Source organism: Copidosoma floridanum, unplaced genomic scaffold (genome assembly GCF_036245765.1).
Source record: "Copidosoma floridanum isolate Cflo_tuat_1 unplaced genomic scaffold, Cflo_Japanese_pri ptg000013l, whole genome shotgun sequence".
In the NCBI taxonomy this organism is placed as follows: Eukaryota; Metazoa; Arthropoda; class Insecta; order Hymenoptera; family Encyrtidae; genus Copidosoma; species Copidosoma floridanum.
The window spans coordinates 37,977,542-38,486,779 of record NW_028321890.1 but is presented as its reverse complement, the minus strand read 5'-3'; the positions used below and the strand labels follow the sequence as shown (position 1 = coordinate 38,486,779).

Sequence of the window (509,238 nt, the reverse complement as noted above, 5' to 3'; positions counted from 1 at the left end):
AATATGTAACTGACTACGCATAATGGAATCGCAGTAAGTTGAAATTGACGCAGACAGTCTTCTTGCAACGCTTGCTCCCCTGACACCTTATTTTAATGTCATCTGGGTTGATTTTTTTTTTTCTTTCTTTCTCGTACAACTTGAAAATATCGAAAAAAGAAAAAATTGTCCCTCTTATGATATCATTTTGCAGAATCAGTCATCCCATACTATTTTATTAAGGTAATACTTATCTTAGACAGTACAACGTTAAACGCCGAGGGCACATAATATGAGAAAACAAAATTTTGCCCCATTGTATCTTTATTTACGCTTCTTGTGTCATCATGTGCGCCATACACGTGACTTTTCAAGTCACGTGATAACACCACGCATCGCAAAGTCTGCTAGCATGTTATCGTATAACCATTTTATTTTTATAACAGTATACATGTAGAGTATAGTATGTCATTCTTCATATTTTTCGGACTGTTTTTGTATAATTTTGTAAGTATCTTGACTGCGTTTACATGAAATTGTGCGACGAATGATAATATATATATATTTATATAATATTAACGTTACGTATAAATATGATCTATTTGAAATAAACAATTAATCTTATAACTTTTTTTCCTTGCGCTTAACTATGTACACTAAAATCGATTTTATTTAATCATTACAATGTGTTTGTGATTTTTCTTTTTGAAATATTTTATCTTTCGTGTTTTAATATACATATATAGGATGCTTGCACCAATCCTACATATCATATATCAATGCAAATGCACAAAATCGATAAATCGGCGTGCCCTTGCCGCAAGACTGGCCGGTCGTCTAATACTTGACGTCGAACAGGAGCACCTGGCAGTGTTTACACTTAAATCGCAATATTTATGGTATAAGACTTTGAATATATATTTATTTGATCTTTTCTTTGCTAGGGCAGTCAGTCGCGAGTTTAATTTTTTTTTTTCTCATTTTAACTTTTAATGAACGGCTGCTACCCTACTTTTCGTCTACGACTGGAAATGGTATTGAAATTAATTTCAGACCTTGCATTAAGGAATACATAGAATCAGAATTACTGTTATTACTATTATTGTTAATAATTATTATTAATTATAATTGGTACTATGTGCGATCAGTGGCAACTTTCTCAACTTGTTTATGTACAAATAAAAATTAATTAAAAATTCAAAAAGTCTCAATAATTCAACCAGCAGAGACATTCGAATCGACGTAAAGTGACGTGTATGCTTCTTAAATCTTATTATTTCAAAACTTTAAAAAGTGTAATTTTTCTTCAATAAATGAAAATTTTTATTTATCCACCGTTTTCAGTCTCTTCTAAGCATGTATTTTATTTTATTTATTTTTTTTGTTTTTCAATTTTTCAATTTTACGGTCAAGACATATATTCACACTTACACGAATACACCGCCACCCGCAAGGTTGTTAGATTTTCTTAGACTTTCACCAAGCTTTCGTAGATTTTAATTAATTTTATTGTATATCTTTATACTATCTGTGCTCAAAACCATCTGAAAATTTCATATAGTTGAGTGACATTCGAAAAGTCAATAAATTTCACAATAAGTAATTATGTACGGCATTAATTTAAAATCGTACGTCCGCTTGGACAATTCACATTGATATGTGCAGAAAACGCATAGAGAAACTTTCGATGTGATAGTTGGGCCTTGCTCCATTAGTTTTTTTTTTTATTATTATTATTTTTTTTTTTTCTTAATGGAAATTAATTTTTTTTTTTTTTTTTTTGAAGCAAAAAAATAATGTTTTTTTTGTCTGGCTGACATTTTTATTTTGTACATGATTAAAAATAGACGGTTTCATCCAATACAGTCGATTATGGGAAAAAAATTAATTTATTGAGAGATATCTCAAGTAGTATCAATGCAGTTTTTTTAAAAAACGTGTATACCCATCATACTTTTTAATAAAAATCAGGCATTCATTGTTTAGCGAAACAACTTAATTGAACCAAAAGTCCAATCTAATGAATTCATATTCGTTTGTTTGAAAAATGCAACATTCAAGTAATTTTTTGTTTATTTTAAATGGCATGGCTTCAATGAACATTCGAGTTAATAATTACGAATATTTACATACACCTGAAGAGATATAACTTTCAGAGAAAACTTTCGCCGCATAGTGCTTTTATCTATAGGGACAAATGCAAACACCTAACGCCAATGTTAATTTATTTCATCATCGAAGACGAACGAATGTATAATTATAATACTTAAAAAATGTATTTAGTGATTTTTTATTTTATTATTTTTTTTTTTTTTAGTATTGCTTGCACCTTAGAAATCAACGAAAAACTATACTAACGTGTATTTCTATAACGAATGCATGTACTTATACAACATGTATTTATGCGCCATTGATTATTGATCAAGTTTAACATAGGAACAAACTTGGAATTAAATTCTTGTACAACGTAACAATTGTATGTAATAATAATACTTTGCACAGGTACAGTACAAAAGTGAAACAACTCGAAATTAAGAGCCCGCTTAACAGGAAGGGTAATCTGTCGATTAAGGGATTGAGATGGCTGGCCTCTCGGCCGATTAAACCTGAAGAAATGGTAAGATCGAAGTTAGCTGTAGTAATTAGTAGATAGCGTTTACGCGTAACTTACTTGGAACTGTTTATATTCGCCTGAAAGCGCAAACGGAGATTATAAAATATTTAGTGATCAAAAGGCAATGTTGGATGAAGAGAAGAAGAGGGAAGGAGGAAAAGTGAGGTGGAATTGGGTGCAGTATAACAGTAGATTAATTTTTTTTTTTTTTCGTCAAACGACAACGTCGGGTGGGTGAAGTACGCGTAGCTGGCACGAGGGTATTTTTGTCCCAAAACTTTTGAACAAAAGATGATTCATGAGGTAGATTCATAAATAATGTACAAATACCGATGGGGCCCGCTGGTGCAGGTATACAGTGATGACCGTCACCACGGAGTCTTACAATAATATTGTATAGGTGTAGTGAATTGCTGTATCCATTACGATATGTTATAGATGATTTGACATCATCGGATCTTTTGAGGGAAAGTTTTGGGACAAACATCCTGCCGAGTTAGGGTACGAATGATAGTGGTAAACTACGATAGGCGGCAGTGCTGCCAAAAAACATAGCGACCAATATTTGTAATTGATTAACTATTTTTCTCATCTTCCGTCACCATCGGATCCATCTGTCCCCTTATTTATCATCTCATGCATGCGATAGGCACCAAGTTTCGGCCGGTCCTCCCCGTACCCCATCGCTGATTCTCGTTTAGGCGAACTTTTTCGCGCGTCGCGAGTTTTCCCGAGAACAGCCGTTGGACGGCGTCTTGGGCGTGTACTCGGGTCACCAGGCTTCGGTGTAGCGCACGTCAAACTCCTGCAAGGAGGGCAGCTGCTTCTTCAGAGCCTCAAAGGTCGAAGCCGACAGTTTCGTGCTGTTCAAGTTCAGCTTGCGCAGATTTGTCAGAGCTGCAAACATCATTTAATGCGTTTATTTTTGTTAATTTACTTAGCGCGGGTTGTTGGCGCGATAACCCTCGAACATCAATCGAATCAACACATTTACTTTCTTTTAATTTTTTTTTTTTTTTTTTTTTTTTTTTTTTCTAATAAATCATCTCAATATTTACTTGGTCTGTACATTCAAGTTCTTTTATATATCATTACAACAAAACCGGGCTTTTAAACGTCCATCAACAAACAAAGAAATCGCGTGATCAATCCAACGGTAAGGCACGTATATATGTATGTAGTACAAATCGGGCAGGGATCAACTGGACATGAGTCACGCGACGTAAAATCAATTTTTTTAGCCCCATGAGTCAAGAGGCTTATAGTTTTATTAAAGGACTCGTTTGTAACATTTTTCTGTTGAAAACAAGAATCAATTTCACGAAAAAAAAAAAAAAAAAAAAAAAAGAGAGAAAGAGACTCACAAGCAAGGGTGGAAATACCCTTGTCGGAGACGGGCGTCTCGCAGAGATTGAGCACTTGGAGCTTTTGTAGGTGTTCGCTTATCATCTGCAAGCCAGTGTCGCCAAATTGCGTGGCCCATAGGTTGAGGTACCTGAGGGCGGGTAGCTTGATGAGCTGCTCGGCGCACGCCGAAGTGACAGAAGTAAAGGCCAAGCTCAGGCACTCGAGGTTGCCAAGAGCACCGTTGCCCAGTAGCAATGCCACGTCCGCGTCTGTCGCCCGAACTGGCAGCGTGAGCTTGCGCGGGCCACCCTTTTGTTGCTGTAACGTTAATTTTACGTGCTCAATAATATTATACATAAGTATACCTACAATGGTGACACTTGGATGCACGGGAAAGGTGAGGAAGAGTACGAAACAGCTCGAACGAAGGGGTAACGCGCATAGGTACATTGTGCGGGGGATTATTGACATCAAGGGGTACCGAATGAAAGGGAACATACGAGCTCCTGGAGGTTCTTCTGTCTCTGGCAGAGCGCCGCGTATCTGGTTTTGCCGGACTCGGTGGACTGTAGGGCCGAGACGACTTGGAGCCGGGCCTCCTCGTTGGGCAGTAGGCGCCACTCCAGCATGAAGCACAGCGCCTCCTGGGCCGCGTCGCAACCCCGCACCCCCAGTAAGACGCACGCGCCGCCCGTCTGCTTCAGCAACGAGCTTATGAAGCGTTTCCTTCGGCAACAGCAAGCCAGCAGTGTTGTCAACTGCGTATACAATGTTTAAATCGTTTGTTTATTACCAAAAACAACAAAATCCAATTTTTTTTTTTTTTTTTTCTTTCCACCTCCCTCGTTGATCCTACAACACCTATATTTACAATAAATTACTCCACATTCAGAGAAAAATAAGCATATAACATAATATGTGCTCTGATGAAGGTTTTTATGTGTTACGTTATACTTATGTATGGTAATGGTTTACCTATCATATGTGTACCTACAAATAAAGTTTCTCGTAAATGCAACTAACTATAGGTACCTACTTTCGTTCAACTAACACTTTGTTCCATGAGTGTATGTTATACCTTGATATTGTTACGTATGACGCATGAATAAGCAATGATGACGCCCATAATAAAGTTAGTTAGTATAAGCTCAAGTAGTAGAAAAAGGTCATCCCATCAATATGTTTGGGTCAACATAATAAAGCAGCTTGACGAGCTACGAGCTGACACATTTTCAAAGTTTCAATGTATCTCAACAATTTGCCTGTCCTTTCATTAATAAGCCTTTCAAGTTGATTTGAAGCATTTTTCCACAATGACATAAATATGACAGATTTGCAGTTTTTTATTTAGCAAGGAAGGGAGAAAAAAAATAAATAAAAACATGACTTTAACCGTACGACCAACCGTTCAGTAAGTTCGGGTGCATAACTTTTACATACCAGAAATGCTATTGACTAAAAAACCGAATGATCATTTTTTTTCAAGGGGAGTCGAAGCTCATCTAATCCCAATGAGGTGAAATTTTATGATTTTGTACAGATTTTGTAAAAATAGAATAATGAAAAATTGTACATGCGGTGGTCCAATTCAACCCCTTTTCCAAATCATTTCAAATAAAACTAAAATTCGTATACATAGGTCTGTACATTAGACGAACAAAAAATTTTAAAACATGTTTTGATAAAATTAGTTATTAAATATGTGTAAGTCATCTAATGCATTTAGTTGGCCTGAAACACCACTTTTCTTCATACTCGCGATTATTGTTCAATGTCAGGGCACCATGTGCCCAGAATAGTCACGGGGAGTCACAGTGGGGGTCATCCACAACAGTACATCACATGAATGATCAGCACGTATAAACTTTTATGCACAACTCACGAATCCCCGAAGAGAAAGAGAGAGGAGTAAACAAGTTAAATTCCTCCTCCTAGGTGTATATTTATAATTTTCAAGTAAAATATTTGAATCATCCATAAGTACGGGTGAAAATATACACACGCATTCCATATTATATATAGACAAGAAGTTTATCACGCAATCGGTATTTGAAAGAGCCAAGTATACACTGCTTATCGAGATTTTGTAAATTCTAAGCTCGACTCTGTTGAATGAGCAATATAATTAGCTCCACTATCCCACTTAACGATCACTTCTCTGATTAGTATACATACAGTTAAAATTTTGTTGTTTCAAAGGATGTATTACTTTCTTGCACATAAAATTACAATTGTATGTAAGTTACACTGTTATTAAGTGTAACGTAACAAACCGAGATGTGCCTGATGAAAAAAAAATAAATAAAAATTGTTCTCGGGTAATGACGATGAGCATAGTATGGTATTGAAGCGTGGTGTTGCAAATCAAGTTGAACGGGGCAAAGTGAAGTGAAATGAAATGAAATAAAGCGAAAAGATCATTGTACTTGATAATAATGATGATGGGGATTGGTTGAAAATTTTACAAAACTCACCATTTCCCCGAAGATCTGGCCATCGTCGGGACAGGCCGGGCTTGAGGGGGCGGCAATGTGTATCCAACCGGGTCGAGGCTCCCGTACGGGCAGCAGTACCCGATGGACCGTGCAGCGCGGGTCCTTCGCCAATCTATGCATCACGCACGAGATCACCGAGTCCTGGACCTCCTTGTTGGCCAGAGCGTCTTCGGGAAACGGAACGGGTTGCAGTAGCGCACCCAAACCTGGCCGCCAGTCCGAGTACTCGGACCTGTTGGTCATTCGTGCATAAACTTATTAACACCTATGTTATTTTTCGCTCGTCCGTCGTGTCGCATCAGCTAAGCCAATTTACGTTGACGTGTTTTTTATGTTTATAACAGAAACCACGGCTCATTTTAATCGGCCTGAAGATTATTTTATTTGATACTTCAGAATATTCAAGTCGTGGCTCTTTGAAAAATTACAATTTTTTTGTACCGCATATTTCTCCCGTAGATTTCTAAGCTCTTTTAACAGAGTAAGATTTATCTCCCACGCAATGAAAATAATATTGTGCTTTCGATCAAGATATGGGGTGAAAAATTAACAACAATGAATACTCATGTTATAATAATATGGAGTAACACAAATATTGTTTTAGTTACTTATGATAGATGTATATTATACTTGTGAAGCACACCACGCAAAGTTGTAAAAAATAAAAAATAAAAAAAAAATAAAAAAATAAAATTGTGCGCATAAAAGTGATATAGGTGCATGCATAGTGTATGAGTAGAGAGCCTCTCGCAAAAGCCTTACTATACTCGCGATGTTTACATGTTTAACAGTTGGATGTCTAAAAATAAGTATGAGGAGGAGGTAGCAATGGTAACGTCATTCACGTACGCAATATTCAAGACGAGGAGATAGCATCTTAAGGGTGGCAGTGACGTGGGTGCGCCCTCTTCTGGCTGTTGGTGCTTGCAAGAGCTCACTTCAAATCTGGAACACGAAAGAAAATCTTTGAGCCCCAGCTAAACTTGTCGAGTAAACAGTGTCATAATATTATGGACTCGTGTTTATTACTTATTACTATGATTTTTTTGTTCTCTTTCTTTCACCTGCTTAAATATAAGTCAAACGAAACTATTGCTTGTGTAAAAATGGTCAACGACACGAGATCAGTTTTAATAGAATCATGTATAATAGGTATATGATAGATGTACGCGCATGGCTGCATATTGTAAGAGCGGCTTACCTGTGAAATATGGCGGCAACGCAGATGGAGACGAGATTGGGGAGGACCCGGGGATGGGGGCAGTCGCTGCCCGGGCCGTGAACCGAGGCAATGTAATCCCGGAGGGCGCGCTCACCGTCCACGGCCTCGTGGAGCGCCGCGACAAAGACCTGGAGCAAACGGCGCATGTCGGGCGACTTGCCAAAGTCGACGGTGTGCTTGAGGCAGCGCGTGACAGCGGGCCGAAGTGCCTGGACGATGGACGAACGGGGGTGGCGCCGGGCCAGCCGGGCAAGAGCGCGGGCCAGACCGACCGGCGGGGCCGCGCGCTCCAACAGGGGCCCTGCCACGCCCAGCACGGCTTCGGCCCAGCAGCGCGCCTCGCGCTCGCTCTCGTCCTCCTCTTCGTCCTCGTCGCTCAGACCCGTGATTATCAGTGGCCCGTCCATCTCCTCCTCCTCCTGATCCCCCGTTTTCTCGTTGTTTTCCACCTCGTCATCGTCCAGCTTTTTCTTGTCGTAATCAAGACACCGCTCGAGATGCGGTGGCTCCTCGAGTAGCTTAGCCACTGCCTCCAGAGGCACGCCGGCCACCCGCTCGTCCTGCAATTCGTTACGTTACACTATTATACTATCCAGCCTCATTGTTTATCTCCTATTTCATTACGTGTATGGGCAATCGAGTACTGCATCATCTTTAGGTGCACGAGAAATTTCGAAAAGTCCCTCAAACGTAAGATGTACTTATTTGTTTGATGGTGGTTTTCGTCGGATAAGTGCCATCGTCTCCGGGGCTATTTTGCGGCCCAAGGGACCTGCGAATCAGGGCCCGAGGGACGCAAAGTAGCCACGGAGCGATGGCGCTTAGCTATATTTCCTACCGAGGGCGCACCAGCCTCTCAAAAACGCCCGAGGTAGGAAAATTATTGAAAATAAAACGATCCGACTGACCTGTAGTGGAGTCCAAAGGGCAAAGTCAACAAGAGACTTGAGCTCTCGCAGCACAATCTCCTCTTTGATCGCGCTCACCATCACTTTTTGGTACCTGAAGATGCTCTTCTGTAAAGAGAAAAAAAAAACCCAAATACATCTGGTATGACATTTGATCCTCTACGGTATTGTTATACGCTTGTATTCCCATTGGCGGAGCACAACACTTTTGACTATTAAACATAATATTATATACCTAGTTTCATACAAATATAGCATAATGTTTGACTTGATCGTTGGCCAGGGTTACTTTTATGGCAATTTTTTGTTCCTATGGAAATCATCCTGGTAGCAGATGGTAATAATGTGCTCATGTACAAAAGGGGTTCAAAAGAGAGCGATCGCTTGCCGTGTTAAAAGTCTACTAGCCACGAGAATAATACCATTCAAGGAATCGGGGATTCAATGTTTGGTCATAATCCATAATGGTCAGAATTTTTTTTTTTTTTTTTGACCGATTTTTCTTTTGTGATGTTCTTCGACTACAAATAAATCAATTTTGTAGGGGATACAAACTTGCAAATTATAAGTGCAAGTTGCTTACAGATACTAATAAAATTCTTTAAAAATAATGACTTGTGTACCATATACTATGTACACACGTAGACACATAGTCACCACCTACTCAGATAATGATAACCACTTCCACATTTTTTTTTATCGTTCAACTAAAATTAATTTATCCAAGAAATTAGATCTTGTTTTATCAAAACAGCATAATATGTTACCTTCCAGAGTATAGAGTAGTACCACTGATCCCGTGTGTAGGCATTACTCGCCTGAAGGAGGAGCGATCCGTCAGGCAAAACGATTCTTAGGCAGTATTTATAGGTCGGGTCCCACCTCTCGACAGCGTAAACTTCAGTCATGCTACTGTACGGCACTGGCTGTTGAAAAAACCCAGTCAGCTGCAACACAAAATAACATTGCACATTGTTAATTGATGCTTAGTTTTTTTGCAAAGAGAGTATTCAATCTCCAAAAAAGCACGGGATGAAGAGAAAAAAATTTAAAAGCAAAGGTTTAGCGTCTCTCTTCGTTCAGTCTGTTTTGTTATACATGTATTTTCGTCAACAAAACCAAGATTAATTCGTCCGTCCTCTAAAACCTCCTTCAATACAGGGTTTTACATTTTTCAAACTTGGTGGTGTATACATAAATATAAGCTATATCTCTTTTCAATCGGAGATGAGAAAAAAATTTAGCTCATAACTCCGTAGGGTTATTGGTATATATTTTGGCAATTCAATTATATTATCGGTAAAAAAATATAACTATTTAAAGTTTCATAAGCACAAGGTTGAAAGTTAAATATCTGACACCAGCGCTATTCACTCTTGGAGCAGACTGCGTAGGTACATGAGAGTATTAGGTATTTTATTTTTCGTAAGCGCATATATTAACGACTCCCTATCAGCTGTAGTGAGGTTTTGTATGCCGTTTGCACGCGCTCGTGTGGTTCTGCTGCTGCGTCACTTGATGAAACTAAGCCGCGTGACTGTATTCAAAATTATATTTTTTAAAATACATCTACAACTTCGTTATAAAGTAAAGTTGGTGATAAAACAAAACTTGCGATAGACATGTTTTATCTTCCTGCACAGCAGTGGACACGAGATAGAATAACAACACGTATTATATTTTACTTCAAGACCTGCTTCGGTTTTTTGAGGGAACGTGGACGACATCATCGCAGAAAAACCCAGTTTTATGAACTCACGTTTCAGCAGTGGCAAAAAAATAAACCCATAAATTTATTATTGAAACTCACGTAATTATTTTAAAAAACAAGAAAGTGATCGAAAACAATAAAAAATAAATAAATAACAATAAAGAGGCATTAATATATACCAAAAATTGAATGCTAGGAGGTGAAAAACAAAAATGTTTAATTTGCACGAGAAACGGAGACTGTTTTACTATCTTTTTGATTCACCCATTTTTAAGTTACATCATGATTAAAAATGTCAAATATTGATAAACTTCGTAATGAATGACGACAATTGAGTGTTTACTTTCTTACAAAAGAAATTTTGCGGAGCAAGACAAAAATATTGAAACCAAAAAGTTTGAGGAAGTGCGCCGTAAGTTTTACGAAAAATAATAAATGTCTCGGGAGTGTAACCGTGATTATTCTCATACTTATAAACTTTGAAAAATTTTCCAAATATTCTTTTCCATCAACTATATATCCAACTTTTGAATTTAATGTGTTTTTCAACACGTATTATCGCACAGGGCACACAAAATATTTCAATTAATGGCAACAACAATTCATCATCGCCACTCATTACTGCGCGTTGCTAAAAATAACCCAATCATAAAAATAATAACGGTATCTCCCAATAATTAGATCCACGCGCAGTTTCCAAACTTTATTCGATACATTTGTAAATAATTAATTAGTCGTGGCATCGAATCAGTATAGGCTTAAGAGCTGATCCAAGAGTTAACTTAGCTCGAAGGAAGACAACGCACCTGTATTTCACTAGCTAACTAGCTAAAGTTATCTCAAGTAATTTCTAACTTAATCGGTTCTCTAGTGGTAGTGAGCCATCCTTCATAAATCTATAATTGTACATCTACTCGCTAAATGTCGGTAAAGTAAGAAAATTCATAATGATTCAGAACGTGATACGTCATTCACAATATTATCATCTGCACGTATACTTTTTGCCATTTCCATACCCTTTTAGAGATATGCATATTGACGCATATTGACCATACCGTATATATCTGTTTACCGCGATCGAGGCTTCCCTTTAATACTGTAAAATTATATGATATTAATTTCTCTTTTTGATACTTCACACACATATACATACCAAAAGTATCTGCAATTTATAACGAACAGCAAACAGCTTTACATTATTTTTTAATCAACAAATCATGGTAGGAGGACAGTTTTTCCAATTTTTTTTTCCAACTAAAGTCAAACCAAAAAAATATTCATCAAAAAGGAGAAGAAAAAAAAAAAAGAAAGAAATTATAGCTGAAGAAGTTTTTTTACGGCTTAAAGTGGGAAGTTACAAACGAGGGAAGCCAGTGTAAAGCCTAATTATGCATGAACTTAAGCGAATATTTATTTTACCGAACCTACGCTGCCACGTCAATTAACGACAGTCACATTTTGCACCTATTTTTTTTGTTTGAGTAAAAAATGAGTGGCTCAAATGTTTGAATCGCAAAAGTTTTAGTTTGGAAAAGCTCAAGATTTCAACATCGGTAAGAAACACGCAAATTATTTATACCAACCACAAATTTTGTGTGATTTACGTACCTCATTTGCGTCACGATGAGTTTGATTCATCTTATCGCTTCGATTAAAATAATGCCGTCTTTTATGATGCGATTTGTATTCATCCGTATTTAATGTGCACCTTCCATATTATTTTATTACAAAATGTAAGCGATAAGTAAAATGATTTTGTCCACAAGGATATTTGACTCACAGCCAACGCCAAGTGATGCAGTCAACAGGTACTCTCAGACATACGTAAATTTAAATTTCTGATTGTACAGATGTTTCAAAAAGCAAATGAAAAAAAGGTTATCCAAAAGACGTGGAATAGCAGAAAAGGAGGCTCCGTAACTCAAATAAATGCATTGTATACAACTCAATTTGATGAAAAGCCGGTAGTATGCGTACGTTTTAAACACGTTAACAAACTTGGGTCAGCTATGCCAGGAGTATTTGGTCGACAACGAAAAAATAAGTGTAACATTTTAAAAATTTTAGTTAAAAATAGTCTTTCACCGTAATTTCGAAACGCCAAGTGAAGAGGGACAGAGTTCGGATGAAGGTACCAAAGAAACAAGTAAGAGTTTGCTAATGGCTGAAGTTGATGAAGAAACGTAGGTACGCGATTGTATAACTAACAGAATTGTCAATTAATAAAACGTTTGAAAAAAAGAAGCAAAAAAATTGAAAATGTTAAAAATAACGTTATGTGACTATGTATTAGTTGTTAAGTGCCGATAGGAAAATATTATCAGTAGGGAGAGGAGTATTGTTAAAGTGCAAAAGTAAAATAGTTTTCTCTACAGGTACCCCGTTAAAGTTGAATGGTTATTGATGATTTTATATCGTACCTCGGCCGAAAGTAGCACTTTTTTTTACTGGGGGGGGGGGAAAAACTCCCACGTCATGGTTGGAACCTAATAAAAAAAAAAAAAAAAAAAACCACAAAGGCGCACGTTCTAGGAGGAAACAAGAAAAAAATCTCAGATCGCGTGCCAATAAAATATGCGACCTGAGACATTTCTCATTTTCCCTCCGTAGAGAAGAAGCAATGTAACGTAATATATTTTTCAGTACGTGAAGCTGATGAAAAAAAGAATTGAATCCATGCGCGCGGTGACACGCACTTGGCACGAAACACTCCAACTTTTCAGCTTGAAATAAAGTTCTCTGATTAGTGATAAGTACAACGTCCGCCAGATGTGCAAGGGAGCGAAAGAAAGAAAAATAGAGACGGAGCAAGTTCAGATGCGCGAGCTAAGTATATTACTTATACACCTAGTTTGCTTCTCGCCATGCGTTCTCGCGTCATAAGTCGCGAGTCACGATGCTCCACTACGTAGGTATCGATCGTGCCCGTTTCAGGCTGCGTCATGTACGTGGCGCATGTATGTAACTATTTTTTTTTTTTTTTTTTTTTTTTTTTTTTCTCTTTCCGTGATACAAAGGTTGTCGGGTCAAGCTCCCAAACATTTCAACTTTTGCATTTTGCAAAGATTCTTTGTTTACAATTAAACCAAATCTGGAACCCAATGAACGCATACATTTTTGCATTTTAGATGCGCTTAACATGTGAATTTGTTTTAAATGCCACGGTTTTTTTCGCGTTTAAGGCATCAAATTCAGGTGTAGGGTCAAGAAAATCAAATTGGTATACGTGAGTCAATGCAGTGCACACTCAGCCGGGAGATATGTAAATATAAGTTCGTGAGAGGGGGGCAAAAACGGGCAAAAATGCTCGCAAAAATGTTGCACAAGCGACTTGGATTTGGCGGTAAAAATGAACATGAATAGGGAAGTTTTCCGCCTCGGCTGGGTCAGTCGCGGATGTCTGCACTGCTCTAGTTCGGTCTAAGCTTGCTTGCGAGTGCGCATTTGTGTGCGGCGAGCGAAGGGGAGGTGCGGAGAAGAGGGAGGAATGACGTCAGAGCGCACGTGAATGTAGGTCGAGGGTTGAACGACTGGTGGAGCGATCTTGAGAGAAACTAGGTCGGCAACGCTGCATCACTTGAATGAACGCGGCCAAAAGCCCCACCAGCGACGTGTTCAATGACGACTAAATTCCCGTGTCAGCCAAACCTCAAGCTCGCCACCTGGAACATCTATTACTTATTTTCTTACGGTCCCCGTTTAAGTGTTTCGTTTTGTTTGCCTGCGTTTACGTAGAACAAGTCTTTAGGGTGCCTTCGCTTCTCCAATAATAATGCGGTCTAGAGCTTTTTCGAAGAGCCGCGAGAAAGTCGACTCAATCAATGAATGAACCGAGAACATTTTTTTTTAATTCGGGTAAAGTTTAAAAGGCTGGAGCCACCTCTCAGTCATCATAGAATTAACCTTATCAAGTTTTTGCCAATCAAACTAAAATAAATCTATTGTATTAATAAAAATGGAAAATTTTTCACGCATAGTTGCATACAGAGTCAACTGTTGGACTTGTCCTTGACTATTAAGAATGTGCATGTAAATTAATGAGGAATACCGTACAAAAGAACATTTAATTTTCAAAAATCCCCTTCCGAATTTTGAAGGCTACGATATTTTCGCAAACATTTCTAGATTGCAATTTTTTAATGGAAAAAAAAAAAAAAAAAAAAAAAAATACTCATCAAATTTTGACAAATACTGAGTGAATTCAGACTTGATGCAATGAGTATTGAATTTTAGAGATATTCACGGACGACTTAACGAGCTCCATATATGTTTTTGCCACGATGCATTAAAAGTTTTAGGCATTGGGATAGGTTATTGGCATATTTCTCTGGATCCACTCGATGCACAGTGCAGATATATCATGACTTTAGAGAGACATTATTCATGATTCTTTTTAATAAATCATGGTAATTGTGTCTGTAGAAAATTACCACCCCAAAACCACCCCAAAAATTAGAATAATAATTGTATGTTGTAAGCATCGATTCGAAGAAATTTTGTTCAAGAACTTTTGGTAAATAAGATTTTTTGATAAACCCCTTGAGTGTAGGTATAGGTATCCACGATGAATCCTCGCGTCTTTGGCTGCGTACCTCCTTCCCCTTGGCGAACGTATACGGGATTATAAACGACCACCTGGTCGTGGATAAACGATGAAACTGAGAGTAAGTGAGAAAGAAAAAAAGAGAGAAAGTGCAAAGTCCGACTTATACTGTAAGTATACTTTTGACGAGCGAGATCGAGATATCTAACGATAACGGTGGCGGCTTGCTGACGTCAAGACTCGAGTTACCCCTTTTTTTTTTATTATTCCTTGTCGTCGGCTTCTTTTATGCCTCACGCACATCCTTTCGCCCAGTTACTGACGTACAATGAACCGTTAAATCTCTCTTTCTATTGGCTCGAACAAAAGAGTAGGTTCCTCGGGTTGAAAAAATAACTATTAGTTTTCAATACAAATATCCCTACCGCCGAATTTTCGTATTTAAATAATAGTTGCAACGCTACAAGTTCATAAGTTGCGGCTACACTCGAAAAATAGTACCAAGCGCTGCAGGTCTTTACGGCCGTGATACAAGCTACAAACAAAAAAAATAGATGAAAAATAGGAACTAATTAAATCTAATCTACGACAGACGTTTCGTCTTTATTTTTTAACAGTCATAATATTTTGTTAGTCAAGGCTTGCATCTTGAGCCATATTGAGTATTTTTCAAATCTTCGTCTTTGAGGAAAAAAAAAAAAAAAAAAAAAAAAAAAATATTCGTATTTATCATAGAGATCTCGATCATGTAGTAATGGTACACTTAAAGTTAAGTCTGATAAGTTTCAAACCTGCGTAAAATATGATTTATTGTTTTTCTGCTTACTTTCTTCTACATAAGCACACGTGCACGTGATTATACTCTTTCAATGGAAACACTGACCACAGATAAGTATTTTTGGATGCCTGCGTTATTTTTGAAGGCATCCAAACGAAAATAGCCAGGCAATCGATGAGCTTCAAGAAAATAAGGCAAGTGGCTGTAAGATAATAAATCTGGAAAATTTTATTTACTCCGACTTTGTTTACTTATTTTACTTGAATTCGACGAAGAGCACCTGCATCAAAGAAAAAATCTATGGAAATTTTTTTTTGGATGCATGCTGACTTAAAAAATAACTTGTTTTGCTTACATGAGTTATCACGCATTAAACAAGCTCATGCAACAAAGTTTTTATTTTCACATTAATTAATCTAGATTGGATTTATCATCGCAATAAAAGTACGAGACATGTATACATTCATTCACATAGATGATATGAGTTTTTTTTTGGGGAGAAAAAGTTTTACAGTTTTTCAAATAAAAGAGTCAATTACTTTTCAACATTATACTTTTTGCAGAAAAGAAAATTAATGCGCTGTTGTCGGCATAGTTCAAGCGAGTAAATTGTTTCAGTTACAAGAACCAGTGAGTGACCGTTTTAACTAATAAATTCAATAATAAATAATAAATAGTGACAATCGCATGCGAAAGCAACGGCGTTGTAGTAGCGTAAAAAATAAAATAATTGTCGAATACCCGGACGCACTGAGACAAGCTTTGAAAACGGTATTTAAAATAAATATTGACTTTCCGCAGTGGCTGACTTGACTCTGTTTATACTTTGTACTGTGAAAATACCGAGCAAGTGTTTGTCGAAGAAAAAAAAAAAAAAAAAAAAAAATTCACATCTTGTTAAATTAATTAAACACACATTACGAGAGTAGATTGCGTATAAGGGAAAAATAAATTGCAGGCAAAATTTCTACCGTATTTTTTTTTTTTTTGTAAACAAAGTCGTGGGCCACGCGCGAAGAAAGAGCAAAGAGTATCTCGGAGTTTTGCGATCCAAAATCGTATAAAAGGGAAAAAAAAAAAAAATTTTTTTTAAAGGAGGGGGGGGGGGCAGCAAATACAAATAACGATGCAAGTACTGACCGTTTTGGAGGAGAGACAGGCATCGTTGAGGTAGAGGTGGTGGGTCTCCCAGCGCCTGAGAAACCGGCTGGAGAGTATCTTGCTGACGAGGGTGCGCGTGTGGTTGAGCGAGCAGACCTGTATGTCGCCCTCCTCGATGGGCTTGAAGCGCGGCCCGGCAGGCCCGGGGCTCGGGACCGGGCTGGACGAGCCGCTCGCGCTCGAGCAACCGGCGCTCTGGCGCTCGAGATTCGGGCACGAGCGAGCCACCGGCAGGCAAACGCTCGCCTCGAGGCCCGGCTCGGGTTTCAAGTGGTGGGACTTTAGTGAGACCGTCTCGTTGCTGCTGGCCCGCTTTTCCTCCCGCAGCGAGGACGTCTCGTCGAGGAGCATCAGGCAACCACCACCACCACCACCACCACCACCACCGCCGCCGCCGATCGAGCCCCCTCCGTTGACGAGCGCGTGCTCGAGGGCATCGGCCGAGGACAGCTGGGGCGAGCTCGTGCTCGTGTTCTCCTGGTGGCGCAACGCGGCCCCACCGACCGAGAGGAAGCCGTAGTACGAGGGCATCGGCCCACCCGTGGCCAGGCCCACCGTGGCCGGGGCTGCGGGACTCGAGGGCAGCGACGAATTGTCCTCGGGCTCGGTTTCCTCCAAATTGTACGCGTCGTCGTAATCCTCGTCCTCGTCCTCGCTCGGCTCGTCACGCTCCGAGGCCCCCAACAGCATACTCGTCGAGCCGTTCGAATAGCCCGGCTGTCGGTGCTTCGAGGAGGCCAGCAGGCAATTGCCGTTACCGATGCAACCGTTGCCCGCATCGTCGGCGTGAGGAGGAGGAGGAGGGGGCGACGTCTTCGGGGCCAAGTTCTCCTCGCTGGGCGAGGCAGAGGAGTTGCAGTGGCTCGAGTTGGACGACTCGCTGGAGCGTAGCTTCAGGAGGAGCTTGCGCCGCCAACCACAGCCGGGTTTGTCCTCCTCGGCTCTGTTGTCGTTGTCATTGTCGTAGTCGTCGTCGTCGTCCGTGGGGGTGAGGGCTTCCAGACCGTTGCCGGGGACGGGGGGCTCGCTGGTGAAGACGATGGTCGGCGAGGCGAGACAATCGGGTCCCGGACTGAGGAGCTCGGCGTCGAGGTAGTCGCTACGAATGCCGGGCAGGGTGTCGGTGCTGCTCGCCTCGGACAGCTGATCTATGTAACGAATCGAGGACGAGCCGGAATCCCCTTCGCTGGCCGCCTCGGAATTGCGCCGTTTCGGCTTCGAGGTGCACTTTGTGCCCCCACCCGCGAGGGGATTAGTCACGACGCTACGCGTCGCCCGAGAAAACGGATTCTGAAAGCAATACATCTCGCAGCACCGCGCACCTCAGGTATGTTAGTTTGTTTTTTGTTGTCCCCAAACTTGTAGGAGGTAACCCACTATGATTATCTTCTCTGCAAGTATATAATTATGTATAGCCTGCCGGTGGTCCTACTGAGTTCTCGTACACGCCAGCATGACCTTTACGCCTGCAATCATCGGGCGGCGTCGTCGTCAGCTCGGTGAACGCTGGCGGTCGATGCAGGTCCACCTGCTGCTACTGCTGCTGATGATACTCATCGTGCTCAAGCGTAATTTTTTCACACCTATGATGATGATGATGCGCGTGCATTATTCGCGGGTGTTAATTGTATCTCTTCTCTCGTTATAAATATATAGGGGATACGAGCGCCTTACACCTTTAATTTGTTGTTACTCTCAGCTGTGTGTGTGGCATGTTTCATACATCAACAATTGCCAGAGAACGTGTAGCCGTTCGGCACGTATATACATATGAGTAGATGTAGGTGTAGTTGTGTGTATACAACAACAACAACATCAACTACTCAAAAGAGCAGAGAGAAAGTCCGCAGAGCTTGCAAAAGCACCACACCTGCAAGTTTCGCAGTTCTCGCGTTCCTCAAGTATTATACATATTTATATTATGTAGATGGGTGTGCAGAGGTATATCTCTCGTCTCGATGGCCCGTGTGCGCGCGTTTTGTAATTATATATGTATATACAGCTATATAGACAGGCCGGCGCGGGCGGCTGCAGGATCGATGAGAGACGAAAGGGTGGCTCTGTCTCGCTTACCCACCCACCCACCACCTCGCGTTTCGTTGCTCGTTGCTCTTCTCGCTCGTCACAGTCGTCACGTCGACCCGGAGCTTTGCCCCCTCCGCCCCTGCTACACGTATATATAAGTATGCCGCCCTGTCCTCTTTTCTTCACAAGATTGCATATATAAACCTTTACACTTGTTTTTTTTTTTTCTTTTCTTTTCGTCGACCCTTGCAGCTTATGATATTTTTCTTCTTGTCCGTGTGTTGTACATATACATGTAACACGAGGTACTGCGTAGTAGGGCATGGAACTAGGTGCAGTGCAGGTCCAGCAGATTTTTACGCTAAAATCTCAAACCATTTTGTTGTCGTTACTTTCCGCCACGAAATCGGGTTAAGTATAAATTATTCGCACTGCTGCTTAGCGACGGGAGCTGTTGAGTATTTGGGCTGGTCCACGGATCAAACTTGTATGGCCGATTATGCTTTTGTCGGGTGCAATGATCCGCGTTTGTGCTATACCACCTCGGTCTTTTTCCAAGTACCCAACAATATTTTAGTTTTTACCGATCTACTTACAAGCACAACGAAATGAAATAGAACTCAAGCACTTGATGCTTTGTTGTCGACGCTGGTTCTGGTATAGGTATCTTTTTTATTTTTAATACGCAGGTAGTACGCATGTATATACAAGTGTTCGCGTATATAGAGATATGTCGGTAGGTAACCTATATTACCATTACAGTCATATGTTACGAATGTAAGTATACTATATACGTTACAACGCACCAAAATAACGATCGTTCAGCAATATAACAACTTTCCATCAAACAAGTATTAACAACTGTATCATTAGTTCAAAATAAACTATTGGCGAAGCTTGCATATTCGAACGAAAACAATTGAAAAAAAAAAAAAAAACACAACACACGCGTATGCAACACTGGTATCACTGATCCTGATATTTCCGATGATGGTGTTACAAATGACAACGCTGACGAGAGACGGTCATGATCAATGATGTATATACACGGACTCGTTCATAGTATGCACCTGTATTCTACGAATCTGTTGGTGTACACATTTCGTGGATATGCTTATTGCTTAGGTATAGGTATATGTGTGCAGCAAGTTTGACTTTAGCTATCAGTGTACAACATTGCCTCGTGGTTAGTACACTTCGATACAAGAAAAGAAAAAAAAGAAGATTTTAGCTAGTATGACTTTCGAAAATAATAGTAACGTTATAAAAGCACTGTCTATACTTTCACGGATTTTGAACACAACACGAGAGTCAAAAAAAATAGAAGAACTCTACTTTCGAGTATCACTCATTGTTGGCAAGTTACATCGAACTTGTATCACCGACGGCTACCGCGCAACTGCCACCACAGCGTTTGGCGCACGATGATAAACACTCGCGGCGCGACGCGAGAACGTGGGTGACTACTGAACTACTGAAGCTGACTGAAGTATAGTGTACCAACTGCAGCGTGGGAGGGGCAGAAGAGCAAAGGCGAGGGAGAGGGATCCAATACGTATGTATATATATATATATATATATATATATATATATACGCACACAGCCCCCCACGGCAGCGGTGCCCCGCGCCCCAGCTGACTCAAGCAGAGCATAGCAGCGAGAGCTACGATAATCCGATATACTTATATCATTTAAATGACAAGGCGGGACGGGCTTATACTTGAGCATTAGATAGGTAGGTACTTTATTTTTTTTACTTGTAACACCAATTCCTACAATTTTATTGTTTTGCAATGGCACCAATGATCCTCCAAAAAAATTACAGAGGCAATAGCTAGAAATTTTTTCAAACAGATTTTGTAAAACACGTAACTAGATAGTACCTCTATTGAAGTAATATTTATGTTCAATAACTAATTCATTTGGTTAATTCATAGGTATGCTGTCACACATCCACCTAAGTTATATATTTTATTCAATTAACGGACGTTCTCGGGTAAGTCATGGTTCGGAATGGGAGTTCCCTCGATTTCTTTGAAAAAAAAAAAAAAAAAAAAAAAAAAAAAATACTTAATGGTTAAAGCGTAGTACATTGCAAATATCAATTTTTCGGTAAATTGTTGTACCACTGCTATGTTCGCCATACTGAAATGTCGATACTAAATTTTACCTCAAAGTCAAGTGTTGTTTGAGTTTAAAAAAATTTTTTTTTGATTACATACGGAACAAATTTTTAGTTGAAATTCAAATATGTTTCTACGAAAAAAGACTCACTGGAAAGGGTTTTTAAATTTAATACACATTATTGTTATGTACTAAAACCGATGACTTACAGCACGGTAACGCGTTTGAATTTTCATAGAATCAAAATTTAAGTCAATCCAGTTATTGAAATTGTAGATGCCACTAATAAAGTCCATTTGACCTCGTTCAAACAAATTCACCCATCTCATTCATAGACTTATTTTAAGTTTATCGTAGACTTGCTCGAATCCAAGACTATACTCAGGTGTACCACAGCCACTCCCCCTTTTATACCGTGTACTTGTACTTATACACATCAACTTGAGTTATTCCTATCATTTTCGTGCTCTCGTACTTTAGGGAACACGTTATGTTTTAATAAGCTAAAAACGCCGCCACGCCCTAAGTTCTCAGTCAACTTTTGAATTTTTTAAAAATAAATCAATGTGAATTTCGTTCAGAAGAGTCATTCGAGCTTAATGAACGACGGTTTTTCACTCTCACACTTTTATTCGTTCTCTGCTCATAGTGAATATTACTGTTATAATTATTATTGTTTTCAACGCAATTGATGCAAATTGACGCAAAGAAGCTTAGTAAGCCGTTATGTACACATTATACATATATATGTTGTTATTCATTATTATATATTTTAATCGAATACAATTTTTTTTCAAATTGGCTTTCCAGTATCCAGAAAAGCCTTCTTTATTCATGCGTGCATGGACGTAAAAAAAATAAACTGATGTGTGCTTAGCTTCCTCTCTCAAAATGTTACCTTAATTAAGTACCAGAGAAAAAAAAAATCGGTTAACATTAAAAAAGTAAACTCACATAACAGTCATACGTATTCATCGTAAATGACGATTATATACTAATTATATTACCACGTACGGCTGATCGATTAACCACTTAATTAACACCCAATGCAAATTTTTGGTTATTTAACCATGTACTAAAGTCTATTGACGCACTAGATATTATATGCCTGTAGCTCGGAGGAAAGTTTACGTGAGCCGTCACTTAAACATATGTATATAATACGTATATACCTACGTGCACATACCAATGATTCATTTTTCCTCATACGCGGGTAGACGGACTGGGAAGTTTATACGATAGCTGCAATACTTACACATATATTTCGTAAGTACTTTACGTATATATGCATTTTATATCTTTCCCTAGATACATCCACTCTATCCACCATACATTAATATTATTTTTCTATAATGTTTCGACTCACCCATGCCACAAATTTCTCGTATATTTATTTTCCAATCATGTTCGTCGGTAAGTATGGCTATATGAATCGATACTGGATTCAAGCCTCCGATGTTACCTCATTGTTTTGTAATTAAACACTCGAGTACTCATATATATTTACCTGCTCCTTATTGACACGAAGGTGAGGAGAACAACTGTTCGAGTATGGCGAATCTTTCGGAAGACACCATGAACGCACATGTGCACGATTATTACATAAGTAATTATATTATACCTGCAGCCGTAGAAACGGAAGTGGCGGACCCTCTATATAAGTACTCAATGGGGCACGGTCGACTGACTTTTCCTCTCCAAAAATAACTGGTACAAAAGTGGCAAGAAAATCAGCTGTTAAAATATTAACGGTGCATGATACGCAGAAAAAAAAATACATATCTGTGCACGATAATTATGCCACGAACGCGGACCGGAAACCGGGACACCGATTAATAAATAGTTGTAGGTAAAGAAAACCTATCGAGCACGTAACGCGTCATCAAAACCATCAATTTTGTAAAAGCCTCCGAGAAGTGTTCGTACTTAGTCGACTGAAAATTTTTCAAGCCCCCCCCCCCCCAATTCCCGTGACCTCGAGTAAAAATTATAGCTCTGGATAAAGAATAATTGTATCTCTATGTACTTATTTGTGACCGTATTTTTAGAAATATGACGAGGCTATCACGTTGGATAAAGATATAACCGAAGCAATCGAGTTGTGGATGAAAATTAAATTTACTCAATGGGGGATTAAAGTTGTTGAAAAAATTAATTTATTATCATCAGCCTGTAAATTACAAGAAATACGTAGTAATTTTTATGACACGTTTACAATTAATGTTAACAAGGTGTTCGCATGGCGTGTTTTTTTGCCGATAGAAAGACGCCCACGTATCCTTTCCTGTTCTTCTTTGTTGTTGGCGTATAAAGTGGAGTGGTGCAACAGAGGTGGTGTGGCGTCATCGTATATGTAGGTATATCGGTATATGTAATAATCAGTTACGTTACGTATCTTACTTAGCGTTGCGCGCGTCAGCACACGGACAGATTTCCGCTCGCTCGTAAAGCAGTTGCTCCGAAGTCGAGTTTAGGTTGATCCTGAATTTAAAAAATTTGGGTTTTCCAGAAAAACAAAAAAAATTACCTACCCGGGCTTTTGTAGATCATAACTCTCCGTGTCGACTGTCAGCTTAATTAATTTGAAAAACGTGCAGCAAAGAAACTAACTTTTTTGGGGCTAAGAAATTTAAGAAAAAAGTTGTAGATAACGAGAAATTAAAAATATTATTTATTCGAACCGAGGTCTATGCATTAATATTTTTTTTTTTTCATCAATTATAATGTACTATGGTATTTTAACCTCGTTCGGGTGGGGCACGTGTGTCTTTTTGGTGTATTGAATGAAATAGCGTACACTTGTTAGACGTACGACTAATTCATACAAAATTGACGATCACGTCATTCATTTCGAATTTAATAATCGATATTACTTCGTTTTTAAATTCCGACAACTTTTGTTGAAAACGTTTTGATCTGTGTTTTTTCTACCATGCGGACATTGGAAAAACACGATCATTGCACATATTCCCCTTATTTTCGACATGTATAGCAACATTATCAATCATTCAAGCTGATTTCAACACAAAGCTTACATTTTTCCACCGTTAATAACTTATGTTTACAGAAACCTATGCATGTGAAACAACTTGTTCAAAACTTTTTAATGATGATTCGCTTGAACAGCCTCTGGCAGCGGCAATTTGTTACAGCCCTGAGCCATCCAAGCCTCGATCTCCTCAACACTGTGAGAACAAAAAGAAGGGACATTTGTCTTTATTTAGGAATTACAATGATTTGAACGTATAGATATGTATTTTTTATTTTTTTAGTTTTACTCATGCTTTAGAAAGTTAATGATAATTAAGTTAAAATGTTTTACCAACAAAAATATAACAATTGATTTATTTAATTATGCACACGCAACACGTTCATTATGGTAAGGACGTATTTAAACAATGTAGCTTAGAATAACTACTTGAAAACAGTAACCTCGAATAGAAGAAAAAGTAACGTAAAATATAAATGCTGATTATACTTTTTAAAGTTAATGTGAAAATATTCCTTATTACTTTCCAAAAATCATTTTTGACGTTTATCAGCAGTTTCGTAAAACAAAAAAAAATTATCCACTCAGTCATTATAATTGAGTTGATTAGAAATACATAGATATACCGGGGCTTCACGACTCGAGACAATAAGAAATACTATTCATTATTTTATTGTTTTTGACAAATGAGGTAAATGTGAATATTGTCTTGGTACTTTCGTATGTGATCTCTTGTTATTGTCTTGAATTTTCGACATTACAGCAAAGTAAATATTTGACTATTCCGATCTACGCACGTCAAAGCCCAATATTTACAATAGTTAATGAGCTCGAAATTTTGTGCTCACACAACCGCTTGACACAGGTGCTTTTTTTCATTTCCAGTAGTTTGACGTTACACACGAAAATGACGCGTGTTAAAAGATACGAGTACAAAAACAAGAGTTTTACTTTGAATTTTATATTGTGCTACTTTTTTTATGAAGTTTGACAAGACTTGTGAAAAACTACTTAACGTCTGAATAGTTTTCAACATCCAAAGGTAAAGGAATAATCTTGTGTTATGGCTCATAAAAAAAGTGAAGATAACGCAAGATGAAAAAATTAGATGCCAAAAATTTTTCGTCCCCCCCTCCAAAAAAAAAAAAAAAAAAAAAAAAAAAAAAGGAAAGAAACTGTTACTGCGAACTAATTGTACGAGTTACAGAAATTAAAAAAATAATGAAAACAAGAATTTCAGCTCTTCTCCTAGTTTAAAATAAGCAGCAAAGTTTATTTAATATTGGGCCAACCATGAAAGACTTAGCAACCTGACAAGAGCACTCAATAAGTCATACTAAACGGCTCGAAAATTGTCCAAGTTGCAATATACCTTATAATTTTTATTTTGTAGAATTTGTTTTGTCACCTCTTATAAGTAATCGCTACCTTGGTAAAAAATGGCTAATATGAAATATTTCGTATTAAATGAAAATTAGTTTATTAATAATCACTGATTTTACGATAACATTGATATTAGGAGAAGAAATGCGTCACCTTTAAAATGTTTTTTTTTGGAGATGTATGAAGTATGCAGGGCCATTTAAATAACCATGCACATTTATGATTCATCAGCCACGTAACGCAATGTAGGACGTACATAATCAAAAAATACGGCAAACGTATATCAAAAACTTACGTGCGGGGAACTTTCGTGAGATTCTCATTGCCGTTCTCGGTAATGAGCACGTCATCCTCGATACGTACGCCACCAAATCCGAAGAACCGTGTAATTTCCTTCCACACGATGAACTGAGATTGTCGGGCATCTTTTTTGGCCTTTTCCAATAACTGCGACGTGTGAAAAAAAAAAAAAAAAAAAAAAAAAAAAAAAAAAAAAAAAAAGGAAATTCTGTCGATTTATTTAAGCATATATATATTTTTTGTGATAAGCGTAAAATCGAAACAATCTTTATGGCCTTTTGCATAAAAAAAAAAAAAAAAAAAAAAAAAAAAAAAATGCTTATAAAAGGGCATGTAACTGGAGCTAAAGTGCGTACCCAGTCGATGAAGTAACAGCCGGGCTCGATGGTGAGTACCATACCGGGGAGGAGGGGACGGGCCGTTCTCAGGCTCCGAAGGCCGGGCTCGGTTGAGCGCTCGGGGTGACCGGGTAGGTAACCACCGACGTCGTGGACGTCGAGGCCCAGCAGGTGCCCAAGACCGTGGGGCTGAAAAACCGCGTGCAAGCCCGCCGCTATCATATCCTCGACGTCGCCTTGCAACAGACCGGCCCTCAGTAGCGCCCCCAGCATCGTGCGACTGGCCAGCAGGTGCATCTCCGTCCAGAGCACCCCAGGCTTCGCCGCCGCGATCACGGCATCGCGTGCCTCCAGCACCGCGTTGTAGACAATCTTCTGATCCTCGGTGAACTTGCCGTTGGCCGGGAAGCTGCAAGTTATGTCCGCCGCGTAGCCACAGTAATTGCCGCCCATGTCGAAGAGGCTGCACGGCACCAAGAGAAATAACACATTGGGCATGATCACCACCGCACCGGCAAAGGGATGATCGGTATAGGTACATACCACATGTCACCGTCCCGGATGATCTTGTTGTTGGGGGCACCGGCGTGGCCGTAGTGCAGGATGGCGCCGTTGCACCCGGATCCGCAGATGCAAGTGTAGGAGACGTGCCTGCAGCCGCCCTCGGAGTAAACGTAGCGCATGAATTCTGCCTCGGCCTGAAATTCGGCCACCCCCGGCCGGACCATCTTCATCACGGCCTTGTGCGCCTCGGAGCTGATCTTCACCACGTATCGCATCACCTCCACTTCCGACTCGGACTTTATCACTCGACTGCGTACGGGATTTTTTTTTTTTTTTTTTACTATAAATACTGCTAGTGGAACCATCCCAAGTTTTGGAGAACATAATTTGGCTTACTTATTTAATGTTTCTATTTAATGATTTTTCACAAAATTATGAAAACAAACCAACACTTATGGTTTGGTTGTTACTAAAAAATTAGAGTATTAGCGATATAGAGTGATGCTGCATACTTTTCAAGCTTGAAAAAAATTTGTTCAAGTAATGTAAAAAAATATACAAGCAAATTCAACTTATTGAAAGTTCAGCAGTGCTTGCGCTGGAATAGTATATGACTTGTGGTGTTGGAATTTTAGTTGTAAACTATAAAGTAGGCGCACAGGCAGATAAACGCGTTTTAGCGTTCAAGTATACAACAATACTAATACAATAGGGTGTATGTTATTTCCTGATTTTGATGGGTCTATAATTCGAAATATTTAAAATATCTTTGTTATATCCCAAAACTTTTTATTGATTGACCCAAAACCCAAAACTGATATATTTTTTTTCCTTCAAAGGTTTTGCTTCATATATATTCCAAAATTTTTGGATTCTCATGGGATGGACTTTATAGTTTTGAGACACAACGAAGTGATTTGAAAGGGTACATGGTCGAAAAATCAAAATCGGGAAAAATGAACAAGAGGAGAAAAAAGTAAATTAGTTCAATAGTGCAAACCATAAAGACTTACCATTCACATATCTCCGGATAAAGTATTTCATTATTGACTTTGAACCTGTTATGAAAAAAATTTTCTTTGAAATTAAACGAAAGAGTGCTCTTTTTAAACTGTATTACAATTTTTATTGTACTTTTTTTATTTTTTTATTTTCATGCGGTCAAAATACATTATTTAATATTCGAATGGTAATGAAACCATTATTTGTTATATTCTTACTTGTCGATACCGGTAAATGTCGCCTCCTTGCTCGTAAGGCCGCTATCACTGTTTACCCCATGCTGCAACAAATAGCAGCCGTTCCGTATGACATAATAATACTTTATGCTCACAGAATATATTTTGATAAGCATAACAAAGAGCTAATTAATTTTAACAGCCCTTTTAATCGTTTTTCGTGTTTCAGGGCATACAAGTAATATTACTTTTAACTAACTCGAAGTCGTAGAATGATTTTTTTTTTTAAGATGTAAAACTTTTGATTTTATAAATATGTCGTTGTCAGGACATTTAATATTGGGTCTAAAAATTGGTATACAACACTGGCCGTATTTTTAATTTCGGAGGTATAAAGATAGTTTCTAAAAATAAATAATAGTGATAAAAAAAAAGTATTTTCATGAGATCTAAATTTTTTATAACATTTTTTGAGATAAAATGGGTAAGAATATAAAAAATTAATCTGATTATCAAGATATTTCTGTATGAAGAATATTTTTTTAAGTCCCAAAAACAAGGTAAAAAGTAATGTCATATCGAAATCTTGCATTTTTTGACCGTAAACTCAAAGTTTAAAAAGTTATGTCGAAAAAACCCGATGGATTATTTTGAACGCTCTGCAGTCTAGGGAAAAGTAAAAATGTTCCCTCGGATGAAATCTGCTGGATAATTCGGAGCATTCTGTTGAGTATCGATGAAGAAATCAGACCACAAAATATTGAGGCGAATCGATATAAACTTCTTGAAACAATCGAAATGCGTATTTACGGCTCTCTAAATTAAAACCGGTGAAATTTCAGGATAAGTACACAATACTCATGAAGGGTATAAAAAGCCCCGGACCCCACTTTTTTTTCTCCCAAATTCACTTGCGCCAGATGCATAATATATTCGATTAATGGGCGGTTACTGCACAAGTGGGTTTTCCCTTGCACGAGTAAGGTAAAGTTAAAAGTATAAGTACAAGTTACCAATGTAAGAAACCGATAGGCTTCCTTTCTAGAGAATACGTCGAGAATCTCGTCAACGTAGTAAGCCTCGTCGACGGAATATCGCTGGCGCAATTCCTCAAGGCTGAATAGTCGTCCCATCCAAGTGGCGTACTCGTCGGGCAGCCGCGGGAAAAAAAGAATGGCAGCCCCGCTGTCGAGATCCAAAGCCCCGTAACAGTCGGGCTCCTCGACGCCGAAGCACCACTGGAAAAAGGACTCCTGCGATGTTCAAACCTCCAATTAGAAACGTTTTGCCAGCTGGGAGATTGTGGGTGCAGTACGAGCGTACAACAAGAATAAAGGAGGCACCTGTCGGAACGGCCAGTTGACGTCAGTGTCGTTGAAAGGTACGTCAACGCCGCCCTGCAGCAGTACAAACGAGCCAGCCACCTCCGCGACCTCCGGTTTTTCTCGCAACCTATTGATTAGCCTCCTGCGGTTATCCGCGAACAGCGACATTGGCACCTTCATGGTGTGCACGCCTCTGGCAAAGTGGCACGGCCCTTGCTCCATTGTGACAACGTTTTTACTAAAACTATATAAAATATACATAATATACAACGAGGCATTAACCACTTTGACTGACAACACTCTCTTTACTCGTACTTATTAACAGCTCCTCCTCCTCCTCCTCCTCCTCCTCTTTGCTTTTAGCTTTTACATTTATGTACACAATCTTTATTGATATTCATTCATTTACCTAATTATTTATTTATTTGTTTGTTAATATGTTCACATGTCCCCTAACATTGATACGGAGAGCTCTTATGAATACCTGCACGAGTTGGGTATATTATGGTCATATACGCGTAATAACCACATGGTTTAGGTAGTCCCAACTACAACTCCATCTACACATGCTCTTTTCTATACAAAGCCCAAGGCAAACCCCACGTAAATGTTGTTTGATATTACTTATTTCAACTTGACTTACTTATTTACATTGTCTTGATCTATCAATGTGAGACTTTCATACTTTTGATTTTTTTTTTTTTTTTTTTCACAAACCAACTATAGCTATCGTTCAAGCATCGGTGCGCTTATTTTATCCACTCGAAAATTCTAAGAGAGACGAGCGTACAAAATCTTCAATAACCAAAAAAAAAATTCTTTTTCCAAACTTCACATCTTGAAGTTCCTGCTGAGGGGATAATATTTCCCACTGTAGTATAGGTACCAAAATCTCATAGCGTTGATACAGCACTAAAACTTCTAACGCGTAAAAACAATCCATAATTTTTATGTTCCATTGCATAAGTGCGTATTATATTTTTCTCACGCAATAAGTCTATATACAGTGGATGTACCATATAAATTGATTATTATTTCGAGTCACTCGACGTGATGGAGCGATTAGGGCTTCAGCTACGCATCCAGCGATGTGTACTTAACGTATAAGGGCAGGGTGCGAATCTTTTGCAAGATTGCCTCGATAAAATAAGTAAGGCTCAATTCGTGACTCTACCATAAGTGATATACAATCATAATATGAACTTGTGCTACTAAAGCTGCAAAGTCGAGTGTCCCCCTCGAGCCTCGATGCATCATTATTTCTGATCAGGAATATATAACATTGGCAGTGCACATATGAGTACGTATACTTGTCTGCGTACGTTTGATAGGAAGCCGTACGATGAAATTGGCGCGCCACTGCTGCTGTTGGCGTGCTCGGCCCATAGGCAGCGCAGAGGCCCCGAGGAAGTAGTCGAATTGCGCCAGAAATCGTTGGTGAGAGTAATCGGGCCATGATCGCAGGCATAACGGGAACTCCCACGTCTCCGCCAAGCTGCGGTAGGGCGCGATCAGCTCGTTTTATATATACCTAGGTGCACCGTACATAAATACATGCTGCACACCACGGATCACAGACATTTTCTCGCATTTTCTTTCTCACAAAAGTGGCCTTACCGTGCACTATAGGTATACTTTTTACAAAAAATAAAAAGCAAGGGGTCATGCTGATTTTTATTTAAATCAGGGCTGTTGTTGCACCGGGCGATAAAAATTTATTTTTTTCATTCTCTACTTTAGTGTGTATATAAAGGCAAAGGGAGTAAAAGGGAGTAAAAGGGTTCATCGACAAACATTTTGGCCAAACTTCCGAAAACAACGTGGAAATATTACCATTTTTTTGGTTATTCAAAGTAGGTAGGTACGTGCTTTCCGAAACTGCATGCTGGTTTTTTTTTTATTTATCAACTAGTAGGTTAATACAAAAAAAAATTTTTTTTAAGCTATTTGTCGCTTTTAGAATATTTCAAACACACGCTCGCTAACGAGGCCAAGATGATCATAACTACATTTACGATTTTTTTTCTTATCTTATAACGATACAAATACTCTTGCATAATTATTATGATTACCAGTAAACATGTTTAACATTTTATTTCTAAATAAAAAGATATCACAACACAGGACTCCTGGTCAGGTTTACAAGGAGATTTACCTCTATAAATATACAAATTTATGTTCTGCTTGCTAGTGTCTCCAAGTAAATATGTGAGAGTAAAAAATAATTGAAAAATCAGAGATGTGCCCTAAATCACAGTGTTCTTGTCATCATCGTTTGAAGTCATAAACAAGCATTTTTTATAAAAAATAGTTTTGCTCACCAAAACTCTAATTCCGTTAGATACGCCAAAAAAGTCGCAAGCAATAAAATTCTGACTCGAAATATTTTATATTAAAAAAGTTTTAAAAAGTTTTTTCTGTTCCGAAATTTCGATAGATGCTCTGAAAGGTGTTAGTTTGATGCTGCTGCATCGCCACAAAAGCAAAAAATTAGCATTTACATTTCTGTAAGTTTCTGTAAACGTAAACGTAGCAGCTACTTTCTAGAAATATTGAACTAACAACTTTTATCTCGTATTTTTTAATATTGCAAATTTGTTTACGGATGAAAGAACATGAAATACTTATGTTTTTCATGCTATAAAATGTAGCCAGACCACTAGTGACATTAGGAATGATTTTCGTTAAGAATGCTATATATTCAAAATACTGTAATTTTTGTTAAAAATCATTTGTTAGAAATCATGGTAGGCTACGTTTAGGGCTATGTTTATGGCGCCAGTACAAATACAAACACAACACCAATAAGTGAGTAACCCATATCTTAAATTTCCGACTGTTGAATTATCTGAAACAAATCCCGAAAGAACAAACAATAATATATCAATAAAAAAAAAATAAAAAAAAAAATAAAAAATTACATCAGAATTATTATTTTGATTTTTTGCATTTCTGCATGACTACATACCGCAACATTTCAGCAATTTCATGTAACGTTTTACGATAATAAAAGGTTATTGCTATCGTTATTATTAAAAAGTATTATTATCATTATTATTACCCTTATTGTTAACGTGCATCTGTATAAGGATTTAAGGAATTGATCACAGCTTTTAATTGTACGAGAAATATATGTTTATTTTTACATGTATGTGCTCAGTTTGATAAGCTTATTATTATCCACGACAGAGAATTTTTATCTTACGCGTGAAATTAATTGTAACTGTTTGAGCAGCATTATCTCTGGGTAACTGTTGTTACATTTCAGTTACTCGCAAAAAATTATTTCAATTCATATAAATATCAAATTTAGTTTCAGATTTTGAAGTAAAGTTATTTCATTCCCAAGTTACTCGTCACATCGGTTCGATGCAACTAAAACTAATGTAAAGCACAGTGCAAATGTAATATTTAATTCTAAAATATTAAATATATATATATATTTTGTACAGTCGTTACGACGTACTGGCGTATCCAACGGCACTGCATTGCAGCGTTATATACTTAAACATTACATTTATAAGTACACCAAGTGAAATGTCAAATATGTAATGCATAAGTCTGCCTACACTTACATTTTATGAACGTCGAATGTAAACTCACTAAAGCAGGTCACCAAACAGCATACAAGGCTCTGATAAGTAAGTATACTTATTATATGCGAACAACCTGACACAGCAATCACTGCTTCTCAAATCACAAGTCACAAGTCACTCGTTACTGCGTACTCCACAAGTAAGTATTATACTTTTTCAAGTGTATAACACCGATAATCGCAACAGCCAGATTACTATGAGATTATCAAACAATGACAAATGATAAAATAATCTCCAAGCCTTAGCGACTGATAATTGTAAAAGAGACCGTGGTGGATAGAAATAAAAAATACTTTGGTGAAATAAAATCTTGTTTCATCGTTAAAGACTCGAGATCGGCACTGTACGTTACACATACATTCGAGTCGACTTTCTATTGTTTATGTTAGTAATAGCAACAGCATCCACATCAGCTGATATTCAACCAGCGCCATCTTCTTTGTATGAGCGATAACTATGGATACATAGGCATGGTAAGTATGTATGTACATGAGAGATGCGTCATGCGTGACAGTGGAACAAATCAATTGGTGCAAATAACGTGGAATTCTTAAATTTATTAACCTGCCACAGGGTATGCAGCTCATTTGCTCGAAGCGGTATAGATAAATGGCATTAATTTTTCAGAGTAATGTTAATTCAACTTGACTTGTACGATGCATTACCTACTTAATGAGTCCAAGTCCAAGTAAACGCTAACAGATCATCATAAGGTACGTGCTTCAAAAAAATATATTCGTATAAGTATATATATATATGTTTATAAGTCGGAGGGTTCGATCGCTCCATGTGTTTAATACACCGAATCATAGATTCTTACAAACATGCACTAAATTGTGCCTAGTGAATTGGAGTTTCTTGATGTTTGTAAACGCAGATAAATTAAATTTTTCATACTATCACACGAAATTCAAGAAAAGAGGTTTTTTAGAAAAATTAAAACAGCTGTACTGGAAACTTGATATAGATTTGATAGATCCCTACATTGTCGCGTGTTGAACTGGCAAGATTTTTTTTTTGGCCGATTTAAAGTGACTCGCATGGATTTTAATAAAAACATTGTACACACGGTTTTGAAACTTCAATGAAAACCCATGTTTTTTACAACAATATGTATTTGTTCTGTATAATTTTCGTACAAATAAAAAAATACCAGGTGAAATCTCTACTGAAATTGAAATAAACGTTCCAAAGGAATACGACAAAATTGCGGTTAATACGTAAGAAATTTTGTCTCGTGTACTTTTTTTGAAAAGGGCACTGTAACATCGACGTTACACACTGATAAAATTTTTCATACCGTGACCCCTTTACTGCGTAAAGAATACCAAAAAAAAGGACATTGTAACACAAAAAAATTAGTTCTATTTTACTATTTACTCATTGCGAAGGAAAGAAAAAGAGAAATGAGTCAAATGTTTGAGTAAATACATACCTTATTACAAAAATACCATCACAATATTTACATTTAATCTCCCTCGCATTAAGCCATATTTTCTTATTATCGATTATTATTCTTAACATTAATACTTTTATTACAATTATTATGGTTATTCTACTATTATTGTTTCCTTTTTAAACTACATGCCATCTGTAAATTATCTTGAAGAAAATCGAATAGAGTACTTGAGATTTTTTCGAGATCTGTGCAAAAATAGAAAATGTATTCTAAACAGAAATAAATAAAAAGTCACTTTCAGTAACATAAATAATTTGACTGAAGTAAATAGACGTTTCTTTTTTTCGTTGCATTTATGAAAAGTATAGATAAGTTTATCCTGTATAAAAATTTGATAATTTTACTTTTATATTTTTTTTTAATTTTTAAACACGTTAAATACGATAAAGTTGGATATTATTTAAACAAAAAAACAGCACAAACAGACAAGGGATTCACAAAGAAGGTTAATGACACATAAACAACTTTAAAAATTTGTAACCTTTTGTTTATTTATTAACAACTAATGCATTGCCGAACGTATTCGACGATTACAATGAGATACTTGTTTTTATTTATTTTAAATACGCTAATACCTCATCAAGGTTCACCCATAAGAAGATACTCGTCCTAAACAGGCCTATTTTTTTAGCTTATTTGTCGTATAATAGTTAGTATGTTGATTACGATTTACAAATTATTATACAATTCAGTAAATAAACTTTGTAAAAATTTCGAAAAGGCACATTGAAAACGAATTTCTTTCTGCAAGAGTGCGTGTAGGAAAAAACTCAAATCACTATAAACCGAACAAAACTCTTTGAATGCATCAAATGAACCAAACATCTTTTCGAAATTCTCACTGTTGTTTGTATTTTTTTCACTTACGTGATATGCGTTAGAATCACCCATTATTTGATATTGCTGTTTATTTTCTACGAACGCTTTTTGATAATTTTTTTTAAACGACTTTTGCCAAGCCAAGCAAGACCAAATAATTCTGAAAGTAACCGAAAACATTAAACAACTACAACAGACCGTAATATCATAAACGTTTAGTTCGATTAACGATTTACATTGGATGTCGATGGCTTTGACGTGACACACAAATGACTGGTCAACAAAGTTGCATAAGTATATTTACATATGCATAATCGCATAACCTACTACGTATCATAGAATTTCTACCTGTTGTTAAAAGTTGTTCTTCGTTGTTTGCTCGATTGGCTTAACTTTTTAGGAAACCACACTTACATTACAACACATATATTATTACAACGAAGTGTTTAAATGAGCGTGAGACATTTTATCTGCTTTATTTCAACTCAAGTTAAATCTCAAAAATGTTTTATCAACACTGTTATCAATATCAAATTTTGGGTTATGCTCACTCGAAAGATACTCGTTTAAGATTCTTCGATAAATAGTGACTATGAGTCTAACTATGCACTAAAACATGCACAGCGATATTGTGTATAGTTATTGACCTTAAAAGCTTATTTCTAATCCTCGACGTCTCTTTGTTTTTATTTTTTCGTTAAATCCACCATATTTCGTTTCCCAGTAGTTCTCTTTGTTTTATTCATCGCATAAAAATAAAAATAATCATATGGAAATACTATAAGTATATTTAGGCGTTCAAACTGAACTTTGTGTGTAAAACCGAAAAAACTTTTTTTTGCGTGAACGAGGTTTTTTTTTTTTTTTGTTCTCATGCGGTGTAATTGTGCACATAGAAATAAAAATAAGTGCATGACTGAGCGTCACCAAATTTTGTCAAGAACCCGGAGCGTATAACTCATCACTCTAAAGACTTATGTGAAAGAAAAAGATATACCATCTGGGCGCCAAAACGAGAACTTGGAAAATAAAACGTGAAGAGATTATCCAGCTTGTTGCTTCTTGCTCCAAAAGCATGTTACAGAAATAATTCGAAAATGTTTAGGCCCAGCCTTAGATGGCTCTTTGTATATTTTTTTTGTGGGGTATCCAACCTTAAGTCACTAGCGGAGCAGTAGTAAATCCCTAGTCTATACAGTATATGTAACCATGTACCGCACTACATTCAGTGCTTGTTCGGCCGCCCACTTAAGCGGTTCTCCTGTATTACAAGAATCGATAATAAACTAGTTGTACACTATTAACCAGGACGTATAATCTTCCTTGTACAATCCTTATCCTGGGGAGCTCCTGCTGGACCTTGCATTATATATATAGTAGGCTTGAACCCTACATTTTGGCAAGCGCTTAGTTCTGATCGACATAAAAACTTCGTAAATAAATACTGAGCATAATTATAATCGTTTTCATTCAACAGTCTGGTTAGTTACTAATATTATTCTTATATTTCAAAATTTCAGTAGCGCTTGAATGTTTGAGACTTCTCAGCTCAAAAATTTTCAATACTCAAAGCTTGATTTGTAATACGACTTAGCTGTTGAAATAGGAATAGAAGTGAAGAAATCGCTCCAAAGTCTTTTGAGAATTTAGTTAGGAGAAAAACCCACGTGTGGTGCATACGTAGGCTAACTCAACCACAGGCATGAGTTCCCATCTTTGCGCGCTCTCTTTCTCGCTTTCTCTGTTATACTCGTTCTCTATTTTTTCTTCCTTCTTCCTTTCTGCTTAGCAGAGAGAACTGTACACAAACCACAGATCAACTGAATATGGTGGTAATAGTAGTAGTATCGAGGTTGCTTTTTTGTTGTAGGTCGTTCTTTTATTAACTGATAAAATGCATCAGTACTATATGTATACCTACCTAATACAACATAGAACTACGCACGAACATTCACATTTAGTATTCATGTGAGACACGTACGTACCACAAGAATACAAAACAAGAATTAGTTGAAATAAAAAACAGTTGTTTAGTAAAGGAATTTGTTAAAATGAAAAAATTTCTTATTCCCAGTTTAACTGTAGTATTTTTGTACAAAAATAAAATAGCTATTAAATAACTACGTACATATTTGAGTGAGAAAAAATATATAAAATCCATTAGGCGCAAAAAGCCTTGTACCCAGTATCATGCTCAATAACATCAATAGTTAGGAAGATTGCCGATTTTTTTTTTTTTTTTTATATGGAGAGTAGTCATAGTTCCCTAGATTAAACTATTTCATAAACTTTAAAAGAATCTAACGTGTAATTATAAATGTTCGAGTATTCGTTCGATGTTTTTGTTGTTTATTAAAATTTAAATATTCTTAAAGCTTATTTAAAATTTGTTACTTTCCCTGCAATTATTGTCCTTAATTCATTATCGTGTACGTGGCTATTCACATTCTTAACTCGCCCTTGAACACAACATATATTTTCAATACTAATAAGAATGAAAAAGCTGTGTCCACGAGTATGATACGATGACGAAACTCTGAGATAGGATGTATGTATGTACATATACCTACGTATACTCGTAATGTACCTATATATATACCACCAAGAAGTAATACACCATAATACCACCAATTTAATACTTCGCATGTATTTACAAATAAACGCAGCGCCATTATTAGTATTTTGGAGGACAAAGTAGCGCGTTCTCCATCTTTTTTTTCGCATGGAATCCGCTTCACGGTTTCTTCTCGTTTAATTTCCACTACGAAAGTGCGAAGAGCTTACATACGCTTTGTACACGCTTACACATAATATAATTATATACACATTTTTTCTCGATCCGTTCAGAATCTATATTTCATATAGATCATTTTCATATCTCAACGTCGTTGGGCTCATCCTCGGAATCGTAATCAAAATGTTTCCTACGGACAAAAAAGTGGTGCTGCCGGTGCTTGTCGTCATCATCTTCGTCTTCCTCCTCTTCTTCGTCCATCGAGTCAAGGATTGCACTAGTTGCGCTTGTACTTGTCGCTCCCCTCGTACAATTGTTACTGTCTTCATCGTCATTCACCAGATCGTCATCTGAACTGCTCTGAAGCCTCTTAACTGCCTCCTTAATCAGAGCTCCACTGTGCAACAACGCTTGAAAGCGCTCGTAAGAGTCGTCGAGGTCTAGAGAACTAGATTTGCGGTACCGTCTGTGGTGATGGTGCTGATGACAATGATGGTAATGGTGATGGTGGAGGTGATCAGTATCTCGCCTGGTATGTTGGTAACATCCGGCAGCGAGCTTGGACACGGCGCCGCTGGTCACTTTTGAGGAGCAGAGCTCGCAGGCGCCCAACTCGGCCCAGGTACGCGAGGGAAGCCTATAGGGAGACATGCGTAGCTTCTGCGATGAAACAAGACTGGAGCGTGATTTAAGACTCGAGAGCCTGAGATTCTGCTTGATGCGTGAGACTAGAACATCAACATCGTGGGATGTATAGCTTTCCTGGTTAATTTTCGTGTCAGGCATAACCTCGATCAGATATGTTGTCTCCTCAGCGCTTGGCATGTCGTCCCGCTCTAATGATTTTGAGGAATCTTAGCTAATAATGTTTTTCAAACGATACACACGTTCTATTGTTTTTTTTTATCTTATTATTCCAAAACTCTGACTTGAATATTATTTTATTTAATGCCAAAAAACATTCACATGCCCACACAAAAAATACACTTGGCCAGATCAGAACGTAGGTATTTATATATACAGACACATGTACCGTAATGGGCGTGAATCACCTCGCCTCGTACACAGCTTTGTTTACCAACACAGTTCTTGCTTATCTCACCTTTCATGCACTTGTACAAAATGACCCGTTTGTTTACGTACACTGGGATGTTATTGTCCTATGTGAATCTATACTTGTACGTTTCTTTGTTTTTTTTTATTTTGCTTCTTGGCAGCTTAGCGGTGGAGTAGAGATAGCTAGTACTTACGAGTATTGCGCAACGTTCACGATTAATATACCTATATACAGTGCTCTGGGTATACAAAAGATGAGTCAGAGCGTAGTACGGGCCAGACCTGCAAGTCTCAAGCACTTAATACGTTGACGATTAAATTTACGATACCTATAACGTTGGTGTCCTCGGCCGAGGCTTAAACTGTGGTTTATTACACAAAAACTATAAACCCACTTTTATTCACGCAAAAACAGCTAGGCCAGCCCGAAAATTTATATTTACTCACACACTACACAGATCACGAGAACAAGGTGCACTGGTATATAAGTACACAGAGTAGGTACCTTCTGGTACAATTTTACCCACAAGGCAGAGAGAGAATGCGGAGTAAGTCTTTATACGCTTTAAGTGCCGTGAGCCGTGAACTTTTCTCTTTCTCTCAATGAGTACCTAGTCTCTGTGTGTTCTAAAACTACTGCCTCGGTGATTCCGCAGTTCCACTACTACCAGAGATTCTACTACTAAAGCATGTACACAAAATACACACTACTTATGCTACGTGTACAAGACAGCTCTCTCACAACTCTCAATGCTCTCTCTATTATTGTTTTGGTCAAGCAGCGCATGCGCTCTGAGTTCAGTCTCATTCTCATTTTAACAACACAACATACACACACATATATACTTATTTTCTCTCTCTCGCGCTGACAGATATATATATGTAGGATCTGTGACTAATGTGACACTCTGATAAAAATATGAAAGTATATGTGGTAGTTATAGGTATTACATTGCTTGTTGTTGAATATAAGTAGGTATTTCTACATTCTACGCATAAACAAACCTTTTTTATACATTAAATGAGCTCGGCCTATGCATGCATGAATGGGGACATCTAAAAAAAAATATTTCATTTTTGTCGCACATTTTAATGAAAAAAATTTTTTTGAAGCACCCCCTTAAAACCAGGCTCATTTTATACTACGAGGAAAAAATTTTGATCACGAGTTTCAATGAGGGTGATACCTTTTTTCTCTGATTTACATGCTATTATTATATCTATACATATTACATGATAGATTTATACTTTTAACATGTGAATCGAGAAATAAAGGTGTAACCCTCACGGAGACCCGGGTTCAAAATTTTTTCCTCAGAGTAAATAAATAGTATTACGAGTAAAATGGGCCCTATCTCAAAAGTGTGTCTCAAAATAATTTTTTTTATTAAAATAGGGGACAAAACGGGATGATTTTTAGTGAATTTCCTTAAATGCAGCTATCTTATGTGCACCTCCAAACACTCAAACATATAACTACTCAACCACGTATAACTATTTCTAGTTTTTTCGGGCACTGTATGGTATAAAAAGTTAATCTGTAGGGTATTGAAGAGTTTAGGGACATATATTTAATCGGTTTAAGTGGCCAACGTTTCAGTTTTGAAAACAAATTTTTTCCTTATTTTATAATCACATAAGATATATATAGTCCATTTAGCGATATCTGCATTTTTTACGGAGATATCACGATTTTAAGTTTAAAATTTTTTTTGTTTGAGAATTTAAGTTAAGAGCATAGCTACGATCGTTTCCAGGCTCCTTGTGGTATAATAATCTAATTTTTAGAATATTGGAGATTAAGAGACATGCATTTCATCGTTTCAAGTGGCCAAAGACTTGCGGTTGAAAAAATTTTTTTTTGAATTTCTATCATCACACAATATCGCTCATGTCGCAATATCTGCATTACTTACGGAGTGTTACGTACGATATGCTGGGCATATCATACTGACTCACCCTAGTAACTACAGGTCTACGCTAGTAAAGGACACCAATAGGGGAAACGAGCTTATATAAGGCCCTGCGAGACACGAATCGGGGCACTCGAGCGTCTTTTAGGCAAGAGACCGAACGATAAGTTGAAAACACCGCGCGAAACACACACGCCTCTGCCTCTAAGAAGCTAATAAATAATTGACCAACGAGTTGAGTTCTTTTCGTGACGCACCTCCTTACCAGTTTCTTTATCCTACGTAACAGGAGATATAGCGATTTTAAGTTTTCAATTTTTTACTCATTTTGAAAAACGCAATTCTAAAATACAGGTAAATAATGAATTAGTTGCTAACAAAATTAATTTCAATAATACAGATATTGGCTTCCCTATAAGAACTAATGGCAAATTTTAGGGAGTTTCGAGTATGAATCGAGATAAGTATGTACGTATGTATTTAAAATCAAAGGGTGTGTTAAATTTCAGTATAATCAAATGTACCAAAGCGTTCAAAAAATTTGTTGGCACACTTTGTGTAAATGTCACCATATAAATTAAATATTTAACAAATTATAAAAAAAAAATGTTTTTCAATTCAATATTCATCATATTACAAATTATATTAGAAAACTTTGCATCATTTTGTTATAGTTATATCAAGTTTTGTAACTATTAAAATTCATAACTAAACATTGGTGAAGACATAAAAAATATTAGTATATCCTTCAATAATCAAAAGGCCATTTAAGGTTGCCACGGAACCATATTTGGTAGTCAGTATCTCCGCCTATCACATGCAAGAAAGACGTTCGAGTTCCTACCGGGGAGAACATTTTTTATTTCTTTTTTATTAAATTTTTGAAAATTGACCATGTATTTTTCCAAAACAGTTGAAAAATTTTTGAAACCGTAATAGAAAAATGATATTTTTTTTTGGATATTTTAAAGAAGAAACAAATATTAGAATAACAATTCAGATTGTTTTCAAATCATAAATTTATTTGACTTTTTACAAAACCTTCCAAACAAATCACTTGCCTTTTCTCAACCAATCACATGATTAAATTCTTTTATTAGCTGTTAGGTATACACCGTGAAATCTGATATACTTCATTTAATTATTCACGAGATTGCAATTTTCGAAACATAAGACTTTTCAAACTAAACTATGCTAAAGGGAGTCTCACACCCCCTAGAGTGAGCTATTCGAAGTAGGTGATATCAAAATTCGACGAACCTAGTCAGGCTAGCATTTTTCAAGGATTTGACGCAAATTTTCCTAGTTGAGAGCCACGTATTAAACTATCTAAGCCACTGATGCACTTCAGTCACGCAATGTGTATAAGGTTGCAGGCACATTTTTTTTTTACAATAGGACATAGAGATAAATTTTTTTTTTCTAATCAACTAAACAAACTACCAAATTATTGCATTATTTATGCTTATACTTTCAAGTATTTATTTTATTATCCAAAAGATACTCTATATTTTAATTTTATTCACTTGGAAAGGTATCTACTTTAAATACCAGGTACTTGGTCAGATCACACGAGCGGTGACACACCGATGAGGCATATCGTGATACTGAGTAATTAGTGTAAGCAAAATTTAAATTTTCGATCACATTCTCAACTTAACATTAAAAATATTTCGTGACAAAGAAGCTTACACTAACTTGTCCAAAATTTTCAGGGCATTTTTAACACGTACCAGCACTAATTTACTTTTGTACAAAAATTTTTTTAAATGGTAAATTAAAATTTAATACGTTCTTCAATGTCCTTCAATTCTTCACATCTTGTTTTTAATGATTCTGGGTGTGCTAAGAACTTTTTCCATAACATTAGTTTTTCTCGCTCAAAACTTGGCTCGTTAGTTTCTTTCTGCGAATAAAAATTATGTTAATGATGCCTAATATTTTTGTTTGGTTTTAAATGTTTATGTATACTTACTATCATATTTTTCAGTTTATTCTTGATTGATTCTACATTGGTTTCTATTAATTGAACTTGCTTTGTAGTTGTATCCATTTTATCTTGAACTTCACACGGTATTGTAGAAAAACTGAGGGTTGAACTTTTAATGATTTCTTCATTAAATATATCAACCACTTTTTTTTCTCTGTAAAAATAATAAAATGTTTAAAGTCGTATGAAAAAATATCACTGTATATTATTACATGATACATACAATACTTCAGAACTTTGAATTATTTCATTCAATTTTTTTTCTAACAAAATTTCTAGTTTGCTATTGTTATCGCTTCGTAACTCATCATAATAAAGAATAGATGACTGTAAATCGTCCTGTGAGTCCATGATTGTCGTCATCTCAGTAAACAATCGGCAAAACGTATTTTTATCCTTAGGAGAAGTTAAAGCGGATGTGTACTCGTTTTGTAATTTTTGCATACTTTCCTAAAAAAAAGACACTATAAGTTATACACATGAATTTATTTATTTTTTAATAAAATGATCAGACTAATATTTTTAAAGACTAACGATTCGCATGGATGACAATGAATATTCCATAGTCAAATAATGCCGAGCGTCTATGACGAAATTTATAATTTCGTTGATTCTGTGAATTTGTAATTCAAACAGCATACATAGTAAAGTTGAAAATGCATGTCCATGTTCTGTAGCATAAGTACAAAGCCTTTCTAATCTCAAAAACCTATTTCTCTTTTTTTCCAACCTTGCTTCTGCTTCCTCTTTGTAAATTTTCACGATTCTCGCTCTTGAAAATTTTTGAACGGTATCAACTAGTTTGCATTCCTGTAATTGATAAATATTTTCTTCTAAAAAGTCTCTTGTTTTAGTTAATTCGGCAATCTCTGACCTGAACATACATACTACAGATTAAACTTTGCAACAATTTAAACAACTATTTATACCAATAAGAATAGCAATTTACCTCGCGACCACAGGTGTACTTGGAACTTTTAAACAACCATCACCATAGAGATCAGATACATATTTTATTAGATTTTTATTTGCTTCATCTTCGGATTTAGCAACTATTTCATGCATTTTGGATGTAAATATACTGAATAAAAAAAAAAAAAAAAACAATATTAAAGAATTTTTTGACATTCAATATCATGGGCAAGCAATAAAATTTTTCTCTCACTTTTGTTGATAAGTCAATAATTCTTTTAATTTGTCATTTTCTCCATTATCACTAATGAAACTTGCATAATTTTCATCGATTGCATCAGCTCTATCATGTAATGGCGCAGAAAACTGTCTATTTGCATAAGAACTTAAATAATCGTTGTATGATTCCAACTGTTTAATATAAAGTTCAATTGGCATCTGTGTCCATAGACAAGATTCTTCTTTCTAAGAAATTGAAATTTATTTAACTACACTTGTTTTATTGCAGTTTTAATGACCAAATATTTGTACTACCTTTTGATTGTCATTTATATATGAACTTGACAAAAGTTCAACAGCTTTAAAAAACTGTCGATAACTGTTGTCTAGATCTTCTAAAACGGATATGCAGTTTTCATAGATTACTTTGATTTTTGCTTCTTCTTTTTTGAAAACATCATCCTCTTCATCAATCTGGCAATCTATTTTATCTTCTTGTTCTCTGTAATTGGAATTTTGCTTGAATTTATGATATTATAAGATTTGTTACATAAAAAGTTTACAATACTATACTTTAGCTTTTTTATACTGTCCTCAAGATTTTGAAGATATTCTACATCTGCATCGTATAATTCTTTTTCAGAGGCAAGATCTGCAAATGATTGTTTGGCACTCCAATAATCAGATTCAATCAACTTTAATAGTTCTGGACAATCTCTCGTTGCTTCTTCAAGCATTGCATCCAGTTCATTGCCTTGCAACCAACTATCATTCTGCTCTATGTGTGTTTTTCTACATTAAAACTTTTAAAATTATTCCTCTAGAGCTTTTTAAACATTTTAAAAGATAGTCTAATTGATACTCACAATTTTATGTCATCATCAGACAAGACATTATCAATTTTAATATTCGCGTGAAACCACTTCAAAAATGGTTGTACACAATCATCTTTGCAAAGCTTATTAAGGACTTCTGGTGTAATGTTACTGGGAAGATTGGGCAAAATTTCTTGAAATTTTGCGTGAAGAATTGAACTGTTTATATCATTCATTATGCGTTATTTTAAATTTTTTTAGCTAAATTATTTCACTTTGGCCGTTGTCACCAAACGAATGTTTACACTGTATTGGGTTATATATATTATATATATGAGAGAGCGATCGAGAGATCAGCTGATAGGTTCTGGCGCCATATGCAATAAACGTATTTCCGAATACTGAGCTCGGTAGGGGGCGCTAAGCACGACTTTCAAGTTTGAATTTGAATATAAAATTATGCAAACGCAACAATTGTCAAAAAGTTTAAAAAACTCATTTCACGAGAAAATACTTATACAGCGACAGTAAATGAATTTCGGAATTTTTTTGTGAAAGTTGCTTAAAAAAAGTACTGAGTTCAGAATTCCTTAAAGCCCTACTCTTGTCGTTTTCGCTTTTGGTCACTCATGTAATTCGAAGCGTATCAATGTTCAAATTCGAAAACTCACGTACTTTATTAATATGATTACTAACCAGTTTGTGTATGTCTGTATCTATCGCGCAAAAGTTTTCGGAAAAAAATATATATATTTGAGGACTATTTTTTGTCTCGTGATTCTTACATGAAATTATATTTTGAACACACTGTTATCTTTTAATTTTCAACACGTAGAATTTTATAAAAGTTTACATTGCTAGCGTTGAAAGCTTACTCTCAGTGTTTCGATGATTGTTACTCTACACCATTTTGAAATAAATACTTATTGCATCTCTTTCAGTGGTCATAAATATGCTACGAATGTTAAAAGCCTGTAGAACTCAATGTAGCTAGTAGACTAAACAATTTAAAGCAGAACTTTCTATTAACTACTCAAAGAAAGCAAACTGCTGATTTATGTTTATGTTGTTTTGAATGAAAGGGTACATACTACATACATAAGACTGTTTGAACAACACTAATAACATGTATAATTATTTCTTAAATGTGTGTATTTACATAATGGTTTTCTTATTAATTAAACACATCATACCAGGAACTTCCAGAAGTAAGAATATTTAATATGTACTCCTAAGGAGCACAGTCGTGCCAAGAAAGATAATTTTGGGCCGTTACTTATGATTCAGCAACACTTGTATGTATCCTAATACCATGCATGTCTTTGATTTCTTCTTTGAGGATCTGATTAACATAAATTAGAATACTTTGACATACTGGAACAAATGGCTCATTTCCAAAAATAGTAATACAAACAAAGAACAAATTTTTTTACCTCATTAATAAGTCGGTGTTGCTTTATAGTGTTTAACCCTTTAAACTCAGAGGTAATTACACTAACTTCAAACATAGCACCACAACCACCTGGATCAAGAAATTTATTTTTATTTTGTCGATAAAATGTAATAAAAATTTTTTTTAACTGTTACCTGAAACATCACAGACTTCGATCACTTTAGCTTTGGGAAACTTATCCTTCAAAAGGGATGTCATCTTGTCTTCTGCTTTTTTGCCAGACAGCACATTCTGTTGGCCATTCCAAACTCTTGATATTAACTACATCACATTTTTTATTTATACATTATAATAGTTTCAAAACATGCATATTACAATTTTGATAAATATTAAAAAATTATGTTGCGCTGAAGAAAATTTGAATTTTTAAACATTAAAAAAAAAATAAGAGTTTTAAATTGAATGATGTGAAGAAAAGAAAAAATATCTTAAAACGTTTGTTCAAACATAAAGACAAACCAAAAGTTTTTGTTTTTTGACAAGATACGCAATTTCAATATATCAGGCTACTTACAGAAATACTACGAGAATTGGATGCCCAAAGTCGTTGAAACATACTGAAATAGGGACTTTTTTAAGCCACTTTGAATAATTTCTTAGTTTCAAAACTATATTCGTTTGTTTTCAATATTTAATTATTTTACTTTCCGGCTAAAGATAGCTTATTTATTAAAAAAAAAAAATTAGCTAAAGGTTATGTTACTGTCAACATGTCTCATGTCAACAGCAATAAGTACTATGCGCAACTACCGAATAAGTACAGCCATATTTCAGACTTCAGTTCGGATTTTCAGGCATTACAAAAATCGAACTATCGAATGTGCGAGAAACGAGAATCAAAAGAAATTACGGAAGCCCGGTAACGACATCGTGCGTGCAGGCTTGAAAGCTAGATTGCATGCGTGAAAGGTATCGAGTTGCAAGATTGCATGCATGAAAGGTAGCGAGTTTCGTTTTACACGGAAATCTCCGTGTGTTGGTACACCTCCGGCCATATATATATATGTCTAGTTTTTGTTTTGCTTAGATATCAAACGTCAATGAGAAGGCTCTAGTCTTAAGAAAAATGTATTTTTATTAATTTTTATTTGTCAAAAATGCCCAGAATGATGTCATGTGTGCAGGCTTCAAAGTTATTTTGAGATTGATAGTAACCTACATCCATTGATGAAGCTACATTTTTTTTTTCTTTTCATATCCAAATTATTAATAAATTAAGCAAATATTTAGAAAATTAAAATTGATTCTCTGTAGAAACATTTTTTTTTGTTCGTTCGACAAATAAAAAGTAAAATAGGATCCACATGCACTATTTCTTAAACTAATCTTTGTATATATTTCTAATAAATATATTCCAACTTGAATAGATTAAATAAAATATAAGTTTTCTGTGACAGTTGTGACAGTGTTATTGTAACAGTATTGAATTATTATACTTTAACTATAATTTCATAGTGTTGACTGTAGACTTAATTGTCAACTCTACTTGGGACTCTGCACTTTTAACGTCTCTTGATTAGATTCATCTTGAAGCAAAAAGGTAAGTTTGGAATAAGTTTATGCTTTAATTATTAACGAGAAAAAAAAAGGGATCTAATATTTCAAACAGGAAAAATTAAATTATTAACCTTTTAAGTACTCATACAGTACATAACCTTCAAACTTTTTTCCTGAAACCTGATTTGGTTTTTCCTGTTTGAAATATTAGATCCCTTTTTTTTCTCGTTAATAATTAAAGCATAAACTTATTCCAAACTTACCTTTTTGCTTCAAGATGAATCTAATCAAGAGACGTTAAAAGTGCAGAGTCCCAAGTAGAGTTGACAATTAAGTCTACAGTCAACACTATGAAATTATAGTTAAAGTATAATAATTCAATACTGTTACAATAACACTGTCACAACTGTCACAGAAAACTTATATTTTATTTAATCTATTCAAGTTGGAATATATTTATTAGAAATATATACAAAGATTAGTTTAAGAAATAGTGCATGTGGATCCTATTTTACTTTTTATTTGTCGAACGAACAAAAAAAAATGTTTCTACAGAGAATCAATTTTAATTTTCTAAATATTTGCTTAATTTATTAATAATTTGGATATGAAAAGAAAAAAAAAATGTAGCTTCATCAATGGATGTAGGTTACTATCAATCTCAAAATAACTTTGAAGCCTGCACACATGACATCATTCTGGGCATTTTTGACAAATAAAAATTAATAAAAATACATTTTTCTTAAGACTAGAGCCTTCTCATTGACGTTTGATATCTAAGCAAAACAAAAACTAGACATATATATATATGGCCGGAGGTGTACCAACACACGGAGATTTCCGTGTAAAACGAAACTCGCTACCTTTCATGCATGCAAACTTGCAACTCGCTACCTTTCATGCATGCAATCTTGCAACTCGATACCTTTCACGCATGCAATCTAGCTTTCAAGCCTGCACGCACGATGTCGTTACCGGGCTTCCGTAAGAAATACTCGATCGGCGATCCTGATTCCTGATCCTGACTTTTTAACGATGAACATATAGATATACTTGTGCTGGTATTGCTATTAGAGTAAATAGTTGGCAATTTAAATGAATATCACCTTTTCAACGTATGACATTTTTAAAAATCATACAAAATGTTGTGCTTAACAATTTAAATACTTAATCTAACTAATAACCGATGCAAAACTTTGGGAAATGCGAAAGAAATCAACGAGCAGTTCGACTGAACAGCATAAGTCTGGAAGGTAATGTAACTGAGGTTATGTTTTTTCTCTTGATTCTGCTAGTTTTATGGTTTTGGTACTCTGTTCATTAGTTTACAAAAGCTATTTTTGCTTAGGCAAATTGCTTACCAGAGAGGTAACCAAACAGAGAGCTCGTCACCTCACTATGTATTCTTGTATTCTGAGGATGATCAAAGTGAAGATGAAGAGCAACTTTTGTCCTTGAAAGTCAGACATCCACAGCTTAGGAAGGTTGAAGTAATCAATGTACAGATACAATCTGATGACACATTACAGGCATTAGCTCTCAGATATAGGTGCTCAGTGAGTTATACAGATACAAACTAGAAACAGTTTTTTTTCCTGTAACGTGTTTCTTATTAAAATTAATTTCTTTTCTGTAGATATCTGAATTGAAAAGGATTAACAATATCCACAAGGAAAATGAAATCCATGCACACAGGTCTATTAAAGTACCAGTGAAGGCATATTCTCTTTTAACAGAAACTGTAGGACAAAATAATGAAATTCTCATGGACAATGATCAACCCACAGTTTTCAAGCAGCCTGGTCTAACTATACTTGGGGACAATCAATCGACTAGTTTAATTGGATCTTCCTCAGCTGTTGAAATCAATAACATTATATTGAACTCATTAGTGGAGCCATTGAATCAGCTGGAGAACGAATCTTCCCAATGTTTACAAGAGGCAGAGGAAGAAACTGACCAGTTAATCGCAACTGGTTTTAGTCCGAAAAATAATAAAAATTTTGTAAATACATTTAAATGTTCAGGAGCTGATTGGGGACTGTCGTGGTTCCAGTTAGTCTGTTTCTCTCTTTTACTTGGTTTTGCTGGACCAATAATTTATGTTTTATACATTGCTGAATCTTCTAAGCATCATAACTCTTTTAGACTATAAGGTAGTGATCTAGATCTGAAAATGAGATTACCAATTTTTTATAACTACAAATCTTTTTCATTAGTATTAAAAAAAGTTTAAGTAGGCAGGGTTAACAATAATACAAAGGTATCAGTCGCTAGAACAATAACAGAGTTATTTAAAATGTTAGAATTTATATATATATATTTTATATAAGAAAAACGTATAATGTAGTTTTGTCTTTAACGAATTGACAGTCTTTGTAAGTATTAAAATTACAATTTTTGGAGCTCAAATTTAATACGTGCCTTATGAATTTTTATATTGATAAAAGATGGATTTCCTGAATTGTGTGTGGATTGGTAAAGATCTTATATACAATTCATAATTCTGATCATTTGTGAACGTTAGCAAAGTTTAATTTGTGTTGAAATATACGCAAATTTATGTTGGTAACTGATTTTTAATTCAATTCTAATTTTTCTGCTGTAGGAATCAATATTCTACACATTTTATCATAACAGTTTAAATAATTAGTGACATTAAAATTTAATTATTTTTAAGAGTTAAAGGTGTATTATATTTTAATGTATGTTCATACGTACATCGAAAAGTTCATTTTGATTACAATAAATAATTTACTATTGACAGAAACTGTGATCACTTTTAAATACCCGAACTGACATTCCGATTTATCAATAAAATAAGTTTACTTTAACCTACAAAATGATCCAAAAATGTATAAGAGTAATTAATAGTTAAAATTAACAATTACATTTCAAATAGACCAAGATAAAAAAAACTCAATGTTTAGAGCAAATTAAGTTTATAAAATTTTTTATTAATACACATCTTGTACAACAGGTGTTACACTGTATCAGCGCAATTCACGAGATCTAAAAAAAAAAAAAGGAAAAAATTATTATTACACTGTAATTTCTTAAGTGGAAATATAATTTTTTAAGCTATAGAAATCAGTAGACGATTAATATCTTTCAATTTGTATTCAGAAGACCGTCGTCAAAATCATCATTGAATATTGAACCAATTAATACAGTTTGCCTCTACACCCAGCAGCGTGTAAATAAAAATTTTTCTGCCTACGCTATGAACTCTTCCTTTATCAAACCGGCCTCCAGTTTTCGCGCCCCGAAGCATGTGTGTGTCTATGACAGCGAGATTTTCGTCTGGACTTGATCTTTTACGGCACTATTAAATACTTATGCTACACATTTATAGTTAATTTTTTCGTATATACGACAATCGTTGATAATTCGCATAATTGCGTACGCGTTTAAAAATCATTGGCCGACGCAACAAATTATTGTACCTACTTCGGGACACGAAAGGGGGAATTTGGTTGAATAAACGGAAAGCTTATCGCTGCTGAGTGTATAGACAAACTCTAAATTGTTATTGCATAACTAATAAGTACCTTAATATTTCTTGAACTTCTTTTTTGAGCTAGTTCCCTTTGAAACTTTTAGCACATTGAATCTGACAGTTTTACTGAGTGGACGACATTCGCCTATGGTCACAACGTCTCCTATCTCAACATCTCTAAAAAAAATATATTACCTTAGTTAAGATAAAGTTCCAATTTGGATGAACTTGTTTTTAAATCAGATAGAATCAGTGAACGATTAAATATCTTCAGTTTGTATTCAGAAGACCGTCGTAGGTTTCATCACGCATTAAATTATTTAGTAAAATAAGCTTGCGTTTTAACAAATAAACAATATTTGTTATTTGCATGATTATTTGGAGTTAACAGTTGGCGTGGTAATGCAGGTGAGTATATTTTTTTAGTTTTATCACAAATGAAGAAGAAAAATTTACCTAAAGCACGGACTGATGTGGACACTCATGTTGCGATGCCGCTTTTCAAAACGGTTGTACTTCTTTATGTAGTGCAAATAATCTCGTCTTATTACGATTGTTCTTTCCATTTTTTGTTTAAGCACGACACCAGTTAATATGCGTCCTCTGATGGACACATTTCCAGTAAATGGGCACTTCTTGTCGATGTATGTACCTTCAATGGCCTGTTGATAAAAAATTAGTTGTGTTGTAAATACGTACTTAATGGTGGGGGATATACTAAAATAAGGCCATGAATTACCTCGCGAGGAGTTTTGAATCCCAGACCAACGTTTCGAGTGTACCTGGTGGGCTTGCGACCTTTGCTAACACTTTTTTTCCTGTTCAGGAAAATCGTGGGCTGCTTCTGGAACGACTTGACATTCTGCAAACAGAATCATAATATAATAAGGCACCTCTTCCAGAGAGTAATGTCTACACGTGAAGATGGCATCCAAAGCATAGGTTATGTCGGCGACACCGAATGTTAAATATGCATGTATATAATTGCAATAAAAGAAAAAGTATAAAATAAACAGAACAAAAATGAGCTTCGGTGCCTGAGAGCCCAGCATATATGGGAAACTTTTAACTAAAATATTGTGAAATAAAAGAAAATCTAACGTTGATATTAATACGTAAAGGGCGAACCACGTGTACACCTAACGTCAAAATTCGACACAAACGTTGGGTTTAAGTACATAACAGTAATACAAAACAATGCTTAATCAATTAAACAACTTATTATCAACTCGATAAGTTTTTTGACACTCAATGTTAAGCGGTAACTTAAAAATATTGTCGCGTTTAGGAAGAGCGGACTTACTTGTTCAGCCATCTTGCTGTCGTAAAGGCAGAAGGCAAAGTCTGCTCTCGGCAGAAAGAAAGAGAAAGGAGAGAGAGAGAGAGAGCAGTGCGCGCGCGCGCGACTCGCGACGGAGGAGAGGTTCAAGTGGTTGGTGGGAAGGGGGAGAGGAGAGCGATGCAAGAAAAACATGCACATACTGGACGTGCAGGAGAGACACCGCGCACGGGTCCATATCGTATAAGTACTTACGGGTTTACAGTCAAATTAGTCATTCGAGATTGAAGGTACAAATTGATTATTGATTAAGAACTAATAGCGATACTCATATTGTAAGAGAAATCAGATGCAGTGGATTAGATCCTTGAGGATACGACTCGATACAAACGGTTAGTATTTCTAATGATAAAGTAGGTCTATTAATATATTTATACCTAAATATCCTGCCAAAGAAAAAATTGCAGTGCTGTTAAATTTTTATAACTGATTTTTGTATTAACCGTGTGTATGTACTATAGTCAATTCGTCAGTTGTGAAGTGTCATCAGGATGTCACAATTGTCAAGTCAACGATGGCAACGGTCGACCAAACTGCCGACTCGCCGTGGCCGGGCCGGGGACCGGGTGAAGGTCTGCTACAAGAAAAGGTGACGTGTGTTCATCATTGAATTCCGCTCTCGGTTAGGTATTTACTTCCGAAGGATTTTTAAGGTGCATTTTATGTCGGTACCAAAGAAGTACACAATTCAAAATGAAAATTGAATATTAATAATTCCATAATTCATACAACTTTTCATGTATAGGAGATAGCACCATAATATTCTAGGAATTAAGATTTTTTATCGACAGATTAATATACATATATATATATTTCCTTGAATATAAACTGCCACCCATAATTTAATTGACAGTCATCAATGTCGGTTCTTTTGTGCATACTATAGAGTACAACCTTGTCGATAAAAAAATTAAATAGTCAAGATAAAACGGTTATAGATTAGCTCTATTGGATTCATTGGATTTTTTTTATAAGCTAAACAATATAAAACTGTAATTGATATAAAAATCATGATGACAAATAATAATTAAAAATTGCTTTGATTATTGAGTCCTGAGCACGCCAAAAAGTTAATAAATTTGCAGCACGCTTCATTGGTGATGAAGTCATGATCACATCGACCAAAACATGAAAATGAAAGATAACTGGTAATTTTTATTCAAAGTCATGTACAGATAATTTCTTGAGCGTTTGAACGTCCTGCAGGTATTTTTCGTTACAGCAATATAGGTAATCATGTGTACTTTGATGATTGTCGAAAGTTAAAAAAATGTGGTAGGCCTAATTTACCGGTATGTTATGTTCGTAAGACAATACATTGAATAGACTGCTTTAATGAGGAATTCCAAATGTTGGCGTAACGGTTTTGGATTGACAGACAAGTAGCGTAGCACATATAATACAAGCATGTCAAGAGAGTCGAACCCAGCGCCAGTCGCAGCCAAAAACACGTACACGGTGAGGAGCAGCGGCACCAACAACGGGAAAGCCTGTCTCTGGTGTCCTTATAACATACGTCTGTTCTTGTACATAGCAGAGGCAAAGGTGAGCTCGTTTAATTGTACTTTATAACAACTGGATGAATAAACAACTCCCAATGTAGCAAGTATAGGCGATGAGAGCTTCCCGTTGTTCTTCTATATTATATAGAGCTCATTATTCACGAGGTGTGCCGCGCCACCCGTTCCAACGTTGGATGATTTCATTTAATGTGCAACTCGAGCTTAGAGCCTGTAGTGGTACCAAAATTTCAACTTCACGCGCTTATGTATAATATTAGCGTAGTCATCCGGCTGAATTATAATTATATCCAACGAATGTGAATCCGTCAATCCATAATTGCTCATTAATTCAATCATATCCAAATTTTTTGGTTTCTCGTTTTTCGACCCTGATGATCATGATTGGCGCGATGCACCCCATGGGTGTATACCCTGCGAATATAATTATCTAAGTACTAAGTATGTGTCATCCACGAAGTTTGTTTGAGTAGAAAATTATTATATTTGTACCCCAATGTAGATTTGTCAAGGGTAATGGACTAACTACGGGAAAAATATTCGGTGTGTATACCCGTGTGGTTGCATTGTAGAAGGTCGAGTGCCGTGTACTTACTCGTGCATATTATAAGTAGTAGCGGGGAGAGGCACGCAAAATCGATTAGAGATAGCCTGTCGATAAAATCTTGAGCGCACGGGGTAACTCTGCATGCGCAGGGCTTTGGCGGGGCGTACAGATAAATGAAGTGTGCACAATGTATGGAGATGCATGAGGGTAAGGTATGCACGTAATATTACGTATATATACCTAATAAGCGTTATATGGGTGCGCGGAGCGAGTTGGAGCTAATTCGGGCTCGCGTCTCCCTTCGGCGCCACGGCACTGACCTTTCCCGGTTCAAGGTTACCTCAGTCTCGGCTGCTCTCTCTCTCTCTCTCTTCCCCATATGTCTTTCTCCTTCATCTTTTCCTGATGCATACTCTCCCCCAGTGCATGTATGCGATACGTTCTCTCTCTCTCTCTCTCTCTGTACTTACAGCGTCATTTATTATTATTATTATTATTTTTTTTTTTTTCAGGCCAAAAACAGACTTTTCCCGTTTATTTTTGGCCTGCACCAATGTTCTGTGGCCCTTGGCAGTCCAATACTTTGCGACACCGTTGTCGTTACATTCCGTTATTGAGTGTTGTAGGAAGGAAACAATTAGTCGCAATATACATATAAGTAATATTATATGTTGGAAACGAATAATTTTGACTGTACGGTTTTTCAAGTATTTGGGGGGTGCGACGATGAGGAGGAGCTGGATGTACCGTTGGATTGCCATCGGATTGGACTTACTCGGAGAGTAAAGGATAACATTTATTTACCTACACGGCGAATGCCGAATTTCCGGCTTATTTGTGCCCAAGCGAACGCAAAAATAAGACTCGTAGCGCAGTAACCACTTACAATATATGCGTACGCGTACCGGTACCTTCGGTATATATTCTGTACCTATACATTGAAGTAAGCATGTATACCTGCACCTATAATAGGATGGGGGTTATCGCCAGCCTCGCTCTTCCTCCTCATTTATTATCATATGCCATGATTTATAGCGATGCTGTATGTATGAACAATTTGGACGATGTACATTGTTTTTGCGTCGTCCCGGTTTAAATCACCCATTTGTCGAAAGCAAGAGTTATTCTATACTTGTAAAAGTAGGTACTCGTTTTACCTTGACTATGTGTGTATACCAAAAGAGCAGTTACATGCGCATATGCTTGGTAAGGCGGCATACTATACCGCGTATGGGAGGCAAAAGCTCCCGAGTGAAGGTTTGGGGGAGTCGAGGGTATAGGTACCATCATCACCATACGCGCTGTACCTATATATGTAAGTACTTAATATCTACAGTGTGGGTATTCTACATCCTGCCAGCTGCCAGCAAATGTTGAAAAAGCGAAAGAGAGTGTAAGTATAAGTAGGGACGAAAGCACAAATACCGTAACTATTAACTCACGTCCAGTGGAGTCCAGTCTCCTCCTCATTCTATATATATGTATATCTGCCCTGCCTCTCTTGCCACCCCGTGCAACAACATACTTATACCTACACGTGATGCACTGTACCTATATATATATATATACATATATCGGTTCTCTGTGCGAAAAAAAGAGAACCGATTCAGCCGATCGAGTAGGTATTGCACTCAGTATATTTATACACCTGCTATCAACTCGTAGGTACAGCATATCACCAAGTAAGATCTAACAATTTTCGTAAGGTAACATATTTATAATGTAGGTATATTAATTAACGTTGTCTGTATATATTTTATCATATGATACATGTCATGTGTATGTACATCTGGTGCACACCCGAAAATTCGATTTAAAGAGTCACCGTGTCATGTGTTTAAGTTTTGCTGGTTTTACAGTTTCTTAATAGGTATAGATACGGACCGGTGATCGGCAAAACATCACTTGCGCTTTCTCGATTTGCATTCCTTTATTCAAGTACCGCACATACCGATTAAAATACAATGCCTAGTACCAACTTTTACCAATTTTAGAGTGAAATTGTAAAACATTTAAGTTTTTGCGGAAAATCTAATGAACCTCGCAAATAAAAAAACAATGATGACGAAAAAAAAAAAAAAAAAAACATGATGTACAGTTTGACAGCCCTGTATACATTACCACTTTGACTGTCATTATACCTGCAAGTAACAGCGAAACAGGTTGTTGTTCGATCACTAGCCCGTAGCCCCCTTGATTCGTTACCCTAATAAACAAGTGTGCCGATTGTTATTGATGAAAAAAAAAAACAATAATAATAATGATTAAAATAATTAGCTCATATAGGGCATAAAAAGCCAAAAAGTACTCTAGTAAGCTGCTCAGCTTCTGTACTTGATGGTTGAAGTACGTTTTCACTTGTGTGGGGACGGTAGGTATAAGTATATTACCTATATAGCGTACACAGGTATAGGTGTACCCATACGTATGTACAGAAAGTCATGTGCAGTATAATAAATACAGAGGGAGGACCGGTACCCGGTACCCGGTATACCAAGAGAGAGTCGCTCGCACCGCGCCGCGTATACATCGGCGGGGGGAGGGGAGGGGCGGTAAAAGCAGGGGGAAACGGCGCGAGAGAACGCGAGAGGCAATATATAGCGAGCGAGGGCGGAAGAGAGGGGCCTCGACTGGTGTTGGCGTTGGCACTGTTGGCTCAGTCCTTGCTGGAGCTCGGCGGCACCAGTTTGCTTGCCAGCGCGAGACCGAGCTCTCCGTTCTCTACATCACCGTCTGTCGTGGTCGTCGTCGTCCTCCTCCCTCTCTCCCCCCCCCTTTCTTTGTCACCCCCTCATCCATCCCTTGCGTTTTTTTAACTATGATGATAAGCCACATAATATACAGGGTCGGTAATCAATGTTCGGGTACCTGTAGCCCCTACGCCGCGAGATACCAAGTTGTCCGTATCCTTGATCGTCTTGTCGCGTTTTTCTCGTTATAATATATTACAACATTAATTCACGTTTTTCCTCCCATTGATCTCATCGAGTAACCCATCATACACATACGTTGTTGTTTGAATTGTTGCTGCTGCTGTTGTTTATGTTGTTGCTGCCCGTGTTGTTTCTTGTTGTTTGTTCGTTCGGCGTTGAGGAGATCGCAGAGTTTTTTTTTTCTGTTCTACCACCTAATACGGAGAACGCTCGTTGAGTCGTCAGAGCGCAGTTCAAGTGCTTCAGTGAAACAAATATTTCTACGTATCTGCATATAATTATGTTATACGCTTGTAATTGATGTTAAGTATACCGATAGCTGGTTACCATGACCATGCATGACCAACAGTTATCAGTAATTGTCTCGGATCGAGCAAGCTGATCCCACAGCAGAAGAAGACTGAAGTAGCTTATACCTATATACATATAATACCTGGAAGAAAAGGCGAGAAGTCGATACAAGCGGAAAGAGTTGCCGATTTCGTCAAATTTCTCCTCCTCCCTCTTTCGCCAGGACATATACACCACCGATACTGCCTTAGGTAAGTTAACATATAGAATATCTGCATGGTTACAAATATATATATATAGTTGTCTTATTTCATTTGTCGCTGTGTGCTGCCTGTGGATATATCACTTACACGTAAGAGGAACTATTCCTAGTATTCCACTAAAAAGCATCTGTTTCGTGGTTTTAAAAAATATTTGAATACAGCTTTATAATTATGTCTATGCTGTTTTTTCTTAACCCCATGGTAATTAATTCAGAGCCTTGTTGAGTGGGTTCACGAGAAGAGACACAACTTTGAAGTATAAAAAAAACCTTATCTCTTTTCAGTTTAAAAAGTTTAGCTTGGAAGCTCAACTCAGTTTGTCAGTTTTTTTTATTTGTTGATTATATGAGGGAAAACTCACTCTTATCCATCGTAACTGATACACGTAAAAACGGTTTGTTAAAATATTAACAACACTTTTTATTTATCAGTGGTTGAGTTGGAAAATAATATTTGGATAAAAAGTCATGGGTGAATAATTAAATTATTTATATCTAGTTGATTTGACGAGCGTATTAGAGAGTAAACTAAACACGCACGTAACTTTCAATTGTGACAGGAAAAAAAAAAAAATTATTTTTACTAGATTCGTGAAACGTAAAATTTTTCGCGGAATCGCTCGTACACGCCTGGATGTAAGAAGTATGTATGTATCTATCCTCTCGCGGGCGCGAGCTGTTTACACCTCGACTTTTGCACCTCTACGAGAACAAAGAGCTCTTTTTAAATCTTTTTTTTTCTCTCTCTTCTCTCTTTTTCATCCTTCAGGTGACTGAACTATCACACAACACTAACCGAGCCGCTTAGCGTATGGGTACACTTAGACATTTTTACCTACCCGTGACCATCAAATAAATATTACGCATTATGAAAAATCATTGACAACCTGAATCGTCAATTTCGAACTTTCAAACGCAAACGACCTCAAATACGTGTCTAAAACCTCCAAGCGTTTACTTTCATTTTGATTCGGTTCCATCTAATTATGTACTTGAATATATATAGGGTATAGCTAAAAGTGAAACACACCGTGAAAGAAAAATTTTCAAATTTAATTCAAACAAACTTATACTTACATCAAACCAAGCCAAATAACCTGGATTTAGAGTTGAACCGAAAGTGACCGTGAGCCACTTTATTCGGGTAGGTATAACAGCCATTAGCCAATAGAGATTTCTAGTGCATGTGTTATTATTCTTCTATTGGAAAACAAACTGCTAGAAATTTGAAGAAAAAAAATGTGTTTGCTTAGTCTTATCTCAATGAAGCTTATTTATTGGAATTTTCATTAATCTCCACGATATTTAAAGACTATTCCGATTTCGAGAGATTTTAGACACACACCAACCTGTGGGTCATACCTACTTGTAAATGCATATATTATAAAATTGGCAGTATATTGGCAGCCCCTTTGTTGTCGGAACAACAACCCCCTAAATGTGCAATATGAGTGCCTACTTGACAGATACGAGAATCTGCGACCGTGTGGTATGTATACACAAGTCCTGTGCAGCATGATGTCTGTACTTATGGTAGATATAAGTATTGGATTGTCGCGTGGCGCGGAATACAGCGGTTGTACGCGCTCACATTATTTTTCATGAACAAAACTGGTTACAGACAAGGAGTACCTAACCAAGTGGAAAATTCTAATGAGCGTAGCGAGTGCCGTATAGATCTGCTCTCGGTATATATACGGTGTACGCCTATACTCATATAGCACTGCACTCGGATGGATCAATCTACCCCTTGTTATGTACCACTTTTTTTGCGAAGGGATTTATCATGCAAAAATATCATGTGCTCGAGATGAGGAGAACTGCTTAAAATGATACGAGCCGGGAGTTCACGATAACGGAGGAGAATCACTGGTCTCTTGCGTACAGAGTGTACTCGATGGGTTGAAAGAATACGAAATAGAAGTGCGTCTGAAGAGAATCTCACGAGAAAAGCACCCACATACCAAAAAACCCTCTATAGTTGAGAGAACAACTAAATAGTCCAATGGCAATTGAAAATCGTGAAAGAAAAGGCTGGGTACTCGTTTAGTTAAATCGAGTATCCGGATGAGTCTACCGTTAGCCAGTCAAGTGCCAGTATAGGACTCGCGAGCACTCGATCGTGCGTCGAGCTAATCCAAAAAGGAAAGCTGGCTCATCGCTCGGAAAACCAAGGAGTCAAGTACTCGTTTGGATGTACATGATACAACACAACGCGTGCCCAAACAAACATCAGGTACTACAATAATTTTACGTGGGTGTCACAAATCCTACGATGTCAGCTTTTATTCGGTAGGTGTGTACTTATAAATATTATATGCCGTTGACCTAAACGTTGGCCAGCTCCTATACTTGTATAAATACACTTACTCACTTTGATGGCGTGACAAGGTAACAATGCCAAAAAGCGAAAGCTCGTTATATGTAATGATCATGGAAGCCCAACCGAGTCGCGTTTGGGGTTCGGCTGTATAAGTGAGCAACGGGGGCTTTATATTAGAAAAAAGAAGAAAAAAAACATAATCTTATATTTACCTCATAAACCATATAAAATAAATTCATGGCGAAACAGAGAGTGCAATCGGCCGATGGTTGCAGCAACAGCGAGCCTGCACCTCTACATCTGCAGCTTATTAATTGCAAGGCCGTTGGAACAGAGCTATCAATTATTAATCGTCGTTTCATCGTGCCCCGCGCAACAAAATAGTTGTATATACAGTAGGTGTGTATATATATATATTCGTACGGTAGGTTGATGTAAGTTTGGATGACGGGAGAAAAAAGGAACATAATCGATTATATATTGTATAGCGTGAGCGTGTGCGTGCGTCCATCTATACTTTTTCTTTTCTTCGATTCAATATAGGCGACGGCAGCTGTGATCGAAAGTAGAGCACGCGAGAAAATATATAATGATACCATACCCATGTTGAATGCGGGAGGCGGGAGAAAACAAAGTACGAGGAAAATAAGTGGAAGGAGAGGGGAGGAAAAAAAGGAAGACAATATTAATGGCACGCGCGTAACATTTAGTATACCCACCTATACGGGGACATCGATCGGTAATAATTTTACCAGCCGACCTGACGCGCATCAGAGTTTTTAACGGCAAAGTTTGCATTGCAAGTATAAGTTAGTACAAGTACTTATATACTTACTGATGGCGAAGAAAATGAAAGTAACTCCGGCCTGATGATCTCGATACCCGAACCCGCGCGCTGCTGCTGATACTGCAGGAGATACCTACAAGTATAAAGGGAAATACCGTAGCTCTGGCAGAGTTATGCATATATTATATTATATATAAGTACTTCAAGTCCGCTCGATCGTCACCGCGCACAGAGTCAATAAGGCGAGCCGTATAATTTCGAGTATAATTTTATAGGTGATGCCGAAATCAGTTTGAGCAAATCACTACAAATACATAATCTGATGATTGTGATTGTAGCGGGTAGGGGGGGGGAGGAGGGGAGAAATTTAAAAAAGATTGGCTCGGATTGTGCTTGTCTATATGCCCATATATACATACAGGTACAACCAAAATGATTCCACCTTCTTGAATCACTTTCGAGGGAGACCCAAGTAAGTACCTGGTTTAGCTGCGCAAAAAAAATTTTTTAAAAGTTGAAAAAAAAAAAAAAAAAAAAAAAAAGTCTCGAGCTCGGAGTAATACTTGGCGTAGCTGCAGTTGCACCACATAAGTATATAGATACACGCGGAGCAAGCTGCAGAAGCAGAGAGGGAGGAGTACGCGAGTATGTGGGCGAGAAGAGTAAAATCGTGAGCGAGAGGAGACGGGATCGAGGAGGAGAGAGTACCTATATATATACAACAAGACAAGGTGGTGTGTATAATATATACTTACTTTACCTTTATAGAGGCTCGCTCGAGAATAAGAGGAGGAGGAGGCAAAAGACATAGTTAGTGCCTGCTGGCTGCTGCCCCCAAGTTCAAGGCTAACGGCGAAACGAAAAGCTACACCTACAGCCTCGGTGTACTTACATACCCATACCTGCAACGGCAGCGTATTATAATAATAACGCAGGATAGACAGTGCCGGCTGTACTTACACGTGTGTGAGTATATTATGTGTATAGGTAGGTAGGTACATGGACATATACATATAGAGGCAGAGGAGAAAAACGAGGTACCAGCTATAGCCAGCCGAAAAGGAGGAGAAGATGCAGCGGAGGGAAATCTTTGCGCGCTATAGCGTATTATATTATACCGTCCATTACGGATGCCCGCGGTGCGATATGTATATATATATATACCGATCGTATAATTGAAATCGAGCTCGGGCAGCGCGCAATTAAACGCCTGCGCGCCCTAATGTATGCAAGCTGCCCCTGCACGGATATATTATATGGATAAAGAGCCGAGCCCATACTCCTCTGATTGTCAGTCCTCCTAGATCGGTCATATTTATATTATACTTTCGATGGTAGCGCTCGGAATCGCAGATCTGGGCTCTTCCCTGTGATATTCATGTGCATAGGTATGTACGTATGTATTTGCAGTAGCACTCTCACTTATTAGGAACTCAATTTTATATATTTGTTGAATTTGGGCTTATTGGGTTATTGAGATATATCTGTATCAATAGCCCCAATACGAGATTAGGTATTTAGGGTTCTGAGCGAAAAAGACCAAAAGCTATCGTATTTTTACGCGTGCGCGTGTATATATATACGCCAAATAAATCAGAGTTACGTAACTCGGGCACGATTAAGTAGTTTTTCCACCTATTAACGCGAAACTTTATTTTTACGAGACTCTATTGCCCTGTTATTGCACTCCCCGCGTTTTATATGTGCATCCACAAAAACCATACATTAGCTCTTTTTTTATATTGGTATATATACCTATACCACGTACGTTCGCTGAGTCTTATTTTTCCGTGCATTTACGATTACCACTGCGCTAAGGAGTTGGGAAATTTATGTGCTGGTTAAGGTAAACCCGATTGCGAGTGATACCGTTTGCGGCAATATTGGCACTTGTACGCCCCGGTATGTTTTTTTTTTTTTTTTTTTTTTTTTTTTTTTTTTCGTAAAAACATAGTAGCAAACGATTAAACTCAAACTAAAGAGCCAACCTTTGGGTGTGGGTTTCTAGGCATTATTATTTTCGATCTTTGCGTGCCGCAAAAGATTTCGGACAAGAGTTGCAAATGTGACGAATAGATTACGCGTGGATATATTATTGAGTTGGTCCCGCTTTTCTTCAACCCAAGTAAATTAGGGCATGTTAACCAACTCTCACCCTACTTTCTTTGAAGATTGATGCACGAATGACACGAAAATCAATCGTCTTTTTCGGCGCTCGAACCACTTACCGGTACTTTTTCCACCAAAAACGTGTATCGTATGATCCACATTTTCAGAGCATTTTTCATCTGACCGCATTTCCCTCGCGAAACAACCATACAAGCATTTACATAGCTATACAGGAACACTACACTTGCATTGTAAGTGCAATGCAAACGCAATAATTTTATATTATCTATAACTGTTTCGTAATCCAATTAATACCAAACAACTCCTAAAACATTTTTGAATAACGTCACGTGGTAGTTGCAGTTTGAAATGGAAAAATTAATTTGGTCCCCACTTGATCGTAAACAACAACTTTGCTTACATTATAATTATATATGTTACAGTACGAGCCATTATAAAAATGAGCGATGGAGATTTGTGTTGTTTAACGTGGAATGAATTACTAGGGTGCTTGAAATTGTTTTGTCGAAGATTTAAAACCTCCATCAAGCTTATATAACATTGTAAAAAAATATTGTGTTACTAACACAATGAAGAATGCATGTGTATCTTCTCGGATGGGCTCAAGTATAGGGTATCGAAGTTCGTATGGTTGACTTTCCCAAAGTGAAAATGAACTTGTCACCAAAGTGGTCAGGAATTATTTTCGATTAGGTCGAGCTTAAGATGGATCTGATAACGTGAAGGTCATACGCATGCTCCGCCTTGATTGATTTAGATTAGTTCTCACGGCGTAAAACAAGAAGCAGCGCTCGAGGGCAAGCAAGAGGACGTCCTTCTACCGAAAAAACCAATTTTACCATCCCGCTGATGAGTGAATAAAATTCTCCACCCAATCAAATTAGTTACACCGATTGCGATACTCTCATATCCATAATAATCAACAAGTATTTGCTCATATATTATAGTATCGCAAGCGTATAAAATATATAGCTGAAACTACAAGGATACATTTAAATGAAAGTATATAGTGTAAGTATAAATAATAAACTCGTTGCGTGTTATCATTAATTTTTATCATCGCTCGATTTGAAAAGCTGAGATGCCCGCTCCGAACAGCCTATACGTCTAATGCATGCGTTGCGCAGGCACTCCATCAATTAGCGATAAAATAAGCTCGCTGACTCGAACGGATGCCGCCCTAACGATGCACCCTAAAGCCGTGCGATCCGGCCATTATTGTCCGTTGTTGTTCCCTCCAGGGGAGAAAATTGAGCGGCCCTGACGCCGCCCCCTCCCTCCGTGAAAGTGCGCGCCTCGATTTTCGATCGAGTAAATTACTCGCCGATCCGACCGACCAGTCCGGGGAAAAATGGACCGCGTCGCGGAAACAGCGAACAAGAATGAATCAATTACGGGCTCGAGAAGGCGCGTGCACTCGCGCTCGCCTATATACACACGTGTGCCTGTTGCGTAAGCGAGCGCGGAGCCGTACAAGTATTATGTACATCTCTGTAAGTCGCGAGTTCACGGGATGGAAACCCACATGGTTTAGGACGCCGCGCGAAAGTGTACGTGTCTGCCTTGGATGAGCCATAAATAACAAAGCACATGTATAACACACGTATGCGTACATCAGATTATACATAGTATATAAACACTCGGTACGATGCACGCCAGCCATTATAAGGTATACATAGTATACATATGTGTATATTATCAAATGCATTTGGAACAATAAGATTATTTTGTGCGTTTCGGGGTGTAGGTATACACATATAACATGGGGTATTGCAATGGAGGTGTGAGTCGAAATCGCGTGATTGAGAGGCAATTATTCGTCAAAGTCTTTGGGGAGAAAGTTGGGTGTTATCGTGGGCCAGGCGCAACGCGAATCGATCCGTCGAATCTAAATACAAAGAACAATGGACACTTTGGCCGCACGAGCGTATAATACATCTACGTTACAAATAAATGTACATACACGTCGTGACAATGAGAGTGCGGGTCGAAGATAAACCCGGGCTCGGTGTCCATCAACCGCGCTATATACGATATACCTTACACATGTGTACGGAAGGAGCGCCAGTATAACTCTCGGGACGAAGAATTCACGCTCCTACTTCTTACTATCACAACGTATTCGCTCTTTGTACTTTTTGAGGTGGATAAATGTTGTACGTAAGTACATCATACCCGTATCGCGTACAGATAACGCGTATATTATAAGTACATTTTGTACATCAAAAACTATCCGTGATGCCTTTTCAATTACTTTAGAGCCACGTTGTCGCATTTTTTTTTTTTTTTCTAAAATACGGCGTAAAGCTCCACGTATACTACATACCTGTATAATGTACTACAAAAGTATATAATAATAGATCTTTTGGCCGTACGAATAAATAGAAGGGTGTAGGCGTCAGTCGAGCTATAGGTGCCCTATATCTAGAAGCACCGAATGTTGCGTGCGAAAGTTTTGTTGGGCATAACTCTGTGCCACGTTGACGATCCGTGGAAGAAATGTACTTGTTCGGTGAGACATCGAGTGGCATCAGCCAAAGAGCAGATTTTAGTTCTCGTTAGGGGTGCAACACAATAGCGGGGGGGGGGGTGCTCGTGTAGGCTGGTGTAGCCAAGCTCGGCTGTACATCGGGTCCTGAGCCCGCGTTCAATGAATCGATCCAGGAAGATCGAGACTTGAGCCGCCAAGGGGACTAATCGACCGGACGTCAACTCTCTTTTTCCCTTTTGCGCAAAAAATAGCGACAGATATCAGAAGACAAGACAAAGGCGCGAGAAAACGTTCCGAGATCCCTCGCACGTAACTTATATATTATACATACCTACATATTTCATCATAAGGGAAGATACGTGCGTCTACAACTACCACCACTGCAACTATACTAAAATGCTGTTGGTAAGTATTGGGTACTTGTGCTTATCCGTCATAAAGCTCATAACTATATCTACCTTTCAACCACTACGCTAACACTTACATTCCTCTTTTTCATCCCGCTCGAGCTACCTACTCTCCCATGCACGCTTCTCCTGGCGCGAATGATGTTGTACCTATAATACTAAGTGGGTATTTGTACGTTTTCTCTTGAAAGCGTGAGCAACTTTGTACGCGTGTGCGTGTGTTGGGTTATTGTCAAATGTACTCATGTGTTGATCGACAATGTTTAGGGAATCGGGCGAGGCAACAAACATATATACATCACCGCAACCGCAAATTGAAAGTCTCGGTGGAGTTGGCAAATTTTGAGAAAAAAAAAACCTAATGAATGAAAAAATTGTAAAAATAAACGAATCTACGTCGAGCTAAGGTATACCCTCGTAGGGGCCACCACCCACTCTATGAAGCACGAGATAAATATATAGACGCGTCATCAAATTGTAATATTATATCCGGGTTTGGGGGTAAATACATGTTAATTCGAATTTTCAGGGATGATAGGTCGTGGCCCAATGTATCGCGTGTTACGATTCCTCGTCGTGAATTTAATTCACACGCTTATAATAAATAAACAAATAAAATATGGTCACGTCAACTTTGAAGAGGTTCGTAGGGATATGCTCTCCCTCTTGGTCCTTCTGATAGATACATGCAGCGGCCCCGTAAGCTCGGGCGTCCTGTTCTTCTCTCCGGGTTTATCCATACGTAGCTATCGTTCTCTCCCTGCCTCCTTCGATTCGCTCCTCGTCCGTCTCCCGCGAGAGGATCTGCTGCCGCTTGGCGTGCTAAGTCCAGATATTGTATATGTATATATATATACGTATACCTAGAGCTGACCGTATACCCATAAGTACTGTATGCAGTTGTGCTGCTGCTCAGTGCCAATTAAAATTTATCCAGCAGACAATGCGGCCTACCCTCGAGCTCACGCTCTTCTGCTTCTCTTCTTCCCCCCTGTCTCGGGGATTTTCGATCCCTGCATCAGCTCGTATGGCTAAGGAGGATCGCTCGTGCTCTCTCTCTCTCTCTCTCTCTCTCCCGACCTTCCGCAGCCTTGAACGGATTCGAGCCTGACTTTCTCCTCCTGCTCGCTCTGCCTCCTCCTTCTCCTCCTGTTCTTGTTCGAGTAGGTATATACGCTCCCGACAGCGCAGCAGCAGCCCATCCTCTGCTCGTGTATTTTATACATGTATCATACACACACACACACACCTAAGCCAATCTCGTATACGTATATACATATATATATATACACAGATCTGTAAAAACGTGCCAGATAGTGCATTCGCTCGCGCGGTCGCAGCCTCTCTAGGCTCCGGCGATGCGCGTGTATGCATGCACAAGAGAGAGCTGCAGCGCAGCTCTGATGTCCTCCCGAGCGTTGCCCTCCTCCTCCTCTACACACATACCTATATGGGTATACCCATCCCTCCCGGCTCATATATATGTATACACACACACACACACGCACGCGCGCGCGCGTATAAACCAAGAGATAGCACCACTAAGTAGGTATAAGGTATATATAGGTACCACGACGCCCCAGGAGGGTGAGGACGAAATTAGTTTTGCATAACGCGAGCCCAATACCTATTCCGATTCAATTGAATTTTGCTTACAAACTGTGATGCGCTCGCTATACTCATAATAATATATGTATAATAGGTAGGCATAGATGTGTAAACTCTCTCTCTCTCTCTCTCTCTCTCTCTGCGTGTCGTAGAAAGAAACCGAAGTAGATAGGTAGGTAGGTATATATCATTTATAGGCGTCAGAAGCTGTGCTGCGGTGCGCCTATTAAATACACGTCACTGGCAGTAGATCCTATTCCGGTCCTATGTGCCCTCATTCTGTCGGGAATCCCAGGTTTAATGTTCATGCAGACATGAAAAAAAAATCGGTCGAAACGATCGTCCAATCGTCCATTGGCATCATTGGTCATTGTCAGGGAATCCCCCATTGGATTACGTATACGTAAGTGACGATCAGCGCCATTATTATAGTTACAAAGCTCGTGAGGAGCATATAATATATATATGAGGTAGGTGGGCTGAAACTTATATACATTTAGCACCGTCACTTCCAACGATTTTTCTCGATTGCGTGTCGTAAGTACGATACATTATTGAGACGTCCGTTACAGGTATAGGTATAAAAATATGCCCTTACTTGTTGGACATGGACGCCATCATCGGCCGTTCGGCCGGAACGATTCTGTTTCCTCGTAAAGACTTTTCACCCTGCACTAGCTTCGGTCGTCGATAATCATCAGCCATCGTGTACGATGATGAATAAAAAAAAAAAAAAAAAAAAAAAAAAGATCGAAGGAAAAGTGAGGCAAGACAAAGGGCACGTATTCTCCGCGTGGCGCCGGACCCCACGGGGAACAAAACTGATTACACGCCACGGCAGCGGCGCTCCAAAAACCGGAAGTCAGTCAAATTTATTAGACACACGTGTACAGTGAATGTTACACCGCGCGTGTAAAACAACAAGCCCCTTACATGTCATACATTACATGTACACACAAACACGGATCAATTTTTTTTTCGCTTTTTTTTTTCACTCGCTCGATTTTCAAGCTATGAGGATGTTAAAGGGTACCAAAGAAAAAACAATGTATTTTTTTTTTTTTTTTTAATTATAGTGCTCTACGTCCGGCTCCTTTTAATAAGGGCACTACTATGGGCACTTAGCACTTGAGAGAAGGAAGGGAAGAGGGATGGGAGGCCTCCCATTGCTGGGAGGGGGGTAGGGGAAAATTAGGCAATTGTTGCTGTGAGGAGGTCGCCTAAACCCTCCGCGAGGAGCATTGCGTGGTGAAAAAGCACATACTTACATGAAAAATCACAGAGGTACTTGCCCGAAAGCAGCACTGGCCGGGAATCGAACCACGGTCTCCCGGGTGCCGATCCACGACCTAGCCGACCGAGCCACCGCGCGCTCAGACAATATATACACGCGCACTCCTGTAAGGAGTATATATATTATGCAGGTACACATCATACCCACAGCACGTGTGCGTCTCGTGAGTAATTATTGTTCTCTTTTTCTCTTTGAATGAGTATAGGTATACCTACTGTCGCCCCCCCCCTCCCGTGGACTCGTCTGAAACGCGACTCACGCAGCGCGCGGATCACTGTGCCGCTCGCGGACTTCCGTTATAAGAGCTAATGACACGGAGAACTGGATTTTACGGGGCGACTTGCTCTCCCGCTCCACCCCGGCTCTTTTGGGACACGTTGTTCGGCACGAAGTCGGTATTTTCGTACGTGAATTTATGCTCGACAGCGGCATACACGAGGCATACATATTATACGCATGTTTTCGCAAGAGCAGGCGAATAACTGGGCGCTTTGCTGGTTCACGAAAATCGTAAAAAAACGGCTCGTCGCGTTGGAGTCGTTTATTGGTTTGTTGTACCGGTTGCCCCTACAAATTTCGAGAAAGTTGCTTTCAAGCGGTACTCAAACATATTATATTGTGTATACTTTACTTACCTTAACGGTATATATGCGTACAAATTAATGTGCTCCCAACGCAAAAAGCCTGCACTTTGTTGAGCGAAAAACTGTTGCCGAACTTTTGTGTGGCAGTAAAAAAAAAAAAAAAAATAAATAAATAATAATAATAACAAAGTTGTAACATGATACGCAAAAAAGCACACCAGTGTACCTACTTTAGTTTCTCTACGCGCGGTAGGAGGTCTTTTGGTTTTTTTTTTGTACCGAGAAAAAGTGAAGGTCGAGCTATTTACGACTCGGTACAAAAAATAAATAATTTAAAAAAAAAACACCGGTACGGTTTATTGTTTTTTTTGCCCCTCCTCACGCGCCTCATAGTATCATTCACTAGCGCGACTAGCGAGGATTTTTCCTTGTACGCGTACAACGGGCCGACTCGGAGTGAATAAGGTTCAGACATCAACGTCTTACCGCTTACGGACTTTTCTACTGAACGTACAAATTCACCATCGTTACGCAGCAAGGACCAAGTACTTGATTGTACTTGACTGAACACCCGAGAGTTAAAGTAATAAATGGGCCTTGGGTAAACCAACTTGCAAGAGATATGATAATACGATATGGATCGGTATAGTGGTAGAAGGGTGGGTGGAGGGCAAAGTTATCAAAAAAAGCTGCAGCAGTCGCATCCCGTACGATGAAATAGGTATATGAGATGGAGTGGAGCAGCCATCGGGATCGGCATCTCTTAATTCTGACGCAACCCACGGTTGCGAAAACCAACTTCGATCGCTGATTCATGCTCCTTCCATGGATCTCTTCTCGTCGTCGGCTACTACTGTACGCGACGTCACCTTCTATATAACTGTACATTAACTTTCGCAGCTGGGAAAATATATATATAAAGTACCGCTCGTGCGTCGTCCACCGGCAAATGGGCACACACACAAAGCTTATTCCATTGGTATACCTGTACGACAACCATGCATACATAGGTATACGAACAACGAGAGAGAAAAGGACACGACACGACGGGATATTATACATACATATACCTGCTCACGTGGCGTATAGGTACAATGCGTTGGATTAGCTTCTGCGTATCCTCTCACTGTTTTTGTCAACCAACCACATATCCGTCTATCTGTCTTTATACTTTATTATTGTAGCTCGAGTTGTGCCACTAACACTCTGCACCAGATCTACTCATTTTATGGTTTACCAGCTGTTGTACTCATCATCACATCATTTTAGTGCATAGATCCTTTTGATGGGGAATAATCAAGCCATTTTCACATGTAGCACCAGTCGACCTATATAAAATAATTTAAAGTGTGACAAACTTGGCTATAGTTGTTTAAATAATTTTTTGTTTTTCTTTATTGTTGCAGGTGAGTTTTCAGTAAGCTGATCAGCTTTTTTTTTTTTTTTTTTTTTTTTTTTTTTTTTTTTTTTTTTTGGAATCCGCTGTTGCTGCTGCCTGTGAGTTGAAATAACTTGAATTTTGTATCATTTTTAAAAGTTTTTCCATTTATAAAACATATATGTATCGACATACAATTATTACTGTATGGCCAACAGTACTCTTATCATCGGCGTGGTTATTTATCCACTACTGTGCAAATTAGGTACACTAAGGAGTGATTGTGGGACGCACGATGGCTAGTGTAGAGCGGCTGAAAATAGCTATATACGCAATATGCGTAAACACCAACGTAACGTATAGAAGAAGCAATCAATACACTATGGGTGAATATTAATTTAACTCAAGTCCAGAATTTCAAGCAGATTTATTCATATCAATCGCTGATACGGTTAGTCTACTTACATTCTGCTCAACTTTTATGGTGATTTTTTTTTTTTTTTTTTTTTTTTTTATCTCATACAAGTACGAGAAATAGCGACGCAGTTGTCTCTGACAGTAACTCGTACAGTGCGCCAGATTGCATTATCATGAATCATTTGAATGGAGCAACTGCTGCACGCACGCCGATAGTGTACAAAGGCCATTGTTGCCGGTTAATGGATCCTGTAAACGCTGGCTTGTTTACAACTTGCGCTTATTTAACTACTTTCCGTGGATACTCTACAACGTGCGCCGATAAAAAACTTGGGGATAATAATATTATCATTCACCTCGTGATTTCAAATGGATCGAAGCCTCGTAAAAAAAAAAAAAAAAAAAAAAAAAAAAAAATCACCAGCTCGACGATCGGCGAGGGTCCTTTTGTGTCCAATACAATCGCGAGGCACATTTAAGACTCGAGGTTTCATCTATGCTCGATGCGCGTGCAGGCAGCCCCAGCTCGTACCTTTGGACCAACCGATAGCGCCAAATACCATCCCATACGCGCGCAGCCAAGCCAATTGTAGTATCCTTGACGTGTCGTGTGTAATTGTTATTTATATATATATAATACGTGCCTCTACCTTTCGTGTTGGATGTACATCTACTCGTGTCCATAAATATATATTATAATCGGAGAAGGTCATCTTTGACGGTGCGCGCGGTATTTCAAGTTAGGCGCTCGTACATCGTACGGATAGCTTGGCTCTGCAGCGGCCACCAAAATACTTGTCCGCGTTGCGTAAGTAAGTAAATAAAAAAAGAAATTAAGCGAGCACGGTGGCTCTGGAAAATTTGACTCTCGTGGCATTACTGTTGGAACTGACGATGGCATATTATATATATATATCCTTCTACTCCTCGGTCTTGGCTAACACAAATTATAACTCTCAACCTTAAATTGCTCGAGCCGAATAATTTCGGAGGATACAAATTATTTCGACCAAACAAATTGGTTATTACAATTAAGGTAGTGTAGGTATAATCTCGTTCTTTTGTAACCCCGGCGACGAGGAGCATATATATGTATATACCTACTTAATTCGAGCTCGTGCACAATAACACCACATGCGTCTATATACCTATACCTTTTATTATGTACTTTGGTCACAGTGGCTCGTCGAGTTGCTCTGCCCCAAATGTTTATACTTAATGGGCGACTTTTCTTTCCCAATCGCTTAAAACGCATGTATGAACAAGGTGGCTTTGTGTTGTTACTATGTACATATTATATAAATAGGGTAAGGTAGGTGCGTATACATCTGCGCGAATGGATATTTCCGACTCCCCTCGATTAAAAAAAAAAAAGTTGTTTTAACTCGTCTTGCCACATTTCGGTAACTATGTAAGTAGGTACTGCAGGTATATGTATGACAATAGTATAGAATACGATTGTTACGCGAGTTGCACAATTGTTTGCTGAAACGATACTTTCGCGTTGCGTATGGACTTTTCCGGAGAGCCAGTTGTTACCGCGGCATCCGAAATTTTGACCATGTTGTCTCGAACCCGCTAATCGCGTAGGTAAGTATAGATACCACCATTCACCGATTTGTTGTCATTTTTTAAAATTTTGTCAAAACACGACAGGCCGAGGGGGTGCGTGCACGATCCCCTTTCCGTTTGATTACCAAACTGCGCGTGTCCCAGTCTTATCTTCTTCGTCGGCCACGCATCCGATCGAGTTTCACTCTGCAGCTCTTCTCTAATGAGACCACTCCACTTTGGACGGGATGACGCGCGTGGGCGCAATATAAACATCGCGAGTGTCGGGATTGTCGCTACGAGCAGGAATAAATATATTATTATCGATGTATGGGATACTCACATACATGGAGATGTGTATGTATATATACACGTACACCTAATAAGCCCGTAAAAATCATCACGTGGAGGCATTAGCGACGCTCTGTAGATAGCGATCTGCTGTATCGCTCCCACGTGACTGCGGGATACACACGAGATCTTGCCCAAAGTGCCCCGGCGATAGCGAGAGAGAGAGAGAGAGAGAGATAAACGTGATCGTTTTGTCCAACTTTATCCTCGGCGCATGCACGCATCATCGTATACTTACTCGTCATCGTCGAACGAGTTTTGTGATCCTCGAGGGGGCGCGGGAACGTATATGAACCTGCTGCGAGCACATCGGTGCACTCGGGGGGTACGCGTGCACGTGTATCCGCCCCTTTGGCCGTGCCCACTTATCTTTTGATGGATCTATTGTGGAAATCAGTTTTGGCGAAAATAAGAAAAGAGCCAGCCAGCCTCGTGGCTCCTCATCATCGCCGCCGCGGTGCACGCGCGTTATTAAATTTTTGCTTCGCCGATGAGATTGGCGATACTTTGCGCCGGCGAGGCCAGATGGCCCCCGGGCTGCACTTGTGCGTTTTTTCCGAAATTACCTCTCGTACGCTCCATCGCAAATGAATATTCATGCGCCCGAGCATCTCTCTCTCTCTGTACGGCGTACAAGGAATACCTGCTATCACCTCCCCCCCCCCCGATCTCACGTTTTCTTATCGAAACCCCTGAATCACCACCCGTAAAATAACTTATACACACCATCACTGCTTACAAATCGATATACTTACTCGTCCGCGCGGCGCACGTGTAAAAAGTATTATTTCATCGTTATTCATCGTGGAAGCCGTTGTCATAAAGAGTAAATCACTTTTCGGCGTCAATGGATGAGGCTAACTCCAATGCATATCAATGCATGGGTATCCGACTCGTTCGAGCGAAATTAAATGTAGTCCGACCCCAAAGAGTACGTGTGTGTGGGCACATATTATAATACAAGCCATACTCGAGCGGAATCACCCAAGAGAGGAGAGAAGGAAGTTGAGTACATGATATATGTTTATGATATAGGCCAGCCCAGCCATGCGGCGAAACGAGGATGAGCTCTCAGGTATTACCGGCATCTATAAAGTATTTCTGTAACATATTACCTCGAACGCTGTATGATGCCTAATGAGCGCGGGCGTTGCGTGCTATGTTATGTTTTATGCTTAGTAAAAAATCTACTTGTGTGCAGTCGGTCAGTAGTCAGTCACTCTCTCGTGTAATGCGGCCGGAGAAAGTAAGTATATGTATATATCTAGTATAGGTAATATGAAAAGGCGACTCCCTAATACATTATGTATGTATGTATGTATGTATGTATAATGTAAGAGTTCCGCTCCGTTGAGTGCCTGCCGCTCGGTCGGTCGGTATATGCGGAGCACCGTGCCACCACACAATTTTCTTTTTTTTTCTTTTTTTTTCTTTTTTTTTTTTTTTTTTTTCTCATTCTTCTTACAATTTTTTTCCCCCTTGTCGACATTTACACGCCACCATCGCTCCATCCCGCACCAAAATTGGTGACGCTTCGATTAGCGCAATCGAATCAACGGGTCCAACGCTATTGGATCCGAGTTATTGTATACATCATTAGGCACCGAATCCCTTGTATAATGAGCTAGCTCGTATTAATTACTTTGTGTCATCTCTTGACAATATTAAATTTAAAACCTGCAATTTCTCGCATGTATATATGTATATTATGTTTGTAGTTCCACGTATAAACTATTTACGTGTAATGTAATATGTGGTACACGTACCTTATAATGTGTGTGTCGATGATTATGACAATCGGCACCGAGAAATAGGCACCCTCCTGATGCTCATTACGCCCATTACTGTTCCATCGCGTGTTATACGAGTTAGCGCCCCCCCCCCCCCGAGTACACCAGCGGAGAGAGAAAGACTTATCGAGGAGCGGCTCGAAAAATGCGCGTCTAATTACTCGAAATCGTGCTCCGTGTGTAATACCATCGTGCCGTAATACCTGTTGCACACAGTGTAGCGCCCCTTCGTAAATTGCAGCCCCCCTCCTCCCATTCCGATGAAAAAAAAACCCGAAACTAATTTATCATCTCCGCTATCAAAATTCTATTATTCCTCCGCGCGTCGCGTCCTTCTCTGTACCTATATGATATTTCGTATATATATATATACTTATAATATAACTTGGTTCTCCAAACGGATGAGATGATGGGGTTATAATATTAGGTGGGGCATGGGCTCATCCTCACCTCCGACTTATTCGCGCAGACGTTGGGGAGCACACAAAAGCAATTACACGTCAATGCAAGAGTCGGCCGCGTATCATAGGTTACTTGTATGTTGTATGTACGTGCATCACGTGAACGCGCGCGAGAAAGAGGGCCCCGGGGCGGCCAGAGGAGGTACGGGGCGATTTACGGCTGGCTCGAGAGGACCGATCGGGGAGAAGGAGAGCACACACCAGCGTATATTATATATATATATATGTATTATGTGCGAGATTTATTATTGGCCCTTCAGCCGAGCATTTATATGTAATATAGTATAGGCCCATCATGGTGCAGTGTACAATGATAATATATAGGGCTGCATAGGGTAAGAGGCGCGAGGAGGATTGGGGGAAAAAAAATGAAGAAAAAATCTCGAGTACAGCCAGCTGGATTTCTCGCGTGTGAGTCGTGCGGTCGCGATGTATAAATACTCTTCGGGGAAGGAAGGTGAGAAATGGCAAACTCGACGCATCAATTTCAAACCATCGCGCGCTATTTACTTACTTATATTGTACCTTGGATGCACGAGTATAAAAATGAGAGAGCCGTAAAAAACGAATTAACAATAAATTATTGTAGGTGCAATGTTTTATCCTCGAATTATCGCTCAATCTCGAGGAATATAACAACAACTGCAGTTTGGTTTACTTACGTGAACAACAAATTAATAAGTGTGTATGGCTACGAGAACTTGAGTTGATTTTCTCAAGAATATCCATGTGGGTCGGAAGTTTAGGAATAATTAAATTTCTCGAAAGAAACCACAATATACTACAACCAACAATATATTTATATGTAATAATATACAGTCAGCCACTGGCTCAAACGGCAAAGGACCGACCCCCACCTTTTGGTCTCGTAGACCGGCAATAATGCTACACCTACTCCTGTAATACATAGCCTATACTATAGCGAATGGATCGAGGCGGAAAAAAGGAGGAAAAAAAAGGCACGAGGGAAAGCGAGAGAGGGAGGCAGCCGCAGCGGTGTCGTTTCGACTTTGTCGCCCTCGGAATTTCAGCGGCGCGTGGGCAGCCTCTGCATGCAACCAAGCACATAGCGCTCGGTGAAAGCCGCGCGCGCGGTTACTTAATGCACACACACACACACACACACACAACGTGTCTGTATATACATATATACCTTATACACCTAAATAGTCGCGAAACAAAAGCTGCTACCGTGGCTGCATGCAACCACCGGCTATAGCCTCGCGATCGGCCAATATATATATATATATATATATATATTACAGACCAGTGTTGCCAGTAGAAAACAGATACAATGCGACGCGACTGGTATTGTAGAATAATAGGTGTAAGTACCCGTGTGTGAGTTATATACTTATCTGCTCTATGCGGTCGTGCCCGATTTCTGTCCCGTCCTTTATATATAAGATGTAAGTACTTGAGCGCGGGAGTATACTTACCTATGCTGCAGATATAGTATATAAATCAGCACTTACGCGTGCGCCCATCTGACAACTGAAGTCATAACAGTTTCAAAATTTCTGTAAGTTATTTTTTTACGCGTAGGGTTTATTCGTCAAAATCACAATAAAAATTGTGTACTTTGGAAAAAAAAAATTTTTTCTTACTTGATAAACAAAATTTGTATGTAAGAATGGTGCCCAATTAACTGCATCGAGAAGCTGCATTGACACTTTCGCCATCAATAATGTTCACTTGCGCATGTGCAGAGATAGTTTAAAAACTTGAGCAAAATACATGCAGCCCGATTGTGTTGTCCAAATTTTATTTTCTCTTAGTGTGCGTATTGATATTACCAGGATGTAGCCATATATTCAGTGCAGTAACGAGCAAATGGGGCTAGGACAGGAATCCTCGAAAGTTTAAAAGTGGCAGAGTTACTATTTCGGATATTGCAACTTGGCGGTGATTCTATCATCTCTGAGCTCACTGGCATATAAGAGGTGGAAATAGGGTAACTAGTGTGTGTGTGTGTGCAAAGTGAGTTGTACGAGTTTCGAGTTGCTAAGCATGAATCGCGACTCTGCAGCTGCAGAGTATAATTATTATACTCGCGAGTCGTGGGGCCCGTATAACTAGGCGCTGTACCTATAGGTACTTGAGATGGTCCACGCGTGTAAGTAACAAAAAATTAAACTCCTACGTAAGGTATAAGCCCGTAAAATGTATTCGACTAGATAAATGAACCAATCATACTTAACGATAACGTGCCAATCTGCGTCGAGATGAAAATAACCGAGGAACTTTGACGAATCCATCGGGCTTGAAAGGGTATATGCATACACAGGACCTCGCCCACCACATACGTGGCAGACCATGAAATTTTTCTCACTCTATGGCTCTAGATTTCGTAGCCGAAATACAAAGCCTGTATATACGTACGGTAAATGAAATTGCTCCATTAGCAGGAGCATATAGGAGAGGAGCCGTCCGCGCGATCCGTTTCATATAAGTATATGTGTATGTGTATATATGTATATACATTTGAGCGTCTCTCCTCCTCCTCCCCTTCTCTCGTTAGTCAGCAAAATTAATCGACGCGCCGTTCAGTTAGACCGACGCGTCTTTTGTGCAGCCACAGGTAGGTGGATGCTGTATATATATAAATACAAGGACTGTCCCACCGGTGCATAATAACGGATAAACGAGCGAGCCGCGCGGCTCTCCCCGTCGTGCCCCCATCCTTCTTCTTGTCGCGGCGCGGGTTCCGTTGCTTTTTCCCCATTCCACTTCTTGCGCTCGCAACTAGAGGTACCGACACCACACGAGATCCCTTCTTACGATACCGCGCTTTCTTTCTTTATTCCAACCGACCAAACTACATAATGAATATAGGGTCGAGTCCTTCTCTCTCTCTCTCTCTCTCTCTAATCGACTCTCAAACTCAAATGTTCCTCGCCGAGGTCACTTCAAAGTGTACCTAACATGTCGGTCCTCCCTCGTGATGGACATATATTGATATATTTGCACGGCCTATTTGTACTACCCACGTTAATCAACTGCGTTTAACTTATTGTCACCTACGGCCAATCCATGTAATCTACGATTTATCATTGTCAAAGTAAGGCTTACACAACTAGAGCAACATTTTGCTTGCTCCTATACGTATAATATGAAGATATCACGGTGGACCTCTTTTCGCCTTTCAAGTATTTTAGTTCGCTATAGAGACGCGCGTAGCTGTCTATTTCATGCGTCAACAGAATTAACCAGCTTTGGACGCGCACACGTGTATTTACTTATTTATTTATTCACGCGGTCGCCAACAAATTTACCCTTATTTTTCTATTTTTAAATGAAGATAAACTACATTCCCTATTGGTCGCGGGGCCATGCTTATAACTTTGAAATATCGGCTTTCACTACTTTACATTTCAAATATATGTAGATACCTTACCCATCTGTCCAAATCTTCGGAAAAATCTTAGTTATTGGGGGGACCGAACAATCTGTGGTCGATAGCGCTGTATACATGTATTATATGACTGATCAACGATATATATGCGGAGTTTTGTTTATTTATTTTCACGGTCGAAAGTTTATCCAATCTAATCATGGCTTGTTTTTCACCCAAACTTATAATTTGCTGTTTTATTGAATCTTGGCCAAACAACAACCATTACTGTCATTAAATTTCTTTTTTTTTTTTTTTCCCAAGTATACAAAATAATTGTTGGCCCCCCCAAAGAATGTTTCGTACGAAAAAGTCGATGCTGAAAAAAATACCTACATGTGCTACCCCCACCAGGTATTTACGTAGTTGTTGAGTGTGTATCGTAACAGAAAATTTAATAGCAAATAGATACTTTCCAAACATCAATTTCCTCCGTAATTTGCGTATACAAATATGTAACATATACATATTCTTGGTCGACACTATATAGTTACATCGAGTACATTACGCTATAGAGTCCCCGACGCGAGTGAGTATAGGTATAGAGGCATCGTAGTTCGTCCCAAACGAAACAATGCCCCCCCCCCTCCCCGTATATATAATCGTAATATATGCTGTCAGGCGAATAGTGGTAACCTGTATAAATACAGTACAAAGCAACCGACCGAGCTCCTTGAGTGACCCACCAAATACGTTGCCCCTTGGCTATTTCGCGGTGGTCTCCTCCGATACTCATGGCCCTCTCGACTCGAGTTTTGCATCATGTGCTGTCGTTCTTTTTTTCTCGATTGTAGGTACACAGAGAGGTACTATTATTACATCAATTAGGTGTACATGTATGAGTACCTGCCTTTAGCTCTCGAATTTCGTGGTCGCTGTTGTAACTGACACGTGGCGTAAGACTCGAATGTAACGCACATCTCGATAGCCTGTAGTTCGCGTGTAAGTATCCCAGAATATAGCCCGAAGGCTTCGAAAGTGCGTGGGTATGTATTTCTGCCCACAAAAGTCTCGTCCCGTCACAGATATGGCACGGAGAACTCCTCGATCCCTTTTTGCAAATTGACCTGATGCCCCGAACTAAAATGTACCTCCATCTCGAGTCGGTGTGTGCGTGCGGCCCCTGGGCCCAAGTTTTCATTGTTCGACTCTCTGGACCCTTGATGATGATGATGCTCTTATTATTATCATCTCTCGTGCCAGCTGAACTGCAAATATTTGAACAAGCGCTGATACTTTGTAGTTTTTTAATTGCATGGGCTTTCATGGTGTATATAGGGTCAAGGGTAACATAGACCCCGGTGGCGTGCTCTCTCATCTTGAAATCTTCAAACTCACGGGCTGAAAATTTTTATTTCACCTCTCCTGATACTTGATACCGATTACGCGCGAGTGTTGATGCTACATGTTTTTTTTTTTTTTTTTTTTTTCTCGTTAAACGTATTCATTATCTTGAAATCATTGTTCATCACTTTTGGCCAATCTGGGGTGGATTTTTGTCCTTGTATTATTACTTTTAAACAACATTAGTATAGCGGATGCACTAGGCATGAGGATTTTCCGCAACGCGTTTACGTGCGACACCCTCCACACACCGGCGCATTAATGGAGGGAAAAAAAGAAACCCGCGAGTTCTCGCGCGCGTGACGCTCGCCCCATTTATGGCAGCTTGTTCCATGCGTCCCTCTCCCCAGCCTCGTCGCTCGAGAATCCACGCTACATGCCCCGGCGCTATTGTGCGCACTCATCGGCCGCCGATCGCGCTCTCGACTCTCTCTTATAATTACCATCGGCGCACTTTTGGACTCCCCCTCTCTTATCTCGCGATGCATCATAAAATTACCCGTGCACTGGACTTGGTCTTGATATGATTATTCACAAAGCTTTTTTGTTCGCCTACTCTTGATGATCGGATCGGTGGCTTTTGGGACCGAGAGCCCAAACAATAATGTAGAGGTATACGAAGCTTTCGGTTTTTCCCTCTGTATGCGCACGTCGCGTACAGAGTGTATAGTTTGTCGCAAAAGCAGATGACCGTCAAGGACATCGAATTACAAATTAAATAATAGTCTCCGGCGTCCGTGATTATTTTGCCCACAGCTCGCGATTGCTACTGCCAACTTGATTCGTGTTCTTCTCTTCGCTCGATGGAAGCCCGCGACGAAGTACAAGGAATAAGTATACTTGTACGCACGTATACCTATGTGTATTAATACTCTTTCGCGTTTGGTAATGCTATGTGCCCCCCCCCCCCCTATCGCTATACAGCGGTGCGGCGCCGCGTCGTAAGCAAAGTGTGTATATCTATGCACGATGGATGATCACATGAGCGATCGTTTGCCGATTCATCGGCGCACGCGATATATATATATATGTGTATGCTATTGTAATGACCACCAGAGGTGCATTAACACCACTGCCTCCGGCTGCACTCATTCTCTGAATAGTAGTAAGGCATATGTACTTAAGCCGATGCTTTTTTTTTTTTTTTTCATACATTACGTGTGTACTTATACCAATGGGCAATTATTTCGAACTTGTGCGTGCAAATGCTGCTGCGGCTCCGCGTTTAGTCCGACTCTGTCGATTTCTACCGCAGTTGCGCGTCTCTCTTTGCGCCTAGTTTTTTTCACGTTTTTTTATCTTCGGATAATGAACCTGAAGCTAAAACTGACACGCTCTCGGTACCACCTATATACGTGCTACCGTACAGTACAAGTAAATAGTATACAATATATAGGAGAGGTTGAACGACCTCGCCTTTCGGACTATAGTAAAAAAATCGCGAAAAAATCAAGAGTACTTTACATAGATACCTGTACTCGAGTTATGCTCCTACCTCGCCTGTAAGTTCAAGTGACCAACCTCTTGGAGTGCAGGTATCAGGTACATAAATACTCTTGATACTTTTTTTTTTTTTTTTTTTTCTTTTCTTTGGAAACCGTGACTCTGTAAACGCTGCACGTCATATAGCTATAGGTAGGCAGGTCTATAAAAAAATGCTCCAGCAAATACCTATAAATATATGATACATGTGTGTGGCTGCTGGTGTATAATCTAATACTTGTACACGTGACGGTGACGGTTGCTTATAGCGGTTGACTCGCGAGCCTCACGCGATGAATTATACATCGGCTCTCCGTCGTCCATCAATGAGGTCGTCCTTATTTTTTTTCTTCCTCTCCTGCGTTAGTTTCTCATTTGCTATACCTCTGTATGTATACATATGCTCTTCCTCCTCCTTGAATCGGCGACGATGGGAAAAATGCCGTTACCCAAACCGTGTCGCAAAAGCACCTATTCTGTAATTCAATTTGTCCAACAGGGAAACTTTGAGTTTTCTAGCTAAACGCAAAACATGCCTCTCGAGCTCCCTTCGACATTGCGCTCTGGACAGTCGCGTCGCTTGTTCTTTGAGGAGAAAAACAAAAAAAAAAAAAAAACAGCGGTTACAGCGGCCGGATGACTGCGACCCAGTTGAAACTGCGTCAGAGCTCTGTGACAGCGAGCAAGCACGTAGAGAATATCGAGTACAAAGACCGAAAGTCATTGGAAATTTTTTTTTTTTACAAGTCTCGCTCTCTCGTATCACTCAATGTATGCCTGTGCGTCACATTAACTCAAAGTGCTCGCATCGATACCTTCATTCATTTGCAGATCTCCCGAGATGGAAACTGAAAAGCGGCAACTTGTATAAGTAAATCCTCTTTTTACATATGTGTATTCGTGCTAGCCACATAATAGTCAAATTTATTGGTGGGTAATTTTCGCGAAGAATTATATTTTATAGTACCCACCTGTAATTGACTCTCAAGTCGGCCGAGCGAGTGATTTCATCAGGACATCGTTCTTTCCTTCGCGAAATCTGTATAGGTCATGAATAGAAGGTACCCAATATTATGAACGCGAGAACGAAGCATAATTATCCAAGTAGATAGGTATATCATTGTGTGTGTGTGTGTGCGTGTGTGTAGGTAATTTGTTTGCATTAGAGCTACTGTGATTAAACTTTTCTCGAATTGTAGTTCCTCTGAAAATGAAAATCGGCTCGTCTTTCCTATCGTGGCAATCTGGTGCCGTATGGCCGTACGCACGTGCTACATGTGGCTCGCGTTGGGCCTTTATTTGCAAACCAAGTGCATTTTCTCTCTCTCTCTCGTTATATTCCTCTAATGGGCTCTACTTTCTTTGACCCAACTTTACATCGTCATTTCTGTTACCTGCTATGTGATTGGACACTATGATGATGGTACTCGGTAATGCGTGCCATGAACAAACTGTAAGTACCAGATCGAGTATAGTCTTGCGGTGTCACCATTTCGTTGTGTGGATGATTGGTTGATCCGGGTTGATCTTAGGCGAACTAACACAAACTCGATGGTTTTACGATTTTATTTTATTATTATTATTATTTTTTTTTTTTTAACGTAATAAATTTATTTATCTTCAGCCATTGTCTATAAGTAATATAGCATAACTTGTGATGTTGAGGTAGTTTTTTTGGTTTTTTGGTGATTTGACGAGACAGTAAACTAATGTTTACGTATCGCTCGCAGTTTCTTCGAAATGAATGAATTATTTCGTAATCAAAAACATACACCTATTACACATTTGTGGAATAACAAGAGCGTGCAATTAAATGGTTTGATGCGATCAAGTCGTTTACAACGCAGAAACAATATTGGCCTCTCCAATTTCACACTGTACGCATCGGGTACCAAAATGTATGAAACAACGCATAGTCATAGTTGAGAAAATACAACAACAATTTCATCAGTAATAGCAAAAAGAAAAAGCCAAGCTCCCACGATCCTGCGAGTGTGCACCGGACCACAAGACGCGGCGTCGGAGCAATAATTTTTCCACCTGATGTATGGGCCATGGGTATACTAAGCACATCCGAGCGAGTCGCAGGTACAAAAATCGTGCGCTCGTCTTATCAATCATATCAATTAGAGGGTCGCGGGTACTATGCGTATACATATACAAGCTATACACACCAACGTGTAAGATCGCACGGGAGCGCGACAATTTATCGTCCCGACGGCACACACGTCCGACCACTGTTTATTCGTTAGTTCGCCAGCAGAGCGCTAATAAGCTCGGCGAGCTTTGGTTATTCATCACCTATACACCTATATATGTAATCCAGCTGTAGGGTGCCCGCACGCAGGGACAGGGAGGAAGAAAAAAAAACAAAACAAAAAAAAAAACCACGTGTAAGCAAGTAGGTATCTTGAGTATAATATATCGAGAGCTCGGTTTTCGTACCAGAAAGTGGACCTACCTATACATAATAAGTAATATATGGGCGCGTCTTTGCTTCTTCCTTTCGTGCAGCTGATGGCACAAGTATATTATAAGGTATACCTATAAGCATACGCGCGAATAAGATGTACAGTGCTCGTGCTCACTTGCAATCGTACAATATAATATACAATATACCTACTATACCTATACATCTATATATTTATAGAGTAAGCGCGACGATGCATCGTATAGGTATAATGGTATATCTACTGCGATGCGTATATAGCGGACAGCACACCACGTACTGCTGCTTATCTCGCGCATCGGTCCTCCTCGTAAGTGCGGGACTCTTCTCACCCTGATCCTCTCGTTTCGTAGATTTTCGCACGACCGCTCGTTCGCCACATACCTATATATAACATTACCACCTGATATATAGTCCTTCTTGCTGAAATTTCACTCGCTCTACTCCATTCGATAAATAATTAGTTTTTGTAAAAATGCCCGCTCGTTGGATCGTGCTCCGGTGCCTGTATACTTGTACAGCTGTTGGAGCAATCGGCGAGGACTGCGACCCACCAGATAAGTCATACGTAGTTCCGTAGCCTCGAATATCCAGGAACTGAATTATTATAGGTACAGGCATTTGTTGAATTTCTCTCTCTCTCTCTCTGAGGGACACCGGAAATTCTCCCCCCTCCCCCCCCCGCGACAACTCCTCTTATTTGTTATCGAGGCCGCGCGCTTTCCGTATCGACAATTTTCAGGAAAGCCTTTCAATTTTACATTCGACCAATTAAGTAGAAAATCGCCGGGGTCCCTCTAACTGGCAACGCGGGCCTAATTAGAGGGCCCGAACAATCGTCAAAGTCGCGCGTTCAACCGTAAGGTATTATATACACACACCTATGCGTGGGCCTGTCTACGTATATAATGAGCGCGTGTGTATGAAACGTGGTCGAGAGACGCAGACTTTAGGGAAATTGAAATTGCACGCGGTTGGCCGATGTGTTTCTTTTGCGCTCGTTCAATTTTTCTTTTTCGGCAAAAAGTGCCGGGTACGAAACTTCCACGCCACATGTACTCACTATCTATTATACTCGAGTGGCTCGATCATCCCTGATTTCATCACTTCCTGGCGCCTACACAACTGTCGTTCTGCTTCGTAACAACAAAAAATACAAGCACATATTATTATTATATATGGAGAACTTTGTACCTAAGGTCATTCATTGCCTCTGTTTTATCCTTTGCAATTAACACGTTTGGGAAAATAGCTCGATTGAACAATCGTATGTAATCGCATTACTTTGATAATACGCCTACATAGGCATAATATACAGAGAAAAGAGAGAGAGAGAGTAGATTCCGCGGTATAGGTGTAAGGACCACTTTCGCTTGAATTTATAGATGCGCGAGAGGACGCGGTAGATAACACATACCTACTCTATGGGTGTGTAGATATACATATAAATATATAATACTATTTATGTAACTATCGAGTTGCCGATAAGTCGAGTATAGCATCGGCTGGAATCGACTCCTATCAATGCTGATTAATCCATGCAACCACGCAAATCACGCATTCAAATGCATGTATGTATGCACAATGTAATAAATATGAAGTACGTATTGCAATTGGAGGATGTACTTTATACACCTGGATGTACACTTACCTATACATATATATATACATATACATCTGTCCTTCCGGTTACTTATCGAGGCTTTTTCATTCGTAAGTATGTATATCAATTATTTTCCAAAACCCTCCCCCCCCCCTCCTGCAGATTCGATTGGCACAGAGACACATCCGAGATGCGAAAGGTATACTCGCGTTGTTTATATTTTTTAATTTTCTCGTTTTTTCTCTCCTCTAACTCTTACGCATCAGGATTCGAGGAGGAGGATGAGGCAAGAGAGGGAGATCCATCTCTCTCAATCCTCCCGATGCTCAAGAATTCACGGCTCGTCTCTTTTTCCGTCCTGCAGCTCCTTCTCGGCCGCGACTCGGAATCGTCGAAAGGTTTCACTCCGCACTGAGGGAGAGAGAGAGAGCGAGACTATAACATATACCTTATACCGAGCTGTATGTAATATATATACATGCGGTGTACACCAAGCGCGTGGATCTATCTTTTTCGCCAACAAGCCAGCCAAGCGAGCGAGTACGTGTATATATACAGTATACCTACCAACCTATCCCTTTGCCCTATCCGTGAAAGAGAGAGGAAGATCGAATAACGAGTTTTCAGCCGCAGCTCGCCTCCACCACTCCTCTCTCTCTCTCTCGAGCTTTACGGTAAAAACTAGTTTCTCCGGCAGCAGACCCGCGCCGCGCGCGCTTCCACCCGTCCGTCCATCTCTGTCCTCCGTAGCTGCGTGTATAGATACACCAAACATATACGTATTAGATCTCTCTCTCTCTCTCTCTCTCTCTGTGTGTGTACGTGCAAATATAACACGACATACCTGCATATTATATTATACGTACCTGTCATCAATGAAAATGATCACGATGTATCACTAAAATATTTCGGGATTGTCCATTGAAAAGAAAGAGAAAACACGAGTCAACAAAACAGAAGCATACATTATTTACCTACAGTCAAAAACGCGCATCTAATCGAATTTTGATATCAAACATAAAATTTACATTGCACGTTGACGCGTACATGACGCGCAATTGATATCGTATCGATGCCCTAAAAAAGCCCTCTCGTTCTTTTAAAAAGTCGAGCTCTGATGATGTATTCCTCCACAGGTATACCAATACGTAATGTTTTATATCCATCGAAGGTTTGCAATACATTCCAAGTGAGAGTGTACGTGCAGTGTGTACTTGATACTGTAATTCATGATGTTTTATATAAAAGTCGAGAGGAGATCATACAATATAATATATATGTATACACATGGTATGTAGTTATATAGAATAGCCGAAAGCGAGGAAGGGAGGGAGGGCTACTACCGTAAAGTGCTGCTCGCCGCGTAATAAACATCCTCAACTTCCTCGATGCTCCGGGGTCACGCCGATTATTTTATCCTCCCGCATCAATAGGCACACTCGAGTCATCTGACCAATCTCGTCGCCGTCGTTATCGTCTCCGCCGTTCCTCTCTCCTCCCTATACCTGTATAAATGTATAAGCTTGATCCTTCCTCCCCATCTCGGAGCTGGTGCGCTAGGAGTAGTTGCTGGACATGTCCCGTTACGGGCCGAAGGTCGAAGATGCATCTCCGACGAGGGTGCACACATATATATACATATATATATGAGCACGACATCGATTAACATTCTTTTTGAGCCAGCTCGAACTATCTCACGCTCGCGTGCCCACCGCCACCGCCATTAGGCGCATAGCCGCGCGCGAGCCTATTTTAACCGCTTTGCAGGTACCTCGGCAGCTCCTCGCCAACTCACCCCTTTTTATCCTCTCCATCTTGCGGCATGCATGTTTTTAACCTATACAGGTATAGGTGCCTACTACCTATACTCATATTGTGCGTATCTTACACCATCCAGGCTCTCGAAGCGCACACCTCACGTGCTACCGTCTTCCGCGACTGACTCTCAGAGCCCACATAGAATGCACATTGGTATAGTAATAATAATAATATATCATTCGGTTGGGATGATTATTACTGTATGGTTATATTATCGGTGGTCAGCGTGGTCGATTACGTTGGAATTAGCTCGGGAATTAGTATGTGAAATGCCTTTGGGAGACTTTGAACCTTCCTTTATTAGGCTACTGTTCATGTTTGTTCGTCACTTATCGCGTGTCTGCTTATGCCCATTTTACGAATATATTATAATTATTAAGAGCAAGAGCATTCTGCCACGCGGTTAAATCCAACAGGCAGCCGTAGCCGGTAGCCGATTGTTACTTATTCGTCATTTTTCTTGCAACCGTATATAATATAGTTACTTACTTGTATAGGTATATAGTCGTATCGATCGCGCCACGGCGTGTTTTTTCCGGATTCCGCGGCACTTGATCGCTGATCTCTCTAGCTCAAGCGCATCTGATTTTATCATCGCCGATTATGTTGTATTTTGTATTACTCCATTATGTGTACATATATACCTACGTCTCACTAGCTGCAGCTTTTTTTTTTTTTTGTCATAGTTAGCTCCTATATCCCATTTTCAAAGCACCCGATTAAATCCAAATATATTTTTAGTTCAAAGCGAAGGTCCTTTTTTTTCTTTATCTTGATTTAATATCATCTTTTCTTGTGTCGAGAAAAAATAAATTTGACTTTGAATAATGCATCGTTATTAGCACTAGCAGTAACTTATATTTTTAGTTACATATATCTGTATGTGCTCGTCCGGTCCGGTCATTTGCAGCATCGGCTTCGTATGACCCATGATGGGTCGTCACACGCGTATTGGTGGTGCTGTGTGTTCTTTTAGGCTCGCAAATATTTTTGGGTTACCCATCAATACTTATCTTCTTTACCTTTCACGAGCGCTTTTACGCGAGTTTTGTGCATGTTTTTTTTTCCATCATCTTGCGCAAACAAAAATTTTGTAGAAGCATCCTCTTTCTTATCCTCCATACGAATGAGTCTTTTCATATAATATGTCATCATTTCCGATTAACATCCGCATAACGATGTGATGCTTCCCAAAAAATGGAATTTCCTTGATTTAAGAAAACAAATACCATTAGGAGGACGCAAATCGTAAATATCGAGTAAGTAAGTATTATTCCTCCGAGACACGAAAACCTTTTTTTTTCTTTCGTGCAAACCACGAATCATGCCACACGTGCAGATACACTCGAGTCTCGGTAAAACACGCGAACGCACAGTACAAAAGTAACGGAGCACCACGCCAAACCGTAATTTAATTGCGCGGTAGAGCGACAATTCACCTCGTAAATGAGAAGTCCGAGTGGCGAAAGTGCAAGCCGAGATCAGCCCTCGGACCGTAAAGTTCATAAATATACAGCGAGCGGGGCCCCGTATATCACGGGGAGTCGCAAAAAATGGCCCCTACCGCGCCTACCCACTTGGATTATCCGGGCCAAATTCGATGGGGCCTTTTTCTCCGTCTCGCTCCCCACTCCTGGATCCGATGGTAGGCGCGTGCGGGGCTTTGGCGCAGTTGGTGCCGTGGTACCGGATGCGCTCGACGTGAGGCCGAGCCGAGGAAAATCAAGCTCCCCAGGTGAGATATTACATCGGGGGGGAGGATAATCAGATTCGCGCGCCCCCCCTCCCTCCTCGTACTTAGCGTGGGCCAATCGTATATACTCTGGCCTTTCGGCGCCCCAGCTGCTCTTCGCCGGCTCCATAAATAACCGCCCTAATCAACGCGAGACCACCTTTCTCGAATCGCAAGTCCTTTAAGTACATAATATGACATAGTATACCTACAGTTGTAACCATTGGACATTAATCTCACTCTGGCTGATTCACTTTGCTTGTAGGTATTTATTGCATTGTAGCGTCAAAATAAAAAGCAACCTCATCCCGTCATCTCTTTTCCTTAAAACAAAAAAATTACTGTATATGCATATGTAGTCAATGGTTATTTCTTTGTCACTTCCTGAAGACGTAAAAAAAAAAAAATGGTTCAATTGAATATCGTCCCGTTTGCGAGTTTCGCGCGAGAGTGACTTATCGCTCGTGATTCGAGCATAGGTGATTATACATGCGGAAGACGAGCCAACCTGATTCTTTATCCCGAAGCTGTCCGTAACTCTGCTCCTCCTTCTTCCGCAGGAATCTGCTGAAAATCGATTTCTCGGCTCGACGACGCGTCCCGCATACCTACTTGCTTATTGCCTGGATCAATTAAAGAGTGCGCTCGCATGCGGGCCAGCCTCGATGAAAGACGACGGGGCGAGGTTGCTCGGTACTGGTTATTTGGAGGAAAAAAAAAAGGTCCCGCCGAAATCCTGGTGGAGGAGCTGACGATACGTGACGATATTCAAGAGGCGTGCTCGCTCGTTTCCCGCGAAGCAGATACGCGTACACGCGCGCGGCAGCTAAAGAGAAAAAGAGAAAAAAGGGGAAAAATGCCGCTCGGCCGTTCGATGAACTCGACGTCGTCGTAAGTATATCGCGAGGCCCGCAGCGTTCAGCGTTTTTATGCGCACACGTGAGGCGAAGAAGAAACATGGCCATCCGAGCCGTATATATATATATATATTAGTTTCGGCTGTATCTACTGCTGCGGTGATGGACGCTCCGAGATGAATTTCGATGCCTGTGATGCTTCCTTACGCATACCTTTTTACGATTTTTCTATACAAATGAGAACTGAACCTACCTACCTACCTATACCAGTTAGATACCAGAAACTTTTGTTAATGTAATTGTTGGAAACTGTTAGCCACTGTATGAAAACAACTTTTGATTGATACAAAAATTTCGATATACCATTACACACACTCTTTTGATGATGGGCCACTTCATCTTCGAGTAGTTAGTATCAACGAGAGAGAGATTTGACTGGGTATATTATATAAAGGAAAACGATATATACGACAAGTGTAATATAAAAACAGAGCAACGCGTAGGTGCCTATATGAAGATAATAATCGTATCGCGAAACGGTAAAGAGCAAAGCCAGTTTTGGACTCTGTCCGCACACACGCTCTCGTGTGTCGATGCGTGTACATGTATAAATATATTATGAGGAAAAGCCACAGCTATCCTTCAGCCGTGCAGGAAAGCTCTGCAGATTAGAGCAGCGCGCTACATCCTGCACATACCTACGTACAATACGGAGATACACATGTACACATGGGGCACGTGCGTGTAACATAAGGGATAGATGCATACATACATATCGAGAGCTCTCATCTCCCGCCGCAGGCTGATGGCCGCGTGTCGGTGGTATATGCAGCATCGGCAATTTTTTTTTTTTTTTTTTTTTTTCTTTACCCCGTCTTTATTTTTATTCAGCTTATATACATCAGTACCTGCTACACGCCAGGTAGGTAGGGTATAGTATACTATAACCGACGGACGCCGCGACCGGTTTTTAATCCCTCCGCTCTCGCACGTCCGCCGGCCCTACTCCTTCCCTCGCACTCCTCCCGCCCCATTTCCACCCTCGACTGCCTTCACACGTATACCTATATATGTATATATATGCATAACAATTAAACTATGCATACATTCAATATGTATACGTATATTTGTACCTTACACTCCATGTACGGATTTTACCTATCAAGTATACGTAGATACCGATGTACCTCCTGAGTACCTCTATTATAATATAAGACTCTTGATTGACAATTGACGACATTTTTGTCAGTGATTCATTTAATTTAAAAATAGTTGGTCCGAATCTATAATGGGTTTAGGTAACTAAACATAGGTAAGTAAGTACACGATAGTTTCGAGAGAGAGTGAACTTGAATAGGTGATAATGGCTACATACAAATAGAGCTATAGGTTTCACTCTTATAGGCTACGAGCGGGTGGGGCAAGACACTCGAGGTACGCCAATAGGTATAGTTTTTACTTTTTCCTCCGATCGCTCTCGCGTGAGTGCACACCTGTATACTTGCATTGTAGGGAAAGGGCGAAGAAAATCCGGGCTGTCGCACTCACGCGGGAGCTCGGCTCGATCGAAAATCATTGCAGCTATACCTATATTATCGTTGTTACTATATAGTTTAGTTTAGAAAAAAGTCCACCCGTGACTGCACTATAATAGTTCAACACTGGACTTTCATCTCGAAGACTGGAGTAAATTATTTGTAACTGTTGCCGCTGAGACTCGCTACAATGCGACTTGGGTGAAACTTTCTCCCAAGATCCCTTGGATTATAATTATATATATGCACGCTCGCGCGCTGATCATTGCCGATCCGACCAAAATATTTATAACTCCTCCCCCCGCGTTTCGTAACGATTGCCCGGCCCCTTGAATCCCCTTGTCCCGCAGCACGCGTGTGCGCGTAAAATATTTGCGCGCCCGTTCCTGTATGGTTCAAGCGGACCGAGAATCAATAAAATACGCGATAAAATTATAGCCCGTAAATTCAGCTGTCCTGCCACTTTTATCTAATCGCCCCGAAAAAACGCGGCGGGCATTCAATGTTATCATTATTATTATTATTTTTATTTTTATTTTTATTTTTATTTTTATCATTACACGCACAACCAACCGAGACCGTAAATTTCACTTTTGCTTCTGTCGTACGTGCCTGTGTATATAATATATATTCCCAAGTGGGTGTGAGTGAGTGTTTGCACGGACGAATAAATCAGAGTCAATTATTATTGTACATAGGCACGAGGTACTGAAATTTACAAAATCGTGTCGCGCAAAAGCCGCAATACGTCACCTAAGTACCAGCCTATACCTATACTTGTACAAATACTGCCACCCTTTCCCCTCCCCCTCCCCTGACAATAAATATACCATATCCACCATAATTCGTCTACGACGTATGGTCCAAAAAATATATCACCGATATTTGGTGTGCATATTATGTATAATGTACAGCTAACAGGAAAAACAAAAGTCTATAGTGTTGTGCTACACTGATAATAATCCATGTATACCTGTACCGTTCACAATTGCATCGATGTTTTTTTTTTTTTTTATAATTTAGCCGTGCATATAGGTATAGAGTACAGTTTCCACGTGCGACAATAAATTGCGGAAGAGGCGCTAAGAGATTGAAAATAAACATCATCTGCTTGTAGTATTTTCATCGCAGTTTTAACTCTATGCGTGCACGTGGCGATCGGTACCGTTAAAAGTCTTGGAAATCAAGTTGTTATCCCGGAGTGCCGTTAATCACCTCCCGGGCCGATCGATTAATAAAGCTATCGTCTCCTTGTCTCGGAAAATAAACTCGCGTTCCAAGCGTCCCGAAATGTTTGTATTTTTTCCAACAAAAAAAAAAGTCAAAGTTGGCTTTTGTTCTCGTTGCAATGTTAGTCTTGTTATTATTGACGCATGCCCGACTCGTCTTTAAAACAACGCGCCCGCGTACCCAACTTGATTGAGATTGCAGTTGCTTTTCCGACCCGACACAAGTATACAGCCGATATACATTATATGTCCACGCGCACGAGACCAGCACATATGCACGCGCGCTCGATCGAACCCATTCCAGTCATGCTTGGTATCCATCTTTGCGTTTTTATTATCACCAAGTTCGCTTGACTTGAACATACGTATACCGCGGTCACGCGTACTTCCTTCGTAGCCTGTAGTCATTGGCTCACTGTGTCGGGAGTGATGAGCGGGCGGAAAAATGAGACTACCGGGAGTTGTTGTACCAAAACTAGCCCTGTGAATATCAATTAATTGTACCTCGATTGTTATTGCGCGAGAAATGTGTATGTAGCTCGTTCGTGCCTTTTCAGTTTCCATTGCGCGTCCCCGAGCATCCCTGCCCCTCGGTGCTGAGCAGGAGAACGAGGGATACATTATGAGCCGAGAGGGATGAATAAGGCTATAGAGCCGCGAATTCGATCTCGTTATCGCGATCAAACGGCCGATTTTCGTTTTCTCCCGAAGCTCGGGCGCTTCCGCCTCCGCCTGTACCTATATATGTACACACTCCTCTATACTTTCGCCTTATTGCACGCATGCAGATGTACAGACAATGTGGGTGTACGTATTTTACTCGAGTTGTAATTTGATTGTGGCGCCCGATTGGCCCCCCCTACTAATCATCGCAGTTGCACGTAACGTTTTACCTACACCTATAGCCTACAAGAAACAAAAAGCCATCCCTCTCGCTTTCTACTCGATTATTTTTTGTTATTTTGACGCTTACGTAACGCAAATAATGCGCGCCTCCTTTAAAACGTCCTGGTATTGTTGTATACAGTACAGCGGTGATGTCCTTTCTCTATTTGCTGCCACTATACCTATACTTATTATGTTTATGCCGTTTGGCCTCGTATTAGAAAATTACGCTCGCGCTTTCACCGCGAATTCGACTATTAAAATTTGGAGCCTCCCCCCCCTCCCTCGCTCTCGAATGGTGTGTAATTTTGTTGTAAGTCTTGCACAATATCTGTCTGTGTAGTGCTCGATTGCGATCGATCGATCCGAATAACTTTTGCCAAATCGAGAAAAAAATGACAAGCATCAATACATACCTATATATATTTGTACTTTGCAGACTTACCTACCATGTTTATCTACTACGCCGCCGTTTTACTGTTTCGCAGCCGCTTCTTGAAAACTTTTTTTCTACCATCTAACTATCCCCGTGATGATCGGCTTAGTCAAAATTAAACGTGCACGTATAAGAATCCATGCTCCGCGCACCACGTAAGACAGTTTAGGGAGAGATCGGAGAAACGAATTTATCCACTAATGGTTTTTGCCACCAAATTATTCGATCGATGATTGCAAATTATGATTAATCTTGGCGTTGAAACGAGTGAACGGGCAGAAGAAAAAAGTGCTTTTTTAAAACACCATATATTATGCAGTTGCGTTGGAGCGTATGAATATCGTATTTACCTGCACAGAGCAAGGAAGGGCACGCGCAGCCATTTAAATAGCTCTCGAATCTTGGTGTTTAACATTAGTGTGAAATCACATGCACTGAAGCTCGTAGATAAGTATCAAAAATTTTTTTTTATCTACAGTAGCTACTTATTGCTTTTTCGAAGGCTTATGCCTATCATGTACGACAAAACCATGAAATTAATTAATTTACTTTTTAGTGGCGTAGCTGTTGCGGGGAAACGATAAAAAAAAAAAAAAAAGCAAAAACTATAGTGTTAACCGCTGTACGGGAATATATATAGGTGGTGGTGTATAGAGCCGGAGCGGTGCACGAGAAAGGAGCGTAACGGCCTTGAACGCCAAGTGGCAACCTTCGGAGAGGAGAAAGCTCACTTCCGTTGCGGTTCCGTTTTCCATTTTCTCGCGGTACCACAAGTAAGTTTGTAGGTACATGCCGTGTCTTTTAAAATAGCTCTCGCACGTGAATCCGTAGACGGTAGATTTCTTCACGCGATACCCGCGCTCTGCGTTTATCTTTCGAGAGCGTGTCGCTTTTGTTCCTTCGAGAAGCACGTACACCTACTCATTGTAGATTTACCCACTTTTAACTCGGATATCCAAATAATATTTGTTTTTCCTCGAATATTTCGTTTAGTTTATCCATGAAAATTCATCCAAACTAGGCCTCAAAATATAATCGTCACAAGAGCCTTTGATTTGAAAGGTGAACTTTAGCAAGTATACCATTATATGTATAATATTGTACTTGTTACATTTTCGAGTAAGTCTTATCCGCTTCGAATAATATATAAGCATAACTACATATAATATAATGTACAAATACAGCGAAGTTGGCGCGCGGTGACAGTGCTTTGGAATATAATAGTAGAGATTGCGGGCGCCGCGGTGCCATTTGCGAGACATTGGTTTCTCTTTGTCGCTCTTTCCCCTTGATTATGACGAGGAGCCAGTGTGCGCTCCAGTTGGTCGTTCTATTTTCGCGGTGAAATTTGGCACGCACGCGGCTCCGGAACTGCTACAGATGCAGCACCGATGCCTCCTATCTTGGGTGTTTTTTGCATAAACATAATGTACGCGCGCGAGGCGCGAATCTTTCCAGATCGGAGCACCCGATGCGTGCAATCTGCGTGCGAGAGCATTTTCTTTTCCTTTTTTTTTTTTTTTTCCTCATCTTCTCACGCTCATGCGATCTTGCAATCTCATCGCCCCACATTACCTATTGGGTAAACCGAGGTTTACTTTATTCAGTGCAATGGATCATGCATACCCGCATGCAATTAATGAAATATTTATAGGTACAGTTCAGGGTGGAAAACACCTTATAATTATACCGGCGGATTGTAATATTAATAATAACGATAACAATTTTCATCCAGCTTTATTTTCCCAAGTATTTTCTTCGTTGGCGCTTGAATAATCAACCACCGAAGCACCGACTGCGATGATAGCACATTCTTTTTTTTTTGCGGTATGGTTGGGTAATAAGTATTGCTTTCGCTCTTCATCGGCAGGCATCTGTAGCTGTCGGGGGCTAGGAGCCAAGTTTTTTTTCCCCGATGGCACTGGGAAGCTGCTGGGACAGCTCGAGAGGATTCGGTATGTCGAAAGTGGGATACGAGCCAAACGCCGCAAGCTTGCGATTATAATATACCGTTGGACGGGCGTACTTAGTGGGCGCGGTTGGCGAGAATTCGTCGGGTCTCCGGTGGCATCATCACGTCATGGGAATTTCGTTACCCTGACCCCCCGGTCATTCCCGTCACAGTTAACTGTACCTACACATCGGTAGGGATGACGACGACGAGTCTTCTTAATGACGCCGTATAATCGTATACGTCGTACCGTAGCTCTCACATATATTACTTTCTGCCGCATGCGTATATTACGTTTCAAGTACGCGCGTGTGTGTATGTATGCAGGTCTCCGTGAATTCCCAGCACAAGTAGGTATACATATATGTGAAGTAGACGTATGTAACGCGCAAAAAGGGACGAAAAGTTTTTGCTAGCTGATGCACCATTTCGTGCATGTGGGTACCTATGGGTACTCGCGCTTTACGACCACGACACATTTACCAGCGCGCGTTTAATTGAGGGGTGGCGGGGACCGTTAGGTACATTACGTATGGCTCATCATTGTAATAATAAGTGGATGCTTTTCTGTTACTTTTTTTTTTTTTTTTTTTTTTTTACTGGGCAGTTTTACCTCTCCCTCGTCAAACAATTTTATTGTTCTTCGAGCGAAACAGCACGCCGTACCGGCGTTTAACACTTTGGCGCGCGTTTTGCTGAAAGAGAAATAAGCCATGCACTCGGTAAATCGCAGGTACGAAAGCGTGGGATACCGATTTAACTGTACCGGTATGTTGGACCATCTCAAGCTAGATAGGTACAAACATACACACTACTCAAAACGTACAATGATATACTCGTGGCAGTAATTAATAAGAGTAGCGAAATAGACAGTGCCACGTGTATATAATATAACGCAGATATTATATTTATATCGGCACTACCACATAGATACATGCGTGTAACTGTGAGCCGGTATAGGTGTATAGGTGTTTTTTACAAGTACAGGATGGCAGATGATGCGGCGTAGTGGTCGGCGAGGAGCGAGAGGAGACTGACCTTAATTAGGCGTGTCGACCGACCGATCGCGAATTGAGAGAGTCGGTGACGATGCTGATGATGGCACTCACCCGGGCCCCGGAAGAGTAAGCAATAACGGTAATAATCACCCGGGCGCACAAAACAAATCGGCTAGACCTCCGAGCGAGGAGCACCGCAACAGTAAAATGTGCCGTCCGTGTAATAGGCATACACGTATATATATATATATATATATATACGTATATTGAGTTGCGAAGGGGCGCCAAGATGCAAAAGAGAGGAGGAGGCGTCTCATTATGCCGTGTCCGTCGTAATGCGCTGGTGATGGTGCCGTTGCACCCAATACATATAATACCTACCCAGGACTGTCGCTCCCACGGTTCTCCTCCTCTACTTTTTTTTTATAAATAAATATATTTTTATAACGCGTGATATTTCCATACCTATATATCTCACATCGTAGACTGCTCCTCGTGCCTTTTGTTTTTTGTTTTTTTTGTTTTTTTTTGGCAGCAGCAGGATGACCTTCTTCCTCTTCGGAGCCGCGCAAAGTATATCGGCAATGTAAAACCCAATTGTCGAGATTTTCGAGAGGGCAACTTGGAGATACACTACAAACCAAGAGTTTTACTCCAGTTGTCCAAAGAGGCAAACGAATAACTGTAACCCACAGGACGAGTAGGTATATAATATATCTATGCATTGTATATGGAACTGGTCCACAATGTATTTACATACATACGTATGACCTATAAGGTATGTGTGCAAGTTACATATAATACCTTAAGACGCCTATGTATGTACGTGCATACTTTCATGTACACAATATATTATACATGTATACGCGCGTGCACGGTAATAGGTATATATTGTACGGGGATCCCCTTATCTGCTGGCCAAGATTTCCTTACAATCGCAGATTTATTATTTCGTTTCTCGCCACAAACGATCCAACTCGGTGACCCCTCCTCCCAAGCCGTATCCTCTTTTTCCCTTTTCTCCCTATTAGAGGGCCATTATTTTTATTACTAGGTACTACTATGGTTATTATTGCCCATTGATATAATATCGTGTCTTGAAGTTTTTAATTCTGTCAAAGTATATTCCAATCATATAGGTGAATGTTTACCCGCGACTCTTCCAGTTAACGTACACGCGTCTCGTGAAAAATCCATACTTACCTCTCTCGACGATCCCCACATTGTTGTATCCATTAACTACACAATTTCTCGAAATAAACATTTGTATCATGTCGACTCGACTTTTCGACTTTCGCGGCAAGAATTAATTTGCTTGAAAATAGGCGCAAAGTAATAATTATCGAAGCTCACATTCATTCGCACGCCTTTCTATATTTTTTTGGGTAATACAGCTTAAGTAATTCAATCGTGCAAAACTTCAACACATATCCAAAAGCACGTATGGTTTTGATTGACCCACTTTATTACCCTTTTACAACTGAACCATCGATTTCGCTACTTTGCGCTGTTACAAATATACTTAAGCGTATTGTGTTGAATTTTGACAAACACCAGCTTTCGATCGATGTTGATAGGTGTATACAACATATAGGGTAAGTACATATAGGTGGTTTTATATATAGTTGCGATGTGTTGTAGAGGCACAGAAAGAGACGGGTCATCGTCACATGTATATGTACCTGTACATTACGGAGATGGAGCAAAATGCCCCCCAGCCTCGTTGGCTTGTTTGAAAAATAATTTCCTGTCCCCCCGAGGCGTCGTCATTACCTTGTCAGCGGAGGCCAGAGGCGCGCCCTCGAATTATTTTGTAGCCGCACCTATATGCGCGTCTGCAGGCGCGCTCGCGCTCTTCCACTGCACGCATTAATTCTATTAGAGTCTGTTTGTTTGTACTATACCCATTTCCCCTGATGAAGGCGCGCGTAATTCGTTGCAAGAATCGGTATACAGTCTTGTTATACTTTTTTTTTTTTTTTTTTTTTTTCCCCTCTCCAATGTACTTCGATAACAATCGAGCGGCACGCGTAACCTTTGGTCTTACTCTCTATTAATTTTTCTATTTTTCTCGTTCTGTTGTTCGCGGGCGCCCGCAATGAAATCGATACTTTTTATTCATACAAGGTTTTTTTTCGTCACTCCAAGAGGAACAGATAAAAAAGTATTTTACATTTTTTTTCATACCTACAGAAAACATTAAATATCACAGACGAACCGTATAAGAGCTGAGGTGTATAAAGTAACTTTATTAATCGGGGTTGGGGGGGGGGAGGGGGAATATCTTCTAATATTATTCATCACATGCGACCACGTCTTACCAAGAATGAATTTGAAAAATCTCTCGCTACCTAAAAATACGTATTCATTCGCCGAGTCGGCGAACAAAGATAATATAATTTCAGAGTCCAATGCCTAACGAAAATAGAGAGGAGCCAAAGCCCCGTGAGCCATTTGGGAATTTGAAATAGAGAAATCTTTTCTTTTTTTTTTTCCTTCTTTCTTTCAATAAAGGAGCAGCATCCGTAGGAGGTATACGTTGAATGTAATTTAAGACACGAGGAGTAAATGTCCCAACGCTTACACATACACGTATCTACGTGGATGTAAATATCCCGGCTTCCGAGAAAAATCAGAGCGGTTAGGGTCGAAAATTAAGGTCATGGCCCACACCGAACACACGGCTAATTTTTATAAGTGGGTAGACCAAGATAGAAGGAAGGTCCGCGACTCATATTTTAATGCGCGTTTTTGTTATTAATCGGCTTCGAAAAACGTTGATATTTGGTCGACGAAGAAACTTTGTACACCTTATATTTTTACTGAGCGAGGCAACTTATCGTGTCGGGAACTCAAAGAAAAGTCACGCGACCAATGCAATTGAGTGCAATTCGGGACGAACGATCATACGCTTTGAGCGATGTACTTTGATTTCGGCAGAATCTGCAGTCCAGCCAGTGAAGTGTAACGTCGAGGATAGAGGAAAAAAAAAAAAAAAAAAAGAAATTAAATTAATCTCGTCGAGGACACTTGCTGTGAAGTTTGTTGGAGAGGCCAGCCTTGAGCGCGCAGCCGATATGAACTTTTCGGCCATTGTTCTCCTCCTCCTCGGTCGTTGCACGACGTCTTGTCGAGGCCATCAGGACGAGCGCGCGACGGTCGAAGGTGCAGGGGCTCCGTGCGGCAGCATCGCGAGCGGAGCAAGCAGGTATACCTTCTACACGGAGGAGGAGGAGAAACGGAGAAAAAAAATAAAGCTGCAGCTTCAGTCAAAGGGTACATGTACATATACATACATATACATAAGTATAGGTAAAAGAGAAGTCAGTTGGCGCAGATTCTTTTAATATACCTTACTGCATTGTATATATTATAATTATAATAATTATTATTCTATCCTCGATAGGTATAAATAAATTATATCCTGTATGTATGTATGTATACGTACATAAACGTAAAATACAGGTACAGACCCACGTCACCCTCACGTGATTGTGTATATTATATTGTTACGTGCATAGGTATACACGACTTGTGGATGTATATTGTATATATATATATACTTTGTTCGCTTTCGAGGAAGCGACCCACCTCGGCTAAAGGAGGAGAAAGTGGTGCAGCTGTATGCAGCGGCGCCGACGACGATGCTTATCGCGTAAATTAGTTTCGCGAGAGAGAGAGGTGATTTATTTAGTGGGTCAAAGTTATTAGGGAGGGCGTGCACACACGCTGGGGCCCATGCCGAGACCAGTATACGTATAGGTACCTATATATACCCATCCATTACGTGACGTGACTCATTTCTTTTATTTGTGCATGTGAATGGGAACATCGTACTGATTGAAGCGTGTGTCCATCAGTCTGTAGAAATGCCGATTGGCTTCGCGCCAATAAGTTTCGCGATTTTAATTTCAACTTTTATTCTCAACGGATAAATTGGCGCGCTATATATACCGCAGTAGGTCTGCACGTAACTATATTTTTGATACCCTATATGTATACAATGGAATACATAACTTTTGATTGGCGCGTGCAGACACACGTTAACCGGGTAAAAAAGTATAATTCATACGATTCATATGGATAAGAGCATTTATAGTGGCACATAAATGATGCAATCAACCAAAAGGATGAAACAACAAAGGTCACAAACAATCCAATGTAGGAACGTATTTAATATAGTTGGTGGAAAATAACCAGCATATAGGTATACTCAAACACACGTCGAGGGATGTCCTGTCGAAAAAAAAAAAAAAAAAAAAAAAAAAAAAAAAAAAAAGGAGGTAGTGGAGGGAGGGACAGAGAGAAAGATCCAGTCGATCTCGAGGAATTCTCGAGAATCTATCGGAGCGATGTCACATTACAGTACTCAGTAATGCCACGAAGGAACTGGAGGGAGGGACTACCCATCACAAAAAGAGGAGTCCGGGAAGGGGACATGCATCAGGTGTAGCAAATACCAGTCATTTCGTTTGTTAGCTAACTCTCAGCTTGGCCGGTTGGTTAGTGCCCCATAATCGCATCTCATCTCCGCGCTGGCCGTCGTATATTAAATATATACCTAATACAGGTACATATTACGTATAAGATATAATCTATACTGCGAGACGCATCGCCTGTATGGGTATCCTCTGTAATGTGTGTGTGTGTGTGTGTGGCTCATTACCGAGGAGAGCTCGGCGCGGCAATATGGTGGCAGGTCGCCGCAGAGTTCATTGGACACGTGCATACCAGCCCCTCCCCGCTGCCCCTGACAACGGCCATCCTCAGAGGTCACTCGTGCAGGCTTCCTCCCTCCCTCTCTCTCTCTTTTCAGCTCGATTCTCGCTTCACTCAATCACTTTAACCGGCCAGCCTCCGATCATCTTGTACCCCATTATATATATATATATATATATAATATTTGGCCGTTGCTGTGGAGCTAGTACTCGAAAATCCCTTTCGTTTCCGATATGCCATCTATTGCGTGATGATGCCTTTCCAACTACACTTGGTATACATACAATAGTATGTAGTAGTATTAGGTGGGAAAGAAACAAGTAGAAACATCCAAGCTCGGCCAGACTACTGGTATAACGAGACTCGACTGTTTCTACTAACTCGTAGACTAAATTGATGCTAATGTGCTGCGCTGCTGAAAAATACACCTACTTATTTAGCTTGAGAGAGAGAAATAAAAATTCGACGCGGCACACGTGTCTCATTGTAAACGTTTGCCTAAACATAATATACCTATATGTTAATATTATACTGTGTATTGGAGTAGCGTAGGTGGTAGCAGTTTCAGCTGGTAATTTCACTCTCGAGTCGAAACTGACCACACCTCAACAATTGGCCTTGAGGTTTTATATAGGTGTGAGTATACGGTTCGATGCTTTTTTTTTTTTTTTTTTTTATTGATTTTTCTTATTTTGTCGTTAACCAGCAAGAACAAAAAATATACTTTTTAAATTCACAACTGAAAAGAAACAAGGTGAAATTAACTTGAATAGCTGGTTTTAAACACACGGAGAGTGAGAATAGCGTAAAAAAAAAAAAAAAATGTATGACGTACCTGTACCGTATACAGGTCCTGCAGCTGCTCCGTTGTCGGAAGAAGGCCAAAATACCTACACGTACAACGTATAGACGAGGATCGGTGTAGGCGTAGCGGCGAGCAAAGACGGGTTTTGTTTTCAGGGCTCGATAAATATAATGAATAAAAGCGAGCGAATGGACATAACACCCGTGAAACTTGTGCGCGTCTTTCCCTCGGTCGACTTGCAGCGCAGGTATGCATGGGTATACGGGCAGCATCGGTCAGCGGCAAAAACCACCTCGCTCGGCGATACTCCCCAGTCCAGCCCTCTCCCATCTGTATATGTAATGCAAGACTCCCCTCGGCGCGCAATGATTCCTCGGCTAGCAAAACGTTCGTTTCCTTTTTCGGCCAGCAGCCTTCCCCTCCTCGCGCGCCGCCACGCATATAGAGAGACAGAGAAACTACCCGCAGCCGCGCGTCAACCGCACAGCAGTGGCAAAGTCAAAGAGAGAAAAGATAATAAGTTGAGGGTATAGCATCAGAGCTCATTCGCGTACATTTGTATACGTAAACGCGTAGCCTGCGCGACGGCGGCCTTGGCTGTCGCTGCTGTACATACTATATGGCAAGTATACATAGGTACACATATGTAAAATATATAAGATTATCCGATGCAAGACAACAGCTCGCGTAGTTGTTGCTCGGGTCATCCCCCCGGGCTCCAGGATATATAAATATATCAACCCCGTAACTCTGCATTAATTTATACATCCTTAAACCCCGAGACGGCGGTTTACACGCTCCAAGTGTATTAAAATAACACAAGTGTATTATTCTATTTTTTTATCTAAATATTCTTGCACACGTAAACATGTATATGTCACATGCGTAGCTTTCATGTTATGCACATATATGTGTTTGGTCAAAGTGTCTGGATCAGCATGCATGCATGCATTCATCGATAAACCGGACTGGCCGGGCAGACAATGGCTCCTGGTTGTGCGTAGGCGCGAACAAATTTTTTGTTTCAACGATACCGCACATATAAGTACATATATATGTCGATATAATGTAATCACACACGAGTATTGTATACCACATATTATTATTATTATTATTATTATTATTATTATGATTATCTACGAGTAAAAAGACAAAGGTGAACGCGCCAAGGATTTTACGGGCTCGTGCGATACCTCGAACGTCCACAGTTGACCAACTTTAATGTATCCACGTATATATAGGTAACTTACACCTATATATGTACATAATGTATACCTACTCACGCAGCTATTTCGAAGCTGAGATCGGTTATACCTATCGTGTACAATTCGTGCGCGCACGAGTGTGTGTAATTTTCGAGGTGTTAAAGGCGTTTGACAATGTGTATTTTTAATGTAATAATGTATATATATAATAATTAATAGTACAATTTGAAATGTTGTCATGTAGGCCGCGTCAACAACACGAGCGTGTGCACATAGTTATACATGTCCAAGACTGATACAGGGTGGACCGGTATTGTTGCATTTGTTGCTTCTATGTACGTATACCTACCAACACGTGAAATATACGCGTTAGGTATTTTGTCCGCAGTTTGCGTGCGGGTGCGCGCATAAACAAAATAATATGTACATGACGTATCCCGTGTATACCCGAGCGCGCACGCGGACAAAAATCAACACTGGAGTAAGACATAGGTACAGGGTTGTGGGCGGGAGAAAGGAATGAAACAATGAGCATTATGCCCGCATTCTATACCTACTCACGTGTCTCTCAATGTTACTCGCTTAGTCAATGTACATATGTATGCATATATGTACAGTTTATTCCCGCACGCTCGATGAAATGCGTACCTGTATTTTATTTGGTACTTCACGTGAGGTGTCCCTTGCTCCTAACATTGGTTTTTATAATTTAATTTTTTTTTTCTTCTTCCACCTCTCGTTGGTATACATCATGAATTTGTTATTTTCTACTTTTGCGATTCTGCCCCATTGTCTCTCAAAAATACGTTCACTATGTTATTAGAGTATTATTATTATTATTTGTTATTATCGTGATGAATGATAACTCTACTAATATTATTAAAAACGACATTGCAACACTAATAATGTATTTGTGTCGGTTACAGGTGAAGGAGCTGGTGAATGAAGCGGGAACACAGGCAGCTTCAGCTACGACATTATTATTATTATTATTATCGGTAAGTCTGCATTTCGATCAACTTAAAATATACATGCAAAAGTCTCAAAATATGAATAGTATCGACAAAGCTCCCCAACAAAGTGAAAGAGCACAATAATAATGTGTGTATAATATATCAATTTAAATAGTTGAAAAAAACATTGATCACTAGTGGAAATTATTGTTATTGGCTTTTATTTAATTTAATTTTTTTTTCCTTTTCTAATGAATTTCGCAATAATTGGTAGCCCAAGGTATTATAGGTATATGTACACACACGCGTGTACGAGGTGAATAGAAAAACGTGGGAAAATGCAGCGTTGGGCACGAAATCCTCCAGGAAAAAAAAATTCACCACCATATTTACTTGAAATGAGAAGACGGTGATGATTTAAGGGGACATAATCGATGAGTGGATACCTAGATGGTAAATAAATGAAGAGGCAATGGCAATAAAGTGTTGCAGGCTATTCGAGCTCCGGTGATGCAATAATCGTAAATAAGTGGGAGGAGAATAACTTTCAGTGGGAGCAGGGATGGAAGCGCAAAAACTCGGGCCAATCGTGTTGTTATACCCATTTTTCGAAGGGGCAAGGATTTAAGTTTCACGATGTCTCGGGTCACGGGATAGCCGAGCCTCTTACGGTACAAACGCTCACCGCACGCGCCCCACCAGTCCTCGTTTTCCACTTTTTGCCTCGTTTCGGTCTTGTCTTGGTGTTCCTCCGTGCCAGACATACAGCTCTTATGATTAGGGGAGGTAGGGGGGGGGGCACACACAATGGAAATTGATGCTCGACCGCGACAATTATAGCGTAATCTATTATTCCGAGCAGCCGATACGAGAGCTCGCTCCGACCTGATTTCCGCGACCCGGGGGAGTCCTTGGGATTTTGCCGAGTAGTGATCTATCGCGCTGAAACCGATAGCTGGTACCTCGTACACCTATATACTACACAAGCAGGCACGATGACACGGCTGTTGTTGTTGTTGTCTTCGCGGCCTGTAATCGCCGATATCGCGCTGTGCGATTAATTTTGATATGTCGTCGGCCGAATCGAGGTCTTGGCTTCTGGGAACTTGGTCTCGTAACTGGCGATGATGATGATGATGATGGTGAATCTTGAAAAATGCATTTCACGAGAAACTCTCCGCTCCCCTGTTGTTTTGTCCCTTTTGCAATTTAATGCCGTTTAACCGAGCGCTCGCGGCCCACGACAATTTCGTACCTGATTTCGCCATTGTTGAGCACACACAACTCAAAAATATCACCACTTACTTTTACATCTCTTGTATTGTCTTTTCTTTGTCGGTTTATCGCTTTTCCCTCGGAATACCTACTTACCTGGTCTTCCAATCTTTAAAATCATCCGAGTTATTATTTTCACCGCTACATTACCATCGTTTTCATCATATTATTTACATTTTTGCCGTTGCTCTTGTTAGGCATGGCTCACAAAGCCATGCTTGTGTACGAGATATGCGTATTTTAATAGGTAATATTGTGGGTAGCCAGTTTTTTGCAATACTTTCCAAAACCCGTTATATTGGTCATATTCAATATGACAAATAGTTGCCAAAAGGCTGCGCAAGTAGACTAGGCGTATACATTTTTTTCCTGCGACTGAAAAGCATCATCTATATATATATTTCTTATGATTACATAATACTGCGGATAGAGAGGTGGTCGATGCGAAACAATTAATTTGATAAATGGAATCGAGGACGAGGCAAGTGTTAGGTATATACACATGTCTTTGCGTCTAATTCAATAGAGGCAGCCAAGGTTATTTGTATACAGAGTAATGCATACAATGTTCTCGATGAGTCACGACTCAAGCGTGGGTGGAAGGTATAGGTAGTGGCGAAGGCCAAGTATAATAGGTAAGTACTGCAGAGTCCAAGCCGAGTGCCGCGAGAATGCACCAGTTGCGAGTAGTTTGACGATGCGTTTATACACAAACCCCTTCGGAGCCCAAAAACCAGATAGCCTCCACAACACAGCGGACGTCAGCGGCTGCAAGCACGACGACGACTATGGGAATTGTTTCTCTCTCGCGCTTGTCGCCTCCCATTCGCGATGAGAATATGACCCCTAGTTCACCGGACTCTTCTTATGTTATTTTTATGTGTGTACATGTATAGGCATATCTAACCTACTCTTCTTCTTCGCTGCAGGACGCTCTCCTCTGTACAGGCGTGTGTGTGTATGAATGTAACTATATGTATGCGATGGTACGGGTCATCGTGAGTCTGTCCCAGTCGTCTAGTGGGAGTACCGCAAGCTGCTCCTGCAGAGTCAATTTTCTCTCTCTCTCTCTCTCTCGAGCGCGCGATCATCAGTCGGCCTGCCAATGTGCCGACGTTGCTCCAGTCAGCCGGCCGGCCTGCACGAGTGCCTCTATACGTACATGTATATATATATATAGAGAGAGACTTATGCAGACACGAGTATCGAAAGGCGAGCGCTACGTGACTAAGAGGGCGATGCCAGACGTATCACATGTATAATACTACAGACCTATAGCTAACGAAGATCGTGGAATTTAATTGTCGGGCCCACACTGAGAGAAGGATTTGTTAGTAATTAACTTCATAAATATGTTAACTATTAACTTACGTATAATATGTATCCCGCCTGGAGCCATCTGACGTGGCGCAGATTCAACGTACATATGTCGTGTTAACTATTAACATGCCATCCGTGTCAGTTAACATTTGAAAAGTTTATAAGTTATGGGTACACCCCACGTGCATTATAACGCACGCTGTATTACATAGATGGTCAGGTCTGCGTGTAATATATTACGATGTATATCAGTCATCGTTACCTTATATACATATACGACACACCATCTACAATTATACACGCGTATATATAAGTATGTACCCCTAATTGAAGGAAGCTTGACTTTCACCTGATTTTTTTCATCTTGCTTGCTCCGTCTTTTCATATACTCGTGCGATTTTTGTCACTTTGATACCCGAATTCCCCATTCACCTACAAACTACATGTAATTGAAAATAGTTACCAAAAATTAAAATAATGATCTATAATGATTTTTCATCCCTGGCAAGCGACACGGTAAGATGACATAACAATAATAATAATTGTAATGGCGGGATCGGAGAAGGGTGTAAGTATATAAGTTTGCCGAAGCCAAGGAGGAAGTGCGCTAAAACACTCGAAGCCCCTATTGCACGTAGCGAGAAAAACGGGGGACTCTCTCTCTCTGTGAACTGTATAATGGATTTATTTCGAGTCCCACCTACTAACTCGTAATATAATATCCATGCAAGACGTGTGTTATGAAATACATGATGTACAGGGGGTCGAGATGATGATTACGCGCTGACCATTGCCAAGAGAACGAAGAGAGCTGGCAGAGAACAGACGCTCGCTCGAAGAAAGAAAAAAAAAAAAATCAAGTGCATGACATGTAGCCTCGCCATTGGTACATATACCGTTACCTCCCGTTTGATGGGCAATGCTCGTACAGTATATATACATGTATGTTCATATGGGCATAGTGTATTACCCCCCGCTGTAGATGCACAAGGCGAGTCGTGGCTATTATTATTATCATTATCATCATTATTGACAGCGTGGCAGGTTCGACGGAGCGCAGATATACCTTGGATACGGCTGTATGGGATGGTAAAAACGACCGAGATGTCTCCCCATAAGCGCCCCCTCGTTAGACCTCTCGTGGGATTCCAACTTTTTTTTTTTTTTTTTTTTTTTTTTTTTTTTTTTTTTCCTGTAAATTTGACCCGGAATTCGTATAGGTACTCATTGTGCACCGATAGAAAGGATCATTAATTTACGGTCAAGTCCGCTCCTTAATTGTTGAAAATTGTGGCTTTTAATTTATATTATGAGATAAACATTGGATCTCAAATGAGTTGAGTGGGTAGGTGTTCGTATGTAGGTAATTATAAAAAAAATAAATAAATAAAGAATTTGTTCTTACCCGCGTGCTTTACACCGGCAATCATAAATCATTACGTTGATAAAAAGTTAAGTAGGCGCATGGCAGTATGAGCTAAGGCAAGTACTTTAACTAACCCCACAGCACAGCTTCAATTTCCAATTTTTCTATTTTTTTCTTTTTTTCAGAAAAAATCAGATTTTTGTGTAACACTTGGCTCGGTTTTTAACACTTGTGTACATACAATAATAACATGTTGTACAGAGGTATCATCTCATAAATTGGACATAGTACACCTAAAACTCATTTTTTCCCCGAAGTAACCGGCCCTAGCTCCTCTCCCATCCTTGGTCGCAATAAACTAAAGACTCGGGTATATATACATACATACATACTGTACAAGGTACAGAGGGTAGCCAGAGTCCTGCTTATCGCTGATTTGCAGCACATATCAATTTCCTTGCTCGTGTCCCACATTCTCACGGCTCGCGCCTACCTAGGTATATATTGTGTACACATGTACCTGTACACGCTTCTTCTTCCATACCTTTATATATATATGTACACGCATACATTCACATTGTGCACGCCGGTGTACCACATAACACGTGTCTCAGTGAGGGAGAGAGAGAGAGATAAGAAAGTCGTTCGAGCGCATCTCTTTCTGATGTATGGTAGGTATATATATATATTATGAAGACAAGTATAGGTGTGCGCGCCTTTTCCAGGGCACTCGCGGAATCGCATAGGTAGGTCAGAGGCGTTATTTCCACGGTCGTGGCCTCGCGCGGGCCTGTCTCGGGCGTCCGCGGGACCCACCTATACCTATATTCGAATGAATGGGAACGATCACATCTCTGCCCGTGAGAACTCGCCGGATAAGAGAGTAGTGCCCGTGATGCGCCTCTCCCGTTAACCGCCGCGCTCGAGACAACTTGTGAATCATAGTTGCTCCCTGTGCTCTCAATGTGGCTGACGTTGGCTTTTATATGTATATACATGTACTCCTCTACCTAAATAATACATCATCTGATTTGTTCGTTACATTGTGCTTGCAATCTTTTTGAGGCTTTTTCAAGCACGATAGTTATACATACAAGTGTAAACACCCACAAGTGCACTGCAGTTATTTCAACATAATCATTACATGCAGTATAGGCACGAGGTCGGTCCATGTTTTTTTTTTTTTCCATGAAAACTTACATTTGTTTTTACAAATCGCTGTAATCGGCCGACATTCTACAAAATATGTTATTAATTTCTTAAAGATTAAACTCTTTCATGGACCCCGCATCACTTTGTTCCGAATCAATTAAAACGAAAGGTACCCACTAAACCACAAATACATGAAAATTTTGAAACAAATAGAGAAATCATACTGTACATAACACATCATCTCCCTTTCAGATTCATAATATGTTGTATGGTGGCTTCAGCACGATGTATGTATAGGTGCACAATACACGAGTAGCGAAAGAAAGAATGCGCGCGCAAAGTGAGACGGTGGACCAGCGTAGTTTCACCGAGGATCGAGAGGAGCGGAATTCCCGGAGTGCCAGTCTCGCGGAATCGCCGATCGAAGCAAAAAAGCCGCTCCTCCCCCCCCCCCTCCGAGATCCAAATCTTTAATATTTGCCGAGAGAACGAGTCGCTCGACCTCTGAATGGCTTTCCAATAAAAAAAATAAAAAAAAAAAAACAAAAAAACAAAAAAGCCGGCTTGGGGAGGAAAGAAGAAAAAACAAAGAAACAATGGCCACGCGAGCGACAATGGAAGCCGAGAGAGCCGAATAAAATGAAGGCAACAACTGCAGTCGAAGAGAGCGAGTTGGTGCAAAAAAACCGAGCGCGTCCCACATATAAATAATCCGCCCAGTTCCTTCGTAGCGCATTATAATAGAAGAGGAGAAGCCGCTGAAAAGCTGATGTCTCGACTCTAATCTCCGAATGGACGGACAAAAGCTGTATCCCCGGCAATGTGCATATATAATATGGTAGCGTCTCGGGCGCGTTTTTGCTTGTGGATGGGTATACACGCATGTGCTCCGCGGTGCATATTATTCTATTCCACGCGGTGAGGCCGCCTGTAGCAATATCTTTCCTTGGTTCTGGTGATCGACTCTCTTCGATCGATTTTTTAACAATCTTTCTCCGAGTTAACCACACGCGAGACGTACCTCGCGATGATTGAGAATCAAAGTTTTAATCATACCTATATACCTACTCGACGTTTGTGACACTTGATTTGCCGGAGGTCTCAAATTGCGTTTCAATCCAAAACTGAAGCACCAACTTTTCTTAACTGGATCACAAATCACCTACACCTTTAAGAAAACACGAAAATCCATTCAAAGAACTTTGGTGTTGAAGTGCAAAAAACCATCACCTACAGCCGCCGATAAAACGATACGACTAGCAGAAAGTAGTAAAATAACCGCGTGGCTTTTATTTCCTCGGCTTGTCTTTTTGGACGAAAATCTCCCTGACGGCGTACAACGATCGCTTGATATCAAGGGTAGGTATGTAGACAGTAAAACTCCACAATACACGAGCAGTAAAATTTTGCACTTACGTAAGGTGAAAATCGACGCAGTATTAACTGTGAACACGCCAAGAGTTGCCTTTGAAAAATTTTTAACGCCTCGTACGTATAGAGGTAAAACGCACGCTGTGGGAAGATGTCCATTCGAGCCCCGGAGTCCGGCTCGACGCTGTTATCGGGGAATTGTTGTGGAGAGGATCGTAATTTTATTTTATTATAACCTTTTTTTTTTCACATTTCATCGGACAAGGATTTAAAACTCGAAACAACCATTACGTACGTGCTAGTAGTAAAGCCAACAATAAATACCCTGCATAAAATAATTTCCGCAACGGCGCATGTGGCTAACAATTTTCGTGTGTGCACACAAGCGAAGGAGAGAAGAGCCGCAAGCTTTCCCTTCATTACGAATAAAATGGGTATAGATAAAACGACTCGGGACTGCCTCCCCCGTACCCTTGAAGTTATGAATAGCGTACGAAAATCTCCCGAGTAGGGGTACAGTTAAAAATGCCTAAAAACGCGCATTATTCTGTCTGCCGCCTCCGACGACGAGGCAAAACTAGCATCCAAGCGGACAAAGTACCCAATAAATAAGTACCCCCTGGCTGTTTCACAATGCCTATGATTTACAATATTTTCATGACACGCGCACAATACTTGTACAATGCACTTGCACGGGGACATACTTACGTGTATGTACCTGCATGCATACGGTACTGCCTGCATATTCATCCCGGAGACGCTGGCCATCTTCATCTTTCTTAGCGCGTTCTTGCATACACGCATACACATATATGTGTGTATTATGTACAAACAGTGAGAGAGAGAGTCTCTATACTCTCTCCAAAGAGTAAATTCACCATCGGGCGCATCATCAGTCTCGCGCCTCTATATACCTACCCCTTTCGTTTTATTTTTATCGTCACCGGAGATATTCACTCCTTCGAGCATTGTATGGAAAATTTCGTCGAGACTCCCGCTCTTTTCTTTCTGCGGCTGATGCCTGACTGTGCACGGCTGAGAACATAAATATTATACATAACGATACTAATGTATAATTACCTTACGTCTGCATGGATTTACTTTTTGTCCGAGATGTTACAACCTTTCGTTTTATGTATGAACCGTCATAATTATCACTCGTCATCTGTTTTGGCAGTTTAAAAATGCTTGTCTTGTCTTGTCTAGGTGTAAATTAGTATAAATTTTTAGATTATTTTCCATAATACCCATACTGCAAGTCCAATCAAAGTTCAACTTGGGTCCCAATACACACATACTATACCTGTACCATTTTTTTTTTTTTTTTTTCATGGTATAATGTTAGAACCGATCCGAGTAAACAATTAGCGTAATATTTTAACGCGGTACTCACTACATTTTCGTTCTACGTATTGAAGCTAGACCACAGGGGTGTGGTATGTCTACACGAGGTTGAAACCATCATCTATTTAAAAAGAAGACACCCATAGATGAACAAAAATGAACGATGCCCGTTGCGTGGGTGTAGGGAAGCCCCTATATATTTTGGAAAAAGTTCAATATACCCGTACGTGTACATGTATGTATATATATAGAGAGAGAGAGAGGTGGTGGGGATCCGGTGGCTATGCTGATGTGCATATTCGCCGCTCCTCGCGTGACCCCTGCACGACGATAGAAAGAAAGAAAGGGTATAGAGGAGGACACGTAGTCCTTCTCTTTCGTCGTTGTTCGTGCGCCTTTTATTCCTCTCCTTCCCTCCCCCGCGGCCTCGGTAAATGCAGATTTTTCCACTTCGTCCGGGGCCCTCGCGACGACGTGACTCTCTTTGTGCTCGTAAAAAGAATCGAGAGAAGAGGAGGGGAGGAAAAAAAAAGAAGAGGAGGCGAGCTCTGCAACGGCAGCCACCGATGACGCCATCCACGGGGCCCGGCGATTATTGTACTGGCTGGCTGGCGCGTATTCCAGGTGTCGAACGAAATCGTGATGTAATGTATACAGAAAGGACGCGAGGAGTCGTCGCTCAAAAGTGCACCCGAGAGGAGAAGAAAGGAAAATGAGATGGATCCTTCGCAGCGTGTGATGCATGTATATATATATGTATGTATATGTAAATATACACACACATTTTAGTTTACAATACTTGGTCTCTTGTTATTTCTGTTGCTGCGCCCGCGACAACAAAGTATACGATTTATCTGTACACGAGCTGCTCCTCTCTGCCGGGGATGGCCATACGTGTTCTATTGATTCGATCGGAGTTTTGTTTGTTACTCGAGACGAGCACATTTATTACAAAGTACGTTTCTGGAAGTATAGAAAAGTATCCTCAACAAATACCCTGCCCCCCCCCCCCCATATATGCTTGTTTGTCATTTTTATCGTATAGTATATATCGTATATTTGTTGTTAACATGCTCGTGATCGATGTGGCGGGGTTTTGTAAAAATCCATTTTTCATCTGGCTGCTCGAACATTAGTTGTCGTCGGAAGAGGAGGAGGACAGTAACGAAATATGGCGGGGGGACGGTGTAATTTTGTTGCAAAAGTTTGGCACCGCGGTGTACGAGTGCGCCCGTACCGTTCGTGCCGCGCTGGCAAGACCAGATACATCTAATCCGCCGCTCGATCTTCCCTTTCACCGCCTCGCAGCCTCCCACTCGGGGGGACCTGCAGCGCAAGCAGCAGCTCTCTTTTATACATATATATGTGCCTGCCTATACTCACTATCGGATCCGAAAAAATAAAAAACCCGAGGAAGATGATGCAGGCACGGGGCCCTCCTCCGGCCAAGCGAGCCGTTATATGTTATGTGTGTTGCCGAGGAGGCCATTAGGCCACTCATTTTTTCACACCCGGACACACTTATTATTATTACATCACATCATGCGCATGCTGGAGGAATTCGTCGTTGTACCTGTGTATTATCATTGTGATCCATCGAAATCGGCCTAACGAATCAAAGGGGGTGTCATAATATATATATATACATTGTACTTGGTACCTTTTTTTGTTTTGTGGTGGTGGATTATCTACCTGGATGCACCATTTTGAAAATGAGCGCGTCGCGCGAGCAAAATCCATCCACCTAGTGCAGAGCCAATGACGCACGTGCAAAGTTTTCAACCCAACTGATTTCGGCCGAACGAAACGGCTCAGCACAATTTTTTTAAGCACCAAAAGCGCCGAGCTGCCATTCGTCTCGTTTAATTGCAGTATGTATAATAATGTTACACATTACCCGGTTGTATACGTTTATTTTGTCGCTTTGTATCGCGTACCGTAAATCTTGGTCTGTTTTTTTTTTTTCTAAAATAATTATTATTTTTCCGTCGTGTCATACGGGTGCTCGGCTAACTGTACCCATTCCCGAGTAAGTCACCCAAGCCGGGCACTTTTCGCAGATTAGCACTACCCATGCACACGATACACATACGTATATGTCTACATCTGTTTATCTATCTCATAATAATATTATGGGTATAGTAAATCCAAAAATGATAAATAACAAAGGTTTTGGGAATAAAAGACCAAAGATTGGGGTTATTGGTTATAATGGTGGTGGTGGGGTGACGCAAAACTCTGATGGGAAGCCAAACTACAAGTTGTTTGAACATCGGTAAGTAGGTATTATCTCGGGTATTATGTATAGGTAGTAATAGCTAGCAGTATAATGATAATATTTAGGTACTTGCATGGTAAAATTACGGTTGGCTCGGCTTGAGCCATGTCGGTACGAGCGCGGATGGTGTGTATACACGACGTATCGTTATACTATACTGAAACTATCGCGTTTAACACGAAAATCAGATTTAGCTGTCCGGACGGCAAAAGTAAGTATTGAAAGTAAGAAGTACTTAGGCTGTTCCGCTACTTGCGCAGTAGCCGTGACTATTGGGTATACGTTACCGATGGTTGTGCGCCTACACAAGCCTCAATGCACGTGTAGGGTGTATTGTACGTGTAACGTAAGTACGGTAGCTTTCAGTTAAATGGCCCGATAATATGTTGGTGTACTGAGGGGGGTAGGTATACATTCTTGTTGTAAGTGTAGGTGTATTACTTGTAGATAGCGCAGCAACACGTGTGGCTTTTAAAATAACCGAATTCCCCGTTAAATCGGTAGTCATAGTCAGTTGGCGTACCTTCTACGTATATGCATAGGTACACTCCGCATCATCGAGAGACAATGCACGATATACTAGTACTTATATGTACAGTATCTCTCACTGAAATCCAAGCTTGCATGCTGCTGTTCTCTCGCCGACCGATGCGAGAGGTGCCTATATATACACGCATCACCTAATTCCCAACAGCTCACACACACACACACACACACACTCTGCACTGCAGCATCAAAATACACTTGGCAATTGATATACAGTTTGACTGCAGTGGGGGGTGGGGGAGACAGAGCAGGTGATGCTCATCCAGCAACATATATTATATACATATCCTTACTTACTCGGTTTTCTGCTCGCAAAGAGAACCGATAGTAGAGTTGGGTATGTTCGGAGGTGTAGGTGAATAGTCGATGTGGGAGTGTCCTCAAGAGATTGTGACAATCGAGAATCGCGTTGAATTATCATTGATTAGCCGATCAACCGATGTATAAATATTTCATCCAGGTGTGTCATGCACGAGCGCGTGTCACTCGATAGTCACCCCAGCCTACTCTCCCTATCGCATATTATGTATATATACCCGCACATTGCACCCGTTACGCTTTATACGTTCGTCACTACTCACGCTCCTATAATACAGTACAACTTGGAGTTTCCAATCGACAAATGTATCTTTTTCATACGTAGGCAGGTGAACCTCAAAGAATTTTTTGAAGACTCTCACTTCGAGTGACAATGAGCATCGTGTACGAATGTCTACCATGGATTTACGTCTCTTAAACGTAATTCGAGCTTGAGGGGATAAAAAAAAACGAAACAAACGTCACGAGGTATAGGTAATCCGATCGAGGAAGACCTTGATCTGTTTGATGATGCATTTTATTTAATAGCACCATGATGATAGCCTCCTCATTTCTGTATATTTATGATTATATAAAAGAGGTGAGCCCAAGCGCATCATCTCATGCCTTATACACGACACGTAACATTATTATATTACTTATATCATAAGTAGGTATACCACTAGTAGTATAAACAACTATGGTATACCTATTCTGTGGCCATCGCAACCAAATAACCACAAAGTTTTCTGCACAACAAATATATAATACGCTTGCTCGCGATGTACCTATTGATTATAGGTACTTTATATTATTCACTTACGTGAGAGAGTCAGAGAGACCGAGACCACCATCGTGCGGGCAACATATTTTGCACCGACTGTCGCACGTTACGCAACCATAGCCGACACGCGATACCCTACCCCTACTTGTGCATGAAGAAGATGAGTATCCACGATTTTTAGATGTTTGACCTCACGTTCTTTTTTTCTTTTTGTCCCCCGAGTAGTAGCTATGTCTTTTGCAAAGATCGTGGTGGCTTTCAACGAGGGTCCTTTGTTTTCGATCACACGTTTGTTTGATGGTTTTTTTTTTATCATAAGTACAATACCATATATATTATGTATACCATAGGTACATAAATATACCTATGTAGATAGTAACAGTCACCGATCCTCGGGGTTTTTTTTTTTTTTTTTTTTTTTTTTTTCAACTTTGGTTGCGTGGGAACGGTAGTAAGAAAAAAATATTATTCAACATAATCACTATTAACGTTAACCGAGAACACAAAAAGCATCATCCTGCGATAGGGGAGAGGAGGAGGAAAGGCATGCAGGGGGTGTAGGGAGGGAAGCTTATAATATACGTGTCTGATTTACGACGGCGTATACGATGATGGTGGTACGTCGATGATCTCGAAAAATGATGGGAGACTCAAAAGCGGAAACTGGAAATACAGTATCACCTCCGTTTCATCTGTAAGTACTTTGTGTAGTACGCGTGTTGGTATACCTTACAATACAATAAAATACAATATGTTACGATGATACGAGCCTCAAATTCTCCATACGCACATCCCAGCTGCGGTTCGCTCTTCCGGCTGTTTGTTACTCTGTGGCTCTGCATCGGGTAGAACAACAAGTATTATACATTACTATACCTAATGGGGATTCGTGATGCTCTTTTCTCGGGCAGCTTGCGCTTATTTTCACTTTATATACCTACCTACCTACCTACGACTCCGATCTAACATCAGCCAGACTCGGACTCGAGTTTAGGTATACTATACGAGGCACATAATGGCCGCACTCTACTCACACACACACACTTATATATACTAAAGCAAAGAACAAACAACGCGGGGTGGGAGGGGGCGATGTAAAACCATGAAATATGTATTTAACGCGCTTCGAGATAAGTCAGATGGCTACTTGTAGATTGTGGCTCTGTATATAACGTACCTGTATGGTTTGAAACGTGTACAGGGAATCGCAGGTAATCCGATAAGAGAGTGAGGGGAAGGGCCGAGTCAATTAGTGGCCATGGGGCACGGATGGGTATTATATACCTGTCGTTAAGTTTTTTACGACCGACATGGGTGCAGGTGCGAGGAAGTTTCACAGAGACGCGCACACGGCACCCACGTGATTTAATTTTCACGTGGCTGGCAGGATAATATATTATATAGGTAGCCTCGACTGGGCAATATTAAATAAGCAAATTGCGAAAATGGCCATTTAATTTTACGTTTACGAGTGTGGCGGAAAGGGGAGGTTCTCGATTTGGGGGATATGCAGGATATATAATATATAATGTCTCAGGGGGCAAAGCTCGTGCGAAACGCCGTAGGCGCGCTCCGCGTCAAAAGATCCGCAATTTGGATAAAGCCCAGTGCATATACTTATATGTATATTGTTAGGTGTATTCTGTGTGCACGGGGAGTTGGCTCATCTGAGCCGCCGCCCTACGGAAACTCCTGCCCGTGCACACCACCACCACCCCTCGCGGCGTTGATGTAGCTGGTAAGGAAAACGTCGAGCTAACAGGCCATGAAACATTCATACGATTACACGCGCTCGATGCCGACCATATGCCCTGATGTACCTCACGCATGGGAACACATATATATACCTATGCTACTCTACCTGTGCCTGTATATTTATTATATAATATCTGTCTCTCTCTCTCTCTGGTGCAGAGCCAAAAAAGCCCAACACGTACTGGAATCGTATAATATATTGTACCTACACCAAGTGTATACCCTACTCTGTTGTTATCAATGCATACGTAGCTCACAGCTATATACCATTGCGTTGTTCCTATAAACTCAGGTATCAGCTGTATATATTAATCAGGTATACTTATCACATACCGAGTGCTCGGTGCACATGTGCAATATGCCGCAGCTTACGCTCCATACCTGTACCTTCACACTTCCGAGTATGCTTGCTTATATTGATGTAGGTATATCGATTAAATTAACTGGATCATTTGTTTCCATTCATCGAGTCGCTCCTGTTTTGTTACAATTGTTTCTTATATATATATATAATATATTCTACGTTCTTATATCTACTCAGCTATATTGATTTGTATTAATCAGAAAAAGCTTATAAATAAAAAAAAAAAAATCTTATATCTACGAGATCTCCAATTGAGGAAGCAACATTACAGATAATATAGTGAAAAAAAAAAAAAAAAAAAAAAAAAAAAATATCCTATCGATGATCAAACTTGACTTGATTCACTTAGGTATTCGTGATCCGTTAAATGTAAAGTTTTTCGTCATGTAAAATGTCATTTTTTCCCTATATCGTACAGTAAATAACAGATGGATATAATTGATCTGCTACTATAACATTTCTGCTTATTAAAATCACAAATGTCAAACGTATCCCCGCGCTCTAGCTGTCAAACTTGCACGCTAATCCGAAACTTGGCGATATATTTATAGGTAGGTAGGTAGGTAGGTATAGTAAAGGTAATTATGTACATAGTAGCAGCACGCACCGTCCCAAGTCCCGGGATAATTGGAGGCTGGATGAGGGGCAGGACCTTTGTAATCATTGCATAACTAGCACACGATGCTTGATTTAACTATACGATCAGGCGCGAGAGAGGAAGAGTCGAGGAGGTCGAAGAGGTGGTACAGTAAAACAGAGAGAGAGAGAGAGCCGTGAAGGCAGGGGAATTTTCGACCACCCGTGTGTCGAGGTCGGCGACCTCGCCTGCACCACCACCAGCATAAGGAACGTCCTCGTCACCGGTGCCGCCGAGAGTCCCGATCATCAATTATTTTTCCTCCTTTCTCCCTCTCTGTTGTATCAATGCGCGCCGCACGAAACGCCAACACGAGCCAAGCGATTCGCCAAACAGATCGGGGTACTATCATCGTCATCGTCGTCCCCGTAACGAGGGATAAACTCGCGACGTCTACATTGCTGCGTCGCTTTGCGGTACAAGTGTTGCGATAGCCCAAAATAACCAGTTAAGCTCATCAGGTAGGTATAGGTAGGTAGTGAGTCAAGACCAATGCTCGTTTTAAACAAGTCCCATGGGAGACGGACGGGGTTCGTATATAGGTATAACTTATAGAGCACTGGACAAAGCCAAAGGGGGCGGGGGAGTACCAGCGTGGAATTACAAATTGCGCAGCAGAGCCGCTAAAATCTCCGTGTACTCCGACAAACGGGGGGGGGGAGGGGGTTAACAACCGGATCGGCCAAACAGTGGTTACATTTAATTCCCAGTTAAGATCGGCATCGCGCCGACTACTCCAAACAAAATAGGTATGGATAACAGAAGGCGTTCACCTCGCCCTACGCGTATTTTATACGCAGATGGGCGGCGCATCGCGATTTTTCCGCGCTAAGAAGCTGCTTCCTTTACCTGCCCGATGCAGATAGATATACGGCTTGACTCGGTGCCGCGCGATCGTCACGCCGATGGCGCCGCCCGTGTATACGCGATGCATCTGCGTGATACACGTGTACGTACACCAGTCGAGGAAACCACAGGGAAGGAAACGAAGGAGGCCCTTGGGGGGCCTTATACTCTTCCAGCTCCCGATCTACCCCACCCCCCCCTTGCGTCTACCTACGCGTACGACTCGAAAAAAAAAGTTGGCTACTTAATTGCTTCTTCCGCTTCGCGACTGATCCCTCGCGAGGGCCGCCCCTGCGATAGATATATATATATATATATATATATATATATATATACCAAGAAGGTATATAATATACGCTATTCACCTAAACGCGATTTTCCATCCATTTTATATTCATACAGAAACTATGAAACGAGACTGGTGTCAGTTCATTTAAAATCATTCTTGACTGCCACGTACGACAAAATGAAAAAAAAAAAAAAAAAAAAAAAAAAAAAAAAAAAAAAAACCATACCAATAAATTACGCTGCCAACTAATTTGATTGAATGATTTTTCAAAGGATTGTAAAGCAGGAACATATATATATATATATACCCACTTATTGATTATTTGTATTGTACATAATATTTCTTTTTATTTGTTGTGTTACAGGTGAGTGAGCCAATCAATTAATTGAGATGTATAATATACTACGTGGTGGTGGTGGGTACGTATACAATTTTGTTTTGCAACTGTATGGGTAGATTGACATTAGTGGATAGCCATAGCTCTGATTGGTTATGGCAATTGAGCAATAGAGCATGTACGTATGACAAATATGTTGAGGCGCGTGAAAAAGTGCGTAATATGAAGTGGTCGGTGCGTATAAGGAAAGGGCTGTAAGAGGGGGGGGGTGGGGAGAGCGATGTAATCTTATCAAACGGGGAAGCAGCAGGCATTACGGGCATTACGGGAGAAAAAGAAGGAGAGACGGAAGTGACGAGATAGGTGTGTGTGTGTGTGTGTGTGTATACGCACACAGCAGACACACGTGACTTCCGGTGACGATCGATTCTTATGGGTGTACCCCCACACACGGTAAGACGTGTACACGCAGTGAGCGAAGAGAGAGAGAGAGAGGGACACGGCAGAGAGGAAGGAAAAAAAAAAAAAAAAAGAAAAAAAGAATTGCACGCAGCAAGCGAAGCGTTCAAAGCCGAAGCCGTTACGCGTCCTCTCTCGCGTTTTCTCATTCCGCTGCTCCTCCGCCGCCGAGGTCCTTAGCCTCGTGGGAGTCGCGGTCGCGGACCCTCTTTCCTTTTCGACTGCAGTCCTCCTCCGCGCAACGGGGACAATCGCCGCCACCCTCGCCGCGTCCCGACACTGGGAACATCGAGCCGCCCATTGTTGCACGTCCCGGGGCTTCGTCCGTCTGTCTGTCTGTCTGTTGCTCGTGTATACCCACTTGAATAAGGGTATATTTATATTGTGTATCATATACCTACACCCAGGTGTATATACCGTGGGTGTGTATAAACAATCCGATGCCCGAGCGGCTCGTCCATTTGCCCCGGTTAATCGTTTCATCCTAACTTTGGTATACATAAGTATATATCCGTGTATTACAACATACATAGCATAGCAATAGGTCTCCGTATATTATATGCATGTATGTTTTCGTTGCAACATACCCTCTACCTACCTAATTGTTACCCCTCGAATCGTTTATCGGACCATGCGAACCGAAGAGAACCCGCAGTGTATATTATGCAAATGCACGCGAAACAGAAGCAGCACACATCAGGTACTGCCACTTGCTGTTCGAGTTGAATGCCCAGGAAGACCCGGGACAAAAGAGAGCGAGGCACGTCCGTACCTATACGTAATACGTTTACGCAGCAGCCTTGAAAAGAATCTCTCTCTTCATCGCGCAAACGTCCGGAAGTAGGTATATACGTATATATTACATGCAGCCTCCTGGTTACGTTATATTCCAAGCCCACGGGTACTCAACTATACGTGCCCCTATATACATATATGTACGGGCCGAATGTATAACAACATAGTATATCTGCACGGCTGCATAAATATATTCACGTGGCGTTTAACGCGCGCTCGTTTTTCACTAGCGTCACATCTGTGCGGCACACACACAGACACATTTACCCTGCAGATATCGACCTTTTCCCATTCAAACGTCCGTGAATGCGCGAAACTAATTAGCGGAGCGGGACCTGGTGCTCGCGTTGCTATTCTTGTTTGTATACCATGAGTGTATATATATACACATTATTACTATATCATCAGCTTCGGAGTTGCGCTCCCGAGCATGTCTAAATATTATTCTATCGTAATCGCCGTACTTGTTTGTTTAATATATACATGTATTACCCACTCTTCGCCTCTTTTTTTGTATATACCTATTAAATCGTATATGCCATTATTATACCTATAACGTGTACCCGATGATGGGTATGCCGTTTTGGAAGACATCGTGCTCCAATTCACGGTGCTCGTGTTATTTTCCGTTTTGGTGGTTTTTGTAGTTAAACCTTTTTTTTCTTTTTTTTTTATTCATCATCGCCCGTAGGCTCAGACATGGCATTCTTTTACACAAGCATAGTGTTAATTATGCCACCGGTGCACCTGAGTTATGACCAGATGTTTATATACATCTGGACCAACTCAGTCACACTTATGATCACGTTGACGAAGCGCCAGAGAAACAGTTAATCGACCTTCGAGAATCAAGAGCACAGGCGAAAGGGCGAGACCCGAGACCAAACGGTGTCACCCATCCAAGTACTAACCGCGCCGAATGCAGCTTAACCTCGGAGATCGACGGAACTGCAACTCTGCCGTTGCGCCACCGCGACCACTAGGTGTATACCTATGCGCCGAATAATTCGAATGAAAGACTCGATTAATTTTCCAAATAATCAGCCTTGGTGATCTACAATAGTTATGTCTATCGACCTACGTATATCAACTACTAGCCCATGTAAATGTATCATTTTTGTCGTTCGAAAGTGCAATTTATTATAATTCACCGATGCCATCTTGGTCTTGCATATACATAGCTGCTATCAGTTTTTTTCACTCTCCGCTCTACCTTCTTCTTCACCTCCCTCGGGAGCATATTATATATATGTGTGTTTGACGTTTGCACGCGTTATGATAGGTGCACTCATTAACGGATACCCTCTCGCTACATGTACACGACGGCGATGAGGCGACCCGCGGTCGAGGGTCACGAATAAATCAGATAATTGTGAAGGGATTATTGACCAAGAGGCCTGCAGTATACGTATAATACATATAGGTTCAACTATAGCTCACCCATTATGATGTACACACAGCGTGGTATGGGGTCGTTGGTTGGCCAACACCGATTCCGCCTCAATACGAGTTAGTATACTGTAACAGCAACTTGCATATATATGTATTCATACCTATACACCTCATACGTATATTACAGAAGAACAATTGCCCGTGGAGTGACCACCGCCTATTTACTTCCCAATTGAAAAATGTGTGCTCGACTGCGCGCATGTACATGTATTGCGCGATATACCTATTATCTGTATCTAATCATACAATACCTATACCTCGGAACTGGGTCAATCGCTGCAGTCAGTATAATATATAGTGTCCTGCGCGTGACGTAATCTAACGTAACCGAACGTAACGAGGTACGACGGGTGCGAAATGATATTTTACGTTTCACTGATCTTATATATTATTATTATGTACCACCCACTTATGTTGGTGTAAAATGGTGATGGTGCTACGCACATATTTGCCCACTATGAAACGGGCGCCTTGTACCTTAACCCTATGTATACCTTTTTTTTTTTTTTTTATGTTATAGTGCTCTAACGTCCGGCTCCTTTAATAAGGGCACTACTATGGGCACTTATCACTTTGGAGAAAGACAAGGAAAGGGATGGGAGGCCTCCCATTACTTGGAGGGGGGCAGGGGGAAATTAAGCAATTTTTGCTGGGAGAAGGTTTGCCTAAGACCCTCCTCGAGGAGCATTGCGTGGAGAAAAAGGACATGTGAAAAATCACAGAGGTACTTGCCCGAAAAAGTCGCACTGGCCGGGAATTGAACCACCGTCTCCCGCGTGCCAATCCACGACCTAGCCGACCGAGCCACCGCGCGCTCTATTCCTATATATACCTACTGATCGTACCTCCCAATGCACCGATAGGGACCCCAATTTGCTCTGCAACCTGATGTACATCGTATACTTAATACACCTAATATCACGCATCAGGTACTTTGACACTCGAGCATGTTTTTACTCGAAGCGGTAAATCTCGCTAAAAATTACTTTCCGATTACATCGCTCAAGTCCGATACATACGCGGTACAGGATAGGTGTGGATACGCGTAGGTAGGTATACCTATTCATCACGCATCGGTATGAATATGAACACACACTTACCGTCAATGAATAATATTGCAACGTACATTATATATTTATATTATATATCACGTGTTAAATGTTGATCATGATCTCGTGGTCGAGAACTGCAGATAATTGAATCGAACCAGCTCTCGTATGGGGTGGGTGCTTATCTCTTGTTGTCGATTCGACGGAGCGCGAGATAAATCACACGAACTCTGGCTTGCTGCGTCAGACGGGGTAAATTGATTCTTGTATAAAGTTGATGCGAGGAAATGACCGGATTCGCGAGAAAAAAGGGAAAAGTGGCAAGTTCATACCGCAGTCGAGACGACGACGACGACGATGATGATGATGATGACGATGGCAATCGGTATCGAACAAAAAAAACGAATGAAATAGCAGAGACCCATGCTCTACTGATCGATCGATCGACTTACCACACTTTTCTTTTTTTTTTTCAAAGGATAATGGGTATTGTACGTGCATTGGTGTGTCCCGAGAGAATGTATAGGTATAACATTATACAGTCCACCGCCCGGTTATCGAGCGTTTCTTTAGCTGCGTACGGAAAGCGAGGCCGGTGCAGTTTACGAAAGTGAATCGAGGTACTATATATATATATGTATATAAACAGGTATCTTCTGTGCATTTGTTGATTTTTTCATTTCTGCCCTCCTTTGATTTTACAGCATAAGTGTAGGTACTTGTACTCGGATGGACCGACTCCGAGTCGGCAGTGAGAAAATTATCGGAACGACGAAAGGAAGAAAGACGGGGGAAAAAATGCACAAAACCGCGCGTTGATTGATCGATCGACCGCGTATATAATATCCCCTCTCGAGCTAAGGTACAAAACGCTCCTCGATCTCTGGCCTGTGATATGCCAATATACTCTATTGGAAGCGCGGCCGCGGCTTTCTTTCTCTCCGGTCTTGTGCAAATTTGTTACCGCTGCTTTGTGCTTAACACAAGCTTAGCCGGTCGAAAAGCTGATTTTGCTACCCACGAGGCTACACTTTTTTTTTTTTTTTTTGATGCTTTAATTTACCAGCAGTGTTCCGTGATTGTAAAATATCAAATCAGAGAGTTCGACACGACTTATTCACAAAAGCACATTGTTAGGTCTCAAGCACGACACAATATGACTAAATTACCTTCATATAATATGAATATGATACCGCGCCAAGCGTATATAATACTTACAATAGTCTACCCATGCGTGCGTATACCTACAGACTACTTGTACAGTGCAGATCTCGGGAGTAGAGCCAAGGGATCGACCAACAGCCCGTGTAATGAGCTGGTGTCTTGTATATATGTATATATACACAAGAGATGTACGTATGCTGATGCAGTACAGCTAATGTAGCTGTAGGCAGCGACCAAATATCGCGGAGCACCTCCCGTAAAATCAAATGCAGAGCAATCGCAAGTGCCCATATATATATACATATATATTCCTACATGTGTTACACGCTCCGCGGCGTAAGCCGGCGGCTGTGTTGGGGCCACGCTCGGCTGATGCATGGTAGGTAGATATACATATACAAGTACTCGTGTACGCCTAATGTACTACCTGCCTACGGGGGGGCTCTACTCAACTCTGCTCTGATCCTATCCTCCTCCGCTTCTTACTTAATCGTTCGGAGATTAGGAGCGAATTGGGTGGGCGCGATAAATCCTCGGGACGCGCGACTCCCATAACTCGTCGGGCGGAATGGACGGCAACAGTTTGGGTATTATTTTTGTTCGCGACGCCTCTTCTCGCTCACCTCCCCCCCCCCCCCTTTCGTATAATATCAACGACTGTGGCATTCATCACTCGCAGATTACATAGCATCGGTCAACACTTTTAGGGAATCAACCTTTTTTTTTCCACATTTTTCTTATACTTTTTTTTTTTTGTCGTTTCTGCTATTATTTATAGTACAGCACAGGTATTGGCCCACATCGTTCGTTCGTTACTTCCACTGGCAAATCTAAGAGATGAAATTATATAGTTTGGAATCAATACAGTTGATTTTGTCGATACTTCCGAAACTATGTGCATGATAAAAACCACGAAACGAGGAGGGGGGGAGGGGAAGAAAAACTGATTCCTCCACCTTACACCCTCGCCGCTTACACATATATGGTATTGTGTGGCTCGAGTGTACAGGTAGAGTGGCCCATCGGGAACGAGCTCCAGGATCCACTTGTTGCTTTGGACGCACCATCCTCACGGTCGTCGTCATCATGATCTTTAGTACTAGCAGCAGTAGCTTTGATGGTTTTCCCTTCTCTCCTGCTTGGGCATGCACGGAGCGCGAAATTTTCGCCAAAGTATCGCGAGGGTCGTCGATGCCCTTTTTTTCCCTCCCAACGTGATCCACGAGAGCGATTATCGTTAACCGCGACTCGTCGTAAAGGGTGTATTAGGACGAGGTGCAGCGGCAGAGTCGCCTCGATAATGGCCTCTCGGGCCGTAAAACTCCTCGCGCTCGTAGCCACACAATTTACGACCGTCCCGGCAGCGTTGCAGCCCAAGCACTTACTTTTTCCCTAAATATTTTTCCGCTCCTTTTTTCCTTTGTGCATCAGCAGCCGATTCAACGCGTGCACGACCCGTAGGGGGGGGTGCACCAAAGTATATAATACTCGCCTCATCCACTCTGTAATTTCCCGCGTACCAATAACCCATTATCCAATTACCATTATGTATTATATATTGGTATGGGTATACGTAATGCCCGTACACCATAATACCTACTAACAGATTTTCAACTTTAATGTTCCGAGCTGCACTTGAATCATTTGCCTGCCGTACATGCATGCATTTATACGCATCACCACAGAGTAAATATGGAGGAACGACTACTTATAACCATTGTCGAATTATGCGGGAGTCTATAAGAGTCAAAGCCCATCGTTAGATGTATACGATGCATATGACATACAACTTCGTATGCAACGGTCCATCGTATAATGATAAAAATCAGTCTCGATGACTCGCGACTATAAAAGCCTTTGTGTCTTGTAAACACGTGTGTGTGCGTGTGTATACCTAATGATGGATACATTAACACTGTGGCTGTGAAAAAGTAATTGTGAATCGGAGGGAACGTACGTCATGGACCAAATGAGCTCGAAAAGTAGAGAGAGCGAACGAGCACTACAATACCAATACTAATCTATTCGTGAAACCCAATTTTATTTATAGAAACGAGCAGAGTTGTGGGGGGGGGGGTAATCGTCACGCATCGTCAATATACACGTGAGCGGCATCGGTGAGTTATACTTTCCCCTTCTTTCATGGCTTTGTCTATTGCTCGGAAAAAAATTTTTTGTTCATCTTCACGAAATAATAATAATATACCACAAAGTATGGCGGTACGAATACGAGAGATGTTATAGTAATGATATGTAATCATTGCGTCTTGCCCCCCGTAGTGCGGAGATGATGACTAGAGATCACAATACTTTTGTACCCGCTTCCTAAAAAAAAAAAAAATATCGTCTTCGCCTTTGCCACCATTACTTGTCTCTCGTTAATTATATAATTAATTGACGTGTCTATGTATATATGTATAACGTAAGCTTGTACCTACCTACCTATACCGTACATCACATGAATAAATAATATCGCATATGTCGATAGTAATTAGTAATTATTAGTTAGCATGATGGCACAGTACAACCAAACTGTACCTGCTACACACATGCAGTGTTATGAAAATACACGAATAGGCACATGTAATAGTATATAAATATATTCACGTTCACGGTGCATGCAATCACAATTTAAGTGTCGCATAATCACAACATGGTATATATTTATACTCCTCCACCCGACATCACTCATTAACGTGTACATACATGGATTATGAGCTTGTAAGATCAAGTTTTTCTTACCTTATCCCGAGATATCACATCCCATGCGGCATGTACACTTGTATGCGCCGGGCCAGCACTTTTTATGTGTATAATTGTAACACCTATAATCGTATATGTGTGTATGCAAAAAAGACAACGATGCACGATCCATGCAAAGTTATTAAAAAAAAAAAAAAAAAGAGTGTATAGTGAAAATAGTACATGTTGTGCAGCTATTCTCAGCGTATACACTGTTTCGTAAATGTATACCTAATACTTATAATATAATACACGTACACATACACGCTGTCGTGCCCGCACGCACTCTATGATAATTTCATAACTACCGTGTAATGCGTTACACTGTAACTAGATATACCTATATACCTATGCAGTACTTATTTATACACACCGCCACCAACATTATAATACCGAATGTGTTTCCGCGTAAAGTTGGTTGCGAGCCCGATGTACTACTATAATTGCGCATTTCCTCGATTCGGGACTGGATGGAGCTGCTGCTCTCTCGCTCATCCCATACTCTTACGTGTGCGTCTATACTTAAAGACTTTTTTTTCTCTCTTACGCGAGTTCTTCGCTATCTGCCTGTTTACACCCAAGTATCTACACGTAATTGTACATAATATATAATATGCAGTACACGCTACACTAAAATTTTTAGCGAGACGGTTCTCGTTATTTAAGGGCGCAGCCATCAGTTTGTTTACCTCTCGGTATAAAAAACCAAAGTATTGATTTTGCATGAATCTTACACTTATTTAAAAATTACAATACCCCAACAACAGTTTTTGTGAAAAGATCCATGAAGGTATTATATTTTTGTACCTAGGTATACTAACTTAACCAACGAGCAAGTTGGGTGCATTAGTTGCGGGCCGATGCAAGCGTATATATTATACCAATAACATGTATACCCTACCTCCGGGACCTGTATATACATATACATATGTATATATACATGTTATATTATAGGTACATACATACACATAAAATACTTACACGTCGATCGAATTTTGTGCGCGGGCCCGGGACTGGAATTTCCGGTTCTGCAGCGACCGCGCACACTCCCGCTCTCCTCTCGTACATCCCAGTGCGTATATGTATATATATATACCTATCTGTGCTGGGTATAGCCTGAACTTCTTCGTCTCGGCGATTTTGATCGCGAGCGCGCTGTAATAATTAATGTGTGCGCGGGCCCGAGGTCAAAGACTCTTGTTGCTGCCTCGATGCTCTTTTCTTCTTTTTTAACTCGTAAATACGACGAGGGCGTGTTACAGTATAGGTACACATATACTTATTTGTGTGTGTGTGTGTGTGTGTGTACGGGTAAACTTTTTGGCGGCAGGTGCGCCCGCACGGGGGGGGGGCACTTCCCTCTCGCATCGTCACGGGCACCCCCCCCCCTGCCTCTCCTCGGATTATTATACTTATTTATTATTTATATCGGATTAAAGTCGCTTGTGAGCGATCATCCGGTGCGGCCTATAATTTACCGATGCTCTCCTTCTTTTTCTTCTCACCTGCGTGGCTGTTTCCTGCACGTGCTCATCATCATTATTATTATTATTATTATTATTATTATTTTTTTTTTTTTCTTTTTTCTTTTTCTTCTTCATTTCTTCCCCCCTCTTTTTCATATCATCCTCTTGCTCGACTTTTGTAATATACTGTCCGGATAATCCGGGCCTTTTTTGATAAATGAGCCATTAATTGAAAACTTTTCGAAATTGAATTCCATATACTTTGTTACAAGTAAAACGATGATCGAGAATCCCGAAATCCGTTGAGCATCGGGGTATGCACACACATTGGCCCGTTGGTGATCAATACATCATCCCACACGGTTCGCATCACCTTAGAAAACCAAAAGTTACATCGACAATCAGAATTGCCAGGAGTTGACAAACCCCATCGATGCTTCTCCGTATGAAAAAAGAAAGCACAAGATTCGGACCAAGGACAGTACTCAAACCTTCCCATGAGTCATTGGAAGAAGTACGTTTTGGATAACCATAGCAATGAAATTACTAGATACTCGTATATCTGTCCCATACCTACGGAAGGAAGAGCCGATTCATCATCGATCAGATGTATTTCAGAAGCAGCGCTGTTGCGAACGTGTAAAAAAAAGTTCACTCGAGTGGAAAACATCGAGTACAGATCGTGATGAAACCTTGGCATCTACCTACATCAGGAGGTAGGGCTGGATTGGAAGGCACAGCGCCAAATGAGTTCCACCCCCGTATGGGCCTCGAAGTTTCAAAAGTCACTGGCAACGGAAGGATAACAAAAAATAGGAAACCGCGTCGTGTCCCCGTATTTATACACGCAAGTACCAGTGTGCCAAAGAAAAAATGTAAATGAGCTGCTGCAGGCAAGGATAATCTTCTCAGAGTGGGGGGGGGATGCTGCATGCAGCGGTATTTTTCTCGCGGGCCCGGGGCTCATTATGTTTCCGGGCCGCGCTCGCTCGCGTAGTAAAGATAGGCCTCGGCGTGAAATTATCCTCGGCCGTGCAGTCTCACGGGCAGCCCGCACTACTCATCCGTGCGCCCGAGAACTGCCCTTTCAGCGAAAATCGGACACGCGGTGATGATTTTCATACGTTTATTGCATGCGAACGCCAGCAACAACGGCATTGCAAGTAGGAGAAGCGGTAGTACCTATACTTAATCGATAACTCGAGACTTCCGGTGATCGTGCGTTAATCGTGCACGCGGTGCTTGCGAAGCATATATATATATATGTTGTACCTACGATGCAGCAGCACATGGTAATATTATGAAGCTATCCTATATCAAATGAAGAAACTGGTCGCACTATAAATATGTACATACAAGGCGACGATCGTATATGATGTATACCCAACGATTATTACATTTATCCAGGGATCGTGGCACCACCTGCACTTTATTGCCATGGCGTACGTCATTATTGTTTACTCTCTTACACAAATACATCCTGCTGTCGCTAATTGCAATTCATATTTTTCAACGCTGTGTTAATTACTACCACATAGAGTCACGGATGACTATTGAGAAAGTTGAAAATCGTCGGTGCGCGAAAAGGAAGGCTTGCGCGTGCCATTTTTATATAATGCAGTATTTGTGCTAAAATTATTACATACCAATGCACCGACTGCGCTGATAATGGTGGGAGAAAAAAACATTAACAACAATTGAGGAAGTGTGGGCGCGATTGACCACTTATACGTTTATCATTAATACTATTGTAACATAAGTGTAACATAGTATAGTTGAGCAGTGCTTTGTTTCGCTGCTTTTATGACTTTTTGGGTCTTCAAGATTTCAGCAGTTTTTTGGGGGAGCCGATGCGCCCTGTACACATATGTACTTATCCCAGAGCACACCCGCAGTTTAGATTGTAGATTTTGCTGAAACCCTTTGCTCTTCTTCGCTGTCATACTCCGATCTCTCACTTTGCCGGCTTGAAAAGCTCCCCCCCCCTTTTTTTTCCGGGAAGAGATGCATCTCGCGCGCCTACTAATGACGCCATTTCTTTCCTTGATAAGAAGCTCGTGATATTAAATGTATTATGATTATTATTATTTCTACGACTCTGCAGCATCCAAGGGCCAAATTCTGTTTTTAACATGTTGCTTTACCGCCTACCCACGTTATGTTCTTTGCACGTGCATGGTGCAGCGCACGCCAACACATGACATACATTATATAATATTATATACCCCTCGGCTGGAAAAACTTTAATAAGCGTAAAACGCCAAGTATCGTTGATAAGCGCGCAAGGCTTTGACCATCACCTGTTGGTATACCATCTATCACGGCAGAATACCTGTACTAACCATGATTTTTGTTTATTTTTATACTCGCATCTCTCGATATTTTTCTCCATGACGTTTTCCCTCTCGCGCAAAGTACTCGATGGCTTAGGCATAAAACATATCAGCACAACGATGAAGAGCCAGAAGAGAAGCATATGATGTACCCATGCGAGCCTGATATATACCTAGGTACTTGGTGTCGTCTGACAAGTTGTTACATCATATTATACATACATCGTTACCTATACCTACCTATTACCTACGATCGTACGCACCACTAGGTTGACAATCCAAGTTAGCATTAACCCTTGCATACCACATATATTATTATTATGCACCACGTGAGAGCTTGCACATGTTTATTAAATATTGTACGCATGTACCCACTTGGGATCTAGTTGTAATTCATTGGGCGGTATCTTGTCGCGTTAATTTGCCAAAAGGTAACGTCGCGCTCAAAGTAGCATTGATTGATATATACGTGCACCAGCTCGACTAGGTGTAACGATACTGCAGCTTCGGCAACGAGGCGAAGCATGAAAAACATTGCTTGGAGGTTGATTTTTTTTCTTCCGATTCCGCTCGATTAGGCGACCGGCGGTGTATGGAAGCCAGCATTAACCGCTTACAAATTTTCTATTGCATCGCATTATCGCCAAGCTCGCACAGATGATGATGATAATGATGAAAAAAAAAAGGTAGGGTACATACAAGCCACGAAAAGGAAGAACACGTGGCTCGACTGTTCAACGTGACTCAACAAGTATTAGTACTTTTGATACCTCCGTGACGAATTCTCCATCAGCCTGTATACTTATAGTCGCAGCCTCGTCTGGCTTATACTGTTCACCTACACCTATAGGTATACCTCTAATAATAATTCATTCGCAGCGCATCGCTTTCTCAGTGATGGTCCTTGACCGTGTGTATGCGTGCGCGCGAGTGCGTCCAAGACGCGAAGGGAACACAGACATACGTAACTTTGGTGCACGCATCTCTGGTGTTGGGAGTGAGTAATGTGAGATATTTGTGACATATCCGTTGTGTGGCAGACCGATGATAGGAGGAAAGGCGAAAAAGTCCTACTACCGTAATGTTTATATAGAGATACACCGATCATGAACGTGCCATTTTCGCAAATCAATGCAAGATAATTAAGACCTTAGAGGAATGGCAGGCAGGCAGGCAGATTTTGTGGATCTTCGTGGTGCTGATGTCAAATGACAATGATGGTGTTGAAGAAGAAGCTTTAGAGTTTAGAGTTGATTCATTGATATGGCTACGGAGCAAGGCCCAGTGTTCCTGTGTAGCCTAAGCAGCATACAATTAATATTACAATTTACAAGGTAAGAGAGAACAGTTGACTTGAAATTGTGCAGGTGTATTACTGCACATACATAATACATATATAAGCATGGTGGTCGTCCGATCATCGCCGAAATTACGTCATCAGTGCCGATCGACGCGTAGCCTTGAAATTATATATGCCGTTCTTATTTCGATGCTGAAATCGTCCGTACACCACAACGTACGGTACATTACGATTACATTGCAAAGACGCAAATTTTGATAGCACACTGGTAGATTTTTACTTTACAGCAGGGGACCTGTTGATATAATGACTGTTGTACATGATATTTATATCAAGTCAATTGCATCGTGAGACTGCAATCGTTGCTTAATTATGCGGTTATTATTAAAAAAAAATAAATTTGTATAATTTCCATTTATCAACCACCACCGCGTACACAATACGTAAATATACTTATGTACTGTTAAAAAAATGTGTAAGTAGTGACGGAGAAAGGTCCATGCGATTTGATTTGCAATCTATTGTTCGTGAGTTATGGACAGGTTACACTTGTACGGCAGACGAGGTGCACGCGAAACGGATCGAAATGACTGTTGCATCTAACGCGTGGGCCAGTGGGTTATAGGAGGAGTATTAAGTACCTACGTTGAGCTGTGATGGTGATGTACCAACGCCAGGTACACCTACCTACTTATGTTGCACTTACAACCCACAATCCCTTGCATACATGAGGGAGGATAGGCGTACAACGTACTTATGCGGAGCTACAGAGCCGCGGAGAAAACCATTCGCCCGACCACATCTATAACATATGAGGTATATATGTATATGTATTATGGCCATGCAGTCCAACCAACACTCGCGCACACACATAATATATATATATATCATCCACATGCATGTTATGTATGTATATATATGCCCATTATATATATGTGTATACGCGCGCAAACGTGGGGAAAGAGAGCTAGGGCTCTCTGCAGGCGGCGCCGGCGTCCTTGATACGTGTCAGTGGCATAGAGCACGCGAGGCTCGTTCAAGGTCGCGAGCCGCGCCGAGCGTGCCCGAGTCTAGCCGAAGGGACTGAACGAACAAACGAGCGAGACCCCAACATACCTACTTACACGCTGATATATTGGTATTTATACATATAATATGTTATAAATACTCACAATATCGGTTGTATACATAGTTACTGCCGATGCCGATTCTGATTCTCTTAAGGACGTTCGGTAGTGATTGAATTTTCCAACGAATTTTTCTGAAATTTTGACCAGACGTTTTTATTGTTGTTACAATAAACCAGTCAAAATTTAAAGAGGTTCCTCTGTTTCGTTTTCGAGATATTGAATTTCAAAGTTAAGTCATTTTAACACTGTCGCTTATGGGAGAACTGACTAAATCACAGTTTTAAGCAAATTGGGCCAGTGAATTTGGCCAATTTTTTTATATGTTATAGATAATGTTATTAATTTGATGTATACCAAGTTTTGCGACGATCGTCTGATTCGTTTATAAATAAAAAATTAAATAAAAGCTCGACCGAAACGCAACGGCAACGTCGCAAGTGGCGGGAAATTCAAAATGTTCCAGGATGTTGATCAGTAAATATCTCAATATTATTGTAGATATTTATGCATTCACGCATAAAATACAAGCTTACGTGTGTGCGTGAGTGTATGTACAGAACGCCCACCCCTTCCCATAAAAAACAATAAATGTTAATAACACGCTATTTATTTTTTTTTTTTAATTTCAAATTTATTATTTCTTCTTAAGATACAATTTTTTTGCACATTACAAAATCACATGCTCATAGTTTGAATCACTCATCTTAGAAATCATCCTACTTATCTGACATCCCATGCTGTATGAGACTTGTCAAGTCATTTAAAAATTCAAGTATTTTATTTACACTGGTAGCTCTTTTGATTAAAGGGCTTTGCCCATTTATTAGAAACGATCTTAAACCATCATTACCTTCCATAAATTTATCAATTGTTACAAGTCTTTCTAATTACTCATTTATTCATTTTCACTACACTTTTATAATAAATCAGTAACAAATACTTACAGCTTTATCACAAAAACATTGATACACAAACGCTGTCGTAACCGACGCAGCACGCAGCAGACGAGCAGACAGTGTAGAGTGTGCAGAGACACCTGATGCGTGTACATGAACACTCACACATTTAAGACCCGTACGACGTTGCCAAATCTTCATTCATCGCTGGTTTCCCCTCACCGCGCAAATGTTTCCCCCCGCTAACACTACCGAACGTCCTTAAATTGGGATGACATATATTAGTGTACCCATATGTATTTATTCTGCAAATTCTTTAGTGTTATTTAGGTATTTACATGATTATTTAATTATGCGAGTACAGGTATTGTACCTCAAACCTGAGCGTAAAATAAAATTCACTCGTAGCTGCATCGATTGCACCGATCTTACAACTTTGACTGATTGAAACATTTAGTAAACTTTATTACATCGTTCTGTACCTACTTACATGGCATATGACTTTGTCCATACGTGTGTACCGTGGGTATTATTATTGCGGTAGAATTTACCGATCACGAAATCGATACTACCTACCTGAAACCTAATACAACAGAGTCTATAGGTAATACCTATGCGTTACGTGTGTGTGTGTGTGTGTATGTATATGTAGGCATTGTATACATATATATTATGCAATTTATTGAAGCGAGTTTGTCTATACATGAACGTAAAGATAAAAAGGGAGAGGAAAAAATAAAGTCAGATAAATGTCAGTGCGGTGTAATAATAAGTCGAAAGGGATGAGCTGGGGGTATTATGTTATATAAAATGTCAGAGATTGTTATTACGTGTACGTACATGTACTATATACGTGCGGGGTGTGGGTTGACATCCTATACCCGTGAGCTTGGGTCTGCTCATCTCGATCAATCGAGTTAACGTACCTCCAGCAGCATACTTCTAATTAAGGTTGTTTTTTTTCCATACAATTACGATGTACATAATTATATTATCGTGAACGCGCAAAAATAGTGATGCGGAATAGAAGGTTTCAGAGCTTTTGCAAAAAAATCGACTGAAAAGTAACGCCATACCGAGTAATCTCATTGTGACTATATTAGTATGTGTATAAGTATACCGCAGATACAGAATCTGTAGGTACCTATAAGATAGAGCCTCTTTCGGTAAGTAGGTATAAGTACAAGTATAAGTTTGCTTTGACCTGACAGTATAGTAGCAAGAGCTGGCAGCCATGACATTCAATTGCATAGAAAGAAAAGAGACCTACAAATGACATTGGGTGGCGATGCCCGCCTCTCGCGTCTACCTTTGTTAAGGGTAAGGGACGGTAGACGTCGTTGGCTGGCACGGACGCATCGATAACGAGCTGCTGTACCTATCCATATATATTTATGTAACTGCGATGTCGCGGCTTTCATCGGCTTTTCACCGCGTAACGGGCGCTCCCGTGCCACCACACAAACTTATACCTGTACTTTACGGTATCAATATGAGTTGGCTGTGTACATAGTACATAGGCGTGACATGTACCAGATACCTCCCATGTCATTTTTATGACGAATCTCCATGCTCCTTCGTTTCTGTGTTTGCTCTCTATACTGACACGCGCGCCACGATCGTCGATAACTACCGATTCTGTTGGATCGATTTAGTTGACAAAATTAAGCGTCGGACTGACTATTTATTTGGTCCACGTGTATGTTTCACTTGACAAATGTTAAGAAATCGATTCTAAATGTATTGAAAAGTTGTATATATAGATTATCTAATAGTCGTCTTAAAGAATCGTCTGATAAACCTTGCACAGAGTTGCAGCCACCTACTTATAATACTTACACGCGTTCCCTACACGAGTTTTCGCGAAGCGACCAGTTCTAGCGGTGTTGCATTCTGTACATGTATGTACACATGGGGCACCCATTGAAGCGGAGCAGGTCGACTTGGGCGGTGTTTTTGTCCTCCGTGCCGAACTACCGTTGAACCAACTAGTATATAGTATATTATGCATGTGTATGTAATACACCATTGTACCTATAGGTACCTATAAGGATTTAAAAGCAGCCACTGCCTCACCTCACCCATACCAGCATGTGTCGAGCTGCACCGATACCGTTGCTTGAATTTCGACCCCGATCAGCACACGGTGCTGCATATACATGCATGTACAAGTTCTGCTCGCGGCGGTGGTGCGAATCGAGATCGATACAAGAGATCGAAAGGTCCCCGAGTTGAATATTGATGCTCGCCCGAACTTTCAAGATGGCGAATCAGGGAGACAGAAAGAGATCCCGGCTAACAGAATTTTATGTCATGTTAGTGCTAGCGAGTCGACAAGCCCACGTGTTTTACACACCATGTTCGAGTAGTCGTGGATGGTTCGCCCATGATTTACCCAATGGATCATTAATGCTGTCGCTTGATCATATATTATACTTAACAATAAAGTAGGTGTAGATAGCCATGTCAACACAAAAAGTGCAAATCGATGCTAATACCGGTAGGTGCATAAAAGCATTACGGCACAGGTGGAAGTTGTCGTATAATATATACCGACGACTCGTAAGCCCAGCATGAAAAAACTTGTAAGTGCATGGATGGCAACAGCCAGAAGAGCACAGGAGTGCCATTGTTTCTCTGTAACTCATGCATGCGTACATATATAAATGTGCAATATGTGTAGCATAAATATAGAGTATCCATGGAAAGATGAGTATAGTAAGACGTATATCTTGTAGTATAGGTGTAGGTGTAGGTACATATTATATTATATTATATACGGGGCTCGTGCATGTACAACATGTGTTACATGATGGGTACGAGACAAAGATATTATGTGCCTGCAGGTGCATAAATAAAAAATACAAAAGGAGGAGGAGGAGAAGGAAGTAGAAAAAAAAAAAAAAAAAAAATCTAGAAAGGGAAGAAAAGGTGCTGGCTGTGGTGGAGTAATGCATAGGATCGCTTTCCGTGCGCGTACACGATGTATATTATATGCACGCATAGCGCACGCACGTATACTGGATAATATTTTATTTACATCCACTTGCATACAATATAATAATAATAATAAAAATATTATAATGGTTTGTTGGAGCTAGGGTTGCGAACCGCAGCGACGACGCATCATCATCAGCAGCATCATCATGCCTTGTGGGCCATTAATATTAATAAGAATTAGAAGAGAATTAATAAGGCATTATACATAAACATACCCTATATTAGGCGTAAGCGCGCGAGCTTCGTGTGAACATGACCTCTGCTCCCTTTGCTAATATATATATATATATACTTTTTCTGAGGCAGCGAGCAAGTTTTCTTAATTTTTTTTTTTTTTTTTATATGTATACTTATTATCAGCAATTAAGGTGTATAAGGTGCATCACCTGTAGCGCTTTATGCAGGTATAGCTCTTCCTTCCTATGCAAATAATATAACTCCATGTGTTCATAATATTATCTACATAAATACCAAAGTCATCAACTTTTCTTTCAGTGGACGGTCATTTTAAAATATTTGAAGTATTGCTCGTTTCGCCAAAGCCAATGTACATTAGCAAGACATGGATTTAGTTATCCCAGTTGTGCCATTGTTTTCGTACTTCCAAAAATTGTTAGTAAACATGTATTTTCTTAGCTAAGCTACCGTGTCACGTCTCAATATACCTATAGTTATTTGAGCTGCTGTCATGAAATGTTTACGTGTATAGTATACACAAGCGCATGGATTACGCGTACTCGCGGTAGATCTGCCAATTATTACGCAACATCTGAATGAATAACCTCTTGGATGGTGCCATCTATCCTAGGTATACCTACTCTGCACAGGAGCTGATGTCGCTCTTGACAACAACGTATACATATATGTACGTATGCCTACCTAACTGTATACTTATTGTCACTGCTTTTCCTCCTTCCTTCATTATCTTCGTCCTCGTCCCCGTTACTTTGTTTGTACATGTTTATCCTGCACGTGTACTTATCGACTGGTCACGCGAATTACATGTAAAAAAACGCACACACGCAACCATGTGATGATTGTTTATTTTTTTTAGAAAGTTTTAACATATACACATATAGACAGCGTCAGGTCAGAACATGGTGTTAAATGCTTATACGAATCGAAAAATAAAAAATTATCTTTTTGCATAAGTACGTATACGCGTGAGAGAAGACTAATGTTACCTGAAGAGAAATATGGGTGAAAGAAAAAAAGAAAAAAGTTTCATTTGTACGACTAAAAATAAATAATTAGTAAAGATGAAAAAAGAACCAGAGCCAACAGCCATCAGCCCTATTTGCGCATAATTTGCAATAATTCAGCCGATGACTTGTAGAGGTGGAGGAGGAGAGAGCAAAAAGGGGCCCCTCTACCGCCGTCCACCACCAGGACAAACAAACTGAATTATTATAAGTATAAATTACTGCGAAATTGTCAATTAGCCGCATTGGGTGGGTGGGGGGGGTTCGGGTTCCTTTGTCCCGGGCCCGCTGCGCAGCCAGCCAACTTTGGAGTCCTTCGTCAACGCGCGCATACGCATGCATAACGCGCAGCGCGAGAAGGGGAAAGAAAGAAGGATGAAAAAAAAAGCCAAAAGTTATTGCCCGTTCGGGGCTAAGGCAATAACTTTTGCGGAGCGCAAGTGTGAAAGGGAAGACGAGGTGGGGGGGGGGTGTGCTCGTGGTTTTCGCCGCAGCTCTGTATACGCGTTGGTCTTCTTCTTATAATACGAGCGCGCGCGCAATAAAAACGCAGCTCGGAAAAATACGTGCGCGCACACGCGAAGCCCTTTCGCTCCAAGGGCGCGCTCGTGTTGGCGCGGCAAGGCGACTCGGGCGGTAAATCACCACGGCCAGACATTGTTGCTGTACACCCAGAGGCTGCTGCTGTGGCTTACTTTGTGATCCAATACCTGCACGCGTGGTCCTCCCCGGAGCCGAGGGCCACGGTATTGCTTTTGTTGAACTTTATTCGCGGAGGGGCGCGCCGTAAATATGATGGCCCAAGTTTTGTAAATCTCGGCCGATCGCCCGAATGGACGGAGCACTGAAAAATTTGCTCGCTTCCCGTACTCACAGGTACTCTGTAACGCAGCAAGTGCTTATCCGTGCAGCGCTTCGCAATAGGGGGGCCCAGTGTATAGCAGACACTGCGTATAATTATCATCACTCGTCGGGATTAAAAGTTTAATTTTTCTTGCGCCCATCAAAGTTCAAGCTCAACTTGAGTCCCTTTATGTATATCTCAATACGTGTCAAACAGTGAACACCCGAAAGATGGACCAAGTATTTTATATATACGCGCACGTACCTATACACATTATGGATTGGGTGTCTTCGACCGGGCATCTTGGTGAAAATCATATACGATTCTTTTCATGCAAAAGATAAATTTTTCCAAGCTAGCTCTCACGACATTGTGGATAAAGCATGAAAAAAGTTAAAATCCAGTAGTTGTGATGTCATAAAAACAGGATACAACAGGGTAGGCCCCTTCTGGCTCCACTAGACTGTACGCTATACTTGTAGAGTTGGTATAACCGAGAGATGGATACGAGCTATGGGAGAGAGAAAACAGAAGGAGAATAAAAGAAAAAAGAAAATAGAAGGACACGCGGGGCGCGAGGGAAGAGATGGGACCACGAGAGGCGGTGGCTGTTGCATGCATCAGGTAATACTTATAATGCCTATAAGAAGCCGGCTGGCGGCGGTGGCGAGGGTGGCGAGGGAGAAGAGCCACAGGGATGAGGCAGCAGGCGCCCATCGGTCGCATCGCCTCTCCTCCTCCTCCATTAGCTGTATAAAGTGTAGGTATATAATATTGTACACATGCACCGAGTCCCGCGCGGTGGTTATATTTAGCCCTGCTTGCGGAGCCAACACAGCCTATCGCGCTTCTTGTTTTACATTTGGCCAACTACACGTGCCATACAGGCATATATTTATGTATATGTGTACAGCTCGATCCCTATATATTATCATACCCTCCTACTATAGGTACATACACTACTCCCCGCACCTACACTCTCTCTCATATATATATATATATATATATATATATATATATATATATATATATATATCCGGAGCTCGAGATCTCCCGGATGACCACGTCTCGGGCTTTTCTTCCCATTATAAGTGTGGGTGTGCGCTCGTCGTACCTACAGGGTACATAGGTATATATATGCGGGCCTATATTATACTTATTTTCACGGACGCGAAGCTCCATTCGGTCCATACAGTATAGGTATTATACATATACATAATTTAGGCACCTGTGTATTCTGAATTGAAACATCTGTGGGTGACAAATTTTCATTCGATTCAACTTTACTTTCCTCTTAGCAACAACTGTTTGTGGCGGTAACAACAGCACCATCAGCATCAAATGTATATTATGTTATGCACAAGTACATCAGGAGAAAGGGAAATCATATGGTGGTTTCCTAATGCCTTACCATCAGAAACATCTGCTTCAGTAATTTACTCATTGTGGATTGGGATTGCACTAGTTTAACTGTCGTCGATCGAACTCTTATGCCAGCTCGAACCATTTTACTCGATTCACTAATGCCATCAACATTTCATGGGTTGATTTGCAATAATACTATCTATATTGCAACAGAGCCGCGTACAGCTTTGGTGTGTCTGACTGTGTCTGGGACTAATCTACTTACATACCTACTAGATATTCTTGCAAATTAATCGTTGTATGTATAGGTACACCTTCTTCGTCACTTTCCTTTTTGCACGTGAATCAACACCGCAAGCTTTTTTTTTGCTTTTTTTTGCAGAAGTTTTACAAAAACAGGACATAGTTTGTACATAGAGAAGAAAATTTTACATACAGTATGATGGACATGCGTAGTATAAATTGGTTTGAGAACTCGAAAGTGTGTATTTTTTAACTGTAAGTAAGAAGAGAAGGAAAAAAAAAAAAAATAAGGGAAAAGCTTGGTATCCATCAGGTGCTGGAGGAAGTTCGAGTATACATGTATATGAAGTATCAGTAAGGAGGAGGCTGCAGGCATGGCTCAGCGCTGTTTTCTCTTTGGCTCCGTTTCTCCATCTCATTAGCTTTGTCGTTTTTCCCTTCCTTTCTTCTTCTTTCCCTTTACCATCTCCCACCCATCTCCATTCCTCTTTCGCATACGTATGCGTACACACACACACACACACACACACACACACACACATCTCATATATATATATACATACGTATACAGAGATACAGTACATAGGATCCGCTTGATGTCGCCGTACATCCACACACCAATGTACCACCTTGCTATGCGGTCTCTCTCAATCCCCTGTGGGACCAAACGTATAAGTAAGCGCGTCCTCGCGAGCTTTTTATCTGGTGCCCTTCGACTGCCGTACCAGAAGCACCAGCACCGGCAACTTTCCGGCGCGATGTTATCGGCCACCACGCAGGCGAGGGAGTCGCTCGTTAAGTAACGTCTGATGAGCGATTCGCGCTAAATTTATTGCCGATTTTTCCCAACTACTCGCGAGCACCTTCTTCTTCTTCTTCTTCTTCTTCTTCTTCCACATTTTGTATACCCATATTTATATACCTGCCTTTGCAAACGGGCACCAGCACCATCAGCAATCTTCCGATGTACTTTACCTGTACATGTATATGTGTGTATATATATGTATACTGGGTAGTGCAACGATCATTCCCATATACCTACTGTTTCTCTCGATCGTCGTGAAATCGAGTTTTCAACTTTCGCGTGACGTCATCGATAGAGCTCATTGCTGGCAATCGGAAAAATCGCTAACGTATCTATACGAGAGAAAGTCTTTCAAAGTGGATGCATACAACAAACTCGCAAGACGTCGTGTCTCTGATGCGTATGTATAAATTTACAGCAGCAATGACACACACACACGCACGCACATACCTCTTACTTGTACAACATCTGTAGATATGCGGGAAAAACTGCACGCACAACAAAATTTGTAAGGGGTTGTGCTTCCATTCCGTTATTTTCCTGTCCGGTGCTAATGGATACTTATTAAGTAAGGCGTACTTCAAAATTCATTGATAACGTGAGAATAATATTTTCAAGTTCTGACACGTGGGAGTTGATTTGAAATTTTTTCGAGATATACTTGACAATGTTTGTTTCTCCTCGAGTGACGGCTCTTTCAGTACAGGCATCTACAGTTGCTATAGACATGATTATAATGCTAACAATTAACAATTATATTTATACAGGTGGGAATAAGAACAAAGATTTTGTAGGTACTAAAAAATTTGCATATAAATTACTTTCAATGGAATACGAAATCGTCCGGTTAGCAGAGTTGCGCTCAGTGTCCCTATTGGAATGGGACCCAGCCATACAGGGTATCCACGCGTGTACGGGCACTCTCGGGCACTCTATTACAGTGAGCTCTGGTAATCCTCTGTTGCTGCTATATATACATACATATATAGGTGTCGAGGTGGATGAGAAGATACAACGCGCATCAGTGCGCACCCACTCAGAGTTTACGGCATCATCGCTTCCTGCAGGTGCATGCAGCGCGCGGGGCGCCGTACATCAGCGGTGGATGGATGGCCTCTCGTGTCCTGTAACAGAGTCCACGGGACTAGTATGCATTTATATCCATTGGGTATACATGTATGCACCTAGAGCCATGGCTACGGCTTATCCCAGCCCCAGCCAATTATTTTTCCGCGCCTATACCTATCCATCTACAATTATATATTATACCCTACCTCCCTTAGGTTAACCATACACACGTAACATTTATTTTCGTGCATATATATCGCAGTGCGAGCACCAATACATGTCCCGTGGAATCAAGATACAATTAATATTCCTAAGTAAAAGTTTTAGTTTTGTTTCAAGTATAATTGTGTATCTATTATTATTATTATTATTATTATATACAGATACCACATGTAAAGATATAAATTTAGTTCGCATTCTACAAGTCACGAAAATGCGACTTTCTCGAGGCACACGTTTTTTCCATTTGAAACTTTCAGTTTCAACCATTTTGCAGGAGGCACAAAGTGTTTGATAATGATATGAGAAGTAACATTTTTAAGAGATATGATAGTCGAGAAGAGGAGTGCATAGAGAGAAAAGGGGCGTAGGCAGAGTTTGCGCCGCAACGTGGCACAGAGACAGAGAGATAGGAAAAACAAAAACAAACAAAAACAAACAGCCATTGTACCTGCGTGCACTTTGTTTGTGCTGTTATTGCTGGGGAAGGGTATACATTATAATAAGTAAGGTGCAGGTACCTACCTATCTACCTTTACATAGTTATACATAAATGTACGTGCTAATGTAACGAGCAACAACCAAGGGACATCGGACAAACGGCGAAGTAGACGTTTTTTGCCAAACTGGCGACGGCAGACCGCAAAGCTGCAATGCAGTTAGTTCGCTGAGGTTGCGGCTCGCGCTGTTGTGAAATGGGCACAGCTCCGAAAGGGAAATTATCTGCAGATATTCTCCTGTTCTCTATTCTCCTCCTCCTCTTTGCTAATGTCGAGTCGAAAGAGCACTATTTTCAAGGCAACAATCGCAACAAAGAGAGAGAGAGAGAGAGCTAATAGAGAGCGAGAGTCGTGATCTCGGATTTGTCAATGGGCTGATTGCGTTGGGTTTCGGGCACTCCTTATATCTATATATATTTATCATAAGCTCGGCCGACCGAGATCCCAAGATTATCGGACTGGAACACAAAATCCAACCCCTTCTCTCCAGGAGAGGATTATTATTCCTGCTTTTGTTGTTACTACTACTACTACCGCCATATATTACTACATTTATCATTCTGGTTTCAATAAAACTAATACATGTAATGTATCTGAAGATTTGCTCTAAGCAGAACATGAGTTACGTTTCAGAGAGTTTTTCTGGAATGGATAATTAACACATTGCATCAAATAAAATATGCCCATCACCTATTTATTACATGTTTTGCCTTAATATCCAATAGGGCCGTTTTCTCATGAACCACATGGAAGATGATCGATAATTGTCTTTATACATACAGGAAGATATACAACTATCAATACAAACCGCAAACCAATAAGGGACGATTTTCTTTACACAAGTTTATGATGTCCTGATGATTGACTTACCAGCTCAACTAAATTTACATGTATTTATATACATTTAGCATGTCTAATGTAGTGCAGCCTACGAACCTACAGTAAGTATAGTGGTATGGTAGTCTTGCTACCTACTGTTGCTCTAATTAGGTACTTATATTGGATACATATATAGTATTACCCTCCTTGGCCCTCGACGTGAAGATTTGTATTTTTCATGTAATACATTGTACACATGTACCTCTACGGCAACTGGTGGGTAAACTGTAAGCTTTCTATGAATGCCTATGCAAGTATACGTACGTAAGCGTGCTTGTACGTTACACTATCCATAAGCGTACTTGGTGCTACCGATGCTTGAGATCTGATCAAATGATGCGGGATTGCAGCTACAGCGGAATCGGCTAGAGTAAAAAAAAAATAGGTCGCCATGCAGACGCCAAGACGCAATGTCGCGACGGGCTAGAACGTCTAATAAAACAACATCTACGGCATGTAATGCGCACACGTATACCTACATCAGTACATGTTATTCCCGTTGGAACGCCTCTCTTAAACTCGCTGTCGTCTATATATTTCCTGATAAAACACCGCGGTATTTTTTAATCAAAATTTTTTTTAATTTTTTATCGAATATATTCCATGTTCGGCGATTGTTATCGCCTGAAAAATAGTTATTGTCACTCTACAATAGTTATAAACATGTATGACATCCATCGCAAATATCCGCAAAGCCAAGACTTCACTCAAAAGTCGATATTTTCATCAACAAAAAAGGTCAAAACTTTAAATGCCCGTATCTCCGTAAATAACGGAGATATCGCAAAAAGGACGGTATTTTGAGATCATCGAATTTCAAAAATTTTCAATCGAAATTATTCAATGTTTGACGATCATCATTGTCTTAGAAATAATTATGGTGACTCTACCATTGTTGGTAACACGTACTACGTCCCTTACAAACACGTACGAAGCCCAGGACACGCTCAATAATCGATATTTCTAAAAAAAAATTTGGTCAAAACTTTAAACGCCCGTATCTACGTAAATAATGGAGATATCGCAAAAAGGACGTTATTTTGAAATCATAAAATTTTTAAAATTTTCGATCGAATATATTTAATGTTCGGCGTTTGTTATTGCCTTAGAAATAATTATAGTGACTCTCCCATCGTTGGTAACACGTACTACGTCCCTTACAAACACGTACGAAGCCCAGGACACGCTCAATAATCGATATTTCGAAAAAAAAATTTGGTCAAAACTTTAAACGCCCGTATCTCCGTAAATAATGGAGATATCGCAAAAAGGACGGTATTTTGAAATCATAAAATTTCAAAAATTTTCGATCGAAATTATTCAATGTTTGACGATCATCATTGTCTTAGAAATAATTATGGTGACTCTCCCATCGTTGGTAACACGTACTACGTCCCTTACAAACACGTACGAAGCCCAGGACACGCTCAATAATCGATATTTCCAAAAAAAAAATTGGTCAAAACTTTAAATGCCCGTATCTCCGTAAATAATGGAGATATCGCAAAAAGGACGTTATTTTGAAATCATAAAATTTTTAAAATTTTCGATCGAAAATATTCAGCGTTTGGCGATTGTCATTGTCTTAGAAAAAATTGTGGCGACTCTACCATTGTTAGTAACACGTACTACGTCCCTTACAAACACGTACGAAGCCCAGGACTCGCTCAATAATCGATATTTCCAAAAAAAAAATTGGTCAAAACTTTAAATGCCCGTATCTCCGTAAATAATGGAGATATCGCAAAAAGGACGGTATTTTGAAATCATAAAATTTCAAAAATTTTCGATCGAATATTTAATGTTCGGCGTTTGTCATTGCCTTAAAAATAATTATGGTGACTCTCCCATCGTTGGTAACACGTACTACGTCCCTTACAAACACGTACGAAGCCCAGGACACGCTCAATAATCGATATTTCCAAAAAAAAAATTGGTCAAAACTTTAAATGCCCGTATCTCCGTAAATAATGGAGATATCGCAAAAAGGACGGTATTTTGAAATCATAAAATTTTAAAAATTTTTGATCGAAAATATTCAGCGTTTGGCGATTGTCATTGTCTTAGAAATAATTGTGGCGACTCTACCATTGTTAGTAACACGTACTACGTCCCTTACAAACACGTACGAAGCCCAGGACACGCTCAATAATCGATATTTCTAAAAAAAAATTTGGTCAAAACTTTAAACGCCCGTATCTCCGTAAATAACATAGATATCGCAAAAAGGACGGTATTTTGAAATCATAACATTTTAAAAATTTTCGATCGAAAATATTCAGCGTTTGGCGATTGTCATTGTCTTAGAAATAATTGTGGCGACTCTACCATTGTTAGTAACACGTACTACGTCCCTTACAAACACGTACGAAGCCCAGGACACGCTCAATAATCGATATTTCCAAAAAAAAATTTGGTCAAAACTTTAAACGCCCGTATCTCCGTAAATAATGGAGATATCGCAAAAAGGACGGTAATCTGAAATCATAAAATTTCAAAAATTTTCGATCGAATATATTTAATGTTCGGCGTTTGTTATTGCCTTAGAAATAATTATAGTGACTCTCCCATCGTTGGTAACACGTACTACGTCCCTTACAAACACGTACGAAGCCCAGGACACGCTCAATAATCGATATTTCGAAAAAAAAATTTGGTCAAAACTTTAAACGCCCGTATCTCCGTAAATAACGGAGATATCGCAAAAAGGACGGTATTTTGAGATCATCGAATTTCAAAAATTTTCAATCGAAATTATTCAATGTTTGACGATCATCATTGTCTTAGAAATAATTATGGTGACTCTACCATTGTTGGTAACACGTACTACGTCCCTTACAAACACGTACGAGGCCCAGACTTTACTCAAAAGTCGATTTCTCCAAAAAAAAAAATGGTCAAAACTTTAAATGCCCGTATCTCCGTAAATAATGGAGATATCGCAAAAAGGACGGTATTTTGAAATCATCGAATTTCAAAAATTTTCAATCGAAATTATTCAATGTTTGACGATCATCATTGTCTTAGAAATAATTATGGTGACTCTCCCATCGTTGGTAACACGTACTACGTCCCTTACAAACACGTACGAAGCCCAGGACACGCTCAATAATCGATATTTCCAAAAAAAAAATTGGTCAAAACTTTAAATGCCCGTATCTCCGTAAATAATGGAGATATCGCAAAAAGGACGTTATTTTGAAATCATAAAATTTTTAAAATTTTCGATCGAAAATATTCAGCGTTTGGCGATTGTCATTGTCTTAGAAAAAATTGTGGCGACTCTACCATTGTTAGTAACACGTACTACGTCCCTTACAAACACGTACGAAGCCCAGGACACGCTCAATAATCGATATTTCTAAAAAAAAATTTGGTCAAAACTTTAAACGCCCGTATCTACGTAAATAATGGAGATATCGCAAAAAGGACGTTATTTTGAAATCATAAAATTTTTAAAATTTTCGATCGAATATATTTAATGTTCGGCGTTTGTTATTGCCTTAGAAATAATTATAGTGACTCTCCCATCGTTGGTAACACGTACTACGTCCCTTACAAACACGTACGAAGCCCAGGACACGCTCAATAATCGATATTTCGAAAAAAAAATTTGGTCAAAACTTTAAACGCCCGTATCTCCGTAAATAATGGAGATATCGCAAAAAGGACGGTATTTTGAAATCATAAAATTTCAAAAATTTTCGATCGAAATTATTCAATGTTTGACGATCATCATTGTCTTAGAAATAATTATGGTGACTCTCCCATCGTTGGTAACACGTACTACGTCCCTTACAAACACGTACGAAGCCCAGGACACGCTCAATAATCGATATTTCCAAAAAAAAAATTGGTCAAAACTTTAAATGCCCGTATCTCCGTAAATAATGGAGATATCGCAAAAAGGACGTTATTTTGAAATCATAAAATTTTTAAAATTTTCGATCGAAAATATTCAGCGTTTGGCGATTGTCATTGTCTTAGAAAAAATTGTGGCGACTCTACCATTGTTAGTAACACGTACTACGTCCCTTACAAACACGTACGAAGCCCAGGACTCGCTCAATAATCGATATTTCCAAAAAAAAAATTGGTCAAAACTTTAAATGCCCGTATCTCCGTAAATAATGGAGATATCGCAAAAAGGACGGTATTTTGAAATCATAAAATTTCAAAAATTTTCGATCGAATATTTAATGTTCGGCGTTTGTCATTGCCTTAAAAATAATTATGGTGACTCTCCCATCGTTGGTAACACGTACTACGTCCCTTACAAACACGTACGAAGCCCAGGACACGCTCAATAATCGATATTTCCAAAAAAAAAATTGGTCAAAACTTTAAATGCCCGTATCTCCGTAAATAATGGAGATATCGCAAAAAGGACGGTATTTTGAAATCATAAAATTTTAAAAATTTTTGATCGAAAATATTCAGCGTTTGGCGATTGTCATTGTCTTAGAAATAATTGTGGCGACTCTACCATTGTTAGTAACACGTACTACGTCCCTTACAAACACGTACGAAGCCCAGGACACGCTCAATAATCGATATTTCTAAAAAAAAATTTGGTCAAAACTTTAAACGCCCGTATCTCCGTAAATAACATAGATATCGCAAAAAGGACGGTATTTTGAAATCATAACATTTTAAAAATTTTCGATCGAAAATATTCAGCGTTTGGCGATTGTCATTGTCTTAGAAATAATTGTGGCGACTCTACCATTGTTAGTAACACGTACTACGTCCCTTACAAACACGTACGAAGCCCAGGACACGCTCAATAATCGATATTTCCAAAAAAAAATTTGGTCAAAACTTTAAACGCCCGTATCTCCGTAAATAATGGAGATATCGCAAAAAGGACGGTAATCTGAAATCATAAAATTTCAAAAATTTTCGATCGAATATATTTAATGTTCGGCGTTTGTTATTGCCTTAGAAATAATTATAGTGACTCTCCCATCGTTGGTAACACGTACTACGTCCCTTACAAACACGTACGAAGCCCAGGACACGCTCAATAATCGATATTTCGAAAAAAAAATTTGGTCAAAACTTTAAACGCCCGTATCTCCGTAAATAATGGAGATATCGCAAAAAGGACGGTATTTTGAAATCATAAAATTTCGAAAATTTTCGATCGAAATTATTCAATGTTTGACGATCATCATTGTCTTAGAAATAATTATGGTGACTCTCCCATCGTTGGTAACACGTACTACGTCCCTTACAAACACGTACGAAGCCCAGGACACGCTCAATAATCGATATTTCCAAAAAAAAAATTGGTCAAAACTTTAAATGCCCGTATCTCCGTAAATAATGGAGATATCGCAAAAAGGACGTTATTTTGAAATCATAAAATTTTTAAAATTTTCGATCGAAAATATTCAGCGTTTGGCAATTGTCATTGTCTTAGAAAAAATTGTGGCGACTCTACCATTGTTAGTAACACGTACTACGTCCCTTACAAACACGTACGAAGCCCAGGACTCGCTCAATAATCGATATTTCCAAAAAAAAAATTGGTCAAAACTTTAAATGCCCGTATCTCTGTAAATAATGAAGATATCGCAAAAAGGACGGTATTTTGAAATCATAAAATTTCAAAAATTTTCGATCGAATATATTTAATGTTCGGCGTTTGTCATTGCCTTAGAAATAATTATGGTGACTCTCCCATCGTTGGTAACACGTACTACGTCCCTTACAAACACGTACGAAGCCCAGGACTCGCTCAATAATCGATATTTCCAAAAAAAAATTGGTCAAAACTTTAAATGCCCGTATCTCCGTAAATAATGGAGATATCGCAAAAAGGACGTTATTTTGAAATCATAAAATTTTTAAATTTTTCGATCGAAAATATTCAGCGTTTGGCGATTGTCATTGTCTTAGAAAAAATTGTGGCGACTCTACCATTGTTAGTAACACGTACTACGTCCCTTACAAACACGTACGAAGCCCAGGACTCGCTCAATAATCGATATTTCAAAAAAAAAAATTGGTCAAAACTTTAAATGCCCGTATCTCTGTAAATAATGGAGATATCGCAAAAAGGACGGTATTTTGAAATCATAAAATTTCAAAAATTTTCGATCGAATATATTTAATGTTCGGCGTTTGTCATTGCCTTAGAAATAATTATGGTGACTCTCCCATCGTTCGTAACACGTACTACGTCCCTTACAAACACGTACGAAGCCCAGGACACGCTCAATAATCGATATTTCCAAAAAAAAAATTGGTCAAAACTTTAAATGCCCGTATCTCCGTAAATAATGGAGATATCGCAAAAAGGACGGTATTTTGAAATCATAAAATTTTAAAAATTTTCGATCGAAAATATTCAGCGTTTGGCGATTGTCATTGTCTTAGAAATAATTGTGGCGACTCTACCATTGTTAGTAACACGTACTACGTCCCTTACAAACACGTACGAAGCCCAGGACACGCTCAATAATCGATATTTCCAAAAAAAAAATTGGTCAAAACTTTAAATGCCCGTATCTCCGTAAATAACATAGATATCGCAAAAAGGACGGTATTTTGAAATCATAACATTTTAAAAATTTTCGATCGAAAATATTCAGCGTTTGGCGATTGTCATTGTCTTAGAAATAATTGTGGCGACTCTACCATTGTTAGTAACACGTACTACGTCCCTTACAAACACGTACGAAGCCCAGGACACGCTCAATAATCGATATTTCCAAAAAAAAATTTGGTCAAAACTTTAAACGCCCGTATCTCCGTAAATAATGGAGATATCGCAAAAAGGACGGTAATCTGAAATCATAAAATTTCAAAAATTTTCGATCGAATATATTTAATGTTCGGCGTTTGTTATTGCCTTAGAAATAATTATAGTGACTCTCCCATCGTTGGTAACACGTACTACGTCCCTTACAAACACGTACGAAGCCCAGGACACGCTCAATAATCGATATTTCGAAAAAAAAATTTGGTCAAAACTTTAAACGCCCGTATCTCCGTAAATAATGGAGATATCGCAAAAAGGACGGTATTTTGAAATCATAAAATTTCAAAAATTTTCGATCGAAATTATTCAATGTTTGACGATCATCATTGTCTTAGAAATAATTATGGTGACTCTCCCATCGTTGGTAACACGTACTACGTCCCTTACAAACACGTACGAAGCCCAGGACACGCTCAATAATCGATATTTCCAAAAAAAAATTTGGTCAAAACTTTAAACGCCCGTATCTCCGTAAATAATGGAGATATCGCAAAAAGGACGGTATTTTGAAATCATAAAATTTCAAAAATTTTCGATCGAAATTATTCAATGTTTGACGATCATCATTGTCTTAGAAATAATTATGGTGACTCTCCCATCGTTGGTAACACGTACTACGTCCCTTACAAACACGTACGAAGCCCAGGACTCGCTCAATAATCGATATTTCCAAAAAAAAAATTGGTCAAAACTTTAAATGCCCGTATCTCTGTAAATAATGGAGATATCGCAAAAAGGACGGTATTTTGAAATCATAAAATTTCAAAAATTTTCGATCGAATATATTTAATGTTCGGCGTTTGTCATTGCCTTAGAAATAATTATGGTGACTCTCCCATCGTTCGTAACACGTACTACGTCCCTTACAAACACGTACGAAGCCCAGGACACGCTCAATAATCGATATTTCCAAAAAAAAAATTGGTCAAAACTTTAAATGCCCGTATCTCCGTAAATAATGGAGATATCGCAAAAAGGACGGTATTTTAAAATCATAAAATTTTAAAAATTTTCGATCGAAAATATTCAGCGTTTGGCGATTGTCATTGTCTTAGAAATAATTGTGGCGACTCTACCATTGTTAGTAACACGTACTACGTCCCTTACAAACACATACGAAGCCCAGGACACGCTCAATAATCGATATTTCTAAAAAAAAATTTGGTCAAAACTTTAAACGCCCGTATCTCCGTAAATAATGGAGATATCGCAAAAAGGACGGTATTTTGAAATCATAACATTTTAAAAATTTTCGATCGAAAATATTCAGCGTTTGGCGATTGTCATTGTCTTAGAAATAATTGTGGCGACTCTCCCATCGTTGGTAACACGTACTACGTCCCTTACAAACACGTACGAAGCCCAGGACTCGCTTAATAATCGATATTTCCAAAAAAAAATTGGTCAAAACTTTAAATGCCCGTATCTCCGTAAATAATGGAGATATCGCAAAAAGGACGGTATTTTGAAATCATAAAATTTCAAAAATTTTCGATCGAATATTTAATGTTCGGCGTTTGTCATTGCCTTAAAAATAATTATGGTGACTCTCCCATCGTTGGTAACACGTACTACGTCCCTTACAAACACGTACGAAGCCCAGGACTCGCTCAATAATCGATATTTCCAAAAAAAAAATTGGTCAAAACTTTAAATGCCCGTATCTCTGTAAATAATGGAGATATCGCAAAAAGGACGGTATTTTGAAATCATAAAATTTCAAAAATTTTCGATCGAATATATTTAATGTTCGGCGTTTGTCATCGCCTTAGAAATAATTATGGTGACTCTCCCATCGTTGGTAACACGTACTACGTCCCTTACAAACACGTACGAAGCCCAGGACACGCTCAATAATCGATATTTCTAAAAAAAAATTTGGTCAAAACTTTAAACGCCCGTATCTCCGTAAATAATGGAGATATCGCAAAAAGGACGGTATTTTGAAATCATAAAATTTTAAAAATTTTTGATCGAATATTTAATGTTCGGCGTTTGTCATCGCCTTAGAAATAATTATGGTGACTCTCCCATCGTTGGTAACACGTACTACGTCCCTTACAAACACGTACGAAGCCCAGGACACGCTCAATAATCGATATTTCTAAAAAAAAATTGGTCAAAACTTTAAATGCCCGTATCTCCGTAAACAATGGAGATATCGCAAAAAGGACGGTATTTTGAAATCATAAAATTTCAAAAATTTTCGATCGAATATTTAATGTTCGGCGTTTGTCATTGCCTTAAAAATAATTATGGTGACTCTCCCATCGTTGGTAACACGTACTACGTCCCTTACAAACACGTATGAAGCCCAGGACTCGCTCAATAATCGATATTTCCAAAAAAAAAATTGGTCAAAACTTTAAATGCCTGTATCTCTGTAAATAATGGAGATATCGCAAAAAGGACGGTATTTTGAAATCATAAAATTTCAAAAATTTTCGATCGAATATATTTAATGTTCGGCGTTTGTCATCGCCTTAGAAATAATTATGGTGACTCTCCCATCGTTGGTAACACGTACTACGTCCCTTACAAACACGTACGAAGCCCAGGACACGCTCAATAATCGATATTTCTAAAAAAAAATTTGGTCAAAACTTTAAACGCCCGTATCTCCGTAAATAATGGAGATATCGCAAAAAGGACGGTATTTTGAAATCATAAAATTTTAAAAATTTTTGATCGAAAATATTCAGCGTTTGGCGATTGTCATTGTCTCAGAAATAATTGTGGCGACTCTCCCATTGTTAGTAACACGTACTACGTCCCTTACAAACACGTACGAAGCCCAGGACACGCTCAATAATCGATATTTCTAAAAAAAAATTTGGTCAAAACTTTAAACGCCCGTATCTCCGTAAATAATGGAGATATCGCAAAAAGGACGGTATTTTGAAATCATAAAATTTCAAAAATTTTCGATCGAATATATTTAATGTTCGGCGTTTGTCATTGCCTTAAAAATAATTATGGTGACTCTCCCATCGTTGGTAACACGTACTACGTCCCTTACAAACACGTACGAAGCCCAGGACACGCTCAATAATCGATATTTCCAAAAAAAAAATTGGTCAAAACTTTAAATGCCCGTATCTCCGTAAATAATGGAGATATCGCAAAAAGGACGGTATTTTGAAATCATAAAATTTTAAAAATTTTCGATCGAAAATATTCAGCGTTTGGCGATTGTCATTGTCTTAGAAATAATTGTGGCGACTCTACCATTGTTAGTAACACGTACTACGTCCCTTACAAACACGTACGAAGCCCAGGACACGCTCAATAATCGATATTTCTAAAAAAAAATTTGGTCAAAACTTTAAACGCCCGTATCTCCGTAAATAACGGAGATATCGCAAAAAGGACGGTATTTTGAAATCATAACATTTTAAAAATTTTCGATCGAAAATATTCAGCGTTTGGCGATTGTCATTGTCTTAGAAATAATTGTGGCGACTCTACCATTGTTAGTAACACGTACTACGTCCCTTACAAACACGTACGAAGCCCAGGACACGCTCAATAATCGATATTTCTAAAAAAAAATTGGTCAAAACTTTAAATGCCCGTATCTCCGTAAATAATGGAGATATCGCAAAAAGGACGGTATTTTAAAATCATAAAATTTCAAAAATTTTCGATCGAATATATTTAATGTTCGGCGTTTGTTATTGCCTTAGAAATAATTATGGTGACTCTCCCATCGTTGGTAACACGTACTACGTCCCTTACAAACACGTACGAAGCCCAGGACTCGCTCAATAATCGATATTTCCAAAAAAAATTTGGTCAAAACTTTAAATGCCCGTATCTCCGTAAATAATGGAGATATCGCAAAAAGGACGGTATTTTGAAATCATAAAATTCCAAAAATTTTCAATCGAAAAAATTTAATGTTCGGCGTTTGTTATTGCCTTAGAAATAATTATGGTGACTCTCCCATCGTTGGTAACACGTACTACAGCCCTTACAAACACGTATGAAGCCCAGGACTCGCTCAATAATCGATATTTCCAAAAAAAAAATTTGTCAAAACTTTAAATGCCTGTATCTCTGTAAATAATGGAGATATCGCAAAAAGGACGGTATTTTGAAATCATAAAATTTCAAAAATTTTCGATCGAATATATTTAATGTTCGGCGTTTGTCATCGCCTTAGAAATAATTATGGTGACTCTCCCATCGTTGGTAACACGTACTACGTCCCTTACAAACACGTACGAAGCCCAGGACACGCTCAATAATCGATATTTCTAAAAAAAAATTTGGTCAAAACTTTAAACGCCCGTATCTCCGTAAATAATGGAGATATCGCAAAAAGGACGGTATTTTGAAATCATAAAATTTTAAAAATTTTTGATCGAATATTTAATGTTCGGCGTTTGTCATCGCCTTAGAAATAATTATGGTGACTCTCCCATCGTTGGTAACACGTACTACGTCCCTTACAAACACGTACGAAGCCCAGGACACGCTCAATAATCGATATTTCTAAAAAAAAATTGGTCAAAACTTTAAATGCCCGTATCTCCGTAAATAATGGAGATATCGCAAAAAGGACGGTATTTTGAAATCATAAAATTTCAAAAATTTTCGATCGAATATTTAATGTTCGGCGTTTGTCATTGCCTTAAAAATAATTATGGTGACTCTCCCATCGTTGGTAACACGTACTACGTCCCTTACAAACACGTATGAAGCCCAGGACTCGCTCAATAATCGATATTTCCAAAAAAAAAATTGGTCAAAACTTTAAATGCCTGTATCTCTGTAAATAATGGAGATATCGCAAAAAGGACGGTATTTTGAAATCATAAAATTTCAAAAATTTTCGATCGAATATATTTAATGTTCGGCTTTTGTCATCGCCTTAGAAATAATTATGGTGACTCTCCCATCGTTGGTAACACGTACTACGTCCCTTACAAACACGTACGAAGCCCAGGACACGCTCAATAATCGATATTTCTAAAAAAAAATTTGGTCAAAACTTTAAACGCCCGTATCTCCGTAAATAATGGAGATATCGCAAAAAGGACGGTATTTTGAAATCATAAAATTTTAAAAATTTTTGATCGAATATTTAATGTTCGGCGTTTGTCATCGCCTTAGAAATAATTATGGTGACTCTCCCATCGTTGGTAACACGTACTACGTCCCTTACAAACACGTACGAAGCCCAGGACACGCTCAATAATCGATATTTCTAAAAAAAAATTGGTCAAAACTTTAAATGCCCGTATCTCCGTAAATAATGGAGATATCGCAAAAAGGACGGTATTTTGAAATCATAAAATTTCAAAAATTTTCGATCGAATATTTAATGTTCGGCGTTTGTCATTGCCTTAAAAATAATTATGGTGACTCTCCCATCGTTGGTAACACGTACTACGTCCCTTACAAACACGTATGAAGCCCAGGACTCGCTCAATAATCGATATTTCCAAAAAAAAAATTGGTCAAAACTTTAAATGCCTGTATCTCTGTAAATAATGGAGATATCGCAAAAAGGACGGTATTTTGAAATCATAAAATTTCAAAAATTTTCGATCGAATATATTTAATGTTCGGCTTTTGTCATCGCCTTAGAAATAATTATGGTGACTCTCCCATCGTTGGTAACACGTACTACGTCCCTTACAAACACGTACGAAGCCCAGGACACGCTCAATAATCGATATTTCTAAAAAAAAATTTGGTCAAAACTTTAAACGCCCGTATCTCCGTAAATAATGGAGATATCGCAAAAAGGACGGTATTTTGAAATCATAAAATTTTAAAAATTTTTGATCGAAAATATTCAGCGTTTGGCGATTGTCATTGTCTCAGAAATAATTGTGGCGACTCTCCCATTGTTAGTAACACGTACTACGTCCCTTACAAACACGTACGAAGCCCAGGACACGCTCAATAATCGATATTTCTAAAAAAAAATTTGGTCAAAACTTTAAACGCCCGTATCTCCGTAAATAATAGAGATATCGCAAAAAGGACGGTATTTTGAAATCATAAAATTTCAAAAATTTTCGATCGAATATATTTAATGTTCGGCGTTTGTCATTGCCTTAGAAATAATTATGGTGACTCTCCCATCGTTGGTAACACGTACTACGTCCCTTACAAACACGTACGAAGCCCAGGACACGCTCAATAATCGATATTTCCAAAAAAAAAATTGGTCAAAACTTCAAATGCCCGTATCTCCGTAAATAATGGAGATATCGCAAAAAGGACGGTATTTTGAAATCATAAAATTTTAAAAATTTTCGATCGAAAATATTCAGCGTTTGGCGATTGTCATTGTCTAAGAAATAATTGTGGCGACTCTCCCATCGTTGGTAACACGTACTACGTCCCTTACAAACACGTACGAAGCCCAGGACTCGCTTAATAATCGATATTTCCAAAAAAAAATTGGTCAAAACTTTAAATGCCCGTATCTCCGTAAATAATGGAGATATCGCAAAAAGGACGGTATTTTGAAATCATAAAATTTTAAAAATTTTCGATCGAAAATATTCAGCGTTTGGCGATTGTCATTGTCTTAGAAATAATTGTGGCGACTCTACCATTGTTAGTAACACGTACTACGTACCTTACAAACACGTACGAAGCCCAGGACACGCTCAATAATCGATATTTCTAAAAAAAAATTTGGTCAAAACTTTAAACGCCCGTATCTCCGTAAATAATGGAGATATCGCAAAAAGACGGTATTTTGAAATCATAAAATTTTAAAAATTTTCGATCGAATATATTTAATGTTCGGCGTTTGTCATCGCCTTAGAAATAATTATGGTGACTCTCCCATCGTTGGTAACACGTACTACGTCCCTTACAAACACGTACGAAGCCCAGGACACGCTCAATAATCGATATTTCTAAAAAAAAATTTGGTCAAAACTTTAAACGCCCGTATCTCTGTAAATAATGGAGATATCGCAAAAAGGACGGTATTTTGAAATCATAAAATTTCAAAAATTTTCGATCGAATATATTTAATGTTCGGCGTTTGTTATTGCCTTAGAAATAATTATGGTGACTCTCCCATCGTTGGTAACACGTACTACGTCCCTTACAAACACGTACGAAGCCCAGGACTCGCTCAATAATCGATATTTCCAAAAAAAAATTGGTCAAAACTTTAAATGCCCGTATCTCCGTAAATAATGGAGATATCGCAAAAAGGACGGTATTTTGAAATCATATAATTTCAAAAATTTTCGATCGAATATTTAATGTTCGGCGTTTGTCATTGCCTTAAAAATAATTATGGTGACTCTCCCATCGTTGGTAACACGTACTACGTCCCTTAAAAACACGTATGAAGCCCAGGACTCGCTCAATAATCGATATTTCCAAAAAAAAAATTGGTCAAAACTTTAAATGCCTGTATCTCTGTAAATAATGGAGATATCGCAAAAAGGACGGTATTTTGAAATCATAAAATTTCAAAAATTTTCGATCGAATATATTTAATGTTCGGCGTTTGTCATCGCCTTAGAAATAATTATGGTGACTCTCCCATCGTTGGTAACACGTACTACGTCCCTTACAAACACGTACGAAGCCCAGGACTCGCTCAATAATCGATATTTCCAAAAAAAAATTGGTCAAAACTTTAAATGCCCGTATCTCCGTAAATAATGGAGATATCGCAAAAAGGACGGTATTTTGAAATCATAAAATTTCAAAAATTTTCGATCGAATATATTTAATGTTCGGCGTTTGTCATTGCCTTAGAAATAATTATGGTGACTCTCCCATCGTTGGTAACACGTACTACGTCCCTTACAAACACGTACGAAGCCCAGGACTCGCTCAATAATCGATATTTCCAAAAAAAAATTGGTCAAAACTTTAAATGCCCGTATCTCCGTAAATAATGGAGATATCGCAAAAAGGACGGTATTTTGAAATCATAAAATTTCAAAAATTTTCGATCGAATATTTAATGTTCGGCGTTTGTCATTGCCTTAAAAATAATTATGGTGACTCTCCCATCGTTGGTAACACGTACTACGTCCCTTACAAACACGTACGAAGCCCAGGACACGCTCAATAATCGATATTTCCAAAAAAAAAATTGGTCAAAACTTTAAATGCCCGTATCTCCGTAAATAATGGAGATATCGCAAAAAGGACGGTATTTTGAAATCATAAAATTTTAAAAATTTTCGATCGAAAATATTCAGCGTTTGGCGATTGTCATTGTCTTAGAAATAATTGTGGCGACTCTACCATTGTTAGTAACACGTACTACGTCCCTTACAAACACGTACGAAGCCCAGGACACGCTCAATAATCGATATTTCTAAAAAAAAATTGGTCAAAACTTTAAATGCCCGTATCTCCGTAAATAATGGAGATATCGCAAAAAGGACGGTATTTTGAAATCATAAAATTTCAAAAATTTTCGATCGAATATATTTAATGTTCGGCGTTTGTTATTGCCTTAGAAATAATTATGGTGACTCTCCCATCGTTGGTAACACGTACTACGTCCCTTACAAACACGTACGAAGCCCAGGACTCGCTCAATAATCGATATTTCCAAAAAAAATTTGGTCAAAACTTTAAATGCCCGTATCTCCGTAAATAATGGAGATATCGCAAAAAGGACGGTATTTTGAAATCATAAAATTTCAAAAATTTTCAATCGAAAAAATTCAATGTTTGGCGTTTGTCATTGCCTTAGAAATAGTTATGGCGACTCTCCCATCGTTGGTAACACGTACTACGTCCCTTACAAACACGTACGAAGCCCAGGACACGCTCAATAATCGATATTTCTAAAAAAAAATTTGGTCAAAACTGTAAACGCCCGTATCTCCGTAAATAACGGAGATATCGCAAAAAGGACGGTATTTTGAAATCATAACATTTTAAAAATTTTCGATCGAAAATATTCAGCGTTTGGCGATTGTCATTGTCTTAGAAATAATTGTGGCGACTCTACCATTGTTAGTAACACGTACTACGTCCCTTACAAACACGTACGAAGCCCAGGACACGCTCAATAATCGATATTTCCAAAAAAAAAATTGGTCAAAACTTCAAATGCCCGTATCTCCGTAAATAATGGAGATATCGCAAAAAGGACGGTATTTTGAAATCATAAAATTTCAAAAATTTTCGATCGAATATATTTAATGTTCGGCGTTTGTTATTGCCTTAGAAATAATTATGGTGATTCTCCCATCGTTGGTAACACGTACTACGTCCCTTAGAAACACGTACGAAGCCCAGGACTCGCTCAATAATCGATATTTCCAAAAAAAATTTGGTCAAAACTTTAAATTCCCGTATCTCCGTAAATAATGGAGATATCGCAAAAAGGACGGTATTTTGAAATCATAAAATTTCAAAAATTTTCAATCGAAAAAATTTAATGTTTGGCGTTTGTCATCGCCTTAGAAATAATTATGGTGACTCTCCCATCGTTGGTAACACGTACTACGTCCCTTACAAACACGTACGAAGCCCAGGACACGCTCAATAATCGATATTTCTAAAAAAAAATTTGGTCAAAACTTTAAACGCCCGTATCTCCGTAAATAATGGAGATATCGCAAAAAGGACGGTATTTTGAAATCATAAAATTTTAAAAATTTTTGATCGAAAATATTCAGCGTTTGGCGATTGTCATTGTCTAAGAAATAATTGTGGCGACTCTCCCATCGTTGTTAACACGTACTACGTCCCTTACAAACACGTACGAAGCCCAGGACTCGCTTAATAATCGATATTTCCAAAAAAAAATTGGTCAAAACTTTAAATGCCCGTATCTCCGTAAATAATGGAGATATCGCAAAAAGGACGGTATTTTGAAATCATAAAATTTCAAAAATTTTCGATCGAATATTTAATGTTCGGCGTTTGTCATTGCCTTAAAAATAATTATGGTGACTCTCCCATCGTTGGTAACACGTACTACGTCCCTTACAAACACGTATGAAGCCCAGGACTCGCTCAATAATCGATATTTCCAAAAAAAAAATTTGTCAAAACTTTAAATGCCTGTATCTCTGTAAATAATGGAGATATCGCAAAAAGGACGGTATTTTGAAATCATAAAATTTCAAAAATTTTTGATCGAATATATTTAATGTTCGGCGTTTGTCATCGCCTTAGAAATAATTATGGTGACTCTCCCATCGTTGGTAACACGTACTACGTCCCTTACAAACACGTACGAAGCCCAGGACACGCTCAATAATCGATATTTCTAAAAAAAAATTTGGTCAAAACTTTAAACGCCCGTATCTCCGTAAATAATGGAGATATCGCAAAAAGGACGGTATTTTGAAATCATAAAATTTTAAAAATTTTTGATCGAATATTTAATGTTCGGCGTTTGTCATCGCCTTAGAAATAATTATGGTGACTCTCCCATCGTTGGTAACACGTACTACGTCCCTTACAAACACGTACGAAGCCCAGGACACGCTCAATAATCGATATTTCTAAAAAAAAATTGGTCAAAACTTTAAATGCCCGTATCTCCGTAAATAATGGAGATATCGCAAAAAGGACGGTATTTTGAAATCATAAAATTTCAAAAATTTTCGATCGAATATTTAATGTTCGGCGTTTGTCATTGCCTTAAAAATAATTATGGTGACTCTCCCATCGTTGGTAACACGTACTACGTCCCTTACAAACACGTATGAAGCCCAGGACTCGCTCAATAATCGATATTTCCGAAAAAAAAATTGGTCAAAACTTTAAATGCCTGTATCTCTGTAAATAATGGAGATATCGCAAAAAGGACGGTATTTTGAAATCATAAAATTTCAAAAATTTTCGATCGAATATATTTAATGTTCGGCTTTTGTCATCGCCTTAGAAATAATTATGGTGACTCTCCCATCGTTGGTAACACGTACTACGTCCCTTACAAACACGTACGAAGCCCAGGACACGCTCAATAATCGATATTTCTAAAAAAAAATTTGGTCAAAACTTTAAACGCCCGTATCTCCGTAAATAATGGAGATATCGCAAAAAGGACGGTATTTTGAAATCATAAAATTTTAAAAATTTTTGATCGAAAATATTCAGCGTTTGGCGATTGTCATTGTCTCAGAAATAATTGTGGCGACTCTCCCATTGTTAGTAACACGTACTACGTCCCTTACAAACACGTACGAAGCCCAGGACACGCTCAATAATCGATATTTCTAAAAAAAAATTTGGTCAAAACTTTAAACGCCCGTATCTCCGTAAATAATGGAGATATCGCAAAAAGGACGGTATTTTGAAATCATAAAATTTCAAAAATTTTCGATCGAATATATTTAATGTTCGGCGTTTGTCATTGCCTTAGAAATAATTATGGTGACTCTCCCATCGTTGGTAACACGTACTACGTCCCTTACAAACACGTACGAAGCCCAGGACACGCTCAATAATCGATATTTCCAAAAAAAAAATTGGTCAAAACTTCAAATGCCCGTATCTCCGTAAATAATGGAGATATCGCAAAAAGGACGGTATTTTAAAATCATAAAATTTTAAAAATTTTCGATCGAAAATATTCAGCGTTTGGCGATTGTCATTGTCTAAGAAATAATTGTGGCGACTCTCCCATCGTTGGTAACACGTACTACGTCCCTTACAAACACGTACGAAGCCCAGGACTCGCTTAATAATCGATATTTCCAAAAAAAAATTGGTCAAAACTTTAAATGCCCGTATCTCCGTAAATAATGGAGATATCGCAAAAAGGACGGTATTTTGAAATCATAAAATTTTAAAAATTTTCGATCGAAAATATTCAGCGTTTGGCGATTGTCATTGTCTTAGAAATAATTGTGGCGACTCTACCATTGTTAGTAACACGTACTACGTACCTTACAAACACGTACGAAGCCCAGGACACGCTCAATAATCGATATTTCTAAAAAAAAATTTGGTCAAAACTTTAAACGCCCGTATCTCCGTAAATAATGGAGATATCGCAAAAAGACGGTATTTTGAAATCATAAAATTTTAAAAATTTTCGATCGAATATATTTAATGTTCGGCGTTTGTCATCGCCTTAGAAATAATTATGGTGACTCTCCCATCGTTGGTAACACGTACTACGTCCCTTACAAACACGTACGAAGCCCAGGACACGCTCAATAATCGATATTTCTAAAAAAAAATTTGGTCAAAACTTTAAACGCCCGTATCTCTGTAAATAATGGAGATATCGCAAAAAGGACGGTATTTTGAAATCATAAAATTTCAAAAATTTTCGATCGAATATATTTAATGTTCGGCGTTTGTTATTGCCTTAGAAATAATTATGGTGACTCTCCCATCGTTGGTAACACGTACTACGTCCCTTACAAACACGTACGAAGCCCAGGACTCGCTCAATAATCGATATTTCCAAAAAAAAATTGGTCAAAACTTTAAATGCCCGTATCTCCGTAAATAATGGAGATATCGCAAAAAGGACGGTATTTTGAAATCATAAAATTTCAAAAATTTTCGATCGAATATATTTAATGTTCGGCGTTTGTCATTGCCTTAGAAATAATTATGGTGACTCTCCCATCGTTGGTAACACGTACTACGTCCCTTACAAACACGTACGAAGCCCAGGACACGCTTAATAATCGATATTTCCAAAAAAAAAATTGGTCAAAACTTTAAATGCCCGTATCTCCGTAAATAATGGAGATATCGCAAAAAGGACGGTATTTTGAAATCATAAAATTTTAAAAATTTTCGATCGAAAATATTCAGCGTTTGGCGTTTGTTATTGCCTTAGAAATAATTATGGTGACTCTCCCATCGTTGGTAACACGTACTACGTCCCTTACAAACACGTACGAAGCCCAGGACTCGCTCAATAATCGATATTTCCAAAAAAAATTTGGTCAAAACTTTAAATGCCCGTATCTCCGTAAATAATGGAGATATCGCAAAAAGGACGGTATTTTGAAATCATAAAATTTCAAAAATTTTCAATCGAAAAAATTCAATGTTTGGCGTTTGTCATTGCCTTAGAAATAGTTATGGCGACTCTCCCATCGTTGGTAACACGTACTACGTCCCTTACAAACACGTACGAAGCCCAGGACACGCTCAATAATCGATATTTCTAAAAAAAAATTTGGTCAAAACTGTAAACGCCCGTATCTCCGTAAATAACGGAGATATCGCAAAAAGGACGGTATTTTGAAATCATAACATTTTAAAAATTTTCGATCGAAAATATTCAGCGTTTGGCGATTGTCATTGTCTTAGAAATAATTGTGGCGACTCTACCATTGTTAGTAACACGTACTACGTACCTTACAAACACGTACGAAGCCCAGGACACGCTCAATAATCGATATTTCTAAAAAAAAATTTGGTCAAAACTTTAAACGCCCGTATCTCCGTAAATAATGGAGATATCGCAAAAAGACGGTATTTTGAAATCATAAAATTTTAAAAATTTTCGATCGAATATATTTAATGTTCGGCGTTTGTCATCGCCTTAGAAATAATTATGGTGACTCTCCCATCGTTGGTAACACGTACTACGTCCCTTACAAACACGTACGAAGCCCAGGACACGCTCAATAATCGATATTTCTAAAAAAAAATTTGGTCAAAACTTTAAACGCCCGTATCTCTGTAAATAATGGAGATATCGCAAAAAGGACGGTATTTTGAAATCATAAAATTTCAAAAATTTTCGATCGAATATATTTAATGTTCGGCGTTTGTTATTGCCTTAGAAATAATTATGGTGACTCTCCCATCGTTGGTAACACGTACTACGTCCCTTACAAACACGTACGAAGCCCAGGACTCGCTCAATAATCGATATTTCCAAAAAAAAATTGGTCAAAACTTTAAATGCCCGTATCTCCGTAAATAATGGAGATATCGCAAAAAGGACGGTATTTTGAAATCATAAAATTTCAAAAATTTTCGATCGAATATTTAATGTTCGGCGTTTGTCATTGCCTTAAAAATAATTATGGTGACTCTCCCATCGTTGGTAACACGTACTACGTCCCTTACAAACACGTATGAAGCCCAGGACTCGCTCAATAATCGATATTTCCAAAAAAAAAATTGGTCAAAACTTTAAATGCCTGTATCTCTGTAAATAATGGAGATATCGCAAAAAGGACGGTATTTTGAAATCATAAAATTTCAAAAATTTTCGATCGAATATATTTAATGTTCGGCGTTTGTCATCGCCTTAGAAATAATTATGGTGACTCTCCCATCGATGGTAACACGTACTACGTCCCTTACAAACACGTACGAAGCCCAGGACACGCTCAATAATCGATATTTCTAAAAAAAAATTTGGTCAAAACTTTAAACGCCCGTATCTCCGTAAATAATGGAGATATCGCAAAAAGGACGGTATTTTGAAATCATAAAATTTTAAAAATTTTTGATCGAAAATATTCAGCGTTTGGCGATTGTCATTGTCTCAGAAATAATTATGGTGACTCTCCCATCGTTGGTAACACGTACTACGTCCCTTACAAACACGTACGAAGCCCAGGACTCGCTCAATAATCGATATTTCCAAAAAAAAATTGGTCAAAACTTTAAATGCCCGTATCTCCGTAAATAATGGAGATATCGCAAAAAGGACGGTATTTTGAAATCATAAAATTTCAAAAATTTTCGATCGAATATATTTAATGTTCGGCGTTTGTCATTGCCTTAGAAATAATTATGGTGACTCTCCCATCGTTGGTAACACGTACTACGTCCCTTACAAACACGTACGAAGCCCAGGACTCGCTCAATAATCGATATTTCCAAAAAAAAATTGGTCAAAACTTTAAATGCCCGTATCTCCGTAAATAATGGAGATATCGCAAAAAGGACGGTATTTTGAAATCATAAAATTTCAAAAATTTTCGATCGAATATTTAATGTTCGGCGTTTGTCATTGCCTTAAAAATAATTATGGTGACTCTCCCATCGTTGGTAACACGTACTACGTCCCTTACAAACACGTACGAAGCCCAGGACACGCTCAATAATCGATATTTCCAAAAAAAAAATTGGTCAAAACTTTAAATGCCCGTATCTCCGTAAATAATGGAGATATCGCAAAAAGGACGGTATTTTGAAATCATAAAATTTTAAAAATTTTCGATCGAAAATATTCAGCGTTTGGCGTTTGTTATTGCCTTAGAAATAATTATGGTGACTCTCCCATCGTTGGTAACACGTACTACGTCCCTTACAAACACGTACGAAGCCCAGGACTCGCTCAATAATCGATATTTCCAAAAAAAATTTGGTCAAAACTTTAAATGCCCGTATCTCCGTAAATAATGGAGATATCGCAAAAAGGACGGTATTTTGAAATCATAAAATTTCAAAAATTTTCAATCGAAAAAATTCAATGTTTGGCGTTTGTCATTGCCTTAGAAATAGTTATGGCGACTCTCCCATCGTTGGTAACACGTACTACGTCCCTTACAAACACGTACGAAGCCCAGGACACGCTCAATAATCGATATTTCTAAAAAAAAATTTGGTCAAAACTGTAAACGCCCGTATCTCCGTAAATAACGGAGATATCGCAAAAAGGACGGTATTTTGAAATCATAACATTTTAAAAATTTTCGATCGAAAATATTCAGCGTTTGGCGATTGTCATTGTCTTAGAAATAATTGTGGCGACTCTACCATTGTTAGTAACACGTACTACGTCCCTTACAAACACGTACGAAGCCCAGGACACGCTCAATAATCGATATTTCTAAAAAAAAATTGGTCAAAACTTTAAATGCCCGTTTCTCCGTAAATAATGGAGATATCGCAAAAAGGACGGTATTTTGAAATCATAAAATTTCAAAAATTTTCGATCGAATATATTTAATGTTCGGCGTTTGTTATTGCCTTAGAAATAATTATGGTGATTCTCCCATCGTTGGTAACACGTACTACGTCCCTTAGAAACACGTACGAAGCCCAGGACTCGCTCAATAATCGATATTTCCAAAAAAAATTTGGTCAAAACTTTAAATGCCCGTATCTCCGTAAATAATGGAGATATCGCAAAAAGGACGGTATTTTGAAATCATAAAATTTCAAAAATTTTCAATCAAAAAAATTCAATGTTTGGCGTTTGTCATTGCCTTAGAAATAGTTATGGCGACTCTCCCATCGTTGGTAACACGTACTACGTCCCTTACAAACACGTACGAAGCCCAGGACACGCTCAATAATCGATATTTCTAAAAAAAAATTGGTCAAAACTTTAAATGCCCGTATCTCCGTAAATAATGGAGATATCGCAAAAAGGACGGTATTTTGAAATCATAAAATTTCAAAAATTTTCGATCGAATATATTTAATGTTTGGCGTTTGTTATTGCCTTAGAAATAATTATGGTGACTCTCCCATCGTTGGTAACACGTACTACGTCCCTTACAAACACGTACGAAGCCCAGGACTCGCTCAATAATCGATATTTCCAAAAAAAATTTGGTCAAAACTTTAAATGCCCGTATCTCCGTAAATAATGGAGATATCGCAAAAAGGACGGAATTTTGAAATCATAAAATTTCAAAAATTTTCAATCGAAAAAATTCAATGTTTGGCGTTTGTCATTGCCTTAGAAATAGTTATGGCGACTCTCCCATCGTTGGTAACACGTACTACGTTCCTAACAAACACCTACGGAGCCCAGGCTTTGCTCAAAAATCGATATTAAAAAGAAAAAAAAAATGGTTATTATGCGAAAAGGATAGTTTGTTGAGATCAGTTTGTTTAAGTTATGTATTACTTAGACACAACTCATGTTTTACGTGCTTTTAGCTACAGAAAGATTTTTGGTATCCTAGTATTTCTTGGAAAGGCCAATGATTTTGTTAGGGACAGTTTTTAAGCAAAGGCTCTACTCAATAATTGATGTTTTTTTCAGAAATATTTCTGTGGTTGTGGATGATTTACCTTTTTCCTGCTCTATTATTAGTTTTTCAGCATGCAGAGCTTGCTAATTTTATCTGCGGGCCAATAACAACAAGAATGTATCTAATCTAAACCGCTGGCTGAGCCGAGATATCGAGATATGATCTACGTGTGGTTGTTGGCTCGCTGAGTACGTATCTACCTATACTTACATATACGCTCAGGTATCCATGCAAATTAAAAATCAATATTATTAGTATTAAGAAGTATTATAAATGTACATACCCCATATGTATACACCCCCATATATATATTGATTTATACACTTTCATAATAGTTACCCCTACATAGACAGTTCAATTTGAAGGGGCGCGTGGAGCAATTGTCAGCTATCTATAGCTATACTGCTCCTTTGCTGTTTGAAATGATATTACGATATATATATATATATATTGTATTGGGTATTTAATCTTTGCTCCTATATACTGGAATCTTGGCAATCTCGGGCTCGCGTGTTACCCCTGGACTGCCTAGCGTGCGCCGCTTCCAGCATTTCACATAAATATGTCTATAAATGTACACCTTATGGACGCTGAATCACTTTGATTCGCGATATTGTCAATTGCAGCCCTGAACCGGTCAATATTTTCTCTGTGCGTATAGTTAGGTACATACCAATACATATGCGTCCATCAGCCACTTACCCTTTCTCTCTGGACTCTGCATGGTACCTACTTAAATAGTGGCAAGCAGAGTTGAAATTCTACGATTCCATCATTTCTTTACGTGGGCAGGTATACCTACGTATACGAGACGACGAAAGTTGGATGAGGCGAATAACGTTGTTTCAAAAATAATACCTATGTACATAAGTACATAGCATCAAAGGGCAAAAATGATTGGCATAGAGTTTGTTACCGTACCCCGAGGTCCGTGTTCAATTTTCCAAAGCTTACGACACCTATGACTCTGCGTCTGCACAAGCACACTTGATATATATATATATATATATATATATATATATATATATATATATATATATATTAGCTGCAGCCCATTGTCGCATAGGTACAACATTTATCATGTGCAGAGCATGATATCTATAGGGTATTTGGTAATAATGAGGCATTAACTGCCTGGCGACAATGGGCTGCAGCTAAAATGCTACCTAATATATATATATACTCTTACCTATCACCTATCGAGAGCCAAAGACTTGCCGCTCCGCGACTGAAGCCCGAGGATCGAGGGCACTATACGTAAGTACTGCACCGTAATCGAGTTAGAGGTGCAGTCGAGCGCACACGTTGTTGTGGCGAAAGCGGTAGGTGCACCATACATCAGGTACTTTTTTAACGCCTGCACCCTCGATTGTGTGGGACGAATCCGTTGAGGGGTGAAATTGTATACGATCCAAGTATTCTTACAAGTAACCCTGTTAATTTTCAAAAGAGAGGCCAATAATTGATATCCTTATCTGAACTCAAACTTTATCTACAACTCGAGTGATGGCACAAGTCAGTTCCGGAAGGTGCCTATATTAATTAAGTAAATCCTAAAAAAAATTTTCATTTCTTTGGACTGTACGTGCGTAAATTGCATGGTTTTGAATCACTTGAATCACGTGGACAGAGAGCTTACTCTATTTAAAAAGCTCCGGGGGTATAACGTGCGCTCCTACTTTATAACATAATAACATCGAGGCTACCGCTCGACTAAAAGATGATGGCCCGAGTGTTTTATACGCACACACTATTTTCCTCACTTTCGACAACTGAAAAAAAAACTGGCTAGTTTATACCGTACCTCACACATATAGACAAATTGCATGATCAGTGCATCTGAACAACTTCTTCTTTTTGTTTATTTCTCGGCTTCGGCTGTGTACAATTATTATTGTACAACAGTAGCAGAGAGGTATTTTTTTCTGCAGTCGGCGCACGCGGCCAACCGAGTCGAGAAAGCTGTAGCCAAGCAAAAAAAAAGGATTTAATTGCAGGCAATTAGGCTCACTGTTTTCCTGGCCCTTTTTCCCCAATGGTGTATGTAACGATTATTTTTCCGGCCCAACTGCAACAACCGACAACCATACACATACATACATTTATACACACAGATAGCACCAAGAGGATTACCTGCACCTATTATATTATGCAGGTATACCTATGCTACCGTGTGTTATATAGGTACACATCTACAGCTATAAACGTGACGCTTATACGAATGCACATGTATACGGAGATGCGGGTATCTGTAGACTCAATCGCTAAGAAAGAACAAAACAGAGGCTCGCTGCATCGCTGGTGTAGGTATAGTACTTTATACGCATCTTGTATATTTTTATTTCATGCCCAACAAGTAGGTAATAAGTAGCGGTGAAATCGACGCTGAAAACGTGCCTCTTAAGAGCGGTAAGTAAAACGTACATCACGAGTACAACGCATGGATGTACATACATACCTATAAGTAAACGAAGGCCTAATCGTTCGAGCAAAAGACACAATACGCGCGAGAAAATATCCTTAAGTTGGTACAATAACACCGTAGTTATATATGTACATATATAACTTGTGTTGCTTCCTGTACGTTACTTTAGACTAAAATATACATCCATACGTAGTAAATGGTGCTCAACTTGTTGTATAATAAATTATTTGCACCGGCGAAAACGAAATTCAATTAAAGCTAGAACGAAGTTATGATGGATTTCTTGGGTATTTCTGTATTGCGTGAGGAGCCATTGCGACACGTAAATTCAAAGTGCTCCATTGGATTTCACATTTCAGCAAACATCAACTACGCAAATGTATCCCACGGTCGCGCCTGCCAATGGCTTAATGGCCCACGAACTACAATCTTACCGCATCAAAAATTGAAACGACCTCGCCAATCACTTAGGAGGCGCCTTTATGATTAAATAAATTGAATCCCATACGTGCACGTTGAGTGTAAATTGCAAGAGCGCGCTTTTAAGAAAAATGCATGAAGGGTTGGAGGGAGTATAGACAAAAAAGACAAGAGCAAGACGTTAGGAGTAATGCTGGCGGGCAAAATACACCTGTTGGACTGCTGCTACTACTTGTACCATATATACATATACTCTCGTGGAAGCATATCATTAAGGTGAATCCGGATCAAATTTACGGTGACTCTTAATGACTTGATTAAGACTTTAGGCAGCATCCTACGGCAAAAAAACGAAACAAAAAAAACCGAGCCTGATCTTTCTTTCATTTTTCTCTTTTTTTTCTTCCATTAATTTCTCAGTAGACAACAGTTGAATTGATGTGAACTTCATTGCACGGAGGAAGACAGAATACAGAAACGTTAGATTTCATGCGTGGCAGCTTTTTGCGCGGGAGAATGAAGGGCGAGAGGGAAAAATAAGGTACCACTCGTACCAAAAAATTAAGCTTTAATCGAGGCATTAAGCATACTTACGTTATAGGTATACTTCTTTGTATTTCATGAAACAAAAGTATTAAACTGTAAATTCTTACTTTTCAAAAGTAGAAACCATAATTGTTCAAAGATATGCAAACAAGAGCTCAATTCGCCTACATGACTGCATCTCTTGTAATTACCTCGTCTACAGTGCGAGTACCTAACTCGTGGCTTGAACTTTTACAATTATAATGTAGCATAAATAGATCGAGAGATAGCCACCGATTGAGAAAAAAAAAAAAAAATATATGTATAAATAAAGGTATCGTATATCAGGCTACACCTCAAAGTACCAATTATTTATGTTAATCACGTGCTATAGGGGCAACTAAGAAAAAAAGATTCCCAACCTTGACGTCGTGTAGAGCATCGTTTTAAAAAGGGGCATTCATTATCGAGATCCGCGCCAAGCTGCCCTTGAAGCGAACGAAAATTTATTATTAATAAATCTACTGGAAGGTGATTGGCAGTCGGTAGAAGCTTGTACGTCGCCTTCGGACTGTGTAAAATTAATGAAAAAAAAAAAAAAAAAAAAAAAACAACTACATGTACAACATTTTACGTTTTACGTGTGACAGATGAATTTTCTTTCTTTTTTTTTTTCAACTCACAATTACTTGTTGTAAGCATCGTTTTTTGTGCAGCCTTTTGCGGTAAACGAGATACCGATATTAGTGTAAGATAATTTTCCTTGCAAGTGAAGGAGAAAAAGAAATTAATACTGATAATAATCACGCGCAAGTTCACAGCAGCTTCGACGTGTCTTGACTTAAAAATTAGACATCCTGCGTCTGACAGCCTTTTCGGTATGAATGACTTTTTACGATGTGTTCCTTTATACTTGCAAACGTAGCCAATGCATAAGCTTAAACCACCTGCCAATCATGTCTCGGTTGTTTTATTATTTACAGATTTTTTGAGGAATTTTCATTTACCGAAGGACCTTAATTGTGTTATGATACCATGAACAATACTTCTTAAGCTGACGAGCCGCGATAAGCATAAGAATGCAAGAAATTTAATTGTCTTGTATGATGTACACGAAAGCTTTAGCGGTACTCTCAAGACGGAAAATATAAAAAAAAAAAAATATTAACTATCACCTTACAAAATATTTACGGTGAAATTTGTTGGTGATATATGTAACGAGTAAAAAGTCAAAGGCGAAGCCCCACTGGTATATGCGCGTAAATTTTTTAGTTGTATGTATACGACATATTGTATCACGCATTATATACACATTTATCACTCGAGCGCTGTTGTAACGTATAACGTAGATAAGTACGTGTACAATCCTGCGTTTTCACAAAGGCAATGGACCCTCGCACGCGTGCATCGTTAGTTTCGTCGCCTCGACTCGGATTGTATTTGAGTAGGTACGTAGTAGATAAAATTTCGCCGTCACAACTGATTATGGTTTGATATATGTACAGTACCTACCTGGTAGTTAAAGCTGGTCGAACAACGAAATACAATTTCGCGAAATAAAAGCGACATAGCAAATGCACCAATACTTTGGCGAGTCCTGATGGTTGTCTCCTCTCGTAGTACGTGTGCTCGCTTGCCCGTCAATTGCTATATCCTTCGTATTGGGCAGGGGTGCACTTACTCACTGTACGACGAAAGTAGGCAAAAAGATATAGTAACAAAAAGAAAGCTGCGGGGGAGAAGGGAGTCTGTCGGGACGAAGCTTACGGTTTGCCAGTTGCGCAATGGCCAAGACAATGCAGGCGGACAAGAGATTTATGACTTAGGCTTGCGGGCTTATGTCATGTTTTATATATACGTATACATGCATGGCTCTGCACAAAAACAAAAAAATACTTACTTTTGGCTGTTTGCAGTGTGCTGTATTTTTTTTTTTTTTGCTCGATACAGTTTCAGCCGGCGAATCTACTTAAACGATTTATACACCATAAATTATATATATTCGACCATGTGTTAAGTTGACGATCATGCATGAGCAGCGTTAAACAACAGCACTTCTCGCACTGGTTTGACCAACTTTTTTTCGTCCATCGTGATTTGAGCACCATTTTACTTGAATTAAGTTTGATGTACCCTCGTTGGAAAAAAAGGAAATCATTCGAATGACGACTATATAATATATAGCACAGAGGTCTCATGGTAAATCTTAACCGTATACCGATGCACGTTCCGTTTTTGCGACTACTTTTTAAAAGCCCTTGAGGATTTTTTTCGCCGACTCGACCACTGGGGCAGTTCTTATACTCTCGCGCAATGTGTAACGTCCGTGTAGGAAATTGCGTGTCAAGTTTAGCCTCGAACAGTGTTTTTGACAGATAAGTACACGCACAAACGGTCCGCCCTACTTGTCCGGAGAGTACACGCGTACACGTGTATACACCGCAATTATTTCATGTATGTATATGCTGATGGTGTACCCACGCCATGCGGGCGCACAAGAAGGAGAGAGTGATTTACGGCAAGCGCGGCTTCGCGGGCAAATCATGCAACGAAAGGAGAAGGCGCGGGGCGGAGGGGCTGGTACTTTCACTCGGGTGAGGGTCCAAAGATCCTCATTTCGTACACGCTATTTGTTGCGTTGAAAAAGGGGGTGGTGGTGGGAGAGAGAGAAGCGAGGCGATGATGAACAACCTTTTCTCCCTTGTTGGCTCAATGGCCTTCATATCGGATGAAAAGCGCATGTACGTCCATACGGTGTAGCCGTGTGCTGTCACCCCGTGAATTTTTCAACTCCCCCGACACTTTGCTCCTCCCCCTGCAAGAGCATATTTATATATAGGTACACCCATACCTCTGGGTTACGTAGCCGTGCAGTTTATCACCTTTTGTCTTGGCTATATTCGTGCGGGCTACTTTTTACTTACATCGCCACAAAAGCGGGCCATTAACGACACCATACTACGCTGGGATCCTCATCACATTCTTTTGACTCGATGCCTCTTACTTTACTTTTATCAGTAACTTATACATAAGTATGGTAAAATCAACTTTTTTTTTTTTTTTAATTCTTTTTTCATCCGCAACACACGTTGTTTCATATATGGCTTAGCCAATATAACTACACAACATGTTGTACCATAAAAAAGTGTAAAATATTATATATATATATATAGCGACAAAGAAAGCAATAGGTATAGGTAAATATGTATTGATGATGTGATCGTATCTATTGAAACGAGTAAATCTCGCATACTATATGATCGAAATTGATATTCTTGTGAAGAGCGAGTCACTGGTAAAATCAATGTATTTCTCCATGTAAACTAAAAGAAAACAAAAAAGTCCAAGATTTATGATGGTGTTAACTTTCGTCTGTAAGTATGTACTTATGAATATAATAGGTGTTTTTGAGCTTCCCCGTGTTTCTAAGGAGGTATATACGTATATTAGATTACTTCGGTAACTGGATGAAGATCAGGTGAAGCCCTTCAAAGCCTACTATCTCCCTGGCCTCTGTAACATTGGGGGTTTGCTCCACCGATACATCATCTTTAAATATGTTGCTGTTGTTTTTCCCCGGGGGGTGTACATAGTAGGAATAAATCAAGAGGCTATTCTGATGGATCTTACATTTATTTTCACGGATCGAACCAACGTTGCTGCGATTGCCCACACCCATGGGACTGATGGTTGCATGATGTTGCGTGTTGTGTTGAAATGTATTCCGATGCTGATGAAAAAAAAAAAAAAAAAAAACTTTGGCTCGTCGAGTTGTGATCTGTTGTAAGTATAGGTACGACGGAACGTGCCGGGTACGCGAGTGTGTTTTCGCCCGGTCTCTTCCAGTGGAAGCGTTGGTGGATTTGCCGTGAAGCGAACGCAATAAAAACACATACGATATAAGTACGTCCAGGTGCAGGACATGTTGTCATAATCTTTGGTATAGCATTTGGGAGGAATATAATATATGCACACTGGAAAATGAACCGACGAAACATTGAAGCAAAAGACGTATAAGTATAAGTACTGCCGGTAAAAACAGATGATGAGTCTCGCGAGGAAGTCGGCTCATGTATTAAGATGCAGTCACGGGCAAACGAAAAAAAAAAAAAAAAAGCTGTACGAAGGGCCGTACGGTAATTTCATCGCATCCGAGGTACATGGCATATATAGGGAGCGCCAATGGCAAGTGTTACCCCGTCCGTTATGTGTATATATGTATATTGTATACAGGAGCACTACGTCAGAGATACCCTTCTCGGGTGCAACCATACCGCTTTTAGTAAAAGCGATTCATTCCTCGGTTCACCATGTCCCGGTCAGTTACACCTATACCTACTGCATTACATATTAGGTATATTATATTAGTGCACGCTTGCACGTAATACCCAATAATGTACTTATTCTGGTCTGCTCCTATCGCGCGTCACACATGCCTGTGTAATATAATATAATGCTGCTTTCCACTGGTACCCATATATTTATAATATATATTTACGCATGTGATGAGGCTGTACCGTCGTGGACGCGCGAAGGATCATCCAGTTGGCTCGGGTCGTAAATGGGTGGTAGAGATAATATTATACCGTGTATAGGCGTGCAGTGGGGGGGGGGAGGGTGGTGGTGGTAGCAACGGTACATGTGTAAAGCTTATGGTGAAATGCGAGTGAGTTGGCCGAGTTGGTATATATGTATAATCTCTCGTCGGCTCGATGTCCATGATGTACGTTTCTCCACCAACAGCTTCCCGCGTTTCCTCCTTCTCCTCCAGGGAGAAAATTGAGCCAACGAGGGATCGCGGTGGCTCATGCCTCTCTGGCCGATCATTAGCAAAAGTACTCTCTCTCTCTCGCTTCCTCGTTCGATTAACGACGACAAAGAAGAATATTATACCCATAGGTGAATAAATGACAGCGCATATAATATATATATATATATATACACAATTTACCCGTACGGATCAACTTGTATATACATGCGTACATAATATTATATATATATTTATATAACCGTCCATCCGTGCAATTGATTAATTGGCAAAAACTGTTTGATTTCAGATGGAGCAGAGACGATCGTCCCGATTGCAGGAGCAGCCGGAGCAGTGGGAGCAGGCCCATCGCTTGGGGCACTAGCTCCCGGTAGAGCGGCGAGCGGCTCCTCCACCTCCAGCTCCTCCTCCACCGAGCCAGCGATGGCCGCGACCGACGGCCAGATCGTGGTGGCGGCCGCGCGCTGGGCCGACGAGGCCACCTACCTGCGGGACTTTGTTGGCAAGTATCGGCTACCCGCCGTCATCAAGATAACCAAGGGCCAATACGGTGGCCTCGGGGTCCCGACCCTCCCCGCCCCCGGCCTCCAGAGCACCGCGCTCCTCATCACCGCCGGCCGACGCCGCAAAATCGTCGCCCAGTCAGTCAAGATCAAGGTATACCTCCATCATCTTCTTCTTCTGTTTGCTTATACATATTATACCACACAATAATATTATGTACTTGACAATAATTACAATGGCTACCATCCATTTACAAGGACTACACATTTTTCCATAAATATACACCTTATGATTATATATATATATATGGCAACAAGAGCAATGCTGCTAATTTTTTCTCATCCATATTGAGTGTATAACACCTCTACTTACATCATGGTTATTTTAAATTGACACTCAAGTGTTTATCATTTCATCATATAATATATTGAGAAATTTTTTCCCTTTTTTTTCTTTTTTTTTTTTTTTTTTTTTTTTCATATTGACATGATTTTCGTTGAGCAGTCACAAGTGACTACTTTTTGAACACCAGTAACAACTTATGCCAACCAAGGGCTTGGGTACTAACTTTCAATGTAAATTGGAGAAAATCAGCTATATATACACTTGTTTTAAACATTTTTTGATGGCCGCGATTTTTATTTCGGCCGTATATATACATATGCTATAGAGTACAGATGGTGAAAAAAAAAAAAAAAAAAAAAAAAAAAAAAAATGTCTAAAACAGGAGGGCCGTCGGGTGGTCGGGGTGGGACCGCGGCTGGCGATCCCCGACACGTACGTGGGCTACTTCGAGATCCTGAGCGAGGAGGGCCGAGCCGTGCGTTGCATCGAGTCGGTGAGCGAGCTGGCGCGCCGGTGTCCCGAGGAGGGGGCCCTGGTACGCGAGCCCGTGCGCTGCCTCGGCTGCCGCCTCGACGACACCTCGGGCGCCGTACTTCCCGAGGCCGGCCGCACCCTCGGCCCCGGCGAGACGATATCCATCCTCGGCGAGCTCGTCCTACCCGGCCGCGGACGCTTCCTCCGGTGCGCCGACGCCCGGGGCGAGGGCCTACTCCTCGCTTGGGAGCTGCGCGCCCGCTTCTCCGCCCTCGCCCGCGACGACAACATAAGCGGCGTCCACACGGCCCGGGCCCTACTCACCAAACGACTGCCCCTCACGGTTCGCCTCGTCCACGGCCAGCCGCCCCGTGGTCTCAAGTCCGCCTCCCACTTTCTCCCCGAGCTGAGGCTCCTCTCGAGCTTCGAGGAGGAACACGTGTTCGCCCTGCCCCTCCAGAGGGAGGCCGCGGCTGTCGCCTTGCCCCTCGCCGCGCCCCTCAAGCTCACCAAGGCCCGCAACGAGGAGGCTCTACGGGCGATGCCCGAGTACGCGAGGCTCGCCGAGAGGGCAGCGCGCCTCGTCGCCGACGTAGCCGACAGGTGAGCCTTTTGTTTTCCTTTTTCCTTTTCCTTTTTACCCCCCCCCCCCGATTGTCAATGTCCCGGTTTCCGGTAGGGCCCACGTGCTGGACGGCAGACTGGGCGAGAGCAAGCCGAGCCGGCAAACGCGCAACGGGGGTGGCTTCCTCCGACGCTCCGCAAGCTCGGACAGCGCCAACGTGGCCCACCACCGGAGTCACCACCACCATCACCAGCCCCAGTCGCAGTTGCAGCACCACGGCCATCATCAACATCATCATCATCATCATCACCATCATCATCAGCACCAGTACCAGCAGCAGCACAGCGCCCCGGCGGGCTACGTCGGTTATAGGGACGAGAACCGGGTGCCGGGCTCCTCGGCCTACACGGAGGAGTACGACGAGATCGACCAGATCTACGATTACGTCCGGGGCTTTGCGCCCCTACCGAAGACCGTGCGCTCGCCCTACGACAGCTCGCCCCTCGGGCCCATCAACAATCAGAGCCTGGTTGGTTGCGTTTTTTTTTTTTTTTTTTTTTTTTTCATTCGCTACGCGCAATAGTTAGTTGATACATAAAATGACAGCAGGCAAGCCCGTCGTTGACGCCGGTGACGGTGACGATCGCTCCCCCGCTGCTGCTGCTGGACGATAGACCGGAGCCCCCGCCGATCGAGACGATACCGACGAAGAAGACCCAGGCGGAGAAGAGGACGCGGCGCGCGGTCAGGGAGGCCCCGCTCTCCTCGGGAACGGAGAAGCCTCCCCTGGCCAAGCTGTACGTGAAAAACGGGGGCACGCAGCGGGGCCGGCCGCTCATGAGGCAAAAGAGCGCCTCGCCCCTCAAGGAGACACCGCCGGGCTTCAAGGGTGGCTCGCCGCTCTTCAACATCCGGTACAAGAGCCTCACCAATTTGCAGCAGGCGATGGAGCTCGACGGGACGCTCGACTCGAGCCACTCGGGCGGCAGGACCTCCGGTGACTCGGGTGCCGGCGCCAAGCTCCCGGAAAAGAGGTCCGTTTTTTCTTTGTTTTTTACTTCCCCCTTCCTGCATCTCCGGGACAATTTCTGTACATGGGATGTCCCCCCCCCCCTGCCTTACACTATTGGTATTTTCGATGGAACCGCTTACGAATCTGAATATGTCGTTAGATTTTGGTGCTTGTGGAACCACTTGCACTCGCATTTTATTACTTTGATAATCAGATTCGTAAACTATAAATTGTACTCAGCGCAAAGCTCAATTAATTCCAACATTGCAAAAAAAAAAAGTTAAATTTTTTCCTCGGTATAACTGCGTATACTATTGGGTAACTATTTTGTCTCTCTCTCTTATTTCTTCTCTGACTTTTTTCAAACTCACCGTAGCCTACATTGTTCGGATATTGGACGAGCAAACAGACATCTCATTCGGAGGGTTATAAACAAGAGTTTATTTCCGATTCTCATATTAACGAGAAAAAGTACGTTACATGCATGCCTTCTAATAAATATTTTAAAAAAATCGATTATTAGTCATTTATTATTTTTTTAAATGTTGTAATCATTTATCAAAACGTTTTTTTTTCCATCCCACCTCACAACTAAGTACCCTTTTTGATTTCACCCATTTTTATAAGACACGTATATACGTTGTGACAACTTGGTAGAATTTTGTCGAATCAATGAGCACATACTGAAGCATTGCAATGCTCACATGCCATATTGATATTGTATCGTTGACTCATCTACTTGGTATATAATTATGTAACTGCATTAAATGTATTTGTTTTATTTTGAGAAGTGCATTCGTACTGTTTAGAGTACTTGTGGTAGAGCTATATCCACGAAACTGTTGTTCACGGTTTAACCAATCAAGCCATCAATTATTTGATTAATAACCCCAAGATCCATCCCTCACATAAGTACCTAGTAGGTATGCCAACTTTGTACTAAGAAGTCACTTTTCCTGCTTTTTCGATTATAAGAATATTCAGCATAATCTATGTATGTATAATATATGCGTGAGGTAGCGCGATTATCATCGAAGCCGCTCGTTTGTTTGTCAGGTCGCGGCGACTGAGCAGGCCTCGCTCCCTGACGAACCTCGTCTGGGAGCTGCGCAACGGTAGCAGTGGGGTCGCCGCGGCCGCGGCAGCCGCCGCAGCGGCCGTCACCTCCACGGCCAACCGGCCGGAGAGTCCGCCGAGCGCGGCCCTCGCGCCCCTGCCCCCGACAAAGTGCGGGCCCCGGCTCGCCGTCACCGTCGTCGCACCCAGGCGCCTCGGCACCCTCTACCTCTAACACGTGAGTACGACTTTTTCAACGCCATCACAATTTATATAGGTATAACCACCTTTACATATACGTATACATACATATATATGTATGGGCCGCATAATCTCATACCTATGTCGCTTTCCCTCGAAATAATTATGTTCTCTCGTGCGTGTATACTAGCGTATCGGCGATTTGCATACAATGCCGAGCGCAAGCTCCGCCCGAGTCCCGCGGAGTTATATAGTATGCACTTTTTAATCGCTCGGCCGGGAAAGCTGGCTCTTTCCTAGAATCGATCGAATCCATGTTGTTCCGCGTCCTACGCCGGTGCCGATCAATTTCGCGTCGAGCTGCTCGAGGGGCCCATTGTTGTTGCTCTCGAGGCACAATCCTGGCCCCCTACGCTGTACATGGGTATATACATATGGTGCTGAACAAATTTAAATTTAATTGCGCGGCGAGTCAAGTTTAAGGGGGGGGGGGTTGAAAAACGTTTGAGTACCCGAGAGCGTTGCGAGAATGGCGATTGTGTTCACCCGAGTGGAGAAAACAATAGGTGCAACTGGTTGAACTTGCGTTTTTGTTTTCAATCAGTCGTGTACCTACTCTCACGTGTACGCTTCGTACTATATCTGCCGAGAAAACTTGTCACATATAGTATAAACATCCGCGATTCTCGATTTATACTTGCACCGTACGCGCTGCACTTTGCATCATCACGTAGGTGTACCTACTCGATGTTAACTTGCAGAGGGCCATAGATGTATTTACGCGCGAGTACTGTTTATCTGTATACGATTCGAATGGTATTCCTCTACTTATTCGATCGGGAGGGATCGGTAATTGCGTTTGGTATAAAGGTGCTCTTAGCGCCCGGTAAATACCAGCATATGTGGTTATACTCGAGATCAAAAGAGCATCGTCGTTGTCGAAGCGTCCTCGTTAGGCCACACTTGCCGATCCCATCCGATGGAGTAAGTATGTGCGTCAGGTACACAATAAATACATGTACATATACTTGTGCGCAGACCTGCATAATGGGCTTCTTCACTTTGACTGGGCAAAATTGTCGTTTTACTCCAACATGTGAGAGGAGATCGCAATATTCTTGCCGCAGCGCTCTTTCATATTTTTTTGCAAGGGGTGGGGTCGGATAAAAAATAAAAAATTAATCGTCACTCGCGCGTGTGCGTATCGAGTAAAAAAGTTGCAGTTACGTGTAAAAGAAATGAAAAAGTTAGAAAAAATTCGATGAATGTTAATGTTGTGGGACACAATATACCTACGTAATGTATGGGGTGTAAAGGCATTCTTGGCCGTTGTTTGTCATGTATACGTATGACTAAATTCAACAGGGTGTATTTTAAAAGTAAAAAGCTCGGCATTCCTGCGTGGCTGGAGCGGCGCGCCTCCTCAGACGCGTGTGCATGTTATTTATATATAACCCAGTAATGCAGCCGTGTAAATTAACCGGTTAAATAAAGTGTTGCACCCGAGTGATATACCTAAATCGAAATAAGCAACGTGCGTGCATGCGCAGCGGGAGCTTAAGCTGTTACATATACACCACCACCTAATCTGCAATTTATGCAGGTATCTGTGTATTATAATATGTATAACAGACACCTACGTGTGTGTATATTTGTATTAAATGTTATAGGTACAATTGTAGGTGTACGTATAATAATAATATACAATGCGTCAAAGAGATAAGCTGCAGGCGGTCAAGGCCCAAAGGATCACGGGCGTTTCTGATCTGCAGGGTGTATATGATTATGTAGCCATAGGCGAGGGGAAACAAAATAAAGCTGAGCACAGCAGTTGGATTATCGAGACGGGTCGGGTTTTCCTTATTTATATAGTCGTTGGAAAGGGTGTACCGTGATGATCTTGTCGGCACTTTTTTATTTTTCTTATTTTCGTTTGCAACCAACGTTGCCGGCTGATATACTCGACATATTTTTACCATCACCTTACCCTTCGGCCATACCTCATGCTATGGTTTTTTTTCCCATTCATCATATACTTAAATACCATAGATATTATTGTATAGTATCCCGGCGCATCTTGTGGTTGAAAAATCACTGAACTACGTATACAATATATACTGTATGAAAAACAAACTACCAATAAGTATATATAACTGCACCTATAAAAATGTTGCTACATACGTAGGTACGTATAATAGGTGTATATAGATATCCAAGCCGTAAGAGTAGGTGCAATTTTACAGGTAGATTTGTTTTATATATAATATATATATATATATTATACGGGGAGCCTATTTCCTCCTCATGGAAAACAAACACGATTTTTCAATCACGGGCCGGGCCGAGCATCGTCGAAGTGTACACACACACACATATATACCTATAAGTGGTGCCTTAACACTATCGGAACATGAAATTTCAATTTCCCCGGGCTGCACTGTAAAAGTACATCACAGCTAGCTCAAAGTCTTGGTCTCGAATCGTAAACCAATCTCACGCGAATCCGTCATAGATGTGTATATATGTACATAAACACCTACTGCTCAGCTAAGCTGCATGAAAAAGGGAACAAGTGGTCCGTAACCGTATATTATATACAACACATTATACTCACTTACGTATACATATACGTACAAGCTAACATACACGGAGAACCAAATTGAACAGAGAGTGTATAGAGAGAGAGAGAGAGAGAGATACAGTACGTAGCAAAGATGGTGGTGCGAAAAGGGGCCATCGCGCAGTGCCGTTTAACAGTTAGTTAGGTGTGATGTAGTAAAGAGGGGCAATATATATATACACGTATACTTGGGGAGGAAGCTAATTTTATTCTCTGTTTTCGAGAGACCGACTCTCTTCCGCGTGTGTACTTACACATTTACTTTCATACAAATGTGTGTGTGTGTGTGTGTGTGTGTGTGTGTGTGTATAGTCGAGAGTAAAATTATACCATATGTTATTTACGTGCCAGAGGCTTACACCACACATCACGATGGCTGACCCGACGAGCATCATCATACATTCTATACTCTCGTGGGAAATTTCTACAGCGGCCTGCAAATAATCTGTGATGTGTGCCAAGTCCACGTAGATTAATAATAATAATAATGTATACGAGGGACTTACTTGCATGTACATAAATATATATTATATGGGGGCTCCACGCAAGGTCGAGCGTAAGTGCAGTGTCGTATAGAGGCACAGATGGATGTACCTATACTTACGCGGAAAGAGGCAAAGGAAGTAGAGACTTTGCATAATACGGAAGGTAGAACTCGAGCCATGGGGATATAATATTAGGTAATATTTTGCGAGCGTGGGGTTTTTTTTTTTTTTTTTTTTTTTTTTACTCCGTGCAACAAGTGGTCGAGTCAAAGTGTTACCCAAGTACTTCTGTATCACTTGGCACTTACATCAAGCATAAATCAACTTTAACTGCTTCATTAAAGTATCCATACATTATATTGCGACTCATCTAAATTTTCACCTATGAGAATGGTATTCGTTTTTCTATTTTTTTCCACAAGTTTATGGACTATGCTGTAAAGATGGTTTATATTTTTGTAATATTATAAATCCAAATCTGACCAATATCGCGTTTAAATAGTGTATACTTACCCATTGGATCGCAGCTCCATCCGGTATATATACCGGCATTTGAATCAAAATATAATCTGGTGTAATCTTCCAATCGGATAGCTCGTCTCATCCGTCCTCCGCCTTACAACACCTCTGAGCTCTGGAGAAATCGAAGCTTAAAAACTGCATCGGCATCTAAATAATATATACACTTTTGTGTCATTGCAAGCCTCTAGAATAGGACTTCCCAATCTATTAACTAGGTATGCATATGTATAATACACATGATACATCTATATACGCGAGTAAAGGCTCCATTGTCTGCGCGCCTACTCTTTTCTCTTGGTCGCGCTCATAATAAATACATTTACATATATGATGTATAACACAAGTGCGCGACGGTGACTATGACTCATGGATATATGTCACTTTTTGTGTGACGTATTAGGTATTCGCTTGTGAAAAATAGGTACTCGTGCACTTTGGCACTAATAACGTATAATATAGTAACAATTATTCATCGGGCTGCATGAAATGTACAGGAATACGTGAGAATGTCGTATTTATAAATTAATTAATTAATGGCACAATTTACAGACAAAAAAAATGGTATACTTAACCTTTGAAGTATTTTTTGAAAAAAATTAGTATTTATATAATTTTAGATTTACAATAAATATTTACAATTTTATTTAAGTAGAGTCAAATAAAAATTTTTTTTGTGAGCCACTCTTTAAAAATAATGCCATCCACGTATATGGGTATCACCTCAAAAAGGTATTGAATGCATTGGGAAAATAATGAAATAGTGTTGATGTACACATTCATCCTTTTTTTTTTTTTTTTTTTTTTTTTTTTCTTTTTTTTCTTTCGACCATAGCAATGGGTGATTTTCAGCTGCGATTTATAAATAACGGGTCGCTTGGCGCAGCTTATACTTATAGGTGTATACATATGCATCAAAATGCATAGGCGCTCGCGAGCGAGGAAGCGTCGTGCCCGTATAGCCTCCTCGTCGTCACCGTTGCTGTCCGTCATATAGTATATACCTGGGCTGTTTTGCCACCCGAGGAGGAGGAGGAGACACACGGAGACGACGAGAGTGGCTTTTTTTAGGAGACGCCCACGCGTGTCCCAGAGCATGCACATACATCACCTCATCTTCCTTCCTTCCTTTCGTTTCCCCTTTCTCCACGTGGGTGTCGAATTTATTATTTAGGCCGACGAGTCTTTCTCCGTCACATCCATACATATATACTTACAACACCTTATATTATAATATACTTTGGTCCGAGTACTGGTAGGTGCACTACTTACACCGCGCCCCTTTCATGGGTTCCCGGCTTTTGCACCGTGTCACATCTCTGCGTAACATTAAAAACCCAGCTAATAGTACCCAGTAAATTTAAGCTTTCCCAATACAACATTGTATCCGTATACTGCACGAGTGGCATTTCTTTTTCAATACAAGCGAGTCGGATATGCGTTACAATTACTTATTGTACGTGCTGTGCTTCCCACGCGAGTCGCGTGATGCCATCGAGTTAAAATCTTCGACTGCGAAGGAGCAAAAGGTTGGAACTTTGAAGGAGGAGGGAGCGACTTTCTCTATTCCGCCCACGCTCGTCACCCCCTCGGAGAGATAGTCCACCTTATACTCGTCCCGAGCGTCCGCTTTGCGTGCTACGTATAGAGTATATTATGTATATGCATCGAACATCCACGAGCCCACCTCGAGTCTCTTATAGAGTTGGGAGAGTCGGGCACGCGAATTGGGTAAAAAGCAGCATAATCATCATAATATTACGTCCCTGCAGAGCTTGCCCCAACGCTCGCTAATTGCAACGGAGAGTGCAGGGAAGTCATTCCTCATCCCTTTCGAATCGTGGGATCGGGAGCGCGCATCTGTACCTATAAGATATTATAAGTATACATTTATCTCGCTAACATCGGACTCGGGGTCGTTAATGATGACTCGTCGCCCGGTTCACTTCCATGACAATACGGTCTTCCTTAATTGCCGGTTGTGCGCGCAAAATAAAAGAACGTGTCACGTCGCTAAACTTGAATTTTCGAAAACATTTTTTGGGACTTTGTCGAGTGTTTCATGCTGATTTTTCTTCTTTCTTTCTTTCTTTTAAGCTTACGCGAATCTTCACGGAAAACAGCGAAGGTATCATTTCAAATGCGTATTTTCTACTTACGCGTTCATACTTTATTTTTATTTTTTTACAAATACTACAGTTTGCAAGACACAGCATTCGTACAGTGCGCCTATTTGGTTCTTGGTCAACCATCTGCCATCAGATAACTTATTAAAAATCATTGAAATACTCCGAGTATTAACAAACTAAAAGTGTACCTAACACAATCCAAATGAAAGGCTGCAGTTGCGCTTTCACATGCGATTGATTTTCTGCTATAGATTGTTATTGGTATAGCGTACATGTGTACATATTCAAAGTGCAAAACACGCAATTCTACTTGTCTGAAGGCTTTTCAATTCGCGCCAACCCCCCGTTGTTTAGTAGGCGTTCAAAGCGGATATCTACTGCCTGTTGTAACATTTACCTATAAGCAGTTTGCTCCTTGTAAAAAAAAAAAAAAAAAAAAAAAATTTAAATAGCCATACATGAGAACTTACAATACATAGGGGTACACATTATACACTGTATAGACAAGGCAGTTTTTAATCGACTAGCATGTTGGCAAGTCTCCAACAATACCGTGTACATCTAATCATAATTACGTACAAGTAATGCATTTACCGAAATTCGCTGTATCGCGTGGTAATCCGATAGGTATAAATCCACATCTGAATATTTGTAATTTAATGCATAAACATAGGTGTAACCGGGGGGGGGGGTGGTTCGGATTGGACCACTTTGTTATTACGCATGTAAGCATCATCCGAGGCATCATCTTGGCTACAGGAATAAGGAGAATCATGCAGAAGAAAAAAGCACTTACCCACAGGTATATAAAGGGAGAGTTGCTGCTTCTCGCGTATATTAGGTATATACAATATGATTATAATAATAATAATAATAATAATAATAATAATAATAATACATATGAATGATGGTGTTATACAGGTATACATATAATATGTGTTGTTATATGTAGTAAAAAGCATTGATGGTGTATATGTATATTATATACATGTAACGCATGTTATGTAGTTGATAGCGAGACCGGAGGCGCGGCGCGGCACGCGCTAATGTGCGCCCGGTTCACGCCCACTGAACGGCAGCTGCCCAGAATATCAGCTGTATCGTAAGTATATTACATACAAGTATCCATCTATCTATCCATCACGTATTATGCAGCCCAGTCGTTTGCGCGCTGCATATCCAAGTATTCAGAGAGAAAGAGAGTGCATATATATATATGATGCATCATCCTCCGCGCGTGGCCCCAGGGCCCATAAGAACTATAAAGTTGAAGCCGTTCCGGCGCATCAGCTTTTCTTTTGCCTCGCATCGAGATCAGCTATATTTATGGAGAATAATCAACCAAGGAAGTCCAAGTGAGATGCAATCGCGGAAAAAGCGCCATGCACCAACACTTTCAGTGCTGCGACATTACCTACAATTACTTTTAGTTGCGCTTACGTGTTAACCTTTAATAACGAAAGCCCATATGGATATATATATGTATATACGTGATCGGCATTGTACCTGCAAAAGACAATCGGCTAATAATTATATGTAAATATCATACGCGGCGTAGTAGGTATTGGCATATATATATATATAGGTCGTTGGTGTGGGTACCGCTACGGGGATGCGTGGCAAAAATACCTACGTATAAGGGTTCTTTCGTGCCCGTAATGGGCCAGCTAAATCAAGTACAACGCCAGTGCGCTGTATATAAGCCAACTGATGGCCAACCTAAGTAAGTCGCTACCCATAAAGCGGACACTTTATTACAACCTCGCGCATACCTCGGCTATACATATATGTGTGTGTAGCACCGAGTACCGTGTATATACAACAGCTGCGTGCGTGCGTGCGTGCAATGGAAGCTGCAGTTATACCTAAAAGAGAGGAAGAAGCTGTATGGCTGCCACCGTGCTTGTCTGCGTACTTATATAGGTATGCTTACATGCGCTCGTCAACTCCTGCATGCGTATATATATATTATATACTGGCACTCCAGGGGACACATACATACATACATACGTACATAAATGCAGATAGAGATATCACAGCATCTCGTGTCTCATATGTGTTTGCGCGTAGGTATTGTGTGGCGTAACACGGGCGCATATAAATATCTTGCTGCAAGAATAACTTGGTTTCTCGAGAGATAATCACACGCCGGAGGTATATAAGAGGAGGGAGCGGAAAGAAAACCGCTTTTACACGACTCATTTTCTTCCCTTCCGGCTGCTCACCCCCGTCCAGCTACTGTTTTTCCTAGTCTCGCTTTTTCTTTTCCCCTTCCCTACGTAACATATATGACGCCAATCCTCGCGCGGACGCGTTCGCGTCGTTAACCCATTTACAACGAAAGGGTGCATGCTCGCGGAAAAAGCGACACCGCCGGCAGTCCCACAATACTCATCCTCCCCGTCATCACCGGGATTGAATCGTCAAACCGAGAGCCGAGCCTCCAGTACTTATATACATATACACACCACCTATACCTATATATGTTTAACGTATATGTATACCTTCCGTGCAGCTATATATATATACTGTCTTCCGCGTTCGCTGGAAAATATACTACCACAAGAAGAGTTAGATATATTACGCTTGTAGGGTTACCATTCGACCAAACGTTTTATTTTATATATATATATATGTACAGGTTTACTACACATATACATATACCGAGGCACGGGCATTAAATTTTTTAAGGGTATATATACTTTACTCGTACATTGTAGGTATAATATTATCTTGTTTCGTGTGAGCCTCCCGTACCAGTAAATACCCTATCAGGAAGCTTAGGGAGACGGCAAGTCTACAAGCGCACGACGGTGCATGCCCACGTACCCACTTACATTAGCTCACGCAATTATTATTTCGATAACATTTCTTTCGTTAAATTTATTTTTTTGCGGGACACGCGTCACACCCCTCCCGTACATTGCTAATACCGCTTACTCGCGTACACAAATACGCTATTATTATTATTATTATTATTTGTTGCCTTATACGTTATTCCCAATGGTGATAATGGTACGTTCAACTTTCCGATGCGCCGCTCCACACGTGGTGTATATAATATATACCCGGATTACCCGAAACCCGGATTATATCTGGTCTAGATAAGCCAGGGCTTTTTTATGGAGCAGCTGCGCGACGATAACACGCTCGCTCGAGTCTTTCCCATATAGTCCCGATTCGTGGCTTACCACTATCGGGGCATCAGTTGTAGACATTGGCGCACCACTCGCGGCAAAAATCCAACGAGACCGTGTGGTTGTATTTTTGCGCCCCTTCGACCAATAAGTGTATGCACATGAATAGGCATCATCCCTATACCCCCGATTACTAATACTTCACGGACATTGCATTTTTGGTGCACTTCCCGACCTTCGAAAATTCATTTTATACGCGTGTATACCTATATATGCAGGAGAAATAGGCGATATACATGTATATATATTATTATTATTATTTTGTACACGCGAGAAATTCAGCACTCGGTACAACAGAAGTGGTATGGACGAAAAAAATTTCACGAAAGGTTTTATTGATGAAAATCGACCAATCGGGAAGAAAAGCGCGCTTTTACGTATACATATATCCTACGGGGTAATATGTACTATATTGCGATAACGATATCCGAGTACCTATACATATATATGTACCTGCCCATAGGGATAATTTTCTCGAGCTGCTGTGCTGTACCGCGTTGGGCTTGCATCTCTCTCTCGATTTTTCAGTAAATATAGAGGCTATATAATATATATATATATGCTGGAGTCGCGGCAAAGTGAGTAGCGCACGCACACCGAGGAGCTGCTGGGCAACAGGTATGGGTACAACCTAATACAGGGGTAGGGTATAATATAATATTACAAGGGCAAGCCGCTGCAGCGCACCAAAGCCGGAAGTTATTATGTCATTTGCCATTGCCTGCCTATACGTGTATACCCAGTATGGGTAACCCTCTGGACCCTGCACGACGGACCGGGAGAGATGCAGCTTACCTGACCGTGAGTGTACAGTATACACGTGTATATCATAGGTGCCTTTATATACCTATACGCGGGTTGTTATTGGCCGACAGTCTCTGCACACCTATACCAACTGGAAAAAGGAAGGACGCGTGCCGGCGACGGAATGGAGGATTGGCGGTATCATATCATGGCGTCTGATTGATACGTATATATTTATGATACACACGGGATATATATATATATATATATTGCATGCAAGTACGTCACGCTCACGAGGCAGGGGCTATTATGAGGCTCTTTTACCGTCAAGCTTGAATCAGATGGCGCCAGGGCACGTCGCGGCTGTCATACTTACACACCGTCAAATTTACAGTTGTGTATTGCGTTCGTGAGCCTATCTGTGTAATGAGCAAAGCAGAAGACATAACCTTTGTAAATGATTGCTGTTGTTTGCAGACAATTTTTGTTTGCATTTACGTTTAAAGATAGTAGGAAAAATGAAGTGCAGTGTAATATCCTGCGATAAGAAAGTGAAATTTAAATTTCCTTCTGATAGTGTGATAAAAAAAAAGTGGCTCGAAGCAATTGGGAGACCAACATTTTTGCCGCTCCCAAGTCATGGCTTACCTGTCCACGAGTTCTGCTTTTCTTTCACTGACTCTTGCTCCTTTCCCTTTTAAAAGCTTTTTCAATTCTGAAACTTTTAAGCTCCCATAATATTCTTTCTTGTCTTCCTTATTCATTTCAAAATTTCAAATATTGCGCTTTACCACACACTTTAATTTCCTATGTACATACAATACTGAAAAGTAATGTTGTGTGAGTGAGACGGCCATGACAGCCGCGACGTGCCCTGGCGCCATCTGATTCAAGCTTGACGGTAAAAGAGCCTCATAGGTATTGGTAGGTACACACCGTGCATCCTATATCCTACAGGGAGACCATTAGATTCACAACATCCGCGTCTCGAGTTTCTTACACCCGAGGGCAAATTATCCTGGAGCCTCAAGTCCCTACATATTATGTACATAGTACATGTAGCAGAAAATATTACCAAGTGGTAGCAGCGCCTCTAATATAATTATTGTATCACGAGTATAATATACGTAATAATACGCGCTTCATTGATCACCGCGTGATAAAAGATTATAAGCTATACGAGATAAACTTGACTCGTATGTTGTATATACCCAACTATACCTATGGTACATTGTCATTGAGGCTAAACGATATCGCGACAGATTTCGAATCAATCACTTTCAATCTGCTGTCGTTATAATAAAGTACATTTTATTTCCTCGGCCAAACTCGTTGACTTATGTATACCTAAGACTTCACAAAATACGTGAGAGTGTATGTATTATGTTGCTCTACAGTGCAACACCCGTATCAGTCTACACGTAAAATAGTTGAGGATGTGCTTCAGAATGTGGAAAGAAAGGCAAAAAAATCAAATAGACATCATGTACATGTATGTATATATGTATATACATATACACCCAAGTTGTATAGAATTACCTACAGTGGAGGCGCGTCGAGGTGTACTGGGCAAGTAGTAAGAGTCGAAAGTGTGCAGACGTCGAGTGAGACACGAAAAACAGTTCGGCCCGGCATGCCCTATATAGGTATACCTATATCCAACCAATCCTGCATCCAGCTATCAGTCAGTAAGGCATTCGCCAAAGAAGATAAGGGGGGGGGGGAGAGAGCAGGGATGCCACTAACAATGCAACGATCCGAACATCAGAAACACTTCCCCGGTGATCGCGCCTTTTGTTCCGTTAGCCCCGGGCCCAACGTGTTCTCTCTCTCTCTCCGGTACGATAAGTACGATACGATGCACTAATTTAATTGACCGACTGCATTCCGTGCAAGATTTTTACTCGTGTCCATCGAATGCCCCACTTTTATCATTCCGACGCTCGTACTTATATTTTCTGCCTCCGCGCCTTCGTCTACAAATTTGCTGCTCGAGCTAATGAGGTGGTAAATTAATTTTTTTCTTTTTTTTCTCCACACAATTTACCTACACTTTAAGGGTACATGGATAGGTGCGTCTTTATTTCACGTTAAACACACAAATACATGTGGTTACGTGTTTATTTGGGTACCGTTAAGATAATTAGGCTCCGGTGGCAACCAAGTGGACGTAAAATTTTCTTTTTTTTTTTTTTCCTGCTTTTGCAGTCACGTGTAATTATTGCTCAATACAACGTGCGACGCTATTCAAACAAAAAAGAGGGAGACCTTTTCCCATGAGTAAAGAAATACCTCTTTTCGAACCTTTTCGTAAAGACACAACTTTTTCATTTTTTACTTCTCAAGGGTATGGACGTATGGAATCTTTCGTGCAACGGTACACAATTACTCTTAAAATATCGAATAATTTTCCGCTCATCGGGGTGGCTTCAAAAATCACAGGAGATATTTATTTCAAGCTCTAGTCAAATGGAAACACTGAATTTCCTACGATTAGGTATAGTATACAGGTATCACCTATAGAAGAAGAAAAAAGGTGACAATTCGCTTCGGCGTGGGTACATCAAACCAATCGATACGGTTATACCCGTGGTATTTAATGACTTTTCGCTCGAGCGAATTCAGAAGTAGTGGAGCCGTGAATTTAATTCGTAAGATCATAAATTGACAAGGAGCTTTTTATCGGGGCTCCCCGCGTTCCGCGAATCGTTCTCATTCTCACCGAATCGTTGGAAGGAAAAAGAAAAAAAAAAAAAAAAAGTGCACGTGACTCGACGACTGCTTCGCATTCCCGATTTTCCCGATTAACCTTTTGTGCTGCTGGACAATTTTCCACGCAACGAGAGATAGAAGGTATATACATACAGGGGTATTCTCACAGAAGTACAAGAGGTGAGAGAGAGAGATGAGGCAAAAGTCAATCGCAGCTACTGCGCCACCGTACCTACACAGCCATTATTATATTATATATATATGTATATATACATGTAAACGCTTCGGGGCTCGGCTTGGCCGGTTAGCGATTAATTACCCTGCGGCTGACTACAAACGGAATCGCCTCTCGGACATTCCTAGCGCGTGCGTGTGCAGTCCGCGGCCTGTACCTATAACCTACTGCTTAACGGGATCCCCCCTGTATACAGTGGGCAAACGGACTTGTTGCGCTTACTTAACCTTTGCCAAGGAGATTTATGTGTATATATATATACATATACGAGCGACCAGCTGCATGTACCTTACCTTGTACTGCTAACTTTACGACTCACCCGACCTTTTTCTTTTTTTTTATCACGCGACCGGTGAACAAAAATTTCGCACGCGGGTGCCGTTTGGGTGTGTTTGGAGCTATTTCTTCCTCATCGGGAGAAATATATGTGCGTTTACTGCATGTACTTGGTGCGATCGGCGCTGCGCTCAAGAGAGACGTTGGAAAAACAACTTGGCCCACGCGGTTGATGCTCAAGCTCAACAATCTTGCGACAGGAGTAGGTACGAAAAGAATCACGTCAGTCACGAATCATCTTCCTGTCAATATTGTTACAAACTGATCATGATAAAAAAAAATAATACAACAGTACCACGCCGATTTGAAATACAAATGGACATGTGTATATTACTTTACATACGCATATAATACATATATGTGATGTATACTCAATTATGTATATATACCACCTTTGTGTGGTTTCTCTTTCGATCTTCTGTGCGCTCGATCACTATTAAATACTAACTGGTGCGAGCTCATGATATGTTATATATTATCCCCGAGTAATCAATTTGCTGTGCGCGCATACATGTGTATATAATATCTATAACGATCCAGCTAGTCCGGTATTCATTCGATTGATGTATTATTATTATTATTATTATTATTATTATTATTATTATTATTATTATTATTATTCACACTTGCATTTTCATCAGATATGATGCAGTCGGTATGGGTGGGGGGTGGAGGGAAGTGAAAATCATGGGATAAATTTCTTGATTTGCGAGAGCAAGGCGGAACAAAAAGGTGCTGCAAAAAAAAAAAATATATTTATATATGCAAGCTTGTATTGATGGAAAAGGCGTTATTGAGGTGTATGTACACCACCCATCACGCAGTTATTACTTAGGTATAGGGTAGTAGAGAGGGAACAGAAGCGCGTGCACGGGATCGCTCGAAACAATAAAGAACCACGGTGAGTATTTTTCGTTTCCTCGGTGTTGACCCGAGGCTCATCTGCTCGGTTACTTATGTGTACACACATGTACAGGTATAATATGTATATGTATAAACGGAGGGATGATCGGCTCTAATGGAAAAGCCCCGGAGGGAGGCGCACGTCTTTTCCTCGAGAAAAATCTGAGGCGCTCTCGCACGTGCACGGGATCATCTCCGCGGCTGCAAATAGCTTGTAAGCGATATATACGCGATACGGGCGGGGGGGGGAGGGTTAGGTATGAAAGCAGTGCGCCGTGAGCCAGGGAGAAAAATGACACGTTGCTGTGGGTGGGTATAGGTACCCTGCAACTATTGCGAGAAACAGCAGAAACGAAAGAAGAGAGAGAGGGATAAACTCGGTATACGCTCGAGGGATCGAGTCGAGATATCAATACGTATTATACATATATATACCTAGGTGGTGCAGCAGGGAAGTCGGGAAAACGCAGCGAATATCCGAGTGCACTTCATCCCGCCTCACAGAGCTCAATGCATCATGGCTGCTGGTGCTGCTGTGATAGCGCCCGTATGGATGTGTATATAATATATGTATACTAGTGGGGCTAACGCCCCCTGCGCGCTCCGCGCGCCAACCCCCCACCAACATATTGAGTAGACTCACAACATTAAGCTAACAGAAAAATCCTAAAAACGAGGTATGACTTAGGTAATAAATTGCGTATATTTTTTAACATTTATGATAGTAAAACATTAGATAAATAAGTATTTTATTGGGGGGAGTGGAGGGGGAGCTGAGACTCACTTTCGGAAATACAACTATATAATGTAGGGATATATATACACCTATACCCATTAATATCGAATATATTATCCACTCTGTGTCTACCTTTACCTACACACACATGGTAAATTTACCTGCAAAATGTAATAAGTAGGTACGTGAGACGTGGAATTGCACCGACGAGTAATTTGATAACGGGCCAAACGCGCGAATGAATCGCCGAGTCACGCGCCGCTCGCCCTCGCGTCCCATTGTTGGGTGTGTATATATATTATACGCCCTATATCTGCACCCAATATTATAAATATCTACCTCGTTCAGTTGAACATACGTAGTTACAAGGTATACGGAGATTATACCTATACACTATAGTTAACCATCACGTATGTATATATATATATTTATATATTATAAACTGCAGCTGCAGAACGGACGCATCGGGAAACAATAGAACGAATGAAACTCTCCAGCTGCTATACAAGTAACAAGCTCTACTCGCCGTTACCTCCCTCTTTCTCACATGTGTATAATTACACGCTCGTGTAAAATACATCTTGTTACACAAGTATGTACATACCTGCAGTGCAAGATATATATATATATACATTCTTGCTGAATTGCTCACTTTGCAATATGAAAATCGTTATTTTGTCTGGCCCATCGCTATACAAAACGCATTACGTGGGGCACCCATACTTAGTACACACATTTAACGGATAGTAACTCACGAGTACAGATGATATACATCAGGTACATTAATCTAATCTCGGTAAATTAATCGATGCGCCAATAAGAGGTGTATAGGCTACATAGGTATAACCATCAGCTATACAATAATACGCACGTTTTATAAGCAGCACCATCTATTATTTATCCCATTATGATACAAGTTGTCCCTAATTGAAATTTATCAATCATTCGTACCTGTATATTATCAAGTATAAGTGTATACGCGCTTATTAACTATTGCCTCGTAATATGCAACCTTCACTTTTCACCTCTCTCTCTCTCTCTCTCTCTCGCATGATCGATCGGAGCTAAGGCCAAACCCCCTTCCCCTTCAGCAATCGATAAATTTCCACCGATAAAACTCGTAATGCGTATCTACATACTTTATTCAGAAGCCATATATATTATATACCGGACCTTTCAAATATACATATTTATAATAGTGTGCTGATATACCCAAGCACATATAGGTACCTAAGTATAATATACCCTGCCTGCGTGCCACGCGGCTCGTGTCGAGAGCAGCTATTCGAACTTGATAATCAATTATAAACTCTATATATACTTACCTATGGTTGCGTGCTCTACATACATATATATTATACAATCGTCACTCCATAGTTTGATGTGTAATTTACTCTGCGGGTTATCTCAGCAGCTCAAGGATTATACTCCATTACAATTGGGTACACATAATTTTACAAATACCTATGAAATACAAGGTATAAAAAAAAACTGCATCACAATATAGGCATGCATATACAGTCAGGTTAAATAAAATTGTGTGTATGTGTATAAAAACATGTAGTTAAAACCCCCTCGTGGGTGTATAATAATAATAATAATAATAATAATAAGTATACAATGCATTACGCGTATGTGAGGGGGTATAAATGTATACATGTATACCTAACTGAGTAATTTGTAGAGGGTACCTTAGCCACCGAAGAATGAGGAGTAAAAAAAGGAAAAACGCCCAGATGGCTTGTTTCACCCTGGAGTTGGGCATCGGGTTGAAGCATTTCGATTTTCAATTTGGCCCCAGCACGCGATTGAACGGTACATCATGGGTGCGCCCAATACATTTCCTATATGTACCTACATGGCTATGCTGTAGGCGTATATTAGGTTATAAGTGCAGAGAGCCTACCGTTGCGCCGCGCCGGTCGGACGCAATTTTGTGATTTACTTGATCTATCAAGCCAACGTCAACTACCATACCTACCTACACACATAACGCGTACAGCCGATCGGAAGGTATACCTATAGTTTGTCCGGATGGATTCCCTTTCAGTGCTGCAGCATCTTGTTACATCAGCTACCATACCTTGAAATTTTCAATTATTATCAATATAGTACCCTCTCGTATCCGTAACAAATACTCAATCATTACCCATTTATATTGTCTTGCAAAACACGCGTATACACTATACACAATATACATTTACGTATCCCTATAATTACTACTGATGCACACACACAAAAGTCAACGTATGGATATAATAATAATAATAATAACATATGTATGTGAATTGGTGAGGAAACTTGCGCTTTTTCACCCTGTGATGGAAGTAGTTCTGGCGTAATCTAGCTTTGATCGTGGTTCGGTAGAATAAAAAAATGCAGCTAATAAGTATTAAAAATGCCGAGCCGTTCATTTTTAGATCAGCTTAACCGACGGAAAACGTTGCCAACTCTCGCGTATACGAGGTACTTATATATATATATATATATAGGTAAGGTATACACGTATTTATAATACCTCGTTTGCATAAATAATATATCGTACATCCTCGCGGGCGTCAATGGCACGCCGTACGTACGTTATTCGTATACGGTACAATATCATTGTACCTACAAGTGTTTTTCTCAGTTCTACATGACGACGCTTGTATACATACAAGAATACACGCAGCTGTGAAACTTGACTCGCGTACCTCTACATATACATATATACATACATACATATACCCACTCACGGCTATACATTATACATCACCTATTCTATTATTCACCGAAGGATGAAGAATCATCGTCGTTGGCGTCGTCATTATTGTGAATTTGCGAGTGCTTAATATTGGGGGTGGGGGGGGATGGTTGTACACATAGAGGCGACGGCAGCACTCGTGCAGTTGATATGTGGGGGTACATTTACATTTGAAAGGGCGAACTGTACTTACTCGCGGTGATGCAGCCACATGACTGATGTATGCTGGCTTATTTCGTCGCGAAATGAAAAAAAAAAAAAAAAAAAGAGTGTATGGTTACATACAATGACATAAATATAAGCAGAGTAGATCGAGCAAATTGCAAGTTGCGCGGCGCTTATGAGTAAATAAAACCGGAAGATGTAACGCGCGTGGCCTGTAAGTGTAGATGGTGGTTAAACGCCCTCACCCCGTATATAATGTACTTATACCTATACAATATATTTGTACTGCTTAAGCGTTTACTTTTAAGCTCCTCCCCCGGCTGCAGATTGGTATCTACTCCCTTGTGCAACGTGCAATGCCATGCGCGAAAAAACACTCGGAATTAGTTACCGCTCATGGATAGTAGCTTTATATTCGTGACCCTTTCGGTACACCATTGATTGTATAACTCATACATTATAACATCGAAATGTGTGTGGTGGACGAAGGCGAATGGAAATCTATACAGCTGCGGCTCTTACCGATTTATTTATTTATTTATTTTTTTTTTTCGAGTCAGCTGATTTTTCGTTTTGTAGTTTCGAAGGCTCGTTATATTTATACATCTATACTCGAAAAAGTGAAAGAGATGGTACTTATTAACATTATATTTTATACTTCAAGTGCACGGGACGCCCAAAGTCATTTGGCTCATCTTTCTTTCTTCGTTCACACGTTAGACATTGGTTACCATTATAATGTAACAATCCATATATATATATACATACCTATCTACCTATAGCTGTTGAGCATATTACCCGCGTTGATCGTATCAACATAATATATTATGGATAACATGATCGAATAATGATATTGAAGGATTATTATTCTCGCTCGATCGTCACAACTTTTTTTTCACGACAACGCTCTACAGTACTCGATAAGCGAATCTATATGAAAAAAGAAACAATTGTTAAAAATGAAAAAATTTGAATCAATTGCTACTATGTCGGTACGATCAAGCATCAATTCGACTCGAAGGGCGGCATATAAGTATGCATGTAAAATACAATAATAATAATAATAATAATAATAAAAGTACGTATAAGTATAGTATGTAGTATGTACACATACACGCGGTTAAGGTCATCATCAGTCGGCTTTTGCACGCGACATCAAAGTCGGTGAGTCGTTGCGTAGGTATACTTGTAGTAAAATAAGTAAGTATCGCGCATCAAAATTGCGTGCACGCTCGCGTGCCTCCGGAACTTAGCCAAGGGCGATTTTCATCTCCTCTCTCGCTCGCGTGTGTCCATCCGCCGGAAATACGGGGCTCCGGGAATGCTCCGAAGCTCATGTCGTTGTCATCGCCGTGCATGGCTGCGATGATGATGATGGCTCGTCGCACGCACCGACTCGCGCAACTATATAATTATATTATACCATTACAATGTCGCTTGTCATTTCTTCCCCCCTCCCCCCACCCCCTTCTGTCACGCTTTGTTGTACCTTGATAGGTGGACACGTGTACGTATACCTACCTACCTCCGTCAGTATTATTCGCCTATTCTACGAAGGAGCCAATTTTTTTATTACCTTTCGCCTTCGCCTTTTTCTTTTTTTTTTAATTGTAAAACGTATGAATGCGCGTGTGGGCACATCTGCATACCCTATACGCTAAAGTTGCGGTATATTCTTTACTGTATATATTATAAGCCAAGTCGGTGGTGCTCACGCGTGCCATTAATATCATTGTTTCGTTACGCCATATCAAAAGTATACACGAGTTGTATTGATATGAGAGCAAAAGTACATCTCTTTATACTTGACAACCGCCAGTTTTCTTGTTCGTTTCATCTCCGAGTATCCACGAGGGCACATTTTTTTTTTTTTCACCCGAGCAAAAAACTACGTATAGTCACTAAGGAAATTCTTATCAAATTACTAAAATGTATCTTACAATGGTTATTTTTTTTTTTTTGCGAAAAACATTTCTCCTCTATATGTATATATGTCAAATAAGGGCTGTGCATCGTAAAAAATACTTCGTATCTTTATTTTATGGTAAAATATCGCGCCGATTTCGAGGAATCGAGTGGATGATGATGTATTTTTATAATAATAGTGATATACGTTTGTAATTATGGTTTTCGTTCTCATCGCGATGAGTATTGGTGCCTTGTATGAAAAAAAAAAAAAACGCAAGCCATATTACAATGTGGGTACATGCGGGGACCAATCAACCGCAGGATCTGATATTGTCAAGTGTCGATTTTAGCGAAGCAGCATTTTTTATCGCATAACCAGAGGTACGGGCGCTTGGAAATAAAGGCCCCCTGAAATGACTCTCGTGCATGTATAAAACAGTACATGTAGCAAAGCATGTATATATATATACCTACCTTATACCTTCAATCCCTGAAGCGATGGAAAAGAGACAGGAGGAGGCGGAAGGTCGACGACCGGAGAACTATGCCTGTGCGGAGAGAGAGAGAGAGCGAGATCACTGCCGAAAAGGGACCCGGCCGGGCGCGCGAGTGTGTAATCTGTACACATATGGGCATGTACTTGTACGTGCAATGTGTACTCTCGGACCCAAACGTGTCTACGTGCCCGGACGAAAAAGTTTTTGCCGAGAGCTCGTGAGAAGAAAAAAAAAAAAAAAAAACAACGAGGGACGCACAATGGGGAATGATAATTCAACTGAGCCGAGTACAGCGGCTGTGCCCATCAATTTTTTCGAGCTTTTTGAGTACTATGAATTTTTTTTGTCTCTTTTCATCCGCGACAAAGAAAATTGACTCAAGAACATATATTGGGTAAGACGTTAGAAAAATTCGGGTAATGCAGCGAAACATCACAATATTGGATTTATTCAATGAAACACTTGCACAGCTCTACGTAAGCTTTTTTTTTTTTTTTTTTTTTTTATCACGCATTTCATAAGAAACTCACTTTTCTTCAGTTTTGTACATGTACAAAACCACTGTTATTGTTATTACTGTTGTTAACTGTGTGAAAAACTTTAGTAATATTGTACTCCCCAAACCAAATTTGTATTAAACTGTTTCTAACGTTATTTATTTTTTACAATCACAACTGATTATCGTCTTAGAAAATCTTCCCGGTAATTTATTTGCCATGTATATCACATTATCATCGAATAAAACAATCGTAGTTTTCGAAACTACTACTTAATTTTAAAAAATTCACTGAAAATACTTGCTTATCCTGATATTGGGAAAAAAATCGAAAAATTTTTTTTTTTAAGATACGAAAAAATGATTTATTTGAGTTTACAAATTTTCTCATTCTTAATCACGAGGGACTCCTTTCTGGGTTGGTTTTTTGTAGAATTGGATATATATATATATAGCACTTTCAAAGCATGCATCGCAGCGAGTCAGTGTTGCCTGCTGCAGTGCATTGAGGGCGTCAACTGCAAGTGTTCTCCCGTGTATCCAAGCGTCTGTCAAATTAGCACTTTCTTTTAATACTTGTAGCATTTTTTTATTTGGTTTCAATGAAACTTAGTTATCCTCATCCGTATACGAACCGCCATAACTAAGTTGTATTGTATGTGTCAACTAAACAATTTTTCACGACTTAACCTAAAACACAGCTGGTTGTATTCGATTTCTCTCAAAGTGTCAAATTAACCGGGTGGCAAAAATGGGTGACAGAAAAACAAACTCTAACGTTACTTTTCACCCGATTATCACTCCCGTGCAAAAAATTGCCCTTTACGAAACTAAATCTCATTTCTTTCTCATAGGCTCGAATAACACTCTAACGCACTTTCGTGTTTTGAAAATCGACAGGACGGAACCGAAAGATTTAGTCATAGTGGACGATAAAATTGAGTACACTCAAGATGAAATAAGAGATCTCGTAAAAATGATTGATACTGGTAATAAAAGCCGCTCCCATCAGAGAGGCAATTCCGGTGGAGTCACAAAAATTGTATCTGCTTTTGGTATTATTGGATTCATCCGTTTCTTAGAAGGCTACTATGTCATTCTCATAACAAAAAGAAGAAGAGTTGCAGTCATTGGACATCATACTATTTATAAAATCGAAGACACTACAATGATATACGTGCCAAGTGATTCTGTGAGACTTTTTCATCCCGATGAACAGAGATACGTGAAGATGTTTCAAAGTATCGATCTTAGTAGTAACTTTTATTTCAGTTATTCTTACGATTTGACTCACACTCTGCAAAGCAACATGACTTTGCCGAAACGCATTAGCAATGAAATTCCAAAAAGTTTTTCGAGTCTTCGGAGCAAAAACAAATCCATTCCTGATTCTGACTTTTTTAATATGTGGACACATTCAACAAATCATGTGACAAATGAAAAAGAAAAAATTCATTATGGCATTCGAAATAGTTTTCATAGGCGTTTTGTTTGGAATACACACTTGTTATCACCAGTTGAAATCAATTTACATTCAGATTGGATATTATACATAATACACGGTTTCATTGGTCAATCGAATATTAGTGTTTTTGGAAGGTCATTGTATGTGACGATCATAGCCAGAAGAAGTAACAAGTATGCTGGAACCAGATTTCTTAAACGTGGTTCCAATTTTCATGGCGATGTCGCAAATGAAGTAGAAACAGAGCAAATTGTTCACGATTCTGGTGTTAGCTCATTAAACAATGGTCACTTTAGCTCTTTTGTGCAAATGCGTGGCTCTGTGCCCTCTCACTGGAGTCAAGATGTCAGTAAAATGGTTCCCAAACCAACTATTACAATAGACTTGTCCGACCCCTTCATAGATACTGCTGGAGCTCATTTTAATGATCTTTTAAAACGATATGGCTCACCCATAATTATACTCAATCTCGTCAAAAAAAGGGAAAAGAAAAAGCACGAGAGCACATTAAGCGAAGAAATGAACATGTCAGTTAAATATTTGAATCAGTTTTTACCCACAGAGCATTATATTCAGTACATAAGTTTTGACATGGCAAGAAAAAATAGAGCCAAAGAAGCAAACGTCATGGAACGGCTGGAAAACATTGCAAACAATGCAGTACTTAAAACAGGACTTTTTATATCGTTTAACGCATACTTCAATAAGTTGGATTTGAATTACCAATTGAAAAATCCAAGTAGCAATTGTTTGAAAAATTTTTATCTGACAAACGATAAGTCAAAGCAAGTTTCAGCAGACAAAGGAATTCTTCAAACTGGCATTATAAGAACCAACTGCGTTGACTGCTTGGATAGAACAAATACTGCACAATTTGTCATTGGGAAGTGCGCGCTAGGCTATCAGTTGTATGCCCTAGGTATCTTGAATACACCAAAGCTTGAATTTGATACCGATTGTGTGCGCATGCTAGAAGAACTTTATGAAGATCATGGCGACACTTTGGCTTTGCAATATGGAGGCAGTCAACTGGTCCATAGAATAAAAACGTACAGAAAAACTGCTCCTTGGACTAGTCAGGGAAACGATATTATGCAAACTTTGAGCAGATACTACAGTAATACTTTTAGCGATCAGGAAAAGCAACACACAATAAATATATTGTTGGGTCTATTTATACCTGAAGAGGGAAAACCACCAATTTGGGAATTTCCGACCGATTATTATTTACATCACGAACATGCTTGTAAATATTTTAGAAAATCCAATACTTTAACGCAATGGTGGGACAAAAGTATGACGAGATGTCTTCCGTATGCTTACTGGGATGTTACAAAAACGTGTGCAGAAGTCATCTTGGTGCAAGACGCAAAAGAGGAAATGATCGATGTATATTACGACTACTATAGGCCGTACGAGTTATCTTTGCTATCTGAACTTTTTTCATACCAAGTAAGCCACTCTGTGCGAGATTTTATGCCACATTTTACAACAGACTTCAGTCCATTTGCGGTCAGAGTGAGACCTGGCAAAAGAAGAGAGGAGGCTGGAAATAAAAACGTCAACATTAAAAACCCCTCGCTGTCTGGGCAGAGTAGTACAAGCAGCACTGCGTCTAGTGCCAGTTCGAGTATGTCCAGCTCGGACGACGAAGAAAGTCAGGAATTAATGGATTCTCAAATCACTATGTCGAAAAACAGCATGGAACTGAGCTTTGAAATACTTTTCCCGCCAATGAAAGAAGTATACGGAACACAGCCTACTTGTCCAAAAAGAAGTGATGTACATTTGTATAAGAAGTTTGTGTTGATGGCAATGAGGAATACAGTGTATGGAGATGACAATGCAAAAGCTCACTTCAAATTTTCTAATTCAATAAAACTTTTTGGTAGCGATGCACATAATTCTGAATCAAAAAATAATGGTCACGATAATACTGACGAAAATATTTATAAACAGTACGTCGAAATGGAAAGACTTGGAGGATCTTTGCTCGATTCTTGTGACATAAGTCTGTATGAACGATATGCGCATCGACAGCAACTTCACCTTGGCATTTCGTATCCGGATTTATGTTGATACAGCGAAAAGTTATTGAATTAATGAAAGTCTTCATAGATCTTTACGTAATTTTCAACTACAGAGGAGAAAGTAGGAGGTAGCGCCGCAAATCTAACGCGTTTGCAAGACGTCAGTAACGACGCAGGTATTATCATGCTCCCATCAATTTAAATGTAGGTCACTAATAATGGAGACTCGAGAATTATATACAAATAATTGTAGAAATCTAAATAGAAAAAAAAAAAAAAATTAACCGGTATTTGTAAATTGAACAAAAATGCGAGAATAGTTCCATTCACAAATTTTACTTAAAATCATTAGCCTAAATGAATTTATGATAAATGTAACATGCAACTTTATCCTGTTTTATAAATAATAAAGTGACAAACACCAGATTTGGTAGATTATAATGGAATATAATGTAAAAATGCAATTACAACACTAAACTCAAATAATTTGTATTTATGTTACAGATTCGACGTAGCCTCGATACGAATAGGAAACGTACGAGTGGATATGATCTCCTTAAAAAACTGTGGCAAATCAAAGGAGAAGGAAAGCAAGTAAAATAAGATAAGAATTTGCACGAAGCCAGTGACGAAAAACAAGTCAAGAATATGAATTATCAGCGTAGAAGACAAGGGCCAGACAGGTAGCGAAGAAGGAACAGCGCACGTTCGCAAAAAGTATAATATACACGAAGTAATCACCGGAAAACAGAAGCAGCATAGGAAGAAAAACGGACCACTCCGCTCGGTTTGCTGCATAATAAATGTTAACAAATATTATTCCTGCGTCAATATTTGCGTGCCTTCTGCTTCACACTTGCGTACAACGATTCTGACAACAATGAGAAACAGTAGTAACACAGCTTAGAGAGCGTTTTATTTGTTATATTTTCATAATTACCCACCCGTACTTTTCTCTTTTTTGTTATGCAGTTAAAAATTTTAAGCGGTGTCGGTGGGTTAAATGAAAGTTTCACAAAAGTGGGGTGATTTGTACACTTTTTTTTCGATTAAAACATTGCTTTGATTGGTCGTGTCCAGCTCAAATTTTTTTTTTGTTTGTGTTATTCGAACCAACAATTGATACAAAAAGTTGTGTTGAACGTAACTGGACGGCAATTTTTTACATTGTTATAAAAATAAAATTTATGAAGAAATGACAACTGTCACATCTTTTTTAGACAAATTAAAAAAATTATATGACCACTGTTACATGTAGCTTCTTATATTTTTTTTCGGTGACGAGCAAAATGAACTTCTGAACGTGCAAAGCTACAGCCATACAGAACAATAAGAAATTGTATATTTAAATTGCAGGGATGAATTTCTGAGTAATCAATTAAAATGATGCTTGATTTGGTACTGATGATGAAATGTTATTGATGCGCGCGCAAAGATACGAATGCCATATAATGAATAACCAAGTTATTGTGGTTGTACTTAAGTCATACCTTAATACTTATTAGCTTATTACTTCTTAGTTAAGCTCTATTTCGATATTATAAACAAAAAATATCGATTGTATTCTTAGTTATCGGATTTTCTCACTTTATTGTTACAATAAACACCGACATATTCTTGGGTGATTTTTATCAAGGCTGGAAGTGTAATCAACATCGAAACTTTTACTAATATTATTTTCTATTATTTGAAAATATTAAAATTTTTATTATTTTCTAGTTTTGCCTGTTTTTTTTTCACGTTCTCGAGTAGCAGTAATACATAATTTTTTACTTTTCTATTAAAGCAATTTTTACATTCCACTATAAATGTATAAACTTTACTATAAATTTGTAGTTTTAAAATGAAATAATTAAAAGTTGGATAAACGAAAAAATTCAATTGACACGATTCAAAATATTTTTCACTTTGCAAATTTTGATGAACAGTAGTTCGTTGTTAAAACGTATATAGCTATACATTTTTTATCATCAACAAACATACATTTTACTTGTTTATTTTCACTTTTCATGTACTTTTATAAAGTATTTCGACAGAGGCCCGTATTTAAGATTGAGATATCCGTATGACTCTCGGGTCTTAGTCTCATTTTTTGTGATTATTATATAGAAATACATTGAGGTTTAAATGTAGACTAGGCTAGGCTATATTTTTCAATTTTCGTGATTCATGAGATTCATCTGCTACAGCTTTGTAATTGCGTTGAGCGGAAGCTGATCATTAATACCTTGTACATTGCTATTGTGAAAAAAAACTTTTTTTTTATGAATTTAAAATTTAGAAAAATCTTTTTGTAACGCAATACATTTTCTTGAATTTCTAATTAAAATGACTACAAATAATTCAAAATTGTATACAGGTAGAAATCAATTTTTCGTCTCTGCTACTGAACAAAAATTTAGAAACTAACACATCAGCTTTCCGACAATGCTTTAAAATAATGGTGCCGCCCCCAAGAAGGCGACGTCAGTAGAAAATATAATTTTTTTTTACAACTTGGCCGTGCCATTGCGTTTCGTTTAAGGGAAGTCGCGACTCGATATTTACTCAGTTGATAAGAGATAGGGGCAGAGGTAACATTCCCTATAATTTTCCTTGAGATATAAGAAACACAATCTTATCCAAGTGGCCTTAGGTGCAATTCTGTCGTTAAGAGAGTCTATTTGTAACGACAATTGATCGTTGGCATTTTAAAGATTAAGCAACTAAAACAGTGAGTGATTATTATAATGATGATGATGTTGCTGTTGTCGATTCTTAGCTGTAGAGTCGATCGGCACAAAATATAGAAATAATTGATAAAAGATAACTTTTGCGCATTATTTTATGTATATGACATAAGTTTTTATTTTATTTTAACCTCCAAGTTTGCTTGATTATTATCATTACTATTATGATTATTATTTTAATTTTTACTACAACGTATGCATCTCTACATCATACGTATATTACAAGAGAATGTTTACTTAAGTAACGAAGGCACACGGTCCCCTTTACAATGTAATTGAACTCAGCGCGTGATAATTCCTCTTAGCTGCCAGCGAGACGAGTATTTCGTGCATTGACGTTTGTAAAGAGCTTAATTTTGCCGCGATGACTATCTGTTGAATCTTTTTTTTTTTTTTTTCTTTTTCAGACATATTGTCAGTTTGTAACACTTTTGTTACGGGTCTTTTTGATTGTTATATTTTTCTTTGGATTTTAATAAGTCGGAGTTTCTAAGCCTATTTTTTACTGTCGTTGTTACTTTCTGGGTTATTCTTTTTACAACTTGTCCACAGTCTCTTGTGTCATTGCGGCGAAATGCTCAAATGTAAGGGTCGAGGATCGTCTGTGCCTTTAAATGCTCGTTAGCATCATACATTTTTTGTGATTTTCCATAAGCAATTGTTCAATTTTTTTTTTTATACTTTCAATAATGCTTGTATATCCTAAAGAGTGTTTCAATAAACGACAATGAAATGAAGAAAACTGTTATTTTTAATCCCATTGTCTGTCCTTTGTTGCTCATCACGTTAAATGAAACCTATAGTTATTTTCCAATCATGTGGGTCAAAACTCATTATGAATAACTTGAATAAAATAAAAAATTTCCACAATATATGCATTTAATATTCAAAATTTGTAACAAGTAGTCAACAAGAAATATTAATTATTTTTTCACAAATCACACGATAAAAAAACAAAATTCAAAACATTGCACATATACTGCACGAATCAACAAATAAACACGAGTTACTTATATTCATTAGTTTGGTGTAAATGTTAAAAATATCACAAAATTATATCACTTTTAAAAAATATTATCAATAGAAGTCACTGTAGCTTCAATGAGTAATCCAAAATCGAGATCGCTAAGACTAGCTGCAAAGTGAAGAAAATAATGTAATACATTCGACTATAAGAAAAAAAAAAAAAAAAAAAAAAAAAAAAAAAAAAGAATCTCGTAAGAAACTCACCCTTGGCTGTCAGTAAATCTAGAAAAGTATCGAGTGGAGAAAGTCGGTCTATAGAAGGAAAGGCCGCTAGACCTAAAAGTTACAGAAAATGTTATAATATAACTGAAAATATCCAACACTTGTAAAGTATATCGAAGGTTGAACATTACCACTGTGGTGAAGGTGATGCTGCGGTTGCCTATTTCGAGACTGGCTGAGTTCACCCGACAGGACATTGGCCGCGTGTTCTCGAGCTCTTAACATGAAACTTACAGGGTGCAGCCATTGATTGAGTAGACGCTTGGCTCGCGTTCTTGGAAGTTGCGACAGGAGCTCTAATTTACGGGAGACACTTTCTTTGGTATCTCCGATATCTTGTGAACACGAAAGTACAAGATGTACATCAAAATATTAGTACCAAGACATACATGCAGGGAGACGAGCAAGTACCAACCAGCTATGATGACTTTGGCAACATCAACTTGCAACTCGAAAACCGAGTGTCGCGTGTACTGCAAGAACATTGGGTACTTGAGCGTGCGGTATCCCAAGTAAGTGAAGAAAGACATGAAGCCTTGCGGGACGGGGAATGCAATACTTTCTGCTGCATAACGATACCTCTCCAGCAAAGTGAACAGTAGCCATCGCCTCGAGTCCTCCAACTGATCTCTACAGAGACAAGATAATGATGTTAAAAAGTATTTTGCATCGGACCATTGGCTTATTGTTACACAAGCGAACTGAAATATTACGTATAAAATGCACTTGTATAATTAATGAGTCAATTACATGAGACAGAATCCGCGCTCCGCTTCGACGCGAGCGTGAACGTTGGCCGCTTTGCACAGCATCTGGCACAGTAGCCTCGAGGTCTCGAGCTGTGCGGCCACGTGTCTCGTGGACATGGCGTGAACGTGCAGTGGCATGCAGCTCGCCGACCTCGACCGCCCGAGTCCATTTGGCGTGCCGTACTTGAGCAAGTGGACCGATATCTCGCGCAAGTTCACCGCTACAATGTGCTCCTGCTTCGAAGCCGTGCAGGTTTCCATTTCCAAGAAGGGAAGCGCCGAGGCACATCTATTGCCCATTAGCTCGCCCAGATTCACCGAGGTCACGGCAAACCTTGTTAGAACAATTCATCGACATATACTTTTTTTATCATGTACGTTTATCACTACATTTACATTTTCTCGCTGGAACCGCTTGGAGAAAATCGAATATCAAATGTACGTATGCTTTTGTTAGCAAAGCTCTGCTCCGAGCGACTCAGCGGTGACTTTAAAAATAAATAAATAATTAAAAATACACGTTACCCGCCACTTGGGGACATGGGCGTGCTGCACCGGGACAGCGCCTCGGGCTGGTAGCAAGCGAGCGAGACAGCCAGTTTCTCGGCAACGTGGCTAGGTTTAAAGCGCGGCAGCTCGTCGCTCCGCTTGCTCAGCAGGTCCCACAGCTTGGTCCACAAATCGCTCCTGTAGGGCACCAGCCTCTGTCCAGGTGACAGCAGCATGACCGAGGTGTTCCAGAGCTTTTCGTGGCTGAGCGTCGCGCTGAGCTCGTTGATTTTCGCCTCGAAGCCGGAAGAGCACTCGTCCAGCGTCGTGATCGGCGTAAGCGCCAGCAGGGGCCTCGCGTCCGGCAATAAATTCTTCTGCACGAGCGCGTGCGAGCCACCGACCAGGAACTCTTGCATCACCTTGACAACGTCGCGGGAACGGGGCTTCTCAGCGATCGTGGCGATGAGCTCGCTCAGGGCTTCTGGGTCGCGTTTGTGGCACATGAAGTAGTGCATGATCCCCAATCGAACCTCCGTGGCGCTTTTTTCCCGTTTGAAGACGTCGATGAGAAAACTCGTGGGTAGCGTCAAGTAGACCAGATCAAGCGTCGGCAGATCTATCGTGAGGATGTTGGTGGCACCGCCACCGTTACTCCTTTCGACACCCATGGCGTGCTGTTTTCTCCTGACGCCGTTGTTGTTGCTGTAGTTGGCATCGTCGTCTTCGTCGTGAGCACTGTCATCGTTTTCGTCGTGGGCATGATTGTTGTCATTGGCCCGTTTTTTCAAAGTTTTTAGATTCAAGAGGGGCACGAGGTACGACGTGTGGGAAGGAACGTTTGTCAATGGGCCACTAAGAATGTGACAGCAGGGCTGATGATGTAGTCCTATTTCGAGTAAATGCGTGAAAAAGCCTTGGACAAATACAACCATGTGATTTTCGCCGTAGAGCGTGAACGTCGGCCTCATCAGTTTGGCGCGGGACCAGGGTATTCCAGGTACCATACACTGTATCACGCAGCTGTGATGAAGCAGGGTCACGGAGTAGGCAAAATGCACCGTGTTTGAATCACTGAGTGCCGAGTTCAGTATGTGCTGGGGTGGTTGTACTGGTCTGTACAAATAGTGGTGGCACACGCAAACGGTGCCCTTATGATCCGATATAACTAAAAGATCCAACGAACAGTCGTGGATTCTCAACGGTATGACGTCATCTTCGTAGGTCCCACAGTTATCGGAATTTGGAGTTTGAGGTAAATTCAATGGAATGTTCAGCTGAAAATAAAGCATTGGCACTGAGCGAAAATTTGACGATTAGTAAATATTTTCGTTAATACTTACAACTGTTTCATGAGGAAGGTCATCGTGAAATTGTAAACCACTAAGAGTTGGAGTGGTGCACGGTGGCTTGTGCTCTTGCTCAGCAGTAGCGTCTTCCGAGAATACGCTAGTTGCTGCTTTTTTATGGTGTATATGATAAAGCACTTGATTCGTCGCATCCCACTGAGCCCATATAAAAGTTTCAACTAATATTTCACTTCTCAAGTCCGCAATGGTGCCCACTTTTTCTGGATTGTCCACATCGAATGAAACCGTGCACATCTGAATATCTGAAAAATAATTTTTAGAACTATCAGAAAAACATTGTTGTGATCAATTATAAAGACTGGCACATGTTTTTCTTCACGTACATTCTTGATGAACTAAAACTAAAATTTTATCCAACAGCTTTGAAGGTTTCTCCTTGTATAAAAACTGGATTCTTATTTGTTTCAATTTATCCTTTTGCAAGTTGTGCATTTTTCCTTCTGCAGTCTTAAATTCAATGATATAAGCTTGATAATACTCAAGCTCTGTGTTTGAATTATGCTCAATGTGGTTTTCTTCATCAACATGTTGAGATTTTTCTACAACTATTTCTTGTGCATGAACATCTAATTTTTGTTTTATCACAAATCCTAGGAGCGTGTTGGACTGATTGACAGTCGCTTGGATGAGATTAATTACTTTTGAAAACCTATGTAAAACCTGGAAAAAGAGGGGAAAAATATTATATGGGTACCTGATGAAAAACAAACGCTCTGTAGTTTATTTGAAAAGCTCACAGACAACAGCTCACCTGTAATTGATCACCAACTCTGTCATAGCGACCTACAACTGAATAATAACTGTTATCCTCCTGTGGAGACACATTTTCCACCCATCCGAGCAACAAAGCTCCGTCTTTCTCTTGACCAAGGAGTTTCCACTGCTCAGCTGATGACAAATAAAATTGTTTGTTCAACTTATCTCGGCAAATTTTTCTCACGCATCCTACACCCGATAATAATACGAAAAAAAGAAAAAAACGATTTGCCGCAAGTATTTATTTTTCTTTTGTTTAAAATATAAAAAATAAAAAAAACGTGTAGCGAATTGAAAAAGCCATGAAAGGCCATGGCATCGAACAAATAATCAATCAACCACTTGATCGCTCAAAAACAGAGTACAAAAAAAAAATGTAAAGTTCACCTTGAGTGGCTCGGTCTCCGAGCTGTAGGCACAAGTTGGCCGCAAGATTTCCCTCCATGGTGCGTAAGTCAAAAGTATAACTAAGCTTCCATACCTACTTACTTGAAGCGTCAAGCTCGTCAAGCCCAACATGCATGGGCCAAAAGCCCATAGGTATAAAAAGGGGGTGCGTGCAGCGGTGCGGGTAGCGCAGTAGCACGTCCAGCAGCGCGGACTACGGATGGAACACGACTGCAGTCAGATGACAAACAGAAACAGGGCGCGTGCGTAAAGTTATTTCTGATTACATCATTTTAAGAGTACAAATAAGTATCAACATTAACTTTAAACTTTATCAAAGTACCACGCGTCGGGAGAAGTAAAAAACAGAGTTGAATAAAAACTACGAATTTTATGTTATTAACAAGGTGGGTTTTTTTTTTTTTTTTTTCATGGTTTCATTTCAATTGCTGATGGAGACATATATAGATTATACTTACTTTAAAGCTTTTGTAATATGCATTTTCGATGCGGTGGTCAAAAAGCTTATTACCCTCTGAGGCATATAATATATGTATATCTTACACCTGCACAACCCTATTCCCATTTGGTGTGTCGATTCTCGACCCTATATGCATATTATCGCGTTATCGCGCCAAACTTTTGTCTCAATGTAATTTACCAGTGATTACAAGACTTGTTGTTAACAGCACGTAACGGTTCAACCGCGATAGGAAAACATAAATTCTGGAAAATCGAAAGCCTTTTCAACTTATCGGCTGATATGAGTTATGAATGGTAAGATGCCTGAAGCAAATAAACGATCAAAACAACAGTAGTGCGGCTATACTATTGCTCGATGCCAGCACGCCTGGAGAATATTATAACAATAAAACCTATACGTACCAAATTGATAGCGCCTTTTGCGAAAAATGCAACATTTTTACGTGTTTGATGGGATTTTTTTGTTGGGCCTAATTTGGTGACCATTTTCAGGAAGCGTCTGTTAATTTAAACGAATTTTTTAAAAATTATAACAAGTGACAATTTATAAAATCGCGCGTTAACAAAACCGTGATTCCAAAGTTTCAAATGATATTTAACACAGCTATTAGTAGCGTATACGCTGACGCAATTAATTTCATTACTTTTTTTTTTTTATCTCGAAACGCGTGTATTGAGAAAACAACAATTATGTTTAAGATGTTGGAAAAAAAAAATTTTTTCTGAATAGACCCACGAATCCAGCAAACAACTATAGATAAACACACAACATGTTCTTCATCTATGCATAAGTTAATATATACTTATTTTCTATTAATTTTTTTTAGTGAACACGATTATATCTGCAACCCTTTCAGTTACTACTTATTCAACGGTTAGAACAGAAAAATTTTGATTTGTTTATTTTTTGTTATACTGCAATGATTTATCATCTTAATAAGTTCTTAAGAAAAAGTCATTAGTCATTTTTGATAAGTAGAAAGAGCAAAACATTTCAGAAAAAATTAACTCTAATATATTAATAAACAATAAAAGTATATAAAAGGCATATTTGGTGTACTTACTTACGTACATGCGCGTGCTTACGATTTTATTAATAATGCGCGTTAGTCGGTCAGGTAAAAACCTGTGTTTACCACCTATATATATATGTACACATATTGGATATATAGATTATGGATTTTTCGCGCCATATCTTCGCGAATTCCCGGCTCACTGGGCTCTGCAATCTGCGATTCGCCATGCAGTCCCTGAAGCTCGCATTCGCGTAACGTATAATCGGTATAATAAATACTGCAGTGTGCCTATATATACACAAACACCCATCCGTGCCGCCTCCTCAGTCTTTGTTTCTTATGAGAATTAACCTTATCGGGCATCCAGAATCCAGGCTCCTTCGTTGGTGAGCTCTGTGTGTGTTGCTACTGTCACAAGATAAAGTAATAAGTATGTGCTGCATCTCTTGAGATATATTTAAGTAGTTGAGAGTTGAGATGCATATGAAAGTGTATTTCGATAGTGTCTTCCTTTTTTACGCCAATTCAAAGATTCCAACGTCTTCACGACCATTACTACGTACGTAATAATATTTTTTAATATTGGATACAAAATCTCTCATACGAGCTCCCTACGCAAAGACATACTTACATACTTCAGTATTCTCTACGCTCTTGCATGAATGAAGGAGTTCTTCTTGATACAAAAATAACTTCAACAAATTACAGCTCAAATCCCTCTTTCCATCATCCAATAAATATAGTAAGTAAGTAAATATCAATTGCAAAGTACTTACTTATGGACCCTACATCCACCAAGTATCCTATTTGATGTTCTTTAATGTTCTTCTTGTCAAATATTTTACTTGGTTGAAATATAGTATTAGTACTCAATACTCATGCTTCATAAAAACATTTCAGTGCAGCAAAAGCAAACCCTCTATTTATGTGCCTTACCCTAAGGTCTCTCGGTCTCACCCCTCAATATCCTAAACCCTCTTACTCTTATACCTATATAAGAATATATACCTTCTCGTCCCTCCCTCAGCCGTCCTCCCTCTGCTCATACCCAGATGCTAATTTGTATACTCCCTTCGATACAAGTTTTCCTATCCTAGGTATCGTTACGTTTCTTATGAAGTTAAAATGGACAGTGGACTATGGCAATTAATGTTTCTAATAGTTAAGTTTGTGTGGAATAATAAGCAATAACAAAAACACTGGGAGCTCAAAATTTTTACTTAACCTCATAAATAACATTTTAAATTAGAAAGCAACAACGCGGAAGCACTTCAAGACCGCAACCGAGTTCCGAATCAAATTAGATACGTTGAGAGTAAGTATATGCCTATTGTCGAATAACTTTTTTTTTTCTTTTTTTTTTTTTTTTTCTGTCTTCGGACTCAAAGACAACACTGATGGGCCTGTAATATATATCTTGATGTGTGTTATATCATACAATGCGCTTGTATATCCTTGTACGAGTTGTACGGTTATATGTAAACGTATACCTATATCTGACCTGTCAAACTCTATTTTTAGGCCATTGGCATTCGACTTTTCGACTATGCTCACTAAGACTTTTATTTGCATTTTTTCTTACCTAACAATCAACCACTCCTTTAGTTCGTGTACACTTCACTCTTACTTTTGTGCTTACTGACTTTTAGTGTACCCATGATATATATTGTGTCCTGCAGTAAATTTGAACATCACAAATTAATTTTTCAGATTTTGCGAAACTTATAGACTCTTCGTGAGGCCTTATTTAAAGTATAGGCCAGGAATGGAAAAAAGAGAGGAGTCGTCCTTGCCAGCCTGCGTGGACGAGGATCCGAGAAGATCCAGCCTTTAAGGAGGAGTAGCTCGGCGTGCTCGTCGGCGGCGGGGCTCAGCTGGCAAACCGATACTTCAGCTGGTCTGCGTTCGCGTCGGGGATGTCGGAGCGCCTCTGTACACTCGTCGCACCGACCGCGCTCAGCCTCGCCGAGACGTTCGTCCTGCACTCAGCAGTACCTTGCAGTAAGATTATTGTTTTTCTTTAAACACCGTATTATTGTAAGCTTTATGTGCATGTTTTTTTTTTTTTTTTTTTTTTTTTTTACTCAACTCTTGCTTTTCCCTTTCTCTAATCTTTCCTTTTTTTCCGTTTCCTCATTAAACTGGATAAAACAAATTATTACTCGGTAGTTTTTTTAATTTTTACGAATAATAAAATTCTCTTGATAAGAGTATGTAAAACAGTAATAGACTTATTTATGACGTAAGCTTGAAAATTATAAAATTTTACTTTCGATTTTCATTTTAAAAGTAACAAGATTGTTTTAATTTACAGCCTCGAGAGCAAGGAAGACTTCAACAGAACATGTCTTACAGCGATGGCGGTGGCAGTGGACGTTCCTCACGTAAAGGCAGTAGATCTCCCAAAAAGTTGCGTGTGACAAAGTCTGAGAATAGTGATAAAACTGTGACTAGTGTTAGTTACGGGCATCACCATCATCATCACCACCACCATCATCATCGCCCTGTTGAAGGCCAGCATCCCTCAGTGCACAAAAAAAATCTCTATATTGTATCACTTCCCTTGATACTTCTATTTAATGTTCTCCGAACAATTATTTACCAATTGTATGTGATTTTCAAGTACATTTATGCATCGACGTCACATTTAATGTTTAAAAGACATTCAAGTAGAAACACATGTCAGCTGGAAATTATAGTTGATAGAAAAGCCGTTACTAACGATAAAAGTGATATCGAAGATATGTCACATAATACAAGAAGACCACCAGGGCCTGGCCCTGGAGATCCACTCTTAGCAAAACAAAAACATCACCATCGCAGAGCTTTTGAGTACATTAGCAAAGCTTTAAAAATCGATGAGGAAAATGAAGGTAGACTAAAATTTATTTTTCAAGAAATCCATTTGAATTATTTTTTTATTATTATTATTATTTTTTTTTTTTCATTGCTGATGATATTATTGTAGAGAAAAATATGAAAAATCTTATTAAATCTAATATTAAAAGTAAAATATTCGTTCTTAAGAGTAGCAGTTGAAATAAACGGTAACTGTAAAGTCGTTTCGACAAGGCCGTCAAGTGCGTACTCCATACTTGGAGTGTCTCCATTTATGGGTATTAACGAAGACTTGAGACCAAAAGCATGTAAAGAATTCTTTTTGTATGTGATTCCAGGGCACAAAGAAATGGCCATTGAACTTTACAAAAAGGGCATTGATGAGCTGGAAAAAGGAATCGCAATCGAGTGCAACGGAGGTCGAGGCGAAGTTTGGGAAAGAGCACAGAGGCTTAATGAAAAAATGAAGACCAACTTGGGGATGGCCAAAGATAGGCTTGATTTTCTTGGTAATGATCTTTGTGTAATTCAATTTATTGCTTGCTTACTAATAATGTTCCAAAGATAAAATATTCGAGACCTTTACTATAGGTTTTCTGCTCTGTAGTTGATAATAATGTCACAATTAATCACTAAAAAAAATATATAAGAGCTATAGTACAGAAAATCCTATTTATTGTTCAGTCGCATGCTGTAATTGTATTCTTGCGTAGTAAAAGTATTGATCTCGAAAATAATAATGAGTAATCAATGTTCATGTTGTATTGCTGATTTTTTGATGTGCATGAAATGTGTTGTCTTTATATCAATTTTTAAAACTTCTTGATGTTGAGTATTTGAAATTTTTCCTCAATATTTTTTTATTTAATGACAACTTATTTTGTCGGACATTTCAGTATGCATATTTGATACTAGTTGTGAAATATTTTAAATATTCATTAGGAAGAGTGCCTTTTTAACTCCGTGGCCATTGATAGAGCTTTTTATTCAAATAAAAATGAACCAGCTTATGAAATGTTACAAAAAGTTGCTGAATATTTATGAAATCTTTGATAAACATGTTTTTTTGAAGTATCTTGGCCCCTGTGTATTGCGAGTATTTTTATTTTTAAAATTTGCGTGGCATGGCAGAATTTTTTTTTCCATTTTCGTTATAGCAAGGGTATGTGAGCTGAAAAATTTGGAAATTGATGAAGAGTCTACGGCAGCCGCGGCTGCCTCAAAGCAATGCGATACCAATTGTCAAGCACATCAGCAGGAAAATAAGAGCTTGAGGCATCGTCGTATAATGACAAATATCCAGGATCCGAAAAATTCACAAAACATGAATATAGTACAAAGTACGTATACGCAGATTTCCAGACCGAATGTGCAGTACTCGCGTACTGACAAGCTCAATATTGCGCGTGCGACCGAAGGTACTGTATATATTTTTTTTTCTTTTTTTTTCAATCAATCCATATCCATTGTAATTATATTTTTGTACATTGTTTTGGTCTGAATTTTTTTTTTTTTTGTTTAATGTTTTTAATTTTGTTCATCATTAAAGTTTATAATAAATGGCACTCTTTTATATTTGTCGAAACATAAAATTTATGTTAAATGTCGTAATTTAATTTTCATAAAAAGTGATCTCCACATGGATGATCGTAGTTAAAAGTATTCATAATTATAGTATTGATTAATTTACTGAGATGTATGTTTTGTTTTCGCCAAAGTAGTACATAATGTTCGCTTGTATGTGTGAAATTGTCAATAGGTTGAATTTTAATGTTTTTTTTTTTTTTTTTTTTTTTTATTAAAAGTATGTACTATTTATGTAATATGCATGTGATAGGTTTATGCAATATGCACTAAAAAACTGACATTGTGCATCAAACACAATGTAGCGATCCAATGTATTATATAAATCACACACGGCTGTAAAAACCAGGACAATTTAATAAAATACTCCATGATAAAAAAAAAGATTCGAAACTACTTGCGCGTTTTCGGCCAAGAAATGCAAACTAGCCAAACCAAAAATAAACGTTTGACTTGAAATATTAATTGACTAGGTATGCAAAAATCAGCGGGTAATGCTATCTTTCTGCCGCGACACAGCCATCCAACTATCGCCACATAAAAAATTAAAGTATAACACTCCAGGCGTGAAATACTAGTTTTGGACCCACAAATGGGAGTATATAAATATTGTATAGGCGACATGCGTAGGAATGTAAGCGAGCGTGTAGAAACAACTTCATCGATCCCTAATCACACTTTTGCCTTTCTGATTTTAGCATCGGGACGCAAGTTCTCCGGCAATAGCATCGTTAGCAGCAAACGGCTTCCTGTGGTCAACAAGAGCCAGACGCTCCCGCGCAGCATGGGCCGCTCGCAGCCGGCGCTATCCTGTCACCGGCCCAACCTCGTGCCGCCAAAACCCATGCTGACACCGCCCTCAGTGAAGAGACAGCTCTCCGTACCAGGTAGTGAATCGCCCCTACGCCGGCGACCCACAACACCAAGTGGCACAGGCAGTAATCGCGCGGTGCCGAGCCGTAGGCAACTACCTCCGCAGCTCAAAGGTATCGAGCCCAAGCTCGCCCAGCTCATCCTTGACGAAATACTCGAGGGTGGTCCACCCGTACTTTGGGACGATATCGCCGGCCAAGAGGTTTTGGTTTACGAAGCGTTTACTATTATTTTGTTTTTTTCACTTTTCATTAAAATTTTTAAATCACCTTGACAGACTGCCAAGCAAGCCCTTCAAGAAATGGTGATTTTACCGTCAATGCGTCCGGAGCTGTTCACGGGTCTACGAACACCAGCGCGGGGATTGTTGCTGTTTGGACCCCCTGGAAACGGAAAGACGCTTCTCGCGCGTGCCGTGGCTACTCAGTGCAACGCCACCTTTTTCTCGATATCGGCGGCTAGTCTGACTTCCAAGTACGTGGGCGAGGGCGAGAAACTCGTTCGGGCCCTTTTCGCGATCGCTCGGGAGCTCCAGCCCTCCGTTATTTTTATTGACGAAGTCGATTCGTTACTTAGCGAGCGCAAGGACAACGAACACGAGGCTTCCAGGTACTCCTATACATTTTACATGTACACTTTTATATTTGTTCATGCGTTTTAAAAAAGTGTTGGCGATTTATTTTACGTCTCGATTCAACTCAAATCCGAGTATGTTCGACCTTAAGATTTCAAAATTGTAATTTAAATGCGTGCTTAAAGAACCTTGATTTATTTTCAGACGGTTAAAAACCGAGTTTTTAGTAGAATTCGATGGTCTTCCATGTAACCCTGAAGAAAGAATACTGGTGATGGCTGCAACGAACAGGCCGCAGGAACTGGATGAGGCAGCGCTCAGGCGTTTTTCTAAAAGAGTCTATGTTACACTGCCCGACTGTCAGACAAGAATCATGTTGTTGAAACGATTGCTGGCCAAACACAACGATCCTTTGACAAATGATGAGCTCAATCAGATGTCCATCTTAACAGAGGGATATTCAGGAAGTGATCTGACGGGTTTGGCCAAGGATGCGGCTCTCGGTCCAATCAGGGGTAATAATCCGATACGTAAACCGTTATAAATTTTGTTCGCCAAAATTGATAATCAAGTACTTTCTACTTTTTGACATTTTTTGTTTAATAACTAATTTTTTTCTTGTAGAGCTTAATATGGAGCAAGTGAAAGATTTGTCATTAAATTCGGTCCGCAATATCACGTATCAAGATTTCATAGATTCCCTGAAAAAGGTTCGCAAATCTGTATCTCCTGGGAGTCTTGCAGCTTACGAAAAATGGAGTCTTGAGTATGGTGATGTGAGTCTTTGATGAAACTGCTCAATCGATGAAATATTATTTTAGCACAGAGTGCACAATTCTCAAAAGGCTCAAAATATAGTTTAGACGATTTTTATTATTTTAATAGTTATATTTTTCCTTATCCAATTTTTAATTATTGAAATTGTGTCTTGAATTTTTTTTTTATGCACTTTGAATCAATGGAGTACAAGATTTGAAAATGTAATGTTGCACGTCCATTTGAGATAATAAAATCATAAAGTATGAACAGAGGCTTGTAGACAAGCAGTATGTTTTCTCGAGATTGTCAGAAAGCTTTTGACAAATATATATTTGATAGGACGTATAGAAAAGTTAACGTTATCTTTTTCACAGGCAACGTACGAATTTAAAAATCATATAAATCTGTAGAACGGTATTAATTAAAATCATTAAAAAAACAAAAAAAATTGTGGTATCACATTTGATGCATGGTTCTATGAACACAACGAAGTGAATAAGATAGATCACGATTAATAGTTAATTAAAAAAAAATATTTTCTGGGCGCAATCTTGCATGGTATTTTTATTTTGTATATACAATATATTATGAATACGTAAAGTTGTTATAATGATGAAAAGTGACGCCGAAACTGAAATGTCAGTACCAGAATATTTTGATTCTGTACAATTTCATTAGAGTTGATAACACGTGTACTTAATTCAGCATCCTATCAGAGGGTGTAGTTTTTATAATTCTTATCGCAATAACTAGTCTTTGAATAATTATTGTTTGATGAACAATTAGTACTAGTTATTTTTCCCTACTCCAAGATATACAGACTAACACTTACTTATTATTGCTGTGCTTTTTTTTAAATAGCTCATTATAATACATGATTCAATCTTAAAAATCAAAGAACAAAGATTGTTCAACATTTTATTAATTAGAAAATTTTTTCCCCAGTACGTATTGTCACTAAATTATTGCGATAACCTGCAAATATTTAATTCAAAAATATAAATAATTAAAATAGCGTATTTTGGAGTAAGGAAGGTTCAATAATAAACATAAAGTCATAAAATATTTTGAATCCTACATTCCGAATCGTTAGTTATCGTTAAAGTTATTTATCAAATAATGTTACATTGTTAGTATTTATTAATTTATTTGTACAGGTTAGAGATTCAGCTTTATTAGATTGCGTATATGTTTTTTGCCAAATTAAGGTGCAAACTTTCAAGTTGCCATAATCATAAATCATAAGAAACAAAAAGCATAGATATATAAACAGGTACATTATCTTGATACAAAACATTATCCACTGTATAGCCTCGTTTTTCGTTAAATGAAATATATTACTTCATTTATGTATCCTACTTAAAAAAAATTTACAGTATCTACATATAGTTTGTAAGTATTGTGATGTATGTTTTGCGTATGTGATAAGAAAGTGATAGTTTTACACTCTGATGTCTCTGATGTCACTTAATACTTGATTAATGTAATAAGTCATCGAGAAGTCGTCTGTTTGATGTTGAGAAAATACCTTCAAAAAAAATTTCGTGCTTTATTTAAAAATTTTTGTAAATTGTTAATTGAAGTTTGAGAAGAAAACGAACAAAAATATGCGATATCGAAAAAAAAAAAGAAACGATCAAGTACAAAAATAAGAAAAGAAAAAGAAGTTGTATTAATATGCATCTGAATAATAATTTTCATGTTTGATCTATAGAGCGATAAAAAATGTTGACTCTGATTTATTTAAGGCTGCGAATCTTTGTCGTGACTGTATGTAATCTTTGTTTTTAAGTTTTTTGTACACATTTTGCAAAAAAGTTCATTAATATAAACATGCTTTCGAAAAATGCTTATGGTTTCAGCTTTTCCTCAATTTCACCAATCTATAGTAAGTGAACTCCTGACAAACACGTTGTTGAGAGGAGTGACCATATGATCCGAGATATTCTATTATGGCATAAAATTGAATCTTTGACATGATACAAATTATAAAAGTTCCATAAAAGATGACATTCACATTGACTTATGCGGGCTTCAAAGAAATAAATAAAATCACAGAAGAATCTCTCCATACCAACTTTTTTGTAGATTTGTACCTGTATCAACTAGTGTACATATTGTCATGATGCAAACGTATGATTTTTAATCCCCTTAAACATGGCACTTCTCATAACACTTGGCACACTTGGGTTTTATAATATATGTAGAAAATTAAATGTATGTCCATTCTGTTAAAGGTAAAATAGTCACACTTTGAATCTTTTTACGTACTTACGTCTGAGAATTGAGTTTTTCATACATTTTTAAAAAAAAAAAGGTAAGGTGGCGAGAAAACAGTATTTCTAATATTTTGCTAAAGTAGTAATTATAATAATGATAATATTAAAAATAATAATTGTGATAATCCATATTCGCGGTTTAAAAAATAATAGTAACGAAAAAAAACATGTGCAGAAATCGTATCAAGTTCCACTAGGTTCTTGCGCAGGCAAACCGTTAGGCTCGCTCGAATTTTTTTTAAAAATTTTTTATTCAGTATGAATTATACATTGTAATTATCTTAAGTTGGAGCAATACGTAAAAAATTGAGCTTAACTTTTTTTTTTAACTTTGCAGTACAAAGCTGAAAAAAATAAGAACATTTCAACGTATTCAGGCATACTAAAAGCACAAGACTATTTTTAAATTGGAATATCTTGTAAACTACGCGCAGCGTTTTTATTTTTTCATCCTTAAAATGCTTAGATATTTCTAATACATTATTTTTGTAAAACAGCCGTAAGAACGTTTTAGCAGTTATTAATGTGGTAACGGATATTCTAAATGTAATCTCGTATTTTTCGCGATTTTTCGTAACTTAAAAGTTTGACAAAAAATCATACATTCCTTGTTGCCACCACTTTTCATTGTGATCGTAATGGGACTCGTCGTTACTGTTTACGGTGTATATGTCCTTTGTCACTTACATAGTCAATATCGGCAAGCGAAACGCAGCACTCTGGTTTGATTTTGCAAAGGCAGAGAAATTCAAGGACCACACGAGGACACCGATGCTGCTTATAGTCAAGCAACTGGAAGATTTGGCGAAACATCATCTTGAAAATCTTTAAGTAAGTTGTGTTCATGTAGAGGTGATGAGCATTTTTTCACCCAGCTGTACGCCAATTTTCTACAAGCAAACGGATGTGAGTACCAGCAAGAATAACCGCAGGTCTGATTGTCTTAATTTGGTGAGAAGAGGTCGAAGGACAATCAAGTCGTGGAATCAGGACGAGGTAGCTACCAAAAATATTTTACAAAACGCAATTTTGGCCTACGGCCTGCCCGAAAGACCGCGCGACTTGCTTCATCTGGAAAACTTTTTGGATCAATACGGATAAGACGAATGAGTTTTTTTTGACTATTGAACTTTTTTCCTTGTTTTTGATAAAATTTTTGAACCTTTTTTTATTATTATTTTTTTTTAATATTGTAGATATACGGGCAGAGTTGAGTAAAAAGTATACAATCATCGTATAGTTGTTTTCATTAGTCTACGTTAATGTAAGTATCAAGTTTATTCTTTTTATAAAATTTACATGAACTGTAATTGGGAGTGATAATTAATAACATATCCAACTATTTTCAGGCCGAAAAAAATCACATCCAAGCTTCAATATTCGAAAGGACGTAATACTGTTCTCAGTAAGAATTCTGGCTTTGGCTGGAGTATTAAACGCACAGCATAAGTCGCGCAAGATTAGCCCCCCGAGGCGATACCGTATTTGGACACAAGAATGACACATGGAAAATTATTTTAAATATTTATTCCTCTTCTCATTCGAAGGACAATTTATTTTTTATACCAATAACATTATCCTAAGCATTGTCAAGGGCAGATTTTACCCTACCGTACCTAAATTAATCTTTATATAACATTTTTCACTTCCATCACTTTTACTGATTCATATTTTTATTCAAGTGCTCACTTTTAAGAGTAAATTGCTTCAGACAATTAGTATTTCACTTGACATACCTTGCTCTCTGAGTGATAATTATACAAATTTTAATTTTAATTTTAATTTTTTTTTTTCTTTTTTTTTTTCATTCTTTTTTTTTTTTTTTTTTTTGTCAATTGATTTTACTATTATTTTTACACTCGACTCTGTCAAGACTTTTTTCATAAGAACCATTCAAATTAATTACTTTGTCGCCAGTGGCTCAAATAAAAAATTTATCTGAATTAAATCTCAGCGTATTTTTGCATTTTTTTTATAGAGTGATCAAGACTGGTAGAAATAAATTCAAGGCTTTAAATTCCAATGCAATGTATGAAACGGTTTCATGCGTAATATTTTGAGGAAGACTCGATAAAAATTTTTTTCTGCATAACTGATTATTAAACATCAGTTAAATATGAAAAGTTTTCATACATTATATCCAAATGTCATCGTTAATCAAAACAATTTAGTTAATATACGTTAAAATAATGTACTCTTGATTTTTCCGTAATAATTAACGCATTGAAAAAATTTTCAGACTATGTTAGACATCCTATAGAAGTCATTAACAGAAGTTTCTTAAACATATTTCTGTTATATTTTTTAAATAAAAATCGTTTAAGGTCGTAGTCGTTTAGCCACTGACGATGAACAGCTCGCAAAGCAAAGTAAATTACGACGCGCAAATAGATCAACTAATCCTTGCGCCTGTGGAGGGCCCTGCATACGTGTTTGACAGCGTTTGTACCAAAAAATTCTAGCTACATCACAAACAATGCCTTTCGCTTTCTGGTTAGCGTTTCATTTTTCTATTTTACGCCTATGTATCGATATTCCATCACACTAATCACGTATCCATTCAAACACTATAAAAGTTAAAATATCGCCTGATAGACAACAAGACTGAACTAAGAAAAAATGACTCTTTAAAAAAAAAAGGTCTTATGAATCAGGGACAAAAGAAAACAGGGCAAACAAAAAAAATAGGAGAAGTAATTAAAAAATTCAACAATCTCAATATAATCTTATCATACATACGGTTTAGTGCACAACGGATGCAGGGCTCTTATGATTTCAAAGATAGATGAGAATATATACCACTTTAACGTGTTTCTTTTAAAATGTTTTTTTCATTATTGTTTTTTTTTTTTTTTTTTTTTTTTTTGTATTTTTGCTACCTTTCAGTGAAGCAATTACTACTAATCATCCCATCAAATATACAGTGTATATTAAAATAAAACCTTGTTATTTCCTAGAAAAATGTGTAAATTGCCTTAAAGTTGATAGGATGTACATATGTATAATTAAAGCAAGCTCCTTGCTTTTCTTAACGAATATTTTTTTTATGTATATATATAATTGAGCGTGGTAGCAAAGTTTGCGAAACAAAATGGTATATATTAATCTACATTCGAAATAGTTCCGCGTCAAGCGTTGCGTACAGAACTTTCAACTGTCATTTTTCAAAAGGTCGACTTTTTTTTTTTGTTGTTGAAATTTTTAAATGTTTTTTTTTTTTTTATGAATTGTCAAACGTTTCGTTTCACTGCGTTGGGTACTGCGGTGGCATACCGTAAGTTACCATAGGTTGTTGTCCCGGTGGCATAGGGGCAGAAGGTGTTGGAGGTGCACTGCCAGTCTGACCTGGTTGCCACGTACCAGCAGATGGTGTGGGCATTCGCATGCTATTCATGTACTGAGCTTGCTGCTGGCCATAGTACTGACCATAGTACTGAGGCTGGAGAAACTGGCCTTGCATTTGTGGGTAGCCTTGGGGATACCAATAGCTCATTTGCTGGCCATAGTTATAAGCATATTGCTGTCCTGCTGACACCTGCACAAATTAATAAATCATTTTTTTTTTTTTTTTTTTTTTTTTTTTTTTGTTATGAGAAAAGAAACTAAAAATGATTTGTAGTACTAACTTGCTGAGTTTGTTGATTGGTATTAGATCCAATACTGCTTGAATCTCCGTTTTCTTTTCCCCAGAAGCACTTAACGACACATCCATTTATTTCTGTATTGTGTGTCTTTTCTATGGCATGTGTAGCTGAGTCCTTAGTTGTAAATTTGATGAAAGCATAACCCTTATCCTTAAATACTCTAATATCTAATATAGTACCAAAAGGCGCAAATGTCCTGGTTACTAGATCTTCTGTAATCCCGTTTGTGAATCCTCCAAAATAAACGGTACAATTGGTCGGGCTACTTTGGTTATAAACCTGAAAAATCAAAAATACAGTAAGATATGGAGAAACAAAATAAAGGAATTCATCTAGGCTTTGGTATTAAAATTTTTTTTAACGACTATTTTTTTCAACTTTAAAATGATTCAGCATAATTGACATCAAATATTTTCATTATATTTAAGAAAGTAAAAGATCTCTGATAGTCAACTCATAGGATCATTTAATGATGTCAATCATACACATTATTCTTAATAATTTTTTTCATTATTGATCTAATAAGTTTGACTACAATTTAATTTTTTTTTATTTTGATAGTATTATTTCAAATAATTATTCAAAATCTTTTTCAAGTTAAATTATATTTTTTTTCTGTTATCATATAATAAGCCTCTACGAGTCAACACAATCAACACATATTAATGATTGAAATTAGTAGCTAACTTGTATTTGGGGTGAAGAAACAGCAAATTCAGATTTAGGTTGAAAAAGAAGTTAATTCACAAAATTTTATTTATTAAATAAAATAATAGTACTACCGCTTCAAAATCTGAGAAGAAAGTTCTGAATTAGCTGCTTCTTCAACCAGAATGAGCCGTTTCTTTTACGCAATCATCGATATACAACGGTAATATGATGTTGGCGCATTTTAGAGCTATAAAACAAAAAACAATAAGTGTTGACAAGTATTTTGTTTAAAAAAAATATGTATAAACTCATAGCTTTTATATAGCTTTCCATATTTTCTTGAGTCGAAATTTAATAATTAATATAAATCTAAGAGCCTTATGTTCAATCTTGAGCGCAAGAAGCAGATTATAAGAATTTAAAAATGAACAAAATTATTATTTTCAAGTGTCTTACCATTTGACATTTCAATTGTAAAAAAAAAAAAAAAAAAATTCAAAGAAATATTTAATGAGTTGATTCAACACATTGATTTGATCTATTTCATTAAATCTTAAGTCCAATAAAATTAAAAGTATAAAATTTTACAACAAATAAAACTTAACTTATAGAACAAATAGGTGTCGTGTTTCTGAAACGACTAAATTATACTCAGTAAAATGGTAAAGACACCTGTTTGTCCAAATTAGAGACATAAAGAGTAGATATACGTAAGTAGGTATAGATATAGAAATATTAAGAGCTTTTTTGGTGTGAGTAAGGAATAAATATTTGAATGTGTAAAAATGAACAAAACAAAAGAGTATCTAAGTTTAGTTCAGAAAGTAAACACTGCTTTTGTAATCGAAATAGTACATTGTGTTTGGCATGATAAATATGATTGCAGTAAAAACCAGCAGTATAGTCAATTGCAGGTGCAAGCTTTTGGATATAAAGAGGAGATTGCCTTTGTTTTAGGAAGTAATGCAAAGTGGTGAATGATAAAGAATAATATAGACAGAATAAAAGAAAGAGAGCGGACATTGATTAAAGACATTGTGTGGTGAATTTGAACCCGAACAAACCCAGCGTACAAGAGGAAGGTGTCTTAGCGACGGGAAGCAACTGGTGTGCCAGCAGCAGCAGAGAGTAGCGACTGGCACTCACTAGCTCGCTCGCTCGCCAGCCGGCCAGCTGGAGTCAGAGTCAGTCAGTCAACCAGCAGGCAGAGACAGACAGACGTGTACAAACAGAGAGATCAACGGACAGTAGCACGCACACGACTGCGTGCGAATGAATCTCTGTGCTTTGGGAGTGTTGGTGGTCGTGGTGGTACAACGACCAGATCGTCGGCCGGAAAACGTACCTCCTCGTAGTTGGGCTTGCTGTTAGCATTGCGGGGCCGGTCGGTCCTCGGGGGCGGGGGCTTCCTCGTCGACCAATTGGTGCGAATGCTGCGCGAGCCAAGCCACTGGCCATTCATCGCTGTGATAGCAGCCTCGGCGTCGCTCTTCTTGACGAACGATACAAAGGCATAGCCCTTGCTCTTGAGGGTCTGGGGATCTCGCACGATTCGGCAGTTGCTGATCTCACCAAAGGGCATGAAGGCCTCCTTGAGGGTCTGGGTCTCGATCTCGGGCGACAGATCACCGACGAATATGTGATGATGATTGCTCGTGTCGAGCTTCGGTTGGTTACCGGGACTCGTGGCCCAGTTAACCTTCATCTCCTTGTTCAGGAAGAGACGCTTGTTCATGGCGGCGAGGGCCGTGGCCGCGCACTGGTGGTTCGTGAACTCAACAAATGCGTACGGGTCATTACCCGTTTCGCGTATTATCTTGCAGCCCTTGACCTGACCGATTTGCGAAAAGAGGGCGCACAGCAAATCCTCGGACACGCTTACGTCCAGATTACCGACGTACAGCGTCCGAGGATTGCTCTCCTCGCTGAGGCTCATGGTGGCGGTGGTATTAATGATGGTGGTGTATAACTGCTGCCGCAGTCTACGTACGTATACTAACTTGCTGACTTGGCTTCTCCTTCAAATTGTTACGCACGTTACCCGGCTGTTGTTGTTGTTGCTACTGATACTGATGCTCCGTGTAGGGTTATTATTGATGATGATGATGATGCGTCTGCCTCTCTCTCTCTCTCGTTATACTTATTCCTTCTCGCGCCAGGTACCTACAATACCTCGACCTAAAGTACCACACACACGAACGATTAACCAGCTGCGCGCACTTCTTACCTCCTCCTCGAGCGAGCTTTCGGTTTCGGTGACTCGCCACACACTCGTCACTCGTCACCTGTTTATTGCTCCTGATTCCTGATCAGTCGCGCATTCGCTCGCTTCCTTCCTTCCTTCCGGCAGCAGAGGAGGAGCCTACTGCGGCAGCTACTATAGAGTGCGGAGCGAGGCACTTACAGAGTCCCCAAAGAGTCCGTTCGTTTGCTTTTTCTCTCTTTTTCTTTTGGTCTACTTAGTATTAATCCTTTATATCTATATACTTTACTTTACAGCCGCGCCGCGTTACCCCGTGCCCGTGTATAGCTAGTGGCCGCAGCTTCACTACGAGGAGTCTCGCCTCGCTGGCTCGCTGCTGCAGTGCTACGGGCTACCGGCCAATATCGCTCTTTCTCTCTCACTTTCTGTTTTCCACATTCACAGTCCAGTCCAGAGTGTCCAGACAGAACAGCGCAGAGAGAGAAGGTAGGTACTAGGTATTATAGGTATAAGGTTGTAGAAGCGCAGAATGCATGTGCATGTGTCGCCACTGTCGCCAAAATCGCCACCAGCCACGAGTGTACCTACCTATAACTCTTACTACGAATTTTCCACGATCACAATATACTTATTATCACGAACGATTCACGATTCACGATGTATCGCGGTTTAATGTACTTAATAGGTATCAGGTATGTGGCTGTGGCATATATACCTATTATGTATTACATAGATGCGTAGGTAGAGTAGGTATACTCTCCTTCACTTGCAATTACAATCTACTTACAATGCTGGGATTGTATTTTATTGCTGGGCTATGAGCATGCTACTAGCGTCAGTATGAGCGTCAGCATAATTCAAGTTAAGTATGGATACAAATATAAAGTATATACATGGAAGAATACAGCTCCTTCTGGGCCGATTGCCGAGTACCGACTACTTATTATCTCCTCTCCGAACTTCGCTAATTGTAAATACAACCTATACTGTACTTTAACTGTAACCTCGCATTCGCACCTCTACCGTCTCTGACTTTCAAAGTAAACCGCAACTGGTCGAGAGGATTGTTTATTTTGAGCGTGCGTGCGCATCTCTTCGATTCGGCGGACGACGATTTCATGCCGCGTTTGAAAGTTTTGTTTTGATAAGTATAAATATTATGTACTTACAGTAAACATCTATATGAGTGATGGGATGATAATTATAAATCAACAGTTTGTACACAACTTTTAAAATAATTATGAACTTGTATTTAAAAGTTCATAATTATTATATCAGATGATTATTATTATAATTTAACGTGCCCATGCATATTAAAAAAATTACCGTTCGTCCGAAATTGCAAAGAATTTTTTATTGTTTATGGATTAGGTACTCTGAATTGTTTCCTCAACCTATTAAATTTTTTGTATTTATTTTTTTTTTAATTGAGAATAAAGTTTTAATAACTTAAAAAATAATTCAAAAATCATAGAATCAGGGGCCGTACCATATAACTTTTTTTTGCTTCACAGGCCTATGTTATAACATAGGCCGATATACAGAAAAATAGTTATATGGTACGGATCCAGTACATTCACATACCATTCGTTTCGCAGTCCGCTTTTTGTACGAGCGCTCGGCGCGCTAAATCGAACACAACCTTAGTTTTCATGAAATATTTTACAGAAGTGTGAAATTGTAACATGGTTTTCGCAGATTTCCCGTAATTGCTAATATTGCCAAATGCCTGCGTAAAAAATTGGTTAAAAAATTAGTTCAATCGCAATCCGTGAAGTTATTGTAATTTGTAATATCTATTTGTTGTTTTGTGATGTGCGATTTAGCGCTTCGACATATAATAATTATGTCGAGTATACTGAGATCGGAGCGAATGTTCGATCACTTAATGACCATCATCGTATTTATCGTTAGGTTGGTTCAGTCGTTCTACTATTCCTACTATGTTATAGTTCCGCTCTATTACAGTGCTGCTTTTACATAAACATTTAAGATATACTTACTCTAAAGTGGCGATTATAGAAACACCCACAGAAACGGAATAGTAAACCGAAGGAATGGTGGAATGTAGGTATAACCTAACGACACAGGAACGTTAGAATGGTATAACTATAACCCCGTGATCCAATAAAACAGGGACGGTGGAATGGTACAACCCCATGACCCTATAACACAGGAACATTGGAATGGTATGACCCCACATGACCCAATAAAACAGGAACGGTGGAGTGGGATAACCCAGGAACCCAACAAATGGGAACATTGGAATGGTATAATATATACATACAGGGTGTATTCCGCAATCTCACCAGTAGAAAAGCAGACGACGTTGGTCTTTGTTTTGTTTATATGGCTGACACATTATTGCGTTAAATCATCAAAATCCATACATTTTTTACAGAAAATTAAATCTACCGCGAATAGTACGATAAGCAGTATATTTAAGCTACTGCGGGGAGCTCCAACTATGACTCGAATGATTAATTTTTTAAATTTCCTGCAAGTGGGGAAAGAGAGAAAAAAGCTAGGGTGCGTTTTTTTTACGTTCGGTCAAAATCTCTAATCTCTATGCGTTCGGTCGGTCGGTCGATTTCTCGAGGAAGTTTATCGCCACACTTACCATATGTGTATGTAGATTATTAGGATCTGATTAGCATGAATTGATTCGTTGAATTTGAATTATTTTTTAAGTTGATAAAACTTAATTCTCAATTGACAATCAAATTAAAAAATAAAATTAAAAGTAAAAAAAACGCATCCAAAATTTGCACCCATCTCTTCATTTATGAACTCGATTCGAGTTCCTCTCGAATTACTCGAAAGAGTCGAAGTCTCGAAGTGTTAAAAGTTAGTTAAAGTAATGTCATCTTATACTTGTGCAGTGTGCACTGTGTGCAGTGCAGTTTGCAGTCTGCACACTGCATGGTGCATATTATGAGTAGAGATTTAACACGATGTAGTTAATACAGGTTGTGTAGTTTTTTAATTATAAATAAATTGGCTGTAATTAATAAATATTCTAGTTATAATAATGTAAAGCTGTTTCATGCAATTTCATTAGACTCAACATTTTGTAAGTACTACACGATTGCATGAAAAAAGTATATCTTGTACAAAGTTCAGGTTAAGCGTGGGAGGCTTGTCAACATTTGAGTGAGAGTTATACAGAGAAGTATTGATGTATCCAAGTATTTTTGGGAAAAATTGACATCCAGCACAGAGTCACAAATTGACGACGAGTTGTTGAATTTTTTCGACAACTCGATCGCTGAAACATGAGGACCTAATATTTGTTTGTCAAAATGTCGAGCGAAGAGTCCTATCAAGACCGACAAAATAGTGAGCTCGAGGTTTTAAAAGTAAGTATTACTTGTGATCGATTTTTCTACAATTTTTTTATTTTAGACAACTGTTTTATTTTGTTTATCCGTATTTAATATCATCTTACTTTTTTGAACAGTCTATCTTTGTCAATGAACTACGTGATCTGCGCAAAAGTAAGCAAAAAAAGAAATGGCAACCTTTACACATCTCCATCACTCTTACTCCTCAGAAAAGCATGTCTGGACCAGCAGAAATTTATACAAAAGTAGACTTGCACGTTACCTGCAACGAAAAATACCCTGAAGAGTAAGCATTTTTTTATTCTTTCAAATTAACGCTCTATGTCACATACGTTCCTATCTACAGAGCACCCCAAATTTGCTTGGAAAATGGTGAAGGTTTGTCCAATCAACAATTGGCAACAGAACTTTCAGAACTTGAAGCTTTGGCTAGAGACAGCATCGGGGAAGTCATGATTTATGAGCTGTGTCAGCATGTTCAGAGATTTCTCCATGAACACAACAACAAGCCGAGGTATAGCAGCTTTTACGAAGAAATGGTTTCAAAACAGCAAGAAAGAATCAAATTTGAAATGCAAGAGAAACAGATGAAAGAAGACAAAGAGAGACGTGTCTTACAAGATGAAATTTCCAAAAGGCAAGAAGCATTTAAGGAAATTCAAATGCATAATCGGCGTGAATTAACTCGTTTTTCGTTTGATACTGATCTCAATTTTCTAAGATCCACAACAATTTCGCCTCAAGAAAGATTTAGGGCTTTTTCCAGAAAAAGATGCGTGAGTACATCCGAGAGCTCAGAGGGTTCTTTATGTGAGCATAGAGGAACCAAACTCTTACACTTTGATAACAATAAGAGAGAAAGACAAGTTAATAGAGGCAAGTGCTTAGGACACAGTAAAAGAGGAGGATCGATTTGCTATGCTGGAGTCGATTGTATTTCTGGAGAGTTACTAGCTGTGACAGAGTGGACACTCAAGTGTGCAACATCTGGTCATGATAATAGTGATGTCAACAATTTACAAAATCTAATAAAGCAGATAGCAGGAATTGAACAAGAACTCAATCATTTGTATAAACTACAACACATGAATCTTGTTCATTTTCTAAACATGAAGTATTTGCAGGATAAAGATAACATTATAGTTTATATTTTGCAAGAATTTGTTGTGAGTTTCATTAATATACTTATTTCTTATAATATAATATTATTTTTAAGAATCTATGGCCATAACAAATAAAATGTACAATATATATATATATATATATATTTTTTAGTTTGGAACAAGCTGTTCATATTATCTGAAAGAAAACATTCCAGTTGATAAGGATATGCTGAAACATTTAGCAGTTGGAATTCTGTCCGCCCTTCAGTACCTGCACGAAAACAATGTTGTCCACAAAGACCTTCGAGATACCAATGTTTACATTGATAGAGCAGGACTCGTTAGGCTTGCCAATTATTCACTTGAAAAACGCTTGTCAGATTTATACCAAGCATGTTGTTTGTCCAAAGTTGAACATGATATCACGTCCCAAGGTAGAAGCGGTAAAAAAGGCGATATTCATAAGTTTGGTATTCTTTTGTTGTCCTTGGCAAAGGGTTCAATTTTCACCGAAGATGATTTGGCAGGCGACACGACGTGTTGTAATGACCTCCAGGTAACGGGTAATGAAAATACTAAATTCGTTCCCTTTGCTAAAATAATTATTTTCGTATGTTTCAGCCGGATTTAAAAGACTTTATATTAAAGTGCCTTGTAAACGATGATAGATCACGTTGGTCAGCAGAGCAACTCCTGCAACACTGCTTTATTCAAACGCCACTCGAGCGGGGCTTACCTACTCCAAGACTGAACGGCAGCAAAGAGCAAAATTGTATAGAGCCAGAAGAAGAGCCCGACGACAGCGATATACCTTTCGATCTATCAGCTTTTGGTGGACAGTCGCGTCTGAAAAACGAGTTCGAAGTACTTAAGTGGTTGGGAAACGGAGCCTTTGGTGACGTGTTGAAAGTTAGAAATAAACTGGATGGCGGGTTGTACGCCTTGAAGAGAATCAAATTAAATCCAAAAAATAAGCAGCTGAATAAAAAGATGACGCGCGAGGTAAAACTATTATCCAGATTGAATCACGAGAACGTTGTTCGGTATTATAATTCCTGGATTGAAAGTGCAACCCTTGATGATTCGACATACAACGCATTTATGCCTTCTGCAACGCCATCAATAAAAGTCACCTCGACCATTAAAGATAGAGGAGTTTTAAGTAATGATAACGTAAGACATTTTAATATTTTACGTAACTGATGGTCAATTCTTTTTTATTTGTTTACTTATTTCAGTAGTATATATAGAAAATTCCTTTTATTGCTATTTGCTTTTATAATAGTAATATATTTATTTTTATTATTATTACTACTACTAAATATTACTACCATCGTTACTAGAACTTTGGAAGTGAAAATATTGAAAAATTAGCTCCACCCATGCACGAGGTTGAATGGAATGTTTCATATAATTCCCGAGCTAGTGTAGCTGCTGATGATAGCGAAGAAGATAATAGTGATCAGTGTGATGATGATTCCGACAGCGATATAGATTGGAAATATCCGTAAGAGCAAATTAAAACGCCTTAATAATGTATTATTCACTTTAATATAAAGAATAGCAAACAAAACACTTCACTTTTATTTTATTACCTTCATTTAGCGCAGCAACAAAAACGTGCACCGACGAATCTGACAGTATAGAATTTGCAGAAAGTGAAAAATCGCAAACATCTAACTCATGCTCTGCTCGTGATACTCCAGATGGAGTCAGAGGACCAAAAGCCAAAAAAGAAATTCAGTTTATGTATTTACAAATGGAGTTTTGTGAAAAAAGTACTTTAAGAACTGCCATTGACAATGGTCTTTATAAAGATGGGGAAAGAATTTGGCGCTTATTTCGAGAAATCGTCGAAGGTCTGTCGCACATACATCAAAAGGGTATGATTCACCGAGATCTAAAACCTGTCAATATATTTTTGGACAGCAACGATCACGTGAAAATTGGAGATTTTGGTTTGGCAACGACAAATATTCTTCCAAGCTTACCGCACAGTATTGAAAAAGAATCTCAAGTTGACAAAGGTATTTAATGGAATTTCATAAATATAATTAATCATGTAAATATATAGATGTACACAATTTGATTTATTTATGTAACAGGTTTAGGCTCTGAAAAAGACTATTCAGAATCGTTAACTGGGCAAGTTGGGACAGCTTTGTATGTTGCTCCGGAATTGTCTACGCAAGCAGTGAAAGCTATATACAACCAGAAAGTAGATATTTATAGTTTGGGAATTATTTTTTTTGAAATGTGCTACAAGCCTCTCAAAACTGGCATGGAGCGCGTTAAAATAATTTTAAACATTAGATCTAAAGAGATTCTTTTGCCTCCCGAGTTCAATGAGACAAACACTAAACATCTTTTATGGTAATATGCAATCTCAACTAAGAACTAGTTCATAAATAAATTTCGTTTCTTGTTCATCATACATTTATTAATCAATTGATTTATTTATTTATGATAGCTGGTTGTTGAATCACGATCCAAGCCAACGACCATCAGCTAATGAATTATTGGTATCCGAGTTTTTACCACCACCCCAGCTGGAAGAGGCAGAATTACAAGAAATGGTTCGTCATACTCTGTCTGATGCTCAGAGCAAGGCTTACAAGTATCTCGTGAGTTGTTGTTTTTCACAACAAGAAGCAACACCAGCTGAAGACATGACGTATGACATGCCATTTTCAGTTAAGAAAATTGGCCTACAGAAGGCACCATTTACTCAAGAATATGTCAAGACAAAAGTCATCAAAGTATTTCAGAGACATGGCGGGCAGTGCATCGTGACTCCTCTACTCATGCCGAAATCTGGTCTCTCCATTTTACCAGATAGTTGCGTTCAACTGATGACTCGCACAGGTAGTATCGTCTCCATACCATACGACTTGCGTGCACCTTTTGCAAGATACGTAGCGTGGAATTCTATTAGGAAAATAAGAAGATACGCTATCGAGAGGGTATACAGAGAAAATAAGGTATGTTGCGTGTCATTTGTAAAAAAAAAAAAAAAAAGATGGAATTGTAAAACTTCTACCTTCTAAGTTATGAGTATTTATTGAATACATTTTTTTTTTTTTCCAGAACCACAATCCAAATCAGGCTCACATTGGATTTCATCCACGAGAGTTATACGAGGGTGCTTTCGACATTATTAGTCCTCTAGTGACATTGAATGCCGAAGCAGAGCTTATTGCTATAGTCTGGGAAATATATAATGAGTTCCCTGAGCTGCAGAACCGATCTTACACTATCCGCATTAATCACTCCTTGCTGCTTCAGGCCATCCTAATGGCTTGTGGTATTGAGCGCGAGAAATTTCAAGACATATACTCGATTCTGCGTGATGCGCGCAAATTGAAACCTCTACAGATTGAAACTCACTTGACGAGTTTATGTTTAACTGAGCAAGCTATGAGTATGCTTTTTAAGCTATTTGATACTGAATTTTCAATATCGGCACTCCCTGATGACCTTAAATTTATCACGAGGAGGAAAGGCGAAATAGCAGCTTTGGCAAAGCAAGGTCTCAAAGATATCGAAACGGTCATCAGTTTTGCAGAGAGTTTGGGGGTGAAGGTAATTTATTCCCATACGTACACGTAGCGATTGAATAGAAAAATAACATTTTAACAAATGAACATTTTTTATTCTTTTCCTGTAAATCTATTATTATATTTTTTTTCTTATCTAAAATTAACGAAAAAGTTTGAAGCAGCGATTTTACAAAAATGTTTTAAAAAAAATAAAATTTTCATAGCTTGTTTGCAACGAATTCTCTGACGAAAAATGAGATTTGTGCTGGAAACTTAAAATGATTTTAGAATTTTGTAATTTGATGGATGAAAATCTTAGTTTTAAGTTACAAAGGAGCGATTTTGCGAGTAGGTACTGAAAAAATTCATTCTGGTTATTTTAATGTGAACCATACGGTTTCAGTGGCCAGTTGTAGTGACACCGCTATTTGTACTCAATATCGAACAGTATAGCGGAATATTTTTCCAAATAACATATGAAAATAAAAAACGCAAGCGAATCAGTCAAGACGTTATTGCAGCCGGTGGAAGGTAGGATTTAAGTCATTATTATCATCATCATCATAAATGTTTCTATTTGAAACATCTTTTTTTAATTAATTGATTTGATTACTAACCACCGTGTCATACCGATTCATTGTTTTTATGCACTTGTATTTTGCGCGTGAAAACATTTATTGGAATAGTTGGACAGAAATTGACGATTGGAGATTTATTCATGCTTTTTTAAAAAAATGATCAAATTTTTAAATTGTTTCAGATATGACAAAATTCTCTCGTCATTTCGTCAATTTTTGCAGCGCACGGGTATAATGAACCACGCTGAACAGTTTGGTGTTGGAATCAGTATTTCATTGGACAAATTAGTTTTGGCAATAGGCGAACTGTCCAACGAGTTTATTCACGAGAATAAAGTTGCTATTGACGTGGGAGTCTGCTGCGTGGACGGGGAGCCCCAGCGAAATAAAAAAGAATTGGGTGATATTTTTCGAGAATTGTGGGCACTTAATCTCAAAGTCGATTTAATTGAATTCACAGTTTTCGAGGAAATAATGGAGTACTGCCAAGAGAACAGTATTAACCATGTTGTTATGTTGAAAAACGGAGAAAGGGGCTCATTAAGGATACTAACCTGGGAACGTGATAGATTCCAGGAGCGGAAAATCAATACCAAGGTAAATTGAAAAAAAAAAATCTAAAATCTTCAACTCCACGCAAGCTTATTGTTAATTTGAAAATTTAGGAATTATCAGACTACTTTCGTCAGACTGAAAATACTACGACCGCCATATTAAACAGATCTGACAGCAAACCAAATCCCAATAACGATTCAAGTGTTTCGTCTAACCCGTCAAGCGAAAAAATTGCAATAAACTTTATCCTTACTGACAAGGAAAAGTTATCTGCTGGCAGCAAAAGAAATTACAAGAACGCCATGCTTGCACAAATGTCACCGTTCTTCGATTGGTGTGGATATAAAAATCCATTTGAACTGTTTGGTGTTTCCTTAGATATGTCTGTTATTAGATTATTTAGCTCCTATCTAGAGTTAAATGAGGATGAGCAGGACTTTCAAAAAAGTCTTCAAGAGCTGATTGCGGACTCGTAAGTGAATTTTATTATTGTAGATAAAAAGTAAATAGTGTAACAAATAGATTACAAATTGAATTTTTTTTTTTACTTTTGTAGAAAGTTACGTGCATCACTCAAAAAATATGTTATAGAGATCTGCGAAAACCTTTGGGGAACTGTGAAGGCTTATGCAAAGGAGCACAAGCCACGCCCAATTATAATTTTATACAGTTTATGCGATAGTCGATACAAGAGAATTGATTAAATGTACAAAAATTATTGATAATAATATACACGTCTATTTTTACATTAATAAAAAAATTTTTTTACATACAAAAATTTATCTTGTTTATTTTTACGAACAATCTTTTGGATGTTATTACTGTTTCTTAAATTAAGTATAGAATTGAAAAAAAAATTTTACTACACGACAGTAAAAAGAAAAACGTGTCATAAAGATTACAATTTCTTCGGCGGTAGCGTCGAAATAGAGAAATATCGTTCGTCTTCTTCGAGTTTGATTTGTTTCAATGCTGCACGTTACTAACGTAAAAATTTGTAAGATTACTAGTCCGTGATATTATTTTACGTCGCTACCCATGTATATTTTTACAAGTGGACTCGTATTTCTACGATTGTATATTTTACAGTGTGGTGGCGATTATGGAATACATCCACAGAAACGGAATAGTATAACGAAGGAACGGCGAAATGTCGGTATAACGTAATGACACAGGAACGTTGGAATGGTATAACCCTACATGACCCAATAAAACAGGGACGGTGGAATGGTACAACCCAATAAAACAGGAACGCCGGAATGGTATAATACAGTACATTACAGGGTGTATTCCGCAATCTTACCAGTAGAAAAGCAGATGACGTTGGTCTTTGTTTTGTTAATATGATCAGAAAAAGTCACGAAAAAGAGCGCGGAGAGACTGATGTCTGCTTTTCTATGTGGTGAGATTGCGGAACACATTACCAGATTTACCAGTAAATTGAAAGTAGCGCCCCCCCCCTACCACGCAACATTGATTGTGTAACTGGCTGGCGGCGATTACGGAATAGGTACACCCATCGATATCGGCTTATACGTTAAGTTGAATTGAATTTTCTGGCTGACAGAGAAATTTCAACTTTCGATAAGCTTACTGACTGAAACCAACTTGGCGAAAATCGTTTAATGATTGTTTCAACTTTGATTGGTGCGGGATGGCTTGTGTGTGTATTGGGGGCTCGGGGCTCGGGTTGTCGGGTTCGGGCCGTTCGGGGCTCTGTTTTTCTACACTCTACGTAACATCTACACCATGAACGCGCCTTAATAGTTGGAAGGAGAGGGGGTATATGACGTTTCGAAACAAAACATTGATAAGATGTATATATAGCTTCATTAATGAAGTGTTGTCATTGTTGTCTGTTGTGTTGCAACTGTTGCAACTGTTACAAGTTACAAGTTCTAATACTGCAATTTCGTTGACTGTTTGTCACAAGCTGCGAGAGAGAAAATTGAGATCAGCTAACGTGAAGATAAGTCTTATACGTTAAATTAGCTAATGGATGGGTGGTACCATCCTGCAATGCTCGCTTTAAAAAAAATATATTGCGAAGCAGCATGGCTAAGGATTATCCGCAGTTCCTGGAAATTGAAAGGTGTGTTTGCTCGAGGTTGTGGTACACGACTTTGGTCACTCTCAACACCGAGATTGAAACGTGCCACTCAGCAAACTACGATTGCGATGATATCGAGCACCTAAAGCATCTAATCGACACAAATCTGTTAGTACATTTTCATTTTATTTTTTGAAGCTCACCTCAATGAGTGGTCTTTTTTATTAATTTCACACGCATTTATTTATCATCTCTTAATCTTTGCATTGAGTGTATCCTCTTTTTTTTATAGTTTTTGTGTTTTGGTACAAAACCAGAGCATACACAGCAAGTATTTTTAAACATATCAGAGCATCAGTGATTCATTTTGCTTTTTTTTTCTTGGTTTTAGACAAATATACAATGATAAACAGCAGTACGAGTGGATTAGTCAGAAATTAATACTAGGACTAGATGATTCCCTGGAAACCAAAGAAAATTTAAAAACTATTCAATTTCATTCCAATTTACATTTAATCAATGATTCGATTCCAGAAGATATAGAAAAGGTATGTTCAAAATTATCAAGATCATTCATTAATTAATTGCCTCTTATACTTTTATTTAATATTGTGTAAAAAAAATGAAGTTTTACTTTAATTTTGATAAAATTTTGTTACAAGACCTGACAATTTTAAAATGTGAACATTTAAGTAAAATCGTTATTTTTAACATTTTTTGATTCAGGAACTGTTGGAGCTTTTTAGAGCAATTTTACGTGCCAAACAGGAAGATACTGATTGTGAAAAAGAAATTTCTTTACCTTCATCACTATTTTTGGAAACTAATTTGTGCATTAGTCCAGCATTGACTTGTTGGCTTATCAATGATTTATTTCATGTGTGGCCTATACTATCAGATCTAGTTTTGCAAAATATTTATGCAAACGCTATAAAAAGAATAGTTAAGAAAGAAAATATTAACAACACTTTAGGAACATTTCTCTGTATTTTATCAAAATTAAATATCAGGGAATCTGAGGAAGATAAATGGTTGAATTGGCTGTATCCTCGCGTATTTGATATTTGTAGTTTCCATGATGTAGAGTTGGCACTTTATTCTAGAAAAAATGCAAAATTCTTGAAAGAGTGGCACAAATTTGTAGACAGCAAATATTTTAGATCATTGCCTGCCCATGACGTAATCCATGCTAAAAAAATTAGCCACCTGATGTTGTTTAATCATAATAGCGATTTTATGAAAGCTCAACCATCTGCCAAAGAATTTGCTTTAAGAGTAATCAAACGAAATGTTCATTGGCTATATGATATTTTGGTGAGTTTTTTGCTACTGCAGTAATAACAATAAATTTTGTCAACAGTTTTAATTTTATAACTTTCTTCTTTGGAAACAGGAAATCAACACAGCTTTCTTGAATAACGGACAATATGACGAAATTGGCAAAATCATGTCTTGTCCACTGCTACGACATATTTGGCCCGTGACATTGTTTTATTTTTTGGATAATTTACCTGACGTGAGAATCACAGCTGAAGAGGAAACGTGGAAAACAAGTTTTAGCCTATGCGAGTCTCTAAAGTTTTTGTTAAACAAGTGCAGCCACAGCCAATACGAGTACGAGCCGATTCTCGTAAATCTCACCGAGTGCTTGAAGAGCCAGGTAGCCGTGATCAAATGGATTTTAGAAGGCAGAAGAAAATGCACGTCCGTCACCTTGGATCAGAGCTTATCAGTAAAGCGTATACTAGACAGATTGCAAGACCAAAGTATACTAGGCGTGATTAAAAAATTTATGGACATCCACGAGTGCGATGACAACGAGATAACGAGTCTTGTGAACGGTAAGGATGAAGCCGTCAAAGTATTCAGGGCATACAAAATCATGCAGACCGCCCTCAAAGCCGTGCTCGCCAACGAAGCGAGCGACGAGACAGCACCGCACTACTTTGCCCTGCTGGAATCATCTTTGAACGCGTTAGATCCGCTGAGCTTTAGACTAGAGCTTGTCGAGAACGTAAGTTTTTTGTAAGACAATGTTAATATTAGATGTTTAACATTTAAAGTCGGATGTTTGATTAAAGGTATTTTCGATGCTGTTCCTGCGACACGACGCGCACTTCCACGCGACGGACAACAGTCTGGAGGAGGACGGCTACGAGAGCAGCAGCTCGGGCTGCGAGAGCCGCGAACCAGATACACCTGAGCGGCACGGCTTCGTTTGTAGCGTGGGCTCGGTCAAGTGTCTGCTAGATCATCTAAAGCGCTGCCTCGCGCAGCTGGGGATCGACTTAGCCAAGCTGAGACGCGAGCTCGGCTCGGACGGCGAGTTCGAGCTGCTGCATCAACGCATCGTCCGCATGGACGTAATTCTGGCTGACGCAGCTTGGCGTCTCGAATTGCTCACCAGTCACGAGTCCGGGGATGCGGACGCGCGATTGCTCGTCGTCGACAGGCCGAGCTTTTCATACGGGTTGGCTGGCCAAGCTTTGTTTTACAACGATCCGAGTGCCAGCTCGGACGAGGAGAGCAGGTCCGAAGAGTTGGAAGCCTCGTCCGAGGCCAGTAGCTCAACCGACAACACGAGCAAGCGTGGCAGTAAAAAACGGAGCAAAGCTCACGCGAGCGCCACGACCACGCCGAGCAACGAGACTTCCGTCGATTCCAAGCTCGTTGTCAACTTTATGCTGGCGTCAAAAGAAAGCTTTGTCCTTCAGTGCCTCTGGAAAGCCGATCACGCGAGAGCTCAGCAAGTCATCGAGGTATAGGCTTTGGAACACATTTTTTTTAATACCTTTGCGTGTTTATCAAAGATCTCTCATTGCGCTTTCAAGCCGCTCGTAGGCATCTTTTTCAAATATCGTCGGTTTGTACTTCAAAGTTTCGGCCGACTTTTTAGTTCTGTCTATCAAAACTCCCGGTGGATTTTCGACCAAGTATTTTTTTTCTTTAATGATAATTTTACTCGGGAAGCAAAATTTGCAGCGAAAGCAACAGCAACACCAGCCTGAAATTCAAAATTTGGAATATTGTCGCTTGGCTGAGTTATTGCTATGTGCGTGGAAATATGTGTATTGAAACTTTGATCAAATGGGTTGTGTTAAACCTTTGTGGCACCAGCAGGGAATTGCAATAAAAGCGTAGACGCACAGCCAGAATTTGACGATTTTCCAAATCTTTCCGGTCGCTCGACTGGCTATCGCGCACTCGAGAGCTTGAAATCCGTACTTGAAACCCTCGAACGTGGAACAGTTGCGCGGTTTTTTCAAGTCTAGAGCATTTTTCACGATGTTCTTCAGCGACTTGTGTATCTCGTCGTCCGTGAAATTAAACGTGAAATTGTCCGGCTTGACGTCATTGTGAATTTCAACGCCATACTCGGGCATAATTTTCTCAAAACCATCACCGTCACCTGTACTTTCAGGCTGCGCGGGATTACTCGTGAGCTTCCCCGGTACGTCGGCGACCGTACTTTTTGCACGAGTTACCCCGAAATTTGGCGACCTCGTCTCATGTACAGTTAGCTCGCGTCGCCTAATACTGTGCACCAGTGCCGGTGTCACTCGGTAAGACGATAGATATCCATGCCCGTCGTAATCTCTGTACTCTTTAGCCGTGACTTTCGTTGAATCGGCTAACGTTGCAATCGTCGCCTGCGTTGTTTTTCTCCGTAATCTTATGTGCCGACGACGGATTCCCACTGGCTGTTCGGTCGCGATCGGTGAATCTCCGAAAAAATCAATTTTCGCCGTTTCGACGGCTCCCATCTCAACGGTACCCGTGTCCGCCGTTGCCTCGTGTGCACCACCACTTGATATTAATTTTAACTGTCGTGATCGGAAAACGTTTTCAGCCAACGTTTCTGCTCTGAAATACTTTTATACGTGCGTACAACCATCACTACTTACTCTTGAATTATTATTATTATTATTATTATTATTATTTTTTTTTTTTTGAGAGAAGAAAAAAATATATCGATACGCTTTTTTAGTATTGTGAAAATCGTCGATTCTGATGGTACACAACTTGACTTATATATGTACCTACAATGTGTCCAAAAACAAGAGAAAAAAAGCACCTTGGCTTCAAACACTCACACGCCGTTCGGGACTTTGTTTGCCGATTCCAGCGTCCGTTGATTCGTCGATCGCGCTACGTAGGCATGAAGCGGTCCGTACTTCGTCTCGTCCTCCACGAAGATCTCGATGCCCAACGACTCGGGCTGAATCATCTCGTGTTCGTTGACGTTGTTTTCCGCATCCGCGTCGTCCAACGCAATAACCCAAGTCCCGCGATCCTGTGGCAAGCGATGCCATGAAAATTAAAGTATACACCCATCGAGCGCTATTTCTCGCCCTTCGTTTCAACTTACAGCCGACGAGCTTTTTTCACTTTCATCGTGAAATAATGAAAAACTCGATGCGGTATTCAGTGCTAATAAAATAACTAGCACCAACAAGCTGTATTTCAGAGCCATTTTGTCACGGGAATATATTAATATGATTTTTTTTTGTTGTTGTTGAAAAATACAAGTGTATCCGACCGTGAACTTGGTTGCAGATGTTTGACATGAAGGGCACCCAATTGGACGGTCAAGTTAGGTTTTCCAAGGCGATGCGCCATTTTCGAGATGAAGTGACGAAACAAGTGAACTCCTCCACGGACACTGTTGATTCCGCTTCCAAGAGAAAACAAGAGCTTCAAATACTCGAGGTAAGCCGCACAATTTTTTCAAATAAAACATTTATGTACCTGTAAACATCGATAGCTCGGCGAGAGAAAGCGCTACCTCGAAATAAATGTTATTACGCCTTGATAACTTGACAGCGGTGACGTTCAAAAAAAAAAAAAAAAAAAAATACTATACTTTCCTCAATGCTTTCTTTCCTCAGGCCGTCCGTACATTTAACATGCATGTATCGTTTCGTTGCCCAATATGCTTCGAATGAATGAAAAAAAACAACTGATTATCCCAAAAGAACATTCGTCAAGCGGCGCAAGGTGGCTACCAAAACTCTCGGCTGACCAGTCAGCTGGAGACATTTTTGGCCTCGCAGGAGTCGAACGCCCGTCTCTCGAGCGATTCGGGCGACGCCCGTGAAATCCTGGCCCTCTGCGCCCTCGATCTGAGCCTCACCTCAACTGTCCCCGAGTGCTTTTCCAGCAGTCTCCTGGACGTGGCGGCAAAACGCGTCAGGTCATTGGCAAGTCAGCTCGAGGGTGGCCGCCACGTGCATCACCTCGACGATCTGCAGCGACTCGTCCAGGAGCCCAAGCTCGCGAAGACAAACAGCTCGATCCCGGGTTTGCTCTGCGATGCAAGGGTGCCGCTGAAGATTCAAGAGTGGAGAGAGAAAACGGAGTTTTGGCAAAAACTTTTGGAAAAAAGTAAGCTCTTCCAGGCGAGCCAGACAATTTCACAGATCGACGGGCTTGAGCGTGACGATGGCGAGACGTCGCTCGATGACATAGCTGAACTTTGCAGCAACAATCAAGAAAAACACCTGCACAAGATAATGGCGCATCTGCAAATTTTGCTCTCAATGGTTCCTAACGGTACGCTAACTCTTTTATTCGCAGAAAACAATTTCGTTTCAATCGAATCATTAAAATAAAATTAAAAATTTCTTTCAGATGAACGAGGCGCATTTACTACTGAGTTGTCTTTGTTGAGTAAATCGTTGAATGGCTACTTTGGGCATCAGATATTCGACTTGAACATCGAGCCTGAGAGTCTCGATATCGTGGCCCATAAATTAGGAGTTAATTTAGTTCACAGTATATTAGTCAATTGCTGTCCAAAGCTCACCTGTTACGAATCGCTGCGCACTGCTGATAGTGATACATGGGGTTGCGTAGTTCTCAATAAATCCTTTAACAACAATAACAGCGTAAAGTATCTTTGACTTTTACATATTGTCAGTTTAATACATTTTTTATGACCGCTATGTTTATGTCGTTACAGGGTACGGTAGTACAAAAGCCGTTAGATCCTAATCAGTGTGTGACGAATATTTTATTAGAATTAATTCAAGCTATCGAACGTTTTTATCCGGATCGCGCGAGAATATCGAATAAGAATTTCGATAAATTGATCCACGATTCGGAAATTCAGCAAATTTTGAACAAAACAACACTTTTGCAATTTTTGGATCTAAGTGAATTATCGGATGGCGAACAAACAACGGCTTTTTTCTTAAATCTCTGGAATCTCTTATTTTTACATGCTCAGTTGAGTGTCTGGGCAATGGAACCTCCTTTTAACGCGCTCAGACATTTAATTTCGTTATCTTCAATCAATTATCACGTTGGAGACTTGGGACGCATTTCCTTAGCAACTCTAAGATCTAAGCTTCTGGGAGGTATGACGTGGGATCGACAATTCTTCTCACATACCGAAGACCTGAATGAAATAGCTTGGCAGGATCTGGATCTCGTTTATGATTCCCGAGTCATTTTTGCAATGGCAAATGAGTTTTCTGAAACTCCTGCTATTCGTGTAAGTTGTTTGTATTATTTTTACTTCAATGGTTGTAAATATTATTTCCATTATTATAATTATCGTATTAAAAATTTTCATAATTATTTTTCGTATTTTAGATTTATTCTCCGCAAACTCTTAATCAAGACTTAAATGAGGGTCTTCGTGATTATCTCAATTACTATTGCACAAGAGAATCTGAAATTGAAAATAAAAATAGCGATTCACATGAAGATACTCAAATCGTGTATTTACCAAAAATTGTAGATTACGAAAATTTTGTAAAAAGTAGCATCGTGAATTCACAATGTAGCAATACAACCAATAATGAATCGAGCCAAAATATTTCTTTTGTAAACAATTATGTTCGTGAGCATTTGATAAGTGGAACATCGGATATAACTGTTATCAACTATAAGCCAGTGACAAAATCTTATGATGTACTTTTAAAGTATGAAAAACAAAATGTAACGAGATTCGAATTATCCGCAAAACGGAGCACGGATATCGATTGCCATAATGTGGAAAAGTGGTCCTCGAGATCTTTAAAATCAAATATTCTACATTATTTAGAAGGTCATTGCTGGCTGCTATCCTACCTTGTCAAGTGTTTGCATAACAAAGGCTCTCATACAATGGGCAATAGCTGTGATAACATAAAAAGGACTGCCTGTTTCGAAAGCATTTCCTCGTCTTCGTGGATATCTACTTTGGCTGCCGTTTTGTTTGATGACAATCCAGTCCTAGCCGCAGTGTCGGAAAACCTATCGTTGAACGATCTGTGGATTTATTTAGAAAAGTGTTTAAAGACTGACCGAATTCAAGACTGCCTTGACATTATCCAGGCCTTACCTAGTAAATTTTTGATGAAATCCACGGAAATACAATATCTGAAGGATAAACTCCTCTGCGAATTAATTAACAGAATAGAGATAAACTCGGATACCGAAAAAAAGCTTTTACAGTACATTTATCAAATTAAAGATGTCAATACTCTGGCTCAAATGATACTTTTTAACATTCATAAGTGGCCTGTTTATCTATGCCAAGATGCTCTTTCCCATGCACTGCACCACGTCGATAAGGATAAGCTTCCATCTCATTGTAGGTTTAAAATGAATGAAACACTCTGCAGGGTAACCGTCTTTCATAAAATGCTGCCAAATTGCGAAAATAAAGATTTAAATTCTACGTGGCAAGATGTTCTGAATTACACTGAAAAAACTGATCCTGTTTGTATAGTCCAGTCCCTTGTGGAGGCTGATAAATTCGAAATATGCCTCGAGTGGTTGAAATACCAATCATTCACGTTGGAAATTCAATCTCTCGTTATGCAAGATTTGCTAATGGGTCTTTTAAAAAATGACAACGCAGACTTCAAAAACGCCCATAAAGTAAGCTACTTACGATTTTGCATGAATTTTACCTGAATGCTTTTTAAAATAATTTTTACAAAAAATTTTTCAGCTTTTAACAACTCTACCAAAGCGTCAGTCTATGAAATTATGCAAAGGTGTTCTCAAAAGACTGGAATCAATCAGGGCAATGAAATTTGTAGTGGGATATTTGATGGAAAATTGTGAAGCTCATAAAACGATAATATATCACAGACGATTTTTAGGCGTTGAAATTCTCGATCAGCTTGAACCTAAAGATCGTTTTCATTATGCCCATTTGATAAAGGAACCTTTCTTAATGCTGGAACAGCTGTTGATGAATTGTAAATTAAAAATTCTTTCCGTAATCTTAGATGTCATTCAAAAATCACCTAGTCTTCCAAAGTCTGGCATCACAATGGAAAGATTCGACGAATCAGTTAGATTTTATGCTGGAAAGGCTTTAGACTTTAGAATATCCTTGCAGCGAGACGGGATTGATTCTAAGCCTAAAGATGGCTCTTTAACGGCGTCTTTGAGTAGCGAAACAAAAACTACCGAATTCACAATGCCAATAAATGTGCCAACAAAAGAAGAATGGATTCCCAACGACAAGGTATGTATTTATAATCTTTTATTTGCCGTTGCCTGCTGCACGCCAATATTAATAATAAAAATAAGTACTTGTACGAAAATTGAGATTCGCGTGTCTTACAGGCTAGAGAATGTAATTCGTGCAAGGTCGTGATATTCTCGATGTTTAATCGCCGTCATCACTGCCGTCGTTGCGGTCGAGTCGTTTGTGCCGCTTGCTCCCAGCAACGCATGCAGGTTTCTGGTTATCCTAAATCGGTGCTTGTGCGCGTCTGCGACGACTGCAAGCAAGCAACGGCACTACAGACGCAAACAGCCCAAGGTACGCCCTCGATCGCAAACAGCATCGCGTCCTCGGACTCCTGGAGACTGACAACCGACGAAACACACAACAAATCTGTTCGCGAAGAATTTTCATTCGAGCATGCGCCTAATGTATCCATGTGCCTGTCCATCATGAGTCTGCATTCGGATCACAAGGCTTATGCAAGGTCGGTGTAAGCTGCAATATAAATTTACCATTGCATTGAAAACAAAAAAAAGGAACGTTTCAATCAAATGATGAAATCAATTTTGTTACTCGTAGTTTTATGCTCGACCACTGTCATGAGATGAAAAGACTGCTACAGCCCGGGCCAGGTGGACGTATCAACCCTGAAATCGATCACACCCTCATCATCAAGATGATCAGATCCCTACTAATAGCCGTGAAAATGAAGTGTGCTAAGCTCGGTTGGAATGCCGGGTTGGCGCACTGTGACCGTTTTCTCTCCCAAGTGGACTTGATTGCCACTCTTGTGCAGTCCGACTGCCTCGCTCTCATTCCTACGGACGACAGTCTGGACGAGCACGTACTCAGAAAATTACGGGATCTGCTGACCGAGAAGGAACAATGGCAACTTGCGCTCGATGTCAGCACCAAGGCTGGACTAGACACTCAAGGAGTTTGGGCTGCTTGGGGAAAGGCTTATTTAAAGGTGTCGTTTAACATGAATCGTACAGTTTATTTTTATATTTATTGTCTCGTTTTTTATTAATTTTTTGATTTTGTTTTACAGGCTGGTCATTTTGATCGCGCTAGAATCAAGTTTTCTCACTGTCTAGAAAAGGTATTGTACGACAATCTTAGTGATTGGGTCATTTTAACGTATCCTGAATCTGAAAACAAAGGCAACGAAAATTTGCTTGAAACGTTTGGACAGCCAAAATCTGAAGATTCGCCAAACCGAGGACGTCAGGCGATAAAAAGCCGACCAATCAAGGATCCTCCTTTAGTTGTCGAAATCTTACAAATTTTAGAAAACCAAAGACAACTTAATCCCAACGATTCTCAGAGCGCGATTCAGTCCAAAACAGCTGTAGCGCAAGAAATTTTGACAACTCTCAACAGCCTAAAGTCTGTCAGTCAAGGTCAATTTTCTCTTGTTAACAATTGGAATTCGCGTAACGTATACTACGAAGAAAGCTTGCACTATTTGCTAAATTACGCAAGTTTCTCCTCCATCCTTGAGTTTTACATAAAGTACGAAGAATTCCAAAAGTGTCTGGACTTTATATTGGAGAACAACGTTGATCCCGAGCTGTTTTTCAACAGTATATACATTCGCTGTCTAAATGTTGGGAATATTGAAAAACTTCTTGGCGCTATGAGGGCCAATGATCCAAGCCTTCTCATGTACAAAAAATATCTAGTCTACACATGTCATAGTCTGGAGAAAAAGCAATTTTTGCATACACTGTACCATCTGCAACTGTACATGCAAGATTTTATTCGAGCAGCTATGGCATGCTTTCGTTTTTACACCCAGGACGCTCGCGATTACGTTGATTTGTACTCAAAATCACACTTTTTAGTAGAAGCTCAAAAACACTTGGAAACTGAATTAAATGTCTACAACAAAAGTGTCAGCTCGTCCCTCAGTACATCACATGGTGGCCTTACAATGGAAATGGAGCCTTCAGAGATAGATAAGCACATCAATACGATATCCAGACAACTTGAAATCGTCAAATTTTTAAATCATGCCGAAAAAGAGGGTCGGCTCGTTGGACCTTACCTCCAGCGCTTGCTCGCTCTCGATACGGAAAGCGTTCATTGTAATGAATTACCAACGTTATTTGGAAACCAACAGCAGAAAACGCGACTGGCTGTTTTAGCTATGCTATGTGGACGTAACATAGAGGAAGGCTTCGGAATTGCCTTTAGAATAATGCAAGGTTTTCATTTTTTATTATTTAAAATAACGTTTGGAATTTGTTTTGTAGTTGTTAACATGTGCTAAAGTTAAAAGAAAAAATATTTTTCAGATTACAATTTGCGTCCCCAGAAGGTATATTCCGTAGCTGGTCATGTTCTGGCATTGGAAAAAAAAGTACTTTTCATAGAGCAGTTGACCAAGTGCGTGATAAGCTCGGGTGCGCCCGATTCTAAACTGATATCTGATCGCGTTTTAAGCCACTGTGTAAAGTTATTGCTGCACAATTTCGAAGCAGAGATAGATTTAGAATTTAAAGATAAGATCGATTGTTTGATAAGATTAATCAGTGACGTTGAGCTGAAGGTATAATTTTTCATTTTATTATATTTAATTTATAAAAATAAAAAAAAAATTTTTCATTTTTAATTATTCTCGCAGATAAATTCGTACATCGAAAGTAAACAGTTGAAAGCTGCTTACCTCTTGGCTGTTAAGCTGAAAAAACCAATCGCTCAAGAAAAAATTAGAAAAATTGCGAAAGAAGCTGATAGACTCGGTCAGACTCCGGTGTGCACAATTTGTAATAAATGGTTGAGTAACGGTTCTTCGTAACCTTCTTTCGTAAAAATTTGTGTATGACATAAAAACTGTAGAAAAATTTTAATTTGTAAATATTTTAAAATATAAAAAAATCATAAATTAATGTATAAATTAATGTATAAATTATGTAAAAGGGCTTACGGCCAATCAGAACAAATAATATATTTCTATCAATAATAAGTGCCTAAATTACTAAACTTTTTCATATTGTCACCTTTATTATATTACGTACGAATTATTGACCAAATTACCTCTATTCCATGTGTCAAATATTAGATCAACTTCTTTTTTGATTATTTAATTTTTTCACTATACTTTTATTTTGTTAATTTTCAATGTTTCATAGGTGAACAGGGAAACCAAGAGGTTTTTAAAGCCTAATAGCTTAATTTAAATCCTCGGGGAATAAGGCTGTTTTTCGATGTATTTAAAAAATTTTTTTTCTGTTATCAGGACCAATAGTTGACAGATTTCATTTTTTTGTGAACCTGATTTCTTTACAAAAGTTTAAGAGTCGTTATATTTTTTTCTTATATTAACTATTGTTACCACAAAATATACGATTCTCCGGTCTGTTATTCTGAGACGAGAAAGAGAGAGAGAGAAGGCAACCGAATAAATCGGTAAACATAACAGTTGCGTATATACAATGACGATACATTCATTGCCCTTAATCGATCGACGTACGAAATTTCTTTTTCGGTATCTTATTTATCAACAACTCTACTGTTCTACGATCAATTCGTGGTACCATGAATACGAACCGTGGATTTTAAAAAAATTATTTTTGTAAAAAAATGTTTGTAATTTTTGGCCCTCAAGCACAATAAGTATACAATAATACTATATAATATACACACGTATAAATGTACCTTACGGTGGAACTTGATTAAAAAAAAAAATGTTTTTCTATTTACCTTAAAAATCATGCGCGTAAACAAAAATTATATTTTCATTGAGTACCCGTTTTGCTCGTGCCTCAAAGCATCTTCACTTCCTACTAGTAGAAGTATATATTATGACACTTGCATGCAAAATTCAAAAATGTTGACTTTTGATAATGAAAGGCAAAAACTTAAAAATATGTGGCATTTTTTTTTTTTTTTTTTTTTTTTTTTTTCCATGTATGACACACACTTTTGGCGTACTTTGTTCCGTAGTATCCGAAAAAATATTTGAAACAGTAATTTTCTAAACAGAAGCGTTATCGCCGCGGAAGCTGTTTTTCGACGCCAGGGTAGCCCCGATTCGATGGCGCTTGTGTGTCGAACACTATATTTTTCCTATACCGAGGGCGCAGTAAATGTTTAAAAGTCACGAGTCACGAAAAACGCCCCGAGGTAGAAAAAATTCTCTTCACACCTGGTGCGCATATCAAACCAAGGCAAGCCTATGGAATGAAAAAATGTATTTCATCGTTTTAAATGCTTATATACGTGAGATAAATATTTGAAAAAATTTTTTGCGTGGAAATCCCCTATAAGAAATTTAAAGTGGTTTGAAACACGGGAAAGCTCACGGGAAGGAACACTCATAGTAATCTCATCAGTCACGAAGTCGTCATTTTTAGAAATCAATTTTAGTCACCACTCAATTAGTAAGAATATATATATATATATATATATATATATATATATATATATTTCTAATAATCGTACGATGTCAGCTAGTGTATTTGTTTACTAGCTATATGTATATAGGTCTGATAATAAATACACCTATTAGTCACTACAAAGTTGTACGTATATACATGTACGAAGAAATATAATTAGCTATGATATCCGTTCATGAATCATAAATTAAAAAAAAAAAAAAAAAAAAAAAAAAAAAAGTCACGAAATTCCTATATGCCGCTATGTCGTATAATATGTATGCATCACCACGCGATTCTCTCCTAAAGCGTGTGATGATATACTTATAATATATAAAGTTGATAAAGCGCGACTTGCCACCGTTGTCCTGTGCGCAGCTGCACGTCCCCTTTTTTTACCATATACACCTCTAAGTAAGTAACGCAAAATACGTCATCGCCGAGAGAGGACCTTCGCTGCATTGATTTAGCCTGCGTCATCTTCACCCATAGTCTCTATATACGCTATCACGTCCTTCGAGAGGATACAACTATCGCTATATAAATTTTTTTTTTTTTTTTTTTTTTTTTTTTTTTTTTTTTTTTTTTTTTTTTTTTACGAGCTACCGTTAGGGTCACGATCTTTCCAATTGTTCAAAATTTTGACCACACATACATTGTTTGGGTTAATTCGAAATCCAATAGAATTTATCCCTACAAAGTAAATAATGTATTAGGTTTATCGATTTTTTCGACCCTTCCATTAGCGAGCTTTCAAGCTGGCAAGCCTAAGGTGACGAATTCAAAGTGTGTAACACACACACACACACATATATAAGTGATGTTGGACGTATACTCGTCCAAGTCAATATTTCGATGGCAATTACCAACCAACATCACTTTTATCATATTTTTCTTGTGAATTTCAATTAAAATGAATAAATCATGGTTATTTGAAATTACTAATTTCCAAAAAAAAGTTGTATAAATAAGGCGTGTACCAATGTGTGTTCATATTACCATTTTTTTATCAATCAATATTTTGAAGGATCGTCATCAGAGCAAAACAATATTACAATGACAAATGATATACATGGAATATAATTAAAATCACACGTATGTGTCAGATGCATGGCGTATAATCATATAAGATCGGTATAAAGTCAGCCGCGACAAACGCAGACGATGAGTCGATGACGCGTCGCGTGTGCCTTATTAGCTCATGCCCCGTAACGAGAAGGAACGTAACAAACGTATACGTGTCATTGGTAAAAAATTTGTAGGTAAAAACAAACACCTATACTTACGTATACCTATACCAGATTCCGCGAAGCGGTAAAACGTCATCATGTAGAGAGTAGCGCGTGCATGTGTGTTATTTGCCTATTTTTTAGCTCATTTTACCTTGTGGGAAGGGTTCGCTTAGAAACATCAGAGAGGAAGAGGAAAGGAGCGCCAGAGATTGCCGATTCCGGTATACCTATATACAAAAAGATCGAGAATAAGAGAGTTACCTCTTTCTCTCTCTTTCTTGGCGTGGTGTATATATATACGTATAGACTAGAACATCGCCACGCGCCACACCCTGACTGTGCGTACTTCTGTATAGGTATATACGTGTGCATATACACTCGGTCCGCGACCACCACCTACTTCCTGGCCTGGCCGCTAGCCAAGTAGAAAGGAACGTCCACGCAAGCGATAGTTCAACTACGAGTGTCGTCGCGTCAAGACTGCCGATCTTGCGTACCGCACGTATTAGTATATAATATTACGTTACGAGGCCGTAAAGTGGCTGGTGTGATTTTTTTTTCTTTTTTACAATACTTACTGTGATTTAGGTGCTTTTTGAATCGACTAGCTTCGACATACATATAGGTATATAGTATACATATTATAGGTACCAGCAGGTGTTGTCGAAAAGTGGATTATCCGCGTAGTGCTTTGATTTAAGTATGAACCGTTAGTGAAACGATGCGCTTGACGGAACACCAGTCATTTTGTATTCTCTTTTTGTTCCGATCAAGTTTTTAGTTTTGTAATGTTGAAAAAAAAAAAAAAAAAAAAAAACCTATGAAAATGATTTGACATGTTTCGCTATCGGAAATACACCCCATCAGAGATAATAATGAATTAACTTTATCGATTTTTTTTTTTTTTTTAATCGTCATAACAGTGTAGTAAATAATTCACACTCCACGTGTACATAATAATATGGTACAAGGTCTCCAAGTTAATCTAGAAAATTACTTTTGCAGGAATAATACCATTGGAAGTATATATCATGTCTGGCGAGGATTTACGTTTTCACATGGTGAGCATGCAACATTAATTCATTACGTACTATATAGAACAAATTGTATATACAACTATAAATTTAAAGTAGCGTATTTTTCTCACTTTGGATGAAAGCGCGAGTACGGTGATGTGCACGTATATGTAATTGTGTGACGAGCAAAGAGATGTGAAAAAAGCTAAGCTGTCGCGACTGATTCCGAGCAATTGCCGGTTCTCTCTCTATTCATGTGTGTGTCTGTGCGTCTTATACATTTAACGAGGCTTCTTTTTTACATTTAATCTTTTAGAGTGCGAACATAATGTGCATCATACGGCACTGAAACACTCTCGTTCTCCGGGAATTGCACCAACAGACGTACCGACGCGGCTAAATATACAACCTTTTTTACGATAATATCCTCCAGCCTCATAATCACGTGGAATCTCTTCATCGTCATATCGAGCTCCAAAAATAATCGTGGTTATCGGCGCACTCGTTTACCAAAACCTACATTACAGGAGTATCGCATCGATTGAAAATCCTATGAAGCGTCTTCCTGCCGATTTCGCGACGAAAAAAAGGCTGCACCAATAGACCAAGATAGTAAAAGATAAGCGTGGTGATGATCCACATTGGGGCACGGGACGCAATAACATTATACAGCCTCTTACTGTCAATGTACAAATATAATAATACTTATGATTGGCAACTTGCTGTTTAAACTTAAAGTTTTAGACGGAGAAAAATGTCCGTCATTTACCGAAATTATATGATCGTGTGTGGTAAACTACTACTTTGCTCTGAAATAAAAAAAGGAAAAAGAAAAAAATCCAGTAAAACAGAGTAAGTAAATTGAAAAAAAAAAAAATCGTCCCCGCATCTGCAGCAGTCCGTGCAGTTGTTATAAATGACTCAGTCGGCTACAAACATTCCAAGGCTGTACATACCTATACATGTACCATGTACAAGCTATTAATTCTCACACTCTTCCAGCGCCAACCATCGCTTACATGTAACGATCATCATCGTCTATACTATTACATTGTATGTGCATATATATACATATAAAATACTTATTAAATTATACATACGGCAAAATATTATCCCAGGCGCCGCGACTCGCGACAATTTGTACCCTTTACCCCTACATGCGAAATCCAAAAAGTATGTCGTTTCGTGTGTATCTACGTAAATATATGTGTAGGTAGGTATTGAATGCGCTTTCGAGTGAGGTACAACGCGTACACACATAAGTATGTAGTTACGAACGTCCTCCACATATATTGTATCCTTCGTATAGGTATATACGTATATCTCCCCGAAGGAATCGATATCTTGGCCGCGAGAAAAAGAGATATACTTACTTACTTAATAAGTGCGGAATAAAAGAAGCGAAAGAGGCGCGCCAACCAAAGGCACACGCGGCTATTTTCCGATTACTGGCTATTGTCCACGTACTTGTAGGTGTATACATGTACATGCAGGTCAATCAAGGCAATGCCATGGTGCTGTCGCATCAAAAATACTTACCTAATGAAATCCAAGCCATCCTTGAAACATTTACGTGAAATTATAAAATACCCCGGATAGGCTACTTTTTCAATTTATTTGTCGAAATATATAGTTACACGAGTTACATAGTTAACAGCGAGCCCGTTACATTAATCTGCGAGATGAGGTGGAAAAAAAGGCTTTATAGAGTTGAAATGAAAGATAAAATGAAATAGTTTGAAATTTTTTTTTTTTTTAATATGTTACCCATATTTCATGCATACGTTTGTATGAGTTTGGTGAAAGTGTAAAAAGAAAAAAAAAAAATTCGGAGTAGATATAGTTTTCACGCGTTAATCGAACATCGATTCGATGAAAAAAAAAAAAAAAAAAAAATTACATCTGTATCCCAACCCATAACTTTATCAACTTTTGATGAGCATATAATTCAACAGATACGACTATGAATACCCGTCCATTCATTTTTAGTGTTAATGATCGAGCGCTCGAGGCACGTCGGCATGTACAAGATAATAAATGAGCTAAGCCTACCTCTACACGGACATAATAAATATTTTTAATAATGACTGCGTGGCACCTGCCTTCGTTGAAAAAAAAAGGTTACGATGCACGAAAAAAAAAAAAAAAAAGAAAATGTTGAGAACTTTGGAAATAGTAAGTCGCCGACTATGAGTCTATGTATGCAAGGTGCCGTGCAAACTCGCGCGGTACTTTGCAACCTCGGCCTTAATAATCAAAGTCTCGAGCGGTTCTTCGAAACCCGGGCCATCTCCGCCAAATGTATGACAACACGTAGTATAGGTATATTCGGAGGATCGATTTCGCGCTTCTATTATTATTTAGATAAATCGACGCGTGAAAAGTCATATATACATATATATTCTAGTCGCACGGGATTGTTTAGCAAGAGGTATATTATATATACTTATAACATGAAAGAGTTAGTTTGAGCGAAATGAATATAATGAATATGAGTCGAAGGAAGGAAAAGTGACGAGAATTATAATATGTGCCACAGTGCCAGCCGACGGTGTACCCGGCCGATCCGTTCGAGCCGGAGGAGGACGCGAAGACGCTGAGGGAGGCGATGAAGGGCTTCGGGACCGACGAGACGGCCATAATCGACGTGCTGGCGCACCGCGGTATAATGCAGCGCCTCGCTATAGCCGACAAGTACAAGGCGATGTTCGGCAAGGACCTCATCTCGGATCTCAAGGGCGAACTCGGGGGTAATTTCGAGAACGCGATTGTCGCCATGATGACCCCCCTGCCCGAGTTCTACGCCAAGGAGCTCAACGACGCGATCAGCGGCATCGGCACCGACGAGGAGATCATCATCGAGATCCTCGCCTCCCTCAGGAACATCCAAATCGTCGCCGATGTCTACCGAGACAGTAAGTTTTTTTTTTATACCAATATACGTATTAAATAATACTGTGCACCCAAGTATATGGGCCTTTTTTTCGTCACATCATTCGGTGCTTGAGTCAATTTCACAAAACCTCATAATCGCGCAGCTATTAATATTCCGGAAATTCATCCAATTGAAAAACAAAAGTTTTGTTGGCTTGGAAAAAAACAAAATAAATAAATTGCGCTTTAGAGTACGGCAACGATCTCGAGAGCGACATCATGAGCGACACCTCGGGCCATTTTCAGCGCCTGCTCGTCTCCCTTTTGAGCGTAAGTACAAGAAACCTACCAACATGAAAAAAATAAATAAATAAATAAAAATCGGTATGTATCGGCAGGGAGGTAGGAGCACCGACCTTGGCGTGGACGAGGCGGAAGCGACCAACGACGCGGAGCAGCTCATCGCGGCTGGCGAGGGTTGCTGGGGCACGGACGAAAGCGTCTTCAACTCGATCCTCGTGACCAGGAGCTTTTCCCAGCTGCGCAAAGTCTTTGACGAGTACGAAAGGATCAGCGGCACCGACATCGAGGACGTCATCAAGAGCGAGTTCTCCGGTAGCCTTCAGGAGGGGTACATCGCCGTTGGTTCGTATATTATGTGCATTATAATTATATCGTTAATCAGCAAATTGACGATTAAGCGTGACGTGATTTTTTTTTTTTTTTTTTTTAACACGTTCGCAGTGCGTTGCGTCCGAAACAGAAGCGTCTACTTTGCCAAGAAGCTGAAGCACGCGATGTCGGGCATGGGTACGAACGAGAAGACCCTCATCCGGATAATCGTGGCACGATCGGAGATCGATCTTGGCGACATAAAGGAAGCTTATCCGAGCATCGCGGACGGAAGGCAACTGGCTGACGACATTGCCGTAAGTATACATCACGAGGCTTTTTTTTTTCTTCTGTTGTTTGGTTGGAGAAAAATGGAAAAGGGACATATACTTACACGTCGGTACTTTGAAATCGGACTTGGCTATCACTCGACGGTACGGGTATAAAACGCATACTTGATAACCAGGGGTGATGGCAAACATTTAGACAATACTTACAATACACGTATACAACAATTTATTGTATAATTACAGTTTTTCATTACTACGTGGTCATGCAATAACACGATACGTATTTATATACTGCAACCACATACGTGTATTATCAAAAATTAAAAACATACTTTTTATTGGTAATATTGGCAGAGCTACAAAAATACGTATTTCCGAATAGCTAGGAAAGTTTCATTCGAAATGTTATCTACTTTCCTTGCGAGACATCATTTGAGATAATTCTTTATTTCAAGCGAAAAATACAGGGGATTTTACTTTTTTCACCAAAATAGGGGATATTTTTTATTTTATTGTTTAAGACTTATACAAAAAATTAATTCTTCGGAAATACGTATGTTTTATTATCTTGTCGACTGATCGTATTTTTGCTCAGTAACACCCTTCGAGTAAAATAACTTCATAATATCAAAGTCGAAAATTTGCCATCTCTATAGGTATACCAATCAACATTTGCATTCCAAGTATTAAAATATTTTTAACTTCGAAGTGCCGACGTACGAGCTCCTTTTTTTTCCTCTACGTACAGCATTAAACGAGGGCACTTTTTTTTATTTTTTTTTCAACTTCTTGATTTATCTTTTACTCAGCACTTATACTAATAAATTTATGACATTAACATCTACCACTGTGTACCTTTACCTATTGCGCCATTGCACAATAACACTCGTGGATTAATTTCAATCGATTTCAGGACGACTGTTCGGGTGACTTCAAGAAAGTCTTGCTTACTCTTCTCTTCTGAAAACTGCAACGATTGTTCCGAAAAAAAAAAAAAAAAAAAAAAAAAATCAACACTCTTGCTTCTCATTATACTAAATTATGTTGAATCACTTAGTTCATTTGGTTTCCATTGTTTAACATGATGTATTTTATCAGTATTGTTGTATTATTACATACAAATTAGCAAACACATCAGCCACGTGTGCGCATACACATGTGTATACATTTATATTATAAATACATATACGCATGTTGTGCGTACGAACTACATATTATGCTCACACGTACATGGTACGCGGGATGTTATATATTATTTATGTATGGACCACCTTTTTGTTCATTTATATGCGCATGTATGTTAATTAATTTGTTTTCCATCATTGCTTACTTTGTAAATAAATAAACGAATCTCCTCCAATAGTTCCTGTCTGTTTTATTGAGCTATATATATGAAAAAAGGGATGGCTGCTGTATGCGATGCTACAACTACTTTTATGCTTACTCCAGATGGTATGTGCGTGTATCTATACGTACAATAATAAACATGACGACAGCTCGGAAGGCTTGAGTCGTATATATACGCGTAATCACTAAAGTCGTAAGAGCTAAATGCAGTCAAGTTGAAACGTATATGTTGATCACAGTTTGTTTGATTATGACGTCCCTGGTTAATTGTGTTATTTTTTTTTTTTTTTTATACTTTATTTATTTAATCGATATTAGTTCAAAAAAATTTATCAATACAAAAAAAATCTGTTAAAACCAATTTTTCATACTGTACACTATTTTTTCGAAAATATAGGACCAAGAAATAATATTGTATCGGATACAAAGTTTATTTATTCGAAAACAGTGAAAAATCTTTTATGCAAAACTAATTCAAAAACATACTAGTATTACATTTTACGTAAATAATGCGAAAGTTTTGTTTATTGTTATGAAATATTTTTCACAGTAATAGCAGGTACTTAAGTTGCATAGAAAACACAATCGCTTAGAATTTTGTGGTTCATGTAGTTTGGTCAGTCATATAGATGCAATACATGTGTAATACTAATGCATCATTATTTGTTAACGCAATCATGCATGAGCTAAATAAAATAAAACTATGTGATAAAATAAAAATAAAAATAACCAATCATATCAAAAGCAACGAAAAATCACGCTTTGTACTAAAAAATCAGACAGAAACCAATTAAAAAATTATTTTCGAAATATTTTCCAGGACGATTGCGACGGTGAAATGAAACGACTCCTGACTGCACTAGTGTATTAATCATTAATGTGCCTTTCAAGATTAATGAGCATCACACTCTAATTTACCTATAAATTCTCAAACATGCGTAGAACCAAAGCCAAATTTTACATAAAAGTTTCCACATCTTCTTCATCTATTTATACTTAAACGCACTGTTACTTAAAAATAAAAAAGTTACCATAGTTTCATATTGTACTTTTTTTTTCAACAGCATAGATTACTCATTTTCTTTTACTTTTTATCGAAATCAATGAGTCATAAGAAATTATATTATTGAACGTCTCACGGATGTCTTAGATACCTATGGTTAAATTTTTACAGAACGATGTGGAAGACCACCGGAAACGCATGTTGATAGCTTTGCTGAATTAAGGTATTTATCCATGATCAACGGATGGAAGAAAGCTCTCTCAACTCTATGATTAAACGCATTTACGTGTATGTTAAACTAACGGTAGTATTAAACTTTCAAAAATTCAATGTCATGGTAATTTTAATAAACTTTTTATATATACATATTTTTTTTAACTTTTACTAAGTTCAACAGAATATTTTTATAAGCTTTTCTTTCTTTTTTTTTTTTTTTTTTTTTCGACGAAAGAATCAAATGTAATTTTTTATACTGAATGATTTATTTATTTATAAAAATTTTTTAATATAGAGGAAAAACAAGTTTTCCGTAATTACATCGAATCGACAACTTAATCGAAATATAACATATGAAAATAAAATTTTGGATGTAGATGAAAAGTAATAGCTTCTTATATTAATACAACATCTGGTTGTTTGTTGTGCTGCTCTAACTTATCTTTGATGTAAAATGTATTCAAAATAGAATTCCAAAAATACCTTGAGTGGTGATGGCCAAAGCATCCAAGATTGATTTTTTTTAGAGGTAAAATATGGAAAAAGTCGATATCCAATTCTGCACAACCTGACAAACCGTTGGTATAGTTCATATTGTACAAGCGCAAGCAAATGTACATTTTTATTTCATCTATGTGGGGTGTACAGAGCCTCGGTGGATTTCTGGCTGAAATTTGAGATATATTTTTATACTCTGCATAATATTGGCTCAAACGCAACCTACGCATTCAAAGAAAATAAAATAAAAAAATTCGTTATTCAGTATAGTGTGTCAATGCTTACCGGAAATAGTTTCATTGATAATGACTAAATTGTTGTAAGTCACGGTTGCAGAAGCGCCGATTTCTTCGGATAAATACGAAAAGTTAGCGCACACTAAAAAAAGTGGTATAATGAATAAAATAAAAAATATTTTATTTCAACAAAATTGTGATAAAAAAAACAAAGTTATTTTACATCTCCCGTCGACAATGTCTCTAATATATAACTGTGCACAGCAGCCACAATCGTAATTTATGCATTCGCAAATTTTGCTTTGTACACTTTGTAAACCTGTGAACAAAATATTATCGATCAAGAGTTGTTCAATAAAATTCATAGCAATGAAAATTCATGTTGATTTGAAAAACTCCACACACCATTCTTATCATCATCCGCAGTGCTACAAACGAACAATAAACACAACACTGATGCAGGATAGATTGCTAGCAAAAACTTCATGTTCAACAAATTTTTTGTTTATCACTTTTAGTCGAAGATGAACGTTGGAAGTTACAAGTGCTTAAAATGGTGGATTTAAACTGTTGGTCTCAGCACTTTCAGCAGAGTGACTAGTTGAACTTATGACTCACATCACTATCTCGAATTTCAAGAATAAAGACATCAGTAAAAGTATTTATGTAGGTATATATTACGTATACTTACGGAAGGGACAAAACATTTTACTGATGATCTGGGAATCATCTCAGATGAAAAGTGCCTTAAAATTATCTAAATCGTAACTATATAGGGTATTAAGATATTTTCAGCTAACCAGAATAATATTAAGATTAAAGATGACTGCAGGCACCCCACGATCAAACTAACAATGAATGTTTAAATTCAATCATTTTTGGAAAACATAAATACCAATCAAGTACGGGCTACGTCGTTTACATACAACGCGTACTTGTAATGTTTCAATAAAAATACTGGAATAATAAAATAAAAGGAAAATCTCTTCCTGTAATATAGGACGTTGACATTACTGGAAGGCCGTCAATTATTTTTCGGACATGCAAGACACTATCTACTGCTCTTCTGATATAGTAGCCACTTTTAAAAAGGTCGAATAATTATTTAGTAGCAAAGTTATTAAAAACACCATTCATTAGTTTTTACCTCACTTATCAATCATTGAAATACAGCATTGATGTTTAATTTTGAAGTTGTAAAAAAAATATCGCATGTTTTGCAATTTTAGAAGAATAAGTACACGTGACACATTTTAAATAGGGAATCTACCTACGTAAACTAATCATTTAATATTAATACATTTTTCAATCATATTGTAAAATAATAGGGATACAGGTGAATAAGATAAATCAACTTTATTTTTTAATGTATAACAATGTCGATTTATTTGCAATACCATACGTGTTGTAAGAAAACATGACTTAGAACTCAAAACTTAGGACAACTATAATTTAGCTAGCAAATTTGGCATATCTTTTGGAATGAACAATGAATGGTTATCCAAATATGACACACTCGAACACGAGTTTAAAATGTTATCCAGTTCTAGGACTAACGTCTCCATATTTATTCTATTTGGTTTGTAAAATCCCTGCTCATCAAGGGTAACATATTCACACGCAACAAGACTAGACAGCAAGGATACATAAACATCTAAGGTTAATGAATATGGGTGCTTGATAGGCACTACATCTTGGTAAAGCGATTCTTCAACAAATCTTTGGCATTCTTTTATAATATTTTTTTCTTGGCATTGAAGCGGATCCTTCCACTAAAAATTAAAAAAAAAAAAAAATCAATGCGTACGTTAATTAATGATGACTAATTAAAATCCAGAAAATGTATATTACCTCTAAAATTGTCTTACAAGCTACGTGTAAGCTAACAATAAAAGGTGTGAGCAAGTTACACAAAAGTGAATGTAACTCTTTGTTATTTACAAGTGAATACTCGGAGCTTTTATCTGTAAGAAATCCAGTTATCTCTTCCCATTCTTTAATTAACTCTGGCTCACTCATGTTGGCGGGTAAAGCAAATTCTGAAGTAAACAGTGACCTCAAACTCATATATCGTTTTATTGCTGTTTCTGTAAGTAATTTGTAATCATACTAAATAAATAAAACAAGAGAAAAATAGTGGATGGTAAAAATATGATATACCTTTAGGTGATAGATTAATACACAAAGCTGCCAATGCAGGTACTGATAGGTATGCAAAAACTGGATTAACATAGATCATTAGATTGATCACTGGCACGGCAATTCTTAACGTTTTATCGCTTAATGCATGGCCTTTAAAACCTTGTACTTGTGAAAAGTTTGCTGGGTTATTTTTTAATTTCAAATTATTTTGGGCATCGACTTCTATCAAATCTTTATGCGTTTCCAGGGACTCCAAGACTTCGTTTCTGTCTGCATCTTCTTCCATACTATTTTTTTCGACACTGCAATAAAAATTTTGTTAACACCTTTAAAGCACTCATTTTTATGGTACCTTTTATTATAACGAATGACTTACTTCAAAGCAGGTGGATTGACGATAGCCTTAATTTTTTTCACAAAAAAATTTTTGATCCAAGAATAGTCCTGCAGTAGATCATCGAAAAGATAAGGTTCTTTAGGATACGAGTACATCCTCTCGTTAAATAGTAACGAGATGAGATTAAACGGCGTAAGAACGGTATTCCGTTTATGGCGATCGATTACAGCATATGCAACTTGTTTTGTTACATGCGAAGGTACTCTTGAATTTGGGGATAAGGCACTCTGCCTCCGCATCTTCATGTTGATAAAATCCCGTCCCGATATCGGTGGTGCGATTTTTACGTAGACGTGTCCATGCGTGGAAGAATCAAGTAGCTTGGATAACGAGCTGAATAATCCGCTCGTCGATTCTGGTGGCTTTGGAATTCCCAACAGTTCGTAGACAAACAGCAGCTCTTCCAAAGGCTTGTCATACGAAATGCTTATTGGAATTAATTGTAAATCGTACACGGTGCTCTTGAGCAAATTTTCTAGAATTATCGACAAAAGTCCTGAAACGTCAATTTTTATTATTTCAAATATTTTCTATTTTTTTTTTTTTTTTTTTTTTTTTTTTCACTAACTTAGTTAAGAAATTGAATGGTGTATTTAAAGGCACTCACGGAGAAAAATACACGAATCGGTACGCAAAACGCGAGATGTACTACCGACTTTTTGCGAACGAAACTTAATAGCAAAAAAATAAAAATAAATCCGCACATGCAAATTTTTCACATACATGCGATTGGAAATTGTTCCGTCAGTACTTAAACGAACTGTTTATTTTTGAACAGTTTGAGCGAGCGAGTCATTTCTGATGACATTTTGCGTAGGTTGTACATATACGCAGTTTTGCGTACGTTTTTTTGCGCGTATACACATACTATCAATAAATATCTGCATGAACAGACAGTATAAATGTATTTTTTAAAAGGGTAAAAATCATTTACGATCATAAAAATGAAGTATAAAAATATTATGGCTCAAAGTTACGTAATGGACGTTACATCATACCACCATTATAACTATGGAAGTGTCAATATTTGATTCTGAATAATTAAGAATGAGTGGTCCGTGAGCTGTGGGTTTTCAAAAGATTTTTGCATGGTCAACGTTAATTTGTCCGACATAAAGTTATCAATACTATGTGAATTTTTCCATAAGATGGCTAAGTATAATTTATAAAATTTCGTTTATATTGATAGGCTACAGTATTTTTATATTTTCTAAATTGCAATTTCTTTTACAAAGAAATTTTTACGAATTTTATACTAGTTTTCACATGAGGATGATGAATTTAGTTTTTTATTACAAAAATTATCATACGTTGTTACTTTATGAACTGTGTCAATGGTTATTTATCTGACACGTCTTTGAAAAACTCCTATGCACGAAATAAATAAGCTATAGGCAATAAATTAAATATCTTCGATTACTTTTATTCCAATAATTTCTGAATAACGTTTAATACAAGAAATAAATTACTCGATATATTCATTACATATTTTGATACGAAAAATAATAAAACTAGAGGGGTTTTTTTTAAAATTTATTTGGCCATTTAATATGTAAAAACTTTTAGGCTAATTTTAATAAATATTGGCGCGTAGTGATATTTTATATTCGAAGTAGGGTCACGGTAACACGTGTTAGTTTTCTATGGTTAAAAGACAAACTTGTAATAGGATAGTTTTAAAATTCTCGCCTTGATTTTTACCTTATTTTACATGCAGAAACTAAGGATATTTATAAGTGCAATGAAAAAATAAATAAACATGGTCAACTGCTTACCAAATTTTGGTGGTAAAGTTTTCTGACTTCTACTTCTAGTACCTTCAATGAAAAATTCGATAGCTCTGTCGCTGTTTGACACTAGTGAATTGACATAAGTACGAAATACTTCTTTGTAAAGGGGATCAGACGAAAAAGATCTCTTTAAGTAAAAAGCTCCAGTATGTCTTAACAGCTCCCCAACGAATTTCATTTTGTAAAAATCCATTCCACTGGCAATATTTGGTAGAGCCATGTCATAAGAGAAGAGAATGTAAGAAAGTAGTATAAAATCTAAGTAACTCCTATGGGTAGGCAAATAAACATACTGAACAGAAGAAAAGCTCATTTGGTTTTTCAGACTATGAAGTATACTATCGTTTATTCGAATACTAATTAAGATTCTTTTGAGAACTTTTGTTACAACTAAGCCTGCAAAATAATAAGGTACAACGTTATAGTTTAACGACACTAGAGAATAATATAAAGTGAGCAGGGAAAGAATGATAAATCTTTTTACCTATCCACCTGACAGTGGGCAAGTGTGATTTACTGGCCATTTCTTCTAACATACTCTTTGCCTCTGAGACCACAGTGGATGAAGGAACATTTCTGGCAGCTGCCTGGGACTGGATGAGTGCCTTAATTTTATAATCAGCCAGAACAGCTTCGATGGCCCGTTTTCTATTATAAACTAATTCGGGCGCGAGTTTATGGGCAGGCAGAGGTTTGGTGAATCTTGAGACCCACATGATGTCACTATCCTTTCTCCTCTCGGCAAGGAAATCCACAAATTCTTCGGCACGAGCCTCCATTGTCCATACGCGTATACTTATATGTATTATCGGACCGAGTGATAAATACTTATTACAGGAAAAAAAAAATGCACAACACGCGGCGAATACTATCGAGGTCAACGAAAGAAAAAGACGGCGGTAGTGGCCCGTCCTTTCCTCATCCTTTGCTGAGTGTCTGAATTAACAAACAACTTTGCTAATGAGTTTCATTTAGAAGACAAATTGGGCTAAGCTTGGACGTAGAAACGAGACGTGAGAAAAAAAGAATACTACAGACAATTGGAATCCAAAAATTAGTGACAACAAGTTTAGTATAGCCCTATGTATAAAACTAGTGTTTCGTTGGTAGGTGGTGGAGACAGCAGCGCCTACGACGACGATGCTGAAATTGCTGATGCTGATAATGATAAGACGACGACAGAATAGAACTATACACGGGAGCTGATAAGTACAACAGCTTATAGGTTCGTACTTACATAAAGGCAAGAGACAGAATACTGAACTGAGTTGAGGATTGCAGCATCACCTTGTATTTATATCATTGGTGGTTTTTTTTTTTTCCTCTTTAATACTATTTCTTAAAACTGTCGAGGATTGAGGACACGTGTAACGTAAGCTCGCTCTTCCATGCAGCAGTAATTGTGTAATCAGCGTTTAAATGCAAATATATAATATACCATGCCATGCCCTCGCCAGGTAGAGGACTAGAGGTAACACTGAATACTGGAAGTGTACTCGCCTACTCGTTCTCTCTTCCGCCGATGTCGGCACATTACTTTGTATCAAACTGCAAAAGCGTGCAAATTATATAGTCTTTTTGTTCTATAGCTCGCACCTCTTTAACAAATATATGTTACAACAAATAATAAGCATATATCGGTACGCACCTTTTGCCGTCTATCCTCACGCGCAATATAACTATGTATACCAACGCTACACATATACCTAAGTATTGACTTATGAAAATGAAAGGTAAGTGCACCGGCTGCAAGTCTGCAACACACATCACGTCCGACAATCCATGAACGATCCGATCCCGATCCGACTTAACATGACTTCGGGTGTGTTCGAGTAACGCTTAATTACGTCTTACGACACCTTGCGACACGTTTAAGCTGTCAGTACGTTGTCAGAAAGTGTTACTGGAACAAACCTTTTGCCATGCTTGAATGCAAACAGCATGGCTGCGGTCACATTCCAAAGCACAAAAGTCGTAAAAGCCCCAGGAGTACACCTGTGTATAAACGTTGGAGTAGAAGAAAAAAAAAAAAAAAAGAAACACAATCTCAATATGAGAGTTAATAAGCGGTCGACTTTAGATAATTTATCTACCTAAAGTTATAAATAACAAACGGCGGACAATGTAAAACAACGTTTATAACGACGCCTGGTAACATAGTCATCGCCAAGATTAACGCACGGTTAACAGCTTGTTTCGTGTTTTTCACCGTTATCCATAACCCAGTTATTTAACGATTTCTGGAGCACTTTTGGAGTATAGGACCGCGGTCAGGAGCGAGCAGTCCGAAATCCTCGAGCATATACATATAATACGCAGAGCGTCAAAAAAAAAAATGTAACATATATAAATATATATAGAGAGATGTAGGCGCGCACAAGGCCGTCAGGTGGGAAAAGATTTATTTTCTTTTTAACTCGTACGACGAGTCATCCAGCGTAAAGTGTTAACTGGCTGTTCCTGCTGCTGTCAAGAATGCCAAGTGTCAGTGCAATACAATAGAATGATAAAATATTAAGTGTATAAATACCTTGTACACCTGTTTATGTTTGTGTTTATGTTGTTTTGGTGTTCCATTTTGCATTCAAAATCATGGGGCTCCATCGCAATCCGGATGTCCGAGTTCCCTAGAGAGCATCAAGGACACCACTTTCACTGATAATTAAAACCATTATCATTATTCTTTTTTTTTTTTTATGATTGTTTGTACATGTATATTTATTTGTAAATTTAAAGTTTGTGAGGATTAAATGGTAATAGTGGCCCAATGGATGAATTTTTGAGGAGGTTTATAAAAATTATCAACATTAATAATACTTGATGCTTGTAGCAAAGCATCCGTTCTCTTTGGAAAAACAAACTTAATAACACGAAAAAGTAACATCTTACTCAAATCTCACTAATAATTCAGGTTTCTTGATAGAAAAAAGTAAGTTATATGGCTTTTAAAGCTGATTTGCAGAGTAACAGTAGACATAGATTGTTGTTATTCTCTTGACTGGTACAAATTTTTGGTGGAAAAGAGTTTTCTAAGAAGCAGCAAAGATGATGGACTCCACTGACAGAGGTTAGTCTCAAAAATATACATATTTTCATATTTTATACAGTTAATTTTTGAAACATCAATTTTCTTAATAATGTGAACTATTCACTAATTTTACATAAATTTTGATGCATGCAACTATTGAGCATTTAATAAAGTTTTGCAATCAAAGCTATAATTGAGAAAAAATGACGTTTCAATAACACTACAATAAATAATGATAATTGAAAATCGTTTCTCTTAGAAAAATTATTATTATTATTATTTTTTTAAAATAATTCAAGGGTTGAGTCTTGATGGCAGCAACTTATCAATGAGTTCATTAGGGCCTCAAAGTCCACTTGAAATGAAACCTGATACAGCTAATTTAATGAACACTGGAAATTTCAGTCCTGGACCAAATAGCCCTGGGTAAGAATTTTTTTATTAATAACAATAAACTGGTATCTTTATAAAAATTTACCAGAACTGGTATATACATTTCATCTTGTTGATAATAATTATGAATTTTAGGTCCTTGAATATGGGTTGTCCCACTAACTTAGTTAGCAATTCGCCTGGTAATCACAGCAAAGGTGGAGTGGTTTCGCCCTATCCCCCAAATCATCCCCTCTCGGGGAGCAAACACTTATGTTCGATTTGCGGAGATCGAGCCAGTGGCAAGCACTATGGAGTTTACAGGTAATGCCTGGACGGCAAGTTGTGGTCTTTAATTACCGATAACGTTTATATCTTTTACTTTTGACATTAACATTCTTTGTAATGTGCACAGTTGCGAGGGCTGCAAAGGCTTTTTCAAGCGAACGGTACGAAAGGATCTGAGTTATGCCTGCCGGGAAGAGAAGCGCTGCCTGATCGATAAGCGGCAGCGAAACCGCTGTCAGTATTGTCGCTACCAAAAGTGCCTGACAATGGGCATGAAGCGCGAAGCCGTTCAGGAGGAGCGCCAGCGCACGAAAGAGCGTGAGCGCGATGCTGCCGCAGCGCCCGGTCCAGCCAACGGTCACGATACTGTAGCCGATAGTTGTACCAGTAGCAGCAGCAGCGGCGGGATCCCTGGTGCCACGGTTCACGCGGACATGCCGATCGAGCTGTTTCTCGAGGCGGAACGATGCTTTGAGCAACTATGCGAGAAGCAGTCGAATTCGCACGATCAGTATGGCGCCAATAAAATCGGCAACATGCACGCACGGCACATGGTCGAGTGGGCGAGGCGGGTGCCCCACTTCACGAACCTGCCCCTCGAGAATCAGGCGCTCTTGTTACGCTCTGGCTGGAACGAGTTGTTAGTCGCTGCGTTTGCGTACCGCTCGATAGACGTCGAGGATGGTATCGTTATCGCCAAGGGCTTCATCTTTCACAAGACTCTTGCCCAGCAGGCAGGCGTCACGTCCATTTTCGAGCGCATCGTCAACGAGCTCGTCCACAAGATGAAGAGCATGCGCATGGACAAGACGGAGCTCGGCTGCCTGCGCTCCATCATCCTGTTTAACCCGGAGGTGCGGAACCTGAAGACCCCCATCGAGATCGACTCGCTGCGCGAGAAGGTCTACACGGCCCTTGACGAGTATTTGCGGATACACCGGCCCGACGAGTCTGGTCGCTTCGCCAAGCTTTTGCTCAGACTGCCCGCGCTTCGCTCAATCGGTCTCAAGTGCAGCGAAAACAGATTTTTCTTACAGCTACTTGGTGAACCGCCCCACGAAGATGTTCTCGCCAATATGCTTGAAGCCCCCTCCGATCTGTCATCGTAGTCCTTATAGAGTCTACAAACGCTTCGAAAATTCCCCCAAAATTCACCCTCGATTAGTTACTTGCGTTGCTTTGTAAACGGCATTTTACACACCCTCACGTACTCCTTTATCTGTAACACCTCGTTACTAAATTATTTGCGCACACGCGAATAGGCGATGCGTAATGCGTATTATGCTGCTGTCAATGTGCTTTTCGTTGTGTATATTTTTGGGCACAGCGACTATCTGTTATCTTAACTTTGGACTTTAAATAAGTTTACGAAAAAGTGCATAATCCAGCTGTATAGCTGAAAACTCTGTTTTCCAGCATTAAAAATTCCACGGTTATACTTAGTTACTTTGACACTAATCGATTGTCAAAGTGACCGTCGACAAAATCGGCAAGATCAATTTGCCGTGTAGATTATATCATTGTTTCTCAAGTGTTACATTGAGTAAAGCCTTTTACTTATTCATTAAGTTTATAGTTTTATAAATATAATTGAATATAATAGTATTTTAAACTTTTATTAAGACTGTAAGTTTATTAGAATGATGACCGATTGTAATAGACTATTATTAACGTTTTTCTAAAAAATTATAAATATTACGCAATTGTTTGCCAAAAGTTATTATTTGACAAAACCATTTTAGTGATATTTTTGAAGAAGCTTGAGATGATGAAGAGTTTTAAATGAAAAATAAAAAAATCAATTATATATTGTAAGAAAAATACCTAACTACCATATGAAATGTATAAAAAAGAGTTTGACATTTTAAGACTGTAAATGGTGAAATTTGTTGACACGTGAAAATTATTTTAAAATTGCAGAAAAAATGTGGAGCTAATGTGTTGAATATTTTAGTCTTGATGTTACAATAAAATGAAAGAAAAAAATTTACTTCTTAAATCTTTATATTTACTTTATTTCCACGTAGTTTGCAAAAACAATAAATATGATTTAAACTAAAACAACTTTCAAAAAATATTCGCTAACGCATTGATTCAACGTACAAGTTCTTTTGCCTACTTGTACAAAAAATCTTGTTCAAGGTCTCATTATATAAAAGGTATTTCTTGGTTATTGTTTAAAAAATTTATTAAATTATTGGACAAATGTTTTTTTTAATTTATTTAATTTTTATAAAAGCTAATGATAGCTCGCCGACCTGATAACCATTAATTCTTATTTCATCTTTCCCATATAGTTCAAAAAAGATGAACACATTGGCATGAGAATTCAAATATCGGTGTATAACGTTTTCATAATCATGATGTTTAAATTTTTCTGAGCTAACTGTACCATTGGACACGTACAATATATTAAATTCCTCTAAAAATATCAATGATGTTGAAGTATAAAACACATTCCAAAAAAAATACTTGTGGCTTGCTTTCAATGGAATTGCCTGATTTTTTTTACAGTCAGCAGTTCATTTAATCTGTAAACGTGTTATTAAAATTAATAATTTTTTTCACAACAATTGAAAGTGTTAAAAGTTAAATTGAGAATAAAAATTATCAATGAAATGGAATTTTGGACAACCGATAACCTTGCATATAAGGCAAGTTTGCTGATTACGTGACAGTGAAAAAAAATAAAATCAAAGTCAATTTATAAACTTAACGAATTTCTTGCATTAGAATTAAAAAAAATATATATTTACTCACATTCACGATTGTTTCAATTTTAAACTGCTTTAGAATTTCTCCTCTTCTAAGCCATGCTTGAAAAACATAAGTACTGGCACAGATTGACCATCTATATCACGATATTCCATTAGAGCTACAAGTCCATCAACATCCATAGATTCTCCAGTGAAGAACTGAAGTTCCTTAAACCGACCTAATATATCTTTCATTACTTTGTTCATGTTTGTCTTGAAAATGTCTACTTGATCAGGTGATTTTTCTTCTAATTTTGCCACTAGTCTAAAAAATTTCACAAACTTAGACTTGGAAAAAAAAAGTCAACCACTCAACGATTCTTTAAAAACTAAAATAAGGTGAACATACTTCTTCATGTAGTCTTTGAGATAAAGCGTGTACGATTTTTTGTCTCCAAAAGCATAGGTTTCACATAATCTGTGATTCAAAACGACATCAACACCAGATTCGACATTTTCGACTGTTCCTTCCTCAGTTTCTTCAGCAGATGGATTAAAACCATCAATTTTGACATCTCCAGACTTGCGAGTAACAACCTAAAAGTCAATATTGTATAATGAAACTTGAAAAAAAACTTACTTAAAAATGTAATAAGACAATAAATTACCTTGCCATACACTTCATATATAACATCATCAACAAGTTTCATTTTGTATGTGTCAGAAAACATTTCGTCCCCTGAAATTTTTATAAGAATTTTAATGCAAAGGAATAAAATAGATTCAACATTAAATAATAAGTATAAGAATAGCACGGTATTCAGTTGCAATAAAAATGTACAAGTAGTGTTACAGTGTGTCAAATAAGCATCCCCAAAAATATTAGTGACAGGTAATGAAGTAGTGTAGTAGTAGTAGTAGTAGTAGTAGTAGTAGTACATGATTCTAATTACCATTAGATCGTAATGTAAAAATTTGGAGAAAAAAAAAGGTAAGTTAAAAAATACAATTATAAACAGCAGAGGTGATGGTAAGTGACATTGAAGATACGTTGGGTTAGGAAAGGAAAAATTTTGAAGTAAGATTTGAAAACTAATATTGATTTAGGGAGGTGTTGAAAAATATAGGATTAGGGTAGTAGTTTAAAATATGTACTTTTTATTTACCTGTAAAAATATCTTTGTAAATCTTCATCTTGGAAGATGGAATAAGATTTAATCGGAGCTAAAAATCGGGCCGCGCAGTCACACAACGGAGATGACCGGAAAGAAAGGCCAAGATAAAAGAATCGAACACAAACAGACAGTTGGGTGAGTTGGGTTCCTTGCGGGGTACGCCAGCGCCGAAAACCCGTCAGGATTCACGTAAGGTGACGATTACTGAAAGCTTGGGAAGTGGGCTACTCAACGCTAGCGGCACTAGCGCTGAGTATCCGTGTGAAATGCTATTAGTGGCGAAAATTGAAAGCTACGTGTGATGATCAGCTGTTCGGAATTCCGGAAAGAGTCGGGATCTCACGAGTAGCCCCGGCCCCGCGGAAATTAAAAATACTACGAAAATATGAAAAACTTTATTTTAAATGTGATTCCTTTTGTTTTTCCACATTTCGATATTTATGTTGTCAAAAGACGTCAAAAAGTTTCAATAGTAAGATGAAGGTAAGTAAAAATAAAATTCACGTACAAATTTTTACTCAACGTCAATCCTACGTAATCGTGTAATGTAATAATTATAAAAATTGTGCTGGTTACTAGATAAAAAAAAAAAGGTTTAAAACATAACGACTGAAGCTCTATCAATCTTTTTTTTTATTTTAATTTAATTAAAATTTTTTTTAAATTAAATTAAAATAAAAAAAAGATTGAGTATCGATAGTTTTGATAATTTTTAGAGTACCGATACAGTACTGAGATATAATGAAATCTCGCCGAATTGAACTGCAAAATAGAACGAGCCAATCTGTCAACCAAGTAATCAATTAATGTTTCTATTCTGCTCGGATAAAGTTCGACCCGTCAACATGGGCATAGCAATAAGAAAAGACCGAGAAAATGGGTTACGCATCGGTCTTTCCTGCCCAATACCTATGTAACGGGGTGAACTTTATCCGAGCAGAATAGAAACATTAACTGATTACTAATTGATGTTGACAGGTTGGCTCGTTCTATACTTATTGCGCAAAGTCTATTTCGCAGTTCAATTTTACGCGCCGAGGGACTGCCATGGCGGCCACCCTTAAGGGTTTAGTAAGGGTAGCCGCCGCCAAGCAAGGCTGCATCTGCCGATGTCCCAAAATAATTATGGGACTCCGACTCTGGACTCTCCCAATCCTGCGCCCCTACGCCCTTAGCCCCACCTCACTCCCCTAGTTCCAACCATGTAGCTATAAGTACCCTTGATTGAGAACGGAGCGCAGAGTAACTACCGCGTGCTTACAAATTACTTGGCAAACGGGTTAACGGGTATGTACCAAATCTCCCCGAATGCACGTGCTTAGAAATTTGATAATTGCTACGGTTTGTTTGATGTTACAAGTATTCGATATTTATTAACAATTGTCCTTTCATTTCATGAAAATTATAGCTTTCGAGAAGCAAACGTGATATAAAAAATGGCAGAATCTACAGATAACCTCGATAAAAAAGAAGAAAATGTCGAAGCCGGCGTAGAGGTTAAAGAGGACTCGGCAGAAGTGGAGACTCCGGAAAACAATGTAACGGAGGAAGCAACCGAGGCCACGGAAACGCCAAGTAAAGCTCCCGTGAGCGAGGAACCCTCGGATCAAATGCTCACCAGAATTCGTAAACAAGTCGAGGTAAGTAGTCTCATAACGTAAACTCTACAAGCGCATCATTCTCGTGTCTATAATTTTAATACTATACCCTATTACTACTAAAATACTTCTGTCACTTAACAGTTTTACTTTGGAGATGTGAACATGCATCGAGACAAATTTCTCATTGAACAAACCAAATTAGACGATGGCTGGGTACCTATGTCGGTTATGTTGAACTTTAAGATGCTTGCCTCTATGAGTAAGGATCCCCAAGTTATTTTGAAAGCCTTGGAAGATAGCGATCTGATTGAGATATCAAACGACAGGAAGAAAATCCGTAGATCACTAGATAAACCCTTGCCAACGTACGATGAAAATTATAGAAAAGACCAGGAAGCAAGAACAATTTACTTGAAAGGATTTCCCGCTGACGCGAAAATTAGCATGTTCCAAGAATATTTTGAAAGCACAAATGCCGTTGAAAATATAATTGTAAATATTATTACTCTAACGTACTTGATATTATTTTTCTTCAAAAAAATTGCCATCACTACAATGATTGATATTTTCCAGATGAGAAAGTACAAAAAAGGAAAAGAGTATTTTTTCAAAGGATCTATTTTAGTATTATTCAAAACTGTGGAAGATGCCAAAACTTTCATGAGTCAAGAATCTATCAAATATGAAGACACAGAATTAATTAAAATGTGGCTGTAAGTAGACAAATTGCATTTTCATTGTAGTTTAATTAAAATATCACTTTCTACATCAAACTGAATTTATTATTAAAGTTAATTGGTATTTTTAACTTGTATGATTACAGCAAAGATTACGTAGAGTCCAAAGGAAAAGAAAAGGAAGAAAAACGACAGAATAAGAGTGAAAATGTAAGTATTTTTTAATATACTAAATATGCCGAATTTTATTAATTTTTTATGTACTTTTAATTATGATGTTGCAGTCTAAGGGATCTAAAAATCACAAAAAGAATACTCAAAATGTTTTTCCTAAAGGTTGTATATTGCACATATCTAACATAAAAAAGGGAATCAAAAGAGATAATATTAAGGAAAAATTCACCGAGTTGGATTGTAAAGTGGCATTTGTTGATTTTAATATTTCAAGTACTGAAGGATATGTTCGTTTGGATGGAGAAAACGCAGCAGTGAAGTTTTTGAAACAACTAGATTCAAATATTGTTAGTAATTTTGATATTGTATAAACATTCATAAACTTTTTTCTTTTAAGATAAGTTGTTGAAAAATACTTTGTCTGCAGGTAAAAATAAGTGAATCTGACGTCACTTGTACTTTATTAGAAGGAGAAAAAGAAGATGCCTATTGGAACAAAATAAAAGTAATGAAGAATCATAACAAATTTAACTGGCGTGACAAAGGTACTTGAATTTATTTTTAATAAACTAACTCTGTCAATATTAATTCACATGATGATTTGCCATGCTAATACTGAAGGATCTTTAGGATTCTACTGAGTTGAAATTAATCACAAACTGATGAATGTTATCCAATCAAATTCATATATTAGTGTTTTAAGAAAGATTTTTTCAAATTGTATTTTTTTCAGGTCGTCATGGAAGAAAAGGTATGAAGCGCCGCCATAGTCCACACAGAAACGAAAACGCCAAGAAAGCTAATTCTGATGACTAGTAATAAAAATTTCTTATTTTAATATTTTAAGTTTTTAATGAAAATATGTTGTAAAATATATTCCCACCTTTGATGTTAATTATAATAGTGTATTGTTTTGTTATATCCCAATGTAACATAAAAGTATAGTCGTTTTATAAATAGTACATAACAATTTTGACAGTGTATGTATACGTATGTACATGTATGTAAATTGGTATAAATTTTAACTCATCTCATTTTTTAAATTATGAATGGTGAAAAAAAGTTGGAAATCGTGGTTTTTTGTTTTTAATAAGTGAGCACTTTATTAAAAACAGACGATTTTTACTAATCTATGTAACGAAGTTTGTTATTTGTTACTCGGCAATAGATTTTAATACTTCATGTTTGTAAAAAAAAAAAAAAAAATTTTTTAGTAATATTTGGAATTTTTCAAGTTATTACTTACTATACAGTGTAAAGAAGTCTGCTTTAAAAAAAAAAAAAAGTTTTTTAATATCCATTTATTTTATAACACTTATTTAAAAAAAAATTTTTTTAATAAAAAATATTTTCATTTTACAGTACGCTTTTTTCAAAAACAATTTACAGTTAAATCACAAGTGTAATCACTTTCTGTATAAGTGTTCGTTGTTAACACAAAGAATAAAATGATGTATATAAATTATTTTATTGAGGGTTTTTTTGTATCTGCTTTTGCAGATTTTGATTTTTTCACTTTAGAAGATGATGTTGCAGAATCCGATTTTTGTGTAGGCATAGGTTTTGGAGGACTGTCTGTCTTGGATTCTTTAGTATTTGCATTGTAATTTTGTAGTTTTGGAGCAATTAAATCAGGAAAAACTTGTTGCAGAGGTACTCTACCTAGAAACTCTGCGTGATCAGAACCAAGCCATAAAAATCCATCATGTATATAAGCTGAAGTAATACCACTCATTTTCCTATTTGTCCCATAAGCTGCATCTATTATCTCACCATTTTTATTCATTCTTGCAACGACAACAACATTTGGAACTATGAAGATAATGCTTTCAAATCCTCCCACAAAATGAATAAATTGCTCAGTAAAATAATTTGGATAGTATGATTGTAAGCACTTAAATGGTGCTTCTAACAACATGAGAAGTCTTGCTGCCAAGCGTCTGAGGTTGGGATAAGGTATCAGAAACTGCGGCAGTATAGGATTTTGTGAATCTGCATAGGCTGCAAAACTGATCAAATATCCATTTTTTGTGTCTGAATGTATATTATCAGGCATGCCTGGAAGACCTTCTACAAAGATCTCACTTTTACCAGCATTACTACCCTTCAAGTTGTATTTAGTAATACGTGATGTTAAGGTTTCTGAAACAATCACAAAACTTTCATCTTCACTTAAGGCGACGCCATTGGCAAATCCCAAATCATGGACAAGAACTTGATTTTTCTTGTTTGCAGCATTGTATCGAATCAATCTATAATTATAAAAACATAACATCAATATGACTGCAATATTTTTGAAGGTGAGGGGTGTACCAATTTACTATCTATTTTATTAGTAAATTATATTAAATATTCTTTGTACAAACCTTCCAGACGGATTGGCAATTATACAATAAACACCATCTTCAAGATGAAAATTAGAACAAGAATCTGACCAATAAACGTCACCGTTACTCGCAATATCTAATGAATTAATTAACATGGGTCTCTTTCCTTCGATGGGATCTTTACTATCAACAAGTTGCTCATACTTCCCAGTTTTCACATCAACTTTGAAAATTCCGTAGTAAGCGTCGTTTACGTATAGATTGCCCTTCTTGTCAAATTTAAGTCCTAGAGGCCGACCGCATTTAGATTCTTGCCATAATCCATCTGCAGGTCACAAAAAGACATTTCCTTTAAAATTTTACTAAAAATAAAAAAAAAAAAAAAAAAAAATTCACCCGTGTTTCGATAAGTTAGATTAATCAGGAATTACATTACAGTTTGAGTAAATTTTTAATTTGATTTACAGTCTGTGAGCTATACTTAATATAACTCACCGCAATCTTGTCCAAACTTGACAACAGGTACAAGTTCATTGTTAGTTATCCTAAGAACGTAACCTCCTTGGGCAGAAGTATAAAGTTCTCCATCATAAGATGCAAATGCTTCGGGACCCTTAACTTGGCCTTGGAATAAAATTTCAACATTATTTAACTTCTCGTTGCGCGCCAAGTTTTTGGGTAGTTCTCTAGCTGGAACAATGCTGTTGATAAAATTTTTGTCTGTTAATTTAAGTAATAACTATATATTATATGTATATGCATACCGCATGGTCGTTTCGGTCAATTATGCGTTATTTAGGTAATATCAAACATATCAGTAAAGCGAGCAACTACCAAAAGACTAAAAATTAACTAATTGTATCAAAATGATTGTACCATGATAAATGGGAAAACAGAAAAATCCTACCCAATCCAGGATTTAATTATATAATAATAAAAACAAGAAAATAAAGTCCATGCTGGTGTGTGCTTTTTTTATGCACAAATAATAAATAAGGATATACCTGTATTGTTCGAACGTGGCATCCGGAGGAATTCCGGGAATAAAAGCAATTGCAGCAAGAATGACAGCAACGTAAAAGAGTCCTACAAACAGTGATTTGAGAAAAGCCATGTTCCTTCTCAACTTATTTGCCGATGATGATCGATATTTCGGATTCCCAAATCTCCCGAGTGGATCGATCCGGCCGGTATTGCTTTGTTTTATTTATTGGCTTCAAGATGCGCACATTGAAAAAACAAAACTGTACTCTCTCACAATGGTAGTGTGCATACGGAGTTATGTTAATTCATCAACTCTGAGATTCATACATTATGTACTCTCTTGACTGAAAAAATTTGTACAAATACATACCTATACCCTATATACCTTTTTACATCGGGTAACATACACACACGCGCACACACAGTAGTAATTAAATAAACAATAAGGATAACTAGGCGAAATTCAACAAGTGGTTTGATCTAATGGTTGCCAACATCGCGGCGGACAAGATGCCGAGTCATTGCAGGAAACCAGAACCAAGAAAACCGGTATGTATGATCATATATATATATACCTACAGACGCGTATATATTATAAAAGAAGAGACGGAAGATGGGGGGAATCTAAAAAGAGGTAAGTAAGAAATATGTTTTTCAATAAAGATATCCTCGTGAGAGGAGATAGTTTAATACCTTTATATGTATATATATACATATATACAATTTACATCGTACACTGATAGCTGATATTCATAGATTTTTGCGGATTTGTAAAATTAAAAAAAAATTTTTTTTCAACAATATATTATGTCATTGGATTTACGTACTGGCTTTTTAAAAACTTATTTTCAGTTAACTAAATTTCACCGACTAACATTTTTCCCCGCACAGTAAAAAGTTACGTAAATGTATCATATATCCTATGAAATGTTTCATTTTCATAAGATTATTTAATTTAGCTTTCATGTATATATCGCCAATGCAATCGTACTTTTTATTTTTTAGTGTCATTCCATGTGTTCAAAATGGCAAAATTTTACAATAATTTAACATTCGGATCATGCACTAAAAATTACATATGTTAATTGATCGATACCCATACGTATAGTACTATTTGTTCTTGAAACGTTTCAGGATCGACGTGTAATTAAACGTACATCAAAACGTATATATATATAAAAAGAGATTTTGTCATAAGTACCTTTTAGGACGTTGATATAATAACCGTGAGTATCGGTATTGGGTATTTAAAGAAATATTAATTTTCGTATCACAAAAGCGTCATCTGTACGGCGCCAATACCCACTGAATGTTTTGTACATGATTTGTCCATCACATATACCAATGAGGTTCAAACCAATTTTTTTACACTTCAAAATCTATTACGTCTGCTAAGGCATATTCGGGTCCGTAGACTTTTTTGACCATAAGTATTGTTTGGTTCAATTACTGAAATAGGTCTTGTTTCATTGTCTCGAAATCGTTTTAGGTACGGTGGTTGCGAATTAAAAAAATGTTTTTTTTTTTTTTTTTAATAAGCCATAATGTATCAATTACCGTGTAAGGATATTAAATTATTAACGAAAAAAAAAAAAAAAAAAAAACCAACAACCAGGTGGACAGATTGAATTGTTACAATTGAAACGCATAGAGATTAAAAGAATTGTTTTTTTTCCATCGGTATAATGAACCCGTATATACTAATTAATTATAAACTTCAAAATATTTTGTGCGAGTAAGTATATTATAATATACACGCTTACCATTGTAAATATGCATGTAAATGGGTGTACGCGGAAGTCGCAGTAGGTAATTGCGTTGCGACAGCGACGACGAGAGAGCAGCGGCGCTCCCCAAAGGCGATCGATTAAATATTGTTCCGTTCGTGTGTGCCTCCTCCGCTCGCGATTTCTTTTCTTTTTTCCGCGTTTTCCAACTGATTCGATACACAATATCCCCGGGTTGCCGTGTACTTAACAGTCGAAAAGTATTATATACTTTGGATCATCGTGACAACTAAATTGTGCAACTAAACCGAGAGGGTACACGTACATGATTATTTTCAAACAAATGTTTGTCCTCTCTCGTCTCGAGCGCGCGTAAAACGTAGGTACAATCAACGAGTACGAGGTACTTGAATTTTGTTTCAGTTTGCCGTCGGTTATAAAGCGCACAAAAACGCCTTTCCCCGGTTTAGAACTATAACAAGTGATCGTATCGTCTAAGGTGTAATAATAATAAGTACACATCATAATCCTCGTATCGAGCGCACCTGGTCGATCTACCGCCAACCACACCCAACATAACAGCATTTAGAAACCCCAATAATCATTCCCATAGAATATTCAGGTACTTGTGCGTTAATTTCATTCAAATGATCGGTTTTCATGATAATTTTTTTTTTTTTAAATACGCATTTAATATTCGCAAAAGTCGAACCAATAAGTGTATACATGCATACAATGATGATATTTAAAATGCCGCTACCTGAGATTCAACGGTAGTTGAATAACGTGTATTAAGTATATTATGTGCTTGCAGTTCAACGAGCGGTATCTGCCAAGGGGAAAATGACAGGGCCGACAGTTGCAAGGTCGTCACCCTTCAACAGGCCGGGGAAAGTAAAATTGTGGTTGCTAGCCGAAGTCTATTGGAGAGGGAGAAGCACCCCGACCGAATATGCCTGGACAAACGCGCTCTGACGACGTTTCCTTGGATAGTCGACGAGCCGAAGCTCCGTCTGATATCGCTCCAGCACAACTCGATAACGAGGATCGAGAAGAGTTACCTCGCCCACCTCACCAAATTGGTCTTTTTGGACCTCTACGACAATCAAATCGACAAGTTTTGCCACCTCGACCCGCTGGAAAATCTTCGGGTCCTGCTCATGGGTAATCGCCATCAATTTCACATGACTCACTCCACCCTTACTAATAAATAATCACATGGTTGTTCAGGCAAGAACAAAATTAAAAAAATCGAGGGCCTGAAGAAGCTGTCGAGGCTGGAGGTTCTGGATCTACACGGCAACCAAATAACGCAGGTGAGCGGCCTCCAGGAGTTGGGTCTCCTGAAGGTCCTCAATCTGGCGGGCAACAACATAAGGAGCGTCGGCTGCGCCGATCTCCAGGGACTGGTATCCCTGAGGGAGCTGAACCTCAAGCGCAACAAGATAAGGAAACTCCACGGGCTGGAGAACACCCCGCAACTGCAGAAGCTGCACCTGAGCAACAACGAAATAAAAAAGATCGAGGACATGAGCAGCGTGACGAAGGCCCCGTTCATCAGGGTCGTGTCCCTCGACGGCAACCCCGTGGCCCTGACGCCCGACTGCGTCGCCTTCCTCGTGTCGTACCTGCCCAACCTACAGGTACTGTCAGCGATGCAGGTCAACGAGCAGGTGCGCAAAAACGCCCTCGCCTGGCGAACCGCCAAGGAACAATCGGACTCGGCCTTCTTGGACCTCAGCGCCCAAGTATGCGGCGTCCGGCCCCGCCACGACGAGGCAACAAACATCACCAAACAGCCCGGCCCAACGACCACCTGCCTCCAGCTACTATCACCCGGCAAACCAAAGGGCGAGGGAGCCGAGGATCCGGGCAAGGCCACCTCGAAACCCGTCGACCTGTCCAGCTCCATCCTGACGCGGTCGGCCAGAGGCGTGGCGCAATCGAGGAGCAGGTGCCCGAGGAGCCGACACCACCAGAAACCGAACCGCATCCGAAGCTCCGTGTCGGACGGCGGCCACAGGGGGACCAACCACCGGCCGAGCGAACTCGACTTTAAGCTGCCGCCCATCTTGGCCCCGATTATCGACAACCTGACCAGGAGCTGCAACCACCACCACCAGCAGCTACGCCCGCCCGGCAATAAGAGCCGCGGTGGAAAGGCCCTCGCGTCGGACTGCTGCTGCGGCTGCCGGTCGTCCGACAGCTCCGACGTCGAGTCCTCGTCGGAGAGCCACCGCAGCCTCAAGAGCGCCCTGCGGAGCCACCTGGTGAGGTCGTCGGGGCACTCGGTCGCCGCCAGGGCCGACGGGGAGAGCGTCAAGTCGAGGGGCAGCTTCGACTTTTGCCCGAAGCTCCTCGAGGACGGGGCGAGCGGGCGGGGTCGCGGGGGCCGGTGGACCGGCCGGGAGAGCCATCGGTCCTCGATCTCGAAGAGCAGTAGCTTGGACAGTGGCAACAAGTCCCTCGTGGATGACTCGAGCAGCTCGACGGGGTCCAAGTCGAGCGGGGTCGCCCGGGTGACGAGCGCGCCCTTCGGGAACAAGCCAACGGTCCACTACCGGAGCAACAGGGCCGCGACGGCTCGAGCCAAGCGCGGCGGCGACGTGTCCTCGCCGACCACCAGTCCACCAACTCCGCTGCTTCAGCCGCTCCCGATTCCGAACAGGGAACAGGGTAGGCGAGTTTTTTGCGCTTTTGTTTATTCATTTACGGTAGCTTTCGAATATATACATATTACTATACATGTCCATAGGAGGCGATTACTTGTTGGAAATCGTTGGTCGGTGTTTGAACGTGTATGGTCAGGGAGCCCTGAGATTCATCGATTCGCCGAGGCAGTGGGACAGGGCCAACGAAATAAACTTGGTGAAATTCAATTACGTGCACTTCAACTCGATCGCCGTGGTGTTGAACAAGTTGAAAAAAAAGTTTCCCAACGCCGTTAACTTTGAGTTCAAGGAAACAAACATTTGCCACGTCGGCCAATTGAACGCACTTGCCGAAGCCCAGGGACTCGGCACGATTCACATTGAGCCCGAAGGCAATCCCATTATGACCAAGAATTGGATCGTCTACGCGATTTTTCGTCTAGGCCACTGGGGCTTGCACACCATAAACGGCATGCAAGTAGGATTTTTGTCATTTAATTAGTTGTACTATATATATGCTATTAATTATATCATACATTATTACCATACCATTAGATTGCAAAGTCAAATAACAATATAATATGTATATGTATTATACGTTTTGTATTTTATACACGGCTGGACATCGGTGACCGGCATGTTGATGACGATTTATGTGACGCGTAACAATTAATTCATCGTTTACGCGTTATTATTAATGCAGATAACGGAAGAGAACATGCTTTCGGCAAATCAAGAATATTCTGGTCTGGTAGACATCGTCATGTGGGCGCTGCCTGATGACCTTTTGCAGCCACTGTTGCACCGATTGCGCTTGGAACGAGTACAAAAGCACACTGGCGAGCAGATGACGGCCAAAGAATTTTTATTCAGCTGCGACTCGACGCTAAGGAGTGTGGTATCCAAGGAAGCTTTGCAGTGGCGCAGGAATTACGTTACGCAGGTTCGTTTTCATACTAAATTTGGATATTTTTTCGTAAAAAAAAAAAAAAAAAAAAAAAAAACCATATGTACGTATTTTGTTTTTACTTTTTCAATAAATAGGAAGATCTCATCTGGAGGCACAAGGGAAAGATTTTTTTTTCAAGTGCGATCGAACAAACCGTGCAATCCATTGAAAAGTTGAAAATTTTGGACAAAGAGTGGCCAAACATATTGCGTGAAATAGTTTACGACACTCTCGGCTATTACTCAAACATGAACGATTACATGAAAAGTTGCATCAAAGATCTTGAGAACAATAAGTGACCATGTGTATGTACCTAATTTTTTAGGCATAATATATTATATATACTCGTACACGGGGTACATATTATAGATCCGCCTGTATGTATGCACGTATATACATAATTAAAATACTGTTGCCATTTTTACAATTTAGAGAGTTTAACCATGAATATATGTATTGTTCAAGAGAGTCGTATGGTCATGAATACAACACTTCCATTTAAATTTAACCACGCAATCTTTAATGGTGTTTTTTACATATATGTTACTGTTAAAAATGTGTATAAAATGTAATTGCCGAAATTACATGCCGCGAATAAAAATAATAACATTATTAAAATACATAATTTTTATTCAATAACCCTGAATAGTATCCCTGTATCCTAAAGCAGGCGTAGTAGGGATCAAAATCAAAATTTAAGCACCCTCCTTGGGCCAACATTTACCTGTATATTCAGAGAGAATTTTGGCACCTTATCTTTTTAATGGGCTGTGTTTTTTGGAGAGAGAAAAAAGCGCGCGCGCGGCGTTACGGCTGTGGCTGTCTGCTTGTATATGGGCCTGTCGGTCAAGTGCCATATTATAATAAATACCTCTTCGTTTCATTGAAAATAAAATGTTAATCCGTTTAGTATACATTTATTTATGTAATTCAATCTAGAACTTGATTATTATTGTTGGTGTCCGGTGTGATTACCGTATTGCAAATATAAATGTTTTTTTATGTTACGTATACGTGTCAAGTAAACATTAAACTAACCTCACTTTGGCCTTCAGTTTATAAATTAGTGTAAATGTCAACAATAAAGATAAAGTTAATGTGCACTTGATACGTTTTAATAATCATGAGAAAAAGTCAATCAATTAAACAATACTTGTATAACAGTACTAGTAAATTAACGGCGTAGTGTGTAGTGTAGTGTCTTTATAGGAGTCACATCATTAATACGCTGTGCTTGTAAACAACAATGAATCGTACATATTATTGGATGAGATATTTTCTGCTTATGATAGCAGTACACTGCATTCATGGCTTCTCTAACCAGGTATAATGTTGTTCATAATAACCTACTAAAGTATGATTACTCAGTAATGTATAAAAATATTTTCTAGATACCAGAGAATTTTTTTAAAACGGGTCACTCAAACAATTGGGCAGTTCTACTGGATACATCTCGATTTTGGTTCAATTATCGTCATGTAGCCAACGTTTTGAGTATATACCGCAGCGTGAAACGTTTAGGCATACCTGATTCCCAAATAATATTGATGATTGCTGATGACATGGCATGCAATCCACGGAATCCCCGTCCGGCCACCGTTTTTAACAACATCAAGCAGCACATCAATGTTTACGGGGACGACGTAGAGGTTGACTACAGGGGCTACGAAGTCACGGTGGAAAATTTTGTACGACTGCTGACTGGCCGTCTAAAGCCGGAGACGCCACGATCCAAAAAGCTCCTCACCGATGAGGGCTCCAATATACTCATTTACTTGACTGGTCACGGAGGCAATGGCTTCCTCAAGTTTCAAGATTCGGAAGAAATAACTAGCCAAGAACTAAGCGATGCTCTTGAGCAAATGTGGCAGAAAAGACGTTACCACGAGGTCCTCTTCATAGTTGACACCTGTCAGGCGTCGTCCATGTACGAAAAATTTTACTCACCCAATATTCTTGCTGTGGCTTCCAGCTTGGTTGGCGAAGATTCACTTTCCGTAAGTCCTTTTTTTACTTTCTACAACTATATTGGATTTTTTCATTTATTAAAAGATTATTAGATCTCTATTTTTGATTTTGAGATTTATTTTTTTCTAGCATCACGTTGATCCAGCTATTGGAGTTTATATAATAGATCGTTATACTTATTATGCACTGGAATTCCTGGAAACGGTTGAGCCATTCAGCTCAAAAACACTAAGTGAATTCGTAAGTTGGCTACCCTAAATTAACAATATTTTACAATTTCCATTATGATGCTTTTACTTATTTGGAGTGTTTTACTTTTCAGTTAAAAGTATGCCCAAAGCATTATTGCCTGTCAACAGTTGGCGTGCGGGAAGATTTATTTAAAAGAGATCCAAAAACGGTTCCAGTCACTGATTTTTTCGGATCTTTGAGGCCCGTCGAGTTGACATCGAATATTATCAAGTTGGTTGATATTGTGAAAAATAATCAATCAGTTCCTACGGAAGCCAAAGAAAAATACAAGTACGGTTCATTGTTTCCAAGTTTTCCTCAGTACAGTTAGATTTGAGGTAATAATTTTTTACAACATTTTTATAATTTACAATTAATTTTTGTACAAGTTATATAGATACGTGTATTACACGTTTGAATCCAAATATTTTAATCCATCAATTGAGGTATTTCACAAACACAGTAAAAAAATCTGTACATAAGATAAAATGCAAGCATAGTATTTAGGGGCATCCTTATGTATCACAGAGGTGTCGGCAAGTCGGATACCAATTTGAAATTTTTCATTTATTAAGTCCATATTAGTTTAAAACTTTATTAAATCATCTAATAAAAAAAAAAAAAAGACTGGTTCATACTTTGTTATACTTACAAATACAAAACAATCCATAAAAGACCATTAACTGAAAATGAAAGGAATGTCACGGGGAAAAAAAAGTCGTGCAGTCGCTTTAGAGTATTATTTATTTTAGTTATTGATATAAAAAGCTACTTTTTATTAGTAATATCAATGTTGAGTGTGAAAATGTTATGATAAATTTGTATCCTGTTTCACTAAATTTTTTGAAAAGTACGTCGTTATTAACTGTTCTTCAAAATCAAAGACAAAAATAATTCGCTTGTATAATATTATGCGCACATGAATGAAAAACAAAAAAATTTAGCAAGCACGTACTTGGATGACTATACGATAAAGTTTCACGATAAAATTCGTATGAAATAAAATAAATTAAGTACGATGATAAAATTGCGTTACAATAATCTTTTTCTAATGGTATTTGCCTTAATACGTTGTACCTAACTTGTCAAGCTTTTAAAATTTTGTATATTTACTGCCAACAATAGTTAAGCAAAGTAAACCGTGAATTGGTTTGAAAAATTTAATAATGACGCGCGCACCGCGTAAAACCTAATTCACCATGATGAATCACACAAATTTACGTAATCAGGTATATACATGAGGCAGTGAGATAGGTATAACGTACAAGGTAATAAAATACTGATTGTAAAAGTATAATACACATTCGTCTAAGGCTTGCGCCAATACTACCCGGCATACCTTCCTTGGCAACTCGATATTATTCATAATCCGCATGTAAAAGTATCAAAGAATTGTAATGAACAAAAAAAAAAAAAAAAAAAAAAAAAAAACAGGTGTTAAAAGTCGCTCGAGTCTTACGAGACTGTGAAAGTACCGTCCTTGGCTGTTGTTTTGGAGTACGCGATGTTTTTTTTACCAGACGCGTGCAGACTTTTCGTTGCAATTTTCGTTTCCATGGAAGCGCCGTCACTTTTACCGGTATGATTATAATTTTTTTTCTTGCTACCGGCGTTGCTTATCCTACTGCTACTGTCTGAAAGTGAAAAAAACGTGATACTATACCATGCAAACGACATGGCGAGACACAAAAGTGACGAGGGAGCTTACGAAAGGGAGGCGGATCTTTGGCGTTGCAGGGGCCGGCGTGCCTCGTTTCCAAGACGATGCCCGTGAAACAGGATTCTTTGATGATGTGGCACCAGCTCGGGTAAGTGAGGTTGTTGGAGGCGCAGAGGGCCGGTGGCGAGTTGTCCCGGTGCTCGCGTCTCCTGTTGCGCTCGCGCGTCAACTCCCTGCTCCTGGGGCACCGGTACAGGCACGTCACGCACCTCGGCCGCGACGTCCCGGCTTCCTGGAGGCACAGCTGGCCCGGTCGGCACTGCACGCTCGAACAATCCCTGTGCTCTACACACGTCACGCAAACAACATTATGTGCACGTGCATAATTATATAGACGCTCATCCATCCCTAGCACCACCACCACCATAGGTACACCTACTCCTTCGCCCATTTCCATAGCCCCGCGGCAACTCCGAGGCCCGTGTGATAAATCGAGCGTCCGCCTCGCGCGATAAATAATGACTCGCCGGTGCAAAAAAGTGCAGTCTGCGGCTGACACTCGCCGGTTCTCTATACACACTCCATCTCCGTCAAGGCTTTTTCTTTTCTTCCGTCGTCCGTCCATGTCCTTGTCCCCCACCCCTTACACTCAACTTTATCAACTGTATACCCCTCGGCTACGGGTGATATTAATAGCAACACACGAATAAAAATGATAATGGTGCAGGTTAAGTATTTCCCGATGGATGGATCCAAATGAAAGTAATCAATTATAATCGATATACTTACCTCGGGGATACGTGATACCATATAATATGATATTTATATAATTATATATAAACACGATGTAACGCAAGGATGGACGAAATCGTAATTCACGGGGGTGTATATACTTGTGCGCGTGATTAATGAGTTTCATGAGTACAACCCAAACACACGTTTGTATGTATAAAGGTGAAAATTGTATAAGTATGCACCACGGGAAAAAAGAAAAAAAATGTCCTCTTGACCATGTTGGGCCATAATCGTGCGTTTAGATGCGGCGATGTACTTACCGCAGGGTCCCCGGTAGGCGATCGCAATGGCCCGGCCGCTTCTGCATGCCTCGGCCCTCAATTGACAGTAGCCTGAAATTGCATTTGTGGCGATGTAACGAAAATGGTAAGGGACGGTACGCAGTTGATAAAAAAAGGCACGTACTCTTGTAAGTTTTGCCGTCGACGCCGCACAGGCCAAACTCGTCGTCGAGCGGTGGTTGGTGCAAGTGGCCAAGCAGGCCCCCGACGGGCCCGCGCGCCAACTCGGCTTGCTCCGCTCCGGGGCTACACCTGCGCGAGCACTTGACGCAGTGGGCGCTCAGATTCTGGTCCAACAGGCAGCTACGCCCGTGCCGGCAGCGCACCCCGGCGCAGGAACCTGCGCAACGTCGCGTGTCTTATTATCAATTGGGTCCCCCCCCCCGTGTGTGTGTGTGTATATATGTATACCTGCGCATGGGCCCCGATAAGCGATGGAGATGGCCCGTCCGGTTCGGCAGACCATGCCCCGCAGGTGGCAGGCGCTCTTGTAGGTGTTGCCGTCGCTGCCGCACACCGGTGTCTGCTGTTGGGCCCTGCGGTGCCTGGCCGGAGCGCAGTCGTTGCATAGACACCGCGGGGCCCCCCTCCGTAGGACGCAGCGTCGCCCGGCCGGGCAGCGCACGCCCTCGCAGCTGCTCGAGCACGAGTCGCACTTGACCCCACCGCCGAGCACCTGCCAGAAGAACAGGGCCCCGTTGTCGTAGTCCTCGTCGCTGTATGCCGTCATGAGCGTCGTCGTAGTCGGTGGATCGGGCAAATGACGGCTCGAGCAGCACTGCTCCCGCGTCACGCCCTGCGACAGCATCTCCTTGCACCGGCCCAGGCTGTTCACCTTGGACCAGCACGACCCTCCTGTCGCATATTACAATCACACCCACCCGCGTCACACTATATATTATTATAATGGCCCTTCATTTTTTACTTGCCGGCTTAAAGTTAACTGTCTGATATGTAGGTCGTGTGATAACTATAATATATATATATATATATATATATATATATATATATATATATATATATATATACACATACATCGACGAGTTAGGTAAATTTAAGTATATCGAGTTGAAGCTACGATGAGCGCGTATTTTCAATATACCTATACCCCCTTTGCGCGTCGTTTGTACGTGTTTTTTCCTTCAACTAGGTACATACACGTTACAGAACCTTACACGAGAACAAATTTCTCATGTATCAATCAAAACAAAAATGAACTTATTAAATATCTTTGCCCTATAGTTTTACAAAATCACGCAGCTTTTGTAGTTTTTCAAAATTTGTTTTACGCAAAAAATAAGGAAAATTTGTGCACATCAGCCATAATTATGAGCGATGACAATATACTTAAAAGCCGGTAAATAAATAATAAAGGTGACATAAAAAGTACGGGAAATAGTGGTGTGGGTGTTTGGAGATATAATGATTTATCCAATTTATTGAATAACAGGGAGACAAAGAGGATGAACAAAAAAGTGTGTTACTCGCGTAATCGGCATAACCCTGTACACTCTATATTATTACGGAGATATAGGGTACTCGCAGATATAGGTATATGTTTACGTACGTATATATATTTCATACGTGCAGGTAAGTACTTATAAGACGAGACGTTGCAGAAAGAGATGAAGCGAAACGCAATAAGTATGAGTATATTATAAGCTGCATAATAAGTATACGTGGTGCAGCAGGTAAGTATAACATATATATACAGCACAACAAAGCTGCAGTCTCGCGTGGGCTTAGAGAGAGATAGGCAGAGATAAAGAGAGATGGAGGAGAGATAAGGAGGTGAGTGATATTCATGAGGGAATAAAGGGCAAAGAGAGATGGAGGAGGATAAAGCAAAGCAAAGCAAAGTAAAGTGCGCTACACACACACATATGTATATATAGGTGTATATAAGTAGAGGAGAGAAGAAGGAAGAAGAAGAAGAGCGCGCGATCGCCGATGGGGGAACCAGTTTGCGGGTCAGTGATCCTCCGCATCGGGGGCTCGAATCAGCTGCTGGTACACGATCGAGAGAAGAAGGAGAAGAGAGAGAGAGAGAGAGAGAGCCCGGGGATGCCGTGCAAGGATGTTATGTCCCGCAGGACTCTCTCGTCACGTCTAATGGGGATTCTTGAGACAATGGGCGGAAAACGAGGATGATAAATAAAGGGAGCGCATACAATGTATAATGTTTAGTGTATACGCCGTACTAAGCCAAGAGATTGCATATATATATATATATATACAGAAAGGAGTAGTATATTAATGATAGTAGAAGGATTATACCTACATAGCCATATACTGTAATAAGAAAGAGGAGGAGGAGGAACGGTGCTCTCCGCAAGGAGTTGGTAGATTGTCGGTGATGGTACATAGGTATTGTGATACTGTGTAATATTAGGTGATGTATATCGGTGGAGGCAAATGCAAATGCCGTTTTGTTTTGGCGCGCAAATATATACCTATGCATATATAATATGTATATAGGATCGCGGGAAAAGCAGGCCTAAGCCAGCCGTCAATGTCACGTTGCGTCCGTCCGTTCGTCTGTCTTTCAGTGTAACTTATACAGAGCGTATACACAGCAAAGAATGTGAATGGCTCTCCTTTCCGCTTCATTCTCCTCTCTTCTCCGCGCGAGACTCGGCAAATCGGAGTCGCGCGGCTGCAGCGGTTGCACCGAGTCGCGGGGACTGCTGCATATATATCCACTTGCCAAAGCAGCGGCCAAAATGCTATTCGCTACAATGCACACACACATGCAGGTATGTATATAATACATACACACCTGTCTACGTGTATTATTTTTATTTCATCCACGGACGTATTGTATTGTATATTGTATATATTGTAAACACAATTATGTCGAAAGTCATCGTATGGTCAATCGTAGTAATAATCGTATCAAAGTTTATCTCATTTATGTATGGAGATCGGTATAGCGTGCAGCCGATCGGAACGGGGGGGGGTGGTAGGTGTAGGGGATCGGTATATTATAATGGCTATAATATATAGGTGTTAGGTATTGTATAGATACACTCACCCGTGGCGGGTAGGGCGCGCAGGAGGAGCAGGGCTATTATCAGCGGCAGCGGGTGCGCGCCGGTGGCCCGTGCCCGTCCAGGACTGCAACTCTGTCCCGTCATTCCAGATCCATTAGCATCGGCCACCGTACCGTCCCTCCTCCTTCCCTCCTCCTACCTCTGGTTCCCGCCATCCTGGACGCAGATGCCCCCGTCGCTGATCGTACGATACATATACGCGCGCTACTGGTGCCGTTGTCGCGACATGCCGACCGGCAGCAGCCCACGCGATATTATACGTAATTATATTGCGGGCAGAGGGTATTTTTTTATTTATTATTATATCACATATACGTACTTGACTGATCCGGCGTTGCCCCAATATTACACACCACTGCTGGCTGTTGTTTTTTTTTTTATCTTTTATACCCGAAATAATATGTACATATATATATATATTTTTTAGCCCATAGCTTATACGGATGAATTTCTGTATGTGTTATGTATTTTGAATCACAGGTGGAGAGTCACCGCAAAGTGGGAACAGCAGTGGCTGTATGAGCGTGCAAAAACGTTAAAAGACCAGATAAGTGTAAGTATTTCAGTTTCAAAATTGAGTAGGTATATACGATAATGATGATATATCCGATGCCGATTCCTTCGCCAGCTAAGTAAGGTATAGGTACTTATGGTGCTGTGCACTATGCGAGGTGCATGGTCTTTTACACGCTTGGTTCGGCGCGCTCGGCAAGACTGCACGGCAATACCGCGTATAGGTAGTATATTGGCACGAGATACCGCTCCGGCTGGGCTTTAGCCCCGAGGGCTACCGAGCGCCTCCGACCGGTGCCGATCGCGACTCGCTCTCTCTCTCCCTTATCTATCCGCGGCTCTCGCCTTACTCCTCCTAGTCCTCCGCTTCGCTATCGGGGCCTATATCTGCGGATGTTATCTTGTCCGATATTGTGTCTGTCTGTCTGTCTGTCCTAGACTGTACTGGTATCCTTGTATACCTACACCAGACGCCCCACGCAGAGCCGCGCCGTGTCCATTCTCTCTCTCTCTCTCCACAGAGAGACTGCATGCATATCCTCCCCCCACCGCCTGCCGTTCCACCTCTCTCGTGTATTTTGATAGGATACTTACTTGTATATATATATATACCTATATAGGTGCAGGTATACTTAGCGTCGGCGATCGTTTTTTACTGTCGCGTTCGCCGTCGCGCCCGCAAATGTATTATCAATCAAATCTTAAATATACAGAGATACATCTACACAAATATATATGCGTGAAGTAAGATTATTCATTTTTGCGTGCTTTTTCTCAAAATCGATTCACTCGTGTATTTCATATTTCACTATCGTTATCGTGTGCACTTTTATACCCATGTATATCTACTTTGATCGTATGAGTATACCCATATTAGAGGGAAATAATTAAAATTTCAAGCATTACACGTAAATTATTACAATTTAGTATTGCCTTTGATTTTTATTACCTTAAATTTACTGCGATTGCGATAGAGTCACAATTATTTTTTTTTTTTTTTGCATTAAAAAAATATTTTGCTTTCACTGATGTTTTTTTTTTTTCTTTTTTTTCCCAGGAGCCGCGTGTAAGTATAGTTTTTTTTCATTCAAGTATACACGAAATACGTACATTTGAGTGGGGGGGGGGGGCTCGATAGCAAAATAATAATGTTACTTGCACAATACACGCACGTAAATGTGCATATATTCTTGTTGAATTTTGATGACGATGATTGCAGCAGCGTAGGAATAATAAATACCAATATGCGTACATGCAGATGCTAAGTAAGTAGCTGTATATACATATATAGGTACATCTACGGGTACTCATTTCATAGGCAGAGAGATTATACGGCAGCTAATAGCCACTCACCGAAGCTGTTCATAGCCGAGCAGCTCTTGGGCCAACCTTTGAACCCTCGGCTCCCTACTCGACTTATATGTGCTGGTGTACTTACCTACCACTTGCTGCTGCTCCAAGTCTCGATTGCCAGTCGAGTGTCTTACTTTATATACGTGTATTCGAGGAACCAAGTCGGCATCACGCATTGTTTGCAATTTTGCGCTCGATCGAGCCACCCGCACTTCTCTCTCGTTTGCCTCTTCACTTTTGGTTTCATCTTTTTCTTTCTTCTTATCCTGCAACTCGCGAATTTCGTCTGTGCTTTCGGATACGCTTCTTTTTTTTTTTGTTTTTTTTTTGCGTGCAACTCGTTTGAAGCGCCCACTGTCCCATTATTCGATTTATCATTACTGCGCGGTGCACGTAAGTACTTGGTCGTATGAAAACAAACGCAGGTATCGCAAGATACGAAAAAGTAGGTATATATATTGTACCTGTTCTTCCGCAAGAAGAAAAAAAAAAAAGTAGGCGGAGGATGGGGGAATAAGGGCACGACAACATTTTTGAAGCCGGCAACGTTAAAGAGCGCTCGATTCTTCCGCACAATTCACATCCACACTTGAACTACAATAGCTCTCGAAGCGCGATCCTTACTCATTTTTTTTTTTTTTTTTTTTTTCCCTCTTTCTTCTCGTGTATCCTTATCCCTGCCGTGCACTCCTCACCGGTCCAAGTATATAAACTATATATTATACTCCCCACGGTTGTACATAAATTTCCCTCTCAGACGGAATCATTAGTCTATATGCGTTCTCTGTGCTACGTGGAGCACTTTTCTCGAGAGTCGCGGGAGTATACGTGTATATACACGCGCTTCATCCACTAGTACCCGGCTACGCCTACTCCATGACGATCAAAGTTGGATGTGCCTATATATACTTATACATCTCGTGTACCATTTGCCGATGTGTTATTTTTAAATAAAAAAAAACAGTAACTATCGTGTCCACGTGTTTACATGGATTATTTCTAATGTTTTTTTTTTTCCATTGATATATCGATGGCTCGACGTGACTGTGAAATCGTGAGTTATTTTTCACATTGGGAGCCGCGTATGTACATTTAAGAAAGATTTGCCATTTTTTCCAAGCTGCGGTGACGCAATCAGTTTCGAGAAAAACCACATTTATCGATAGCGTTTTTTTTTCCCCGAGCAGTCTGTTCACGGAATTTCGTAAGTAGGAGGTGTTTTGTCCAGTAGAAAAAGTTGCCCTTCATAAATGTAACATGAATAGGTTTTCTTTAGGAGATACAGAAAAAAAATGCCAAGAGCGATTGTAAAAAAACGATGCTAGTCTTGTTTATTCGATTTCTTAAATTACTCTTAACTTTAAAACATGATTGGTTGGGATTGTAAAAATATCGCCATCGTTACAATATTCGAACATACGGACATTCCTTTTTTCTTTTTTTTTTCCAACAATAACAATAATTAATTGATTTTCGGGTAAACTTTTCAATTAAAAATCAGAATAAAATAATTTACATTGCAAAATCGATTCGTTTTATCAACAGGATTCTTTGAAGCGTTGCTGAGTCTTTTTCTGGATGGCTCGTCTTTTCTTAGTGTTGGAGTCGACGTTGAATCTATTAATCTGATTACTCGCGTTCAGTTCGGCTCCATCGACATTCGAATGCAGAGGCACCTAATAACAATGTCAACAAAAAAGACAAAAAGATCGGGTGATGATGATTTTCAACAGTTCCAACGTATTACGTTGTTCAACTTGCTATATAAAATGAATAAAACCAAAAAATAATTTTGCAAGTTGATTATTGTTACATGAAATAAACTTCTTGCAAATTTAGTAGTACCTCACTTGTTAGGTTCACGTGTGCGTATTCACGCACGTACGCGCGTCGGCTTATTTGATTACACGTGTTTTTTTTAAAAGCTGTTAGTAAAATTAAATTAAAGGAAAAAAAAAAAAAAAAAAAAATACATCCATAAGTAGGAATTCCGAGTATCGGTAGCACAACGCGCTCGTCTATATATACACGTATACATTGGTGCATCCGAGCATGTACACAACATTATATGTATTGTACATAGATGTGCATATAAATAGTTAAATGCACGTACAATAAAGTGACCGTACGAAGGAAAGATCCCGGCGACGAGACGCACAATGCCGATGATTGATCAACGAGTGGCCGAGTTTCACCGGCGACGGCGGCTATAAGCGCGTATATGAATATGTATACATATATATACAGCACGGGACGGCTAATGCATCGGTCAGACTGGCGGATACACTCCACGTGTAATATATATTAATTGTAAGGATGATGGGTGAGTGTGACACAAAGCATCACGAGGCAGACTGCAGAGAGGATAATATACGCGTTATTTGTATATATGTATATATGATATTGCAGACTGCAGACACAACACATCATCAATAGCTGCAGACGACTTGTGCTAGTTGCAAATGCAAACTCTCCTCTCTCTCTCTATATATATATATATATTATGTATAGGTATTATATAGAGTATACGTGGTTTTAGCTGGATTTTTTCAAGCGACGCGTCGCGTATATTGTACTTAGCCGCGCATTCACGTGCACCTTGAATAAGTACGTATATGTATATGATACCTACACGTGAACAGAGCATTTGTCTGTTCTGGTAAATTCTTAATAATTGACAATAAACATTCGAAAGAGCAACGAAAGCCCAGCGAGCAAAACCTACCTCCTCTCGCGCCAATGGATTACATAGTTTGGCCTGGACTGCGTTATCAATGTCGAGTCAGATGTTGTATATGTGTGGGTATGTAGTACCGGCGCCTGTATTGTATTTATTGGATTGTGTTATGTGTTGTCGATGAAACACGTAGTAGTGTAGTACATGCCTTTGTCATGTGGCCTTTGTGCATTACCATGAATACACATAAGTACCTACATATCGCGGCTCTCTCGTTATTCGATGTACATATTCATTAAACACGGAAAAGTGAGGCATTTTTTCACACGACGCAATGAGCCAAAATTGGTTATTGTGCGTTACTATTTATTTTCATTTAAAAATGGTAATGACGGAAAAATATTGCCGATTTTCTCGATTTCTTTGTAACTCTCCCTGTAATCGACATACTTTATTATTATGAACTTGCTTAATAAAAGATAACCATACAGAGCTACTCTAAAATTTATACCCAATACAAGACAGGACAAAGTGTAACAGTGAAATTTTTTTTTTTTTTTTTTTTTCATCGTAATTTATACTTTCATTTGTATAATATCAATCTTCCAATCGACGAAACCGTACTTTATTTTTTCATGGAATGTTTTTAAAAATTTTTTCAAAACTTCTTGAAATGTTTTTTTTCATACTTCTGATAGAAAGCCGAAGGTTTGCTGTTTGTTTGAAAAAAATTCCAAACTTGACTTGAAAACTTAAAACGATTAAAGTCTGTTGGAAACTTTTAAAAATTTAAATTTTTCAAGTGTAAAATTATACGTATAAAGAATAAAAAACATTTCATGAGTAATTCTTATGAAAATATATCGTATACCACACAGCTTCGATGTGAAATTATTTGTTTATAGTCTTTAGATCAATTTGATAATGGATAAGACACGGCGACTAACATTTTTTGAGATACTAATCTGTTTGAAATAATATGTGTAAAAAATGATGCTACAAGAAAATAATATACACAGACAAAATAACAGTAGACTTTTTGGTAAAAACATAAAAGTCAGGGTATATTGGATTTTTTTTTTTTTTTTTTCACGTTACCTCTTACTGACGTGGTGTATAAATGATACATATAAAAAATTACGTATGTAACAAGCACGACGCAAAGTTAGCCAAACACGTATGAAAAACATAAATTAATCTACAATTCTATAGTAATAAAAGTATAAACATAAATAAAAAGAATGTTTTTTCGAGTGTGACGAATTAGTGGGAATTTCTACATAAGTCAATAAACTTTTACCATATGCGGTACGGTGGGATACTATTATAACCGTTTTTCTTCGTCAAAAAACTTTATTTTAATTTGGTTATTTCGTAAAAACTTGTCTACGAAATTCATACGGAATCCATACGAAATTTGAATAGCAAAGTACGTCTGAGTAGAGATGAGAAAAGTTTGTTTCAATAACGCATTACCTCAATAAAATATCGAAAAAAAAAAAAAAAAAAATGTTTAAAAAATATTAAAAAGAAAAAATAAAAGGAAAATTTTTTTACTTTAATGCTAAAATTGTTTTTAAGAAAAAGACTTTTCTTGTATTACTTTTTTACATAGCTATAGACAAGCCATAAATGTATTGTCTAAACCATGAAAATAAGATGAAATAAAGTATAGACTTACCGGTTCTGTTATGCCGACGCCATTTTTCCCCAGAGATTTTCCTTCCTTCCAGCCCATTTTCAACAACATTTTGAAGCCCATGTTGTCTTTTGATATCAGCCTTCACAGAATGAAACAAATATCTCAGTAAATTATTTTCGTTTTACATGTTATGAGAAAAAAAAAAAAAAAAAAAATAGAACGCGAACTCTTGAAAGGGTTTTGGATTAAATGTCCATCGACGATTTTATTATCAGTCTTAATGGGAAGTGTAAACGGGGGGAAAGACTAAAAAACAATCCAAATGAATCTAAAAGTCAATAAATCGTATGCGATTAAGACTATCGTGGTACGGGAAAAATAAAGCAGAACGCGATCAGGGTTTAAGCTATCCAAAGATAGAGTTTTAAGATTCTGGAGAGAGAATAGAAAATACAACGAAAAAACGCGCATAGATATGATAAATGCAAATACACGTATGAAACAACTTACTCATACAGAGAACTCTGTTGAATCTTGCCGTGATCATTGTATGAACCAACAGTTTCTCGCCTTGATAGTGCTCTGTCTTGGTATCCAACAGCCAAAGTACTTGCTTTTTTTATATTATCTTCTTCTATGCCGAATTTAGATTTCAAGCGTTTTAATTCCTTTTTGTACTGTGTTTTCAGAGATACACTGTTTTGCTCCACCACGGATTCCAGTTGCAAAAGACCTGGCTCGCAATGGCCACATGTATCATTGCCATTGTGTATGTGGCACAGAAGCTTAGTTTGGTCCAATTGTATTATGGAGCCATGAACTATTTCACTTGGCTCGGATTCGTTTTTTGCAACCGAAAGTCTTTTGCCATTGAGTATGGTTCCGTTTCTCGAACCAAGATCAATAATTTCATATACCTTTTTTGAATCGTTGTACTGTAGTTTAGCGTGATGCTGTGAATTTATGATCATTTATTTAACATGACTAGCTTGATGAATTGTTCGTATTGTTAATAATTATACTGTAAAAGTTATATGCGTTACAATTGTTACCTTGCTCACATTTATGTCTGGTATAATTATCGAATGATCGCCTTCTCTCCCTATGGAACCACCCATGTAAGTAACAATGAATAAGTATCCTACTTTTAAATTCGTTAAATTTGTTTCTTTCACAATCACCCTCATACATGGCGGATAAGTTTTTGCTAGATCTATAAAATACAAGTAAATTGAGTCATATTTCATCAATAATTCTTTAGATTAATAATAATAAATCATCTGCATTCTTTGTGTAACCTTCATCATTTTTAGTTTCGCAATCGCTGTTGGATGAGGAATAACTATCTTCATAGGATTCATCTTCACTAGAGCTGGTAGGCAGCTGCCCTTCTTCTTCCGAGTCATCATCACAACATTTGTGTTTTTCAGACTCTGATCCACTGTTTTCTTCTGATGACAACTTTGTTTTTTTCGTTATTTTCTGCAAAGATTTACATAAATTTAAATAAACGAATGCATAACTTACTACAACCGAATTTGTAAATTATTTTGTAATTTGACAAAAAGCAATTACCTCAATCTTTTTTTTGGCCTTCTTGATTTTTTTTTTCTTTCTTACTTTGTTGACTAGATCACTTGAGTTTTCAGGTAATTGGCTATAAAACTTATAAGATTTACTTTCTTCATCGTAATAGTAATACGTTCTTGTATTCCCATTATAGTATAATTTGGAATTCTAAAAATTTATTTGGACATAAGTAGAGAGAAAAATTAACAAAATATAAAGTGTAAAATGTATAGTGATTTACCGGATCATAGTAATATCCGGTATCACGGTGGTAATATAACCCAGTAGTATGATCATAAACAAAACCTGTTTGCAGCACAGCTGATTCCGCAACTTGAGTTACTTGCTCTAATATGCTTTTAGCTTCTTTTTCGTCACCTATGACCCATTCTTGCGACACTGGTTTTATACTACAATCCGGCATATTAGTTTGAGTTCCAGTATCTACAAAGTTACTCTTGAAAGATCTGTCCTCTTTTTCCTGGTGACCATACAAAAATAATTGCACTCATGCTGAAGGTACTAAAAAATGTTTAATAATAATTAGTGCACTTACATGATTATCCAACTTTTTTTTTAGATCTTGGATGATATCGTGTTGACATTTCGATTTTTCCTCAAGTTTTTTAATGTACTCAATAATATGTGGATAGTCTGCAAGTTCAGTAGAATAATCTTGAACTTCTACGATTTTTGTGTCAGCATCATTTGAACTTTCTTCCATCGTTTTTGAAAACTTAACAAATGTTTGTGCAAATTGTTACTTTTTAAGGTTCCAACAGTTAACGTTACTGTTATCTTTCGATAACGAAATTTAAATGTCCTGCTGTCATCTTCTACTGCACACGTGTATACCTGCCTGAAAAAATACTCTAAATACAGGCGCACATCCCAATGAAAAAATTTTGTTTTTAGTAGCAGTTTAAAACAATGCAAGTAAACGTGGCATCGATTATTCAATTACACTTATAAAAATATCATAAACATCATTGTTTGACAAACTTTCGTAGTAGTAAAGATAAATACATGCAGACGAAACGACAGATCAACGATGCAAACCAATAAAAATTAAGTATATCTTTAAGACAGAAATGCCATAATGTGTAAAAAATATTTAGGGTAGGTATACTTATTCCGCAATCGACACCATCAGCCAGTTACATATATCTAAGACGACAACGTTGCGTGGTTGGAGGCGCTACTGTCGATTTACTGAACTGAACAGTACAGTAGAAAAGCTGCTTTTCAAAAGCAGCGCGCGCGTTTGTAATACGGCGCTGACTTGTTTCGCTCAGTAATCGTAATCGCCCACTTTCGTCTCCACTGATATTGCAGGGGGTCTGATCGGGGCATTCGATATCTTGCTTAAGTAAGCATTTCTTTAGATAATCTCTATAAAATGACCAAAAATAACAACAATGCGATGCGTAGTTTAGGGATTATCGACAAAAATGCTTAGTTAAGCGAGATATCGAATGCCCCGATCAGACCCCTGATTACGTATTACAACTACAGAATACAGAAACAATGGAATAGAGTGAAAGAAACGGCAGAATGGTATAACCCAATAACACAGGAATTTTCAAATGGTGTAACCCAATGGACCAAATACACGAATGGTAACGTTGGAACGGTATAACCAACAACCAACCCAATAACATAGGAACGTTGGAGTGGTACAACTCCATGACCCTATAACCCAGGAACGTTGGAACGGTACAACTCAATAACACAGGAACGTTGGAATAGTACAACAATTTATCCACCTTGGAGCGCTTCATTTTATATTTGGATGCTGCAGTATCCTTCTATTATCAGCGTGTACGCGCGCTTGTATGAATGTACCATATGTACATAAAGTTGTGGGCTGTTAGTAATGAACTCGCGAGAATCGAGAATAGGATATCTTTTTTGTGCACATAGGTATATACCTATAATATTTGTATTTTTGCGAATATGTGTATAACTGTGTGAGAAACACCCCCCAAGCTCCACACCAACGCTCCAAGCCGGAGATGACCGCCAGTTATGTATATACAAGTATCCATACTATTGCCCATTCAATGTACTTAGTATGAATTTTTTTTATGATACTGCTGCTGATAGTGCTAATTGCTTAAATGCTCATGTGCTGGCATACTTCGTTTAGCCGTGCATACATTAGTTATCTATTTCTCTACACATGCACATATGTATTATACATAGGTATACATTGCAGTTGAGTTGACAAGCAAATGGGAGTCATTTTCCTGCAGTCAAAACCTGCATGAAGCTTTTCGTGTGACTTCTCCAGCTGGTATTGCTGTTTAGTTTAACTATTGTTTTGTTCTTTGTTACTGTGTCTGTTAGCGTTCCCCGAGGATTTGGGAAAAATGACAGTGTAAAGTGTAACTTCTGACCGGCTAATTCAATGTTCGTCTTTTTATCTTATCAAACGATTTCTTAACAACGTACGTATATTTCCTTACGAACACGCGTTAATCTCTGTAGCAAAATTTACTGCTAAACAAGTGCCCCTCGTTTATATCAGTAAATGCACCAAGACGTGAAAGATGATGCCCTTAAAGGACAACCAGGATGTTGCGTGTTTCCTTGTCACCAAACACTCGTGGAAGGGCAAGTCAGTAAACCAATACTTTTTGCCACATGTCATTTTTCACTGTCGACTTTAATATTTACTTTTTGCATCGGATTCAGGTACAAACGTATTTTTTCCATTGGATCCATGGGCATAACAACGTACAACCCAACTACTCTAGAAGTTACAAATAAATGGGAATACACTGACGTCATAAGCATTCAGCCTACAAACAAAAATCAAGTTGGATCTCACGAGTTCAGCATTACCATGCGTAAAGAAAGAAAAATTGAAACCATGAAATTCAGTTCTGAGTACAGGTCTCATTTACTTACGGAAGCTCTGAGGTATAGAAGTCAATTTGCCGAGAAGCCAAAGGACGTATTGGTAAATACCATTTTTATTCTCTTTTATAATTGTTTTTTGAGATAGTATGAGATGGTTAGAATTTTTTTAATCTTTCCAGAGGTTTCAAGCTTATAAGCACCACTGGTCCGACACAAGATTACCTGTAGTGCTAGAAATCACTCCCTACAGTCTTGATCAGTTGGATCCAGCAACAAATATGGTACTAGCTAGCTATTGTTACATGGATTTTGAAGGGCTTGTGACTGTTAAGGACTACACAAATGGATTTGTCGTAGTTTGCGGTGGTTTTGGCCGATTACATTTGTTTGCTTCTCAGTACATTGAAGAAATCAAGAAAAAATTGGTTGAATCCGCAATGAACCATTTGGGTATTATAATTAGAGTACCCAAAGAATCTATAAAACTGGATGACTTTTTTGCTCAAAGGTTTGGCAAATTCAGCGGAGACGAGCATATAACCAGCGTTTCCGAATTTACTGTACAGAAAAATTCTTCGAGACATTCAGAGGCCCAACGCAGAACTCTCTGTCTTTCCGACACTTGTTTGTTAGAAAGAGATCCGCAGACTTATAATATTTGCACGTTAAGGCCGCTATCTGATATTTTTGCTTTGGTTCGTGACAATCAGAATCCTCAGTTATTCACAGTCCAATATATCAATGGCCAAAGGCGCAGTTACATGGCAACTGATCGAGATTCGCTGTTGGCTTCTCTGTTGGACGGCGTCCGAGCCTCGGGTAACAGAGATGTACACATCAAGATGCATCCAATAAATCGTGGCAAAAGATTGGGATCTTTAAGCTTGCCAGTTGAAGAAGAAGTTGAAATATTGCACGTGAAATTCCTCCAACAACCTCCCAATGGACGCACGTTTGCAGAAATCTTGGAAAGATTCAATGCAAATATTCCTTACAGTGGCCTTTTGTATTCCGTCACGCAAGACGTAAGTTTTGAATCGATAACAATACTCACAACTTTGTAACGTTATTTGATGTTGAACGAAAAATAATTGCAGGGACTTTTTACGGAGAATAAGGATAAAATAATTCTCGGAGCTTTAAATGCCGTAGTGAACAAAGATCTGGATACGGACTTTGAGATCGAGGCGCAGTTCCACGCCCTTCGAAGATTAGTGGCCAGTAAAGTCGGCTTCACAGCTTTTACAAATTTAGCTGGTTTTCGCGAAGCCATCGGAATCAAAGTAGTTAAGGCATTGAAACGACAGAATTGCGGTGTGACTCAAGTCGCGATCGACTGCATATGTGCTCTCATGCAACCAATGCACGACGACTGTGACTTGAGACAGGAGCAATTGAACAAAAGCAGCCTACTGAGTAGCACCAAATTCTTGGAAAGTTTGCTCGAAATGTGGATCAATCACGTGGTAAGTGAGACATATACTGGCAATATAATTCATTAAGGCCACAGTGTTTATTTCTCTTTGTTGTTCTATTGGCTAGAATCACGGGACCGGAGCTCTCGTTGTCTCGGCTATGCTGGATCTCTTGACCTTTGCCCTATGTGTTCCATACAGCGAAACGACGGATGGCAAGCATTTTGACAACTTGCTGGAAATGGTGGCCGCGAGGGGCAGGTTGCTCTTTAAATTATTCCAGCATCCATCGCTAGCTATTGTCAAGGGTGCCGGCCTGATCATGCGGGCCATCATCGAAGAGGGTGCCCAAGAGGTTTCAGCCAAAATGCAGGAGCTGGCTCTTGCCGAAGGTGCGCTGCCCAGGCATCTTCTAAATAGCTTGTTTACCGCTGGCACCGATGGCAGGTTTCTCACCCACCGGCAGCTGTGTCGGCATCTCGTCGGGCTCTGGGTTACGGCTCACCCAACGGCTATGGCCCTTTTAAAAAGGATTATGGTTTGTCACGCTCCTTCTCTATTCTAGTTTTTTTTTTTTTTTTTTTTTTTTCTTATTATCCCCAACATTAATTTTTACGTGGTACTTAATTTCTACATTATTCTTTGGATTTCGTTGGCAGCCGATTGGATTGTTAAATTATTTGGATTCGGAAGAAAAAGTACCAGAATCGTACGTAGAAGAGGAGAGGCTTGACTACCGGGACAATTTGAAAATAGCAATAGACCACGCTGCGAGGAACAGAAAAAGTTCTCAGTGGATAGCAATAGAAAAACAAATGAGAGTGGTGGAAAAGCACTTGGAAAACGCCTTGGAGCACTGGGGAGCGAAAGTCGGTATCGAGAGGAGGGAAAAAATCAAGGAGAGGCCGATAGTTCTGAGAAAACGCAGGGAAAGAGTAAAGTCGGAAGCGAATTGGAAGTTGTTTTATTACAAATTCAGTCAAGACCACGAGCTGCCTAATTTGATATGGAATCACAAGACACGCGAAGAACTGCGCACGGCCCTCGAAAACGAAATACGAGCGTTCTCGTCCGACAAAGATTTGTCTGGTGGAACTCTGATAGCGTGGAACCACCGCGAGTTTGAGGTACAATACCAGTGCTTGGCGGACGAAGTCAAAATAGGCGATTATTATCTAAGATTGCTCCTAGAGAAGGACTCACCTGATAATCCTATAAGAAAATCGTAAGTCAAAGGAGTATTAACAGCAATTTATCATTTTTTCATTCGACACTCTAGCTCCGACGACTGCTCTTACTTGTGTATTACTTGGGATCTCGGTCCTTTGTAATACATTCGTTTGGCTTGGCCTTCAGTCATCGGGCGGTCACACATTTACCACCCTTCACTCACAAACATCAGTTCCATTCATTCTTTGATAAATTTTGTATTTACTTTGCCTTCTGTTTTTTACAAATATTTATTTCAGGTACGAATTTTTTAATGATTTATATCATCGTTTTTTATTGACAACTAAAATAGATATGAAGTGCCTTTGTTTACAAGCCATGAGCATTGTTTACGGAAGATATTACGAGGACATTGGTCCGTTCTCTGACACAAAGTACATAATAGGTATGCTGGAGCGTTGCATCGATAGGACGGAGCGCGACCGATTGGTCATGTTTATAGAAAAGCTAATACTGCACCGCAGAAACGTCAAAGACATAATGGACCAAAATGGGGTGCGCATAATCGTGGACCTGTTGACCCTGGCGCATCTGCACACGTCGCGAGCGGTCGTGCCGACCCAGACTAACGTCATAGAGGCCGGGCCCAGTCAGGGCCTTGTCCTCGAGAAGGAGTGGTACTACAGCGAGGCCGACAAGCGCAAGGGCCCCATCAGCGTCAAGGAGCTCGGTGAGCTCTACACTGCCGGCCAGATAACACACAAGACGAAAGTTTGGTCCCAGGGCCTGGACAGCTGGCGGCTGCTGTCCCAGGTACCTCAGCTCAAGTGGAGCCTCGTCGCCAAGGGCAGCGCCGTCATGAACGAGAGCGAGCTCGCCACCCTCATCCTCAACATACTCATAAAAATGTGCGAGTACTTTCCAAGTCGAGACGCCGACAACGCGATAGTTCGGCCGTTGCCTCGGGTCAAACGATTGCTCTCGGACTTGCAATGCCTGCCACACACCGTCCAGCTGCTGCTTACTTTCGACCCAGTCCTTGTCGAGCGGGTGGCCATTCTGCTCTCTGAAACCATGCGCGACAATCCCGAGATATCGAAAATCTATTTGACCGGCGTCTTTTACTTCATTTTAATGTATACGGGCTCTAATGTACTGCCAGTAGCGAGGTTCCTTCAGCTGACTCACGCTAAACAAGCCTTCAGAGGCGAGGAGGTAACTGTTGGACATTTTTTTGCTTTTGCCAAAATTACTAAAATTTCTATTTCTACATTTGTTTTATTTTCAGAACACGTCTTCGGATATTATGCAGAGGAGCATTCTCGGACAACTTTTGCCAGATGCAATGATCAGTTATTTAGAAAATCATGGAGCTGAAAAATTTGCCCAAATATTCCTCGGCGACTTTGACACGCCCGAAGCAATATGGAACGCCGAGATGCGAAGGATGCTAATTGAAAAAATTGCCGCCCACATAGCCGACTTCTCGCCAAAACTAAGGAGTCATACCATGTCTCGGTATCAGTACATACCTATTCCTGCTGTGCGCTACCCACAACTGGAAAAAGAATTGTTTTGTCAAATATTTTATCTACGGCATCTCTGCGATACCGTCAAATTCCCAGACTGGCCCATCGCAGAACCTGTAAATATCGTTTTCGTTCGACTTTAGTAAATCTTGGTAAATTATATTATTTTAATATATATATATGTATATATTTTTTTTTTTCCGTAAAGGTAAAATTACTAAAAGATGTATTGGATGCGTGGAAAAAAGAAGTAGAGAAAAAACCACCAATCATGACTGTTGACGAAGCGTACAAAGTATTAGGATTGCGAAGCGGTCAGCACCACGACGAAGCTATAGTTAGAAAATCCTATTACAAATTGGCGCAGATGTATCATCCTGATAAGAATCCGCAAGGAAGGGTAAGTCTTAAAAGAAAAAATTTGTTAAACTACAACGTCATGTAAATAATTTAATACGTTTGATTTCAGGATAAGTTTGAGGGTGTCAATCAAGCATACGAATTTCTCTGCAGTAGAAACTGCTGGTCGACTGACGGGCCGAATCCAGATAACATCGTTCTGATCCTAAAAACTCAAAGCATACTGTTTCACAGGTACAAGGAAGAGCTTAGCCCGTACAAATATGCTGGCTACCCGCAGCTGATTAAAACGATAAAGCTGGAAACGGACGACGAGCGTCTATTTTCAAAGGATGCACCGCTTCTTGCCGCCGCGAGCGAGTTAGCTTATCACACGGTTCATTGCTCTGCTCTGAACGCCGAAGAGCTAAGGCGAGAGGGTGGCCTGGAAATATTGTTGGAAGCTTATTCGAGATGCGTCTCTGTTTTGAGTAAATCCAGCAAGCCCAACGACGTGGCCGTACAAGTTTGCATGCACATAACCAGATGCTTCGCGGTCGCTGGTGCGTTCAGGGGCTGCCGTGATAGAATAGTCGAGCTTCCTCAGCTAATCAAGGACCTGTGCAGAGTCCTGCACTTCAGGGTAAATATTTTTTTTCTAAGTTAACTATTTCAAAATGATTGTGTTATCGATTGTCGATTATTTTTGCAACCAGCACCTGACAAAATTATGTTCCGTGGCGACGGAATGCATCTCGTCGCTTGCCACAGACAGCGTACTTCAAATGCAACTCTTGCAATCTGGAGCTTTGTGGTACTTGTTGCTCTTCATGTTCAATTACGACTACACTCTGGAGGAGGGTGGAGTTGAAAGGAATCAGGACGAAAATCGGCAGGAAATCGCCAACAATCTCGCCAAACTGGCGATCAGAGCTTGCGCCAAGATGGGCGGCTACATGAAGGCCGAGCACGAGACGCCCTACAATCCAGTTACGGTAGCAGCTTTAGAGAGCCTCCTGACGCCTTATTTGACCAGACAGCTCGGTAACGATAAGCCAGAAGAGATACTCAAGACACTAAATTCCAATTGCTACAATCCCTATTTAATATGGGATAACGGAACCAGAGCCGAGCTGGCCGAATATCTTGAGAACAAACTCAGAGAGAAGCTGAGCGGCAATAACAACTTTGAACACGACTTTTCGGACTTCACCTACAGCGCGCATAAAGAAGAACTCGTCATTGGCGAAATATTTGTCAAAATTTACAATGAACAATCGAACTTCCCGATCGAGGTAAAATTAATTAAGTAACGAATTGAGACGAGCTAGTAATTTCTTTCTTCAATTTACGTTATGTTTACCGTTTCATTTAGAATCCCAAAGGCTTTACGATTGATTTACTAGACTACTTGACGAAAATCTTGGATTTCAGTATAATGCCTGGTAAAAACATTGCTTTAGTCAAGAAAGACCAAGAAAACTTGAAAAACATCACCATGTCGCTGGAAGCACTGAAAAATATCATAAAAAATAATCCAGGTGTAGAAATACAGTGCATTGGGCACTTTAAATTACTTTTCAACTTATTAAATTACAGTGACTTCAAAGTTATTCAAAACGCTGCGCTCTTGGTTATCAGCAACGTGACAAAGAATCAAGAATGTGTGAACGATATAGCAGCCAATGAAGTTATTTTAAATTTGTTGTTATCCCTGAATAGTCTGAAGGATTCTCAACTATTAGTCGTGGAAACTCTCTACGCACTCATGAGCACGACGAAAATTGTTAAGGAAGCGCTAAATAAAGGTAAAAAAAAAAAAAACTTGTCAAGGTTTGACTTAATCACATTTGATGTTTGAACATGCTCGAATTTCGTTTACAGGAGCTGTTGTGTACATTTTGGACTTGTTTTGTAATTCGACGAATTCTCAAATTCGCGAAGCTGCTGCCGAGTTGTTAGCTAAAATGTCTTCTGATAAACTGGCCGGCCCTAAGGTCAAACTTGATTTGTCAAAGTTCTTGCCTCGATTGTTTAGCGAAGCTATTCGCGATGCCCCAAAACAATGTGTTCAAATGTTTGAAAGTAGACAAGAAAATCCCGAATTGATATGGGATGATGATACAAAAATCAGAGTATCAAGAATCGTTGCTGAACTGAAAGATGAGTGAGTTTGAATTTTTTTCAACCATGGAATACGTGATTTTGTATAAAATTTGCTACCACTATGAAAAAAAAAATTAAAAATTACCAAACCTCTAATTATTTTCAGATATTACAATCTCCAGTGTAGAAATCCTAATGCTGCATTGAGACTTCCTGATACGAAAAATAATGTTGATAATATAACTAATGAACCAGTGGTGGGAGGAGTTTATCTAAGATTATTTATATCTAGTCCAGCATGGGCTTTGAGGAAACCAAAGGAATTTTTGAGCGAATTAATGGATACCATTTTAACCTTGATGTCCAAGGAAAAGACTGACGTAAGAGAATAATTTGTGTTTATTTTTTATTAAAATATTGTAACAATCATTTTAGTGCACACATATTTTTGTTTCGCTTCAGTTGGACATGTTAGAATTATGCACGCAATCTCTTGTGTGCCTACTGCAAGCACAGCCAGCTTTGACGGATCAAGTACCCTCTTTGGGTCACATTCCAAGATTGTGTCGACAAATGGCCATGCAAAATAATCAACCATTGGTCTATAAAGCTGCTATTCTTATACTTCATCAACTTGCCACCAGTGAAGTTAGTATGCGATTTATGGCATTTTACAGCCGATTTAAAATGAGCGCACCTAATCATTAACACGTGGTACCTTTTTTTAAGATTTGTATATCTTCGATTTGCCAAACGGAATGTATCAGTCCGTTAAAACATGCCATGCAATCGAGGAAAGATATGATAGCAATAGCGTGTGAAACATTAAACAGGTTATTTTCTACAAACGAAGATAGGCTAATCAAGCAGGTAAGAACAACCCTCATTTGAACGTATACACGCAAGATAGATAGTATTTTCATTGAGAAATTATGGAACAGGCTTTGGAAGCTGAAATGGTCCCGTACTTGTTGAAAATTCTCGAAGGTAGGCTGGATATTGTTGAAAATCCAGCTACTACCAAAGCTCAGATAGTCAAAGCATTGAAGGCAATGACAAGAAGTTTTACCCTTGGTGACAAAGTAACTGCTATACTTGAAAAGTCTAGTATATGGGCCGAATACAAAGATCAAAAACACGATTTGTTTATTTCAAACGCCCCAATGAGTGGTTTCCTCACAGGTAATACGTTGATGCGTTTTTCCAGTAATTTTTTTTTTTCAGTTTTTCGATCCTGAAATATTTATGTTAATGATTATTTCAGCTGGAACGGCTGTGTCAGCAGGTTACTTAACAGCGGGACCAAGTGCTTCAATTTCGACTGGACCACCACCTGTGGACAAGGAAGACAGTGTTGTAAATAGAAAAGACAGTATCTGATACGGGTAGAAATATTATGACGTTGGAAGTTCTCAACCAAGAACTTTTGGAGATTTAAGAAACTTGGATGTTTGGATGCATCGAAATAACTTTATCTGTGATTTATATAACTTTTAAAGAATGAGTAAAAAGCGAGCATCTACACTTTTTTCCAATTTTTAGTATTTTATAAAAATGAAAGTTCGAAAGAGCTACACAGTGACACTTTTTTTCAATAATAAATGTAATTTCCTATATATTTTACTTACCGTGTCGTTCAATCGTATGGCCTTTATTCACGATTCATTTGGAAGGTGTGGTGTGAGAAATTTTTTTTTTTTTTTTTTTTTTTTTTGTTATTGAGAACAAGTTTAAATTCGTGCATTTTATTTAATTTTTTTACCACGCAAGTAATTATTTTAATTAAGCGACTTTATAAATTAAAAAAATTAAATGATAAGTATTTGAGGTCAAGTCGTAAAAATTTTAATTTACTTTTCTGTGGACTATGTCAATCGGCTGTCACTTGACCACCAGTGATGAGTACGTTCAAATATGCCAGTTGTCGCTTCAACTGGCTGAAAGTGGGTCTGTTTAAAGGATTCTCACGCCAGCACGAGAGCATTATTTCATAACTGAAAAATTGACAGGGATTAGTAAGTGTTTGCCAGTACATCCGGGGAATGAACATAAGCTCCAAAAACCACTGGCTTACAGTTCAAATCCACAACTGGAGGGCCTCTTCATACGATATCCCGACTGCAAAAGGTGCAAAATTTCGCTGCTGTGCCACTCTGGGTAAGGGTTGCCGCCTAGAGTCACTATTTCGTAAAGCAGGATGCCAAACGACCATCTGTCGAAGTAAAAAATTACATCTACATGTTAGAACCATCGAACTGTCGAGCCGTCATCAGTGATTGTCAAAAATGATGAATGAAAAAAATTGCACAAGAGGGACTTACACGTCACTGTAAGTGGTGTAAATGGTGTACGCGAGGCTTTCAATGGCCATCCACTTGAGGGGCAGTTTATCGTTGCTCTGTTTTTTGTAAACGTTCTCCTGGTAAATGTCGCGACTGAGACCGAAATCAGAGATTTTCACCGTCTTGTCGGCACAAACAAGCACGTTTCGGGCGGCTAAGTCGCGATGCACGATTCGGTTGGACGACAGGAATTCCTGTTGGTTCAAAATAATCTTGTAGTTAAACGATTGAACCAATATACCAAAGTGAGTCGCACTTACCATGCCGTTAGCTATTTGGCGAGCAATGTTGAGCAGATCTTCGTTGTGCCCGTTCATCGCTTCTAAACGATACAACGGCGATTGCGCGGGTGATGATAAAAGAAAAATCTTCAAAGTAACAATTGTTGGCTGCAATTTAAATGAATTTGAATCAAACTTACCTTGCTGGATGTCGTACAAGTAGTTGTTGATGGCCCACCCCACGTTGTGATGGCCCTGCCGAGCTTGGATAAAATACAACGATTAAATAACAAATGCCGTCAATACTCACGCGATGAAAAGCAACTCACGAAAACTCAAAGCGTCCGCTTGGCTCTGTATTTTCTTACTCTTGAATATGTCCATCGCCGTATCCGACAGAATCTGCGAACCGTAAGAAAATCAATGAACGCAATCGGAGGTGTACGATTTTGAGCTTAGCGAGCGAATCACTTGTACCGTTCTCAAATACGTTTGCAAGTCTCCTCTGTCGCAGTACTCGACGATCAGCAGGGGCCTCTTGTCCAGAGTGCAGCACCCGATCAAAGAAACGATATTTTTGTGATTGCCGATTGATTTCATTAGTGAAATTTCCCGTTGAAAGCTCTTCAGATCGTTTTCACTTGCCTCGTCTGTGAATGGCATTTTTTTCGTATTTTCAAATAATTTTCTCATTAATAGTGAGTGTACCTATACTTTATACGCTTGCGAAAATTCGCTTACCCCGCAGCATTTTGACGGCAACGTTAACCGATTGGCCACGGCCGTTTTGGAGGGTAGCTAATTTAACGAGGCCACCGATTCCACTGCCCAGGGCTGTTTTGATCGTCAACCGATCCAGTGGTATCTCAAACTTGTCTTTGACTTTCACGTCGTTCACGTAAAACCGCGTCGACGATAAGGATTTTCGAGGAGCAATCACGTCGTCGAAAGTACCTTTTCGATCCATCCCCTGAAATCGGTTCTTTTTTATTCTTCATCCACTCATTAAATATGATAGGCAAGGTATGCATGTACACATAAACGTGGAAAAACAGTAGCTCACCTCGAACACGCTGTACTTGCAAAGAGTTTTCGCCACATTTATCTTGGACCGGTAGTAAAAGTACGCGATCGTCAGGCACATCGAAAGACTTGTAACTATCACAATCGGTATAACGACTTGAAACTCAACTGCCCCTAAAATGCGTTGTCATTATTCAAAGTGCACTTGTTGCTTGAGTATTACCATAAAGTTACAATGTGTGTACCGATTGGTTGGTCACTTTTCGTGAACAGTGTCGACTGGAAACTCGAGCCTCCGGCGGACTCGGCGACCACTCCTATTCTGTAACGACGGCTCGAGGCAACTCCGATCTGCACGTCTGCCGTGCTTTGGTTCTATCGTCCCAAAGATAAAAAAAGGGGGAAACAGTGCTGTAGATATGTACATATTTGAATGCATGCGAGGATTTAATTCATTTCGACTCACCCCGGCGACAGTGACGTCTACAGAGTCAAAATTATCGCTGTCCATAGGTTCAACGATGACCGTGTAGTTATCGGGCAGTAATGTTGGTTTGTCCCAAGCGACTCGGAAATATGCCGGGTTCATCTCTGCTGACTCGGTGTAAATTACTCGCAAACCCGTCACCCGAGGTGGGGCTGCAGTCCATAAATAGTCAAACAAGCATTACTCGGACGTTGATGAATTATTTTCATCCATGGATAATATATTAAATGACATATCAAAAAATTGCATTCACCACAAACGGTCAAATCGTATTGAATGTCCAAGCACGAGGGAGTCCTGAATGTCAGGGTGAAGTTTTCACTTTGTTTATCGCCTACATCGTTTCTCGAAATGACGTACACCACGTCATCGCTGTTGTAATCGACGTACTCCAATTTTAAGCCAAATTCCCGAATCTACAGTAATAACGACAATAATATAATCATGTTACCATCGTTGCGAATGCAAAATAAACACATTTACATAAACTCTAAATTTGAAGTAATAAAGTTTGATCGTACGGTGTACATAAATTATTACGACTGATTCATCGAATTGAATGATTGTTGTGTTTTCTCGACATTTCAAATTTAGAGAGTACACGTAAGTCGACAGCTATGAAAAACGTTTCAAGTATCTTTAATTTTTTAAGAAGATAGAGTCATCACGGAAAAGTAGTTTTTTCCAAACAATGAACCCAGTGTATACATTTTTAAACAGCTATTAACGTATTTTTTCCCAAAAAATTTGATGGATCGCTTTCTTTCCTCAGAGCTGTCGATATGTATTAAAAATATATAAGTTGACGACTATTTTACAATGTAATTATTTACCGCGTCAACTCGATATTGATGCAAGTTGTGTCTACCTGACCAAAACACAACGTCGTACAAGCAGTTTCGGTCTATAATCGAATAGTTGAAACATCAAACAAAAATAATACAAAACATTCATTTCATGTTTAAATGCAATTTTTAAGATACGGACAGGAAGGATGCAATGTTTACATAACAATATTTTTTATAAATGATGTGCAAGTACGAGTTATTTATACCATCGGCGGGCTCAATGCTCAGATGAGCTTGCATGCGACCAGGTTTGTTCTTGTTCACTTTGAAATTACCGATGGATACATTATTCACTGCTGCTGGGATGTAACCATCTACAAGGTGGACGTTGTGCCCAATTTTACAACTAGTTTAGATATGGTTGACAACGAGAATCAATGCACGCGCTCGTTTCATACCTGTATGGGTTTCGAACCATTTTGTTGTTTCAGCCACTGCCACTCCTTCCGCTGTGATTTCACGTACCCGAAACTGATACCGAGTTCCCGACTGTAACTTTGAAAATTCAACGAACCCGTCTCTACTCTGCAAATTGAGGTGTAAACAATGAATATTTTTTTTTTTTTTTTATACGAGACAAAGTATAACGCACTACAACGGGATTACTCCAAACGATCCGACGATTTTTCCTCTTTTCGATCACGTAAATCCCAACGTTGTGCTTCAGCACTAAACGATCAACATCTTTGCACTGGAGGGTGACATTAGCTGCGGTGACATTTTCCACCAAAGGAATTTCTAAAAAAAAAAAAAAAAACCCCATAAACAGAACGTCATTTTTTGCTTACAAGTTGCAACAGCTTAGTTAATTTTTAAACTTTGGTACTTGCGTGTTGGTTTGTCAGTAGTTTGTTTGCATATTTGCCGACACTGCTCCTATAAAAAATACCGGTGCATTATGAAAATTTAACGTAAGCCAATAAAAATATCGAGAAAATATTTTGTACCACGCCGAAATTACTGTAAATTACATTTAATCATATTTTATGCATGTAAAGAGTTTTCAAGACAACAAGCAATAAAGTAACCATTGCTTTTTTCCTCAAACCAGACACAAACTTTGTTTTAAAATCATTGGTTCACCCGATCTAAGCACTTGAAATTTCTGAAACTCTAAAAAGTACGGTCACTTTGACTTCCAAATACATACCTTCTTCGGCCGTACCTCACGGTCAACTTTTGAACGTTGTATCCGTTTCATTAATATTCATTAAAATCGTAGAAAAAGGAAAAAAATTTATTTTTACCAAAATTCATGAAAAGCACAATTGTTTATTGTAATGTTACAGTAAAATGGTATCGTGAGTGTAAATCACACGTACGTTATACTGTGTTGCCTGTTTATAGTATGATTGTCTTTGCGGCATATTATTGCGATAATATTTCCATGTATGTATCATACATGTATAAATCAACACGGTATGTATTTGAACAAGCGTCATGAAACACTTGTACAATTATTAGCGGCAATAAAAAAAAAGTCGGTGATCTCAAAGGAAAACAAATGATTCGCCTGTAATCTGATTAAAGAAAAAAAAAGGCCATTGTGGTAGCAGATACTTGTGCGAATAACATATTTAAACGTATAAACCGAAACAGATGGCCTTTTTAAATGTTAAAGCAATGATAGCGATTGTTTCAAACAAAAGTCACTATGAAAAAAAAAAAAAAAAAAAAAAAATGGGTACGCACAATCAGAATATAACTTACGTCTGAACAGCGTGCCATGCACAGAGCAGTTGATAATACATGGTCTAGGGATGAGTTTTCGACGAGTGGAAACCAAAGAGCGAAAAGTAATGCAAGCAACAGTAGCAACGAGTTCATCCTCTATTAGGATACACCTAAAGCCACCCCGACGAGTCGTAAAGGGAGCGAAATCGAAGGAAATTCATCGATTCGTCGATTTATTCTATATTGCTTATCTATAATTATGTAAAATATTTCTTATAGACTAAATTTAAATGAACACTAGCAAATTCGAGCGATTGCAACTGCAGATGCGGAAGGTTGGCGATCTACTGTCGACTTGTTTCGCTCTTACTTTACGCGCGACTCGTATTTTAAATGTGTGTTTTTTACGTATTATTATGTACGTACACATACATAAAAAAACGTAGCCCGTAAAAATATATATATATATATATATATATATATATATATACGTAATGTTAGTAACGATGTGTATGTATACATGTACGTTTATTTGTACGCACACACTGTATACTCAAACGTACAGTGTGACAAATTTTTTCCTCCATCGTTGTTTCTTTCTTACCCTACCTTTCCTTTTTTTTTTTTTTTTTTTTTTTTTTAAATCGAAACTATAATAACAATATGCTTTACCAAAGATGAAGCATCAAGTAAACTATTAAAAAATCGTACAAACTTTTACAGAGAAATAACAATTTGTGTCAGTTACAATACGCACAAATGTATTGCTACAAATATTCCAGAGCCCTATATGCTTACTACTACCATACATTGATTTTGTGCCTTGAGTAATGCATAATTTTGAGTAAAAACGTACACAAAATTAAAGTAAATTGACATATAATTAGTGATCTTCGGTAAATGTACAAAAAAATGTTAACGGTAGAGATATCGAAATAAACAGAATTTAAGATGGAAATAAAGTATCAAATTTTTTTATTAGATACGAACAATTAGTTTCTGGATTCTAACGACGGCAAAAGTAAACTTAACATTATTTAGATACAAACAATATTAAGCGTTTAAAATCGTCTCAGAAATAATTCTGGTTACTCGTATATCATTCGAAGTACAGATATTGCCTTGTACTAATATCCACCAAACGAGAGTTTCGATCCAAAAAAGGTTTTTTTCGTAAAAAACAAAATCGAAACTTTAATTGCTCGTATCTCAGAAATCTCATAAAAGTGCAGAAATTTTTACTCGATAATTTTTCAAGTTTGACGTTGCTCTTCGTCTTAAGAAGCATTTGATTATCTCTACAATCGTTGAGCACATGATTTCCGTCCATTATTATCACTTACATGGCCTAGGCTTTTCTCCAAAATCGATATTTTTTGAAAAAAAATGAAGTTGAAACTTAAAATGCCTGTATCTCCGTAAATAATGGAGATATCGCGAAAAGGACGTTATTTTAAGATCATAAAATTTCAGAAATTTTTTCTCGATAATTTTTCAAGTTTGGCGTTGCTGTTCGTCTTCGAAACTACTGTAGTAACTCTACAATCGTTAAGCAGATGTTTTCCGTCCATTATTATCACTTACATGGCATAGGCTTTTCTCCAAAATCGATATTTTTTGAAAAAAATATAGTCAAAACTTAAAATGCCTGTATCTCCGTAAATAATGGAGATATCGCGAAAAGGACGTTATTTTGAGATCATAAAAGTTCGGAAATTTTTACTCGATAATTTTTCAAGTTTGGCGTTGCTGTTCGTCTTCGAAACTACTGTAGTAACTCTACAATCGTTAAGCAGATGATTTCCGTCCATTATTATCACTTACATGGCCTAGGCTTTTCTCCAAAATCGATATTTTTTGAAAAAAAATGAAGTTGAAACTTAAAATGCCTGTATCTCCGTAAATAATGGAGATATCGCGAAAAGGACGTTATTTTAAGATCATAAAATTTCAGAAATTTTTTCTCGATAATTTTTCAAGTTTGGCGTTGCTGTTCGTCTTCGAAACTACTGTAGTAACTCTACAATCGTTAAGCAGATGTTTTCCGTCCATTATTATCACTTACATGGCATAGGCTTTTCTCCAAAATCGATATTTTTTTAAAAAAATATAGTCAAAACTTAAAATGCCTGTATCTCCGTAAATAATGGAGATATCGCGAAAAGGACGTTATTTTGAGATCATAAAAGTTCGGAAATTTTTACTCGATAATTTTTCAAGTTTGGCGTTGCTGTTCGTCTTCGAAACTACTGTAGTAACTCTACAATCGTTAAGCAGATGATTTCCGTCCATTATTATCACTTACATGGCCTAGGCTTTTCTCCAAAATCGATATTTTTTGAAAAAAATGTAGTCAAAACTTAAAATGCCTGTATCTCCGTAAATAATGGAGATATCGCGAAAAGGACGTTATTTTGAGATCATAAAAAATCGGAAATTTTTACTCGATAATTTTTCAAGTTTGGCGTTGCTGTTCGTCTTCGAAACCACTGTAATAACTCTACAATCGTTGAGCACATGTTTTACGTCCATAATTATCGCTCACATGGCCAATGGTTCACTCCAAAATCGATATTTTAAAAAAAAAATATAGTCAAAACTTTAAATGCCTGTATCTCCGTAAATAATGGAGATATCGCGAAAAGAACGTTATTTTAAGATCATAAAATTTAAGAATTTTTTTCTCGATAATTTTTCAAGTTTGGCGTTGCTCTTCGTCTTTAGAAGCATTCGATTATCTCTACAATCGTTGAGCACATGTTTTACGTCCATAATTATCGCTCACATGGCCCAGGCTTTTCTCCAAAATCGATATTTTTTGAAAAAAATGAAGTTGAAACTTAAAATGCCTGTATCTCCGTAAATAATGGAGATATCGCGAAAAGGACGTTATTTTGAGATCATAAAAGTCCGGAAATTTTTACTCGATAATTTTTCAAGTTTGGCGTTGCTGTTCGTCTTTGAAACCACTGTAATAACTCTACAATCGTTGAGCACATGTTTTACGTCCATAATTATCGCTCACATGGCCCAGGCTTTTCTCCAAAATCGATATTTTTTGAAAAAAATGAAGTTGAAACTTAAAATGCCTGTATCTCCGTAAATAATGGAGATATCGCGAAAAAGACGTTATTTTGAGATCATAAAAGTTCGGAAATTTTTACTCGATAATTTTTCAAGTTTGGCGTTGCTGTTCGTCTTCGAAACTACTGTAGTAACTCTACAATCGTTAAGCAGATGTTTTCCGTCCATTATTATCACTTACATGGCCTAGGCTTTACTCTTAAATCGATATTTTTTTAAAAAAATATAGTTGAAACTTAAAATGCCTGTATCTCCGTAAATAATGGAGATATCGCGAAAAGGATGTTATTTTGAGATCATGAAATTTCAGAAATTTTTTCTCGATAATTTTTCAAGTTTGGCGTTGCTGTTCGTCTTTGAAACCACTGTAATAACTCTACAATCGTTGAGCACATGTTTTACGTCCATAATTATCGCTCACATGGCCCAGGCTTTTCTCCAAAATCGATATTTTTTGAAAAAAATGAAGTTGAAACTTAAAATGCCTGTATCTCCGTAAATAATGGAGATATCGCGAAAAGGACGTTATTTTGAGATCATAAAAGTCCGGAAATTTTTACTCGATAATTTTTCAAGTTTGGCGTTGCTGTTCGTCTTCGAAACTACTGTAGTAACTCTACAATCGTTAAGCAGATGTTTTCCGTCCATTATTATCACTTACATGGCCTAGGCTTTTCTCCAAAATCGATATTTTTTGAAAAAATATAGTCAAAACTTAAAATGCCTGTATCTCCGTAAATAATGGAGATATCGCGAAAAGGACGTTATTTTGAGATCATAAAAGTTCGGAAATTTTTACTCGATAATTTTTCAAGTTTGGTGTTGCTCTTCGTCTTTAGAAGCATTTGATTATCTCTACAATCGTTGAGCACATGTTTTACGTCCATAATTATCGCTCACATGGCCCAGGCTTTTCTCCAAAATCGATATTTTTTGAAAAAAATGAAGTTGAAACTTAAAATGCCTGTATCTCCGTAAATAATGGAGATATCGCGAAAAGGACGTTATTTTAAGATCATAAAATTTCAGAATTTTTTTTTCGATAATTTTTCAAGTTTGGCGTTGCTGTTCGTCTTCGAAACCACTGTAATAACTCTACAATCGTTGAGCACATGTTTTACGTCCATAATTATCGCTCACATGGCCCAGACTTTACTCTTAAATCAATATTTTTCGAAAAAAATATAGTTGAAACTTAAAATGCCTGTATCTCCGTAAATAATGGAGATATCGCAAGAAGGACGTTATTTTGAGATCATAAAATTTCAGAAATTTTTGCTCGATAATTTTTCAAGTTTGGCGTTGCTCTTCGTCTTTAGAAGCATTCGATTATCTCTACAATCGTTGAGCACATGTTTTACGTCCATAATTATCGCTCACATGGCCCAGGCTTTACTCTTAAATCGATATTTTTTGAAAAAAATATAGTTGAAACTAAAAATGCCTGTATCTCCGTAAATAATGGAGATATCGCGAAAAGGACGTTATTTTGAGATCATAAAAGTTCGGAAATTTTTGCTCGATAATTTTTCAAGTTTGGCGTTGCTCTTCGTCTTTAGAAGCATTCGATTATCTCTACAATCGTTGAGCACATGTTTTACGTCCATAATTATCGCTCACATGGCCCAGGCTTTTCTCCAAAATCGATATTTTTTGAAAAAAATGAAGTTGAAACTTAAAATGCCTGTATCTCCGTAAATAATGGAGATATCGCGAAAAGGACGTTATTTTGAGATCATAAAAGTCCGGAAATTTTTACTCGATAATCTTTCAAGTTTGGCGTTGCTGTTCGTCTTCGAAACTACTGTAGTAACTCTACAATCGTTAAGCAGATGTTTTCCGTCCATTATTATCACTTACATGGCCTAGGCTTTTCTCCAAAATCGATATTTTTTGAAAAAAATATAGTCAAAACTTAAAATGCCTGTATCTCCGTAAATAATGGAGATATCGCGAAAAGGACGTTATTTTGAGATCATAAAAGTTCGGAAATTTTTACTCGATAATTTTTCAAGTTTGGCGTTGCTGTTCGTCTTCGAAACTACTGTAGTAACTCTACAATCGTTAAGCAGATGTTTTCCGTCCATTATTATCACTTACATGGCCTAGGCTTTTCTCCAAAATCGATATTTTTTGAAAAAAATGTAGTCAAAACTTAAAATGCCTGTATCTCCGTAAATAATGGAGATATCGCGAAAAGGACGTTATTTTAAGATCATGAAATTTCAGAAATTTTTTCTCGATAATTTTTCAAGTTTGGCGTTGCTGTTCGTCTTTGAAACCACTGTAATAACTCTACAATCGTTGAGTACATGTTTTACGTCCATAATTATCGCTCACATGGCCCAGACTTTACTCTTAAATCAATATTTTTCGAAAAAAATATAGTTGAAACTTAAAATGCCTGTATCTCCGTAAATAATGGAGATATCGCAAAAAGGACGTTATTTTGAGATCATAAAATTTCAGAAATTTTTGCTCGATAATTTTTCAAGTTTGGCGTTGCTCTTCGTCTTTAGAAGCATTCGATTATCTCTACAATCGTTGAGCACATGTTTTACGTCCATAATTATCGCTCACATGGCCCAGGCTTTACTCTTAAATCGATATTTTTTGAAAAAAATATAGTTGAAACTAAAAATGCCTGTATCTCCGTAAATAATGGAGATATCGCGAAAAGGATGTTATTTTGAGATCATGAAATTTCAGAAATTTTTTCTCGATAATTTTTCAAGTTTGGCGTTGCTGTTCGTCTTTGAAACCACTGTAATAACTCTACAATCGTTGAGCACGTGTTTTACGTCCATAATTATCGCTCACATGGCCCAGGCTTTTCTCCAAAATCGATATTTTTTGAAAAAAATGAAGTTGAAAGTTAAAATGCCTGTATCTCCGTAAATAATGGAGATATCGCGAAAAGGACGTTATTTTGAGATCATAAAAGTCCGGAAATTTTTACTCGATAATTTTTCAAGTTTGGTGTTGCTCTTCGTCTTTAGAAGCATTTGATTATCTCTACAATCGTTGAGCACATGTTTTACGTCCATAATTATCGCTCACATGGCCCAGGCTTTTCTCCAAAATCGATATTTTTTGAAAAAAATATAGTCAAAACTTAAAATGCCTGTATCTCCGTAAATAATGGAGATATCGCGAAAAGGACGTTATTTTGAGATCATAAAAGTTCGGAAATTTTTACTCGATAATTTTTCAAGTTTGGTGTTGCTCTTCGTCTTTAGAAGCATTTGATTATCTCTACAATCGTTGAGCACATGTTTTACGTCCATGATTATCGCTCACATGGCCCAGGCTTTACTCTTAAATCGATATTTTTTGAAAAAAATATAGTTGAAACTAAAAATGCCTGCATCTCCGTAAATAATGGAGATATCGCGAAAAGGACGTTATTTTGAGATCATAAAAGTTCGGAAATTTTTACTCGATAATTTTTCAAGTTTGGTGTTGTTCTTCGTCTTTAGAAGCATTTGATTATCTCTACAATCGTTGAGCACATGTTTTACGTCCATAATTATCGCTCACATGGCCCAGGCTTTTCTCCAAAATCGATATTTTTTGAAAAAAATGAAGTTGAAACTTAAAATGCCTGTATCTCCGTAAATAATGGAGATATCGCGAAAAGGACGTTATTTTGAGATCATAAAAGTCCGGAAATTTTTACTCGATAATCTTTCAAGTTTGGCGTTGCTGTTCGTCTTCGAAACTACTGTAGTAACTCTACAATCGTTAAGCAGATGTTTTCCGTCCATTATTATCACTTACATGGCCTAGGCTTTTCTCCAAAATCGATATTTTTTGAAAAAAATATAGTCAAAACTTAAAATGCCTGTATCTCCGTAAATAATGGAGATATCGCGAAAAGGACGTTATTTTGAGATCATAAAAGTTCGGAAATTTTTACTCGATAATTTTTCAAGTTTGGCGTTGCTGTTCGTCTTCGAAACTACTGTAGTAACTCTACAATCGTTAAGCAGATGTTTTCCGTCCATTATTATCACTTACATGGCCTAGGCTTTTCTCCAAAATCGATATTTTTTGAAAAAAATGTAGTCAAAACTTAAAATGCCTGTATCTCCGTAAATAATGGAGATATCGCGAAAAGGACGTTATTTTAAGATCATGAAATTTCAGAAATTTTTTCTCGATAATTTTTCAAGTTTGGCGTTGCTGTTCGTCTTTGAAACCACTGTAATAACTCTACAATCGTTGAGTACATGTTTTACGTCCATAATTATCGCTCACATGGCCCAGACTTTACTCTTAAATCAATATTTTTCGAAAAAAATATAGTTGAAACTTAAAATGCCTGTATCTCCGTAAATAATGGAGATATCGCAAAAAGGACGTTATTTTGAGATCATAAAATTTCAGAAATTTTTGCTCGATAATTTTTCAAGTTTGGCGTTGCTCTTCGTCTTTAGAAGCATTCGATTATCTCTACAATCGTTGAGCACATGTTTTACGTCCATAATTATCGCTCACATGGCCCAGGCTTTTCTCCAAAATCGATATTTTTTGAAAAAAATGAAGTTGAAACTTAAAATGCCTGTATCTCCGTAAATAATGGAGATATCGCGAAAAGGACGTTATTTTGAGATCATAAAAGTCCGGAAATTTTTACTCGATAATCTTTCAAGTTTGGCGTTGCTGTTCGTCTTCGAAACTACTGTAGTAACTCTACAATCGTTAAGCAGATGTTTTCCGTCCATTATTATCACTTACATGGCCTAGGCTTTTCTCCAAAATCGATATTTTTTGAAAAAAATATAGTCAAAACTTAAAATGCCTGTATCTCCGTAAATAATGGAGATATCGCGAAAAGGACGTTATTTTGAGATCATAAAAGTTCGGAAATTTTTACTCGATAATTTTTCAAGTTTGGTGTTGCTCTTCGTCTTTAGAAGCATTTGATTATCTCTACAATCGTTGAGCACATGTTTTACGTCCATAATTATCACTTACATGGCATAGGCTTTTCTCCAAAATCGATATTTTTTGAAAAAAATGTAGTCAAAACTTAAAATGCCTGTATCTCCGTAAATAATGGAGATATCGCGAAAAGGACGTTATTTTGAGATCATTAAAGTTCGGAAATTTTTACTCGATAATTTTTCAAGTTTGGTGTTGCTCTTCGTCTTTAGAAGCATTTGATTATCTCTACAATCGTTGAGCACATGTTTTACGTCCATAATTATCACTTACATGGCATAGGCTTTTCTCCAAAATCGATATTTTAAAAAAAAAATATAGTAAAAACTTTAAATGCCTGTATCTCCGTAAATAATAGAGATATCGCGAAAAGGACGTTATTTTGAGATCATAAAAGTCCGGAAATTTTTACTCGATAATTTTTCAAGTTTGGCGTTGCTGTTCGTCTTCGAAACTACTGTAGTAACTCTACAATCGTTAAGCAGATGTTTTCCGTCCATTATTATCACTTACATGGCCTAGGCTTTTCTCCAAAATCGATATTTTTTGAAAAAAATATAGTCAAAACTTAAAATGCCTGTATCTCCGTAAATAATGGAGATATCGCGAAAAGGACGTTATTTTGAGATCATAAAAGTTCGGAAATTTTTACTCGATAATTTTTCAAGTTTGGCGTTGCTGTTCGTCTTCGAAACTACTGTAGTAACTCTACAATCGTTAAGCAGATGTTTTCCGTCCATTATTATCACTTACATGGCCTAGGCTTTTCTCCAAAATCGATATTTTTTGAAAAAAATGTAGTCAAAACTTAAAATGCCTGTATCTCCGTAAATAATGGAGATATCGCGAAAAGGACGTTATTTTAAGATCATGAAATTTCAGAAATTTTTTCTCGATAATTTTTCAAGTTTGGCGTTGCTGTTCGTCTTTGAAACCACTGTAATAACTCTACAATCGTTGAGTACATGTTTTACGTCCATAATTATCGCTCACATGGCCCAGACTTTACTCTTAAATCAATATATTTCGAAAAAAATATAGTTGAAACTTAAAATGCCTGTATCTCCGTAAATAATGGAGATATCGCAAAAAGGACGTTATTTTGAGATCATAAAATTTCAGAAATTTTTGCTCGATAATTTTTCAAGTTTGGCGTTGCTCTTCGTCTTTAGAAGCATTCGATTATCTCTACAATCGTTGAGCACATGTTTTACGTCCATGATTATCGCTCACATGGCCCAGGCTTTACTCTTAAATCGATATTTTTTGAAAAAAATATAGTTGAAACTAAAAATGCCTGCATCTCCGTAAATAATGGAGATATCGCGAAAAGGACGTTATTTTGAGATCATAAAAGTTCGGAAATTTTTACTCGATAATTTTTCAAGTTTGGTGTTGTTCTTCGTCTTTAGAAGCATTTGATTATCTCTACAATCGTTGAGCACATGTTTTACGTCCATAATTATCGCTCACATGGCCCAGGCTTTTCTCCAAAATCGATATTTTTTGAAAAAAATGAAGTTGAAACTTAAAATGCCTGTATCTCCGTAAATAATGGAGATATCGCGAAAAGGACGTTATTTTGAGATCATAAAAGTCCGGAAATTTTTACTCGATAATCTTTCAAGTTTGGCGTTGCTGTTCGTCTTCGAAACTACTGTAGTAACTCTACAATCGTTAAGCAGATGTTTTCCGTCCATTATTATCACTTACATGGCCTAGGCTTTTCTCCAAAATCGATATTTTTTGAAAAAAATATAGTCAAAACTTAAAATGCCTGTATCTCCGTAAATAATGGAGATATCGCGAAAAGGACGTTATTTTGAGATCATAAAAGTTCGGAAATTTTTACTCGATAATTTTTCAAGTTTGGCGTTGCTGTTCGTCTTCGAAACTACTGTAGTAACTCTACAATCGTTAAGCAGATGTTTTCCGTCCATTATTATCACTTACATGGCCTAGGCTTTTCTCCAAAATCGATATTTTTTGAAAAAAATGTAGTCAAAACTTAAAATGCCTGTATCTCCGTAAATAATGGAGATATCGCGAAAAGGACGTTATTTTAAGATCATGAAATTTCAGAAATTTTTTCTCGATAATTTTTCAAGTTTGGCGTTGCTCTTCGTCTTTAGAAGCATTCGATTATCTCTACAATCGTTGAGCACATGTTTTACGTCCATAATTATCGCTCACATGGCCCAGGCTTTTCTCCAAAATCGATATTTTTTGAAAAAAATATAGTCAAAACTTAAAATGCCTGTATTTCCGTAAATAATGGAGATATCGCGAAAAGGACGTTATTTTGAGATCATAAAAGTCCGGAAATTTTTACTCGATAATCTTTCAAGTTTGGCGTTGCTGTTCGTCTTCGAAACTACTGTAGTAACTCTACAATCGTTAAGCAGATGTTTTCCGTCCATTATTATCACTTACATGGCCTAGGCTTTTCTCCAAAATCGATATTTTTTGAAAAAAATATAGTCAAAACTTAAAATGCCTGTATCTCCGTAAATAATGGAGATATCGCGAAAAGGACGTTATTTTGAGATCATAAAAGTTCGGAAATTTTTACTCGATAATTTTTCAAGTTTGGCGTTGCTGTTCGTCTTCGAAACTACTGTAGTAACTCTACAATCGTTAAGCAGATGTTTTCCGTCCATTATTATCACTTACATGGCCTAGGCTTTTCTCCAAAATCGATATTTTTTGAAAAAAATGTAGTCAAAACTTAAAATGCCTGTATCTCCGTAAATAATGGAGATATCGCGAAAAGGACGTTATTTTAAGATCATGAAATTTCAGAAATTTTTTCTCGATAATTTTTCAAGTTTGGCGTTGCTGTTCGTCTTTGAAACCACTGTAATAACTCTACAATCGTTGAGTACATGTTTTACGTCCATAATTATCGCTCACATGGCCCAGACTTTACTCTTAAATCAATATATTTCGAAAAAAATATAGTTGAAACTTAAAATGCCTGTATCTCCGTAAATAATGGAGATATCGCAAAAAGGACGTTATTTTGAGATCATAAAATTTCAGAAATTTTTGCTCGATAATTTTTCAAGTTTGGCGTTGCTCTTCGTCTTTAGAAGCATTCGATTATCTCTACAATCGTTGAGCACATGTTTTACGTCCATGATTATCGCTCACATGGCCCAGGCTTTACTCTTAAATCGATATTTTTTGAAAAAAATATAGTTGAAACTAAAAATGCCTGCATCTCCGTAAATAATGGAGATATCGCGAAAAGGACGTTATTTTGAGATCATAAAAGTTCGGAAATTTTTACTCGATAATTTTTCAAGTTTGGTGTTGTTCTTCGTCTTTAGAAGCATTTGATTATCTCTACAATCGTTGAGCACATGTTTTACGTCCATAATTATCGCTCACATGGCCCAGGCTTTTCTCCAAAATCGATATTTTTTGAAAAAAATGAAGTTGAAACTTAAAATGCCTGTATCTCCGTAAATAATGGAGATATCGCGAAAAGGACGTTATTTTGAGATCATAAAAGTCCGGAAATTTTTACTCGATAATCTTTCAAGTTTGGCGTTGCTGTTCGTCTTCGAAACTACTGTAGTAACTCTACAATCGTTAAGCAGATGTTTTCCGTCCATTATTATCACTTACATGGCCTAGGCTTTTCTCCAAAATCGATATTTTTTGAAAAAAATATAGTCAAAACTTAAAATGCCTGTATCTCCGTAAATAATGGAGATATCGCGAAAAGGACGTTATTTTGAGATCATAAAAGTTCGGAAATTTTTACTCGATAATTTTTCAAGTTTGGCGTTGCTGTTCGTCTTCGAAACTACTGTAGTAACTCTACAATCGTTAAGCAGATGTTTTCCGTCCATTATTATCACTTACATGGCCTAGGCTTTTCTCCAAAATCGATATTTTTTGAAAAAAATGTAGTCAAAACTTAAAATGCCTGTATCTCCGTAAATAATGGAGATATCGCGAAAAGGACGTTATTTTAAGATCATGAAATTTCAGAAATTTTTACTCGATAATCTTTCAAGTTTGGCGTTGCTGTTCGTCTTCGAAACTACTGTAGTAACTCTACAATCGTTAAGCAGATGTTTTCCGTCCATTATTATCACTTACATGGCCTAGGCTTTTCTCCAAAATCGATATTTTTTGAAAAAAATATAGTCAAAACTTAAAATGCCTGTATCTCCGTAAATAATGGAGATATCGCGAAAAGGACGTTATTTTGAGATCATAAAAGTTCGGAAATTTTTACTCGATAATTTTTCAAGTTTGGTGTTGCTCTTCGTCTTTAGAAGCATTTGATTATCTCTACAATCGTTGAGCACATGTTTTACGTCCATAATTATCGCTCACATGGCCCAGGCTTTTCTCCAAAATCGATATTTTTTGAAAAAAATGAAGTTGAAACTTAAAATGCCTGTATCTCCGTAAATAATGGAGATATCGCGAAAAGGACGTTATTTTAAGATCATAAAATTTCAGAATTTTTTTTTCGATAATTTTTCAAGTTTGGCGTTGCTGTTCGTCTTCGAAACTACTGTAGTAACTCTACAATCGTTAAGCAGATGTTTTCCGTCCATTATTATCACTTACATGGCCTAGGCTTTTCTCCAAAATCGATATTTTTTGAAAAAAATATAGTCAAAACTTAAAATGCCTGTATCTCCGTAAATAATGGAGATATCGCGAAAAGGACGTTATTTTGAGATCATAAAAGTTCGGAAATTTTTACTCGATAATTTTTCAAGTTTGGCGTTGCTGTTCGTCTTCGAAACTACTGTAGTAACTCTACAATCGTTAAGCAGATGTTTTCCGTCCATTATTATCACTTACATGGCCTAGGCTTTTCTCCAAAATCGATATTTTTTGAAAAAAATGTAGTCAAAACTTAAAATGCCTGTATCTCCGTAAATAATGGAGATATCGCGAAAAGGACGTTATTTTAAGATCATGAAATTTCAGAAATTTTTACTCGATAATCTTTCAAGTTTGGCGTTGCTGTTCGTCTTCGAAACTACTGTAGTAACTCTACAATCGTTAAGCAGATGTTTTCCGTCCATTATTATCACTTACATGGCCTAGGCTTTTCTCCAAAATCGATATTTTTTGAAAAAAATATAGTCAAAACTTAAAATGCCTGTATCTCCGTAAATAATGGAGATATCGCGAAAAGGACGTTATTTTGAGATCATAAAAGTTCGGAAATTTTTACTCGATAATTTTTCAAGTTTGGTGTTGCTCTTCGTCTTTAGAAGCATTTGATTATCTCTACAATCGTTGAGCACATGTTTTACGTCCATAATTATCGCTCACATGGCCCAGGCTTTTCTCCAAAATCGATATTTTTTGAAAAAAATGAAGTTGAAACTTAAAATGCCTGTATCTCCGTAAATAATGGAGATATCGCGAAAAGGACGTTATTTTAAGATCATAAAATTTCAGAATTTTTTTTTCGATAATTTTTCAAGTTTGGCGTTGCTGTTCGTCTTCGAAACTACTGTAGTAACTCTACAATCGTTAAGCAGATGTTTTCCGTCCATTATTATCACTTACATGGCCTAGGCTTTTCTCCAAAATCGATATTTTTTGAAAAAAATATAGTCAAAACTTAAAATGCCTGTATCTCCGTAAATAATGGAGATATCGCGAAAAGGACGTTATTTTGAGATCATAAAAGTTCGGAAATTTTTACTCGATAATTTTTCAAGTTTGGCGTTGCTGTTCGTCTTCGAAACTACTGTAGTAACTCTACAATCGTTAAGCAGATGTTTTCCGTCCATTATTATCACTTACATGGCCTAGGCTTTTCTCCAAAATCGATATTTTTTGAAAAAAATATAGTCAAAACTTAAAATGCCTGTATCTCCGTAAATAATGGAGATATCGCGAAAAGGACGTTATTTTGAGATCATAAAAGTTCGGAAATTTTTACTCGATAATTTTTCAAGTTTGGCGTTGCTGTTCGTCTTCGAAACTACTGTAGTAACTCTACAATCGTTAAGCAGATGTTTTCCGTCCATTATTATCACTTACATGGCCTAGGCTTTTCTCCAAAATCGATATTTTTTGAAAAAAATGTAGTCAAAACTTAAAATGCCTGTATCTCCGTAAATAATGGAGATATCGCGAAAAGGACGTTATTTTAAGATCATGAAATTTCAGAAATTTTTTCTCGATAATTTTTCAAGTTTGGCGTTGCTGTTCGTCTTTGAAACCACTGTAATAACTCTACAATCGTTGAGTACATGTTTTACGTCCATAATTATCGCTCACATGGCCCAGACTTTACTCTTAAATCAATATTTTTCGAAAAAAATATAGTTGAAACTTAAAATGCCTGTATCTCCGTAAATAATGGAGATATCGCAAAAAGGACGTTATTTTGAGATCATAAAATTTCAGAAATTTTTGCTCGATAATTTTTCAAGTTTGGCGTTGCTCTTCGTCTTTAGAAGCATTCGATTATCTCTACAATCGTTGAGCACATGTTTTACGTCCATAATTATCGCTCACATGGCCCAGGCTTTACTCTTAAATCGATATTTTTTGAAAAAAATATAGTTGAAACTTAAAATGCCTGTATCTCCGTAAATAATGGAGATATCGCGAAAAGGATGTTATTTTGAGATCATGAAATTTCAGAAATTTTTTCTCGATAATTTTTCAAGTTTGGCGTTGCTGTTCGTCTTTGAAACCACTGTAATAACTCTACAATCGTTGAGCACATGTTTTACGTCCATAATTATCGCTCACATGGCCCAGGCTTTTCTCCAAAATCGATATTTTTTGAAAAAAATGAAGTTGAAACTTAAAATGCCTGTATCTCCGTAAATAATGGAGATATCGCGAAAAGGACGTTATTTTGAGATCATAAAAGTCCGGAAATTTTTACTCGATAATTTTTCAAGTTTGGCGTTGCTGTTCGTCTTCGAAACTACTGTAGTAACTCTACAATCGTTAAGCAGATGTTTTCCGTCCATTATTATCACTTACATGGCCTAGGCTTTTCTCCAAAATCGATATTTTTTGAAAAAAATATAGTCAAAACTTAAAATGCCTGTATCTCCGTAAATAATGGAGATATCGCGAAAAGGACGTTATTTTGAGATCATAAAAGTTCGGAAATTTTTACTCGATAATTTTTCAAGTTTGTCGTTGCTCTTCGTCTTTAGAAGCATTTGATTATCTCTACAATCGTTGAGTACATGTTTTACGTCCATAATTATCGCTCACATGGCCCAGACTTTACTCTTAAATCGATATTTTTTGAAAAAAATATAGTTGAAACTTAAAATGCCTGTATCTCCGTAAATAATGGAGATATCGAGAAAAGGATGTTATTTTGAGATCATGAAATTTCAGAAATTTTTTCTTCATAATTTTGCAAGTTTGGCGTTGCTCTTCGTCTTTAGAAGCATTCGATTATCTCTACAATCGTTGAGCACATGTTTTACGTCCATAATTATCGCTCACATGGCCCAGGCTTTTCTCCAAAATCGATATTTTTTGAAAAAAATGAAGTTGAAACTTAAAATGCCTGTATCTCCGTAAATAATGGAGATATCGCGAAAAGGACGTTATTTTGAGATCATGAAAGTCCGGAAATTTTTACTCGATAATTTTTCAAGTTTGGCGTTGCTGTTCGTCTTTGAAACCACTGTAATAACTTTACAATCGTTGAGCACATGTTTTACGTCCATAATTATCGCTCACATGGCCCAGGCTTTACTCCAAAATCGATATTTTTTGAAAAAAATATAGTCAAAACTTAAAATGCCTGTATCTCCGTAAATAATGGAGATATCGCGATTCTCATTCTCATCAAAGTAAACAAGTTAGTATGTCCAGCGTGGTTTTGCCCTTTTTATGCCTGTCGCCAGTGTTGCCAGTTGCCACTGTCGGCGCGTCGGCGCGTCGTCCGTGCCGGACGCCTGACACCGGGCCGTTTTATTTCACAAGTGAATATTTATGTGGTGAGAAACTACTTATCTCGTAGTTCTTTAGTTTTCATGACTCCGCGGTTTACTATACTATTTTATAATCTATGTGGTCGATATATCAAGTTGCAGGAGTGTAAATGCTTTGCATTTGGTTAGCGTCCTTTTTTTCTCAATACCACGCGGTTTTCTCTGAAATCGCGGCTGCTCGGATCAGTCGGATCAACATATTTCATGCACCTGCATGTAAGTGGACTGAAAATTATATCCGAACCAAACAAGTTGACTGAGATCGTATCAATGTCGTATACTTATTTATAGTTGAATGTGTTACATTCAAATAAGTGGTTATGCCTGTTAAGTACTTGAGTTTCATTGCACACCGTGTTTATTTTTATCGCGTCCAGACAAGTTTTACGCGAGTGACTTTAGTTTTTCGAATCTTAGGCTGTAGAATCTGAGGAGACAAAGTCGGGGCTACCTGATGAATTACAGTTCAAGAGCTAGGTATATCTTAAACTTGGATCTCTTGTTCTCTTGGGGACGTTTTAAGAATTTCTTGATTCGCCGAACCAGAAGGCAGAGATGGTGCTTTCTCATTGCTGTTGATCTCTACTTTGTCGACGAGAGTGGACAAGCTCAAGCCTGCCAAATCAAGGGATGAGCGACAGCAGTCTCAGCCTCGGTCTCAGCCTTAGGTTATTTTTAATTTTTTGTTTTTTTGCGTAAATTTTTCATTAGTTAGGAACAAATTACCGTAACATAGACAACTACGTGCAAGTAAGTATACCGAGTGTTGAATTTATTTTGTTTTACAGATTGTATTTACATTGGTGAGTTGTATCATCTGCTACCCAAGAACTCATGTTTTTACTGATATTCAAGTTAAAATGCAGAGCAGCAAATTAAAGAATCTAAGGCTGAGTTGCTATCGACCGTAAAGGTTTGTTGCATGCTTTTTTATTTATTGATAATTGAACATATCATAATTTATAAATGCTTATTTTATTTAAATTGGTATGTTACATACTTCTCTATTTTTTTAGTTTTAATGTTTATTTTTAATGTCTAACATACATTGTTTTAATATTATGTGTATGAGAGTAGTATGCATTTTCTATCTTCCAGTGTGATCAAATTATTATAGGTTCGTTCAAGCCCCCCTTGGTTCGGTTCGGTTCGGTCGGTTCTGGGACCAAAAAACATAAAAAAATTTTTTTTTTAAGTTTTTTTTTTTTTTTTTTGTAACAGTTTTCCGCCATTTTTTATAAAAATAATTTGATTTTAAGTTTTTAATTTATGCAAAAACCTGTAATAGTTAATTAATTTTATAGTCTACTCTGCTCATTTTCTATATTAACTTGCTCTTACTCTTTACATTGCGTTTATCAGAGTACTTAGTACTTATGTTCCTTTCATCCTTCTTCCGGAATAATTTCATAAAAATGATGTATTTTGAAGTACTAGTGTTGGTGATTTACTTGAAACACGTTGTTTGTAAGTGTAATAAGTTAAAATAGTTTGAAAATATCATATCAGCAATATCACACCTACCAAAAGTAAGTTCAAGGAACTCGTAAGTTTTTTAATGAGAATATGAAATTGAAATTAATGCTGTTTTAAACATTTTTTTTTGCACAAAATTATGTTTTCAATTATGTGATGTTTTCTATCCTTTCTTTCCACCTAATATCTTTTCAATTTAAAAAAAAAATGTTTCAACAGTAAAGTATGAAATTTAAAAAACATTTGATTACATGCATTCCCTTTAATTTTTTTAATATTCTATGTATTTACTAAATTTACAGATACCGAATCATTAATGAATCATTCGAGGATTCATTGGACATGTAATAAGAGAAAATTTAATATCCCAAATGAGCTGATAATTACAATAAATCAAAGCTATAGAAAATTATTACTCATCATAAAATACCAGTAAGTGTTAAAACCACCATAAATCAATGATGGATTATGTTACACAACTATTTTTTATGGATTCGACAAGATGGTGCATGGTTAATTTACAGCTGATCTTTATTATTTTATGAATTATAAATGACTCATTGACCAAGGTTTGTCACGGAATCAAATATTCATCACTGAGTCGATTCAAGTAAACTTATGAAAAGTGAGCTACATGAAAAGTCGAATGTTAAATTATCTGGTAATATTTCATGTTTGGTGTATTTTTTAGTAGTGTAAGTATTAACTAATTTTCTCTATAAAGACAACACAAAGAAAATAATTTACATAATTTTATTTATTAACAGAGGAATGTTGTGATATAATAATATAATGGGCCATTTTACTTGGAATAATTTGCATTGATGTAGTGAAAGAGGAAAACCAAAAAAAATAAGGTGATGCCCAAAATGTTGGAGAAAAAAACAAGTTGCACATCAGTGATCATCTGAAACACAAGTGTAATATTTTTGAACAGTCCGATTATACTTGGTTAGCACAAAAATCCTATTCAACTTACCTTTTTGCAGTAAAATGCCTAATTGATGATGTGTAGAAATAGACAGCCAGGCAATGGTACCACTGATGGATAGAAAAGAAGGTTATATTCGTGAAATGACAAAACATTTACTGTTAAAGATTTAGTACTAGGTCGATGTAAAAATAGTATTAAAATTATTATCCATTTTTGGTAACATATCCACAAAAATAATGGATCAAGATGTTAATAACTGATAAAAGAAAAAAGTACACGTATACCTTTTACACGTCGGGTCAGCAAATGCCAAGTCGTAAGTCGTAACTGCCAATGCCGAGTGCCGACGTGCCACAAACATCACATGTGCAAGTGTGTATGTGTTATTTACTTCTGCTTCTGCTACAGTCACGTTCGCCTTTAGGTCGGAAACTGTGCGCTCCAAAAATTTTCTCAGCAGTTAAAACAAGATTCTCCTATTTCAAGTACGTAAATGACTTTGATTTTGTTGAAAGCACTTCTTGTAAATACCAATCCGACATGTACAGGTGTTTTTTTCGCAAATAAGTGATTCATTGTGACAATAGCAACATATCTATAACGCAGCAGCCAACAGCTTATTATGTACGAAATAAGAACGGTTTAGTTGCGGAGCTTCGGTAAAAAAGTATGTCTCGCATTACTCATTTGTATTGTTAAAACTTTGTCAGTCACTAGACCCGCTGTGTAACTCTTCTGTATAGACTTGCTATAACCTATAAAATACTTTAACTCTTATTATATATAATATTTTAGCAATTCTGTTGATTATCGTGTGTGATAAATTCTTTGAAATGAGTCATTACTAAAAATTAATAGTAGCCGTATTTTCGTTGGACTGACTAGTAAAATTTGTTTTTCAGGCCAATTCAAATTTTTTTCCAAAAGGTATACTTTGCCATTGCAGGATGATAACCTTGAGAGGTAAATTTAAAAAAGACAGTGGTGTGTCAAATTCTAAGCCTCAAGATGCAACGGGGAAACGTATTTCCATTCGTGACAAGTTACTCATAAGAGAAGTCTGTTGTTTTTGGCACTTGTGAGTAAATTACGTAAATATTTTACTAATTATGATTATTCATTATTAGGTGCAAGAAATGGAACAAACACTTCCCTTAACTTGCCAAGCGACGTTTAATAACCCAAACTGTCTGTACGAGTTTACCCTAACAATCGAACCAGATGAAGGCTATTGGGCTGGGGGTCGGTTTCACTTTCAAATATATATTCCAGAAGAGTACAACATGCTGGTTGGTATTTTTACTGTGTTACAATTTTATATTTTCTCAAAGAATCTAAAAGAAAAAACAATTGTAACGTCATTCACCTTAGCCACCAACAGTCAAGTGTTTGACAAAACTATGGCATCCTAACATCAACGAAGATGGCGAGGTGTGCTTGTCTATTCTAAGGCAAAACAGCATCGATGGAATGGGATGGGCTCCTACACGAAAATTAAAAGATATTGTTTGGGGCTTGAATTCTTTGTTCACGGTAAGTTTTTGATTTACAATGTTGAATGAAAAGTTTTTTTCAATACGTAATGTGACACATGATAAAATTAATTTAACATATTTCACAGGATCTACTGAATTTTGATGATCCTCTGAACAAAGATGCTGCAGACTTGTTTTCAAAGAACAAAGAATTATTTAGTATTAAAGTTAAAGAATATGTTTTACAATATGCCAAAAGATGATTGAAGTTTACAATCTTCACATGCCTAATAACTGTGGATTTGTAGGATGTGTTATTTTTCTTACAACTGTCATCGACATGAAGGTGATAACAAGAAGGCACGAAAATCCTAGTGAGCCGTGTAAGAGAGACTTATTTTCATATTGCTCTTCTTTTTTATTTTTCATTATTTCAAAGCATTAAAAAGTCTTAGAAAATGAATACAAAACATAACTTTTACAAACTATACCTACATTTTTTTTTTTTTTGTTTCTAATTACTGTAGTTTTTATGGTTTGAAGAATTAATAATTTTGTAATAACACGAATAAAATCAATTGTCGGAAACTAATATTAAAAATTTGTAAAAAAGTATAACTATTAGCTGTAAAGATGCGTTCAAGATTTGAATATTGTGTTGCAAGTAGTAAAAATAATGTTCCATTGCAGCTTGAGAGTAAAATAAATTACTTAATTTTAAGCTTGATGTTTATAACAACTTTATTATCATGCTCCTAATACAGAGCGAAATCACATTGAGTTATAAACTGAACTTGGCCCAGTGTACAATAATTTTTGAAAGATACATTTATAATTAAATGACATGAAAGATAGTTTGGACACTGTGAGTTACATGTACATGTTGTTTTCGTGATTGATGAAATCAAACATAACAAAACAAAGTATAAACAAGAAGAAGAAGAAAAAGCTTAAAACAAATTTATTCAAAATTTAGCTTTGCCATCGTTTTTTTTTTTTTTTTTTTAATTTTTTTTTTTTTTTTTTAATTTTTTTTTCTTTTGTTTCGTCGTCGAGAAATGTACATTTGGTTCTTTCGATTGTTCGTTCCTGCCCTTAATCGACCAGAACATCGCTCGATACCATAAAAATAATTAATTAAATACAGTAAAATAACGAAGAACTAAGTTGAATGAGGGGTTGAGACGATGATGATGAATGACGATGATGACGATGATGAAGTGATGAATGAGGGGGAAAAAAGTAGTAGCGTGCGGTGTAAGTGAGAGTAGAAGAAGCTGCAATGTGTATGAGGAAAGGAGATGATGGATCGGAGGGACGAAGATGACGGTGAGCTTCGAGGATGAGGAGGCCACGGTCCGCTCAGAATGTCGTGAGCAACTCGTCCTGTATGCTGTTCGACCTGGCGAGCTCGCGCTGGGACGAGCCAAAAGCCTCGCCGAGTCTGCCATGTTCCACGGTGCACTGGCGCCTTTGCTCGTGGTACTCCTCGTTGTACTCTTTGAGCCGGTTGCCCAGGAAGACCGAGCGCTCCCGCTTCTTGATCATGTAGTCCGTGGGCATGAGCCAGCGGTGCTCGTGGCACTCCTCCGCGGTAGGTCGTTTGCTGTGAAATTGTATACATTTGTTACTTGTTCTTTTTCTCAGTCACCTCGGTATATTTATAGCAGCCGTATGCTTGGCTGCGTGCCAATATAAATAATAACAATAATACCTGGGCGCGCGCTTGAACAGCAGCATAAAGAAGCGCGTCGCCTCCTGGCTGAGCTCCTTGTAAAGGTACTCGAAGCGGTACCGCACGAACGTAATGTTCTGGGCCGTCTCTTTGGCGTCGTCACCGCGGAACGGCGAGACCCCCGACAGCAGCACGTACCTTGAATGAACAACGAAGTGAGATGGTTTTGCCCCAAATCCTCTCGCTTGAGGTGCGAATGGAAGAAAAAAAAAAAAAAAAAAAAAAAAAAAAAGTTGCGAACAATACGTACGTGAGGACGCCCAGCTGCCAAATGTCCGACTGGGGATAGGCTGCCTCGCGGTTCAGCACCTCCGGGGCGATGTACTCCGGGTGGCCGGGAAGAGGCCCCTCGGCGGGCCACGGGCTTCCGAGGCGGGAGACCCGACGCGCCGAGCCGTAGTCGACGAGCTTCACCTGGACGGAGCGCAGCGAAGCCATGACGACGTTGTCGGGCTGGAGATCCAGGTGGCAGACGCCGCGCCAGTGTAGGTACTGCAGGGCGTCGAGGACCTGGCCGACGACGTTGGCGACGCAGTTCTCGCTGTACTCGTGGCGGCTGGCCAGGTAAGTGAGCACGTCCGCTCCCTGGAGCTTCTCGAGGACGAGGACGGCGATGGGCGAGCCCTCGGGCATGTAGGCCGCCTCGAGTTGGCAGACGCGCTCGTGGCGCAGGGAGCGGAGGGCCTCGAACTCGGCCTGGACGAGGGCCTCGGTGTCGGGCCGGCGCTCAAAGATCTTGGCGACGACGACCCGGTCGGTCGAGCGCTCGATGCCCTTGGCCACGAGGCTGAACCGGCCCCGGGCCACCTCGGACACGAAGCCGTAGCGTTCCCCGAGCAAGCCGGGCTCGCGCTGCCAGTCGGGCGGGTTCGTCTCGGCCGCGTAGTCCGGCCGTCCGGAGCCTCCCGGCCCGAGACCCCCGTCGAGGGGCACGGGCCGGCCGGACTCTGTCAGCCGCTGCAAGTGACGCTGGGCCCGGCTCAGCTGGACCGGGGGCACTCCCTCCTGAAAGGTTCCAACGCATCGGCGGATATTATTTACTTTTCAGTTTTTCGTACAACTTTGGTGCAACTGTATACAGCTTGGGTTGTTTTACCGATGAGTTTTCTCACTTTTGTGATTAACCATTTGTACACCCCGTAAGAAACCGTAACCTGTCTATACTGATCCGATTGTTGTGGGTGGGATTATTTTGTCGCATAATTTCATAAAGTAACCGCGGAAAATGAGCCAACGATAGTTTCGACTGGGCTTAACATTGTGTAGCGACTGACCTGGGTAGCCCGGGTCTTGACGAGGCGCGTCGGACAGCCAAACTCGCCCCAACCGACTCGGTTGCGCGCCGCCAGCCGGAAGTTGTAGCTGGTGTTGGGCTTGAGTCCACTGGCGAGGAAGAACTCGTGGTCTATGTTGTCGGCGAGCTCCTGCCACTCGACCGCGTCGCCCTCGCGCGCCTGCAAGCTGTAACAGAGCACGGGTGCCTGGCCGTCGTGGCGCGGTTGCTTCCAGCGCAGCAGGATCTCGGTGTCGGAGGCGTCGGCTACCTCGGGGGAGTCGGGAGCACTGGGGGTGCAAGCAGCCACCAGCCGGGCTCTGGCCACCGTTTGGCCAAACTTGTTACGCGCCACCACCTTGTACAGTCCCTGGTCGTGCTCGCGTGCCGGGTTAAACTTCAACACCGAGCGCCCCTCCGCGTCCTCGGTTATGGTCACTCGGGCCGACTCGAGGACCACGCTCTCGTTGCGGAACCACTGCACCAGCGGCGCTGGATTACCCACTGCCAGGCAACTCATCTGGGCCGGCTCTCCTTCGCGGATTGGCTGGCTCTGGGGCTGGTTTTTCCCCATACAATCGCACGATGATTATACGATCGCTCTGCGCTACATACAAACGATGTATATATGGTTTATTTTTTTTTACCTTTTCGCGCAGGAAGGGCAGCTGTCCGCCCGTGTTGCCCTTGTTCTCTTGCATGAAGGCCTCGACCTCGGCGTAACTGTCGAGGCGCGTGCCCAGCTCGTGGCGCAATCGCCGCATCGTTGCCACGTCCGCCCCAGTTCCGTACTGGTTGATCCTCGCCTTGCGCTCGTCGTCTATCTCCTCGTCCATCACGTCCGTGAACCGTCGTCGCTCCCGGATGATGGGCGTCTGGCGAGCACACGATACCATTACAGTCCAGCTCTTGGACAGTGCCGAAATATATTTTCTTTTCTTTCGCACCAACGAGGTTTGAGCAAACATTTAAATAATATCATCCATCGTCGATCTTACAATATTTGTATACAGGTATAGGTACCTAGTGGAGGTGGATTGATAATTTTCTGGGTACTTGAGCTCTTCTTACGTCTTTTAATGTAATAATATAAATGTCCCTGGTTCGAATATAGTTTTTCTGCCCTCTAAATTCAAACTCGGGGGGTCCAAAATCTTGGTGGATCCGTTTGTGGGATTTGTCGAAAATACTTGCTACATTGTACTTTTTTTTTTTTCCCCAAATCCCCATTGTATCGTTAATATGTACTCACCCTCCAGTCGTAGGCGTCGTCGGAGAAGACGCGCGAAAAGCCAGTTCCTCGGTTGTGCGCGACCTTCATGTACTCGCGTAGTCGTACTGGGAAATCGGTATCGCGCAGCTGCAGCAGATAGGTGTCCGGACCGTTCTGGTAGCTGTACAGTGAGAACAAGGAGAAAAAAATTCACGTGAAACAGTGAAAATTCCACACACAGCCCACGGTATATCTCGGTGTAATAGACTTACTGGCTCTCCGATTTGATCATGCCGATCTCCGTGTCGATCGGCTCCCGCGAAGGCACGCGCTTCTCCCAGCTGCTGCTGGGCGGCGACTTTTTGTGACTCGGCCGCTCGGGATTTGGCTCAGGGGTGTAGCGGTGACCCGGTGGGTAGACCATCTTCGAGGGATGCTCAAAGGCCCCGCTCAGCCGGCGTCTGCGGTACCAGGTGCGACAGGCCGCGTTTTTGTACCAGTCCCGGTACTGGTTGTAGTAGTTGCGCAGGTGCTCGGAGGCTATCTTGTGGTCGCCCGGGGCCCCCGAGTCGGCCAGCTTCAGCCACGGGTGCTTGAGCGCCGTCTCGGCGTCCATGCGCCGCTCGGTCTGGTACTCGAGCAGCCGCCTGATAAAGTCCTTGGCTTCGTCGGATATGCCGCGCCAGCGCTCCTCGTCGAAGGACCACTTGCCCTCCTTGATCTTGGTGAGGGTCTCGCGGTCGTTGACGCCGCGGAAGGGCGAGATTCCCGAGAGGAGGATGTACGATATGATGCCGGTGCTCCACATGTCCGTGCCGTAATCGACGCCCTCGCCGTTCGGCACCTCCGGAGGCACGAACTCGGGCATCCCGTACATCAGCGTCATCAGTTTGTTGCGGATGATCCGCCTGGCCAGGCCAAAGTCGCCGATCTTGAGGTCGTCGCTGCCCGGGTGTGAGATCAACAGGTCACCGAGCTGTCGACGAAACGATACTTGCTAACTTCACTGTTTGACGATAATTTTAATTTCAAGCCCCAAAACTCCAAGGAAAAATAAAAATCGAATATTCCCACAAATATATAAGCCTGCGAGTGCAGAGCAAGTGACAATCGCTGGATTTGGTCATTGTGCATGATGTATATTTTTTTACGCCTTTAAAAATCATTTGATCAGTGGTGCACGAAAACCGTGAATAAAAGCAAGCGTGGCGTGATAAAACGTAATTACCGTCAAGCCAAGATGGGCCCAGCCAGACTTGTGCATGTAATCAAGCCCCTCGAGCAGCTGGCGGATGTAGCGCGCGACGTCGCTTTCGCTGTAGTAGGGATTCTTGGTGATGTTGTCGACGAGCTCCCCACCTGCAGCTCTGTTGGGCACTTGGTCAAGGAAAAACAGTCGACAAACAATGAACCAATACCCGTAATTTGCATATTGCATCGGTTCAACTGTGTAGGGTACAAAAGTACACCGTAACGAAGGAAAAAGGATACAGTTCGGTGATGAGAGTCAACAGAGAGGAGTCCTCGGTGTCCTCGTACGCATCGTGTATACGCAGGAGCTTGCGATGGTTGAGGTTGTTCATAGCGTCGAGCTCGTTGTACATGAGATTCTTGAGCTCGGCCTGGCCGTGCATCTGCTTCGCCGCGAAGCTCTTGCCGGTCGCGCGCTCGACCGCGTGGTAGACCACACCTTGGGTGCCCCTGCTGTAATACCCGAGCGGAGGATTATAATATGTTGAAATTAGAAAAGAGAAAAGTAAATAAATAAAATAAGTATACCAGACTTGCTGCATATTGACGCTGCCGAGCTCGTCCCCGAGATCGTAGTCCTCGCTGAGGCGCCGCTGGCGCGGGACCACCTCCTCCTTGTGCGCGTAGTTCTTGTAGCGCCAGTCCGCCTCGGACTCGCCGACGTGGATCATAGCTGAGCTCGACGCCGAGCCAGCGACGTTGCTCGCCGAGATCGAGTACAGGCCCTCGTCCTTCTGGATGACGTCCTCGATCACCAGACTACAAAAGTCGGGCTCGACGAAGCTCATCTTCACGCGGGTCGACGCGGCCAGGGGCTTCCAGTCCTTGAACCGACACACACGCGTCAATTTTTGGTTACTTTTTTTCCACCAGTACCCGGTTTAAGGTGAATTGTTTCGCACAAAATCGATCGACCACACACGTACCTTGAACCACTTCAACTCCGGGCGCGGCACGCCGACGACGCGCGCCTCCAGCCTAACGGTCTTGCGGACCAAGGTGTGGGTCTCCTCGGGGCGAAGGATGAAGGTGGGGTACTCGGCTATCTCGAGGCGCACCTTTTGCCGAGCCTCACCGTGCTCGTTCGTCGCAACTGCCTCGTACTCGCCCACGTCGCGCTCCAGCATCTTGTTGATGAAGAGGGTCGCCTGGCCGTTCCGCGTGTACGTGTAGTCGTACCGGCCCCCGCTCTCGATCGGCTCGCCCTCGAAGAAGTAGCTCATCCGCGGCTTCGGGTACCCGTACACGAACCAGAACAGCTTCGAGTTTTGGTTCTACATCCAGGGGAGGGGCATTGTTTTGGATTAGAAGACGCGACGAGTTAAACTACCTCGGTGGAAGGGTCAATGAATTATTACCTTGACGCCGTACTGGGTGTCGTACTCCTGGCGTAGGAAGCGCGGAGCTTGGGCGTAGTTGTCGTGGGGCGGGCGCTCGATGTCAAAGTCCTTGGGGAAGTAGGGCGAGCTCTCGGGGCGAAAGTCGATGCCCGGGGGTAGGTAGGGGTAGAACTTGGGTGGCTCGGGCTCGAGCCGGGCCCTGTGGGTCTGGGCGTAGGGCGAGGGCTCGCTGACCCCGTACTTGTTCTCGACGCGCACACGGAACCTGTAGTCCCGGAAGGGTATCAGGTTCCGTATGTCGCAGACGCAGCCCCGTACTCCCGTGCGAGCGGTGAACCAGTCGCCGTCGGGCAGCTCGAGCATCTCGACCTGGTAGGTGACGGGCAAGCGGGGCTGGCCCGCCGATGGTATGGACGGCTTCCAGCTGAGGGTCAAGTGCCGGTCCATCATGCGGCTGATGATGGGGCGATCGGCCAGGGGCAGAGGGAGTCCGCTCTTCTTGTACCGGTCGAGATCGGTGTACTGGTCGACCAGGCGCTTGTTGCGCGGCTCTATAGCTGCACGAATCACATCACCGCGTATTATCTCACTGTACATCGTACTTACACTTGCGCAATGCCACGCGGTATCGGTAATGTTGTACTCACACTCGAATATCATCTCGCCGGTCGACCTGTCCTCGCCATACGGGTTGAATATGCGAAGCGAGTACTTGCCCGCGTCGTCCTCGTCGACGTGGTAGATGGAGAGCCGGAGCAGGCCGGCGCCCTCGTTCTCCATGAGGATTCTGTCGGTCGGCCAGAGCTTCGTGTCGTCGCGGAACCACTCGTACTCGGGCTCCGGGCAGCCGGTCACGCAAGCCGTGAACTTGGCCGTCATTCCCTTGTACACCTCGCAATCGCCGAGACGCTTCAGGAACGAGGGCGGCTCCACCTTTTGCTTCTTATCCCTGAAAAGACGATTGTTGTTTTCTCTCTCTCTCTCTCTCTCTACCTATCTACAGATGTACCGTGTAAGGAGATGAACTGCATGACCATGTACAATAACGATAAACGATGGATTTTACGCTGAATAAGCTTTTTGGAAGTGCACCATAAATATTTAATACGCACAACGAGGGTAAGATTATTGGGGGAGAGAGAAGGAGATGATGATGATACTAACAGCTCCTTGAGGACGGAGAGCGAGGCCTCGGACTCGGCGGTGCCCTCGCGGTTGACGGCCCGACACTTGTAGCGACCGCAGTCGCCGTAGTTGCAGTCGTGCACGTAGAGGCAGCAGATCTCGCCGTCGCGGCGTATTTTGTACTTGTCGGGGCGCGTCTCCGTTTGGATGGGCGCGTCGTTGAAGTACCAGCTGATCTCGGGCCGGGGTATTCCGTGTATCCGCGCCAAGAACTTGGAACCAAAAAAGAAACACCACATAAGAGTTTTTTCCTCAATAACATAGTTTTTCATTATATTAAATACCTTGGCCTCGCGGCCCATTTCCTGCTGCAGATCGGCGAGCCGCTGCTCAAAGACGGGCGGCTGGCCGGTCTTCCTTACGCTGACGTTGGCGCCGCTGCGGTCACTACCCAGGGGATTGCGCAGCTCGCAGATGTAGTCACCCGAGTCGGTGGCCTCGCTCGGGCTGAGCTCGAGCCCGAGTTTGCGGCCGTCGCAGCTGAGACGCAGCCGGTCTGTGGGCTGGAGGACCCGGCCGTTCAAGCTCCACACGGCTTCGGGCACGGGGTTCCCTGAGATGAGGGCCTGCAGGCACAGGGGCTTGCCCTCCTCGATGCTGATGTCGCGCAGCGGCGACAAGAACTGCGGCGGCTCCTCGGGCTCTCCCGCTCGCTGCCGGCTGGCCACCTCCAGCTTTGCTCTGCTCGACCTGTCGCCCCGGCTGTTGCTCGCCACTACCTCGTACTCGCCCGCGTCTCCCGGGCCCGCCTTGTCTATCAACAGCGCCTGGCTACCGTCCGGCTGATCCTCGATCCGCACGTGCTTTCCGTCCGGCACCACCTCCGAGAATACACAACGTTTATCATTCGTTACTTTGGAAAACAACTCTTTTTGCACAGGGCAGGGCTCCACGATGATAGTTTTTTTTTTTTTTTTTCCTTTTTTTCTCTCACCTCCTGGCCGTTGTGGGTCCACTTGAGAAGGGGTTTCGGCTTCCCGACGGATTTAACCTCGAGCTTGGCCGGGAAGCCCTCGACGACGGTGGTCGGCTGGAGGGTGGCCTCGAAGGCCGGCTCGGAGTCTGCCTCCTCGACCTCGACGACCGCCTCGCCCGTGACCTCGCCCAGGGCGTTGGACGCGCGCACCGAGTACGTGCCCGCGTCCTCTGGCCTCAGCCTATCGATCGACAAGCCGATCAGGCCGTTGGGCTCGTTGCTGAAGTATATCTCCTTCGAGGGCCTCAGCGGCATGTTGTCCTTCAGCCACTGGACCTGCGGGTTCGGGAACGCCACGATCTGCGCCTCGAGCTTCAAGGGCTCGCCCACCTTCGCCTTCACGTCCTCCAGACCCTTCTTGAAGTACGGCTCCTTCGCCTCGGCTGTCAATAACCCAACAACGCATAATTACACACCACCCGTGCTCCCCCCTCTTTAATCAGTAGAAAAGAATTTTTTTTTAAAAATGGGTAACTCACGCTTGACGGCGACTGAGCACTGCGAGGGATTGACGCCGGCTGAATTCGAGGCGACGACCTTGTAGGCCCCCGAATCGATGGGCCGAACCGAGTCGATAGAGAGCCGCATCGTGCCGTCGGGGAGCACGTCGAGCTTGAGGCGCTCGTTCGGCACGATCATCTCCCCGTCCTTGTACCATGCCTGTAGGAAAATTCATTATGGAATTGGGATATCAGTAGATTAGGTGTATCTATTTCCGTCAATTGAGTGTACACGTACCACGAGGGGTATGGGACTGCCGTCGCACTTGGCAAATAGCTCGAGGGGCTCGCCTTGCTCGAGGTCGAGCGAGGGCGGCAGGCTGCGGAAGAACTTGGGCGGGAATCGGGTGAGCGAGAGCTCGGTCTCGCAGCGCGCCGTGCCCGCTAGATTGGTGGCCACGCAGCTGTAGTTGCCCGCGTCGCTCTCCCCAAAGTGCTCGATCGTGTACTTGGCGCTGAGCTCCTCGCCCTCGGCGCTCGACGTCATCGTGTTGCGCATGTCCTCGCGGATCTCCTCGCCGTTTTTCAGCCAGGCTATCGTGGGCCTCGGGTATCCCGTCAGCCGGACCTCCGCCTCGTAATTGTTCTGGTCGCGCACCGACTCGTAATTCTTCAGCTCCTTCGTGAACACCGGAGGCTGAGCTGAAACCGAACGACACGCCATCCTCGCGATTATCGAGATGTTCGTTCTCTTGGTTGTATAACTTTCGACTCACTGAATGGCTTCAGCTGGGCTTCCTCCGAGGCCTCGCCCATCTCGTTGCTCGCGACAATCTTGTAGCTTCCGGCATCCGACACTTCCAGCCCCTTGATCTTCAGCCTTAGTTTAAGCAAGTTTAGCACCAGAAACAAGCGTTTTGCAAATTATCATTGGGCAGTGATTTTTTTTTTCACGCGAATAATATGTATATTAAAATTCACGCTCTGATTAACGTTCATCTAAACAACTTTTGTCGTTGTTAAACGGAATTTTTGGTACAAAGTAAATCATACATTTTTTTTTTTTTTTTTTTTTTTTTTTTTTTCTCTTGAAATCCTGATGAGAAATTAAGATTTATTATTCGTCAACGGTACAAAAAATCCCTTACCAATTTTAATTTACAAAGTAATATCATTTCGCGTGGAATACCTGTATTTTTTCTCCTTGTATTCGTCTTCGGTGCTGAAACGGCGACCAGCATCCTCGGTTACGTCGCGGCCATTACGCTGCCAGACGACCTTGGGTTTTGGATTGGCCTTGATCACCGCCTCCCATACCACGACCTCGCCAACAGGGGCCCGAAGATCCTTGAACTCCTCAAATACCGGAGCGGTGCGCAAATTCAAATCAGCCTGCGAATAATAAAGATTACCAGTATATGTATAGTACATGTATGCCACTTCCTAAAGACCGTTACTCAATGAAAATTTATTTTTATCACGAATTTTTGTCGTATCTTTAATACATAAGGGAATATTAGCGTTTAAAATTTCGCAATTCATTCTACTTGAAAAATATCGACATATCATTGAAATTTTCTGCTTAGGCATACGTGGAGGCGTAAATTACACAAAATAAGTCTTGAAAAAATATCCCGATTCTTCCTATATAAGCAGCTCCTCAAACGTCACCCAGAAACATATACATATAAACATTTTTATTAATAAATGGGATCTTAATTTAACGTCCTATTTATTGTATTTTCAATATTTATAGAGTCATGTGTATTTGAAAGTTAGCAGTTACTTTGCACCCAAAAATTATGACATAGAAATGAATTTGGAATTATAGGCACAAGTACTCAAATAATAGTAAAGAAAATTGTATGATTCAGTGTGTGTACTCACGTTAGTCGATGCCTCCCCGTATTCGTTTTGCACATGTAGCGTGTAATTACCCACGTCATCGGGCTGGCAACCTTTAATCTCTAGTTTGTACGTGCATTGCTTCAGCTGCAAACAAAAAAGGGCATTATTTTATAGATGATTTTGTTTTCTTTGAGTTGACGCAGGGGTACGGCGTGTAAAACTTACCGAATCTTCTATGACTTTACTCTCGACCGTGGCCTTGTATCTGTCGTCCTCGGTGTCTATGACATTGCCATTCAACTTCCTAAATAAAAAAAATTAAAAAATGAAAGCATAAACTTGGTGGCAAAGAAAGAAAGAACCATTGTTGGTCTTGATTCCGATGTTTTATTATTACCATGTAGCTACTGGTATGGGGTCACCGACGATAACCGCCCTAAAGACGGCAGTTTTGCCTTCGTCAACGTCGGCATCGCTCAGTGGCTCGAGGAGCTTCGGTCTTCGGAGCTCGTCCACCGGCTCGACGTTCAGGAAACCCTCGAGTGACTTTATTCGATTGAAAAAGTAAACGAAATGAAAATAAAAAATCGGTCAGTTTTTTTTTTTTTTTTTTTTTTTTTTTTTTTTTTTTTCTGTTGAGCGATACGAGGCATTGGCTGTTCAGCGTCATGTTACACACATATATGTGTTTATAGGAAAGCAGATATGCATATGAATAATTGTATCCTACCAAAGGCATGCATCATCAAATAATTTATTATTTCCCTGACTACGGCAATATCGTTTGCCCATACATTTACATTTCTACATTTTTCGTTTGCGGGCCAAATATTTCAACCGATTCTATGCTTGTGATGCGCGCCTGTAGGGAATTCACTAGTAACTTCTGATAGTTAGGTATTTAAGTCACTAGTCGCGGGGCGCTGCTGATTGCTTGATTCATCCACTCCCCGTGCAGGTGCAGCTCTCTCGAGCTGTACGCGTTTTGATCTCCCTGTATATCCACCAATCAGTGCTAATTTATTTAATTTTTCTTATTATCCGCTCCTCCGTGCTCTTTATGAGTTTGTGACACAGCAACCCGTTTGGTATTTGCCGCAACTCTTGTTTTGCTCCAATCTAGCTGGTTATGGGCCCAGAACGCTTCCACTGTACGAGTGAAGTGAGACGGTAAGTACAATTTTTGATCGGCCGTTAGCCATTTACGAGCGTTAATACCTATACGTATACGTATATTCATTGGGTTGTTTTATTTTCAGCATTGACATGGATGATGATGATGATGGTAGCCCTTCGAGGAAGGGCAACGAAGCAGCCGAGCCTCCCGAGGATGTGGAGAAGATTATGATGTACCAACGTGTTCTAGAGGGTGACAAACATGGCGGGCATGCTGGATATTTTTCACGAGGTAAGGGTCACGCCTCTGCACCTACACAAAGGCCTATTTACAATAAACCGTATATGTACGCGCAACGCGTCGTCGCTCGTTGATTTTGGAAAGCGCCTTCACAGTCTCTCTGCGCCATGTGTCACTTCGTAGTAATGCCGTACTTATATTTTTTTTGTCACTGATTAAAATACGCTTATTTCATAGGATTAGAATCGGATCTAACTCAGGAAGAGCTGCGAGTTTTGTCAGAAGCTGCAGAAGAAGCCGGCTGTGATTCGCAAGTTACTTCTAATATAATAGAAAATCTCAAGAAGACGACCGAAGAAGAAGCGACCAAGTCCAAGCATTTTGAAAGTCATTCGTCGATTCAGAGCATCGAGGGAGCCTCTAAATTGACTCAAGATGAAAATTCGGTAAAATTCTATTCGGCCTCTAACTTTGAAAAATTCGGAGGTAAAAAGCTTATGATAGTTTTTTTTTTTAACTCGATTTTTTGAGTGTAATAAAATGGCATTGTTCTAGATTCGCTTGGAGCGCAAGGTAACCGCATTAAAAATTTTATTGATACAGTCCAACAGCTATTTAATTCGAATGAGCGTTCAATTAGCGCAATGCGAGCACTTACAGAATTAAATGATGAATTTTCTCACGACATTTAGTTGGATTTCTAGCATTTAGCTGCGTGTTAACTGCGTCTCGGTCTATATAGTTCCAACTTTGAAGATACGTAGCAGCATATCGAGCATTAGAAGAACTTTAGACAGAAGATGAGGAAAAAGTGCTCAACTTGAATGAAATTAAAAAAGCCATTGTTAATTATTATAACTTGTGACATAAAATTTATTTGTGCGAGTCTTTGTTCTAACTTTTTGTTTTATTGTATCTGCTCTTCTGTGTCCGTTTTGTATTTTTAATAAAGTTTTCTGCTTCGCATTTATCTTTGCTTTTATTTCACACTCCACTTTACACAGCCATATACGTATTTCATCAAAAATAAAAAAAAAATTTTTTATTAATTCAATTTGACATTCAAACAAAATTTTTCTTAACTTTTTAACAAGTTTATATTCCATTGATTTCAGAACACTAATATATAACCGATTGATAAAAGGGTACGTCAGAAAAATTAAAAAAAATTGCTTTCCAAATTAAAGATACAGTGTGTAACGAAGCTGAGATCAGTAATGTGCAGTATATTAGCATATTGATTAGCCAATGAAAAAGAGAGACATATAGAATTGAAAATGAGTGTCAACCTTTTCGCCCAGCTTATTGGTGAATACGACGCTGTAGACGCCAGTGTCTTCCTCGAGTGCCTTGTTCACGGACAATTGGAAGACCTCGCCGACAGTCGAGTACTGCACGCGCTTCGATATCTTCAGGGGATTGCCGTCCTTGAACCACTTGGCTTCGGGTCTGGGCAGCCCTGTCACTCTTATTTCGTAGCTCGTGCTCTGCGTCGCGAATATGTCGCGGTCCTCCAGCGTCGAGCTGACGATTATTGGTGACGCTGCGCAAAGTAGGTACATCAAGCCAGTTACCAAATCATTTCACTTCTACATAGTATATACGCAACTTTGGCTCGCATATTTTTTTTTTTTTTATCAATCAAGAAATTACTCGCTGCCATGATTATACTTACAAAGACTCGTCGAACTTCGAGGTCCGATAATCCTTGGGCTTCTCAAGCCAGTGACTTAACTTTGTAGAAAACACACACGTATAAATCTAAAGCTGGAAGCCTAGCAAGCGCATGCAATATTCAGTATTAGTAAATTCGTTTTTTATTTTTTTTAGTATCAATATATTTGACAGTTATAATATTAGTATCGTTAAAATATAACGGTGGATATATTATTTTTTTATTGTTGATACGACTATTATTCACGAAATCGGAGCACATTGAGCAGTTTAGGAATGAAAATTTTAATGGATGATGCAAAAAATGAGCAGAGTATGCACAGTAATAACAATAAAATTAAAATAATATGCATGTGAGTGAAAAAAAATGGTTGAGGATTAGAGAGGAAAAATAACGTTATGATTTAGTTGAAAAAAAAAAAAGAACGCAATGAATGTGAAATGTAGGTATTTTAGCAATTTCACGAAAAATCGTGTGATACATGAAAAAATTTTAAATAAAAGTTTATTTTTTACGCCTTCGAAGCTAGTTTTATTTGACTCATAATGTTGTAGTGGTTAGAGAAACTGTAGTTTCCTTCAAAAATTTGCTACAGATTTTTTGGACTGTTTAGAAATTTCTGAAACAAATTTTTGAAAAAATTACTTTATTCATCTGTGGTTAAAATAACTCAACTAGAGTCGATCTGATAAAATTTAATAAATGAACTTGAAGTACGTGAATATCAATTTTTCCAAAAATGTATCCTTGAAATTTCAAAACAGTCCAATAGAAGAGACATATTTTTAAGAGTTTCCACAAGCTTTTTCACTCATGACGTATAATACTATAAATAAAATAACAATAGTTCCGAAGGCGCACAAAAAATTTAAAAAAAAATGTTGTTTATGACTCACGGATGAGTACTTCTCGTAAAATTGTTGATTTATGTCATCATTGTTTTCTTTTTCGCTCTTTATGTTTTTCGTTGTTCGATAGACGATAGTTTTGCATTTACTTGTCAGAGATAAAATTTACGATGCTGAGAGAATATAATATATAAAAACCCAATTTGCAAGACAAATTTACCTTCTTTGCTCATGTCGCTCTGTTTCTCTTGTTTATCGTGTTTATCTTGTACCTCTACTATTTCGTGTTTTTTGTGTTCATCTCGCACCTCCTGCACCTCTCCTTCCTCGAAACCATTTTGTTTTCCTGGCTCATCGGGTATCTCTCGCACCTCATAGTTTTCGCGCTTCTCCCGCCTATCCGACATATCTTCGATTTCTCGTTTCTCATATTTATCCTGTTTTCCTAGCTCATCCAACCCATCATGCACGATTTGTCTTTTACACCCATCTTGCACCTCTTGCACGGTTTGCTCCCCGTATCCATTTTCCTTTCCTGCTTTATCGGGTATCGACATCCCTTGCATTTTTTGTTTCTCACATTTACTACTCTGCCTGCCCAACTTATCGGCTCCACCAAGCAGCTCTTGTCGTTTCTCTCCCATCTCTTCTTCTTCTTCTTCTTCTTTGTACCCATTTTGCATTCCTCCTTTCCCGTCTTCCCGTCGCATCCCTCGCATCGAATGTTCAATTTGCACTTCTTCCTGGTAATATTCACCCCGCGACCCTCGCTCGCCGCGAACATCCTCCACCTCTGGTTGTCCTGCGAACCCGTTATCCTGCGCCTCCCGCTCTTCGTAACTTGTGCGCCTGTCGGCCTGCTTGCTCTGCTTCCCTTGCTTGTCCAGGATCTCGTCCAGCACGGACCTCTGCCTCTGAATGCGCTCAAACAGCTTCCTCATGTCCTCGTCCTCCTCCTCCTCCTCGTTGGCAGCCGCGCTGCTTCTCCTCGTGCCATTTTCCATATCGCCCCTCGCCACAGAGTCCAGCCTCTGGCTCTTTCGGCGCTCGGCGTTGCTCGAGTGCTCCTCCGCTATTGCCTCGGAGTGGCGACCGTAGCCGAGTTCCTGCCGGTGTGGGTCGGAGTCCGGACTTTGGGCGTCCTTGGCGGAGCTCGCCGCGTCGTCGTCCGATATCGAGACGATGGAGACGCCCCGAGCGGGGAGTCGGGGGTCCGCGTAGCCCAGCCGAGTCCGGCCGGCGTCCTCGGTCTCGGAGAATTCCTCGACGAGGGCGCCGTTCTGCCGGTAAGAGGTGCTCTCGTCCTCCTGGATCGTGTAGCTGTAGGAGGCGATTTCCTCGACTTGGGGTCCGCTGTCGCACCTGTTGACGTGCTGCAGCTCCACCTTGGTCGCGCTCATCTTGCTGATGGTGTGCCGCTCGTCCGGACCTGCGAAGGCTCGCCTCAACGTGTCACCGCTCCTCAACCACTCATCCTCTCTCTCTCGTTTTTAATTAAATCATAATCGAGCAATCAAACAAATACTTTGTTCGGGCTAATCGGCAACCTTTTTTTTTTTCTCTTTTCATTCGATCGTGTGTTTATGTCGGATGTATGTTGAACAATGAACAAATACGTGAATAAGCCACCGAAAAATGATTGATTTCTTTGCCAAAGCGTTTCTTTCATGTGCTCATGAGTTATACATGTGATTACGCATTTTTGTATACGTACACGTGTCATTACGATTCTTGCCAAGTAAATTTTGCACAAGCGACATTAAGATTTGTATTATTAATAATGAACACAATTTTTCACTCTTCATTGTAAAGCGATAAAGTATACATATTGTTGCTCCACAGTGAAATGCATCGTGTGTCGTAAATTTGCTTGTCAAGCGTTTATCGGGTCGATTGGAATTGTTGTTATTACGTATATGGGTGGTATACCTGATATCCTGGTTTCGTGTTCTGTAGTCGAGGCCACAGAAATGCTTATCGTTTCGCCCTCGGAATTCTTAACCACCTCAACTTGATGCTTCTCCAATTTGGCGTGACCTGTATTTATTACAGATTTTGTTTTCCTTGCACAACTACACTCTCACAAAGCTCCGAGCTACGCGGCAAAACACACACACATCAGCAGCTGGATTATCGATTTTAGTCGCAAATCCCTATACTTTTTCAAAAACATACGTCACTCGAAGCAAAGGTGCAGCCGAGCGTTGAATCATTTTTAGTACTTGGCAGTTATTGTTAACGAGCAGGCGCCTTCAAATCGTTATTGTTTCGTGAAAAAAGCAGCGCACCAAGAAAAAAAAAGCTCACTTTGAAACATATTGCATCGTTCAATAATGTTAGGACTCCTTCAAGTTTTGCCGAAGAAAAGTAAAGATATATTATGTCTAATCGCTTTACTTTGTTAAGATTTATTTTCCTCTACAGAGAGCACATATTATAAAAATTGTTAATGCATTATGATTATCGGAGATGCAGAGTTATTTTTATGCAAAGTCTCAAACGTGTCATCACTACTTGAAGTAAAAATGTTAAAATTTACAGTATACATATATGTATGCGCACACATTCAATATACAATAACTCTTAATATGTACAATGATGACTTGGCGTTTTTAGTGTAAAATAGTTTGCGTATCTCATCACACAGCCAAATTTAAGTAAATATATGTATATGCTTGTGTGTGTGTGTGTGTATAGTGCAGAAGCAAAAAACCTCAAGACACAAATCGGAGTAAAGATCGCACACCTTCTGCCTCGGACAGATCTGCGTTTTGTTTCTCCTCCGACACGTCTTCCTGTTTGGATTTTTCTTCTTCGACTTTCACACTCTCGACGACCTCTTTTTTATTCATTCCCTCGTTTTCTTCTACAGTCTCCTCAGATTTGGCTACACACATTTCAAGATTTTTGTTTAACACAAGTGTAACCATGATACGTACTACCTATATGTATGTCATCTTTATTATTTTGTCATCACATTTGCGGGTTACAGGTACATACATGCGCAGGTCGATTGGGTCTAGAGGTTGGGGGTTGGAGGGAAAATCACAGGTGTACGTACTACTTACTGGCGAGAACGTCGTGAGGGGGAAAAAAAGCAATAAAAAAAAAAAATAAGTGTCGATTTGTAAAAAAGAACTCTCAACATCTGTAGGCACTCACAGTTATTACATTTTTCATCAGAGTAAAAAGCATTGTTTTAACATACACGGCAATTGCATACATTTTTTTATACACGATAAGTGCTGAAGCCAAAAGCGACGATTGGACAGTCAAAAGAATTATTTATTTATTTTCTGTGATATATGTGTACGGTTTTTTCAATAGAATACATTGCGTTTATCACTTTGAATCTATTAGAGTTTGAAAAACGCTTCGAAATTTTACTCTTATTTTAATATTTGATTTGTTTTGTACATTCCGATATTTTTATAATAATTCGGGGTTTGCTCTCTTAGATTTTTTTATTTTAACTTAGGAACTCGATAGATTTATGCCATTTAGACATTATTTATTGTATAAAAATGAACGACTTTCCCTTTGTTTGGAAATAAAAAATTAAAAAAAAACATATCGCTCCCAATGCTTTACAACTTTTTTCTCCGATGAAGAAACAAAGAAAAAAAAAAAAAAAAAAAAAAAAAATGGACGAGAAGAGAAATGAAGAAAAACTCACTGAGCACGATGACCTTGCTCTTGCTGGTGACAAAGCCGAGCTCATTCTGGGCCCTGACCTCGTACACACCGCCGTCAGTATACTTGAGCAGCGTAACCGTGAGGTCGTAGTTCTCGAGGCGCTGGCTGTCCCGGGTGATCTTGATCCTCGCGTCCGCCGACACCTCCTGGCCGTCCTTGTACCACTTGATCTCCGGCTCGGGCAGGGCCGACACCTGCACCGTCAGCTTCAGGGTATCCCCCTCCTTGACCTTCTGATCGGCGAGCTTCTTGAGCAACTTTGGCCGGTAATGCACGGTCACGTTGGCCGAGCACTCGCTCACCCCAACCTCGTTCCGCGCCTTGCACGTGTACACCCCCGCCACCTCGGGCTTCGCGCTCTTGATCGTCAGCTTGTACGAGTTGGCTGTCCCCTCGGTGCACGCGTACTCCTTCTTGGCCTCGGTGATCTGCGAGCCCTTGTAGTACCACGCCACCTCGGGCTTGGCGAAGCTCTCGACCTCCACCACCAGCTCGACCCCCTGCTCGCCCTCCTTGGCCACCACCACCTCCTCGAGCTTGCGCCGGAACAGCGGGGCCGAGCGCACCTGGACCCCCGTCTGGTCCCGCGACTTGCCGTCCCTGTTCGAAGCCTCGACCTCGTAGCTGGCCGTGTCCGTGTCCACTAGGCCCTCCACCCGCATCGAGTGGCGCTTGCTCCCGGGGCTCTGGCCGTCCTCGCAGGCGAAGCTCACGCGCTCGCTCTCCCGCACGACTTGTCCGCCCTTGAGCCAGACCACGGTGGCCGGGAGCTCGGACTCGAGCTCGATGTACAGGGTGAGGGTGTCGCCCATCTCGACGAGCCGGGGCTCCCCGAGGCCCTTGGAGATGCGGGGCGGGTACTTGACCGACACGTCCCAGAACTGCGAGGTCTCGTTTATCTCGTTGCGGGCGTTTACCGAGTAGGAGGCCGCGTCGTCGGCGCGCGCCCCTCGGATCGTGAGTACATGGAGGTCGTCGGGCTCGCGGGTGATGGTCACGCGGTCCGAGTCGCGGAGGGGCTGGTTGTTCTTGTAGAAGGTGACCTCGGGGGTGGGCGAGCCCCGGATCTGGACCTCGGCGCGGATGCTCTCACCGGCTACCACCGACATGTCGGTTTGCCGGCGCGTTATCTTGGGCGCCGATTTTACCACCAGCTCGATTTGCGTCTCGTCGGCCCCGAGCTCGTTCCTCGCCCGGATCTTGTACACGCCCGCGTCCTGCGCCGTCACGTTCTTTATCACGAGCGACAGCGACTGGAATCAGCGAGGTTTGGCCGTGTCTGTGACTTAAGTAGCTTTGAAACGCCTGAACCATTTTTTTTTTTTTCAATTGTCTCATAATTTGTGGAAAAACCCCTGTCTCCGATGATATTTTTCTTTTTTTTAATCAAGTTAAAGTGGTATATTATACGATTGAGGCTCCCTAATAAGTATGGAAGCGATCAAAATTTAGAAGAAAAAAAAAAATAAACAATGAACAAGCATATTACTTCCTCATCCTCCCAGAGGTACTTTATCCTGCCTCCGGCCAAAATTTCTTCTCCGTCCTTGGTCCACTTGATGTCCGGTTTTGGATAGCCCTTGACCTGGATTGGAAATTTTTTTTTAAATTAAACTTGGATAAATATAATATGTACTCTTATTAAAAAAAAAACCAATGCACTTTTTTTTTTTTTTTTTTTTTTTTCAAGTCCAGAGCGTAATTGTCACCGATGGCCGATCAAATGTATACATTGTACCCACCTGTAGATCGAGCATGGCCGAGCCGCCGGCGCTGACCTCGGCCGTACGCGCCTCGGATTGGAGGACGGGCCGCGTGGGCTCGCGCAGCAGCTGGTTGACGGTGCCCTGAACAGTGAGCTCGGCGCTGCAGCTGATGTTGCCGGTGCTGGTCTGAGCCACGCACGTGTACAGCCCCGCGTCCTCGGGCTTGACGTGCTGGAAGACAAGGGCCAGGGTGTCCTCGCTATCCTTGAACAGGACCTTGAATCGCTCCTCGGGGTCGAAGGGTACGCCGTCGCGCGTCCACACGAACTTGGGCTCGGCCCCGGGCTCCAGCATGCCCTCCGGCAGACCCGCGAACATCAGCTTCTCGTCCGTCACGCTCACCTCGGCCTCGCAACTCGCCTCGCCGAACCTGTTCTGCGCCACGCAGCTGTACTTGCCAGCGTCCTCCTTCCTCACGTCCGGGATCACGATCTCGTAGAAGCCCCGGTCCGCCTTCTCCCTCACTATCTTCACCCGCTCGTTCTTCGAGTCCAGCAGCACTCCGTCCTTGTAGCTGCACACGTTAGTTGAGCGGCAAAACGTCAAAATCAAGTAATTTTTTACGAGTTTAAGAAATTAATAACAAATGATGCAACTACTCTGACACAAGTTGAAGCGAGCATCGATAAAGTCTAAAGTTTTTTTTTTTTTTTTTCTTTTGCAAAATAATCATAAGGTTGCACGTCGACTCACAACTTGAGGTCGGGGTTTGGGTCTCCCTTGACCTTGATCATAAATCTCAGGTACGTGTTCTCCAGGAGCTCCGTGTCCTTGAGCCGCACCAAAAATATCGGCGAGTTCGCGTCCGCTCTGGCTTTTTTCTCCTCGGAAGTGACTAACAATTTTGCGGAAACGTGAGTAAATTGTTGAGGGGAAAAAAAAAAAAAAAAAAAAAAAAAAAAAAAACAATTGGAAATGGCAGGTGCTTACGCTCTTGAACGACCAGTTGAGCCGTGCAGGTGGCCTGTCCGTCGTCATTGGACGCGCGAGCCGTGTAGATGCCCGAGTCCGACTCGAGGACGTTCTCGATCTTAAGCTTGAAGCTCGCGCCGTCGCTGGTCACACTGACCCGATCGGCCAGCTTGTCGTCCATGGGCTTGTTGTCCTTCAGCCAGAGCATCTTCGACGAGCCGTCCACCGACTGCAAGCTGCACTCGAACGTCGCGCATTCCCCGGCTGAGGAGGCCACGTTGTTCGCACGGTTATTATGAGTTACGGTTACCATTTTACGTTTACATTTATTTTACATACAAAAGCTTATGTTGCATCGAAAGTTATATATGTATATTACGTTATGAACTTGTGTGAGCGAAAACTTGGAGCTTATCTGATGATTAGAGTAGGTATTTATTACTATGAATCTCATTATTATTGTGATTGCCGATATTACAAACATGAATGATACTTTTTCTTCTTCATTTATACCTAAAAATCTTGGTATGTATTACTGATATCTGTATGTATGTATAGGCATATTAAAACATCAAACATTGCATGTATGGAAAGATGAGAAAAAATACGTGCGATCATAGAAGTAGAAACATGAAAAACACAAAAACTGTTACTATATTGAAATGTATGATACATCTAGTAATAACATCTAGTGGTGCTATTTTTTTTTTTTTTTTTTTTTTTTTAGTGGAATATAATTGCTGTTTAATTGAAATCCATGAAAAAGCTCGTAGAAAGTGTCATTTTACAAAAATACGAATAAGAGTTTTTTTTTTTTTTTTTTTTTTAGTAACATATCAGCATTTATTTGTTATAACCATCATATCACACTGTAAATCTCAGTGTGTTTAATTACATATACATAGCGTGTATTTTAACGCCTTAATAGGCGCGTTATATTTTATAAGCACTTTAAATAAAATAAAAGCAACACGCATAATTGTGTTTTATTACAATAATTGTAATAAAACGTAATAAAATGTGCATTGCTAAAGAGTGCATCGAAACCGTCCATTTATCATCTCAGTATTAATTTGTCCAAGTCCAAGAGTGAACATCGTGAACAACGAGTTAGGGTATACATCTTTGCTCATTTGGCCATTTAATGCTGATGTCTGAAGGATTTTAACAATAAAAACTGCTTTTTCGGGATTTACGTGAAAGAAATTTATAGTTGAAAATACACACTTGAAGCGTGTTGGAATAAAACGCCTAGAAACGTGTAAATTCTGTGACGGCGGTTTACACGCTCATAGTGTATTAAAATAACACACTTGGATTTACAGTGTGTGTACGTATGTTTAAAATGTAAATCTATAATATACACGCATTTGAAACTTTGTAAGTGTTTATACAAATTATAAATAATAATAGCTGAACAACCAAAGTATCAAAACGTATGTATATTTTGTTTTTTTTTTCTGATTGTGTTATAAGGGAAATATGGGTTCCAGAAAACTGATTTCAATAAAACTTGAAGAAATTATTTTTGCTACCTTACAATGAGAGATAGTAATATCAAATATACATTTTTATACAAATTCTGTTGTAAGAATCAAAAGTATAAACAGTCAGATCGACATATGCAACATAAATTAAATTTTAGGTTTTAAATCTCGTGTATAATAGTTTATTAAATGTAAATTCTTAAAATACTTTCTCTTATTGTTGGGTAACATAAACCACTTCCTGAAGTTTCATGAAAATTAATATTCTAGAAATCATACATTATAGCTCCTGAGTTAACTAAAGTTCTTGAGAAAAATGTCAAACCTTAATACTCACCTATGGGTAAAATGGAAAATGTGTGAACTTGTAGATGTGCGAGTGGGTAAATATAAATACTAAAGTATAAATCGTAGTGAGAGTAGAAAAATAACAATGAAGAGCGGGAATGATTTTGAATTTCAATGATTAGCGACAAAAGCGAATAATACAACTAAATAGATGTCACGTGAAATCGAAGCAACGATGACGTTTATTGTTTAGCATACAAATATGTAATCTACACTCAAAAGAAGCCACTATATGAATAATAAGATTATGCTAGTGAGCACTATAATTATTTTACTTTCTTTAGTACTATATGTCAATAATAAACAACATTGCCACAACAATTAAACATATGACAACAAAGACAATCTCAATGAAAAATAAAGGCGAAAGAATGGCTGTATACTTACGAAAATGACTTACCCCCTAACGACTTGGAATTTGATATTGAAAAGCTTGAGAATAGTAATTACGAATCATTTTTGTAACATCAAACAAAAGCTGTGAAATATTAATTTCTTTTTTTCTAGATAAAAAATTTGATATCAAAATTTTTTTATGCCAATTATGTACAGTATTTTTAAAAATGCAGACCTTACAAATTAATAAAATTTTGTTTAGATACTTTGAAAAAATGAAACAAAACCAACTGTCCTAGCGTTATAAATATAAGCTTACGCTTTCTGGATTCGTGCTCTTATTGTATATTGTTACGTAGGGAAGATGTTGGTAAGGAGGTGCTTCGCGAGAATGATCAACACAGATTCCTTCAAGAGCTTTATTTAAGATACCGAAATCATAGGCAAGGTAGCGCGTGTGTTCCCTACAAAGGCTCGTCGTGTACTCCCCGAATAGACTCTCTCCTTGCTCGCTCTTCCCTTCCCTTGGCCCTAGGGCCCCTCGTTATGAGCTTTGAGGAGAGGGAGCGTAGAGTCTCACCTATACTACCGTACGTTACAATATTATTTTATTTTATTTTTAATAAACTGGTGATGATAGGTTTTTGTTCAGTAATTGTATTCGTCATAAGCCAACCCAAAATAAGGTTTTTTTTTTTTTTGTTTTTTTTTTTTTTAATCGCTAATGTAGTTTTCAAATGTAAATTAATCCAAATACTGTACATTTACGTACAAAAAATTCCAAATTATTTGGGGGTATGTCATTTTCGAAACTTTATCCAGAAGAATAAAAAGAAAAGAGTTATAAATTGACTGATGATTCAGGCTACGCTTGACTTTACCTATGACGTGCAACATAGCCAATTTCGCTCGAGATGCTAGAACAGGAAAAAAACAATCTTTTAACATGAAGACAATAAAGTCGCGACTCATCAGTATACGCATTTAATTTAAAAAGTGGGTGCATTTAAATATAAATATTGTATCGTGGAAACGATATTTATGTTGGAGTGTGGCGAGACATTTTCACCTTTGTGACAACAATATTCCATTTTTCCGATGTAATTAAAAACGATTAAACATTCGGTGGCAACAGTTTAACGTTGTAAATGATTATTGTGTGTACATGGATTATGTTCAAATGTATGTGTGTACGTGTGAACGTGTACAACATGTACCAAGTAGTACTAATCGACGAGTGGAAAATAATGTATGATAATGGTAATGGCCTTACGTTCGACTTGGCATCCTTCGATGGTCTTTTGGAACTGCGGCTTGCCGGCCTCGGTGGCCGAGAGCGCCAGCTTGGCAGTCCTGTTGGTGGACGCGACACCTTCGCTGGCTGAGATGCCGATTTGCTGCATGTTCGAGCTCGTCATGCTCATCGAGGACGAGGAGACCTCGGTCGCGACTCTACTGTTGCTGCTGCTCGAGAACGAGCTGCTCGTGTACGTCGTCATCGACTCTGCGATCAAAGTATAAGAATATGATAAACGTGCAGCAGCACGGGGGTGGTGGCGAGTCGCACGAAATATATTGGTACTCTATACCATATGTAATATCCGATCACTGGCACATTCGAGTAAAAATATCAATGTCTCTAGTTTGTAACGAGTGGAAACAATTTTTTTTTTTTTTTTTTTTTTTTTACATATTTAAGGAAAAAACGTGCAGGCAAATGAAAAGTATAGCGATTGAAAAATGAACTCTGTTTTTATCAAAGTGAATGAAAAATTGTCACTGGACTTGCCAGTGATCGGATATTTACGTATATTTTTGATGTATATTCAAAGAAAAGAAGAGAAAACAGATACATGTGTCATATTACAAGGTAAGCCCAGCGACTGACCTTCGGCCACGATCTTGGATGAGGCGCTGACGTGGCTCGTGGAGGTGCGGCGCGACATGTCGACCGATTGTTGTTCCGCTTTGGTCTTGTTAATTCCTGCGATCTGTTGTACGTGGGCACCGGGTGCCGTCTGTTCGGGGCTCTCGGTGAGCTGTAGGTCGTCGGCGGCGTGCTCGGCCAGAGCTACGACATCGCTGGCGTGTTGGCGGATCTCCTCGAGCCAGCCGGTCTTGATCTGGTCCTTGTGGGCGGAGAGGGTGATCGGGTAGCCGGGCGCCTGCTGCTGTACTCCCGGTGTGCCCTGCTTCAGGTGTAGCTCGAACGTGCGCTGGTCCTCCGGGTGGTCCTTCACCTCGACCTCCGGCAGCTGCCGTGGCCAGTAGAAATATTAGTTCAAAATATTACAGTATACGAGCATCATTTTTTTTTTTTTTTTTTTTTTTTTCATGCTTAAATAAATGCATACCGATTTCATAAATAAGTATTATTGTGTACATATTTTGGGGGACGTCAGTCGTATTGGCAAAAAGTTGAGCTGTTTTTATTTATTTTATTTTAGATTCAGGAAAGAATAAGCAAAAATAGAATATTTGGCAGCTCGAGCACGTTTAACGAGTGTGTATCTTTTTAGAAACGCATTTTTAGCTAAGTTTTGTCGATGTTCAGTTAAATCAGCAAAATCAACTAGATACGGTGGGTTATAATATTTTTACCCTTATTAATTTACTATATAAGCTAAAAATTAGTTTTGCAATTGCATTCAATTTTTTTAATTTTTTAATACTCGAAATACAATGATAGTTTTAGAGAAACGCCCAATGCCCAATGTGTATTACTATTTGTTGTATATAAGGAAAATGACCATAATCGATATAAAGCTTCGATTTTATTCTAAAAAACGTAAAAGTTTGCAACACGATGGAGCAATTTATGGACTTTCGATGATTTACTGAAACAACACTTCTTGCACCGGTAAATTTTGGCATAGTTATGTTGTTCAGTTTTTTGTACATTGTGTCCCCCGCAAGCTCCCTAAAAAAGCTTGCGATCCGTACAAAGTCGAACCCTTTAAAACGTTTTTATCACATAAAACTCGAGAAATCGTATATGTATTTATGTGCACGAATGAACGATACTCATGAAACTTACCCGAATTATATCTTTGAGCAAAAAGACCGAGCGGTCCTCTGATATGCGCCTGACTTTGCAAACGAGGATTCGCGCCTTGAAGAGGAACAGGTAGCGCTCCTTGCTCTTGCCCTCCTTGTCCGTTACGGTGAACCACTCCTACGCGCACACAACACGCGAAAATGTACAATTATACACGAGGGGGGTGAGGGGCTCGCGAAAAGCGATAAAAAAAAAAAAAAAAAAAAAAAACTATGAAGCAACTGCGACTAACGTGCGTTAGTAGCCTTCCAAGTTTGTGGATGTTGCCCTTGTATCCTTCGATGTTACTTATAAACTTGTTGTCCGTCGCCTGGTGTGGGATACCAAGCATCAACTCCAAGGCCTTCTGAAGGTCGTCGCAGTCTTCCCCCAGACGGGCCGAATACTTTACCAGTTCCTATAAGCAACGGCCACTTGTTTAGATTTTCGCCCGTCACCCGAATGATCATTTGCTTTAACTTTTTTTTTTTTTTTTTTTCCATGTACTTTAAAAGTGAAATTTTGTTTTCTTACACCAAAACCTTGGCACTACTATATATGTAAAAAAAAAAAAAAATTTAAACTGAATTTCATCAAAAATTAAGACAAGTAGGTACAGTTCAAACACGGCAATGTTGACTAAAAACGCGTTACCATAACAATAAAAAGGTACCTTGAGCAAAAGCTGATAGTCGTTGATGCGCTGTATCGGTAGCTTCAGATGTTCCGAAATACTTTTGTCGTCCCCGAGTTTATGACTAAGCTCCTAAAAAAAAAACACACACACATCACGCATGTGAATCTCGAACGAACGATTCAAAATCCATGCGCGCACTAGACAATACACGAGTGCCAAGCATCTGCGGCTGTCCCACGGTGGTCGTGGTTGTTGTTGTTTGTTATTGATTAGACGAGCGAGCAAAATTCTTTTTCCCGGCACACCGCGAGAAAAAAAAGAAAAAAAAAATCCGATGACGCTGGCCCTCCTTCCCCTGCTCTCCGGCTTATAGGTATCCCAAACAAACCTGGCATAGATTCAAAACATATAGAATATGAAATCCTATTTATAACGCCGCGTAATGGCCCGTCGCGATATTGGTATTTTCGGATGGACTCGCGCACGAAAAAAAAAAAAAAAAAAAAAAAAAAAGCTCGACGCGTTAAACCGTTCATTAAGTATACATATATGTTGCGTACTTGTGAGTTTTTGCAGCTGTGGGGTATAAGTATATATGTATAGATGTATAGCGGGTGAGAAGAAGAAGAAGAAGGGAACCGACGCGCGAACGTATAAGGGATGCCGGGTCTGGCGGCGAGAGGCCAATGCCCAAAAGAGCCGGTGTGTCACATACACGCCGAAGCACAATAACCAGAGACACACGTAGAAAGATATATAGGTAGATAAGTAGTAAGTAGTGACACACCTGTGCAAACTGCACGCTATATTTATTATATTACGTTGGAGCCGATGATCGGATGAGATAACGCCGAGTAGGTGTGTGGGTCGAGAAAGAGAGAGTAGTAGCGCGGCAGCGACGCTTGTCGCAGACTGGACCAGGCTTCATTCTCGTTTCGACGTTCGGTTCGTTTGAATATAGAGTTAGCCGCTGGCTAGCTGGCCCCCCTACTCTCTCGCTGTATCTCTTATTCTCGTCCCTCCTCGCGCATCACCTTCTTTCTATACTCGCTACCCCAATATACCTACATCATTTGATAGAGCCACGGTAGTCCAGCGCCAACGGAAGAGCTTGCGGTGTGTCCTCTCCGCGCAATCGACAATTGCGGAGACCCTCCCGTCCCATCCTCTTATTCTCGTAACTTTATTTAAAACGGGGGGGCATTCGCCGCCACTGCAATTTCGTGAAAAATAAAAGAGAAGCGATAGAGCATCAGCGGCGATGGTCACAGCACGGCAGTTTAGCGCGGATAGAGGAGAGAGAGAGAGAGAGAGAGAGGTGGGAGGCGGCGCAGGGAATTCGGCCAGGGATAATCTTGGCCGCCGGAGACTTAGCTGATGCCGGCCGCGCGGACGAAAACTCATTTCCGAGCCGTGGCTGCGCGCGAGCGTCGTTCACTAAATTTTTTGCTAATAGTTCTCCCCCTCCCGCACACATTACACCTGAACTCTTTGTCTCGTTACGCCCCGACCCGAGTGGCTTGCTTATTTTTGCCTCATTATATATGTCTCTCCCACCCTGGCTTTTGCCCTGATGCACCGTTTTATCGCCGGTGTTAATTACAACCGGCACAATAATTGTTGCTGTTAACGTGTTTTGCATATACGCACGTCACGTATTGTGCTCGGCCGCTAATTCGATTCAATTATTCTCCTGTTGCGTCATCAACGCAATCAGCGCGTTCGGATTCACTCCGACCCTCCAAAAATATACGATACCCACTATAACGCGCGAGCTAATGGAAAATCCGCTTGTAAGCGCCACACTGATTTTCACCCGGGTTCCTTGTGGGGAAAAGAATTTCATTTGTTTTTTTCTTTTTTTTTTTTTTTTTTTTTTTTTTATCTTCCTCCTTGTGCGTTTTTTATCGCATTTGGAATTTTAATCGCGTCTCAATCACTCGACTAATTTTTTTTTCTTTTTTTCTTCGCCACAGTACGTTGAAACGGCTTTTGTATTTTGAGCTCGAAACGATACGAAAACTCGTGCAAGTAAAAAACTCGGGAAATGTTCCCATGTTAAAATAAACGAAGCTATTTCGGTGCCTGGACAGTCGCCCATGCGCCGCAGCTGTTATGCAATCCGGCATTTCTTTTTTTCTCTTCTCCATGATCTCGTCTTGTCGCAATGTTATTCACAAACACCGACTTTCCTCCGCTTTTGCGCTTCTAATGTACCTTGGGTTTATATACTCGCCGAGTTTTATTTAATCAACGAGCTCGCGCTGTCGCACTTTTCGTGCAACTATAATTCGAATTATAATCAAGCTTGGTTTGTTTGCTTGCCAAGAAAATTTTGAAAAAAAAAAAAAAAAAAAAAAAAAAAAAAAAAAAAACAACAACAACAACGACCTACTTTATCATTATTTCAAGTGGCAAAGGTTTTTATTTACCTCAAAGTATTCTCGAACTTGATCGTTCGACTGAAGGAATTCTTGAGCGACTGGCTCGTCTTTGCAGTACGAAACGTGTTTGTCAAAGTCTCGTTCCTTAACAGAGCGAAAACAGTAGCTAATTAATTTACGCGGGTAGATTGTACATTTGCACGCAACTAAATCGAGTTGAACTAAAAATAAAATTAACAAAAGTTTCGTGTCATTGAATTTTTGAGAGAGAGAGAAAAAAAAAAAAAAAAAAAAAAAACAGTAAGCATTGCCAAGAAAAAAAGGATACTCACCAATCTGAGAAAAGTCTTGCCGAGCATACGCGGCTGGTCGGCATAGTACTTGACACCCTCGATCAAAACCCTGCCAAACGATCTAAGTAAGGCCGAAATTAATGTCACGTCAAGGTTATTTCACTCCTACGTGCTACAAAACAACCCTTTTGATGGCGCCTCCATCGCCATAAAAGTCGACGCAAACACACACAACAATTATACATTATTCAACTTCAGTGAGACACCCCGGTCATTTTGAACCACTGAATAATACGCATGTAACGTATATTTATATCGGCTTCACACGTGGAGCACAGCATTATTATTATTATTATTATTATTATTATTATTGTTGTTATTATTATTGAAATAAATGAGTAAGTAAGGTAAACAAACGCAAAACTAACGATCGTTAAGTGCTGTGAGTACTACATCTGATTTTTGCTGCACAGTTAAGTCAACACATGTACATTTTTAGGACAATGAACTGAGTAATGTATGACGATTAACGACTGATTAAGGGATGCACTATATTAATTTATTAATAATTAAGTTTGTCTATATTATTTCGAGTAACAAGTTTTAACAGCCAAATGACCATGGACGATGATAATTAATCAAACAATCAAAACCAAGAAAATTAACAACTTACACAGTTATTACAATTTATCGCATCCAAGATACAAAAAAAAATGTTCTTTTGTTTTTATTTTACTTTTTTATTTCCTCGTGTTGTTGTAATTGTGCGTGTGGATATTTATAATATATTGTGGTTTGTTTTACTTTGGTAATCGAGTAAGTATGGATTGTTGTGCGTGTGCTTGTATCGATTGTTTCGAAAAACCAACTTTTTGTTTTTCGTGTTTCGAGTCACATCGTCGAGCGCACGTGCACTTGTAAAACTTTGAAATCCAAAAATGTTGACCATCGCGTCCGAAAAGAGCGTTGTTTTGCCAACAGATCCACTCCGTATTAGCATGAACAATCGCTCGTCGTCACGAGTAAGTAATCCTCAAAAGTTTTTGGTTTCAAGCGAATAAAGTGCCGCGTACACCCATACGCGTGACAGGTGTGATGGTAGTGTCGGTATAGTCCGCGACGCGGCTACTTACGTATTGTGAAACTCGGCGATTTGCTTGAGATTCGTGAAAATGACGTCCTTGTTGTCGCTGACGGCGCGCGGCACGCCGGGATTGTCGAGGGGCTTGAGGTAACGCTCGACGACTGCCTGCAGATCCCTGCCAAACTCCTCCTCCGTCTCGACCAGTTCTTTTATCACGGCCCTGAAACGACGTGGTGGTCACGGGTATCGTCAAAAAGCTCGATGGACATTTATGGGCTCACTTGTATATACATATATGTATAGTAAAAATATATACTCACTCCCGTCTGAAGCGCGAGTCCTCCGGCCGATGGGGTCCCCCTCCGCCGGGGCTGTCCTCGCTGAGGGCCGTCTGCATGAGGATCGACGAGGGCAGCCACCCCTCCTTGCCGTCCGCCTTGCGCACCAGTATCCTGTAAATCGAACCGGTCGCCCATTTAACCACACCATAACGATTTATACATATAGCGTTTGCACAGGCGTTAGCGTATATTATACATGTATGTATACGTAGGGTCCCTCTATATACAAAGTCCTTTTTTACATCCGCGTTGCGAGAGAGGAAAATATTGTTTCGGCTTTCGGCGAGTGAAAATAAAGCGACCGGCGGCTGTTGTTTTTATCGCCTCGCCGGGACATCAAAAGCAGACCAGCGAACGGCACGAAAAAATAGAAAAGCCATGCCTTTTTGCGCACAAGCAAAGAAAAAAAAAAAAAAAAAAAAAAAAAAAAAAAAAAAAAAAAAAAACGTACCTCGAGGAAGATTGCAAATTAACGAGGGTGGCTCGGGAGTCGGCGTGTTTGCGCCGGGGCCGCACCGAAAGTTTGTGCCGGGCGGCGCTACTGTCCAGCCGGTCTTCGATCTCGCCGATGTCGAAGCTCATCTCCCTGGAACCCGATTTCACCAAATTTTCGTGAAAACCCGAGAGCTTTTTATCGAACAATGCACCGATGTTTATTATCATCATCATCATCATCATTATCGTGTTCCATAGAAGTGCACGTTCGGTGGGTCGCGACACGCGCCGCGGCCGATGTTTGTCGAGCTCGAAATAGATATTCGCTGGAAGCGGCTCGAGTACAAATGCAAGCTATATAATCCGCCCGTCCATCTCTCGCGTCGCTGGACAGCCCCTCTTTCGTTGATTCATCCCCAATTGGGTGTTTCGCGAATTAGCCCTCGATTATTTTTACACCGAGGCCCATCATCATCATCATCATTGTTCCTGCACTCTGGTTTTAAATTACATTTATAGCTTAAACGGCAAGTTTTCACTCTTGTCTCGCGCGTTTCGACAAAAACATGTGCTTACAGTTAAAAATAAGTATACACCGCGCCGGCCGCTCTACTCGTGTCCATCCCCCTTATTATATAAATACGCATTCCAAGAGCGCGCGCCCAAAGTGTTTTATCATTATTATTATTATCATTATTATTATTATTATTATTATCATTACGCGTTTTTCATTTGTTTACTCCCGCGTACGTGCAAACAATAATATGCAGCATCATTTGTTCCAACGGAGGGACTGATTTCCGAGATGAAGATTGTTGGCACCTGCCAAAAGTTGGAAGAGGAAAACTTACTTTGAGGCATCCGCGGTGTACTCGATGGCCTCGACGATGTCCCCGAGGCCGACGGCGAAGCCCTCGCCGCTGTAATCCTTGACCACGATGTAATTTTCCGACTTCTGCAACAACGGAAAACCCTCGTCATTTTTATTTTATTTTATTTAATTTTATTTACTACATCCAAAATGAGGGAGCGACTGAGATTTCGAAACAAGGGCAACAAGAGAAGAGAGAAAAGACAAACCGCGTTGTGGCGCAAAGCACTCGTCCGGCGGAAGCAAGGCGTGTTCTCCCAGCCGTCGACGAGCGTCCTGTCCTCGAGACTCGTCAAGTTCTCGAGGCTCGTGCTCGGCGTCACGAGGACCGAACAACTCACGCTCTCGTCGTACCCGTACACCGAGAACCTGTGGGCCAACGGCCTGCTCAGCTCAAGGGCCGACAGCACGTGCAGTGGCTCAAAGCGCCGGACCCCCCTGTCGTCGACCAAGGTATACGCCATCCGGCCCCTCAGCACCGAGCTCGCCGCCTCCCGCGGCACCACCACCTGCAGCCCCTGCTTCACTATCATCAGCGCCGCCTGCGGCCTCCTCCTCCGACCCCCCGCCCTCCCGCTGCTGCTCCTACTGCTGCTCAAGCTCGCGCTCTCTCGCCGATCCTCCGATTGCTCGGACATGAGAGCCGCGCTCTCGCGCACCAGGGCCCGCAGGTAAAGGTCGCTCCCGGGGTCGGCCGCGAGTTTGCGCATCACGACGAGCCGCTTGAGTATGCCCAGGGAGACCTTGTCGCTGGCGAGGGCGCGGGTCGACTTGTCGTCCTCGACGATGCTCAGGAGGCTCTCGACGGTGGAGTAGAGGCCGAGGGCCCCGGCGAGATCGGCCGCCTCGAGGAGCAGCTCGCGTACCGTCTGGCTGCCCTGGGCGAGCTGCTCGAGCCTCGACTCGCTGTACTCGCGGACCGCCCTCACGATGGCCCCGGCGGCCCCTTCGCCCCCACTGCGGGCCGCGGCCTCCGACACCTTGGCCAGGAGCCGGCCCGTCAGCTCGGGATCGTCGCTCCCGGTGACCATGCGCAACGAGTCGAGCAGCTCGGCCGCGCGCTCCTCCTCCTCGCTCTCGAGGATGATGCCCACCAGTCTCTCGAGGATCAAATCGTTGCGCAACCGGCGGATCCTCAGCCGTGACTTGGGCCCCTTGACCCTCGTGCCGCCGGCGGCCAACACCTCGGCGGCCGCCTCCTCGGCGAGGGCCGTTCTGTTGCTGTCGAGCAGCACCACGGCCAGGACCTCGTCGACGTGCCGCTCCGGGGTCTTGGAATGGTACGCGAAGAAGACGCGCAGGGCCTCGACTATCGCGGCGAAGACGCTCGCCGCCTCCTCGGGGTCGCACCCGTTGGCGGTTGGTCGTGCGTGCTCCGCGGCGAAGAGGAGCCGCCTGTCGAGGAGGGCGGCCACGGCCGTAGCCAGGGTCGACCTGAGCACGTCCTCGGCCCAATCGGGTCCGCCCGCCACCGCCGCCTCCCGCTGCTCCCGGGACCTTCGTCGCCTACGTCCCCGCTGCTCCTGACCACGACCACCTTCCTCCTCCCCTGTTTTTAGGGTGGCCCCAGCGGCGGTGATGGCTCGGAACTCTTGGCCCGCGACGACCCTGTTGGCCAGCATGGCGAGTATCGACATGAGTTGGCCCATCCGGAGGGCCACGCCGCCCCGGAAGCCGAGCTGCTCGGCGGCCACGAGGCCCGCGTCGGACAACCACCTCAGCTCGTCGTCCCCGTCTTGGTCAATGTGGTCGTTGTTGTTGTCGTCGTCCTCCTCGCCGGGGGAGCTGTAGCTGCCGGGGCGGCGGGACCCCGAGGATCTTCGGGGCGGTGGTGGCAGGAGGAGCCGTAGCCCCTGGACGGAGAACTCCTCGCCGCCCTCGGGGGTGTCGGTGAGGTCGGGGGCGACGTAGCGCGGGCCCTGGTCCGTCTCGACGATTTGCCCGGGCGAGAAGACCAGGCCGTGCTCGCTGCTCTCGTGCAGCCGACCCGGGACAAAGTGCGGCCCGTTCGGGGTGTCGAGCAGCTCGCCCGGCATAAACACCACCGGCCCGTTCTCGCTCTCCACCAGTTGGCCCGGTATCGCGGCAGCACTGCCCCCGCTCTCCTCCTCCTCCTCCTCCTGTTGTTGTTGGACGAACTCCAAGCCACCCGCGGGTGTCTGGACGATGTGGCCGAAGGTGGGCTCGCTCGCCTCCTCCTCCTCCTCCTCGAGCTTGGGCTTGCGCTTCTTGCGGCGCTTGCGCTCCTCGTGGGCCGCGCTCCTCAGCTCGAGCTGCTTCTCCAGCTGGAGCTCCTCCTCGTCGGCGGCGCGCTCCTTCGCCTCGAAGACGCTCCTCGCGTCGCTTATGCCCGCGCCCCGGCGCTTCGTCGCCGTCCTCCTCCGGCGCTTGGTCTTGCGCTCGCTCGGGCCCGAGCCCTCGTACAGCTCCGCGAGCTCCCGGGCATCGGCGCTTAGCTCCCGGCAGCCGACCGACACGGTTCTCCGGCCCTTCCTCAGCCGCAGCCGGATCGCGTCGCAGTTCTCTGACACCTCGACCCCGTCCACGTCCCCGTCCCTCACCGCCGCCTCGAGCCTCGCTGGGAACACGAGGCTGCACCGGCGCTCCTCCACCGGGTACACGTAGCTCCCTCCTTCCTGTATCCCCTCGGCCTCTCCTGGCACGGTCTTTGAGTCGAGGAGACACCTGAGGGCCTCCTGCTGCTCGCCGGGCCCGCTCAGTATCGGCACGACGTACCGAAAGTCCTCGATGACGGCGTGCCGCTTCCAATTGGCGCCGCCGATCGCGAGTACCGGCTCCTTTTTCTTCTTCTTGGGGGGGCCGAGGGTCACGGGTATGTAGTGGTGGCTCGGCAGCCCGTACGACTTGCCGGTTATCTTGCAGAAGCGCTTGGCGTCCGCGGGACTTATCGGTGGCAACAGGGGAAAGTAATGCGGCTTGGGCAAGCCCCGACTCTTGCCCGTTATCCTGCAAAAGGACATGCCTCTCTTTTGTTATTTTGTTTTTTTGTTTTTTTGTTTTACGATCTCTGATGCCTCCTACTACTACTACTCCTCTCGTCCCCACGCTTCTTCAGTTTGAACCGGAATTTAAAGTTGAACATCACACGGCTCTCCGAGATTTGGGTTCTATGTCGGAGGTGCAGGGCGACGCTGTACTTGTAGTCGTACGTTTGATTATTGGCGCCGATGGGCCCGACCGAAATAGACCGAAATGGGGAGCGCCACCTCGCCCGACTGCTGGTGGTCAATCAGCTGGCGATGCCCGCCACAATCGCCGGCTTCTCCCTCGATTGTCACTCGTTTTCGCATTTTATGGTAATAATCATAAGCTCCCCCGGCCCGTGGTTTTTCATCACACGCTACCCTTTTTCTGCCTTGGTGCTCATTATAACACACGACAAACACGTATAGTTCGGTAGTTCCGAGGATCGTTCGCGTGCAAGCTCGGGGAGAGCGTGTTATATCCGGCGCGCGAGCATATAATTCAGAGAGAGAGAGCGGGTATGGCTATCTTTAATCGGCCGTACTCCTCCGTACGAATAATAACGGCCCGTTGCACCGCACGACCCTTCTCGTGATAAATATTTCACACTAAATCGGCGGTTCCCTCGGCCGAGCTTGGAAAAAAAGAGATGAACTGGCAGGGGGACACATCACTAACTTCCCTCGGGGCGAGCTTTCGAGCTTGTGCCCGATAATACACTTGGTTCTTTCGAGCGCCGGACCAGACTGCGGATGCCACCGGATGGCCAAAAGTCGCTTGCCACCGAAATCTCTCTCTCTCTCTCTCACTCACTCCATCTCCGTGTAGGTACTACATATATGTACCTACTACACTGCACTGGTACTGACTGCCGTCGTCTTACGGCTCGGCCGCGTGGCGCATGCTGTGTGCTCAGCCTCCTTCTTCCTGCTCACCAAAAATAGCTATACCCCTCTTTCTCTTCGACACCCAAGTATAGGTATGTATACCCACGTCCACCTACCTATAACTACCTACAATCTCCTATATATACTCGGATACATTATAATGTGCTCCCTCTCTCACTCTAAAGAGATGTGCGGTCCACCAGCCTCTGTATGTCTTCTGATTCATCCCGGCGCAAACGAGTCAAGCGAGCAACAACCCCTGATGCTCGTTGTCTTGTATATTGTATATACGTTAAGCCTCCTCCTCCGCCTTTACGCTCTCGGAGAGCCGCGGTGTGGAAAATTTCTCCAACGATATGCCTCGCTGCATCAGGGCTAAACACGTCCACTTTTACTTTGTCAATGTCATATACCGATCTTTGGGGCGATCGTCAACGCGCGCGCCCTCCGTTTTACGTAATCGGCCCAACGGAATGTACTTATTTCCACTCTATACTCTCTCGGCGCGTTTATTCCCCCACGTATATATATGTATATACCTTTTATACCTACATGTGCTTGGGGGAAGGGGCCTTGAACTAATTTCGTTGGCTTTAATTTTAATAGCGGCTCATTAGCGGGCTCAGCGCGTCTTTCGCGGGCAAATCGAGCCCGAGATCGGAGTATCATCGACAGGTATACGCGTGGCCATTTAGCTTAATGGATAACGTGTGGCCCCCGTGCCAAAACGGTTTTTTTTTTTTTTTTCTTTTTTTTACCCCAACCTGCCGGCGAGAGGCTGATTTATCGAAGAATGCTTACAGGTACGTATACAATACACATGCATACCTACGCCAACTGCGACAAGTTTATGATGCACTTGCTTCGTGTGCATGTACGTGGTATATAATATACAAGCTTAGGTAGGTTGTACTTAGCCAACGATATATACTTATTTCCCTCTCGAAATACTCCAACTCTGCTGCTAATTGTTTTAGAATCGCTTTTGTACATAATCCAAATGTATATACACGTGTGCGACCCGGAACAACAAACATCGAATAATTCACGTATACATTTGGATTTTTATACACCTTTTTTCTTCTCCTTCTTCATCTTCTTCTCTCTCTAAGAAGCGGAGCACTTGTACTATATATCCGTGATCGTGACTAGTGCGGGTCCGTGTGCCATATTGTATACGTTTATCCGCTGCCAGCGATCAGATTTACGCTGCGCCGCGTGCGGCGTCCAATAAAACATCCAAGCGCGTAAATAATACCGTAACCATTACCCCCCCCCCGGGGGGGGAGGTGATTTGTTATCATATCTTTAGAGGCAAATCGTCATACACTTGTAACGCGCCACCTTATTCCGAAACCTCAGCGTGGCTTGGCCATGTAATTGGTGTCGTCGCGCGTGTCTACCTTCGATCGGTCATCGAGCAAACGAGTACTTATTAATTGTTATTTTTTACTTACCCCTAGGGTTTTCAGGGAAGTCCGCGTTGTGATTCTCTCCGTAGCGAGCAGTCTTTCGCTCTTCACGCCGTGGCTTAACTCTGTGGGAAAAAGTGTGTTTTTTTTTTTTTTTCCTCTTCGTGTGTTTGATGAATCTCTTTTTTTTCATTGTTGCCGGTTGATCGTTGCAAGTGTTTTAATACAAACGTGGAGTATATACGAGTGATTTCAAAGTAACATGCTTTTTTTTTCTTAATTGGTTGCAACTAATAAATTTTAAAAAACATCGACAATCTAAAGCTCGATCATGTGCATGTATAATGTGTAGATGATTTTGAGACCAACTATCAACACTCGGAGACGATTTTTCTTTCTTTCTCGATTAAGTACAACTCATTTGATTGAAAGAAAAATCAAAGAACTTTGTTCGCATGTGTATACATGATTTGTAAAAACACGTCCCTTGAACGATACTTATACAATTTTTACTTCCTCATTGGTAACGAGAAGTTAAAAAAGAACGTCATTTCTAGTCGGCTTTTTATTTCATCTGTATACCTTGGCCATACGAAATGACCATGGAATTTTTCACATGTTCCGATATTGCTCCGCATTGCTAAATGTAGTAACCGTAACTTTATGTGTTTTTACTTATACCCGGCGTATGCTGACATAAATCATACACCAAATTGTAGATCTATTACATCATCGCACATAAACGCACTTATTGGTACAGGAAATCATTAAACTCAAATAGTAGGTATACGTATTTTTGAGAGCATATAAATTTTTTGTTTTTTTTTGACCCGAATAATAAAAGAACAAATTCGAATACAATTGCAATCTATTAATTAAATAAGTTGTAACGATGCAAAAATGTCAATTCTATGTGCAAACAATCCTAAAAACACCGAAACTTTATTATTTAGTTTTGAATGCAATTATATTTGATGTAAAAGAATTTTTCCTTTTTTAATATATTTCTATACTTAAGGAGGCTTGGGCGTTTGGTGTCGTATCTATTGAAGGGCCCCTGTGGGGTACTTGTCATACAAATGATTCTTTGTAATATTTTTTTTATAATCATTTTGATTATACACATGTGTGAACAAAATAGCAATAATACGCGGAAAAGTCATTGGGAAAATCGATATTAAAAAATTTATTAGTTTTCCCGAGGTACCTTGTGTAAAGACGACGGCCCTGCCACGATAAAGCTGACAGCACTGTACTCTCTTGCTCTCATCTGCTATTATATACCTATACTTGTGTTTGACTTAAATTTTCATGCTTGTATGTTTATGAATGTACAGCGCATGCGCACTTACAGTATCTGAACAAAACAATTCTCATGTTCGATGTTTTCCTCGCTATTTTCTCAAAATTTAACGTGTTGATCCTATTCTTTTTTTTAAATAATAGATTCTTTATACTTTCAAGTACATGTACCAATTTAATGTGTGGGCCCACAGCTTTTTATTGCGGTACGGTAGTCTATTGAATTTCGGGTTCCGTAAGGTTGCGTGTTAAAATGACGAATTTTCACAAGCGATTTTCTCGAAAATAAATGTGTTGACCTACCTATTTTGTTTTCCTAAAAAAATCTAGCAAACTTTATCTATATAATCTCTGAATTTCAGACCTAGCCAACATTTAATTCAAAATCGCCCAAGCCTCCTTAAGTTTCCATTACTTTACTTTTGACAATTGTGTGTGCGTGTTAAGTTAACAACCATAAAAAGATGATGATATTTGTGCAATTGCAACGATCAACTGACACTTGAATTTAAAAAAAAAAAAAGTAATTTCTTCATTTTCACCTTCTTTTTGAAATTTATCAGCCATAATGGTGTGTTATGTCCTCATTATTCTAAATACCTGAGTAAAAAATAAAATCATTTGTCAACGATGTATGCTTATAATTTTCATAAAAATCGATCAAGAACTCACACACATATATTTTGTTTTAAATTCATTTTAACACACAAACTGTAGGGGGTGGTTATTCCGGGGTACACACGATGAGTACGCACAATCGAAAAAATAAAAAGTCAAGTTATTTACTGTAAAAATATGCACGAATATAATTGCCTTAAAATGATATACATCATTAAAGTATCCAAGTCTGAATGTAGAGCATATTTTTAAATAAATTCACTTCGTTAAACTATTGGCCCCAAATTCCTACTACTATAATTTATGATGTATTTGTGTTGTAATTTTGTGATTTTCATTCATAATAGAATTAAAAGAAACAAAAAATGAAGGAAAAAGGAAAGTATTAACTAAACCTCGGTGATAAATTATGTTGGACTTTTGCACGAACACACCGATTTATGTCAAATATAAATCAGATGAACGAGTGGTCGTATAGCACGTAAACGCATCTTTTCCATAAAAATACTACAACGAGAGGTATAGAGAGGTAGTACTGAAATACTTGGTTTTCAGCTCAATTACGATGACGGCCATCTGTTTCAATTTGCATTAAATTCGTGCAGTAACGAAGCACACCCAAATACACAGAAAAGAGAGTGAGGGATAAAAAAGAGCACAAGGTACACAGGCACACACCCACACGTCAATGTACAATATGATTGAGAAAAAAGAAAAGAGAGAGAGGGGGAATCGTAAATCCAAACATAAATCTCGACGCGGCAAAGTTTTAGGCAAAATCTATTTTGGAGCTGGAGATTGCCTGACGAGCCGCTGCAGAACCCGACAGTTGGCCGCATTTTTTTATTCGGCCACGCGTCTTTAATTAGATCGCTTTCGATGCTCATTGCACTTTATTCATCAAGTATACAACCGAGTTTCGAAAGAATCGCTCGGAAGAGGAAAAAGCAGGTGGCCCGTCTGTCGTTTGCGATCGTTTTTGCAACGGCCAAAAACGAAAATTCGATCGAGCCAATGAAATTGTGCGATTCGCAATCATTTACGGGAAGAGAGTCAAGGGACGGCAGAAGCGAAAATGAGATTGCGCGGCGGTACGTATAAGTAGGTGAGTTTTCCGAAAAAATGCGACCTTCCCAAGTGCTAGAGCAGCAACCGAAACGGCGGTGTCGCGACCAGCATAATACACCTATACACGCCGCAGAGGAATATATATACTCCCTCGGACTATGTTATGTGTGCGTGTGTATGTATATACATGTAGCGTGGCAGATGATGGGTGTATGCGCGAGCGCGCGAGCAAGCAACGAAAAGTGTGTCAGGAAAATGGAACATCTATTTCACGATGAAATCACCTTGAAAACGCCTCTCGGGCTGCTGAACTTCACTTTGCCGGAAATTTAATCTTTGTATCGCCATCGTCTTCAAAGAAAAAAATCCCAAGGAGCGGGTATTAATAAAACGCTACGGTGACACAGTGACAAATACCCGCGAGAAACTTGTTGCGCTATTTACAACTTTGGCTTGTACCTACGCGCGTAAACGTCCGAATTATCGGTAACTCCGATACCCCAACAATTTGTGTTACTCCGTTTAAAACATATATATATGATTGTACGTGCTCGTGATGCTTTTGTGTTGTTTTAAAGCGGGTAGTTGGCGGCGGAGGTAAATTCGTGGCCAAGATCGGCACGGCGTTTAAGGAATCGGCAAGCTATCGATTCCAGCGCTTGCGGGCGCAAGTAGAATGCATAAAAAAGAGAACCAGCTATAGATCTCTCTCTCTCTCTCTCTCCTCTATTTTTAATCGAGTCGGTTAGTACATAGGTAGGCAGGGACGGTTAGGCTGCTAACGAGTGTAAGATCGGTCGTAGGGTATTCGGGGAAGCGCTGCCGTATAGGACCGACACTGCAGGCAAAGGGGAGAATAAAGGGCGTTTTACTAGCGAAGCACGACACACCACCACCACCACCACCACCACCATCACCACCACTGACGATACTTCTTCGTTGGACAAGTAAGTATCGTTGATCACTTCCGTTTGTTTGTTTGTTTAGGGTACTAGTTGTATCGGTAAGTAGATATATAGGTGCACAGATTTGGTCGTAGTAGCAGGTACGTGTAACGCTGATGGTCTTTCCGCGCGGGTGATGAGAAAAAAAATTACCTGAAGGCGTGACTGCACGATCGGCTTGCTCGTCGTTGCGCTTGCGAAAGAGGCGCGCAATGGGGAGGGGGCAGTGCCGAGCGTAAAGCCCTCAATGGATCGATGGATGATCGATGCGGTATCGCCGACCGAAGCACTGGTTTATTTGGGATGCGGGGAGATGATGGCGAGCACGCGAAAAAAACAAAAAAACAAAGCTGCTGGTGGAAGTTTGTTAACGCCAAGACCGGCTGGGCCACGGGAGTTTTCGGACGAGTTCGGAGCTCGTGAAAGAGAACTGACTACCTAGCGCAATAGGCGGCCGCCGCGACGCCAGCAAGGGAGGCGTGTGCGCGCCGCCCCTACCCCTTTCCTCCCTCCCTCCCATCCCTCTCTCGCCCCCCCGGTATAGCGCTATATACACGCCGTAATCGCCGATTGCCGATCATCGCAATCCGGATGCGGATTTATATTTGGCGATCGCTCGCTCGCGCTTGCTCGACAACGAGCGCCCCGTGTACACACAAGTTTCGCCGGTTCAGAGGCTCCGCTTAGCGTCGCTACTGTTGTTTCGCCATTCGCTCTTTCTCTCTCTCTCTCTCTCTCTACCTGCCCTGGCCAGCCTAATAAGCAAAAAAGGATTCCCCCCCCCCCAACCACCATCGGCACCGCTCGTTTCATCTCCCTTCGCACCACATTCGTCTCTCTTTTGTACATATTATATACATGTAGGTACACTTGTGTCTACACACATATAGAGAAAGACAAAGAGAGAGAGAGAGAGAATTGCTTTTTCTTTTCTTTTTTTTTTTTTTTTTCTCTCCGTCGCGTAGCCTGCACAGCCGCTCGGTCTAATAATAGGTACATCAATGATGCTCTATAACGTTCTCTCTCCTCTCTATATCTCCGCGTCTCCCGTCCGCACGAATATCTTATCTTTCCAGGCTCTCGATTATTATTGGCACCGCTATTTTACAATTATTGCCTTCTGCCCCCCACCTCCCCTCGTAAGTTCATTTCCGACCGACGACGGGCCAAATAACACACGCACCAAATATTTTCCACATAAATTTATTTCTCAATCTTACATATGTGTATATAATACGGTTGGCTATAAAAATCACGAGTGTATAAATTATGCTCCTATTTATCGAGTACACCTAATACTATATAAATATTATGTATATGTACACAAAAATGAATTGACGCGCGTTCATCATCAGCATAATAAATATATATTATCTTGTATTGTTTGACGTTGAACTTGAGATTTATCACAATCATTGTTTATTGTATACGTACAGGTTTGAAAACAACGCACATGGTGGTCTTTCCTTATAATTTGTACTCGGTTCTGTGGCAGTGTGGCAATATATGTTATAAACGTACATGTCATAATGGCAAGTGCATCTAATGCAACTTTACTTGGAAGGGCACTTCAATTGCCGTCCCCCCTGGCACATTGGCTAAAAAAGTTTTTCTCGGTGATCGTAGCCCCGGATGGTGTGTCAGAAGGACGCGTCGCCGAACAAAAAGGTCTCGAGGGTCGAGGCCTTGCTCGTCTGCCTGTTGGGGATGGTGAAGGTGAGCGAGGCCCCGTGCCTCATGATCGTCGCGTTCTGGGACTCGAGGGGTGTGCTGATCTGCACTTGCTCCAGTAGCTTGAGCATCCCCTCGCGGGACAAGCTGCTCCTACCGTTGCCCTTATGGATGTTGTTGTTCTCGACGTCGTCGGTGCTGGCGCTCCTACCCTCGTCGCTCAATTTAGTCGCGCTAATTGGCATAATTGGCCGGTCAGTTTGGCTCTCTGTGCTTTTCGACTGGCGCGCCGTGTCGCTCGTTTGAATACCTTTTTCCTCCCCTCCGAACCTCGTGGGTTTAGGAGCCTCGGCCCTGTCGCCCGATGGGGCCGATTTCTTGGTCGGGTCCGGGGCCGGCTCCTCGATCGACTCGTTGCTCGCTCTCTTGCCCGGTTTTCTCGACATCGCCGCCCTGTTGCACTTTTCATTTTGCGCCTAGGTAACAGAATTCCACGGACTACGTTTCACCAGGAGTCGATTGTTCGGCTACCGTCCGGCTAATCGAGAGTATCGGGAATATCGGCAATTTTCGCGCAATCGTCGTGTATTTGTTACATTACATGACAAGTACACACCAAATGGGTGCAAAGATTGCAGTGAATCGGTAACCAGGATCGTTTGCTCTTTAGATTTCAGATTATTTGGAAAAACGTGGGACACTGTCCCATACTACGGGGCATTTATTCCCAATACTCTTGAATGTTCGAGGACGTATTTCTATTCCAAGTACAAAATCAGTTGTGCTCCGTAAGGGAAAATAAGGCGAACTTTTACAGGTATAGAAGACTTTTTCGTCAATATAAATATTAACCGTAACTTAATGCTGTGAGACAAAAAACAGCTTACGAGTGGTTTTTAATATTGCTGTAAAAACATTACGGGTGAATACACATCCAAGATTATCTTATGTCAATTGATCCATCAGAAATGTTCTTAAAATGTTGTAGAGTGTTAGCCACGCGAAAGGTGTAAAAATTCGCCCCGTTTTTTCCTATACGTGGTACAAAAAATAGGTATACTATCAAGGGTGCATGATGAAACGCGGCAGTTGTCGGACTCACCATGAGCTGTATGGTCATGAGGTCGATGTTTTTCTGCAGATCGTGCAGCTTGACGAGCAATTGGTCGTTGGCCGCCTGCAGAGCGTCCGCGCCCGCCTTCTCGTGGCTGAGGGCGTCCCTGAGCGCCTGGTGGTCCGCCAGCTGCTCGGCCACCTTGCGCTTCAGGTCGGCGTTCTCCCGCTCGACCTTGGCGAACTTGGAGCTAAGCTCGAGCAGCTCGCGATTGTGCTGCTGGAGGATCCCGACCTCCTTCACGAGATCGGCTATCCTGTCGTCCCGCTCGCGCAGGTGAAGCTCCGACTCCTCCAGCCTCGTCGTGCTCGCGTCCCGCTCGGCCAGCTGGCTCCTCTCGGCTGCCAGAGCCGCGCTCACCCGATCCCTGCTCCTGTTTTTTTTTTTTTTTTTTTTTTTTCCCCCTCCATACAAAAGTCTCCCGATCGGCACAGGCGTACAACAGGTATAATATACTCACTTGGAGCTGTCGTCGAGGTTGCGCTTGAGCTGGGAGACCTGCTTGCCGAGCACCTCGTTGGCAGCCAGGGCGGCCGCGAGTTTCTCCCCTTGGCGCTTCATCTGCCGCCAGAGCCGTATGTGCTCGACGTTCTCGGCCACCCTCTCGCGCCGATTCCCCGAGGTCAGGCCCGCCAACTCGAGCTCGAGCTCGGCGATGCGCGTCAGCAGCTCCCTCTTCTCGACCTCCATGTCCTGCGGCATTCGCAGTTTAAAGTCTACGCGTGTACATATACACATATTGTGTACTCCCTCCCGCTTGTATCGGAATGACCGACGAAATATTACTTGTATTTTCAGCGAGTAGTTTTGCAGGTCGTTCTCGTCGGTGATCGTCGATACGGCCCGCGCGCTCCCGCACCGGCAGGACGATGCCGGCCCAGTACCCGGTGGTGGTGGTGCCACGGCTTTCAGCCGGCTGGTGTCGCTCCGACAGGTCCTGTAACTAAAAATGCTCAAGTGCACCGCAAACTATATATGTTGTACACTCGCGTACCGTGAGCAAGACGTATTTACATACGAGGACAGATAATGTGTTATTTAAAACTCTGTCTTGAAGTGTTTGTTAACGCGGGCGCAACGATAATTGTTGCTTCGATTGTATTCGTTGGGTCGGTACGAGAGTGCGAGACGCTTTTTTACGTGGATGTATACTGTGACGTACGCAGGTCCGGACGTGGAGCCGAGAGGCAGCGAGGCTCGGCGCGCCTGCCGAGACGACGGCGAGCCCGCAAATATCTTCTGGTTCATCAGCTGATTTCTAAGGAGGCAGACTTTACTCCTCAGCTGAAAATTCGAGGGAGATGTTATTTTGCACGGTTCGGCAACTGAATGCCCTATACTTATCGAATTTACTGGGGGAAAACAGTGAGATGTATCAGAGATTAAAAATTCTTTGATTCTTTATCCGCGAATAGTCCTGGCATTTAAAAGTGACGCTACGAGGTGTACTTGTTTGTTGTATTGCAACTTTGTATAGTTTAAAAAAAAAAAAAATAATGTCATCGGAGAAATTTCATATAAGTATAGTAGCAAATACATGTATGACAATATGTATGAAAAGAAAAAACATTTCTGAGATACTTGTATTTAGGCACTTTTCCGATATTTGTTTTGGGACAAAGCATTAACATTAGTAAGGAAATTAATTAAAAAACAAAAGTCGTGTGCGCGACCGACCTTTGAATTTTCGGCCTCGAGGAGGGAGAGCCTGTCCCGCCCGTCGCATACGTCGAACCTGTCTCCGCAACTGGACGGCCGCCCCGACGGACTCGCGCCGAACCTCATGAGTTTCGTCGCGAGCCGCTTGATCTTGTCCTCCTGGCTGTTGGATAGCTTCTTGAGCGCTTGGGCCTGCTCCAGCAGACGCAGGTACCGGTCCTCGAGGTCGCTGCGCTCGAGCTTCGACACGACCAGCCGCTCCCTTGGATCTATAACCAATCGGCGTTACCACCACGTGCTTTTTTATTTTAGATTTCTTGTTAACAATGTACTTAAATGTCTAATGGAAAAACAAAAAAAATAACGATTAAGTAGGTAAATTGCATTTTGTAATAACCTATGTCGCAGGAACACGAGATGAGTAAGCTCGAGGGCCCCAGGAATTCCTCGCCGGATTCCCCCATGGCTGGTGGTGGGCTCTACCTTCACCTGCCCACCTGTCACAATCCTCGCAATGTCCAAACTGCAATTCAAAAAGGAGAAAAGCTCGGATTATTTCCCGGTCGAGTGCTCGAGCACATATATATATATATATATATTACAGTCGCTGATGTGTGTGTGTGGAAGAGAGCTGGTAAAAGGAAAAAGAAGGGAGAGTTTACATTGCCGAGGAGAGCCGAGGAGAGCCGAGCACTGCCTATACACATTTAGGCTACTGCTATCTCCGTCGCCGCCACCGCCGCCGCTCTTTATTATTATTATTAAAATACCTAGTGCTCTCCTCGCGCTCGGCGCTCCGCTTGTTGCTCGTCGCAGCTTTAGCTGACATATCAGACTGATTCAGACGACACGGTCGCGCAACATGGCGGACACAGTCGTGGTTTCCGACCAGGAGAAGGTCCGGATCGTCTCGGACTTTATCCAGCACTCGCCACCGGGTGAGTTCAACGAGGTCTTCAACGATGTCCGGGTACTCCTCAACAACGACACCCTCCTCAAGGAGGACGCCTCCGCGGCCTTTGCCCAGTACAACAAGGACCAGCTCATATCCACCAAGGTATACGGGGTAACCATATCATATCGTTATCATCATCGTCACCCATTTCTCCTACGCCCCCTCACACCTCCGCCTATTTACCCACATATACCTATCTATATTTTTTTAAGTACCGTTCGCGATGACTGTACACTTACATACATATACAATATAGCCTAAACCTATAACTGCATTTATTAGTTGCCATTGTTGTTATTGTTATTGTCGTTTTTCATAGATCGAAGGCAGCGAGTGGCCCGTCCTCATAACCGAGTACAACGATCTGGGCAACCAGAGGTTCTACGATCCCCGGAGCAAGCAGTCCTTCAAGTACGACCATTTGAGGAAGGAGGCACAGGACTATGAGCCCTACGAGCCAGACGTGACAGCTGAACCCTGGAGGCTGGCCCTCCAGGACGAAATATTTGCTTACACGCAGAACCACTACCGGCACGGAGCCTGCTCCGTCTTCGGCAAGAGCCAGTCAGCAGGTGGGTTGTTGTAACTATTTTCTTTTGTTTTGTTTTGTTTCGTGTTTAGTCGTTTAAGTGAGTGGTGCACTTACCACACTGCTCGGGCTCGCTGTTGTTGTTGCTAGTTATTTACTTGTGGTTCTTTTCTTCTGGCAGACAACATTACCCTGACGGCTTGCATAGAGGATCACCAGTTTCAGCCGAAAAACTTTTGGAACGGTCGCTGGCGCTCCGTATGGACGGTCAACTTCAGCACGAGCTCTGGCGTTGCCGAGTTAAAGGGTAGCCTCAAGGTGCAGGTTCATTACTACGAAGACGGTAACGTCCAGCTCGTGAGCAGCAAAGAGGTCAAGGAGAGCCTGTCGATATCCTCTGAAAAGCAGACGGCTAAAGAATTGATACGCCTTGTTCTCGAGTCGGAAAACGACTATCAGACTGCCATCTCGGCAAATTACCAGACGATGTCGGACACGACGTTCAAGGCACTGCGCCGACAATTGCCAGTCATGAGAACCAAAATTGACTGGAACAAAATTGTGTCTTACAGTATTGGCAAGGAGCTCAAGAGTCAATAGTCAATTTGTCTGTTTATGAGAGATAATGGTGTGACTGTTTCTTTTTCTCTCTCTCCGGAGAAAAACGGTTTAGCTGCACAAATACACTAGAGCGAGAGGTGTTGTGGCACAAAAGCTGGCGTATGTTTACTGAATTTTTTATCCATGAATTCAGTGTCCACTGTAACACTTGTGTACATACTGCCTTGGTACAGGTTTGATTTTGTAATTTTTTAAAACCAAACTGTCTGGGGATTCGCAAGTACCCTGTTAGTCTACAAAATGGCCAGTGGAATTGTGCATTTAATACAAATGAAGAACAAAAAAAAAACTACAAAGAAATAAATCATTTTTCGTGCCTATAAAAAATCTTACTTCAAAATTAAGTATAAAGGCACTCTCAGATACGAGATTTATCGTGCTAAGTCACGAGTAGAATTTGTTAACACTCTATGCTACTATAACTATTTAAGAAACATTTGTACATATACGTTTAATTATTTATCCAATAACAGATTTATCCTGTAAAACGTTTATTATTTGATTTTTGATAGTCTTTTTTCAAAAGTTTTTTTCAGTCTTCACATTTTTTTACCGTACAAACCTGCATAAAACTACTTGCACAATATCACTAGTTTCGAGTAATTTCATATAATTTTTTAAAAATAAAACAATTACGTTACATTGACATCAATATGTACGTCCATTCGTTTTTCGCATATTATTTGGCATAGCATTATAGAGCCAAGAGTAAAAAAGTAAAAAGTATTCAAGGAAACGTGTAGTACGAAAAGTAAAAATGTTGTACATTGCAGAAAAATACTTGCAATCAGCCAGGAGCCTTAATCAGTTCAGACTCTATATTGAGAGAGTATCGTGTACATATGTTATAACAGAATGTGTGATGGATAGTGTTAACTCATTTAAAATTCACATGTTATGTAATGATTTAAGTATTGTCGTTTGACGACCTTTAATTTTTAAAACTTTTAATTTGTTGAACTTACTATACATATATATAACTATTAATCTTGATAATGCCAACAAACTCATGTACTTTGTTAGTATTTGATATTATTTGTAATTATTTATACTAATTAAGCTCTAATAGAAAGAATCATAGTTTTATTAAATACTTGATGAAATAGAAACTGCCTGTGGTATGTTATTTTAGTATTTTATTTGCAATAAAAAATTATCCTCATTTTAAATGATGGTATGAAAATAATTTATATTGACAGACAAACTAAACGAAGACATTTTTTTTTTTTTTTTTCTTTTTTTATAATAAACGATAGAAAGACAATCAGGAAATGACACAAAAATGAAGTGTTTCACATAACTAAAATTAAAATACTTTTTAAACATCTGGCTTTTTATTTTTGGTGCAGATATATTGAGGTGGTCTTTTCACTATCCGGAAACAGTGTTATTGTTTCTTTAATTGATAAAATATCATTCAACAAAAATTGAGTTACAACCCATGAGGTGTATCATTGCTAGTCAATGGCATAAAAATTACAGTGAAACATGAATGATGATGCTGAATGTCACTTACCTGACTCAGCTTGTATGAAAAAAGGTGCGCATGACGATAACAGAGATAAAATATGCCGATTAATGATTGTTTTCAGCTACGCAAAAAAAAGCCAGCAATCTATACATATACTTCTGCTCATTTATCGGTGATAGCAGGTGACTAAATGGTAGGTAGGTATCTATATACTTGAATTTCAATGGTTGCATCCATCCACACTTGTTTACAATTTCATTACTATGGCAACTTGTATAGGTTTTCTTTTCATTCTGCTTCTCTGTTACAGACTCTAATGTAAGCCTCCGCTACGTTTACTGCTCTATTTAATGGTGGCGTTTCGTGATACCCAGTATACCTATATACAAATGTAAAAACGATCATGCCGATTTTACGTACTTTAACTGGGACTGTACGTATGAGTTGTTAAAAGTATGATGTTTTTACTTAATAATACTCGCATGGCAGTCCAAAATTTGAAATTTAACTGCTTCAACGAAATTATAAAAGTACCCATCTTCTCATTTTTCACGCTCGTGTTCTCAAAATCAAGAAAATTATTTTTCTTATAGGGCGATCCTTGCACATATACTTTTGTATAAAATATAACACCTAGAGGAAGATTTTCTCGGCCAATTTAAAGAAAGTTTACTTCTTTTCGTATAGTATATTCATTGGACAAAGCTGTTGTTTGATACTCTGAAATAACTTTCGTGAAAAAACGGTCTGATGGCTTTTTAATATTTACACCGGCACTTAAAAATACAATGCGTTTTCAATGCTCCAACAGTCGGCGTTTCGAAACGTCAACTATACTTTTCAAAGTGCCACTCAAGTACAAATAAATACAAATAAAGGCTCTTGCCAAACGCAAATTCCACAAAAATGCCGTTTTCTTCGTTTGTTTAGGTTTTCACTTCGCAACATTGATAGATTAAGTAGCTTTTAGTGCCACAACTTTTGGCAGACCACAATTTTTCTCATAAAATATTAGTGTCCAAATACTCCCGAATCGACTACTCTTTCCTTTCGAATATACATTCATTTGGACGTTTGAAACTGACAGGCAATTTGCAATGTGTTTTTTTTTTGTCGTTTCCTGTTTGCAATTTTTCATTTTTACACGATAACTGCAGAATATTGTATAAAGAATGTAAATATATTTTTTTGGAGCCAGTAAAATTAATTCTCAGTAACTTATAGTGATAAGTACATTCAAAAAAATAAAAAAACTGCCTCACTTGTAATTTACTTGGGAATCGATCTCAGTACTTGATGCTTAATTTTTATTATTTTATTTAGTTTTATTTTTTTTTTTATTCCGTCCGTTCAACTATTTATTATATGCAATATAGACGTACATAGATAGCCATTGCTGATATATCAGTTTCAATTAGTGTGCACACTTGTGTAATTTTTCTTTACGCTGAGTCATGTTTGCTACACTAATCAGATTACGAGAGCATTTTCATATTGAAAGTGATCCAAAACTTTAAACATCCGTATCTCCGTGAATATTGGGCTTAGGGCCAAACGGCAAAATAAATAAAATCTTTTATTCACCGACGAGTATGGGCATCGCATTCCATACAATTATTAATATATTTTTTGAAATTATTCAACACCTTGTAGCTCTTGGGCTGTTTTAAATCGCTTGAATTTTTCAACGTTTTGTTATTTATTTGAATCAATTCTTTTTCCTTGTTCTTGCTCGTAAAGTATCGATCGATAGATTTTTTATCTATTCATATTATATATACTTATACATTTTAATACATATATTAACTAGAGTCTTATACATATGACTTATTGTATCTCTTTTCTAGATAAAATCAAACGCTGGCGAATGTAATTTTTTAATTGATCGACTTTTTGCTACAAATGATTATCTTAAAATTAAGTACCTTCCACCCTCGTTTACGGATTTACCGATCACATCAAACATATGCTCAATTAATAATGCCTCTCCGTGACATGCGATGCGTGAAAATTATTTGCGAAACTTTAATAAATTAAATAAATTCACTAATGAATCATCTGGCACGGTAATTTTATCAATTATTATTAGTATATGTATTACATCTACATTAATTTGGACTTGTACAAGCCAAAAATTACCGCGTGCCGCACAAATTCTAAACATAAATATGTTGTTGTCGTCTGCTGATGCTGAGTTTAAGTGAGTCATCTGGCGTGCGAGCTTTCAAAAGCGTAATAGTAATCCTGCGGCTATATATTTTTTAGCTCTTGACATTTTATCGCTTTACCAATGTATGCAACAAAAATGTCACAGTTAGAGCATTTCAGTTGAATTTGAGTTGAAACATCTCAAGCAGCTCTTTGCCGCGGAAATTTAGGTTAAGACGATTGCCGTGTCCAAACAATATGAAGGTGAGAAGAGAATTAACTTTTTCTCTAGTAATGATGTTTTTTGAGCTTGCAATAATTTTTTTATTGAGTACATTTAATTTCATGTTAATGTTTTGTACACATTTTTTTCCCCTATTTTACTGACACAGTATTATGTTTTCCAAGGTTTTGCAGTATGAAGAAGCCAAAAATTTATTGGCTCTACATTTCTTTCTTGGTATTGCTATGTAGCATCACAGGAATCAGTCATAAGTTACTGAAGGAGCCACTTTTTCAAAAATCTTGCAATTTTTTTTGTGAGACCGACAATGGTCAAAACTCATACAATTCTTCTGAATCATCTCAAAGTGTTAAAGTTGAATTTTCTTCTCAAGTCATTGATAATGAATACATTGTAGTTTTTAAGGGTTACTATGAAAAGGAGACTCGTGAAAAGTACATAAAAAGTGCTCTTACTCATTCTGGATTAAAAGATTGGGAAATTTTATCAAGAGATAATTTTGCTACCAAATATCCAAGTGATTTTGATATTGTTAGAATCAAAGAATTCCATAAGAAAACTGGTTTTGATGCTTTAAGGAATCACCCTTTGGTTCACAGAGTAACTCTACATAAAGTTTTATATAGAACCTTAAAGTATTCAAATGATGAAAATTGGGATCTGCCAGAAAACCAAAGTTTTACAAAGAAAACTATTAAAAACGTAAAATTTCTTTTATTTTATTGTATTTCTTATTCCACTTGATTTTTTTTTTAAGCTCTACAAATATTTTCAGGAAAATTCATTCTCACAAAATCGCCAATATGGATTCAGGAAAATATTACGTGCTATTCCTAAACAAATCACAAACATATTACAAGCTGAACAACTCTGGAAACTGGGTGTTACTGGTCAAGGTGTCAAGGTGATGAAAAAATAAGTAATTAAACAAGTAAGAGATGAATAAACTAATAATGGTCATTATATTTAGGTAGCGATATTTGACACAGGATTGGCTGCAAGTCATCCACATTTCAAAAAAATTAAAGAACGTACCAATTGGACCAACGAAAAAACTCTTGAAGATGGATTGGGTCATGGGACTTTTGTAGCAGGAGTGATTGCATCTTCTTCCAAGGAATGTCTAGGCTTTGCTCCAGATGCTGAACTTTACATATTTCGCGTGTTCACCAATGATCAAGTATAGTTTGAAATTGAATCATAATTTAAGTGTTTGGGTTTCTAAAAACTAATAAGGTTTTGTATACATCATACATTGTTAACCAGGTTTCATACACTTCCTGGTTTCTTGACGCATTTAATTATGCAATACTTACAAAAATGACAGTCCTGAACCTCAGTATAGGAGGACCTGATTTTATGGATCAGCCTTTTGTTGACAAAGTTTGGGAACTTACTGCTAATGGTGTTATCATGGTTTCTGCAATTGGCAATGATGGACCCCTTTATGGGTAATTATTAAATTTTTTCTCGCAAAAAATCTTCAAAATGATATCGATTCACAATTTATTCATTGATTTTCAGTACACTAAATAATCCTGCTGATCAAATGGACGTGATTGGTGTTGGTGGTATAAATTGGGAAGATCAAATTGCAAAGTTTTCTTCTCGTGGCATGACTACATGGGAATTGCCTGCAGGATATGGAAGGTTGAAACCAGATCTTGTTACATATGGGTCTGGAGTTCGTGGGTCCGCTTTAAAGAGTAGTTGTAGAACGCTATCTGGCACTTCTGTTGCAAGCCCAGTCGTTGCTGGAGCGGTAGCTTTATTGGCTAGTGGCTTTATTAATGTGAATGATTCGATGAATTTAAAACCAAAGGTATGCTGGAATAGTCATAACGTTCCTTGATAGTTAAAAAAAAATTAACTCAAACTTTTAAATTTCCTAAAAAGTAATTTTTTTTCAATTTATACTTTCCTTATTTTTTTATTCATTAAAGAGGGCAATTCTGAAATTCCTTAATGATTGAGCATCAAATTGTATCTTTCAAGATAACTCCAGCAAGTATGAAGCAAGCACTTATAAGCTCAGCATATCGCCTACCTCGCATCGGCATGTTTGAACAAGGAGCTGGTCGTTTAGATCTTGTTGCAGCATTCCAATACTTACAGTCTTACACACCAGTCGCCACTCTGAGTCCAAGGTAATGATAAGACCGATCGTGCAGCTATTTACGTTGCTTAGAAAGTGTAACGCGAAAATGATATTTTTTCTCTAGTTACATAGATTTAACGGAAATTCAGTACATGTGGCCATATTGTACACAGGCGATATATTATTCTGGTATGCCAATTATTGTTAATGTCACCATATTAAATGGATTGGGTGTTTCTGGACGTGTTACCGAGTTAACTTGGCATCCATACACTCAGTCTAATGGCGAACACATTGACGTTTCCTTGACGCATTCAGACATTTTGTGGCCTTGGTCAGGCTGGTTAGCAGTAGCAATTACCGTACCAGCGTCTTCAAAAAACTGGGAAGGCATATCCCAAGGTAAGAAAATAGTATTTCTCTTAACATTGTTGCCTTATATTATTTAAACAAAGACTCCAGACGCTTTGGGTTCATTAAAATACCGTTTCACAAAAAATATTACATTTCTCAGGCTTAATAACACTAACGGTAGAATCTCCTTCCGGATATGGAGAGAAAGAAGCCAGACGCTCGAAAATTCAGTTACCAGTGAAAGCCAAAATTATACCTACACCTCCTCGACAGTAAATTGAAACTTTAGCTAAGTTGATGTGAAATTTGTTGTTTTATCCAAGTATAAATTACTTTTTTTTTTAGTAAGCGAATATTGTGGGACCAGTACCATAACTTGAGGTATCCTCCTGGGTATTTACCGCGGGATGATTTAAAAGCCAAAAAAGATCCCCTTGACTGGAATGGAGATCATATACATACAAATTTCAAAGATATGTACCAGCATTTGCGCAATGCTGGTTACTACGTGGAAGTGTTGGGAACACCCTTTACATGTTTCGATGCTCGCAACTATGGAACTCTCTTGCTTGTAGATGCTGAGGAAGAGTACTTTCCAGACGAGGTAGACTATCGTTATCATTTCTATCAAGATCTCGAATGATTAACTGGAAATAATTTAATTAATTGATTATTCTATAGATAACAAAATTAAAAAAAGATGTAGAAGAGGAAGGACTGGCTCTGGTGGTGTTTGCGGATTGGTATAACATAACAGTAATGCGCAAGGTAAAGTTTTACGATGAAAATACTCGGCAGTGGTGGGTACCGGATACAGGAGGAGCAAACGTTCCAGCCTTAAACGATTTGCTATATGATAGCTGGGGCATCGCTCTTGGTGACAGTGTTAGAGATGGTCAGTTTACTTTAGGACAGCACCCTACCGTCACTTACGCATCTGGCACTGTTATTACCCAGTGAGACATTTTCTTGTTGCTGTATTCTTTCATGCCTTTTTTCTATTTATTCTAAATAATTTTTATTATCAATTTATCATGTCATTAAAAGAGCTTGTCGTTTCAGCTTTCCTAAAAAAGGTTTCATCATGCATGCAGAATTGCGAGACCAAGGCCAAGAATTACTAAAAGAAACTGAAGAGAAAAAATCTTTGTATGTGCCGATTCTCGGATTCCTTCAAGTTGGTAATTTCGGAAGCGTTGATAAGGATCAAAAAGTAACCAGATCCAACAATACCGGTCGCATTGTTATTTATGGAGATTCAAACTGCATTGATGACAATCACCCCCATAAGCGTAACTGTTTTTTTCCATTAACTGATACAACTTTTATTCTCTACTGCTCATTTTATCTGTATTAAAATTATCTAGCATGTTTTTGGATGTTGGATGCTTTTTTGGAATTCGCCACAACTGGAAAAATACCGTCAGTGTTTGCGGAAGAAGAAGATCGCATTAAAGGAAAAAAAAATTTCATTAATTTAGATTTGGTTGAGTTTCCCAAGCGAATGATTGACAGTAATTTAAAACGTCATAGCAAAGTGCTGGAACTTTCAGGCTCAACCAAACGTCCTCTTCCTTCTTGTCCTATTTCGGTGCTGGCGACACGTGCACCATTAAATCAATCTGCTCCAGAGTAAGTGCTTAATAATTTTATATTTCACTTTAACTCACACATAAATTGCAAATTGCAAGGGCTTATTTAAAAGTGAAAAATATATAAATAAATATTACACAAAAGTCTAATAACAATAAAATTATAGTGAAACAAGATTTATGAAACTTTTCATCATACATGCTATGATATTTTCAGAACCTTGTACAAAACCCAAAAATTGCCATCATCAGGAAATTCATTATTAGTGGCAGTTCCAACATTTCAAGATTCAGATCCACTTTGGAATCATAAGCGAAACAAAATAAAAATCGACACTATAATTCCTTACGACAAAATCATCAACCAACACGACAATGATAGTGAAGATAGTTTATATCAGAAGAAATTTGGTTATTTAAGTTACATATGTATTGTAATGATACTAGTTGCACTCATTTTAGTAATTAATAAGTGGCATTGCTGTACAGCAATAAATCGACTCAGACGTAACAGAACAATTGGTAGATTACAAAGAGTGATGCAAGTAATTACGATACGAGTGCCTAACATATAACGATAAAATATTTTTCCAAAAACTTGAATGGACTCATAACAATCCTTAATACTCCGTGGTAGTGAAATGGAAGTACCGTTACGTTAAAATGCTTAAAGCTAATTTCGATAATGATTGTGCCAAAGCATAAAATAGTACACTAAAAAAAAAATTATAGCCAAATCTTTTGCTGTGTGCCTTTTTGAATTTTAAAAGTATCAAATATTCATTTTGTATACACAACTTTATGGAACTTGTTCGCAAAAGGTCCTAAGTGCGATGCAAATAAATAACAATAATTGTACATACATCTAGTAGTTAATTCTTTGTGATAAATACTTTATTTAGTCAGAATTAAAAATAAAATCATCCATCTCGGTAAGTCAATGGTTTGATTACAAAATTAATTTAATGTTACCGTAAATAAACATTATTTTAACGACCCAACTGTATGTTTACTCTAAAACTACCTATGAAATTTTTATAATTTTGTATGACTTACATTAAATTAAATACACCAATATTTATACCAATATAATCGAATTTGAATTGAATTTTGTTATCCTAATTGTAAAAAGGATTGTATGTTACCCAGTGAGCCCTGGTTTGTTCTGAAGCGCTTTTGTGCGTTGTAAATATACTTTTCAAAACTTCAGAAGCTTTTGGATCTTGAGCCACGCTGTAGTCATCTTTAGCTTTTTTGTATGCTGGGTCTTGTACATCTTTCTTTATTACTTTATTAGGTATGTCTTGTTTTTCTTTCTTGATCTTTTTGCTTGAACTTTCATCTTTTTCTGTACCATTATCTGTACTAACAACTTCATTCTGTCGTTTCTTACTTTTTCGTTCAGCTTTACGTATTACAATATTTTCTTGCATAGTTTTTAAATCATCTTCTTGGGCATTCAAAATAACTATATCTGTATCTGTGAAAGGTTTTTGACACTTGTGACAAGTCTGAAATAAATTCAAAAAATAAGAACAGTTAAAAAAATTTTACATACAACTTGTAAAAAATAATGTAGGCTCTATGAATGGAAAAACATAAAGAAACTTACAAACGACTTGATTTCTTTTAATGCTCGTTCACTCATGACACATCCACAATTCCACAAGAAGCAAAACTTGTATTTTCCATTCATTTCTAATCCTGTGACTGGACAAATAAAAGAGCTCTTTCCATCATCAATGTATCCACCATTTTTAATTTTGTCACCCTCGTAGGCTGGATTAGCAGTCAAATTCAAGTTTTTCACGTCTTTCAAATTTTTAATATGTTCAGCAGATTCGGGAAGAACAGAACGATCCAACAGTCCTTCGAGTACCGATTCTTTACTGTACAGTCGACCAAATCCGCATGCTACAATTGGCGCTTGTAAAGGTAATTGTCGAATTGAGCAATGTTTCCAGCGGTACGCTAACTCAGCTTCCTTATCTCTCTGTAACAAACAACGTGTAGATTAGCACATAATGATAATTAAACTGCCTTAATTACAAATATTTAATCTTCATAATAGGTTATACTAATTCAATAATGAAAGAAGAAAAAAGACAACAAACTGCAAGTACCTTTTCTGGCTTCTTCTTGACTCTGACAAGCTCGTCTCGTCTTGGAATTGTACCACCATCGCATCCCATGATAAACTAATTCAGGCTAGAAAGAAAATGTTATTGGACAAATTAATCATTGAAAAAATATTGATTGCCTGTTTAACCTCACTTGTTAGATTGAACGTAAAAAAAAAGATGATACTTGCGAGGCTAAACGATTTTACCTAATACTTTAATGTAGCAAGAACGTAAATAAATAAATATAAACCGTGTACGAATTACAGAATTACAATTTCAAAGGAATGCAGCACGCAATCAATCTAAGAATGAAAGCTGTGGATATTGTACGTGTACTTGAATGTTTAGTTACAGTTGACAAATGACGAATTTCACGCCCGACTATTATCGTATACGTACTACACTTTTACCAAAAAAAACTGCTGATTGTGAGTAAGACACTTACGCACACCAACTTATTTTACAGTTGAACTATTTGAGTACTTACTTATTTGACAGTTCAGTTGAATACGATAAGTATAATTGGTGTTGGTCCAGGTCTCTCTCTTTGAGATAGGTATATGTTCCAAATTTCCGAAATATGGTTAGCTGGAAAAACACACACTGTAGGTATATCCTTGTCTAACAAATTGAATCGCAGTCACTGCTTTTCTTTTTTGCTCTCGCACTGAAAGATGTGGCAGAAAGTGATGAGTTTTGGAACACAATATCCACTGCTGCCACTACCAAAATAGATAAACCTGTTCAACGAGGATCGGTGATCCCTGTTAACAAACACTCGACCGAGCACTCGAACCTCTAATATTTGTGCAATTTAATTTTAATCCAAAAAATTCGTTATAGACGTCCAAATCATCACACCATGTACACGGCAACGCCGATCCACCAAAGACGGTTAAGTGTCGTTTCATTGGCAGTCTTGAAGCTCACAGAGCAGCTGACTTGGTCAAGTGACCGGAGCAGAGCCGACGACGAACGACGACGCACAAGCAGCAGACGGCAGTCACACAAGTAGTCTTATAGATTACATTAGAGGTAGCGGGTGCGCGCAGGCAGGGCCGCATCATCGTCGTCGAACTCACGCGCCGTTGTCGCCGAACGTCGCAGCATTACCGGGGACACCGAGTGCCGCTTGGTATAGTATATCAACTCTTGGCTCTCCTCCTCGTCGCCGTCACGTGAGCGAGCTAATAAACGTACTCGCTCGCGCTTGATGCTTGCAGCCGCTGCCTGCCCGCCAGCCGCCACCGCTGCTGTTGAGTACCTATAATATAGCTGGCAAGCATCTCCTCGATCGCCTTCCGGTCACCCGAGCAATGCTGCTCGGCTGTCCCTGTTTTTGTTGTTGTTGCTGCTGCTGAAACTCGCTCGCCTGAGTCCAGCTAATCAGCTGACCTGCTGCTCCAAAACAGGACAGCAGCAGCAGCTCTCCTCCACGGCCGCATAGCCGCCAGCAGGTAGGTGTACCTTATTATTAATGCATATACGCCCACCCTCACCCTCCTCAGCCCCATTCGCAGACGATAAAATGGCCGCTCCCTTGGCGCCGTCTCCTCTTTCGATATTGATTTTCGGCCAACTCGCCTCCCAAGGACGACCGTCTCCTTGCTTCTCCCCTCGTATATTCCAAGTGGCTCGGCGCGACGTCGATCGCCAGTGCGTTGCTGCATGCTGCAGCTATTACAACGCAGTGTGCATGCATCTACATCTTTATTATTCTCTGACAGTCTATATTTTCGGGCTCTCTCTCTTTCTCTTCTGTCATCGTCTTTTCGCGTATTATATACCACTGTGTGCTCAGTCACGTGCAATCACATACGTTATGTAATTATTCACGAGGAATAAGCTCGCCAGAAGTTTGCCACACCTCCGGCTGTTCTCAGCACTTGCTGGAACTCATCCCCCATCTCCCTGCTTTCAACCCCCCTCAGCTTGACCACGCACCTCTATAGTGTACGTCTTCTATCCTCCTCGTCACAGTGACGTTTGTTACTCATGACAACATCTTATATTAGCCAGAAACATTTGCAACATCCTCTTTGATACTCATGGGGGACGATTTGGAATAATCGGTAATTTTCAATTGGACAATGTTTGTATGAACAGAGTTCACTGCAGCCTTGTAATGTTTATCTTGAGGAATTTGATCAAATGAAATGTTTGGTAATCAATCAGTAATTTGTGACATTTGTATTTGTCAAAAGTATTTTCTCTCTAGTTATACGTCAACCTCCCACTTGTATATTATTTTCATTCTTGGTATTTATCGACGCAGTGGACAATGAAAGAAATTTTTTATTTCATTTTTATATTTCCAGCATTGCAGAAGTTTGATAAAACAAGTTCAAGATGACGGAATACTGGTTGATATCTGCCCCAGGCGACGAAACTTGCCAACAAACATGGGAGACGATGAACAATCTGACTTCCAAGCAAAATTCTTTGTCAGTGAATTATAAGTTTCACATACCTGATCTAAAAGTGGGCACTTTAGATCAGCTGGTAGGACTGTCAGATGATCTTGGAAAACTTGACACTTATGTTGAACAAGTGACGCGCAAGGTGGCTACGTATTTGGGTGAAGTTTTGGAAGATCAAAGAGATAAGCTACACGAAAATTTAATGGCCAATAATAGTAAGTACAGTATTCACTAATATGTTGCTTTTTAATTAATTTATTTATTCTTCTACTTGTATGTTTTGAGTATTGGCTCTTATAATTCTGAGAGAATTAAATCTATTTATTTTCCATAATCACTGCACGCAAGATGCAACGCATCTCAGTTTCGATTCTTTGATTAGGTTCTACAAGTAATTTAATTCTCTCACCCTAAATAGTATTTAGTGTATGGTGTCCCAATTTTTTTTATTTATTTATTCACCCACCAATAATATGTATTGACAACAGACAATACTAAACACAACACAAAACATACACTAATGTAAATAACATTTTTTTATTTTTTTCACTTTTTTAATAAAAGTACGTCTATTTATTTTAAGTACTTTTAATTTTATGTATTAAAAGTATATTCTAGGAACATTAGAATGAATTTTAGTTTATTTTAAACAATTTTTCTTTTAAATATTAAACAATATTATCGATAAAACTACAATGCAATCATTACATTAACTAATATTGCTCACATTTTGTAAGTGTCTTTCATAGTACCATTTTAATAAGCACTTAAACATTACTTACTTGTCATGATACATAATTAATTTTTCACTTTAAAAAATTTCGTTAAAAGTGAAATTTACGTGACATTCGAAACATAAAAATTTTCTACATTAGAAAACCTCATTTTTCCATACATATTCATACAAGTATCTAATCACATACAAAAAACCATTTCAACATGAAATTACGACTTGAGGTTTTCATTTATAAGTCAAATTCTCCTTCTCGATGATTTTCACAAATGTCCATAGGTTGTTTTATTTTTAAGAAGTTTGGTACTTTATACGAAGTGACCTTGAATTTTGAATGCGTTTGGCGTCTATTTATGACCATTTTAAAAGTTTTTGGGTATTTTATGTAATAAAAATTTCACATTATTTTTTGTATTGCGGTATACTAATTAGTCAATATTTTAAATACATGGCGTTAGCTTAAGTACTTTCGTTTTTAAACTTATGAAATGTGAGCACAAAATCAATGTAAAAGTACGTGATTTTTTTCGTTCTGTGATATAATTATTGTCATTGTGATATTTCATGTAACGAACGGAATCGGATACGTTAAGAATTAAAAAAACAGGTTTTCATTGACATATTTGTAAAAATTGATACTTGATAAATGACAATTATGGCGCGGCGTACTCGAAAATCACGTGAGCAACGGGAATTTTTCAATTTTTAAACAATATCCAATCGAACAAAACAGAAAAAAAAAAAAAAAAAAAAAGTTAGGTATGGGGAAAAAAAGATATCAAGATGCCGTAACCGAACGTTACATCGCAATTGAGTACGCCGTGTCAAGTAGTTGAATGTAAAGTGTATAAGCTGGCTTTTTGTTTTAGTTGAAAATTGATTGTTTTTTTTTTTCTCTTATCTCCCCCAATTGACGTATTTGTAGTGTTGCTTTGCTTGCTTTATTTTTATTTGGACCACATTAACCCTTCTCCCTGTACCTAACTCATTGTTTGAACTAACAAATGCTCATACACGTGCACTGCCTATAACAAATTACGTACAAAAAAAAAAAAAGAAAGAAAAACATGACTTGTGGAATTATATACCTATATAATCAGGCATTTGTGCAATGTGCTACTTTACGATAAAGCAGGGGTATATAAAATATACTATATACATCAGGTGAATTGTACTTGCAGCTTCGTTAAATCAATCAAATTGTGTATACCATACACGCAAGTCAAGTGCTTGATTTTCGATTTGATTTGAAACTTGCATTGCACACAAAAAACGAAAAAAAAAAAAAAATAATAATAATAATTGTGATACAATAAAACTCCATGAAACTGTGCAAAATTATAACGATACGATTATACGTAACGAAATGATAAGATGATAATAATAATAATAATAATTGTGTCGATTACATGAATGTTTTGTAATGATGATAGTAACATGAATAATAAGAATAACATTATCTAAGTAATGTTTAAAATACAACATGAGTACAATAAGTGGACAACGCAAGGAGTTGCTTGGGTTACTGTGGTCACCAAGCTCCGATTAGTCACTGCATAGGTTTTTTATTTACCTATATTTATTTGATTTTCTCTCACAATTTTACGTTCCGTACCCACGTATCCCACTTTCTTTCTGTCGTTGTTTGGTTTCATTCTTTATTTCTCGATTTTTCGCGCCGGATTTTACATTTAGTTATCCATTTCACACATACGTACGTCCTTCATCGATTCCGTTTATTTTTTGCTGATTACATTTATTGCGCCATAATGGAACAATTTTATTTGCTATCTGGTTTTTTTTGTTTTTATGATTTTCAATCCATCCCTCCCCCGTCCGTTCCTCATTGATTTCTACGTTGTTTTTTTTTCTGTTGTTATTTTTCCTTATTTGCTTATTTTGTTATTGGTTACTTCTTTGAGATCAGAGTATTTAATTGAAGACGATTTTATGTGGGAAACACGGGTCGATGCTTGGACTCGGACAACCGTGTTTATGCTGGTGACGGTGACATGGTAAAAGAAATAACAAAAATATGTCGATGATTGCGATTTATTATTTATTACGGATCAAGGTGTCGATAATTGTATGAGTATATAAGTTCAAGTACGGCAGAAAATTAAATACTCTGAGGCGCAGAGGTGAATCCCGTTGAGTTTATGTATCCACACATAATACTTTGTTTTCGTTGAGTTTCGTCGCATCAGCGTTGTCGTTAGGCTTTTGGCGTAGGACGCAATACACATTATATATATACATGTATAAAAACTAGATTGAGCGAGACGCTCTCGTAAATAAAAAAAAAAAAAAAAAAAAAAAAAAAAAAATGAAATGAAAAAAGTCGCTCTGGAGAATTGGGACTGGGCTGTATGAATGGCTAGGTCTGACGTCAGTGGACGGCGATGCCGAGAGTCCCGAGGGGGGTCCGGACACCCCGCCCAACACGCCCGTCACCCCGTCGTGCAAGCCTGCTGCTGCGGCGGCCCTGGGCAAGGACCAGCAGCAGAGGCACTGGAGGGACACGGCGGACAGGTCGCAAGAGCCGCCCGCAGAGCTGCACGCCTGCCTAGGTCAGCAACATCATCAGCGCAGCCATCAGCCACCCTCCCAGCATCCACCATCCCCTCCCTCGTCGTCCGCAACCGGTCATCACCACCATCATCACCACCACCACCACCACCACCACCACCACCATCATCATCAGTCCGATGATCATCATCATCATCATCATCGCCACCACCACCACGACAACAAAAAGGGCTCGTCCTCGAGCTCGCAGGGCGCGGCCTCTAGCGACTCGCCCTCGATTTACTCGTGCTACCAGGCGCACTGGTGCACGGCCGCTGGCTCCTCCACCCCGTCGACGCCCTCGCCCCGCAACACTCCCAGTCCCCGCAGCTCCCCCACGTCCTCCCGGTCTCCCTCGTCGACCTGCTGCAGCAGCAACAGCAGCTGCGCGGACGAGCCTCGGCAAAAGCCGGGCCGCCGTCGCGGTCGCCGCCGCCGCGGGAGAAACCGGCGGGGCCGTCGTGGCCCCTCGCCCCGGCCCGGCAACGCCAGTCCCGAGCACCAGCAGCACCACCACCGTAAGCAGCCGACTCGCCGGGGCCTGGAACCGTTGGACAACAACAACGACGAGGACGAGGACGACAACGACGCCGACGGCCTTGAGAAAGAACAAGCGATTGCCGACGGCAAACTGCCCAATCCAGGTACCCGTCCCGTCACGGCCACCGAAACCACCCACCCAGAGCTCCCCCCGTTATGTTTTTTTTTTTTTTTTTTCTTTCTTTTGTAATAGTTTTTTATACCATCACTCGTCGTACTACTACTCTTACTTTTTTGTGGCAATCATCCCCCTCGTCCCCTCCTTCCTTAGCTCCGCTCTCTCTCTCTCTCTCTTTCTTTCTTTCTCTTTGTTTGTTATGAGTTTATATCCCAGCAGAGGTAGAGAGATTCGTAGACGTGGTGTACAGTGGCAAAAATGTTTATCTGTTGAGTCGCATAGTGTGTGCAACAATTTCGCACCACGTTGTTTTTCATGTTACCTATTCAAAGTTGAATATTTTACTTTCTCTTATTGAATATTCAGTACATGACGATTAGCAAAAGAAAAAAATTAATCGCTCGATTTTCACAATATTGTGCGAGGCGCAGCATCATAATTTTCGAGATTACAAATGATTCAAAAAATTATTTTTCGGCTAACAATTCACGATTTCGTTGACTCTCGCGTTGTTATCATTATTTTTATTGTGTTGGTTAAAACTTTTATACTGTACTAGCATGGCACAGGACTGAATATATTTGTACTTACAATAAGTAACACTCAAAAGAAAAAATCCTCGTCACATTCTTAATACTATACTCGTAAAAATATGTGTAAAGGTTATACAATATATTTATATATGACAGTTGATTTTGGTTTATGTATTCGTTTTACATGTCCAATGTAGACTAGTATGGCAACTGCAGTACTAATTCACAAATGCGATAGAGCATTGTTGATATTATTTTTAGATATTGCAAACGTGTGTAAAAAATATTACAAATCAATGCACCTGGAGTAATAAAGAAAAAAAAAAAAAAAAAAAAAAAAAAAAATATATATATTGAACAAAATATAAACATACAGTTTGTGAGTGGCACAGTGCACAACCCCATCCAATTGTTATCACGATCCCATGCTTTTGCTTATTTCGTCCTTTTTTTGTCGAATTTGGGAAAACCTCAAAAATACATACTTTTTTTTCTTATTTCATTTTTTTTTTTTTTTTTTTTACATTGGCATCAATTTGTAGAAACCATGAGCCATTTTTAATAATTTTCAATAACACCGCTTATTCACTACAATTTGCATAAATTGTAAGCAGTATGTGTAAGTTTTATTTTCATGGAGAACGAAAAAAGTTCTTATTTGCTTTTTTCACCACATCTTCCCTTAATTTTTTTTTTTTTTTTTCTCAGCCCTAGCATAATTTTCTTTATATACTTGGTACATATTTGTTTAATACCAAATACAAACTATAATATATGTATATTGAACATATACCACCACATACAACAACAGTACAGATGCATATTTTACCAAATGAATAAACAAACAGTAATATCTAACCGACACATGGGACACTACGCATACGAAAGTAGACTTAAAAGCATGTGTTTTGTAATTAATAAATAAAAATTTGATGGATGTTTTACCCCCACATGATTAGTCCGATAATCTTTATGAAAATTTTTTACATAAAAAATGAATTATTCTTTAAGCTAGCATGAGTAAGAGCTTTGAAATGTTGGCTTGTTGCTTAAAAACTTCACGATTCCCATACAGTTATTCTTTATAAATCACTCTCGTGTAAGCTTGGTGAAATTATTGCATAATGTGCACACCCACGTTGTGTTTGGTCTCACATTTTCGTCATGATCACTAATCTGACTACTACTATTACTATTGCATTTCAATGATAAAAATAACGTCGATCCTAAAGTATTTATTAACCACATTTATAAAAGTTGAGTTAAGCAGGGGCACAAAGTTTCGCTGAGGCATTAATTAAATGCTTTATTAAAAGTGATTCAATTAACATAGTTACAAGTCACAACAATGGAACGCAATTACCATGCAGTCGATTTATTCATTTGTTCGTTGGCATCAACTGATTAGCTTGATTTACGAAATCCATAGATCTGAGTAAAGTACATTTTGAAATGAGTAACCGTTACAATTTTATAAATTTTGAACACATCGAAACAGATGACAACATTTAGCAATTATTCAAATTAAAAAAAAATCCTCCAGACTATTATAGTTAAGAATCCACGCGATATCTGAATTGATTCGTATTTAACGTGTATACAACATCATTGATTACATTACTCGTGGAGATTAAAAATGGTACGAATTAACGTCAAATCATTGCTTGACAACACATTATAGGTAGACGATGTTAGAAAGTTAGTCAAGTGTTTTGGTTGTTTATTTTTGAGAATTTTCGTATAGACGGAGAACCAAGATATATAGCAATTATTAGTGATTCCAGCACAGCATACATAGATATATTATCATTATAGTGAACATATACATAATATATATATATATGTATAGTTGATGAGTAATAATTGTTGTGGTTGTTAATGTTATTGGTGCACCTTATAATTATAATGTCAAGTGAAACAGCATGGTTTTCATATTGTTTAATGCACCGGACGATTATAATGAGTTTATTGTTATTAATATTATTATTATTATTATATATTTATATTACGCATACGTATCGTATAAAATGTATACATGCGTTTACGTTGTTGGCGTTGGGAGGGATAGTGCGCCCACTGTAACGGGGAAAAATGTTGTGTAACGCAGGTGATTTGCCCACGTACATAACGCGATTCCAGTGGGACATGGCCAAATACCCCATCAAACAATCGCTGAGAAACATCGCGGACATCATTAACAAACAAGTCGGACAGATAGACGCCGATCTCAAAACGAAATCTACCACTTACAACAATCTGAAGGGTAGTCTGCAAAATCTCGAAAAGAAACAAACGTGAGTGTGCCTTGGCCCTATACTTTCGTATATATACACCCGCTGGTGATTCGCGCTACTTGTTCGCTTTGTTCTTTTGACAGAGGAAGCTTATTGACGCGGAACCTGGCGGATCTGGTGAGAAAAGAACACTTCATACTGGACAGCGAATACTTGACGACTCTGCTGGTCATTGTGCCAAGGTATACGCATTAAATTATATTTAAAAATCGGATGATGATTTCGTGCCCATTGCCATGTATTGTTTATAACTTATCCCCCAACAAAATCTCTCCTCGTTTTGCCTCGCTTCACCGCAAACTCGATGTTTTCCCCTCCCCCTCAGACAAGGTTTTCAAGAGTGGAATGCCATGTATGAGAAATTGACCGACATGATTGTACCGAGAAGCTCCCAGCTCATCACTCAAGACCAGGAGTACGGGCTTTACACGGTCACCCTCTTTAAAAAAGTCATCGAGGAATTCAAGCTCCACGCTCGCGAGAAGAAATTCATAGTGCGCGACTTTACGTACAACGAGGAGGAGCTCGCTGCAGGTAAATAATACTCCCACCTCCCAGAAAAATCTTTACGTGTACATACATGTACGTTGTGTCATTGCGCACAGGTAAAAATGAGATGACCAAGCTCGTGACGGACAAGAAAAAACAGTTTGGCCCTCTCGTGCGGTGGTTGAAGGTCAATTTTAGCGAGTGCTTCTGCGCTTGGATACACGTCAAGGCCTTGCGGGTTTTCGTCGAGTCGGTCCTCAGGTACGGCTTGCCCGTCAATTTCCAAGCCATTCTACTGCGCCCGAATAAAAAGAGCACCAAGCGATTGCGGGACGTCTTGAATCAGCTGTACGCTCATTTGGATTCATCAGCCACGTCTGGTGGCTTGCAGTCCAGCAATCAAGATGTAAGTCTTTCCGTTTCCGTATACGACTTTTTCCTTCTTGTCGTTGTTCATTTTGACAAAAACACAAAACAAATCTATACATGCATAATGCATCATTTACAGAGCGTCGACATTCCCGGGTTGGGCTTCGGTCAGAGCGACTACTTTCCGTATGTCTACTACAAGATCAATGTAGATATGGTTGACAATAAAGTTTAATTTTCGATAATGGCTGTACATCTTGCGCACATTCGAGTACATTGGCTCATCAAAGTGACTATTTACTGCTGCCGACCTTGCTGCTGATTTATTATTTTCAATGTACATCACACAATCAGGTGTATAACGGAATTAAAAAAAAAAAAAACAAAAAACAAAAAAAAACAAAACAAAACAAAACACAAAAAAAAAGCAAGAGAAAAAACGGATTTTTTTAACCATACGAGTTAAACACTTCATTGACGTACTTCGAACCATAGCAAGTCTAATTTTAATTCTTCCAAGCGCAATGGTAAAACAATTATTATTGAAAAAAAAAAACAGTTCCAACAATTTTCCGTGTACGAGTCTTTGTTAGATGACGATGAAAACAATATTTTTATAGCAATTTCAGAAAAAAGTATTTTAAACATACTAAGTTCTAAAACAATTAATTGATTAGTGAAGTGAAAAAATTTCTCTAAATTACTGTAGTACTCTATGAAAATACGCGTTTATTATTTTCTAGTGTTTTGTTCTAGGTAATTATCTTTGTGTGTTTTCCGAGCTAAGTTTTCGAACCTTTGAAGAAAAATTAATGTCAAAAATGAGAAAAAAAAATGACAAAAAAAAGGGTAGCCTAATTATTATGTTTTACAAGTATTTAAACTAATGTATTTTAGCACTTTGTTTTTTCGAGTGAAACACATCCACGGGTTTGAAAGTACGACATAATTAAAAATTTGAGATATTTTTTCACTAAAACTATAAATAAATTTAATGTACATAATTTTTGTACGAGTTCTCAAAAGAACCTGTACTATATATACAGTAGTTAGTAAACTACCGCATACAATTGTTTTGTCGAAGACTCTTACATTTTTGTTGACTAAAAATAGTTACTTCAAATTGCAAAATTCGTAACTGTTAACAAAGATTGAAGACTCTTCGATCATACCTTTTTGAGTATGTAATGATGAGAATGGCATACTTTCTGTTGAGAAAGAAACAACTTTTAAACATGAGATCTTTACAATTTCGAGAAAAGAGGTTTTTCTAAAAAAAAAAAAAAAAAAACCGTTGCCAAGTTAGTTTTGAGCTTCATCATAAATTTTGCAATACCTGAGTTTTATTATTTTACTGTTATGTACAAAAATGAAAGAGACGCGAGAATGGAATTTTTAAGTAGATAAGATATTTTAAAAAAGTATTCAAATAATTAAATAAGTTGTTAATTTAAGATATATATGTGGTGCCCTACATCATGAGTGCTGAAATTTCGTAGAGTGGAATGAAAGTAGCGCTTGCAAAATATGAAATTATACATACTTTTTCTGAATATTACGAATCGACACTAGACAATGACAAACACGAAAAAGTAAAAAGCCATTGAATTTCTAATATTATTATTATTATTATTATTACTATTATAGTTTAAAAAAAAAAAAATCCTCTTCTTAGTTTATTGTTATTCAATAATGTGAATGCGCAAACTAGATTGATTTCATTTATCATAGCTGTTCATTGGCTTTAAGAATTTCGAGATTTTAAAAAAAATGTTACAACCAATTATTTAGTCGATAGGACTTTAACTCTTTGACGGTGCAAGCGTTTTGAACCATACCTGCAAGTATAAATGTGAGATAGAGTCAGCCAGTCGTACGCGGCCTTTCAAAATGTGTGTCAGTGTGTGGAGCGCGCCTAGCTCTCGGTTGGACGATCGGACGAGGCGACAGGGAGCACGTGACGTGTCGCACCTATAAGTATATTCTCGGCACGAGCTCTCTCGCGCTTGTCGGGAAGGTTGCCGGCATATTCGCGAAGGGACAAGTTAACCGCGCACCATTGAAGGGTTAATCAACAGTGCATATATACATATATTTTTTATTTACTGTGAATATCGTTATCGTTGATGTAAGAGATGTCTTATATGAAAGAGTTGGAAAGCAAACTGTTATATGAGATAATATGTAGATAAAAATGAAAAAAAAAAAAATCGCTCATTTCTTCGTCTGCCCTAACAATGTACAATTATAAATCACATATAATTATAAATAAATATGATGTTCCGTTATTATTACTGTTAAAGCTCGTTGTTTTCTTACATTTGTTTATTCCATCCCAATCATTAGGTTTATACATTAACGCGAATGAGGATTTATTCAAAATGTGGTCGAAAAATGCGTTTAAGCAAATTTGTTAGTTTGGTCGATGAAAATCACAAGCTCTTTGACTGATTGATGTTTTTGTTTTCTCTTCAACTATATCGCTTTTCAAACTAAAAACATACGTTTAGTTATCGCGATGGATGAAGAGAGAGCGCGTGTGACATCACAAGCGATTTAGAGCGTGTAAACGAGTAGGCAAATATTACATAGGTACCTATATGAATTGTTGAACGGGCGCACCTATTCGACGCTGTACAAGTTACGCGTATCAATTACGATCAGAGTGTCGTCACACGTTACGGTGATTATAATACGTATGGTGCTTTTTCTCTCGTTTCAACTATTTTTTGTTCCTAATCCCATCGCGTTTTTCTCTACATTTTCAAATAGTTACAACCAATCTTTAACAGATTTTGTTTTTTGAAAAAAAATCCAATAACATAATTAATTAAATTTTGTTCTCCGTTTGTAAGTTCACAAATACGGAAGTGACATGTGACGATGACGGATTTTCCTTCAACTTCAATCTCCCTTTTTCCTTTCTCATTGGATGAAGCTTTGTAAGTGGTTGAATATAAATAGTATGTATTTGTGTTTATGCGGGCAGTTTATGTATAGTTGTACGAGGGTTTCGTTTGTTGCCCAAATTTTATTTTTTAATCGTATAAGCATCCACTGAAATTTCTCCATGATAAAATAAAAATCTTAACCATAAAATCCGAATAAAATTTAAATCAAATCACATTGAGTAGAGTCATAACTAAGATCCACTGAATTTTTTCCGGCTTCTTTAAGAAAAAAAGCATTTTGAAAATAAGTTTTTTATTGCCTCATAGAAAAAAGGCATGTAGGTTGAAGTTTTTATGTTTCTGTGATAATTTTTTATTTTTTTTTCACTCCCCTGCTTGTAACTCGAACTTCAATCGTATTAAATCGCGTAACTTCCCCATAATTCCAGGCACAAGCGCAATACTGGTTATCAGCTGTAGGGAGGGATAAACGTGTTTTTGAAACTTTATATTCTCGACAGTGTTAATTTTGACGGTACAATCGAAAGTAAAATTTTCTCGACGAAACAACATGATGTCATTACTTAGCTGTTCAAGTCGTAGAAAAACACACTTACTACAATATAGCCACCCAAGTAAAGCTGAGCGCGCACAGCTTGGACAATATAAGGGGTACATCGATCGGGGGGAGGAAAAAAAAAGAAAAGGGTTCCCGAGGTGGGGATGAAACGGGAGAGGAGCTCGAACTTGCAGGGATGGCCCCTATCCCCCCGCATGCAAGCGCACAATAACGCCATACCCCTGCTCGCATATATGCATGTATAAATTCTCGAATTGCTTCTCGTATGCAAGTACCTATCGTCTATAAACATATAATATACGTTATACGCTACATACATATAGGTGTATAGAAAAAGCAAGGGAGTTGTTCGTGTATGTACCTATAACAACTTGTCGCATATCGTGTGGCGCACAGAGTTACACGGACAGCTGAGCGAGTAAGTACACGGAACAACTGTTAGTGTAGCCTCGAACGCGCGCCGCGACGGACCTACAAAAACTGTGCGACTCGGCGAACTTACACATAAATATACATATTATAACGCGTATACTTAATCTAATATATTGTACTTAATAACGACCCAACAAAGATCGTTGCTCCCCTCCGACCTGCCTCGGGCGCGCTTCCCCGCACTTTTACTCGTCCCAACCCCCTCCCCGTTTGTATTCGCTGCAATCGTCGGTGGTGTGTATTTTACAGTTGTCATCGGCACCAGCCCAATCGATTGAGTACGAGTTTATCGGTAACGGCCAAGGAGGGCCCCGGCTAGTCGTAAACGGATATTTGACGCGACTCTGATAACAGGGACGCGCGCCAGCCCTATAAGTATACGGAAAAGGACGCCTTGCATAAGATTATTTCTTCCCCCCTCGGTGAAAGTTTAAGTAACCGGAGCGGGCACGAGGTTATGAATGGGAAAACGGGAGATAAGCCACGAAGGGGAAAAAAAAACAATCATCGGCCCTGATGGTCCATCGAGAGAGAGGAAAATAGTCATCGCTAGCGAGTACCAATGAAATCTTCTTGAAAAGCTAGCATCACCGCGGCCGAGGGATATATGGAGCGAGGAGGCGACAATTGGGCTTAATTAGCCAACTCATTAGGTCGCGCGTGTGACTCAGAAGAAGCGTTAGTATGTACCGAAAGCTCAAGCGATGCAACGTGCCGGGGGAGCTCAAATGCCGCGCCAAGAGTCCGGTGGAATTCGCGGAATGGGCATAATAATAATAATAATAATATGTGCACCTCCAACAAAAATAATGTATAGGTGTATATACTTGTAGTGACGATTGGATTTGTTATATTACGTTATAATATACCCCTATCTACGTATATATTATGTTATAATATAATACCGCTAAGTGTATACAACGGCATCGCAGCCAATCTCAGAGAGGCGGGCCGGGCGATCGATAGCTGACTGCGGGAATCATAGGGGAAGGAGGTAGGCATGGTGTGTTACCCGCGAGGGGTGGGGGGGCCTGGATTCGAGTCGTGACGTAATAACATAGTGTCGCCCGCAGTTGAGCCGGCCGATCCTCGCCATGAACCCGGGATGGTCCGTCTCGTCGGTGATGGTGGCTCTGGTGCTGCTGGTACCACTGGGGGCCGTCAGTGTGGTCGACCAGCCGGCCGACATCAGCCTCAGCGCCGACGACTACGTGCTCGATCACGAGGTCACTCGGGAGGAGGCCTTCACCAACGCCCGCAATTTACGGCTCTATCCAGGTAAACCCCTCCTCGGTGCAGGTGCTACTGCTGTTGCAATTACAATCGGTAGGGTGTACGTACGCACAACTATTTCAAAACATCCACCTCGGGGACGAACATTTTACGCTTTGCGGTGGCCAAAAGCACCCCCCTTTCCGTGGTACCGCGCGAACCAAAAAGGGCCCAATCCGTTGTTCTATTCTATTTGAGGGGAAAGTAAGTATATTCGTACGAGTTTAAAAGTTTTTTTTTTTTTTTTTTTTTTTTTTTTTTTTACTCGCAAGCCACTGCACGCAAACTCATCTATCGACCGCGAAATAACATTAGCGGGCTTAAGACCTCGCGAAAAGCTTGAGAACAGGCGCTGCTATTATTTCCAAGCTGTATGATGTATATATTGTATAGGCGTAATACACACGCACATCGTACTCACCGGTGGAAATAAGTATACGCATGGCAAGTGCCATTTGTGTAAAAATGTATACCTTGGTAATTATCGAGGAGCCCCTGTACTATATTTTCGTGCCGCTATATATATATACATACACCTACTTGTGTGGGCACGCGCGTGTGCGATTGTTGTTCCTTGACTTGTACAAGTATGGGTATATAACGCTATATATACCCATACTTGTACAAGTCAATACATATATAGCGGTAACAACAGCAATAGCAGCAGCCGCGATGGTGATAATGTACAAGCGCAAAGTGGTAATAGGAGCTTAAATTTGACGGACGCCGAGAGCGAGGATGATGATGATGATGATGATGATGGTTATTGTTGACGATGTTGTTGATTGTGGCATTGGTGCCATATACTTGTAATGTTTCAGGGCCTCGTCCCGGCTGCAACACGTGCACCCCCAAAGAAATGACCTACTGCCGAGACGGAGGCGTGATAAACGACCATTGCTGCTGCGACACGAGCTCCAATGGTTCGTACGTTACGCTTGTTTGTACTTTTTTTTTTTTTTTTTTTTTGTCATTCAAGTTTTGACACTCGTGCGACACAAGACTATATTGTTGCAAAATCAACGGCCTTCGGCCACATCGCAAATTGGAACAGAAAAAAAACGGAAACAATTGACCGCGCGATCGAGGCAACGATCCATGCGTGACGGCGTTTACCTCCTGTCCACATCCCACCCGTGTCCAATTCGATTCTCATCGCTTGTGTGGTATACATCTCCACAAAAGCCCACGAAATTACCCGACACGCGACTTTATTATTCCACTCGTAAACATTTCGTTATCTCTCGCTCGATAACTCGGTTATTTTTCAAACGGTCTTTTATTGCGCTGCGCGTCAATTACATCCGCGGCCTTTTTCTTTTCCTCTCCTCCGATCGTCAATAGGTACCTATAAAGATATATACGGACGGATGTACACTGCACTTTTTCAGCGTCGACAGATAGGCGCAGGTGCATGTGCGCCAAGTCTTTAAAATGCCCCGTGTGTGCACCGGCGAGCCGAACGTGAGAGGCGTTGCATCCTCGCCTCGAATTCACCGCGGTTTATCGCGAAAATAACGCACGTACCTCCGTTCCGTCGCACCTTGAATAATAGATACAAGTGTACTTTACTCATTTTCTAACTTTACTTTCTGTCCATACATACACATACACGCGTCTTCCTCGGGTTATCTCTCGGGTTCAACAATTGCGAGCTTTACCAGCTACATGTGGCGGGGCATTATTCATCCTCTGAACTTTGATAACAAGCTTGAGCTGGTCGTGTGAATACGTCGACAGATTTTAAATGAGAAAGACGTATATGTTTTACATTTCAAAGAGATGAAGCTGAGCTGCGACCCACAAACATTTTTTCAACTTTGCCCGGGTCGAGTGGCTATCTTATCGGTTCCTTCGCTTACGCCTCTTATCCGAACCATCAGAATTTCAATGTTCCAATGAGTTGGTTTTTTTTTTTTTTTTTTTTTTTTTTTTTGCGTATGAATGGTAAACTATATCGCAAGTCAATGGAAATATACGGGTAGACAAAAAATTATCTTTTCAACAGAGGTAATGGACTTTGTGGAGCACAAGTGTATCATGAGTCCCGAGGGCTGCCAGCTTAGGGAAGAAAATTGCGAAAGCTACTCGAGAATATTCGAATGCTGCTGTCGCCCTCATTTGGCATCTTACTGTGAGCATATATATTTTTTTTTTTCTCTCAATAAAATTTCAAACATTTAATATGTTGACGTTTGTGCCATGTTGCAGGGAAGGATTTAGCTGGCAATGTGGCGTCTAGAAAAACTACGTTCCTCGTAGGAATGGGCTTGTCGTTGATGTTGATTGGCGCGATCCGATGACCGAGGCATATTTTTCCAGCTACTTTTGTCAGTACCTTTGTTTACGTCATCGAAAAGTGATAGGTAGTGCAATGACAACGAGTATATACAACGATACCGGCTTCTTTGAAAAGAAGCAAAATTATTGAAGAAGAAGCCTCGAGTGAATGACTTGAAAATGTGAACATGTAAATATTTTTACAGTACGACCAATGAATTTTCATTAATGGATTACTATTTAATTTTAGTTCTATCAGCTGTTGACATTGAAAGCGTTGTTAAGTGTCAATGATTTTATTGTTCCGTACAACAATCGATGAGGCCTTTGAATTTTTCTACTTGTGAATTTATAAATTTATGAGAAAATCTCGAGGGTAGAATTTATAAACGTCATTAGCGAATTTCTACTTGGACGGTAGAGCATAGCTCGTAGTATAAATTAACAAAAGTTGAGAATCGAAAAGATTGGATTTTGTTTTGTATTATTTGTAGATATGTGTGTGTGTATGCATAACATATGCACAGGTTACCTTTGTTACGCAAAACTTTATTTCCATCACGCAAGCTATTGTTATAAGGCTCTAATCTATTATGTGAGCTGTTGTACAGTACTTGGAGTTTTTATTGTGCTCTTTTTATTGTATCCTATACACGAGAATGCGTTTTCTCGTATGCTTGACTCTAAAGATTATGTCTCGGATTGATGTTTTATAATTCACTTTACAACTAAGATTTGTGTAAATATTGTACATGAATAAGGAGGTGTTTTTCGAGAGCAAATAAAGTTATTTTTTGACCGATATGCCTAAATGTACGTTTATTTGGTACGACCAGCAAAAGTGCAATATGGGAATCAATCAATTTCCTTGAAAAAAGTTTAGTCATAAAATAAAAAAATTCGTATGGTAGGTAATAAATTTATCATGCCGTTTCATATTTTAAAACGTCGCCACTGCTCTTACGCTCAAGATAAAAAAAAAATTAAAGAAAATTGCAACGAAAAATCTTCCTCAAACCTCAATTTTGCTCCCACTATGTAAAAAATAGTTAATAAAGTCCTTAATTTCAGTATAAAACATTGTCAAATAGTATATTTACCGAAATTTTTTTTTCTCGTTAGTAAAAATTCGCAAAAATTCAATAATGTTTATAAAGAGAAGGAGAGGGGACTGAAAATGGCTACAAAATTTTCACGGTACCAGAAATATACTTTATTTTAATATTGTGACTTTACTCGTACATTCAGTGCTCGCTGTACGCAAAAGCTTTGGATGTAGAGGCAAATAAGTTATCAGGAAACGAAAAGAATGAAAAAAGGATCAATGGTCGAAATAGATGATAATATGTGAATCGACATAAAAATGTAAAGAAAATATACAGCCGGTATTGATGTCGTATGTACAGACTTATTTTCGTTTAGCCAAATTTTTTATTTGCCTCGATAGTTCGAATACTTAACTCCAGGCTATTATATTTGAAAACAAAAATCACGATACAAATTTCTCTTGAACGTAACACATGGGTATTGTCTTTGTTGATTTATTATTTGAAATGATAAATTAAAAAAAAAAAAAAAAATTCTTTTGCTTCGTAAAGCGTTGGAAAAAAAAACTAACACTTTTACGCGAAACATCAATTACTTTTCGTAATCCCCGAAGTACACTTTAAGACAACACATTTAATGCCAAAAAGGTGTATTTTTTCAATGTCTATAATTTTTGTTTCTTTACTTTTCAGGGTAAAGTTTTAATACATGAAATATATCATAAAAGCAGATTTTTTTTCCCCGGATCAGTCGTCAAAGTGTTGATAGTTCGTAAATTCTTATCTGCAATTTATAGATGATGAGATTTTTATCTCTTTGGGGGGTTAAAATCACATTTTATAAAGGAAGTTATTAACTAAATTCAATAAAAATTGTATGAAAATTACTGAAGTTGGACTTGAAACTTGATTATCTTCTAACGATCGTCACATAAATAAAAAAATATTTAGCTCCACTTGACTCTTCACTATTTTTTTTATGTTAAGAAAAGTTAAATAATAAGTAGTAACTTGTCCAACAGCTGAGCTATATAAACATCGCGGAAATCTGTATAGGACTATATTTTAGTATCACATCAGCTGTCTTTCAGTATAGCCGACAATGTATATATTGTATAATGTAATCGACGAAGCGTCAACTTAACCTCTCGAGAGTGCAATATCATCGAAACGATATTCATTCGCGAATTTAACGAGGAAAAAATATTAAATAAACGCAAGAGCGTACAATGCGTGTACACAAGAAAATACAAACGCATGACATGTGTAAGTGCAGTGGCTATATTAGTATTACTGCTCGGTGATGATAACTCAGATAATACTTGGGTAGTCCACGACGACGACGGCGACGACGAGGATGATGTCGGGCCGATGATATTAACGGCTATGATGAGGACGATGACACGTATATACTTACCTAGTAAGTAAAGACAAAGATCTAGTAACTAATTTGCAATATTTTAATAAAACTAACATCAAGTAATTGATCGGTTTCGCATAATTTTTTTCAAGTGCATGCATGACTTTCTTTAATTAAATTAGTTAAACAAGTATTGATTCAGCGTGAATATTACGTATTGAAAAAGTGTAAATTTCACGAACGAAGCGCTTCTCGATTTAAAATCTCTACCTACTCGCAAGAGATTTTATTTCTGTGAAAAAAATTATTTTCTTTTTAGGTCCTTACGATTTGTCTATAGGTATATGCTTACTGTTTGCTCCCTTGTTTAGGTAGATAGACTATAACACAACTCCAGGGTTCACTGGAACTATTTCCCTGGGAAAAATTCGTCACGCCTACCTAAATATTTGCGACGTCCTGATTGCAGTTATCAGATTATTTTTCACAACGAGCGCAAGTTGGCAAACAGAACAATGCCAGCTGTACCTTTAGCCATATGCCTGGTTTTCCTTGGCTGCTGCTCCAACTTGATTTTTCTCGAATTACTGATGAAGTACGTTTGTGTTTCACTACTTTCCTCGACTCGTTTTAAAAACTAATAATTATTTCAGAGAAGATCCTGGTGGCGGTAATTTGGTGACGTTCTCGCAGTTTGTATTCATTGCCATTGATGGATTTATCTTCACTTCAAAGTGTGGCAAAGTCAAAAGCAACATTGGCATCAAGAGCTATATGATCTTGGTCTCAATGTTCTTCGTTTCTAGTGTTCTCAACAATTATGCCTTTAATTTTAATATACCGATGCCATTGCACATGATATTCAGAGCAGTAAGTCATCAAAATGAAAATTTCAACCATTTGTATAATGTGTCCCTCCTCTTGAAATGAACTTTTTTGAAGTAAAATAAAAAAAAAAACTTTTCAGGGTTCTCTGATAGCGAACATGATCATGGGCATTATTATTCTGAAAAAACAATATACTTTTGACAAGTATTTATCCGTGGCCATGATTACCGTAGGTATTGTGCTGTGCACTATAATAAGCAGCAGGGAGATCAAGTCGACTGTGCCAAACAGCCAACAATTGGAGCCATCAGCTGCTTGGAATGATTTTTTCTGGTGGATCATTGGTATCGTGCTGCTGACGGTGGCCTTGTTCATTTCAGCTAGAATGGGTATCTTTCAAGAGACTTTGTACTCTCGGTACGGAAAAAATCCGAGAGAAGCATTATACTACACGGTACTACCATTTCTATCTTCATCCTACCCTGTGCATCGATTCATTTTATCATGTAAAACCGACACTTGTTTCAGCATTTATTGCCCTTGCCGTTTTTCGTGTTTCTGTCGAAAAATTTGTGGGACCATGCAATCGTGGCTGTGAATTCACCTGGAATCACGGTTCCATTTGTACATATAACTTTGCCGAGAATGGTAGCTTATTTAATAGGCAATGTGTTCACGCAGTATCCTTTTATGGTTTTTAACTTTTTTTTTTTTTTTTTCGTATATTACTTGAATCCATCTTGTGATCCTTAACAGATTTTTACAGGTATGTATGCGTGAGCTCTGTTTTTGTTCTAACAACAGAGTGCACTTCACTGACGGTTACCCTGATATTGACGCTCCGAAAATTCTTGTCACTTATATTTTCAATAATATACTTTAAAAATCCATTCACAGTGTACCACTGGATTGGAACTTTACTTGTTTTCATTGGTACTCTTATATTCACGGAAGTGATACCTAGAGCCCAAAAAGTTTTAAAAGTCAAATTTTTCGAGACAAAGGAAAACAATGATAAAATAAAATGATATTCATTTAAGGACGATTTCTTTTAACGTACTTTTATTTTCACTTTACATTGTAAGAAATTTCATTTTTTTGAACTATGATCGAGCTAAGATAAAACAAAATTTTTTGTGGGGAGACAATAAATCTTTATAAGAAGTCATAAGTGATAATTTTCAGATATATTTGGTACAGTAGATTTTCGTCACATAACACCTTTAAAATTATGTCGACTCTAAATAGTTGTAAAGTTTAACAATCAACTCTTATTTATTATAATATTATAGTATATAAATGTATGAATTTTATTAACAATCAAACACAATGGTAACAGTATAAACGTACAAAAAGTACCAAAATAGGATAAAATACATTTTTTAAATACATTTCTACATTTTACAATAGTTAGGTACATAAATTATTTTCATTTAAGCATAAGTATTCACATAGCCTTTTTAGTCCTTACTTCTATTCAAGTTAAATAATTTATATTTCAATAAGTAATGTGTGTGTAATCGTTAAATTGTATGAATTAAATTTTATCAAAAACAGAAAAATTACTATTTTAATCTTTTTACATTAGATTCTATTGAAAAATTTTTAACTAAAATAAAAAAATATCTTTATTTAAAGTTTCATAAAAATGAGTTTCTTTTCTTTTTTTTAACTTTCGTTTTCTAAATTCTGTAAATTTCATTTGCTTGACTGCAAAGGTTCATAAAGTAGCTATCCTTGACTTATAAAAAGATTTATAACTTGTATAAAGCTAAAAATCTTTATACACTTTGATTGTAGTTAAAATATACCGTTTTTCAAACGATAAAATCTTTTTAATAATTCATTAAAATAATACGAAAACGTCCTAAAAATAATTGCACTCGAAGAAATATTGTTAACAAAATTATACGTCTAAACAAAAATATGTATAAATTTTTTTTTTTTTTTTTTTTTTTTTTTTTTTTTTTTTTTTTACCATCGATTCAAAATTCAGTGAAAATTAAATGTTTATAATATTAAGTATTGTACATAAGCTTTTGGATACTTATTCTGCAACCTTGAATATGTTAGACAGTTCATCAACCAAAGTCTCATAACGATAGGCCACTCGTATGTCTGGCACATTTGTTCGGGTAATATCGTTCCCGGCTACTCCTTCTTTAGTGTAATTTGGTCCAAGCCAGTATTGCTTACTCTGCAAAATAATGTGCGAAAAATAATAGTGATAGTTTTACACAGTGTCCATAACGTTGAATGATATAAAATAAAGTTATAAACATACCTTATGGGGAAAACCACTCATAATCACGGAATTCCTCGCTAATTCGCACATGTCGCACGAGCTAAGTTTCCACACTTGGGCAGCGATACTGTATTCCTCCATCAGGGGTTCTTTGGTGAAATGAAACTGCAGGGGATCATCCGTCGATAGACTCACGCACAAACCCCTCGCTAGATATTCCGGCAATGGATTCCGGTGATAATTTAAAAATAGGGAATTGTTGCTCAGTGGAGACATGGCTATGCCAATTTGCGCTAAATAATATAGGTACTGCAAAACTGGTACTTTTCGAAGTAACAAGCCGTGCGATATATTTTCTGCCATCATGAAGCCACAAACTAAATGCTGAATTGGTCCAGCTTCACCGCAGTGGGGTCGGAGGACAAAAGTATTCAGGCCTTGTTCCCTAAAAATTACAAAGATAACAGTTAATAACGTCCAACAGTTGGGGGAAATCGTTTTTGCTTGTGATAACAAACGGATTACTGACTCTCGGAAGTGATTGAGCACAGTCATGTTTGCGTAAGTGTAGTACTGATAGTAGCCGTACGGTGGATTTTCCGTATCGTTCCATTCTTCCGGAGGGGACACGTCTTTGTCGAAAAGTGGATTTTCGGGTTTACTCTCGTCATCGACCGAATCAAAGCCAATAACCTGTCATATTGTTAACAGTTGAAAAATTTCGAGAAATTACTTTTTTTTTTCGGCAAAACATCTCAAACGATTCATTAAAAAATGCCCGTATCATATTGTATACATACGTATTGAAGAAATTTGTGCAATTCGGGATGTGTCGTGGGATCGTTGGTCACCTCGAACAGAGGCAAGAAAATGTTGTTTAAAATTTCTTGAAAATTCGTCATCAGCTTGTTCAATTTGAAAATGTCGCTGAAAATCAGAAAATGAATCGATATATTGTAATGATGAAAATTTTTCCAAGAAAAAACGATTTACTCGTGAAACTCACTACAATCGGGGGATCTGTATGAGCCAGCGAACGTTATCGGAGTAAACGTCGCTCTGGATCGCCCATTTGGCAAGTTTATCCCATTCCTCGGGACTTTTGCCGTATATCGAAAGACGCAATTCCACGTTTTGATACTTGGATTCCTCCAAGTCGCTCAATACCTCCTTGATGATACTAGCGAAGAACTTTCCATTGATGTAGTTATCGGTTTTGAGAAAAACTTCCCTCAACCTGCTTTCACCGATGGGGTTGTACTTGGCGTTGAATTTGTCGAACCTGTGAAACGTATTTCTGTCCTACAAACAAAACTCGATTGTACGGGATGATATGCTTCATGTTGGAACAAACCAATCCAATGTTTGTAGCAAATAGAAACTTACGGCGTGTACGTCGAGCATGTCGACGCTGAGGTCGTACGTTGTCAGGCTCATGGACTGAAACACCTCCCGCAGGGTCATTTTTTCCCCGTTCTTGGAGCACGTGACCACCTCGTTGGCGTGGTTCTTCAGGGTTTTTTTAATGAAGCGCAGCAGGTGCTTCTGATTCATGCAGGACGCGGCGTGAATGTGGGTGTCGACCTTCGGGACGAAACAATGCGTGTACAATAATAATAATAATAATACAAGGGATACGGTGTACTTAAAGTACATAATTATATAGACCGTGGGTATACCTTTCTGATGTTGTAGAAATCCCGGTGCGGCACGGCCTTTTGACTGGCGAGCTCGCGCAGCTCGTTCAGCAGCACGTGCAGTTGGAACTTGGAGGAGAGGTAGCTGAGCCGCCTGTAGCAGAAGGACTTGAGGGGCCCGTCCGCGATCATGAAGCACAGCTGGTTCATGTCCCTGACGAAGGTGGCGAGGTCGGGGTACGAGTACGGGATGGGCTTTCTGTTGTCGAGGTCCTCCTTGCTGGCGAACAAGTTGAAGACCCCGTTGATTGGCGCGATCGTGTAATTCTTGCTCGCCGGGAATTCGCATTCCCAAGGATCGCCGCGCGAAGCCGGCACGTGCACTGGATGCTCTACGTAAGCAGAAAAATTCACGTTACATCATTTTCTCGGGGGGGTTTCATGTTTTAACAGTTCAAATTTCACAGTGGAGGGTCTTTTATTGTTATGTTGCTCAAAGTACTTTGCTTTTCATTTTTCATTGTTATACATTCAAAGTATGTAAAGTAAAGGGTTTAATGGGCAGACCTTCGATGGCTTTGCGATCGTCGTGCTGCACTTCGTCGGCGCTCACGGGCTTTTTGTCGACGCTCCGTAAAAACCTGGTCGTTATGCTCGGGAAGGACTGTTTCGAGTTGTTCATGTACCTTTCGCGAATGTCCAGGGCTCGAATGAGCAACTGCGACGCCTGCTGCAGATCTTCCAATGGAACCTGAAAACCACAGACGCGTTTTTCTTTTTCGTCCCGGCATTTAAAATAATATCATCCGCACTGCGTATTTTCGCATCTATTTATACACGTATGTAATATATCATGGCCATTACCGGTACCTACGCCAAACGTTTCGATTTACCCTTCGAAATAAATGATTCTCATAAATTAAAATCTATTTTATGTATAGTGCCCGATAAAACATATATGCGTATGTAAGCGCAGAATGCTTCCTTATACACATCAAAGTGCCACGTGCTCGCAATAACATTCGCGGGGTTGCGGGCCATGTCACAAATCAATCGATCAAAATTATAAATGTTCAATTTGTAAAAAAAGGGGGGGGAGGCTTGTATCGTGATGATGCACGTATAATGTCACACGAGCTGTATCAAACGTTTACGCCGTTTGGTAAAGATTTCAAGAGCCCCGAAAGTTGAAAGTAACGCAAAATTACGCAACGCGAGAAAATAAATCAATAAGGTTCCAAGGTCGCTCGCCCTGCTCCTCTGTACTTGTGCTGGTTGGGCTTCTGTTACGCGCGCGTAAGGCTGTGTGACGTTTATGTGGCTTCGGGTGCGGCGCGATCGACGAGAAATCGGGGAAATTGAAGGGAAAAAAGAGAGATAGGGGCTGGTTGTCGAAGCTGTGGCTTACCCCGGAGGTGTCCTCGCCGGATATCGAAACTCGTTGAAAGTGAGGCACAAAGTCATTTTCCTCGAAAGGCAATATGTGGTCCAAATCATCGGTCTGAGGGCCGACCGACGGCTCGTAATGGCTACGCCTCTCCTCGAGATCCTTGGCGGCTCTGCAACAACCGTTACACTTTTCTATTATCTTGACCAATATACATCTGCTCGCTAATAGCTCAACTCTCTACGAATTTGTGGGAATATATTACATGAGACCTCGAAACTTTGGGAGCTCTCGGATTACAACAAAAAAAACTATAAATATACATATGTACCGAGCACCTCTGTAATCTTAATTTGGTAATGTAAGAGCTTAAATATTGTCGAACTATACATTGTTAACCATTATTGCAGATACTCGGTTTGGTAAACTTCAAGTTTCGTCGGCCTCATGAGGTTTTAATGAATCAATGATCGGCTACTGTGAATAGATATACTTATCACGAGAAGCCGATGATAAAAGTGCACGTAGGTGTACATTCTTATACCGCATTCAGTGGTTTTTCCAAAATTTTGTTTGTCGCGTTGAATAAATATAACTCCAACCAACCGTAAATACAACTGCATAGTTATCATCGGCTTCTCCACTTGGTTGAGTCATGTACACACAGTGAGCCAACATTTTCAAACCATTCGAGTGATCCCGAGAAACGGAATAACAATCGAGCGCGGAGTAAATATGCAAATAAAGTGAATAAATATATTATAATTATAGCACTGCGCGTAATATTTGATTCACGCTGGAAGCCGAAATTATGAAAATCAGTCCCAAGCAAGATTAGCCCGTCTCTCGGTCGGACGATCTCGTTTGATTTTTCCTCAATAAAGTGAGCCGACTGTGATCGATCGGTAAATCGGTATATTTACACGCGACGCAGAACTTATGGCCACTCGCATTCCGGTTTTTGTTTTCTCAAGTCGCAATTACATCTGGCGTCGGTTTTCGTTGAAATTCGGCATGAAACAATATTCCCAATGCTTAGCTTAAAATCATCATTGACGTTACGCTCTTTCGATGGAGATTAATATGCGCAAGACTCCGTTGTTATTGTCGAAAGCACCGGTATGATATTACCAACTATATACGGAACGCGTACGACGCAATAAGCGCCAAAAGGCAGTGCAACAAGGAATAAATGAGGGGATCGCGAGGAGAGAAAAGTAACAATAACTACCTGAGCAACAATTTACAATCCCTCGACCAGCGTTTGGATTCCATCGCGCCGGCGAACATAGCTTCTGCGGCGCCCGGGGGACTTGTCGGTTGTTTGTGACAAAAGCACGAAACGTACGTATGATTTACCTCGGCAAGACCGAGCGCGGCACACAAAAAGCTCTCACATGCCGCCCGATTGGACCACCGGCCGACTAAAAGAAACGACACGCAGCAGCGGAACCTCTCAAAATCCCATCAGCTCCACTGGGACGCCCTTGCCGCGGAATAGTGAGACGACAAACGGAGCACTCGCACACCAAACATAAACATGTTTAACAACGAGCCAGAGAGACAACGGAATGGCCGATTTCTTTTTTTTTTTTTTTTTTACTATCGTTTTTTTATTGTTACTACGGTAGTTGCGGTTGTGGCGTTAACGAGGTGTGCAATCATGGCTAAAGGCAGCATCTTTGGGTGCGTTTGGAGGAGTGGGAGGCAGGGAGAATGTAAAAACAGTAAAGCCGAGATAAGAGACCGACCCAATCGGTGGCTGGTACTTGAGAGGCATATGTAGGAAAAAAAAAGACAGTGTGCCGAGGGAGAAGACTTTGAGAAGAAAAAAATGACAAGCGACGCGTGACCACGTTGTCGGGAGTCGCGGCGACACTGAGCTCGTAACGCTTGCTTACATCGCGAGTTGGCCTCTCGGTGTATACACTTATGCATAGCCGAAGCTTTGAAAAAACTGCCCTTCCCTATATATCACCTATACGCCTTACATCACTTTAATCCAGCCTATTTTTAACTTTCAATAATCTTATCTTTTTTCTTCTTCTTCTTCTTCGCTAACATCTACTTATTTTAACTATATCAGAGAAATGCCGATGATCATGCCTTACGAGCAAACGTTCCTAGTTGTACGTCAATTTTATTTATCATCGCAACTTAATTGAAGTGTCGATACGAGAAAGTATACATTTTAATTAGATGCGCTAATCTTTGACCATGGAATTTTGATAACCACGCGAGCTACAGATAAGTCAGTACGCTTTTGTTTGACTGATACATTTTTGAAGGCCAGTTTTTATGACGATTCAAAGAATAAAATGACTCTCCTATTTGAATTCCAAGTTCCTACATTTGTGTCGCTGATTTTTTAAAATCTTTTTATTCGCTCGATATAACGGTATACTCTATCGTGGGGACGATTTCCAGCGCCAAAAATAGAAAACGTGAAGGTAAAATCAGCCGTTACAATGGTCAACTCGATTAAAATGGTACGGACACTGGTGCAGGGTCATTGTGATAAGGACGATAAGGTACAAGTACAACGGGTATATTGACATAACATTGATTGCGATTGTAAACAGTTGGGGTAACGTAAAAAGTAATAAACATCCGAGACGTTAATTTAAGAGCCGATGTACTTGTGTCGCAAGAGTATTAGCCTATTAATAACAAATGAGATGTTGAATCACGATTATCTCGTGTGCAATACGAGGAATTCCGCGAAAAAACCGGTTTTCAGGGTATAAAAGTAGCTAAGTTTATTTGAGTAACCACACCTTTGTCGCCACTATTTTTTCCTTTTACAATTCCAACGTAAATATAATTTTAATATTACTAAAAAAAAAAAATGTAAGATTCGAATCGTACACTAGAAATTGTTTTTTTTATCGTTTCTAGATGTGATGAGAGGAAAAAGTATCGGCCACAAAGGTCAGCCTCATAAAAAACCAGAGTCGTTTCTAGACTCGCGAAATATTTCACACATTAGTGATTTATAAAATCTCTTGTAAATGTACACTTACTTGACTGTCAGCTGTCGTTGGATGAGGAGCTTTTTTTCTATTTGTTCTATGGGAAACTGTGGCACTTCGTAAGGCGCTGAAATTTCATTGGGCAACTCGTGCGGGCCCAGTCTGAGGCCGGGATTGCCAACGGAGCCAGCACCACCATTGTTGGTTGATGTAGGGTCCAAGCCAAATATCGGGCTTTCACTACCTACAGGGTAAAAAAAAAAAAAAAACAATTTACCCATCATCATCGAGAATTTTACCAGTTTAAATTTTTACATGGTCAGTTGTGCATTATTACGATGTACACGTGTACAAAATTTTTTGATTTTATCAAAAAGAAGTGGAGGTGATGATGATGATTTGTTTTAGGTTTCGTAATTATTTTTGACCTTTGACTCATTTATCTATTCCCTGACCGATAACACTAAGCCAAAGTCGGCAACCGACGTTTCCCATCTTTATATCTCATACTCTTAACTCGCTCGGTATATAGTTGTACGAGAATTTTGCACAAGTGTGACTAAACAGTATGTGAGCACAATTATTTTTTTGCTTGAGGTTGCTGAAATCTTTTAAATTTTACTACTCCATAGCATATACGTGGAAAGAAAAAGCACAACTTCAAAGACAATTAACGCAAACAAAGAAGGTTCATCCACTATATTTGGTTGCGCACTTTGATCTTACAAAATGATATCACCATATTAGATTATTTAGCATCTTTTTTTGTCGTTTCCATAATAACTAAATTTATAATCAACATAAAATTGGTACACCAGTTTGTGGAAAGTCTTTGTTGTATTACGTTTTTTTTTTTTTTTTTTTTTTTTTTATTTACACGCGACAAAAAACGCTTGGCAAAACAGCAATTGAGAAAACAACACAATGCAGTTTCAAACAATGTTTTTTCTAACTACGGTAATGTGAGCGATGGAAGTTGAAGATAATGTTCGAGTTAGTGAATACACGATTAACAAATGATAAGGATTACATCATATTATCGTGTAGGTATACATCTATTCATGGCACGTTGTAATAGCTTTATTTTCTAAAATAGAAGAAACACATGTTCCAGCGGCAACGGATTCTTATATTTACTGTGAATCAAAGTGACTTTAGATAGCACACGATTATAGTCAAAGTTGTAAGATTTTTCATTTTTAGCCAAAAAATTATAGTGAAATCGGTGTTTTCAATCAAGAATAGAATTAAAATTATTCATTGAACGTTGTTTCAATGTTAATCAAAAGAAAAAATTCGATAGTCGATGAAATCCTTGGGAATTTGACCGTAACTTGTAACCTGTTGAACATTTTGTACTATATTTACAAAGTTTAAATTCACGCTGTGTTGAGTTACATGTAATATAGTAGAAGAAATAATTGAAAATTTCTCTGAACTCGAATTTTGACCAATTATATTTAAATAAACAAGTAATTTTTATCAAGTACAAGTAAACTGTTTATTTTATTGTATAGCACGTAGTTAATATTTTTTATAAAACACATTGTGATTACTACAGTCTTGATAAATAATCCAACACTGTCTTACAAAATATTAAATAAACCATAGGGAAACATAGTTTTGGTGAAAAACAATCGACGCGAAACGGCACAATGGCTAATCATTACCGTGTCAGGTCATTTCATTACGTGTCCCGTATAGTCTTCGCGTGTCAATTGTTTTCAATCAAAATTATTTGATCGAATGATTTGGATAAGCAATGAATTGATGGAACGTCGAGTTGCGGGTGTTTACCACATACTTTTTTTAAATGACTGTGAACAATTTTGCACACCCGTGTACAGGAATATCAACTCAACGCACTTGGATTGAGGCGCCGAGACAAAATATTTGTTGTGAACCGCAAAATTTTTTTTTTTTTTTTTTTTTTCTTTTTTTTTCTTTTAATCGTTTCGTCGAGGAAAACATGTTTTTGAGCATGAATGTTTTCTTTGTTCAGGTGCGACGTTCATGTGTATACATTTGGTACATGAAAAGAATAAATAAGAGAGTAGTAGGTATGCAGTGGAGCGCGACCTCAATTTAAGCGCTTATATTTAGGAAGATTTCTATTTATAAGTCACTCGATGCAACGTGCACATACGCCTCTACCACTTGGTACTCTCCCAGCTACTAATATGCAGCGCAAGCGTTTGCCTCTTAATGGATTGCGTGTATGGAAACGGATAATTTAATGGAGCATCTTTGTGAAACACACGATTTTACTTTCATTCAGTCAGAGAGACATTGTCTTATTTATTCTCATCAAAAGACATAAAAGCTGAGCGCATTTGTAAACCAGTTTTTGGTACGAAATTGTCCTCGTGGCGAAGGTGGATTATATATATATATAATTTTCCCTGGAAATAAACTATACTATAAACGCTCACTATTGTGCGAGGGGATGCAAACTTTTCATGCAGCTTTTGGGGCAAACCAAACGCCAAAATTGTCCAAAAAATGTGCTCAAGCATCATTCGCCTAAGCAGAGCAACATACACACGCTGTACCCTAAATTTTGATTGAATGATGCCTGGACTTACGATAGTCGCAGTGGTAATCGTCTCCATCGATGAACAAGTCAGGAATGTTCAGATAGCCAAAGTAAGAGGAGTCTCGGTTACCGGTCGGAGTGACTCCTCTGCTCGACATTTTGACATTGGCTCGTGGGTGACTGATGCTGCTGGCGACGATCGCGATGTTGATGATGGTGTCGCGTTACAACTCGAGATGGAACGCGAACCGAGTCAGATGGGGGACAATTCACTTGGACTGTGCCGCAAAGTAAGCTTCGAAAGTTGGAAAACTTTGTCGCATCGAGGAAGGTAAGTAGCTCTGCACGTGGTAGACAAGCGTGTGTAATGCGCTCGCCGTGCACTTTTGGAACCGATCGGAGGACGGCAGGTGATAACGACCAAGTGTCAATGTGCAGCTGGACGGGGAGATCGAACGGTACGCGTTTTTGAGCGGACGCGCCGAAAAATGGAGCTTTGGAAGCTCGACCGCGCCCAGCGACAGAAAGCAAGTAACGGCGGACGTGCAACTGAAGAACCGATGCGCACGTCAGTGCATCAGTTGTCTTGTTTCTATTATGAGGCAGAAGAAGAAGCTCCTAGCAAAGCAGGCAAGCAAGAAAGCAGCAACCATCAGCCGGACGAGCGAGAGAGCCATTGCTGTACAGGCAGCCAAGCTCCTCTGCTTCTTTTTTTCTTTTTTTTTTCTTTCTTTGTCTACACCTACATAGAAGTAGGTATACAAGTGGACTTTAGTCAGTGTATATATAGCTTCGCTTTCGTCCTCGTCACGGTCGCGTGTGAGCCAAAACGAGAGTTACTTATCCTCTCTCTCTCTCTCTTTTTCAACATGTCCGTGTAACTCATGCAAAATGTCACTCTTTGCTTCTCCCCTCCCGGCTCAATGGCCCAACCAATGCTACTCTATACAATGATATACATTACAATATCTACACATATACCTATATACATATGCTCAACTTCACTGCAACAGGCAATTGCCGATGGGTGTATAATTGTATATTTACTAACCGGCTTCCGTCTTGGAGGCTAACAAGTACTGCTGACGAGCGTCCCAGCAAAAATCGTCCTCCTCTTCTTCGCGGATTCTTCCTAACAGCAGTAACTTATTGTCCATATTTTAATGGTATAACGGCCCGGCTCTGTATACCTATTTTTACCGTAGTCGACGATGACGATAAAGTACACGCGTGCGTGATATTACTAGAGCTGATACGTGTAGAGCGAAATACCGATGTCGCAGCCGAGCTACTTGGAACTCAAATACTTGCGCCGTGGATCGGATATAATAATATGGTTGCCCGTCTACGTGTGCGTGCGTATTAAATATAAATATGTCGGTGGTGGCATATTTTATGGACGGGTTGTAGTATATCCAATTTCGAAAGGAATCCGCGATACTTTTGATCTCGCGGAAAAGGAAACTATAAGGCAACCTCGATACTCGTGCGCCTATATATATATAGGCCACTACTACTACCGATCACGACATTCCGATGAATGACAACACGAAAGATCTTGTAGTTTTGTTACAAATACATTTCAGTGAACATATACATGTATGTATGCTTCAACTTACGGTCGCCTCGATCCGCTGGATTGCAAGGTGTTGTCGAGCTGTCGCCGTCCTCTCCCTCTCCCTCCAGCTCGTAATATATTCTCCCGTTGGGCGCATCCTTTACAATATTGTTCATGCTGACCGCGGACTCATTCATTATTCTGAAACACACGTGTACATTTTTATAAGTTTGCCATTTGTCATCTCGATGAATTAATGTATAGATACGCGTCGCCGTTTACTTGAAAATTCCGCCCTCGAAAGTGCATGGTACAACACCTATAGAGTCAACTGCTTTTTTGTATATACATAATATAACGGCCAAAAAGTGCAGTGTACAACGTATATTGCATACACCGATAAGTTCTCTTTTAATTTTGCGTATTTTTTCAGCGACTCGTCGGTCCTCCGAGAATACCTTGGATTATTGAGCAAGGTATTTTTACGCGCGAACCTATCTCTTACTGGGAGCCCCGGACTCGTGCCAACGATTGATTTTCAAAGCGCGTCGCGCGAGTGGGGCTCTTTTGATATACTTACAAGCCATTGTCCAAAATTCAAAGGAAGCATTTATTTCGATGGAAAAGTGTAACGGAGCACAGTTTTGAGGAAAGTGAGGGAACGGCGCATAAAAAATACATTTTGGTTTCCTTCGAAAACTTGATAATTTCCGTTGCTTCACGGTATACTGCATTCGTTCTGGCTGAGCTTCAGGGTAGCTGGTGAAAAACAAATAACAAAATTCGAAACAACAAGTGGTGGTGCATCCCAAAGATTCTGATATTCGCACGTGCATCTATAATACGTATACGCGAGTTATTTCGCGTTCCTCCCCGCGACGCGATGAAAGGAAGCTCGTATTGATCCCCACTTTGGGGGGGGGGGTTAGAGAAAGAAAAGCTCTTTCCCCTCGTAAACCTACATTGCAACGACTTTTTTTTCCCCCTCCAAAAAATAATAAACCACGCGTTCTTGGCCATGCTTTTTCTTCCCCCTGGCGCATCAATTTCTAACGCCTTGTTGCACTTGCACCGTATCGATTTGTTTGCTTGTATATACTTGCTTTTGAAACGCGTAAGCAACAAAGGCATCGAGCAGAAAAGTAAATTAAAACACACTCCTTTTTAGCGATAAACGCAAGTTGTGTGGCGTGTTTGTATATACGACATGCAAATAAATAATCGCATCCATGCGCCACATCTACACGGTACAAGTTTTCAAAAAGCACGAGTTCGAGACGTCACGATATGTGCTTGCACACGAATTATCTTTTTTGTAGGCACTTATACACGTAGGTATGATCATACATATAATATCAGGTATTGAAACGACTTTTGGCCCGCGGCGAGGGTATGAACGCACGCATCGTATACGTGTAATCTGCATAAATTACAATTAAGCGTATTCGATTTAACGTATGCGAAAAACACACACACACACGTATAATTATAATATAGGCATATAATGTTGTTTATACGAGTTGCTTAGATGTTGTCGAACGTTTAAACGAAAAGAAGAAAGGAAAAAAAAAAAAGAGCCACGGCAAAACAGGGAGGTTATGGAAAATGACTTACCTGTACGTGAGCAAGTAGTGATGCTGGCTTCCAGTCTTATATATGTATAAGTATAATATGTACTTGTGTTGTCGATATACTTTTGACAGCAGTTCGGTGCAGCTTCGGAGGAAAAGAAAACCTCACACACACCGGTGGCAAAGTATACTATCTATATAAGTATGAGAAATAGTCGAGGAAAAAGAAAAAAATAGCGTCGCCGAAGAAGAAGAGGAGATAAGAGAGCACCACTGTTCGCGACAACAGCGGAGGAAATAATATATATATACGATGGAGACCCTGGAATGGATATTTCACGCGTTCGTGGAATAATAGTATAAATATACTTGATCAAGAAGCGCCGAGGGGAGGATGAAGGAAGCAAGGGGCGCTATATAAGGAGTAGGGTAAGCGTATAAATATATACTTACAACTCTTACTCTCGATTAAAGGGTGTATGAGTAACAGCGCGATATTTGGCGTGAGCGTAGGTATATAAGGATATAATTAATTAATTATTCCGGGAGAGAGCGGAGAAACGTCAGTGTCCTCTCGGCTTGGCCACCTTGCGCGTACTCGTGAGCGAAAGTGCGAAAATGCCGAGAGGAAAGACGCGCGCCTGTAGCCGCAGCTGCTGGAGATACCTACCTATATAATACTTTTGCCGATGTATGTAAGATGGATAAATATATACTTAAACGCACGGCTTTACATACGCGAATCGAGAGAGTTGCAACGTGCGCGTCGAGTCCGAGAGTAGAGATAAAGAACAGAGCGATACGATGTATTATATATATATATATATCCAAGAAACACTGCGCGTGGGAGCGTATACGCCGGAGCAACAACTCATGGGCTACTCGATCAGCTGCTGGACTACTAACTGCTATGGATAAAATATACTATACACTCGCCTCGCGGGGTGGACGCGCGCTCGTGCGTACACACACACTTTTACATACACATCAAGTGTACATATGCGGGCAATTTTATTGCTTGTACTATAAAACCCACAGTCCCGTTAATGAGTACACATATATGTACGTATTTATACGTGTATATGTGTACATAAATATGATGTTAGCCTTGCGGCGTTTCTCTCTCTCTCTCTCTCTCTCTTTCTGCCCCTCCGGCAAATACACTTACGCGCGAACGCGACCCAACTGAATATAACGATTTCACACTACACGGCGTGCACTTATCACTGCGGTATCAGCATTTATATATATGCACATGTGCGGTGGAGTCGCGGATCTCTGGATATATATAATACCCCCCACGTACAAGGTGTCATGATCGTACATTTAATGCTACGCGCCGTTTGCCAACTGCTAATAAGAAAATCAGCTGCAGTAGGTATAATATATACTTACGGCAGAGTAGCTTGTGTGATAATGGGCAACACACCTTGGGAGAGAGAGCCGCGCTACGGGATTATCGTAAGTAGGTATTGGCTCGTGTGTGTACTTGTGTTACTTTTTTTCAAACGCAGAAATCAAACTTATTTGCGCCTTTCGCCTAGGCATATTCTTTTTATTTACGTATAATGATAATCTCACAAGTTCCGATTGGTAGTATGATACATATGTGCAAGTGTTGCAGGCAATAATTTTTTTTTGTTTTTTTTTTCTTCTTCTTCCTTTCACAATATAAGTAATTTTCCGTAAGTATAACGCATCTCTAAAATTTGAACAAGTTATATAGTATATCATCTACACTTAACGTATGTATAGTTACATTTCTCGGGATGGTATGGTGTATTACCTATTGTACAATTGTTGTGTTGTTAATAGATGTCCCATAGGATTTGGGGGTGTATGTTGAAAAAACAGCCCGTCGCGGTGACGAAACATACATAGGGGCCCCGATCAATTGAAATCAAAGTCGCTCTCGCTGTTGGAGAGCTTGCGCTCGATCAAGCTCTCGCTAGACTCCGAGTCGAGGATGGACTTGATCGGGTCCTTCCTCACGACCTTCTTCTTCACGGCCTTGTTAGCGGCGAGCCGTTGCTCGCGCGAGCTGCTGTCCGACCGGTCCTCCTGCAGCTTCTTCTTCTTCAGCTGGGCGACCGCGCTCCCGACCACCTGTCGAGCCTTCAGCCGCGGGCTCGCTTTCGACCCACCACTCTCCGACCGACCAACTGCCAACTTTTGTTGTGGCTTTTGTTGCTGTGGCTTTGCCGCTTGTTTCTCCCGTTGCTTCTCTTGCTCTTGCTTTTGTCCCTCACCCTCCTCTTCTTGTTGCTGCCGGTCCGACGCCTCGCTCTCGTAATTGTCGCTCGAGGCGGCCTGCCGTTGATTGTCCTCCCCTTCCCGCGACCGTTGTTCCCCCCCACGTTGGTGTCCATCCCCCAAACTTTCGCTCGGCGCTTGATCCCCGCTCGAGGTGGTAGCCGACTCCTCTTCGAGGTACTGTTCATCCGTGGCCGCGCGCTGCTCCACCGAGTCATCCACCGACTGCTGCTGGTCCGAATCGTCACGGTGCTCTTCAACTGGCGCTCGATCAACTTCGTGGTTCTGCTCGACCGAATCGTCCTCGGCTTTCTGTACCTCTTGCTCCAAGTTTTCGTACTGTTGTCCTTGATCGGACTCGGTCCCACTATGCCGCTGGACCACGTCCTCCTCGGTCTCTGGTTGTTGCTGCTGTTCTGGTGCTTCCAAATGTTCCTCAATCTGGTCACTGGCGTGTCGATCCACTCGATCGGACTCGTCCGGCTTCCGTTGCTCCTCGTTCGGTTCATCTGTATTTTCGTCGTGATCGCCTACTCGTTGGTGTGGTTGATTGGCGTCCCGTTGCTGAGCGTCGGCCCGATGGGGCTCCTCGTAATGGCTCGAAGCGGGCTCGTGGTCGCTCTGTTGCTCGTCCTCGGTCGGCTCGACCTCCTCTATGGACTCGAGCTTCGTTCTTAGCCTGTTGCGGATACTGTCGCGCAACTGCGTTTCCTGGGCCTGTTGCTCCTCCCGGTCGTCTCGGTCGTCGGGCATCCACGAGTCGATGTCCACCGACTCGTCGTAGTCGTCCTCGATCCCGTCCACCCCGAGCCGCTCCTGCTCGTCGTAGTCATCGTAGCCCTTCCCTGTGGCATCAACCGGGGCAGGGTTCATCAGCTCGTTCAAAAGATCGGCGTCGCTCCTGCCGCTGTTGGTTGCTCTCGGCTCCCGATCCACGTAGCCCTCGTTGTCCGCGTGCAGTCGCCTGATCGCGCCGATGTAGCTGTCCAGGTCGGGCAGCTCGCTCGTGGGTTGTGAGTTCCCAGCCTCGTCGGTGGTCTTCTCCTCCTGCTTCCGTGGTTGCTCGCTCTCGCTGTCATCGGGGAGGGACGGGTTCTCCCAAGCCGGAGCGCCGTATGGTTTCGGCGGGGGGTAGGAGGGCTCCTTCCAAGTACCGCGAGTGCTGGGTACCAGTGCTCGGGGCTGCGAGGCTGGCGGGGAACTGGGGAGCCGGTAAAAGCTTTGCACGACGGCATCATCCTGCTCTTCGGTGCTCTTGCTCGGTAGCAGCGCAAAGGGTAAATCGTAGGCCGATCTTCTCCCGTGGCTCTCGATCTTGAAGGGCCTGCTGGTCCTCGGTCCGGCACCCTCCCTCCCGTAGACGCGCATCAGGTAGGCCTCGTAGTGCTTCTGAAACCGCGAGAGCCGTTGCGTTACGTCGTATGTACTTATGAATGCATGTATCACGGTGTGTGCTGAACCATTGAACCCACTCGCAGTACGTTGAGGCGCTCGGTTTTGGCGCTCATCACGGCCAAACTGCTGTCGACCTTCTCGAGGCTCCCGAGCAGTTTGTGGTTCCGCTCGTCCCTGACTTTTTGCTCCTCGAGGAACTCCACGTAGCAGATTCGCAATCTGTTGATGCAGCTCTGATGCCTGAAAGCATGCATATTATATGTGTATGATGTTTTACAATTTGAAAAAAAAAGTCTCGCAGTTGTACATTATCACTATGATTATTGTAATATACTCTTTGACCTTGAAATCTAAAAGCACCAAGGTATTATTTCATATCGCATATAGGTATACGAGACTCTTGTTAATTTGTCATTTGGAGTCACGAAAATCTTGCTTTTACTTTCGTGTCCGACCGCGCGATCGATGGAGCGCGAAATCCACCCCGATGAGTTGCGAATATGTATACATATATATACATTTTACGTGCAAACGAAATAAAAATCCATATGGATATATACATCCCCTTTCCCCCCCTTTTCTGGATTCTATTGGGTATAAATGCATGCCAAAAAGGAAAAGTGAATTTGTTGCGCGTACCTGACACGGGAGTCCTGGACTAAAAAGTTGAACCTCTCCTCCAGTCTAATTCTTTCCTCCTCGCTGCAATGGTTGTTTTTTTTTTTTCAAATTAACAATTAAAGCCAAGGAAAGAAGAAAAGGAAGAAAAAAAACGGCCCACCTTTTTCGTAACTTTTCCTGCAGGTCCAGCATTGTTTTGTAGTATAAATTTTGCCGAGCATCGTCGAAGGTTTGCATAATGCGCGTCAATCCGCGGCGATCCTACGCAGTCCGGTGTTTATCGAGCTCGCCAGATCTGGCGTCGTGGCCGAGCATAATAGCGAGGAGCCGAGAGAAGAGACGTTGACAGACTCGCGCTGATTTTCGGGGGGGGGGGGGGGGGAAAGCGCGAGAGGCGAGATCGAGGGACGGAGAACATCGGAGGCGACTGCCGTCGCATGCGACATCGTCGTAACGACTTGGACGCTCGTTATACCCAGCCAACGTTTTTCCCATCCCTACCCTGGTGGTTCATCTCCTAGCGACTGGCGCGACAACAAGCCGCTTACGAGCCCTTCTGTCGCGCACCTGCCACCCTATTCGATAAATACCTACTCTCTCTCTCTCTCTCTCTCTCTCGTTTGGCCACCCCGTGTAGTTTTTACTGGAATTCACAACTGATCGAGGACACCTCCAGGTTTATGTTGCACGCGTTACGTAAGGAAACAAATGAAACATTTCCTTGCGAGACATATTACCTCCACGAGACCTCCTCGTTCTTTGGATGGTTGTTCAACTGTACTTATCCAACGACAAATGTATATATATCTATCTAGTTGAAGTACGTACGTGTAAGGGCTAAATTAAATAGTGAAAGTATCGAACCTTCGCGTTATTTTCGTCCTTATTTTATGCACGACTCGCCTCTCCGAGAGGAGTGCCTTTTACATTTTTACCAGAAAAGTGAGTGTTTCTGTACCGCATCATCTATTACTTGAGAGTACACATTCATGAGTACCTTGAGTGTGTGTGTGCACTAGAGCGTTGGGGGGCAAAATAAGAATGGGGACTGCGCGAGAACCGAATTTGTAAGGGACGCGCACCGGGACGGCGGCGGTTGACGAGGTCCGGGAGTAGGGTTTAGCTGTAGAGGAGCTCGTAACGGAGAGCTCGTGAGAGCAGTTTTTTTTGGCTCGCCTCCGAGGGCACGACATGAGTAGCAATCCAAGGGGCCTGCGGAAGCACTCGGGCGTTTGATTTTCGCTGGGAATCGTTTGGCTGCATTCACATCATTACGGATTGCTGCACAGTAAGAGAAAAAGAGTAAGAGTTCCCTTCGAGTTCTGTTATCATCTTCTTATCAACGAAAGTTGATAAGTTCAGACCAAAAGGGTGGAAATCCCTGGTTGCTTAATTTATCAACCAAGTGGTGGCCTTAGGTCGGTGAGCGGATACGAAGGAGACTTTTTTTTGTGTGTGTGCTGAATCTCCTGGTGTGCGTGATTTCGTTTGGAGGAGTTTTTCTCCGGCGTTTCCTTCCCCTTGGAAGTCATCACTTTCGTTTAACAAGGGGTTTATTGTGTTTGCGGAAAATTGAAGTGATTTATTTTTTGAACTAGGTGACAAGCGTTGATCTCACTTCTTGGGATCATTTAGTTGGTTGGTAGAAATCCCCGGGTGATATATCAACCGAGAGGTGACCTTCCGACCGCTTTTTCTGTCATCATTAAAGGTTTTTATTCAGTTTTGTAAGTTGTTGGTTGAATAGGGGACGCTCTCGTGTAACGATCCACACAGTAGTACTGACTGCGTGTGTACTCGAATTCTAGACCTCCCTTTTGGTTACTTTTAAATATTGATTTTTGCATTCATAAATACTTGGAGACATTCAACCGTGGTACGTTTTAACTTTCCCCGTGATAATTTGATTTTCACATGTAGCGATCTCATACGTATGAGTCTGAATATTGTTGTTGAAAGTTTGAAGCTTTCCTGTTAAAGAGTCATATTTTGAATTATTACTTTCACACCTAGACTTAAGATAAACAAACACGATGTACAAGGTGAAATATTTGTGACGGCGAGATACAGGGGGAATTCTACGAAAACGAGTGTTCTGTGATAATGTAAATTTTCTGTACATGTTCTCGGGTGAGTTGATGGAATCTCGTCAATATTTTTTATTTTGATTTCTATTAAATTTGTAAAGAATCGCATTCTATGATTAAGTTTGATTTCGAGAAGTCAGAAGAATTATATAGAAAATTTCTTATCTTTTATTTTTTTTTTAACCATAAAAAATGCTCCCATGTAAGACAATCGATTTCAGTTATTTCAATGTTTTATGATTTTATTTGATTTACATTAAGAATCTTTTTTTTTTTTTTGCTTTTGTTAACTAAGAAAATTGAATAAACACCGAGAATTCAATAAGATTTTTATTCGAGTGCGTTTCCTTTTAGTTGTGTGTCTCCTCAGCTCCCCTGTCCGCCGTTATCTCACGATCCACTTTCGTCCACGAATTACCCTTAACAAAGAGGACCGTTTCATCTGGTACCCCTGGTGGGACAGAGGAGTTTTGGAAGTTCCCGCAGACAGATACGCGATTAGTCATTATTAAATCTACCGTTATTTTTCTAGTATGACTTTACGATCACCACCCGCCGGGAATGGCGATCTTAACACCAATATTTCACCAATGGACAATTTTAATTTGCCTATCGAAGCTGGGGGGGCACGGCGTAAAAACAATGCGAAGAAAAATACTAACAAAAATGTTCCACCGTCGACGCGCATTCTTCGTTCATCGGAGGAAAATATAAACGAAGCTAATGGGGGCACGATTGAACCCGACGTTAGTAACACCGAACAATTTTTGCATAATAATACGGGTCGCACTTTCTTAAGGGAGGAATCTAGTACGAATACAATTTTTCCGCGTGCCATTAATGCACCCCCAACTCAAAATTTGCTTGAAAAAAACTTTCAGCCTCTTGATGACGCACCGGTAAATACACAAGGTCGCATTCACGAATTAGAGGAGATGTGTCGCCAATTAGCAAGTGTAAATTTTAACCTTGACCGGACGGTAAAAATACAGCGGGAAGCATTAGAACAAACGAGGGAGGAACTTCGACGTGGTCGTCGCGAACAGGAAACTCGTCTTGAAGCTCTCGAGAGAGAATCTCAAAACGTGCGACAACTTAACGAAGGGGAATTTCAACGTAGGACAATTCGAGCTTCTGCCGCTGAAGAGAGAGCCATCCCAACTTTAAAATTAGAATTACCTACGTTTGGGGGGGCACCCTTTGATCATCCAACCCGGTTTGTACGAGATCTCACCGATTACGTTGAGGGCATGCGTGTTCACCCCAACGAGCTTAGATATGTTTTGGGACAGGCCTTGAAAGGGCCAGCCCACGATTGGTGGCTGTATATTTCGGGAACGATTCGGGATTTTCTACATTTTATCAACTGTTTTAATGAAAAATATTGGAGTGCAGAAATGCAGAATAAAATACGTAGAGAACTTGAATTTGGCTATTACCAAGCAGAGGGAAACATGTCACGGAGTGAGTACGTCATGTATTTGTATAATAAAGTCAGCCAATTAACTCATGGACCAACTGAGCGGGAAGCTGTAGGCCGATTTGCGTACCACTTCGATGCTCAAGTCCAGCAGTTGATCATAATGCGTGAAGTTAACACAATTAGTGAATTAACAAAAATATTGGATTCACTTGACATGATGGGAGGGTTAAATTCTCCTTACGAGAATGAATCTCTTTCGCGAATTCGTTTTCAGGCGCGTGATACTTCCACGCCGAATAGAAATGTACCTAACGTTGTAAATAGACAAAGTAATCGGTCAGACTCCCATCGTAATAATAATAGTAGCTTCAATAATTCGGGTGGTCAATTTTTACGTTCGAACAATCACTCCAGTTTTTCCAATTTATCCGGGAACGATCATTCTCACCCTCCTCCACACAGTAATACAGGGGGTGCCCGTGAAAATTGGAGGGCTAGGACTCAAGTTAACGAGGTTGATGTTGACGTTCAGGAAAACTAGAGGAGGTTGTGAATGATATTGCCCCGACATTCGCAACGCAGTGTGAGGAAAATTGCGGGGATTTTAGTAAAGTTTATCCATCAACAACTTGTTATTCCGTTAGTTCTTTTAACGTGTCCCCTGCGGAGGAATTGCTTAACGAAAGCCATTTCACGAATCATAGCCGCTATAAAAAGCGTAACTTTGCTTGTTGTCCAGAAATTCAGGCTATGATTAACGGCATTCCGGTACGAGCATTGGTCGACACGGGGAGCAGGGTGACTTGCATATCGGAAGAGTTTTTCGAGAAGAATAAGGAGGGTTTCGAGGGATGCTTATCATTTCCGACCGTTGGGATGCGAGCTACGGGCTTCGTCGGAGAGCAATCAGCGCGTATAAAAAAACAATTACGTTGCCTCACTCAGATCAACGAGTCCGAATTCTTTTTCGATTTTTTCATTATTCCCCGTTTGATGCGCGACTGTATTTTCGGGATAGACAGCCAAAAAATCATGGGACTAATGATCGATATCGGGAAGGGAACGATTCATCTTTCTACGGGTGAGAGGGTTATAAATATCGAATCCGAAAATAATGACACCAACAGTGAGATTGAGGGAGCCGATAAAATTCAATTTACGAATTCGGAACCAGAGAAGGTGTGTCGCGTTGGGGTTGAGGCATCAGATTTATCGGATCGAGAAATTGACGAAAAAGTTAATGGTCTCCAGGAAGTTTCTACCGAGGAGAAAAGTCTATTGCGCTCGTTAATCTGTCGATTCAGGCCGATCTTCCGCGAGACACCTGGATGTTTCAGACAATACGAACATAAATTAATTTTAAAAGACAATGAGTCTTATTTTCACAAAAATTACCCAGTTCCCATGAATTTACGTGACCAAGTTGACGCTGAAATCGAACGGATGCTCGCGTTGAACATCATTGAAAAATCTAATACTCCATATATAAATCCGTTAAGACCGGTCATTAAGGGTAATGGAAGTGTAAGGCTTTGCTTGGACGCACGTGAATTAAACAAAAGGCTCGAAAGTGATCATGAAGGTGCACTGGACGTTGATGATCTGTTTCGGTGTTGCGGAGATATTGGAGTTATGTCAAGTATTGATTTAACCGCGAGTTTTTGGCAGGTACCTCTCGAACGCGAATCGCGTAAATACACCGGTTTCTTACATCACGGTCGTACCTATCAACATTGTCGAGTTCCTTTTGGATTGAAGGTGAGCGGAGCGGCATTGGCGCGTGCAGCCGAAACTATACTTGATCAAGTCCGGGGATTTGTCCATGATTTCGTTGACGATTGGATTTGTTTATCGGACACTTTTACCGAACATCTTAAGCATTTAGAAAAACTTTTTCAACTTTTATATGAAGAAGGAGTCACGGTCAACTTCCGAAAAATTATTTTTTGTCGCAAGGAGATTCGTTTTCTTGGGCACATTTTGACAAAAGACGGGCTGCGGATTGATCCAGACAAGGTCCGTGCCATCCGTGAATTTCCACGACCTGCTAATATAAAACAGCTGCAGGGCTTTCTGGGTTTGATCAATTTTTGTTCGAAATACTCTGTTAAACTCACGGAAACCATCCGGCCTTTGCTTTCTCTCCTCCGAACGGGTATCAAATGGTGTTGGGGGGAGGAACAAAACCAGGCGTTCACAAAAGTTAAGGAATTGTTTATTGATCAGATGATGTTGGCTCACCCAAAACCTAATCGGCCTTTTGTTTTGTATACGGATGCTAGCGGTATTGGACTGGGTGCCCTTCTCTGTCAAGAAGATGATTTTGGGTGTGAACGTGTGGTTTATATGGCAAGCCGTACGTTAAAAGGGGGAGAAGCCAATTATTTCACGACAGAATTAGAACTACTCGCCATTGTATGGGCCTTGCAAAAATTTCGATCGTTTCTATTGGGTACAAAGGTCATTGTAAAAAGTGATCATCGCGCTTTGTCTTATCTTTTTTCGTGTCAAACTTTAAGTGGTCGCCTTGAACGGTGGATGTTGGCAATCCAAATTTATGACATTGAAATCATGCATATAAGCGGGTCAGATAATAAGGCCGCGGATGCTCTGAGCCGCTATTTTTGTTTACCCGACGGAAAAGTAAATAAAGAATTATCCATCTTCACACTTTTGAGTAGAAATCCGAATCAGCATCTGTTGAAGGATTTCGAGAATCTGGGTGCAATTCAAGACAGTGATGCAAGGATAAAAACTATTAAAGATAGGATCGCCGTAGGAGACACGATAATGTCTTATTCAATGAAAGATTGTGTCTTATACAAATTCGTTCAGTCTAAAAATAAGGTGGTAATCCCAACTAATTTCTTGAAAAATCTAATTCATGAAATTCATGAAATTTACGGGCATATTGGGGTTAGAAAATGCTATCAGATGATTCAAGAAAGCTTTGTGTCTCGGAACATCAGGCGTCACGTAGCAAGAATTATTCGATCATGCGAAAGTTGTCAAAAGGTTAAGGTTTATACGGGACCATGCAATTTCGAAACACGTCCGATTATCCCCGATGGACCTAATGATCTCCTTTCAATCGATTTTTATGGACCGCTGCCAGCGGGTAGGGGAGGCGTTCGTTATATATTAGCTACTGTCGACGTTTTTTCTAAATTTGTCGTGTTGTACCCGATCACGCGAGCTACGACAGCCATCACGTTAAGCCGACTTAAAAATCATTACGTCCCAAATTATGGCAAGCCTAAACGCGTTCAGAGTGATCAAGGAACGCAATTCACATCAAAAAAATGGGAAATGGGACTTATAGAACTTGGTATTAAACCGGTTTTTTCTTCCATTCGGCACCCCCAAAGCAACACTGCGGAGCGGGTTATAAAAGAGGTCGGTCGTTTTTTCAAAACTCTCGTTATCGGTAAGCACAGTGGGTGGGCGAAATATGTTCCCATAATTCAGGATATTATGAATGAAACGTACCACGAGACTATAGAATGCACTCCAGGTGAAATTCATTTGAAGAAGAAACCGACTCGCTTTTGGGCGAAATATTTAAATCAACAGGAGAGCGTCGACATCCCTTACGATCAAAAACTTATATTTACCAAAGAAAAGATTCGAAAAAAAGGTTTGGCACGTGCAGATAAATTTAATCAAAGTCGCAGTCTTCAAGCTTATAATCTGAATAGTCTTGTCCTTGCCAAAGCTTGTAATTTTTCCGTAGCGGATACAGGAATAACAGCTAAATTTTTATCTCCGTATGAAGGTCCGTTTGTTATCACGAGGATTATAAACAATGCCACTTATGAACTTACAGATCCGGGTACTCTAAAGATAAGAGGTATTTACCACGGAACTGAGTTACGACCGTTCATCACAAAAAATGGGGGGCAACCAAAGGAAGCGCCGGAGACTCTACAAAAAACTTAAACGCATGCAAATGCAGATCACGCGTATCCAGGAGAGGCTCCTCGCACTCCAAGCGCAGCTTACTATTGACCAGCCTACTCAACAATCCAGTGGAGGCGGGCCAGAACAAGACGATGATGTCCTGTTGATCAAGTTTGATGAGCCCTGGGATGAGATCGATGAAAAAAAATTCGATTTATGAATTTTTGTTCGGTTTCATCATTACTTCGTATTTTTTGTCGTGCTGTCTAAATGTCATCCTCATAATTCGATCTTCGTTTTTCTTTATTCTCGTCTTCATTTTTCCTACAGTCTTAAATAAGGGATGAAGACTTTATTCAGCCAAATCCAGCGAAGAATGGAGCATGCTAGTCGAACGGTCGAACGCCTTCTCAAACAAGAGGCAAGGCGTCACGCTAAGAAAGTCAGGTGGTCTACGTATAAGGCAGCTCGACGTGAAGCACAGTGTGAAGAACGAGAACGCCGACTATACGAACTATATCATGGGCCATCTCGCATGAGGACTGATCGACCAGATTGTAATGAAGTTGGGACACAAACGGACCGATCAGCGCTTCGAGATGCGTATCATGCACGCCGGACTAAAGAGCAGGAAAGATGTCGCAAAGAACGACTACGACGCATGTCTCTGGATCAGCGGGTTGAAGAATTTGGGCGAGTTCGAATTATGAGGAATCTCCGTAGTGGAAGACCGATTCATTTATCTCCTCGTAGTATACTCCCCACTTTATCCGTCTACATTTTTTTTTGTTTTTATTTCCTGCGTTCGATGTAATACCATTATAATCAAATATTCAAGAGATTGATTTCTTCTGTTCAGGTCCCAATGAATCAGGAACCAAAGAGCCGTCAAACTTGCACTCTTCGAATCCTCGAAAGAATTCGAACCATCGCAGAAGAAATGATTCGAGCCGAACGACGTGCCCTGCGGCGAGAGAAACGGTGTGGTCTGAAACAACGAAGAACGCATCACCGCCAAGGGTCTAACAGTCGTTCATCGCCATCTAGCGAAAAATCAATTTCCGGACTCACTATCCATGGGGTTTCTTTGAAACAACCACCAAGCAACCTCATGGGCCGCTGTGACGAAGGCCAAGCCCAGGAGTGTAGGATAGAGACGCTTGAGTCTCGATTAAGCGCTTCGCATCAAATGTTTACGCCAAGGCCAAAGTCCACAAGATCAAGTGTGGGTTCAGGCGTCTCTATAACGAACTTTTGGTCGAGCGATGAGTCGTCACATAGCGAGATTACCGGAAGGTTCAGCTCGAGTGGGGATGATTACGTTCATTTCTCTGATGGGCAAGCGGTTCATGTTGATGAGCTCGATAATATTGATTGGCGTTATTATTGTTATTCATTGGTCGGTTAAGCCTGTATTGATTTAGAAAATTTTTCCATTTATTCTTTTTGTAAAAATTTTGGGGGGGCAGATGAGAGTACACATTCATGAGTACCTTGAGTGTGTGTGTGCACTAGAGCGTTGGGGGGCAAAATAAGAATGGGGACTGCGCGAGAACCGAATTTGTAAGGGACGCGCACCGGGACGGCGGCGGTTGACGAGGTCCGGGAGTAGGGTTTAGCTGTAGAGGAGCTCGTAACGGAGAGCTCGTGAGAGCAGTTTTTTTTGGCTCGCCTCCGAGGGCACGACATGAGTAGCAATCCAAGGGGCCTGCGGAAGCACTCGGGCGTTTGATTTTCGCTGGGAATCGTTTGGCTGCATTCACATCATTACGGATTGCTGCACAGTAAGAGAAAAAGAGTAAGAGTTCCCTTCGAGTTCTGTTATCATCTTCTTATCAACGAAAGTTGATAAGTTCAGACCAAAAGGGTGGAAATCCCTGGTTGCTTAATTTATCAACCAAGTGGTGGCCTTAGGTCGGTGAGCGGATACGAAGGAGACTTTTTTTTGTGTGTGTGCTGAATCTCCTGGTGTGCGTGATTTCGTTTGGAGGAGTTTTTCTCCGGCGTTTCCTTCCCCTTGGAAGTCATCACTTTCGTTTAACAAGGGGTTTATTGTGTTTGCGGAAAATTGAAGTGATTTATTTTTTGAACTAGGTGACAAGCGTTGATCTCACTTCTTGGGATCATTTAGTTGGTTGGTAGAAATCCCCGGGTGATATATCAACCGAGAGGTGACCTTCCGACCGCTTTTTCTGTCATCATTAAAGGTTTTTATTCAGTTTTGTAAGTTGTTGGTTGAATAGGGGACGCTCTCGTGTAACGATCCACACAGTAGTACTGACTGCGTGTGTACTCGAATTCTAGACCTCCCTTTTGGTTACTTTTAAATATTGATTTTTGCATTCATAAATACTTGGAGACATTCAACCGTGGTACGTTTTAACTTTCCCCGTGATAATTTGATTTTCACATGTAGCGATCTCATACGTATGAGTCTGAATATTGTTGTTGAAAGTTTGAAGCTTTCCTGTTAAAGAGTCATATTTTGAATTATTACTTTCACACCTAGACTTAAGATAAACAAACACGATGTACAAGGTGAAATATTTGTGACGGCGAGATACAGGGGGAATTCTACGAAAACGAGTGTTCTGTGATAATGTAAATTTTCTGTACATGTTCTCGGGTGAGTTGATGGAATCTCGTCAATATTTTTTATTTTGATTTCTATTAAATTTGTAAAGAATCGCATTCTATGATTAAGTTTGATTTCGAGAAGTCAGAAGAATTATATAGAAAATTTCTTATCTTTTATTTTTTTTTTAACCATAAAAAATGCTCCCATGTAAGACAATCGATTTCAGTTATTTCAATGTTTTATGATTTTATTTGATTTACATTAAGAATCTTTTTTTTTTTTTTGCTTTTGTTAACTAAGAAAATTGAATAAACACCGAGAATTCAATAAGATTTTTATTCGAGTGCGTTTCCTTTTAGTTGTGTGTCTCCTCAGCTCCCCTGTCCGCCGTTATCTCACGATCCACTTTCGTCCACGAATTACCCTTAACAAAGAGGACCGTTTCATACTATTATTGAACAAACTGTCATAATAAAATATAAGAGTGTCGTTCGAGTGACGTACATATATGTATTTTCGTACCATAAATTGGTTTACGTGCGATTGGGTTCACATTCGGTGTATATACAGCATTGCTTGATGATTTTTTTTAGTTGATTCTGTGAGTAAGTTTGCGGAAGCAAATAAAACTAATTTCACTACCAACCATGAAAAGTCGGAGTCGATGAAATGTTTTTTTTTGCTTTATTACTCGTATAAGCGCCATATTGACCACTGAAGGGATAAAGGTCGCAATTAACATGCTTTTAAAAATTTAATAATGCTTTATTGTACGTATACTGCAAGGTTTAATTAAAAAAATCTATCAAAGTCTTATGCATACAGGGTAGATATATACACTTGTGTGACTTTTATCTTTATCGTAACATGAATTAACGAAAAAATTTCCTTCGGAGAGTTAATTTTACTGCTTCTTGTAAACTGCTTCCAAATGGGGAGTTAGCTCTGTCGTTTTCTCCGTAGCCATGTGAAGAGTGTGATGAAGCGCATCTCCCACCAATTTGAATTCACGTTTAATCTACATTCAAAAAAAAAAAAAAATATGTGTTGATACAAATCTATAAATGGAATAAACGAGTATGTAGTAAACTGGCAAAAAATGACAATCACCTCTAAAACAGCTGGTGCTTTGTACGGGCCGGTTTTCCTTGAAATACTGGTACTTTTGAGTACTATTTCGTGATCGGTAACGCATCCCTCCTCGACGGTGCACAATCCAAAATTGTGAGTCAAAAGGAGCGACACGTCGTTCGTCTTTGGAGTAATTTTGAGGAAACCGACTTCTCGGTGCATAGGGCATTTCTTGACGGGGTGCCAGCTCTGAGCGGTATAATTGAGCATCGGTTGGCCGATCGATGAAAAATTGATTTCTTCGCAATACTCGAACGGTTCGATCGTCGGGAAGTGCCCGGATGCAGGTTTCTCCGTGCGCCACGTTCCCACTAGCCATTTGAGTGGTTCCAAGGCACTGTGCATCGGTATTTGGTCATTCATGTCGCGGGTTTTTACGTCCTAAAGTACCAACAGTCAGAATAAATCGGCAAAAATTTATCACAAGTATATAATTTAAAAGGTATACATTCGTCCCATGCATGTGTGCGTAAATGGATACATTGACTGACTTGATAAAAGTAGCAAATTTGACTATGAGATGAAAACTAAATAAAAAAGTAATACGATCGTCATTATATACCTACACCTGAACGGTATAATTAAGTAATATCACGTGAGACTAGTTTCTGACTGTGTGATTTAAATTTCACTAGAAAAGCTCATTTAAATCATCGATTTTTTAAAACCTAACACCAACATTTGAAAAAAAAGGGATTCTTGGGAGAAAAACTTAATTCATCATCATAAAAATACGTGCTGTTATCACACAAACACCTTTGAAGTTAGACTGAACGGTGCATATGACTTCAACAGCAGGGATTATTAAAAATAATTAAAAATTTACGTACATACATGTGTGAGTAACGGTTATATGCTGTTGTATTGCTGCATTTGGCACTTGCAGTACAAGCAACCGCGTGTCGGAAACTGGAATATGATGCATACCTATGGTGTAGAACAACTGTGTAGTTCCGCATGTAAAAAAAATCGAGTCTCGGCACCAATCCACGACCTTGGTGACCCCGCTTTGTTTACCTTGCAGAGCTGATGCACAAAACACAAACTTTGTTTACGTTTGGGTTGGGTAGGTATATACGAGGGCGATGGTGCTGCTGCCGCATACCACTGTGTTTCTGAACTTGTGCATCTGTCTACACATGAGAAATTCTACGGAAAACTATACAATTGGTATTGGTAGCTTTCATACTGTTATTTCGTGATTTTGTCTCGTAATTTTTTCAAAACGATTTTTTTTTTTTTTTTTTTTCTTTTTACCAAGTTTATTCAGTTGCAAAATTTACTGCATCATAAATTTTAGCAAATGATCAAAAGTTTTTAAATAAAAAATTTCGGTGTTTCATTGCCCGTTGATTTCCCGAACCCGTCAAATGAAAAAATCGTCTCGTTGTTAGCCACGAGTAATTAAGATTTTAAGGATCTCTTAATTATTCCCTTAATACGTTTAAATTTTTAAGCTTCTTTATAGAATTACGAACTTACATAACGAGTAAGAACAAATTTAATTAATAATCCGTCTGTATCATAAGTGCATGTGCTTCAACATTCTTTATCAACTGTTTACCAGCTCTGAGAGTCTCGTATATGTAAGTTTTTATAGCGTACATACATATTTTCTGTGCTTTCAATTTTTACAAATTTTTACTTTATGTCATGTAAAACGTTATCTCTTTATGTTAGTGTTTTATTTTTTACCATTTACTTTTAGATAAATCCACAGCAGAAAATAGTCTCAATTTCATCAACATCGTGAAAGTGTTAAAAAAGAGTATATCATCTCATCGGTTTTTAAAGAGTTTTTTCACGATATTTCGAGCAAAATAACACAAAAGACGGGTAAAAAAACAACACAAAACTAATAAATTTTTTTTTCAAATGACACAGCAACCAACGGTCTTTCGTAGATTTATTCATGTAGATACCATGTACCATACGCATGTATATTTCCCATATACAGTTAGGTTTATGGCGTATGCGATGCAGATGCTCAAAGTTAAAAACGTGTGTGTCGCAATAGCGTACGATTAATCTGGTAAAAAAAAAAGGTGTAAAAAAGTGATCAAATTGCACTGGTTGGTAAAAAAAAAAAAAAAAAAAAAAAAAAATTCCGTGCTTGTACACGCGAAATTTGTGTTTTAAACCCAAAACGTCAGCATATATAGCTCATTGTAGTAATGTTTCGTTATGGCAACCTTACCTCCACGCAAATTTTCGAATTTCACCCCAACGGATATTGCTAAGGAACATTTGACGCCACTGCAAATTCTCTTGCAATTGGGCTTTCCCGAGCACAGAGCGTAAGTTTGTCTTATCCAAAAAACCTGTAGGTATCACAGTTGGTGCATGATAAATGTTGTCTCTTCCTCGCAGAACAAAAGCACTGGCCGCGACGGGCCATCGGAGTCTTCAATTAGCCTCAGACTGGCTCTTGGCGCACGTAACAGACCCAACTCTCGACGAAAAAGAACCCAGGGAGTATGTTCTTTACTTGTGCCCGACCGGACAACTGCACGAGCAGCTACAAAAATTCTGGTTCAAGAGCAGAGAGCTGGAGTGGAACGGGGCCCACAATTTCATGCCCCACATAACGCTTGTGCCACCGTTCAAGGTACCTATACATTATTTACACCTGTTGGTGTATATTTTTACAATCACATTCGGTTGCTGTCATCTAAGTACCCATACTCACATCACAGGTCACGGATGAACTGTCAAAGCAAGCAGCTGACATTTTGGAAACCCTGACTGCCAAGGATGACTGTCCTGATGCCATCGAGTTGGAAACCTACGTGTCCCCAAATTTCATGGGCTTGTTCGTGAAGGATGAACAAGCCAAGTGGCTCAAATCCTTGGCGGCGCAGTACGTCGGCAAACTACTGGACGTAGGAATCACAGCCGAGCCGAACACAAAGTCGCTGCACCTGACGCTGGCCTATCAATTCTCCGACTCGTTGTTCGAGCCTCTCAGCACGATGGTTGAGAAATTAAAGACGACCGGAGTCGTCGGCTGGGAGCTCAGGTTGTACTCGAAGGATCCAAGATCGTGCGATTTGCATGTACACAAGGTCATGCACGCCCACGTTCCCCGGAATCACGACGAGCTGGAATTAAGACCCGGGGATTACATTTACGTGCCCGAGGAGGCCTGCGCCAGTACAATCGACGGCTGGGTCGAGGGGGTTTCCTGGCTGACCGGGTTGACCGGTTACTTTCCTTTGAACCACACCAAACGCACCGCAGAATCGGACGCTTGGACGCTGCACTCGACGGTACAAATATTAGACAATAAAGTAGAATGTAGAGACAATATTATTCCTAAAGCAAGGAAACCGCCTGTGATACTTTTTGACGATTCCATCGACGCGCCAGACGGAGTAGCCGAAGACAGTGAGCCAGTAATTATTTACATATGTTTTCGATATGCCACGCCAATTGACCAAAGATAGCTCATGCCTTTTTTTTCCTTTTTCTTTTAATTTGACAGCTGGAAGGAGAAGTCGCAGCAGCGACGGGATCTCGTGAAATTTTAATCTGCCGTCACGGGGAAAGAGTGGATTTCACCTTTGGCACGTGGATCCCGTATTGCTTCGAAGCTGATGGCTGCTACGTTCGCCGAGACCTAAACATGCCGATCAAAATTCCACCGAGGAACATTAAAGACTTTCAGGACGACTGTCCACTGACGGCACTGGGTGAATTACAAGCCAGTCTGATCGGGGAAGCAATGAAGGAGTCCAATGTGCGCATAGACGTGGCTTTCGCGTCGCCGTCGTTGAGGTGCATACAGACCCTGTCTCAAATACTGAAAGGCTTTGAGTCTGACTTGTCCATCAAAGTCGAGCCTGGGTTGATGGAGTGGGTGGCTTGGTACCAGAATGGCCTGCCGACGTGGATGACTTCCGAGGAGTTGTCCAAGGCTGGGTTCAACGTGGACAGCAGTTACAAGCCAATCGTCAAAGCTGACGAGCTTCCCTTGCGAGAGAGCGCCGCTCAGTATTACGCAAGGAGTTACGCCCTTATAAAGAGTATCATTGAGAATACCAAAGGCAACATCCTGATAGTGGCCCACGCGATTTCTCTGGCTGCTTGCACGAGGCAATTGATCGGTGGCCAGGTACCGCAGATACCCGAAGTCACGCGTTTAGTGCAGCAAGTGCCATATTTAGCGTGTCTCATGGTTAAGGAAGGGCCCAATGGCTGGGTCCTGCTTCCCCCGCCTTTTCCACCGATCACGCACAGCAGCAACAAGAGATTCGACTGGAAAATCTTGACTTGATGCATTCTTTTTCCCTCCCTACTTCTCTCATTGTAATTTAATCTTTCAAACAGTGCCTGTCTAGTACCATATCGGTTATACGTAAGGAATGTCCTACTGAATTGTTCAATATAAAAAAAAATAGGTTTACTACGAACCTACTAACATATAATACATAGAGACGCGCATGTATCTCTTTAATCTATCGAAATAGCCTGTTACTTGTACATAGAGTATGAAATATTTTTTATATACATATTATACATGTAAATTTTTAAAGATGTTACAAGTATGCTTTTTATGATAAAAAAAAAAAAAAAAAAAAAAAAAAATGGTTATTACTTGCGAATGCCCGTAAAAAACCGAGTGTTGAAATTGAGGTATACTGTAAATCTGCAGTACCTTTGTATGAACAAAATGTTGACTTTAACCAAAGAAAGAAAAATAAAACCTTGAAACGTACAATAGAGAGTATATATTTATTGAAAAACGTTTAACAAGTATTATCAAAAACTTGGCAATTTTCGTACGTATTGTACAAAATAATCACACGCGTGTATAAAAATATAGATATACCGAGTATGAGGAACAAAAAACGTCAAAAAAATTGACGTTCGATTCCTCGGACGCGATTTTTCAACAGAGTAAGTATCTACAAACAAACAATCTCAAACGTGACCCGCTTCTTTCAACTTGGCAACCAGAGTATCGACATCCGGGAGTATCGAGCCGGCCTGTCGCACCGGAGGATCCTCGACAGAAATAATCTTAACTCTCGGCGAAACGTCGACACCCAAATCCTTGGGAGAAACTTTCTTCAGGGGCTTCTTCTTGGCTTTCATGATGTTGGGCAGAGTCGCGTATCGGGGCTCGTTCAAGCGCAAATCGGCGCTCATCACGGCCGGGGTTTTCACTTTGATCATCTCCAAGCCGCCATCGATCTCCCGAGTCACCGTCAACTCCCCTTGGCCGTGATCTATCTGTACGGGCAAAGCAAGGGAATAAAAATAAAAAGAACCAATCGTCAACATCACGATCGAGCCACTTAGTAATTGTCTACCTTGCTGCAGAACGTCGCGGTCGGCCAGCCCAAGAGACCACCCGTCATCTGGGCAGTTTGGTTGCAGTCGTCGTCTATCGCCTGCTTACCAACGAGCACCAGGTCGGCCTTCTCGTCCTGGGCCAACTTGGCCAAGATCTTGGAGACGTGGAGCGGCTGGAGTTGCTCGTACTCGGGGCCCGGGATCTCGACGTGGATGCCCCTGTCGGCTCCCATGGCAAGGGCCGTTCGGATGGTCTCCTGCGCCTGGGCCGGGCCACAGCTCACGGCTATGACCTCGCTCGCTAGTTTTTTCTCCTTCATGCGCACCGCCTCCTCGATGGCGATCTCGTCGAACGGGTTCATCGAGTGCTTGACGCCATCCGTCACGACTCCCGATTTGTCTGGCTTTACGCGTATCTGTCCAACAAAGTTTTGTCCGAGTACTTACTTTTTTTTGAGCCAAGAGCATGAGCTTACCTTGACGGCGTAGTCGATGACACGCTTAACTCCAACGAGAACCCGCGCCATTTCTCAATTGGTAGTGGAGCAGCTTCTTGACAAGTCGGTGGATGTACGTGTACACTTTATTGAGAGAGATCAGATCAGAGAGTCAAGCAGGAGGCGAATCTGATTATTGTTGTTGCGATGGTGGTCGTTGCGGATGCCACCGAGGAAGGAAAAGCAAGGGACTGCCCGAAAGCTTTCGAAGGGCTTGCGAGCACGACACACCGGGAATCAGGTCGAGTGGAGCAGAACCTCGGACGAGCCACCGATCGCTGGATCTTCGGGGAAACAGCTTGCCAGTGACTCTGGATACGTGCACGTAACTACTTACTGATAAAGAACATCGCTACGACTTTTATCAGCGGTTGGTACGAAAGACTCATCATGGACTATAATCAGCTATTTACGTATACCTATACATACACGAAATTTTGACAATTCTATTAACATCCCGATTGGGAGGGGCTTGTCGTACTCTCTATCCACGTGTATAAACATTTCAAAAGAGGCCCTTCTCCTCTCGTGGATCGTGTAATTCGCACTCTTGATCCTTTTTTTCGAGCTACGTATGAACAAACGATAGGGTACACTATAAATATTTCATTTTTCAGACTTTATTTTACCGACTAGGTAGTCGTTTTTATGTCAATTTGGGATCACTTTTTACCAACTTTCACCGATTTCCCACTTAAGCACCTCTATGTACTACAAACTTTTTTTCCCTTTAATAAGTACATCAGTTTTATTTTATTTCCTTCTTTAAGAATCGCTATCGTAATAGTAAAAAGAGAGATATTATCAAAGCGCCTAATACACGTATGTACATGATCTTCCACAGCTGTATCTATACATTACGCGAATCTTTTACGTAAATGATATTGATCGATGATGATGATTGATGATTATTTTTTTATCATTAATACGAAAAATATAAATAATTTAGCTATTATTACTTAACATGAATATATACAGTTTATCAATTTTATAAAGTAATACTTTTAATATAAATAAAATACAAGAACACCGCTAAATTTATATTTTTCATGATTTTCACTTATTGGCGAAAAAAAGCTCAAGGATAATCCCAAACAGAGCTAACCGATTTTTCGTAAAAAAAAGTAGTAGCTACAGGTATATCGGAAAACTGTGATTTTCAAACGTAAATGTTTGTATAGTATTATTTAAAAAATTTCTGAGAGATATAAGTATGTGTATCAGTGAGCATGTTACACATTTAAAATCAAATAGACTTTTTCGTCAATTCAATTCGTCATATACACAACATATACATGTATAATTTACGACTCGGGGGTGCCCCCTCTCCCCTCGCCGCGACATGAGCATAAGCAGGCATAAGCAGAGTGACGTGACGTGGCCATGGACCACCAAGTGACGGCGTAGCTAAAATATGTTTCCCTTGTGATTAGAAAAAAGTGCTTCAAGCTGCTTTACCGCGTTCGGATGCTTCGTTTCGTCCAGCCGATCTCGTAGCAGAATCGCCCTCCCTCCGAGCGAATCTGACAACGACAAGGCAACAGCAGGTATGTCGGTGCATCCAGATCGCTCCCGTTCTTAACCTCCTCACTTCTCTCATAATCCCCAGGGTACTTTTTCCTCCCCAATAATGCATGTGCAGTGTTTTCACTTGGAGATATTTATTACATACGTCGTTTCTACAATAGCATAATGACTACCTACGAGGAATTTATTCAACAAAACGAGGACAGGGATGGGGTGCGCTTCACCTGGAACGTCTGGCCGTCGTCTCGCGTCGATGCCACCAGATTAGTCGTGCCCCTGGGTACGCTCTATCAACCGATCAAGGAGCGCCCTGACCTTCCGCCGATTCACTATGACCCAGTGCTCTGTACTAGGTCCACTTGTCGGGCCATCTTGAATCCCCTCTGTCAAGTCGACTATCGAGCAAAGCTCTGGGTCTGCAATTTCTGCTTCCAAAGAAATCCGGTGAGTCTTTTCTCGGGCCAGACGTTGAGCCTATAATATATACTCTTTTGTTTATGGTTTTTTTTTCTTCTCTCTTTTTCCTAGTTTCCAGCACAATACAGTGCCATCTCAGAGCAACATCAACCAGCTGAATTGATACCAATGTTTTCAACCATCGAGTATACTATTATGGTAAGCTATCAGATAAAGCAATCGGATACATTTGACCAAAAATTATCTTACTATTTGTATTTATTTTTTAGAGGGCACAAAGTTTACCACCAATATTCTTACTTGTTGTTGATACGTGCTTGGACGAGGAGGAGTTGACGGCATTGAAGGATTCGTTGCAAATGTCGTTATCTCTATTGCCACCCAATGCTTTGATTGGTCTTATAACATTTGGTAAAATGGTACAAGTTCACGAATTGGGCTGTGAAGGATGCAGCAAGAGTTACGTGTTTCGAGGTACGAAAGATCTACAATCCAAACAAGTGCAAGATATGCTAGGAATAGGGAGACCGGTTCCTGGACAGAATCCCAATCAGAGAGGACCAACTGGACAACTTTTGCCACCAGCCAACAAATTTCTACAGCCTGTGCACAAGTGTGACATGAGCTTGACGGATCTGTTGGGAGAGTTACAGAGGGATCCATGGCCTGTTGGATCTGGAAAGCGCTCGCTTAGATCGACGGGGGTTGCTCTTTCAGTCGCCACAGGTTTGCTGGAAGCCAGCTATGCCAATACCGGAGCTAGGTATGTATATGTTTTTTTTGACGGTTTTAATTTCTTTCAATTCTTTATTTTTCATTTGGTATGACTAGGATAATGCTGTTTGTGGGAGGTCCATGTTCTCAAGGTCCTGGACAAGTTGTCACCGATGATCTTAGGCAGCCCATTAGATCTCACCACGATATTCAGAAAGATAATGCTAAACACATGAAAAAAGCAACAAAACACTACGACAGCTTGGCAACTAGGGCAGCTGCCAATGGGCACATTATAGATATTTATTCTTGTGCTCTTGATCAAACTGGATTGTTAGAGATGAGACAATGCTGCAATTCAACTGGTGGTCACATGATAATGGGAGATTCCTTCAATTCGTCGCTTTTCAAGCAAACATTCCAACGTGTATTTGCCAAAGATCCCAAGGAGGATTTGAAAATGGCTTTTAACGCAACTTTAGAAGTTAAGACTTCTCGTGAATTGAAAGTATCAGGTGCCATAGGCCCCTGCGTGTCATTAAATGTTAAAGGACCTAGTGTTGGAGAACAAGAAATTGGTTTGAGTGGCACTTGTCAATGGAAATTTTGTTCTCTCACACCTTCCACGACAACTGCGTTGTTCTTTGAAGTTGTTAATCAGCAAGCGGCTCCCATTCCTCAAGGTGGTCGCGGTTGCATACAGTTTATCACTCAATATCAACATAGTAGTGGTCAACGAAGAATTCGAGTTACAACTGTCGCAAGAAAGTATGAATATTTTCAAACATAGTACAAATCACCATGAAATTAGTACTTGAATCCTGCACACATAATCATGAAATAAAATTCTAAGTTTTCATGAATCTTCATTATTTACAGTTGGGCGGATGCTTCATCCTCTTTACATCACATTGCTGCTGGATTCGATCAAGAGGCAGCAGCAGTTCTAATGTCCCGACTTGCAGTATTTAGAGCCGAAACGGAAGAAGGTCCTGATGTTCTACGCTGGGTCGATAGAATGCTGATACGACTTGTATGTAATTACCAATAATCATAACGTGCAGCATGATTTGATTCATAAAAAAAAAAAAAAAAAAAAAAAAAAATTATGAATTTTAAAATTATATTATTTTATTGACAATTAATTTTTTCCAGTGCCAGAAATTCGGTCAATATGAAAAGGACGATCCAAATAGTTTCAGACTAGCAGACAATTTTTCACTCTATCCTCAATTTATGTACCATCTGCGTAGATCGCAGTTCCTTCAGGTTTTTAATAACTCGCCAGATGAAACAACTTTTTATAGAAACATGTTGATGCGAGAGGATTTAACGAATTCGTTAATCATGGTTCAACCCGTATTGTACAGTTACGGATTTAGTGGTCCACCAGAGGCTGTTTTACTGGATACATCATCTATACAGCCTGACAGAATTCTGTTAATGGACACCTTTTTCCAAATTCTTATATTCCATGGAGAGGTAATTGATTAACAATATTCCAATGACGACGATCCTGTTGAAATTTTTTAAACACTAAAATAATTTCCAGACAATAGCTCAATGGCGTCAACTGAAATACCAAGATCGTCCAGAATACGAAAATTTCAGTCAACTATTGGAAGCTCCTGTAGCTGATGCTAATGAGATATTAGTGGGAAGATTCCCAGCTCCTAGATACATTGACACTGAACAAGGTGGTTCTCAAGCTAGATTCCTTCTTAGCAAAGTCAACCCTAGTCAGACACACAACAACATGTATGCTTATGGAGCGGTAAGACTTTTTTTTACGTTTATTGCACTGAATCATTCTAAATGTTGAAACATTCGTGAATGTTTACTGAAAATTATATTCAATCATCATTATTTATCTTACAAAAATTACATGAATCATTTTGTGTTTACTTGATCCTGTGAACCAGGGAATGCCGATGTCCAACGGGGTTGGTTTTTTACAAAAATTTTATTTTTGATTTATTGCTTCTGTATTATTTAAATTGCTTCACATAGGGTTAAAAGGGCTCTAATCTCTATACTCTCGCATTATCGTACAAGTCATTTAAAATTAACACAAACCTTTTGATTTCTTATAAACATCAATATAAATGTTATAACTGGTGGTGCAACGGTGTATTTTCTACATTTATTATCTTACTGGTGTATGGTCTAACAATAAAGTTGAAATGAATAGTTGGACAATTAACACTTTTGTTTTGTCGTAAAACTAACTTTTTATATAATTTTAGGAGAGTGGAGCTCCAGTACTGACAGATGATGTAAGTCTACAAGTATTTATGGAACACTTAAAAAAACTTGCAGTGTCATCAACAGCTTAATAAATGCATCGAAAATCAACACAATAGATATACGCATATTATATATTATTGTTGTACAATATAAGAATTTTTATATTTTACATGTAAAGTGATGTGTATTCGCTGAGGGCTGTAAGGTTTGATTTGTTTATAATAACGCAACACGTGTACCTTTTGTAATGAAAAAAAAAATTAAAAAAAATTCAGCGGTGCATGTAAGTTATACGTAAAATAAAAAAGACTTAATATTTCATAGTGTGTAATTTTCTTTTATTTTAAATAGTTTTAAACTACAACCATTTTGAGTAGTCGAGTATTGTATCTACATTTAGTCTAATATTTGTTTATCCAAAGGAACGTATGCTACCAAAGAATATGCACAACAAATATTAAATATACCGTATTTGCGCGTTGACTATCCTTGGTAACGATCACAATATACATATGTATACAGTTACTGGTAATAGACAATCAAGCTCACACGTGACACGTGCTTTGTAGAGAAGCTTGTGAGCAGTTTGAAATACTTTAAGATCACTGACGAAAACCAACATTTACTATTACGATAAAAGCGTTAAAAAATTAAAATTATCCACCCGCAGTAATTAATAAAAATATATTAAGCTTTAAAAATTGAAATAACTAGATAAAATTTAACTAAGGAATCTTATTGACATTTTTTGTTCTACATCAGTTCTTTCTAAAGCTTTGCAAAATTCTTCAAAATTGATCATGTTGTCTCCATCTTCATCAGCCTCAGAAAGGGTTCGTTCCGCAATACTTGTTAGTTGTTCTTCACTAAAGCATATAGAGACATTGGTAAATTATGACATTATTTTAATAATGCATGTGAATCTGCGAGATAAGAAATTGCTTTTTACCTGATGTTAGCACCAACCATCATGTGTAATATGGCTAGAAGTTCATCTTTGGATATTAAATCATCGTTATCTAAGTCATAAATTTTAAAAGCAACTGCATCGAAGAAAAATTTTAATTAATTAGTGAGATTATTAAATTTTAGTATTTAAAATGTAACTGAAATTGCTTTGGTATAAGAAATCTTACATCGCAATTTTTCTTCTCTTGAATTGAGTATGTTCTGACGGTTCTTGTTTATAGGCCTAAAGTGTGCTAGAACTTGCATGAACTGGAGAAAATTAACTCTATCAGTACTGCTCTCTTCAAAAAATGCATTAACGATCCTTTCACCCAAAGGGTTTATAGCCAACTCTGGAATTCTCAAAAAGTCTTCTCTACTAAGGGTGCCACAGTCTCCGCGATCTAAGCTTGTAAACCGACTGTAGAGCCTCTCAATTTGATTGTGAGTAACTAGAAAAAAAATGTTTGATGAAACCAATTATAAACAATGTATGACGTGTCACGTGAAATAAGTTAAGAGTGATGAAATGATAAGAAAAAGAGAACAGCAGGCAAAAATAAAAGATAAACTTACAGCCAGTAGCTTCTTGAATTTGTGCTATTTCTTCCTCGCGAAGAAGCAAGCTTGAATTGTTACCCATTTGTATAATATTGTGTGTGCGTTCGATTATCAAAATTTCATTCAAGTCGAATGAGTAATCTTCTCCTCTTAACTTAAGGAATTTACTTGTATCTCTCTGATAAAGAGCAAATTCCCTGACTTATGATAAATGGATGGGTTGTACACACGTTAAACACGTAATCTCAGGAATGTATGAATTTAAACCAAGTTTAGGAAATACATTATAAGAGAGGGCAATACAAGTAATTGCAGAATCGAGATCTAGACATAACGAAAAATGGTGTTGTGCACCACTGACCACTAATATCACATAACTCGAATAAGAAATAAGTACTTGTGCACTGCAGTTTCGATTTCTGTCATTCTGGAGAAAAGCCAATGATGACTATATAATATATCCAGTATATACGGCCATACATGTGCAATTGTCCATGTATACAATGTATGAATGTACTATACCTAAGGTAAGGTATAATTTAATATAGGGTGTAATCCGCAATCGACACCGCAGCGCAGCCATGCAATAACACAGGAACGTTGGAATGGTATGTATAACACAGGGTAGCAAGGTGTATTCTACAATCACCGCCAGCTATACCTATAGGTAAAGCCTACGCACTCTCAAATTGACATAAAGTACACAGTGCACAAGAATAACATTGAACTTCATAATTCGTGGAAACCCAAAATATTTTTGTCATTACATTTTGGTAAAGAGTTATGTGGTTATTATAGTAGTGCCATATGATCTATTTTAGAAACCAGCTGCAACTTGGACCACTAAGTAGAAATTAAAAAATTGTGGTGTGAAAGTGCCATTTGCGGCAAATTTAAAATTGTTACAACCCCATATGACCCAATAAAACAGGAACGGCGGAATAATATAATCCCATGACCCTATAACACAGGAACGATGGAATGGTAAAACCCAGAGTGTATTCCGCAATCACCCATCGGTAGTAGCGCTCCCAACCATGGGTGGCGGCGATTGCGGGATACACCTACTTATGCATAATACATGTATATATAGTGCAACGACGTGTGCAACCTTGCCGTTTGTCGATACGGACGACACGAGAGTTAACAGTTAAATAAACAACACCCACACTTGTGGTATTTACATGTCTTTCAAATTAATTTTTCACGTGCAGTAGTGTTTTTTATGATACTCGTTGATTATGTTTACGTAAACGTGTGAATCGACGAATATTATACGTATTTTTGATTGTAATAATTAACGTAATTACGTAACGAAAGAAATGCGAGAAATAAAAAACATTTGATGTTAATACAGTGTGGGCGCTGGATAGAAGTATTAACAACTCAGCCACTCATCAGGAAGAATAAACGAGAGAAAAACTTGAAACCAAGATAATTTTGACCAACTGTGATGGCGACGTTTGGCATTTGTGGTCTAATACTCTATTGTTGTTGTACTCAGTTGTTGTTCATCGAGTTGCACCACTGATTGCGTGGTTGCCCGTCATCGTTTTTCCATGTACTAATAATACCTACCTAGATAATTACTTATCTAAGAAGCGTGTGGATATTTTTAAAATTTCCAACTGTAAGTCTATTGTTCACCTGAAGCTCTACAGCTATGAATAAAAAGTAAGTTAAAAGACATCAAATTCAATTAAATTTATTGTTGGATGAAATATCATGCACTATGAAACAATACTTGTGAACAAACGTCATTGTAGCACTTGCATGTTTTATTTATTTTTAAGTAATTAGGGTTAAAATTCATCAGGTTATTGAACATTCAGTATGTAACTGTAACTTGTCACTAATGGATTTCAGAGTTCCAATCGATTATGGCTGTACAGGTCAGCTCAGGAAAACTAAAAAAAAAAGCAAGAGAAGTACAGGTGCCCACAACCATTGCTGCAGTGATGATAGAAACCGAGATAAAGATAGAGACAGTTATGAGGCTAGCGAAGATGAAGTGCCACATGTAGCTCATGTGCCTGCAATGGAATATGCACCACCGGTGTTTTGGCAGCAGCCACAGATGTCTCAGCAAACCCAGCATCATGCAACTAACAACGGGCAACGTCTCTTTGCAGCGGTATCAGATCCAAGTGTGTGTGGTTATTCCGCGGTCCCAGTCACTTATGCCATGGAGCCAGTTTCTATGCCTCCAATGTATCGCCTGTATCAGCCAATAGTCAAGCCAAATTATAGATTGTACCGTGGTAGGACACGATCGTCCCTAATGCGCATGCAAAATGGACCACCCTGCGGCAATGATACTTTAAGGAATGGGTACTCAAGTCTTCAAGAGAATAGCTGGGACCAGTCCATTCCCATAGCTTATCAAAATGGAGATTATGCTAGTCTACCACCCAATGCCAATGTAGATAATAAGGACAACAGGCAAGAACTTAGCTCAGAGCATAGGAGGTACTCTGACCCCGGCTTAGGACCTGCTGAGAATTTACCCATACATTCAAAAAACAACGACGACAGTGACAGTGCAGCCAGTAACAGTTCTATTACTACAATCGACAAGAGTAATAAATTATTGTTTGTACTCTACGAGCAGGTACATTACGAATTTTTATTTTTTTGTTTCAAACTAGACAGCTGGTTTGTTTGGGTATCTTATTTACGTGATTTTTTTTTCTAATTTTACTTTGATAGATGACAAAAATGAAAGAAACAAACAGTCAATTGTTCAAGGAAATGCACCAAGCCAAGTTAGATTTGGAGACTATTAAGACTGAGTTACTGCAAATTAAGCAAAACGTTTTGTGTGATTACCAACCGGGCATGTTATCGGGTAACTATACAAAATATTTTAAAAACACTTGTGCCATTTGTTTAGTATCACTATTTTTAATTTTAACTTGTGTCTGTTGTCTTTCATGATACAGATGTAATCAAAGAAATAAGAGAAGCTAGTAAAGTCCAGGAAGAAGCAATGTTTTCGAAAATGAAGCTTCTAATTGAGAATCAACAGTCTGAAAAATTTGCACAAGTAGATCAATTAAAAGTAAGTGGAAAAGCAACGGCTAGAAAAACGTAAAGTTATATTTTTTCACGTAACGTTCACCAAAAGGACCGAGCGCATTTGCGTGAGCATTGAATGCTGAGGCGGGATGTTGAACTGATGTTTGATTAGAAGCTGGAGAGCTCCCAGGTGCGGGGCCAGCAGTGGCCTCTCGAAACTTTTTTTTCTTCTCATACTTACTCTTGTTCCCATTGTTTGACTCACAAAGTATTGGAAAATTCATAGGGGGAAAACTTACGGGAAGGCACGAGTGATGGGAAGAAAGGGGAAGAGGGGGGTCTACGGTATTAGGTTTCAGGGGTAAAATTTGAGGCTCGCATGAGGGCACTTAGCTCGGTTTCGAATTTCAGTCGCGTTCAGCGGCGGCATCATCATCAGGCTAATGGATAGCTTCCCAGTGAGAGGATTGGTCTAAACTGGCTCTACTTGTGTTTCAGAGTCAGTTGGAACAAGTGAGAAGGGAAAATGAGGAAGACAAAGAGAGAATCATCAAATTGGAAAAGGAGGTGACCGCACTGAGGCACGCCACAAAGTGAGTATACACACACACCAATCATACAACTTTATTACCATTAAATTTTTACCAAAAGCGCATTGATCGATAGCGATGTACCATCATCAAAGTCATTATTATTACAAATCATTATCACTCACAATTACTGTTGTTTTCGTCTTATCATTTCAAATAATATATTAATAATAATAATGAGAGAGACGATCGTCATCGCAATGATTAGCCACATAAACAAATGTTGAAATTAAATTAAAAAAAAAAAAAAAAAAAAAAAAAACACGTATTGTGCACGCGGGAGTTTTGTCCCTGCCAATTGAGCCAGGCAGGTGCTTGGGGCTACATATACCTTTGCACACCTACCCACCGACCCACCCATCACCACCCCATATCACACCCGTAATCAAATGTATACAAATACAGCCAGCCAGCCAAAAACGTGCAAGCGCAGCAGCTATACATAATACACGTAGCTAGTGCATCAGAGGGTCATTGCTAAGCATTGCTCTTTGGGGTGTCGTTGCAGCAGCTGTTACAGCAGCAGCGAATGCCGAGAAATCGCGGCTTTCGAGGAGGAGAACCTGGCCTTGCGCCGCGAGCTGCAGGAGGCGCTGTCCGCGAGGGCCGGGCTCGCGACGGCAGCGTTGACCGCGACGGAAACTACGACTACGACAACATTGACGACGACAACAACAACAACGACAACGACGACAATAATGACGACTGCCGTCAGCAAGTGCGTACCGAGTTGGTCCGTCGTAGATTTCAACTTGTCGATTTGCGCGAGTACCCCCGAGCCACTCACCTCCACCACCACCATCATGGACTACTACCCTTCGCTGTCTCCGACGCCTTCGTCCCGGGGCTCCGAGGGCGCCGAGGAGACTACAACCGTCCCGGACAGCCTCGCCACCTCCAGAGTCCTCACTGCACCTTCACGTGCCACCTACACCACCGCCTACATTTAGAGGCAGCTCGATGGCCTTAGGTCGTTAGTTCACCCCGTTAATTTTTATTTTTTTTTTTTTCTTACATCCAATACGATTCGTTCCACCTACTATATGTATACTTTTCACCCCCCGCATTTCTTTCTACTTTCCTTTTGCTTTGATTTCACCACTGTCATTTCATTTCTCACAAGCTCGCTTTCTCGCTCTCTCGCCACCGTTGCTGCCTCTGTTTTTCATCATTTTTGCTACTGCTGTACTATGCTGCTGCTGTTGTTGTTGTTACTGTTGTTGCCGTGGCATCGGGTGGATCCCATGCACTTTTTCCTCTCATTCACACACGCTTCACGCTTCACGCTTTCTCTCATGTCCAGCACCGCTGCAGCTGACATTTCACTTTGGGAAAAACGACACCTGCTCGAGGAGCCAACTTTTCAAACAGAAAGTTTTTTATTTGCTTAAATGTGCAGTAAGTAAGTATGTGCCAAATAAACTTGTACCCGTAGATTTTGGAATGCGAGGAACGGGGGAGAAACAAAAAAAAAAAAAACTACTTGTCTGTTTGATTGGTCTGGTTGGTAGTGTACAAAGTAAGCAATGTACCGTACTTTGGTGCTGCTTTGCATGGTTTTGGATGTATTAGAAATAAAAGCTGATGAAACGTCAATCGCTTGGTCGAGTTGGTAGTAGTAGCTTATTACGGCTTGTAAATGGTATGTGAGGTATAATAATGGCAAATGATATATATGTGTGTGTGGTAACGCGAACGGTGATTTGAACCGTAGAATGGATCGGCTGACGAGTATTCTGCGCGGCAAGTTGTCAAGTCAAGGCTGCAGCTGTTCCAAAGGCAAAAACCGCCCGGCAAAATCGAGTTCGAGGCTCGGTAGGCCCGGCAACAGTATCAGCGACAGCAGCAGTAGCGACGACACGTCCAACAGCAGTGGCGACGACAACGATGACGGTGACGAAGACGACGACGACGACGACAAGGAGGATGATGGTGCCGAGGCTGAACAGCACGATAAACAGCCTGTGCTCGAACGTCACCGGGCATTCCACGCTTCCAGCGCGGGTTCCTGCGATAACAGCATTAACAGCATGGCAGCTTCTACTGCTGGCCCTGTCACTGATCTCTAAACTAACTCCAAAAGGTTCTTCTTCTTCTATTTCTCCTTATTTCTTCTTCTTCTCGTACTTTTCCATCATTCATTCTTTGTTTTTTCAAAGAAATCACTCACACACCGTGACTCGTAATTTTGATAATAACAACATGCTATTTTTACTTTTATAATGACCGTGGTCTCTTTTATTTATTTTATTGTCTAATGTTTCTCTCTCGCCGTCGACGAAAGGCATCTCTGTATCACTAGAATTATACAATTTATTGTAAGCATGATCATGAACATTATTGTACATTATGATATACTTGAAAAAAAATGAAATTCAATTTTTAATATCGTACGGATACGAAATATTATACTGAAAATAAGAAAAAAACGAGTAAAATGACCTAGATTACAAAACATTAACTATATAGACTTTATATATTCGCGCGCTAGCAATTAACTTTAGTATTTTGTAACCAATGATGGTCCTGCGTGACCACCGATCATAGCGCTCCACGTTTAAGTTACTTTGGCTGCTCACGATTGCTCGCCTGTGAGCATTTAGTCAGTCCGCACCGATCGCTCGTCCAGTGAACCACAGTGTGGTCACTGTGTACACCTACCAAGTAGACATTTTCTCGAGTAAATCATTTTAAATAGAAAGAGAAAATGTCTTGTGTAATTTACTCGCGTGACTCAAACAACATGATTTTCAGTTTAATTATATTAGTAAAATAACTGTTCTTCAACTTCGTTCAATATCCTTAAACTAGCGCACATAAAACGTAATTTTATTATTTACCACAGTTTTTCAATTTTCTCTCATCAAGTGTTGTAATTTCTGCTGTTAATATACTTTATTATTTTGTTATATATAAAAAGGTGCGAGTGTTAATCTTTCAATGAACCCAAGCAATTGGCTCACACTCTTTTCCCTCGCAACCGGTAAATCAAATCATACAGTCCACAATCATTGGGTTTACAATCCCAAACATTTTTTGTACACCACTTTTCATTAACTGGCTGTATCAATCCACTTTGAGGATATGTTTTAAAAATAACATATATTTTGGGATATTCTGTATAGTTAAAAATATTATTACAAATAAAATCCGATCTATTCATGAATCCAATTCTAAAATCATGATCTTCATATTTTACTATTAGAGATTTATATACTTCTCCAGAATCATGTGCTTCAGTTATAAGTTGACCTGGACCATCATAAATAGAGAGAAAGTTATCTTTTGTACCACATAGGTTATTTTTTATGATCGATTCCCAAAAAACGTTCCCATAATAATCTGAAAATGAGGAGAAATCTTTATAATTAAATGTAGTTCCATCATTAGCAATTACTTTATTCTCTTCAAGATCTAATTTTGCTATTTCTTTGATTGTTGTAATTTTAAATTTGGTTGATCTTACTGGTCGATCATAACTTATTCCATGAATGGTAGTATCTGGCCCATATTATGTACATGATCCCTCACTAATGGATCCTAAAGTTGTTCCTTGAACGAATTGTACTCCTAATGTTGTTTGGATATTAAATACTTTATCATTGTATGTAAATTTTCCAGTGGAGATTAAGTCTGTACACTGGTTTTTTGTTAATTTTACTATTTCAGAATAATAACCACCATTATAGAAAGTGTCTAATTTATCTCAATATGTGACTGGCCTCGATTAGACATGAAAAGAATTCTATAACCTCATATGTTTTAGGTTGGACGAGTTGGATTGAAACTAATTCTGAATTAATAATAGGTTTTTTCATCTTACAATTGAACATATTTCTTGCAAAATTTTCTCAAGTGTACTTATGACTTCAAGACTTGTATGTTTTAATTACCTTTAAGATTGATTTTTATTTATTACCATTGATGACGCGCCGTGCAATCTCTTGAATTTCAACAACTCATCTACTTACATAAAGTCGTGTTGAAATTTCAACCTAATTATCTCTCTTTATTAACAATGCTACGTACCAATAATTAAAATCATAATTATGTAAGTTGAAATGAAGGGCAAGGTTTTGTATGAGTATTGAAAGAATTTTTGTTTTTATAAAGAGCTAAGACCATTTGTTTCTCAATTAGTGAACAAAACAGACGGTGTCCATATAGGGCAACCAAAAGTATTATAATGCAAGTGGGATTTTTAGTCACTGTTGATCTGATTACTTTTCGAAAAACTAAAATAAGCTTCGTTGTTAGGCACGATCGCAAGTGCCCCATGTTCTCAGCAGAGTGTAAAAATGTAATCGATACCTATATTGGTTAAAACTTTAATGGTCGGTTCAATTAATGATAAAGTAAGACCTGCAGAAAGTTTGGCAGAGCTTACTGACAGACTAACAGACTTTGAAATGCCACTACTTCTACAAAACTCAATGGTTCTTATGTAATTTACAAAAAAAAATGTATATACAATTTTTAGAAATTTTATGTTATCTTATTAGGGGTACAATCAAGTGTTAAAATAACATTTAAATTAGTAATACACATTTTGCATTTAATGAAGAAACCGTATATCTATTGCATTTAAGCCCAATATATCCGTGATATTTTTTTAGAATAGCAATAGCGTTCACGGACATCAAGGGCTTTTGACCGATTACAATATGATCCGAAGCCATGTAGAAAAAGGCTCTTTAGAGTACCATACCGTATGTGGTGGATTTAAAAAAAAAAAAAAAAAAAAATTATTATTCTTCTGTAATAAATTTTTCCATCGTTCCGACTGTGCCTTATATCAATCAAGTTATCCCTTGTAAAAGTGGGATATATATTTTTTAAAGTTAACACAAAACGTGATTCTCTTGTAATGGCTCCGTCTGGGTAAAAATACATACACGTCGAGGATATATTAGTTTTACTTAGACTTAAGTTGTTCCTTGTAGCATGACACGCCTGGTATAAACATGGACAGTTTGAAAAAAAAAAAAAAAAAAAAAAAAAAAAATCATGGTTGAAACACTTAATTACTAGAAAAACCCAAACTTTGCTGTATCGAGAAAATTTGTCCGTTTAATTATTGTAACTGTAGTTTGTATGCGGCAGCAAAAAAAGTAGCGTAGTTAACGTAGAAAAATTAATATATTTTATATTTATTTATCACTTAGTTTTTAATGTAATTATATGGCGTTTTCAAAAAAGATGTTCAAAAGATTTCCATGTAAAGCATCAATATGGTAATGGACAATAAATGAATGAATTTCCAAGCGCTCTCGCGAATGACAATGTACAACGCATGCTCGTGCCATCTCTTTGGCCGATCAAACGGTAAAGTTCATTTACACAGTCGAATCGCTTCACCGCAATCAGAAGCAAATTTGCAGTTGTAATTAAACATTTTTTAAAATAAAAATAATCGGCATTTACGCGTCAAAGAATCCCAAAAGGATTGAAATATTTTTGTAACCGATTTGTACACAATTGTAATTATCATACCCCACGAATAAACCGAAAGTTTTGAAAAAAATTTAAACGCACGCCTCTTACTTCACCTTTGACGAGGGAGCGCTGGTATATTTACCACGAGCTGATACCGCAAAGTATTTTTTCAATCCCAATCCGACTCCCATGACAAGGATTGGAACCGGTAAAATCTGCCGGCGATTTATGAGAGAGGGTGGAGCCAGCCAACGGCAAGGGTACGGAGTGCGTTTATTGGCGGTATCCTCTGTCGGCCAGGTGCGTTATCTCTGCAGCTCCGGGGTGTATAGGTCGAGAGAACGAGCTCATGGGATCTCGAGGCGCATACAGCCGTGGTTTTTGGCGGGCGCCCCCCCAACCGGTCGGCGGGTTTTTACGAGCGGCGTGCGATAAAACCTCTCGAGTACGAAACAACTCGCCGCCTGCCCGGTGCAGCGTATATATACGTATATATATATGTACCCCCGACACCTCCGTTCAAATAAGCGCCTTGGGGCGAGTGGAAATATTACCAAGTAACATTTTTTTATGATTACGACAAAAAATAAGAGAAAATTCACGAGTGCTCGGCGAGCCAACACCTTTTCTGCTCTCAGCTTTTTCAGATGTGTATGCGCTATGTGCCTCACTCGCTTACATCGTGCACTTACGCGTGTGCGTATATATTATGTGGGTGCGAGCTTGCGATCGATAATAGCGCGCTGCTCCTCCTTATGTTCTCTCTCTCTCTCTTCGCAGCTTGTCGTTGGTCACGGAGGAGAAAATAACTCTACTGCCGACGTCCAATCAAATTTACTCGCGTGTGTTAGGACTACGTTATATTATGGTTGACTATCATATGCCACCCATTTTTCCGCTCCGGTGAAAAAAAATTCCAAATGATATTTTCGATGGAAATGAGAATTTTGTGCCAATATCGATCCGTCCCAGGTTTTTCCGCACTTGAGCATTTTTTTACAGGCTTAATTTGGTGAGCTACTCCTACTTGGATTTCAAATTGAAGAACGTTCGAGTGAAAGTTACTGCGCCTCCAAAAAGCTCCATGTATATATATACACTTATGCTCCTTTTTTCTCCATTTATCCTTTTAGAAAGATGTAACGGCGCCTTGTTTACATCAGTTTTTCGGCTGACTTTCAAAAAATCGTTGCCAATTTTCTTAATGACTGCACCTGCATGCTTTTTCTTTCCAACAAAAAAAAGCTCAAGATCGACGCAACTGCTCTCTATTGATTTGCCCAAAAAAAAAAAACAATAGATTGATTTTTCATATTTGTCTTTGTGTAAAACACGAGAGAAGCAAGTATAGACAAACGAATTGAATCGGTTCCACGGTATATATATATACATACATGGGTGTACATATAATATGTATCCTCGTGTTTGCCCAATCGATGCGTTTGCTCGTGACGGCGTAACGTGAAAAAAAAAAAAAAATTAATTACCGAGAGAGCTGTATAATGGCCAATGTCGTTAAGAAAAAGGAAGGACTTCTCGCTCAAATTGACCACATTGTTGTATCAGAGGTGAATTGCAAAGACGGAGAGAAAAAAAAATGTATCAAGGAGCGCACAGTACATATAGTTATTGCATAAATATTCAAGAGAGCTATATATACTTTTATCCACACATTTAGTGGGTCGGTGCGATTGCTCTCTCTCTCTCTCTCTAGCTCACTCGTCAAAATAATATAATATCTTCTTGCAGCGGTACAGGTACACATCTCGGAGATAAAATTATTATTCCCCCGTTCCTCACACATACATGGTACGTATACGAATTGCCAGAGGCGCGTCGACACACGTACCTATAGGGAGAAAAAAAGAGAGCACAGACACATATTGGCGAACGAACAACGGGGGGTGGGGGGGGGCTACTTATGCGCGTTTATCTTTCGGGAGGAGGTGTCGCGCCGAACAAAGAGACAAGGTACGCCGAGAGAGCTGGAGCGCGGATGACGAAACATTATATTGAAATTAAGTGTACGCGTAAATGTACTTGTATATGCTTGAGCCCAAACTGTTAGGCGCACGTACTATATACCCAAGGATTGCGTATACAAGTGATGTATAGGTACACACTTGGGCATACATCTGTCGCAAAAGGGGGTAACACGTGTAAGACGCGCAAGAGCCGAAAGATAAATTCGGTAAAAATAATAGAGGTAATGTATATAAAGGAGGGGGACCCCGACGTACGCGAGTTTCACGCCACTCGACGAAGGATGTGTTTTTTGTTTTCTCGAGCCAGCTACGTATATATTATAGGATGGGCATCCAGAGACAGTATAGAGAGCGGCAGAACAAAATAGGTATAGGTCGGAGGGGTTGGGGAGAGAAAAGCCGTGGGGCAAAGACGAAGAAGGACGAGATAAGTGCGACGGCGGGGGTGAGAGCATATTATTTTTACGTTGGCGATTGAAGCGACGACCTATAGAGGCCTGTACACCTACTTAATATAACGAGACGAGGAGAAGCGTGTTTTCGCCGAGATAGAGGTGTAGAGGACGAGCGAGTGGGTATATAGATTTGGGGGGTTGGGGGATACTGCAAATCTGGGAAAAGCGAGCCGAGGCACGCACAACACGTGACTTTGCGTCTGCTTCGCGTCGAGCCTGATAGAGCATACACACTCTCGAATCATCGTTTGTTTTCTATGCCGGACCCTCTCACCCCCCCCCCCCATACATTATCCGTCAAGGTATATATATATGCACCATCGAGTGTGGCCATAATGTTGTGTTACGATTATTGTTGCACGTTTTTCCCTTTCAATTTTCCCGCTCGGCTTTATTGCTCCTCGGCTCTCTATTCTATTCCGCCGATCGTCATCTCCTTGGATTATTTTATAATTGGCCCATTAGGGAGAGGTGCCCATAATATACCTGTATATGTACTTACCGAAAGGCCGGCCCGTCCATTAGAGCGCGCTTGTGCAACGTTGCGAGCATCGTTGTTGTATATTATATACGTGGGAGGAAAGGGAAAATTTTTAGTCCAAGCATTCCTCCCATAGTGTCGGGATTATCGGGGATTACTGACCTATCCTTGAGCGTTTGTTTTTCACGGGTACGTTTTGAGTGTAGGTACTATACCCATCACGTACATAAATACAACTTTTTAGTTCTTTTTTCCTCGCCTATATATTATATACACGTATAGTGCTTCGCGCCATTAAATAAAGGAGAATTTTATGCTGTATACATAATAATACAATGTGTTACATAAATATAGATGATGGGTATATCATCGTGATTAGCGATGTTGCAGATGTCTCGGCTGTGGGTGCCATTCATCTTATAGGTATACCCATGTATTTTCGTTGCATCCATCAGCTCCGTATCGGTGATGCAGGGTACAGGTGTACGAGCAAAGACGTAGAAAAAAAAAAAAAAAAAGGTCCAGAGCGTATATATACGCTGTCCGAGTAAGTATATAACGTGACGTAGAGCGAGAACCTGCACAACAACCGGGTGGGTAATATAACAATCGGGGGGGGAGGGGGGCTAAAAAAACACAGAGGTGCGTTTGAGACGAGGAAAACGTGAAAGAGGTAATAGAGTTATTATACATATATATGCACACGGGGAAGAGAAAAAGCCGGCTTGGGTCCGCTGCTCCTCTCTTTATATATATGATATTACCTATATATTATGTGCGCACACACCCTATGCATATATATGCAGGTATGGGGGGGGGGGGGGCACGAAAAAGTGTCTTGATTTGTTGTTTCAGTCGGCACGAATAACAAAGGTAAAAGCGAACGAAGAAAAAGTCAGTTCTGAAGAGGACTCGAGTGAAAATCTAAAGCGGCCCCGACCGACGCCCAAGATGATGCTCTTGGTCCGTCGCTCGGCGGCGGTCACGTACGAAAACACCGAGATTCGGTGCGGATGGGGGAGGGGAAAAAAAAAAAATTGGCGCTCCGAGACGGGAGATTCTCGCTCGTATCGCGGTGTTAATTTTGGGGGTCTCGAGAGGTCAGGGGACCAAAGTGCCCGTGTGTGTACATACACGGCGGACCACCCGGAACGAAGGGAAAACAGGAGACTCATCGCTTGCGGCCGCGAGCCCTTCCTCTTCCCCCTTTTTTTTTTTTTTTTTTTTATTTTCCCCCTCTCGTGTTGAAATGACAAAACATTTCCGTCGAGCGGCGAGCTTTGACACACAAGTGCGCCCCCGCTCCGGTGGGCAGTTTATTTGGATCGGCTTGTTTTTGTTTCGAGCCACTCATTACAAACTCAAACGAAATCTAATTTATGGCTCACCAATGAGTCCATTCGCAACGACCACATATTACATACTTACTTACATTTTTCTGAAATCGCTTCAGTTCGCTTAGCATTGACAAATTATTGATTACTTTTTTGTACACCAGCATATTTTGTTTGTTTTCTCACAGTCTTGGCAGTATACATTTTCAATGGCGCATTTTTTTTAAACATAATGTTGCAGTGATTTGCAGTTTACCTACTTGATGTAGTATTGCGTATGAGTTTTAAAAGCTTGGATGACTACGAAAGAAAAATAAGCTTACCTTTGATAAAAAAAACGTTGTCTATTTTTCTCGAGCATGAGCCTGCTCATACGTTACTTGAACATCGTCAAATAAACCGTGTTTAAATATAAATAGAGCATTAATAAACGAGATAAAAAGAAAATACGGATGATAATTGTATAAATGTATATATACAGTTATTGGGTACATTATACCCGCGCGATGATAATTTAAGTGGCGGTGGTGATTCCTTCAGCCAATATTAGGTGGTTAAATATTGTACACATACAACCCGTGTACGGTTTGCCAAAGAGGAACAAAAACGGTGTTTATGCTTAAATTTACTTTGAATGCCGATGATTTTCAAATATAACCGATTTATCCCGTCGCGAGGGCGAATCGACGATCTTTTCAAATGTTGACTCTTGGGGGGGGGGGGGGGAAACGACACCAACACTGTACGTCTTTGCTTTGGCGTCGTCGCATTATGAACATGTGCAAGCAAAAGTTTAGATTTCAACACGCGCGTCCGCAAATACTTATCGAGGCGATAAATCACGAGGGACAAATAAAATTGAACATCTCGAGCAAAGCCAAGTGTGCGCGCGTGTATATGTACCTATGCTCGGGTGCTTAATACACATCCACCTCTGTGTGTAAGCACATATTTGTCAATGCAATCGTTAAACACGCGGCTCTGAGGGGATATTTGTCGGGCGTAGGTATATACACACACACACACGGTATCACCGATTGCAAAATCAACGCGAGTTAATCGTCGAAAAAATTGAACTGCCCCCTTGTGACTGATGAAAAAAAAAAAAAAAAAAAAAAAAAAAAAGTCAAGCGCATGCACACAAGATGGTTAAAGATTATCAAACGAAATAAAGTTATATAGTTGTTGTTGCGCTACATTTGTTTACCCGCTCTTTTGGTGTTCAATTAGTTATGGTAATGTTTGTAAAAGCGCTAAAGGAGGATCGGCGAGTCCATCGACGCGCGCTACTCGACAAATATAGGCACAGACAACCAAGTACCTATATAGGCGAGAAAAGAGCAGAGATAAGATTGAGATCGGTACATGGAGAGAGAAATCGATCGAGCTCGAGTGGTACTCGCCTATATATATATACTATACCTATTGGTGCGCGATGAGCCGTGAGCCCGTGAAAACGAGAGCAAGTTTGTGTGTATACACATATATATGTACATTTTACCGCACGGTATGCACACAGATACCCCACACGTAGTACAATATGGTAAGGGGTATATCTACAATGTAAGCCTAATAAAGTACCTATACCTACCGAATGCAATTTCTGTAGGAAGAAACAACAGAGAGAGAGAGAAAGAGCAAGTGCTTGATGCTCACAATAGTAGGTATATATGCACAGAAGCAGCAACAGCATCGCACGGTGGACGATTATTCGTTGGCTAGTGCAGCGGCGGCAGCATCAGCCCGCTGTTTACAGGGACAATATTTTCATTCCGCAAACAATTCGGAGCTCGATAAAGACCCGAGCAATGGGCAAGCAAGTACTTAGGTACCTATACAGATCTACAAACACACCCGCGTGCCTCCCTCCTCCTCCAGCCCTCGGCGTGTACCTATATATACTAACTCTGTATATTACGTGTGTACTAATGCCAGATAATACATATCCAACCGACTTACCCACATTTACCTATACCCTTTTCGCTCTTTGCACATCTCTTCGATCTATACGTATATAGGCAAGTAGCTCCTTTTTACCCACATTTTTGTTTACTCCCGGTACCCATACCCACATCCCCATAGGTATAAATAATTACATCCGACACGGCCCAACAGGTAAACACGCGTTATTGTATACCTATGCAGGTAAATTGTAATGGATGAACCCTCGTTAATCGTCATGATTTTCCAACCATCATACGCGCGTTGAGCCCGCAAAGGGGGGGTCCAGCTGCTGTTGCATTCGGCCGTCGGTCGCGCGCGTGACACTTGACAGCGGACGGGGTAAGTATATAGGTATAAGCTAAAAAAAAAAAAAAAAAAAAAAAAAAAAGCCGCGGCGCAGGCGCGAGGGGGCGGAACCCGAGCTCCCCCATTGGCTCGGAACCCTCGGCGTCCCGGCTCCGCCCAACACCGCGGCCGGGAGGGGCGACTGTTTGAACAAGCCGCGCCGGCTCGAAGCTCCCGGAGTACACTCGTCAGCCGGCCTCCAGCCACGACGGACCATATAATTATCGTGCGCGAGTGTGTTACGTATATTACGTTGTACACTAGTGCCGCGGCCCGCGCTATAAGGAGGACGTGGTGACACGACCGAGCTGTGAAAAAGGAGGAATCGTTTAGCAAGACAAGTGATCAATGGGTTCGTGTTTGTAAAAACCAAGAGTATAGTGCCGGCAAGAGTGTTTTTCTGTTTAGGTACACGGTGCGCGGGTGTGTGCTCACGATATCGTTGTCTTGTTAAATACCTATACGATACTAGTTGGTTAGTTATTGGTCGAAAAGTGAAAAGTGGAGGTGAGCGCCCGATGAGCGGCGAGGACGAGGGCCGCGGGACAGAGTATCTGTGAGTGTTAAGTGTAGGAAACGCGACGGTAGAGCGCTTCGGCCCAAATGACCATGCTCCAGTCGCAAAATCTTTACGGGGAGCCGAGCAGCGCTGGCATGGGCGGTATGGGCGGCATGGCGCCCACCTACAGCTCGATCAACTCGATGTCCTGCGTGGGGATGTCGATGAACCCCCAGAGCCCGGGTGGCATATCCATGAACGTGTACGGGGGCTCGGTGCCGGGGATGCCGGGCATGTCCTGCATGAGCGGGCTCTCGGGTTACGGGCCCCTAGCGGCCGTGGCGCCCGGCGCCGGTGGGGTCGGGAGCCTCGGCTCGGTTCCCGCTTCGGCCGTGCCGGGTCGCGGGGGTGCCGATCCACTGGCCGAGCCCGACTCGCCCAACTCGCTGCAGCGCGCCCGCCAGGACAAGAGCTATCGGCGCTCCTACACTCATGCCAGTACGTCCTCTCATTTCTTTTTTAACATTTTTTTTTTTTTTTTTCTGTTTTTTCTCCTTTCCACTTGCAGTAAAAACATTACAATGATAAACCATTATTTTCTCTTTTTTTTTTTTGAAAGATTCATTTCATACGTTTTTTTAGAGCCTCCGTACTCCTACATATCGCTGATAACTATGGCCATCCAGAACGCGCCCTCCAAGATGCTCACGCTCTCCGAGATCTACCAGTTCATAATGGACCTGTTTCCATTTTACCGTCAGGTTAGTTGTTTTATTTCCAGCTGTATATCTGTTCAATTAACGGGACAATGATTTAAAAAGATAAAAAGTGCTAGTCTGTTCAGTGGACGAATCAATTTCTCCTATCGTGTATACGAATGCGCGTGGTTTTTTTTTCAGCTCTGTTCCATTACTTTATGAATGACCAACAGAATTAACACTCATCCACATTGTGTACCGTCAGATGCCATTGTTACGTAAAATCGCATGTGAATGGTTTTTTGCTATTACGTTATTTTACATGCCTATAACCGCAATTTTACACGAAATTAGATAATTTTCTCACATTTCGATTTAGTTATCTCTCTCGGTAAAACAATTTCTGATTATTTATTGGTACAACGTGTGTACTTTTTAAGGGTATTGCAACAAAAGTTACAGGCCATTCATAATATTGGGCTTAATACAGTCAATTTTGCTTAAAACATATAAATCCGAACTTTTAATCGATATATTAAAACAAGTCGTCATTTTTATCAAAAATAGTGATTTTATATACCATCATCAGGCTGCTCTTGCCTGTTCTCGAGGTTAAAATTGCTGCGCCCCTAAAAATTTAAAGTTAAACTATCTTACAACGCATTTTTTATTTCATTATGCTCACTTTTTTCAATTGCATGAGGTTCCCACTTTCCGAGATATGACAGTTTAAAGTTCAAGTGTCACACGTAATACGCAACTGCAATAACAAACAATACAATTGAATTATGCACAATACGCATGTATGTAGTGCTTGTTTGAGGTGTAATTTTTTATCTCGGGGTGTGAAAAAAAAAAAAAAAATGTAAAATGGAATGACTAAAGACTTGGTGTTTTAGGCTAAATGGTCATATTGTGAAAGGAAAAAAATGAGAAACGAAAAAGCTAAAAGAAATAACAGAGCGGTTTGATTAAAATTAGTTGAAAACGTTGTTTTTTAGTGCGTAGCGTAAAGACGAAAACAGGTAAAAACATAGCTTTCGTACTTTTACCAAATTTGGTTTCGGGTGCTTTAAGTTTTTTTCGTACAATGTAAACGTACGAAAACTAGGATAAAAATTTTTGTTTGTTCCGATTTTTGGGTAATATATTATCTCGATGAAAATTTTAACTAGTAATATTTTAAAGCTGAAACAATAGATTGAGGCACCCGTACCCTTGTCGACAAAATTTTATTCCCGTAATAAATGACCCAAGGTGTGAAATTTGCCCAGGAAAACTTGTTTGGATGAAAATTTGGCCCGACTCACGAATACTTATTATCTTTTCGTGTCAATGTGCTCTGCCGTCGGTAAATTTAACCAAGAGCTTTTTGCACTAAACACAATCCCCGGTGCATTTTAATCCTCCAGAACCAGCAGCGGTGGCAAAATTCGATACGGCACTCGCTCAGCTTCAACGACTGCTTCGTGAAGGTGCCGCGGACCCCGGACAAGCCGGGCAAGGGCTCCTTCTGGACCCTGCATCCCGAGAGCGGCAACATGTTCGAGAACGGCTGCTACCTCCGCCGGCAGAAGCGCTTCAAGGACGAGAAGAAGGAGATCAACCGGCAGAGCATCAAGCACCAGCAGACGACCCACCAGTCCCACCAAACCCAGCAGCAGCACCACCACCATCAAGGACACGTGAGTCCCGACCAGCACAAAAAGTCCCAATCCGCGCCCCATCAGCACCACGTCGGTGGCGTGCACTCGCCCGCCGACAAGAACCTCCACTCGCACCTCGTCTCGGCGCAGCACCACCAGCACCAACAGCAACAACAGCACCAGCAGCAACAACAACACCATCACCAACAGCAGCAGCACCACCACCAACAGCAGCAGCAGCAACACCACCACCAACAGCCTGGGGTAAGCGTAATCTATTTCTACTCTAACAAAAGCTCCACTAGAACCAGCTGCGCCGGTCTCGTGATCAAATCTAAGTGTTTTTTTAACGGGAACTTCGAAACCAAGCGGTTTTATTGAACGGTGGATGCTATTACTTTACGTACCGTGACAGCCGTAACTATTAACATTTCAGATTACTATTACTTTTTCGCCCTTTTTTACTTGAACCCATCCATTACAATCTAATTGCGTTTGTTTCTCATATGACATTTCATTCCTGCAAGTGAAAAAATGAGTATTTTTGCAAAAGTTGCAACCATTCGTGCAAAAATCATAAATCACAATTATATATTTATTTACATTTTATGTAACGCGGATAAATATTTGTTTTTCTATTTTCAATTGAATTATATCAATGCGCATAACGCTCTGACGCTTACTTGACCAATATTTTCTTATTTTTATCAAGTGACGATTTTAGTGAAACATATTTACAGAAGCTCTTTAACGAATTTTCACAAAAATAAAAAAAATTTTCTCCGGTTGCACATTTGATGGAAAACATGTGGAAAGAAGTAGATGCTCGCTCAAGGGAGTTTTTCATTAAAAAAATTTCATAGCTATTTCTCTTTGACAAGTGCTGTTTCAATAGACTCTTTTATTCACCCAATCCCCCGACTCCATTTATTTCTTTTGTCTGATTTCTTTCCATACGTGCACTTATGTCTTGGCTAAGAAAATTTAGTATAAAAAACCTACGATAAAGGGCCACCGACTCAGAGTTCATAAATTGTTCAAAAACATTGTACCAAGTGGATCGAAATCGTATGAAATAAAAAAGTTCAGCTAATTATTTCAACAAAATCATTCTACTTGAGCGTTTTTAAATTCAAATACTACCCCCTCGGAGTTGAGTGCTCGGAAGATTGCGTAGAAATTTCAGGAACAAGCATATACTTTCCGAACGTATCGAGAGAAATGAAATATGAAAATAATCATGAAACTCCTTGAAAATTGATATCGTGAAAATTTTGTTGTTTGCACGTTATTGCGTTCACCTAAACTAGTAAAATTAATTTTTACCTCAAAAATGGTACAACTACACTGCAATTTTACATAGAGTAAATTTCTCTCGGTGAAGCGATCCGACGACAGCTACAGCACGTGCACTCTTGAACGTTATGCAAGTACTAAACGCTTGCCCGCACCCCCTTTATGTCAACAGCAGCAGCAGCAGCAGCAGCAGCAACAGCAACACTCGCAGCACCAGCAGCACACGGACATAGGTGGCCTACTGCCCGAGCTCGCCACGCACGACGAGCTCGCCGCCATGGTCAACCGGGGCCTCCACCCCCACCTACTCGCCGACCCGACGGCCCTCCACGGGCTCAAGCAGGAGCCGAGCTCTTACGCCCCGGCCAACAACCCCTTCAGCATAACGAGGCTCCTGCCCGGGGTTGCCTCGACCGCCGCCGCGGCAGCCTCCCCCGGGGCCCAAGTGCCGCCCGACAGCAAGCCCCCCGAGCTCAAGCAGATGTACGAGCTGCACCACCAGGGCTACGTGAACGCGGCCGCGGCCGCAGCCGCCGCCAGTTACCAGCAGCACGCCAACGGCATGCACCACCAGATGTCGAGCACCGGGGGCGGTGGTGGTGGTGGTGGTGGTATCGGTCAGCCCTCGGACTATTACCAGAGCCCGCTGTACCACCCGGTGGCGGGTTCGGGTCCCGTAGGCCCTGGCTCCTCCGGGGGCCCCGGCTTGTGACACCACGCCTCGCACCCCTTCGCCCTCGCCTGATTCGCTGCCGCTGCGGCCGCGGCCGCGGCTCAACGCTGCTGGTCCCCCGCCGACGACGACCTCGACGAGGACGACCCCCAAGCTGCCTCGCCCAGCCTTGCCTACTGCCTCCAGCCGACCGTCCCGCACCAGCTGCACCACCCATCATCACAGCCCCTCGGCCAACAGCAACAACAACAACAACAACAACAACAACTCATGCAGCGGATGAAGCTAGCCAGTGCGGGATACTGCAAGGAATAGAGGACCCGTGCAGTGCATATACATATACTATTTCGTCGGTAGTGCGCGATCAGTGACGGGCCGCCGTGTGTATGTGTGTTGTGCGCCGTTAAAGTTTCCGCTGGTCCTCCTCCTTGTGTACCATAAGTGTAGATAGTCGCACCCACAATGGCACTCGTGTATACGCACAACGGCTTTCGCAACTGTTATAATTAAACCTCCACACGGATGGACACGTATTGTAAAATGCACGCGTACCTTATAACATGCAGATGTGCGTACAACGGCAAAGTGCAAAGTGATGGCTAAAGTGCATACGGTCAACTGTGCTCAAGTTGCAGAAATATTTGAAAAAGTAGCAAAAACTTATACGTATAGGTGCAGGCAGGATGAAAAAAAAAATGGGGTGCGCAAATGGTGTTGTACGTGTCGATGAATAAAACAACGGCAAATATCCAAGACTCGCTCGGGACGAGCGAGCTGTGCTAACTATACATACAAAAAAAAATACACACACACATATATATGTATATTATATATTGTAAATAAAAAAAACTTTGGTAGGTATACATATGCAAAAAAAAACATATATATATTGCGAAAAAAAAAGTTAATTACTGTTGACTGTCTTGGTAATTTTTTTCTAATTTTTCTTAACACAGATAAGAAGCATAAAAAAAAAAAGAAAAGTGTTACGTTTTTGTAATAATCGCAAATAACGCATCGCTATAATACAATTATATCGTGATTGATGATTGTCGCACCGAGAACATGATACTATACGACACGTAGGGTATATATAAATACGCATACTTGGCCAACTTTGGCCAACGGTGTTCCGTTCCTCGCGGCGTGCGCGCAAGATAATCACGGCGTGTAATATACGTACAATATACCTAAAAATAAAATGCCGAGCTGTGAGCGTAAAATAAAAAATTTGAAGAAAAAAAACAAAGTATAAATAAATAAATAAATAAATAAATATATATATATAATAAAATAAATAAAGATCGACAAAGTTGAACTTGTATTGTATTATGGTTTCAATTAAAAATCACAAGCAGTTGTAAATGTAAAAAAAAAAAAAAAATAAAAGAAAAAAAAAGTTAAAAAAGAAGAAAACGATAGAGGCGTTTTGGTCGACTGTACTTATTATTTGTTTCGTTTCGATCGACTCGAGCGCAAAACGACTGTAGCGAGACACGATTAGAGTTATCGCTCAGCTATTGACGGCAGCAGCAGCAGGTTCGAGTCCGACGCGCTCTTTTATATTCACACGTTCACCAACAAAAAAAAAAAAATAAATAAATAAATAAACACAAATCTCGGGTGATTCCAATACATGTGTGATGTGGCGCGGTGCATTTGCGCGACGGACTCGAACCGACGCTGCTCGCTTGGCTACGATAGCTGCGCACTATACTTATACGTATACATACATTGTAACAACACGCGCAAAGTCTTCTGTCCAATCCAAGTAGAAATCTGGGGATACGCTGATTCTCCTCTTTTCGAAAATGTACATGTTTCAATAAATTAACGTATTTCTACGAACATTTGTGTTTCGACTTTGTACCATCAGCCACAAAAAAGCACACCCATCCATCCTTTCTCCTTCTCTTCTTTTCTGTTATCCAAAATACAGCTTCCTACCTTCGTCGTGATTGGATTTCCGCGTTGCACGTCACTTTGTTTTTGTTGTACATAATAATTACACACGAGATTGATATATTGCAAGAGATATGTATTTTTTTTTCCTCGTAATAAACTACTTCGTTCATAAAGAATTAAAAAATTTTGTAGCTTCCCCATTCGTTGTGATTCTTCCTTACTGGGGATTAATTCACTAACTTATCTGACTACGTGACAAAACCGATACAAGTGTAAAACAAGAGTCGAAAATTTTTCTGACTCGGTTTTTTCTCCTCAGTCGCTAAAAACCTCTTTTATTTTGAGCAAAACCATTTTAAATTATCATTTCCCATTCAATTAAATAATGGATCAAGGCTTTTATATTTGATGCGCGCTACAAAAAAATTCAGGAATCACTTTCACGTCATCTACCCCCTAGTATTTCAAAAATTAAAGAAATCTTTTTTTGATCTATAAAATTTTTATCTCTAAGCGAAATTTTTTAAATTTATTTCAATCATTTGATTTTATAAGATTTAAGAGAAATCTTTGAAAAATTGCTTTTGTGAGGAAAACTCGCTTTCTATAAAAAGATGAGTTGATAGCAGACAATAATCACAGCTTGTTCGATATAGGTTGGTTACAAGCTATTTTTCTAAAATTCATTTTTTATGTTTACGAAACTCTATTTTTTGTTTCATGATTTTTGATTAAAACTATAGTGAAACGTATTATATAAATGAAAAAAAAAAAAAAAAAAAAATTGTTTGCACTGAATTTTTATTACAGTTACAAACGTACAAAAACACATCCGGCTTCAGAAGCAGTTCATGTATCGATTTTATGAGTCTTGAAATTCCTACGTACACATAAAATGGCCGCCGTCAAAAAAAAAAAAAAAAAATGTGCATACATCGATCGAGTATTTATTAACTATAGGGAAACGAAAACGGAAGTTTTGCGAGCACGTGACACAATCGATAAAGTTGATGGCGTGAAAATTATTTGTTAATCAATCACGCAGAGATTTTTTAAGTAGTCCAACAACGTGATGGTGTGTTTTTAGTATTTATCAATATTGGAGTTAGTAATTAAAAAAAAAAAAAATGTATCACAACCAGATAGCATTTAGGATTTGAAGAACATCACTTGTTCAACTTTAACGTATTTATTATGGGCAAACAAATATTACCCAAGCAAACCTCAACCTTTCGCGCATTACCGTACTTATATTTATCAATTGCAAACAAGTTTTTACAGGAGAGCACATAACTCACTTGTTCACTGTCAATGTTTGCCAATGATGTTTTTCTTTTTTTTTTTTATGTTTTCGATACTTCTTTACCCAATAAACACACGATTTTAAGCGTTATTGTTTTCTCGTAATGTCCAAAACATTACAGCGCTGCGATTTACCTAATGCGTACGATGTTCATTAACTTTGGGGATGAAAAAAAAAAAAAAAAATATGTTTTGTCAATTTTGTTAATTATTTGACCACTGGATTAATCTTTGATTTTCCCTTGCACAATTAGTATACGCTGGTAAAAAAAAAATTGAGAAAATTTCAAAACCGAGTTTGGATTTTTCAAGATAAACGTATAGTAGTAGTTGTAGCTTTTACACCTTTTGGCCAAAGATAAATTTGAAATCCGATCTGGAAGCCCGAAGCCATTTACAAAAAAGGTAAAAAATACAATAACAATGATCCATAACCAATGTGGGAAATCGTTATAAAATTGTACTTTTAGTATACACATATGAAAAATTGGTGACTGGGGGTTGGAAGAAAAACATGGATTTGTATTCGCAGAGGATTAATAATAACGCTGTGGGTACATGCAGTATATATGCACGTATACTGCAAATAGACAAAGCGAATAGTTATTATCTGCCATGTATACACGTAGCGCTAGCGAGAATCGAGTGCGAGTAATATAAGTGGAGGAGAGAAGGAACTATTTATATGTATGGATAACTCTCTGATGATGATGGCAAACGAGAGTAATGTGAGTGCACGTATCAGCACAACAGATAGAGAGCGGGTGTACGTATATAATAAACGTATATACGTTGAGGCATCGGTACAAAGCTGTGCATAAGTGTATATCGCCAATATTTGACTAAATCGTGAACAATGTTTGATTGTGCACGCGCTCACGGATACTTAAGTACTCCACGGGCCTCCCTCTCTTTCTATAGCTTCCTATACCAGCTACAGAACTACACAACATGCACTTGTTTCTCAAGCTGCAGAATTGCAGATCGGCAAAATACGCGCATTAGTATGGCCGGGCCGCTTGGCGTAAAGTGACATTATAATATAATTGTATACACCGAATAATGAATATTGTCCGTGCAAGCATACAAATATACCTAATAGTTAAAATAATTCTAGCTCATGCTATAGACGGACAGTATATAAGCGGGAGGGGTAAGAAAATCAGCCACGCAGTCCAGCATGGCGCGGGGGGGAGGCAAAGGAATTAAGAGGGAGAGAGGGGAAGCAAGTATATAAGTCGCGGGAGGCCGCAAGACCTGCAGTTTACACACACCACCGGCCGGTTACTTAATTACTTTTAAGCAGAGACAAAGATAGACTCGATTTCGCGGATCGCCGATTATAAGACCGAGAAAATATATATATATAAAAGTACGGTATATACGATACCTACTTATTCCCCGTGCAAGTATAATATAAGGGAGGGCTTCTTGTGTATAGGCAGGGGCCGGCTCTATGACCCATGGTACAACAGCTGTATATATGTATATAGGGGGGAAGCTCTGTACAGCGTGCCAATACACATACATTATATGTACGACGAGAGAGCCGCGCGAGTATAAAAGTACGGCAAGCAGAGAGAGGGAGAGAGAATTGCAGGGAGGGCGAGGCGCGAACCGGGCCGGCGTTGCCATCGCTACGCCCGCCGGCGGTGGCTCTCGTTGGCTGGGCTTCGTCTCTCGGCTCCCTCCCGGCCCTCCATGTATATACTCCATCCCGTATCGCACGCGAGCGCCCATACATATATACGTGTATATATATACAACACCAGCCCCCTCCCGACATCGGCGGGAGCTATATTGACTCGGCGGCCGCGGCCATGCTGCTTTCCGCGGCGACGGCGCCCGACCGACGAGCCGAGCCCCGCAGCTTTGCTGATGATCATACATACATACATATATATATATGCTCGCGCACACGCACACATTTATGTACATCATGTATTTCGCACTCTCGGCTCCTTTCAGCCTCGCGGCTTTTGCTCGAATCATGGCATCGTTGTGTTAAAATGCAACGTTGATCGCAACTTGGCAGACATTTGGAAAAATAGAAAGACCACGGGCATGTTATTTTGGGCTACCTACTTACTTGCAGCTAACAAAAAAATAAATGCCAATACATTGTTGATCAATTGAAGAGAAATCAACTATTGACTTATACCCTTTATCAATGAATATAATATATATCGTCATTGTTGTACCCTCTCGAGTCACTGTCGTATATATGGACGCGCGCAAGCTCTCACATTATCCATTTTCTCTTTTCGTTCATTATACGCATATAATATTTATGCACTCACTCGCATTGAGTTATGTTTCTCTACATGTTGGGCGAAGCTGTAAGTATATTGAAATTAAAAAAAAAAAAAAAAAAAAGGCTCATTATACGGCTGGTGCGGATTTAACGTAGCGGCGAAAAGACACGTGTAAACGGGTAGGCGGCAATACTAATAAAAAGGGGCCCAAACTCGAGCAACGTTATTTGTATGGTTTATTGTTAAACACGACTTGATGGGTGGATAATTTTACGGACATAGAGTCACTGGTGGTATGGTCATCGGTGGATGATAACGAGCTCGTTGACTTGCACTGATTGTCGGCGAGTAGAGAAATAATGTTACTCGGCCGAGAGAGAGAGAGAGGGATCGCAAACGAAAAGTCGGAAAATCACGGTCAAACGAAGGGCCATGTGTAGGTAGAGCGAGGTCCGAGTCGAGGGTCCATCGATTTCGCTGTCCACACTGTCCAACGGATCAACAGCGGGCACGTATATATGTAGGAAAATCCTCGCAGCGCTCGGCTCGACACGTTTCGATCTTCCATTCGCGTATATTATTGGATGTATGTATACATATAACCACCCGTCCACGGCACAATAGGTGTGTATAGCTGAGATTCGTGACGCAGGACCACAGTACGGATCCTCGATCCTCGGTCAGCTGGTGAAAAACACAGATTATACGCGTCATCTTTTGTATATATGTGTATGTATATATTATACACGTAAGTGCGTGCGTCACTCTCAAACGGACGGATGGACGTTGTTGCGAGTGATCGAGCTATACATATATATATATACACCTAAAATAAATATACATACGTACTTATGCCACTCAAGCAAATTGATACGTCCGCGTGCACGATGCGCCGTTCGAGACGCGATTGCAACCTCGACCGTGTATATATAGGTATTATCGAGGGGGATGAAGGATCGCGCTTCGTAATTAACGAGCCCCATCGATCATCACCTGCGCACACGCGCCAACTTTTGCCCACCCCTAAAGTATACATTAACCATGTACGTGTATAATGATGTGTGGAGTCCCTCGAGATGTGGAGGGCAAACGATGCCTGCCTCGGTACGATAAGGACTCGTGGTCGCCGATGCCGGCTAATGGCCCTGTTGTTGTTCACGATTTGGAATAAGAAATAAGGGGCAGGGAGGAGGGGGGCGGCCAAAAAATCACTTGCGGAAGAATATAAGAAGAGGGAAAAAAAAAAAGAGAGACAAAGCGGGGCAGAACGAATAAATAACAATATACACATATAAAAGGAGCAGTGACAGAGAGCAGACGTGTGTCACGCAATGGCATTGTGTTGGCACTTTGTTCTCGGTGTACCTATATACATGTATGTATGTACGTATGGGGGATGGGGTGAGCTTTGGTTTCTTTTTATTCGGGGGTGTCGAGCCTCGGCGTGTCCGCGGGGGACGACCAAACGATGAATACAAGTATACAACAACCTACTCCGCTGGGCGCACGTACATATACATGTTGTGTATAGGGTACATCCCGCTAAACGGACCGCTTGTACGGATGGGTGCCCGCGCGCCCCGTAACATGCCCGCTCAGCTCGGCTAAGCCGTGCTAAGCTCCGCATCCCACCCCTGCTATATTACTTATACTATACCCCGCGTCTTGCCACCAGTGCTTCTCGCTCTCTACCCCTTCTCGAGGTCCTCCCCACTCCCTCACTGTTTCTCATATTATATTCCTGGGTGCCTGCAAAGTGCGAGCTTATTGTCTAAGGGTGTACATATATATATGTACATACATCCGTACTGTTTTACTCGACCGTACAACTGCAGCCCGTGGCGGCTGTACTGAGGGAGATAATAATATAATATATAATATGTGTATTTGTATTGTGTATCACCACCGCGGCTGGATCGGGCGCCGCCAGGTACATTATCACCGTACAAATCGAGGCCTGCTTATCGCTCGCTTATTTTATACCCACATACGTATACATATACGATTATATGGCGCACGCACGCATATAAACATGTGAAATTATTTTTCCATCGCGTATATTATGTATAAATATACCACACGGTATACTTATACACGCATAAATTTAATATATATATATAATATTAAAAGGTACACTCGAAGCGCAGCCCCACCCTATATTATATTATATTAAATGCTGTTACGTATAGCGTGTAGGAGGGAACGTCCACAGCGGTGCTCGGTAGTCCGAAAAATATCGATAATTTGAGCGACGGGGATCGAAAAAGAAAGATCAACCCGTCAAAATATTTATATTGTATGACCCGGCAATTGTACCTTTTTACACACATATATTATACCCTACACGGGTAGGGGTGGGGTATAAGTATATAACTCAATTTGCATGTAATGCGCTGTACTGTTACGAGCGTGAAATAATACGAGAATGGGGGGAGCAATATAAGCGGTAATATACATACATACATTGACAGCCGGGGCGTGGCCCGTGACATATTTTGAGACGATGTGTGTGTGTGTGTGTGTATATACGCGTATAACGAGGTAAGCCGAGCGCGTGGACGGCACTCCCCGATGTGCTTTTATATACATATATGTATGTATACAGTAGCTTGGCTTATTATTTATCGTACGTGTATGTATATGTATACCGCGCTCTTACAATTATTGTACCGTGGTCTGGTTGACCATCGAAATGTGGATGTACTTACCTGATGTGTATATAGTACTTGGTATATCGATTCGATCGATCGATAACAAACGCCGACTCCCCCAAAGCGGTGGCCGTTAGCTGTGACTGTCGCGACCGGATCCACTGTTACACGATACGTAATATTTCACGATCTCGTGTGTGTGTGTGTGTGTGTCTCTCCCCGTGTGATCGAATGGCCAATTCACCTCGAATTCGGTAAACAATACGTACTCGACCCCATCAAGCCTCTCTCGTGAATTATTTCGATGCAACTGTATACCATTTTTTTTTTCTTTTTTTTTTTCTTTTCTTTTTATGGATTTTTGGGTTAATTGCGCGTATATATATATATATATATACTTTTTCGGCACATAATATAGGCGCGCATTATTAAATAAAGATCCTTTACTTCCTTCGAAAGGAGAAAGAGTAGGTCCTTTGAAGCGAGCCGCGCTCTCTGTCCCGCGTTTGTCGTCCCGCAGAGTCCACATTACATTGTGTGTGTGTGTGTGTACATTAAACGCCTCGACGTAATGCCCCATAAGTAGGTACAGGAGAGGCGAGTCTTGTAACGGCTCTATCACGTGGCAGAAATATATATATATATATATATAGGAAAAAAAAAAAAAAAAAAAAAAAAAAAAGGTGGTGTTTTTCGTGGTCCTCGGGAAATAAGAGAGTTGGGCCCCGACAGGGCATAGGTGCGCGTGTATGTATATATATACCTGGTGTTTGCTCCGCGGCTCGGCAAACACGCGGCGGTGCTTTTTTCCAAAATTTTCCCGAGCGTCGGCGCAAGCGTGTGAAAGGGACCCAATAACCACAAACAAACCAGAGCACGCTCTGCGTCTCCTCTCTCCGGAGTGTTTATGGTCTTTCCAAAGATATTACAAGGTATACAACGTAGTATATTGGTGTTTTTCTTTCATCTTTCTCTCCGTTACCTCCCTCGCCAAATAATAAAACAAAAAAGAAAAAGCCCACCCTGAGTACAGGTAACAATACCATAAGAGAGATCAAGGGGCTATCGGGTTACTCGTGGAGGTAGGGCGGTTTTGACTTTTCCACGCGAGGCCGCGTCAATTAGAGGGGCAGCTGCTCGTATATATATATATATATACTCGCGCAGTCGCGCAAGTGGTTGATATTTTTTTTTTTTTTTTTTTTAGGCGAGGGAGTCGTCTAGCGGGGGGGTATGGTTAAAACGAATCGCCGAAACTTGAAAGGGACGGCGGGAAGAGGAAGAAGCCACCCACAAAGCCGGCAAGGTCCGACAAAGGCTCATCCGCCGCGATCCCTCGCACACAGACGTGCCGGCTCGTCTCCTCTCTCGCGCACGTATATACATATACACACCCATATACAAGTATAGGCAAATAGAAGTTGAACGAACTGCTGTCCGGCCTCCCCCCGCGCCACTTTAACTCTTCTAAAACCCTCCATTCTTATCGTCTCTTCCTCTCGCCCCTTTTACCTTCAACTTCACTCGGAGTCGCTTCTTACCAGCAGCGGAACACCTCGCTACATATAGCATGTATGTATATGTGTAGCCATCACTTATTGCACATTCGTTTGCATAGAGCGAGTAAAAAAAAAGGGCATACCTATACATATATACTATGGATAAAAGTGTAATAGGAGGGTGAGGGAAAATTGCAACGATGCGCCAATAATATATGTATACCTTATAACTATCACCGCTATCGTGCAATGCCAGCTCTCTATATGTACGCGATCTCGTCTTACAAATACACTCCGAGATACGCATCTTATCGCCCATCCCCCCCCCCCGTCTACCGTATTACTATATTTATGCTAGCTCTCAATCAGCCAATCTATCGGTTGAACGATCAATCAATCAATCCGCCGTCGAACACTCGAGTTGAAAAAATGGCGAGCTTCCGGTCTTCGATCGTTTCCCCCGTTGTTATTCTCGCTGTGTACTTATAGCCGTTGCTCGTTGCATATACATACTTATACCTACACACACGCACGGTAAAAGATCACAATCGCCCTCGTGTTTGATTTTCGATACGCATCGTCCATCCCATCGTTTTATCTCATCGGCTCGACGCTGATTATTAAGCTCAGCGCAAAAAAATAAAAAGTAAAAAGTTTCTCTACCATATACGAATATATATACATATACGTATCCCGGGCTGGCAACTATATGTCTACTGCCGTTGCTGATGCTCTCCTCTTCGTATCGATCGTCGTCCGATTAAGTGCCCCTATTGTTTCTCAGCTGTTTTCGCGCTTCCTCCAACTTTCATTGTTCTCCGCGCTCTTTTATTTTATTATTTTCTTTTTTTTTTTTCTATGCACCACCCGCTATCAGCTCGAGTGCCTCAGTCGGAGAGGGTCGAGGGCCTATTATCGGCCAACGCCGCGGAGGCTAGCTGTTGTTGATTTCAATCACATACTTATTATATCTCTATTTGTACACGCACATATATATATAGGTATACATATATCCCATAATAACATATATATACGATAATGTATAATTGAAATACCATCTCTTTTATTGTGTATAGATTGAATGACTCACGTTATACGTTATTATAGGGTGTGTTTTAATTCGTGCATGATATTCATATGGGTATACACACACACGTAAAGGTAATTTTCAAACTGATCGTGTATACGTATAATTAACGAGGTGCCGACGGATGCTCGAAAAATCGAGGAAAAATCCCGTCGACTGACGGACCCGCCACTAGCACTATATTTACTTTACACATGTGAGAGAAAAAGTACATACATGCTATATCAGATCGAGTCAATACTCACAGATCCGAGAGCAAATAGGCAAATACATATACGTATATACGTGGCACGGTTTACGTACACGCGTGTATGTGTGCACGGATGTCGTAGACGATAGCTGGTGTATAGGAAAAGCGAAAAGTGCGCGTCGATATTGGCTAAGAGCAAGCTTTTCGAGCTCGTATAGCGCGAAAAGAGGGAGAGAAGGAGGAACAAATCGAACGGAGAAACAATAAAAGGGGGAAGGAGGGGGGGTCTATCTGGAGGATAAGTATCTAGTATGCACCTCTGTACACAACATACACGGACCCCTTCTTATACATATATGTGTACGATATAATACCACGATGATGATGTATATATGTATGTATGTATGTATGTACCTGTATACATAGGTGGTAATGGCAATAGTAGACGGATTTGCGCTCGGCAGATTATTACAAGAGAGCGCGCGTATAGCCGTACACAAACAAATAAATATTTGACTATACCTACTATACAAGTGCAGAGAGAGAGAGAGAGAGAGAGAGCAGCACAAGTCAAATATGTATGTTTAATGTCGGAGCTATGGATGAGGCAGGCAGGCAAGCAACCCAACAGAGATGATATAGGAACCTATACACATTATGTATGTAAAAGGCACGCGGGGGTGCAATTATTATTTCACCTTTTTTATTTTTTCCTTCTTTTTTTTTCTTCTAGCGCGCGCGTGCAAACGCACTCTGAGGGGCTTTCACGCGTGCAACAATATATATATACGTATAATTATATATATATACATGCACCTATTGTTGACCCGTGCAATTTGGTTGACTCGTTGAGCCACGGGTGGTCGTCTCTTCGTTGCAGCTCTCTCTGGGAGCTGTCCGCTTAGTGACAGTTTATAGGTATATGTACATCCTTTTGTCATCCGCCGCATCCTTACCTATATATATATATATTATACACGCATATACGTATCGCGCGTACATTGAGTAAAGCTGCAAGGCTGAAAAATCCCGCCGGCTGCATCCAACTGTTACTATTATACTACTGTGAGGAGCATATAGTGTGATGCGTATAGGCAAATGCATCGAAAAATCGGAAGCTGCATCAGCATGACGCCTCCACGAATTACTTATGGTGTAGTTATAAATACGCGCGGTGTAACCCTCTAACTGGTTGGTATATAATATAATAGATGTATTGTGTTGAAAGAAAAGCTCTGCAGCTAGGGGGGGGGGGGTATTATACAGTCCGCATCGGTAGCAATAAAAGGCCAGCAAGCCATCAGTTTGGCCAGCCATACACATTTAACACGTATAGGCCTACACCCATACTTATACTTTATATACTACTGTTTCGAGTTGAAGAGTGTGCACGCGCGTGGCCTTTCTCTTCGCGTATTGTATACCTAATATACGTACCTACTTATTACACGTTTTTATTATATACGCATGAACGATTCACGTATCCATACACATGTTGGCTTTTGTCTTACCACCCCAATGGTTTGTGCACTAATCCAGCGCGATTACCACTCAATGAATAACAAATTTTATTCGGATGCCGTTTCTATACGTATATATTATTTATGTATAGGTACTACTAACGCTGTCATATCTAAAATCATCGACAACGGAACAATTTGGGTATTTACTCAGTTTGCTGTAACGCATTTGGTTAACGTATACCTAGCTCAGCACTTTTAGATTTCTGTGTTTTACCCTTTTTTTTTTTTTTTTTTTTTTTTTTATTATATACCGCCTTTACAGTCGATTCAACATTGTTTCATTCATGTTATTCCATCGTATTCGCGCTTAATCTCATTTGCGTCAACGGGTGTTTCGTTATTCATTCACACATTTGTCTGTGCGTCGGGTGTGCCTGTACGTCGCTAAGAGCCCATATGAATTATTTACTCGTATTTTTGAAATTTGCGAAAATACCAGTGACGTAGTGTATAGGTATGCATTGGTATATCGCGCAAGTATACGCGAAAACAATAACCATGAACATTTTTCAGCTCATCTTCTCTACGTACATTTTTTCATGCGTTTGATGAAAATATTCACACCAGTGCAATTTTATACAATTTATCGTTGAGTAACAATTAATGTGATCCAATGTGAAATCTCGTGTGAAAAAAAAAAAAAAAAAAATTTTTGAGCCTATACAAGCGTACTTCCATAATACATGTATTATCGCCGAGTGTTGGGCAATTTTACTCAAATTTACAGCATAACAGGATGCAGCAGCGTAAGGTAGCTGTTCAGTTCGGTAAACAAGGAAGATTCGGTGCAAAGAGTATATAATATGATTATAACGTGTGCCACTTTTCATGAATAGATTTTGAATGATTACCTCGGTTGAGACGATTACGAAACTTTTCTCGATTTTTCCTTCGTCTACGGCACAGTCAAGGGAAAACCAAAACTTTGGCCTTAAAATTACCAATATTGTACACTTTTACAATGAGGTTGTTTGATTGCAAGTGTTTGTGCAACGATGCTGTTTTTTTTTCACACTAGCCATGTACGACGGCAATAAAAACCTGATTTGCACCTGCAACGAATTAATTTTAATTTTTTTCATACGAAAACAAGATTGTACTCGACGATTATATTGGGGCAATACCGTAAAAGTTCACCAGTTAAACGAAAACACAATTAACGAGATTGTAAGCCCCGACACAGGAGGCGTGCGTATATCTCGAAAGAATCATAAATATCGTTGAGTACATGGCAAGCGTCGTCGTCGCGTGTGATTATACCCCCGGCACTTAATACTAATTAGCGTAAGATGTGTTTTTTTGTTTTTTTTGTTTTTTGTTCTCGGTACCGCAGACAGTGGAAAGTTAGCAAGGCTGCCGATGAAAATTGTAAAAAAAAACAGCGCGAGAACACGAGCTCGGCACCGGTATAGGTGTATGTGTATTACACGAAACGGCGCTGGCGACGCGACGACGATAATTCAAAGGCTCTAATCAGTCAGGACGCGGAGCATCTAATTGGCCCGAGACTTTGGAAGATCATGAGCGTGTCGTCATATTCGGACGCAACAAAATATATACACACACATACATATTATGTGATTGTACTTTGAGTATATTATATTATATAGGTAGGTTGTGCATACGTAACTATACGTATAAAAAAATCGAGAGAAATTGACGTCTCGAGGGAAGAGGCATCACTTGTTCAAATATGCGAGGAATAGTATATAGTTATACAATATAATATAAGGTGGTAAACGGGCGCAAAGAGGCAGAACAGAGAGCAGATGTGTATTATAAAACGGAGCGGTGCTTTATGCTAGCGCTTAGTGGGACGTGACTCGAATGTTATACATTTATTTCGAAAAAATATGCTCGGAATATAAGTATACCGTACATCCAAGAGGAGGTGTACTCTTGTAAAATTTACAAGAGCCGCGCGAGGAGCTTGAATCCGGCATTCGCTCGGTATATATATACTTACGGTGGAGGGAGTAGCCGACTGTGCAAATAATCGTAACGCAACTCCGATAAGCCCGACTCTGGTCTCTAGTACATAACGTACTTATATATGCATGTATAAACTAGATAATGTAGGTTATACGCAACGTGAGGATTACAATTCAAGTGCTCGGATTAAAACAACACTTGGAATTACTCGACTTGAGCGCCCGTAATTATCATCACCTATTTGCCTCTCGTTGGATCGAGTATAACATATGGTTTGCCAACCGCTCGAGTCGTATAACTTGGCGAACTCGAGTTGACAAAATGCGTCGTTCTCGGGGGAAAAAAAAAAAAAACATCCGAGCGAGTACATTTGGAGGTGCGAGAAAAAAAAAAAAAAAAAAAAAAAGAAAAAAAATGAAAAGAAAAAAAACCCAGAGCTTGCGACTAGAAGCAATGCCAAGACACGGATGATGATACCTCGCGGCAGCAGCTATATATTAGCTTACCTTTTCGAAACGATAAAAGTTTCACTCTCCCGTCCTGGGACCATAAATACATTCGAGAGAGGGAGATAAGGAGGAGGAGCGAGCGAGCAAACAAGCGACAGAAAGATAAGATATAACGTACAGCACCAACGCGTCAGCGGCCCCAGCCATACACCCAAGTAATATTTACCCCGCCGATGCTGCTTTTCTTGCACACACGTGCATCCGAAGCGCCGAGTCGCCACACGTCCAAGTATATAGATTATCATTATCATTGTGGCTGGTTTTGCCGCATAGTAGGGCTCACACCGTTGTTTATGGCATGCATGATTGCGTCGTCGAATGTACAGCGCCTCTTTCTCTCGGATGCGTCACATCCTCTTCCGCCTCCACCCCTTGGCCGATGGTTACAGGTATATATACGTATTCCACGAATCGGCGCGTTAATTCTTTCTTTCCTCCTGGAACGACTGACCTTTTCCTCTCCTCCGACTCTCTCTCTCTCTATTAATTGAAAAGCTTGTAGCTCAGCGGACCGGGGGGGTTATATTAATCAAATGGAAAATCCACGAGAAAAATCAATCCGGTGATCCTTCGTGCCGGCACTTGCAGAGGTTCGGATTGTACGTGGGTACACACCTATAAGTCATAACGTAGCCTCGGCAGTTAGTTGTACAAGAGAGTGCACGTATATGTATATTGTTTAAGTGTACGAAGGAAAGAAATGAAAAGAAAAAAAATCTCCGGTTCTCCGTAGTTCGCGGGCATGTTTTAAAAGTGTGCAAACAGACAGACAGCCGAGCGAGCGAACGGCTATCCATTAGCCCCCTCAATTATTCCAAGTGGTATTCCGCGGAAGAGAGTAAAGACGTTCGGAGCAGAGAGAGAGGCTTCGTCGTTTTGTGAAGACAGAGAGAGAGAGAGAGAAGAGGAAGGAAGAGAAGGAGGAAAAAGAGCCAAACGCAGAGCGGAAAAAATCAAGCCCAAGTGAGTTAGGTATACACGAACGAGAGGTGCCAATTACGTCCAGCCATGTATACGTATATAGTTACAGTTTTCTTGTCCACTCTTTTTTTTTTTTTTTTTTTTTTTTTTTACACACAACACAATAATCATCCACATAACAGTAATGTCGTTAATATGCTCAACGAGCGTGTAAAGCCATCTTTGGATGATAACATGTATATATGTATAATAGCATCGTGCGCAAATTGAATAACAAAGCAGCAGAAGAGGGCACAGGTATGTACTATATAGGGTAGAGTCGGTAGAGTCTCCGGTAATTTAAGAAAATCTGCTTCGTTAGTCAAATCACGCACGGTTGGTTACCCCTCGGCTCCTCCTCGGCTGCACACCGACACAATTCATTAGCGCGATAGATGAGCGAGCGTACATTTTTCTCCTTTTTTTTTCTTTTTCCTCCGCTCGCCATTACAATGAGCTTCGTTCCGGATATCGCCGCTTCGGGAGACGTACACGCAATTCTTTAATTACTCCCGGCGAATTAACGACGGCAATTACTCGCCCCTTTCAATTAAAACAGTTTGAGACCCGGTGATGCTGATACCTCTACACCCCCCCCCCCGTTTTGCTCACGCCCATCGTCGCGCGTATATATATACATACGAGGTATTTATTTGCTAAAAGGAGGAAAAAAATGAAAAAAAAGAGTAAGTTCAACTCCATTAGATGCGAGCGGGGATAAATCATCATCCTCCGGGAGAAAAAGAACAAAAAAAAAAGAAAAAAGAGGAGTCGGGTAATGGGGGGGGTCTGTCCTTTTACCGATATTGTTTGATTACATCGACCGTACGTGTATGGGACGAGAGTGGGGTATATATGCATGGAAGTTACCTTATAAGTTGGATATACATAGGAGGGGAAAATATTAAACGCCAGCTGGGCAGCGGTTTCGCGAATTGTTTGCTCAGAGTCCGCGGGAACCGCATCAGCTATATTATATACATGCGATGTTAATATCATGTACGCGCGCGCGTGTGTAAGTTGCCACTCGGCACTTTTCACTCCCTCCCGCAGCATCCCGATCCAGCCGTCAGCCTGGCAGCACATCCACTCGAGGAGTCTCTCGAATTTCCCCCCACCCCCCGCTACCCTCGAGCAGCGCGACTCTCCTTCGCGTTATCGATCGATGCGAGCGCCGCCACGGCGACTTTGTCTTTGCTTCGGCCCTCGTGACGCGGCACAATATATACTCCTTTTTCGAGCTACGAGCCCGTTATGTACAGACAAGAGGACCTACATGCCAGTATAATCCTTATGGGGTAGGTATTTATGTCTACGTGATGTAGCATGGACGCACAGCAATTAAATGGTTGGATTTAAAGCTCGCGTGCCCAGCTGTAAGGCATACCTAAGAGCGTTTGATTGCCGACAGCTCGGCTGAATTATTGAAATTGTAAAGTCAGAAACGGGGGGTGGGGGGGGGGAATCAGTCAGGAGTGAAGGAAAGAGGGCAACGAGCAGGGCTTTAAATCGCGACATATGGCCGGTATACGACGTTGGGTAAACCTGCATAGATAATGGGGGGAGCACGAGCTTAGCACTTGCTCGCGGGGTGAGGGTGGCCGCGTGCACGTAATACCTACCGTGTATTGTATACACTATCCGCAGCTAAAGTAAGCTGTATATAGGTGCACGGTGCGATATTGAATGATGCAGGGTAAAGGGGGTGCACGTCACGCGCCAGAGTCAGTTAATAGCAGTTTGACACCTCTGCCCGGCCTTTTTGTACTTGTAATACCATGCACTTGCAATATCTTTAAAAGCACGACCAAGTAGGTAGGTGCAGTTGTACGTGGGCGACGCCTTAATAATTTACTTGTGTCTATGCGTTAAAAATGTATGAGAGTATATACAATACGCGCAATCTGCTACCTGCCGGGCACTGATGCAGGCCTTTTTTTATTGCCCGACAGTTGACGCCAGTCATGGAGTTGAAGTACGTGTATACTTATACAGGTATAATTCAAATGGCACGGCGTGTCACGGGGGGCTTGGAGGAAGAGGAGCCAAGAAGAGTTCGCGTGCGAGCTGCAGAAGCGCAAAAAATCTCTCGGGGCTATGTATAACGTGCATGTACACCACGTTTAGGTATATACGTATATATATATGTATGTATAAAACACCTTACGGCTGCGAAGGTACAAGACAGACGGATAGGAGTCATCGTGTAGGTGGTGCACGGCACGCAAGTCTCGGGGGAGGGGAGGGGGCGAAAACGTGAGCGAGCACTCGCCGGAGGCTGCATATTTCATGAGCAAATAGACTCAACTTGAGTTCGCCTCCTCTGCAGACTCTTCCCTATGGGCCACCGCCCCTCCTGTACCTACTTGTCTCGCGCCGCTGCATGCAGTCGATTATGCTGATCCCCCCCCCTCTCTCCCCTAATTTGTACCCACACAGAGGTACGGGCGTAAACGAGCATCGATTATTCCGCAAAGCGTTTCCGGCACGCTGCCGCTGTCGCCGGGACAAAGGAATCAATCGCACCAACCGTGCCGGACTCGAGCTGGCAATAACAATAATCATCCCTCGGTCAGACATCGATCCTACACATGTGTGTATATATATATATATAAATCCAGCCAATAACGCACCCCTTACACGCCTACATCTCCTCCAATATATATGTATATACATATGGGCTATACCTTGTATGGAGAGACGAGGGATGAGCGAGAAATCTCGGCTCTCCGCGGAATGTGTGTTTTGACAGGGGCGGGGAAACGGCCCTGCGAGCACGTGGCGCCGAGCTGTTTGTAAAACATCCCCGTCGGCCAGCTTCGCTCTCTCTTCTGTCGCCCGCCCCGATACTTATTAACCGGCTTACGGCACGTGCGAGCGCCCGTTCATCTCCGTCTCCATATATATCATGTATATACACCTATACTCTCGATCAATCGTCGTTGCCGTCGCCATCGACATTGAGTTCCGCACATCACAAGTTCCACACATATATTATTATATTTATATATGCAGGGTATGGTTATAGAGGAGAATCGAAATCGGCGGTGGAGGCCCACTCAAATCGACGCAGGGGAATGGTATATGCATATATATGTACCGAGTGAGCGAGCCAACGCGTGCCCGGAGGCGCCGGCCGACCGATCCCACGACCCGGTCATCATTTCCCACACGCCGGGCGCATGTTTCGCTGCCACCCCCTCCGTGCGTCCCCCTCTATACGTGTATATATATATATGTGCACACGCGCCCGTTTGATTGCGGCCCGATCGAGCGACCGACGAGTGTAAAAATAATGCAGAGCCGCCCCCCTCCGCGCAAATGAACAGCCCGAACAATTAAGCCAAAAATCATTTAAAATTGCGTTTGCAGCAATCTAACGAGAGCGCGCGGGCCCGTGCAAACGCGTTGTTATATCACCACCACCTGCAGCCATACTGTACGTGCGCGGGGGAACTATATGTAAAAGCCGAGGTTCCGAGTTTAATGAGACTGCAGGGCAAATATTTGCCGGCCAGCGGCCGTTCGTTCTTCTCGCTCGTCCACCCCCCGCTGCCCGGCCGATCCATCGATCGCGCCGAAAATCGATCGACCGCTCGATTTTGCGCTTATAAACAAAAAAAAGTCTCTCTCTCTGGCTCTAAAATCACGTGCATAGGTGATGGTGTCGCACGCAGGCAATTATATATACCTACACGTACACGCACAAATCTTATCGGGGACGGTGCGGTCGGCGTTTGTACATTGGATAATTGATCGGAGCCTTTTTTGCTCTGCCGATTAAGTGCGCGGGCTCTCGTGTGTATATACATAGGGAGAGAACAGGTGGCAGGCGTTGGTCTCGGTTGTGCGCACCCCGCAGCTGGCGGCTCCCCTACCAGCGAATTTTCTTATTCAATAGCACAAGTTACGAATAAACGAGGGGCCTGCACCCCTCCGTGGATCGGTATATATACGTACACATTCGATGCGCCGATTACGCGACAATTCTGTGGCTTGTCATGAAATTTTTATTGGCCACTTTTGCCCGGCCACTCCCCGTTTTCGTGCCATTTGTTTTCACCCATACACCCCCCTGCCTCGATTTATCATCCGTTCAATTTGTCCCGAAATCACCCGCCAACGTCCCGCTCATTTGCCTCCTTATCCCGCCGCGCGCGTATACACACACGCACGATTGCCCGCTTTACTTTTACACCTACACTGTTATTTGCAATGACGATGATAATCATGTTGTTTTTGCGAGGTTTATCGAATCTCGCGTGTATATATATGTATGAGCGGGGCCCGGGCGCGTGTTTGATCGGCCAACACGCACACACAAGAGGTGTGAAAATTTGCCGGGGAAAAAAAAAAAAAAATATTTGCGCCCCGAAAAACACGTCGGAAGCGAACAAATAAACGTTGTTTTGACGCTTCCGCGCGGAAAACATTAGAATATTTGTTTGTTTGTTCACAGTACACAGATATAATATACTTATGTATTATCTGCCACTGATGATCAAAGTGATAAGGCGTTGCGAGTGTAATATTGTCAACAATTTGGAATACGTATAACGTATAATGTTTGTCGGATGCTGCGGAGTATAAACGGGCTTTGATGAGGCGCGAGTGAAGAAATTAAGGGACGGGAGTAAGTGTATATTAGGTACAAGTTATATAGACGGACACGCGGTGACGCGCGAAAAAGAGAACGAACGGGGGGGGGGGTGGTAGCGAGAGCATATAGGTACACGGTACATAATATAATATAGTGCACGCAGGAAGGTAGGGGTGTTGTGTATGTATATACGTACACTCAATTTACACGGCAAATAATTTGAAGAGTTGGCGTGTTGGAACAACATTAGTATAACCCAGACAGACAGAGAGACACGCTTTGGCTTAATGTTTTATAAATATGTACCGATTATAAAGTTAACACGTGACAAAAGAACATAATCGTGAATCTAAGCGCAAGCACGGCTGCTACTTAACAAATATAAATATTTAATGTTTGCCGTATAAATTGGCATTTGGAAATAAAGCAAGCACGTAAGCGAGCAGTTGAGCATATAATAGGTATGTGTATATGTATATATTATATATAATATATACACACACCGGGGGGGGGGGAAAGCTCATTGATTGAGCGCGAGGACGGTGTCAACATCTAAACATCGGCGATATATATATATTATGCCTATATGCACGTTGAAATAACATATAGGTGAGGATGATCAACAACACAATGTACACCTACCTACTTTTGGACACTTTGTTTTTTTTTTTTTTATGGAAAAGCCGACGCGGCTGCAGGGAGATTGTACCAAAGCGGTAGGCGGGTGTACACGTATATAAACATACCAGTGCATATGAGTGTGTGTATGGGCGAGGATGAGGGGAAAAAGCTCGCTCGAGAGGAGGAGGAGGAGGAGATGAGCAAAAAGGGAATGGCGGAACGCGTGCGCGTCAAGAGTGCGCGCCCCGCGCGAGCAGCAAGCGACGACGACGGAGGAGGACGACGCGGGCAGCCAGCACGAAGAACCCACTCACTCACACAGAGAGAGAGAGAGAGAGAGAGAGATAGTGTACGCGAAGCGGAGCAAGTCGACGACTCGCTGGAATTTTTCAAACGCGACGACGACAGCGTCGATCAATATTTGCGCAGCCGGGGCTGCGGGGCTATATACGTCACTCGACCTTCCTCCTCCGGCGCACGGCAAAGCTCGCTCGCGCTCGTTCTCATGTTCGTTTGCCTCCTCTGCTCGTCGCCGAGTCCGTATAATATATCTACATTATTATCATTATCATTACACTATTGTTATGATGTTTTATTACGTACTTACCGACTTACCATCAATATATACACATTGAAGGAAACCCCACGCTTACAATATTATTATTATTATTTATACACGATTGCTATACACGAACTAGGTACCTACGTTTCTACATTCGATTAAAATACTGACGAGTTTCGCCCGTGTACAATCATCACCCAGCTATTTGCGCTTTTTCCTAAAATTACTTTTGTACTTTCGTACACGTTGCCCGTCCAACGAATAATAAATAATCCTTTCTCGCGACACGGATGACTCTATGATAAAATTAATGTATACGTTATATAGGTGCCAAGATGGCAGCTGCCGTTAGCCCGTACAAGGCACTCCTTGGCCGATCGGGAGAAAGATATACTTACAACGTGGTTATTCGCGCGGTGCTTTATTTTTAGCATATAGGTATATATACATGAGCACCCAATAATCCTCTCTCTGTTCGCACGCAAGTTTCTTATACTACGCGTATAATTTACGGGGCCATATAATATATACCTACTTATCTTTGGTCTCTTTTGTATATCCATATACGTGTATATACATATACATACAAAGAGACCCGGTGGTACATACTCGCTAAACGCTCGTAACGACTGATTATCTTAGTTAGACTCTCTTTAACACACGGCACCAAAGTATGTTGCGCGTAAGTATATGTATATATAGATATAGCGCCAATAATTGCTCGCAAGCCAATGGCAAATGTTGCAACGATGGCCTATACCCACAATAATCCTCCTGCCCTTGTTTGCACCATGGCATAATATATATGCATCATGTTCTCGTCAACATAAGTATAATTCCGTAGGCAAGCCACGCGCCGGCAATACCTCCAACAGATTTGCACAACTTTTTTTTTTTTTTTTTTTTTTTTTCTTTTCAACGCCAAGTAAGTATATTATCGTGTCGTTGCATTACATAAACGCTCATTGGTAAATGTGTAGGCATCCGCCATTTATACCGACCTCTGATGATGCTTGTGCAAGCACAACCTCCTTCCAAGTAGACGGCCTCCATTGCTCCCTCGGTGTCGGCCTCTCCTCTCTCTCATTCTCTCTTGTGCGGTTCGTACCTATATATACTACAGTCACCTTGGCATTTTAACCATACAAAATATAGTTATATGTATACGACTGTAAATTGTAACAATAGTTATGTAATACTATTATCTGGGGGGTGAACGTAAGGTTTTAAAGAGCATCGGTCGTGCGACTCATGAGACAAAAGAGGTGCCTGTACCTATTTCGAACTAATGTATAAACTGCCCCGATCAAACAGAACGAAGATAGAGATAAAGAGAGCGAGTTATACACGGGGATAAGTATAAGTATACGAGTAGCGCGAGTAATATAGGGATGAGGAGAGAAGGAGATGATATTATACGCGGGTGGCCGGTGTGTATGGCTGGGTTACTCTCTCTCTCTCTCTGCAGGATCCGGGCTGTTTGAACGACAAATATTTTGTCGTCAAACTTCTGTCGCTTGTATATATATGTATCTATGCATGTAGACTCGAATGGCCGTGTCTATATGTGTAGGGCTAATACGAAGCGTTTTGCGGACGTTTGCCAAATCAAATCATCGGCTCCTCGTGTGTGTGTGTATATATAACTACGGCCACACGGCTATTAGGTATACCTATACGTAATTTACCTAGATGTACTTGACAATAACATATATAATTTGTCCTCTTTGTGATGTATATACATCATTTTTTAAATATATATTATTGCGTTACAGGTGTATATTTTGTTGTACGCATCGACGCCATACTTTGAGTAATGAACATCTGCCCGTACGGACATACTTAAAGTAGGCCGAGATTTTTACCACAGACGTATAAGTACAGGTACGTCGAGTTCCCGAATGCAGCTGCTAAAAAAAAAAAAAAAAAAAGAAAAAATTTGACTGTTGAGCAACATTGGCAAACAGCGGAGAAGAAAAAGAAACGTACGAGCAGGTATACATGGGTGTGTGCCGTCGGTAGGTATACTATAGGAAGAGTCGCGAAAAGACATGAACGTTTCGTCACTGGCTTCGAGAGACGTTTCGGGCTCTCGGGAAGCGAGACGACACCGATGGACGCCTCGATGGTCCAACTGCATAAATATATGTCACACCTTTTAACCAAATATTATTAGACACCACGTGCACATTTATACCGGAGGGCAATGGGGGGAGGAGGGGGGTTGAGCTATATACAGATAAGAATTACTGGCGGGGGTGGATGACGATGTGGCGATTGTATACGCATAGGCCGCAGTGACAGACAGGCAAATGAGGGATAAGCTCGAGCTTGATCGACACGGCGCATGAATATAAGCTTGTACTTATGTGTGCTTGTATACCTATATATGTATGTGTATACAGAGGCAGAGCAGGTCGAATTGAATAATGCGCGAGCGGTGCGGTGTGTGTATGTTATATATGTATGTATACCTATACATTGGCCGGCGGCGGTGCAGGCGACTGGGGACCGTACCATCAGGGGGAGGGAGAGAAAAAATAGCAACAGAAGCAGCAAAAGGGGGTGCTGATGCAGTACTGAAACATAAATAGTAGGGGCTCGCAATAATAGCCGGCTAAACGCTCGCTTAGTACTCTCTCTCTCTCTGTGTGTGTGTGTGTCACTATGTTACTTATCATGCACCGCACGATATATTATGTTCGAGTGTGCATATGGCAGTCGCTACTACACACCATCATTCAGTCTATGTACGTATGTAGCAAACTCCTGCATTTTTTGAGTATAACAATAATACTTATATACGGTATGGTATATCAGCGCAGTTAGCAGTGACAGTCTATATGATATAATATATATTATTATAATCTACCTATATGCCTATCGCAATGGAAACGATATTTTCTATTTGGCTTGATATCTGTTTGCCATGAATCTGAATAACGCACGAGTAATTTTTTCCCCTTGCCCAACCTCGTGATTTCTCGATTCTCTCTTACTTTGAGCAGATGCCCCAAATGCCGCATATATATGTCTAGTTCATGTGGGATATACATAATATACCCGAGCTTGCACGAGATACGTGAGTAAGTATAAGTAGGTATTGGTTATAGGCCTGCCATCATCATCATCATCATCTTTTTACCATAAAAACTCTTGCAACCCCGTATAACTCACTTACTTATTCCCTTCCCTTGTATGTGTTTATATAGGTATCCCGGGCGGTGCATGTACACAGGTACTTATATGTATCTGCTCCGCCCTCCCCGATTCCCCGTCCCTCTCGTATAACAACAGATTTACACGCGGGCTTTCTCTTCCTTTTCCTCGGGTATAACCTTTGCTCGTTACGCCCCGATGATTACATAATATTGACAAATCCTTGCTTTTACACATCAAATATTTTCAGTGCTATTCATATTTATTCGCCTCTAAGTTCTCGGCAAACTTAACTCGGCTCTCCTCCTTTCTCCCGTCCACGCTCCCTCTCCGCTTTAATGCCGCCTTTTTCACTTCTCTATGCATATACCTATATGTACGCTTATTGGGCCATTGTGATTGTTAATATCAGTGTACAAAGACTCAATGTTTACCGATTTATCCCCATACCCCCTTCTTTTCAATAAACGAAAAAAAACGGGGGCACATCGATTTGTCGCCGATCTTTGGTTTTTCACGCCGATTGTTGTATTTTTCGTTAGATGATCAGACAGGGGAGGGAAAAAAAAAAGACAAAAAAATCGATAACAAGCAGAGCCGCGTCCAATCGAGGAGGCCCGTGGGGGGGGGCTTTACTCTCAAATCCACAAGCAAATTGAAGTACAAGTACAGCTCGGTGGGGCTCGTCGCGTGATATTAAGTATTTACGATATAAAGGCTGCACTCCGCGGTGAACCGAAGAACGGAGATACATCCGATGCGGGGTGCACGGGGGAACTCCTTGGACATCACACTGCGACGCGGGATGGGGGGGGGGCTATACATTATAACGTATACGTAAGAGTGTATCGACGGGAGCGAGGCGTCGCGTCGGGGGACACTTGGACGGGGCATCGAGTGGCAGCTGAGGTTTGACGTGAAATTATTACTGTTGTCATTATCGGTATCGTTATCGGGGGTGGCAAGGGCACTCTAGACGCCACTCGGTGGCTTGCCAATGGCACGGACACGGGGGCGCGCGAAAATACCGTCGGCGAACGTAAGTATACTTTCACGTCGTTTTCGCCGCGCTCTCTCATTTTCAACAACTCTGATGATGCTGTTGTCACTGTGTGGTGTCGCATGTATACTTGTGACCGACGGGAGCGGAGCGCGCCAATGTCCCGCGTGGCCGTACCTATACTTGCTACATATTATACAGAGAGAGAGAGAGAGAGAGACCCTCGAGTGCCTTCGATATACTTACCAACAAGTACAAGCTACTGGGACCCTCATCGCCAACTACACACTGTATCGTGTAATTTTGTTTGATTGAAAAAAAAAAAAAAAAAAAAAAAAGAAAAAAAGAAAAAAGGCTTTCCAATTATAAAAGCTAATAGGTTGTTGAAAGTATTTGCGGACTCTATTAATATTGGCACACCAAACGTATAGGCATATCTGACCGCATCAGTCACGAGGACGAAGTAAGTGGGTTATTGGTGCGTAGTTTCGAATCGAGCAATCGTACACGATACACGACCCCTCACTGTGGAATTTATTGGTTCTTCAATTTACAGTACCGCAAAATAAAAGTGATGGGTGTACATGTAACTATATATTATGTACAATAACACAACTTGTATATGCTTACTTACTTATACTTGCTTACTAGTATGTACCATCGGATTGAAAGAGAAGAGCCATGGGTGTTTGCGAGGGTACAACACATGCGCGTGTCAACATCAGGCACACACACAGAGACGTACATACCGAGAAAATTTGCCGTTGCGCGAGTGAACGAGCTTGTATGTAGCGATCCCCTGCGGTCGGCCTCCGACTCTCACGCGCTCCTCCATCGCTAGACAAATTTACTTCGAGTCAACATTCACAATAGCTCCGGCTGATTTCGCGGCCGAGCTATCCGATTCCGATATGCGCCGCGCACACACACACGTCAGCTCGACACGCCTCTGCGGATGCCCACCATACCGATCCTAATCGCAAGCTCTCGAGTTATATTGTATCATTACCTGTAAGAGGTAAATTCGTATGTTTTATGCAGAGTACCTGTATAAGTACCTACTCAACTTTCGACATTTTCTCGCCTGTCCCATATTTATATACACGATTATTATTATTTGTACTCGCGTTACGACTATATAGTACGAGTATACGCCTCAAGGTGCAATTCAAGTACCCATTTTCCCCCCCACGCTGCGAGGCGCAGCTTCTTTTACCTCGTCTTTTCGACGTTCCGATTCGCCAAATCACTTTCGTCATTTCCCCCCCTTTGCCTTCGTAATATAGTACATATTAGCCAAAGGGCGGAGACTCCCGGAATAATATATGAGCTCGCAACTTTTAATATTCCTCTCGTTTTTACCATGCTGGGCACAAATTTGCTGTTTGGCCAAGAGATTTCGGGAAGAGTTGCCCGCGGCGGTGCCGGCTCGTGAAATAAAGTTATAAGTCATATATATACACACGCCGGGGTGCTTGGGCTGTTCTTCCTCCTGATGCGAGTGCATATATGTATACGTGTATACGCTTTACTCGAGAAAATACGTAGGTCGCAATCCCCGAAAAATCGCCACATAATATAGGGAAAAATAGGTTTTTGTTTGTCTTTTCGTTGTCATTTGGCTGGTAATTAGAGAGTTTAAGCTGAAACAGTTGACAAAAGTAATGATGAGCACCGAAAGTAAAACATGATTTTTCAATTATATCATTTCGTGTTTCTTTGCTAAAGAGCAAAAATATGGCGGTACCGAGTTTGAGACAGCGACAATAACTCATGAGAAATCGGGCGAGGAATCACGTTAAAAAATCGTTTTTGTATTTTTTTTTTCCAATTTTGCTCCGTCTTTAACGATTTTTCAGAGATTCCGACGTATATTTGAATATAGTGCACGTACAGCTTGGGTATAATATACACGAGTATATATATATATATATAGATTAGGTGAGCGCGAGCAAAACGGGCACAGACAGAGGCCAGGAAAAGGAGTAGGTATATATCTACCTTATATACCTAAGGTAGGTGTACGGAGAAGACGAGGAACGACGAACACATAAGAGGCGGAGTCTCGGCCGACCAACCAGCGACTCCCTTCCCAGCCCATCGGCGGCCACTTGGCTTTGCCTCTCTTGCTCTGCCAGATTTTATCCGCGCTGTCCTGGCTCCCTATATCTCTCTCCTATATATATTATATTGTACACTCTTCAATAACGTACAGAGTCGATATGCATATACATATAATGTTATACTAATTCATTCGCGATAAAGGCAAGCCACGCTTCTGTATAGGTAGGTATACACGCATAATATATAGGTACATCTTGTAAATGGTATTGTGGTACCCATCACCCATGAAGAAGTGTAACGTGTGTACGCCTACATGATAATGTATACGTGTACCCTCTTACGATGGGTTTATACAGTAGCATGGCTTTGCCATCATCCGCCCCGATCTCCCAATGTATAGTATATTTATATTTACATGTATACCTTTATACGTTTATTGATATAGGTATATGGGAATCCTTGCCCGTCATCCTGCCACGCATGCATGAGAGCTATACTGTCAGATATTATATACTCGTGCTGTACCATTAATGCGATGTGGCCATTTTGCGGGAAGATCCGTATTACAAGTTACGTAACAGTGTACCTACTACCAACAGTACCAACCCCCAAAATGGAAGGGAGATAGGTACACATAGTACGCGCATCATTTTTTTTCTTTTTTTTCTTTTTTTCTTTTTTTTTTTTCTTTTTTCTCGCGTGCATATGTTCCCTGCGCGAACGGTGTTCCATATAGCCAAGTCAATAGACGAAGTATAGGTACATTTTTCATAATACATCACGGAGCTGTATACATATACAACGTATATATACATATACGTAATTATTATGATGAATCCGAGGTTACCTAAACACCAGCTATGTATATATATAGGTACACATATTACAATTGGGCTCTGTCATCCACGTAGATATACGTTAGACGTTACACGGCATCAGATGCGAGGTACATAATATGCGTACCTATAGGTATGGCCCGATGATAGTACAAAGTCGAGCATCATCATCATCATACCTAGGTATACTTACCAGCAGATGAGAGAGAAGCAAAAGAATAGAGGTCAGCCCCAGTTTGTCTCTCTCTCTTTTTATGGGGCTCTTTTTCTGTTCTAGAGAGAGAACTACACAGCGACAGCTGAGTGTACACAGGCAGCATCGGTGCTCTCGGCTCTTCTTTTTCTCCATCCAAGTATATATATATATATGTATACCTACGTACTCTTTTTGCTCGTGTCTCTCCCTGTAATATACGGCAAACGGCCCTGTGCAAACACACTATATACGCCGAGTCGACCGAGCGCGGCACCCCTCCCATCCCCCAATCCCCGTCGGACTGTAGCTGGTGATGGGCAAAGCGACGTAAAGCAATTTGAACGGAGGAGTGAGTCCCCGCGTGTATATATTATACGTATGCGTGTAGTGCTCGTCCTCCTCCCCCCCCCGCGAGTAAAAAAATAAAAAAATGACCCTCTTTCTCCGCAGCTTGCGGGACGAGCGAGACTCCAAAGCTCTATACGATCATATGGGTGCACCGATTGTCATACGGGGGGTACGATTGTACACGTTCTTCAAAAGGTACATTATTAATGTTATTGACCGAGTTCAGAGTCTTGAAAAAAAAAAAAAAAAAAAAAAAAACATGCGCAATTAAATAAAACGCACACAACCCACATAGTCCGCTCGAATACATATGGATGCATATACATGTGTGCGCATATAGGTGTACGGCCCAACTCCCATGTAATATAGCGGGTGCTCGAGGAGGACCTCGAGAGAAGTGGATAGCCGATCGTCGAAACAATGGGGGAGAGAAACAGCAGTCGGTTGTTTTGTTGGCTCCTTTTTGGCGCCCGAGAGTCGAGAGTGTGCACGGACCGGGCCATCCTCTATGTGCAGCCGGATAATCTATATATAGGTGTACACATCAGAAAATCAAGCGAGCAGCGAGGGCTTTCGCTTTTTTCTCTTTCTCTCCTCCAAAGTACAAGTATATTTTGTTGTATTGTCCCGTACGGCCATGTACACATACATCGAAGCTATATGTATACGTGTAGCCGGTTGGAAACACGATGCTGGGCGAGTCAAGTGCATACACATCTGGCCGTCGAGCGGCTTTGATCGGC

General features: G+C 39.9%; 48 protein-coding genes, 3 long non-coding RNA genes and 1 other non-coding gene across 85 annotated transcripts; 27 read left to right on the top strand and 25 right to left on the bottom strand.

Annotated features, from left to right (window-relative positions):
* Nucleotides 1-1,791: 1,791 nt before the first annotated feature.
* LOC106637195 (C-Maf-inducing protein) lies at nt 1,792-18,809 on the bottom strand. 2 transcript variants are annotated; one of them, XM_089591332.1, is made up of 11 exons: nt 17,194-18,809; nt 16,738-17,094; nt 9,333-9,512; nt 8,566-8,673; nt 8,107-8,217; nt 7,637-8,016; nt 7,285-7,380; nt 6,415-6,667; nt 4,441-4,698; nt 3,958-4,258; nt 1,792-3,490 (listed from the first exon to the last, which is right to left on the bottom strand). In XM_089591332.1, the coding sequence occupies exons 1-11, from the start codon at nt 18,061-18,063 to the stop codon at nt 3,366-3,368; spliced, it is 3,039 nt and encodes a 1,012-aa protein (XP_089447458.1). In that variant the 5' UTR covers nt 18,064-18,809; the 3' UTR covers nt 1,792-3,365. The 2 variants fall into 2 exon arrangements, with proteins under 2 accessions (XP_089447458.1, XP_014205387.2); XM_014349901.3 differs by having other exon boundaries at nt 7,637-8,217; nt 16,738-18,809.
* Nucleotides 18,810-23,057: 4,248 nt separating this feature from the next.
* Dip-C (dipeptidase C) lies at nt 23,058-32,879 on the bottom strand. Its single transcript, XM_014349737.2, has 9 exons — nt 32,500-32,879; nt 28,943-29,168; nt 28,613-28,852; nt 27,642-27,703; nt 27,435-27,479; nt 26,461-26,730; nt 25,936-26,380; nt 25,575-25,726; nt 23,058-24,092 (listed from the first exon to the last, which is right to left on the bottom strand). Exons 2-9 carry the CDS (start codon nt 29,144-29,146, stop codon nt 24,011-24,013), a joined length of 1,500 nt encoding a protein of 499 aa, XP_014205223.2. The 5' UTR covers nt 29,147-29,168; nt 32,500-32,879; the 3' UTR covers nt 23,058-24,010.
* A 1,570-nt stretch (nt 32,880-34,449) lies between these two features.
* Nucleotides 34,450-39,280, bottom strand: LOC106637097 (uncharacterized). The gene has a single exon (XM_089591484.1). The coding sequence runs from the start codon at nt 38,355-38,357 to the stop codon at nt 37,671-37,673; it is 687 nt and encodes a 228-aa protein (XP_089447610.1). The 5' UTR covers nt 38,358-39,280; the 3' UTR covers nt 34,450-37,670.
* Nucleotides 39,281-41,549: 2,269 nt separating this feature from the next.
* On the bottom strand, nt 41,550-44,829 carry LOC106637132 (uncharacterized). Its single transcript, XM_014349798.3, has 9 exons — nt 44,489-44,829; nt 44,196-44,414; nt 43,938-44,124; nt 43,657-43,868; nt 43,441-43,572; nt 43,026-43,365; nt 42,715-42,941; nt 42,477-42,645; nt 41,550-42,407 (listed from the first exon to the last, which is right to left on the bottom strand). The coding sequence occupies exons 1-9, from the start codon at nt 44,671-44,673 to the stop codon at nt 42,279-42,281; spliced, it is 1,800 nt and encodes a 599-aa protein (XP_014205284.2). The 5' UTR covers nt 44,674-44,829; the 3' UTR covers nt 41,550-42,278.
* A 760-nt stretch (nt 44,830-45,589) lies between these two features.
* On the bottom strand, nt 45,590-46,597 carry LOC106637142 (bolA-like protein 3). 2 transcript variants are annotated; one of them, XM_014349809.2, is made up of 4 exons: nt 46,405-46,597; nt 46,025-46,151; nt 45,871-45,959; nt 45,590-45,779 (listed from the first exon to the last, which is right to left on the bottom strand). In XM_014349809.2, exons 1-4 carry the CDS (start codon nt 46,444-46,446, stop codon nt 45,714-45,716), a joined length of 324 nt encoding a protein of 107 aa, XP_014205295.2. In that variant the 5' UTR covers nt 46,447-46,597; the 3' UTR covers nt 45,590-45,713. The 2 variants fall into 2 exon arrangements, with proteins under 2 accessions (XP_014205295.2, XP_089447618.1); XM_089591492.1 differs by having other exon boundaries at nt 46,025-46,121.
* A 1,797-nt stretch (nt 46,598-48,394) lies between these two features.
* On the top strand, nt 48,395-50,326 carry LOC106637092 (lysM and putative peptidoglycan-binding domain-containing protein 3). Its single transcript, XM_014349735.2, has 3 exons — nt 48,395-48,640; nt 48,736-48,943; nt 49,024-50,326. Exons 1-3 carry the CDS (start codon nt 48,591-48,593, stop codon nt 49,540-49,542), a joined length of 777 nt encoding a protein of 258 aa, XP_014205221.1. The 5' UTR covers nt 48,395-48,590; the 3' UTR covers nt 49,543-50,326.
* Nucleotides 50,324-52,245, bottom strand: RpS11 (ribosomal protein S11). Its single transcript, XM_014349736.2, has 5 exons — nt 52,190-52,245; nt 51,626-51,748; nt 51,343-51,548; nt 50,939-51,063; nt 50,324-50,399 (listed from the first exon to the last, which is right to left on the bottom strand). The coding sequence occupies exons 1-4, from the start codon at nt 52,199-52,201 to the stop codon at nt 50,940-50,942; spliced, it is 465 nt and encodes a 154-aa protein (XP_014205222.2). The 5' UTR covers nt 52,202-52,245; the 3' UTR covers nt 50,324-50,399; nt 50,939.
* A 140-nt stretch (nt 52,246-52,385) lies between these two features.
* On the top strand, nt 52,386-53,008 carry LOC149375050 (uncharacterized). Its single transcript, XR_016292983.1, has 2 exons — nt 52,386-52,557; nt 52,687-53,008. It is a non-coding gene; the product is annotated as an uncharacterized LOC149375050 (long non-coding RNA).
* Nucleotides 53,009-56,970: 3,962 nt separating this feature from the next.
* Nucleotides 56,971-206,088, top strand: sano (CABIT domain-containing protein serrano). The gene is made up of 8 exons (XM_089591166.1): nt 56,971-57,767; nt 104,719-104,790; nt 177,706-178,073; nt 178,648-179,342; nt 179,419-179,833; nt 179,914-180,338; nt 181,373-181,610; nt 205,998-206,088. The coding sequence occupies exons 3-7, from the start codon at nt 177,840-177,842 to the stop codon at nt 181,605-181,607; spliced, it is 2,004 nt and encodes a 667-aa protein (XP_089447292.1). The 5' UTR covers nt 56,971-57,767; nt 104,719-104,790; nt 177,706-177,839; the 3' UTR covers nt 181,608-181,610; nt 205,998-206,088.
* On the top strand, nt 202,584-206,060 carry FIG4 (polyphosphoinositide phosphatase FIG4). Of its 2 annotated transcripts, XM_089591165.1 has the most exons (4): nt 202,584-202,968; nt 203,011-204,156; nt 204,250-205,669; nt 205,998-206,060. In XM_089591165.1, the coding sequence occupies exons 1-3, from the start codon at nt 202,750-202,752 to the stop codon at nt 205,540-205,542; spliced, it is 2,658 nt and encodes an 885-aa protein (XP_089447291.1). In that variant the 5' UTR covers nt 202,584-202,749; the 3' UTR covers nt 205,543-205,669; nt 205,998-206,060. The 2 variants fall into 2 exon arrangements, with proteins under 2 accessions (XP_089447291.1, XP_023245585.2); XM_023389817.2 differs by having other exon boundaries at nt 202,584-205,669.
* Nucleotides 206,089-209,083: 2,995 nt separating the features above from the next.
* pigeon (gamma-secretase activating protein pigeon) lies at nt 209,084-213,418 on the bottom strand. Its single transcript, XM_014349894.2, has 10 exons — nt 213,222-213,418; nt 212,830-212,966; nt 212,402-212,738; nt 212,052-212,320; nt 210,745-211,985; nt 210,221-210,553; nt 209,886-210,100; nt 209,602-209,805; nt 209,453-209,524; nt 209,084-209,357 (listed from the first exon to the last, which is right to left on the bottom strand). The coding sequence occupies exons 1-10, from the start codon at nt 213,277-213,279 to the stop codon at nt 209,287-209,289; spliced, it is 2,937 nt and encodes a 978-aa protein (XP_014205380.2). The 5' UTR covers nt 213,280-213,418; the 3' UTR covers nt 209,084-209,286.
* A 1,508-nt stretch (nt 213,419-214,926) lies between these two features.
* spas (spastin) lies at nt 214,927-222,981 on the top strand. Of its 4 annotated transcripts, XM_089591215.1 has the most exons (11): nt 214,927-215,150; nt 215,224-215,279; nt 215,970-216,035; nt 216,431-216,721; nt 217,035-217,593; nt 217,897-218,067; nt 218,716-218,976; nt 219,841-220,217; nt 220,293-220,624; nt 220,794-221,104; nt 221,214-222,981. In XM_089591215.1, the coding sequence occupies exons 5-11, from the start codon at nt 217,065-217,067 to the stop codon at nt 221,375-221,377; spliced, it is 2,145 nt and encodes a 714-aa protein (XP_089447341.1). In that variant the 5' UTR covers nt 214,927-215,150; nt 215,224-215,279; nt 215,970-216,035; nt 216,431-216,721; nt 217,035-217,064; the 3' UTR covers nt 221,378-222,981. The 4 variants fall into 4 exon arrangements, with proteins under 4 accessions (XP_089447341.1, XP_089447342.1, XP_014205202.2 ...); XM_089591216.1 differs by having other exon boundaries at nt 214,927-215,279; nt 218,716-218,898; XM_014349716.3 differs by lacking the exon at nt 215,970-216,035 and having other exon boundaries at nt 214,927-215,279.
* Nucleotides 222,982-225,139: 2,158 nt separating this feature from the next.
* Nucleotides 225,140-231,136, bottom strand: Rox8 (TIA1 cytotoxic granule associated RNA binding protein Rox8). 2 transcript variants are annotated; one of them, XM_014349729.2, is made up of 4 exons: nt 230,208-231,132; nt 229,268-230,100; nt 227,254-227,550; nt 225,140-227,162 (listed from the first exon to the last, which is right to left on the bottom strand). In XM_014349729.2, the coding sequence occupies exons 2-4, from the start codon at nt 229,856-229,858 to the stop codon at nt 226,872-226,874; spliced, it is 1,179 nt and encodes a 392-aa protein (XP_014205215.1). In that variant the 5' UTR covers nt 229,859-230,100; nt 230,208-231,132; the 3' UTR covers nt 225,140-226,871. The 2 variants fall into 2 exon arrangements, with proteins under 2 accessions (XP_014205215.1, XP_089447261.1); XM_089591135.1 differs by having other exon boundaries at nt 225,140-227,155; nt 227,250-227,550; nt 229,268-231,136.
* A 1,927-nt stretch (nt 231,137-233,063) lies between these two features.
* Nucleotides 233,064-239,974, top strand: Gcn2 (eukaryotic translation initiation factor 2 alpha kinase Gcn2). Of its 3 annotated transcripts, none has more exons than XM_089591233.1 (15): nt 233,064-233,094; nt 233,249-233,484; nt 233,586-233,755; nt 233,816-234,635; nt 234,745-235,128; nt 235,194-235,745; nt 235,916-236,079; nt 236,178-236,599; nt 236,678-236,945; nt 237,043-237,553; nt 237,660-238,154; nt 238,515-238,642; nt 238,872-239,286; nt 239,355-239,716; nt 239,801-239,974. In XM_089591233.1, the coding sequence occupies exons 2-15, from the start codon at nt 233,428-233,430 to the stop codon at nt 239,946-239,948; spliced, it is 4,896 nt and encodes a 1,631-aa protein (XP_089447359.1). In that variant the 5' UTR covers nt 233,064-233,094; nt 233,249-233,427; the 3' UTR covers nt 239,949-239,974. The 3 variants fall into 3 exon arrangements, with proteins under 3 accessions (XP_089447359.1, XP_089447358.1, XP_089447357.1); XM_089591232.1 differs by having other exon boundaries at nt 233,070-233,094; nt 233,187-233,484; XM_089591231.1 differs by having other exon boundaries at nt 233,073-233,484.
* Nucleotides 239,975-241,121: 1,147 nt separating this feature from the next.
* Sptz (zinc finger FYVE-type containing 26 spastizin) lies at nt 241,122-252,720 on the top strand. Its single transcript, XM_014349898.3, has 16 exons — nt 241,122-241,462; nt 241,686-241,842; nt 242,021-242,608; nt 242,688-243,308; nt 243,376-244,053; nt 245,852-246,004; nt 246,271-246,847; nt 246,926-247,182; nt 247,257-247,790; nt 247,892-249,166; nt 249,240-249,764; nt 249,866-250,233; nt 250,329-250,719; nt 250,801-251,959; nt 252,050-252,303; nt 252,379-252,720. The coding sequence occupies exons 1-16, from the start codon at nt 241,299-241,301 to the stop codon at nt 252,550-252,552; spliced, it is 7,875 nt and encodes a 2,624-aa protein (XP_014205384.2). The 5' UTR covers nt 241,122-241,298; the 3' UTR covers nt 252,553-252,720.
* A 3,094-nt stretch (nt 252,721-255,814) lies between these two features.
* LOC106637149 (annexin B9) lies at nt 255,815-262,875 on the top strand. Of its 4 annotated transcripts, none has more exons than XM_089591423.1 (7): nt 255,815-255,989; nt 256,373-256,424; nt 258,919-259,294; nt 259,504-259,583; nt 259,652-259,898; nt 259,998-260,182; nt 262,677-262,875. In XM_089591423.1, the coding sequence occupies exons 2-7, from the start codon at nt 256,395-256,397 to the stop codon at nt 262,725-262,727; spliced, it is 969 nt and encodes a 322-aa protein (XP_089447549.1). In that variant the 5' UTR covers nt 255,815-255,989; nt 256,373-256,394; the 3' UTR covers nt 262,728-262,875. The 4 variants fall into 4 exon arrangements, with proteins under 4 accessions (XP_089447549.1, XP_089447548.1, XP_014205303.1 ...); XM_089591422.1 differs by lacking the exon at nt 262,677-262,875 and adding an exon at nt 262,323-262,658; XM_014349817.2 differs by lacking the exon at nt 262,677-262,875 and adding an exon at nt 261,069-261,517 and having other exon boundaries at nt 255,815-255,988; nt 256,369-256,424.
* Nucleotides 262,876-262,989: 114 nt separating this feature from the next.
* LOC106637150 (uncharacterized) lies at nt 262,990-264,072 on the bottom strand. Its single transcript, XM_014349818.3, has 4 exons — nt 263,861-264,072; nt 263,679-263,774; nt 263,505-263,597; nt 262,990-263,388 (listed from the first exon to the last, which is right to left on the bottom strand). The coding sequence occupies exons 1-4, from the start codon at nt 263,940-263,942 to the stop codon at nt 263,117-263,119; spliced, it is 543 nt and encodes a 180-aa protein (XP_014205304.2). The 5' UTR covers nt 263,943-264,072; the 3' UTR covers nt 262,990-263,116.
* A 767-nt stretch (nt 264,073-264,839) lies between these two features.
* Dhap-at (dihydroxyacetone phosphate acyltransferase) lies at nt 264,840-269,574 on the bottom strand. Its single transcript, XM_089591523.1, has 7 exons — nt 269,433-269,574; nt 268,269-269,332; nt 267,770-268,180; nt 265,974-266,490; nt 265,616-265,899; nt 265,307-265,542; nt 264,840-265,227 (listed from the first exon to the last, which is right to left on the bottom strand). Exons 2-7 carry the CDS (start codon nt 268,561-268,563, stop codon nt 264,901-264,903), a joined length of 2,070 nt encoding a protein of 689 aa, XP_089447649.1. The 5' UTR covers nt 268,564-269,332; nt 269,433-269,574; the 3' UTR covers nt 264,840-264,900.
* A 398-nt stretch (nt 269,575-269,972) lies between these two features.
* Nucleotides 269,973-273,429, top strand: usp (retinoid X receptor ultraspiracle). The gene is made up of 4 exons (XM_014349815.3): nt 269,973-270,851; nt 271,112-271,238; nt 271,341-271,508; nt 271,600-273,429. Exons 1-4 carry the CDS (start codon nt 270,830-270,832, stop codon nt 272,579-272,581), a joined length of 1,299 nt encoding a protein of 432 aa, XP_014205301.1. The 5' UTR covers nt 269,973-270,829; the 3' UTR covers nt 272,582-273,429.
* Nucleotides 273,430-273,642: 213 nt separating this feature from the next.
* On the bottom strand, nt 273,643-275,484 carry Tctp (translationally controlled tumor protein). Its single transcript, XM_014349820.3, has 5 exons — nt 275,335-275,484; nt 274,837-274,907; nt 274,578-274,765; nt 274,233-274,493; nt 273,643-274,003 (listed from the first exon to the last, which is right to left on the bottom strand). Exons 1-4 carry the CDS (start codon nt 275,360-275,362, stop codon nt 274,262-274,264), a joined length of 519 nt encoding a protein of 172 aa, XP_014205306.1. The 5' UTR covers nt 275,363-275,484; the 3' UTR covers nt 273,643-274,003; nt 274,233-274,261.
* A 961-nt stretch (nt 275,485-276,445) lies between these two features.
* Nucleotides 276,446-278,955, top strand: La (La autoantigen-like). Of its 2 annotated transcripts, none has more exons than XM_014349816.2 (8): nt 276,446-276,630; nt 276,752-276,983; nt 277,086-277,436; nt 277,518-277,657; nt 277,768-277,831; nt 277,906-278,142; nt 278,223-278,340; nt 278,529-278,954. In XM_014349816.2, exons 2-8 carry the CDS (start codon nt 276,780-276,782, stop codon nt 278,609-278,611), a joined length of 1,197 nt encoding a protein of 398 aa, XP_014205302.2. In that variant the 5' UTR covers nt 276,446-276,630; nt 276,752-276,779; the 3' UTR covers nt 278,612-278,954. The 2 variants fall into 2 exon arrangements, with proteins under 2 accessions (XP_014205302.2, XP_089447461.1); XM_089591335.1 differs by having other exon boundaries at nt 276,621-276,684; nt 278,529-278,955.
* On the top strand, nt 278,384-278,463 carry LOC111642966 (small nucleolar RNA U6-53/MBII-28). Its single transcript, XR_002759624.1, has one exon. It is a non-coding gene; the product is annotated as a small nucleolar RNA U6-53/MBII-28 (small nucleolar RNA).
* A 3-nt stretch (nt 278,956-278,958) lies between the features above and the next one.
* On the bottom strand, nt 278,959-281,610 carry LOC106637146 (adipocyte plasma membrane-associated protein Hemomucin). Of its 2 annotated transcripts, XM_089591333.1 has the most exons (5): nt 281,477-281,610; nt 281,127-281,336; nt 280,618-280,823; nt 280,162-280,447; nt 278,959-280,047 (listed from the first exon to the last, which is right to left on the bottom strand). In XM_089591333.1, the coding sequence occupies exons 2-5, from the start codon at nt 281,234-281,236 to the stop codon at nt 279,258-279,260; spliced, it is 1,392 nt and encodes a 463-aa protein (XP_089447459.1). In that variant the 5' UTR covers nt 281,237-281,336; nt 281,477-281,610; the 3' UTR covers nt 278,959-279,257. The 2 variants fall into 2 exon arrangements, with proteins under 2 accessions (XP_089447459.1, XP_014205300.2); XM_014349814.2 differs by lacking the exon at nt 281,477-281,610 and having other exon boundaries at nt 281,127-281,454.
* A 1,973-nt stretch (nt 281,611-283,583) lies between these two features.
* Nucleotides 283,584-286,732, top strand: LOC106637078 (uncharacterized). The gene is made up of 6 exons (XM_014349710.2): nt 283,584-283,606; nt 283,648-283,997; nt 284,064-285,509; nt 285,589-285,962; nt 286,188-286,427; nt 286,529-286,732. Exons 1-6 carry the CDS (start codon nt 283,584-283,586, stop codon nt 286,730-286,732), a joined length of 2,637 nt encoding a protein of 878 aa, XP_014205196.2.
* A 547-nt stretch (nt 286,733-287,279) lies between these two features.
* Nucleotides 287,280-289,658, top strand: LOC106637126 (Phosphatidylinositol glycan anchor biosynthesis class K). The gene is made up of 4 exons (XM_014349790.2): nt 287,280-287,757; nt 287,825-288,430; nt 288,531-288,641; nt 288,724-289,658. Exons 1-4 carry the CDS (start codon nt 287,680-287,682, stop codon nt 288,961-288,963), a joined length of 1,035 nt encoding a protein of 344 aa, XP_014205276.1. The 5' UTR covers nt 287,280-287,679; the 3' UTR covers nt 288,964-289,658.
* A 383-nt stretch (nt 289,659-290,041) lies between these two features.
* On the bottom strand, nt 290,042-294,505 carry LOC106637130 (follistatin-A). Its single transcript, XM_014349796.3, has 6 exons — nt 294,403-294,505; nt 291,780-292,223; nt 291,493-291,708; nt 291,348-291,419; nt 290,341-290,637; nt 290,042-290,266 (listed from the first exon to the last, which is right to left on the bottom strand). The coding sequence occupies exons 1-6, from the start codon at nt 294,503-294,505 to the stop codon at nt 290,088-290,090; spliced, it is 1,311 nt and encodes a 436-aa protein (XP_014205282.2). The 3' UTR covers nt 290,042-290,087.
* A 3,130-nt stretch (nt 294,506-297,635) lies between these two features.
* Nucleotides 297,636-303,491, bottom strand: LOC106637077 (angiogenic factor with G patch and FHA domains 1). Its single transcript, XM_089591039.1, has 9 exons — nt 303,305-303,491; nt 302,732-303,034; nt 302,417-302,656; nt 302,182-302,343; nt 301,905-302,088; nt 301,659-301,819; nt 301,117-301,559; nt 300,646-300,745; nt 297,636-297,963 (listed from the first exon to the last, which is right to left on the bottom strand). The coding sequence occupies exons 2-9, from the start codon at nt 302,897-302,899 to the stop codon at nt 297,826-297,828; spliced, it is 1,596 nt and encodes a 531-aa protein (XP_089447165.1). The 5' UTR covers nt 302,900-303,034; nt 303,305-303,491; the 3' UTR covers nt 297,636-297,825.
* Nucleotides 303,492-304,080: 589 nt separating this feature from the next.
* Rme-8 (receptor mediated endocytosis 8) lies at nt 304,081-313,175 on the top strand. 3 transcript variants are annotated; one of them, XM_014349715.3, is made up of 18 exons: nt 304,081-304,795; nt 304,873-305,140; nt 305,220-306,065; nt 306,138-306,506; nt 306,583-306,993; nt 307,115-307,680; nt 307,925-308,840; nt 308,914-309,270; nt 309,363-309,554; nt 309,624-310,136; nt 310,210-310,788; nt 310,869-311,301; nt 311,378-311,660; nt 311,766-311,979; nt 312,062-312,247; nt 312,329-312,469; nt 312,541-312,781; nt 312,885-313,175. In XM_014349715.3, the coding sequence occupies exons 1-18, from the start codon at nt 304,728-304,730 to the stop codon at nt 312,977-312,979; spliced, it is 6,678 nt and encodes a 2,225-aa protein (XP_014205201.2). In that variant the 5' UTR covers nt 304,081-304,727; the 3' UTR covers nt 312,980-313,175. The 3 variants fall into 3 exon arrangements, with proteins under 3 accessions (XP_014205201.2, XP_014205200.2, XP_089446761.1); XM_014349714.3 differs by having other exon boundaries at nt 312,864-313,175; XM_089590635.1 differs by having other exon boundaries at nt 312,541-312,796; nt 312,864-313,175.
* Nucleotides 313,176-313,469: 294 nt separating this feature from the next.
* Nucleotides 313,470-319,524, bottom strand: LOC106637076 (tyrosine-protein kinase receptor torso-like). The gene is made up of 17 exons (XM_089590863.1): nt 319,437-319,524; nt 317,113-317,258; nt 316,919-317,045; nt 316,727-316,834; nt 316,506-316,576; nt 315,926-316,088; nt 315,652-315,824; nt 315,431-315,560; nt 315,226-315,359; nt 314,904-315,132; nt 314,640-314,812; nt 314,492-314,564; nt 314,363-314,425; nt 314,202-314,263; nt 313,921-314,135; nt 313,674-313,811; nt 313,470-313,593 (listed from the first exon to the last, which is right to left on the bottom strand). Exons 1-17 carry the CDS (start codon nt 319,522-319,524, stop codon nt 313,470-313,472), a joined length of 2,217 nt encoding a protein of 738 aa, XP_089446989.1.
* Nucleotides 319,525-334,349: 14,825 nt separating this feature from the next.
* On the top strand, nt 334,350-336,022 carry LOC149375048 (uncharacterized). 2 transcript variants are annotated; one of them, XR_016292980.1, is made up of 4 exons: nt 334,350-334,408; nt 334,610-334,860; nt 334,981-335,105; nt 335,971-336,022. It is a non-coding gene; the product is annotated as an uncharacterized LOC149375048 (long non-coding RNA). The 2 variants fall into 2 exon arrangements; XR_016292979.1 differs by lacking the exon at nt 334,350-334,408 and having other exon boundaries at nt 334,569-334,860.
* A 352-nt stretch (nt 336,023-336,374) lies between these two features.
* Nucleotides 336,375-337,145, bottom strand: LOC106637156 (dolichyl-diphosphooligosaccharide--protein glycosyltransferase subunit 4). Its single transcript, XR_001338913.2, has 3 exons — nt 336,887-337,145; nt 336,648-336,709; nt 336,375-336,575 (listed from the first exon to the last, which is right to left on the bottom strand). It is a non-coding gene; the product is annotated as a dolichyl-diphosphooligosaccharide--protein glycosyltransferase subunit 4 (long non-coding RNA).
* LOC106637154 (NEDD8-conjugating enzyme UBE2F) lies at nt 336,661-338,774 on the top strand. 2 transcript variants are annotated; one of them, XM_089591179.1, is made up of 6 exons: nt 336,661-337,087; nt 337,151-337,269; nt 337,505-337,660; nt 337,730-337,891; nt 337,974-338,135; nt 338,224-338,774. In XM_089591179.1, the coding sequence occupies exons 3-6, from the start codon at nt 337,550-337,552 to the stop codon at nt 338,338-338,340; spliced, it is 552 nt and encodes a 183-aa protein (XP_089447305.1). In that variant the 5' UTR covers nt 336,661-337,087; nt 337,151-337,269; nt 337,505-337,549; the 3' UTR covers nt 338,341-338,774. The 2 variants fall into 2 exon arrangements, with proteins under 2 accessions (XP_089447305.1, XP_014205315.2); XM_014349829.2 differs by lacking the exon at nt 337,151-337,269.
* A 318-nt stretch (nt 338,775-339,092) lies between these two features.
* Obsc (Obscurin) lies at nt 339,093-380,490 on the bottom strand. Its single transcript, XM_089591177.1, has 45 exons — nt 380,215-380,490; nt 377,974-378,031; nt 376,175-376,254; nt 370,826-370,929; nt 369,991-370,125; nt 369,519-369,650; nt 369,248-369,418; nt 368,154-368,235; nt 367,870-367,965; nt 365,474-365,566; nt 365,054-365,218; nt 364,801-364,938; nt 363,652-364,018; nt 363,037-363,267; nt 362,645-362,680; nt 359,611-359,856; nt 359,374-359,515; nt 358,657-359,194; nt 358,404-358,499; nt 356,895-358,167; nt 355,965-356,105; nt 351,985-352,238; nt 349,736-349,884; nt 349,564-349,642; nt 349,378-349,482; nt 348,680-348,882; nt 348,267-348,370; nt 347,789-348,192; nt 347,530-347,710; nt 347,009-347,433; nt 346,359-346,895; nt 346,054-346,286; nt 345,537-345,838; nt 344,908-345,446; nt 344,476-344,823; nt 344,078-344,373; nt 343,790-344,002; nt 343,527-343,665; nt 342,571-343,274; nt 342,338-342,479; nt 341,733-341,960; nt 341,087-341,644; nt 340,063-340,817; nt 339,792-339,950; nt 339,093-339,683 (listed from the first exon to the last, which is right to left on the bottom strand). The coding sequence occupies exons 2-45, from the start codon at nt 377,996-377,998 to the stop codon at nt 339,440-339,442; spliced, it is 11,592 nt and encodes a 3,863-aa protein (XP_089447303.1). The 5' UTR covers nt 377,999-378,031; nt 380,215-380,490; the 3' UTR covers nt 339,093-339,439.
* LOC106637155 (uncharacterized) lies at nt 350,291-351,622 on the top strand. The gene is made up of 4 exons (XM_089591178.1): nt 350,291-350,508; nt 350,598-350,746; nt 350,933-351,181; nt 351,251-351,622. Exons 1-4 carry the CDS (start codon nt 350,468-350,470, stop codon nt 351,385-351,387), a joined length of 576 nt encoding a protein of 191 aa, XP_089447304.1. The 5' UTR covers nt 350,291-350,467; the 3' UTR covers nt 351,388-351,622.
* LOC149375047 (uncharacterized) lies at nt 370,968-373,839 on the bottom strand. The gene has a single exon (XM_089591631.1). It carries the CDS (start codon nt 373,824-373,826, stop codon nt 370,968-370,970), a length of 2,859 nt encoding a protein of 952 aa, XP_089447757.1. The 5' UTR covers nt 373,827-373,839.
* Nucleotides 380,491-381,526: 1,036 nt separating the features above from the next.
* Nucleotides 381,527-386,182, bottom strand: LOC106642218 (uncharacterized). Its single transcript, XM_014356921.2, has 8 exons — nt 386,107-386,182; nt 384,903-385,028; nt 384,524-384,774; nt 384,009-384,130; nt 383,633-383,789; nt 383,307-383,539; nt 382,835-383,219; nt 381,527-382,208 (listed from the first exon to the last, which is right to left on the bottom strand). Exons 2-8 carry the CDS (start codon nt 384,967-384,969, stop codon nt 381,702-381,704), a joined length of 1,722 nt encoding a protein of 573 aa, XP_014212407.2. The 5' UTR covers nt 384,970-385,028; nt 386,107-386,182; the 3' UTR covers nt 381,527-381,701.
* Nucleotides 385,247-387,736, top strand: cpa (F-actin-capping protein subunit alpha). The gene is made up of 3 exons (XM_014356961.2): nt 385,247-385,562; nt 385,780-386,032; nt 386,171-387,736. Exons 1-3 carry the CDS (start codon nt 385,368-385,370, stop codon nt 386,587-386,589), a joined length of 867 nt encoding a protein of 288 aa, XP_014212447.2. The 5' UTR covers nt 385,247-385,367; the 3' UTR covers nt 386,590-387,736.
* Nucleotides 387,737-390,294: 2,558 nt separating this feature from the next.
* Nucleotides 390,295-395,649, top strand: S1P (membrane-bound transcription factor site-1 protease). Its single transcript, XM_014357021.2, has 14 exons — nt 390,295-390,493; nt 390,638-391,175; nt 391,249-391,377; nt 391,444-391,653; nt 391,740-391,924; nt 391,998-392,295; nt 392,469-392,620; nt 392,696-392,973; nt 393,086-393,197; nt 393,271-393,529; nt 393,607-393,881; nt 393,988-394,217; nt 394,293-394,557; nt 394,735-395,649. The coding sequence occupies exons 2-14, from the start codon at nt 390,648-390,650 to the stop codon at nt 395,090-395,092; spliced, it is 3,279 nt and encodes a 1,092-aa protein (XP_014212507.2). The 5' UTR covers nt 390,295-390,493; nt 390,638-390,647; the 3' UTR covers nt 395,093-395,649.
* On the bottom strand, nt 395,405-397,738 carry LOC106642291 (replication termination factor 2). 4 transcript variants are annotated; one of them, XM_089591297.1, is made up of 4 exons: nt 397,124-397,738; nt 396,641-396,725; nt 396,130-396,510; nt 395,405-396,028 (listed from the first exon to the last, which is right to left on the bottom strand). In XM_089591297.1, the coding sequence occupies exons 2-4, from the start codon at nt 396,707-396,709 to the stop codon at nt 395,636-395,638; spliced, it is 843 nt and encodes a 280-aa protein (XP_089447423.1). In that variant the 5' UTR covers nt 396,710-396,725; nt 397,124-397,738; the 3' UTR covers nt 395,405-395,635. The 4 variants fall into 4 exon arrangements, with proteins under 4 accessions (XP_089447423.1, XP_014212510.1, XP_014212515.1 ...); XM_014357024.2 differs by having other exon boundaries at nt 397,128-397,737; XM_014357029.2 differs by lacking the exon at nt 397,124-397,738 and adding an exon at nt 396,913-396,974.
* On the top strand, nt 397,635-407,526 carry Vha44 (V-type proton ATPase subunit Vha44). 2 transcript variants are annotated; one of them, XM_089591295.1, is made up of 8 exons: nt 397,635-398,097; nt 398,959-399,275; nt 402,175-403,005; nt 405,660-405,846; nt 405,930-406,028; nt 406,172-406,380; nt 406,452-406,741; nt 406,844-407,526. In XM_089591295.1, the coding sequence occupies exons 2-8, from the start codon at nt 398,990-398,992 to the stop codon at nt 406,937-406,939; spliced, it is 1,998 nt and encodes a 665-aa protein (XP_089447421.1). In that variant the 5' UTR covers nt 397,635-398,097; nt 398,959-398,989; the 3' UTR covers nt 406,940-407,526. The 2 variants fall into 2 exon arrangements, with proteins under 2 accessions (XP_089447421.1, XP_014212508.2); XM_014357022.3 differs by lacking the exon at nt 402,175-403,005 and having other exon boundaries at nt 397,650-398,097.
* A 3,976-nt stretch (nt 407,527-411,502) lies between these two features.
* LOC106642259 (uncharacterized) lies at nt 411,503-415,230 on the top strand. 2 transcript variants are annotated; one of them, XM_014356978.2, is made up of 5 exons: nt 411,503-411,601; nt 411,681-411,885; nt 412,701-412,802; nt 413,888-414,013; nt 414,091-415,230. In XM_014356978.2, exons 2-5 carry the CDS (start codon nt 411,702-411,704, stop codon nt 414,180-414,182), a joined length of 504 nt encoding a protein of 167 aa, XP_014212464.1. In that variant the 5' UTR covers nt 411,503-411,601; nt 411,681-411,701; the 3' UTR covers nt 414,183-415,230. The 2 variants fall into 2 exon arrangements, with proteins under 2 accessions (XP_014212464.1, XP_014212463.1); XM_014356977.2 differs by having other exon boundaries at nt 411,669-411,885.
* Nucleotides 415,231-416,344: 1,114 nt separating this feature from the next.
* Nucleotides 416,345-418,744, top strand: Efr (ER GDP-fucose transporter). 2 transcript variants are annotated; one of them, XM_014356976.3, is made up of 6 exons: nt 416,345-416,625; nt 416,941-417,160; nt 417,219-417,435; nt 417,533-417,847; nt 417,922-418,073; nt 418,160-418,744. In XM_014356976.3, the coding sequence occupies exons 2-6, from the start codon at nt 417,081-417,083 to the stop codon at nt 418,419-418,421; spliced, it is 1,026 nt and encodes a 341-aa protein (XP_014212462.1). In that variant the 5' UTR covers nt 416,345-416,625; nt 416,941-417,080; the 3' UTR covers nt 418,422-418,744. The 2 variants fall into 2 exon arrangements, with proteins under 2 accessions (XP_014212462.1, XP_014212461.1); XM_014356975.3 differs by having other exon boundaries at nt 416,937-417,160.
* Nucleotides 418,562-432,103, bottom strand: AMPdeam (AMP deaminase). 6 transcript variants are annotated; one of them, XM_089591677.1, is made up of 12 exons: nt 431,343-432,103; nt 429,790-429,929; nt 425,686-425,878; nt 422,684-422,834; nt 421,843-422,026; nt 421,318-421,667; nt 421,025-421,222; nt 420,645-420,940; nt 420,439-420,565; nt 420,168-420,331; nt 419,678-420,083; nt 418,562-419,590 (listed from the first exon to the last, which is right to left on the bottom strand). In XM_089591677.1, the coding sequence occupies exons 2-12, from the start codon at nt 429,923-429,925 to the stop codon at nt 419,441-419,443; spliced, it is 2,355 nt and encodes a 784-aa protein (XP_089447803.1). In that variant the 5' UTR covers nt 429,926-429,929; nt 431,343-432,103; the 3' UTR covers nt 418,562-419,440. The 6 variants fall into 6 exon arrangements, with proteins under 6 accessions (XP_089447803.1, XP_089447802.1, XP_089447805.1 ...); XM_089591676.1 differs by lacking the exon at nt 431,343-432,103 and having other exon boundaries at nt 429,790-429,994; XM_089591679.1 differs by lacking the exons at nt 429,790-429,929; nt 431,343-432,103 and adding an exon at nt 429,222-429,463.
* A 954-nt stretch (nt 432,104-433,057) lies between these two features.
* Nucleotides 433,058-435,933, bottom strand: LOC106642217 (uncharacterized). Its single transcript, XM_014356920.2, has 4 exons — nt 435,729-435,933; nt 435,587-435,649; nt 435,025-435,187; nt 433,058-434,941 (listed from the first exon to the last, which is right to left on the bottom strand). Exons 1-4 carry the CDS (start codon nt 435,803-435,805, stop codon nt 433,190-433,192), a joined length of 2,055 nt encoding a protein of 684 aa, XP_014212406.2. The 5' UTR covers nt 435,806-435,933; the 3' UTR covers nt 433,058-433,189.
* Nucleotides 435,934-446,300: 10,367 nt separating this feature from the next.
* LOC106642274 (peroxynitrite isomerase THAP4) lies at nt 446,301-447,741 on the bottom strand. Of its 3 annotated transcripts, none has more exons than XM_014356997.2 (3): nt 447,518-447,741; nt 446,667-447,068; nt 446,301-446,574 (listed from the first exon to the last, which is right to left on the bottom strand). In XM_014356997.2, the coding sequence occupies exons 1-3, from the start codon at nt 447,644-447,646 to the stop codon at nt 446,461-446,463; spliced, it is 645 nt and encodes a 214-aa protein (XP_014212483.2). In that variant the 5' UTR covers nt 447,647-447,741; the 3' UTR covers nt 446,301-446,460. The 3 variants fall into 3 exon arrangements, with proteins under 3 accessions (XP_014212483.2, XP_014212485.1, XP_014212484.1); XM_014356999.2 differs by having other exon boundaries at nt 447,522-447,741; XM_014356998.2 differs by having other exon boundaries at nt 447,615-447,741.
* A 1,049-nt stretch (nt 447,742-448,790) lies between these two features.
* Epp (Ecdysteroid phosphate phosphatase) lies at nt 448,791-451,407 on the top strand. The gene is made up of 4 exons (XM_014356935.2): nt 448,791-448,984; nt 449,058-449,295; nt 449,384-450,082; nt 450,172-451,407. Exons 1-4 carry the CDS (start codon nt 448,872-448,874, stop codon nt 450,961-450,963), a joined length of 1,842 nt encoding a protein of 613 aa, XP_014212421.2. The 5' UTR covers nt 448,791-448,871; the 3' UTR covers nt 450,964-451,407.
* Nucleotides 451,403-452,809, bottom strand: Etfb (Electron transfer flavoprotein beta subunit). Its single transcript, XM_014356936.2, has 3 exons — nt 452,462-452,809; nt 452,003-452,401; nt 451,403-451,922 (listed from the first exon to the last, which is right to left on the bottom strand). The coding sequence occupies exons 1-3, from the start codon at nt 452,510-452,512 to the stop codon at nt 451,611-451,613; spliced, it is 762 nt and encodes a 253-aa protein (XP_014212422.1). The 5' UTR covers nt 452,513-452,809; the 3' UTR covers nt 451,403-451,610.
* A 1,016-nt stretch (nt 452,810-453,825) lies between these two features.
* On the top strand, nt 453,826-457,708 carry Sec23 (transport protein Sec23). Of its 3 annotated transcripts, none has more exons than XM_089590955.1 (10): nt 453,826-454,029; nt 454,171-454,453; nt 454,538-454,624; nt 454,696-455,189; nt 455,258-455,908; nt 456,020-456,173; nt 456,296-456,622; nt 456,693-456,911; nt 457,063-457,083; nt 457,387-457,708. In XM_089590955.1, the coding sequence occupies exons 2-10, from the start codon at nt 454,175-454,177 to the stop codon at nt 457,474-457,476; spliced, it is 2,322 nt and encodes a 773-aa protein (XP_089447081.1). In that variant the 5' UTR covers nt 453,826-454,029; nt 454,171-454,174; the 3' UTR covers nt 457,477-457,708. The 3 variants fall into 3 exon arrangements, with proteins under 3 accessions (XP_089447081.1, XP_089447080.1, XP_014212408.1); XM_089590954.1 differs by having other exon boundaries at nt 456,693-456,914; XM_014356922.2 differs by lacking the exon at nt 457,063-457,083 and having other exon boundaries at nt 456,693-456,914.
* On the bottom strand, nt 457,566-459,332 carry elm (calcineurin like EF-hand protein 1 elm). Its single transcript, XM_014356923.2, has 4 exons — nt 458,912-459,332; nt 458,524-458,787; nt 458,337-458,430; nt 457,566-458,253 (listed from the first exon to the last, which is right to left on the bottom strand). Exons 1-4 carry the CDS (start codon nt 458,976-458,978, stop codon nt 458,109-458,111), a joined length of 570 nt encoding a protein of 189 aa, XP_014212409.1. The 5' UTR covers nt 458,979-459,332; the 3' UTR covers nt 457,566-458,108.
* A 652-nt stretch (nt 459,333-459,984) lies between these two features.
* On the top strand, nt 459,985-463,473 carry LOC106642245 (uncharacterized). The gene is made up of 7 exons (XM_089591269.1): nt 459,985-460,186; nt 460,254-460,570; nt 460,763-461,507; nt 461,606-461,744; nt 461,839-461,957; nt 462,413-462,507; nt 463,016-463,473. The coding sequence occupies exons 2-7, from the start codon at nt 460,560-460,562 to the stop codon at nt 463,452-463,454; spliced, it is 1,548 nt and encodes a 515-aa protein (XP_089447395.1). The 5' UTR covers nt 459,985-460,186; nt 460,254-460,559; the 3' UTR covers nt 463,455-463,473.
* A 380-nt stretch (nt 463,474-463,853) lies between these two features.
* LOC149375046 (uncharacterized) lies at nt 463,854-467,490 on the top strand. Its single transcript, XM_089591270.1, has 2 exons — nt 463,854-463,906; nt 464,219-467,490. The coding sequence occupies exons 1-2, from the start codon at nt 463,896-463,898 to the stop codon at nt 464,571-464,573; spliced, it is 366 nt and encodes a 121-aa protein (XP_089447396.1). The 5' UTR covers nt 463,854-463,895; the 3' UTR covers nt 464,574-467,490.
* Nucleotides 467,491-474,827: 7,337 nt separating this feature from the next.
* Nucleotides 474,828-479,611, top strand: LOC106642216 (uncharacterized). Its single transcript, XM_089590862.1, has 5 exons — nt 474,828-475,481; nt 475,626-475,744; nt 477,094-477,591; nt 478,802-479,299; nt 479,438-479,611. The coding sequence occupies exons 1-5, from the start codon at nt 475,088-475,090 to the stop codon at nt 479,609-479,611; spliced, it is 1,683 nt and encodes a 560-aa protein (XP_089446988.1). The 5' UTR covers nt 474,828-475,087.
* Nucleotides 479,612-509,238: the final 29,627 nt, after the last annotated feature.

Bases quoted from the DNA above. Each gene is read 5' to 3' on its own strand.
- LOC106637195 (XM_014349901.3), bottom strand. From the start codon at position 18,063: ATGTATTGCTTTCAGAATCCGTTTTCTCGGGCGACGCGTAGCGTCGTG. The intron at 9,513-16,737 runs GTCAGTACTTGC...TTTGTGTTGCAG, and splicing joins CCTGTCTCTCCTCCAAAACG to CTGACTGGGTTTTTTCAACA. The intron at 8,218-8,565 runs GTCAGTCGGATC...AACGAATTGCAG, and splicing joins CCCTTTGGACTCCACTACAG to GACGAGCGGGTGGCCGGCGT.
- Dip-C (XM_014349737.2), bottom strand. From the start codon at position 29,146: ATGGAGCAAGGGCCGTGCCACTTTGCCAGAGGCGTGCACACCATGAAG. The intron at 26,731-27,434 runs GTAAGTCTTTAT...TCCCGTACGCAG, and splicing joins TATCCGGAGATATGTGAATG to TCGAGTGATAAAGTCCGAGT. The intron at 26,381-26,460 runs GTATGTACCTAT...GGTGCCGTGCAG, and splicing joins ATCCGGGACGGTGACATGTG to CCTCTTCGACATGGGCGGCA.
- LOC106637097 (XM_089591484.1), bottom strand. From the start codon at position 38,357: ATGCCAAGCGCTGAGGAGACAACATATCTGATCGAGGTTATGCCTGAC.
- LOC106637132 (XM_014349798.3), bottom strand. From the start codon at position 44,673: ATGAATGATATAAACAGTTCAATTCTTCACGCAAAATTTCAAGAAATT. The intron at 44,125-44,195 runs GTATAGTATTGT...TTCCAATTACAG, and splicing joins GACAGTATAAAAAAGCTAAA to AGAACAAGAAGATAAAATAG. The intron at 43,573-43,656 runs GTGAGAGAAAAA...TTTTTTATTCAG, and splicing joins TTATTGACTTATCAACAAAA to TATATTTACATCCAAAATGC.
- LOC106637142 (XM_014349809.2), bottom strand. From the start codon at position 46,446: ATGTTTCAACGACTTTGGGCATCCAATTCTCGTAGTATTTCT. The intron at 45,960-46,024 runs GTAACAGTTAAA...TTCTTGATCCAG, and splicing joins CGAAGTCTGTGATGTTTCAG to GTGGTTGTGGTGCTATGTTT. The intron at 45,780-45,870 runs GTAAAAAAATTT...TATGTTAATCAG, and splicing joins AACACCGACTTATTAATGAG to ATCCTCAAAGAAGAAATCAA.
- LOC106637092 (XM_014349735.2), top strand. From the start codon at position 48,591: ATGCGAAAGAAATCAACGAGCAGTTCGACTGAACAGCATAAGTCTGGA. The intron at 48,641-48,735 runs GTAATGTAACTG...ATTTTTGCTTAG, and splicing joins GAACAGCATAAGTCTGGAAG to GCAAATTGCTTACCAGAGAG. The intron at 48,944-49,023 runs GTGAGTTATACA...TCTTTTCTGTAG, and splicing joins CTCTCAGATATAGGTGCTCA to ATATCTGAATTGAAAAGGAT.
- RpS11 (XM_014349736.2), bottom strand. The intron at 51,549-51,625 runs GTAATTCATGGC...TTTTATCAACAG, and splicing joins GATTCAAAACTCCTCGCGAG to GCCATTGAAGGTACATACAT. The intron at 51,064-51,342 runs GTAAATTTTTCT...TATTTTTTTTAG, and splicing joins CACATCAGTCCGTGCTTTAG to AGATGTTGAGATAGGAGACG.
- sano (XM_089591166.1), top strand. From the start codon at position 177,840: ATGGCCGCGACCGACGGCCAGATCGTGGTGGCGGCCGCGCGCTGGGCC. The intron at 178,074-178,647 runs GTATACCTCCAT...TGTCTAAAACAG, and splicing joins CCCAGTCAGTCAAGATCAAG to GAGGGCCGTCGGGTGGTCGG. The intron at 179,834-179,913 runs GTTGGTTGCGTT...AAATGACAGCAG, and splicing joins CCATCAACAATCAGAGCCTG to GCAAGCCCGTCGTTGACGCC.
- FIG4 (XM_023389817.2), top strand. From the start codon at position 202,750: ATGGGTGACAGAAAAACAAACTCTAACGTTACTTTTCACCCGATTATC.
- pigeon (XM_014349894.2), bottom strand. From the start codon at position 213,279: ATGGAGGGAAATCTTGCGGCCAACTTGTGCCTACAGCTCGGAGACCGA. The intron at 210,554-210,744 runs GTAACGTGTATT...TGTTCTAACAAG, and splicing joins CCCATGTCCCCAAGTGGCGG to GTTTGCCGTGACCTCGGTGA. The intron at 209,806-209,885 runs GTTGGTACTTGC...CGTGTTCACAAG, and splicing joins TGCCAAAGTCATCATAGCTG to ATATCGGAGATACCAAAGAA.
- spas (XM_089591215.1), top strand. From the start codon at position 217,065: ATGTCTTACAGCGATGGCGGTGGCAGTGGACGTTCCTCACGTAAAGGC. The intron at 218,068-218,715 runs GTAATGATCTTT...TTTTCGTTATAG, and splicing joins AGATAGGCTTGATTTTCTTG to CAAGGGTATGTGAGCTGAAA. The intron at 220,218-220,292 runs GTTTTGGTTTAC...TCACCTTGACAG, and splicing joins ACGATATCGCCGGCCAAGAG to ACTGCCAAGCAAGCCCTTCA.
- Rox8 (XM_014349729.2), bottom strand. From the start codon at position 229,858: ATGAGCCTCAGCGAGGAGAGCAATCCTCGGACGCTGTACGTCGGTAAT. The intron at 227,551-229,267 runs GTACGTTTTCCG...TTGATTTTTCAG, and splicing joins GCAAGCCCAACTACGAGGAG to GTTTATAACCAAAGTAGCCC. The intron at 227,163-227,253 runs GTTAGTACTACA...TAATTTGTGCAG, and splicing joins CCAATCAACAAACTCAGCAA to GTGTCAGCAGGACAGCAATA.
- Gcn2 (XM_089591233.1), top strand. From the start codon at position 233,428: ATGTCGAGCGAAGAGTCCTATCAAGACCGACAAAATAGTGAGCTCGAG. The intron at 235,129-235,193 runs GTAACGGGTAAT...CGTATGTTTCAG, and splicing joins CGTGTTGTAATGACCTCCAG to CCGGATTTAAAAGACTTTAT. The intron at 238,155-238,514 runs GTAATTTATTCC...ATACGGTTTCAG, and splicing joins CAGAGAGTTTGGGGGTGAAG to TGGCCAGTTGTAGTGACACC.
- Sptz (XM_014349898.3), top strand. From the start codon at position 241,299: ATGGCTAAGGATTATCCGCAGTTCCTGGAAATTGAAAGGTGTGTTTGC. The intron at 246,848-246,925 runs GTACGCTAACTC...AATTTCTTTCAG, and splicing joins GCTCTCAATGGTTCCTAACG to ATGAACGAGGCGCATTTACT. The intron at 250,720-250,800 runs GTGTCGTTTAAC...TTTGTTTTACAG, and splicing joins GGGGAAAGGCTTATTTAAAG to GCTGGTCATTTTGATCGCGC.
- LOC106637149 (XM_089591423.1), top strand. From the start codon at position 256,395: ATGTCTGGCGAGGATTTACGTTTTCACATG. The intron at 256,425-258,918 runs GTGAGCATGCAA...TATGTGCCACAG, and splicing joins AGGATTTACGTTTTCACATG to TGCCAGCCGACGGTGTACCC. The intron at 259,295-259,503 runs GTAAGTTTTTTT...ATTGCGCTTTAG, and splicing joins CGCCGATGTCTACCGAGACA to AGTACGGCAACGATCTCGAG.
- LOC106637150 (XM_014349818.3), bottom strand. From the start codon at position 263,942: ATGAAGTTTTTGCTAGCAATCTATCCTGCATCAGTGTTGTGTTTATTG. The intron at 263,775-263,860 runs GTGTGTGGAGTT...TTTTGTTCACAG, and splicing joins TGCGGATGATGATAAGAATG to GTTTACAAAGTGTACAAAGC. The intron at 263,389-263,504 runs GTAAGCATTGAC...CTCAAATTTCAG, and splicing joins TATCAATGAAACTATTTCCG to CCAGAAATCCACCGAGGCTC.
- Dhap-at (XM_089591523.1), bottom strand. From the start codon at position 268,563: ATGGAGGCTCGTGCCGAAGAATTTGTGGATTTCCTTGCCGAGAGGAGA. The intron at 268,181-268,268 runs GTAAAAAGATTT...ATTATTTTGCAG, and splicing joins GCCCACTGTCAGGTGGATAG to GCTTAGTTGTAACAAAAGTT. The intron at 265,228-265,306 runs GTAATATACATT...TTTAATTTTTAG, and splicing joins CTTGTAAGACAATTTTAGAG to TGGAAGGATCCGCTTCAATG.
- usp (XM_014349815.3), top strand. From the start codon at position 270,830: ATGATGGACTCCACTGACAGAG. The intron at 271,239-271,340 runs GTAAGAATTTTT...TATGAATTTTAG, and splicing joins CCTGGACCAAATAGCCCTGG to GTCCTTGAATATGGGTTGTC. The intron at 271,509-271,599 runs GTAATGCCTGGA...TAATGTGCACAG, and splicing joins AAGCACTATGGAGTTTACAG to TTGCGAGGGCTGCAAAGGCT.
- Tctp (XM_014349820.3), bottom strand. From the start codon at position 275,362: ATGAAGATTTACAAAGATATTTTTACAG. The intron at 274,908-275,334 runs GTAAATAAAAAG...TAAAAATTTCAG, and splicing joins TTACAAAGATATTTTTACAG to GGGACGAAATGTTTTCTGAC. The intron at 274,494-274,577 runs GTATGTTCACCT...GAAATTTTTTAG, and splicing joins CTCAAAGACTACATGAAGAA to ACTAGTGGCAAAATTAGAAG.
- La (XM_089591335.1), top strand. From the start codon at position 276,780: ATGGCAGAATCTACAGATAACCTCGATAAAAAAGAAGAAAATGTCGAA. The intron at 276,984-277,085 runs GTAAGTAGTCTC...GTCACTTAACAG, and splicing joins GAATTCGTAAACAAGTCGAG to TTTTACTTTGGAGATGTGAA. The intron at 277,437-277,517 runs GTAAATATTATT...GATATTTTCCAG, and splicing joins ATGCCGTTGAAAATATAATT to ATGAGAAAGTACAAAAAAGG.
- LOC106637146 (XM_089591333.1), bottom strand. From the start codon at position 281,236: ATGGCTTTTCTCAAATCACTGTTTGTAGGACTCTTTTACGTTGCTGTC. The intron at 280,824-281,126 runs GTATATCCTTAT...TTTTATCAACAG, and splicing joins GCCACGTTCGAACAATACAG to CATTGTTCCAGCTAGAGAAC. The intron at 280,448-280,617 runs GTGAGTTATATT...TGTGACCTGCAG, and splicing joins CAAGTTTGGACAAGATTGCG to ATGGATTATGGCAAGAATCT.
- LOC106637078 (XM_014349710.2), top strand. From the start codon at position 283,584: ATGCCGCTACCTGAGATTCAACG. The intron at 283,607-283,647 runs GTAGTTGAATAA...ATGTGCTTGCAG, and splicing joins CCGCTACCTGAGATTCAACG to TTCAACGAGCGGTATCTGCC. The intron at 285,963-286,187 runs GTAGGATTTTTG...TTATTAATGCAG, and splicing joins ACACCATAAACGGCATGCAA to ATAACGGAAGAGAACATGCT.
- LOC106637126 (XM_014349790.2), top strand. From the start codon at position 287,680: ATGAATCGTACATATTATTGGATGAGATATTTTCTGCTTATGATAGCA. The intron at 288,431-288,530 runs GTAAGTCCTTTT...ATTTTTTTCTAG, and splicing joins TTGGCGAAGATTCACTTTCC to CATCACGTTGATCCAGCTAT. The intron at 288,642-288,723 runs GTAAGTTGGCTA...TTTACTTTTCAG, and splicing joins CAAAAACACTAAGTGAATTC to TTAAAAGTATGCCCAAAGCA.
- LOC106637130 (XM_014349796.3), bottom strand. From the start codon at position 294,505: ATGACGGGACAGAGTTGCAGTCCTGGACGGGCACGGGCCACCGGCGCG. The intron at 291,709-291,779 runs GTATACATATAT...GACGTTGCGCAG, and splicing joins TTATCGGGGCCCATGCGCAG to GTTCCTGCGCCGGGGTGCGC. The intron at 290,267-290,340 runs GTAAGCTCCCTC...TTTCACTTTCAG, and splicing joins CAAAGATCCGCCTCCCTTTC to ACAGTAGCAGTAGGATAAGC.
- LOC106637077 (XM_089591039.1), bottom strand. From the start codon at position 302,899: ATGGAAGAAAGTTCAAATGATGCTGACACAAAAATCGTAGAAGTTCAA. The intron at 302,657-302,731 runs GTAAGTGCACTA...TATGGTCACCAG, and splicing joins AAAAAAAGTTGGATAATCAT to GAAAAAGAGGACAGATCTTT. The intron at 297,964-300,645 runs GTAAGTCTATAC...CATTGTTATTAG, and splicing joins GCGTCGGCATAACAGAACCG to GTGCCTCTGCATTCGAATGT.
- Rme-8 (XM_089590635.1), top strand. From the start codon at position 304,728: ATGATGCCCTTAAAGGACAACCAGGATGTTGCGTGTTTCCTTGTCACC. The intron at 309,555-309,623 runs GTAAGTCTTAAA...GTTTGATTTCAG, and splicing joins ATAAGAATCCGCAAGGAAGG to GATAAGTTTGAGGGTGTCAA. The intron at 310,137-310,209 runs GTAAATATTTTT...TTTTGCAACCAG, and splicing joins GCAGAGTCCTGCACTTCAGG to CACCTGACAAAATTATGTTC.
- LOC106637076 (XM_089590863.1), bottom strand. From the start codon at position 319,524: ATGGACGGAAATCATGTGCTCAACGATTGTAGAGATAATCAAATGCTT. The intron at 315,561-315,651 runs GTGAGTCGAAAT...TTGGGACGATAG, and splicing joins TAGACGTCACTGTCGCCGGG to AACCAAAGCACGGCAGACGT. The intron at 314,565-314,639 runs GTACAAGTGATT...TACGGTTCGCAG, and splicing joins TGCAAACGTATTTGAGAACG to ATTCTGTCGGATACGGCGAT.
- LOC106637154 (XM_014349829.2), top strand. From the start codon at position 337,550: ATGATAACCTTGAGAGGTAAATTTAAAAAAGACAGTGGTGTGTCAAAT. The intron at 337,892-337,973 runs GTTGGTATTTTT...CATTCACCTTAG, and splicing joins CAGAAGAGTACAACATGCTG to CCACCAACAGTCAAGTGTTT. The intron at 338,136-338,223 runs GTAAGTTTTTGA...CATATTTCACAG, and splicing joins GCTTGAATTCTTTGTTCACG to GATCTACTGAATTTTGATGA.
- LOC106637155 (XM_089591178.1), top strand. From the start codon at position 350,468: ATGGGCCCAGAACGCTTCCACTGTACGAGTGAAGTGAGACG. The intron at 350,509-350,597 runs GTAAGTACAATT...TTTTATTTTCAG, and splicing joins TGTACGAGTGAAGTGAGACG to CATTGACATGGATGATGATG. The intron at 350,747-350,932 runs GTAAGGGTCACG...CTTATTTCATAG, and splicing joins TGCTGGATATTTTTCACGAG to GATTAGAATCGGATCTAACT.
- LOC149375047 (XM_089591631.1), bottom strand. From the start codon at position 373,826: ATGTCCTTTTGCAGGATAACGGGCAAGAGTCGGGGCTTGCCCAAGCCG.
- Obsc (XM_089591177.1), bottom strand. From the start codon at position 377,998: ATGGCTGATAAATTTCAAAAAGAAG. The intron at 359,857-362,644 runs GTAAAGTCAAGC...TGGCCTCCTCAG, and splicing joins GGCTATGTTGCACGTCATAG to CCGGGGAATGCGCGACGTTC. The intron at 339,684-339,791 runs GTATTATTGTTA...ACAATTTCACAG, and splicing joins CTGTTCAAGCGCGCGCCCAG to CAAACGACCTACCGCGGAGG.
- LOC106642218 (XM_014356921.2), bottom strand. From the start codon at position 384,969: ATGGGGGAATCCGGCGAGGAATTCCTGGGGCCCTCGAGCTTACTCATC. The intron at 384,775-384,902 runs GTTATTACAAAA...GATTGGTTATAG, and splicing joins CTCGTGTTCCTGCGACATAG to ATCCAAGGGAGCGGCTGGTC. The intron at 384,131-384,523 runs GTCGGTCGCGCA...TCGAATTTTCAG, and splicing joins TCGAGGCCGAAAATTCAAAG to CTGAGGAGTAAAGTCTGCCT.
- cpa (XM_014356961.2), top strand. From the start codon at position 385,368: ATGGCGGACACAGTCGTGGTTTCCGACCAGGAGAAGGTCCGGATCGTC. The intron at 385,563-385,779 runs GTATACGGGGTA...CGTTTTTCATAG, and splicing joins ACCAGCTCATATCCACCAAG to ATCGAAGGCAGCGAGTGGCC. The intron at 386,033-386,170 runs GTGGGTTGTTGT...TTCTTCTGGCAG, and splicing joins CGGCAAGAGCCAGTCAGCAG to ACAACATTACCCTGACGGCT.
- S1P (XM_014357021.2), top strand. From the start codon at position 390,648: ATGAAGAAGCCAAAAATTTATTGGCTCTACATTTCTTTCTTGGTATTG. The intron at 391,654-391,739 runs GTATAGTTTGAA...ATTGTTAACCAG, and splicing joins GCGTGTTCACCAATGATCAA to GTTTCATACACTTCCTGGTT. The intron at 392,621-392,695 runs GTAATGATAAGA...TTTTTTCTCTAG, and splicing joins GTCGCCACTCTGAGTCCAAG to TTACATAGATTTAACGGAAA.
- LOC106642291 (XM_089591297.1), bottom strand. From the start codon at position 396,709: ATGGGATGCGATGGTGGTACAATTCCAAGACGAGACGAGCTTGTCAGA. The intron at 396,511-396,640 runs GTACTTGCAGTT...TGTTTGTTACAG, and splicing joins TCAAGAAGAAGCCAGAAAAG to AGAGATAAGGAAGCTGAGTT. The intron at 396,029-396,129 runs GTAAGTTTCTTT...AATTTATTTCAG, and splicing joins TAAAAGAAATCAAGTCGTTT to ACTTGTCACAAGTGTCAAAA.
- Vha44 (XM_089591295.1), top strand. From the start codon at position 398,990: ATGACGGAATACTGGTTGATATCTGCCCCAGGCGACGAAACTTGCCAA. The intron at 405,847-405,929 runs GTGAGTGTGCCT...TTCTTTTGACAG, and splicing joins AATCTCGAAAAGAAACAAAC to AGGAAGCTTATTGACGCGGA. The intron at 406,742-406,843 runs GTAAGTCTTTCC...CATCATTTACAG, and splicing joins TGCAGTCCAGCAATCAAGAT to AGCGTCGACATTCCCGGGTT.
- LOC106642259 (XM_014356978.2), top strand. From the start codon at position 411,702: ATGAACCCGGGATGGTCCGTCTCGTCGGTGATGGTGGCTCTGGTGCTG. The intron at 411,886-412,700 runs GTAAACCCCTCC...GTAATGTTTCAG, and splicing joins CAATTTACGGCTCTATCCAG to GGCCTCGTCCCGGCTGCAAC. The intron at 414,014-414,090 runs GTGAGCATATAT...GCCATGTTGCAG, and splicing joins CCCTCATTTGGCATCTTACT to GGAAGGATTTAGCTGGCAAT.
- Efr (XM_014356976.3), top strand. From the start codon at position 417,081: ATGCCAGCTGTACCTTTAGCCATATGCCTGGTTTTCCTTGGCTGCTGC. The intron at 417,848-417,921 runs GTACTACCATTT...CACTTGTTTCAG, and splicing joins GAGAAGCATTATACTACACG to CATTTATTGCCCTTGCCGTT. The intron at 418,074-418,159 runs GTATCCTTTTAT...AGATTTTTACAG, and splicing joins ATAGGCAATGTGTTCACGCA to GTATGTATGCGTGAGCTCTG.
- AMPdeam (XM_089591677.1), bottom strand. From the start codon at position 429,925: ATGAATGAGTCCGCGGTCAGCATGAACAATATTGTAAAGGATGCGCCC. The intron at 420,941-421,024 runs GTAAGTTTCTAT...TTTTGTTTGTAG, and splicing joins ACATGCTCGACGTACACGCC to GACAGAAATACGTTTCACAG. The intron at 419,591-419,677 runs GTATGTTTATAA...ATTATTTTGCAG, and splicing joins TGAGTGGTTTTCCCCATAAG to AGTAAGCAATACTGGCTTGG.
- LOC106642217 (XM_014356920.2), bottom strand. From the start codon at position 435,805: ATGCAAACCTTCGACGATGCTCGGCAAAATTTATACTACAAAACAATG. The intron at 435,650-435,728 runs GTGGGCCGTTTT...CAACCATTGCAG, and splicing joins CAGGAAAAGTTACGAAAAAG to CGAGGAGGAAAGAATTAGAC. The intron at 435,188-435,586 runs GTACGCGCAACA...GCATGCTTTCAG, and splicing joins GTCCAGGACTCCCGTGTCAG to GCATCAGAGCTGCATCAACA.
- LOC106642274 (XM_014356997.2), bottom strand. From the start codon at position 447,646: ATGCGGAACTACACAGTTGTTCTACACCATAGGTATGCATCATATTCC. The intron at 447,069-447,517 runs GTACGTAAATTT...TTGGTACTTTAG, and splicing joins ACCGTTACTCACACATGTAT to GACGTAAAAACCCGCGACAT. The intron at 446,575-446,666 runs GTGATTGTCATT...TTTTGAATGTAG, and splicing joins AAGCACCAGCTGTTTTAGAG to ATTAAACGTGAATTCAAATT.
- Epp (XM_014356935.2), top strand. From the start codon at position 448,872: ATGGCAACCTTACCTCCACGCAAATTTTCGAATTTCACCCCAACGGAT. The intron at 449,296-449,383 runs GTACCTATACAT...CTCACATCACAG, and splicing joins CGCTTGTGCCACCGTTCAAG to GTCACGGATGAACTGTCAAA. The intron at 450,083-450,171 runs GTAATTATTTAC...TTAATTTGACAG, and splicing joins TAGCCGAAGACAGTGAGCCA to CTGGAAGGAGAAGTCGCAGC.
- Etfb (XM_014356936.2), bottom strand. From the start codon at position 452,512: ATGGCGCGGGTTCTCGTTGGAGTTAAGCGTGTCATCGACTACGCCGTC. The intron at 452,402-452,461 runs GTAAGCTCATGC...TTTGTTGGACAG, and splicing joins TCATCGACTACGCCGTCAAG to ATACGCGTAAAGCCAGACAA. The intron at 451,923-452,002 runs GTAGACAATTAC...TTGCCCGTACAG, and splicing joins CCGCGACGTTCTGCAGCAAG to ATAGATCACGGCCAAGGGGA.
- Sec23 (XM_089590954.1), top strand. From the start codon at position 454,175: ATGACTACCTACGAGGAATTTATTCAACAAAACGAGGACAGGGATGGG. The intron at 456,915-457,062 runs GTAAGACTTTTT...CCTGTGAACCAG, and splicing joins ACATGTATGCTTATGGAGCG to GGAATGCCGATGTCCAACGG. The intron at 457,084-457,386 runs GTTGGTTTTTTA...ATATAATTTTAG, and splicing joins GAATGCCGATGTCCAACGGG to GAGAGTGGAGCTCCAGTACT.
- elm (XM_014356923.2), bottom strand. From the start codon at position 458,978: ATGGGTAACAATTCAAGCTTGCTTCTTCGCGAGGAAGAAATAGCACAA. The intron at 458,788-458,911 runs GTAAGTTTATCT...TTTTTTTTCTAG, and splicing joins AATTCAAGAAGCTACTGGCT to TTACTCACAATCAAATTGAG. The intron at 458,254-458,336 runs GTAAAAAGCAAT...TATATGCTTTAG, and splicing joins ATGGTTGGTGCTAACATCAG to TGAAGAACAACTAACAAGTA.
- LOC106642245 (XM_089591269.1), top strand. The intron at 461,508-461,605 runs GTACATTACGAA...TTACTTTGATAG, and splicing joins TGTTTGTACTCTACGAGCAG to ATGACAAAAATGAAAGAAAC. The intron at 462,508-463,015 runs GTGAGTATACAC...TCGTTGCAGCAG, and splicing joins GCACTGAGGCACGCCACAAA to CTGTTACAGCAGCAGCGAAT.
- LOC106642216 (XM_089590862.1), top strand. From the start codon at position 475,088: ATGACCATGCTCCAGTCGCAAAATCTTTACGGGGAGCCGAGCAGCGCT. The intron at 477,592-478,801 runs GTAAGCGTAATC...CAACAGCAGCAG, and splicing joins ACCACCACCAACAGCCTGGG to CAGCAGCAGCAGCAGCAACA. The intron at 479,300-479,437 runs GTAGGCCCTGGC...GACCTCGACGAG, and splicing joins CGGTGGCGGGTTCGGGTCCC to GACGACCCCCAAGCTGCCTC.